Source organism: Parambassis ranga, chromosome 7, assembly GCF_900634625.1.
Source record: "Parambassis ranga chromosome 7, fParRan2.1, whole genome shotgun sequence".
In the NCBI taxonomy this organism is placed as follows: Eukaryota; Metazoa; Chordata; class Actinopteri; family Ambassidae; genus Parambassis; species Parambassis ranga.
Window position 1 is genome coordinate 18,335,763 of NC_041028.1, and position 574,625 is coordinate 18,910,387.

Consider the following 574,625-nt stretch of genomic DNA (forward strand, 5'->3'; position numbering starts at 1 on the left):
GAAACAAGATTTAAATAATTACAACATCTATTTATCTATTGGTCAAATAAATAACGCATATTCTATTTATTAAAACAAAGGGTTTTAGGCTTCAATAATTTTCAACAATTTATTTACATGTATTAATTTGTCCCCAGATATTGGTTCATGTCCATGCTGTCATGTTTAATGCACTGCTTCTACATGTTCAATAATGTTGATCAGATACAAAGAAACCGGTTTAGTGCTGAGGTGAAAGCAGCTGTTGAGCTGTGACTTAAAGGATCATCTTACTGGGACTGAAGCTTGTTGGCTTTATAATGTGTCTAAGATTTCTCTCTACTGTCAGTGTGTATGTGGTATGATGTGCTAATTGTTGCAGATGTGTGATCCATGTAAGAAGTTATCATACGGGACATGTTGAATGAAATGCATTTTGTTTGTAACAGCGGAAGAGGAAGCAGAAGAGCAGCCCTGCTGTCCCCGTGGAGCCCCCAGCCAAACGGCCCTGCAGTGAGGTGAGTCCACCACAGCAGACTGAAACGGACACTCACAGACAAACTGACACTAGACACAAAGAAACATCTACTAATGAATATTTAGAGAGCTCAGTGTTTAACAACAGTAATGACCTACAGGTAAACCCTGCCCCTGCCCGGCCAGAGGGGAGCTCCACAGCCCAACCATCCACCTCCGCCCAGCAGGAGGTGAGTAGTGCACACACCAGAGAAATGTGTCCTCACAGACAGCTGACTTCTGCAGACATTATCTGTAGCAATTCATTAACACAGGAAATACCTGTGGAAGAGTTCTATTAGCTGTTTAGACTTTATGTTATTTGAATGTTTACCAACCTGTTATTACAAACAGGTGTATTCTTCCCCTGACCAGACAGAGAGGAGCTCCAGCCCTCAGCCGTCCACCTCTGCCCAGCAGGAGGTGAGTAGTGCACACTCTGGAGACATTTACTGAAAACTACCAGGAGTTATCTGTAGGAACTGATAAACACAGAAAAGCCTGTTGAAGAACAGCAGGTGTAGGTGAGTCCTCAGTATCTAACAATAAAGTGTTTCTCACAGGTTAGCCCCTCCTGGTCAGAGAGGAGCTCCAGCCCCCAGCCATCCTCTGCCCAGCAGGAGGTGAGTAATCCACTGCAGAGCTTATGGCTAATCATTTACAAAGATAGGAGCAAAGTGAAGAGTACTAGTAAGTGTTTTGAGAGCTCGGTGTCTAATTACTGCACACAGGGAAGTCCTGCCCTGCCAGAGAGGAGCCCCGAGTCGTCCGTCGCAGACCTGCTGCGTGAAAGACTGCGGACTGACCACCGGGTGAGTTTAGATGAAACATTGCTGAGTGAAAACCTCCTTCCATCTAAGTGATTCGTCTCATTGTTGGTACTAAAGTGTTTGAACGTCATTACATTTAGCTCCTCTGTTCATCTCTTGCAGGCTGTTGAACAGCATGTCCGTTCCCTCTTTGAGCACCAGCCAGACTTCCTGATGTCCTTTGCTGGGAGCCAGCCTATGGTCATCCCACCTGACTGGATGTCACCATCACTGGCTGCAGAGGTAACAGGGATGGTGCATAATCTGTGGAACTGTTCCCCATACAGTGTAGAAATGTAAGTTTCTACACATGAAGGTGCACAAGGGGCAATTTGACAGTTATGCACACATTCCTGATTCTTTGTATATAGTTCTCTCTTTTCCTGTGTCAAATGATACCTTCAGGATGATAAGTGTCGGATGATTTGACTTGAATGTACATTAATGTTTAGAATTTATTAGGCTTTTATCTTATATTTTTTATTTTTATTTTTTACGCTCACTACTTTACCTTATTAGTATTTCTGTCTTTTTGAGTATACATGGAGCACCTGGAACGAAAACAATTTCCCCCCGGGGATCAATAAAGTATTTCTGATTCTGATTCTGATTCTGATTCTGATAAGTGTAGATTATAACTTTAGAATGTTAAGTGTAGGATGATAATCTGATGATGTAGGATGATGATGATTACTTCAGGAAGCACCAGACACTCCCAAACCCGGTCAGCACCAAGGGTACCAACGTGGACATTGTGGACAGCTACAAATACCTGGGTGTCCACATTGACCACAAACTGGACTGGTCCACAAACGCAGAGACAATATACAGGAAGGGACAGAGTCGCTTCTATCTACTGAGGAGACTCAGGTCCTTTAACGTCTGCCAGACCATGCTGCAGATGTTTTACCACTCGGTGGTCTCCAGCGTCATCTTCTACGCTGTAGTGTGCTGGGGCAGCAGGATGAAGACGGCCGACACCAACAGACTCAACAAGCTCATCAGGAAGGCTGGCTCGGTATTGGGAGTGGAGCTGGAGTCTGTGGTGGAGGTGACAGAGAGGAGGATACTGAGGAAACTCCTCAGTATTCGTAACAACACGTCTCACCCCCCTGCATGACACACTGCTGTCCTACAGGAGCACATTCAGCCGTAGACTGAGGCTACCGAGGAGCAGCACAGAACGGTGGCCATCAGACTGTATAACTCCTCCCCTTTCTGTAGGGAGAAGCGCTAGATAATCATGTCAGGCATCACTGTCATTCCCTCCACTTGTCTATATTTATGCTTACTTAGCACCTTACATCTCCATATTTGTATCCATGTATCATATATTGTGCTTATACTGCGTACTGTGCTCTTATTTTTTGGATTATAGTGACACTTATACTCTTATACTCTGTACTTAACTGCATGTAATGCAACTTGATACCTCTGGCACAAGAATTTCCTTCGGGATTAATAAAGTTTTATCTTATCTTATCTTATCTTATCTTATCTTATAAGTGTAGTATGATAAGTGATATAGTTAAGTATAGGTAAGTGACTGTAAGTTTATTCTATGCAAGGATCAGCCAACATTACAAGCAGCTGTTTGATGCCATGGAAATGTGGACATGGTCAGCAGCAGTGTTCAGGATGGAGCTCTGTGTCAACGTAACATCCACATGATCCAAACCCCAGCACAGAACAAGAGCTGCTGTTTGATGCTCTGACTCAGTCATCCAGCGTCACTATTTGAACCTTGTTAAACTAATTCAGATTGGTGCACACATGCACATTAAATGTTCTACTTCACACATCAGATCCAAGAAGTGACTGCTCACTTGCTGCCTCATATCACCCACTGTGACAATAATCAGTGCTGTTTTTAATGCTGTGGCTGATGACTGCAGAGAAACGATAATTAATGATAAAAATAAACTCATGTTTTTCCCTGCAGCTCTTAAAAAGTCTTTACTGTGTAGAAAACTAAATTATAGTCAAATAAAACACAGTAAAGAAAACTAAATTATAGTCAAATAAAACACAGTAAAGAAAACTAAATTATAGTCAAATAAAACACAGTAAAGAAAACTAAATTATAGTCAAATAAAATAAAAAAAACTAAATTATAGAAAACTAAATTATAGTAAAATAACATAAAATAAAATATAGTAAAGAAAACTAAATTATAGTCAAACAGTAAAGAAAACTAAAACACAGTGAAGAAACTGAATTATGGTAAAATACCATAAATTAAAATTAAATACAGTAAAGAAAACTGAATTATGGAAAACAAATTACAGTAAATAATAATAATTTTATTAAAATAACATACAATACAGTAAAGAAAAAATTATAATTATTAGTTGAGGGAGCAAAGTAGTTTCTCACATGGAAGAAAGCGAGACTGAGTAGGAGGGGTTGGTCGGCCGTGTTAACAGAGTGGAAGTGAATATATTTGATAGATTTTACAGTCAACCTATGCAGTCAGAGGGAGTCAGAAGAATGAAAGTAACAATAAAACAGCTGCATTTGTCATCTGAACAAACAAACAGAAGACTCTTGTGGTGTAACAGTAACACATCCATCCATTGGCTGGAAGATTCCAGGTGCAAGTCCTGGCAGGAGTGTGTTGGCTGTTTGTCAGATGACAGATGTAGTTTGTAACATGATGTTTGATTTGTCTTTATGTGCTAACACACTGTAGAACAATAATAATATACTTAGAATGGAATCCTTGACTACTCTGTGACCACCAGATGGCAGTGTTGTTCAGGTTTACTCTGCTACAGAGCTGTTAGTGCTTCATGTTACACCATGTTACACTGTGACTGTCACACACTGCATGGCAGACACTAAAGTACACACTTTGATGGAATACTGTTCAAACCATTTTTCTAAACGTTCTGAGTGAGTCACATTTTTATAATCCTCTTAGTGTTCCTCATTCTTTCATGCTGTTTCTCCTCTGTGTGTGTGTGTGTGTTCTTCCTCCTGTTTTGACAATATTGACATTGATTAACATTTACGAACATATAAACACACACACACACACACACACGTCTACACAGGGGTTCGTTCCACTTTTTGCCACATGCAAGATGGCGGCGGCGTTGACGCGAGATTCATCGCTCAATGCGGCGTCTTATGTCTGTCAGCAAAGGAAGCTGAGATGCTGCGGCCAATGACGTCTACACCCACTGCGGAAGAAGGAAGGGGATTTCCTGTGAGACTGTGGGTACTCTGCCCTGAGTGAGGTCTCTCAGGCCTCACTTTAATCCACATAAGTCCTCGTTACAACGAGTCAAGGTACAAGTTCTCCCATACAAAATATTTGAAGAGGATATTAGAAAATATATCTCTGGAATATTAATTAACAATTTAATGAGTCAGTTTCTGATAAGACATTGAGAAATAGTTTGAAATAAAATACTTTTAATTCACACCTTTGATACAGAAAATATAGTATAATGTTATTTACAATTACACTAATTTGCTCATATATCCACATTAGCTGATTTTATGAATCTTCCTGGTGTCTCATAGTTAAGATGACTCTGATGTACAATACAATAAATTACAAAAATAATTTGTATTTACGTTGTATTTACTCTGGCCCAACCTTCTACAGATTTTTCATGTGATAAGTATCAGTGACGGAATGAGACCTGGCTGCCACCTCACAGGTTGAACTCAGGGCAAACATACGTCACATTTCCTGAGCTAACAACATTCGCTTCTCTTTGACAGATAACCGTAGCTCCTCTTGAACACACTCGCAGTTCGGGGATAATGTTATAAGACTGGGGGAAATGCTTTTCGGAAGATGTGCTGTTTGTTAATGCGGGTTGGGGCTTGTGTCAGTCATCAAGTGACTTAAATTACCAAGCTACTGGTGAGCTAAATTATCCTCGCTAGCTCGTTAGCTAAATCGCTAGCACTTTAGCACTAGCCAGATTTCTGACGCTGTTTTAATAATCTCACCTACGTACTGTTACTTTGTAAATGAGTGACAGCTTGGCTAACTATTTTTACGGACAACAGAACTGAAAGTGGAGGAAGGTAAGAGATGTTTTTCACCCGTACAGTAGCTTATGTTTGTGTCACATTCGTTTATAGCGTGTACTGAGGACGTAATTAAGCATTTCTTAACGCGGGGAAGTCCTCGTGTTAGCTGTAATAACACCGAATCGATACTGTATTTCTAAAATTATCAGTAGCTGAAATTGATGGCTGGTGATATTGAAAGCTCCAGCTTTGGAGCCCTTTGCCTCATGGTATTGTGGATGACGTAATGTTTTCCTGCAGTCCTTCGATACCTGCATGTAGGTTAGTCAGCACAAAGAGAAGTGTTGGCATTTTACTACTGAGTCATAGGACTAACCCGACCGAAGGGCCCAGTGGCCTCCTCACACCAGCATCTTGACGAGAAACTAAATTGAAAGTGAAAGCTCTTTTCGTAGGCTACTTTAAAAAAAAAAAGTCGAGATGTGGTATGTGATGGATAACACAGCCATTGTGATATGTTTCTGTAGGGATGGTGCAGCCACAGCCTGATGGCCCAATGCAGTGGGACATGTCAGGAGAGGACAGTGGAGGGGCCCTCAGGGTCCCACCAGAGCTGGCTGCCAATGAGGTGGTAACCAGATTGCTGGGTGACAACCAGCAGCTTAGAGGTAAGAGTAAATGAAGCAATGTTTACCTCACACACTGAACAATATACCTCACGTTTATACCTTGCATGTGCAATTGATGCTCGACAGGACATCGCTTATAGCAATGCGTCTTTTAGCCATTTAAACAGATCACGTCACATCACTCCAGTTCTGCCTTCAACATTTGATTCATCCCTTTTAAAGCATGTCTGGGTCTGTCCCCAGTCTACTTATCAGAGTTCTTGACACTGTATGAGCCAGCTTTAGGTCCTTGGGTGAGGCTGAAGACTGACGGTGACTGTGGTTTTGCTATCAGGGCTGTTCAGCTTTAAAACAGCCGGCCCAAAGAGATAGGGCTCACAAATCAGTGTGTTCTTTAAAACAACTTCTTTTGTCTTTTTTTGCAGTCCTGAATATTTTTAAATTAATTTACAACTAATTATATCTATATTTATCTCTTTTTGATCACCTTTGTCTATCAAATGCTCACGTAATAATTTTATCAGTTCTGTGAAGTTAAATAAAGTTTTATTCTTTTAAAATATTGAATAAAATATGTTTTTCCACAAAGGTTGTTTTTAATAAGATTATCTTCATAAATAAAGGTTTTCATTGTTAAATACAATCACCAGAAGTACAACACCACCATTAAGATTAGTTTGCTTTAGGATAACCTGTTTGGCCTAGTGGTGCCTGCAGCCATCTTTACTAGTTAGTTGGTATATTTTTTTTCATTAACATTAATTAGTACTTGCATAGAAAGCTAGATAATGTTTGTTTTCTCATGATGAAGACTTATCTTAAAACAAAGGTTGTTTACTCCTAGCTTCTTGTCACATTAGTTAATCTGTCATACCCACATCCTTTTACAATCCTCTCTCTGTCCTCCAGAGGCTCTGCGGCGTAGCAACCTAGCCCTGCGTCAGCGCTGCGAGGAGATGGAGGGATGGCAGCGACGAACAAGAGAGGAGCGGGAATTTCTCAGCTGTCGTTTCCAGGAGGCCAGGGCTCTGGTGGAGAGGTTGGCACAGGAGAATCACTCCCTACAGAGCATGGTTAATGTACCTGCCTCCTCCCCCTCCCCCTCCTGTAGTCACTGTTCCAGCTCCAGCCAGACCGAAGACCCACAGGTTCGCCCAGCCAGAAACGGGCCGCTAGATGGACCACAGGTCAGCTATCTTCAGACATCATATACAGTTATGGTAAAAAAAAAATGAACCCCTGCTGATTTTGTAAGTTTGCCTACTAACAAACACGTGATGAGTCTATAATTTCAATGCAAATTATTTTTTTTGAAAACTTTCTGGAGTTTTTGTTATTGTTCTGTCTCTCACTGTTCAAATAAACCTACAATTGAAATTATAGACTGATCCAAAGCATTATGGAGGTCTTATACAGACAGGTGTGTGTCATTCCTCATCAAGTCCAATCAGTGTCATCAAACACAGCTGGACTCAGATGAAGGTGTAGAACCATCTGAAGGATGATCAGAAGAAATGGACGCACCAATGTCACAATGTTGACCCCAAATCTACCATAGAATGTTAATTTTAAGGAAGCCGACGTTTTTTGGGATGATTGTTTTGTCAGCGCGTGGCATCTTTGTTGTCATGCACACTTTAATCGAATTTTGGGTCAGTGTGTATTTTTGATTTTTTTGTTAATATTATCAATAGATACTTTCAGATATTTTTACTTTTTAACAGGGATATTCCCTTTTTTTGTTTTATTAACATGTGAAAAATAATTATGGCATTTACAAAACCCATTGTGTGCTGTGTCACAGTATTACCTAAATTGAAAAAATGTATCCTCCAAAGGAAAACCTAATTTCTCATATGTCTTTCAGACACTAGACCAGAGGGAGAGGAAGAGAGTTGAAGATACAGAGCAGCACACACAGACCACACCACCTCGCAGCCTGGTAAGATTTGTGTTTGAGTGTGTGAGTCTGTGTTCCTTGATTTTTTTTTTTTTAGTGTTTTGTTCCTTCAGTTCAGATGTTTCTGTTGTCATCTAATGAGGTATGTCTGTGTGTTTAGGCTGATTCAAGTGTGCAAAGCACCTTGAGTCTCTCATTCCCCTCTACCCCTACCTCATTTTCAGTGGAGGAGGGGCATGTAAGAGGCGGAGAAAATAGCCAGGTGAGCCTGCTCACTCTGTCCTGAATCCAGCAATCAAATCCTCTGCATCCCTCGCACCTCTCAGTTGATTTTCTTTCACCCCACTGTTTCTTTGATCACATTCAGCCAGAGTTTGGAAATCCAGACTTCCTACTTGGATTAGGAATAAAGGATGTCTTTTAAAATGTTTTAAGAAGAAAAAAATGACACCTTGCATTTTTGTAGGGATGTCCGGATCAGGTTTCTTTTGTCCTCGAGTCATAGTCATTTGATTTTGAGTATCTGCTGATACTGAGTCCTGATCTGATACTTTTAGGGTTCTCTACAAAGGCGAATGGCAAGTCACTCATTGCGATCATTTGTGCTATCTTGGCTGCGCTGTCCTGCGCCTTCGCGTTGTCATGGGGCATATAAATTACTAAAATGCCTGTTATTGCTCACATATGTGTTTGCATAAGCAAAACTGTGTGAGTGTGTCGAGAGCACTTGCTGCTGACTGCGCATTGGGAGGTAACGTCCAATTCGATCAAGTCTGAAACCACGTAATCGGGCCTGATTTCCGATCACATGATCGGATCTGGACATCTCTAGTATTTTATGTTTGGAAGTAAAAATCCAGAGGTCGTCTGTCGTTTTTAATCTGGTTTCCAAGCAGGAACGCTGGATTGCACAGTTGTTGAAGAAATTTCTAACTTCTCCCTTTGATTGGAGGACAGCAGCCACAGTTAATCCCCCCCCTCCTTATGTAAATCTGTCACTTTGTGGTGTTTCTACTTTGCTTGGTATCACTCTTCCAGCCTAAGATGAAGAAGGTCCATCTTTGTCTGTTTCCCCTCCTGTCAGCACTTCTGCCTACATCCACCTGTTCACCACTTTTGCTTCTGTCACTGTCATGTGTTTCTCTGCAGCCTGTGGAAGGTGCAAATGAGTTCCTGCAGCTGCTGAAGAGCCACAAAGAAAAAATGGAGGAAGGGATGAGAGAGCTGAGGAAGAAGAACGAAGAGTTGGAGAGGGAGAGGGACGAGGGAGAGAAGGAGAGAGAGCGAATGAGGCGCTGCATCGACCAGCTCCGCGCCAAACTGGCCCAGGCACAGGTAAAGCTGAGACCCAGGTACACATTAGTGAGTGCTTTCTGTATGTGTTTGTACTGTTTGCTTAGAGTTACTTGGTAAAAGTTATTTAACATATGCACCCTTAAAAAAGCTTCTAGATGAACAAGATAGGAGGATTTCTTTGAAACTATGCAGTCATTTTGCAGTCAAGAAGAACTCTAAGGGACAACTCACCTGCAGTGCTTATCGTTTAGTTGCAGATTTACCCTTTTTTGCCTTTCATATAGAATCTATCTATACCTACCCCACACAAAGCCGTTGCACTTGAGTTTTCAAAATGCATTTTTAATGCTTCAAGCACCACAGGCATTTATTTCCTGTCAGGGACCGGCCTAACCCTGTCAGGGTTGGAATCGTTGTTACTAGACTTCTTCAGCAGATTAATTGTAGTTCCCTCAGTGATCAGAACAGTATCCGTAGCAATGATTATTTCTCCTGAGCAGCAGTAAACTTTTCAGAAATATCTGTCTGCAGACATGTGAATATTCATCATTTTCATATCATTCATATAATTTCCCTGGGGATAAATTTACAAACAGATGACTGCAGAGTCGCACAATATTCCACTGTTTGTAAATAACATTTGATTATGGATAGACACAAGAATCCACTTCCTCATCTGTCACCTGTTTTATAGGCGGGTGGTGTCACTGAGGAGGCTGTTCAGCATCGCTCGGAGGCTCAGCACTCCTCTGACTGGTATGATGGATTTGCCCTTTCACCTCTGTGAACCTAACAGCACTAAACTGTCTTTCTGCAACAGCTCAGTACAGTTTTGTTTCTGATAATCCTCCTTTAGCATGCTCGGTAACAGCCTTGTGTTTGTTTTCTTCTTCCTCCTCCTCTTTTCCTCTTCCCTTTTCTAGCTCTAGCCTGGCTAAACTCACAGAGCAGCTTCAGGCTACACAGGGCAGGTGAGCCCTCAGCTCTGTGTGGCCTTTTCCCACTGTGTGCATGCCTGCTTTCTCTGTCTCCATCCCCATGTATCGCTCAGTATTACTCTGATTTGATTAACTCTGTTTTATCATTCCATGTGTACTTGATCAGACATTCTTTTTCATCCAGTATGGCGTTGTGTTATCATTAACATATTTAAAATTAGACTGTCCTTACCTGTGAAATCGTCTTTTTTTTTACAGCCTAACTATTGTTTTGGTAGAAATAAAAGTATTTTCTCTTAATTTAAAGCAACAATGCAAAATACAGTTTTTGCAGTTAATTGCGTTAATTGCGGGAGTTGCGTTCCAAAAAGTGGTCAGCTTTATTTTTTACAATTATTCTAGATGTTATAAGGCTGTAAAACCACTCACTACCCACTTTATACACTTTTCGCAGATACACATTAACATGTTCACACTCTCTGTTGCTTAAACCTTCGTAGAAAAATAAGTCCAGTATTATAGAATAAAAGCTGTTTTCAGACCCACATTCTGTGCGCTGTTTAAAAAAGAAGAAAGCATGCAAAATTACACTAAAAGAAACAGGGAAACTGCGATAATTGTATTTGTAAACTCATGTTCTCTCATTTGTAATGATGTGTATACCCATGATTGTGCTGTTTTCATTAAGGTGCAAATGTTTATATTACAGTGAAAAATGAACCAAGACTTACCTACACCTACAAAAAGGCTATCAGGCTGAAGTGACTTGTGTTGTGGTGGTTGTATCTTTAAAATCAGACTTTTTTTTAGGTCTGTATGAACACATGTCCAATCAATCCTTAGATTCTGACTTAGGTCACTTGAGGTTGTGGTGTAATTTTGATATATATCTGATCTTTGGCTTTGTGACATGAGTGTGTCAAGTCTGACATCCTGCATTAAAAAATCTGAGTTGAACAGTGTGGTTTATGTTAACATCGTTGGGTAAAATACCCACAAGCACCACTGGTTTTGGCCTCTTTGATTAGCCTGCAATCACAAATGGGTTTTGTCTGCAGGTATCGAGAGCTGGAGGAGAAGCTTGATTACTTGCAGAAGAGTTCAGCTCAGCGGGACAGAACTGAAGCTCTGCTCAAACAAAAGGACAAGGACTGTGCTCAGGTACGAAGCCTCATTGGCTGCGATCTTTTCACTCTGAAGCATGTTGGGGTGGGAATCTCACGATTCGATTACAATTCAGGGGCCAAGGATTCAATTATTGATGCATTGTGATGCTTGAATGCTGATCTTGAATCAATTCATCTAAAACACTTAAACAACATTATCACTAATCTCTGGCACTTGCTATAGATAACAGAGAATGTCCAGAGTATGAATGAACTTATGTTAGCAGACAGTGGCTAACTTGCTAAATGACTTAAGTAAAACTAACGAGCCAGTGCTCGACAGCATGATTGCAGGACATTATAGAAAGATCCACATGCAGTCTGTGTTTGATCTTGTTTCAAGACCTTGTATTAATGATAAGAGCTCTCACTCCTTTGATCATTCACACTACTACATACATAGCGTATATAGCGATCAGGAGAGTGAGACATCTGTGTTATTTAAAGACTTTTGCAGCACCATGAGGATAGATAGTAGACTGATCAGCCATGACTGTTTGTGTCCGTCCAAGTAAAGTGTCCGGGTGACTTTGTGCTGCACATTAGACTGATGTAAGCCTTTGGTGTTTTTGCAGCTGGCCAAAGACCGTGATGCCCTAAAAGCTCAAGCTACATCTCTGTTAGGTGAACTGAAGGAGAGACAGAGCTGCTTGGAAAAAAGTGAGCAAGAACGCAAAATAATGGAAGAAAAGTAAGTTGTCCCGCTGCTAGCGTATTCTCTGCATTTATACCTGTAAGTGTGCTGATGTGTTTCTTTTTGCTTGTGTGCAGGCTGTGCAGCAAAGTCAAGGCCCTGCAAATAGCAGAGCGGGAGCTGGAGCAGCAGAAGAAGCAGCATAATGTAGCTATGGACAAGCTGCTGCTACAGAACCAGGGCCTGGATCAGGCCCTGAAGGCTGAGAGACATATCGTCACAGAAGAGAAGTAGGTTCATCACACAGAGAGAGAGACATCAGTGTCCCAGATACATTCTTCACTGTTATGTTATCCATCCAAAAAAGAGTGGTAACTATGTATTAAACGGTCAGTAAAGAGAAAAATATAAACAGAGTTTCATCTGCTGCATATATATTTACAAAATAAAATACAGCTTATCAAACTGTCGCCAATGTATATCACTGAATTCATACATTTTGCTTTTTTCAGGAAAAAACTGACACAATTACAGCATGCCTACACATGTCTCTTTAGAGACTATGATTCTAAATTGAAGAGTGAGGTAAAACACACAATAACAACATCTTTAACATCTTTGGATTTTAAATCTTCAATTGTTTATATTTGCGTGTGTTTGTTTGTCTTCCAGGGAGGAGATCTGTGTAGCCGGCTGGAGGATGCAGAGCGAGCGCTGGCCATGAAGCAGGAGCTGATCGATAAACTGAAGGAGGAAGTGGAGCAACAGAAATGCTCGCTGGAGACAGTTCCTGTCCTGACCGCTCAGGTACAGTCACAGCATCTGCTCAGGGTATACAGGTGGAAACTACAAATCGTTAGTTTTTACTGTTACATGTGCAAACCAGTTTTCCATTTATAATCTTGTTTTTTTTCCACACCAACATGTTGTTGGCCTCAAATGTTACACACTCTTAATGGTTTAAAAATGTGGCTGTATTCGGATTACAGCCTATTTAAACTGTAACTATGTTTAATACTGAGCACATCTGAGGATCAGCTGTATCAGCCACAGCCATGTTGTAACATTTCATGTTATCGAGTGCAGGACAATAAAAGTGTGATCCCCCTCCGTCTTTGTTCCTCCCTCTGTGGTTGCTCAGGCGGAGATCTACAAGGCAGATTTCCTTGCGGAGCGAGAAGCAAGAGAGAAGCTGAACCAGAAGAAGGAGGAGCTGCAGGACCAGCTGAATCAGGCCATGACTGAGATTGAAAGACTCAAGCAGGAAGCCACATCGCGGTAAAAAAAAAAACATGACACAAACCCATTTCCATTAGGATAATTATAATGCACCCTGTGGGCTGTGTGTGCCAGTGGCTTAACTGCAGTTTTTTTAGTCTTAGTTTGAGATAATTCTGATCCAGGTTACACAGTCCTTGTTTACTGAACTTTGATAATCAATTGCTGGATCAGCATCTGTACTGCTTAAGTCACCATTAGTGGTGGTTCACTGCATCTGCATCGCTCTTCATCTTAATACATGGAAATATTTGTGAATGCTTCATAGGATGACATAAAGCATGACAGTTGTTAATGTTCACTGCGTTTCAGTGCACGTATGGAACAGATGAAGCTCAGACACCTGGAAGACTTTCCTGCACGGGCCCCACACATTCCCCCTCCTCAAGGTACATTACATTTAACACATGTACACCAAACAACAATGCATACATGTGAATACTAGGATATTTTAATTAAAGCCTTAAATTCATAGATTTAGTAACATGTTTTTAATCCATTTGTACAAACTGCTGTTGCTACTACAAAAAGAAGGATCAGGCCTTAGATTGTATACCTTTGGTAAATGGTCTGTTCTAATATAGCGCTTTTTTACCTACTCTGGCACTCTAAGTAGTGCAACCACTGGGAGCAACTTGAGGGTTAAGTGTCTTGCCCGAGGACACATTGGCCTGCAGTCAGGGCGGGGATTGAACCACCAAGCTTACAGTTAGTGGATAACCTCTCTACCTAACCTGAGTCACAGCCACCTATTAATTCAGCTTTTGGGTGTGCTCAGCAAACAAAAGATACAAAACAAAGGCACAATGCTAATGTCACTGACTGATTGGATGGCTCTGATAATGTCACAGAGTATTGCTGTGTGTGGAGCTGGATGTTCTCATTGGAGCACCACAAGAAACAAAATTCACTTTTTGTAATTTCGTATCTTATGTTTGAGTTTTACAGTGGCTCGAGACAAAACCTGACACAAGACAAATTGCAGTGATACAAACTTATTAAAGAATATTTTTTCTACTTTATCAGCTTGTCCTGCACGACTTCAGGACAATGATCACTACAACTCTAAAATAATAATAAAAAACTTATGAAAGAAGAAGCATCAGTAGAAGAAACCTTGAAATATATTTATTAAGGTATATAATTTATTATAGTTTTGTTTTGTACAAAGTTGTTTAAAGATGCTTGTTATCTCATTCACTTCAGGAGTGTTCACTGGAGCAACTTTCAAAACTGTGCCCCCTGCACCCTCATTCCGCAATCAGGGTTTGGTACCAGTTGGTGATCAAGGGGCAGCCGGAGCTGAAGAGGTGCCAGTTTTATGTTGTCCCAAGTGCCAGTACCCGGCTCCAGATATGGACACACTGCAGATACATGTAATGGACTGTATACAGTAACAAAACATAGTTCATCATAACCTTGACACTTGCATATATTATACTTCCTTTCAGTGTGTCTGCTCCCATCTCTGGGTACAGTCTGGAAAGACATGTTTGGTAGTTGCACCTTACTCTCTCTGCCATGCACACACACAAACCTGAATCTTAACAAACTTGAATCGCTTAAAAAAACAAAACAAATATGTTGCAATTGTGACAAGCAATCAATGAAATTGTGAAAAAGGTTAAAGAAAAAAAGGGCAAGATAATCAGCTTGATATTTTGCCACAATTTCTCCCTGGATTCAGTTTCTGCTGTAGCTTTTCTTCTTGGCATCTACTCTTAATTGCTCCCTTTTCCCCCCTGCTCATGCCTTGCCTCTAAGGTGGAATATATCCATCGATGTTTGTACGTGATCCCTTATTCTCTTTAAAATGTCCATGCCTTCCTATTGCCGTCAGGCCAACACTGAAATGAGTGATTAAAGTTTATCACAAAGTGCTTCTCAGATAAATGAAATCAACACAAACAACAGACACCATGTAAACATACCACATGCCTGTCTGAACTGATGGGTCTTTAAACTGCCAAGAGTCTAAGAGACCTCAGAATCCATTGCTAAGAGTCCACAATAGAGGGATTACAGTGCAGCAGAGGGTCTGGACATGAGTGTGATGCTTGCTCTGATGTGTGGAACCTGTCTAAACTCTTATTTACAGCACCACAGTAATCATTGGACCTAACATGATGACACAAAAGGAAAAAAATCATATATGACCATGTGAAATCCTAGTGAGCTTTAAATAATAAAGAGTATTGGAATATGTTTGGATTGTAAATGTAGCTGTCTGCAGTACCTCAAAACATGTATTATTGTTATTACTATGTATTAGAGATGGATTTACTCTTGTTGAAAAAAGTAGCCATTCTCTGTGTTCTGTGCCTGTGTACACGTTTGACTGCACCACTGCTTTCTCTCTGACGCTAGACCTGACCCTAACCCGCCACAGCCCTGTCTGTGCCCCTTATTTTGTCTTATCTAGCTATTTATCTACCTGAATGTAAGCGAATTGAGTTTCCTTCACAGTTTGTATGAATGTTGTCTGTAATTACGGATCATTCGTTGCATAAATTCTTCACACTGTTGCAGTTTACGAAATAAATCAGTTATTCATTACCTTATGTGTCTTTACTGTTTAATAGCGATACGGAGGAAACCACTCGCAACGATTCGAGGAATTCGTTTTTCCCTATTTCATGTACACTTGAGTATTGTGGAAATATGTATGTACTATTTCAATGTATTTTAGTATAGCAGTAAAGCAAAAATCTCATCGATAATATAATATGACACACACAAAATACCCCTGACAAACAGCGTTTGGAAACGTTTTGGCGGGCCGGAAGTCACCATCGCCTTCAAAATAAGAGCCCTTGCTCTTTCATGCACAGTTATTTTCTTCAGAACATTTGTAATTAAAGTCCGCTGTCTGCGTGTTGTTATAAGAGTGGCGTTGGGGTTTTGTTAATCCTGCCTTGACCCACGCGTACGCATTTTGTTTGCTGTAAAAAAATTCCAACCGGAAGTCGCGGGGTTTTATTTACGCTTCACGCTGGTCTCTCGTTTCACGCAGCGTTTGCCAGTCACACGCACCATTCATCCCTGCGTCTTTTTTTCACCGGTATTGTGTGTTAGAAGTGGTCTCTAGGCAGGCATGTCAGGCTCGACTTCCCCGCCTCCCTCGGTGGAGGCTGTGGGGACAGAAGGTTGTTTCCCCCCCGGGTACAAGCCTTTTAAACCCGAGGAGCACGGCCTGGAGCGCGGGTTCCGTCTCACATCCTTTTCGGACCTGAAAGGATGAGGCTGCAAGGTCCCGCAGGAGGCTCTGCTCAAACTCCTGGCGGGACTGGAGTCGGACCGGGCCGACGGGACAGGGAAGGCCGGAGACTCAGCTTCGGAGTTCGGCCAACAGTTGCCTAGCCCGCGACTTGGTAAGGAATCAATTGAAAGTTAGCCGAGTTAGCATTCACGCCTCATACATGTTGTCAAACCCCAGTTGTAAATGTGTAAGCTAACGCAACTGTTGCTAACCTAGCTAGCTTGGGTAACTCATGGCAGCTCATTTGACAGATGAAAGGCTGTGAGTGAATAAAACAGCTTGTTTTAAAATTACTCCTGGTTATCGAATGTGTTAATACGCTGCCCACTGAGGGGCATGAGCTATTACTTTGCTTCTTTATAAGAAAAAACAGCGTTCAAGAGGACTTAAGCTCGGTCAGCTGTCAATTTATCAGACTACAGGTATGATTCAGCAGAATGAGTGCGAAGTTCATGCTCGTGGTCAAATATTTCTAGTAACGACGTTTGGCGCTCCAGAGTGGGGCAAGTTTGCTGCTGTAAAGTACTGTATGTAATTACACAGAGAAGCCCCAGCAGTGTTCATACATTGTAATAAATTCTCTATATTTAATAAACAACACACAATCTGTAGCTATAAATAAGTTAACATTTAAGGCAGCCATTGTGTTGGTGTGTACGTTTCCTGTTCATTCATCCCTGTGATGTGTTTCCAGGTGTAGGGATAGACTGCTGTGTGATTCCCTTAAGGCATGGAGGGCTGTCACTGGTCCAGACTACAGATTTCTTTTACCCTCTGGTGGAAGATCCATACATGATGGTGAGTCACTAGCAGGTTTTCAGGCTCCTCAGAGAATTTACATATACATGGCACCCTGGCGTTGTTTGTCGGGACATTATCCAGGAAGTGGGTAGCAGTGGCTAATAGCAGGGTTCTCCAGTAACCGGTAGGTTGGTGGTTCAATCCCAACTCCTCCCTAGTCACGGTTGTGTGTCCTTGGGCAAGACACTTCACCCGCATATCCTCCAGTGTACTCACTGGTGTATGGTGCTCTTTGCTGGAAATGAGACCACGTGGGTCTGTATGTTTATTTATAGGATGGTTTCATGTATTCACTCTGTATTCCACACTGACTGAAAAGAAGACACACCCATGCACCTTTTCCAGCTTCACCCACATGTAATCATTACAGGAAATAGTTAAACCTTGACAGGGTTATCAGTTATGACAGGCATTTATTCAAATTAGAGTAAATTTATGATCACAATCTTTAAAAGTACCTCTGTCTACTTGTTTATTTCTCTTTGTGCCTGTCCCTCAGGGAAGGATAGCGTGTGCTAACGTCCTCAGTGATCTCTACGCCATGGGCATCACAGAGTGTGACAACATGCTGATGCTGCTTAGCGTCAGCCAAAAAATGAATGACAAGGTAACAGCATGAACAGCATTTGTGTGGATCCCAAATGTATTCGACCTCACTCTTGTGTGTCCTCTGCATGTTTTCAGTTTGTTTCATCAGTGTAACTTCTTGGCTAATTCCAGCGGATTGAAGATAAATTAACGTGTATTCTCTGAGACTGCTGCGATTCTTTTTGTTCAGACACATCAATTAGCTGAATAATCTTCTCAACACTGGATATTTTAAGCAGTTCAGGAAACTTTTACGACTCAGTTTACCAGTGACTTGATGAATCACAGAAATGTCATCGGCTATAAAAAAAATATTTATTTAATCTGTACTTTGTTAAATGAGACCTTCTTTTATGATTTGTAATTTGTACGTACATGCATGACACAGGACCGTGAGCGTGTGATGCCTCTGATGATCCGGGGGTTCCGAGATGCAGCAGAGGAGGGAGGGACTTCTGTGACAGGTGGCCAGACGGTGATCAATCCCTGGATCATTATAGGAGGTGTAGCATCAGTCGTTTGCCAGCCTAATGAATTCATAATGTGAGTCAGTGAAAACTGTTACTTTGTGTTGTAGGTGTTCATATACAATCTGTACCTTTGACGTTTTACAAGATTGATTTGTAATCGGATATTTCTGCTTCTGACATGTTTTATCTTAGGTCTGCATACAAAACTCTGCATGTCCCATTCTGATTTTAGTGCACTTTGTTGTCTCTGATGTCACCTTTGCAGCATAAGCGCACATGTCATTTAATCCATCTCAATATTTTTCAGGCCTGACGGTGCTGTACCAGGAGACGTCTTGGTCCTGACTAAACCTCTGGGGACTCAGGTGGCTGTGAATGCTCACCAATGGCTTGATCAGGTCAGCCAATGCAAATTACACAGGAACAAATAGATAGGTTAGAATATGCTGATGTTCTCTAAAGGCTGTTCCATACTCCACGAGTACAGAGAACTTGCTCCTCAGGTGGTAAGAGTAAAAAAAAAAAGTTTGTTTCGGCACGGAGGTACCATACTGCAGAACTCACAGCACACGTCACACACACAAGGTTGACAATACAGTTGTATTGTAAATTATGAGCACAGTCATGGTTACCTGGCCTAACGAGCTGATAATGTTCAGGGAAGAGGGCACACAGCATGACAATAGATAGATAGATCAGTGTAGCTGACTGTAGCAGACCTCTGGTCTGTGTGAGTTTAATTCTGTGAATGTGTGGATGACTGTCTGGAATAATACATCCCGTCTCCCGGTGTTTAATGTGCGCGAGCCGCTGTAACGCCGTGATCAATACTGGGATTAATTTTTATCTCCACCTTTTGGACAGACACTGTCTGTGCGCCGTGTTTCTCCTTCCAGGAGCTGTTTGCCAGCTGCTCATCTGTCCATCGTCGCTGTACTTCCTCCTTCTGTCTGTGTTATTTTGCACCTGAAGAAGCTCTTGGCTTCACCACATTCATCACGCCCACAATAAATTCCAACCAATCACAGCATGGTTGACGCACAGCCTTGAGAGAAAAAGTTCTGCCCGGGCCATGTGTCCGAGAGCGCTGTACAACAGGCGGTCAGAGATAAAAAAAAATTGCGTCATTTTGTGGGCGTAACGTCGGCAGGGGGGAGGGAGTTCTCTGTTCTCGTGGAGTATGGATCCAGCTTTAACCTCACTTTGAGCTTCAGAAGGGCATCTTCACCGTGTCGGCGTGCCTGGTTGTGGTTGGCTGATAACGTTTTGGAACTGGTGTACTCAAAGTGGTGTTTATATCTCTCACCAGCCTGAAAGGTGGAACAAGATCAAGCTAGTGGTCACCAAAGAGGAAGTCAAAGAGGCTTATCAGGAAGCTATGTTCTCCATGGCAACACTAAACCGCACAGGTATATTACCATCATTATGCTATAGGATATAACGTATATGAATTTACAGTTGATTTACATACAGGTGATATGCACAATGATGTCCTTTCCACACCCACTTATGCTGAAATCTCTCTATGGTGTTAAACTTTTTAAAGTCTCTCCACTCAATTATGTTGATGTTTGGTCTTCAGCGGCAGGCCTAATGCACAAGTTCCAGGCCCACGCTGCGACAGACGTGACAGGTTTCGGGTTGTTAGGACACGCCAACAACCTGGCAGCACAGCAAAGAAACGAGGTTGCCTTCGTTATCCACAACCTACCAATCATAGCCAAGATGGCCGCCATCAGCAAAGCCTGCGGAAACCTATTCAATTTGGTTCAGGGCACATCAGCAGAGACTTCTGGTATGAACTGAAGTATAATGTCAATGTACTTTACACAGACCCTAAGTTTTTTGCATTGAGATCTCACGTTTCTCTTCTTTTCCTCCAGGGGGGCTGCTTGTGTGTCTGCCCAGAGAGCAGGCGGCCAAGTTCTGCTCAGAAATGAAGAGCCAGAGCTCCGGAGCAGGAGGTCAGGGAGCGATAGGTGGTGCATGGATCATTGGAATTGTAGAAAAAGGCGATCGCCACGCTCGCATTATCGACAAGCCCCGCATCATCGAAGTTCCGCCAAGAGGAAGCCACGCAGCAAATCAGGACAACAGCTCCACCATCCCTGACCCAAGCCCCAATTTGTCATAGACACTGCCACCTTCTTACACTGGTTTGGTTTGTGTATGTTTGTGTGTTGATGTTGATATCCCCTTTTCAGTTCAAAAGCTAAGAGTGTACAGACCAAAATCACTGTCATCTGATCAAGTGGGAGAGGGAATGACAGCATACAGCAGGTGTAGCAATGAAGACAAGGATTGCACTTTCCTGTTCTACATCATGAATTCAGGGTAGTATGCTGTACTCCGATCCCTTTTATTTAAATCTCCTCTCGTTTTTTCATCCATACAGACAACCGGCCTTATTTATCTGAATGGAAAAAAATTAGTTTTGTTTTTTTTTAAAGAAAACATTCCTAATCATTGTTGCCCTACTCAGCACTCAGCAAGTGTACCGAGAGTAAATGTGTGTGTGTGTGTGTGTGTGTGACTGTTTTATTATTAGGGGTGTATGGCATTAAATGCGTTAAGTTGATGAATGTACAACTTGGAAAGAAAGGGTTCACTCTTCGTGACACCTGGCTCTGCCCACACAGCTCAGAGGAAGGCTTGAGCAGCTTTCTTTGGGACCAATTGGGTGGTGCTCAGAATGTCCTTCTGTTTCAGCCGATTGGCCATCCAGCGGCAAGTTCCTCCCGCCTTTCCTTTTAATGAAGCTCTGCCTTTTAAACCCCAGCCAACGGGGCCAGGCTGAGCGGATGTTTTCCTTTGGATTAGGGGGTCGAACTTAGAGCACTGGAAGTCTAAAGCTGTCTATGTTTGTAGAGTTCTTGCTTTTCACAATCAATAAAACCATCATCAACTCAGACCTAAACACTTTGTGAGTGTGTGACTGTAATGTGAACAAACTGAGGAAGCATGTATAACACTGCAATGCTAGAGCTTCTTTTCAATATGGTGTTTCCGTTAGCTGCTACATAAACAAACTTAAAGGTTTAATCTAATGAAGTCTGTATGTGGGTTTTTGCAAACATTTATTTCAGTGTACCTGAGATTTGATCTGAACTCCATATGGGAAGGAAATGGGTGGACAGACAGGCTGAATGAAGAGTGACATATTTTTGAAATTAGGGACTTGGTTGACATGAGACACATACCCAAGCAAATTCTATCAATGAATTTCTGTGTGAGTTTATGTTTCATTAGCACCAATTTTATCTCTTCCCATATGTTATCCAGACAGATCATATGTTAATGACATGTGAATGTGGTAAAAACTGATAACCAGTAAAAAAGGACATGTGTTGACGCCTGATTCAGTCCTGGCAACAAAACATTTTAGTACCAGTGATACCGAATATTGTTCTTGGTAAAGGTTGTTGTGGCTTTCAGGGGCTCAGAATGTAATGTAATAGGTTTTAAATGCTGTATAAATCTCACTTGGTTATATACTGCTGTGCACGTCAGGAGTAAATGAGGGGTACCCGAGTTAATTTTAGCTTTAGACAAGAATGTTAATCCAATTCCAATTTCTAATGGATTGAAGCTGTCTTTGGGCAGTGCTTCTAAGTGTTATTCCCAACCCAGCCGTAAGGGAGCAGTGCAGGCATACGCTAAAGGCAGAAGAAGAAATGCGGAAGTGTGTCCGGTGTAAACAACAAGTCATCCCTGTTGTGAGTAAAGTGTACCGTTAAAAGGTTTCAGCAGTAATGTTTTTAAAGTGATAAAATTATATTAAAGGTGATGCTGTGTAGACATTAATATTATGGTTAAGACGTGTGTTTGTGTGCCCAAGTTAATCTCCGGCTAAGTCTTCTGTCAGGCGTCTACAGGCTATTTAGCTGGTTTTGTAAACAAGCTATATGTGTGTGTGTACTTGCTGATTATCAGCATTTTGTTTTTTAATTTCTATTAGACTGCATCTGCGTGCAGCCAGTATGCCTTATCTGGGCGGTGAAGAGACTGTAAGGGAGCTGCGGAGAGCTCTGTCCAACCCCCATGTCCAGTCTGACCAGCTGCGCTACAGGAACACCATCCTCAAAGTCATCCGGTATATCCCAGCATCTGCATGTCCCCATCCATCTCACAGCGGCAAAGACAATGACCTTGTATTAAAGAAAAATTTTGCTCCACAGTTGGTGCAAAGCCAAAGTGCCAGCACCAATTGGCTCATGACTAATTTTATGTCTTTTATAATATCTGCTGACCTCATACTCCCCAACCTCCTACTTTGGCTCAGGGTGATGTCCCAAGGTGTGGATGTGTCAGGCCTATTCAGCGAGATGGTAAAAGCGTGTGCCACGGTGGATATAGTCCAGAAGAAACTGGTTTACGTCTTCCTGTGTTCCTATGCTGCGTTAAACCCAGAGCTGTCCCTGCTGGTCATCAACACGCTGAGGAAAGACTGCCAGGATCCAAACCCTATGGTCCGCAGCCTGGCCTTGAGGAACATGACCAACCTCAGGTGAGCTGCTGCACATGCTGAACTCAGTGTGAGCTTTCACTTCTTAATAATATGTTTGTATGGATTCCCACACACTAGCGTGGCCCTCCAACTTAAGCTATACATTTACATATTTTACATATTTGACTCAAGGATTGTGTTTTTTTTAATGTTTAAAGGGACCAGTTGCCTAGATTTAAACTCCTGGAAACTAGTATGACCTGGATGACCTAAACTTTTGCACAGGATCGGTCCAATACCGATGCTGAATATCGACTATATATACATCCCTAGTTCATATACTGTACCGGTTGCTCATGCCTGCACAAGAAAGCCTTTGTGGAGACATACACCACTACTTTAAATGTGTGTGTGTTTGCTGTGCCAGATTACCCAGCTTGGTGGAGTATGTGGAGCAGCCTCTGACTGCAGGACTTAGAGACAGAGCAGCTTGTGTGCGACGTGTGGCTGTGCTCGGCTGGGCCAAACTTCACAATCTCCAACCCAGCTCTGAGATAGGTAATGTTTTTAGAAAAAAACACACACTGAATGGTTTAGCTTTAGCTACTCTGCCCCTTCAGCCTGGAATACCCTCCAAACTGATTTAAACATTTCTTCATTTAAAATTTTTATTTCTTTATTACACATTAGGCAAAAAGCGTCCATTCATCAGTGCCTGTGTTTTTAAGATATCTTTCTATTGCTGCACTTATTTTTACTGCTCGGATAACTGTTTTCATCTTGTTCACCAACTTTAAAATGTTGTTCTAATGTTCTTGACGTGTGCTGCTGACCACTTGGCCAGGTCACCCTTGTAAATGAGATCTGGATCTCAATGGGTTTTTTTTACCTGGTTAAATAAAGGTTAAATAAATAAAAAATGGTTTGATAACAGAATCACATTTACCTGGGATAGCCTTTGCCACTGTGCAAATCTGTATATTCAGCTGCAGTTACTTTTGTCTTCATCACTGCAAAATTATGCCACATTATGATAACAGGGCAGGTATTGTATTGAAGTATCATAACAGCTGTGGTTGGAGTCTGTTCTCTGTGGAGGAAAAGGATCTGAAAACCCTAATCCCATAACTGGAATAGTCATTTCCAAAATGACCACCAGCACTCGTACTTCAGTGAATTTGTGATTGAGATTTATAATGTCTTATTTGGAGCCAGTGTTTAGTGCACTAAAAGATACATCTTGGCCTGACAATGGCACCCGTGTCTGTTTAAAACATTGTTTTTGCACATCTGGTAGTTAGAAAGCATCTTTATTGAATTATAAATGTGATAAATATCTGATCACAATTCTTCCAGATGCTGTGGTGGTGAACGAGCTGTACAGCATGCTCAGGGATCCAGACCCCGTGGTGATGGTGAACTGCCTCCGAGCATTGGAGGAGATCCTGAGGGGAGAGGGGGGAGTTGCTATCAACAAACCCATTACCCATCACCTTCTCAACAGGTTAGACCTGAGTTATAACATAACATTTGTCAAGAGTGTGTTTAAGAGCAACTATTCGGCCTTGGCACAGATGATCCTGCCATCTGCAGTCAACCGTGTTAGTTCTTTAGCGTCAGCTTATTGGTACTGGTCTTAAGGGTTGGACTGCAGGTGTCGGTAGTGTATACTACGAAACAAGGTGGAGAGAGCCAGGCTTTCTTTGCGTGAGCCGGCTCACAAAGCCAAAGCTCTTGATCAGAGACTACTGGTATCACAAAGCTGGCCAGAAATGGTGTTTGTCAATCTAGACTTTCTGCTTTAGGCTCTGAGCACTTTCACATTAAAGTGGGCAAGAAACCTGAGCATTCATGGGCCACAGACTATGTCCAGGAGGAACAAAGTTGTGTATTTAGGTTAAGCTGAAGCTCTAAACAAAGCCCAGTGAACATGACACATTAGCTGTGTCCCAATTCAGGGTCTGCATCCTTCAAAGTGCGCATTTGAAGGCCGCTTACGTCACAACATAGACACACTGTCTACTGTGTGGAGGAGTCCCCCGCCCTTCTTAGTCATATGTTATATTTCATTTCACTTTAAAATGAAGAAGAGTCTATATGTGATGGTTACACCTAACAACCTAAACCAGTGGTTCTCAATTATTCGCTGTCATGCCCCCCCAGAAGTGATACCGTATAATATTGTTCTTGGTAAAGTTTGTTGAACAACGCCTAATAATTAACCAGGCTGTGGCTTTCAGGGGCTCAAAATGTTGTTAGTTTGATCTCATTTGTGTGCTTCTCAGTGGATGTGTGTAATTGTTTTATTTGTGTCTGTCTAATGAGTGCTTTAATGTGCAGGACTAAGCCAGTCCATTAATCAATAAGCATCAAAATCTCTTCTCCAGACAGCTAAACAAATCAGCACAGATTGCTTCCTGTGAGTGATATTGGCTCAGTGGGCCGATGTGAGATCAGTGTTTTCAGTTCCACTCAGAAAAGGAGGTAAAAAGGAAGTAAATGTTTTAACTATGGCAATTTTCTGGTAGTAAACAATTTTTTGTTATTTTGTTGTAAATCACCTGCCATTTATTAGCACATTATCCACACTTCTTTAATAGCAAAACTCTTGTTTGTTTTAGATTGAGCTCATGGCGTGATCTAATATTTGTGTCTGTGTGTGTGTTGTGTGTGTCATCCCAGGCTGAAGGACTGTGACATCTGGGGTCAGTGTGAGGTGCTAAAGATCCTCCAGCGCTACCAGCCCCAGTCTGAGGACGAGCTCTTCGACATCTTGTCCCTGCTTGACACCTCGCTGGTCAGCCCACACCCCCCAGTCATGGCTGCCACTCTCAGTCTCTTTCTGAGCCTTTGCTCTGCCCTGCCCAGCGTCAGTCTGGCAGCCCTGGAGCGGATGCGTGGACCCCTGCTGGCCGCTTGTGGAAGCGCGTCCAGAGAGATGCGGTTTACTGCCCTCTGCCATATACAGGTCAGTGTTAAAATGGTGTAGGATATGTGAGGATATTGTGTTCCATTTTATACCTCCTCCGCTGGGTCTAAGGCAGAACGATTGTAGAGGCCATGTCACCTCATGCTGCTTATAGAGTCTGGAGGAGTGGTTTGGGTCAATGTGAAAGTCAGAATGATGTGGTAGCCTTGCTGGACAAGAGTCTTGAATTATGAAACAGTGTACAATCCTGTTTTTAATGACTCTGAAATAGAGTTTTTTTTGTTCCAACTTTAAAGACACTCATTTTTGTTGCTTTTTAACCGCCTCCATCTATAACATGCATATTTTTACCATGTCAAACACAGTACCATCCCTCTGCCTTTAAGCATCAGATGTATGTTTTCATTTTGCTTTAAAGCAACTGAAGTAGGAGATATAAAAACAGCTGCTGCCACATAGTCCCCAGTCTTCTTGTTGCTTTCTACTGTTTCATGACAAACTCATCTACTGGCAAAGGAGTCAACACCATTTAATAGACAGATATACAGTGGGTACAGAAAGTATTCAGACCCCCTGCTCTAACATGCACTGTGAGCTGTAAGGTCTTATACAGACAGGTGTGTGTCTTTCCTCCACTCAGTATCATCAAACACAGCTGGACTCAGATGAAGGTGTAGAACCATCTGAAGGACGATCAGAAGAAATGGACGCACCTGAGTTCAATATATGAGAGTCACAGCAAAGGCTCTGATACTTAGGACCATGGCATATTTCACTTTTTCTTTTTTAATACATCTGCACAAATGACAACAATTCTGTGTTTTTCTGTCAATATGGGTGCTGTATGCACATTAATGAGGAAAAAATGAACTTACTGGTAAATGATTTTAGCAAATGGCTGCAATACAACAGGGTCTAAATACTTTCTGTACCCGCTGTATGTGTACAGTCCAAAAACAAGGAGAAATGTTCTTTCTTTAAAAGAATTAAAACGTAAACAATGACTGACTGTGAAAATATATCCGTTTTTTGACTCTACTACTCTCTTTTGACTCTACTGCACAGCTCATACAACTCCATATTAGTCATTGTTCACATGGGAAACCTGAATCATTTTCCTATTAATTTCCATGTTAGTTTGGGTGTTAGTGTGCTCAGGGAGATGAGACATGATTTCCCTTTTTCTGCATCTATATTTGCATAAATGTAACAGCGTCTTGCATCTTGTGTCATTTTTAAGATCAAAATGTGTCTTGTTCTTCTCTTAGTTGCTGTTGCGTTCTGTCCCTGGCCTGATGGGGGCGCACTACAAACGTTTCTTCTGTGGCTACGCTGAACCAGCATACATCAAGCAAAGGAAGATGCAGGTTTGACTTCTGTATTTCCTGTCCACGTGTACATGCCAGGATTTTCACATGTGCACAGATTTATTTCACCATTTTATTTTCCCCAAAGACAAAATTTAATCAATAATACATTGTTCTCAGGATTCAAATATAACTATATTTCACATGAGCTATGTCACATGACTGAGCTGCTGAGTGAACATTCAGTATAAAACAATAGCAGAAGACAGGTGTTATTTTGTTGGTGCTCAGACAATTGCAGTGTCTATTCTATGTGGTCAAGAAAGTCAAAGAACAAGCCACCATGTGATATTATTGTGTGTCCCATTTGTATGCAAACTGAATGCAAACTCCCATAACAGTATGTACTCTGTGAGGGCAGCCAAAAGGCACCAGTCCAGTACTTTGACGCAGCAAGAACAGAATAGAATAGAATAGAATAGTACAGAACAGAATAGAATAATTATTGTCATTGTACCCAGTACAGTGAAATTGGGTGCAGTCCTTGGGTGCAATAAGCAGTTCTGGCTTTTAGGCCAGTCAAGGTAAAAACAGGTTTTTAATCTGTTTGTTCCTGGTTCAGCTGACCTGAAGTAAAGTAAAGCGGCTGAGTAAAGCTTACACTGCTGTGTTTTCAGGTGCTGGTGGAGCTGGTAAATGATGAAAATGTAGCAATGTTATTGGATGAGCTGAAAGGATACTGCACCGATGTCAACACTGACACTGCCCAGGCTGCAATATCAGCCATAGGTAAACACACACACACACACACACATCGTGGCAGTATCATGTTGTCTGTAACAGAGGACAATGTGCATTTTATGTGTACATAGTGTTTGTTAATGTATTTGTGGCCAACCATATGTGGAGAAGACTTGCTGAATCTGTATTTAAACAGGTATATATGTTGATGTATAGAAATAATTGGCTAAAGCTAGATTACACATTATTTATATTTTAAAAGCTGTTGGTTGCCAGTTGTTGGTGCTGTGCTAACAATGCTAACAGACTGATCTGCAGTCAGGTAGCAGATCAGCTAGCTAGTTAGCAGTTTGGTTGCAGTGAACAATGCACCGCTAGACTTACAACTACATCATGCTATTTTATATAGTGTTTATAGCTAAATGGTGTTAGAAAGGCTGGTTTTTGTTGCTACCTGAATTTACGATGTGTTCTTAATGTTCTGGGTCATTAGATGGCTCTCCTGCAAACGGCACTGGCTTATTTATTCCCCCTCATCACACTTGTTGAACAGTAACTACAGGGCAATAAGAAAAGCTTTTATTCCTCTTGCTTCTCTCTGTCATCTAATTAAGCATCTCTGTGTCTGCTCAGCCTCAGTTATTTCCTGTGCTCTCCTAACTTAATTGCACACAGGCCGTATTGGACGGAGCTACAGTGACAGATGTCTGGAGATTCTCACTGGTCTGCTGGGGCTGAAACAGGATCACATCACTTCTGGTACAACATGGATCTTACACTTCCTCAAATGCACACAATAAATATTTACAAGCTTTCCACTACATTGTTCTTTTTCTCCTGCTCTGACTCACCACCCCTCCCCTCCCCTCCCTCAGCGGTGGTGCAGACAATGCGTGACCTGATCTGGGTGTGTCCTCAGTGTAGCGACACTGTGTGTTTTGCACTCGAGGGTTCTGAGGAAACGCTGCAGGACGCTGAGGTCAGATAAAGTACACTAGAAGAAAGTGGAAAACGTCATCATGTAGTTCAAATTCACTAGCTTGCTGTTTACAGGTCACTAAGGCCCCGTTCACACTGGGGAAAAAAATATGGCTTAAGCAGGATTTGGCCGCATCCAGATCAATCCAGTGTTTTTTTCCGAGTGTGAACACCTCCAATCCGGCTGAATCCAGTTTGATTTCAAGCTCAGCGATTTCAAGGATTGGCTCAAATGTGGCTCAGGTGTGAACGCAAATGTGGCGAGCGAATCCGGCTAGCCACATTATTAGCCATATTATGAGCCTGTCTGGGCTCAATCCTACTCTAGCTGGAATGACTTTCTCCAGTGTGAACGGGGCCTTGATGAGCTAGGGATGCAGTGTAGCAATGTTACAGCTTGTTTGGTATGCTTAGCCTACTTGCTGTAAAGCAAATACTATTAGTAGATATATAAAGTAGTTTGTATTTTGTAGTTTGTTAGTCCTTACATTAAACAAAAACCCTATAGAGACAGATGTCAATCATGCCCTGCCCACACTGGAAGGAAGAACCCTCTCTATTGACTTTGTGTTGTGAAGATATTTGGACAAATAGTGGACAAAGCAGGCTGTAAGATGTGCAGTCAGTAGTTATACTTAAATGTTGCTAACCAGCTGTCTGCTGTGGAGTCAGGCATTGATATTTGCATTCATGTACTTGCACCTAATCCTCATCTTCACCCTCCATCAGGGCAGACAGGCCTTGCTGTGGCTGCTGGGTGTGTATGGTGAACGAATATCTAACGCTCCCTACACTTTGGAAGTGTTCATCGATGGTGTCAGGAGCGAGGCCTCTCTAGGAGTCAAGATGGAGCTGCTGACAGCTACCATTAGGTTGTTTCTGTGCCGGCCTGCTGAGACACAAGACATGCTTGGAAGACTGCTGCACTACTGCATAGGTGTGTGTAACAGAGAGAAGATGAGGTGCAGTTAAAGAGAGGGTTTTGAACACTATGACTTTGTTTTTCAGAGGAGGAGACGGACATGTGTGTGCGTGACCAGGCGCTTCTCTACTACCGCCTGTTGCATTGTGGAATGGAAGAAACACGAAAGGTCCTTCAAGGACGGAGGTCGGACCCTTCCCTGGGAGTTTTGATTGGACGCCCTGCAGAACCTGTCAACCAGTGGGCCAGCAGCTTTAACACACTAGAGCCACTAAAGCAAGCCACTGTAGAGTCGGAGTCAGCCAGCAGGGGAAGTCCTGAACATGTGACCTTTGACCACAAGCCTGACACTGTCCTCTCAGAGACTCTGACATGTAGCTATGCTGAAGACGCTAAACCAGGTAAGTGCTGCCATCAACATCTTTTTAGTGTTTTAATTTAGTGGCAAACCTTTTAAGGTAAAAAGGAAATTAACTATCTTTGTTCAGATGCAGTCTAGTGAACCTCAGTCCTGCTTCCACGTGTTTTTTAGACAGAAGAGTCTTTCTCCTGGTAACCCTTCAAACAAACTGAACTGGTTCAGTCTTCTTCTAATTGTGCTGTCACATTAACACTGAGCATGCTCAGTGAGGTCTGTAGGCTCTGACATGTAGCTCTTGGGTTTTTTTTGTATTCCTCTGATCTTGGGCTGAACTTGCTGGGACGTCCGCTCCTGTGAAGACTGACAGCCGTCTTGAATGTTTTCTACGTGTGAATAATCTTTCTCACTGTAGAACACTGAATGCTAGTTTGAAATGGTTTTCAGGTTCATGTGTAGCAACAGTTGCTTCTCTAACACCATTGTTTATGTCTTTCTCTCTTGTCATTGTGTTAACACACACCTGAATGTTCCAGAGCAGCAAACTGTCAAAAAGTCTGTTTTTATAGAGGTCTGTACTCCTGCTGATGATCAGTTCATCAAGGACTGATGATCAGCAGCACCTGCTGCAGCTCAACTAATTAAATCCTGTGGAAGCAGGAAGAGGGGACGCAGTATTGAACACATGTTTTTCATGTATGCTAAATACATTAGGTACAGTAAAAAAGTGTGCAATGTTGCTTGGTCTGAAGTTACATTTGCCTCACAGAAGACCCCACTACTTACACAAAAAACACCATAGAATTAAAAGAAGGGGCACAAACTTTTAAACGATAACTGTGTAGCATTAACACAACATTGTCCTCTAAAATACAATATTACAGGAGCAGCACAAATTAAATGTAATCGAATAACTATGAGTTAATATGGATATATAACTAAAACAACAACAACCGGAAAACCACTAAAAACAACCAAACAGTGGAACAAAGAGAAGAGACTGTATCTCAAAGTATTCTGGGCGTATCTTCGGGGTGGAGACCTTTGGTCTGATTACAGATTACAAAGGACATTCTTCAAAGTGATGTCTTCACCCTGAGAATCATTTGGTTTTATGTATGAGGATCACATCCTGTATGACTCTCATGACCCACTAATCATTAACTAAGATGTAGGATGTTGCTCATAGCAGATAATACAGGGTCAAAATATAGAACTGACAAAATGGGCTTGAAACTTTTTGATCAAGCATGTTAACTTACTTAGTATAGTTTATTCATACAGTTATCACTCATGTAGTCTCTGGCTATTTTATTTTGACATTAGGATTCTTATTTTTATTCTGCACCTTTACAAATCATCTCGCTGATCTTATCTCTGCTGTTGCAACAACACTATTTTCCTGATGCGGGAACAAATAAAGGTTTTCTTAATCTTAATCTTAACAGTATAAGTATAAAAGAAAGGGAATATCACAGTGTGAGGTTTCCCTCTGAAAAACTCACTCTTATTTGGTTTGGTCAGTCTGTATCACCTGGGGTATGATTGGTAACTAACTGTTCAAATTTGCTGTGTGTGGATCGCTGAGTGTTTTCTTAGCTGAGTGGTCTTTAAGCTTCAGCCATTACTGATAAAACTCTTGATACTGTGGAGTATCAGAATTGATCAAAGGTCTATCAGTATAGATATCTTCCGGTGTCTTGCAGGACACGTAGATAATGCTAACATGCTAACTTTGCCAGTGATCGCATTAAAACTTTTTTTAACATCCGTTTTGACAGTATGAGGTGCTTTTTACACGTTAAATGAGACATGAGGAATCAGTAAATATACCTGAAGTTCTGCGTTCTGTAAAGCTGTGACAGTGCATGTCTGTGATAGGGTGTGGCTGTGGAAGGAGCCTGAAGGACATGCGACTTTTAAATGTTGCTAGGATAAAAGAATCCTTTATTAGCAGGGACATTCTCTTGTTACAGCTGCAGTACAGTGGAAGACAATTGCACACACTATCAAAAGTAGTAAAATAGTTATAACATAAAATAGAATGAAAGGATGAATTGGAATCAAAGGGACTGATGATGCATCAGTGATGAGTGGGCAAAGATATCGCACAGATCTCAGTTCTTGTGTGTTGGACTAGCTATCTGGCTAGCTTTCCAGATTTACCAGCTCTGGCTTTAGGACTGTGATTTATGTCTCATTACCAGCCAAGTAAAAATTGCACATTTTGTGTTGTAAAGCTGACTTGCCTCAACAGGCAGGTGGATGCAACACCTCCCCTGCCAAAAAAAATTCAACTACAGATCCATCTATGTAATATTCCAGTATTTTCTGTCCTTTCCTTTACCATTGTCTCCCCAGTCGGTCATAATGTTCTGTTGCATTCCAGCTCAGCGATACAAATTGGTTTCATACATGTCAGAAAGACTAGTGATCATGGTCATAACAAAGCCCCCACACTTCTTTAATGAATATACTTCATGTAGATAAAGTAGAGCAAATTGTAGCACAGCACCTGCACCAGCACTGCATGTGTTAGTGTCGTTAGTGTGTAAGTTATTGAGTGGTTTAACCAGCATAAATTCCTGTACATAACATACTCTACCTTGGGACATGTTGTTTCCAAGAACTGCTACAAGCATGTGGCAGTGTGCCTCCTAAATGTTGTGTTACTTTATATGGGAAGGGGTAGTTAAGAAATTTAATAGCTCCAAACAAACCGGCTGGTTCACTCTTAACTTACAAGAATTTTCCACTAAACTCAACACAAAACCTCATTAGTAAGGAAATGTTTCAAAATGTGGAGGAATAATCAACCTGATCCCAAAGATGAAATCCTGAATAAAATAAAATAACGTGGAAAGAACATGCTGCTGTTTGAAACACACGCACCCATGGCTCAACCCCAGGCACAGGGTTTCAATGGGGTTTTCCACTGCTGCATGTATGTACAGCCATTATTTGGTTGTGTCAGATTTCCTATGACCTAAAGATACCAAAGCAACTAAAGATCCGTTTTCAGCTGTTTTTGTGCTTTTGTGGTCCAATGTGGTCTCGTTTTACTACCTCAAGGTTGTTCAGTAATGCATAGTGTGCAATTAATATGACTGGAATAACACCCAAAGGTGGATCCTGTGAATGCTTTTTGGTGTATGATATTAATGGGAACTGAACTGTTAAGTCATGATAAAGAACGGCACACACCAGTGAATGCAACTTCAAGCTCCATCACTAGACTTCTTGCAGGGCTGTCTCATTAAAGTCCATGGTCATTAGGGATTATTGATGGTTACAAATATTTGAAATGTGTCCTAATGGGTCACACTAAGTTGTGCTATTTTGGTCAAGGACTGACAAATGTCTCGTTCCCAAGGTTAGGGACCATTTCTTGGAATGCACTGCCAATTTTAATCACTCATCCTCATCACCCCCAACCCTCCCCACCCCCATCCACTACTCGTCTCCCTGGTTTTTTTTATTCTTTTACACCCTCCCCATTTTCTCCCTTTTTCACCACATTCTTTCTCTTTGTCCTACCATGTCCTCTCCAGGCTCCGACAGTGCCGCTCTGCGTTCAGACTCCTCTGCTATTGTCCTGGCTTCCAGTGCGGCGGCAGTGGCAGCGACCCCCCTCAGTTTGTCTCTCTCCCCGGCTCTCAACCCAGAGGAGTTTGAGCGCCTATGGCTGCAGCGACAGCCTTTGCATGCAGAAAAAGGTAATGAAATGGAAGAAGCAGCGGTCACACATCACCGAGAGTCTTTGCCTGCATCATTTCACAAAAAAAGCCGTACACAGGGGTGGTAATATGTCGTAAGAATCAATTTTGTATGTTGTTAGCTAATGCTATTATAAACAAGACAGAAACTGTGGCATGGGAATGAAAGTTTTTCATCTTTTTTATAATTTTTTATATTGTAAATTAATACTAAAGACATCAAAACTGGAAGGAATACATGTATAGTAGTAGAGTATGTCTTATGTATGGGATAAGGGAGTAGCCACGCTCTGATAACAGCTTTGCACACTCATTCATTCTCTCAGTCATCTCAATGAGGAAGTGACAGCTTTTAAATGAACAGACGTGCTTTTATCAGGCAAGTACCACTTCACTACATAAGGGGAAATGACAGCCCATCATTAATTGAAGACATGAAGCTCGGGTAGCTCTGCACTTTGGTCTGATGAGTCCCGAATGTTGTTCATTAACCACTGGAATGCAGCAGGGGCTACTCTAAAACCAAACACTATGACAGTGTAGAAGGAAGTGCTCAGGTAGATGCAGAGGGAGAGAGTGGCACACGCCAGCGTTGTAATTAACAGAGGTTAATGAGGTAATCGACATAGCCACTCGCACAGTCAAGAGTTTAAGAACAACACAGGTTTTCTCAACGTTGATGGGAAAATGCGTCCTTAATTCAAATAGCAAGCAAAAGAGCAGAGGAAACATACTGGCCTCATCGGTGCCCCAACCAGATTCTTGCTACGAGGTGACACTATGCCGCCGTACAACTTAGATTTGCAAAACCGGTTCCTCGGAAATACTCCGTCTCTTTCTGCAAAATGGCACATTTGACAGGATTTGCACGTGTTTAATGGGCTTATTGTCACTAACATCAGTATCCTGCTGACTCATTAGTAGAGTGGGTGTTTCACTGAAAATCTCACATAAACAGAATAAAAACAATAATGATCACGCTCAAAGTAGATCATTTTAAAACACTAAAAATGTGCTGCTAAAAATGTGAATGTATGAATTATATAGTATTGGCAGTATAATTGCTTACCGTATGTTTGATTTTAAAACCTCTTTTTATGTAGTAAAAAATAATCATTTAATAATCATCAAGATAACTGTACTGTATGAGAAGCCTGGAAAATTTGCAATTCGATGTAGTTTAACCCCAGATTTGTCATCTTAACAATAAGCTCGATGGCAATTGACTCACTTTTGAGGCAAACAATGGCAGTGATTAACAAGGTTCAAATCACCATCCCATGCAAAGATTACTTTGGTAGGTGGCAAATCTATCAGCAGGTTGTTTGCACATGGTTATTTGAGGAAATCACATGTGCACAGGGATACCACAGTGGTGTACTCAAATTGTCTGACACACTCAGACGTATAACTCAGTCATGCATGCACAAGGGTGAGTATGTCCATCATGAAGAAGAATACCACTGTTTGCACACAAGTTTTTCTTGTGCATGCACAACTTTACACACCCAACTCTGACTTGTAGTATAGCTATGATAGCTCATATGATGATTGTTAATCGTTATTTGTTATGGCCTCTTCCTCTGTTTTGTTGTAACAAGGTGCTGAGGTTACAGAAGAGGACTGTGTGTGGAGAGAGGAATGTATCCAGTGCCCAGCGATATCTCAGTGTTCCCCGCAGAGTCTCCAGGCTGCCATGCAGCTCGTCAATATCCAGACACTGGCATTCACGCCACCTCACACACTCCCCTGGAGGGTCTACCTGTACACTCACACCCAGCAAGCATGCTCTGCAGACACATCCCACAGTACACTGATACTGGGGGAGCTGCTGTACACTGGAGAGTCACAGCAGAGAGGAGAAAGGAAGGGCACAGCTGATGGACAAGTGGGCGTGGAGGGCAGCAAAGATAAGCAGGTGAAAGAGCAAACAGAAACCACAGCTGGCAGGCTGGGTGAGAGAGAGAATGGGAAAGACGAGGGAGTAAAAGTGACTCTACTGCAGCAACCAAGAGATGACAAAGCTCTGGAAGGGTTTGTGGTAATCCTCACCACGGTACTGCACACACTGGCCTCTGAGAGAGCTTAAATACGCATCATGTATCTTTATATATTGGGCAAAACCAATCTACTAAACATTAATAAATAACTTGTCCGCGAAGCACTGTCATTCTGACCGCTCCATCCTTTGCCATTTGCATACAGAGATACAGATGAGCATAACATGTACTGTAAGTAGCATCTCTCTGACACTGAAATCATCTCACAAGCAACCTGTGTGTATCTGTGCAACAAGCAACATGATGCCGGCTTGTCACAAGCAGAACACAACCAAACCAGTTCAGTGACAGTTCTGGATATCTACATTCAAATCACATGTGCAGTAAGGCGCCGTGGCTGTTGAGGATGTTGTTTGCGTCACCACTGTAAGGGTTTCAAGTTACAGCCATTGATCTGTGTTTATGCACATTGAAACGTTGAATTTTATACAAAGTTTGAAACTTTTAGACTGATTTGAGTCAGTATTTGAACACTATGTACACCTGATGCAGACAACACTAAGAACTAGTCTGACACTATCAGTCTTTTCCATCAGAGGACTGAGAGACTGAGAGAAGCCCTGATAAAGGATCAGAATTAGTCATCCATGACAGAGGGCGGAGCTTCAATCTGAAAGCTCACGTTGTACTTTAGATTTGCTCATTGTTCATTTCTGTGATCCTTCAAGTGAAAACATTTAAAAGGAAGTTTTAAATCACTGTGGTTGTTAACAGGAAGTGAAACACCAGCTGCAGTAAGCATAATTTAAAAAATGGATTGTCCCTTTGAAAATGAATTGAAACTAAAATTATGACAATTGTAGTTGCACATTTCCCAGCCTGTACAGCGCCATCTTGTTGTGGTGAGGACATCGTAACTGTAGCTGGCATTAGCTAACCAGCAGTGACAGCTTTGACAGTCCTCCTGCTAAAACTGCTAAGCTAGCTAATGAAACACTTGCCCGCTGAAGGGACAAAGACTTAACGTGGACAATCGTTCCCTGGTTGAATTATAAACTAAAATACTGGATCTAGTAGCAATGGCGTGGCTCCATATAAGCCCAATTTAGCTTGGTAATTATTGTCAAAGTTAAATTGAACTTACACCACAAGGTGGGCCTAACAGCTGCTTTGGTATGAAGATAACTCCGCCCTCAACATTTATAATTATTACAACAAATAGAGCAATGAAATAAACGTGTCAGTAAGAAAAGTACGTATGTGTTTCTTACCATATATATATTTTACAAACTTTAGGCTGTGTTAATTTAGACTATAACTGGTTTCTGTATCTTGGGAGAAGGAGCATATGATAAATCAGTGTACGCGGGTCAGCCTCCCGCCTGGTCTTCCTCCGCGCCTGTCGCGGTGCGGTAGGAGGGAGCGTGACAGCCCTTCAGCCGCGCGCTCAGGGGGCAGGACGGACGGACGGAGAGAGGGAGCGGACCCCGCTCAGCTGGTTTTAACGGTACGATAACATGTAAACCAGACCAGCGACTTTTATGAAGGTAGTAACCTCTTTTTGACTCGTGTGTACCACTTCTTCCCCACTTTATTCTCTTCAGATATTATATAGCGAGGCTGATTTTTTTATTTTTTTTTCCGGAAAAAATGTTAATTATCAGTTTAACTAACATTAAGCTAGGTTAGCGGCTGAAACGACGCAGTTTCAAAACGTTCTGAACACAAAGTCTTTTTAAAACGTGATGTAGCATGTTCATGTTATCAGTACCAAAGTTTATCATTCAGGGGTAACATAACGTTCGTGACGTTAATTCAGCCCGTCGCTGTCTGTTGCTCTGAAGAGGTAAGTCGCTTCCTTTGTGCTTTATCAGTTTCGTGTGTTTAAATAAGGTTTAATCCCACTGATTAAACACATCTGTTCGGCTTTCACTCGTTTTAACGTCCAAACGCGACATTGACTGCATGTAGCTGTAGAGGATGTCGTACTAATCATGGAGGATATGGTCTGAGATATAGTTACTGTCAGATAGAGGCTTGGTGTACTTGTTGACAAAATAAAGAGTACGCTGAAGTGTAAATACTGTAGTGCGTGTTAAAGGCAGCTGACGGTGTGTGTGGAGGTGGTGGTAGCCTAAAAATAAATGGCTGACCTTCCACTCAATCCGTGTCCACAGCGTTTCCTTTTGTCTCATTCCTATTAAACATAATTTGCCTACTGGCGTAAAAGTAAACAAAACAAACTAACTAGTCACATTGAAGTTGCTGCCTCCTCAGTTGGACTTGAGCTGCAACCAGACAAGCAGAGAGAGGGAGAAACGCACCTGGAAATAACACCTGCAAGGCATTAGACTACTACACACGCCAAATTATTATTACCTATAAGCTTTCAAACACAAAATATGGCAACAACATGGTAGTATAAGTCAAGATTTAACAATATGTAATGTAAAGTGAATGATAACTCATATGAATGGTAGATATGGGCGTGCTGACAAATACAGTCTTTCTGTGTAATTACATTAGGCTTGTTGTAATACTAATCCTCTTAGCCTGAAATGCTTTGTCACTGCCTTTATAATGGGAGTTGTCCAGTACTATTTTAATGCATTGAGCAAGCTGTCATTGAAGGAGGGAGACAGTCATGATGTACAGGCTGACTGCTAAAGGCCCCACAACACACACAGATAACCTGGATGACCTGTGTTTGTGTCTTCTGAAACATTAACTGTCAGCTAAATTATTTACCATTGTAGTGACATAATACAACAACATAATACATGTCGCATCTTCTGTGTTTGGGTCTGTGACAGGAAATGCGACGTCACTCTAAAAAAAGGTATGCTGTTGTGGCTTTGCTGCTTTTCGTCGGGGGATTGTACTTCATTCATTTCCTCCTCCCTGTAAGACTACACACACACACACACACACACACATGCACACACGTGTTTACAAAGGGTTGAACTTTAACTGAACACCTAAAAGGTGAGGCATGTACAAAAAAAGCATTTCTTGAACTGTGCTTACATTGTTCTTGCATAACATCAAAGGTTGCACTTTTGCTTACTCCAACTGAACAACAGGTAGTGGTATGTTTCTTTTGCAGGGCCAGGCCAAGTCAAATGAACTGATTCCACACGAGTTAACTTGGCAAGCAGAGAGGCTGATTAATAAGGACATCTGGGTTGAACAGGGGGATTACCTGCCTCTTAATGTGTCCTATCAGCTGCTTGCAGGCACGCCATCTACCCAACAAAGTGAGTGCCATGCTTGGTGTTGAAAGCCTTACGTTGGAGTAATGGGAGGACTTTCTGAACCTTGTCGTTAAATGCAGTGCACATGTATTCCTTAACACAGCCTATTCAAAGCATTGTGACCACAGGCTGTAAATGGAAATGGAAACATTTTGTGATAACACCCATAGTTTTCTAAAGAGTAGATTGTAGGCTCCAGTCAGCATTTAGGACTCCCTGTGTTACCAAGCTTTAAAACCAGACTCTGTAATTCTAAAAACTGTGCATGATTTGAAAGTAGCATCTTCTAAATCCACCCACTCTCTCCCCTTCTGAAGCCACGCCCCCACACAGATGTTGACATAATGATATTTGTTTGGCAGAGGTGGGACCAAGTCAGTGTTTTGCAAGTCACAAGTAGCCCTCAAGTCAAGTCCACAGTCCTAAACTTTACATTTGGAGTCATTTCAAGTCCTTTTAACAACAGAGTAATAATATATTGAATTTAAATGACACAGCATGTGTACTTTTTAAATCTGCAAATTTGATGAAACGAGGAAAAGAACAAGTGAACAAAATGTACAAAACTGTACAACTGAAAGTGAAAAAAGATGTGCTGACATTTAATTTCTATAGCACTATAATGAGTACACAGTATAAAATAAAAAATTTCGCTATTGCAGCAGCAATATACAGGCTCTAACGGTAGAAATAAACAGTATAAACATTATTTACAGCAAAATAAAAAAATAAACATAGGTACAGAATATCGAGTTTAGTCTGTTATTTCAGGGCCATATTCTACAATGCATTTGTAAAGGTTTGAAGGTTTGTCATTAAAGCTGTAATATGAAAACTCACTGCAACATCTGTAAAAGAACTCAGCTAGAAGATGCACAGCAGGAGTACAGTAAGCAGACACAGTTTTAGTTCTGTTGCCAGCCTTGTGAGCAAATAAACATGGAGGAAGCAGGGTTTATGACGTATACTGCAGCTGGACACGAGTGCAATCAAGATGTTTTGGCCTCATTTTGAGGAGCTTGTATGGCAAAATGCACTCCATGATGTACGTTTGACTTTTATACTTATCCCATTATAGCCCAATAGAAAATATTGGAAGACATTTTGACATTTATATTTCATGTGTCAAGTCTTATTCTTCTGATTTATTTTATTTGAAGGCTAAGCTTTAGGAAAAAAATATAGAGGAATCTTTCAAAATTGGTGGAAAACCAATGCATCATCCGATGAATGCAGCAGTGAAGGTGTTGATTGGGTTTGAATCTAAGCCTTCTGGCTAACTAAATGTTAATTAATATGCATTGTCCCTAAAAATGAATTAATAGGTAAAAGAAAAGGTGAGCCTGAAGAGTCATATGCTAAGATATCCATGTTTGATAGCTTAGCATTGTAGTCTTAAGGAAACACTATCTGTTCAGACTGTTCTGTACAAGAAAAACACAGTGACACGTTGCATGCATCCCACTGATGGACCAGAACATGTTGATAGGTTGCTCTTGTTAGTGAAGGGGAGGGGTTGGTGGTGATACAGTGTGTGGTTTTTGTCAGGGTTCAGTATGTGAAACTGCAACTCAGCATTAGGAATGATCTCCCCTGATACACTAAAATCAACAGTACAGAGCTTTTATTAGTTGTTGAGCCTAAAGGACCATTCTCATTTCTGTCCTGGCCTTTTCCAGGGTATTTATCTGTTGGATTATCCTCCATAAAGAGGAAGAAGGGCAGCTATCTAGTACCCACTCTGCAGTCCCTCTTCTCCCAGTCATCTCCTGAAGAGTGCTCCTCCATGGTGGTGGTCGTGCTGCTGGCAGATTTTGACGTCAACTGGAGAGTGGATACGGTTCGGGAAATTAAAACTGCCTTTGGCTCACAGCTGGAACAAGGCCAGCTTGTGGTCATCCATGTTTCTCAGGATTGGTACCCTCCTCTTCAAGGTACAGTGTACACATGATCATCTCTGGTATACTGATTTGTTTACAATAATGCCATAATACTGATAATAGTCTCTCTGTCGCTCCTGCAGGACTAAAGAGAAACTACAATGATGCTCCCGAACGGGTAACATTCCGCTCCAAGCAGAACTTGGATTACTCCTTCCTGATTCACTACAGTGCAGGTCTTGGGCAGTACTACCTACAGCTGGAGGATGATGTCTCCTCTGCAAAGAACTTTCTCACGACCATCAAGAGGCACATTGCTGAGCTAGAAGCAAAGAAGACTACCTGGGCAATGTTGGAATTCTCAGCCCTTGGCTACATCGGAAAACTCCACAAATCAGCCGACCTTCCTCTCCTGGCCCGCTTCCTTTTTCTATTCTACCAGGAAATGCCCTGTGATTGGTTGATGAGTCACTTCCGAATGGTGATGACTCAGAAAGAAGCCATCCTCTTCAAACCTTCACTGTTCCAACACATGGGCACATTCTCCTCATTCCAAGGGACATATAATCGCTTAAAAGACAAGGACTTTGAGGAGGGCTTATATACCAATCCTTCGGCTGATGTTTACTCTGACATGGCGGTCTACCAGAAACACTTCCCCAAACTGGCCTGGGAAGCCGGGGAGGAATTTTTCTGGGGGCGCTCTCCAGAAAAAGGGAATCACCTGACGGTGGTGTTCACAGACCCTGCAGTGGTGACAGGGATATATATAGAAACAGGGTCAGGGAGCAAGGACTTATTGGAGTCTGCTCAGGTGGAGATAGGCCACAATGTGGTTGCAGCAGGGGAAGATAAGACTTGTCAAGAGTTCCAGTCGGTGGGACCAGTTGAGAACGGGAGGTTTGAGATGCATGACATAGACAAAAAGCACAGCAATGCTTCTTCATGTTTGAGGATAAAAGTGACCGCTGCACAGAAGGACTGGGTGATCATTCGGAAAATCAGGATCACAACAAAGCCATAGACATTAATTGTCCCCTCTGCCAGATTAGAAGTTAATAGTTATTTGTTGGGTCTAGTATACAGACTGAACATATGACATCTGTGCCTCGTGTCAAAGAAGTTTTCAGTCACTCACATCTCTTTCATTTAAGAGCTTGAAGAGAGGCAACTGGACTTGCAGAGTTTTCCCACCAGTTAGAACTAATGAAGGAGCAGTGAAACATCTTCAAAACACTTTACAAGTCCAGTTGACATTTGTGCCTTGTTAAACAGTTTTATATGCAACACCAACCAGTGCTTTTCTCTTCACTCAAGGTTGATATTTATATGGAAAAAATGTCTCATGGAAATTCATGTGGTTTCAATTATGAGTCACTGAGACAAAGTGTTTGTGTGGTGGATTGTATTGTGGCCTGCTTCTCTGTTTGGAAGATCAGGTTAGACGTTAATCCACAACTTCAGCTCATACACATAACAACTTTACACCTATAAATCCCATCCTTGTTCCGTGTGTTTTAATTTGTTTTCCCAAGGCTGAATGGATGTAGAAACACATCGACTCACTCACTTTATTTGTTCAGCTGTGTTGTATTTGTTATTACCTGTTCTGTGTGTTTTAGTCTTAGTACACTGATAACAGTTGGGGTGGAAACTGAGACAAATACCATATATGTGTATCCTTGGTTCATTAGGCTGGTTCTGAAATATCTACAGCAGAGGTAGGCTTTAGATAAAAGTGAGTGAGGAGATGGTTTTGGGGAAAAAGGGTTCATAAAGAAAATGCTGTAACAGATATTTTAATAGATAAGCTGTATTATTTATTTCCTTGATGCCAAAGATTGTATAACTCACGTTAGAAATGCCTTCAAATAAATGGTTTTATTTTTATAGGCTCATTGCTCTTGCTGTTCTCTCTGTGTCTGCCGAGAAGACGATGGTTTCTTTGACACCCTGCTCCCTGTCCTTTCCCTGCTGTTATTAAGCCTGCTGTGGGTTCCCTCACTGGCTGCTGGCTTCTCTTCAGCCACAGATTGCTGACTCAGATTCCTGTCCATCCCTGAAGCCTGTGTAACAGGTCGATCATCTGTTTCAACCATAGCTGCTTGTGAGTCCTGGTTCTGGCTGGCAGGTCTTTCGTCTCGTTTCCCAGGACAATCCTGAGAAGGTGCTCGTGCTTCACCTGCAGAGGATGGGGCAGCTGCGTCCTGCTGTTCGCCCTCACTGCTCTGAAAGAAGTGAGAACAGACACTAAACTGATCTGAAGACGGAGAAGATATAACATTCTCGAGATAGATCTTGTTAACAATACCAGGAACTACTTTTTGTTAAAACACATCTGAAAACCACATCACTGTTTATCAACATTCCTATTTTTGGGTTTCTCTTCTGAGTATGCAAAACTTTATCCTCCGCCTTCCATTCTGCTTTCCATCTTTTCAGATTTTATAGAACAGGGAAGTGTGAAACTTATTAAGCTGCAGCAGACTGACAGTGTTAGCATTCACACACATAAATCCCCTTTTGTCCCTGGCACAGAGCTCTTGTTGTAACTGTTTATAAGCAGCTGTAGGCTCCAGATATTGATACGTGCTTTACAACAGTTGCACATGTTTAAAACAGACATAAAGTCAAGAAACTATATCAGTGTGTAAATTCAGCAGCAGCACTGAGATGGAGAATTTGCTTCATTTAGCAAACATTTGCTACTGATGATGTCATAAAACTGTAACTGCAAAGGCCACTCGTACTGTGTTCTTGTTGCTTAGTCTCAGAACATTTACAGGATGTGCATGACATCTTAGGTCATTCAGTGTATAATAAGATGCCTTTAAATAGAATTTGGCAAAGTAGTAATTGGTGTCACACATAAGTTTAATAATAACCTACATTATGTAAAATGACTTGTCCTTGATGTCTTGACAGTGTGATATTAGTACTTTCATTTCTATTACTGGAGAGGAAACGGGGCCTCCGAATAGAATCTGCACTGCGGTCTTTACCGCAAGGCTTGCAGGCAGCTTCATAAAGTTACACGTTGAATATCTGATGTGACAGAATTGCGTTTTTGTAGTCAGACCTGTGTAAGAAGTAAGACACATCTCCAGCACAATGTGAGCTTTTATTCCTACTAATTTAATAATTTGCTACCTTAGCTAATTTCCACAGGCGCTCTCCACTGGAACATAAGCTTTTGCAGCACATTTGAATTAATGATGCAACTGAAACAGAAGCTCCAGGAAATGTGTGGCTATGGTTGTAAAATGCATTACTTCCTTTTGGTTATGAGCACAGTGTCTTCCCCTTTTTTGTTTGTAGTTTTTTTATCTGGAGAATCAGAAATGTTTCACTTCCTATGTTTCTCCACCAGAGGCTGCACCTCACTCCCTGTTCCATGTCTGTGGCTCGCTCCTTTCTCTCTCTTTGCCGTCAACGGTATATAAACATTGTGTCCATGTTATGAGATCATTACTCTCTCATAGCTTCTAGAACTTTAAACCATTTGTATGTCTCCAGTCTGCATGTCTGAGTCTGGGTTTAGAGCTGACCATCTGAAGGCACATATAGGAGTCAAGCTCATACATGTAACTGTTCAGCTGCCCACCCAAGTATTTGTGCTTGTAGTAACAGATCAATAATACTCTTGTATTTTTTGTGAAGTGTCCAAAGCTAGATTAAACAAATTATCGTCAGTATCTTTCAGCTCACTTCCTTCCTGCCTTTTTTTGGAGGCAGAAACAAACTAACCATATACAGAAGTGTTGATGACACACACAGAAAACAGAGAAACAGTACGTGCTAAAGCTTGGGAGATATGGAAAGTGGATGTCTAACCTGCTCGCCCTTGTCATGAACTTTGCCTGTGGCTTTGCTGTCTCTGTGTGAGTCAGACATGCCAGCATGCTGTGGGACGTATCCCCAGGTCCGGAGCCTGTTGATGCCCGCCTCTGAGCGGGCCGTGGGGTTGATGTGACAGGGTGGGATGCGAGGAGGAAGGTCCCAGGTTCCTTTAAAGTCTGGCCACGTATTGCCCTTCTGTAGCAACACACACAATGAATGAGGGGAAATGCAATTATTGATGACACACAGACTATTTCTAATTAAAAGCAAAAACAAAGGTTCCCACCTTCACTCCTGGAAACAGATGTCCTTTGTTATCAGCAATGAAGGCGGTGTGACCCATTTGGGTAGAAGGTCTCTGCAAACACAGTAAGTAAAACTCATCACATGTTTAAATGACAGTGATCAAACTGACCACACACACAAAAAATACAACTAAAATTATTCCACAGGACAGGACTGCTGATACAAACATTACCTCTTTGAACTTCTTAGCTGGACCAGAATTCTGCATCCTCCTGAAGGTATCGTCAAACTGAGGATGGAGAGTAATTTGGGTTAGGGAAAGCAACATATGTCTACATTTTCAGTGGTCATATTTAAGTTACCTGATTCGCAGAGAAAAAGGACGACATGTTTGGATGTGTATATTACAGCTTCCGCTGTGTTTGTTGACAGGTTGCATGGCAACCCGTCTACAGCCTCCGTGGTGTCTGTTGTGTAGCAACACATTCAACCTGGCTGATGGGAATGAGAGCTGTTAATTGGAGCCGAATAATTAATTAATTATTTTGAGTTTATTAAAGCATACCATTTAACACAATGGGTAAACGTTGGTTGATTTTATTTTTCCCTTTACTTTGCGCCCTAAAGACTTTTACTTTGGAAGATGACACCGGAAGTCATTTATTTATAACTTTTTTAAATACGATTTTAACATTTAGTTTTAATTTCATTTCATACAGGTTCCATTCAAATAGCACTCTCTTTACATAACTTTAAAACAAAGGAATGTTGTAAACGACATTACTTTGGCATTGCTGACCGGAAGCGTTAACTATTTTTCTTCCGGCAACAAACGCGGGTCGTGCGTTAGTTAGCTAGCAGCTAAAACTAGCTAAAATGTTCGGATAAGATAAACGTTTTGCGGTGTTCGTGTTTCGTTTGTTGTCCGAATTACAAACAAGCCAACCCTTCTGTCGCACAGCTTTGTCGACCGTAGGTGTGTGTACACACAGGTTTTGTTTGGTCCTGCAGACATGGAGGGTCCGTCTTCACGTTTGTCAGCCAGCCAAGTAAAACATGTGAAGCTGCCGGGGAGGAGAGACTCCAGCGGGGATTCAGAGACGGATCCCTCCCGGAACATGAAAACACACTTTCGGGTCTGTCGCTTTATTATGGAGACAGGTAACTGACAGTGGACTGTGAGTGAGTGAGTGTGTCTGTGTACGTGCATGGTGCTGTCACATACACAGCCAGAATGGGTTCACTTCTATTTTGTCATGGCAAAAGTATAACCCTTTTACTCCTGGTTTCCCCCTGAAATCCTCTTCGCCGTCTTAAGCATGTAATTCAGTATGACCTGCCTGGTTTTTATTCGTTTAAATCTTAATTATATTCACATATCTGATCACAAAGCAGCAGTCAGTCTGCTTCTATCCTGCACATTAAAAATGTATTGACTCAATTGCTGATACAGATGATAAAAATAAATGAAATCAGTGTTGCAGCAGATGGAAAGACATACTGTATGTGTAAAGGGACACTTAACAGGAAGTTGACAGGCTGTCGTTCCCTCATCCGGTGTTCAGGAGTGAAGCTCGGGATGCGTTCGGTGCCTGTGGCCACAGCCTGTGTGCTGTACCATCGTTTCTTTGAGCGGGTCAGCATCCACGCATATGAACCCTACCTGGTGGCCATGAGCTGCATCTACCTGGCTGGCAAAGTGGAGGAGCAGCACCTCAGGACCCGAGACATCATCAATGTGAGCCACAGGTAATATGCACGTTGAGTCCATTATTATGTGCACTTGTCTTTTCCAGACCACTTGTCCATGGTCTCTGTTCCCTTTCTGGTTCGCTTGACCTTGCAACAGACATGCAGTAGTCAGTGGTGACAGATGAATAGTCATAAATGCCATAATATCATAAATCCGCACAATGCCAATTCAAAAAAGATCGTTTTCAATAAGTTGCTAGATGTACTTAAGAAGAGAAACCACTCCAAAATATCTCTCTTGGGACACTCAGACCACGCAACATAGCAACAAACCCTGAGCTGGTGGCGTTTCTGCTCATGTATTTTAGTGTTATACTTAAAATAGTTTTGGGACAAAAATCATCTTTCAAAGTGACAAAGTGACGTTTATAATTAATTGCAGATTAATTGCATCATGTTTGAATCTCAGAAACCGTCTCTGCAGGTCCATGGACTGTTTACAGTGAGTGGCAGTCTTTCATAGAACCAACTATCATGGGCTGAAAGGACATTAATGTCACATTTTGTCTATAAATTAGTCTCGAATAATTAAAATCAACTTGAGTCATACTTTTTGTGTTTTTTTTTTTGTGGCACATCTTTTTATAGTGGTGACCTTAAATGCGTTAAACCTTCTCCTTCTCTTTTTGTCCTCCCTTGCAGGTATTTTAACAGTGGCAGCGCTCCTCTAGAATGTGACAAGGAGTTCTGGGACCTGAGGGACAGTGTGGTGCAGTGTGAGCTCCTTATCCTCCGACAGCTAAACTTCCACATCTCCTTTGAACACCCTCACAAGGTGTGTGTGTGTGTGTGTGTGTGTGTGTGTGTGTGTGTGTGTGTGTGTGTGTGTGTGTGTGTGTGTGTGTGTGTGTGTGTGTGTGTGTGTGTGTGTGTGTGTGTGTGTGTGTGTGTGTGTGTGTGTGTGTGTGTGTGTGTGTGTGTGTGTGTGTGTGTGTGTGTGTGTGTGTGTGTGTGTGTGCAGATGTGTTTATCCCTGTCCCCCCTATTTAGTGTTGAGCTTCCTTGTCTGTACCTGTTACTGTCTGGTCTTGTCAAGGTTGTCCCAATGTATTTGTGTGTACAGTTTGTATGTGCTCTGTGCTGAAGAAGTGTTTTCTTTTTGTTTCTCCTTGTGAGTTTTTCTAATTGTGTACCATTTCCCCTCCATGCATTTAAAACATTGTTTGTTGCTCAGTGATGTGTCTCTGTCTCCTCTCTTCTCAGTATTTACTCCACTACCTGCTGTCTGTGAAGTCACTCGTGAACCGCCACGCTTGGTCTCGAACCCCTGTGGCTGAGACTTCCTGGGCGTTGCTTAGAGACTGTTACCACGGAGCCATGTGCATCCGTCACACACCCCAACACATTGCCATAGCAACCCTGTACCTGGCACTAAAGAGCTACGGAGTGGAGCTGCCTGTCGGGGAGAAAGAGTGGTGGCAGGTGTGTGTCTCCTCTTCTTAATTACAGAGTGAAGATGAGGGCAAACTTAGCAGCCAAGTGGTGAGAATGATGGAGCCGTTAGCATGTAGATACAAATGCATATATATACTCAGGATGTGGGAGAGACCAACAAGCAAATATTTAATTTAACCAGGTGCATTGGGGATGACAGATGCATTAAAAAAGGCCATCTTTACTCACTCTTTACTTTATTTCACTGTTGACCCTACTTATGCCTTCAACACTGGAGCTTACTCGTTGCAAATAAATAGTCTACATAAAACCTGTATGTATGGAGATTAACCAGCTGTTGTGTTGTCAGAAGAATTACACTCAAATTCCAAGTGTAGCGAAGTGAGTCAGCCATAAATTTAAAACTGTACGGATGGATTCCAGCATTCTCAAGTTCCCATAGTGCCAAGAGGTATGTTGTAATGTCAACCTGTAACAGTAGTATTGGGTTATTATCTGTGTTTTTATGATATATTTTTATGTCAATAACTGATTTTTAAAATGTTGAAAGTTTGGATGCAGTCATCTACACCAGGCTTTGTCCAGACACTGTTTATAGGGATGGATGTCATGACAGCGCCTTAAAAGTGAAGCCATAACATCTGTATTGCCCCCTGGTGGCAGGCTGCTGTATAGGTCATAAACCTTAAACCTCCCCCTATTGTTAGTGGATGGGACATGGGCCCAACTAAATGAGATATTTTGTCCTCACTTATGTACAATAGATGGAGATGGAACCACATCATCCATCATTGATCACAGTCACGGTCCTGTCTGACAGTTAATGGGGCTCAGAGCATGTGCAGTATTCTGATTCCCCACAAAGCTTTCACGGGTGCCCACTGCTTTTAGTGTCACACCAACAGCAAACCTGGCTCTTTGAATCACTGTGCCCTCTAACCAAAGTGACATTCCCACCTGACCATCCAGCTGCAGTCAGCCTTCAAAGACAGATAGGCCTCGCATAAGTGTTGAGTATTATTTAAAGCAAAATATATTTTTTCATTGTCAGACATTTTTAGAAATGAGGTCTCTTTTGTAACATCTTTGATTTTACAGGACTCCATATCTTAATGCAAATGAAAAAAGATCAGGATTTGTTATGGGTTTCTTCTTCAGTCCTCAAGGCAATGAAATCTAGGTCGACTGAAATGGTGTGTGGACCTTTGATGTCCACTGTTTATTGAGGCCAGGTGTGGAGCTGAAGTCTGTGTGTGTTTGTGTGTGTGTGTAGGTGCTGTGTGAAGATGTGACCAAAGCAGACATCGATGCTGTGATCTCAGACCTTCTGCAGCTCTACGACATGGAGGCCAAGTGTATCTAAGGGACACACACAACATGAAAGTATTTTTTTTCTCCATGTCTTTGTGTCTGTGCGCCTTGTAATTCTGTGTAATGAAGTGTCGGGGTTCAGGTGTGTTTGTGTGAGGCACAGAGGAGCACTTTGTTTTGCCCCAGTTAGTCTGTGAGCTGTGACAAAAATGCACCTGCACTACCCATTCCTGCCACCCAGGGGAGACATTCCTCGCTTTCTGCTTTGTGATCTGTCAGCCCTGCAGAATCCTGATGTGCTCTGGAACACATCATATGGATCGGGCCTGTCCACAAAACGCCAGTAACGTCTTCACACTCCACACATGATATGTTTAAGCTACAAATACCACTGCATGGACATGATAACATTTATGCACTATAAATATTGCAAATCAAAATGTCCATCAATCCCATAGGGTGGCCTCAGTTTTGTAAAAGTAGCTGCCTTTAATGACCTCAGAAAGTCACCAAGCATGGGTCCACAGTCCTTATTGCAGTGGCCCAAGTTGAATTCTTACCACCTCTCTCCAGGGTCAACTGAATCAAAAATGACACCCATAAAATATCTCCAACAGATATCCACACTTCTACACTGTTCAGTGTGCAGGAAAACTAATTACTAAGTCTGAAACCATTGCGTGTCAGAAGCTGTATCAGGATGTTGTACAACATCCAGGCACATATCATATTTTGTTGTAGTTTTCTCACCCACAGTCCTTTGTGCAGAGGAAGCAGTGCGCTCCTGCTTTTACTGTAAAAACATAAATGACAGCAGGTGTTAAATGTTGCATCAGTTTTATTTCCAGTATTTAAGTCATGTGAGAATGATGTTCAAAGTTCAAGCTACCATAGTGTACATTTCCTGGACTGCTTTTTGGCACATGGATTTGTTTGTGTGCACTTTCTTGAACTGTGGTGCGTTGAGCTCTTTCAATCAGTCTAGAAATTAGTCCTCAACATTTTTTCCAGTTTGTTTAATTAAAACCGTAAAGTCCAGACAAAAGTAGATGTATGTAGGTGCAGAATAACAAACATCAAAGCCCAGAGTCAGACAGAAGAGGGACAGTATATGATTTATTGTGTCCAACTGGAATGTTTTATATTGTTGACTTGGTCACAAAGATGTGTGTGTTTGTTATTGTTATTTTTCAATGTTTACAAGCCAGATGTGAAGTACAACTGTTCTGCATCAGGACTCCTTGTCTGTGGGATGCAGTTATACGACATTAAAGAGCCTTACATTTTTTTTATTATAATGATTGTTATCATTTTCTTTATTGTCATTGTGTTGAAGCACACTGGAGCTGAGCTCATCCAGAATGAGTCCATTTGAACTTTCTGTCCATGTGCTCTCACAGATTTTTGTAGCCTCCTTACCAAGACAGCCAGCTAAACACTGAATAAGCTGCAGTAGTAGCAGCAGTTAGTAAGACACAATACACTGATGATGTGCTGTGTGACCTCACACAGTGCAGCACCTGTTCAGACTGTGCCTCTGAGCGGGCTGATCGTGGCTTGATCTGCGCTACACTTATCAGCAGACACAAACCACACAGACTCTTTGTGTTAAAGGTTAGTTTAGGTTTTTCCACCTGTAGTTTCAACAAAAGCTGAAAAAATAACTGGGCATAAAGGTTCTGTTCCAGAAGGTCAGTATGTGGTATTAGGCTCAACCTGAAGCCAGTTTTAAAGAGGGGTCAGTCAGACCCAAACGAGCTGCCTGTTGTGTTATAATGCTTTGTTGCTCTGTAATTTGTTGTTTTGTTTTATCTGTATTTTTGGAATGCATCCATCTAGTTATCCCTGTCTGCTGCTTATCCAGCCCAACATTTAATTAGATAATTAGAAATTAATATAATTGGTGCTGCAGTTATTTTTAATCAAAACTCCACTTGATGTCATATTTTAAAATCTGAGCAATTTCATTTCTCTTTTTAACCCTTTGAAAGTCTAACAAAACGATATGTCCAGTATCTTCACTCTTACACACTGTATTACTCATTATCATTGCTAAGACTCTGCATACTCACATACTGCTCGGCTGCTTTCATTTCCTTTGCTGTACAAAGCTCCTCAGACTTGATATTTTTAGGAGCCGGCAGTTACCTTCATGTATTTATCTTGTGTGTGTGTGTGTCCAGGATGATCGTCACATGATCAGTTCTGACACATCTGAGCCTCTCTTCCTGCCTCCCTCCTTGCTTTCCTCCTCATACATTCTGCCTCTCTTCACGGGACATTGCGTGCATCCCAATACCATCACGTGTCGTACAATATTCCTCTTCCTGACACATTCTCTCTCTCTCCCTTCTCATCTGTCAGTCTCGTCCAGCCTCCTTCTACATGTACCTACTGGGGAAAAAATCTGTCTCTCTCTCTCTTCATTTGCTCCATTCCTGTCATCCTCGTCATCCGTCTTTTTCTCTCCCTGTCTATTTTGCCTTCCCCTTCTCACCCTTTTCCTAATTCCCTGACTTCCTTCCAGTCTTTTTCTTCTCCCTGCTTGCTCTCTTCCCTGCATCTTCCACATATTTCCTCTTTCTGCCTCCTCCCGTCTCATGCCTTCTCTCTCCTCCTTCTGTCTCCCTAATGTTATATTAATAATGGAGAGGGTGCGTGTTCAGCCAGGCTCCATGAATTAACCATCACATGGGAAGGGAGTCAGAGGAATAGGGAAAAAATGGAGAGTAGCATGGATGGATGGGAGAGGTGGAAGAGGGTAAATGGATGGATGAGGTGAGGAGAAAACAGAGGTGAAGAGGTGGAAATAGCAAAGGGGAAGACGGAAGCTTTGTATCACACTTTAACACTCTCCATCGCCTCTCCTCCTGTCTGTATGCTTCTGATCTGCTTACACATCATTTCAGCTTCAACTCTGGGCTTGAGGGGAAGTCAGAAGGTCACACACACACGCACACACCATCATTTGTGTGTTTATATCAAAATGACAGTTTGGGATGTTAATGTTATATCAAGCCTGCAGTCTGTGATCTGATAAAAGCTCCGGTGCCTTCAGTCTCAGACCTATTAGACATCATCCAAGTGCTCCTAAACACTCTGAATATCTAATACAAAGACAATAGATTTAAAAGAGCAAGTGTGTGTTTGTGTGTTTGCACTCTTAGTATTGAGGGGTGGAGCAAAGACAGCAGTCTCGTCATCATGAATGCAGAAAGATGGATGGGTCATCATACACAGAATGTCAGCTAACCATCAGTCAAACTCCTTTTGAAGATGCAGCCTTTCATATAAGAAGAATTGATATAATCATTTTCTGTTAGACAGTGTAGCAGTAAAAAGACTCAAAACTTGCTTTTAAACCAAGTATTGATCTGTAAAAATGAATAAAATATAAGAAATACTACATTTAAAATAATAATCTTCTATATAATTTATATGAGGATTAGAGGGCTGCTATGAGCCCGGATGTCTCCAACATGGTTCTGTGTTGGCGCTATACATACAGTGGCTATATGTTGCCACATGGAGGCAGTGTCACAAATATGATGAAACTATTGGCCTCTGTGACTTCTGTCTGTTTATTGGTCCCTTTGTTTGGTTGAATTCACATAGTCACACAAGAGCTATGCAAATGCTAACCAAACACAACCTCCGCCACTAGCCTGCCAAAAACTGCAGTTCTTTCAGTGTCCACTAGAGACAGGCTCCAAAAATGAGTCAATCCTCATAGACCTCTATGGTAAAATGTCCTTTACAGTCTTACAAACACATAGTTTTCCCACGTGACCCATCCATCTACACTTTAGCTTTATCCTATTCAGGGTGGTCATGGTATATACAACCCTTTTAATTATATTATAAGGCCTAAAAGTGTGTAATTAAGGGCTTGACCGCTTTGATTGACAGGTGTCTACTTGTCCCTACCTTTAAGATGTGCTTTGTTTATTTACAATCTGTCAATCAAAGCGGTATTGACCGCTTTGATTGACAGGTGTCTACTTGTCCCTACCTTTAAGATGTGCTTTGTTTATTTACAATCTATTGTGTGTGTGTGTGTGTCAAAACAGCTGAGATAAAGAGTGACTCTCTTTCAGCAGACAGTAATTAAGTTACTGGTCATTATTAACACTCGCAAACAACTGAAAGCATGTGCTTAGTCTGCTCTAGCAGCGTAAGAGGTCTTATCATCCATACATCACACAACACTGCACTACACCCTGAACACTGCAGTGATCATTACTTGACTGAGTTCAATGGTGATGTAATTAAGGGTGCTGGAATACAAAACAATTAAATAAATACAGAAATAAATAAACCCTAGACCTTAGAGACAAACTAGTCTCACTGCTTCAATAGCTGCCTACACATTCACTATTCACTTAGATAATTATGAGCCAACAAAGCAAACTACAAAAATCACAGTGTGATGCCAACACGTGAGAAGAAGATCATTCTGGCTATTATATAATGTTTCCAAACAATGTTGTAATAAATAAATATAGAGATGAGACATGTGGGGAGAGCATTGAACAACAAGCCCATAAGCATACGCAGTTAGGGAAAATGATTCCAACCCCTGCTGATTTAGTAAGTTTGTCCACTAACAAAGAAATGATCAGTCTATAATTTCAATGGTAGGTTTATTTCAACAATGAGAGACAGAATAGTAACAAACAAATCCAGTCCAAATGAATTCACATTTTCAGAATGAAATAAGTATTTGATCCTCCATCAATCAGCCAGATCTCTGCTCCCAGGTGTAGGAGCTGACACTGGCTACACCTGTCCACAGAAGATATCAATCAATCCAGATTCCAAGGATGTCAGGGACGAGACTGTGGACCTACACAAGGCTGGAACGGACTACAAGACCATCGCCAAGCAGCTGGCTGAGAAGGGGACAACAGCTGGTGTGATTATTCACAAATGGAGGAAACATAAAATAACTGCCAGTCTCCCTCGGTCTGGAGCTCCATGCAAGATCTCACCTGGTGGAGGTTCAGAGGAGGAATTCTGCCCATGACTCCAAGAACACCGTCAAACAGGGAGGTGGAGACGTTATGCTTTTTGGGTGTTTTTCTGCCAAGGGGACAAGACAACTGCACTGCATCAAAGGGAGCATGGATGGGGCCATGTACCATCAAACCTTGGGTGAGACTTGACCGACACGGCAGACCTTAATCCTATAGAAAATCTGTGGAGGGAGCTGAAGGTTGGAGTTGCCAAACATCATCCACGAAACATTATGACTTGGAGAGGATCTGTAAAGAGAAAATCCCCCCTGAGATGTGAGCAAACTACAAGAGACGTCCGACCTCTGTGACTGCAACAAAGGTTTTACCTCCAAGTACTAAAACACCTTTTGTGAAGAGGTCAAATACTTATTTTATTCATGGAAATGTGAATTAATTTATAACTTTTTTGAAAAAATAAACCTACCATTGAAATTATAGACTGATCATTTCTTTGTTAGTGGGCAAACTTACTAAATCAGCAGGGGTTTAAAACATTTTTCCATACCTGTACTACAACTTACAAAGTGTTCATTGAGACAACTTTGCTTAGCCGTCCTGAGGACACGTTCAACTGAAATGACCAATTTAGCGTTTTGTTTTAGATTCATCTGTGACACTATTGAACACACCAGTCCAATAAACACAGCACAAGCAGCAAAATGCAGCTGCATGCTTTCAGGAGGTTTAGAAAGAGCTGTACAGAAGGAGGAAAAATGATGCCCCATTTATTCATATTTCATTAAAATAGATGCTATTGATCAGTTGGAATAGTCCTCATGTCTATCTTTTTGAGTGTTTTTTCTTCTCTCTCTATGGTTGTTCTTAGAAGTTTTCACTTTTCCCAGATGAGGTGTTTGAACAGAGCAGATTCTATGTGTTTTTGTAGGAATAATAAAACAGATCAGTGCTCATCCACAAAGAAAAGTATGTCTAATATATTTTTTGTATTTGCCTCTGGGGGATGGTGTGGAAGAGTTAAAGATAAGAGACGCGAAGATAAAATCAGCTACAAAGCTTTTCATCAAGATGTGTGCCTGTGTGTGTGTGTGTGTGTGTGTGTGTCTGCATGGACGGCCGAGTCTGTGGTCCATCTCCCTGCAGTGTAGAGGATATCTATTAATAAGTTCATCTGATTCATCTATAAATACATTTCTCCTCACACTGGCTCACTGCATAACAAGCTTTGACAGTAGCCAGTTGGGTATAGCCATGCATGTGGATGAATGTGTGTGTGTGTGTGTTTTGCCTGAAATGAATGTACAGTATGATTCTTTGTTCTTCAGCACTAGGGTGTGCTAGCTTTCAGCACAGCGGACAGCGCCTCAGGCCTCTGCTTTGTTTGGTCGCACAGAGCAGAAGCGGAACGGTCCGCTTGATGTGAAACCTTTACCAAAACCACCCTACAGAAAAAGTGAAACCCATGCATCCGCTCACCTTATCGTTCGTCTAAACCAGGGGTCATCAACAGTTATCTGGCCAAGGACTGACCCCCTACTGTGTAGATTGTATAAAATTGTCTTTAATATTAAACTGGGCCTGGTGTCCTGTACACAGTGAGCATGTGGCCATGCCGCGGCCATTTCCAAAGGTTTCTGTCCAGCCATCACACTACAATTATTGAAATAACACATGGTTAGAACTTCATTTAGTACTTTATTTTCACTCATGTATTCTATAATGCTATTATTCATTTTGAAAAGTTATCTGGGCAAATTATGTTACGTGCTTAAACATATTACATGTACACATATTATATATCCCACCTCGTGCAGGCGATTTGTTGCACTACTCAACTTCAGTAACGTGTGACTATTTTTGGTGCAATCTTCTCTAACATCTTTCACACACAGCGAGAGAGCTGCTCTACATCTCAGTGCACAATACACCATGTCTAGGAGGTGAAAACAGTCTACGCCTAAAAATGCAATGGCCTGAAAAGCTACTTGAATGTCTCTCTGTCTCTCTCTAAAAACACTAGATATAAAAACTTAAATAGTTTCAATTAAATCCAAATGAACATGAAAAATGAACCCTGCCTCTCTGTTCTTCATTCATGCATCACAATATGATCATGTAATGGCAACACAGTGGGTACAGAAAGTATTTGTTATATTGCAGCGTTTGCTAAAATCCGTTAAGTTCCTTTTTTCCTCATTAATGTACACACAGCACCTCATATTGACAGAAAAACACAGAGTTGTTGACATGTTTGCAGATGTATTAAAAAGAAAAAGTGAAATATGACATGGTCCTAAGTATCAGAGCCTTTGCTGTGACTCTCATATATTGAACTCAGGTGCGTCCATTTCCTCTGATCATCCTTCAGGTGGTTCTACACCTTCATCTGAGTCCAGCTGTGTTTGATGATACTGACTGGACTTGATGAGGAAAGACACACACCTGTCTGTATAAGATCACATATAGCTCACATATACAGCTCACAGTGCATGTTAGAGCACATGAGGATCATGAGGTCAAGGAACTGCCTGAAGAGCTCAGAGACAGAATTGTGGCACAGATCTGACCAAGGTTACAAAATAATTTCTGCTGCACTTAAGGTTCCTAAGAGCACAGCGGGCTCCACAATCCTCAAATGGAAGATGTTTGGGACGACCAGAACTCTTCCTAGAGCTGGCCTGTTAACCCTGGTGCAACACCGAGCAGGAGGGGGAGGAGCGGGGGTATGGAAACAACACATGCACGCGCACACACAGAAAGGAGCAGGAGGGAGGGAGACGCAAATGAGCGAGAAAGAGAGAGAACAGCTGCTACAGAGCCAACACGATGGAAAGGTGAGAAAATGAGTGAGTGCAGGAAACACAGAAAAAATGTCTCATTTCAATGACATTGTTAAAACAAAGGCGACTGTGCAGTTTGTGAGGTTAAAATCTCCTATCAAGCAGCTGCGCGGGCACATTAGAGCTGCACATCCATCAGAGCATTTCTGTTGTTTCACTGAACAACTCATATTTTATAGGTAATTCAGGCTACATACAATCAATGTGTCAAGTATTGTTTTTGTACTTTTAAAATCTATTTTTGTAGCACTTCTGTAGCTGTAATAAGCCATAATAATAAACATTTGATATCATGTAGCCTATTATTAGTAGTAATTCATTTAATACATTTAAGCAAGAAAAGAACCGGCTCTTTATTCCCACCCCTAGTAGAATGCCTGTAGAAGTCAAAAGCAGAATATGTCCTGTGTAGGATCAGCGTATTTTAAAAGACGACCCTTAATGCCGACTGATAATAGGCTGCTGTGTCTGGTGTCGTCATCACGCATCAGAGGAGGTGGGGGGTGACGTGTAGAGCAGCCCCCTCTCGTGGATGCTGCGACCGAGCTCCTGTGCGCGCAAACCCTCGCAGCCGCTCAGCCCCTCCTCCTCCTCCTCCTCCAAAGATGTCGCATGAGCTTCTCCTCTCACCGCGGCGCTTCTTTTCTTTTTTCTCTTCTTTTTCTCCCAGTGTCCTTAACAGCTAACCGAATTCGGTCACATTAGGAGCTTTTACCGCTGGCAGCAGCTGGTCCGTCCGGGCGCACGGACTCTCTCTCTCTCTCTCCCCCTCCCCTCAACGGAGGTGTTTAAACCCTCAACCCGGCGCATCCTCTCTCTCTCTCTCTCCCTCTCTCGCTCTCTCTCTCTCTCTCTCGCTCTCTCTCTCCTCCACCGCCGCAGAACTCCGCCGACCAACCGTCAGGTGACCGCGCGGAGCGGAATATTCATCAGCACCGTCGTCGTCTTTCATCCCTCCACTCCTTCGGACTCCAGGCAACCGGAGCTGCCGCAGCACCGGCCCCCCCCCTGTATCCTCTCATCCGGTTTGGGACATTCTCCGCTCCACGCACGCACAGATTAACGGGGATTCTGCCTCCCCGCCCGCGCGCTGATGCTGATGTCCTTGAGCTCGGCCTGCACGGTGAGTCGGTGAGTCCGTGCGTGCCCGCGTGCGTGACTGTTATTTACCCCGGGTGCCCGAGCGCCGTTTTTAATAGGGAATATGTGTTGCATGCGCTGTGACTCATTAATGGCATGTAGGGAGCTTTGACGGACTAACTGGATGTGCAACATGGCCTAATGTGGCATTTCTCATCACAGGCCTTACACTGCTGTAATAATAGCCCATACAGTAGGGCATACCATAATAACCTGGCAAACAACGCTATGACATTATTAAGAAGTGTGTGTGTGTGTGTGTCTGCGCTTGTGCGCGCATGTACGCGTGAATGTGCTTGCGCGTGTGTGGAGCTAATGATACCTATCCATCCATCAGTTCATCCATCCCTTCGTGTCCTGTGTCGGTAGATGAAGGGCTGCAGTCCAACATTTTTCACCGAGCAGCATGCGCTATTCTCCCGCTTGCCTCTTGGTTTTCCCGGGCGCTACGATGTACCAGGCTTATTGGGTATCAATTGTGCTGTTTGCCTCGGTTACGGCGCATCACACCTGCAGCCCTGAGCTGCGGGGGTGTCGGTTTGATCTGGCAATGATCCGTGGCCGTGGAGGAACCTTCACAAGTCGCCCGGCGCAGGGTGGGTGTGAGTTAGGCAGAGCGAGGCCGCCGGTGGCCGGGCCGGTAACCTTGCGGAGGGACATAGGGTAGGAAGTGGCGCACCACTGGCTTTACTTTCGCTCTCCCCTTGCGGTCTGTTAGGCCCACATTGTAGTCTGTGTAGCTTTAATCATGACCTCTTGTTGCTGTAGTCTGTGTTGGGGATGAGCGGAGGATGAAGCTCAGGCACGTCTGAAGGTGACAAGGAAAGGTCGTTTTGTGTGGGGAAACACACTGTTGCATGGGACAATTCCGGTACAGGAGCACTGCTGGCAGCTGCAGGAATGAGGTGTGGGTTTGTTGGAGAGTGATTCTTGTGGGAGGGACAGGACAGTATGAGAGCGTGCATGTGATGATACATATCAGAGTGATTAGTCTTCTTTCTTTGCCTTTATTCTATCATCATGCACATCATCACTGTCAGTTGCTCTAATTGGCTTCACATGCAGATAGCTGTGCCCTGTTGGCAGCCCACCTTTAATGGCTGCAGCCACTGACTGTGTCAAATTCTAAGTGTGCTATTCCCGCTGGGCATTACAGAAGTGTGTGACTGGCGCCAAGCCAGCAAACGAGAAAGCAGCAGCCCAGATACAAGGGCCCCGCCAGAGGTGACCCTTCAGATGCCGGAAAGTAGGACTGCAGGTGCACAGGTGGACTGCAGGATAGGCGGCGTACACACTGATACAAACGTGGACATGCTCACCCCAGGATCACACACCACTGCACATGTGCTCAGCCGTGTGTATACATGTAGTGTGGCACACACATGTCCCAAAGCATACGAAGCCCTGCTGGCATAGAATCAAACTTTCTCTCCCGTGTCTTCCACTCTGTACCCATCTTAACCTTCTTGCTGCTGTGACAAAGAGGAAAACACCCGAGGGAAAAGAGTGGCCACTTTCTTTAAAAAAAAAAGAAAATCAAATTGCTCCTGCCCTCAGAGGGATATTGTGCGGACGAGAGGGGCTAGCATTCATGATAAATGGGCCTGCTGCTGAGGATTGTGGTGACCTTTTGTCTGACTCTTTTCATGTTCAAACCAGGACACCCCCCCCCCCTCACACACACACACACACACACATAGGCGCACTCTTACTTTGAAAGTTCTGTGGTGTATGACACATGTGTGTGTCATGACAGAGATCATGCAATGGAGGTCTCTGGGCATGAGTGTTAGTGTCTGTGTGTTTACTGTCTATTCGTGATGCTTGCATCCTGTGGCTAAAGGTTTGTGCGTGTGTTTATGTAAGAGTTAGTAATGCGTAACAAATGGAGTAACAAAGTGTTTTTTTTTTACAATGTATGTAATGCAGGCTCACATGCGTGCATCCATGCACACATGTACTGTCCACTTGGAGACATTCAGGAAGGCAGACTAGGAGTTTAGTTGGGAATAGTTGGGAAGGATGAACAGAAGAGATTTTTTCTTGCGTGAGCATTATAAAATCAGACAGAATCAGTGAGTAAGAGATCGGGCTGGGAAGAAAATGTGCAACTGGCTGAGTAAATAAATGATTGCAGTAGCAGGAAGCAGATAGGCAGAGAGAACGACAAAATGAGGGAGTCAGGAGAGGGGGGAAAAGAGGGAAGTAAAATAATAAGCAAAGAGACAGCAGAGGGCATGGCATGTAAAGAACAGATGTAAACTTGTATAGATAGACGGATACAGATACATAGATGGAGGAGCAAGCATGTAAGAAAAGACGGAGAGCCAGAGGAAGCTTCAAAGGTAGAGCAGGGTGACTCAGTCATAAACTAACACTCTCAGTCAGGATAGAAGCATGGCAGGACAGAGAGGAGGAAGGGAGGGAGAAGATGCAAGAGGCAGAGGGAGCTGAGGGAGAGCGAGGAGTGGAGAGGAGGGAGGAGAAAAGGAATTAATGATGAGCTTCAGTTCTGTTTTTTTTGCACTCATCCTTATGTAAAATACCCTGATAGGGAAATCTGAATATGTTGCATCATGTGTGATGCTGAGAATATTTAGCTACAGCCTGTGCTAATTGCTCATGTGGGACGAGGCTTCATCTCAGCTGGTGCAGCTGAGAGGAACGCAGGTTCTGTTCTACTAGCCTGCACCGAGCATTATTGGTGTCAGGCTTATTTTAATACAATCACTTCTACAGCTGGGCTGAAATGTTAATTTGGTGATTAGGATTTTTTTTTTCAAAAGATTTAACAAGAACAGCTTACTTCAGGAAATTCCCCTCTTTCAGGTCTCAGTCTTGTTAGAGCGAACATATTGAAGGTGAATTAATCACACCTACAAGGCCTGTGGATGTGTCCGGGGATTAGCTGTGTGTGTCGGTGCGGATGCACTGTACGTCCCTGGCTTAAAGTAGCATAATCGAGGTAAGGAACAGACTGGCAACAAAACACATGAAAAGGCAGAACACGACAGTGGATGCATCCTTCTGCTGGGTGTGATGCCTGTGCCACAGAGCTCCATTGTAGTGAGGAACTATTAAAAGCATTTCAGTGTTCCACACTCTTACACCTGCTGACATGTGCTCTTATTAGCACGATTGCGCACACTATAGTTTATTTTGATTCAACCTAACATGCTCTGTCTCGATGCTGGCAATTCTCACTAAAATGCAAATCTGTATTATGTCTATGTTCCCAAAATAGCCCTTTATTAAGGGACCATTTGATCTTGTTTGAGCTATGGTTAAAAAAACTAAAAAAGTTTAAGGAAACTACTGAGAGGTTTTCAAAGATAGATGATACATGTGTGATCAGTTGATACGTCGTCTTGACTTTCGATAGCATAGGATACTGAGTAATGGATCATTTTGTTTTAGCCTCCGTGTTTATTGGCTTAAGGAATTCTAAAGGGTAGGCGGTGATGTGACGATATTCACTACAGGCCTACACCAATCAAATGATCAGCTTCTCGGTCCTGGTAGATGGAAACCAAATCTACCTCATGGGGGGTGTTTGGTGTTTCACTGTAGAAGCAATAAAGCTCAAAGATCTTTAACACTATTGAAAATATTAAAATAGCAAAAACTGGCTTTAAATTTAAAGTGGATAAAATTACGTATCATGAACCGACCATATTCTGCAGATAAGACAGAAAACCTCTGTGACAACACTCAGAGAGCAGTTTTGAAGCTCGCTGGTGGCTCTGGCAGTCGCCATTTTGCTACTGTACAACCCACCATGGCTAATCCAACAACAGACGAAGCTCAAGTGGAGCTGAGGTGGACAGGTGACACTTAGCTAAACAGCTGATGTTAGTCAAAGAAACTGTCCCTTCAATTATACCTAACTTTAGGCTTTATCATTCAAATTAAAAAATGTATTAGAGATACAGCCCCCTGTGACCCTGCACTGCAGGACAAAGCAGGTTCAGATAATGGATGGATGCATGAGATATATATGTATAAAGTCCCTAAATTTGGCATTAACAGGAAAGTTATTCTAGACATAACATGATGTCTTCAGCTGTCAAATTTTATGGTTTAACATGAAGGTCTGTGGGGATTGACTCACTTTTGGAGCTAGCCTCAAGTGGCCACTGGAGAAACTGCATTTTTTTTGCACTTCCTTTCACTTTGGTTCCTCTAACATGTTTCAGCATACTGTGGTTTTGGTTTTGGAACTTGCTTTACTGTTACTTTGTGTGTTAGCGACCAGTTGATAACCAGAGCATTTAGCAGCTAAAGGGACTTTATCTGCTTCATTTTCTCTGAAGTTAGTGGAGTATTGGACATAAAATATTAGGTGAAAAAATATACAGGTGAAAATATTTCCAATAATGAATTTTGCTGATTGTCAAGCTTACATAATAAATATGCAACTATGGTTGTGTTTGGTTCTTGTTGCATTACCCCCCATCTGTGTATGCAGCTTTAAACATCGCATTAACAGATCAATAGCGTAAGTGAGGTGTTGCACCCATTTGCACTGTCAATCTTGTTATATCATGATTGGTGATATTTTTTTAGCCACTGCATAAAACACACGTTTCACAGCTGAATCCAGCCTGAGGACACCTTATCTCTCCTCTCAGAAATTATCTGATGTAATGGTAGTAAGTGTGATCAATAGAAACGAGTGCTAATGTGCTCTTCCTGCTTCCTCTCTCTTCCTCTTAGGTCCTGGAGGTGCAGCAGTAGCTACCTCTGAACTGGATCCAATTCTTGTCTCTGATTTATCAGCCACCTTTGCCTCGCTCGCCCCTCTCTCCATCCGTCCATCATCCCTTCATCCTCGTCTCTAAGTCTGTCAGCCCGTCTGTCAGACCATCCATGGACTGGCCGTGACCCTGGAGGGAGGGGGACAGAAACGAGGAAAGAGTGGAGTCACAGAGGAGACGAAGGAAAAGAAAGCTGGATTCATTCAGACGTCACGCTTCTGAGGTGCCCCTGCTCGCTGTCCTTCATCCCCCTCACCCTCCTCCGTCACCTCCTCCTGTTATGGAGATTTAAAGGAGCAGTGGGAGGCTAGGCTGAGACAGTGAGGAGAAAAATACACAACCAACGCCCCTTACACAAAGTCAAAAAGTGGTTTGGGTGTATTGTTAAGTTTAAGAATTTTAAGTAAAACATTTAGAGAGAGTAACGTGATTCTGACTGTTGAGCACATGAACAACCCTCACCAACCAAGAGAAAGGGGACCTGAGTAGCCTAGGGAGAGAGAGGAGGACCAAAAGAGAAAAAACCTTAGTGACATGTCAACAACTGCCACGATGGGAGAAATGGCAAACAGCACCGTAGAGTTTTATCCCAAAGGGACTCGAGGCGGGGGCGGAGGAGGAGGAAGGGCAGATGGCAGCCACGCAGGGGGAGACTTCGGGGTCACGGTGACGGAGCTAAGAGAGCTGATGGAGCTCCGAGGGTCTGAAGCCCTACAGAAGATTCAGGACAGCTACGGAGACACAGAGGGGCTCTGCCAGAGACTACAGTCCAGCACAAGTGATGGTGAGTAGTTACGGATGGATGAATGGGTAAAATGGAATGGAAGGATGGATGAATGAATAATGGAGGAGTAAATGAATGAATAGATGAGAGCACAGATGTATGAACAGAGAGCTGGAAGAATGGTTGGGTTGATTAGTACATACATGAATGGGTGAATAGATTTCTGGGTGGTTCTGGGGAAAATTGGACGAAGATGAACTGGTGTGGAGTGAGATGGTTGAGATTGCACTCTGGGCTGACCACTGGGTTAGTGGTGTCACATCATCCAAACAATCTGCCTGATGTGTGTGTCATCATCGTTTTGACTTGATTAAGACTGGTTACATGTGGTCACCAGTCAGTCAGGAACAGCATACTTGAAAACAAACTCTGACAGCAATAATTTCATTTTATGAACACCTTATTATAACTGCATTTACTGCACGTCATGGACAGCTGACTTCAGGACAAAGGTGGCTGCACTCCCATTAGAGTGTAAAAACATATTTCACTCACAGACTGCCATCCTGGCTATAGAAGGCAGCTTTTGGTCGGGCTGGATGCACAGAAAACATGGTTGGTTGGTTTAATTGATGAATGGCTGACAGGATTATAGTGGATGAATGAATGGAGTAAAAGTGTGCAGGGATTAACGGCAATCTCTAACAGCAACAGCACACCAGCAGGAGTGTGACTTCCAACTCTCTCTCTTTCTCTCTCCCTCTCGCTAAATGGACGCCATGTGCAACGTTAATGTACTTTTTAGTGTGCTTTTTTCAGTCAGTGTATTCTGTAGGGGTAGACCGCTTCACAAAATCCACGGTTCGGTTTGTATTGAGGTTCTGTCACGGTGTTCGGTTCAGTTTACATTGTTGAGGTTTTTGTTGACTTTTTGAACACTCTGGATATACCATAGATTGGCATTGAATATATATCCTGATTAGAAAACATTTAACATATTGATAAATCAGTTATTACATTGTGTTGCTGCTTAATAGTGCTTCAGAGTGCTCCAGTGTCGCCAACTCCTCAGTAAGAGAAGCAGCTATTGGCTGACCCACTAAATGACATCATCGCATAATTTGCACTGTAGGAAAGAGGAATAACATCGTGTTCGAACTACCACTGTTTTTAATTTTGCTCTTCAAACATGCTGTTTACATCCCGCTCTGTGCGCCATGATGGGACCAGCGGCAGCTTTGTTTGGAGCTCCTCTGTGCTCTGACTGCAGCTGATACCGCTGCACGGAGCTACTGTGAGACTGACCGCCTGTAAGTGCTTTGGGGCGGGAGAGGAGCTCACGTTGAGGACAGTAACTGCAGGACGATACATGTTTTCACGTCTATCTCCAAAAGTCACTAGAAAAGGTTGCTCGATTTGTCGCTAGCTGCCTTTGACAAAAAAAGTCGCCACATTTAGCAAGAGAGTCACCAATTTGGCAACACTTGTCTCCGTGCCAGTGGGATAAAATGCCTCCCTGCAGTACTTGATGTGCATGTAATGAAGCGAAAAACATGCCCCGAACATGCAACGTGTTTACCGAACGGTTCAGATTTTTTCCCTGAACCGCCCCATGCCTAGTATTCTGGCATAATGGACAAACCTGTGGAAAATGTCCTGAAAATGTTTTGTATGTATTGACTAAATGTTGCAGCCTTGGAGAATATAATGATCATTTTAATGATAATTTGTTGGTCAGTGGCCCAGTGTGGTGTTTGTCTGACCCTAAGGCCACCTGACACCTGACCTCATGACCTTTCATTTGACTTTACAAATGCTTCATGGACAGCACAGGCAACCAGAAACATACTGTACTTTTTTCCACAGTCCAATATTAATGGGCAAGGTTGGCCTGTTATGTGTGTACAGGTGTGTATGTTGAGTGACATGCGTTGAGTGACGGTCAAAAAGATGCTTGGGCTAATTCAGACATGGTGTTATCACATACTGTGTCCAGCAGAGTGCACTCCAGCCCTCAGCATTGCCCGCAGCAATGTGTCCCTTACAGCTGAGTAAACAGTGGTTAGTAAGTCAGTTCCTGATCCCATTATTTTGGCTTTGTCAGGAATATATGTTCAAAACATTTCAAATCTAAATCTCACAACAAACCGCTGACGATTTGTCAAATCACACAGTTGTGAGGTCATTTTTGCTTCATGGTGAGGAAAACATCCCCATATTTATTTATACAGTTGCCTAAAGGGACATTTACTAATACCAAATAACTATTAGCGACGAAGAACAATGTTTACAAAGCCTGAAACCTGGCAAGATGGATTCTGTGATCTCACACATTCTGCAGGAATGTTGTCTCAGTAGATAACATCTCATACTACCAACTGCAGACCAATAGGAATCAGCAGTGACGCCCAGCCAGCTGGCAGGTTCGAATCCAGAGTTTTCTGAGTTTCAGTGCTAACCACTACACAACTAGTTAGGTCAACATTTTGTATAAGTTCACGTTTTAGGTTAAACTTGTCCAGAAATATTCAAGGAAACACACAACTTCTAACTGTGATACAAGATAATAAAAGACTCATATATTGAGCATATTGTGTAGAGGTGCTGCAGTGGTGTTCTTCTGATCAGACAGCAAACCATGACGTATTTACTGACTTATAGACCTTTAATTGTAACAAAAACGAAATTAATTAATGATAACAAATACATTGTTACAAACCTGATACTGAATGTTTGTTAACATAATAAATGAGTCGACTCATGACATGACATATTGATCGGTCAGCTAATTGTTTCTTGAGCAATATATAATAATTGTACTAATACAACACACACACACACACACAGAACATGTTAATGTGATTATGCTAATCAAAGATTCATAATGATTACTGTGTGTAGAATCTGTGCCTCTGTGTCTTCAGTGTGTGTTTGTGCCTGTGCACACTTGCATGTTCTAACAGGGGTGTGGTACCACACTACACCCACTCCTTCAACTAGTTTGTAGCCTAGCAACACAACAGTAGAGAGAAGTTGGCTTGGAAAGTCCGTTAGAGAGAGGAAGATGACTGAGAACTGTGAGATGGAGATAGTGAGGAACAGAGAGGGGTGACTAGTGGAAGGAGAGAGAGAGAGAGAGAGAGAGAGTGTGTGTGTTTAAGTCTAACCAAAGTCTATGAGGGGTGTGTGTGTGAGAGAGAGAGAGAGAGAGAGAGATGGATAAAAATTGAGAGGATTGGTGGGTGTTGAGTTACAGTAAGTCTGTGTTGAGTGTTGCTAATTTGATACTGCGAGCTGGTCAGGACTCAGTGCAGCAGGTCCCAACAAACTTAACACACACAAGTGTGCGCACGCACACAAACACACACAGACTCATGTATCTGCAGATGTCCCTACAAAGCTCAGTTGGCAAACAACACACACAAACACACACAAATACTGCTCTCCACACATTTGGATGGTCTTATTTTGCACTGCGCTGACTTTCACAAATCACATATGGTGTGATCTGACATGACAAGCCAGCCAAAGTGCAAACATGGATGCAGAGGGATGCTCCAAGCCCCACCTTAAAGATATCTGATCTGATCTAACCTGTGACTGATCATTCTGAACTCGCAGCCGGAGATATTTTCTGCTCTACAGCTGAGACGTTTGACACAACAACAATAACTGCTGTCTCTGCTTTGTATGAGTACAATAAAACTGATCACAGAGCTGGGATGTGAATTGGCAGATCAGATGGAAAATGTGGGTATATACAGCGCTGCACAAATACATTGTGTGCGACACACATGCACACACACCCCATGCACTTGTACATTATGATGCAGTTAATGCTGAACATCATCTGTAATATAATACACTTAGCAGGGTGGGGGTTAAACCAATACAGAACGGGATTTCTCTCACACACAGACACACACACAGATATGTATACCCCAGCACTGCAGTATGAAACCATTATTTCCTCAGTGAAGAGACAGAAAAGAGGGGAAGGAGAAAAGAGAGAGAGTGTGTGTGTGTGTGTGTGTGGTAATGGGGGGGGGGGTGGTTGAGGGGTGAGGAGGGAAAGCTAGAACAGCTTGCCGCATTGTCAAGGACACATCAAGGGGAGATTGAGAGAGGGAGAGAAAAAAGAGAGGAGGAGAGCCGATGAGAGTCTGTGGAAGAGATGAGGAGGAAGGGCAGAATGGAGGGATGGATGAGAGAAAGAGGGAGGGACCAATGAAAGAGGGATACGGCTCGCTACAATTACTCAGCATAAGGTCACCTGTTTTCTCTCTCTCCCTGCCTTGCCTTGGCCTGAACCCTGTTGAGCGTCATATTGCTCCACAGCTCTTCGGCAGTGCTGGGAGCTACATATGACTCCCTGCAGCAAGCACATTGGATCAGGATGTCTCTAAACACGCAAGCACGCACACAGCCAAACAGTCGCAAAGACTGTCACCAATCTCAGCCAACCACAGCATACAAATGTGTCTTCCTCCTCCCCAGCAGCCAATCAAAAAATTTTAAAAAAGCTTCACTCCACACCTACTACACTGGAGGAATGACATCACCTGTTGCTAGGCAGAAACCTGTTCAACACAGGAAGCCCTGGACCTGATATCCTGGTCACCATGGAAACTGAATCACTCACAGGGGTGAGGTTGAGGGGAGAGGATGGTGAGGATGGAGCTGTTGCAGCAAGGCTTTAAAATTCAGAGTTAGCTGCCTTATTAATTGACTTCTTATGAACCTAGCTCCAACAAACTAGAAGGGGAAACATTTAAATGATTCAATAAACCCTTTAGACTGTGCATTTTACATTTTAAACAGCACCACAGTCACTCAGATTGTGAATTGTGCATGCAAATGTGCAATGCACAATTCAAGTGTCAGTCCTTGTCAGTTTTGTTTATACATAAAGACGTTTGTATGTATCTACTCACAGGTCTCAGTGGGGACCCGGCAGACCTGGACCGTCGGTACCAAGCATATGGCCGAAACTTCATCCCCCCAAAGAAGCCTAAGACTTTCCTGGAGCTCGTGTGGGAAGCCTTACAGGATGTCACGCTCATCATCTTGGAGGCCGCCGCCATTATCTCCCTAGGCCTCTCTTTCTACCAGCCTCCCGGAAAGGAAACTGAAGGTGAGGAAAAAGTACTGTAAAGTTAAAGTCATACCAGAACAATGCCATTGTATTTATTACACTGTTGTAAGTTAAGATATAGGGTTTACTGCTATTGCAGAGGTTTACCTTGGTAATATTAAGCTAAAAGTAAATAGCAATGCTTCTATTACTTAGTTGCTTGCTATCAAATTTGGTTTGCTAGTATTAGAAAATTTGATAGCAAGCAATTTTTTTGCTGCTTAATTACTTCATTTGCAAAAGATTTTAAAAGCTGAGGTATACTGTAAAAAGTAAAGATCAGTTTAGGTTTGCTAACATTAGCCTCCATAAGTTTGGCTCAGTTGTGGCACTTGTAGAGCAGTGCATATATCACGTACCTACTCCTACAGTGTGTAAATGTAGTTGCTGCAGCTTAAAACACAGTACACTCACTGAACTCCCTGTTTGTCCTGGCTAATCTGACCATTCAGGATTATTTGCCTTACACTCAGCTTTTTGAGCAAACAACAGTAATAAATACAGACGCACGCAAATGTGTAGTGAATAGAGTAACAACATGCTTTATCGCTTATTTTTTGTTATTTTTTAACTTTTACAGTTTCAATTACATTACAGCAGGGGCTGTAAATCAATTGTGGAACGTGCAGTGGAAAGATTGTGGTTACATGTCAAAATACCTGAAGCTTAAGATTAACATTAGATTAAGAAACCTTTATTAGTCCCACAATGGGGAAGTTGCATTTTTGCAACGGCATACAGACAGCAAGGGATAAGTTAAGAAAAATATATATACATTATAAAATAGACTACCAATAAAAAGATGTATACATTATAAACAGTTTACATATTAACAGTTATTGCACAGGTGAGTGGAGGTAGAAATGGTTTATAAACTGTACATCGTGCATCAAAATAAACTAAATAATTAATGTATTGTACACTGTGGTGTGTGAATATTGCACATATCAGAAGTGTTTATTATACAGTCTGACAGCAGCAGGAAGGAAAGACCTTCTGTATCTCTCCTTCACACACACCGAGGGTGGAGCAGTCTGCCACTGAAGCTGCTCTGCAGAGCTGACAGGGTGTCCTGCAGGGGGTGGGACTCATTGTCCAGCATGGATGTCAGTTTTGCCAGGACCCTCCTGTCACCCACCTCCTGCACTGAGTCCAGAGAGCAGCCCAGGACAGAGCTGGACTTCCTGATGACTCTGTCCAGCTTCTTCCTCTCCCTCTCAGTGATGCTGCTGTTCCAGCAGACCACACCGTACAGGATGACCGATGCCACTGGTTTATGTTTCCTTGTTGAATAAATCAGAGAAGCTTTGTGAAATAATAGACAAAACCCAAAGAGACGTAAAGGGGGCTCAACCAAATGTTACCATTAGCCTTCTTTGGCTAATACAATGATCAGTGTTTCTCCTACTTTTACATTTGTCTCTGTCCATCTTGCATTTGATAGATCAGCTGGTGCTTAGGCAAAGTTAGACAACCTTCATATCTGACCAATCATCTACCCCTTCTCTCCAGCGTGCGGTAACGTGTCAGCGGGTGCAGAAGATGAAGGCGAGGCTGATGCCGGCTGGATTGAGGGTGCAGCCATCTTGATGTCTGTTGTGTGCGTCGTCCTGGTGACGGCGTTTAATGACTGGTCCAAAGAGAAGCAGTTCCGGGGTCTACAGAGTAGGATCGAGCAAGAACAGAAGTTCACTGTTGTGCGGAAAGGAAATGTCATCCAGATACCCGTGGCTGACATGGTAGTGGGGGACATGGCTCAGGTCAAATATGGTAAGGAAACCCAGGTCTGGCAGAACATCTAAGTATTATTGAAAAAAACTTTATCACTTGCTTTAAGGTCTGCACAGATTGAAATACAAAATGACATGATGGAAACATAGACACTTAAATAAATAGTTTTGTGATACTAACTACAAATAGATGTATACATTCATGTGTCTTCATAGATATAGATACAAGGTGAAGCACTGTGTTATGTGCCTGTCTGTGTTCAGGGGACCTGCTGCCAGCTGATGGTATTTTGGTCCAGGGCAACGATCTGAAGCTAGATGAGAGTTCTCTTACAGGGGAGTCTGACCATGTACGCAAATCTGTGGATAAGGACCCCATGCTGCTCTCAGGTTTGTTTGTTTTTTTTTTACTTGCTGCCCTGCTATTACTTGGAGGTCATTGTGTTAAGTCAATATAATTTATGTATTGTGTTCAATATTTAGTGCCTCAGAGTCTTTAACAGTCTGTACAGCATACAACACCTTCTGTTCTTAGACACCTACATGAAATAAATCATCCATTATCAAGTGTGTGTTATCACATTTTTACTAAAATGTAGATCAGGGGAAGAATAAAAAGTTGGACTTGAGGCAGGTTGAAGAGACAAAGGTAAACTTGAATTGTGCTCACAAAACGCAAGTAGAGTCCAATAAACAGCAAAAACTTCAGGCACAGACGACTGAAAGGGAGAAACAGAAAGACATACCTGAAATGAGCTGCAGAGCTTGCAAAGACAAGGGACTGGAGAGCAGATAAACTAAGGACCTCAGATGTTAAGTCTGTACGGTGGGGAACAGGGGAGCTGAAGACTGGTCTGGAGACAAGAGCAAATGAGTTTTGGACTTTGGTAGATAGACTGAAGCCACAGCAGACAGATGTAGACTCCCAGGAGGATGGCAAGGTAGATATGCAGTAGCACTCCACAGGCTGGACAGAAGATAGGGCAGGAGGTAGAATTCCAGGGCAGGAAGTGAGGCTGTCCTCTCGGAGGACAGATGTTGATTGGTTCAGGGGTTTGTGGCAGTTAACTGTAGACTTAGGATCAGAAAACAGCTCAGAGAAAACAGAGAACTCTGGGTGTGGTAGGCAGTCAGTCTTAAAGACAGCTATCGGATGGACGTGGAGTTTGACAACACAGGATGACGTTGGCCTTCAGCCGATTCAAAGCAGAAATCATTCTACCCTGGTGCATCTTCATGAACTGTTTGCATCTTTTGGCTGACTCAGGGGCAGTCATTGTGTCGGTAGTCACAGAAACAGGACCAGCTCACAGAGAATCCGGTGTTTGCTATCTGCGGACTGGGTTTGGAGTTGGCTGAGTTTTGCTAACCCAAGAACAGGGGAGATGGTGGGCAAGATAACCACCATCTAGGCAAATGCAGCAGAAGCCTAATGACAGGCAGTTGAGGAGTTGGGCAGATAAAGGGGAACAGAATTGACAAGAGCTGCAGGGATTTATGAGAGGTGATTCCTAGAAATGAAAAGCACCTCTACAAGCTGAAGTGTTTCTGAATTTACTCATGTTGTTAAAGCTCAAAAAAAACATATATACATAAAAGCACTTTTCGGCAAGTCAAGGCTCCTCGTGTCCCACTGTAAGACAGGTCCCTACTTTTGTGTCCTACACACACTCAAATGACAAGAGCTCACACTCTTGCTTCATATCTTTGGCTATTTATTCCTAATTGAACCTAAAGCATGCTTGTGTTTGGTTTTAAAGGTACCCATGTAATGGAAGGCTCGGGCAGGATGCTGGTGACTGCTGTAGGTGTCAACTCACAGACGGGCATCATCTTCACCCTGCTGGGTGCTGGAGAGATAGAAGAAGATGGCAAAGAGAAGAAAGGTAAGATGCCGTGCGCTGACACATGACATCTACAGAAATGAGGTTTTTGACTGTAAAGAGAAAAAAGATGTTTTTGTTGAAGAAACTATAGAAGGATGATGATTTTAGTTTTTAAATATGCAGAACGCTACAGGCTGTAAGCATTTCTCACACATCTCTCCATGAATGAAAGTTTGTGTTAGTGGCTGGATTACTGATCAGGGGTTATGGGCAGAAACCCAAGGGGGCGGCCTGAAGTGAGGCACTTTTAAAAAATTCAAATGCATTAGTTCAGATTTAATGATGACCAGGGCTGCTGCTCAATGGGAACTGATATTTACTATGCCAAAATTCTGAAAAGGCCACAGTGCTTGTCTTTTTTGGGGGGTATCATAGGTACCATAGACAATGTATGTACTAAGGCTGCAACTATTTTCTGAAAGCTGCATATTTCTGTCATGCAGCTGTGTCATGACACTGGTGCAGCAGCGTTGTGCAGCTGCCAGACCGGTCGAGTGGATGTGTTTGTACGCATCAGCTGCACATTTTTCCCCTCTTAGTACAAGTACAAGTAATTCTTCTTATTATCATATGCAACTACAGGTGTGTTCACACTTTGAATACAAAATAAACAAAATAATAAGCACCCTTGCTGATGAGAGCAGTGAGGAGAAATATTAATATAAAAATAAACAATAAAAACAAAAAAAAACAAACACTGCCCACAAACAACATGAGGGAGAGGGTCAGGCAGACAGGATGTAGTCAGGGAAGGTCTCCAAATTTAGGTAACATAGATTCAGTGTCAATGTCATATAATGTCACTTTTTATTCATCCTACCCGACTTTTGTCATAACACAGATCCAGGGGGTTTGATCCACAGAACAACTAGTGGACAAATGTACCCGCACAGGCTGTATTTGCTGTTTAACTGTTAAAGGTAGGGTAGGAGACTTTGAAAACTCAGTGAGAGTCAGCCAGATTTAGAAAGTACACACCTCCCAATCACATGGACGCGCATTACCTGAAGACGTCTGACTTCGGCCATCATGCACGTACATCTCTGGCGTCCGCAGAGCAGGAAGAGAGTGACAACCAGCCAATACTCCGCACAGGGTCCACCCGGAGGATTGGCTGATGTTTTCAGGGTTTTATAGCTTCCACAGATGATTCATATTATTTGTTTTAATGCGAAACTGCTGAACTAATCGGATTGTAAAGAGAAGTTACACTAATTTAACAAAAAGTGTATCAGAACGAAACCTCCTACCCTACCTTTAAAAGGACTAACTTTACTAGTTATATATTGAACAACATATTTTAAACACTGTAACTACCTGAGAAATACAATAATAATGAACAAAAAGTCTCTGAATGGCCCTAACGGGACCTAAAATGACACATGATGATTAAGTCTCTTGTGTCTCTTTAATTCTTGGGGAGGGGTGGGTGTGGGTTGCTGTGCCCAGGGGCCTATTGTTAAATAATCCATCCATACTCACACGTTGCAGCTTGTGTGTGCTAATGTGCGTGTGTGTATAGTTAGTTGGGTGCCTAACTGATCCCAGATAAGAGCTTCGACAGGAAACACACCAATTTAACCTCATGGATAATTTAGCCCCATATCCTCTCCATCCCTGTCTCCACCCCCTCCCTCTTGTCTTATGTTCTTGCCCCCCCCCCCAACTCTGCCGATCCACTTTTCTGTAATTCTGTCACTCTTGTTTACCCCACTCGTGTGCCCTCATTCACTTTCCTATCTCTGCCATTGCTCTCCCGTGTTTCTCCTTCCCACCCTTAATCTGAGAGAGAGAGCGAGAGAGAGGCTGCAGATTGAATCAATTATTGAAAGAGCCAGGGAGAGTGAGGGAGCTGGAGAGATTCAGGGAAGAGTGTTGGTTGGTCAACGCATGAAGCATTAGTCTATGCTCAAATTTGTTTTGGACAGGCCCTGCAGTCAGCACCGAGCTGCAGACAACAGAAGCTACACATACTTTCAGAAGCACTTAAGGTTAATGTCATTACCAGTACACTTATCCATGCCTCCACCACTGCAGTCTTCACTTCTGCATGGGAATGTCTGTTGTACTGTCTGCATCTTGAAAAGAAGAAGGAGACATTATCCAGTAATGCAGGACAGCAGCAAATTAGCAGACGGCGCTTGTAGTATGCCATTAAAGAAATACAGGTTTTGCTTGTTGTCGTCATTCTGTTCCCAGAGTGTTAGCATGTATTGCACTCAGTGCAGCAGCCTCTGTGGGCTAGATCATTCAGACAGTCATTTACTGGAGCTAATACATTATTCATAAGACTTCTACAAATGCCATAACTTGTTAGTTTTTCCTCATGCAGTGGGCTTTGCTATAGGGCTGTTTACTTTTCTGTTTTATCGGTCTTTTTGAGCTGGAGGTTATTTTTTATTTTTTATTTCTACATTCTATACAGTCATCTCAACAGTCATGCCTACAAACACATTCACTGCTTGGGTTTTTTATTCTTCCATTTTTGCTCTCTTTTTTTTCTCTTTTCCCCCTTTTTTCATCTGCCACCCTCCCAAAACCTTTCTTCCTCACACACCCAAACAGAGGACAGTACTCAGTTGCCCATCTCTACAGATGCCACTTACAGCACAGTCACCAATGGTATGTGAGCTTAAAGTTGTCTGCCCCGCTCCTTTCCTCAGCCAATGAATAAACCCCGCAGTGGACAATGGACGTACATGTAGTCTCTTGACCCTTCGATATTGTTTCTGTGTGGTCGTCTGTTTCTGGAAGTGTGTGTATGTTCAGATCAGACATATATATACATGCACCTATTTCTTATAAGTTCTTATCTTTCTATTCATACCTAACTTCCCTTCCTTCCAGGTAAACAACCTGATGGAGCTGTGGAGAACAATCAGAACAAAGGTAAAAGATTATGATATGTGTGTTTAGATATGCAGGATGAGCTTACTTCATCATCAGGTGCAGTGCTGAAAAGACTGTAAATGTTGTTTTTTTTTTTATGTCTGTTTCAGCCAAGAAGCAGGACGGGGGTGTTGCCATGGAGATGCAACCCCTGAAGAGCGCAGAGGGAGGGGAGGTAGAGGACCGAGAGAAGAAGAAGACCAACGTTCCGAAGAAGGAGAAGAGCGTGTTGCAGGGCAAGCTCACCAAACTGGCTGTACAAATTGGCAAAGCAGGTACAGAGATGTCATCCCTGGGCAATCAGCAGTCATTTAGAAGTGTCTACACTAAAAATAAATTGTGCAGTCGTCAGCCCCGCTGAGTTTTTGTTGCAATGACATACAGCAGAATAGTTTGAATAAGAGAATCAATTTGTGTTGTGTGAAGCTTTGCGCGTCAGATTTGTACTAGGTGATTAAACTGTGATCACACAGGTAGCGGAGTGAAGTGAATGATCAGGCGCTCTCTTCATTCACATTGCTTTGGACTGAAACATAAAGCAGACTAAACAGAGTAACTCCTGTTTAATCTCCCCACAGGTTTGGTGATGTCAGCCATCACGGTCATCATTCTGGTGCTGTTCTTTGTCATCAATGCATTCGTTGTTGAAGGTTTGTATGCATACAGCGTCTTCATGCTGTCTCTGAATGTCTCGTATTAACTCAGTTTTTGCCTGTTATGTTGAATATTTACCACTGTGCTCTGTGTTGCAGGTCGCACATGGGCCACAGAGTGCACTCCAATCTACATCCAGTACTTTGTCAAGTTCTTCATCATTGGAGTCACTGTGCTCGTGGTTGCAGTGCCAGAGGGCTTACCTCTTGCTGTCACAATCTCTCTGGCTTACTCCGTCAAGGTACACCCACCAATGCTCCATTTAATGAGCTAAAGCAATGAAAAGATTTTTTCTGAGAAACACACTCACTTGGTTTCCAAAGAGTTAACTGAAATGATCTATACCACTGTCAGTTCTGTCCTCAGGCTGGGTGAAGGTTACTGTAAAACATGGGCTTACAGGTGCAGTAACTGCTCAATGGTGAAAACTGTGGCTTATGTGACACATAAGTGTAGTGCAGTAAAACAAAATGCAAACATACTACATTACCTTTCCATGAAAATGAATGTAACTTTTTGATGGCTTGCAACAAATCAATTAACTTTTTTATAGAGTTTTTGTCAGATAAAATGTTTGTCTGTCAACGTGTTCAGTAATATTGAAACTTGAATTTGTGTAAAGGTGGCATTTGGATTTAATATACCAGAGCTGAAATGTTCCCTGAATCCATTTTTGCAGGATGTGAGAGTCAACATAAACACATCTTCAATAAGAATAATAACTCATGTATTAAGTTTATTTATTAATTAATGTTCTATCTATTCTTCAAGGGAGCATTATCCTTATTAGTACTGTACTGTACAATTTAGTTGCGTCTCCATATTTTCTAATCAGTACTTACCAAATTTGCGTGCACTGTGTCTCCAGAAACAAATGAAGTAAATGAAACTAATGTTCCTAGAAAAGTAAACAGTTACTGAGTTGTCCCTGCCTCCATCTTGCCATCATCAATCTAATCCTGTCTATCCTTCTGCGCTCCCTCTCTGTGCTCTCTCCATCCATCATCATTCCCCCTCTCCCTTTCCACCGCTCACGTTTTTCCCTCTGCTCTTCATCACTATCTCATCCGTAGAAAATGATGAAGGACAACAACCTTGTACGGCACCTGGATGCCTGTGAGACCATGGGCAATGCCACGGCCATCTGCTCCGACAAGACCGGCACCCTTACCACCAACCGCATGACTGTAGTGCAGACGTACGTAGGTAAGCAAAAACCCAACAAACAACATCATTGAATAGATTGAATGAAAGGCATTGCATGGTCTAAAAGGATTTTTTTCATTGGCTCACCAGTGATCCCATGAACAATGAACAATGAGATTATTATTACTGTGTATTAAAGTTAGCTTGTTGTTTCCAGGTGATGTGCACCATCGTGTGGTTCCAGATCCTGGACAGATCAACCCCCGGACACTGGATCTATTAGTCAATGCTATTGCTATCAACAGCGCCTACACCTCCAAGATCTTAGTGAGTCATGCACAGGCAGAGATGCTAATGCTTTGCAGATGCATTTCAGCACATCCTTCAACTGTTAAATAAGTCTGTGGCTTTGTATTAATATTTTCTACTGCCTCCTCCTTTACTCTCTATCAGCCGCCCGATGTGGAGGGGGGTCTGGCTAAGCAGGTGGGCAACAAGACTGAGTGTGGCCTGCTGGGATTTGTATTAGACCTGCAGCAGGACTATGCTCCTGTGAGAGAGCAGATCCCTGAGGAGAGACTGTACAAGGTAGAGACCACATCCATATTCACGAAAAGCTTGAAGGCTCTGTAATAGTGTAGTTACACTTTATCCAGACATTGTTAATCGCTATGAGTTGGAGTATTTTTTATATTTGGATGATACAGTGTTCCATTTGAGCTTCTATTAAACATCTTTTGTGTGTCATTGTAGGTGAAATAATATTTGTACATAACATGGTTAATATGACAAAGTAGAGGATCGAGGATTGAGCCTTGGGGAGCGCCATACATAATATTGACTTGCTCACTTGCTGGTGTCATTACTCCTCCACCAATGCATCATTTATCATAAGAGCAGTCTTTGAAAACAAAACACTCTGTAATGTACAACATAGAGTGTTTTGACAATGCAATTTATTATACTGGCATATTTGATAACAGTCTGAAGCTCAATTGAGATCTTGGCAGAGTTGTTGGTCAAAAGTGCATTGTGTTGCATTTTTGACGAGGTTGCCAGTCTAACTTTTCAATATGCTGTATAGCTGGCAAATATTTCACAATATGCAATTTCTTTCAGCAGTTTATTGTACAGCGACAGCATTTTTCTGCACTATACAATGGTGGAAAATGTATTTAGGTTTTTTTTAATTAAGTAAATGTATCAACACAGCATTGTAAAATTAAATTAAATAGATATAATGTAGAACCCTATGTGAAAATGTAATTCTATTGAACAACATCTACACATTACAGCAATTACAGACCAATAACTGTTTTGTATGGTTTTTACACATCACTGTAACAAGAGTGTATAATAGCAGATCTACATTCACATACATACATTCCTCTGTCACACTTCTCTCTCTCTCTCTCCACCTCTTAGGTCTATACATTCAATTCAGTGCGTAAATCCATGAGTACAGTGATCAAGCTGCCTGACGGTTCCTTTCGTCTCTATAGCAAAGGAGCTTCTGAGATCATGCTGAAGAAGTAAGTGATGGGGAGGATGGGGGAGGTGGTCTGAGGTTACATTGGATGGTGTGAATAAATAGATCTGTGGATCCAGGCTTGGCTGAATGTAAGACACCACTCCATCTGTCCTGTGTCTTTCTCTAGGTGTTCCTACATCCTTGACGCCAATGGAGAACCGCGCAGCTTCCGTCCACGTGACAGAGATGAGATGGTCAAACAGGTGAGCCTTGGTGATGTCTTGCATGTATCGTTATCGCTGTTCTGATGAAACCCAGACATGTCAACATATTATCTCCATTGCTGTGTTCCCCTCTTAAGGGCAAACTTGAACTTATTTTAGCATTCTTTTGTAGGTTCTTATTAGCATGAATGATGATGAACTTTTATTTTGTTGTACAAGCTTGATTGTTACAATGACAATAAAGGTTGTATTCTACTCTGTTAGGTGTTCTAACAGAGTAGTGATAACGATCCAAAGCAGCACAATTATGAGCCAAACAATGAGCTGAAACGTGGCAGGTGATCTGCTAACACCCCAATAACATGATGTTGTAGACGAAGTTATGACCTCCTGAAGCTGTCATGATAACCAACGGGTTCCTCTGATCGGCTAGGTTCTGCCATGTTCTCTGGGTGACACCATTAAATTAGGTGTTAGTTTGATAAACTCTTGATAACTGCTGCTGACTCAGGCTGCCTATTCTGCACCATAAATATCCCCCAGAAAAAAAATATCTTTCACACTTTACAGATAAACAGCAACACTTGGAATCACACTAAATACCATAAGCACTGCTGAACAGAATGTGAGCAAAAACTCTGGCGTCAGCATTGGCAGGCTTATATACATTTCAGATCTGTCATACATACAGTATAGAGCTTTGCTACATCAGCCTTGTAGTAACTCAAATATTTCGAAGCAAAGCACGTGTATTTGTTCTTCTCACAGTTTTTCAGCCTATGTAGCCCGAGCATTGTTTCACTGACTGACAGGATGGCTGACCTAAATTTGGCTCATGATGAACACAGCTTATGCCGTGAGAAAAATAACTCTGCTTCTTACACAACTTTATTCCAGCTCAGTTGTTCAGTTTGCATTGTGGCAGCTTTGTGTCACCTCCTCTTTACATCATGCTGTTTTCCCTCAGCTGTCTGCACTAGGCTAGGGGTCTTTTCCCTGCAGCTTCGTCACAGTAATCATGGCTATTCAGTGTGCAGTAGTTAAAACTTCATAACTTTATTATTGCTATAGATATTGTCATAAGATTTTTACACAGTAAGCTAAGCATGTGTAGCTTCATAGGGGGGAATTTGCTGGACTTCATCCTATTTGTATGTATGAATGATTAATTAATAGGTGATTGAGCCAATGGCATGCGAGGGCTTGAGGACCATCTGCATCGCGTACCGTGACCTTTCATCCAATCCGGAGCCAGACTGGGAAAATGAGGCTGAAATAGTGACGGAGCTGACCTGCATCACTGTGGTTGGGATAGAGGATCCTGTGCGGCCTGAGGTAGGAACTTGTTGGGTGAACTCATACTGTGACTTTGTGACTGAAGGTGTATTTTAAAAATCGGAAGTGGGGTATTTCTGTGAACACATTTCTTGGTTCCCGAAGGTGCCTGAGGCCATCCGTAAGTGTCAGCGTGCGGGCATCACAGTGCGGATGGTGACTGGTGACAACATTAACACAGCCAGGGCCATTGCTGCTAAATGTGGCATCATCCACCCTGGAGATGACTTCATCTGTCTAGAGGGCAAAGACTTCAACCGACGAATCAGGAATGAGAAAGGAGAGGTAAGTCGGGGTCTCAGGTGGGTTAAGTGCACCTTCAACTCAAGTCGAATTTTTTAAAGGATTCCTTGTATGTTAACAGGAAGCTATTCATTGCAATCGAAAATGGGTAGCAGACCAATCTTTAGCATGACACCAGCCTGTACACGCACATAAAACCAAACATGCTAAACATTTGGTCAAATTAAGTGAGTGAGTTCAAATGTAAGTTCTAATCCAATTCACATTACATTTGACAAATGTAGTGATTCATTATTTGTATTTGAAACTCAACAGTATACTGACCTGCTGCTTAGCTAATGTAAGTAGCATTACTTTAAAGGCTCATTTCAGATTTTTATATTAGGCACAACAATAGACGGGCTGATCTGTTGTATTTTGCTGTATGGGCTGCTGAATGAGCCCAATGTAGAGGGGCATTTGGTGAATAAAAACATCTTTATAGGTGCAATATAACATATATAACAAATTGTTATATCCCTATATAGTCCCTGTTCCTCCCCTTCCACTCATAAGTCAACTTTACGTAACAGGACCAGCAACCTGTTAGTTAGCAACGTGCGTCTGTCAGAGCGATGAAGGGAGAAGTGTGTGTTTGGCTGTTTAACTGAATTGCTAACAGTCAGTTTTAGTTATTTTGCCATGGGAAGCCATAGAACTGTGTATTTTTAGAGCCCAGCTGACATCAGATTATTACAGATAGATCTGCATTGCTGCCTTCAATGCTTTAGGTATTCATCATCACATAGTGTGAGCTGCTTCCACTCCATTATTTTCAATACCCTCAGCCCCGTCTGCAGCACATGCAGCAGTGTTAGCATCACAGCTGAGCAGATGGTGGTGCAGTGAGTCAAATGATGCTCGTCATGGTAAGTTGCTGGTAGTAGTCGGTGAAATAAATTGCTAGAAAGTTAACAAAAAATGACTCTTACAGTTTCTCTTTTCAGTGTAACAATAATATAAGTATAATCAGTACTGATTGAGAATTGATCAGGCGCTCTTCATTTATCATAAAACTAAGTATCTAGAAAAGTATAAAGATTTTTTACTGTCATTTATTGAAAAGAAATATGCTTCAGTGTCATAATAATGGATTTTAAAATGATTTACCATATTTATTGTCTTTTATACAAAGGGAATAGATCTCGCCTGAGTACATCAGGGAAGTCCACATATGCCCCCACACAAAGAGCTTTAAGCTGCAGTTCTGATGTATTTGCAGGTCTGTTTCCTGTCTAACCCCAGATCCATTCTCACTCAGTGCTGATGTGGGGCTCTGCGTGGCCTCTGTACTTTTTGTAAACAATTACAGGCACCGCTTTCATCTAACCCATTGTCCTTTATCATTTGAATTTAGCAGAATGCTTAATGAGGTGGATAGTTGCTGATTAGTGCTTTGCCTATTTTCTTGTGGAGTGTGATTTTATATTTACACTCTAATATGCTGCCTAAATTATTATTATTCAAGAGCACAGTGTGGTTAGATTGAATGAAAGGGGTACATAGAAGAGCCAGTTTCACCGTGCGTCTTTGATCTATTTCCCTTCAGCTCACCTGCCTAACAGATCAACAGTGACATCTAGTGAAAGAAGAGACAAGGCAATAGATTCCTCTTGTACTTTTCATCATCATCAAACACTTTCCCCCCCTCTGTTTCTCGCCAACCGACAGATTGAACAGGAGCGTATTGACAAAATTTGGCCCAAACTGCGTGTGCTGGCTCGATCTTCACCAACTGACAAACACACTCTGGTTAAAGGTACGTCTCAGGATCGTAAACCAATATGCACATTTTCTCCACACTCCAACTTATTTTCTTCCTTTTTTGTGTCCAGGCATCATCGACAGCACCATTACAGAACAGAGGCAGGTTGTCGCAGTAACAGGAGACGGAACTAACGATGGACCAGCTTTGAAGAAGGCTGATGTGGGCTTCGCCATGGTAACCTGACATGACTTTAACCCTGCTTAGTTGTTTAGATCAAGACCTTCAATATATTGATTACGAAAGGCAAAAAAATGCACAAATTATGCTTAAAACCACTGTGTTTGGATTGCGTGCATTTGATTCTGGCCACGGCTCTTACTCATGTCAAGTGGTAGCACTTGGAGGCAGGACAACACGATATTGAGACAGTGGCACTCCAAAGTGATTTGGACGCTTGAGCGCTTGCATGAATCATGCCACGAGAGCCACGGTCTCCTCCTCACTCTGTGTCAATCTCTGGCAGGGTATCGCAGGGACAGACGTGGCTAAAGAGGCGTCTGACATCATCCTGACTGATGACAACTTCAGCAGCATTGTCAAGGCGGTGATGTGGGGACGAAATGTCTACGATAGCATCTCCAAGTTCCTGCAGTTCCAGCTCACTGTCAATGTAGTGGCTGTCATCGTGGCCTTCACAGGGGCCTGCATCACTCAGGTAGACAGATTGAATAATACACACTCATGCTGAAACACGTGCATTCCCACACACACACAGACACACACATGACACTTCTGTAAACATCACTCACCTCACATTTGCTAAGACAAAGCTGAATACCGAAATGCTTTTTATGCATTTTTACACCTTACATAAGCAGTGTGTCCTAATGCTGGAAACATTTACATACGTTTGACACTTGTACAAACTGTATATTTGCAAATATATATGTGTCCTAATAGGCAAAATCTAAAACAAGAGATGCAGGAGGGGATCAGTTAAACCTTTTCACCATACTTTCTTTCTATAGTACCACACTGGAGCACGTTAAATCCCCTTTTTGTAGAGGTTGATGTCTATGACCTTGAGAAAGCAGCATCATCACTACCAATATGGCAGTCTTCATGTTGGAGAAAAGACACTAGCAGGCTGTGGGTTCCAAATCAGTTGAAAAAAGCTTTCTGAATCATTCCAGGAAGGCCATTTAAACAGTGCTGACTCACAGTTGTCAACACAAGTTTTCAGTTTCAGCTTCACTTTCTGCATTAGATGTCTTGGACTGTGTACTGCTGCATAACTCCCTCTACCTCATCATGACTGTATAATACCTTCACCCATGGAGGATTCACACAGTGGATTCGTGTGCAAATGATGTTTCATCTATTAATTGAGCTGATCTGTTAAAAAACAGAACAGTCCTTAATTCTTATCCTTATTTACTGTCACTAGGTATTATTTATGGTTACCATCTGTATCCGGGTCTAGACCTGGTGGTGGTGGCGAAAGCTGGAGGGAGGAGGGCTTGAACTGGCGTAAAATCAGGCGGTGCCTGGGGTGGAGGAGGGTTGCCAGAGTTGATCTGAAAGGCAGCTAGAGGAGAGACGTAAGACTTTTACATTTTCTGCTAAGCCGTGATTGGGTAGGTGAGTGACGGACCGGCAGCTGATTGGTGAGGGAGGAGCTCTCACCTGGCTAGAGTGGGAGGTTAAAAGAGAGGGAGAGCGAGGGGCGAGAGAGAGAGAACAAGAGAAGGGTGAAGAGCAAGAGATCTGGGAGGAGGATAGGGAGATGATTGGTGTATGGCGTGCTTTAAACCACGATGAAGAGAACAGAGTCTTCCTGACTGAACCTGCGCTAAGAGCTTCATTATTGACTGATACTGGCCAAAAAATAAAAATATCTGAGTCCGTGGTTGTTGAAGAGTCACAGGTTCATCTGACATGTGGAGGATTCAGAGGTGTAGAGTTGCTGTTTGCAGTCCTTTCTCAGCGTTGGTAATGTGAGGAGGAGCCTAATCCCCTTCTATCATCACTACTAATGAAGTTACCCATCTTACCCATGTTAATTACAACACTGGAGAAATCTGACAATATCAGCATATCAGATGGTACTGCAGAGACAACTCATTCCACCATAGTAACCTACACTGAAGAGCAAATCCACGGCTTCTTTACAAGAATCATCCTTCTGCAGACAGGAAGAGCACAGGTGTATTCTGTCCCATGAATAATGGCTGCATCCCATTACTCTCTGACACCGTGCTTCCTGGCTCACTGGAATAGATTATTTGAGCACTTAATAGATCCTACTTGTGCTTTTCCAGTTATGATGAGTCAAACTGTCAATAAGGTCTATTCCAGGGGAACCACGAAGCACAGAAACATTTTCAAACCTGTACAATGACTTTTCCTTCTATAAAATTATTAAACTATTACTGCGATTGTACGTATTGTACTCATAACGCACTAGAAAACTGTGTGTGTAACTCTGCATACATTTTATGGCTTTGTGCTATGTTTTCAGGTTGTCACCTTGATGTAGTTACTGCAAATTTGGTGCAGGGTTCAGCAGGACACAGGCTTTTGGTTTGTGGTCAGGTGATTGTGACTGAACTAAAATGCTAATTATGACATTTTACATCCAAAAGGTCAACTCCAGTGCAACGTCACAATATTCTACAAAAACACTACAAAATATAATTCCATTAAATATATGATGAGGTTATTAGGGTTTAATCCTAATCATAAAATGGAACTATTAACTGTTTAGTGCCCTATATTTACTGTCCTCCATTCTTTTTACGCTGCCTGTCAGATAAAGCAGTTACCATGGACACTTGTTTGCACTGACTGAGAATCACCCGCACAAAAAGAACAACATCAAAGTAAACAACATTTGTGTTCTGGTAATTATATTTAAATAATCTGACCAGATTGCTCAAACTGATTGACAGCACTCCTTGTTGAAAACAGCCTTTTCACTGTCAGGGTCAGTGAAGTCAGGCTCATTTGAACCAGGTTCCTGACGCTGGTCCCTGGCTGTGAATCTCTCTGCAGGACTCTCCTCTGAAAGCAGTGCAGATGCTGTGGGTGAATCTGATCATGGACACGTTTGCTTCTCTGGCCCTGGCCACCGAACCCCCCACCGAGGCCCTGTTGCTACGGAAACCCTATGGCCGGAACAACCCGCTCATCTCACTGACCATGATGAAGAACATCCTGGGCCATGGAGTGTATCAACTGATCATCATCTTCACTCTGCTGTTTATAGGTCTGTACTTCAGTGTTTGCCCACACAGGTGTTATTACAGATTACTCCAATTTCCTTTTTTCCGTCACTCACATTGCCTCTTCTTCCTCCCTTTGAAACTCTCCAGGCGAACGCATGTTTAACATCGATAGCGGCCGCAATGCTCCGCTCCACTCCCCTCCCTCAGAGCACTACACCATCATCTTCAACACCTTCGTCCTCATGCAGCTTTTCAATGAGATCAATGCTCGCAAGATCCACGGAGAGAGAAACGTCTTTGACGGAATATTTGGCAACCCCATCTTCTGCTCCATCGTTCTGGGGACCTTTGCTGTGCAGGTCAGGTTAACACTATAAAAAAATGTTTGTTTAGTGTTTAGAGAACATTTGAGTGGTCATGTTGTCATTTTGATAAGTACTGCAGCATGCTTTGGAAGAAGAATAGAGCAGACCTTCTCTGGTGGTGACTTCTAGAATATTTTAGAAAACATTTTTTCTAGCGGTACAAAATATTTTTTAATCATTTAAATCATCTTTTTAAATTAAGGGGAAATCTTAATATTTCTTAAAAAAATCTTAAAATTTTTTCTGGCATCTTTTATGATGCTAGACAGTTTATTTAATTCAATTTTTTAGTTTTTAAATTCCCATTTAAACTATGATTATTATATTATTTATTAATATATAATATATAATAATATATATATATTAATAATATATAATATTATAATAATATAATAATATGAGTGTCAGTGTAAATGAGCACCATAACACAGAATGAATTTTTTATATAAATTATAAAACAATTGTGAACTAAATTTTAGTAAAGGTGTCCAAAGTAAATAAGAACATATATTTTAGACCTGTTTTGTAACTCGCCTGCTCATTCTGTAAAAAGATGTCCACATTTTCAACCCCTAACCAATCAGAGCGCTGTCTGTCCTGGGGAACACAGATGAACTGAGCACTGTGTGTACACAAAAACACAGACAAGCAAACAAAGGGAGAGGAGAGGAAGAAGGATACGTTCCAAAGCTCTTCAATGCTTGGTGTTAGTCTGGGGAGAAAGAAGAGAAGAGAGAGCTGAAGGGGGGAGGGAGGTGGCAGTGATTTGGAGCGTAAGAGTGACAAGAAGACAGTTCAGACGGATTTGGAGGAGAACAGCTGAGAGGCAACTGAAGACTGGAGGCAGGTTGAGAGAGGTGGAAGGAGAGAGATAAGCCAGAGGATGGATCTTGTCTCCTCCCTGCAGAAAGATAACTGTATGATAGGCTGTATCATACTCTCAGTGAGATTGATGCAGTGCAGGTCAGTGTGGAGATGACAGTGTCACTGATAAGCATTGTTCTTGCTGTAAATGATCATGCTGCTGTTTAGAATGCTGTTGGTACATCCACTGCATGTGGAGCCTCTGTAAAGGAGCGTACTGTCACCGCGGTTTAAAGATGCTCACTGGAAACAAGCCACATTCATTACACAACAACAGAGTGACTTACAGTAAACTTGATTGCACTGATTAATGTGGCTGAGACTGTGCTTTCCCAGCTCAGAATCCCTAATAGTACTGGTAATGTAATATAGTGTGGTTCAACATTGGCTGCACTGGCGCCGCTTTACAAATGACTCGCATCAGGACAAAAGTTGCATTAGAAGAAGTGTTGGGCTGCAAAAAATATTTCTTTTTATTTATTCTTTATGGACTTTTATAGTCCATCTGACAGTTACAAAAAAGTGGGAAATGTACTGTGAAAAATTAAAACCAAAATAAAACCACCTAACATTAATGAACTAGGTGCAGACCTGCAGCGCACTGGTGCTCTACGTATTGCTTAGTTATCTAATTGTACTTCATGGTATCTCTTCTGTTACATAGTCCTGACACTGCTCCTATACGTCGCCTTATTAGTCTGAAAATTCGATTTGAAAATAAGATTTTACACAAAGTAGCTAAAAAGAGCATTTGACCATGACGCTTTCTTTCTTTGTATACAGGGGTGGGTAGGATTTAAAAAGGTGATCAGTGCTCCAGGGTCTGATCTGTTTTGTTATGCCTCCATGTGGCAGCAGCAATGGGCTAGATGGAATTTCTTTAGATTGGCATCCAAGCCTGAAGTTGTTATCAGATGCCAAAAATGAAGGTCACTGTGAAACTGCTTCATTTCTAAGAGTGCAATATCTTCTGATATCTTCGGTATATATACAAGCATATACACGGATACACTGACAAGACTTTGGGGGTTAAAGGTCAAAGAGTTTACTGTAAGTTCACATCTCTCCTGTTTGATATGTTGCGAATACAATATATCAAGAATACAACATATCAAGAGTGCCTTTACAGGCACACAGCCGTATGGGTGATTAGTATTTGTTGGTAAAGGTCAAAGGTCACTGTGACATCAGAAAATGTGTTTTCATACTAGCATACATATTGTCTCATGTCTCATATATGGGTCTGGACAGACACGGATGGTGCTGGCATACAATAACTAGGAATTCATTGTAGTTTCTCACCTTTTCCTTTGTTAAAGACTAGTGCTACTGTGCTCACAAATACCTACAAAGCAACTCAGCCTCTCTCTGAGGTTGTCTGCATAGTCTTTTTTTCTGTTGCCTGGAGGAAAATCACCCGGCGTTTTTGTTTTGTTTGTCGTTTTTTTTGCAGGGCTGCTCTGAGCACTTTGCCTCAACTTGAAATGCTCTGAACTTTCCTGATGCTGCCCGTGTCATCCACATCATCCTTTTACCTCAAGCAGAGAGTCTCCGGCTGCAGATTTACTCACTAGTTCACTCCTCATGTAACTCTCAGCAAGAAAGACAATATTTCCCAAAATGTCAAACTATTCTTTTAAATAATTTGCAAGCTGAGACTAAACCTTATATTTATTAATGCACTGCACCTCTAAAGCTTTAAACACACCAGCCCAGAGAACATCATGTTCTCCTGCAGTGTTCCTGGTGTAGACACACAGATGATTTACTGCCAACTGATGACAAGTAGAAATGTGAAAAGGACGAGAATTCCTCATGAATAATTGAATATTCTAACACAGACGAGTGCAGGTCTTCACATGATCATTTTTAAACACCACCAGGGAATATAGTGGTAATGCTAATTTGCATGTCCTACCTGAAGTAGAGGAGAACTGAGCTGTTCTTTTACAGTACCGTCAGGGCTGCTTTCTCCCTGGACGTATGCGTACAATAGTAATGACATGCCTGCCTGTGTTTCTGCTGCAGATCGTGATCGTGCAGTGGGGAGGGAAGCCCTTCAGCTGTGCTCCTCTCAACGTGGAGCAGTGGCTCTGGTGTCTGTTCGTGGGAGTAGGAGAGCTCCTCTGGGGGCAGGTAAGCAGCTCTTAGCCTGCTGAGTCAAACCAACGCTGAGCAAGAGCAGGCGGGCCTGTCTCCCCCCGAGGGGAGGCTAAAGAAACATTTTCACACTGATAAACTCATTTCTTAGGTTATATAATGTGCTTCTATGTAGAAGCTGCCACCTGCTCAGTATAATGCCACAGTAGCATCCTCTTGTCAAATGACATCATAACAAACCCGGCTTCTAGGTGATCGCCACGGTGCCAACAGAGCGGCTGCCATGTCTGAAGGAGGCGGGCCTGGGTTTGGAGCCTGGAGAGGAGGAAGGCGAGGAGCTGGCAGAGGATGAGGAGGAGATTGACTGTGCGGAGAGAGAGCTGCGCCGTGGACAGATCCTCTGGTTTAGAGGCCTCAACCGTATCCAGACCCAGGTACTGTGTGACTGGACCTCCAGATCTCTCATTGGCACACACACATGTCAACCAGAAGCTTCACCTGGTCATGACACATGAGCAGTTTGTTTAAGGTAGAAGGGGGATAACACTACATCTAAATCTGAATATGGACGCCTAATGTCTGCACTACTTTTACCAGGTGCTTTTTAATAAAATACCATTTATCAAGGGGGGATATTGTTGTGTAATGTTGCCTAAATAAACTGCCAGTGTCATGGCCCGTACACACTAACAAGAGACTTTTGGAAGGAAAGAACTTTTTTAAGCTGCATTATTGACTCTCCTGAGTTTAAACAGTTCTTACTCCTCAAAAGTCCGTCTCTCTCATCCTGTCTGTGCTTTTCTTCTGAACTGTGCCAAACATAATGATGATCAAGTTTTTTTCTCTCTCTCCAAAACAGCAAACTTTTCTGTTCTGCTCAGAAAATGGCTCGGAAGTGGTATCTTAGATGCTCATAAACACCACGAAAGGAGATAAATGAAGTGATTGTGTGTGTGTGTGTGTGTGTCACAGCAGTGGCTGTGTTTGTGAGTGTTTACATGTTGTTTAGAGGCTAATAAGCTAAGTAGACAAGCCCATGGTTACATAAATTGATCAATTCTTGCACTGCTTTGTGTGAGACTGGACCATAAAAGAGAGCATCGACATGAGCAGCAGTGTGCTTAACAGCCTCCTCAGGAGTGTTAGAGAGCCAGGCCAGACTCTCTGCTAAGTGCCTGTCTTTACCTAAAGTGGTCCGTTTTTTTATTAAGAGGGTTTGGTCTGAGTGTGCAAACAGCAAATACACATGCAAGCACACACACAACCTCACACACAGCTCATGTGATATCTCACTGAGGCACATTTGCAGTCAAAAAGCATCAACCCTCAGAACCACAAAGCTTGGCAGGGGGTCTAAATGATTTCATTAAAAAAAAATATTTTATTTTTTTTTTTTTAAAAAGAGAGAATTTGCACCCTTCTGTGCAGCTACACAGTGATACAGCACACATTCTATACTGACATCAGAAACTTCTTGGAGGAAGCAAACACTCACGCTCAGACCGGACTTTCCTGCCCTCACTGAGTGCTGCTGTTTTGTGTCTGTCCTGCAGATGGAGGTAGTGAGCACGTTCAAGCGAAGCGGTTCGTTTCAGGGAGCGGTGAGACGGCGCTCCTCCGTGCTCAGTCAGCTCCACGACGTAAACACTATCTCTACCCCCTCTCACGTAGCTCTCTCCACTGCAACAGCCAATACCAGCCCAGCCCCCGGGAGTGAGTCCGCCGAACGCATGTACACACACAAACACACACGCATACCTGCACACACTTGCAGTCTCTCTCTCTCACACACACACATTCATTCATAGTCACAAACACACAAAACACACACACACGCACACTGCTGCACGGCACGTGGACTGCAGTATTTTTTACTCTCTATGGTTGTGTCCCCTCCGGCTCGCTCGCTGCTCGTTTGTGTGCAATGTTTCCTCTATTCTTTTCTCTTATTCTCCCTTTCAAACAGCACCCAGTCCTGACCGGCTGTGTAGTTCTGGTCTGATCTGGTCTGGTCCGAATCCAGTCCCGGTTCCAGGCCAGATTCTGTTTTGTTGTTGAGTGTTGGCCAGTGCAGGAGGCGGCTGGCTGTTCTCTCCCTGCCTGAGGTGTCCTGACAAATGCTAAAGCATTCCTCATTAAAAAAAAAAAACAACATGACTCATTTAAAAGAGCAAAAAGGAGACAAAGGGACCTTAAAGTTCAGAGAGCAAATGGCAGCTCCTCCTGCACATGTGTTATTTCCTGTCTGTGAATGAGGTCAAGCGTGGTTATTGTGGTCAGCCCCTGGTGTAAACATCTCTAATCTAAAGGAATGGTGTAATTTCTTCCAAAAAAAAAACAAGGCAGTACAATTTTGCTGTAACAATAATGTGACTTTTCATGTTACGGGTATATTTCACTGCCATATAATTCATACTCATTACCAAATGGCTTTCATATGGCTTCTCTAAACTGTAAACCTTCGAGTATAAAAGCCCCATAACACACTGCTGTTTCCAAGCCTACGGTTTAAGAACATCTTCCTCCTGCTTTCCTTCTTCTGCTCCTCTCTCTTTTGTTTGGTGCTGCAATTGTTGTCAACTGGTTATTCCTGTAACAGTATTTCCAGCTCCGACGTCACAAGTTTGGTCCCCCTGATGTCTCCAAAAGTCCTGATTTCTCTCTCTGTCCGCTCTGTTTTTCTCCTCTTTTTCTCCATCAGAGCTCTCTCTCCTCTTTCTTCTATATTTATGAGATATTACAGGTTCCCTGTTTGCAGAACTACTCTGTGAAATGTCTTCTAATTGTTCTTCATAAGTAGAGTTGTTCTTTTGTAGAGGTATTTAGATTTGATCAGATCTAAATACAGGCTCTTGTGTAGCATACTGATAAGATTTCTTTAGTAGACTCCATTTTTTTTCTCTTTTTTTTGGAACTTACTTCATCCCTTTTTGTCATTCTCCCATCTCCTTACCAAAGTAGCGACCACCCCTCATGTTTTCTCTTGATTTCTTTGTATGTCAGTTCTGCGCGTCTGTTTGAAAGCGTGTTTACATGTGTGTGCATTTTCTGACATAACCTGAGAGCCGTAGCCTGAGTGTGTGCGCCTGTGCTTCGTATGCGTGTGTAGGAGTGCGTGCGTGCATGCATGCGTGCTGTCTCTTCATTTGGTTGTCTTCATCTGTCTTCTCAGTTGCTTCTTCTTACCTTTCTTGCTCCCTTCCTGTCATCAACCCCCCCCCCCTCCTCCTCCTGCCATTCCACGCTGACCTCCTCCCTCCTCACCTTGCTCCATCACTTATAAGTGTAGATACAGAGAGGCCCGAGTCAGCACTGCTGACACCTCATCGTCGCTATCATCCTAGAGTCACCTGAACTTTATTTAAGTGCTTTGGAGGCACATCCTTCACTCCATTTACAAAGTAAAATATATAACGAAATCAGTGTGACTAACATTGGCTGCCTGATAGAAAAGACATCAAATAAATGGAAGGAGGGATGTACAGTCAAAGTATGGAGCTAGGGTTCAGGTCCCACCATGCCAGCTCATTGCTTGCTTTTTCAATTCTTCTACCTTAATTTGAGCAGCTTGTTATGTCCAAATCTGTTGCTCAGCCACAGCAGGCTATGACACATAACTTCTTGTGCTTCAGCCCCTGATGAGAAACCAAATGGATTTGGACAAACAAATGGAGCAAGGAGAGAATGTGAAGGAGCAAGCATTAACTTAAAGTTTGATGTGACCCGGGTTTGCTCTTATGAATCACTACATGTCGTCTGGAGGCAAAAAGAGTTGTACTGCAGTTCCTGTTTACATAAGCTTTTGGTGTGGGGCTCACACATACAAAAGATTCAAGTAGAGCCACAGAAACACAATATAAAACATGATTTTATATGTTTATCACAATGTCAACACACGGAAAGACCAGAACCAACATGATGATCCAGAAGCTCTGTGAGGCTTTACTATGAGCTAATGCTAACATGCTCACAGTGCTAGTGCGTACATGCTAAGGTTTATACGTTTTTAGTATAATTTAGAAATTTGCCCAGAACACCCAAGCAAAGCAGAGGCTGATGGAAAAGACATTGGAATTTGAGTAAAGTGTTGAATTTCCCCAAAATCACAAAGCATGAATGCATTTTTGTTCCAGAGTGCCCTCTGCTGGACAGACTATGCTATAACACCACTTGCACTGCTGCACAAAAGCAAAGCTTGTATGTTAGGCTTTGTAAAAAAAAGGCCACAAGAGGTTCAAGGGATGTTTTTGTCCTTTCAAGAGCTCAAATGTTGAGTCCACTGAAATTTCAGTTTTAAACCTGCTGGTGGGACTATGCGTATTAGGTTCAATCAACAAGGTAATACGAACTGAATACTGACCTCATAGATGGTGCTCGGTCATTGCACCAACTGAGAAACATTCTTCGATCTAAACTTTTTAACAGAGACACACTGTTGGTTCTGGTCTTTTTCCTGGATTTAGTGTCAGTCCCAACACAATTAGCCTGCACCTGCAAACCCTGTCCTGTCATAAGTCTGATGGTCTCAGCTGCAAGCACTGCCTATATCAAGGCAAACCGACCCGTTCCTCTGCACTGCTCCTTGTCCACAGTTAACTTCAGGGTCATTACTGTATTCCACTATACCCAGAGTTCTTTGCAAATAATTCAGAGCCACCCTCAGACTTGGCAGTGTGCCCTGCTGCAGTACGATGTGTGTAAGCTCTGACGTCCGACGTCCCTGACTTTTCACGGCCACATCTGTCATCGCTGGGTAAGAAAAGAGTTCAGGGATATTTGAGGGAGGTCTCTAAGAGATAAAAGTGGATGTCTCTGTTTCATGCTTTCATCCACCTGAGCTGGAGCTCTCTGGATCTGTAGATCTGTGGATCCAGTTTGTTTTCATTTCTGATTGGACTAGTTTAAAATATAAAGATGTCAAGAACCTATCCTTTGCTTCTAGGTGCTTTGCTAAAATCTGTGCATGTTTAAAAGGGCATATATCAGCCTCCACCCTCAGTCTCTGCTGCTTAAATGCGATGTGAGTAGGAGATAGGAGGACGCACTGAATGTAGGAAAGGGTAGCGCTCCTCAGAGTGAGAAACAGGAGCCATTAACCAGTCATCTACCTCACAGCTTCTCCCTGTATTTATGTTGCAGTCTCTTCTCATCAGCAGTTGTTTTGCACACAGCAGCCTCTCTACTTTACAGCGCCTATATCCTTCGTATTTAACCATCATCGTTTTTCCATTAAGCACTGCTGAAAGAGCCGGCAGGGAGAGAGAAAGGAAGTGGGTGAGAGAAGTAACACAGCAGTGCCCTGGCCTCCAGGCCTCTCTGGTCACACTGTGGGCGTTATATACTCGAAAGTTTACTTTTACCATGGAGACAAAATGAAAACAAACCGAGCGCTAACAAAGTGAGAAAGTAGCATTCTGAAAACCTTCTCAGTCTGCATGAGGTGTTTTTCTACTGTCTGACAGGCTCTTTGGAAAAACAGATAAGCACTGAACCTACTGCTTGACCGTCTGTCTGTATGTCTGTCCGTCTCTCAGTCTATCATGAGCCAGAGTCATATATAGAGACTCCACCTAGTTTGGCCAACTGCAGCACTGACCTCCATTCAGCTGCCTGACCATCCACCTCATAATCACAGTTTGGACTCCAGTCGGTGTTGTAGTCGACATCCAGCTTCTCCTGTGTTTACCTCATTTGGCCAAACTGTCTCTATGTAGGGCTCTGCCTGCGTCTGCCTGTTAGTATATTTGCATTGAACTGTCTCTGTTTCTTTTAAGCTCATGCTGCTTCTTTTCCTCTGTTTGGGCTTGGGGAAGGGTGCATGGACCAACTTCCATGGCAAAGGAATGTGTTTATGTGCGCATACACCATACACTGCATAATGCACCTTGAAGTACACTCATAGAACTCACTCTGGTGTGTGTGTGTGTGTGTGTGTGAGAGGCAGAAAGAGAGCGTAAGTGACAAAGATCTGATTCAGCATGACCTGGCTGCCTTTCATTGTGTGACAGGGCTGACGCCTGAGCTTTGCTCTGGCCTTTGAACCAATCACCTTCTGTTTCTATTAATCTAACCAATCACACGCTGTTCTAACCTGCTGATTCTCTGTGATGTCACTTTTCTGTTTTGCAAGATTTCTTTTTTTTTTTTTATATCCCACAGCAGTTCCAACATCAGCATCATTATCATTTCAATCACTTTGCACTTCTCTCGCTGCTGCATGGCCACAGCACACTTTGCACATGTGCATGTGTATGAGTGTTTGATGTGTGTGTGTACAGAGATGCTGACTGACTGAATGAGTCATCGTCTGGCTGTCAATGTGTTTTTGTGTGTATGAACCAGCTCTCCTTAACAAACAGTGCCTATAACTAAAAAACTGCCCGATGCATGCAGGCGTCCACCTTCAAGCCGCACGTTGTGAGGACAGCTCAGCTACTCTGCATGTTTGCGTGTGTGTGTGAGCGTGCGTGTGTGTCTGTGAGCGTGCGTGCGTGCGTGCGTGCGTGTGTGGTCACTGCTATAGGTTCTTGCAAATTTCTTAACATATTCTACATTAAACTAACACACCATTCCTGCTTCTTCTTCATTTGTGCCTAACAACCACCCTCATCTGTGTACATGCATGTGATCCAGTGTGCTGAGGTATGAGTGTTTTCCCCATGCATATTGTCACCAATACAAACACACACATACACACACACACACACACACAGGTGTGTATGATGTCAAGCGTGTGCAGCTTCTGTGGTCTTTGTGATGGTGGCTACTGAATGCTCTCGACTGACTATTGTGTGAGAACTGACTAAAACACGCCATCAGCCAACTCATTTTGAACGTTTTTTTTCCCATGTTTGTCTGTGGTGACACACAGGGTCAGGTGGATACTGAGTCGACACTAAATTAGTCAAGACATTGATGTTATCAAGGTAACAATCATTTGTGTATGGATAGTATCTTCATGTCATGGGGTCCTATACAAAATTAGTGAGAGCAGATTAAATATCCTAACAAATAAAAAAGATAATTTGCCAATATGTGTAATCTTTCATTACGTCTTCTCATTTAAAAAAAAAAAAAAAGCTTGTTAGTTAGCTTAGCTTTAGCATAAAGACTGAAAGCAGGAGGGTATCTTACCACTCTGGCTTTGTCCACATGTAACAGAGTCCTTCCGATCTACAGCAGTTAGGTAGATGCTGAAACATTAAATATATATTTTTGACGCATTTTATCCACAGCAAAAGTGAATATACATAGATTTTTCAGCAAGCGCTACTGAAGCTGCAGCAAAACTGCAGTTCCTCAAGTGGCCCCTTGTTCCAGAAGTGAAGCAGTCCCCACAGAGAGCCATCTTAAAACGACCAACTTCACAGTGATACAAAAACATCCAGGTTAATAGTATGGATTATCAAAGCTGCTTTTCACAAAGCTCTGGTGCAGGTTAGTTTTTATTTCTCCAGAGTCTGATCTGTGTACTAGTGTAGTGGAGTCAAAATTTGTGTGTACGTCCCCGATAACAAGATTTTCTACCAGGAAATTAGTGCAGATATTCTCAGTGAGGAGGAAAAACACACACCAATGAGCCTTTTCCAGCATTGTGAGGCTAATGCTAATCAAAGCTAAGTGTAGCTTTATCTAAGTAACTCCAAAAGCCTGTTGTGCTTTATCACACCCTTTAGTTCAGGTAAGAATGTTTTTATGAGCTTAAATAAAAACAAAAAGTTAACGTGTACACCGTGTGAACTGACTGTAGCCACCTGGTCCGAAGTGTCCATCTGTCTGTCACTGTTTGTCTGCTGGAGGACACAAGTCTGTCTGTCCCCGGGTTTCCCGTGTTTCATTGTTTCCTCTTCTCATGACTGACTTTCTCCTCTGTCTTTCTTGTGGTTTGTCCCATGTTTTTACTTTCCTTTCGGCAGATGCGAGTGGTGAAAGCATTCCGTAGTTCGCTGTACGAGGGCCGGGAGAAACCGGAATCCCGCAACTCCATCCATAACTTCATGGCCCACCCAGAGTTCCTCATCAACGACCTCATCCACAACATCCCGCTGATCGACGACACTGACGTGGACGACGAATCAGAGCTCAGCAGATACCAGCACCTGCACCCGGCCCTCCGTAAGCCGCCACCCCCTCCCACCCAGCCCCAGCCCCCGGCCCGCACCCGCCCTACACGTCCCTACCGCCAGTACAGCCTCCCGGTGACCCCGTGCAACCGAAACAACAACAACAACAGCAGCAGCAGCAGCAGCATTAATTCAGTGGTCGCCCAGAGCAACAAAACCCCGAATGACAGGAGCCCCCATCACCACCGCTGCCACCAACACCACCATAACCATCGTGGCAGGGACAGGCCAATGAAACCCTCTGCCCCTCACCTAGCCCACCTCTACTGTGTGGAGACCTCCTTATAACTGAGCTGACCGTGGGTGGGAAGGGGACGGAGTGTTGGGCAAGGGGGAGGAAAGGGTGAGTGCAAGAGAGTGCTGAGAACACACACATGACATTTTCACCCACTCTCCCTTACAGCAGGCTCACAGGAGGGAGCGAAGGACCAGGGAGGCACAGGAGGGAGTGGACAATGGCTGGAGACTTCTATTCACAGCTCCCTGAGAACATTGGGACTTTTCCTCCCTTTGCCCATCGCTCCAGCCCTCTCAGTCTGACTCCCCCATAACCAGTCCCTCCCCAACCCTCACCCCGACGCCTCCACACTCACCCTCACCACCACCACCACATACAAAGCCATCTGCCCGGCCCGGCCCGGCCCGGCCCAGTCCCTGACCTCACACATGCTCATCACACACACACATTAGGGTCCGCTCTGGGTGCGTTGTCCTGAGTGACAGTTTGTATGAGGAGGGGGACATCCAGACAAACAGTTCAGCAGAACGGGGCCATGTGGCTATGGGGGCTGACCCACTCTGTTTCTATTGGTGTTCACCATTAGTGTTGTTGTCACCTACAGACCTGCCACCAACCACCACAACCATCATTCTGACTCTACAGCCACTCTAAAGCCACCACTTTGCTTGCGGTATGAGTAAAAAAACAAACAAAAACAAAACAAAAAAACGCTTTGTTGAAGCTTTGAATAGGCTCCAGTTATTTCCATTTATGATTCATTTAATTCTCAACATAATGGTGCTCATTCATTTTAATACGTTCCATCACTCTTCGTTTCTTCTCCCTGATGTGTTTCCTCTTCTTCCTTTCACCCTCCTCTCTCTCTCTCTCTCTCTCTCTCTCTCAGTGTGTGTATGTGTATTGTCTTGTCTCTTCTGAAAAAAAAACACAAAAATGTAACAAAAACAGAAATTGCAAACAAAGACGCTGTTCATTTAAACCTAATAGTTAATAGAATGGCTGCAAAAAAACAACTAAAGAATGGGGGGATGGGGGGGGGGGGGGGCAGATATATATACACGGTACATGTATATGTATATATATATAAAATTTGAATGTTGGGGGGGGGGACAACAACACAGAACTCTTCATCACTGTTCCTTCTCTCCGGCCCTGGATCCCTGAATGTCACCCCATAAGTCCACCTGACCTGCTATCTGTCACACTGTTACCAGATGATACACATCTTATACATATGTTAAACCGATACAGCACAAACTTTATTTATAGCCTCCTGCCATGTGGATGAGTGTGTGTGTGGGTTATATATATATATATATATATATATATATATATATATATATAGGGCTGCCGTCCTCTTCCAGCCTCTGTTGTGTGTTCCATCGTCTTCTCTCTTGTTGTTCCTCCTTGTGCTCACTTTGTCTTGTCTAGGCGTGTGTGTGTGTGCGCGTGTGTGTCTCAGCTTATTATTTATTTATTTTTTTGATGGAGAAAAAAAAAAAGCTGAACGCTTGTGAAGCATTAACCCTTTAAATGCCATCAAACACGCAATGCACAGGCGATGGCCCTTTAAGACTGGCGTGCACTCACTCCCAAGCCGCTCCTGCTCACGTGCCATTGGGCCATCTTGTAACTAGCGCCCTCTCCGTGGACGAAGAGATTGTTTTTCCTTTGCTCCGTTGGATGTCAACCAACATGCCATCAAGCCATCGGCCCGGCGTCTACTGTCAGTATTAGCTTTAGGCTAGGTCTGTTCCTCATCAGTGATTCATAATTATTCTTTATAGAACATTCTCCTGCAGAATGGTGGAGGATGGATACACCACTACAGTCAGTGGATTAGTTTAGTTCAGCATAAAGAAAGAAAATGAGGGCGAATAGCTAGCATTGGCCTTCTCAGATGTGCCTATGAGTGTCTCTGAGGCTCACCTGTTATTGTTACAAAAAAAGGGTATGTGCATCAGAACTTTTGTTTCTCTTTGCTATGTGGACACCTACTCGCAGGCCGTGCTGCATCAGGCCACTCAGAGGCCATGGTTTTGTGTAGGCTTACACGTCACATGATGTCAAGACACAAGGGTGAGCTTTAGAGGTGACTTTTCTACCGTTTCCCTGTTTTCTGTCTCCATGCTAAGCTAAGCTAACTGGCTAATGGAGATGTAATGCTTTCAGACGAGCTGTCCAGTGAAACAGGGCGTAACTCACTGCATGAGCACACCCCTACAAAAACAATACGAAAAGAAAAAAAAAGACATGCACCCACGTGACGAGTGCAGAGCTCGCAACGTCACTTTCCACCGCCACCTCGACATTCCATGGATTACATACATTCCAGACTACCGCATCACATTCCAGCCTGGGTGTGAGAGCGCCCCCCCTGTGTCCCATGTTGTACTATAGGTGTGGGTGAACCGCTGACTTCATGTTGCATCGGAGTGTGACACTGCAAAGCAATGCAACCCCCTTACCCCATTCCCTTCCCATCCCTTTCTTCCAGCTCCACCCACCCACTCACTCCACCAAGTTATCAACTGGTCCCACCGCCAGAGGAAGGCAAGGGCAGAAAATATGCAACAGACTGCCATGACACCTGTCCCCAGCCATAGGGTTAGAAACACAGCGAGAGAACATGTCTGTCCTGCTAGGTCTGTTTCAGGATGCGCGCAGGGCTCTCTGGGAACACCCCTACCTGTACAGAACTCTTGTCTTCTTGAATGCTCATCATCATCGTCACCTCCCCGACCCGGGCAGGCGGTGACTCTGTATTGGTCTGTCTGTTTTGAAGCATGCATTTGGTATCATTAATGTCACTCTTTATGTGTTGGTAAATCATTTAGGCTACTGTCACTTCTGTGTGCTATGATCTCCACATCTGCTCTCTTCCCCTCTCTCTCTCTCACACACACACACACACACACACACACTCACACACACACACACACACACACCTTGTTCAAGTCTAACCTATTCTATTTCAGCACCTGTGAGCACGGCTACATCAGTGCTTCTCTGCATACAGCACATGCACCGGACGACAGGGGGATGATTTTCCAGTGGTGTAAATTTGACTGTCCAGTTATAGCCATCTCTGTCCATCCGTCCAGCCACATTACATCATGATGTTGTGAGACAGTTTCACAGAAGGCAATGTGAAAAAGAATATATTTATCCAAATTATAAATTGTACAACTGCACCACAACTGTACAGATCGCCCAAATGTGCACATGTGCATCTTTGATTTACAGGTACTATGTTCCTGTTACACTGTTTTGTTTTTATTTTATTTTTGATGTTTCTTTCTTTTACTCTTTTGCTTTTCGAGGAAGAGAGGAACAACAAAATTGAAGCGCTTGTATATTATGATTATTATGATTATGATTATTATTTATTTTCTCCACCGGTGCTCCCACTGATGGAAAAAAAGACAGTTGCACATTCTCCTGAGCATATTCTGAGGGCTGTGTTTTCTGTCCATTGAACAGCCCCTGAAGTGTGCAGAGGTGAGGAGATACTTAACAGTCTCTTGAGACCAGAGGTGCCGCTCTGTAAATAGAGAACAGGAGATACAAAATGTACCTCATTATGATCTAAAAGGACTGGACAAAGTGGGGACCCAGGGAGGATGGAGAACTGGAGGGCAATGCAGAGCTAGAGACCGCAGAAGTGCAGCGCATCAGCGCTGTTTAGGCTGCTCTTTTAGATCTGACATGAGTATTTACTGCCAGGTAACAATGGGAAGGGCCTAAGGTTTTACATTATTCATTATACATATTGTTGTAAATATTGTGTGTGGAATGGTCCCCCTTCTTGCACAACACAGTGCTGTTCTGCAGACAGAAAATGCAGCCTTAACTGTGCTGAAATGAAAAAAGACCAAAAAAAATCATAAAGACTATTGAATATATTAAAGAGTTACCTGCCTGTTATTTAAGCGAATAAATATCTATATATGAGAAAGAACACACCTGTATACTGTAGACTAAATCTGTATGGAAATCTAAGAGAATTTAATGGGAATTAAGTCCAACACCTTTTGTCTGTATGAAAGAAAAAATACAACAAAGTATTCTACAATAATAACTTTGACAAAGTCTGTGTGGTCCTGTGTTGTTTGTTCACACTGTGACGCTCAAACGGAGCCTGAAGGATGTTTAGTATGTTTGTTCATGGCACCTGGGGCGGGAGGTGCACGGCAGATCATCAGCAGGTACAGTGAAAGCTTTCCATAATTCAACATGTCATTTAGGTTGGGATTCAAACACCTCACCTCCAGGCAAAGGTGTGTGCTGTTAGCCACGCTCAGGATCGCAGTCCAAAGCAAATATCTGCCGGTACTAATGTGTATTTAAATAATCAGGCCCAGCTATGAGTCCTATGTGTTATTTCTACATTAAGTGAATAATATACTATAGTATAAAATACTAAGAATATAGCTCATTTTATTAGTATTAGTATATTTAAAGATACACGACACAAATACAGTGATAATTATGTAAATAGGAGATATAATTTGAAAACACCATACATTTTATGTATATACAAGTCCAGACGCCTTGCTTCAATCTTCTCTACGTATGATGACCTGGATGACTGAGAATCTTCATCAACACCATACATTTTACTTAAATGATGCTTTGGTGTCAATGTGTTGACTAATGTCCAAATTTTTCCATTATTTTATTCATCTTAAATGTGTTTCAAAATGCTTTTTATTGTAAGTTATTATATTTTCAGCAATAAAGATAAAACTTGACTATTTTAGTCCAGAAATTCGTCATAAATGTTTTGTCCAATTTACACAGGTGACAGGTCAATGTGAGGTGCAGGTCCCATCTGTACCTGCAGGGGGCGCACTTTCATCATAGAATCTCATAGGACCACTGGAAGTGTGGAAAACACCATTTGTATTTATACATAGAAAGGTTTGTATTTGAATACATACAAGTTATACATTTACATTTAAAAGTACATCACTACTCTGATATCTTACTTTTATTGAGCCTTCACCGTTTTAGCTCTTCCAGCAGGAAGTATAACGAATGTACCGCCCAATGTGAAACAGCAGCCGGTGGATTTGGCACTGATCACTGCCACTATGAAAGCAGAATGTTTATTATTCAGGTCCTTTACTTCAACTACTAATACAATGCAAAAATATACATTTATGAGCTGGTTTGAGGCAAAAGAAACACTAACACTAAAATCTTTTTTCGCAGTTTATTGAAATGAAGCCATCTTATAGACCACAACACATTTTGAAAGTCTTGGGTTTCTTAAAAAAAATATTGCATGGTTTCCAATGTGTCAAAGCTGTTTACGTGCACTTCTTACTTACTTCTCTGCCTCCAGGCCTGCAGTCCAGCCTCGGATCGTTCCAGTGCTTATTGCCTGCACCAGTCCCTGCTGATCTTTCTTTTAATTATTTATTAACTGATGATATATTACTACATCAACTATAATATAAACACAATAGTTTCATCTTGCTTGACAACATCAACATGTCATGTTTGTTCTGTCATGTATGATGTTTGTTCCTCTCTCTCCTTCATCCTCTCTGTCCTGTCCACCTCTCCTCCTCCTCCAACCGGCTGACCAGGAAGGTTCTCTCTTATTTCTTCCTGTTGAAGGGAGTTTTTCTTGCCACTGTTGCTTTCTTCAGGTTCTGGGACTCTGTAAAGCGCCCTGAGACGATTCTGATTCTGATTATAAAATGCACCATATAAATAAAATTGAATTGAATTACAAATTGTCAGAATGTGGTCTGGACTAAAGGGGTCAGTTACCGGCAGACAGGACTATCGGGTATCCCACACATCAATTGATGATGTGGCAGGCTGCAGAGACCTTCAGAGGGGAAGTGAGGTGATGAACCTTCAGCTCAGTCTAAGCCATCATCATTAATGTCCAACCAGTGTCTGGACACACTGCTGGACGGGCGTCAATTTTATGTTTTAAAACGCCAAGATGAGCACAATCAGATGTTCTACTCAGGTAACTACACTCAGCCAGCAAAGGTTTACTGTTGCATGTGTTGCAATGTGTCACACTTGATGAACATAATTCAAAGCTGCAGTGTTGCTCATGTCAGAGATGTGGTCTGCCAGAACATCCTTATGGAGCAGCCAAGTGTGCACACTAAATTTACCTTACAGCAGGTGCAACGTAGCTAAAAATAAGTGTATTTACATAACCTGAGTTACTGGGACTGAGTAGTTTTGTGTACTTGTACTGATGAAGGCACTCACTGATGAAGCAATACATTGGCAGATGAGTCCAGTTGCCTCAATTTTAACTCTTGGACATAGACGAGTCTTCACAGACATGAACTCTCTGTAGCTTCTAACATCTGTACTTACTACATCCCGTGTTTTGTTTGGATTACTGCACTTCATATGAATGAAAGCAAGACTGCTCAAGTTGAAATGGAAGAAAAACTGGAGACACTGTTGCTGGTGGGAAAAAGCAACCAGCTATTAACCAGCTATTACTTATATATGAAGCTGTAGACTGGATCTGTATAACGTGACAAAAAAAACCCAATCACACATCTAATTATAACTTCGACTTGGAGCTACTTTTCTCTTTGGAATAGTTTTTAGAACAGCATCTTTACTTGTGTAAAATATACCTGCTTTACGATGGCAAATTATCTGTCTTTTTTGCACTTTTGAATAACTGAACAAATTAAAACTGAGCTAAAAAGCCAGTACTCTTTATTTTCACCAATTTATAGAGTAGCATTTATCCGTCATAATCCATGTGTTTTACACCTGTTTTTATGTAAAATTATTTTACATGTCACTTGTCAATTTGTGTCACGGTGAGTCTCTATACATTGGCTTAGTTGTCTTCCAGACACCAGAGGTTAATGAAATACCTCAAGCCAGGTTTCTTTGCTAACAGAGCTATGACATGTTCATAATGACAGCATTAGTCAGATGGGACGCAAACATTTGTTTCTCTGGGTTATTGTCTACTGTTCGCTAATGAACTACATAACATGATGGTGTTTTTACTATCAATGCTTGGTTTGCAGTGACAGATGGACTGAAGGTCTGAGGATCATGCTGTTTTAGCCCATGTACTTCCAGCTGAATGCTGAAAAACACGAAATGTTTTTTCCTGGCAACAAGCCGGTCTGTGTTCCAGCGCCGACGCAAATCAGCAGCCAAATAACAGGAATACTTTCCTACATTAAACAGACAATGTAAGACCATCTTACACTTTGAAACACCAGTAGAACTAAACTGTTAGTGCGAGTACAAATCTGCATATGTAGCTACAGTCAGTAGCCATGTGCAAGATACAACTATATATCAAGCTGGTTTAATCACAGCAATCTTCACTACAGCTGATGGTGGGCATTGAGTGCATTGATAGATTTCACACCTTCGGGGCTTTTAATGCTAAGATAAAGGCTAAGACACGAATACTACCGATTTCCTCTGCAGGAAACTTAAAGTACTTTTAATGTGACTGATTTATAATTTTTAAATCATTATAGTTTGAGCATTTTCTGCACATTTTGTTTCTATACAAGGCAAAGCTGAGGCTGTCTACAAACCCCATGATGTCGTTTTGTGGGAGTCTGTATTATTTCTTCCCTCTACAAGTTAAAAATAAATAAATCCTGCTTTGCAAATGGCACCAAATACTCTTAGATCTGGATAGTTACACACTGCACCACTAATGAAACTTGATGACAAACATTCCCTTGACTACTTCAGTGTGTCGCTGATATTTCAATAGGAGAGAGGATATTGAAAATGAGCTCTATCATTCAGCACACCTAACTGCTGCTGTGTGGCAGTGCAAACAGATGTTACAGTTTACCAGATTATGCAGAGGTTCACATAACGATCAATGTGCAAAAACACAAAGGTCTGCATAGCAGCCACACAGACAAAGGCACCACTGCTTCTACACTGGATCCAAGCAGCTACTAAGTCTTAAGAGGATGTGGAAAACTTTCTATTATTGTCTGAATCTGTACAATATGAATGTAAAAGAATAACAATGCTTAAAGTAGCAATTACTACCAGTGTGTCTGTTGTACACTCTGCTGTCAGGAGTATCATCCTAGTATAATTGGACTGCTGACCCAGACCCATGGACTTGACAGAATCGTTTGTACAGCTTGATCATTTTGTAATGGGAGCATCTACAAAATACTTGAAGTAAATGGGCTAAAACACGGGCAAGCCCTCAGTGTGTTTTGTACTTCCATCAAATGTGGTCTTTGGTTTTGTCAACCTTTACCAGACGTGACCCAAATGTTCAGGAAAACTTAGACCTTTATCGGCAGAGAGCTTGCTGTTCAGAAAGAGAAAAAGAGATGCATTAATATCAACAGTTCAGATAGACTCAGTAGATATGTGTAACTCAAATATAATGAAAATATGATTTATTTGTCCAACTTTCTCAAAGGCAATTTACCTCAAACAATACGTATTCAAAGTTATATACACATTTACAGTCGTTACACTTGACCAAAACTGGAAATTAATTACAACAGCTCATTCTGAGTGTGTTATGTACATTACAATATGTAAATATATACAAGACATATGAGACCGTTAAGCCTCTGGTAGCATTGCTCCAAGTACTGGAGTCAGCCCCAAAGATGCTGCATGAGCTCTGCAGCTATAGATGTTGTGGAGTATGGGTAAAATATGACGTATACCATTTGTTACCGATACTACCTTTAACAAAATACCAGGCCACGTTGGAAGCAGCTTGTCCAGCCTCCTCCCCTTCCACCAGAAGAATCCACTTCAGCATAAAGAAAAATAGGTGGCGCTAAATGAAAGTATTCTTTTGTACAGGAGTGTAGGTTCACAAAGAGATCCATTCTTATCAAAACAGAATTCAGATATATACCGTTTGTGAGTTATTGCATTTTCAGTTTGATAGTTTCGTTCACTCTTTGTGGACCTTCACTTTTATCTTAACATTCAGCATATTTTTGTTTTAACTCTTAGTTACATGTTAAAACTAAAAACAAATCGTGTGTACTTTTACATAAGAAACAACCAAAGCACACAATACCAACTAAATGTGACCAGCAGGCATATAACACAGAAGAACTAATGTGGCTGCTGAACGCTGAAGCCTGTGGAAAACAAAAACAAAAAGACTTTTCTTGTCTGATCCTTACCATGAGGTCAAGCAGGTAAAGGTGTTCAGAAAGCCACTCATCCCACATGGTGGATCAACCATTACCTAGAAGAAACTGTCAACAAGGTTTAGCAGTAACGTGTACTCAATCCATCATCATACAAAACTCATGCACATTCTTCAATTCTTAGGTAATCTTAATTTCAGTGTTTATCCACCCTCTGAAAGTTCAGAGCTATATCAAGCTCAGTCTCAACATCTGAAAACAGAGAGAAGTACTTGACCCTACATTTTGAGCGATGTGCTTGCACTCTCTGCACACTTAGTGCAGAACTCCACTGAGACGTGGTTCTTGTCCACATGCAGACAAACGCCACCAGATGTCTCTTTCTCCTCCACTTTTACACGCTTCCTGGGCAACGCGTAGTCATGGTCATTTGAGTTGGGGCCCTGGAAAAGCGAGGAAGATAATTTCATCCCATTCACACCGCTCAGCCTGGACAAGAGCTGGGCTAACATGCTCTCATTGGCCAGCACAGCCCTCAGGTACCTGGTTTCATCTTCCAACTCCTCCACTCTTCTGGTCAGCTGAGAATTTTCCTCTTTGAGGACGACGTTTTCTGTTGACAGGACGCCAACTTTCTTCTCCAGACTGTTGACATATTCTTTCTTCTTCAGACGATTCAGTCTTGCAGCGATGGCATTTTTATTGATCACATTGTGTGACTGCCTGTTTCGCTTCTTTGAGTCAGATGACATTCTCTCTGGAGAGGAGCCTGTAGAAGCTTCATGGTCGGAGTCATGGTCTTTGGCACTATAAACGCCAAGATCAGCCAGCTCATCATCAAAGAGTGGGGACACAGCATCACCTTCGAGAGTCCATTTTAACTCTTCCATTCCAAACAGCTCATCTAGATCTATTCCAGCCTCATCAATGTCAGCAGTGGGGGCCCCCTCGCATGGACTTCGAAGATCTTCCACAGTTTCCAAGACATTCACTTCTGCAACCTGCAGTGGCTGCATCACTGTGTTGTGAGCTCTCTTTCTGGTGATCATTGTGGTTTGACAGCTGTAACACCAAGCCGTCCAGAAGATATCTTGTTAACTCTTCTAACTGCGGAGACAGGAAATAATATAGGCTTTTAATTAAAGTAAATCAATACTAATTGAATGCTACACAGGACTGGTTATGAACACACACAAAAACACACTAAACACCTCTTCAGTTGGGCTAAATCTATTATATGCTATAGAACCATGACAAATGTTTGAGTTTTATGTTTTGCATAACATGACAGGCAATATAGTTACCGCGAGAATATGAATGTATACATTAAAATAATGTCACTGCCTCGGTGAGTTTATAAAAAGGTACAGGAATGTGTGTAAGCAACCAGGAGTTCAACAATATTGGCACACTGATATCAGCAAGAAGCTTAATCCTGTTAACAGGACTGCTTGTGCTTAGGCCAATAAAATAATTACTAAAATGACACAATAATTAACATTTTAACAATCACGTTAGCATCTTATTGAACTTTACGACAATCTGTTAAGCACAGTAAATTATTCCGACGTGTGTGCGTGTGGCTAAACGTATGACCAACGTAGCTGAATTGTAGTTTAATCCAGGCCTGATAGCATTAGCTTCCTACGACGTTTCGCAGTTAATGCTTTGTAAAACACGATGTCACGGACAAGCTTTAGCTAAACGTGTTTGAAATGCCCCTACTGCCAAAGCATTGTGCAGTTATCACTACATCTAACAAACAGATAATAAAATTACCGATATCGTTCTACTGGATTGCTAACAATGGCCCGATCGTCCTACGACACTTGCTCTCTAAAGCTGGCTGCATGAAACTAATTTGAGATTCAGTCACCGCCTACAATAGATTAATAAAAATTATATTAATTAAAAAATTAATATATCTGCACAAAACACTCTTACTGTTTATACTTTGGCAGAAGATTCCCGCTCAAACGGCGTTAGCTACTACAGCTAATTTAAGCCATGAGGCGCTAACACGGAGTGACGCAGCACTTTATCACGCCAGTATTAAGTAAAAACCTACCGTCCCAGTTGAAAAACAAACGCAATAATCAAATGTATTGCGCTCTTCGTTGAAAACGTGCTGGTTTCTGAATGGTTCCTGGCCCGCAGGATGGAAAAAAAGACAAATGGAGCGACTGAAGTGAGCAAGACAAACGCTTCAAAGACGTTTCTTCCTCCTCCTCCTCCTCCTCTTCTTCTTCTTCGTGTGTTGGCAGACAGGAGCTTTACCGCCACCACCTGGTACGGAGCGGTTCAGTACTTCCTTTGTTAACTCCGGCTCTATGTATTTTAATTAGTGGGTCATAGTCGTTGTTTTCTAATTTTCAATTTAATATTTTTTTTATAAGGGTAGAGATACATTTACTAGAAAAGCTAGAATCTTGTTTTAGTGCACTTGTTTTCTTGCAGGAGCTCTATTTTTGGAAGCAGCAGTTACAAACATTACCAGTGTCAGAATAATCACAAATTGCTGACATTCAGTTTCATAAAGAACTCCAGAAAGTTAAAAAATACTTTATTTAGCAGAAGTGCTCAACAGAAAACGTATTACACAGCACCTACATGTGTTCACATCTCCAAATCTTCAACATCGACTCTGAACACCGCAGTGAGGATTTAAACCAGCACAGAGAGACTGTGTTAAATTTCCTTGCTTTATTTGCCACATGAAATTATTACATAACACAATATAAGGCTTTTATAGTTGCTTGGGCTGCACCTAATGTTTAGTCAATCAATCCACTATTTTTTTTTCAGGCGAGCTGAACATAAATATGATTTGATTAAATCTTTGGCCTCATTCTGGCACATCCATCTGATGAGTTTAGCTGCACAGCAATCTTTTAATCCATTTTTTTTGCACATTCTGCATTTACAACCTGACTCAGAAAAGCTGCAGTCCAGTTTTCATTTTACTAACTTCACTGTGGCTCCACAGGAGGCCCTCAGCTGTCCTGGCTGGTGCTGAGACTCCGGTGACATGCGCTGCGTTGCTCTCCAGCTCCACCGGCTGGTCAAAGACAGTCATTGTTGAGTAGTTCTCCACCATGAGACACGAGGGGTCATCTGATTGTCCAGGGACTCGTCCCAGAGGGTAGTTTCTCCACAGGACTTTGTCAGTGCACACCTGCCACGGAGAACCTTTGAGCACCCTTGCCTTTTCAGCCTGCGCATCTGCCCATTTGGACTCCTGGGAGGACTCGCTTCTCTCAGAGTCCACCGCAGAGCCCCAGGCATGGCTGTGGCGGCGTGAATGCTGCAGCTTGTCATGCAGACTCTCCAGTGTGTATATGGGTTGCTGTGTCCGCTCCTGAGACATGCCGAGTTCTGAGTGTGGGTCTGTTTGTGTGTAGATGGAGCAGAGCTTTTGCAGTCTCTGCCGGGTTTCCAGAGGAAGAGGATGCTCCATGTCCTCCAGGATCAACTGGAGCAAGTGAGGCGTGCTGATGCAGGGGGCATCCAGGCATGCAGAGAGCAGCTGCTGCCACCTCAGCTGGATGCGGTTCACAAAAATCCTGTCCTTCATCCTGGCTTTTTTCTGTCCCTTTGTCTCATAGTGGTATTCAAATTTGTTACTGTTACAGATGATGACTTCTGATATCCACCCTGAAATGTAGAAAGTTCTGTGATTATTCTGCTCTTTACTGAGCAGCTTCAGTTCAACAAAGAGCTTCTCCAGAAGGAGGTGGATGAAGGATGGAGAGTTCAGCATCTTCAGCAGGGGCAGCCAAAATCGCAGGAAGGTCTGAGGGACTCTGGGTTCAGCGGGGTTGGTGTTATCGGGGGTGTCACAGTGTAATGTCTCCAGCTGCTCAAGTGTGGGAACCAGAAATCCATCTTCCAACAACACATCAACCAGCAGACCACTGGACTCCAAGGCAAATTGCTTAAGCTCACCCAGTAACCAGCTCATGTCTGCAAAGGGGGCCGGCCACAAGCTCCTGTCTCTGTCTTCAGGGAGCCCCTCAAACACCTGGTACTGCTCCTTCTCATAAGATATCAGTAGCTCCCGGGCGTTCTTGTATGCTTCCATTTCTTTCTGCCTTGCAATGAGCTCATCTTGTCGTTTCAGGTCAGCCTCTTCATCCTCCCCGTCAGACTGCGAGTCCCAGTCCTCATCAGAGCCTCCTTCCAGCTGCCTGGACCAATACTCCTGCTGGAGCCACTCCAGAACCACCTTACATCCTTTTCGACACCATTTCAATGTGGGGAGCTTCCGGTGTGTGAAGTCGTGCCTGAGATCCACGACCCACTCTGGGATGTTCAAATTTCCAGCCAGCCGCCTCAGCGGACGGGCTGTCCTCCCCTGCTGTCTCTCAGTGATCAGGTTGACAAACCTCACCAGGGCGGCCCCGTACAGCAGAACCAGATCATCTCCGTTTAGCTGTCCGGACCGGTCCAGCACCTGACACCTCACCAGGTCCGCCGTGCAGTCCACAGCCACGGGGGAGCTGTTAGCGTACCTGCTTTTCCAAGCTGAAACCCTCTGCAGTGCATACTTCTGCAGAGCGGGATCACTAGAGTACAGATACTCCAGGACCTGATCCCACTCCGCTTTGTTGATCCATGCCACCACATGGCGCCGCTTCTCTGAGCTTTTTTTCTTCATTTTAGCAAAGGGCGCTGACGTCACAGCTCTATAACGCAGAGAAACAGCTTTTCTCTGAAAGTCACGACACTAAATATACCGCTGGATAGTTTACTAATACAGCGAGTATGTATCTTTAGCTGGATTTTTTTCCCCCAGCGCCCGATTATATTGTACCCCGGAAACGACGTACTGTTTCGGCTTCTTCGAATTTGTTTGCGGGTAGCTTAAAAGTGCGCTACCGCCACCTACTGGGTGATAATGCAAACGGTTGTTCTGATAAATATTGTATTAATTAATTTAAAATGACAGCGATTCCTTCATATACTCTTTATAATTCTATATAATTTCACATTTGATATGTCCAGTTTAATTCAATTTATTTGTATGGCGCTTAATTTAAAAGACACACATTTACACAATTATGTTAAAAATAAAGCTGTCTAACAGTTAAATATTGTTTTTTATTTCATGGAACAGCACATAATCTGAATATAATAGGGATGTTAGGCTTTATTTTATTCCACCAAATCTAAATCAAACAAATATTCCATTAATTTCAAACTTTATTTATAAAACATTGCATAGCGCTTTCATCAGAAATTGGATTGACCCTCAGAAGGTGGCGCTATGGGTCAATACACTATCCTGGATGCCAGAAGACGAAGAAGAAGAAGAAGAAGTTTGTTTGGAAAATGGCGGGCGCTTTGACAGAGAAGGAGCGTGTACATCATCTTTATACAACTTTGCAGGTAAAAAAAAAGGATGGACGTGGCAATAAGGTTAAAATCACATTTAACAGTGCGCGTTTTTAGGGGGTTGGTTTTAGTTAAGTTATATTTATTTGGTCTGTTAACTTGAAGTTAACATTTTCCATGTAAACTGACAACGTCAGCCCATTGTGATCCTTCAATGCTAACATTATTGCCTCGACAAACCAACGTTTATTTAATCAATGTTTAGGGTCATATCAATAGAGTTTATTCTAAAAAAGATGTCTAGATTTCCTAAAGGAATTGCTTGACGGACGGATAATTATGCCTAATTTTTCACACTTGCAATACAGTTACACTTAACCTGACGTAATTCAGACTACAAAAACAAAAGAAGTCAAAATGTTTTGTACGGAAGCTTCCGTATTTTTGCATGAATGTCTGACACATTATTTCTTTACTGTTAGAATGTATTTCTGATGCATTAAGCACAGTCTAAGATGGTTTCTAATTGAATACCTTGTCTCTGTGTTGTGTTTGAGCGGGTGTCCTGTCCCCTGGTGGAAGGTCTGTACCTGCAGGAGGCAGACAGCATGCTGCAGCTGCTCTGCACTCCTTCACAGCACCGCACAGATATACTGGCATGGATTTGCAGCAGGTACAATGAGCTAAACACACTGTCACCCCTCATATAACAAACACAGCTGCTGTATAGTCTAATCATATATTAACCGTCACTATACAGGATTAACCCAAACTTTGCCAACTCCAAGGCAATGTCAATGAGATCCAAAGACCCTGATGTTTTAACTAAAGGTAACTCTGTTCACAGTATGCATGCATTCATGTGTTGTGATAAAGTGCACATAAATGGATCATACTGTTTTGTGTTCTTGTACAGACATTGCTGCGCTGGGACAGGAGCTGATGCTGTGCAGAGCAGATGACCTGAACCTGATCAGGGTGAGAAGCTGCAGGATGTATCTGCTATATTTTACAATAGTCACCAGATATGTTGCTTATGCCTGTCTGATTTCATAAGGGTAATGCAAGTCTACAGCGGCAGCTTCAGTTCATAGAGCAGCTCTTACCTTTGGTACCAGGCTGCATAAAGACTTCTGGGCACAGAACTGATGGAGAAGTGCTGCAGAATGAGCTGTTTGCTGCTGAAAATCTGCCCCACCTCATGGCGATGCTTAACCCTACACTCGACCCCTGGCCTGCACACATTAAGTATGCACCGCATGCACCTCTCTGTAGCATGAAGTCAGTAAAATTGTTGCCTCTCTTCTCTCTCTGATTTGCTTTTCTGTGTCCCACAGGGCCTTGCATAAGGGCAACAAGTCGGCTTATAAGCCACAAAGAGAAGAGGCTGCTGATGTAGCTGCCCTTTTACAGGCGACTCAGTCAGAACTAGAGCAGCTACAGTCAAAGGTATGGTATGGCTGCAGTAGTACAGAGCATTCTAAAACATTTCGATTGTATAAACATGATAGACCTAGCTGGTCATGATTTCTCCCCTCTGATCTTAGTGCGAATTCCTGAATAATGAGTCTTCAAGTGCCACCATCTTTTCACCCAGCGCACTTCGTGTAGTGGCATGTGACCTTCAGCAGCTGATGTCTACCTTCAGTCATGTTTATGAGACAGATTTGAGAGCGTACTGCAGCAGAGACGCCCCCAGCTTCAGTGCAGATGCTGACGTCTTCCAGAGAGTACACAAGCTGCTGCTGGCATGCAACACGGTACCTGCTAATAAGCTGTTGAAGTGACATCTGTGATGTTTATGAAGATGCGATAAGACTGTTGCATGTGAGACTTGTCGGCTCAAGAAACCTGAATAATGTGTTCATAAGCTTTACCCTAGACACAGTGTCTCCTAGGGATTGGACAATGTAATTACACACATTTCTTTGTTTAAATTAAACCTGAAAGTGTGTGTTCTGCTAAAATGACTTCTACAAGAGCATAATACAAAAAGATTACACAGTGGTGTAAAGTTTGTAAAAGGCTGGACTACAAATGATGCAATACAGCAGCACTGTGTTCTATGGGAGAGTAAATCCCTTTGGTATTAACTTACACATATAAAATAACACTTGCCAACACTAAACAATTTAGTATACTTGTATGTAGCACCTACGCCGTTAAGAGCATTCATATGTGCTAGGTGATGTTAGCCCCAAGGGTTGGTTTACTGCTGCTTGACACTTGAAAGTGTAAGATCATGTTTTACCATTCAGGGCATCCCAAAAGAGTCTACAGGGAGTTAGGCCCATGTCCGCCTCACACTCCTCCTCAAGCTGCACCTGTACAAGAACTCACACTGACATTCTTTTCTTCAGGAGCTGGAAATGCTGAAGGAAGTATCAGAAGCTTCTGCATCTGTGAGCGAAGACGTAAAGCAGCTACAGACACAACCCCGCTATTGGAGCAAAGGAGAGAAGCGCACGTTACGTAAGTTGATGTCATCTTCAAAACCACACCACAGCATAAGGCATGGTGTGTTTTGTTTAATATTTCCTGTTTTTTTTTTTTCTTGGTCACAGCGGATAAATTAGAAGAACTTACGAGGCGAATTGAAGACTTGCTCTCACAGCGTTCTTCCTGATGAAGTCTTGTGTGTTCACTGAGGCATCTGCCACAGAGCTTCAAGCTGCCTCTTTTCTCTGACCACTGAAAACTCAGCTATCATTGCTCTGATATCCTAGCAGAGCTATGAATGTCTTTCTGTGACGGAATCATACACAACAGTTTAATAGATATAACTGAGGTTATAGGTTTCTGTTATAACTGACATAATACTGGCAACAGAATATTAAGAACAAAGTTGCTTCCATTGTATAGTCAGAATGTGTTACCATACCAGGTGTCATTCCTTGCAGTCATTCTAAATGTTGATTGTATTTCTTAATAAAGGTAAATGTGTGTAACTTAAAAATGAGACGTGTCAGCACTGGTAGAAAAACACACAGCAGGCAGTGGGCTGTGCTTTTATGTTTAATGATAAGTTGGAAAGATATAACTATGTACACAGCCGATGGTCACAGTACGCTTCTGCCAAGAAGAGTTTATCAAAGTGTTCATACTGTCCAGCATCAGGGGTGAAGTGGGATTTGCAGTTCTGTAGAACGATTAACGCTGTTGACAGTCCGTCCTAGCTCCTGGAGCCGCTGTCCTGGATGCTCCATCATCACCTCCATCAGAAGCCTTTACTGCACAGCCAGTCCTTCAGCTCCTTATCAAAGTGACCTTTGACCTTAAGGGTCATGGTGACCTCGTTGACTTGAGTGGGTAGCTCTTGTCCGGTCACTTCCTTCAGGTACTCCCTCACGTCCTTCTCCAGAGCCCATATGTCACCTTCCACTTTCCGTATCAGTGTTAGCTTTCGGTTTCCGTGGGTCAGGTCGGTGTAAACCGGGACGTTGTGCATACGGGAGCGGCGAATCATGTACGGTAGAGGTGGCGGTGAATCTGCCGGAGGGATCCAGCCAGACGGGGTGACACCGGCATGTTTAGGCGGAGATGGGATCCTCGATGGTGGGATGAGCCGTTCTACGAATACGTATTCCTCCGTGGACTCTAAAATCGATTTGTTTTCTTCTGGAGGAGCATTACTGACAGACCTGAGGCCGGCGGCACCGACAGGAGGTCCAGGTATCCTGGTGTTCAGGCTGAAAACTCCTCGCAGCGCCCTGCAGAGCACGGCAGACTGAAGGGTGAAGCACGCCGCCATGATGTGTAGTGGGGTAAAGAAAGCCCGACCCGGAAGTGACAAAGTACTTCCGGTAGCACCAGGCATTTCCGGTGATTTTTATTATTATTACAGATAATAAATATATATATATTATCTGTCTGTCGAGTGGTGCGAAGGCCCATTGTAATTGCTGTGTTTATATTTATATTTATTCTTACATTTATTATTATTAATATTATAACGATCATAATACAGCCCACAGAATATAAAATGGTGACATGAATATAAATGGAAAATAAAAAATAGAAAATATACAACATACATTGTATAAGTTTAATAACACTAACCAAGCTACCATGTGCAAAATTTGTTACACCTCCCATCAGTCCTCACACATATGAAGAGTTGAGTACATTATTATTTTTGATTTACTTTATTATTATTGTTGTTATTGTGGCAAATTTGTGGAGAAGGAGCAGGAGAGTGTAAGCTTTAATCCATTAGAGAAATTAAAAGAAAACACGATACACTGCTGAAAAAACACAGACCCCTATTAATAGTCATTATTTAACTCATATCTCGGCTTCCTCTCTAATGATTAGACCTAAACGTCACACAGCCTCGCGATGAAACTATAGTGAATAATCCTGTTTGTGTTAGCGATCTGGCAACTTATATGAAAAATTACGGAGCAAAGGCTTTATTTAATAGAGGGACTACAAGAAGCTGTGAACAGGAGAAACCTGCGAAAAACGGTAAAGTTGGAGAAAAGATAAGAAGATAAGATAAGATAAAACTTTATTAATCCCGAAGGAAATTCTTGTGCCAGAGGTATCAAGTTACATTAAATGACAGAGGCAGGAGTCTCTGACGTCCTTGTCACAGGAAAAGCTGTCAAACCTGTTGGTCTTGTCTACACCCACAACTTTCTCTTTGGCATTGTAGCAGTGAGACGTCCTGCAGCAGCTTTCTGAGAGAGGTCCCAGAGAATGGAGGACAGACCGGACAGACGAAACGGAGAGGCCGTGGCGCTGAATACACTGGAAGACGTGGAGGTAAGCGGTCATCGATGACTTACAGGTGCCGTTATTTTATATTGGCATTAAATATTAGATTTTAGTGTATTTTACTAGATGACAGCGGATGAATACTAAAAAACTGATGTTCAGTGTTCAGCAGAGGATTCAAAACAACATTTATTCACGTTTAAAACGGAAAAATGACGTAATAGAGCAGACTCCAATAGACACCATCTTTCACGGTGTGCAACCAAAGAGCACTTGATTCACTTTTAACATCATCATCTTAACTTTATTATACCTCATATAACTACATGAAAACAAATACACCCTTAAGATTACATATTAACTGTTGAGGTAACAAATACAACCATGAGTCAATATATATCCTGTGCTGTGCTGTGAGAGTATTGTACTTCTGCTGTGGGCTGTGTTGTGCTTCTCTGTTTTTTATTAACTTAATTCTTATTATTAACGATAATTATCGTTTAAGGAAAAATGCCACTGCCTCGTCCACACCAGTGGTTTAAGTCTTGAGGTGATGGCCTGTGTTTATGCTTCTTCCTGCAGTCCTGTAAATAAGTGCAAATATGACTGGTTGCCATGGTAGCCAAAAATGAAAAGCTATTTATGGAGACGGGAGAGGAAGTTTAATATATATATACATATATATATATATATATATATGGGTGCTCTACAGCAATGGGTCCCAGAGAGAATGTGTTTTTGTTTTATTTGAATAATTGTACAGTCAACATCGTACAGACATGTGTGACCCCTCACATTCAACATGTCAGCTCTGAGTAAGCTGTGCGTATTGATGAATGAAAGCTCTGTGCCTCAGAGACTGTTGCACCCAGGTGTGACGTCTCATTCACCTAAAGTGCTAAAGGCTTGGACACAGAAAGCCAATCCAGCTGGAGTGGGATTGACTCCGGATAGGTTATTGGTTCTTATGCTTCATTATTATCCATTGTTTCCTTTATAGAAACATCTGCATGTCACACACTTGTGTCTACATCCATAAAGAAGAAAGCAGCAGTGAAATGAGAAAGTTTATATTTGATGTTGTTTATTTTCAATTCTATTATTTTTTTTTTTTAACTTTTTTTTTGCCTGACCTCCGAGCAAACACTTTAGGCGACAGTGGCAAAGAAAGACACCCTTTTATCACGGGCTTCTTGCAGCTCCTTTGGTGACTGCTGCATCTTTTTTCAGGGTAATTCTGGGCGCTGCCACACCAGAGCAGTTTGCCTCACCTCGGGTCGATGCAGATCGTCAGACTTGCAGCCTCCTGGCCGCGTCCTCTGACAGCCAGAGAGGACGGAAATGACTCTCCTATGTCTCAATGGAGACAGAAGAGAGTGTCTCCAATGAGAAGCAGGAGACTTCCTGTGTCCCCAATGAGACACAGAGCCTGCTGACACAGAGGTGCCTTTCCGGGCCGTTGGGCTCGTTTTGGCTGCTTATGGCTGGGGTATGACGATCAAAACCTGCCTTTTACTCTGCTACTGCAGTCTTTCAGTGAGCACGTATACATCACAGCACATCACAACAAGCAGAACAGTAGAGAAAAGGTTATGAATCTATAATGAAGTGAATCTGGTCAGAATGAAGTCACAGTTGGTATCCATCACTATCATGTCTGAGTCCTGCAGCTAACAATCTAAAACAAATGAACCACAGAGCCCATATTGCTGAGAGTCACCCTCCAAACCATGATGTGAACCCAACACTGAATTCTGTCATTGTCATACTAGCAAAGAGCCCAGTCCACAGCCGGACAGAAGACAATTATCGTCAATTCATTTGGTCTGCACACGCCTAATGCTAACTAATGGAGCTAACTAATGTGAATTTAAACTGAATTTAGGCCCTTTAGCCGACGGCCCGAGCTAGCACAGAGCCAGTCCGCCAACATGAAACGGGGCGGCGTACAGAACTAACCCTGTTTTTGCGATGCGATTTCTGCAGGATGGACCAGAGCTTTTGAAGGAGCTACTGACTTTTGAGGCCTTCTGGCTGCACCTGCCTTAGGTCGTCCCAAGTTTACAGGGGGATCTTACCCATCGTTGGTTAACAGTCTGCCATGCTCGACCCTTTGTGAAGCCCAATTAAACAAGTTTTAGCGGGTTAGATGAGGACAGACTCTGATGTGACCTGATGCAGAATTCATACTGAAGGGACTGCCTCACTCAGTGTTAAGTGAATGTGAGGCTGTTGTGGTCTGGATTGTGGTGTCCTAGGTGTGATTGTTGCATCTGACCTCTGTGCCTCTGTCTTTGTGTCTCCTCTCCAGTTTTCAGCTCTCCCAGCTTTGCCTGAAATGAAAAGCAGAAGAAACAATAAGTTTGGAATCCATTAGTGAATCTTAGCCTCACTCAACCAACCACATCTGCATCATTAATAATATCAGAGGATGTTGATCTGGTTGGAAGATTATGCTGATATTATTTAACAGAACTTCGTCTACAAACCAGTCAGCTTGGTGATATACTGTGTATCAACATTTTTTAGTCAGAAACAGATAATATATGTATATGTATATGAGTATAATATCTGAAATATCACATTGCACATCTAAAATCATTATTTTGCAGCAGCTTGAAAACTGCACACAGACAGTAGAAACTACAAAAGCAGCTCATGTACAAAGGTAACACATGAAGAAGAGCTGAGTGTTTTTACATCTGCTCATCACAGCAACACACTGACATGTCAGAGTCACACTGTAACTACACAGTGAGACTCATGATCCTCAAAGTAAAGTATAGCGAAGTAAATGTCCTCACAAACATCAAGTTTTACAGCTGAAGTGCTCTTACCTCTCTGAAGGCTGCAGCTGGAGCTTCGGACTCACTGCAGCTCTATGTGTCTGTGACACACTCACAGGAGGAGAGTCACAATAGAACACCAACATTCTAATTCTGCTGCTGTTATTGTTACACATTCACAAATCAATATTATCTAAGAACTGATCAATATTCAGCCCTGGGCCTGTTTAAATGTGTAGCAGTGGCTTTAATGAACCAAACATTTCACTGATGTGATACAAACACTTGAAACGTGACACAAAACTCTTAGAAAGCCACACACACACACACAAAATATCCACTCGCTTCAGGTTTTCAGTGAAGTAATTTGATACTTTAAAGGAGAAATAACCAACTTAACATGAGGAATGAGGCCCGTGTCTTTATTACAGCAACAGTTGTTTGAATTATTTAAGGTCAGTTGTCAGCTGCCTCCCTCCACACATACAGAGACTGAAATGTTTGTAGAGGTGGAGAAAAGGTGCAGCAGATTGTTTTTGTTACCTTACTCTCCAGTGAGTCATTGCCTGTCGCTCTGCTGCTGTGCCACTCTGCCACTCCCATCTCAAATGAAACACACACCTCTTTTCACCCTTGGCAACATGTACAGAGGGAGGTCAGGCCTGTGAAAGAGGAAAAAAGAATGATGCTGCCTCATAGGATTGTGTCATGTGGTCATCCTTTAAGTAACTTTGTCCGACTTTCTTCAGACCTTACCTCTCCTCTCTCCCCTCTCAGGCCCCTGATGGAAAAGTGTATCGTGCCATCAACATGAACCACTATGCCACTAAGAAGAGTGCAGCTCAGAGCATGCTGGACGTCGCCTTGCTGATGGCCAACTCGTCCCAGCTGAAGACGGTCCTGTATGTTGGGCCTCAGTACCGCTTCTACATCCCTCTCATTGTCCTGCTGTCCCTGTCCATCACACTACAGGTCATAGTGGGGCTGCTGCTCGTCTTCATAGGCAAGTCACTAAGGCTCTTACATCCACACTGTTATCATTCCTTCTCTACCTTCCACTCTGGCGCTTAGTCCATTAATTCTTTGTAAAAGCTGCCATCTTGGATCTCCAGAATGTGTCCAGAATGACCATGGTAATGTTGTCAAGCTGTGCTAGGACCTGCGTTTATATACCAGATAGCTAGTCATGTTTAAAATGAATACTTAATGTTTCTTTGACATAATACAAAATGATCTCATCATCATATCACCTCATATAACTTTTTTACTGTTTATTTAGCAAATATGAAACCAAAAACCAAAAAAAACATATGACCATTACTAAGTACCCCTCACTGCTTCTGTAGGATTTAAGATGGTGAGCTGCAGCAGGTGCTGCTGATCATCAGGCAAGTCCCCCATACCTTTATTTTATCAAATAACTTAAACCATGTCAAAGATGGGAGCTGTACTGCAACAAGCCAGCAGAGGGCGAGAGAGGCGTTTTGCCATCAGAGCAGAGATTTTTATACACAGTCCATAACACAAAAGGGTATTTAACTGTCCTTATTGTGCTGGGGGATGTCATGTATCCTCAGCCCTGTGACACCTGCTTGTGGACATTTGTCTCATGCTGTGTGATTGTGCGCCAGCAGTGAAGTACGATCTGAATGATGTAAGGAAACATGCCAAGCTGAGCCGGATGAACAACGTGGCCACAGTCTTTGTGTTCTTCACAGTCCTCATCAACATCTTCATCACAGCACTGGGGTTTGAGGGGAATACTGTCAGGTAGGCCGCTGCAAAACACACACACAGTGTACACACACTATGCACTCTCCCATAAACTCTTGTTTTCCTTCACAGGACATCGCCACCTGTGATGTCAATACCAGAGCCTCAGTTGTCTCCTCTGCCCAACGATGTCAACACAACTGGTGGGTTATAGACCAAATCTGAAGTGCTGAGAAGCCTGATCCCTAAGTAAAATTTCATCTTCACCAACTATGGACTGCAACCTTAACCTTAACCTTACCAGGGTTGTAGCTCCACCCAAGACGGACAACAACAAACCTTTTTTGCATACATCACCACTACAGCGCACCTGACCACTCACTGTTACACGGTTGTTACCAAATGCACAGACTTTGCACAATTTATCTTCTATTTTTAATACAACCTGCTCTACATTGTTTTATTAGAGTGGCAGACTTTTATTTTTGTTACTACAATGTTAGATCCTGAAAAAAGGTCTCATCTCCAGGGTCATGTTTTGTACAAACTTTATTGTATTCTTCTGATTTGATATATAAAAATGTTTTGAACAAACAGTCAATTCTTTAGTGTTCTGGCAGCTCAGATGAATATCTCACATATTAAAACAAATCAAATCTGTTAGAGCAAGAAGATAAATGTTAAAGGAAATGGCCAGCATCATCCATGACCACTAATCCTGTGCTTTAATGTTCTTACTGTGCTCACTGCTTCCAACCGATGATAGAAATATTGGGAACCACTTAGTGATTACCTCTTTCAGATCGAATAGATCGGTGTCAGTAGATCGTCAGTTAAGTGACATTTACTTTTACTTAACTAAACACTAGCCAATACATGGCTGCATATTTTCCCTTTATTATAGCTGCTTTCTCCCATTATAAACCACTAGACTGTTTCTCCTTGTTTTAGTGTAACTGAATGAAAGGTGGGTCGCACCGGCTCGTCACATTGAAACCACTGACTGATAATCTTGCTACAATGGTACCTGACAGTGAGTGGGATTTAATCATACTGTCAGTCCTTTAACTTCGAAACAAGAGACAGGAGACAAACACTAAGATCTGATCAGATTGAGTAAATAATGAGTGTACTGTATGTCTTTAAGTTGGTGGATACATCTGAGTAATGTGTCTTATTTTGGTCACATAGATACAACGCTGGCCTTTAAGAGTTTAAGTTTAGATTAAGTTGTTGACTGTGATGTGTAAAAAAAAAGTAAAAAATGTTTTAATTTCACTTGAATTCATGAAAACAGCTCCCAGACAAACAAATCAGGTCACAGAACCCCAAAAAGTTTCCCTCCATCGCTGGTGACATGGCTGTAGGCGTAGTAGAGGACGGCTGCTAACACAGCTAACAGCAGCAGCGCCAGAACCACCTTCCATCTGCGGTGTCCAGACCGCGCATTGTCCCTGAATCGCACCGCCCTGTGATTGGTTGTTCTGGAGGTATACTGGAGACTGAAGCACAGGACACGGGTTTAGACCAGGTGCTGAACAGAGTGGCTAAAAAACACAACACAGTTCACAGTGGAAGACTCACTCTGTGTCAAGGTCCCATTCGCCATCTTTATCCAGCTCAAAGTCTCGGACTCTTTGTTTCACTCTGGGAAAAGAAACATTCATGCAGTGAAAGGCTTTTATTCTAACTAACACTGCAGTCAGGTATATTATGAGACCATGTGAGTTTAACTTTCAAATTGCACCACAAGGGGTAACAATGGAAAAACAATTGAAAAAAAAAAAAATCAGTGACCCTTTGCTTTCTTTGTGGAAGTCAGCGTGACCCTTCCAAGTAATTTCCCAGCCCTGACTTCTTAGATATGTTTCTAATGAAACATCTTTCACATTGCCCCCCCCACACACCTGAAAAACTGGATCAGTGCTGCCTCTTAGGAATGATATAATTCTGCTAAAGCAATCTTCCTTGTAATTCTTCACACACCTCTATAAAGATGTGTGTGTGTGTGTAAAGCACACTCACGTGCTGGCAGAGCCTTGATGTTTAGCCTGTTGAAATGAAAGCGGGAGTGATTAGCACGTTATTCATGACTTCCACAGAAAAGGATTTTGGCACAAACACATCAGACAATCAGGACTCACCGCTGTGTGGTATGTGACATAAGTAACTTCCTCCTCTGTACACAAGAGAAAATAAAGACAACATCAGCACATCTTGAATATAATAAATGAATGGAGTAGCTTCAACAGGGAACCCTGTGGTTAACATCTGCATGCAGAGTGGTGGATAACTGCTCTGATTTACAGTATGAATATAGTGTTGTGCAAATTCTATTGTTGACTGAAGCATTCGATATGGAATAAGGAAGACAAAGAGGCCTGCACCATCCCAGGCATCAAGTCGTACTGACAGCGTCTTCTTTTTCAGTAACCACCTCCACTATCTTCATCTTCTTTGATGTGTGTGTATGTATATTTTCTTCTTCTTTTGTTGCTGCCATGTGCGTGTATGTGTATATAAGAGTTTTTTTGTTTTTTTTTTCGTTTTTTGATATGCTGCTGCTACAACTTAATTTCCCCACGGGGATTAATAAAGTAACTATCTATCTATCTATCTATCTATCTATCTATCTATCTATCTATCTATCTATCTATCTATCTATCACGATGCCACTGATTGTAGCCCCACATCAAGCTGGCTCTACTACTACTACTACAAGCTGTGAAGAAGGATGCTGTAACACAGACTTAGAAAGTACACTGTGCTGAAATTCAGATCTCCCATTTTAACGGAACAACTTCACTGACATGTACACATAAACGGAGCTGGAGGTCAGGGGGTGCTTCCTTTAAAGGACACTTTCGTAGACTGATGATGTCTCACCTAGAAGGCTCTTTCAATGCAACGGTCAATTGCCACAATCACTGGAGCGTAAAGTCTCTGTATGTTTAACCATAGGTAGCCATAAATCAGATTCACAATCCAGACTCTCCTGGGCACATTTTAGCCTGTAGCCTATTCTGCAACACCTCATCAGACACACATCTAGAACCCTCGGTTTCACACAGCAGTGATAAGGGCAACTTTTTGATTGTTGCTCTAGTGAAGCATTGACAGTGTGTGATGCCACATTCAGACACACAAGAGACAATCTGAGGCCCACCAATGACACACTGCAGCATGGAGCACCTACCTTCCTCTCGGTAGTAGGTCTTATCAGAGGACGCCTTCAGCGGAGACTTCATGGCCTTTTCAAGCTTCTTCTCATACAGGTTTCGAGTGGAATCTGTGTTCACACATTAAAAGTTCATCATCACATGAAATGTTAAAATATATACTTCTATTTGTTCATGTTAAGATGAGTGCAGAAAGAGTGTGTTTTTATACCGACTATGGGTCCATGCTTGATGTTGTGCTGAGTGAGCAGGCTGCTGAGCTCCTCGTTACTTTTCTCCTTCAGAGACATCTGCAGACACACGGACAGAGGACATAGAACAAGAAAATGGAGTCAAAGAGTCAAAGTAAATAAAGGAGAACGAGCTGCCCGCCGACCAGGAGAAGTAAACAATAGTTACCCGTAGAGGCGAAAATGATTTTTTAATGTTCTACAACTGTTAATGCTACATATTGAGCGCTCCCCGTTAAAATGTCCGCCACATTAAAAACATTACCTCACGCGGACAATAATCATACGCAGTTATGGAAGAAAGGTCCACTGAGTTAACGTAAACGTAAAGTAGAGTCATAACAAATCTTTCACCCACCTTTGAAGGATACAAGAGCTGCGGCTGAAGCTGGAGGAGTTGACCCGGGCTGATAGCGGCGCAGTGGGCGGCAACTTCACGTGACGTCCGCCCGACGTACGTAGGCGCGCCTTCAGACCAGTTAGCTTAGCCTAGCATTGTGTTGTTGTAACAAGCGGAGGGTGCTAAAGGGTTAAATATTCGTGCTATCTGCGCTCACTTCTTAGCACGATATAACTAGAAAATACTTTACGTACAATACATGTATGTGTAAAATGAAAATATAAGTTGATTGTTCACACACATCTCTAAAAGACTGTGTGTTATCAGAGTCAAGGATTCTTTATTTATCCCCAGGGGTAAGTGTGTGCAATGCCATGTACCTTACCTGAAAGAAATATATCTTAAAAGACATGACACATTTTGTACTTAAAGCCCTCTATAGGAACACAGAATGCCTATTCAGACTTTAAGATAAGATAAAACTTCATTAATCCCGAAGAAAATTCTTTTGCCAGATAAAGGAAATTACATTTGTAAAAAAAATTGTATGTAGAAAACCTGTTCCAAGTTTTCCTATTTTGTATGCATTTGTACCAAGTAAACAGATGTGTCTGTATTAAATGCAGGATCATGTTTGTGTGACTTTCCATGAGATTTTCTTCACTGCAGCGACCTCTAGAGGTGAAAAAGGAATCAGACCTAATAAGGTATTGAGTTGTCCAGGAAGGGCGTTGGCCACAGACTTTACCAACATACACATTTTCCTCTCTTTGGCCACTTGTGTGGATACACAGCAATATTTTACTGCCACATTTGAAAAAATGTGGATGACAAAAAAAAACAGAAGCTACTGCCACTTTAAAGCTCAGACTACATTAGAATATTTGAATAGAGCAGACACAAATCACACACAGCCATCAACACTGACAGAAAAATACTTAGACAACTTTATTGTGTATCAAAATACTGTCTTACAATCATTTAAAGCCTTTTAAGGACAAGATTTGTTTTTTTGTTCTGAATTACAAATTAGGCACAGAGCAAGATGGAGGGAGAGAGGGGGGAGGCGGGAGTGAAAGGAAAGGGGGTGAGATAAAAACACTGAGCAGAAAACAAAGCAACAAAGTTCTCTTTTGTTTTTGGTCATTGTGTTTTCAGAATGTGATGAACCACAACAACATCACCATCTTCAGCCCATCTGTCCAGCCCAACTTTTAGAAACTTCCCTTTTAAACCTTTTAATTTATTAGAAAAAGTTCCACACTCAAGACGAGGAGCCACAACAAACACCACACGTCTATCACATCGATCTGAATCAGAGCCATTCTGTTTCTGAGGGGGTTTTATGACCTAATGCACATGAGGAGCACATGGTGGTGTCACACAGGAAAAAACAAGTAAAAAACACACACACACACAAAGAAAGCGACGTTTCCCAGCAGCAGTGTCAAGAGAGAACACGTGCGAGACAAAAAAAAAAGCTACTGTGACATGTGTCTTCCACCTCTCTGTCCACATATGTCGCCCTATCATTTCTTTACTACTAACAGCAGTGCCTAAAACTGGATCACACTAGCAGCAGGTAAAACTGGGTTAGTTAAAGAGCATCATGCTGGAGAGCCAGTGCTGAGCATTTACACTACAAAATCTACCTCGGCATAAGTAAAAGACGAGCAGAACATTAGAGGGCTTTCATCAGTTTGTATTAAACCCAAACCTCTGACACAAGTCCTGTCAATGTTCATATAGAAGCTCATATTAAGCTGAATCCATGATTTACTGTGTGTATGTAAGAGTAGCTCCTCCAGTGTAAACAGTAACTTTCCATCCAAAACAGGGGGCCAAAATCTACTGCTGCTACACTAAGCTATGATGTCATTCTGCACTAAATCCACTTATGGCTGCACACATACAAAGGCACAACTGACTTTTAGCTTACAGTAATAAAAAGGTGCATCTTTCTCCTCCTGAAGTTTATTGAATTATGTGATTAACTGAAGAATGAAATAAGTGGAGCAATTGACTTTTAAACATATCTGTTGTGGCTGATCATTTTCTACCTGTAAACAATGATTAGTTAGATTGATGATAGAATTTCAAATATTCTGTCGTTTTAACAGTGGTATTCGTTTCTGTTTGCAGAGTTGTGTGTGTGTGTTTTTTTTTAGACAGTGATGTGGTAGGGGCTGCCGGGGATGTGTTCATCTCCCCACTTGACCACTAGGATGTACTCTCCCTTCTCTTTGAGCTGGTAGCTGACATTATACAGGCGGTTGCCCAAATGTTTCACTAGGATCTCTTCGCAAGGGACTTTGGGACCATCCACGCCAACCAGGAGCATGTTACGACCTGAGGAATCAAACACATGCATGAGGATCTGCATCTATAGCATTAATGCCATTGCTTTAAGACAAATGCAGGCTGCATGGCTTGGTGGTTAAAAAGTCTTATATCTACCATGACCTGAATGACTGAGAATCATCACATAATACACTCGTAGATATATCAATAATACACACCTGCTTTGCTGCAGTCAACGGTGAAGCTGTTCTTCTGCCCGATGAAACCCTTGTTCAGGCCCAGACCCTTTGCTACCACTTTGCTGGCATCTGATGAGAGGGGAGCACCCTGCTGGGAACAGCTGATGGCACGGGTGACAGGATCAACCATGACAGAAGAGGTTTCGTGCAAACTGTGGCTGGACACGAGCTTGGAACCTGTACGACAGAGGACACAGTGTGATTAAGTGTCACAGGCATTTCCCTTTGGTTTTTAAAGTCAAATATATGATTCTTCCTCACCAGTGATCTTGGCCTTGAAGGGGCTTCCGACGATGTGGTAAGGACCACCATATTTGATGGAGATGAGATAGTTGCCAGGGGCCATTGGGGTGTATGTGACCCTGTATCCCTCAGGGCATTCCACGCAGTCCATCTTCACCTTGGAGGGCCCGTCGATGGTTACTGCTAAAGCTCCAGGGCCTGCATTGCTTGTGTTCACCACAAATTCACAAGCAGTTCCTGAAGGCAAAAACTTGTGAGTCTGAGCTGATGGTCAGGTAAAGAGACTTTCTTCCAGTTCTGTGTGTGTTACCTGTGGTGCCTCCCTCCAGTCCTGGTCCATAGGCAGACACCATCCCTGGGTCTCCGGCCTGACCAGTCTCTCCAACTCGGATCTTAAACGGACTGCCAGGGATGTGACTTCCATTGAACTTCACATCAATAAGGTAGAGACCGTTCTCTCTGGGGATGAAGCGGACTGCATACTTATCTGACAAACAAGAAGGAGGGAGAAAGTTTAGGCAAACCCCCAAGCATCGTTAGGCTCAGTGTGAACAGGCTGAAGGTGGACGACTTTGTGCTTTATTTACCTTGGTCAATCTCAGTGACGCAGCACTCCTCCAGTGCTCCAGATGGGCTGTGCACCTTAGCGTCAATCACACCCTTGGCCCCGTTCAGGCTGACGGCAAATGATGCCGGCTGGTTCACCTTCAAACCTGACTCCTGCTCGACAACACACACTCATACACTCAAAAAACTGCATCGACTACAACAGTCAGCTCATGTCACAGTCAGACAACTGCTTTAACTTTATCTAGCTTACCTGGAGGTCGCTAACAGGGCTAAAGAGGAGGGCTGTATATTGAGAAGGGAGCAGGTATGTGTTTGTGAAAGAGGTGGAGAAGGAAAAAGTCACATGGATTTGTTTGAGCCAGTGTGCCACTTAATTTCTGCATGCAGGAGAAGTTGAACAAAATCTGACTTTGTATCAGATTTGGTTTCATTTGACACTGAATTAAATGCTGTATGTGCTTGTGTGAGAACAGAAACAGAGGGAAAAACAGCCCATGCCAGACCTCTTTAACCCTTTAGCGCCCCTTAACACTTTCAGAGGAGGGAGGCTGTTGGGAGCCTTTAGAATGAGGCACGAGAAACACACACAGTCCTCTAGTATCCCAGAAGCCCTTGCACTTCCCATCAATACAGCAGCAGCTGCAGATCCTATGCCTGTACTAATTATCCAATGTATTTACCAGCTATAATTAGCTGATTGCTGCAAAAGCAATCACACTTTAGATATTCTCTGTCTGCTTTACTACACATTCTCATAATGTGTAATAATTGTCTCATTCACTGCAAGAGACACCTGGTCTTCTTCACTAGAGCACAAACAGTTAAACTACAAGCTGCTGCTGTATTGCGGGCATGGTACTGTGGCCTGGAGTGTGCGCACACGGATGTGTGTGTGTCTCAGAGCCTCACCTGAAGACTGGCAACAGTGAGGCGTCGGGCGTCATCCGAAGGCGAAGCCACAGGGACGATGAAGGGGCTGTCAGGGATATGCTCATCGTTGAAACGGATCGACACCTCGTAGTCTCCTACAAAGTAATGGTTTACAAGTGAGAGAGCATCACACAGATACAAATTGCATTTTGTACTCCGTGGGACAGATCAATCAAAACGACATTAAAGATCAGGACTGCGTAAAGGTATAATCTGCAGCACATCTCTCTCTTCTCACCAGGCTCCTGCACAATGTAGGACACTCCACTAGAGCCATCCTTGCGGTCCTCGAAGGCAATTTCAGCCTTGCTTGGCCCCTCAACAGCAATGCTGAGTCCTCCAGCTCCAGCTTCCCTTGTCCAGATGCTGAACTCAGCTACAAACAGGACGAACAGTCATCTACACTGCATCAACAAAACACATTAAGTAGATGCACTTAACCACACCAACCTGGCACTCCAGCCTCTGCCCTCTCCAGGCCTGGCCCTCCAGCACGGACCTTGTGCGCCCCACCCTCTCCCAGGGGGCCAACAGTAAACTGGAATGGGCTGCCTGGCACGTGCATGCCATTGTATTTCACACACACGGTGTGCACACCCGTCTCGGTGGGGACGAAGCGGATGCAGTAGGTGTTGTTCTCTCCCTCCATGATGTCGGCCTTGTGAACCTGGCCGGATGGGCTGGTCACCTGAGCCGTCATGTCCGCTATACTGATCTCTAAAGAGACACAAAGGGTACATACTTAAGTACATACATACAAAATGTATTGTTTCATATTAAAATTACTAGTTGCAGTTGCTCAGTGTGAAAGAATTGACAGATTTGCAAACATTTTTATTGTGACCTCACCTGGGATCTTGAGGCTGAGGTCACACTGGCTGCCGACGTTGGCGACTGATGCTGCTCTCTTCTTCCTGGTGATGCTCTCCTTCATCCTGCCCTCGCCTGTTACTTTCACTGTGAATGCACTCCCTAAACACACCATGATTGATTTAGTTTTGCAGTTAAAATAAAAAAACCCTCCTACTTTGTAATATACTCTATGGAAAATACCTGGAACATGTTGGTCAGCAAATTTGATGTTGATGATGTAATTTCCTGGTTCTGTGGGGCAGTAGGTTACTTTGCAGGTTCCATCCTCCTGGTCCTCAGTGTTGATGTCTACTTTACTGGGTCCTTCAATGGACAGGCTCAGGCCGCCATAACCTGTATGCAACAAACATGATGGTGGTTATAAATATTAAATATGAACACTTAAAAACCTTTGAAGCAGTATATGCACTTTCACGAAGCTTGTACCTGCTTCACGGGTGTCAATGATAAACTCAGCAGGCTCAAAGGTTTTGGCCTCACTCAGGCCCTGCCCACTCACACGCACGCGGCTAGCATCCCCAATCTCTGATTGGTTGATCATAACAGCAATGGGGCTGCTGGGAATATGACGACCATTCTTCTTGATGTTGACAAGGTGCTCGCCAATCTCCTTAGGAACAAATGAGATGCCTGTGACAGACAGAGGAGCAGATGTTATTGCAAGATTCATCTGTTATTTCCAATTCCTGGGCTTCAACCTGCATCAGACACACACTACTCACCAACATGTCCATTACGTAACATCTTCAGCAGGCAGGGCTCCTCACGTCCTGAGGGAGTGGTGAGGGAGGCAGTCAGCTGGCTAAGGTCCAGCTCACCGATGTCCAGTGGAATGTCTGCAGCTGAGCCCACCTTCAGATGGGACATCCTCATGGAGTCATCACCTGGGCACACAGCAAAAAACAGGCCAGTTAGAGCGGATTATCTTTGAAGGATGTTACCACATGATGTGTACTATGGTGATGTGAAAATTTTGGCAGAGAGATGACCCTCAACAGTTCATAGTTTATGTTAAAGATTTGAAAATCACCAGTAATCCTTGCAGAGTAGGGGCTGCCTGGGATGTGCTTGTCATTGTATTTAACGAGGATGCTGTAGTCTCCAGGCAGGACTGGCAGGTAGGACACAGTGCAGGTCCCGTCCTGGTTGTCCACACAGCTGATGTCTGCTTTGGAAGGACCCTCGATGGCCAGAGATAGACCACCTATAAAAATGAACAAAGTTAGTCCTTTATTTCTAATTTCATCCACATTAAAGTTTACTAGTTATATCCCAATATAGTACATCATATGGCCACATACCCTCTCCAGCATCTTTGGTGTCCACAGTGAAGACAGCAGGCTTGTTGACAGTGCCATGGATGAGGCCAGGGCCATAGGCACTGACGTTACCACTGTTCATGTAGTCCACATAGAACTGCAAAGGACTTCCTGTAAATGCAGAGAAAAGTAAAGAATGAGATGATGAAAGAAGAAAGACTTGAGGCCCCTCCCACTCAGTGCTAAACTGTACCAGGAATGTGGATGCCATCGTATTTGATATCCATCTCATGTAGTCCAGCTTCCGTGGGAGCATATTTGACAGTAACAGTGCCGTCCTTGTTGTCGGTGATGTCGGGCTTGGCTACCTTGCCTGATGGCATTCGGACCTCACCTTAAAGATGGGAGAAAATCATATACAGTATATAGATCATACAAACTCTCATTAAAGACTGGTGTTCATAGAGTCTGTGTTACCTGTGATCTCTCCCTTCTGGATGGTGAATGGGATGACCAGATCAAATGGTCTCAGACCTGCTACATCCAGACCATTCATTCCCATTGGGCGGTCTGTTGCCTGGAAGATACAGGGAAGGATGACAAGATGATGAGACTGAAGAGGTTATGGTGATGATTTTGATTACGGATGTGACCAAGGGTGCAGGACAGAAGGGTAAGAAGTTCCCAATACACCAACACAAAACACACAGTGGAACAATAATGGAATGAAATGGAGAACAATGGTAATCATGGTCACGATGATGGCACCGACACACACTATGAGAGAGAATGAGATGAAGACAAAAACACTGGTATGTTAAAGGAGGATGAAAAGCACTGCAAGGCCATTTTTGAAAAATGTGGAACACCTGGCAATGGCTCACATTGGTGATAATCAAAATGGCTGCTTTTAAGCAGGTTTGACATGGAGCACTGAACAGAGGGCAGCACAATGATCTACAGTCACATGTATGTCACTGACATACAGAAAGAAAAATAATCAACTGTTGCTGACTAAAAACTGTGTGAGCCTTTTTCATATTGTGCAGCCCTGTAGTGCTGTCCATGTGTTTAAGGGATCCAGTTTTGGACACGGTACAAGTGAAATAAGATAAAAAGCCCCAACAAAAATGAAAACACCTGCGATGAGACAACACACTGAAGCAGACTGATGATGAAAACCCACATGTGATGAGGTAAATGAAGAGAAAGGAGGAGGATGGGGATGAAGAGGGGAACATAAACTGAGCTAAGAAGGATGTTAAAGGCTGGAGGTTTAGGTACCCAGGGCTGTTGTGTGTAGTACTGGGGCATTTGGCTCTGCTGCATTAGCTGGTCTGATGGAGCTCCTTCCAGTGCCTGAGAGGGGGTAGGGTATTGAGAGGGTAAAACAGACAATAAGGGATTGGAGAGGAATAAAACTGATGTCAGAGTAATTTCGGAAAATGTATCTGAAAGGCATCAGGACCCGAACAAGAAACCTCTGTAGGGAAAAACAGCATTAAAGATCTCTGGTTCATGTCTGTCAAAAATACTGGAATTGCTGGTCAATACCCATTCATTGCTAACCTCAACATAAATGGTCAATTACGAATGACTTTATTATTACATTAGCTAGGCCATAAAATAATATTCAATCACCCCAGAATCTAAACCTTCAAGACCATTCTCAATAACTGTTTTAATCCATTTTCCTGTCAGCAGTGTATCAGTTCTGATGCTCTGGCTTGCATAAGTAGAGGTAAGAATACACATGACTCACCGTGACTTGGAATGGACTGTTAGGGATGTGCTCCCCTCCAAACCGCACGCAGATCACATACTCGCCCGGCTGCGGCGCTGTGTAGAAGATGTCAAATGTGCCGTCCTCGTTCTCGACAACGTCCACATCGAGCTCTGCCCCCTCAGGCGTGCACACGCTGCATGTCACCTTGCCTTTGCCAGCAGCCTTTGCGTCCACTGTGATGACTGTCTGTTCGCCAATCTGGATGGTTGGTCCAACACCAGCACCTTAACAGAATGAGTGATGAGAGGGGATTTGTCATAATCGTCTAATCTTACAGAGACAAATAAGCACACACAACATTCAGCATGCACATTCCACAACCATGAGACCAGGTTAAAGATGGATGGAGATCTAGTCATGTTATTTCCATCTACTGTATGCCGTTACTAATAAGTCATACATTATCCTCATACAGTTTCCATGTATAACTGAAAGCTAGATTAGCCAAAGTGCCATTCCACCATGCCATCCTACCTACAAGTACTCCGTTAGTCAATTAGTCTGTCCAATAAAAATGGGGGTGGAAAAGGGAGACGCACTTATAAGAGAGGAAATACAAGATGAGATGGGAGGAGGAGGAGTATGGGACAAAGAATACAGAAGATGAGACAGAATGGGATGTCCAGTTGAAAAGCAGGTGCCACTATCCTCCATGCTGACAGAACAGAAAGAAGAAAAGTAGAGCATTTCCTCTAAAGAGTCGTTCAATAGGCTTACCTAAACCGTGACCGCCGATTGAGACTGATAATAGGAACGGTGAGAAGCAGAGGGAGCAAGAAAAAAAAAGTGACAAATAAAAGACAGTCAGGTGGGGGTGGGGGTGGAGGGTGGCAATAACTGTGCTCCAAACACCTGGATGAAAACAACAGTGATGGTGGAGTGTAAAGCAAGGGGGGAGGGTGTGTGTCTGTGTGTGTCTGTGTGTGTGTGTGTGTGTGTGTGTGGTTGTGTACAGCAGGGGCTTTAGTGAGGGGGAGTGTACTGAGGAGCACAGCGTGAGAAACACAACACAATGCATGGAAAAATAATGAGATCTAAGCCAAAAGTATAATATATTTCTCCATTTATCCATCTGTATTCATTTTAAAAGAAATTATTAAATTTTAAGCTAAGGCTTTTTAGCTTGATTATTTATTATTATTATTTGGGACTATACACCAAATGTATCCGAGTTTGTTTAAATGAACACTGCATTTTCTGGGACTTTGAGAATAGTCACCAGCTCAAATATTTATCATTACAAGTAGAAGCTATAAGCACTCGCTTATTTACAGGAAGCATTTTTAAATGTGGAGAGACAAAAAACTCTGGTTTAAAATCAAATTGGAATTATCAGTTAAATTCATCATCATAATTAACCATTTCTCCTCCATTATACAGACAGAACAAAAAGTGACTAAAATAGATTTGGGAACTTTTTAGTCTGAAAACTGCTACTAGTAAAGTGTGTGTGTTCATTTGTAAATATAATAAACAGTCCTACCTGTGACAGTGCACTTGCTGGCATCTCCAGTGGGCAGAGCCCTGATACGGTAAGGTGAATAAGGGATCTCATCCCCTCCATACTTTATGAGGATGGTGTATCTGCCCGTCATGTCAGGCACATATGATACCAGGTAGGTGCCGTCATGGTTGTCACGGATGTTGGCCTTTTTAGGCTTGCCCTCTGGGTCCTGTAGAAAAAGAGGGAAAGTGTTGCTAAAGTTCAAAATGAAAACAAATGTTAGTATTTTTATTATTTAAGCACTTACTGTGATCTGCACTGCCAGCAGCCCCTCGCCTGCATCCTTAGCATCAATGGTGAACTCGACGGGCAGAGAGGCAGGCACCCCAGTTGTGTTGAGGCCAGGTCCACTTGCGCGCACTTTGCTGGCATCGTGTGTGGGGAGCACCTTAACCTTGTAGGGGCTGAAAGAAGAACAGGGGAGTGAATAATTGAACATAGACAGGAAAACTACAGTGTAACACTGGCCCCTGAAGGCACAGAACTGGAAAGGACAATGATTTTCCTGCAGCACACCAGGTTATCTGTCATGGCACACTAGCTAGAAACACTAGCTAGATGATAAAGAGTAATACAATCTTAAAAAAAATCATTACCAAAATGTTCTTGTGTCAGCAGGCCTACACAAAAAGAGCTTGGCTCGATTTTTAAGTTTTGGCTATATTACATTTAAAAAGCTGGTTTCTCAAAAATTCTTCTTTTTTAGAGGTTAATACTCTGTTTTGACCAGTTGTTTACTTCCTGTTTTTGCCTTTAAAATAAACTTTGCAGAATTGAACTATTCTTTTGTGTTTACCTGCGTGGGATCTCCTCATCATTGTACAATACATTGATGGAATAGGGCCCCTCTCTGGTGGGAACATAGTTGACTGTGTGAGTCTGGTCGCCATTATCCACCACTTCCACAGGCTCCACCACGCCTACCAAAACAAAAGAACGTCAATTTTAAAACTCATTAAAACTATTCCTGAGGACTGGTTAATGAAACATTAATTATGAGTAGATATTACAATAGAAGCATCACCTTTGGGCCCCTGTACGCGGACCTGCAGTGGGGCAACTCCAGCTTTGGAGGCATCCACTGTGAATGCCTGAGGAATGTTGGCTCTGACGTTGTTGCTCAGACCTGGACCCTGGCACTTTACTTTGGTACTATCCACTGTGTCACTGACTGGCACAGAGAATGGACTACCTGCTCAGACAAAGCATAAAAAAGTTGGAGAAATGTATTTACTGCGATGTAGATTTGTTGCTGTACCGGTTTTCTACCTGTGATGGGCTGTCCTCCATAGGTGATGTTGAGGTTGTATGTGCCTGGTTCATATGGGATGTACTCCACACTGCAGCTGCCATCTTTGTTGTCAGTGCAAGACATTTTGGCCTCTGATGGACCTTCCATTGCCAGACCCAGACCACCAGTCCCTGCCCCCCTGCAAAAGAAGAACAAAGAACAATAAAAAAGCAGGAAATATTTTATCAATGTGTATGTTCCACCTCAAACTTTTCCAAGTGAATGTTTGATTTTACGCACCGGGTTTCCACTGTGAACTTGTTAGGCTTGTTGGTAATGCCGCCTTTCAGACCAGGACCATGCACACGAACTCGAGCAGGGTCACAGCCTTCAGTGACAGCAACTCGGAATGGACTCTTGGGCACAGGAGAGCCATCATAGCAAACCTCCACACTGTGTGGACCTGAAACATACAACATAAGGTTAGCTTTAAAAACTAATAATGCTGCAACTTGTGCACACATTACAGTTTAACTTACCTTCCTCATAGGGGGTGTACTCCACATTATAGGTTCCATCTCTGAGGTCAGTGATCAGGGAGTCAGTACGACTGCCAGACGGGTTGCTGATGATGGTTTTGATGTGGTCACCTCCAGTCTGTGTGAGAGCACGAGCATCCACAGTGAAGTCTGTGGTCGCCTCACGGAAAACTCCTTAAAAAGAAGGGATCATATAGTGTTAGTAAAATATTAAGATTACAGTATTTAGGCATGTTTAATGAAGTTCAGGTGTATGAACATAGAACTTGTGCCGCAGCTTTTTTACCTTTGCCCTCCACTCCTGGTCCGAACACAAGGACTCCGCTGGCGTCAACCGCTGGCTCCACATTCAGACGAGCAGGGAAGTTGGGCACATCCTGGCCACCATAGCGGATGGTGAGAGTGTAGGAACCAGGGTAGAGAGGAATGTAGGTGATGGTGTAGGTACCATCTCCATTGTCCTGGATGTGGACCTCGGCTTCAGTGCCACTGTCCGAGATGATCTCAATAGTGAGTTCAGCTGGGCCAGCGTTGGTACAGTCCACGATGAACTCCCCTGTCTCCCCAACCTTGGCGCGCTCCAAGCCTGGGCCAGAGCAGCGTACCTGAGAGGAGGAGTGAAGGGACAAAGATAAATGTATATCAAAATAAGGGGATTTCAAATAAATGTGTTACTTTGTAAGTCGGTCACTAACCTTGGAGGGGTCTGTGGCAGGGTAAGCTGTGGGGTTGAAGGGAGATCCAGGGATAGGCACTCCATCATAGGTCAGTTCAACTTGGTATGGTCCTGCTTCACGAGGTATGAACTTCACCTGACTGGTCTCTGGGCTTAGCCCTGGCTCGACCTTGAACAAAACAAATAAACATAATGTTACCAGTTAAAAAAACAAGGGGGGGAATTTTGTTTGAAATGTAAGATGCCTGGTTTTAAACACACAACAAAATCTTAATAAAATTCTGTGGTATACCTTGCTGGACACTGGTTTCCCTGCTGGTCCTGTAACTTTAGCAGCAACTTTGCCCTGACCACCAGCACCCTTTGATTTAACAGTCACTTCCTGGTCTTTGCCTACAGTCATCTCTACAAAGACACACAGAGCAAAGAGTGCACTGTTGAATTGAAAACACAAAAATATGAGATCCCATATAAAAATAATGCTCTAGAGGGTCAGAGTTCTGGTGTTAATGCTGAAGGCAGAGTAACAAGGGAACATTCAGCTTGGTAAATAGAGAACATGATTTACAAGCGGAAGAGTGATGACAGAGAAGTACATACTGTCTCCTAAGCCAGTGATGTTGATCTTGCTAAGGTCCAGTGTGGGTGCCACAGCAACATTGAAGGGACTTTTAGGAATGTGATCTCCACCATAGGTGACAGCAACTCCCAGAGGACCCTGGAACAGGAAGGAGAAGGTGACATTTATCAGTTACCTACCTCTAGCAGTCACAGCTAAACAGCATTTTAGAAGTGCAAGTTCTCACATCTTACCTGCTGCACAGGTGTGTATTTCACAGTGTGTGTGTTGTCGTGGTTGTTGATGATTTCAAAGTCCTTGACAGCCTCTCCTTTGGTTGGGCCGCTGAAGTTGCAGTCTAGATTTGCCTTTCCTGCTCCTTTGGTGCTCACAGTGAAATGAGTGGGCTTGCTCAATTCTACCCCTGTTAAGAGGAAAAGGATGAGTAATCACCATTTAAAAAATATTTACTACAAAGTTAAATAATTAAACACATAAATACAAATAAAAACAGATAGTTACAGGTGTGTCATTATTAATCTCATTAGAAAGCAGCAACAAAAACACATGTACATACTGCTACGTGTGTTAAAACACAGGGTTGTTTTAGGTTTTTTGTGAACTCAGTGTCAATGACAAATGGCAGATAACCATTTCTACCATTTAATTCAGTTTAAACTTTTTGTTATTACTTACCACTGCGGCTGAGTCCAGGTCCCTCTGCCTTGACTTTGCTAGCATCATGTGAAGGATCCACTTTCACCCTGATGGGTGTCATTGGAATGGCCTAAACAACAAATGTACATTATACACAGAATACACTTAAACCCACTCACGGTTTTGTCGACATTAGCGATACAGTCAATGCATGATTCCAACTCACTTGGTCCGCAAACAGCACCATGATGGTGTAGCTTCCTGCACCAGGAGGAGTGTATTTGACTGTGAATGTGTCGTTGTCATTCCTAATAATGTCAAAGTCAATGTCAGCCTCTGCAGGTCCCACCACTCCGGGGGCGCACTTGATTCCTATGCTGATGTCACCTAAGGACAGACATTAAAGATCACTATAATCCACTTATCTTTCAATTACAAGAGCATTTGATGTAAAATGCTCTGGTAATTTAAATCTTGTGTATAAGCATGTTTTAATTTTATTGAAGTGAAGGGCTGAGCCAAAAACTATTTTATACATGGTTACAGCAACTCTGTGAAGCTTTACCTTGACCAGCCTCTGCGCAGTCAACAGTGAAATATGTTGGCTCGAAGGCCTTCAGGCCAGTCTTGGCCACGCCGGGTCCAGAGACCTTGACCTTGTTTGGATGACAGCCTGCTCCGACATTCATCTGTGGTCAAAAACACAATGGCTGAAGGAACCTCTTGGATAAAGAAACATCCATAATGTCTGTGTGTGTGTGTGTTCTCACCCTGAAAGGACTGTCAGGGATGTTGACTCCCCCCCAGGAGACCATGACAGTGTGTTTCACAGGTTTGCGTGGTGTGTAAGTGCAGGTGTATGTGCCATTGCCGTTATCCTTAACCTGGACCTCCACAGGAGAGCCTTCACCATCCTGTGGAGAAAACACAATCCTTTAAGTTGGAAATATTCCATTATAGGCCAGATTATCCAGAAAAAGCAGATCCCTGAAGCCATACAGTACCTGAGCCACAATCTTAAGTGGAGCTTTTCCTCCTTGCTTGGCATCAACTGTAAACTCTGTGGGCTTTCCTACGGCTAAACCACTGCTCTGAAGGCCTGGACCATACGCCTTTACCTGGAAGAAACACATTCAACCACATAGAACACATAGTTTTTTACAGTTCATTTATGCAGGTGTCTCCAGGTGTATGCATACCTTGTCGGGGTAGAAGTCTTTCCCTGGGGGGTTGACAATCTCAGCCATGAATGGGGAGTGCTGGATGTCTTCGTTGTTGCAGAGCACATGGACAGCATACTCTCCAGGCTCTGTGGGCCAGTAACGCACGTCACAGGATCCGTCACCTTTGTCATCACATTCAATCTTAGCCTGAGATGGACCTTCCACAGAGAAACCTAGACAGGGAAAACACACAGTAAAACAATGGCTCAGTAAGAAACATGACACCTTAAAAATGTCTTTTGCTTTGTGTATGATCTTACCCAGTGTACCAACGTTGTCTCCAACAGCCTCCACCACAAAGTCAGCAGATTTGCCAACAACACCTCCTTCCAGCCCTGGACCCCAGGCCCTCACTTTCTGCTGGCCGGCCTCAGGGCCAATCTTGACCTCGATGGGACTAAACAATGCACAGGGCAAACAAATGTAAATGAAAGTTTGGCATAGTTTCGGTGTAGTTCTTGAGGGCCAGTGCCTGTACCTGCGAGGGATGTGCTGTCCTCCCCAGGTGATGGTGATGGTATATGTTCCAGGTGTGGTGGGGTAATATTCAAATTCATATACACCGTCTCCAAGGTCTTTCCTTTTACAAGGTTCCTCAAGACCCTCTGTGAACGCAGTGACACATATTGCCTTTCAGTGCCAAAACCATTTCTGTCTTGTGGGCAGGAAATTAACTATGCTCCTTGTGTAGCAGGAGAAGTGTGAACTGATAAGGACTCAACTTTTATGTGTATTTACTGCTGCTAAGCAACAGTTGTGTCAAGTTAGAGGACAAACAGGATGAAGGAGAATAAGGAGCAGGCAGCATGAGGTCAACAGCTATTTTCGTTTAAAAAAGCAGCAGGTAATAGACATGACTAATATGTCAGCAGCATATTAGACAGAAGCTGGTCAAGTTCACTAGCTATAGTGCTTGTCTTTGGCTGCTGCTGGGTCCGGAATTTGACTGTTTAAAGTGTTGAATAGAGCTGACAATGTAACAATGTGACAATGTAACTACAATATGAATGAGGCAACGACATCTTTAGACCTAAATTGGATGATACTTTTCTGTGGGTGTAGCAATACACGCAGCTACTGTCACAGTATGCCATATACATTTACAGTTTCACAGTATATGAGTCCTCATCTCAAGTGATGACCACAGTAAAATCAAATGTGCATAGTGTAACTCACTGGGGCCCTTGATGGTGACTTTAAGTTCTCCTGTGCCAGCTCCTTTGGTGTAAACCATGAAGTCTGCAGTCTCCTTCACCCTCAGGCCCTTTGGCTGCAGACCCCGACCCTTTGCTCTGCACAGACTGGGGTTGCATGCTGTGGACAGAGACACAGCATGGTGAAGCAGACAAAGAGACAACTCTGAGTGTTCTCACTATAACATGCAAATTAGGTAGTGGTTTCAGTGGGGAAAAAGGAGAATGAGGTGAGAGGGGGATTGATATAAAAACTGAAACAACTTCCACCATAACTGTACATCCACCAAGTCAGGGGCAGCTGGAAAGCTTTTATACGGTATTTTCCCTCCTTCCTTCCACCCAACACATCCCTCCTGTGCCTCTTATCTGACCATCTTGTCGCAGAGAGTGAATTCAGTAAAGGAAGCTAGCTAATTATGCTCACACCGGAAGTAGAGTATCCTTCATATCTCCCGATTAAACATGTATAACAGAGTAGCTGCTGAGTCAAAGCAGGAAAGGAAACTGCACCGGAACAGACGCTATTGAAAGGGCCTTAAGATATTTTCTAGGGAGTGGACTCTAACTAGGATATATGTATTATATTAAAAGCCGGTCGGTATTGGTATAATAAGGAGATAAATTTACCTAAAAATACATTGATAATTTCCTTCAAAATAATTGAACATTTAACATTATACTATAACTGTCATTTTCCTTTGCTTTATGTCTAAACCTAGTCATTTTGGGCTGTGCAGGCAGCTGACACACACCACACACATTTTGTAGTCTAGAGAGAAGAATTAGTCACAGGTGAAACACACAAATATGCACATAAAGGAAAATCTGTAAATACACAGTGTGCAGTTCACCCACTCAGGCATGTAATCACAAACACACACACACACAGTGGGTACCCAAGAGAGATCCCAGGAAACGGGAAATGACAGCAGAAGGAAGAGGCGGTTCCTGAGAGAAGACAGATACCACCAGGCATCTATCAAAGAGAAGAAGGGGAGAAGAGAAGAGCGAGGACGTCCACGATAGCAGGAGGATAAGACAACGCACAATAAGACACAAAACAGCACCAGATATTAAATACTGAGGAAAGAGTTCACAGAATAATTTGTAGTTTAAATTCATACATAGCTTAAATGTCTCTCTCTCTCCGTCTGTCACACACACACTTGTTTTCTTCATGTTGTCTCATGTTGTCTTAACTGAGCTGTTGAGAGCTGTTCACCTCCTCCTACATTTCCTTTCTCCATTCTTTTAAATGCCAAGGCTGTTGGCTCATGGTCTTAAACTTTAAACTAGGATTTCTTTGAATCATCTTTTACTCTACTAAACCTGCTGTGCCATGTGGCTGACGTCTGGACTTGAATTTTCAGACACACCAGGTATAACTGACAGTGGTACAGTCAGTATTTATTCATTAAACTGAGCCGAAAACATAAACATCTTCTACACATAGTTTCTCAGAAGTGCCATGACAAAGGATAAAGTCTGTAACCTACCCTCTCCCACGTTGACCGTGAAAGGACTTTTGCTGATCTGACCACCAGCGAAGGTAATGTAGATGGTGTGCTGGCCCTCCTGGGTGGGTGTGTAGGTGCAGCGGTAGCTGCTGTTGCCCTTGTCTTCTATGGTGCAAGTAACGGTGTTCTTCTTGCCTGCGGGGTCCATGATCACCACTTCCACCTCACCAATACCAGCTCCTGAGACAAACAGGAGGGCAATGGAATTCAGTAAAAACGACACAAAAGCCAAGTAACCAAACTTTGCAATTATGCATTTGTTACCTGCTGTGTAGACATCAAAGTAGGTGGACTTGTTGGCGATGTTGCCTGAAGGTTCAAGGCCTGGTCCCTGGGCTGTGGCCTTGCTGGAGTCTCCCTGGGCCATGCCAATCTCCACCTCAAATGGGCTCTTAGAGATGTGTTGACCTGCAAACAACACTGTCACCTACAGAGCAGACAGGAGAGTAAAGATTTTGTCTGAAACACTGGTCCCCTTTTAGGATGTGTCTAAATGAAGTGAAATATGCACTCTTTTAATTCTCCATTCTGTTTGGCCTGTCAGTTGAATGCTGCAATATATTTTAATAGACTAGTTTCATGGTCTCTATACACTGTAGTAAGTACAAATAGTGCAAAAATCACCAAACTGTACTGAGGGTGAATTTACCTCCCATCACACACGTCTAATAAACTTTCCAACAGAGTCTTGTCTTTAGCTTACCTTATGCATGCCTGTGACTTTGGGGATGTAGAAGACAGAGTAGGTTCGGTTCTTGTCATTGTTGGCTGTCACCTTAGCCTGAAAGAAATTTTACCACAAGACCATAAGATACCATAAGATCAAAAAGTTAACTCACAGTATCTCATAGCGCTTATTAGCAAACCTCCTCTCTGTGTCCCGCAGGGTCTTCCACATAAACCAGCACCTCTCCCATTCCTGCGCTGATGGTCTCAACAGTGAACACAGCCTTCTTCATCACAACATTTCCAACAGGCTCGATTCCTTCAGACAGGACAGTAGAGAAAGTATATCAAAATAGGCATATATGATAGAACACATGGTTAACAGTGTTTCACTTGTATCCCTGTGTACCTGGCCCGTAGGCTCGAGCCTTCTTGGGGTTGAGTTTGGGCCGGAGAGGTGCACCAGGCTTCAGTTTTGCTTTGGGGAATTGGGACAGGTAGGTCATAACTGAATGTTCATCCACATTGGGGTCAACAATTTCTTCAGGGGTGATCACCTAGGATACAGGAAGGAAAATATTTTCCAAATTAAAGGGCAGGTTATTTTAACTTTACTAAAGATAGGGTGCAGCTGTGCAGCCTGAAGCCGGCATTGATTAGTTGCCATAGAAACTGCTACCCACAACAATGAACTGAATCATGTTGTGATTTAGTGATCAAACCACAGACCAACCTCTTCCTCAGCTCAGAAAGTACCTGAGACAGCTTCTCATGCATGCCAGCAGGCAGACACTCATACAGGCACTCACTGTCTGATTTAACAACCCACAGAGACAGCAGGGGAGGGACAAAGCCAGTTTCTTAGCAGAAGCAGAGCTAAGGGAGGAAACAGCAGCGACCACAGAGCCAACTGCCAGCACGCTATACTGTGCCAGTCATGCCAACACAACACTGTCACACACAGCAATCACCAGACCAGCAGCACAGAAGATCTACAAATGAGATTTGGTCTGTGGTTGGACAGAACAAGTCATCCAAGGACACCAACTTGTCACCACTACTACTAATATTAAAGGATGATCTTGTGTTTAAGGATGTGTCTGGATTTAATCCAGATTACAAATACAGTGAAATGTCTCAATTTGAATTATCTCACAGTGGACCAAGTAAGACATGATCAGTGTCAGTGCACATGTATTCAGCTTTTGTGAAGTTTTCTTTATTGGTCTGTTATCTGTAATTATCTCACCTGTGGGATCCCCAGCCAGTCATCAGCTTGTTGCATGGCTTCTCGGGCATTGTCCACTGGTTTGGTCTGATCCCACTGGTCCCAGTCGGGACACAGACCTGCAGAAAAGAAAAGCAGTAAGTCCCTTTGTTCAAGTAGAAATATGACACCAGAAAGAAGTGAAAACTTTTCTTGAATCTTTATCTCCAGCTTGTGGCAGTTGGTGATCCACAGGTATGCCAAATATCCTGAGCATGTAAACAGAAATCTCACTTCTGCTTTCACCTACATTCCTCCACATCTCCCACTCTGCTCCTCATCTCTCCCCCTCTCCTAATTTTCCATAAACTGAAGGTTCAGGTCTTGCTCTCCGTCACCTATGCTCTCAGATTTTTCTCATTCAGATGAGAACTACGCAGTCATGTTTCACCTAAATTGACCTTACATTTGCAGCTGTCAGCTGCATACACTACATACACTGGTGTATGTAGACAGTTATATGTTGCTAGAAGACATGGCCAGAGAATGGCAATAACTAGTGTCAGGGAGCCCTGACCTCACAAGGTAATATCTTGGTTTCAGAGGCTACCATTGGAATGAGCTGGGGATAGGTGTCAGCAACATTAGGTCACTCCAGTGTACATTTTGCCCGGATGTAGGGCATTTAAATCCATATGGACCTGGCTGCGTGGTGCTATCCGTGGTACTGAAAGGAGGATTTCATTCTGAAGGGTTAAATTAGCATGTATCCTTTTGTTGTATGAGACAAGAGAGTATACTCTACGTTTTACTACACTCTTACTTTAACAATATGGAATCGAATGCTCCAGATCATTGGAGTTCATGTTTCAAAGTTGTTTTGTTAAAGTTAATTTTATAATTGTTACTTTAATTGCTGCAAAAAATGCCTACACAGTTGTATAAGCTGTGTTTTATTATTTGTTTCCAAAACTTGTTCTCAATTCTATACACAGCCCTCTCAAAGATGAAGAGATGTTCCAAAACACTTTAAGACACATGTCCCCCACCTGGAGCACAGCTGTCAACAAGGGCGCCCAGGGCCCGGCCGGTCTGCCAGTCCCTGTTAAAGTTGGTGATAGGAAGCTCAGGCAGCTTATTCTGGATCCATCCCAACAGCCTCTGCTTGGGTGTCTTCTGCTTGCCATCATCTGCCTCTTCCTCTTCATCCCACATGGGCATGGATATGGAGTAGTGCAGGATCAAGGTCCAGATCAGACCCAGGATCAGTTTCAGGTTCCCATCCACAATGGCTTTAGAGTCTGGAGACCAGAAGACAGGCAGACTTAAGATTATGTTACGATGCTTAAACATTCATACAGACCAAAAAAAAAGTCATCATAAAAATAATGAAGGACAGACAAAATGTAGAGCTAATTTTTTGTCTACTGTAATGTGTTTAGGTAATTTACGCTACAGTTAAGACACAGTTCTCCCTTTTTTAACAATGCTAGAAGAGAAAAGGAACATATGACTGGAGGGAGTACTTTGGGTTTATGTGATCTATGATCCAAGGATGTGAAATGCTCTGTGCTTCAAATTAAATTTCCCCAAAGACTGTGTCAGCTATTTAATGTATAGGTCCTTTAGGGAGTGGAGTGCATACCAAAAAATCAAGGAGCGTGGTCAAAGGAGAGATTGCTTATGTTGGCTTTGTGTATATTTTGGATCTTCTGTACTGATTGCAGAAAGATAAAAAAACAACGCCTAGTGCTATCGTTGTATGGGGGGGAAAGTTCTTCAATCAAAAGAAACCAGTCTAGGCATGAGGACACATTTCATACCACACTAAACGTACAGCATCCGCACATGTTGCATAAGAGGCAGTTGATCAGGAGGTACGATTGCACAGACCCAGCCTTGAGGAAAGGGTGGGGCAGAGTGTTTGTGTGTCTCCCTGCTGATGGTGATTGGAACATAGTTAAGAAGGGGAAAATAGGGTTAAAGTTGTGGTTCAGTCAAGAAGCTGCTTGCACTTTTTCTTCCTTTACCACTCTAATAAGGGCTGCAAAAGGCAGCAGGACCAGCGTAACATGCATGACTTGAATAGAGCGTTTTAGTTTGTTGTAATTTCATTATTGACATCTTAACTTTTGTTATTGAGCAGACTTCAATATCTTTGGTAGTTAAGAATTTATTTGGGGTGTCTTTGCTTCAAAAGTATGGGGCAGCAGCTAGGGGCTGGGGCTAATGAAAGGAATATTTAAAGTCTGCAGTAGGAGGGTCTGAAAGCTGTTTGGCCAGCAGCTGAAGAAAAAGTTTGGAGGCTGGGGTCAGGAATCATGGGGGTCTAAACCAAAAGGGGGGATGTGGAATTTGATGAATAATAAAGATTAAGAGCACAGCAGTAGACCAGTAGGGAAAGGAACACCGTAAAGATGTAACAACAACTACAAAAGCACATCTGATGACACTGAAATAAAATAATGTATTGTAACTACGCCTGGAACATCACCCAGCCCATGTTAGCTATTCATCTGAATTCATGTCCCAACAGAAAGTGTGCTTACAACACCACAATACATGACATATCAGCTGCTCCCCGAGGGAAAGAAAACACTCAACATGGTGATAAAACAGAGCAGGGTCAGGCAAAAGCCTTGTTTGTATGACCCGTCCCCATGGGAACTTTGAGAGAACGGAATCATTTTAGCAACCAAGTGGTAACTCACTCCACTCATGCTTGGAAAGAAGAAGATGTGAGAGACAGGAAAGACTGACTGTAGAGGAGAGCCAGAAAACAGCAGAGAAATGTTGCCTAGGGACAGAGATAAAAGTTAAGAGTGATAAATTGTTATTTGTACTGATGGGAAGGTTTGAATGGTGCACAGGTCGGTACATGCAGCTGGAATGCAGATCAGCTCAAGGGTTGGGTCACAAAAAAAAGTCCGTCAGGCCCCCTGGCACAAACATACTTAACAGAACTTAACAAAACCCTAGAACTGGATCCATTCAAGTCAGAGATCAGAGATTCTTTAGTTAATAATTATATGTCATTGGTCATTTTTTTCTGTATTGTAACAGTTTACCTTTAAACTGACCTTGTTTTTTATGATTTTATTCTTTTTATGATTTTAATTTCCTTCTTAATTTAATGTTTTAAAATGTTTTTATTCTGTGATTTCATCTTATGTAAAGCACCCTGAATTGCCTTGTGTATGAATGGTGCTACATAAATAAAGCTTGCCTTGCCTTAATCCTGAGATGTATTGTTAGGACATGAATTTTGATAACAGGAGTATGTGTGTGTATGGTCTTTAAATCATGCCTCCCTCACACAAAAGTCACTTAACATGCGAGGAATCTGCCAGCATTCCCGGCAGACCACAGCGCAACAAGTCTGACAGAGCCCATATACGGACACAGACTGCTTCAGACATCTCTGCTGACTCATAACACCCCCCCCCCCATTGTAGTTTGTGTGTCTGTGTATGTGGAGGCTACCAAATGGAGAACGTGCATGTCTGTGGTTGACGTCCCTTTTGCCCCCAAAACTCCCATGACTCATCCATTTGGCTTGTTGCTGCAGCAGCGACCCCCTCCCCTTCTTCCCAACCCTCCCATGACATTGCCATGACATCATCGCAACCCCTGACCCACCGCCTGACCTGATCCCAGCATCTCCACGAAGGAGAGAGAGTGCAGCGACGGAAGAAAGAAATGCTAAATATTTGAGTTGTACTGCAACATCTGGAGCAGATTAATCCTGCAATGTAGTAAGTCAAAGGACAAGCAGTCCAGTCGGTATAGGTTGTGCTGAGGGCTCTCCTTTTTCTGTTCATGAAATCAATCAACTTTATATTTACCAATAGTCAGTTAAAAACTGATAAAAACTGATCAGATAAGTGATCTGTGCTGTAACTGCCATAAGTGTATACATCAGGCAATTTTGCATATACACACAGTGTATACACTCATGTTAAATTAGCCTGAAAAAAAGCGCTGTGGCTGGGTTAACAGGGACTAGGAGCCTAGAGCAGCTGTATCTGCTAACACTTCAAACAGAACAAGTGGGGCTGATTAAATATGCTTCCAACTACATAAAACTGAAGTGATGAACTGTCAGCATGCTTTAAAATTAAACACATTCTCCAGTGACAATGTATATTAAAAAATGTGTACTACAATTAAAATACTTAAGTTAACTTGATGGTACTGGTACTTTATTTTGTGTTTGAGTTCATGATGCATTAGAGTAAACATTCATGCTGGTGGTTAGTTAAAAAATGCACTAGGTATGATTATTGACTGTATATGTCATCTGTGCTTCTACAATATGTTTAACTCTTCATGTTGAGGTCAGTGCATTTATTGAACATAGCCTACCAGGACATTTACATCATACACTCAGGCTTCTTTTCACAGTATTTCTCTTTAATATAATGTGTCAGACTACAAGCTGCTCAGACTGAACTCATTTATGATGGGCAGACTTCTCACAAAAAGGGTGGCAGAGACTTTAAGTCTAGAACTACATTAGTACACACATGCACGCTCAGACAGAAGGCTGAGGAAATGTCACACATTCCATACTTGTCTTATCACTTAGACAAACGTTGATATCTTATGCAGCGTGTACCATTATATTAAACACTGACATAACTGTTACATGATTTTTTTTCCTGTAGACTAAAACATCCAAAAGCTGAAACTATTTGACCTCCATGCAACAAGCCACACTGGAGCTACTACACTTCCTCCTCTTCCTTTCTACTCCTTCCAGTCATCCTCCCTCCCTCTGCTGGAAAAAAAAAAGTTCCTCCTGGTTTTTTAGCCTTAAAAGGGCAGAAGCAAACTGGATCTTGGCAGCCCTCCCATTCTCTGGGCTCTGGTTACAGACAAGAAGGGAGGAGGGAGGACAGGACAGGGGAAGAGAAGGGAGGGCCAAGAAAGAAAGAAAGGGGGGAAAGTGCTGTGTGGGACATTTTTAAAGCCTGCACTGACAACAGCACCCACTGACAATGGCACAAAATATGTTCATTTGATTGAGAAGGGCACACAAGCTGAGAAAAAAAGGTTTTAAGGGAATAGGTAAAGAGAAAAAATCAGGAGATGACAGAGCAGAGGGGAGAGGCAGGCTAAGACACAGACTGAGGAGGTGAGAGGAGGACGTGGGCACCGCATAAAATGATGAATGGGGAGGTTTAATACATACCATGCGGTTTTAATCAACTTTTTGCTTCCTGGAAACATCTGAAAACTACGATCTAGCATAGGAACAGAATGTAGTAATTGATAGTTCTTGGCCTGGCAGAAATGATTCAGGTCTGGAAAAGTTGATCTCCACCAGACGCACGCATTTCTGGCCCCGCTCTATGTGTTTGTAGGTAAAATCTTGTAACATAACAACACTGAAAAAGATATATATGTGTGTGTGTTGCGTGTATGTAATCACATTACAGTTTCATTTCTTATTGTGTGCCACTTTTTAAATTAGTAAAGGGTTTGTTACTTTATGTCTGCTTGTTCAGTCTGAACATGAGGCATGGGGTGTTAGGGCAAGTTTCCAACTCTGATGTAATGCAAAGCCGGAATGCCACTGACTGTACTGAAAGGGAATGTGCACTCGGCTAATCCCCTGTATCCACTTGACCAGCCCTTTTTTGCCCATGCAGACCGGAAGCTAGGAAAATGATAATGAGCTGGCAGGAAGTGGTCCATTTTGACCTGATGCAGTGGCTACACTCTTTGTTATCTCACTCTCCGACTAGTAGTCCTTCTTTTCCCCTGCCACCACAGCCACACTCACTTTTTATCTGGTTTCTGAAAATAGCAGATTACATTTGATGCCATATGACATTCCTAACACAAGCAACTCACTGTAAACAGGATAGTTAGAGTTCTAATGGGCCTATGCAGCCCTTTTATTATAGGATGACTGATGCGGCAGTCCTGGGACTTTCTCAATCAAGGACTTGAATAAAGACAACACTAATGTGTCACCTTGTAAATTGGAATATTACAAGTACAAATTTTACAACACTTTTTCGGTATCTAATTTGGTGTCAGCTAACATTTAACAGAAATAACAAATGGGTGCTTAAGGCAAAACAGGATTCTGATGATTGAAATTTTGGACCCGATTTGACATGGAGAATCAACATGTATATGATTTGCATAAATTCATTTACAAAAAAAGAAAATAGATATTCAGACACAATCTGAGATTTAGTCAACCCTACCTTTTGGTGTTAAAAAGCAGTGAGGTATGGGAGGGATTGCTTTACATGTCTCACCTGCTCTAACTGTCCAAAACTCCCACACAAAAGTAGGTGAAAGCAGGTAGACATAGAGTTAATCCCACACCTGCACAGACACCCATCACATACTATCACAGAATACTAAAATGGCTTAAAAAGAGTAATTTCCTCTCTTCCTCCTAAAAATGAAAAGCTGAACAAGCACCCAAAACAATGCAAGCAAACTGACTCTGCCAAAATGTATGAACAATGTATTTGTAAATAAATACAAAGTAGCAAGCACTAATTTCCTTTTTCTTCCCACTTGTTGCCATGGTGTAACTAATGTTGATAACATCAAGAAACAAATGCTGCCACCCAAATATGACTGTAGCTAAATCAGATCATAAATGAGAACCAGTGCATCCTGCTAACAGCTAACTAGATGCCTCAGACAACACTTAAGTTTGCAACATTTTGTCTAACGGAGCGAAAAATCTATATCATTGGTCTCCTGAATCTGTTCTCATCCTTCCTACAACAGCACAAGTACAAGTACAACCTGCACAAAAAGAATTAGTAATATATGACACATTTCATTATTATGTAACAGAAGGAGTCAGCTGGTTGTTGCCACACAGGCACCTTGTCTCAACCTGCACATCTCCACTCCCAGTCACATATGGGGAGCCGCCAGGTACAAAATTACACCACTGCTCTGTTTCTTTCACATCATGTCTGTGCGGGTGATGGGAAGACATTGGCACAACAGCTGCTGCCCCACAAGCTCAGTCAAGCACAGGAGGAGTTTTAAAATGTGGGCTTGGCTGTGACGTGCTTTGACATAGATGATGCTGACAAGAACCTGATGAAGAAATAATCTCTGCACAGATAGCACACTGATTCATTAAGAAAGTCTTCATTTTACACACACACTCTCATTAACAGGATGATGTGAAGTGAAATAATCTAGCTTGTGAGAACATGTTTGTGACAAGATGGCAGAATGTGCATGCATTGTCTCTGCACATGCAAAACAAAGATTTGTAAAAACACTATAAATGTACTAGTGCACTATAACCACAGCAAACTTAACATATGGACACATATCTGTCGGCCACAGTCAGTGTCACTGTTGCCTGCTAGATGGCAGCCTTGCTGCTCTTTAGCTGCACCCCTGAATGAACACATGCGAGTTCTCCTCTGGATTTATCAGCAGTCATGTGTCTGCTACAGCTGCCAAATCATGTGGGGTTTTGTCAAAACTGCAGAAAGAGAGATTACCTGTGTGGTAGAAACCTCAGTGAACACTAGACTGCAGTCTGTGGGGACTGTGGGAATGGGAGGAAAGCGTCACTGTGGCTGGATAGTGGGAAAAGCCTAAGCAGAGTTCTCTAACTGCACAGCTTGCCGACAGATCCAACAATGGCAGAACCACTTTGAGTAACAACCCTCAGCTCAGAGATGCATGTAAAGGAACTGCAATTAAACTGTTGACAGAGCAGACCAAACGTTGGCAAATTAGCAAGTGGTAAATTCTCGTATGTTAGAAGTCTAACATACCTGTTTTTGTATGGGTTAAACAATCAAAGACAGCACTTGGAACGTTTAAGAGGTTCTGCTAGGTTGCTTTGATTGTTAAGACAAAGCTAACCTAGTGTTTAGTTAACCATCCATTTTTAGTGCACACGTGTGACTGAGCATCCAGCTCTCTCTAGATTAAATCTGCCTAAATCTGCTACTGTGGTGGTGGTTACTTTCTGGGTGGAGCAGGTTACTGGTTGGACTTGAGTAACTCTTAATGACAGTGTTACACTGGGCACTGTTGCATATCAATACTTGTCCATTTTTAGCAAACAAAGACGAATAAAAAATGAGAAATGAAAGAGGTGATAAGTCATCAATGAGTAAAATGACCTAAAGGACAGAGAATAAAACAGAAAGAACTTCAGGGGAAAGAAAGAGGGAGAGACCATGTGCATCATGCTGAGCAGAGATGGCAGTTTGGTAATTTGTGGTGAGTGTTGCTGCCTGGGTGTGTCCACTTTTTTTGCAATGAAAGGAGGAAGTAAAAAAGAGGAGGGCAGAGTCCTCTCTCATCTTCAGATTAAATGACTCAAAAGGGGCAGCTGGGAGGATGAGGGTGAGTCAGCAGGAGGGACAGACTGCTGAGGAAGATGGCTCACACCAGACCTGCTTTTTGTGCCCTAAATACCAGCAGTGCATGGTTCAATTAAACACACAATAAGCTGGCATCAAGAACAACGAATAGATAATGCATGTGAGAACAAACTCATTTGCACATTTGATAAACACAGTCAGCACAGCAGATTCACTTCTTCCTCTGCAGTACTATCATATTTGATTGCTCACCTGTTGAGTGCAGAGGGCGCGTGTGCGTGAAAACCAGAGAGAAGCCAGACATTTCCCCGCAGATGACAAAGACTCACTCATGCCTGATTTACACACTCAGTCATAAACCTCTTCCTCTGCTTTCAACCCCTGTCTATTGTTTTGTTGTCTTCACCCAGGTGTGTGTCTATCTAACAGCATGAGTCATGCTATAAATATTTTAAACTGAACAGATATTATAATGGGAATGCATTGAAGACAGTTCTATAAGGACCCTGGAGCCTCCTCTGAGAACACTCTCAGCACTGTGAGGAGAAATGTTAGAAAGGTTCTCCTATTGATTGTATCAATACACAGAGTCTCTCACGATCTGAAATGAACCCAAAAGCACCAGTGTTGCAAGCAGACAAGCAGCTGCATGTAGGCAGAGCCCATTAAACCCAGTTTTATGTCATAAAGTATGAGCCAAGTCCCTCACTGGCTGTGGAGACCCAGCCCCAGCCCACTGCACAACATGAGCACAGACAATAGCCCTGTGTTTGTCTCTTTCTCCCTCTCTGTGTGTGTGTCTGAGTGTAGGATCAGCTCTCCTGTCCTCCTAGGCCTGAGCTACATCCAGGCCCACAAACATTTGCTCAGACCGGCACAGCCCAGCTCTGCCTGGGGACAGAGAAAGCTCTGGGCCTCTCTCCCTCTGCACAACCAGACCCCCTCCTCCCAAAACAACCCGCCTCAAAATCTGGACAGCCGGAGACAAAAGCGCTGCGCCCCTGGACAGCAGGGAAACGCCTGCTGTCTTACTGAAACTAGCAACTCTCCTGCAGACTTACTGAACTCATTCACAGGAGGGAATCTGAAGTGTGTGTTCATAACTTTCTGTACTCGTTTCACTGGGCTGCTGAACTTTATCCTGCATGCACCTATGCACTGTATTTAAACTCAGTTGAAAAGCACCACTGCATTTTTAGGCTCATGTGTAGAGATCAAAGAGCACCTGAATGAAGGTAGAGACAGCGCACATGCTGGCACTCATTCATCTCACCCACACTGATCTGACCCACCTATGGACACCAGCTTGATGTTCTCCTTGTCCAGGAACTCCAGAGCCACGGACACGTTCTCCAGCTGCATCTGGCGGAAGGTGGGCCTCTGGTTGTACTTTCTGAACATTTTCTTCTGGGACAGGACCTCCAGAAGCCCGATGAGCCGCAGCCCATCGCTGAGGTCCGTCTGCAAGTTGCCGATTCTCTTGTTGACGCATTTCAGGTGCTCGTTACACCAGCGAGTGAAGGTGTTCTGTTGGATCTTCTTCCACGGCGCATCCTCGGCCAGGTCCTTCTCCGTGGCGGGCATTTCTGCGTCCTTGTCCGTGGAGACAGCGTTGGGAGCGGGCGCGGCGCTCTGGTGGAGCCGGGGGTGGGAACCACTCATTTTTATGGTCTCGGCTGTCTCTCGGTTCGCTGGCTGTTTTCTGGGTGGAGTCTGCTCAGCTCTGCGTGGCCGCTCCCTCTCTTTCTCCCTCTCTTACTTTCTAACTGTTTGAGAGAAAAGAAAAAGAAAGAAAAGACTGGAATGAACACGAGAGAGCAACTTATAGCCCGGAGATAGATGTTTTGCAAAAAAGTAGGCGGTTAAAAAAGAAAAGGGAGTTATTTGGACGGAGCGGTTATGGCTCTGATTATACACGCTCAGCAGTCTCAATATGAGAGAAAAGACAATGACTCATATTCTGTCTGCAGAACATAAGCTCAGAAGATGGAAGTCCGTAATTCAACAGACAACAGCTGAAACATATACAACTAACATTGTAATTGCAAACTGAGATGTCTGTTTTGCGCTCGGTGCTAGCTTAACATGAAAAAACACAGTAATGAAAGTCTCTTAAAGTTGTTACGCATAAAAATTACATTAATATTTGGTCATTTATCCTCTAATATGCTCCTATGAAAGAAAACTTTGCTAGTTAGCTAGGTAGCATTAAGCTAGCACTGTGTTTTAGCTCGAGTATTTTTCAAATATTGTTTTTGCTTTACTTTTATTTACAATTATTAAAAATGTATATAGAAAGAAAAGGAGAAGAAGCTTTGACATACAACCTGAGGCTGAAGTCGGGGTTGTAGCGGTAATGTTAGCATGTGCAGTTAGCATGACGTTTCAAGAGCCCCCCCCCCCTCCCCCCCTTTGTTTGTGTGGAATGAAGCTGCTGCAAATTACTGAGATGTGGAGGGATTGAAATTTATCAATCTCAGCACACAGAGATAATGCCACACCACCATGGCAGTCAATGGTACGACATTTGTCCCCAAGTCATTTTCTAAAGCAAGAAAATTGCAGGTTGGAGAAGCTGAAAAATAATTTTAAAACAAGAATAGTGCATGATCTTGGTACATACTCAACATAATTGATATTTTTGTATTTTCTGTTTTCATCCAAAAAGTTAAATCTAGAAGTTTGATAGCTTTACCTCATTCATTTATACTCACATGAATCCCAAATTGTTTGAGGACTATGCCCCCCCCCCCCCCCCCCCCCCCAGTAACAGTAATGCTGTGGTCATAGTGAGGAAGAATGTGGTTGTTTTCTCAGACAGACAAACAAAGTGATACTGTGCCAGATGTGCAGCGATGACGTGCACTTGACTTGCACAGGGTCCCTCTGAGGATATGAGCTCATCTGACACAATATAAATATTTGAGATTTCCAGAGGATAAGAGCCAGTGACTCCTCATGAGGACAGTTCTGTGTGTTCAGGTGTGTTCAGCTCACCTGCTCTGTGTATCTGTGGGAAGTGTGCTTATTTTTCTTCATCTTTTCTTTCATCTGTACTGAAAGTGTGAAGTCACTGTGGTTATAGTCAAAGATGTTATGGTGCTGAGCAGCCAGACACTGTGTCTCCACCCACCTCAACTCTCCTGCTTGAAGGTTAGTCAAGAGTTATTGTAGTACACAGTCCAAGAAATGGTTTGCTTTGTGTATAAAATGATACATGACCCCCCCCCCTCCCCCCTGCCTTTTAACAACTGTCTTTAAGTGTTGCAGGACATTGTGTATTTATGTGTGTAGGGGTGTTTGTGTAGGTGGTGGACCAGGCTGACACAGATACCGACATATTTCCACTGTAATTTCTGTTCTCTTTCCTTAGGGTATGTTGCAATTAAAGGAGTATTCAGCCAATTCAACAGCAGATCTTTATTTGCTGTTGTAGGAACCAACATTTTAATTTCCAAAAACATAAAAACTGTTATAAGAAGTGCTTTTAACCTGACCTGACATGATCTGACTCATATCCTCTTCTTTCTGTGAGTTACACAGCAGTGATGGCTGTAAAACTGGAGGGAGAGATGTGACTCTGCAGCTTTTTTGACTAAATAAGGAGTTTGGTGCCAGGAGCCACAGTGTGGCCAGCAGCCATCAAGAATGCTTAGCCTTTGTGTGTGTGTGTGTGTGTGTCTGGTCAAGAGAGAATCTGAGGAATGCTCCTCAACCCCATAACAACCATGGAGCCCCCGGCCTTAATAACACCCCAATAAAAGAGCCGTATTTATGCAATACACACAATGTGGCACCAGCATGTTTTTACAATCACTGGGCCATTTAAAACAACATAGCAATGGAATTAGAGAGTTTTAAACATTCAGCTCTGGTCCCTGTGGATATGTATATTTTGCTCCTTTGCAGCAATTTACAGGCTTATTTAAAATATACAGCTGATGACGACAGTGGCAGAGCAGAAAGAAAGCCAAATGAACAGCATCAGAATTTTCTATAAAGGAGAAGTGAAAGCATTAATGAGGCGGGGATCATCTATGGCTTTAACTTGCTGAAGTTCAGAGAGTGAGGGCTGAAGGAAGCTGGAGAAATATTCACTGTGCATAGTGGCCTATTGTTTCAATGGAATTTGCCAAATAAACAAGAGACAAAACAGGGGGTGGGGGCAGAAAGAGCTGACCAAGACAAATTAAAACGTCTCAGGGTGTGAAACTGTGTCATCATCTTGTCTTTTGGCTCCCCCTAGTGATTATTTGTGGCACTACACCCTGTCTGCTCTTGTTGAATTCACACTCTTGCAGCATCCTTCTTTCCAACAGCACTTCTTCTCTGTCTGTCTTCTTCCCATTGATTACCTTCTCTGGTGGGTGGGTGTATTTAAAAGATAGTTTTTTAAGTGTAGTTTTTGGTGCTTTGAAAACCACAAGCAAGAGTTGCATCAAGTATTGGAAAGAAGACAGAAATCTGAACCATGCACATACACCACTAGCTCCACTAGCTCCTGGAAAAATGGCATTAATATTATATTATTTTTCAAATTAAAAATACATTTCAAGCAAATTATGGCATTAAGTAAATCATAGTATGTAAGATGGAAACAAATCTGTTTACATCTAAGGTGATTTAAGAGGCTGTTTGGATATAGATGACCAAATGGACTGAAAGTCTATAAGCAGTGGGTGATGTCACTTGTTCTGTGCAAAAAAATGTATTGAATAGCTAATATCTGGCTATGGTATGACATCTGTATGTTATAGTTACTGTGAGTGCTGTCCGCCATGACATAAGGAGGGAATACTATAGTGAGCTGTGCCTATTGTCTAAGCTGGCTGAATGTAGAGAACTCATATCAGGAACTTTGACTGAACTTTGTTTACCACAGATTTACCACAACAGTGAAATCACAAACAGGAATGTGAGCTCACTGCGCCAACCTCTAGGGTTGAGAAATGAAGCCCACATTTCCTTGAATGGCTATTGAGCTTCAAAGCAAGTTAACAGTCATAGAGATGGAGTGTGAGTTAGGCTGAGGTGGGAGGGCAGTCATGTAAGAAGGCATTCTAACTCAGCACTCGTCTGTCACTCGCCTGCACTTTTGTCATAAAAGGGAACTAGAGAGAGACAGAGCTGAATTTACATAAAACTCTCCCATTACTTTCAGTTTTTAAAGTTATGCAATCAGGTGACAGGGGCTTGCTACACTCTTTGCCACCAATTTGCCCATATTTGGATTGACTGGAATTTAGGCAGACACACAGTATATGCTGCCAAGATTGTGACACAGTGAGCTTCAAAACTACAAATACACAGTTTAAGGCCATAAATTGAGGACATATTAATGCAAGCCAAAACATATCTGTGTTCACGGTGCACGTTTCTTGTTGTAACTTGAAAAGTGAAGTAATCTGTGTTCTTCAAGGTCCTTACAGCAAAGCTACGCCAAGTCGGCACCTGAGGTCACACTATGTACCTGAATATATGGGATCTGAGAGTCAATAAGGTCATAGAGAGCAAGAACATAAATAGATTTATAATGGTAATATTACTATGCTAGTATTGGACGTGGAGCCAAATGCAGAGGTGACATAAAGCCTGCACAGTTGTATCAGTGTTTTATGCCTCCTACAATCAGCAGCTTTCTTTCCTGAATCAGTTAACGTTTTACCCATACAACATTTCAGTCAGATAAGAATTAAGTAAGTCTGAGTAATTCACATATTGGAAAGAGTGAAAGCAGATGCATCTCTACAAACACTGGAGTTAATAGTGAAGTTGAGAGTGGGCTTATGGTTTATTTTCTCCCTGTAACACATCTATTATTACAACCTGTTATGCCAATAGTTTCTCATCATCACACACCACACCCCATCCCCATCAGCCACAAGCCGTGCAGAGCAGAACCTTAGCACAGGAAATCAAACGCTGCACGCAGCGCTGCCAACCACATGACAGGTTGGTGAGCGAGAACAAGTCAGAAACACTGATTACAGTTAAGTTGGGTCTTTCCCCATACTTTCCTGCAGACAGTGTGTGTGTGGTGGTATTGTTGGGTGAAAGTAGGCCGATGTGTCAAATAAGGACATGTCTGATGTTCATGTTTACATCTCAGACTTTCTCTGCCAGCTGCATTGTTTTTCTTCATTGAAATGTTTTCTTAAACCTTTGATCTGGAGTGAACAGAATTTAGATCAAACAGTAACTGGGATTCTCTAATAAGAGTAAATGTTAGTTAACATACTTAAATAGTACTATATAAAGTAATGTAACAAAGCTAAAGTTTAAAAACTAACTTGATACAAGCTAACTAGGCTAACAGCTTAAAATGCACATTTTGAACGGTGGAAACCTCCTGAGTTGTTTTTACAGGAAACGCTCCATTGGTCATTTCATGTGAACGTTCATCCAGGATTCATTTGGTCCCACAGGTTTTCTAGAGTTATCAATTTTTACAAAATGGAAACAAGACAAGAGCTAGCCTTAAGGTTTAGGGTTTGATGAATGTTTCAATTTGAAGAATGTAGTCATTCTAATAGCTAACTAGCGTAGCTTAGTAGGGCAATCTGTGACTACTTACAATAATGTAATGTAACTTTACTGCCTTTTGATGACTTTTTTGAGGTTTTATAAAAGTAAGAAAGGGCATAAAGTCAGACTTTACACACTTCAGCTAAAAGACTCTTTGAGTAAAGCATCCAGTCCTCTGATCTGAAACAAACAGCTGTAAACTGTCTTAGGTGAAGGCTAAACAACAATGAAAGAACCTCAGTGTGAAATCACCTGCCAGAAAAGGGTGAAAACAACTGGTTATTCTACTGATTACATTTACCTGATGCAGCCCAGTCACAACATAACATAATGTGCAAACCATCAGACAGATCGTGTCTTCATAGTTAGAATACATTACGCTCCATCTCTTTGTGTAGTGGTGGTAAAAATGATATCATGACCTTTTCTCATGTATTTGATTGGAAAAACGAGCACAGTGGCAGGCACAGTGGTGCTGCAATGGCTACATTACAGTTGACAAGGTGTGTCTGTTGAGCAGGATTTAGGACCTTCAAACTTCTCCAACACCTCCTGACCATTTCGGATCTATTTTGACTTCACCATGTGAGCAGAATCAAGCAAATCATTTTACAGGCACGAACACAGCCTGTGTGTGTCTTTAAAGCATTCATCACAATACTTTAGAGGCTAATACGTTGATTTATATGTCTCATTCTGCTGCCTAAGTGGGTGTTCCCACTCAGATTACACCCAGTTCAGGTCTTAAAGAACTTTTTTTTAAATCAAATGTCTCTTTCCTATAGATTACAGTCCATAGGGAGCATTGTACTCATCTTTTTATAATGCTTTATTATGGATTAAATGACCCAATTTAACAAGATCATATGTGTCACAGTACAAATTAAAATACATGTACATGCCTTATAATAAACTATTTATATGTAAATGATTATTAACATTTGTATATCATAGTAGTCTGACAATGACAGGTGCACTGAGTGGAGTATAGTCTACTTTTACTTAGAGATGCGAACGCGTCCTGACCATGCCCCCATGTGGCGCGTCTGCTACGGTGTGAGACCCGCTCCCGGCGGCGGAGGGCGCAAGCGACCACCACTCTGCCCCCCGGTAAAGCAGCAGTCAGTGTCCATGTATTACCTTATTTGGTTTCAAGCCCCTAATTGTAACATCGGCGAGATGCTTCAGCTCGCTGCTGGCGCTGCTCATATGCATGCGCTGCCGTGCGTAAAAGCCCATAAACAAATTTTGCGCAGGAATGAAGTGAGACTGATGGAGCGGCTCTGCTGCCAGGGCTGCATTCATCTAGCTATACAACCACCTCAGCGACGGGACCAAAGACATAAATCAACGGCTTACACAAACGTCTAAGTTTCACATATGAGAAATGTTAATGGGACGTGAGGCGTGGCGCTCCTCCACGAAGCAACGGAAACTCCGCTTCTGTCCCTCTTAGAATCGTGGACCTCTGTCAACTCGCTCCCACCGGTACAAACACACCCGCAGAGCTGTCATACAAACCCAAAACTTCTTTACGCACACTCACACGCGCAGTCACACTGCCGCTCTTCAGATTTCAGGCAATAGAAAAGAAGCTCTCACACACAAACCAAGCCGCATCCCTGTGTATTACCACCAGTCTCCAACTCACCTGTGATCCTAAAGTGTGCGTGTGTCCGGCGCCTCTCTGATCTGACCAGTCCGTGCGCGCAGAAGCACTGTAGTCACAGAAGTGGAGTGCTGGTGTGTTTGTGTGTGTGCTGCACCGAGGTCCAGGACCTCCCTCCCCACGCGCAATCCCAGTGGGGGGAAATGGGTGTATTAGTTGCACTGGTGGCGTAAAGGAAAGGAAAGAGATAGTCCCTCCGCTGTTTTGCTCTTTTCTACCTCCGCTTATCCTAAATCCCTCTCTCTCTCCGGCCTTCACCGTTAAAGCCTTAATTGGTAAACGGGTACAGCGTCAGAGGCGCAGGGGGTGTTTCTCTCTCCATGTTTCTGCTTGCGCCTTTTTCTTTTCTTTTTTTTTCTTTTTTTGCACGGATGATGTCATGACCGCGCCTTCGGGATTTTAAAGGTATGATGTCACCGGGCCATGCAGTGCTCTTATATCTCCCATCTTTATTTTACCCGGGGGGTGTGTGTGAACAGATCCCCGTCATGCTACCTTCTGTTTGTGTGTGTGTGTGTGTGTGTGTGTGTGTGTGTGTGTCCTCACCTCACTGCAGCCTTTGCCCTCTCTTTCCTGTTATCTGTTATTGTTGAGTTTGAGACAGACTGTCTCACTGTTTCTGTGTTAAACCCTTCTCTGACTTTACATGTTGGGGTGCGCGTGTATGTGTGTGCGCGTGCGCGTGTGTGAGAGAGCGAGAGAGAGAGAGAGATGTGTGAGTGTGTTGGACTGATCTCCAGCTGAGCATTGGCTCAGGAAACAAGAATGTTCGGCCTTCTTAGTGCCCTCTACTTACGGTTCATCAGTCTGGGGGGAGGACGCAGTGGGAGTGGGTGCGGAGGTGGAGAGAGACTGGGGAGGTTAAAGTGAGAGTGAAGAAAAATAAGGAGAGATTACAGACTGAGGAAAACTTTACTGAATTAGTTAACTTTTACAGCCCAGTCCAACCAAACCAACATTACAATACAGGTGACAAAGCCACTGTACTCTCCTCATGTTGCCTGAATCAAGACCAAAGAGTTGGCACAAAGTGAGAAAGCCGCTTTCCATACCAGCAGGTGGCAGTACTCTGCGTTAACCTTTAATTGTTATTGGTCAGAAAGCAGTGAGCTGACCAGTCGCGCAAACTCCAAGCTGTGTCATGAAGATAATGTGGGAGTGTAAAAAAACTGCAGTTCCTCAAATGTCCACTTGAGGCTGGCTCCAAAAGTAGGTCAATCTGCATTGAAGTCCCGGTTAACGTATCCATCGTTACAGCAGAAATACATATGCAGCCATAGATAGTCTTTAGATATATAGATAGATAGTCAAGATAATCACTAGTTTATGATAACAGAATCACTTTAGAATCAGAAAAGATTACTTTCAAGTAGGCGTTACATGGACTGAGAGGTGCCAAAATACCAATGGCCAGGGTCTCCCACATGGAGTTTCAAAGCTGCTCCTCAGAAACTAATGTATGGATGACACCAGGGAAGGATCATCTATCTTTTACAGACTATGGTCCCAATTAACATCTATGTTGTGGGAAATACTGTAAAAAATAGGAACAGAGGTGGCCTGACTTTGGCCGATAACGGAATTACTGACTGTCCTAATGCTAAGCTAAGCTGCTGTTGGATGCAACTACATATTTACTGCACACAACAAGTCGTTTTGACTTTCACAGCTAACCCAGCAATAAACTGAATACCAATATTCAGTATATGGTAGAGAGGAGGCAGGAGTATGAAAAGAGGAAGATGAGTGGAGAAGACAAGACAAAAGAAATGTGAGGGAATAACAGACAGACAGCAGTACGGGGGATGATGAAGAGAGTTAGAAAGGGAGTTGATGGATCTTTATGAGTGTGTGTGGTGCATGAACCAGTTTATATTAATAAGTACCAGATGTTTGCTGCTGTGAGCTCGTCCAGTCGGTCAGTGACATCATGTGTATGAAGTTTGTTGAAGCTGCCTCACAAAAAAAGGTTTATATACTCTGTGAAGTTTGTGCACATCACTGTGTGATGCAGCGCCCACAGGACATTTGAAAGCATTGTTATGCAGATGATTCATACATCGACAACATATGTTGTAAGGAGATAACATTGAATTACAAGAGCTTGGAATTGTGAAATTTGTTTTGTCACTACAGGAAATACTTTGATAGCTACAGATGAAAGGAGGCAATGTGGTAAAATGTGCAACAGGAGACCTATCTGTATTTGATCGAATAAACAACATAAACAAAAAAGTGAAAAACAATACACATGCCACTGGGATAACAAACTATCTCCTTCAAACCCAATCAGACCTTGCACTTGGGAGCTGACATGGGAAAGCCCAGCTAATGTCCAGGTAATCGAATTAGCCAAAGTCTTCACAGACAACGTTAACTATTTGTTTCCCTGAATGCAACCAGAAACTGTAGTGCTGTGTGTTCCTGTAGTCTTCTTTTTTTTTTTTTTTTGCTAGATAATGTGTTTGCTGTTCAGTTTTTCTTGCTTTATTTTCCAGTGTGTCATGTTCCACATCATGGACGTGGCAGTAGTATATCCAAAGTAGCATCCAAAGTCTATGTCATAATCACAAAATGAAAGCCCGCTTTCTTCAGAATGTGATAAAGGTTCAAGTCAAGCTGTGAAGTTTGAAAGGTGATTACAAGCGAACGAGAAAAACATTCAGGGGGTTCATCGCATATATTATGACAACACTATCGTAATGCAAAGGATAATCCAGTGTACTTACAGAGAGGGTGACAGAATGGAACTCTATGGAGGATGAGTCTGTTTTAATGTCAAAAGAGGCATGAACAAGAGACAGAATATGACAAAGTGAGTGATAGTTTCAGAGGAAGTGTTTAACATCATGGAGTCAGCCTCAGCTGAACAAAGCTCCCCTCTGTTGGCCTGTTAAGGAGCTAAAGTGGTAAATTGTTTAACTGAAAATGATGAAGGAGACTGACTAAGATGATACTCAAGCATGCACTTTCCACCCCTTGTTTGCCTCTGTACACACACACAATGTATAAGCATAGAAACACAGACTCAGAACCTGAGCTCTAACATTAGACCCACTAGCAGGTAGTGAAACAAATATGTCTCTTCATTCACATTCCTCACTCTCCCATCCTGACCACCATCTGACTTGCACTCCGAGGAACTCACGCATGCACATGAAGAGGAGTAAATATGAAAAGCAGTTATTCACTAAATGGAATGGGGTCCATATTTAGATATGAGGTGGCCTTAATGACCGTCTGACACAGAACAGCTATACAGCAACGCTACTTAAAGATATACGCTACTACTGTACTGAGAACAGCTTTTGGATTGCCAGATTTGACCAATTAGCTAGATGAGAATAAATGACTGACAGATTTTTTTTTACATATGTTCAAACTCCTAACTAAAGCTATATTAGTCCATCACAGCACAGAAACAACACTGGCTAAAGTCACTAATGACCTCCTCATGGCATCAGACCTTGGACTTGTCTCTGTACTTGTTCTACTGGATCTCAGTGCTGCCTTTCACACTGTAGATCGAATAATTTTACTACACAGATTAGAACATGAGATTAGGATTACAGGGACAGCAGCAGGCTGGTTTATATCATATTTATCTGAGAGATTCCACTGAGTTTATGTTTCCTCTTCACATACAGCGTCAGTCATGGTGTTCCACAGGGTTCAGTGCTTGGATTGATCCTATTTACCCTCTACATGCTCCCTCTGGGAAACATCATCCAGAAGCACGGCATAAACTTTCATTGTTATGCTGATGATGCCCAGCTGTATTTATCCATGAAGCCTGAAGTAACAGAGCCGTTAGTCAGACTACAGGCATGTCTAAAGGACATAAAGGACTGGATGTCCTCCAACTTTTTTACTATTAAACTCAGGCAAAACTGAGGTTACTGTTTTTGGCCCATCTCAGAACTAGATTATCAGATAACATTCACTCTCTGGATGGCATTACTTTGGCCTCCAGTACGACTGTGAGGAACCTCAGAGTTATCTTTGATCAAGACATGTTGTTTATCCCTCATATTAAACAGGTCTTACACAACACAGTATCTTCAAAAACAGTGTAAACTGAACTGTGCAAAGCTGAGAAGAACTGAAAAGCAGACTTATCTGTTTTTCTGAGGACACACAGACAGCCAACACAACCAGACCACAAAGGTTTGCTGTCATTACAGCCAAAACTACCTGTTAAAACCTTCTGCACCTGCACACACACACTCCTTAAACACAGCTCCTTAAACACACTTAATGTGTGGTATCAGCTCCTACAAGAGGTTCAGTAAACTATACTGTGCTGAAGTCATTAAAGTAATAACCCTGACTCACAGAGCAGCAGACTCACAGGCTGAGTCACACGTAGCCAGGACGTCAGAACCGCAGGAAAAATAAGATGTTCTGCTGCTGTGCATAGGAGTACAGTGTGCACTATGTAATGGAAATGTTATCTCCGGTAGAGGTTTCCTTCTGGGAAAGCCCTCCCTCCAAGCTCTCTCTCTCTCCCATCACTGATATACTCACACAACCAGCATATGTGTAAGCACTGTGTGCATGTGTCTGACTGTACATGTCAGCTATATTCTAACCAGCTGCTCAGACCAGAAAGCATATCTTCAAGTGACTAAACAGAAAACAAGCAATTTGACTTGTACACACAGTGACTGTGCATTTGCCTGGTTTGTTTACACTGCATCTCTGAGCCACCATCGAATCGGGTGTCCTTCAAAGTCTACCTTGTGCATGATTTTTGTGCAACCTCGTTCCACATGGACATGATGACAAGAAGTTGATTTCAAACATGGCAGTAAGTGCCTGAAAATGACCCACATCCTGGAAGGCCAGTCACTGTCACCACTGAAAAAATCATAACTATGCCAAATGATAAAGTGTCAGCTGACGGGGTTCTGAGACTCGTTGGGCCTGATAAGAGGCCCGCACATCCTTACAAACTGCATATTTGTTTGATAATCACCTACCCAGAAATGGTTGTGTTTATGCCAGATGGCCTCATCTCACCTCATGGCCGGATATTATCTGATTATAAGACAAATATGAAAGTCTGTGTTGAGAGGTTGAAAGTTACATTCAGTTGTGGACATTAACCCACGAGGCTGTGCCTTCCCATTCTAGGAATAACATTTGGAGTTAAAAGGCAGGTTTAGGTTTAGACCTGTGAGGTACTGTGAGTTACATGACATTAAACACATGTTAGAAGGCAAAACTAATACATAGTGATGAGTCCCACCCCCTGCAACAAATATGACATGCAGGAGGCAGATACGTACACATTTTATATTTCTAAAGTGTAGAAATATCCACCTCATGGTATGTTCTCATGGTGTTGATTGAGTTTGAGAACTGGACTCAGAGAAACCTTTCAAGTGACAATACTTGGGTCTACCACTTAAAACCAGAGACAAAAGATTAATCCAAACAGTGGAAACACTTTCAGGCTCCCACCAAAGTAGAGTCGGTAAGATCAAGTAAGGTCAAGAAGTACAACTATTACGTTTTTCCCAAGAGAAGCTGGGTGATTTTGACTGGCATAATGATGAGTGGAACACTTTCTTGGGGTCAAGACTTGGCACATGTGTTCTTTTACATTTTTTTACCTTGGGCCAAACCTTGTTATTGGCAGTATAACATCAACGTGATCACCATGGGATGAAATAAAATCAATCTACATTTTCTTTTCAGACTGACTGAGGTGTCTTTACCTGCATTCTGGCTGAGGCTTGGATTCAGGTGAAGCTGCCCACAAAGGATCTGTTGTCCAAGCAGAAAAAGCCAGAAAAGTGTTCCTACTTTGAGGAGTCTAAAATGTATTTTGTGTTCACTGCATGCTGCCATCTGTGTTCATAGTTTGGATATGCAAACACAGACAGGGTAGTCAGTTTGTCAGTTTGGAAGGTCTTAAATGGCAAAAATCATCTAACACTGTAAAGAAACCGACGCTCATGAGACCACCACAGGAAAGGAAGACCAAGAGTTCCCTCTGCTGCAGAGGAGATATTCATTAGAAAACAACAATTAGCTGCAGCACTTAAAGCAACAGACATCTCTACATCTTATCTCAAGGCATGATGAGAACATTTTAGTAAAGTATTTTGGTTTGCTGGACACACTAACACACAAGGTGTGTCCAAAATGATGGGTATACAGTTAAATGGGAATAACACAGTAGTTTGATGATACTTGTCAAAGAAGATCCAAGCCCCGCCCACACACAGATGTAAACAAACTTTTTGAATTAGGTGTGGTTTGGACACAGACACAGGTGTGGAGACAGATGCCCGTCCGGCTCTCCTTGTCTCTTTTCAGTCCCTCTCTGGCCATATTAAGACAACCACTTAGATTGGAGGAGAACATTGGCTGACAAATTGAGAGAAAGAGCAAGACCTGGACCTGTTCCCAGATCTTCAGTTCCTGTTGGGTAATGAGTACATGGGGCTGAGTGTGTGTCTGTGTGCTCATGTAATCAGTGAGTGCACATTTTTTTTTGGAGTAACTTGTTTTTAAGGAACCTTTCTATCAGAAATGAAGACCGGATCACCTCATTGGCAGACTTTAAAAGGAGTCTGTCCTGAGCTGAATGAATCAGAGAACAGGAATCTATTGCCAGTAGCTACTGGCTATGTTGGGAAGACACATGCGGACACACACATGCAACCACGCTGTAATCACACATATAACTCCTCTATCAACAGTAAGATATGGTCTAGAAAGTGGTGGAGGTTTAAGTTCTGAGGGGGGTGCTCTCTGCACAGAGATGAATCCCCTCTGAAGTCTATTCCGCTGGATAAAGCCTCGTAATCCCCTCTACCTATCTGTTAATATAGGCTGGGGACATTTAACAACCTGCGAAGGCACACACTCAACCACATTTAAACACTCCAACGCCCTTCTCCAAGTACAAACACAGCCTTTTAAGGTAAGCTCTCCCTTCCTCTCTTTCCCCTGCCTATCTGTCGTTGCCTCCTCTCCCTAACTCTGCCTTTATGTTCGAACCCCCACCACCACCCACCCCTTCTCAGTGTGTTTCTATCCTCCTTATTTTTTTTTTTTTTTGTCTGATTTTCTGGCTCTTACCCCAAGCAAGCAACTGAGCCCTGTTGGATTCCCTCATGACCAGTGTGCTTCTCCTGGGTCTTCTACTGACTTCTAAACAGAGAGGTTTGTTAGGAGCAGCGGCCGGGCTAAACAGTCCCAGTGAGGAAAAGAGGAAAGCAAACAAACAGAGGTTTGCAGTGATGCAGAAAGATGGGCTCTGGATAACATGACATGTGGGCTGGTTTACAGGGTCAGGCATTTAAAAAGTGAAGGAGAACTACTAGTTTGTAGTTTGCAGGACTCTGTGTTCATGTGAAGATGGAGAGATGAGCTTCAGTAGTTTTGTCCATATAAGGGGGGGAGGAATGTGAAGAGAGCGAGCAGCTATGAATGACTGATCTCCCTCCCTTTCTCCCTCTGTCGGCCTCCTTTCTTCACTGTTGTGCTAAATCTTCTGTTGTTACTTTCATGTGTGCAGACAAAATGTAAAGCACTATGTTAAAAACACACACATACATCTCTGGGTCAGGGTGAGTTTCAGAGGCCTTCTGATCTCAATGACATCATCGCGACCCCACTGGCAGCCCGGCCCGTCAGTTACATGTGAACAACGACGGTGTATTTAAGTGTGTGCCCTCTTACTCACCAAGGTGACACAGTGTGAGTTATGCGCATAACGTCACCACTACAGAAAAACACTCAGGTATGGTCTGGGCACACTCATCACACCTGTGTGATTCATCTGCTAGGTGTGTATGTGTGTATTACTGCTCTGTGTCAGTCATCCATTCAGGCTCACTGCATGAATGTGTGATGAAATACAAGGTGACAGCTGTCCTCTTCACCTGCATCTGGATTGGATTCAGTGGAAACAGATGTTAAAGGATACAAATAGTGATGTCACCCCAGGCCTGAAGTATTTCAAAATGATGCATTCCTTGTGTGTCTGACTTCATGCTCTCCCACACAACAAAAAAAATATATGTGGAAATGGTGTGTGGTTGAAATCAGAAACCATTTTTTCATTTAAAAGGAAGAATTGTCAGAGGAGAGGGGGAGTGTTAAAAATTGATTTTCCCTGTTCTGTAGTGACCCTTGTAATCCATTGTGCACTTCATTGTTCTGCCTGTTTCCCCCTTTATGCTAGCATTCATCTGTGTATATCATCATCATCCTGTCAGGACATTGATGGTCACCAAGGTTAAGTTGTTCCATCACTACTTAATTTCAATCCTAAGATCGAAGGTTTAAGATGATTACTCCCATCACATCTAAAATATGATTTGATGCCTGAAATAAGAATGATCACAGCAGCGTTTCTCTCTTTCTGACACTTGTATATGTTGATGAAGATTCTCAGTCATCCAGGTCAACCTACGTAGAGAAGATTGAAGCAAGGTGTCTGGACTTGTAGAGTTTTCTTGAAGACGTTTCGCTGCTCATCCAAGCAGCTTCATCAGTTCTAACTGTTTGGTGGGGAAACATGGTTTATATGTGGCTACAGACCTATGTGGGTGGGTCTGGGTAAAAACTTAAAAAACACTAGCACTAAATGTTTCCATACTTACCTGTGATGATTTGGCCTGACTTGTGCAGTCCGGTCTGTTTTAGAGACCGTTCCAGCCTCTTTCACCCATGAACACACATCACCAAAGAGGAAAAGCAACAAGCGGCTAAATAGATCTTTGAGAGCTATCAAGTAAGTTAGCATGTCAGTGGATGATCTTGTCTTTATCAGGAAAATATGGTAATAAAAGGTAAATGTTGCCTCGCACCTCATAGGCTCTTGGCACACCTGAAACACACCTATAAATCTCAGTACTTCCTCACAGGACACTTTGCGTGCTTCAGCTTGTTGTTGGATTTCAGTGAGAATCTAATCTCAGTCAACTTGACTTGCAAGGTAAACCTTTACAATAAATGTTTTCTAATGTAAATAAATATCTGTCTAAAGCAGGGGTGTCCAAACTGTTTTTGGGGAGGGCCAGGATTGGTTTGGATTGATTGAGGTTGTACGCAGCATGTTTAGTCTCGTGGTGAATTCTAAGTGCTGAACCTTCAGAGCCCTCTGTGTTGCTGCAACCAACAACCAAGCCCTGCAGCACCGTGTGACGCACTGTACCGATGCAGACCGCGAACTGACAATGTTCTGCTCAGAACATCATGCAAACATTACACAATGAGTAAAAAAAATTAGAATTGCCTGTTGATTTTGTATGATTTACTCTGTTTGGCTGACGGGCCAAAAACAACACATGTTAAGATAGATGTCACGGGCCATAGAAAATCCGACGCTGTAGTTTGGACACCCCTGGTCTAAATTTGAGCAGATATGATCCAGTAAGGAGTACCCAGGAAGGACCGTCCAATGGGGATATGATGTTAATATTTGTTCATAGTTGGACATTTTTTCAAATGTTTCCACCACTAAAGGACCAGTCAGGTCTCACAAATAGAATAGTATCTAGACAAAATCCATCCAAAATCTGTGGAGAGGGTTTCATTAACATTTGAGACTGTATGGTGGGGTGCTGTGCAGTTGACAGTGGGGGACCTGGTAGAGTAAAGACTGTGTTGTGTGTATTGAAAAGTATAGGTGCGATGATATTCTTTAAATAACTGCACAGTTTTACATACACATACACAGGCACACTCAGTAAGATTCAGCCAGACTGATCAGAAGGCTGCTCCTGCATGAACTGCATGACATCATATGATCTCATTACTGAAGCAGTTGAGCCTGACACAGACCTGCAGAGACACGATGTGCAGAGAGACACAGGTTTTGAGAGGCAAGAGTATTATATGTTTTAATATAGCCTACATACATGGTCTATATAAACCCTAGCCCTACAGCATGTGAATATAGTTATCATGTCAACATGTCACAACAGCATTCTGGAGACACAGTGCAAATAGATGCTTCCTATCCTAAGTGTGCTTGGAGACATTGTGAAAGATATGAAGGCGAGGAAAGAGGCAGGATTTTCATAGATTGTGGCTGATATGTGAGGAATTTCAATGAATGGAGAGAAAAACGAAACTAGAATGAATGATAAAGAAGATGGTAAGGAGGAATGCATTTGTTTATGTTTTTCTCTGTCTCTGTGGCAACAGTTCATTTTCACTTCCCAGTCAACAATATGGGCAACCAAATGCTCACTAAGCAAACATTCCCGAGTTGCACAATCCGACATAGCTTCAACAGAGAGAGCTGTGTGCCATGCTCCATCCACCCAGTACTCAGGCTCTGCTTCTCCTGATTTACAAGGGCTGATATGTGTATAAAAGATGAAAACACTCAAAATGTAATTAAAATGATCAACAAAATGTCAAGGTGTAACAGATATGTGTTGTATGATAGGTTATATTTATTAACGGTTACTATTATATATGTATATATACAGAATACTATTATATTCTAATGAAACAATGTCTGCCCTCAACAAGAGATGAAGATGTAGTGCCAGGTATCCTATAGTGCTTATGCAGAGTATGAAGATATGATGGTATGTTGCAAGCTGTATGTCCAACACGTCCTTATAAGAAAACACAGCATTTGGTTGAATATACATCTCCAGCTATGGGAATGGTTGCATTTATGCTAATGAAACATATGATAGTATTGCCTAATATCAACTGATCATGGGACCAATACAGCTGCAAAGGTCTGCAATAGGATACTGGAGAGGGTGGCAATATGGCAGACCTTTTTCTCAACACATAGGGGGTTTGAGTCCCCCAGACACCCTGAGCTGCTTTGTTTTTCACCTGCTAAAATGTTTCATCTTTTTTTCTTTTGTCACCTGCAGACTTGTTGACTTTTTGCATTTAAACCAGGGTAAAACACACAAATTCATAGCATTACACGCATTTTGCGGGGAAAACTGGTTCCTTCCACGGCCGCCATTTTTGGCTACCGTTATGGCTGGAGTCTGGAGCATATACCCTCCATCACAGGACGGAACCATCAGTCAATCCGTCCATCAGTCCATGACTATGGACTATCAAATGATATTGCTTCACTTAAAAATAGTCTCAGGACACCTGTCAGAGCCCCAGCAGTTCATCTACACAGCACCACATCCTGCAACATCTGGACAAGCAGACACACAAATGTAATTGAGGGCATGCTATTTCTCTCTGTGGACATAATCTCATACATCTTTCCAGGTATGATTTTAGAATAGAATAGAATAGAACATACTTTATTAATCCCTTTGGGAAGGTCCCTCAGGGAAATTCGGGTACCAGCAGCAATACAACACCGACATTCAGAGCAAGAGTTAAATAGAATAAAATAGAACATACAGTATTTTCATCATCATGTGGCATGGGTCACCAGTTTCCTGACAGAGAGGAAACAGCAACAGCATTGCTGGTGAAGGTCTGCACTGCTGCATTCCAGGGCTTCTGTGACAAAACCTAAATCAGAATCATTCAGACTGGGGGAAAGGGGAAATTCTTTTTGTTACAGACAAGAATAAAAGATGGCATGAAACTGAAATATATAATAAATATCTAAATACCTAGATAGCATTTAAATCCCTGAGTTGTATCTAAAGAACATATTTAGTACTTTATAAACCTTTACACACTGTAGTAAAGAGCCTGACATGAATGTACCAGTATGAATGTACAGTGTCTGAGTGACTGTCACAGTTCAGAGTTCAGTAGTTTGAGAAAGGCAGGAATGACTTCCTGTGTCTCTCAGTGGTGCATTGTGGGAGTCGGAATCTGTTGCTGAACGAGCTCCTGTAGCTGGTCAGCACAGTGTGGACCAGTGAGAGGGACAGTCCAGTATGGTCTTTATTTTGGACAACATCCTCCTCTGACACACCTCTGTCTTAGAGTCCAGGTCCTCTCCCACAACATGTAAGTTCCTGACATATGCAGACAATTACATGTCCACTGGACTCATTAAAGAATGTGCTCATACATGTGAGGATAGAATGTACCTTTAAATCAATCATTCATACTTTAAAGCTGATGTTGTTTTGGCCCCTTAAAGTTATAGAACCCAGCGGTGACACCATAGAAATGTTGCATGCTGCCATGTTCCTGTCATAGAGGCGGAGTGTTTACAGCAGAGTATGTCTGAAATGTAAATAACCTGCTGCACAATACTTAAGACTTGGCTGTTTCTTTTTTATCTCTACGTGGAGACCTCTTGTTTCCCCCTGCTTTATGTGATGTTAAATACCAATTCTCTGTAATTATTCAAATATATACAGAGTACATACACATCAGTGTGTGTAAAGCCTTATTCAAAACTATGTGGACTGACTGATCAGTATAGGTTTTCACCTACTGAGTTCTCCCACAGTACAATAGACTATGACTACTGCAACTGTGGCTTACTTGACACTTTCTGTACGATTATAGTAACCCCACCCATTTCTCAACACTTATGCAGGCATATTTATGTGCAGTGGGTTCATCGTGGTTTGATCACCCCTGACCCCCTCACAGCACACACACACCTCCCAGACACACTTCCGTTTTTCAGAGCATGAGGTGTTGACTACCACACCCTCCTAGCTCAGTCACACTGGTCAGTGTGTGTGTGTGTGTGTGTGTGTCAGAGTTTGGGGACATAAACTCCCACTGACTCATAATGATATGACTTATGTTAAAGTATAAACCCGGTGTATCAACTGGTTATGGAAGATGTCTACAGGAAATGAATATGAGGGTGTGGTTGGCAGAATGAGCAATCCGATGCTGATAATGTACTTCTTTATTGAGGTTGTCATGAGAGCAGCATGCCACTGTTAAACCACTGAACCATTATTTTGACAGCTAGACCATTGTCACCATCACATGATTGTGCTTAGTGTAGCTAGCATTTGGTAGATAAGATTAAGATGAAGATTAAGAAAACCTTTATTAGTCCCACAATGGGGAAATTGTGTTTTTTGCAACAGCAGATACAGAAAGCAAAAAATAAGATTAAAAAAGCTATATACATAATAAAATAAATGACCTATAAAATATACAATAGAATCAAAAAAGAGTATATTAACAGGTGAGTGGAGGTAGAAGTGGTCTGTAAAACTGTACATCGTGCATCAAAATAAACTAAATAATTAATGTATTGTACACTGTGGTGTGTGAATATTGCACCTATCAGAAGTGTTTATTATACAGTCTGACAGCAGCAGGAAGGAAAGACCTTCTGAATCTCTCCTTCACACATCGAGGGTGGAGCAGTCTGCCACTGAAGCTGCTCTGCAGAGCTGACACGGTGTCCTGCAGGGGGTGGGACTCATTGTCCAGCATGGATGTCAGTTTTGTCAGGACCCTCCTGTCACCCACCTCCTGCACTGAGTCCAGAGAGCAGCCCAGGACAGAGCTGGACTTCCTGATGGCTCTGTCCAACTTCTTGCTCTCCCTCTCAGTGATGCTGCTGTTCCAGCAGACCACACCGTACAGGATGACTGATGCCACCACGAGACCACAAATACATACAACTCGTGAAATATTTCCACTTCTTGAAAAACCAGGACTGCACTGAACTTGCATTCTATGGTTTTTGTAGTTTGCAAGCGCTTGTTTGAAAGGGAAATGCATCAGGCTTCCTCAAACTATAGTGACAGTAGTTTTTTCAACATTGAACAGCACATATGTGACTTTGGATTTTTATTAAAATGGCTGATTGATAAAAGGTCACTTGTTAGAAGCTGTCTAAGCAGTAAGGATGTTTATTGAGGCTTTAAGCATCATCTACAACAGTGGCTCGCCCCCCTTTGTTGCAACCAAGAAGGCTCTAAGCTAGCACCTCCTGCCCCACCCTGCTGACAGGCCACCATTCTTACCATCTGGTGCTCTTAACCATGAGCCCATGCAGGTTTCCAGCATCCCAAGGTGGTTTCTAGCACCCCACCATGCTCAAACACGGCAAAAGTGATTGACCTTTATTGGCAAAAATTAACATCAATTCATTTAAGAACTTTTTTATTGACTTCAGCTTTGAGTAGATGCATGAGGAGAACTTTATGTATTGTATTTGTTGGGATAGAATGTGTTCAGTAAGCTTTAGAATATGGTAGGAGTTTTCTTTTTACTCATGAAGCCTAGCTTATTCCCTTTTATTCTATGCTAATGTATCTAATGTATGCTAATGGATCTGGCTGTACAGACATAAAAGCATAGAAATGTGCTAGTGTACTTCCTAAAATGGCAAACACCATGAAGTTTCTACCATGTTCCTGCATGTTGATACAACAAACAGACACTAAGTGCCACTTTAGGGTGGATGTAAATGGAAAATTTTTATTCCTCTTTTAAGCCTTGTCTGAAAAACTACTAGGCTATTTCAGTGTGTGTGTGTGTGTGTGTCTGTTATTGGTCACCAGAAGCAGGCACAAACTCCAAGACCATTTTTGGTCCTTGCTGGATTCCCATCGTGACACCTTCATCACTGGCTTTCAGCTCAGTCTCAGGAAACGTCTGCAGGACATTCAGACAAAACACAAAGCTCAGAGCAGATAGTGAGCTGATAGCTGACCTTCACAGGCTGTGCAGGGAGCCCTGACAGAGTTCAGGGCTTTCCTGACTGAGATATGTGTGTGTGTTTGATTATTCAAAGACCGGCAGTCTGTTTTGTTGTGTGACCTACACAGACTGTGGTAGTTTTAAGGATGTCCCTCTATACTTTGTTACCTGAGGGGCTTGGTATGATAAATTCAAAGATGTGTGGGAACGGCAAACACGATGCCTGGACTGATGAAACAGTTATAACCGTACACATCATTCAGCTGGCCCTTTGGTATTTAACAGTGCTTGTTATGTTGAATGATGTCAGATCAGCTCTCAGAACAAAGTCAGGATTCCTCACATTCCCCTGCTACAGAACAACATTTGTTCTGCATTAACAAGACTTTACATGTGAGCTCATTGTTCCTTTTTTAAGAATTAGCAAAGCAGGGCGCAAAGTAGACACATGTGGATACATGATGCAACAGTGCCTCCCAATGGCAACTTTGTAGAATGCATTAGAAACCAGCTCGACTGTTGGCTTTGGAGTCACAGAGCCACCAATAAAATATTATAAATGGTCCTTTTAAAGGGTAATTTGTGTTTTTTGGGACTGAGAATATTATTAGAATTTCAACCAATGTACCAAAATACACAAAATGATGGAGAAACATTGACATACAGTCTTGAATATGTAATACACAAATATGAATAAAACAATTACACAAAATGTAGTGCATAACAACTACAAAGACTGTGTAAGTTCTTGTCTTTTTCAGTCTGGTTGCAAGTCTTTGTGAGTAGGGGGCCTTTCACAAGTCTGGGGCCAGTCTTAGAATCTGCCAAAGCGAAGGCCATTTATCTAGAATACAAATTTTATTTATGATGGCGCGAAGCTGTCAAAATAAGATTATATTTTACTTTTTGTAGTTTTTCCTAAAATGAAAAACTCTTAACTAGCAAATGTCAGTTGAAGCTCTGGCTTGAGGTGGTAACAGATAGATGTCGCCGTAACTTGTAGACATCAGACGTCATCATAAAACTCCACTTCCCAGCATTCACTTGAATCTCGTCAACATCTATTTAACAATTTTAAAAACCTTTTATTTTACTATTTTACCTGTCAGCAATATTATATTATAAAAATGACGTTAAAGAAAAAAACAATATGCTAACAAATATAAATGATATCTTCTCCCAGAGAGCCTCCGTGCATATGACGAAGCGGAAGTCGCTTCATCTTCCTTTCCTCCATTAGGTGAGTGCGTGGTGGGAGCGCGTTTTCTTCGGCTCTCTTTTGAAATGACACATTTAAAGATTTTTTCGCAAATCTCAAACCCAATTTAACAAAATTACTTTTTTATATTTGTTAATTTACAGATCGCAACCATGGGCCGCCGACCAGCCCGCTGGTAAGTCGTCCCCTTTGTACGGTTTTAGAACAGGGCCGAGTTGGATCAGTCTGAGGAAAATGGCAGCTGCTCTGAGCCTACACCATGTGGACAGAGCTGGCATGCCGGCAGACCTTCAACACACCGTTGTTTCATCAAATAATTAGCGCTTCTTTTAAATGATAATGTTGGCTTAAGTCACAAGGTATAACTACCAATAATGTCACGTCATTTCACTCAAACGTTGCACTAGCTAAATTAGCTAACGCTTGCTAGCATAAAGCTAGCGCTAGCACACAGCACCTAAACGTACCTAGCCTGGCCATTTCTGTCAAAAATACTCCACTGGTGCACAAAGCTCTGCAACGGTGGCAGTCATTAGTTTGTGCGTTTATCGTCTTTTGGGTGGGATGACTGGAACTAGCCTGCTAACTGTCCACTTAGCAGCAAAGTCACTTGTTGAGATTTGATGAGTCGAAATTGGTTCCACAGGCTACAGCTAGACAACCATTACAAGTTTTTAAATACACGTAACTTCTGTTTGTTTGCTGCATCGTCTGGTTGACATTACTCCTCTTTGGCAATGTGGCAATTTATTCGGCAGATAGTCGTCATTTAATCTAAAGCATGACGTTATAGATTAATTTAACTCTATAATTTGACAACGGTAAATTCTACTGATCTCCACTGATTACAAGCCAACACACTGACAGGAAGTAAGCTGTGTTGACATGTTCTATGTATATGCTCGTTCAAGTATGCTGTCCCAATGAAAGACTCAAGCCACCATCAACTGTCCTGCGCTTACTGTCTGGAAAACCACATTGTTAAAGTTGTGAATGAAGTTCAGTACTGTTAATTGTTTCTTTGTGTTTCCCATAGCTACCGCTACTGCAAAAACAAGCCGTACCCCAAATCCCGCTTCTGCAGGGGTGTGCCTGGTAAGCACATGTTGCTCTACATCTAGCTTGTTCTTAAACTAATGAGTTCAGGTGAATAATGAACAGCTTAGACCTCAGTCTGATTTGCAGCTTATTAAGCCGACCAGTTCTGCTCATGTGCGTCTCTGGTGTGCAAAGGCTGCAGACAGTGACTCTTTGGTTGTGTATGTCCTCAGCTGGGAGGTGCTGAGTGCTTTAAGGGACCACTGAGACAAGATATTCCTAATCTCCTTGAACTGAATGATTTGTAATCCACTGCCTCCCCTGTCTGTTGTTGATCTTATTGATACAGACATGTCCGTAATGACGATTTTAGCTGTGTGAGTGTACATTTTAGAGTTCTTAGTCTCAATTTTATGTCACGTTTTCTCCTCCTCCTCTTCACAGACCCTAAGATCAGAATCTTTGACTTGGGCAGGAAGAAGGCCAAGGTAGATGAGTTCCCTCTGTGCGGCCACATGGTCTCTGATGAGTACGAGCAGCTGTCTTCAGAAGGTGAGGAGGACTAACATGAAGATATACATGTGACAAGAATCCTGCTCAGCTCTTTCAGTAAAACTAAAGGTTGTTACCTAATGTTAATATTGTCACTCTGCAGCTCTGGAGGCTGCCCGTATCTGTGCTAACAAGTACATGGTGAAGACCTGCGGTAAGGACGGCTTCCACATCCGCATGCGTCTGCATCCTTTCCATGTTATCCGCATCAACAAAATGTTATCCTGTGCTGGAGCTGATAGGTAAGTGTCACCTGTGTGGACTGTTTATTCTTAATTCATGATGCAGAGGACTGTTCAATGCACATTTATTTATGGAGTAATCTGTTGCCTTTGTCTCCATTTTGTGCTTATCAGGCTCCAGACTGGAATGCGTGGTGCTTTTGGTAAACCCCAGGGCACTGTGGCCCGCGTGCACATCGGCCAGGTGATCATGTCCGTGCGTACCAAGGCCCAGAACAAGGAGCATGTGGTTGAGGCCCTGCGCAGAGCCAAGTTCAAGTTCCCTGGTCGCCAGAAGGTAACATAAGTCTTATTTAAAGGAGTCATTTCTATGAAAACGTGCAGGGACATCTCAAACGTTCAGAGTACAATCTTGCAGCTTATTAAGCCGACTAGTCTCGCTGCAGTGCGGTGCTGGTGTGCAAAGGCTGCAGACAATAAATCTTTGGTTGTGTATGTCCTCAGCTGCGAGGTGTTGAGTGCTTTAAGGGACCACCGAGACAAACTTTGCTTTTACTGTCAAGTCGGATTGTAATCCTGATTGGTTTAAACCTTGGTTGACCTCTGTAACTGCCTTCCCCCCCTTCAGATCCATATTTCTAAGAAGTATGGTTTCACCAAGTTCAACGCCTGCGACTTTGACGACATGATGGCTGAGAAGCGTCTGATTCCTGACGGCTGCGGGGTGAAGTACATCCCCAGCAGAGGCCCTCTGTCCCGCTGGAAGGCCCTGCATGCCAACTAAAGCTGTTGCAGGATTTCTCTGACCAACAACCAATAAAGTGGATTTGATAACAACAGTGATTTGATGGTTTGGTTTGGCTTTGCATCTCACAAGATGCCTACATGAGGGGACGGGTTTAAGGTCTGATTTGTCAGTTTGTCTTGGACGAACAATGTCTCAATGCAGTGAGTTTGAAACTTGACATTAGTTAAAAATGTCAGATATCAATCACAGTAAAAGAGAAAGATCTTTAACATACAATACTTATAAGCAAAAATATTTAATGCCAAGTGGCTAATGTTGCTGCTTTAGCTTAACATTTAATACAAACTAGGTTTTACAGTCTGCCTCTCCATTCATCTTAGCCATCATCCAGATTGTGTGCATGGTATTTGTGGACAGGTATCATACTCTACATGGATATAAAGATTCACTCTTATTGCTGATTAGATGCCCTCAGTTGTGATGCATGACCTCTAATTCTACATAACCTGCCATGATGAGTAATGACTGATTCTAATATTGAGAATTTATGCAAGTGTATTTTAAAAAAATATACTTAAAATACTCTTTTTCTTTATTCTGCAATAAACATAAACAAGGTAAGAAAACATAGGTAAATTGGAACCCAATGACCAATACAAACAAAAAGCAAGCAAGGGTCTGTGAAACACCATATCTTCTCCTGTACAACTCCATTTTATGTATACTGTACATTTAAACACAATACAAAGACAAAACCACACATTCACACATTCTTTATAGTGACTACAGTTTCAACATTATACTAAACAGCTTTTACACAATGTTGTGTTTACTTAGTGTTGGATTGCATTTTGCTTGCTATTTATATATACCACAGACTGTCCAGGAGCTGACTGATGCTTTAATCCAGGTCTGGGAGGAGATCCCTCAGGAGAGCATCTGCCGCCTCATCAGGAACATGCCCAGGTGTTGTAGGGAGGTCATACAGGCACGTGGAGGCCACACACTCTACTGAGCTCTTTCTGACTTGTCTTGAGGAACTTCCACTCAAGTTGGATCAGCCTGTAATGTGATTTTCCACTTGTATGGTTCCAAATCCAGACCTCCATGGGTTAATAATTTAGATTTACATTGATCATTTTTATGTTATTTTGTTCTCAATGTATTTCACTATGTAACGAATTAAGATTTTCAACTGGAATATTTCATTCATTGAGATCTAGGAGGTGTTATTTTAGTGTTCCCGTTTTTGGAGCAGTGTATATTATTATTGTTCTACAGTGTGTTAGCACATAAAGACAAATCAAACATCATGTTACAAACTACATCTGTCATCTGACAAACAGCCAACACACTCCTGCCAGGATGTGCACCTGGAATCTTCCAGCCAATGGATGGATGTGTTACTGTTACACCACAACAGTCTTGTGTTTGTTTGTTCAGATGACAAATGCAGCTGTTTTATTGTTACTTTCATTCTTCTGACTTCTTCTGACTGCATAGGTTGGAATGACTGTAAAATCTATCAAATATATTCACTTCCATTTAAACTCTATAGTGTCTTTAAAATGGATTTTGTCTCTGGGTGCTTCACACAAACCTGGAAAGACTGACACTGTACTTTCCTCCAACCTCTGCATGCTCTCCAACAACTGCTTTGTATTTGATGCAGTCTAATGGCATTGTTTTGAAGGAGCATGAGACCATGAGAGCCTCCTGCTGTTGGGAGAATACTGAACAACAACAACAAAAAAGTAAGAAAGACTAGTAAAGCTGTTAAAAATTACAAAAACAAACATAAAAATCACATCAGAAAAAAACGTAACAAAAAACGTAACAAAAAAAGGTAAAAATAAACAAGCAAACATGAAACGGTACAATAATGAAAATAAATTGTGCCAAACAGTACAGTTACAAACCAAGTGAATCGCTCTTAGTCTAGCCCGTCACCTAGGACCAATTTGCCATGGGAAACCCTAGCAGGGGCTGTTGCCCCCGACAACATAGCTCCTAGGATCCTTCGGGCATGCAAACCCCTCCACCACGATAAGGTGGCGATTCACGGAGGGGCCCCACCCACTCTATTAACACGGCCGACCAACCCCTCCTACTCAATCTCGCTTTCTTCTACGTGAGAAACTACTTTGCTACCTCAACTAATAATTATAATTTTTTTCTTTACTGTATTTTATGTTATTTTAATAAAATGTATTTTTTATTTACTGTATTTTATTTTACTATAATTTTGTTTTCCATAATTCAGTTTTCTTTACTGTATTTAATTTTAATTTATGGTATTTTACCATAATTCAGTTTTCTTCACTGTTTTAGTTTTCTTTACTGTATTTTATTTGACTATATTTTAGCTTTCTATAATTTAGTTTTCTTTACTGTATTTTTTTTACATTTTATTTTACTATAATTTAGTTTTTATTTACTATATTTTATTTTATGTTATTTGACTATAATTTAGTTTTCTTTACTGTGTTTTATTTGACTATAATTTAGTTTTCTTTACTGTGTTTTATTTGACCATAATTTAGTTTTCTACACAGTAAAGACTTTTTAAGAGCTGCAGGGAAAAACATGAGTTTATTTTTATCATTAATTATCGTTTCTCTGCAGTCATCAGCCACAGCATTAAAAACAGCCCTGATTATTGTCACAATGGGTGATATGAGGCAGCAAGTGAGCAGTCACTTCTTGGATCTGAGGTGTGAAGTAGAACATTTAATGTGCATGTGTGCACCAATCTGAATTAGTTTAACAAGGTTCAAATAGTGACGCTGGATGACTGAGTCAGAGCATCAAACAGCAGCTCTTGTGCTGTGCTGGGGTTTGGATCATGTGGATGTTACGTTGACACAGAGCTCCATCCTGAACACTGCTGCTGACCATGTCCACATTTCCATGGCATCAAACAGCTGCTTGTAATGTTGGCTGATCCTTGCATAGAATAAACTTACAGTCACTTACCTATACTTAACTATATCACTTATCATCCTACACTTATCATCTGACACTTATCATCCTACACTTAACATTCTAAAGTAATAATCTACACTTATCATCCTAAAGTTATCATCCTACACTTATCATTTGACACTTATCATCCTAAAGTTATCATCTACACTTATCATTTGACACTTATCATCATACACTTATCATTCGACACTTCTTTTTTTTAGAGAAGGAAAAGAGAGAACTATATACAAAGAATCAGGAATGTGTGCATAACTGTCAAATTGCCCCTTGTGCACCTTCATGTGTAGAAACTTACATTTCTACACTGTATGGGGAACAGTTCCACAGATTATGCACCATCCCTGTTACCTCTGCAGCCAGTGATGGTGACATCCAGTCAGGTGGGATGACCATAGGCTGGCTCCCAGCAAAGGACATCAGGAAGTCTGGCTGGTGCTCAAAGAGGGAACGGACATGCTGTTCAACCGCCTGCAAGAGATGAACAGAGGAGCTAAATGTAATGACGTTCAAACACTTTAGTACCAACAATGAGACGAATCACTTAGATGGAAGGAGGTTTTCACTCAGCAATGTTTCATCTAAACTCACCCAGTGGTCAGTCCGCAGTCTTTCACGCAGCAGGTCTGCGACGGACGACTCGGGGCTCCTCTCTGGCAGGGCAGGACTTCCCTGTGTGCAGTAATTAGACACTGAGCTCTCAAAACACTTACTAGTACTCTTCATATTGCTCCTATCTTTGTAAATGATTAGCCATAAGCTCTGCAGTGGATTACTCACCTCCTGCTGGGCAGAGGATGGCTGGGGGCTGGAGCTCCTCTCTGACCAGGAGGGGCTAACCTGTGAGAAACACTTTATTGTTAGATACCGAGGACTCACCTACACCTGCTGTTCTTCAACAGGCTTTTCCTGTGTTTATCAGTTCCTACAGATAACTCCTGGTAGTTTTCAGTAAATGTCTCCAGAGTGTGCACTACTCACCTCCTGCTGGGCAGAGGTGGACGGCTGAGGGCTGGAGCTCCTCTCTGTCTGGGCAGTGCCAGGAAATCCCTGTAATCAACAACATATTGTTGAACACTGAGTTCTCAAAATGATTAATTGTTTTCTTGTATTTGTGTGAACTGTTAAAAAACAACTGCATTACTATATATTACTAATAACTACTAAAGGTCATTTAGTAGTATTTCACCAAAGTAGTCAGTGTGCACTACTCACCTCCTGCTGGGCGGAGGTGGATGGTTGGGCTGTGGAGCTCCCCTCTGGCTGGGCAGGGGCAGGGTTTACCTGTAGGTCATTACTGTTGTTAAACACTGAGCTCTCTAAATATTCATTAGTAGATGTTTCTTTGTGTCTAGTGTCAGTTTGTCTGTGAGTGTACGTTTCAGTCTGCTGTGGTGGACTCACCTCACTGCAGGGCCGTTTGGCTGGGGGCTCCACGGGGACAGCAGGGCTGCTCTTCTGCTTCCTCTTCCGCTGTTACAAACAAAATGCATTTCATTCAACATGTCCCGTATGATAACTTCTTACATGGATCACACATCTGCAACAATTAGCACATCATACCACGTACACACTGACAGTAGGGAGAAATCTTAGACACATTATAAAGCCAACAAGCTTCAGTCCCAGTAAGATGATCCTTTAAGTCACAGCTCAACAGCTGCTTTCACCTCAGCACTAAACCGGTTTCTTTGTATCTGATCAACATTATTGAACATGTAGAAGCAGTGCATTAAACATGACAGCATGGACATGAACCAATATCTGGGGACAAATTAATACATGTAAATAAATTGTTGAAAATGATTGAAGCCTAAAACCCTTTGTTTTAATAAATAGATTATGCAAAGACAAATAGATAAATAGATGTTATAATTATTTAAATCTTGTTTCAGTCTGCACAGAGATCGGACATGACAATGGGAGCGCAGCGACGCGCATGCGTGATTTGAAAAATGCTCTTATAAATCCTAAAACATGGCGGCATAGAGGACGGTACAAATGTTTTGTAACCACACCACACTAAAAATAATTCAATAAATATAATAATTTCAACTAGTACAACTTTTGTTTTGACATGAAAACAAGTTTTAAAAACAACAGAAACACGGGGATGTTGAAGAAACACCTGACAAAATAATTTAAATTGTTTATATTAAAGTTTTACATAAAAACTGAAAAAAAAATCACATTCATCGGTTATCGCGCTCACTAATTAGCCAAACAGTTTGTGACAATACATGTTTTTTAGTTAAAAAGTTCTTTTCTCAGTAACAACCTAGCTAAACGGCAAAGCACTAGCTAAGCTAACCACCTAGCATGTTGCAGACAAGACCCTAAATTAGTGATAAAAACGATACATTATTAATAAGCTCACCTTGCACATGTTAGTGGAGAGATGTAAATCCAAGTTTTAATTGTTTGTCGCTGTAAAAAGTTGTCCAAAGTCTCGCTGTCAGTGCTGCAAAGTGCTGCTAATCTCTCAGGAGTGGAATCGCGGACATGTGGCGCCACCTGGCGGATTTATAGGGAACCATAGCAACATCCAATCCTCGCGCTGCCGTCAGGACGCGCAGCTGCTCAGCAGTAGTTTAAAAAATGCCACAAAATTAAAAGATGCATATATTACATGTCATTATTTAGTGCTCACAAGTTTTATATAGGTTTATTGTTTTATTCATAACTGGTTGTAGTTGTGAGTCCTCGACACTAGTTTATAAAATGACATATTTGTAATATTTATGATGAAGGAAATGATCACATTTTGACACAGTATTCATTCAGTAACATTAAAATATGCATCATATGTAACATATGTTTCTTGTTGTATTGATTGCTGGGTGCAACACGACCAGCAGGTGGCAGTGCAGGCTCTGTGTAACCGCAAGGACTCCTGACAACACATGCAGAGAAGTATGCAGCATGTGGCTGCTGGTAATATGCAGCATGAAAACAGACAACATTTCACTTCTTGAAACTACATTAACCACAAACACTGAACACACTGATCCTCCAGCTCCTTTGCTCTGTGACCTGCTGCAGACTTCCTCTGAGTCTGACATCAGAAGTGACCGTGGATCTGACAGAAAGCACCTGGAGCCACTTCCATTGTTTCCTAGAAGACACAAACTGCATTCTGAAATATGAAATGATCATACATCAGTGACATTTTCTGATTGTGAGAAACAATAAAATACTGAAACTTCCACAGTACAGTTTGTGCAGTAAATTGTGTTTTGTTGACCACAATATGTTCAAAATAAAGACAAAAGTCAGTTTGCTTCAAAGCAGACGTTTGTAAACTTGATTCAATGCTTTAACAAAGCTGCTGTTCTCAGCTTGAATCATGCAGCGCCCTCTAAAGGTTCCACCACAGCACTTCAGTCAGGTTGAGGTCTTCTCAGACACTCTGATGGAGACGTGCTGCTGTGTTTGGAATCATTGTCCTGCATGACCCAGATTCAGCTGTGGGACAGACGACCTCACGTTTGACTCTACAAGACCTTGGTATGCAGAAGACTTGATGGTGACTGCAAGCTGTCTAGATCATCAGCACTCCTCCACTGTGACTGACAGCCAGGGATGACCTTCATCCAGCACAGGTCCCTGCAGAGAGGAGACAGCAGGTGCAGAGACAGAAGGTGACAACGAAGGTGTCTGGAGTCCATGAGTGAAGTATGTGAGGACAGATGACCAAAAAGAAGACAACCAAAGCAGGGTGGTGTGTCTGAGGAGAAGACCAGAGAGAGCGGTTAGACTGCAGCCAGCTCAGCACACCGGGGGCCACAGCTGCTCCAAATCACACACAGTCAGTCCCACATCAACCCTGAGAGGAGACCAACACATACAACACTGAGAGGACTCTGTGTGACTTCAGTGTCTCCGTGTCTCCCAGCACCGTCCACATGACCTGTCAGTCACTGACCGCCAGCGACCGCGTAAATCTAAACCAACTGCACTGCTCACAAACTAAAGGGGACACTACAATAACATCCTGGATCGCAATGAATGAAAAATTCCAGCTGAAAATCTGATCTCATTACATAGTGGAATACATTCAGAACAAAATAACATCAAATCGACCAGTACTAAAGCACCAAGTTCAACGCCTGCGACTTTGACGACATGATGGCTGAGAAGCGTCTGATTCCTGACGGCTGCGGGGTGAAGTACATCCCCAGCAGAGGCCCTCTGTCCCGCTGGAAGGCCCTGCATGCCAACTAGAGCTGTTGCAGGATTTCTCTGACCAACAACCAATAAAGTGGATTTGATAACAACAGTGATTTGATGGTTTGATTTGGCTTTGCATCTCACAAGATGCCTACATGAGGGGACTGGTTTAAGGTCTGATTTGTCAGTTTGTCTTGGACGAACAATGTCTCAATGCAGTGAGTTTGAAACTTGACATTAGTTAAAAATGTCAGATATCAATCACAGTAAAAGAGAAAGATCTTTAACATACAATACTTATAAGCAAAAATATTTAATGCCAAGTGGCTAATGTTGCTGCTTTAGCTTAACATTTAATACAAACTAGGTTTTACAGTCTGCCTCTCCATTCATCTTAGCCATCATCCAGATTGTGTGCATGGTATTTGTGGACAGGTATCATACTCTACATGGATATAAAGATTCACTCTTATTGCTGATTAGATGCCCTCAGTTGTGATGCATGACCTCTAATTCTACATAACCTACCATGATGAGTAATGACTGATTCTAATCAGAATTTATGCAAGTGTATTTAAAAAAATATACTTAAAATACTCTTTTTCTTTATTCTGCAATAAACATAAACAAGGTAAGAAAACATAGGTAAATTGGAACCCAATGACCAATACAAACAAAAAGCAAGCAAGGGTCTGTGAAACACCATATCTTCTCCTGTACAACTCCATTTTATGTATACTGTACATTTAAACACAATACAAAGACAAAACCACACATTCACACATTCTTTATAGTGACTACAGTTTCAACATTATACTAAACAGCTTTTACACAATGTTGTGTTTACTTAGTGTTGGATTGCATTTTGCTTGCTATTTATATATACCACAGACTGTCCAGGAGCTGACTGATGCTTTAATCCAGGTCTGGGAGGAGAGCCCTCAGGAGAGCATCTGCCGCCTCATCAGGAACATGCCCAGGTGTTGTAGGGAGGTCATACAGGCACGTGGAGGCCACACACTCTACTGAGCTCTTTCTGACTTGTCTTGAGGAACTTCCACTCAAGTTGGATCAGCCTGTAATGTGATTTTCCACTTGTATGGTTCCAAATCCAGACCTCCATGGGTTAATAATTTAGATTTACATTGATCATTTTTATGTTATTTTGTTCTCAATGTATTCCACTATGTAACGAATTAAGATTTTCAACTGGAATATTTCATTCATTGAGATCTAGAAGGTGTTATTTTAGTGTTCCCGTTTTTGGAGCAGTGTATATTATTATTGTTCTACAGTGTGTTAGCACATAAAGACAAATCAAACATCATGTTACAAACTACATCTGTCATCTGACAAACAGCCAACACACTCCTGCCAGGACGTGCACCTGGAATCTTCCAGCCAATGGATGGATGTGTTACTGTTACACCACAACAGTCTTCTGTTTGTTTGTTCAGATGACAAATGCAGCTGTTTTATTGTTACTTTCATTCTTCTGACTTCTTCTGACTGCATAGGTTGGAATTACTGTAAAATCTATCAAATATATTCACTTCCATTTAAACTCTATAGTGTCTTTAAAATGGATTTTGTCTCTGGGTGCTTCACACAAACCTGGAAAGACTGACCTGCATGCTCTCCAACAAACTGCTTGTATTTGATGCAGTCTAATGGCATTGTTTTGAAGGAGCATGAGACAATGAGAGCCTCCTGCTGTTGGGAGAATACTGAACAACAACAACAAAAAAGTAAGAAAGACTAGTAAAGCTGTTAAAAATTACAAAAACAAACATAAAAATCACATCAGAAAAAAACTACAACGTAACAAAAAATGGTAAAAATAAACAAGCGAACATGAAACGGTACAATAATGAAAATAAATCGTGCCAAACAGTACAGTTACAAACCAAGTGAATCGCTCTTAGTCTAGCCCGTCACCTAGGACCAATTTGCCATGGGAAACCCTAGCAGGGGCTGTTGCCCCCGACAACATAGCTCCTAGGATCCTTCGGGCATGCAAACCCCTCCACCACGATAAGGTGGCGATTCACGGAGGGGCCCCACCCACTCTATTAACACGGCCGACCAACCCCTCCTACTCAATCTCGCTTTCTTCTACGTGAGAAACTACTTTGCTACCTCAACTAATAATTATAATTTTTTCTTTACTGTATTTTATGTTATTTTAATAAAATGTATTTTTTATTTACTGTATTTTATTTTACTATAATTTTGTTTTCCATAATTCAGTTTTCTTTACTGTATTTAATTTTAATTTATGGTATTTTACCATAATTCAGTTTTCTTCACTGTTTTAGTTTTCTTTACTGTATTTTATTTGACTATATTTTAGCTTTCTATAATTTAGTTTTCTTTACTGTATTTTTTTTACATTTTATTTTACTATAATTTAGTTTTTATTTACTATATTTTATTTTATGTTATTTGACTATAATTTAGTTTTCTTTACTGTGTTTTATTTGACTATAATTTAGTTTTCTACACAGTAAAGACTTTTTAAGAGCTGCAGGGAAAAACATGAGTTTATTTTTATCATTAATTATCGTTTCTCTGCAGTCATCAGCCACAGCATTAAAAACAGCACTGATTATTGTCACAGTGGGTGATATGAGGCAGCAAGTGAGCAGTCACTTCTTGGATCTGAGGTGTGAAGTAGAACATTTAATGTGCATGTGTGCACCAATCTGAATTAGTTTAACAAGGTTCAAATAGTGACGCTGGATGACTGAGTCAGAGCATCAAACAGCAGCTCTTGTGCTGTGCTGGGGTTTGGATCATGTGGGTGTTACGTTGACACAGAGCTCCATCCTGAACACTGCTGCTGACCATGTCCACATTTCCATGGCATCAAACAGCTGCTTGTAATGTTGGCTGATCCTTGCATAGAATAAACTTACAGTCACTTACCTATACTTAACTATATCACTTATCATACTACACTTATCATCTGACACTTATCATCCTACACTTAACATTCTAAAGTAATAATCTACACTTATCATCCTAAAGTTATCATCTACACTTATCATTTGACACTTATCATCCTAAAGTTATCATCTACACTTATCATCATACACTTATCATCTACACTTATCATTCGACACTTATCATCCTACACTTCTTTTTTTTAGAGAAGGAAAAGAGAGAACTATATACAAAGAATCAGGAATGTGTGCATAACTGTCAAATTGCCCCTTGTGCACCTTCATGTGTAGAAACTTACATTTCTACACTGTATGGGGAACAGTTCCACAGATTATGCACCATCCCTGTTACCTCTGCAGCCAGTGATGGTGACATCCAGTCAGGTGGGATGACCATAGGCTGGCTCCCAGCAAAGGACATCAGGAAGTCTGGCTGGTGCTCAAAGAGGGAACGGACATGCTGTTCAACCGCCTGCAAGAGATGAACAGAGGAGCTAAATGTAATGACGTTCAAACACTTTAGTACCAACAATGAGACGAATCACTTAGATGGAAGGAGGTTTTCACTCAGCAATGTTTCATCTAAACTCACCCAGTGGTCAGTCCGCAGTCTTTCACGCAGCAGGTCTGCGACGGACGACTCGGGGCTCCTCTCTGGCAGGGCAGGACTTCCCTGTGTGCAGTAATTAGACACTGAGCTCTCAAAACACTTACTAGTACTCTTCATATTGCTCCTATCTTTGTAAATGATTAGCCATAAGCTCTGCAGTGGATTACTCACCTCCTGCTGGGCAGAGGATGGCTGGGGGCTGGAGCTCCTCTCTGACCAGGAGGGGCTAACCTGTGAGAAACACTTTATTGTTAGATACCGAGGACTCACCTACACCTGCTGTTCTTCAACAGGCTTTTCCTGTGTTTATCAGTTCCTACAGATAACTCCTGGTAGTTTTCAGTAAATGTCTCCAGAGTGTGCACTACTCACCTCCTGCTGGGCAGAGGACGGCTGAGGGCTGGAGCTCCTCTCTGTCTGGGCAGTGCCAGGAAATCCCTGTAATCAACAACATATTGTTGAACACTGAAGCTGGATCCATACTCCGCGAGACAAAGAGCGGAGAACGCGCTCCACGGGTGGTAAGAGATACAAAAAAAAGGTCTTTTCCGCACTGAGGTACCATACTCCACGAGACGTGTGTGTGTGCAGAACTCCTCATACGGCCCGCCCACTAAACTATAAGGAAAGACTTTACTGAGTTTTTTAACACACCACAAGGACTTGTGCCATGGCAAGAGGGCATTATACAGAGAGGGTGCCTGCAACAGCGTGAGATGTCCGGCGATGAGTTGTGAAAATGCGACATTAAAAGTAACAATAGCAAAGATTCAGTGTTTGTGCCTTTATGACCACATTTGCACATCTACTGTGTTCCAATGTGCCTGCGATACTTCAAACTGTCCGGTGATGAGCTGTGAAGATGCGACATTAAAAGTAACAATAGCAAAGATATACAGACATTGTTAACGAGCCTGTTATGCCCGGGTATGTAGGAGTATATAGAATGGTAATAACAGTCACCATCTGGTATGTGTGAACGGCTGTCTGGAGTTATTGGTGACAAATCACCCTGACTTGCCTTTCTTTCTTTCTTTTATTGCTCATCATGTAAACCGGTATGGTCTTATCTAAATCTGTTGAATCAGTGCTGTTTATACACCTACCTATATACCTGGAGAGGCTCTTGCGCTTCTCCACTTTCATCACGCCCACAATAAATTCCGACCAATCACAGCATGGTTGCCGCACAGCCTTGAAAGACAAAGTTCGGCCCGGACCCTGTGCACAGGAGTGCGGATCAGCGGGCGGTCAGAGACAAAAAATGACGTCATTTTGTGGGCGTAACGTCTGCAGGGGGGAAAAATGTCTTTGTCTCGCGGAGTATGGATCCAGCTTAAGTTCTCAAAATGATTAATTGTTTTCTTGTATTTGTGTGAACTGTTAAAAAACAACTGCATTACTATATATTACTAATAACTACTAAAGGTCATTTAGTAGTATTTCACCAAAGTAGTCAGTGTGCACTACTCACCTCCTGCTGGGCGGAGGTGGATGGTTGGGCTGTGGAGCTCCCCTCTGGCTGGGCAGGGGCAGGGTTTACCTGTAGGTCATTACTGTTGTTAAACACTGAGCTCTCTAAATATTCATTAGTAGATGTTTCTTTGTGTCTAGTGTCAGTTTTCTGTGAGTGTACGTTTCAGTCTGCTGTGGTGGACTCACCTCACTGCAGGGCCGTTTGGCTGGGGGCTCCACGGGGACAGCAGGGCTGCTCTTCTGCTTCCTCTTCCGCTGTTACAAACAAAATGCATTTCATTCAACATGTCCCGTATAATAACTTCTTACATGGATCACACATCTGCAACAATTAGCACATCATACCACGTACACACTGACAGTAGAGAGAAATCTTAGACACATTATAAAGCCAACAAGCTTCAGTCCCATTAAGATGATCCTTTAAGTCACAGCTCAACAGCTGCTTTCACCTCAGCACTAAACCGGTTTCTTTGTATCTGATCAACATTATTGAACATGTAGAAGCAGTGCATTAAACATGACAGCATGGACATGAACCAATATCTGGGGACAAATTAATACATGTAAATAAATTGTTGAAAATTATTGAAGCCTAAAACCCTTTGTTTTAATAAATAGATTATGCAAAGACAAATAGATAAATAGATGTTATAATTATTTAAATCTTGTTTCAGTCTGCACAGAGATCGGACATGACAATGGGAGCGCAGCGACGCGCATGCGTGATTTGAAAAATGCTCTTATAAATCCTAAAACATGGCGGCATAGAGGACGGTACAAATGTTTTGTAACCACGCCACACTAAAAATAATTCAATAAATATAATAATTTCAACTAGTACAACATTTGTTTTGACATGAAAACAAGTTTTAAAAACAACAGAAACACGGGGATGTTGAAGAAACACCTGACAAAATAATTTAAATTGTTTATATTAAAGTTTTACATAAAAACTGAAAAAAAATCACATTCATCAGTTATCGCGCTCACTAATTAGCCAAACAGTTTGTGACAATACATGTTTTTTAGTTAAAAAGTTCTTTTCTCAGTAACAACCCAGCTAAACGGCAAAGCACTAGCTAAGCTAACCACCTAGCATGTTGCAGACAAGACCCTAAATTAGTGATAAAAACGATTAACTATTAATAAGCTCACCTTGCACATGTTAGTGGAGAGATGTAAATCCAAGTTTTAATTGTTTGTCGCTGTAAAAAGTTGTCCAAAGTCTCGCTGTCAGTGCTGCAAAGTGCTGCTAATCTCTCAGGAGTGGAATCGCGGACATGTGGCGCCACCTGGCGGATTTATAGGGAACCATAGCAACATCCAATCCTCGCGTGCTGCCGTCAGGACGCGCAGCTGCTCAGCAGTAGTTTAAAAAATGCCACAAAATTAAAAGATGCATATATTACATGTCATTATTTAGTGCTTACAAGTTTTATATAGGTTTATTGTTGTATTCATAACTGGTTGTAGTTGTGAGTCCTCGACACTAGTTTATAAAATGACATATTTGTAATATTTATGATGAAGGAAATGATCACATTTTGACACAGTATTCATTCAGTAACATTAAAATATGCATCATATGTAACATATGTTTCTTGTTGTATTGATTGCTGGGTGCAACACGACCAGCAGGTGGCAGTGCAGGCTCTGTGTAACCGCAAGGACTCCTGACAACACATGCAGAGAAGTATGCAGCATCTGGCTGCTGGTAATATGCAGCATGAAAACAGACAACATTTCACTTCTTGAAACTACATTAACCACAAACACTGAACACACTGATCCTCCAGCTCCTTTGCTCTGTGACCTGCTGCAGACTTCCTCTGAGTCTGACATCAGAAGTGACCGTGGATCTGACAGAAAGCACCTGGAGCCACTTCCATTGTTTCCTAGAAGACACAAACTGCATTCTGAAATATGAAATGATCATACATCAGTGACATTTTCTGATTGTGAGAAACAATAAAATACTGAAACTTCCACAGTACAGTTTGTGCAGTAAATTGTGTTTTGTTGACCACAATATGTTCAAAATAAAGACAAAAGTCAGTTTGCTTCAAAGCAGACGTTTGTAAACTTGATTCAATGCTTTAACAAAGCTGCTGTTCTCAGCTTGAATCATGCAGCGCCCTCTAAAGGTTCCACCACAGCACTTCAGTCAGGTTGAGGTCTTCTCAGACACTCTGATGGAGACGTGCTGCTGTGTTTGGAATCATTGTCCTGCATGACCCAGATTCAGCTGTGGGACAGACGACCTCACGTTTGACTCTACAAGACCTTGGTATGCAGAAGACTTGATGGTGACTGCAAGCTGTCTAGATCATCAGCACTCCTCCACTGTGACTGACAGCCAGGGATGACCTTTATCCAGCACAGGTCTCTGCAGAGAGGAGACAGCAGGTGCAGAGACAGAAGGTGACAACGAAGGTGTCTGGAGTCCATGAGTGAAGTATGTGAGGACAGACGACCAAAAAGAAGACAACCAAAGCAGGGTGGTGTGTCTGAGGAGAAGACCAGAGAGAGCGGTTAGACTGCAGCCAGCTCAGCACACCGGGGGCCACAGCTGCTCCAAATCACACACAGTCAGTCCCACATCAACCCTGAGAGGAGACCAACACATACAACACTGAGAGGACTCTGTGTGACTTCAGTGTCTCCGTGTCTCCCAGCACCGTCCACATGACCTGTCAGTCACTGACCGCCAGCGACCGCGTAAATCTAAACCAACTGCACTGCTCACAAACTAAAGGGGACACTACAATAACATCCTGGATCGCAATGAATGAAAAATTCCAGCTGAAAATCTGATCTCATTACATAGTGGAATACATTCAGAACAAAATAACATCAAATCGACCAGTACTAAAGCACCAAGTTCAACGCCTGCGACTTTGACGACATGATGGCTGAGAAGCGTCTGATTCCTGACGGCTGCGGGGTGAAGTACATCCCCAGCAGAGGCCCTCTGTCCCGCTGGAAGGCCCTGCATGCCAACTAGAGCTGTTGCAGGATTTCTCTGACCAACAAACAATAAAGTGGATTTGATAACAACAGTGATTTGATGGTTTGGTTTGGCTTTGCATCTCACAAGATGCCTACATGAGGGGACTGGTTTAAGGTCTGATTTGTCAGTTTGTCTTGGACGAACAATGTCTTAATGCAGTGAGTTTGAAACTTGACATTAGTTAAAAATGTCAGATATCAATCACAGTAAAAGAGAAAGATCTTTAACATACAATACTTATAAGCAAAAATATTTAATGCCAAGTGGCTAATGTTGCTGCTTTAGCTTAACATTTAATACAAACTAGGTTTTACAGTCTGCCTCTCCATTCATCTTAGCCATCATCCAGATTGTGTGCATGGTATTTGTGGACAGGTATCATACTCTACATGGATATAAAGATTCACTCTTATTGCTGATTAGATGCCCTCAGTTGTGATGCATGACCTCTAATTCTACATAACCTACCATGATGAGTAATGACTGATTCTAATCAGAATTTATGCAAGTGTATTTAAAAAAAATATACTTAAAATACTCTTTTTCTTTATTCTGCAATAAACATAAACAAGGTAAGAAAACATAGGTAAATTGGAACCCAATGACCAATACAAACAAAAAGCAAGCAAGGGTCTGTGAAACACCATATCTTCTCCTGTACAACTCCATTTTATGTATACAGTACATTTAAACACAATACAAAGACAAAACCACACATTCACACATTCTTTATAGTGACTACAGTTTCAACATTATACTAAACAGCTTTTACACAATGTTGTGTTTACTTAGTGTTGGATTGCATTTTGCTTGCTATTTATATATACCACAGACTGTCCAGGAGCTGACTGATGCTTTAATCCAGGTCTGGGAGGAGATCCCTCAGGAGAGCATCTGCCGCCTCATCAGGAACATGCCCAGGTGTTGTAGGGAGGTCATACAGGCACATGGAGGCCACACACTCTACTGAGCTCATTCTGACTTGTCTTGAGGAACTTCCACTCAAGTTGGATCAGCCTGTAATGTGATTTTCCACTTGTATGGTTCCAAATCCAGACCTCCATGGGTTAATAATTTAGATTTACATTGATCATTTTTATGTTATTTTGTTCTCAATGTATTCCACTATGTAACGAATTAAGATTTTCAACTGGAATATTTCATTCATTGAGATCTAGGAGGTGTTATTTTAGTGTTCCCGTTTTTGGAGCAGTGTATATTATTATTGTTCTACAGTGTGTTAGCAGATAAAGACAAATCAAACATCATGTTACAAACTACATCTGTCATCTGACAAACAGCCAACACACTCCTGCCAGGATGTGCACCTGGAATCTTCCAGCCAATGGATGGACAGTCTTGTGTTTGTTTGTTCAGATGACAAATGCAGCTGTTTTATTGTTACTTTCATTCTTCTGACTTCTTCTGACTGCATAGGTTGGAATTACTGTAAAATCTATCAAATATATTCACTTCCATTTAAACTCTATAGTGTCTTTAAAATGGATTTTGTCTCTGGGTGCTTCACACAAACCTGGAAAGACTGACCTGCATGCTCTCCAACAAACTGCTTGTATTTGATGCAGTCTAATGGCATTGTTTTGAAGGAGCATGAGACAATGAGAGCCTCCTGCTGTTGGGAGAATACTGAACAACAACAACAAAAAAGTAAGAAAGACTAGTAAAGCTGTTAAAAATTACAAAAACAAACATAAAAATCACATCAGAAAAAAACTACAACGTAACAAAAAATGGTAAAAATAAACAAGCGAACATGAAACGGTACAATAATGAAAATAAATTGTGCCAAACAGTACAGTTACAAACCAAGTGAATCGCTCTTAGTCTAGCCCATCACCTAGGACCAATTTGCCATGGGAAACCCTAGCAGGGGCTGTTGCCCCCGACAACATAGCTCCTAGGATCCTTCGGGCATGCAAACCCCTCCACCACGATAAGGTGGCGATTCACGGAGGGGCCCCACCCACTCTATTAACACGGCCGACCAACCCCTCCTACTCAATCTCGCTTTCTTCTACGTGAGAAACTACTTTGCTCCCTCAACTAATAATTATAATTTTTTTCTTTACTGTGTTTTATGTTATTTTAATAAAATGTATTTTTTATTTACTGTATTTTATTTTACTATAATTTTGTTTTCCATAATTCAGTTTTCTTTACTGTATTTAATTTTAATTTATGGTATTTTACCATAATTCAGTTTTCTTCACTGTTTTAGTTTTCTTTACTGTATTTTATTTGACTATATTTTAGCTTTCTATAATTTAGTTTTCTTTACTGTATTTAATTTAATTTATTTTATTTTACTATAATTTAGTTTTCTTTACTGTATTTTTTTTTACATTTTATTTTACTATAATTTAGTTTTTATTTACTATATTTTATTTTATGTTATTTGACTATAATTTAGTTTTCTTTACTGTGTTTTATTTGACTATAATTTAGTTTTCTTTACTGTGTTTTATTTGACTATAATTTAGTTTTCTACACAGTAAAGACTTTTTAAGAGCTGCAGGGAAAAACATGAGTTTATTTTTATCATTAATTATCGTTTCTCTGCAGTCATCAGCCACAGCATTAAAAACAGCCCTGATTATTGTCACAGTGGGTGATATGAGGCAGCAAGTGAGCAGTCACTTCTTGGATCTGAGGTGTGAAGTAGAACATTTAATGTGCATGTGTGCACCAATCTGAATTAGTTTAACAAGGGCCAAATAGTGACGCTGGATGACTGAGTCAGAGCATCAAACAGCAGCTCTTGTGCTGTGCTGGGGTTTGGATCATGTGGGTGTTACGTTGACACAGAGCTCCATCCTGAACACTGCTGCTGACCATGTCCACATTTCCATGGCATCAAACAGCTGCTTGTAATGTTGGCTGATCCTTGCATAGAATAAACTTACAGTCACTTACCTATACTTAACTATATCACTTATCATCCTACACTTATCATCTGACACTTATCATCATACACTTAACATTCTAAAGTAATAATCTACACTTATCATCATACACTTATCATCTACACTTATCATTTGACACTTATCATCTACACTTATCATTCGACACTTATCATCCTACACTTCTTTTTTTTAGAGAAGGAAAAGAGAGAACTATATACAAAGAATCAGGAATGTGTGCATAACTGTCAAATTGCCCCTTGTGCACCTTCATGTGTAGAAACTTACATTTCTACACTGTATGGGGAACAGTTCCACAGATTATGCACCATCCCTGTTACCTCTGCAGCCAGTGATGGTGACATCCAGTCAGGTGGGATGACCATAGGCTGGCTCCCAGCAAAGGACATCAGGAACTCTGGCTGGTGCTCAAAGAGGGAACGGACATGCTGTTCAACAGCCTGCAAGAGATGAACAGAGGAGCTAAATGTAATGACGTTCAAACACTTTAGTACCAACAATGAGACGAATCACTTAGATGGAAGGAGGTTTTCACTCAGCAATGTTTCATCTAAACTCACCCAGTGGTCAGTCCGCAGTCTTTCACGCAGCAGGTCTGCGACGGACGACTCGGGGCTCCTCTCTGGCAGGGCAGGACTTCCCTGTGTGCAGTAATTAGACACTGAGCTCTCAAAACACTTACTAGTACTCTTCATATTGCTCCTATCTTTGTAAATGATTAGCCATAAGCTCTGCAGTGGATTACTCACCTCCTGCTGGGCAGAGGATGGCTGGGGGCTGGAGCTCCTCTCTGACCAGGAGGGGCTAACCTGTGAGAAACACTTTATTGTTAGATACCGAGGACTCACCTACACCTGCTGTTCTTCAACAGGCTTTTCCTGTGTTTATCAGTTCCTACAGATAACTCCTGGTAGTTTTCAGTAAATGTCTCCAGAGTGTGCACTACTCACCTCCTGCTGGGCAGAGGTGGACGGCTGAGGGCTGGAGCTCCTCTCTGTCTGGGCAGTGCCAGGAAATCCCTGTAATCAACAACATATTGTTGAACACTGAGTTCTCAAAATGATTAATTGTTTTCTTGTATTTGTGTGAACTGTTAAAAAACAACTGCATTACTATATATTACTAATAACTACTAAAGGTCATTTAGTAGTATTTCACCAAAGTAGTCAGTGTGCACTACTCACCTCCTGCTGGGCGGAGGTGGATGGTTGGGCTGTGGAGCTCCCCTCTGGCCGGGCAGGGGCAGGGTTTACCTGTAGGTCATTACTGTTGTTAAACACTGAGCTCTCTAAATATTCATTAGTAGATGTTTCTTTGTGTCTAGTGTCAGTTTGTCTGTGAGTGTACGTTTCAGTCTGCTGTGGTGGACTCACCTCACTGCAGGGCCGTTTGGCTGGGGGCTCCACGGGGACAGCAGGGCTGCTCTTCTGCTTCCTCTTCCGCTGTTACAAACAAAATGCATTTCATTCAACATGTCCCGTATGATAACTTCTTACATGGATCACACATCTGCAACAATTAGCACATCATACCACATACACACTGACAGTAGAGAGAAATCTTAGACACATTATAAAGCCAACAAGCTTCAGTCCCATTAAGATGATCCTTTAAGTCACAGCTCAACAGTTGCTTTCACCTCAGCACTAAACCGGTTTCTTTGTATCTGATCAACATTATTGAACATGTAGAAGCAGTGCATTAAACATGACAGCATGGACATGAACCAATATCTGGGGACAAATTAATACATGTAAATAAATTGTTGAAAATGATTGAAGCCTAAAACCCTTTGTTTTAATAAATAGATTATGCAAAGACAAATAGATAAATAGATGTTGTAATTATTTAAATCTTGTTTCAGTCTGCACAGAGATCGGACATGACAATGGGAGCGCAGCGACGCGCATGCGTGATTTGAAAAATGCTCTTATAAATCCTAAAACATGGCGGCATAGAGGACGGTACAAATGTTTTGTAACCACACCACACTAAAAATAATTCAATAAATATAATAATTTCAACTAGTACAACATTTGTTTTGACATGAAAACAAGTTTTAAAAACAACAGAAACACGGGGATGTTGAAGAAACACCTGACAAAATAATTTAAATTGTTTATATTAAAGTTTTACATAAAAACTGAAAAAAAATCACATTCATCAGTTATCGCGCTCACTAATTAGCCAAACAGTTTGTGACAATACATGTTTTTTAGTTAAAAAGTTCTTTTCTCAGTAACAACCCAGCTAAACGGCAAAGCACTAGCTAAGCTAACCACCTAGCATGTTGCAGACAAGACCCTAAATTAGTGATAAAAACGATTAACTGTTAATAAGCTCACCTTGCACATGTTAGTGGAAAGATGTAAATCCAAGTTTTAATTGTTTGTCGCTGTAAAAAGTTGTCCAAAGTCTCGCTGTCAGTGCTGCAAAGTGCTGCTAATCTCTCAGGAGTGGAATCGCGGACATGTGGCGCCACCTGGCGGATTTATAGGGAACCATAGCAACATCCAATCCTCGCGCTGCCGTCAGGACGCGCAGCTGCTCAGCAGTAGTTTAAAAAATGCCACAAAATTAAAAGATGCATATATTACATGTCATTATTTAGTGCTTACAAGTTTTATATAGGTTTATTGTTTTATTCATAACTGGTTGTAGTTGTGAGTCCTCGACACTAGTTTATAAAATGACATATTTGTAATATTTATGATGAAGGAAATGATCACATTTTGACACAGTATTCATTCAGTAACATTAAAATATGCATCATATGTAACATATGTTTCTTGTTGTATTGATTGCTGGGTGCAACACGACCAGCAGGTGGCAGTGCAGGCTCTGTGTAACCGCAAGGACTCCTGACAACACATGCAGAGAAGTATGCAGCATGTGGCTGCTGGTAATATGCAGCATGAAAACAGACAACATTTCACTTCTTGAAACTACATTAACCACAAACACTGAACACACTGATCCTCCAGCTCCTTTGCTCTGTGACCTGCTGCAGACTTCCTCTGAGTCTGACATCAGAAGTGACCGTGGATCTGACAGAAAGCACCTGGAGCCACTTCCATTGTTTCCTAGAAGACACAAACTGCATTCTGAAATATGAAATGATCATACATCAGTTACATTTTCTGATTGTGAGAAACAATAAAATACTGAAACTTCCACAGTACAGTTTGTGCAGTAAATTGTGTTTTGTTGACCACAATATGTTCAAAATAAAGACAAAAGTCAGTTTGCTTCAAAGCAGACGTTTGTAAACTTGATTCAATGCTTTAACAAAGCTGCTGTTCTCAGCTTGAATCATGCAGCGCCCTCTAAAGGTTCCACCACAGCACTTCAGTCAGGTTGAGGTCTTCTCAGACACTCTGATGGAGACGTGCTGCTGTGTTTGGAATCATTGTCCTGCATGACCCAGATTCAGCTGTGGGACAGACGACCTCACGTTTGACTCTACAAGACCTTGGTATGCAGAAGACTTGATGGTGACTGCAAGCTGTCTAGATCATCAGCACTCCTCCACTGTGACTGACAGCCAGGGATGACCTTCATCCAGCACAGGTCTCTGCAGAGAGGAGACAGCAGGTGCAGAGACAGAAGGTGACAACGAAGGTGTCTGGAGTCCATGAGTGAAGTATGTGAGGACAGATGACCAAAAGGAAGACAACCAAAGCAGGGTGGTGTGTCTGAGGAGAAGACCAGAGAGAGCGGTTAGACTGCAGCCAGCTCAGCGCACCGGGGGCCACAGCTGCTCCAAATCACACACAGTCAGTCCCACATCAACCCTGAGAGGAGACCAACACATACAACACTGAGAGGACTCTGTGTGACTTCAGTGTCTCCGTGTCTCCCAGCACCGTCCACATGACCTGTCAGTCACTGACCGCCAGCGACCGCGTAAATCTAAACCAACTGCACTGCTCACAAACTAAAGGGGACACTGCAATAACATCCTGGATCGCAATGAATGAAAAATTCCAGCTGAAAATCTGATCTCATTACATAGTGGAATACATTCAGAACAAAATAACATCAAATCGACCAGTACTAAAGCACCAGTACTTTGTTGCAGCACCTCTGGCTTTTATAACAGCTTCAGTTGTCTGAGGCATGGACCTAAGTATCAACAGACAGTGTTCTTCATCAGTCCTACCTGGAATGTTGCTGCATGTTTGTCCCTTCCCTTTGTCTGTCCCCTTCATCCTCTCTGTCCTGTCCACCTCTTCTTCTCCTCCTTCAAATTTTACGAAAATTTGGATTGTAGAAAGTGCTATACAACTAACACTGAAGTGTGTCTTATTGCAGTTGTCAGATAATTTTTCCAGGTTGGACCATTTTCTTCCATTTCCACCATAGGTTTTTACTGGAATGAGGTGCGGACTGTTTGCTGGTCATCCATTGATATTATACGTCTTTCTTGAAGGAAAGTTTTCACACTTTCTGCCCTCCTGCCCATCCTGTCAGTCGATGGCATGAGAAAATTGTCCAGTGTCCATGTAAACTTCTGCAACAGCTCAAGGTGTCACAGCACTGTTGGTGAACTGCAGACTCATCAGCACATTGATCTGATGCAGGTGTTTGTTTCAGAGAGAGAGAGAAAGAAACAAACATTCTCTTCCCCTGTGTTTCTGTTCTTATTACCTGCCCTGGTGGTGTTCACCTGTTTCTTGCTGTCTGTGTCTGCTTAGGTCCTGTGATGTCCTTTGTCTGTGCCAGATTGTCCTTGTGAGTCTCTGAGTAGTTTGTTAGTTTGTTTCTTTCAGTTAGACCTTTAGGCTTTTTGCTTGTAAATGATTCAAACAACTGTTGCTGTAATAAAGACACCGGCCTCATTCCTCATGTTAAGTTGGTTATTTCTCCTTTAAAGTATGAAATTACTTCACTGAAAACCTGAATAGGAACGAGTGGATATTTTGCATTTAGACATGAAATGATGTGTCTGTAACTGTGTGTGTGTGTCTTTCTAAGAGTTTTGTGCATTTCTGTCATGTTTCAAGTGTTTGTTGCACAGGATTGTCATCAGCTCTTCTTCATGTGTTACCTTTGTTTCACATGTGTGTGTAACATGAGCAGCTTTTGTAGTTTCTACGGTCTGTTTGCAGTTTTCATGGCTGCTGTTGTAGTTTTTCTGATCTGATTTTGTAGTTTTTGTAGTTTTTCTGGCCCTTGAGGGGAATCTTTCACAAAGAGGAACACATGCAGTCTTTACATGTGTGACCCTCGAGGATTATTGAACAGTAAAGATGATTGAATGTGTGTCACCTGCTGCTGTTGATCATATGAGCAGTTTGCTGGTTTACTTGTACAAAATACACACAGCATGCTGTGTACTGTAAAATAATGATTCTAGTTGTGTAACATGATATTTCAGATATTATACTCAAAGCACATATATTAGCTGTTGATACACAAAATAACAGAATATCACCAAGCTGACTGGTTTGTAGATGAAGTTCTGTTAAAAAATATCTGCATAATCCACCAACCTTCCAACCAGATCAACATCCTCTGATATTATTAATGATGCAGATGTGGTTGGTTGAGTGAGGCTAAGATTCACTAATGGATTCCAAACTTATTGTTTCTTCTGCTTTTCATTTCAGGCAAAGCTGGGAGAGCTGAAAACTGGAGAGGAGACACAAAGACAGAGGCACAGAGGTCAGATGCAACAATCACACTAAGACACCACAATCCAGACCACAACAGCCTCACATTCACTTAACACTGAGTGAGGCAGTCCCTTCAGTATGAATTCTGCATCAGGTCGCATCTCCTCAGAGCTCATCTGTCCTCATCTAACCCGCTAAAACTTGTTCAATTGGGCTTCACAAAGGGTCGAGCATGGCAGACTGTTAACCAGCGACAGGTACGATCCCCCTGTAAACTTGGAACGACCTAAGGCAGGTGCAGCCATGAGTGCTTGAACCCAAACGTTGCTGTGAGCAGAGCTTCCGTGACATCACCCGTTTGTTTCTGAAGAGCCGTTTTGAGGCTCAGCGGGAGGCTTCAGGACATTCCGACCGCCGCCATGTTGGCAGTGGTTCATTCTTCTTTCTCAATATGTATATAATATATCATTAATGATTTCCATTTTTCAAAACCTGGTGCATTTTAATTTTTCCAATAACTTTTTGTACGCCAGTGATGAGAATGTTATTTGCCGTCCTAAAGGATATCTAATTTTAGAGATATCTTGAAGAAGACAGATCTCCGGTGTCTCTTTTTTCTCCAAGTGTTTTGTTCACAGTACCAAAAGGCATGTATGAGGGAGTCTTTGGCGGCAGCACTTAAAGCAGGAGCTGTAGTGTCAAACTTATTTATTTTATCTCTGCTATAATATATTCTTGTCATTAGTTTATACTGTATTAAATGCACATTTTCATTAGTTGTAAGTCTATTTGTAAGTTGCAAACACTCTTTCCATTTTTGGCGTTGAAACCTCTAAAATTTTTATTCCAACCTTCATATATATTTATATAAATCATCATTGTTCTCAGTTGTGATAAACATGGTACAGCTTACTTAATGTTCTTCTCTTACCTGGAGCCCAAAGTGGCTTTATATCTGATGGGACATTTTCAATATCACAATTTTCTTTTATCCGATTCCTTAATTGATAATACCTAAATATCTCTGTATCTTTAAGATTAAATGTTTCTTTTAGGTCATTAAATGAGCGAACATTACTAGTGGTTATTAATTATTCTAAATTTGTTTATGTAAAGGAGTCCCTATTTCTTGTCCTAAGAGTTTGTTTGTTTTTTGTTTCCATATATTTAAGGTGCTATTAATGACAAAGTTGTCTGTTTTATTATCTACCCATGGATCCTCATTAGTATTCTTAATAATTTGTTCAATGTAAAACATCTGAGCTGCAATCTGATACAGTTCTATATTATGGAGATTTAGACCTCTATCTTTTTGGCAGAACAAAAGGCTCCTCTTTATTCTGGATGTTTTTTCAGCCCAGAAAAATGATATAATTAAAGAATTTAATTCAAGAAAATAAGGCTTTGGGGGTGTCAGCGGTATACACTTTGTATTTCTGATTAAATATATATATATATATATATATATATATGGATGTGCTGAAGACTTTAAGTATTTAAGTATTTCTGATTATATATATATATATATATATATATATATATATATATATATATATATATATATATATATATATATATATAATCAGAAATACTTAAATACTTAAAGTCTTCAGCACATCCACTGTCTGTGTGGCGTTTCTTTTGGCGCCATCTGCTGGTACATGTTACCGTCACAACTCGTGTGTTCTCCTAAGATCACTTCCTCTGAGTGATTATGGAGGAAGTGTGGAGTCAACAATGGAATTTTTGGTGATTATAATCAGCCTTCATGCACTTGCTGACTTACTGCTTTAAATTAACTCCAAAGTGTGTGTGAGATCATGAGAAACTGAAATGCAACTGTTAAAAATGAAGTGACATGTTTGACTTGGAGAACTGAAAAGAAGAAGTTTGTTACACAATCAGTTTCTTTAGAGAAACTGAACTGTTTATTCGTACATTCATTGGTAGCACTACAGTCGGTGCACAAAGTCTTTTAAAACGTTGAAGTGCATCATATTAACATGCAAATGAGGATAGTTTGAATTCTTTCATTTATCTTTGGTCTGTGTGAAACTAAATGCGTAGCAAGAAATAATGAAAACATTTCAAAACTAATCGAGGCACTGCATTAATTATCTGCACTGTGTGTTGAGATTAACACTTGTTCTTGTCATAGAGGTTTGTTGATCATATATGTAACACCATTGTTATTGTGCATAATGAGGGGAAATATACATGGAGTTGCAGTAGCCTATGTTTTTAGTGCATAGCACAATGTAAACATGGACTTTGAGCTGTCAGGAAAGTCTGCAGCGCTCAGTTATCAGTTGAGGTCTATGTGTAAATGTGTGTTTTCAATGTCTGTGTTGTGATCTCAGTTATTTTTTCTGAGCTTATTCCATTTATAACATCGCGTACAGCCTTTGAGTCTTATTCATGGAAAAGACTATATGAACCGCTGAACATGTCCCAGCACAGCACCACAGCTGCACAGAGTCCCTCCCACAGGAAATACCCAGACCGGGCCAGCTCTGAGTGTCAGCAGACGAAAGGAAAAGCCAAGAAACAAACACAAGCTGCATCGTCCAGGAGACAACAAAGCTGGTGAGTTGCAGCTGCTGCTTTAATGTGACCAGGCCTCTGGCTTTTAAAGGCTGAGGAGGAATGTGTTCTGTCACCTGATGCCTGTGTGTGTCTGTGCCTGTGTTTGTTTTACAGCACTGAAGTGTGTTTGCTATTCGACAGTTGAGCAAGTTGAGGTACCTTCACTGATCGTTTCTCCTTTTTCCTTAAATCCTATCTGTGTTTTGAATTAAGTGTGAGGAGATTTGAAGAATTCCAGTAAGATTGACTGTTATATTCGACCCTTTTGAGCGACTTTTGTCCTGTCAAACATGGTGATTGTTGAGTCAAAGTTCCCCTTTTGTATTTCATAAGCAGAAACAAATAGTTACATGAATCTTAAAGTGGTTTTCAGAGAGCAGTGAAGCTTTAACATAAATGTCTACCACCTTAACAACATTAGGAGGAGCAGAAAGGAGGAGCCTTTGCTTTGTGCTGGAGGGTTCCGTTAACTTTTCCCTTAACTTGTAAAGTTTTAATCTGAGACAGGAAAAGTGGAGTGACTTGTACAGCAGTGTGTATATTACAATAGGATAGTAAACCTTATTAATCAAGTATGTGGGCAGAGCTTACATGTGAGGCAGAAAGCCGTGTGTGTCTACTAACAGGAATAAAGTGGCCATCAGGCAGCATAGTAGCTGATACTATGTATAAGTCTGTAACATGTGCTGACACCTCCCAGCTGAACGTGAGGAATTTCCCCTTATGACATCATGGTTTATTTTCCTGAACACATTAAGTCTTTCCTGCCTCAGGTCTCTGTTTTTGTGTGCAGTAGACAAAGACATGACCATAAAATAAAAGAGATCACCTTCAATATACTTTGCCTGGACCGTCTGTCCTCCTACATACTGGTGTGGTTAAACCAGGCTTCCAATGTGGGGTTTTGTTTTGGTGTGTGTTTAATATGAGGTTTGTCATGCTCATAGCACACTCCAAAAGTTTCCACCGATGTCCGGTGTGTGTATGTGAGTGTGTTAGAAAGACTGGGGCCCAAATTCATATGAGCAAATCTTTGCACATAGTTAAATAAATGTACACCTAAATTACTACAGTGACAATCACTGAGGCTGGTTTAACCTGACTGTCACTGATGAGATTATTTACCTGCAGCAATTAATCAGTCAGCCTACTCAGAAGAGCCCAATCAACATGTCATCTGTGTGTAATAGGACTGAGAGCCAGAGCAGTGAGGCAGAGACGGCTCATTATATTTAAGTAGCTATAGAAACAATCAGACAACCTTTTTATGTGGTGCAGTCAGAGTATATTTTTCAGGTCAGTAGACTGGACGTGGACATCATCTTTCTACCACATACAATGCAGTGATTCCATCCATTCCCAGGAAGTTTGCACATACTCACAGCAAGAACAAAGGGCGGTCAACCAGTCCCCCTCCGGCAGTTTCATAGTTGTTAGCCAGTCGTTAAACACACCTGGCCCAGTCAGCCAGAACATCACAGGTAAGTATGGAAACATTTAGTGCTATTGTTTTTAAGTTTTACCCAGACCCACCCACTGAGGTCTGTAACCACATATAAACCATGTTTCCCCACCTAACAGTTAGAACTGATGAAGCTGCTTGGATGAGCAGCGAAACGTCTTCAAGAAAACTCTACAAGTCCAGACGCCTTGCTTCAATCAATCAATTTATAAGATAATCAATTTATCTTATCTTATCAATCTTCTCTAAATGTCTAAAAAATGTTTTCTAAATGGAAAAAGAGCTCCTAGTCTCTAAAGCTTAAGCCCCCTTTATGTTGACTGAATGAAGCTGATTAACTTGTGTTGAAATCAATGGAACAACTTCATTGTTCTTTGTTACAGCTTGATACTAATTCACACCTTGACTCTGGTGACGCAGCTTTGGTTTTGATGAGCCTACAGTTACTTTGAGTATTACTTGGCTGCATTTCCCTTTGTTGTCTTTGCGGTGAACACTTGTAGTTTCAATCACTGTAAAATGTGGCTGTGTAAGGTGTGTGTAAATGTTCCAGCAGATCTGACCCGAGGTTTCGTCTTCATGTGGATGTTTACTGTCTGTTTCAGATTTGAACCATGATGTGGTCTTCCCTCCTCCTGCTCTCGTTCCTTATGGGTGTGGTTGAAGTCCAGGGGGCTTCAGATTTCAGAATCTGTGCCTTCAACATGCATCACTTTGGGGACTCCAAGGCCAAGAAGAATGATGTCATGCAGATTATTGCTAAAGTAAAACAAAGCCACTGATCGTTTTGGCTGGGACAGCTGACATTTACCTCAATGTCCATGTCTGTGTGTTACACTGCAAGTCTAACCAATAGCTGTTGTTGTGTGTTCCAGATCATCACCCGCTGTGATTTGTGTTTGCTACAAGAAGTGAGAGATAGTAAAGGGACAGCTATACCACAGCTGCTTGACCGCCTGAAGAGGTGGGACATTCAGTGGCATGATGCACTCTAAACCAAGTCTTAACCTTCAAACATTAACAACAACAGCAACGACATTTAAAAGCTTTTAAAAACTGGTTCTCACAAAGATAGCAGCACCACTACACACACACACACACACACAATTAATTAAACTTAGCAGCAGTTTTAATGCAGCATCTTCTTCTCTGTATTTCTTGATCAGCTATGACAGCACACATGAATATAAAGCTGTGGTCAGTGAGAGGCTGGGCCGAGACACATACCAGGAGCAATATGTGTTTGTTTACAGGTAAGACAAACTAACTTTGTATCTTGATGCAACCAAATGTAAGGACTTGGCAGTAATGTTTGAATGTGTGCAGGACTGACACGGTGACAGTCACTGGACAGTACCAGTATCCAGATGATCTGCCCGGAGACATTGATGCTTTTTCCAGAGAGCCTTTTGTTGTTCGCTTCAGAGCACCTAAGACAGGTCAGTTCTGCTTTCATCCAAGATAGTACAGAAAATGTAGACATACAGTGGGGAAAAAAAGTATTTAGTCAGCCACCAATTGTGCAAGTTCTCCTATTTAAAAAGATGAGAGAGCCCTGTAATTTTCATCACAGGTATACCTCAACTATGAGAGACAAAATGAGAAACAAAAATCCAGAAAATCACATTGTAGGATTTTTAAAGAATTTATTTGCAAATTATGGTGGAAAATAAGTATTTGGTCAATAACAAAATGTCATCTCAATACTTTGTTATATACCCTTTGTTGGCAATGACAGAGGTCAAACGTTTTCTGTAAGTCTTCACAAGGTTTTCACACACTTTTGCTGGTATTTTGGCCCATTCCTCCATGCAGATCTCCTCTAGAGCAGTAATGTTTTGGGGCTGACGCTGGGTAACACGGACTTTCAACTCCCTCCAAAGATTTTCTATGGGGTTGAGATCTGGAGACTGGCTAGGCCACTCCAGGACCTTGCAATGCTTCTTACGAAGCCACTCTTTTGTTGCCCGGGCGGTGTGTTTGGGATCATTGTCATGTTGAAAGACCCAGCCACGTTTCATCTTCAATGCCCTTGCTGATGGAAGGAGGTTTTCACTCAAAATCTCATGATACATGGCCCCATTCATTCTTTCATTTACACGGATCAGTCGTCCAGGTCCCTTTGCAGAAAAACAGCCCCAAAGCATGATGTTTCCACCCCCATGCTTCACAGTAGGTATGGTGTTCTTCGGATGCAACTCAGCATTCTTTCTCCTCCAAACACGACAAGTTGAGTTTTTACCAAAAAGTTCTATTTTGGTTTCATCTGACCATATGACATTCTCCCAATCCTCTTCTGGATCATCCAAATGCTCTCTAGCAAACTTCAAACGGGCCTGGATATGTACTGGTTTAAGCAGGGGGACACGTCTGGCACTGCAGGATTTGAGTCCCTGGCGGCGCAGTGTGTTACTGATGGTAGCTTTTGTTACTTTGGTCCCAGCTCTCCGGAGGTCATACACTAGGTCCCCCCGTGTGGTTCTGGGATTTTTGCTCACAGTTCTGGTGATCATTTTGACCCCACGGGGTGAGATCTTGCCTGGAGCCCCAGATCGAGGGAGATTATCAGTGGTCTTGTATGTCTTCCATTTTCTAATAATTGCTCCCACAGTTGATTTCTTCACACCAAGCTGCTTACCTATTGCAGATTCAGTCTTCCCAGCCTGGTGCAGGTCTACAATTTTGTTTCTGGTGTCCTTTGACAGCTCTTTGGTCTTGGCCATAGTGGAGTTTGGAGTGTGACTGTTTGAGGTTGTGGACAGGTGTCTTTTATACTGATAAAGACTCCAAACAGATGCCATTAATACAGGTAACGAGTGGAGGACAGAGGAGCCTCTTAAAGAAAAAGTTACAGGTCTGTGAGAGCCAGAAATCTTGCTTGTTTGTAGGTGACCAAATACTTCTTTTACTGAGGAATTTACCAATTAATTCATTAAAATCCTACAATGTGATTTTCTACATTTTCTTTTCTTATTTTGTCTCTCATAGTTCAGGTATACATATGATGAAAATTACAGGCCTCTCTCATCTTTTTAAGTGGGAGAACTTGCACAATTGGTGGCTGACTAAATACTTTTTTTCCCCACTGTATTAACACCCCTCCTCCCTTTTCTCTTGTCTATATCTTCAGCTATAAAGGAATTCGTGCTCATACCTCAGCACACCACTCCATCCAACACCACTAAGGAGCTTGATGCCCTGTACGACGTTTTGCAGAGTGTCAGAAAGATGTGGAAAACTGAGGTACACATTCGTTTTGTCAATATGAACTGAAGAGCACCTTTAAAATAACACCTAATGTGTGCTGTGTACATGTGTTATGAGCAGAATGTGATGCTTCTTGGGGACTTCAACGCCGACTGTGGCTATCTGGCTAAGAAGAACAGGAAGAATGTGCGCCTCATTACAGACCAGAACCTGTTTTGGCTCATATCAGACAGCACTGACACCACAGTGCGATCCACCACGTCCTGCGCCTACGACAGGTGAGCACCTATCCCTCTAAGCTTTTAGTCTGTGCTTCTTTATCATCATTAATAATGTGTGGGTTTTTGTGTTTCATCAGGATCGTTGTGCACGGGGAGAAGTTTAACAGTGAAATTGTGCCTGATTCAGCCAAGCCATTTAACTTCCAACTGGAATATCGCATGACAGAAGAGCAGGTACCAATCCTGTGTGTGTGTGTGGGAGTCTGGTTACAATAAGCAGTATTCCTACAAGAAGATTGTGAGAAAAACTCTAAATATTCAGTTTTTCACAGGAATAGGTTGATTTCCAATGACTCTTGAAATGACATCGATCAGCCTTGAAATTCTGAGCTATGACAGGTGGAGATGAATTATCTGGTTACCATAGCAGCTGTCAGTAGCAGCAAATCAACACTTTGTCCTGATGGGTGATGTTAGAAGGGGGAAAATGGGCAGCAGAAGGATTTGAGACACTTTGACAATGACCAGCCTGTGATCGCTAGATAACTTGGTTAGATCATCTTCAGGTCAACCAGTGACAGGGTCAAGGAAGGCCAAGGCTCAGTGATACACCTTTACTTTTATTTTCAGTGACTGTTAGGTCAGGATTTGGTTAACACACCCTGCGTTACATGTTATGAAACTGATTACTGCTGTTATTTTCCAGGTCAGGACATGATATATCAAGGATTAATGCCTAAATGGCAAAAACACCTGAGTTATAAACATATAGACGTGAGCTGGAAATAATAAGTATTGTTGAGATTTTCAGTTCCTGTTCTTCTGTTTAGGCACTGGATGTCAGTGATCATTACCCTGTGGAGGTCATGCTGAGGGTCACCAGTTCCAGAAGCTTCTTCAGTGGTGCCACATCCTTGACAAATACACCTGTACTCCAGAAAATGCTTCAGAGTTCTTTGTTTGTACTCTGCCATCGTGTCTTTCAAATGGTATTGTGGTAGCTGAATAATGATCCCTCAGAGTGGGGCAGGCATTCTCAGGACAGCTGACTTTATGAACTGATGAACTTAAGATTGTCCTACATGTTGTGACCAGCTTGCCAAGTACCGCTGACAACCCTCCAAAGCAAACCCTCTGAATTACACAACTGTTAACCTTCACCATCATTCAACATGTTACACAAGTATTGATCTGCTTTACCAGTGTGTGGGTGTTTGATGAAGGTTTATGATTCATTGGAAAGTTCAACCTTTTATTTAGACCAAAATGGTCCGAGGCAGAAACCTGAAATACAGATAATTCTTGGGCAGCTACATCCATCACATGAATCCTTTCACAGATGCACATTTAATACCCACCACACATTCAGAACTGTTGGATGACTGAGCACCTTTCCTGACATCAGAAACCTACTTTTAGCAGCAACAATAAGTAAAATTCATGGATTCCTGTATGACTTTATAAGTCTGTCACATTGTTGTGGAAGAATTTTGGGCCACATTGATTCAGTTCATTGAGGTTTGTGGATGTAGACTTGCTGCTGTCCTTTGGATCATTGTCCTGTTGCATGACCAAACATAGGTAATGTTTGGTCATGCAACAGGACAATGATAAATAGGACAGCATGTTCTAAAGCCCCACATGTGCCTATAAAATGATTTGGTATTCATGGTCCACTCAATGAGATGCCCAGGTTCTGTGACTGCAAAACAACAAATCATCTGCACTGTTTTCATGTGAGTTGCAGAATTCAATGCAATTTTTATTTCGCATCTTTTACAATGAAAAAGCTTTTTGCTGTTACTTAGCAAGGTGTGTGTGTGTGTGTGTGTGTGTGTGTGTATTTGTCCTTAAATCTTTAAATGAAAAATGACCTGGATGAGAATCTACATTGATTTTTTGTCCTTATCTCTCTTATCAACCAGTTTGCCCTTGATTGTTGTTTCTACACTTGTACATGTAACCGTGTGTTTGCCTCTGCACACAGTGTTTACCAAAATGATCCATTTATATTTGCAGTTGGACAATGAAGCCTGGGGTTTGCCCAGTGCTAACAGTGTGACCATTGACACAGGAACTTTGTAGTATTGTGACTTAAGTACATGCGACACATTTGTACTTCATCTGTCTGTAACTTGAAGAGTCTCTGAGTGTGTCTGTCTTGGAATTTTCTCAGGAATTATCCATCTGATCCACTTTGTACTTGGTGTGCCCACAGATTTTTGTCTCCTAATCCAGGACATGGTGGATCGACAGGGTGCTGAAACATTTACTATGCTGAAGTAATCACTGTTTACATAAAAAAAACACTTGTCTAAAGTTTCACATGTATTGACCGTTGATTAATCATTTGTTACGTTTTTAAAAAACATTTCATATTTAAACTGTTGAAATGGTAAATAAACTCTTAAGAACATCAGTTAAATCTGCACAGTTGGAGAACCATGTTTGTGTTTGTATGACCCACTTTCTCTGAGATTCAGTTCGCAGACAGATGTTCTGATATTTCTCTTTAGAATTCACTGGTTTAATTTAGAATCCAATGTTCCATAAATGATGTCACAAATGCAGCAAATCAGGCCCAAACCAACCAAGAGCTTGAGGCAGGCCAACTGTGACATTTCGCTACTCCTTCATCAGTTTAAACCATCATATTACCACCACCATGCTTTATAGGTTCTTGGAATGCAGTGTTTTCCTTAATCAATGCTCTCCTGATGAGGATTCATGAACATAACATTAGCATTAGCTAAACAACCCGCGCTTTCTCTTTAACGCTGTAGCCAGGCTGACAAAGAGCCACAGCTCTGTAGAGCCTCACATTCCTGCAGCTCTTAGTAGTGAAGACTTCTTTATGAGCTTCTTCACCGATAAAATCACCACTATTAGAGGACTAATCAACCACAATCTCTCTGTGACCGCTGAGGATACACCGCCACTTCTGGAAACGGATCCTGATCTAACTCTGGACCGCTTCGTGCCCATCGGCCTCCCTGAGCTGACCACGAGCATCAGCAAGTCTAAACCTACTACCTGTCTTTTGGATCCGATCCCATCATGGCTCCTCAAGGATGCTGTTCCTCTGATTGGAGACTCTATATTAGGACAGATCAACCTCTCTCTGGAAACAGGATATGTACCACAGGCTTTTAAAACTGCTGTGATCATTCTGACACTTAAAAAACCTTCACTGGACCCGGACGTCTTAGGAAACTACAGACCGATCTCCAACCTCACCTTTATCTCCAAAATACTCGAAAGAGCTGTTGCTCGGACCGATCTTGTTCACCCTCTACATGCTCCCTCTAGGAAACATCACCCAGAAGCACGGCATAAACTTTTATTGTTATGCTGATGATACCTAGCTGTATTTATCCATGAAGCCTGAAGAAACGGAGCCGCTAGTCAGACTACAGGCGTGTCTAAAGGACATAAAGGACTGGATGTCCTCCAACATTTTACTATTAAACTCAGACAAGACTGAGGTCATTGTTTTTGGACCTAAACATCTCAGAACTAGTTTATCAGATAATACTTTCTCTCTGGATGGAATTACTCTGGCCTCCAGTACGACTGTGAGGAACCTTGGAGTTATCTTTGACCAACACATGTCGTTTGTCTCTCATATTAAACAGGTCTCCTTTCTTTCACCTGCGTAATATTACTAAGATCAGGAGCATTCTCTCTCAGAGTGATGCTGAAAAGCTCATCCATGCTTTTGTCACTTCAAGACTGGACTACTGCAACTCTTTATTGTCTGGATGTCCACATAAACAGTCTGCAGCTGATCCAGAACGCAGCAGCTAGAGTTCTGACAGGAAGCAGCCAAAGGGATCATATCTCTTCTGTTCTAGCGTCTCTTCACTGGCTCCCAGTGGGCTCAAGAATACACTTCAAGATCCTTCTTCTAACCTACAAGGCTCTTCATGGACTTGCTCCATTGTATCTGCAGGACCTGATTGTACCATATGTTCCTAATAGAACACTCAGATCTCAGAGTGCAGGTTTACTTGTAGTTCCAAGGATTCATAAAAGTAGAATGGGAGGACGAGCTTTCAGCTATCAGGCACCGCTACTATGGAACCAGTTACCATTCTGGGTCCGAGAGGCAGACACTGCCTCCACCTTTAAGACTAGACTTAAAACTTTTCTGTTTAGTAAGGTGTAGACCTAGTGTGTAGCACAGCTATGCTGCTCTAGGCCTACGTTGTCGGGGGGCACAAACATGATCCACTGAGCAGTTTCCCTCTCACCCTCTGACCTCTCCTCTACTCTCCTTAGTCAGGCTCATACTGGTAATATCGTCTCATAATCTGTGTTTACTGTCTTCCTTCCTCTTTGCAGGTCTCAAGACCTGCATACTGACCTGCTGTCTGGCCCCTGAACTCTCCTAGCCCCTGCTGCTCATCTTTGCTTTGATTACTATCAAATTACTATCACTACTTATGGACTGACGATATATATAGATATCCATTATAATATAATCACTGTTTCATGTTTGCAATACGAGAGAGGCCTTTAGTATAATGTATGGATTTATTGCCTTGCATGTGACACATTGTTATGTTTATTCAAATGGAACATGTAACCACCTGTTCGCAAAAAGGCCGTATTTGGAGGTGGGGTAGGTTGGGGACAGATGGACCTTCACACTCAAGAGTCTGGACTTGAAGGGCCCATGACACTATGACCCCGTTCAGACTTGTGTAATTAATCTGGCTAGAGTGAGATTCTCTAGATCGATTTTCTGTGAATCTGAAGAGCACAATCCTGTTCAGATCGTTTGTTTCCACTTGGAATTGACATTAGACACCTACTGGATAAGGTTAGGCATTAAAACAGAGCAAGGGCTTAATGTAAAGATCATGGTGTCTCAAAACACACAAATTCTTGTGAAACGCTCTTTCCTTCAAGTCATGATTTTTGAGACCCACCCCCATAAACATGTAGATATGTGGCTGCTCACATGTTCTCATGTTTTCATGGACTGAAATATCAACCTCATGATACATTCTCCCGGTGAGGACGGGCTGAATTTCGACCACATACAAATCTTCATTCATTAGCTGACAGAACTAATAATGCCTTTTAGGTGATTTCAACCAATTTGAATTTGGGTGATTTGAACCAATTTCTTCACAAATGTAATGCTACGTTATGTGGTATTATAACTGACCACTGATTTTCTCAGTAAAAACAAGTTATAAAACGAGTTATGAAATCAATGGTAAACACATGTTTTCACTGGCCTTTAAAATGAACTAATTACCTAACCCTGAACGGGACTGGATTTTTGGAGCCAAACAGGAGTCCGCAGGTTCAGGTTTGTTTTGCATAATACACTCTGACCATGTAAATGTATAAATACAGAGCGTGCTCTTCCCAACCAGCAGCAGTCTGACTTGCTCCTCTGAAACCATGCTTCACTTAAGCAGCGCACTCGGTGAGTATACCCAGCAACACTGTTCTTAAAGGAAGAAGAGTTCCTTCATTTAACACATGTCGCTTCTCTGTCTCTGCCGCTTCTGTTTCAGTGTTCGCAGCAACCTGTCTGCTTGTTAGCACAGGTAAAGTGTGTGTATGAGAACATTTTACCATGTGTGCCTTTTTGTTACACTAACACACCATTTGTATTGTTGGTCTGTAGGTGCAGAGAAAATGACCACCTGTGGAAATGCTGTCCACCGCCTGAGCTGTGGTATGACTTCACAACCACTGTGTGATTGTAATCAGAAATGCACTAGCTTGGAAAAAAAACATTTATTTGAAAAATCATGCATGTTAATGTGTAAAAAACTGATATCTTACAGTGAGTTTTTGTAACGAAGTTGTGGCATGCGCTGTCACATCAGCTGAGTGAATGAGGAAATGAAACGGAGTCAGACAGCTCCTTCAGTGCTCCCTCTGTTGTGTATCACAGAAACTGGAGTGATCAGTGTGCAGGCTTCGATGTTTGGGCGTACAGATGCTGCAATCTGCGCCACTGGAAGACCTGCTGGAGAGGTCGCCAACACCGCATGCTCTCTGAATGGTGTATTGGACATCGTCAAGACAAGGTACATAGAATATACATAGGCATATTCAAGTGATTATGGTAAACATATACATCTGTGGCATTGCCCACATGACCAAACAGCATGTTTATGTTAACAACATGTATTTTGTACCATGTTAACTGTCTCTGTGCTCCGCAGGTGTAACGGGAAGAAGGCGTGCGAATTGAGCCCGGCGACTTTTCCATCAGATCCCTGCGGTGACACTTTCAAATACATAGAGACCACATACCTCTGCATCCCAGCAAGTCAGTGTCACACCTGCGTGATGCAGTAACATGTAACGTAGCAACAAACTGGTCCTCAATCTAATCTGATTCATGACTCTTTGACAGATCGCCTCGTCGTCTGCGAGCAGAATCTGCTTCACATAGACTGCCGTAAGCTCTCACACTGAATGAACTGTTCATAAATCACCTGGAAATAGCCCTGTTACAGCATGTCCTCTCCCTCTCTCTCTCTAGCTCAGGGACAGGTCATCAGTATCCATGGTGCTGATTTTGGACGCCGTGATAAGACCACATGCAGTTACAAGCAAGAACCTGGCAAGATCCAAAATGTTGAGTGCTCAAACCCCACCAACAAAGTTGCTGAGAGGTACAGCTGCATGCTCTGTTCTCTTCAGAGGCCCAGTTACCTTTTAACACACCAAACACTAGAGTCTGCCCCAGGACGTTATGTTCACACCAGTAAAAACCCAACACAAGTCCATTTAAAAAGTAGTTTAAACCATCTGCATGTCTTTAAAGCAGTTATAATGGAGAAGGTCATGTTTTAGATTAGCTAGAAGGGGACAGTGTTACCAGCCATGTGTGAAGAAGAACACTGGTTACTGTGATTCTGTTTGATTTGTTGGACTTTTACTACCAGTATACAATACTCCATCTTTCATCACTCTCCTTCTCTCTGCTACTTTGCATCCATCCAGGTGTCAGGGCAGACCTAACTGTTGGATGAGAGCAAACAACGCTGTGTTTGACAACACCTGTGCAAACACTTACAAGTACCTGGAGGTGGCATACTCCTGTAATACCAACTAAGCATGTGATGCAGGGTGAGGATGGAGCAGAAGAACAGTTCATGCCTAATCTTTTATCAGTACTAAAATCTCATTTATTTGTTTACTTGCAGATCCTGCAGACCTGCTCATCACAACATCAGAGTGAGCACACTCTGAATAAAATACATTAAAATGAAAAACTGTGTCTGAGTTGTTATTATGAGTGCCTGAGCTTCAGCACATTATGTTACTATATGCAGTATGAGTTGTTATCCATCCATCCATCCATCCATCCATCCAACTCACCAGTGCTTCATAAACAAGTTCCTGATCCACCTCAACTGCTTCTCTGGGAGGGATTTCAGACAATATATGTCTGTACTTCTTACCTGATCTGGCAGAGTATGATTCCTTTGAATGAAAAAATGGTAGAGAATATCAAGCACCCTGCCCAGAATGTGGAAACATCTACTGGAGCCTTGTGGGCTCTCTAGCTGCCAGCAGCCCTTCAGCAGCAGGACCAGAACATAACAACTGAAGCAAATATGCAAAAAGGAGACCAGTATAGAGAGAGACGCCATCATGACCACAGAGAAAGCGCATCATAGTCAGTATTTAGCTAAAACTTATGGACATGCATGTTTTAAAACATGGATCATTCTACTAAGAGCCTGCCTTGGTTTGCCAAAAAGAAGATCCAAGTAAATAAATAATAAATATGTGCAAAACGTGTAGCTGTGCAGAAGTACTAAAACATAAGATCATATTTTCACTGAACCCACAAATTGTGTCAGTAAGTACAGCAACCACTCACATTATGTTAGTGGTGAAAGCAATGTAACTACTATGTGAGGTGTAATAAAGCATACTAGGATTTTTTTAAATATCATTCAGTTTGAGTGTGATGGTGACTGATCTTATAAAGAATAGGTGAGAGATGAGTTTTGACATTACTGTCACATTTACACTAAACAGTTCATGTAGCCTGGTAGTAAATGAAACATGCGGTTGATTCAAGTAGCAGACATTACTTCCTGTTTTCTGACACAGGAAACAGGTTTTTACAGCATTTAGCTGATGAGCAGTCACTTTCAGTGTGTGGATCAGATTGGCATGACAGAAGCAGGTAGTGTTATCTGTCAGATTTCACTGCTAGCTCACCAGCCCCGGATGAAATGATGAAGAGGAGTATCAGCTGACAGAGTCTATGTGAAAATCAAAGAGCAGGCAACAAATGGAGCAAACTGTTGAAACTACAAATGAGGTCACTCAAGGTAAGAGTGCAGATTAACAACTTCCAGCATCCTGTCAGCAGAATTACAACACAGGGAAAAACTAAAAGCTTGATGGCTTTCTTTAACGTTTTTGTCCTTTAGATGTCATTTACTTTATTTTTGGGTATAAAAAAAGCAATGAAGCAGATTTTTTTCCACTTTCTTTCAGTTCCCTCAATTCAGGCTGCGGTTCATCACTTTCAACCCAGCTTCACTGCTCAGACTGGTGGGAATGTGGTCGCTCCTTCCTTCATTGGTTCTAACATCGGCAATATAAACATCAACATCACCCCGATAAGCCAAGGTAGATACACGACAGATTGGTACCCAGAGAAAAACAAGCTTTTTGAAAGTATTTTTACATCAGATCCTTCACGCATGAGCGCATGAAACCTTGTCAGGACCATATAATGACACCATATAATGTTTGCAAGCTCATATTTACACTGCCAAGCAGTACAAACATTTACTACAAACAGCAATCAGATTACTTTTTTTGTGTGTTGTTCCACCATAGAAGGAAGAACACACTTCATGTTAATAGAAGTCTTTGCAGCTGATGAGGTCTTTAGCCTGTTCTCTTCAATGTAACACCATCACTGTGTGATGTTCACTGTCCTGCTGTGAGTTTTATCAGCATCCAGGCTAAGGTGATATACTATTTCAACTGTGCCTTCATTGACATTCCATCAAGTCAAATACTGAAACACTAGTAGTAGTAGTATTACATGTAGGGTGTTTCCAGTTTTAAAGTATTTCAATTTCAAATAAAACTGTGAAAATACAATCAGAAAGACTACACATCTACACCATAACCAAAACTTCAGTGTCTGGATGTTAGTGCTCACTGATGTAGCCTTTTTTTCACATGTCCAGACTTGTTGTGGTTTTCACCTTATTCCTTATACCTTATTCTATTTATTACCTCACAAAATCAATTTATGTTATCTATTTACCAGTGACATTATCGGATCATTGATGTTGACCAATCGAAGCAAACCAAGACCAGTTTTCATGGGAAACACATAAATGTATGTATAAAGAAATAGCTAGCTAATAATTTCATGTGATTTTTTTTGTAGGAACCAGTGTTTCATCAACACAGAGCCATGACAGTGACACTGATCTGCAAACACAAAGTGAGTACTGACTGAGTGTCATCATTGCACATAAATAAGACATTACCTGTATAACCTGTGAACGATGTCCCCTTCAGATAACAAGATTGCTGAGTGTCAACAGAAACTGAAAGCTACTCTGAAGAGGAAATTCAGTCACCTCTTTGAGGGCTTGGCGACTGAAGCGAACAAGGTACCTCTTAATAAGATCTACACAGAGCTCTACATCACTGAGGGAGGATGCGGTGAAGTCAACAATGAGCATGAGGTGAGACAGATCGAAACAACATCCAGGATCCACGATGCTGAGGAGAAGTCGATTCAGTGCAATCACCTTTTCCTTCCCTTATCTGGACGAGACATTAGAACTGTGGTCACTAGGGGGGTTGCCGGCATCGGAAAAACGGTCTCTACCAATAAATTCAGTCTAGATTGGGCAGAGGAGAGAGCAAATACAAACCTAGACTTTGTTTTTGCTCTTCCTTTCAGAGAGCTGAATTCGATGAGTAAGAATACTCTCAGTCTAGTGGAGCTACTTGGTGTCTTTTTCCCTGAAGTAAAAGACACAGGAGTCTTTATTCACGTTACAAAGAAAATGCTCTTCATCCTGGACGGTCTGGATGAGAGCCGCCTCTCTTTGGATTTCCACAAAAGTGAAATCATATCAGATGTGATGCAGCCAACCAGCATCGCTGTGCTTCTGATCAACCTCATCAGGGGCAGGCTGCTTCCCTCAGCTTATGTTTGGATCACGTCACGCCCGGTAGCTTCCAGTCAGATCCCTCGGGAGTACGTTGACCTGATTACTGAGGTACGAGGGTTCAACCACCCACAAAAAGATGAATACTTCAGGAGGAAAATTAGTGATGAAAGTTTAGCAAACAGGGTAATCGCACATGTCAAATCCTGTAGGAGCCTCCACATCATGTGCCACATACCAGTCTTCTGCTGGATGGCAGCAGGTGTTCTGGAGAAGAAGCTGGCAACAAAAGACAGTAAAGACACGCCGAAATCACTCACTCAAATGTACATACAGTTCTTGTCCTTGTATGTGGACAACATGAAGAAGAGGATGCCGGGAAGAAGAGAGTCAAACACTGACTCTGTGAGAGATAACCTCCTCTGTTTAGGTAAACTTGCTTTTGAAGAGCTCAAGAAGGGCCACCTGATCTTCTACGAGCGTGACCTCATCTTGAACGGCATTAATGTCACAAAGGCGTCCATGTTCTCAGGAATCTTTACACAAATCTTCAACCAGGAGCTGACGCTGTGCAAGGAGAAGATGTTCTGCTTTGTACACCTGAGTGTCCAGGAATTCTTTGCTGCACTGTATGTCTTCCTCATGTTTCACAACAACAATGTCAATGTCCTGATCAAGAAGTCGTCTGCACAGAGGTTCCTGTTTAGAGAGCCATCGGAACTCATCCTATACAAAGAAGCTGTGGAAAGGGCTTTGAGCTGTGAAAATGGACATCTTGACATCTTTCTGCGCTTCCTTTTGGGACTTTCTCTGGAGTCGAATCAGTTTCTGCTGAAGCACCTGATGACCAGTAACAGAACACACCAGAGGACCAGAGCTGAGGTCATTAAACACATTAAGGAGAAGATCAGGGCCAGCCCCTCCCCAGACAGGTGCCTCAATCTCTTTCACTGTCTCAACGAGCTGAATGACCACTCGCTTGTAGAGGAGATTCAGAGCTACCTCAGCTCAGGCAGCCTTAACAAAGCCAACCTTTCATCTGCCCAGTGGGCCACTCTGGTTTTTGTATTACTCACTTCAGAGGAGGAGCTGAGTGTGTTTGATCTGAGAAACTACAGCAGGACGGAGGAGGGTCTTCTGAGGCTGCTGCCAGTGGTCAAAACAGCCAAAGTGGCAAAGTAAGTCCTATGTAGGATTTTTTTCAAGCTGAGCAATTCATGAAACACTGAAATGTTTTTATCATTGACTCTTGGGCTATGAGAAGAGGCCAGCAACGAAGTGCCAAAACCTGCAGTTTCTTACTTATACAACAAGTCTCCCCCATGTTAGTATGGCTACATGGGTGACGGCTGTAACCTCCCACCCTAAGCCTCTAAACCACTGCAGAGCACTTGTAACAGTAACACAGTAATTTTTCCATCTTTATTTTTTCCATCATTTCATCTTGAATTTGGTCTATAGAGAGTGACTCATGGCAGCACAGTGGTGCAGTGGTTAGCACTGTCACCTAGCAGCAAGAAGCTGCCTGCAGGGCGGGGGGGGGGGGGGGGGGGGGGGCTGTTTATGTCTGATGTACATTCCATCTACAACAAGACTGTTGCAACAGGTTTTAGGGGCAAAATGTGTGTTGCTCTATATTCTCTCATTTTTTCTTGCACACAGTCAGTCAGCACAGCAACTTGTACCGTGAAAATTAACCTTTGATGTCTAACTGAAAACAGACACCCAACAACCAGAATAAAAGCCATAACTAATAATATAATATATATATAATAGTTATAGTTTTGTCGCTTCATACATGATTAATAATTGCCAATGGTGTGAACACTTGCAATGTCAGGTAATAATGTGCTCATCAGTGAATAGAGCAAGAGACACTTTAAGGCCACTTAAAATTTATTGTGAAAAACTGAAACATTTAGCAACTGTCTGCTGCCACCATGTGGCAAAAACTGGTTACTACTGTGAGGTGTCTAATGCAAATCTGTGAGCATATATTCATTGATAGGTTGTGACAGCTGTGTTTGTATGAAACAACATTTCTCAGACATTCACTTTCTGATTATTGAAAAAGCAGGATGAGTGTTCTTGGCACTGCACAAATGTTATACAGTTATCATTCTGTCACTTTATGAAAATGCAGGATGGCTGATTAACTGATAACCCTTTTGAATACATTCTTTGATGATGACACACATCTTTATACCATGCTAGAGAGTAGCATAGGGTGAAGTAAAACACTGTTCTTCCCTCTGCAGTCTGAACTCATGTAACCTGACCGTGACCTGCTGTGAAATGCTGGCCAATAGCATCAGTTCATCTCAACTGACAGAGTTGGACCTGAGCAACAATAACCTGACAGATGCAGGACTGCTGCAGCTCTCTGATGGACTGAAGAGCAGCAAGCTGAAAACTCTCAGGTTAAAATCTAACATTTTTTAAACTTTTTTTTTTTTTAAGTGTAACAAACTATTTAACAATGACTGTCTGTCTAACAAAGACTGGGGAGCTGCAACCTAACAGAGCACAGCTCGGATCACCTGGCATCACTCATCAGCTCTGCCTCCTGTCAGCTCAAAGTCCTGGATCTCAGAGACAATGACCTTGAGGATGTAGGAGTCAAAGGGCTCTCTGCTGGATTGGGGAGTCCTCAGTGTAAACTGGAAACACTTGTGTGAGTGCCACTCTCTGTTAGTGCAGAGCTGCTCATGCAACATGCGGTGTTGTTTGGAGGTCAGCTCGGTGTGTTTTCTTTCAGTCTGTCCCTGTGCAGAGTGACGGAGGAGGGCTGCACCTTCCTGGCATCTGCTATGAACTCATCCCGTCTGAGGGAGCTGGACCTGAGCTACAACCATCCAGGAACCACAGGCCTGACCCTGCTGAGGGCTCTATTAGAGGACCCAGAGTGCAGCCTGGGGAAACTCAGGTAAGTACTCAGGTAGCTTGTTGCAGGTTCTCTGCTCTCTGAAAAATGTGTCAGTCAGAGAACCTTGTCTCTTCTGTTTCAGTGTGGAGCATTGCGGTGTATCCAGGATCCAGCCTGGTCCAAAGAAATGTGAGTCACCAGCATTTTCAGTCCTCTTTGTCTCCTTCAGTATAACACTAACTCACAGTCTGATTCATCAGATACCAGCAGGCTCACTCTGGACCCAAACACAGCACACAGAGATCTCTCTCTGTCCGAGGGAAACCAGAGAGCAAGACGATGGACCAAGCAGTCATATCCTCATCACCCGGACAGGTTTGACTTCTGGACTCAGGTGTTATGTAGAGAGGGACTGACAAGTCAGTGCTACTGGGAGACAGAGTGGAGTGGGAGGGTCTTCATTGGAGTAGCCTACAAAAGGATGCGTAGGAAGGGAGATGGCCATGACAGCTGGTTAGGCCGAAATGGCTCCTCCTGGGCCCTGAGCTGCACCAAAGACAGCTACAGGGTCTTACATGAAGGCATCAACACTGCTGTAAGCACACCCCCCAGCTCCAATAAAGTAGGAGTCTTCCTGGACTGGTCGGCAGGGACACTGTCCTTCTACAGGATCTCCGGTGGTGCACTCAGCCTGCTCCACACCTTCCACACCACCTTCACTGAGCCTGTGTACCCAGGTTTTCATTTGGGCTGGGTGGACTCCACAGTCTGCCTGTGTTAACTTCATCTGTCTCTGAGACAACTCTGACTTTCTGAGCCTGAAATCAATAACGACATTGACATTGAGATTTTAAAAACGGATATTTTTAGGCAGCATCAAATACTGTTTATTATGTGTGATGGACAAAAGCACCTCTGTATCATGATGATGTCACCAAGTAACCCCACCCCTCTTACAACTGATTTCATAATATTAATGTATGTAAAATAATCAATGCATTTAGCTCATTAGATCACAGTGTCTGATTAAGATGACATTTTATCTCCTCTGTATTACTGAAAGAATATCATTACTGTGTCAATGTGAACTTTTTTTTAAATGTCTTGTTAATGTGTTTGTGTTGTGTAATTAAAAATATTCTAATGGGCTTTAAAATTGATGGAGGTAGATGGAGGAGAAATATTAAGTCAAACTGATTTGCATTAATTAATGACACAAAACAGGTGGAAAGTCACACAAAATAGTCAGGAACACGGAATCGAAATTGGCTGTGTAGGTGCGTTTACAACACGTGTAGGCTACAGGCTATAAGCCAGCACACACGGGGCCATGTCTGTAGCGCACCATGGTGCTGGTTCCAAAGCGAAAGGTCTTGATGAACAGGTCACGTGGTTTTTTAGGGTCGTGTTGTTTTTACGAGTCTCCGTGAAGTACTCTTTGCTTTGTTTCTCATAGACACGGTAAGAGTCTGACTTTGGACTGAATGCTTGTTATTATCCACCATCGCCGTGTGTATCATAGATCATGTCTGCTTATTGAATACAGCAGGACGTGCTTATCACAGACAGGTTTATGAAAGTTAAACTGTTTGTCTTTTTTACTTGTTTAATGATGTAATGGAAGTATCAGTAGTTTGCAGTTTACAGTATAATAATTAATAAAGAATAAACAGTGGCCCTTTCTTTATTGAAGTCCATGTGGCCCCCGCAAAAGTGAACTATACAGAGCGCTTCACTGACAGATACTCAGAGGATGCTGTGGACGTGACTTTGAGCTGTCTTAGTTGTAAACAGCCTGTAGGTTTGACTAGCAGATGAAAGTGAAAGTGTAAACAGACGTCTTTTAGCGGGTCTTTAGCGGGTTTGTAGTTGAATCATCTCTCAGTGTGAGTTCACTCCTCAGTGTCTCTGCAGCTGAATGTTAAAATAGTTTCTCATCATCATAAATGTGAGCAGCTTCTTCTGACCGTCACACAGTCTGCTGCACTTTATCTGCTGTCTCTCTGCTCCCAGCTAAAAGCCACCGGATCCACAGTCTCCATCACAGGGTGTCTTCAGTGGTAACCTGCTGTATAAAATGGCTTCCAGAGGAAATCACTGGACAGCTGCCACGCTCTTGGTAAATGACAGGAAGCTTGTATTTAGCACTGAGAAGGTGTTTTTTTGTCTTCTTGTTGTATCAGATTGTGGTGTTTATTTCTACAAACATTAGTGTCTTGTCTTCTTACAAGATGAGTTGAAAGAAGATCGCTTTACTGTTGGCTTGTTTCTCTCAGCTCTTCTGTTCTTGCTTCCTTGACATCACTCACCACGTGTTAACCACAAATGTTAACATTTGTACCTTTTCTTCTTCTTCACAGATGATCATAATGGCAGCTCTCAGCAGTCACGGCCTCACATGTTCTCCTGCTGAGTATCAGGTAGCAGATAAATGCTGTCCCCTGTGTGCTCCTGGTAAGATCAGCTCATGTGATAAAAAAACTCTTTTGTAGTCAAAGTGTGTACATTTCTGTGAAGCCTTCTTATTCCTATGTGGCTCTGAACACAGATGGAGAATCAATGTGGCAGCTCAGCTCTTCTGGTGTTAAAATTTAAATTTAATTTTAAATTTAAAATAATTAAATGAGTGAAGTTAGCGGAGTGCTTATTATTAATTATTAAATAATGTAAACCTTTTCCTGTCTTCATGTCATGTCATGTGTAATATGTCTGTCTGTGCACTACACATTATCACAGGTCACTCTCAAACATGTACATTTATTGATCCTCTTTTTAACAGGGCATCGAGTTGAATCAGACTGTACAGAGCACAGAAATGCTTCATGTGTTCCCTGCTCAGAGGGTTCCTACATGGATAAACCTACTGGACAGAAAAACTGCTTCTCCTGTTCAAACTGTGCAGGTAAGTTTCTGTTTGTACCTGATGTAGAGAGATCTCCTTTCTTCCCCAAGCAGCTTCATATATTGTAACTGTGGTGGTGCAGAATACATGTTTATGTGTGGGTGTGGTGCCCCCTACAGCTGTTAATGTCCCAAAACCTACCGGAGTTTGTCTTTGCTCCTCCCATGTGTCTCGTGTGTGTTAACAGGTTCTGCTCTGAAGGTAAAGTCCTCATGTACAGTAACATCAGATACAGTCTGTGAACCGATGGAGGGATTCTTCTGCTTTGACTTTAAAGGGGACAACTGTGAAGCTGCACACACACACACACACACTGTAAACCAGGACAGTACATCCGAGAGAAAGGTGGGTTTATTATTTATTAGTAGAACTGTGTCCTCTCAAAGAGTTAATTTAATTAGCAATACAACAAAACGAAAATGTGGACAAAATAAAATGAAGACTTTATATTGATAGAAAAGAATTTGGAAATCAATATTTTATCTCACCATCCATACATTTATTTTTGTTTCTAATCCCATTCAGCCGATGTATTGTTGAGTTTTTTTAGGCAGCCTGTGGAATTTTTACCCTGTTGTGTCAGAAAATGACACCGAGGTTATGCAGGATTAAATTCAATTTATTACACGGAAAAAGCAAATCACCATTCAGTGCCAGAAGGAGTTAAACAGTGCTGATGTGTCAGATATCTACAAAACACCAATATTAACTTTTATTACTTTTATTATTGTTTCTGTGCAATTTGACTTATAGGCTACTGTCAGTATATTTTGATGCTAACACTGCTAACTAACCTTTGTATCATCGTGTGTGTGTGTGCAGGAACAGCCTATAGAGACACAGAGTGCTCTGACTGCAGTGATGGAACATTTTCAAATGGGACATTAACATCTTGTCAGCCACACAGGCAGTAAGTGAAGCTTCATATCACACACACACACACACACACACACACACGCACACGCACACACACTTTGAATGTTCCTGTAAACATGTTTCTCTCTTCTTCCAGGTGTGAAGCAGAAAAGCTGCAGCTGATCAAAGCAGGAACTCCTTCAGATGATGCTCAATGTGGAGAAACAGCAACAAATGTGTCAGTGATTCTGGGAGTCAGCACCACTGTGCTGGGTTTATTGTGTGCTGGTTTATTTGTTGCATTTATACTTTACAAAAGAAAAAAGACATATTCAGGTAAGATTAACATTTAGACAATAAAAATGTTTTGATGGATGAAAACATTTTTCTGTGATTGAGCTGATGTTTTTCACTGGTTCTGTTTTTATAGCTGCAAACAGAGAGATTCCCACGTAGAGATGTAGAGAGGTATGTATGTATGTATGTTTATGTATGTTTATACTGTAAATCCTTTTAATTTTAGCAAACTACAAATGTGACAGAGGTTTGTTCTTTAAGTTCATGTGTTTCTCCTCAGCATGAACCATCATGTCAGTGCAGCGGATCAGATCCACCTTCTGCAGTAACTGTGCTTTGATTCCAGTTATAATCCAGCTGCAGTCTGACACAGGGTCTGAAGTCTGCTTCATTATAAAAGTTACAACCTGCTGCATCGGTCTACATGAAGGTCCTGATCAGAGGGAGTCTGGCTGCATGTGACTGTTCATACAGACTTTATTAATCTTTGGTGCACAGAGAGGTCAGAGATGTGAGTGTCAACTGAAACTTCGTCAGAGGAAGAGTCCTTGCGGCAGACTCCATGTTGTCTGAGTTTATACAAACAGACAGTCACAGAAGCAGGAAGCAAAAGCAGTTATACAAATAATAGTTTAAAGGACCCCCTATACAGTTGCTAAATATCTACCAAAACAGGCCGGTAGCTTTCTGTAAATATGTTTTTTATGCTGTAAAAGTTTACATGTAGGTTTGTGAGAACTGCCTTTTAGCTGAAAATGTGTCCTCTGTAATGCTGTCAAACTGGGCTACTTGAACATACTGAATGAATCTCTGTAACACAATAAGAATAATGAAGAGTAAAAGACTGAAGTATAGAATAAAACTGAAGTCCTTAAACTAGGAAGGAAGTGAACAGACTGCCGATGTTCACAGTGATTCAGGGAATCTGATGTCACTACTTAAAACAAAGATTCAAAAAATAGATTTGTGAAAACAAACTCTAATTTATTATTTTCATAAAGAAATTACACCTGGTCCCAAAGGATTTGGGAGGTGATCCAATAACTGTTATACAATATAGAGAGGTTCGTTATCCAAGGTAGGCGGGACACAAGGTTCCCATTTCAGATGCAATTTATTGAAAACAATTTCCAAAACAAAATAGAGGAAAAATATACAGTTAAGACAATTGTTGGGGCTTCCAGGCTGTGGATAGGAGGGATGCAACTGGGGCTTGGTGTGGATCAACAGCTCGACACATGAAATGTGTATAGTCGAACAGTACTGTCTGGCAGACCTATTGTTCTGTCATTCTATGAGCCTTAACATGCACAACTACCTGAACATTATTGTTATTAACTGAATTACACAGAGAGAGAAACTGATACTAAAATAATTTGTTCATTTACAAAATCACTAATAAATACACTGCAGCAAAGATGCTGCGCTGGTGGCAGGACGCTGCCTTTTAAATCTGGCCGTGTCTGCTGTATTGGCTGGCAGGGTAAAGCTGTGCAGGTTTCCCCTGCAGCCATGGTCAAGAAACCTTCTCTCTGAGGTGTGGATCAACGGTTTGGTGAAGCACCTTGGTCTCCCGAGCTCGGCTCCGCTTGTTGTTCCTAAAAAAAAAAACAACAACAACAAAACAGTAGTTTTAAAGAAGCAATGTATTCCACAAACACATCACATACTTCATGATTTACTCACCGTCATGCCAGCATTGCTGCGCTCACCTCAGGCAGCTGGATGGTGGTCTCAGCCACACTGGTGTATGCTGATGAAGAGTCTCAGTCATCCAGGTCACATTCGTAGAGACAATTGAAGCGTCCGGACTTGCAGAGTTTTCATGGACGACCGAGTCCATCTGCTCTCGCTGCCCATGGAAGCCGACAAAACACCTGGAAAATAAAGGCAGTGTAAAATATAGCAATAAGTGTACATGCTATTTTGAAAAATAATATTACAGTAGCAGACTTTGCTATTATAAAGCCTGCAGTGATGCAAGATCAAAATAACCTTACATTGGTTCTAGGGGGTTCTGCAGTGTTGGCGGTTAGTGTCAATATCAGTTAAAAAGTGAAACCTTACATCAGATGCAGACACAGCAGCAGATGCGTCTGTGCTAAGTGGAGAGGTCCCAGCAGAGGAATCGTCTGGGCAAGCACGACCAGAAGGGGAAGCAGGAGCAGGAGACTTGCCTGTGGTGAGTGGAGGAGCTGTGGCAGATGAACCAGTGAGTGGAGGAGCATCCAGCAAGGGGACAGTGATGTCCTCAAACTCCTCTGGCTCCAGCAAAGCGTAGCCCTCATCCTCAGCCACATCCTCAGCTGGTGTCTATCTCCTTACATCCAGTGTGCACTTGTAGTCGTCCAGCGCCCTGCCTGTCTGGTCATATAGATACTCCACCCCATAACTCCCCTGAAAACCATACACACAAACAAACACATCACATCATATGTCATGTACAAATATATGCACTAAACTTAAATACAAACTGTACCAGTGTGTTTCCTTGGTGGTGTGTAGTTCACCAGCTTCAGGATCCATGTCTGTGGGTAAATAGTCATAAAAGAACAACAATAGAAGAACACTGAGGCCAAGCATAATGTTCATCAGAACACTGGTGTAACAGAATAGGTTATTGATTGTTGTTTAAACGACTGTTAATTATATGCGTTTACTGTATATCATATAATTAAATTAGGAGTTCATCATTTAAACATCACAAAAAACATAATTTTATTACATTACATCCAATTACATGATCATAGGATATTGATAACTAATACAGTGATAATATGACATATTAATGCTACACTGCACTACAGTAATAAAAGTCAATTGAACGTTACGTTAACTAAAGCTGAAAATAACACGAGGTCTATGCTCAGCTGATTAGCCGAGCAAACTAGATATAGCTTTCACTCAGTCACATGCTTTATAGGTCTAAACACAGAGGCCAGTCGATGATCAATTATTCAGTCTGAACCGTCGGTAACTTTGAACTTAACCCAGCCGGCGGTTAAGTTCATATTTATATTACACAAACACAGCGCTTTACAATCACATACCAACATGTACACAGAGACACTCACCAACACAGTCGGAATCTCCGGTAGAATGAAACTTGCAGACGGTTACTGGGGTAAATTATCCTGACAGCCGTCCAACAGCGACGAAGCCCTCTAAAGAGAATGACGTAGACGCGACCGGGACAGAGCAGTAGAATAAAACCAAACTCACTGGACAGGGCCATGTCCGCCTCGAGCACGGTCCGAGTTGTGATTGGCCAATGGCCAGCTCGTTGCCACGATGTGGGCGGGAGCTGGCCAATCAAGGACCAGAGCGGTGGAGTAAAATCAAATCGGACTGCTCTGTCATTGGTCAGTTCGTGGAAGCCTCGTGATTGGCTGTCGGTGGAGTGGTCTTGGAGGAGGGGGCGCTTCCAGACTACGGTCCTGGAGGACAAGGTTAGAGGAAGAACACCCAGGCTGTACAGACTCGGGCTATAACCGAAAGCTCATGAACACGTTCAGCCTGCAGCACAATGACTTCACGAAGAGCTCCTTGGACAGCGGCGTCATTGTTGGTAAAGTAAAGGAAGCTTTAACATTAATACAGTTCAGTGACACTGCTCCTGCATTTCTCATTGTGTAGACTCGTTTTTCTGTCACTGGCTGAGTGACTTTAACAAAGTTTACATGATCCAGAAAATCTTTGACCACAGACTTTTGCACTTTCTCTCCTCCCTGAAAGGAGAATCTGTCGCCGTTAATGGCGTCGGTGTGAGCCGATCTCTGCATCCTTGAGTGTTTGTACTGTATTTATTTTTAAGGCTATTTTAATTTATGCTTTTTCATATTTATTTATACTTATATTTTACTATTGTTTCTCTGTAAGGTAACGATTCAGTTTATTTGTACATTAAAACCCTTCAAGGTCTAAGGGTGTTTTTGGGGACTTTCCTCGCCTGGCATTCTTTGCGTTTTACTGCTCATTAAATAGTTGTAATCGACAATCAAGTAATATACATCTTTTTTTTCAGGAGAACCTGGGCTTTCATAATATTCAGGCTATAGTGGTGTTATATGACTGTAATAATAATTCATTTAATAATTTATTACACCATAAGTGAAAAAAGTGCCATTCGCTCCATTGATTTTTTTGATGCCACTGTTACAGGTCTGCCTCACAGCTGGGCTGTCAGCTACTCTAGGAGTATCCTGTGTGGCTGAGGTCTTTCTGATGGGGGGGGCGACCCCTGTTCACCCGGAACGTCTTCGATGTAACTTCCGTTGCTAGCAACGCTAAAACGTCAAATAAAACGTTTCCAGTAAGATATATAAGTGTATGACAGTGTACGACAGGGGTATACAGAACGACGCACTTTCCGGTTCAGATAACGGTCCGCTACGCGTCTATTATTGCGTTCAGAGACGCTTTTCAGCCGTGTGAACGACCCAGCTAGTCAGGGGAGAGAGTTCTCTTGTCCTTCAACCATCTTTGGTGTTTACGTCAGAGCACAAAGGCTCTACAATTGGATGTTTGAGCCCTCGTGATATTGCTCGATGAAAAAAACAGAACGTCTCTACCTATTACCATTCCTGAGATATGAGCGACTTTGTAAGACATACGCTCTCTGGTCGTAGTGTTTTTATAGGAGGTGTGATTTTTATTTTGAAATGTAAAAGAGGTATGTTTTATTTGAGTTTGTCATTGTTATGTTCTATTGTTCTATTAATAAAACATTAAAAAAAATCTATGTTGTTAGCAGTTAGCCTTTATAGCCCAATAACGTTTTATGGCAAAACATAAATAAAGCAAAGAACTGCTCATGCTGCATTCTTTAAACCTTTTTTCCCAATCTTTATTGAACATATATAACACATACAGAAAAAACGACATAGAAGACAAATATATACAATATTCATGACGAACAGACACGTGCTCCTTATATTCTTTCAAAATAGAGATGCATATGGCTCTAAGGAATAGGGGAAAACATACTTTACGAAATAACATATGTATATAAAAGTAAGAGTTCATAACACAAATATACAGAAATATATATATAATATTCAGGACAAAAAGCATCTGTAAAAAGAAAAAGAAATAAGATAAATACATTTTAAATGAAATAGCATATAGAGGATAAAGGTACAGTAAATAATGAATTCTCCTGGAAAAAGTTGTTGTGTTGCTTTGTTTGGTGTTAATAAATCTTAAGGTTTTAATGTTTTGAATTCACATAAAAAACCTTTGATGTTGGGTAAGACATTGGAATATTTACACTTATGTATATAAAATTTGCCACTCTTACAATCAATGTTGGTATTAAATGTACACACTATATGAGTTTCTTTAATTGTATTGGAAATACTGAGTCTATAGGGCAGTATCCAGGCCTTCCTCCAGTCAAGGTCCATAAATATGTTGTCCCAGAAGGCTTTCCCTCGTGGAGATATTATCCTCTTTTCATAAAAAGTGTTACGTATATGTTTGTTGTTGCATATTTTATGAACGTGAAACTGTTCTGAACCTCTGGAAATCTCTCCACGACTCAATATCACCCAAATTTCCAAATGTTGACTTTTGGTCATTTAAAAATATTCATAGACAAACAATGCAATTAAATTATACACATATATTGAAGAACTTAATTTATCCTAACTCCTTGTACTCTTTCATTTATATTTATACTTGTATATTTTTACTGTATTTTTTATGATTATTATTTATTTCTACTTATCTTTTACTTTTGTTTTTGTTACAAGATTTATTATTTGCTGGCTAATTTGATTACAAGTAGGAGGTGTGATTTTATGTTTTATTTCAGTTTGTTATGTTCTACTGTTCTGTTAATAAAGCATTACATTTTTTTCCATGTATGATTATTTCATTTGTGTATCTTTCACAATGTAAATGTGGATTGTCACATTCAAACTATAAACAATCTATGTTGTTAGCAATTATAATTTGTGCCGTTATAGCTCAATAAACGTTTTATGGCGAAACATAAATAAAGCAAACACAACCGGTCATGCTGCATTCTTTAAACCATCATTAAATTCATACGGCAGGTGAATGCATGCGACTTTATATATTGTTTTCTTCTTCTGTTTGTGAGTAGTGTAAAATTCTGGGTGTTTGTGTGCATGTACGTCAGTTAAGTAATGTCACTCCTGTTTTGTGTGTGTGCACCTTCTTCTGCAGTCACACAATAAAGTTGTAGACATCTCTTTGAAAATTGTTTTTATAATTTTTGTACCACGGTAATGACTGAATATGTTCATTTGCCCAGCAGATGGCAGTATTGTTTCATTCGAGGCCCTGAGAAGTGACTCTTTTGTTTGGACCCCAAATATAAGACAGGTCATTTTTGAAGAGCTATTTTAAAAAAACAACAATATATTCTTTTCTTCTTCACAGATAATCATAACAGCACTCATCAGTCACAGCCTCACATGTCCTCCTGCTGAGTATCTGATAGATGACAAATGCTGCACCATGTGTCCTCCTGGTAAGATCAGCTCAATGTTAAAGAACCAAAGGTGTTGTCTGTTGAATGTTCAGGCTGAACGTTAACACACACACCGACACACACTCATCTCTCTCTTTTTAACAGGGAATCGGGTTAAAACACACTGTAGAGCGCACATACGTACTTCATGTGTTTCCTGCTCAGAGGATACCTACATGGATAAACCTACTGGACGGAGACAGTGCCACCGCTGTGCAGACTGTGCAGGTGAGGTTCTGTTATTTCCTGATTCACCTTAGTTTTAAAGGCAGTATGTAGTATGTAAACTCCTGATGAACAACTGTGGGATGAGATCATTCATTCATTTGATCATTTTCATAACAATAAGGAAGCCAGAGTCACAGACTACCCACACAGACACAGTGTATGTGAAGACCTTTTAACATTACATGATCCTAACTTTGCAAGATTCACCAATAATCTTTGTAGATGCTTATCAACCAAAATATGGGGACATATGTCATTATTCAGAGCTCCCAAATGCAGACACGAGGCTAAATCAGAGCTTTAATAACATAAAGCCAAACATCCCTCAAAAAGTCTAAACTGAAAAAACAACAACAAACGAAGTGTACAAACTACCAAAAAATATCCAAGAGTAAAACTAAAGGAAAAACAATAACACTAGAACACAGGAGACACTGGAAACGCAGGAGAAACTCAGGAGTTATGCAGGGCGATGACAAAGGAACATAGTCCCACACAGGTAAGGACACAGGCAGAAACAGGATGAACTGACAAGGACAAAGGGGACGACAAGACTCAAATACAGGGAGAGAACACAGGTCAAAGTAAAACTGACCGACCCACACAGGGAAACGTGTTCTTTCAAAATAAAATGGAATCAAAACCCAAGACAATAACTGGAGAAACAGGGAAACCAAGGATTACAATAAAGCGAAACAAGGGATCATAACTGAAATCTTGAAATCTTGCAAACGGAGCAATCCTCCACTTTTGATAAGTGTGTCAGAAATGAGAACGACATCAACAGAAAATAAGATACACAAACACGGAGAGTGTGTTTCAGACAATGTGTGGAGCTGTGTGTGTTCAGGTCACTAAACAGAGGAGGAGCTTTAAGATTCCACCTGTCCAGAATGTGCTTCTTAAAAACAGAAGTATTTTCCTTTTGGGACCTCACTGCAGCCACACCAACAAAACAGGTGACATCATGATGACGGCATGAACATTTGAATAGTAAGATGGATGTGGTACAAGTCACTGCTCAGTGCTCAGAGGAACCTCAGCAGGTTAATGTGTGTTAACAGCTGGTCTAACTTACAGAGTGTCTTGTGTGTGTTAACAGGTCCTGGTCTGAAGGTAAGGAGCTCATGTACAGAAACATCAGACACTGTTTGTGAACCAATGGAGGGATTCGACTGTACGGACTTTAAAGGGAAGAGCTGTGCAACAACACAGAAACACAGAAGCTGTAAACCAGGACAGTACATCCAAGAGAAAGGTGGGTTTGTTCTGACTTTAACATTATCAGGAGAGTTTTATGGAGCTCCAAGACTCTATTAATACATAATGCAACATGAAGAATTATGGATTAACACAAGCGCATTTAATTTGGTTTAATTTACAAAAGATCACATACAGCAGCTGCATTTCAGTGTTGAGTTGAATTCTTACTCTGCTTTGACTGATAGAAAAGAATAATCCTAGTTATGATGTAAAACAGCCCCTATGAGGGCTGGTGGCCTGTCCAGGGTGAAGTCGGCCTCTAGCTGGGATACGCTCAAGGTCTTAGGTGCAGGCACAGAGGTGAGTTCATAAGGTGGTTTATTCAAGATCAAAACCAGGAAAAACAGAAGTCCAAACCCCCAGGGTCCTGCAACCAGTAAAACTCTAACATAATTAAAATCCGAAACAAGAACTCAAGTAACAACAGGGATTTAAATTTAGACATGAGAGAGAAACGAGTAATCGCACAAAACGCTCTGACAGGGAGTGCAGGGAGACAGAGGCTGTGTCGGAATCACTCCCTAATCACTATATATGGCCATATACAGTGCCTCTGCCATTTTGTACTGCTGTCCGAAATCTTAGTGAGAAATTATAGACCCCATGTAGGGCCCTCAATGTATCCCACAATGCATCTTGAAATGTAGTGTCCATCCGATGGTTTCATCATCATGCATTGCGCAGACCGGCGAAAAAAAGAACAGGAACAGGAGTTACGTTACCTGTCATATGAATAAAATCGGTTAAAGAATGTAGCAGGGGTCTCAAACTCAACTTACCTGGGGGGCCGCTGGGGGTGGAGTCTGGGAGAGGCTGGTATTCCCCAAAAAAAGGTTTGAAATATTCCAGGAAAAGTACAACTGGTCCAATCGCCTCTTTCTTTATTAATAACAGGTCAGAACATAGAACCTCAGAACCTCTTAGTTAATCATGTTCCAACCACGTGACCAGGTTGGCTAACTTGTCAACAAACACCACCAGAAGCTGTCACGTGCCTGAGCTATGGTAGAAGTGATAAAACAATCAAACGCACAGGGCAAGCCTCAGCAAATAAGTGAAGTAAATGTGCGGGCCTAACTTAAATACACTAAACCTAAAAAAAAATATCGGCCTGAGGGCCTCAAGCTTGAGACCCATGATAGCATGACCGGTTGTGTTTGCTTTATTTATGTTTCTCCATAAAATGTTTATTGAGCTATAACGGCACAAAGTATAATTGCTAACAACATAGTTTGTTTATAGTTTTTGAACTGAGAAAAACGAGTTTGCGGCAGTCTGCGACCTTTTTTTGTGTAGTACGGCTGCCGGAGCAGGCTGTAGTCTGGTAATGGAAGCATTCCGAGTAGCGTTTGCATTTCTGTTGGTGTCAGCACTTTTTAATTTATATATTTATTTATATATATATATATATATATATATATATATATATATACATATATATATATATATATATATATATATATATATATATATACATATATATATATATATATATATATATATATACATATATATATACATATATATACATATATATATATATATATATATATATATATACATATATATATACATATATATACATATATATATACATATATATATATATATATATATATATATATATATATATAAATATATAAATTAAAAAGTGCTGACACCAACAGAAATGCAAACGCTACTCGGAATGCTTCCATTACCAGACTACAGCCTGCTCCGGCAGCCGTACTACACAAAAAAAGGTCGCAGACTGCCGCAAACTCGGCATATATATATATATATATATATATATATATATATATATATATATATATATATATATATATATATATATATATATATAGTTATATATTGTTATATACTGGCAATGCTCCCACTGTGTAAATGAAGAAAGCTCTCTAAACATGGAGGGTGTGTGTGTGTGTGTGTGCAGGAACAGCAGACACAGAGTGCTCTGACTGCAGTGATGGAACATTTTCCGATGGGACATTAACATCTTGTCAGCCACACAGACAGTAAGTGAAGCTTCATAACACACACACACACACACACACACACACACACACACACACACACACACACTGTCTTTGAATGTTCCTGTAAACATGTTTCTCTCTTCCAGGTGTGAAGCAGAAAATCTGCAGCTGATCAAAGCAGGAACTCCTTCAGATGATGCTCAATGTGGAGAAACAACAAATGTAGCACTGACTGTGGGAGTCAGCATCCCTGTGGTTTTTTTATGTGGTGGTTTATTAGCTGGTGCATTTATACTTTACAAAAGGACACATCATCCAGGTAAGATATTATTTAAAGAGTGAAAATGTTTTTGATAGATGATGATAATGTTTTAATATTTTATGACAGAGCTGTATTTTAGTTTTTTTACAGGTAGCTGTGATGCAGTTTATAGAGAGGGATGTTTGTTTCTGATCTGTTGAAATTATAATGTGGTCCATAGATGATGACAGCACTTTGCACACAAAATGTAATCAATGTAATCATGTCATCAATGTTTTAATATTTCACCAACAAGGACAAAACCAATCGGAAGAGGACCATCCATGACGGGTAAGACAGCAGTGTGGTCATGTGATGTGTTTATAAGGGTCTGAAAGGTTTGAACTTGGAGGTAAAATGTTTCTGTCCTCAGCAGGAAAACGGTATGGTCTGAACACCTTCACAGTCTGCAGAGAGAGGGAGAGCTGAATCCCTCAATATGCTGACTCATCATATTCATCTCACTGCATGGTATCACAATATCTCCAACATGATGTGTTCTCTGGAACCTTCTTGACACAAACTATGATCAAACTCTCTCATTGTTACAACAGGAGCCCCACAGGGGTCTGTGCTCTTACCGCTGCTGTTCTCGTTGTACATGACTGCACACTCTCCTCCACTCTGTTAGAGTGTAAGGGCTTTTTCATTTACTGTACTTTGTCTTATCTTTTCTATGACGACAAGCTTTTTGCAAAAACCAAAGAACTATTAGAACACGTTTACTGACCTATGGTCAAACAGAGACAAAGACCAAGTTCCTGAGAGTAACAGTCTGCTGTGTTTTGAAATACTGTGACATCACTGGTGTTATTTATATGATTCAGGTGAACAGTGGAGAACACCCTTCCCTCTGCAGGAACTTTGTTATTTAGCAGCAGCTGAGGACAGCCTGCTGTGTGTTGAGTATTATTTATTATTCTCCCATACAACTAAAAACCTCGCTTTATCATTTCATTTTCAAAAGAAAGCATTAGGATTAGGAAGCATACAGATACTACACTAAGTGATTCACATCGCATCCAGAATGTAGCCGTAGCTGCTTCATACTGCACATTAGCATTGAAGGGTTCAAACAGTTTGGAACTGCTAGTGTGGTTACACAGTTACAGATTAAGTGCAATAAAAAATCTATTTACATAGTTGATTACATTTTTTATATTATTTGTTATTGTTTATAGATACTGTTTGTATTTATTTTGTTGTTATATGTAAACCCCTTCTGGGTCATTTCTTTAGAAACCAAAGACGCTAAGAAGACAGTCATCATTTTTTTAATAATTTTAACGTTGCTGACAAGATGTAAGGAGGTTTTTCTCTCGTCTATTCCTTTTTCCTTTTTATCACAAAGGTCGCTGAATCCAGCCTTTTCACAGCAGGTGCTCGACAGTGTTTGTTGATCAAAACAGTGAAAATAAAAACTGCCTTCGCTTTGTGACTAAGGCCAGAATAAAGTTTAGGAAGCACTTGAAGGTACTGTTCTATGTGCTAGTAGAGGACATAGTAGATAAAGCTACTGCCAGTGTGTTTGCATGCGCCTTACAGCCACAGATTGTATTATCCTGGGTTTGAGTCACAAACCTGGATTCTCAGGTCCTTGTATACCAGATGGTTTATATCAGATGCAGGTGTGATATCTGAGGTATCATGACACCTTGATAAAGTGTTTACATAAGTGTTCTCATATACTGTTTCTGAGCTGTTCACATCAACAGAACCTGATACTAATGCACATGTAAACACATCAGTGTTCTTACTGTATGTGATGCAGTTGATCGGTGGTACATGTATAGTTATTTTTTTATTTTTTATGCGTTGTTTTCTGTCTGTGTAGTTTTTCTATGTAAATGTTATTTTTGCTCTATGACTGAATGTGAGTGTTAAATAAAGTGTATTTATAAACTCTTCAATTAGAAGTCAAAGTGTCTTACTCTATCCTTAAAGGTTGGGTAGGAGATGAAACTCAGTGAGAGTCAGCCAGACTTTCTCTGGAGCTCACCCCGAAGCCACACCTCCAAACCAGTCTGTATGCACAGAGCAGGAAGAGAGTGACAACCAGCCAATACTCTACGCAGGGGCGTCTCGCAGGATTGGCTGATGTTTTTAGTGTTTTATAGCTTCCACAGATGATTCATATTCTTAGTTTTAAAGCGAAACTGCCGAACTAATTGGTTGCTATCGGATTTTGAAGAGAAGTCACACTAATTTAACAAAAAGTGCATCAGAATGAAACCTCCTACCTGACCTTTAAGCATCAGGTTTTAATAAACATAAATAAAATCTTTTAGTATGAATGAATTCTGATGTAACGTTAATGTTCTCACATCATCTGAGTGACGGGCTCAGGTAAATCAAACACAGTGTTAAACAAAGTGTTAAACTCAGTGTTGGTTTGCATTAAAGACTGCATGGTTAAACCCAAAGTCTGTGTGTGTTATAAAGTATCACCTGACCAGATACCTGCTAGATGCCCACTTCATGATCCTCCAAAGAAACAGGAACAACTACCAAAGCCACGAGTCTGAGCACGATCTGTGTTCACCCTCATTTTAGTGTTAGTGTTGTTAGTAGCAACATGCTAAGATAAGAGAGTTTACAGTGCAGTGGCCATGTGTGCACTTTTAACGTAAATGCACCAGATGGCGCTAAACTCAACCAAAATACATGACTGGATTGTTCCACTCCATGAAAGGCACTGTTTGATGTATAATAAAGGAGCACTTTCACTTTTTAACTCATTTATTCTAAAATATGATGTATAATATAGAGTTATTGTGTAAATAATGAATCCTTAAACAGAAAGATTGTGTTTCACTGTGTTCATGTTGTGTGTTATTGTATTGTTTTATACGGTAGCTCAGCAGGACTGAACTTGTTGCACATTCCAACAGCGACTGCAGCTTGTTAAGACAGGTTTGTTACAGCAACAGCTGAAGCTTGCAGGCACGACTACATGGGCTAATATTCCACCACAATGTGTGAGAGACTGATGAAGACATGCAGGAAACCATGACTTCAAGTTACTGCTGCTGTGGATCTACAAGCTGCTGAATCATGAAGAGTGGAACTTATGCATTTGCCTGATAAAGACCCACTATGATCAGATGGTTTTTAATTATGCTTCATCAAAATCTTGAATATAATCAAATAAACAATAATTCAGTGTAAAATATTAATGATACATTTAAGTAAAATACAAATAATGTCAATCATATAATATTGCAGAAATAATGGCTTCAAGTGAACACATTCAAACTATCAAAACACTAAACACAAACAAGACCCCAAAATACTGTTACACTATTTCTATGCCTGTGTGTCAGTCTTTCCTGGAGGACTGAGGATTTCAGGTTGTCTATTTATTTGTCCATGTGTCCAGAATATCTTCAGATTCGGTTCAAACCTTCTCTTGGACTCAAGGATGAAGTGAATAGAATTTGAAGGTCAAAGATCAAAAGTCACTGTAATAATACAGACCATCGTTTTTGACCATAATCAAAGAATCCATACAGTGAATATGTCAAAACTCCACACAAGTTAAACCAAATGTTCAAGTGATGCTACTTGAATCATTTTATTTCATATCATGAAGCTGCAGATGAAGACTGTGATACACATGAGGGTGGAGGAAGTTCTTTATTAGATGAGATGATTTACACACTAAATGTGGCGCTTGTTGTAGGAAATAAAACCACATTCAGACACCACACATCATATTCTCAGCCATGTTAAATATGTCATTGCGGTGGTATTACTATATAGGGTCTAACAAATTCCACTACACAGTCAGACAGCACTACACTATGGCAAACACATTACATAGGCCAATATATAGTTAGTAGGTATTTCGACAAGGTTCATTTGGTCTTCACTTTTTCAATTATAAGAGTGTTCTTTTCAGTCAGACCAGTGTTTTTTGTGTTTTTTACCTTTACATGTTTCGACTGCTTCCTGCAGTCTTCCTCAGAAGTCACATCATGTTTCCGGTGACGTGTCTACCAGCTGATTTTATGCAGGTTGTTACGTCCCCAGCTCTCTAGGGGTTGAGGAAGGACGTAAACATTAGATTAAAGATAAAATAAAGCAAAGGAAGGCCAAACTCAAATGTCTATTTCTTTACTGGCAGATTCAAACTACAAGCGAAGCACACAGGTTTTCAACAAAACCTGACAACTGTTTCATAAAATGAGAACAATAGTATAAAAAAATAAAATACAAGCAGGAACCCTGCTGGGGATTATCGAGACAGCGAAGTATAAAAAGAAATCTAAAGCCACTGCTTCTACTACAGTAGTAAAAACAACAAATAACCCAAAACAACTCTAGGAGCGAAAAACACACAGGTCAAACAACGAAATTAAATCTACTCAAAACTGAGCGAAACTCTCTCTCACACACACAGGAGGAACAGCACACAAAATCCCAACAACGAAAGAAAACCCAAATTTTCACAGACACAGTCGTTGCAAGTTTGTTAACACAGAGAAACCTCTCTAACTCACAGCACACGGACGCTACAATATTAAATATTAGCGCGGGGAGAACTGAAGCCACACAGTTGTGCTCTCTCACGCAAGCTGTGTCCCAATTCAGGGTCTGCATCCTTCGGAGTGCGCATTTTAAGGCCGCTTACGTCACAAAGCTGCGCGAAGGCTGTCCCAATTCGCCAAAAGTCGAAGGGTCCTCCAAATGCGTCCTCCAAATGCGTCCTCCTTTTGCCTGAATTTGGAGGACGCATCGCTACCATCCTTCGTGGCCTTAAATATCCCACAATGCTTTGCGGGCCTACTTTTTGTCCAATAGTACAATGACGGACCAAGCGAGCGGCAGCGGCAGGAGTGCCGAATTCACATTTAAATGTAAGTACAGAGCAGTAGTTCGAGAGTTTTAAAATGCTAGCAGTGACAGCGGCATTAAAAAAATTTTATATTTACAAACATGACGTCCTGTTGATACGAGGCGCTGTAAACTAAACGCTTTGATTGAATGTTGTTTCTTGTTGTTTACTGTAGTATAGTATAAAGTATAGTTCACGTGAGGAGCAATATTATCGTTATTATATCAAACGGTCATTCTGCCTGTTGTCATTTTGTTGAAGGAGGAGCAGAGAGAAACAGAAGAAACCTGACAATTGATAACGGAGGAGATGAGGCTGGAGAGGGAGGGAGAGAGAGGGAGGGAGAGAGGGGGAGAGCAGAGAAAGAACGGACAGACCTCAGCTCACACAGAGGATGGTGGACAGCAGTGATTTTATGTTCTGTTATTTAAATGTTACTTATTAAATTGTATATTAAATCGTTCTTGTCTCTGTGTTCTTAAACTCTTCTAACCTTGTTACATCATGTGTTTCATTACCTATTTATAATTGAAGTAAACTTTTGAACAACTTCTCAGTGGCCACAGTAAATCATTTATTGTTCTGTTATGTACAATATTTACAAAGACACAGAACATTTCTAACTATTTACCAGTGGGCATTATGAAAATGTACAGTTTATTATTTATAAAGATCAGCAGAAAATACTATTTACAAAGAACATATATATAAATGTTTGGCTGAGCAGGAGTCCTTGGTGCTGCTGGACTGGACGGTGCCACGGTGAAGACCTTGGAGTCCTCTGGCTGTGAGTCATCATCTGGGGGAGGGGGGTGTCTGTCTCCTCTGTCCACCACATCGTCCATCAGGGTTTGCAGAGCTGACGATCGGCGGCTGCCATGTTACTAAAGATGTTTTTAAAAAGGGCAAAAATAAAAATAATAACTTCCACAGAGCGGCTTCCAACGCAGCTTAAAATATGAAAAGCTATAAAATATGTATCCTCACCCTCCAGAGGTGATGATGGTCAGTACACCTCCTCCAGGACAGACAGCTGGTCCTGCAGGGAGCCCCACTCTCCTCCACCCAGCAGTAATTCTCTGGTGCAGTGACAGACCTGATGCTTAATGACACATTAAAGCAGTGCTTTCAGGGTTATTTGCAGGGTTCTTACACATTTAGCTATTTATTTAAAGTATTAAAATTACAAACAGACCCTGTATCAAGTCTTACGATTGAATCAAATATAAATTACATTTAATCATATTTGTCTATCTACTGGTTATATATCTAGCGTTTGCTCAGTAACTGGTATATTAATTATGATCAATAATATGGTTAAACAGCGGCTTACCGTCACCTCCCCACTGCGCTCTCCCAGCCTGAAGAAAATGAGCCGTCACCGGTTTTGCTGCCGCTGGAGCCGCCTCTCCTCTTCCTCCAACAACAAATAAATATATTAAAATATTCCAAATGTCTAAATCCACACTGTTGTCCCGCTTGTTGTGTAGTCCGTGTTGTGTCGCTGTCGCTGCTTTTGTTTTTCCCGGGGCAAAATTTATGACGTCGCGCCACAATCAGGAAGTGATTTGAAGGCCAGACCGTCCCATTTACCAACGGTGGAGGATCCTCCGGAGGATCCTCAGGAGGACGCGGCCTCCTGAGACCGCGTAGGCTGCGTCCTCCGAAGGATGCAGACCCTGAATTGGGACACAGCTGCAGTCTCCCAAAGAATTTCAGCCGGCGCGGGCCTTTTACGTCATCACGGTCCAGGAGAGGAGAACCCCCATTGGTGCAGGCATTTCAACGAGCCACTCCTGATAAAGCTCCGGAGGTGTGGCAATCTGCATACCTAATCCGTCCCATTCATACGATAACCTCATACAGACACACAGGCTCGGGGAGAACGTCACTCTCTCCCATACGGACCTCGGGGGCCGTAACACCTCCCCCCTTAAGAGTGACGTTCCCCTGCGCGAGATCCACATAATATACATAGGTTAAATATGCACACAGGTTACACGCGAGACAGAGCATCAGCAATCACATTTTCAGAGCCCTTTTTATGTACAATCTTTATATTATAATCCTGAATCAGGGTGGCCCATCGCATGAGTCTCTGATTGTGATTGTACATACGGTTCAGGAACACAATTGGGTTATGATCAGTGTACACGGTCAATTCTTTTCCTGAATCTACGTATACATCAAAATGTTGCAGAGCTAGCAGCAACGCTAATGTTTCTTTCTCAATAGTTGAATAGTTCAGTTGGTGTTTACAGAACTTTCGAGAAAAGTAACTCACCACCCGGTCTATACCGTCTCCATCCTCCTGTGGGAGTACCGCACCCACAGCAGTGTCACTCGCATCAACTTCCAGCTTGAATGAGCGCCTGAGGTCTGGAGCTGTTAAGACAGGTGCATTGCACAGCAGAGCTTTGGCATTTTCAAAGGCAGTTTGACAGTCAGCACTCCACACATACAGGCTCTTAGGACTGAGAAGTGAAGTTAAGGGACGTACTACTGCAGAGAAGTTTTTGCAAAAATTCCTATAGTATCCTACCATGCCAAGGAATCTGCGTAGTGCCTTACGGGACGTGGGAGTGGGGAAGTTTTGAACTGCTTCAACTTTAGCGGAGAGAGGTTTAACTTGTCCGCGGCCAACCTGCTTTCCCAGATATGTTACGGTAGCTCTACCAATCTCACACTTTGCCAAATTCAAAGTTAGGGTAGCCGAAGCTAGATGTGAAAATACCTGTTCTAGTATTTCCATGTGTTCTTTCCATGTCGAAGCATATATCACAATGTCATCAAGATACGCTGTGCAGTTTTTGAGCCCTGACAAGACAGTGTTAACGAGCCGCTGAAAGGTGGCAGGGGCGTTACACATACCAAAAGCCATCACGGTGTATTGTAGAAATCTATCAGGGGTCACGAACGCAGAAATTTCTGACGCACGCTTAGTTAAAGGCACTTGCCAATAACCCTTCAGTAAATCAAGTTTCGTTACAAACTTGGCAGCGCCGATTGTATCTACACAGTCATCAATCCGGGGTAGAGGGTAGGAATCAGTGACAGTAACAGCATTGACTTTCCTGTAATCTGTGATGAATCTGGGGGTACCATCAGGTTTAGTCTCCAGTAGGCAGGGTGAACTCCAAGGACTGGAACTGGTTACAGCCAGGCCATTCTGCAACAGATAATCAGTTTCTGACTTCATTAGTTCGCGCTTACTTGGACTTGCTCGGTACGGATGTTGTTTGATCGGCTTAGCATCACCTACGTTAATATCATGTTCAATCACAGAGGTACGCGTTGGAACATCACTGAACAGCGAAGCATAAGTTTTCACCAGCTTAACAACGTCATTTCTCTGAGTCTCAGTCAAATGTGTTAGATGATTGGGTAGCTCACGTATCATAACTGAATTTACAAGTCTAGCACTCAAGGGTGCTGAACGCACGGTGGGACAATCTGGTCCGCACTCTTCCTTAGCGATGAGCGCAACACCGCATACAGGAGAAATAGACGTTTCCGGCTTCTCACACACAGGTTCACATGCGTCACGGGGGTTATATTTCTTTAACATGTTTACATGACAAACACGGGACTTCCGTCTTCGCTCTGGGGTTTCGATAACATAGTTTGTGTCAGAAATACGCTGTAACACATTAAATGGGCCACAAAAGTTTGCAGACAACGCTGACCCTTGTGTTGGCATCAATACTAACACTTTCTCTCCTATTTCAAATTTTCTAGCAGCAGAGGAGCAATCAAATCTAGCTTTCATTCGTTTCTGTGTTTGTGTAAGCTTCTCTTTTGCTAGGGCGCGGGCACGAGACAAATGTGCACGTAGAGTAGCGACGTGTTCAGGTATTTTTACACTTTTACCGGGCAATGAGAGGATCTGCTCCTGTAATGCTTTCAGCGGACTTCTCCGGTTATGCCCAAACACTAGCTCTGCAGGACTAAATCCCAGTGATTCCTGAACTGCTTCTCGGGCTGCAAACACAACAAAGGAAATGCCTTCATCCCAATCTTTTTGTGTTTCAAGACAAAACTTTCTCAACATTGATTTTAAAGTCTGATGCCAACATTCTAATGCGCCCTGGGACTCTGGGTGATAAGGGCTAGATGTCACATGTTGAACGTGTAAAGTATGGAGTACCTGTTCAAACAGCCTTGACATAAAATTTGCACCTTGATCTGTCTGGATTATTTTTGGTAAACCAAAAGTGGTGAAAAATTTTGTCAATGCTCGAGCAACAGATTTTGTGGTAATTTTCCTTAACGGAATAGCCTCAGGAAATCTTGTGACAACACACATGATAGTGAGTAGGTACTGGTTTCCACTCTTTGTGCGCGGAAGCGGACCCACACAATCTACTATCACCTTTTCGAACGGTTCTCCTATAGCAGGGATAGGATGGAGCGGAGCAGATGGGAGCGGTTTGTTTGGCTTTCCGCTCATCTGACATGTATGACAGCTCCTACAATGTGAAATCACGTCACGTTTTAATCCAGGCCAGAAAAAATGGTTTAATATTAACCTGTAAGTTTTTGTAATGCCCAAATGTCCGGACCACGGACTCTCGTGTGCCAAAGACAGAATTTGCGTCCGATATTTTGATGGCACCACTACTTGGTGAACGTTAGTCCACTCACATCCAGAGGCAGCGCACCATTTTCGCATAAGGACGTCTTTATCCAAATAGAAACGTGGAGCGTCAGCCACATCAGAAATTTTCCTCATAGCTTTACTGAAGCATTCTTGCAAAGTAGGGTCATTTTTCTGAGCTTCACATAACGACACACAGCCAGCACCAATACAGGGGTCTCCAGGAGGAGGGGGCGAGACCCCGTTTACCTGCTCTGTAGCAGCGGCAGTCGTCTCTTCCTCCTCCGGAAGGTCCCTCACAGGCTTCTGATCAGTAGAAAATACTGTAGCAAACAGACTGTCAGCCAAGGCAACATCTTTATCTTTACGAGCTTGTGCTCGAGTAACAGCACAGGTGGGAAATGTGTTCTGTGCCAGTTGATCAATTGAATCCTCATTTACCACGGAGGATGGCTGATCTAAAATTTCCAGGTTTGGAATTACCTTCCCGCCTGCGATGTCGTTACAGAGTAACATCTGGATTCCTTTGATTGGAAGTGCGGGGCAAACCGCTACAGGAAATATACCTGAAATTAATTCAGAAGTTAGCTGAATGTAGTGCACAGATCGCGGAACATATCCCATCTCAACGCCTTGGATAACAGCGCTGTAGCCAGCAGCAGACTGATCTGAGAACGGCAGACACTCAGCTAGAATCAGTGATTGGGAGCCACCAGTATCACGCAGGATACTCACAGTTTTCTGATCGTCAGGCTGTCCAGGCAGTGACACTAAACCATCTAGCAGAAATGGTTTAAAACAAGAATCCACAGCACTTTCATCATTTTCTGATTTTTGTTCACAAGCAATCATCTTGCTATTTATCAAGCCGACTCCTTTAACTTGGGACTGAGCCGCTCGTTCCTTTCGCTTGACAGCCAAACAATTTGCAATAACGTGGCCAGGTTTGTGGCAGTAGTAGCACTCGCGTGTGTCTTTCACGGGCGCCTTTTTTTCAAAACGAGCAAAAGTGCTGAAATTATTTACAGTCCGATCTCTGTTGCCAGTGACTGCAATAGGAAAGGTCTTGTGCGTAAGGACATACTCATCAGCCAGCAACGCAGCCGCGCCTACTGTGTCAATTTTTTTTCATTCAAGTATGTAACTATGCTCTCAGGCAAGCACTGCTTGAACTCTTCAAGGAACATCAATTCTCTGAACGAAGCAAGATCATTAACTTTCTCCGAAGTACACCACCGATCAAAGAGAACAGACTTTTCTCGTACAAACTCTACATAAGTCTGAGTAGGGAGTTTTCTTGTGCGTCTGAATTTTTGTCTGTATGCTTCAGGCACCAACTCATATGCCTTCAATATCACATCTTTGACTTTCTCATAATTTGTGCTGTCCTCCAAATTGAGTGCCGACACAACCTCCTGAGCTTTGCCACTGAGTTTACATTGCAATAATAACGTCCAAAACTCTTTTGGCCATTCTAATGCAATAGCAATTCTTTCAAAAAGTGAGAAATATGAATCTATTTCAGCTTCACGAAAGGATGGCACTACAGCAATATATTTTGTTATGTCGAATTTTGGGAGGATGGTGGAAAAAGGCATACCTGTTTCACTGGCTGGCGTCACTTGTGTTGCTTGGGGCTGAGCTTCTAGCTCGACCTGGCGCAGTCTGATGGCTTTTTCGGCCTCAATTCTCCTCAATTCGAGCTCAAAGTGCCGCTCTTCTCTCCGCTGTTGAGCCTCCAGCTCTAGCCTTGCCAGGCGCACTTTCAGCCGGGCACCTAAGCGTGAGCTAGCACTGCTCTGTGGAGAAAATGTATCAAATTTGGGAACCGTGAAGGGGGTTTTCACCTCGGCCGGCTTCCCACTGACCATTGCCGCAGCCACAGCTTTGCCGTCATACACAGGACTATCAGCCGCATTGTCCTGTTCAGCAGGAACAACACACAAGGCTACAGGTTCCTCCTGCTCTGGAAATGCAAGTCCTAATTCCACCAACCTGCTGACAATCAATCCTTTTAATTCTTGCTTTCGAATTTGTTTTGTGAATTCAATTTCATAATACAAAGCAATTCGAATTAAATCCTCCTTTCTAAATTTATCAAGAACTTTTATCGAAGGAGCAACAAAGAAATGCTCTAGCTCAGTTGTGGCCATTTTCTCAGCAAAGTTTATCAGTTGCACCTGCACTCACTCAACTCACGCTCTCATACAATTATCCAATTATCTTACAAGAAAACAGGAAAAATGGAAATTGAGTATAGCCAACAATTGCTTTAGCTTAACTTTTACTGTTTCAGAAAAAAATGTGTTTTTTTTTTTATATATATAAGGGAACAATACTCCAAAATTAATACTCCAAGATTAATTATCCCGGACGAGCCCCCATTAATGTTACGTCCCCAGCTCTCTAGGGGTTGAGGAAGGACGTAAACATTAGATTAAAGATAAAATAAAGCAAAGGAAGGCCAAACTCAAATGTCTATTTCTTTACTGGCAGATTCAAACTACAAGCGAAGCACACAGGTTTTCAACAAAACCTGACAACTGTTTCATAAAATGAGAACAATAGTATAAAAAAATAAAATACAAGCAGGAACCCTGCTGGGGATTATCGAGACAGCGAAGTATAAAAAGAAATCTAAAGCCACTGCTTCTACTACAGTAGTAAAAACAACAAATAACCCAAAACAACTCTAGGAGCGAAAAACACACAGGTCAAACAACGAAATTAAATCTACTCAAAACTGAGCGAAACTCTCCCTCACACACACAGGAGGAACAGCACACAAAATCCCAACAACGAAAGAAAACCCAAATTTTCACAGACACAGTCGTTGCAAGTTTGTTAACACAGAGAAACCTCTCTAACTCACAGCACACGGACGCTACAATATTAAATAGTAGCGCGGGGAGAACTGAAGCCACACAGTTGTGCTCTCTCACGCAGTCTCCCAAAGAATTTCAGCCGGCGCGGGCCTTTTACGTCATCACGGTCCAGGAGAGGAGAACCCCCATTGGTGCAGGCATTTCAACGAGCCACTCCTGATGAAGCACCGGAGGTGTGGCAATCTGCATACCTAATCCGTCCCATTCATAGGATAACCTCATACAGACACACAGGCTCGGGGAGAACGTCACTCTCTCCCATACGGACCTCGGGGGCCGTAACACAGGTTGTGGCGCCATTCTCCCACTACTCCAGGTAGTAGGGGAGTAGCGCTATCTGTAGTCCGGCTTCTTCAGCACTGTGTTCCAGGTGTGGGACAGTGTGAAAGTCCCCTCGTCCCGGTTCATTGTCCCAAAAATGGGATCCCAATGTGTATCACATTGTCCCAACAATGGCAGGACAGCTGAACGTGTAGAGGTTTGTTTCCTGCTCCTTCAAGCTCTTATGTGAATGTTGCAGGTTTCACAGGTGTTTTCTGATTCAACGGTCGAAACTGCTGTTATGAAACGTTCCCAGACTTCCTCATTTCTGCCCTTGCTGCATTTTTCACATCCTTCTAAAGAAGCCCTGGTTCCTCCTGGTTCCTCTGCTCTCTTCTCTGTATTATTCATTACCCTTCATGACTCTGCTTTAGTAGTAAACATTTCAGCTGATCAATACTGTGACTAAAAGGTTATATTTTTCCGTGCCATACAGAAACATATACAGAGAACACGCAGACTACAGAACAATGGAACAAATCATAAGGAAGTCACATGCATGAGGTCACATGGAAAAACTGACCACACAACAGATTGTCTGAAAGGAAGCAGGAAGCAATCTGCTGACAGCCTGGTGAATCCCAGCCTTGTTATCTGATGAATTAGCATGTGGGGAAGTTCAGAAGGTTGAAGCAGGGTTTCTGGACTAACTAGAATGTTCTTGAAGACGTTTCTCTGCCCATCCACCAGCTTCATCAGTTTGGTGGGGAAACATGTGGTGGAGGACCTCAGTGGGTGCAAGGTTTTTCAGCTCTGAGCCAGGGCTTTTATTTTTGTAGTTCTGTTGTGTTTGTATTGTTTCTGGTGTTTATTTTGAAATCACTGATCTCCCTCTTGTGTCAGGTGTCTTCCCCTCCCTCATGTGCTCCCTCTTTCTGGTGATTATATTTCTGTGTTTACAGGGAAAATAACCATATCTTCCACAATCAAACCTCTTTTTACATCAACATGTAAACCTGCCAACAAAAACACGTACATCCCCAAACATGGTTATGTTTATGCTAACAGTACATCATTCTATTGTCCAGTATAGGACCCATACAGAGGCAACAGGCTGCAGTAGGAGGCAGGTGGGGGGTGGTGGGATTGCAGGCAGCACAGCAGACCTTCACCAACAAGTCTGCTTTTAACAGCACTGCTCTAAACACCACAGGCAGTTCTGTTTTCTCCCACTGTGGATTTTCCCTTTCACCTGAGGTTTGACATTTAAACCCACCTTTCAGTGTTTGGTGTAAGGGGGTGTGTATTCAAATTTTCAAACTCTTCCCTCATCCTCCTCCATCCAATGATGGTTATGAGCCCTGTTCTAAACGTTGAATGCACTGATGTACCGTTCCAGGTCACAGAAAATAATTCAAATGTCCAGTGACTTAGTCTCTGTAGCGAGACAGCAGCATACATTCAACTGATTTATAAACTGCAACTATCTTTGCATGCACAGGTACCACAGAACAAAGTGGTGAGTGTGTGAGACAGAGAGGGGAGGGAGGGAGAGAGAGGGGGGAGTTGATATATCAGCATGACGGAAACAGCTAGACCGCAACCTGCAACCCACGAACGCATCATTTAAGGTACCAGAACGCCGTACTGGACCGTTCTAGTCCACGTATCGCTGTTTTCCCATTCTCTCATCTTTACTGTGCGTTTCCTCATGCACTAAGCCATCATAGTGGGTCTTTGTATCACTAAAGTCAAGGGCTGCAGATGCTGGAGTGTCCACCATCTGCAGTAACTATCTAGCTGCTGAGTTCTTTTGAATTCCAGATTTCTAGTGTTAAAGAGTGAAGTTTTTTTTCAGTAATCATCTTTCCTGTTTTCTCCAGGATGCCTCTCATGCTCTCTCCGTCCTCAAGGTCTACCACCTTCTCTGCTGCCCTCAACCTTACCTCTGACTACAGTCTGCTTCTGGGTCTTGGAATACCAACACAACACTGCTGTAAGCCCTGTGGGGGCCCGTGCAGTTTCCTGTGACTCCTTGACTTCCTTCTTTCCTTGACTTGAGCCAAAACAAGAATTTGTAGCCTAAATATGCTCTGCTCATCCAAGCGACTGCAGACGCCTGCAGTTATTCGGATTTCATTTTGTTGTATGAAAGGTGTTGGGAACCTTGCTCAGTGGCTAGTCCCCAAACCACTGGTTCAACTGTATATGTTCAACTGCCAATGTAACTGCTGAATGCAGTTACTCTAGTGTGTGTTCTATCTCTAACACACATCTGGTAAAAACATCTGACTTTGTGAAATATTTAGAAGGAAACAGACTTTTCATGAGGTTTTTCACTGAGCTGGGTGTAAACAACTGTTTGTGGTCTGTTTGATAGTAAAACGGAACAGGAACATGAAGGGTGTGTTCTATAAACACTTGTTGCTTTGCTGATTTACTGATATACAGCATGTACACACCAAGCGAAGGAGGAGAGCTGTTCCTGTTTGTGTGGAGCTCAGAGACTGTAGAGGAATTATAGAATATTTAGTTATTGAAATGCAAGCGTTTATTTTTAGGGCCTGAGCACCGAATGGTGCAAGAGCACCATGAAAATTGGTACACTGAGAAAAAAAGTCTCTTGGTGCTATCCTCTAAAACGCACAGGAAGTCCGCCATTTTGAAAAACCTGTGCCATTTCGCATTTTTCACTCCCAGCACTTTTACGAACTCCTCCTGGGAGATTTGTCCAATCCACCTGAAAAACCACAGCTCGTGCCGGTCGTGGGACGATAGGAGGGTGGCGGCTGCGAGTTTAATGTGATCGACTGCTCTGTCCATGTATGAGTGGAGCCAAGATTATTTAGGTCAGGTATGACAGACAGGTGTGTGCATATCACCTGAGCTGGAGGGCCGTGTGGTTGACATGTGTTTTCACCCTGTGGTTTTTCTTTATCAGGATGAACTCTGAGGATTTATGAAGCACAGAAGAAGTATGAATGAAGTTGACATTTGACTGGTGGATTCTGGACATGTGTCAGACTAATGCCTTAGTGGCTTCTTTTACAGTTGTGCTCATAAATTTACATACTCTGGCAGAATTTATGATTTCTTGGCCATTTTTCAGAGAATATGAATTATAACACAAAACCTTTTCTTTCACTCACGCTTAGTGGTTGGCTGAGGCCATTTATTGTCAAAAAAACATGTTTACTCTTTTTAAATCATAATGACAACAGAAACTACCCAAATGCCCATGATCAAACGTTTACATACCCTGGTGATTTTGGCCTGATGACAGAGGTTGACACAGGTGATCACCAGCATGTTGAAACTTCTTAAAAAACTATTCTTGAGTCCAGTTGCCTCATTTGTAATGTATTGCAATGGACTCATGTGCCCAGCAGACCACAATGACATGTGTGTGATAGTTTCAGTTCAGTTCAGTTTCAGTTTGTCATGGTGGTTGAGCTATTTAACATATATTTAGATGTGGGACATCTGCCCTCTATACCACATGGTGTAAAACATAGGCCAAACATTTTGGGCCTTTCAGAGAAGATGAAATGAGATGATTCATTTTTCTCTCTGTGACTGAACACATGTATTTTTGGGATTTGCACTGTTAATGGGAAATAAGACACAGCAACTAAAACTGTGTGTGAAGGTTGCACCCACACATCTCAGTACTGGGGCCACTACTTTCCATCATCTTCACACTTTGTTCAGGTCACACAGTCATTGGTATTCATTGGTATTTGTTTCAGCAGTTCTGGTATCAAGCTGTTTTCCTTGAAACTGCCTCACTGTAAAATTGAGAATAAAGATGCTTTTTAAAGAAATTAATCTCTTTTTATTGTCATATCAGTCCTATCATGGTGTCCTGGAAGAATGTACCAGTCAGTGTAGGAGTACTAGATCAAGGTTTGATCTGAATGTGTCATGTGAATGTGACTTTAAAAACATATTGAATCTCTCCAGTAACCTTTCACTACTGTGATTTTCATACACAGTAGTGATAATGAGAGATGGTTCTTTTCGATCTCTTTCTCTTGGACGTCTTTGTCTCACTGATCTCTGTCCACCAGCTCACCAAGATAACCTTCACCAAGCTCAGCTGCTCACTCTCCTCCTGCCATCTGCCAAGCCAGGACTACTAAATTCAATTCAGTTTTATCACCTTTTACAAGCAAAATTGTCTTAAGGTGCTTCATAGAAACCCAGAGCCTGAACCCAAGACCAACAGTGGCAAGAAAAACCTTTTAGGAAGAAACCTTGAAGAGGACCCGGCTCATAAGGAGAACCTTCCTGCTGACATAGCTACATTAACAATATCAGGAGAGAGTGAGACATCCCCGGTTTACTCCCTGTCCGTTCCATAAGGGAGACCCAGAGGTGAACTGGGGCGGCTGCCCGGTTCGCCCTTGTCGAAAACTGTCGACAAGGGCCACTGGTGTGCCCAGACAGCGGTTTCAGGCATGAGACAATTCATCTTGCTGCAGTCGATTGTGATGAGTGTTTTTAGGAGTTACTGATGCCTTTCTGTCATCTAGACCCAGTCTGCCCATTCTCCTCTGCTCACTGGATATTTTCTCTTTTTCTAGACCATTCTCTGTAAGCCCAAGAAATGGTTCTGTGCGTAAAATCCCAGTAGATCAGCAGTTTTTCAAATACTCAGCCCAACCTGTCTGGCACCAACAACCATGCCATGTTCAAAGTTATCTACTCTTTCTTCCCAATTCCGATGCTCAGTGTGAATTTCCACAAGTCATCTTCACCACGTCTAGATGTCTAAATACAACAAGTTTCTGCCATGTGATTAAGCTACCTAATAAAGTGAGTGTATAGTCTAACATACAGTTGAATACAGTTGCTCATTTGGGTATTCTGGGTAAGCTGTCATCAACAAACGTTTTTTTTTTACACTAAAATGAAAAAAGAAATATTTTTGGATTTGATCCTGTTTCGTACATGTAGGAACATGTGGTTTAAAAACGACTCCGCCTCAGAGAGTGTGTACATGTCTGTGTGTGGTTTGTTGAAGGAAGAGGTGGAGCCTTCTGATTGGTCCGGTTTGAATATGATTTGGCCAATGAACAAGGGCAGCATTTTTTTAAACTTGAGTAGGCATTGCTTCCAATGAACCTGACGATTTTTGTCAAATTCAAAAAAACCTCAGTCTGTGTTACTGAGTGATAGGTGTAATAAACTGTATCATTGCTTGTAGCTGCAGGTTGTAGGAGGTAGAATTCCTTTAGACTTGAGCAGTCATTGGTTTTTTTTTTCTTTATCTGTGAATTTAGGACAATAAAACTGTAGCTAACATTAAAATCACATGTACCTGGCTTTTCTCAGGGTGGGGAGGTATAAAATGTTATGTCTGGATTTCCCCTGGGACATGACTTAAGCTTATTATAAAAGAAAAAATGTAGTCCCTTTTGTTCTGTTTTACTTTTACACTCATTACAAAAAAACTATGCAAAACAAACGTCTGATTTATTTCTCCCATGACAGGTCTGACTACTTCAAACATCTCAGTCTCAGAGTCAGTGATCACAGACCTGTCTGTACATGTCACAGTGATGGAAGCGTCATAATCCTAGTCTAATCCAGGATAACCCAGCGAAACGTCTTCAAGAAAACTCTAAAAGTCCAGATGCCTTGCTTCAATCTTCTCTACCTATTATGACCTGGATGACTGAGAATCTTCATCAACAATAGTACCTTAGTCATAGTTTCTTGAAATAGGAACACGTGTTGTCTGATAACACAGCTGTGCCAGTTTAACCTCATTGTAACGGTTATCTGGTTTTTAGCAGCAGCAGTTTAAGCAGATAAGAAGCCTGGTGCACTCTGGGTGTTTTACTGCTTCCTACTTTAAAAGAACCACAATGCATTTACTCCTAATAAAGATACACATAGGACAAACTGTGTGCTGATGATGATGACAACTTTTATTACCACCTATTCTAAATGAACTTTACCACAGCACACATCACTGATAAACTAAAAGTTACATTCAATAACGTTTCCTTTGACTTGACTTTGCTTTCAGCGATGCAACCAAAAATCAACTGTTCCAGAGTTAAGTCAATAGGAGAGCCATGCACCGAATGCTTTTCTCACTCCAGTGGAATCGCGCTGCATATAGGTCAGGATAACATTGGACTCATATGTTCAAATGCTTTCAGTAAGCAACATAAAGGTTGTAATGTGTAACACTTTGGTCAACTAGTGATTTTGAAACCTGTGTGATGGTCCAGGCTGTGGGCCAGTGAATGAGAGTATGTATGGATGTATGGATGATAAATATGGATGAAAAATAATCATTCCCACTTTTTACCCTGTATTTTACTCATAAACCAGCTGACAGTGAGCAGTATTCTTACTTTAGCCTGTCATTGTTGGACGGACTTACGAGCCAGAGCAGCGCATCATGGATGGACATTATAAAAACACAGCGCGCAGCATCAGACTCTCAGTCCAGCATCAGACTCTCAGTCCAGCATCAGACTACAGTCCTCTGTCTCTCTGCCTGCAGCTCTGCTCTCTGTCCGGTTTGGCCCCAAAATTTCCGTGTTGTTTAATAATCTTAACGGTATGACCTCTCACTCCTTCGATCATTCCCGCTGCTATACACAAACACACAGTGACGCACGCTATCAGGACAGAGTGAGACCTCCCTCCTTCTCTCCCTCTCGTTCCGTTTGGAGACCCAGAGGTGAGCTGTCCCCCGCGCCCCTCCCCCTCCCCTCCTCTCACAGCTTCTGTACGGCAGCTTCTCAGCTGCAGGGGCGTCTGCAGCTGCAGGGGGCGCTAATTTGCCAATTCTCCACACAGTGATGTATAATATACATAGAAAACCACCACGCAGATGATTTTTTTCTGCTTGCCACTGAGTGCGGCTTCCTTCTGTAAGAACATAGCTACATGATCATTTTACATGAAGTTCACATTTCCGATGTTCCATTAAGTTCTTTCAGTTTTGTAACATTGTGGAGTCTGGCACGGATCACGGTAAGTGTCATAACTTTGAACAAAACCTTTGATATATCTACCAACAGTATGTGTATTATAGATTATATTCATTCCAGGTCTATTGCATTGTGTTGTGTAGTTTAAGATGTCGGTGAACGTTTCAATGATCCATCAAGAGCACAAAGTGCGCAGCAGGACGACTGTATTCATCAGAGACAGAACGCAGCAGCGTCCGTGTTTCACAGTCAGAGCTTAAAGTGCGCCGTACAGTGTCCCGACACATTCGATCGATCAGTCAAGGAATAAACGATTCAATAGTCACATGGTAATGTTAAGTAATTTGTTATTAGGAATAATAAAAAGGCAGATTATGAACAGATTCAATTTGTGGCTACAGCACAACTTTTGAAAAGAAATGTCACTGTGTGTGTGTGTTTGATTCCATGTTACATTCTTAATGAATATTGGTTGCTATGATTCAACCAGTTATATTGTAAGGTATGTTTCTGTATGGTGTTTCAAATTGTGTCAGATAAGAATAAACTGATAATACTGTAAGTCACTGTAGTCAGAGCTCCATGTTTTTCCCCGTGACTTCTCTTTATGTGCTGCAGCCAAAGTCTGTCAGTGATGGACTTTGAACAGTTACTGAGCTGTATAAATACCACAGTTTAAGGATTGACCTCTGTTTAGTTCAAACTTACGGAGCCCTCTGGTGGTCAAAAAATAAATAAGTTGTGACCACGAATTATGTGTAAAATGCACACAAATACTAATTCGTGGCCATGATGGGAGTGGGCTGCTCCTCATTGGCTCTACCTTTGATCCTAGAGAAGATGCGCTCGATTTGCTTACCCAGTTGTCCAGGAATGATATCAATAGTATTATTTAGTATTTCATGCACACATTATACCTATTTCATGGCTACAATTTATTATTGTTTTTGAATAAGTCACTGGAGGTGCTCCGCGAGGCCGGTTCTAGGCAGGGGCAAGAGGGGGCAGTGCGCCCTCAAATCAAATTTTTAGAAGTTGAGAAAGCACATATTAATATACTCACAAAATTAATATATTACGTATTGACAAAAATCATCGGTAGCGGAAAAATCTGACAAGGAAGGGGCACTTTTTATTAGCGTTCCCTCGTGTCTGTCCGTGTGTATTCACAGGCTGCAGCGCACACACAAACCCTGAGCCCTGAGTAAACATCCGATCAGCGTCCGTATGCAAATGAGTCAACGCGTAGTCTAACGGTGTAGTGACAGGTTTCAGTGGTTACGGAGAGGAAAGACATTGAAGAAGCTGCACACACGCATCTCGGGGAGTGTGAATACTCCGTGCCGAAACTTTGTTCTTGTTCTTGCCACCTCGGGAGCGAGGAGAAAGTTCTTTGTTCTCGTGGAGCATGCTCCCAGCTCTACAACAAGCACAGAGACGTGTCCATGTCCGCTGAATGTGACAGACTGAAGACAAATGAACGCTGTCTGACAGAGCCCTACTAAAGCCCCGCCTCAGACTGCAGTTCTGTTCTGTTTCAGATCACCACTGCAGTTTCTACAAAGCCAGCTTACTTAATTTCCACTCCAGCTCTAGCAGGACACAGACACTGCACTGTTTTTGCAAAGGGGAATAGGAGACTGTGGTTGTAAAGTGGACAGGAGTCGTAGCGTATAAGGTGTGCAAAATCCGGCCGTCAGATTTAATATGGCCCGCGGCTTCTGTCTTAAAATGTGTCAAACCAACAGGTAGTTCTTATTTTTTTAACTCATTGTGTGACGTTTACGGGATGTTCTGAGCAGACTACGGTCAGCTCGCTGGCTGCGTTGCCACGGTGCGTCACAGCGCTGCAGGGCTCACAGCAGAGAGCTGTGAAGCTGCACAACACCGGTTCAACACTTCGACACAATTCACCACGAGACTAAACATGCTTATGTACACAACGTGCTATCAGAGACAGTCGGCGTTGTATGAGTGAAGTCCTCTACCTTCTTACTGGCAGCACTCGCTGCAGCGCCACCATTAGTCCTCTTGCCCAGTCCTCTGGTGCCATCTCTGCTATCAGTTTATTTATGTGTTTCTGTCTACATGGTTAAAATTCACTGCAGCTGTCTGCAGCGGCCTGATGCGCATACACACACGCAAACGTGTGCGCACACAAACACACATGCAGACACATGTGCACACAGACAGGTGAGCCCACTCCCAGCAGCAGGTAGAGTGCGTGTTGTTTTGCTCTGTTGCTCATGACGTGCTAGTTGGTTTGACTTAACTCCATAGACTATGCTCAGATAAGCCATGGTAATAGGCCTACCACTACTCATATTAATAATATTAATATCATTAATAATAACAATAATAATAATAATGTTGATGATTGGGGGCCTTTCCAGTGTTAAATGTTCTTTAGAAATTAAAGTTTATTGATCTTTAAAAGGGTGTACTTGCATTATGTCATTATTATATTAGTTGAACATGGTCTCACAACGACAATATTTTCACTTGTCGCAATAATTTCTCTTGGCAATTAATCACCGAGCAAAATCTGCTGTGCTTTATATATTTTAGTGTTACTTTTATTCATAAGACTACATTTTAGTTTTGTAAACTTAAACTTACTTTAGATTAAATGTTTTTGAGAATGAGACCATCCAGATAAATGTTATGTTGTTAATTAATAAAATCTGGATTAAGGATATTTTACTTTACTTGTTTTCCCCTGAGGGATCCCACCTTATAGTGGTCAGGGGGATTGCGTGCCTCAGTGCTATACCAGCAGAAGCTTAGTCTTCAGGTGGGACTCACAAGTTGGACAGGTCTGAAGATAAAGGCCTGACAAAGTGCAATCCACTTCTCCAGGCTGGCTTTGGACACAGCTAACAACCGAATACAGCAAGGAACATACTGTCACTATAAGACCAGAAGAAAAAAATGTTTTAACATGAAGTGTACACGTCCCTCATACATGCCTGTCTAGAACCGGCCCTGGTGCTCCGTACAAACTAGATGTATTCTTCTTAATGTTCTTTTGCAGTATTAAAGAGTTTTTGTCATTAATTAGATAGCTTCTTCTGTCACAGTCTGCTGCTCTTTATAGCTGCTTTCTTTCTGCTTCCTGGTGTTAAAACTCACCTCAGTCTAAATGTCAGTGAACTGATGTCTTCAGTGCTCATAGTGCTATGAAATGATTTTAAAATATGTAATAATTGTTTTTTTTCTGCTTCCAGATGATGATCAGCTGTTTCAGATGATAGAACTCACCTCCTCTCAGGTCTCAGTGACATGGTGCATTCAGTTCATGAAAACTTTCAACCTGCTCTATACGATGACTTCGAGAAGAAATCCTTGGACAGCTGCTTTGTTGGTAAAAAAAAAAATAATAATCATCATGGCCTAAGATTTATGCCAGAGCTGACATTGAAAAAGAAACAAACTCTTTTATTATTCCCCACAACCCTTGTTGAAAAATGTTTGTGTTTTGTTTTAAAGAAACTTGATATACTTTTGGTGCAGGTGGAATCAACTAAGAATAATCATAAACATGAAGACTAAACTTATTGTATTGTGAATATCTGTGTTGGAAAAGTGTGGGTATAGGTGATGTGAAGATGGATTCACAAAAAGTTCTGGTTAGACTTTTTGTGTTCTTTGGTAAGACTAAAGCTTGGTTTGATTGGATCTAGTCCAAGCGATCCAACTGATGGGAAAGCCCCAAGGTTTTTTTAAGCTTTCTCTTTCACTTTCTCAGTTGGCTTCTTGTCCCACTGGTTAAGCTGTGATTTATTGGAATGATTCCTGCATGTGTGGAGCACCTGATAGTGTGACAGTGGTTTGGGTCTACAGTGTTAACTTCAGCTGTATAAAGTCAGTTTTCTTCTTCACAGATGATCATAATGAAAGCTCTCAGCAGTCTCAGCCTCACATGTCATTTTGCTGAGTATCAGATAGGAAGTGAATGTTGTCCCCTGTGTTCTGCTGGTAAGATCTGTCTCAGAGTTACAGTCTTATTTGCTGGTTAGTTAAAAAAACAATTATTTCACAACTTGGCTCCATGTGTTAGAAGAAGTATTAAAAACATAATACAGCTTGAAATGTTATTAACTTTTATTCTTCCTCTCTACAGGATTTCGTGTTAAAATAGACTGCACTGAGTTCAGAACTACTTCCTGTCTTCCCTGTATAAAAGGGACCTACATGGATAATCCTACAGGACGCAAGGAGTGTTCTTCCTGTACAAACTGTGATGCAGGTAAATTATTACTACAGGTAAAATATAATTATTATTAACAGAAAAATCTGTCTAATCCCAGATTTAATGTGGATAAATAGTATATGTAACCCTTTTAAATTGGAAAAAAACAATGGATTTCTAATCTCTGGACATTACACATTGTATGTGTGTGTTTTGGTTTAACAGGTTCTGGTCTTAAGGTAAAGAGATCATGTAGAGTAACATCAGATGCTGTTTGTAAACCGATGGAGGGATTCTACTGCACTGACTATAAAGGGGACAAATGTGAAGCTGCACAGAGACACACAAGCTGTAAACCCGGACAGTACATCCAAGTGAAAGGTGGGTATAAATGATCTTCTGGCTTCCAGTCCTCTCTTGTCTCCCTCTGCCTCTGCTCATATATTCAGCAGTAGCCTGGTTCTGTTCCAGGTTTCTTCCTGTTGGAAGCTGTTCCTCACCTCCATGTGCTGCTCTGAGTGTTTTAGCTTCTGACATCTGTAGAGAATTTTAAGTTTTGGTTATTTCCATTACATGAATACAATTGAATCAAGTGAGAACAACTTTTAGTTAAATTATTTACAATCTGCTCATTAAAGCTGCATTCAGTAACCTGACAGGAAAACAAAGAAGAGCAGCTGGTGAGCTCCTTTAAACATGGAGGGTGTGTGTGTGTGTGTGTGTGTGTGCAGGAACAGCCTATAGAGACACAGAGTGCTCTGACTGCAGTGATGGAACATTTTCAAATGGGACATTAACATCTTGTCAGCCACACAGACAGTAAGTGAAGCTTCATATCGCACACACACACACACACACACACACACATCTGACTTTGAATGTTCCTGTAAACATGTTTCTCTCTTCTTCCAGGTGTGAAGCAGAAAAGCTGCAGCTGATCAAAGCAGGAACTCCTTCAGATGATGCTCAATGTGGAGAAACAACAAAAACAAATGTGTCAGTGATTCTGGGAGTCATCATCACTGTGCTGTTTTTTTTATGTGCGGGTTTATTTGTTGCATTTATATAAAAAAATATTCTGAAATGACAGAACATCAGCTGTGAGGTTCCTTATCTGCCCATCTGATGCAATTCTAAAGGTGTCAGCAGACATGTATGATACAAATAAAATGTACATGTTCCAAGTCTTGGAGGCCATCAGCTGCTTTAAATGCTTTAAATGCTGTATAGTGTGCTCTCTGTGCTGTATAGTGTGCTCTCTGTGCTCCCACTTTGTTTTATATTAAAGTGTATTTTTCCACTTTTTGTATTTAACATGAATGTGGCTCTGTAGTCTATGCTGACTTGCACCTCTGTTGGAGCAGATATTCAGGGAAACAAAGAGTTGTGTTAAATATTAGAGACGACCGCTAAAAACTTACTCCAACTTTGCATTTATCAAAACTAGGATTAAAGGTCGGGTAGGAGATTTCATTCTGATGCACCTTTTGTTAAATTAGTGTAACTTCTCTTTACAATCCGATAGCAACAGATTAGTTCAGTTTCAGTTTCGCTTTAAAATGAAGAATATGAATCATCTGTGGAAGCTATAAAACACTAAAAACATCAGCCAATCCTCTGGGTGGACCCTGCGCAGAGTATTGGTTGTCACTCTCTCTCTCGCACCAGAGAGGTACATGCATGATGGCCGAAGTCACAGACTGGTTGAGAGGCGTGGCTTCGGGGTGAGCTCGAGAGAACGGGCATGTGTTTGCTTTCAAAATCTGGCTGACTCTCACTGAGTTTTCACATTCTCCTACCTTACCTTTAAGAATCTATGTGTGGATTTATCCCACTGGATTTGTTTTCTGTGGATGCTGCTTTTTTACATGCTGAGTCATCCATCGTCTGAACCCACTTTGTCCTGCAGTACAGTCTTCCTGGGGGCTGGATCCTATCCCAGCTATCTATGGGCGAGAGGCAGGGACAGGTCGTCAGTCCATCACAGGGCTAACACAGACAAACAACCATTCACACTCACATCTGTGGGCGATTTAGAGCCACCAATTAACCTAACAAGCACGTCTTTAAAATGTGTGAGGACCCACAGAAACCCCATGCAGGCACAGGGAGAATGTTTGTGTATAAAAGCCCCAGCTGGAACCAGGAGCCGTGCTGTGAGGTGTGCTGTTGGGCCGGTGGTTTCTTCCTGTCCAGCGTGTCATAAATCACAGTCCAAACATCCATATGATTAATAAGTGCATTTTTATTCTGACACCGTCATATCCACTCAGATATTTGATCGTTGATCCACATATAATTAACGAGAACCACTGGTTAACTCACATGCTGAAATAAAATCAAATTTATCATGACACACTACCTGACGGTCAAAAAGCTGTGTGCTTCCTCCGGCCAACAACCCTGCAGCGATTACTTCCTGCACACCTTATACCTTCACAGCACCACATGCTCCACCTTCTGGTCAAACAGCAAATTGACACATTTTAACCCAGACAGAGGTCAACCACAGTGGCTCCAACACTGTGTGTAGCGGTCCCCTTGGACTTGAAGAACGAGACGCAGCCTCGACGGGTGTATGGAGTTTATTGGCGTGGCTCCGTGAAAGTACTACAGCCGCCATTAGCACTAACAGCATCATAAGCACCGTGAAAACTGCAGAAATAAAACAAACTATGCTACAGTTTCACACAAATACAAAATAAACAACACAATACACACAGATACGCCAAACTCCCGTTGTACATAGACATAAACAATCAAATGTTTAAAGTTACCTCATCCCGCTTCCAAAGGGCGCTAGCTTAAACAAGAACTCTACGTCAGAATTCAGATTGCTCGTCCTTTTCCTCTGCTCAAAGCTTTCCTACCACAGAGCAATGTTTAGGAAACAGATAAAGATGAGAACAAGGTAAATCAAATATTTTCTCCTGACTGTATGTGAATATGTAAAGTTAAACAATTAACATCCGCTGTCTCCGCGTGTCTTACCGTGCAGGAGAAACCATAAAAATGCAATGGGGAAAGGGAAACAAACGCTATTTATAATGAGAACTCCGCCACAAGGTGGCACTGTATCCCCATGATACTACAATTATTTTACTGACCAAAATACAGACTGTTTACGGTCATTTACACTGTGTGTTTTACTTCCTTGTGTTTGCTCCTTTGAGATTGGTTGCCCTGTCCTAATGCGTCTGTGTCTTGATATCCTCTTGTATTTAAGTCCTGTGTTTCCCTTTGTCTTCAGTCCGTCAGGACTGGATTTTGGTTTTTCTTATTAAAAACTCACCTTCAGTTCATCTCAGCCTGCCTTTGTGCCCTTAACAACCTAAAACCTAACAACAAGCTTGATGCTGCCAAATCTGCCCACATCAGAGCCACTGGGACAAACTAAAGGAACTTTTGAAGTGCTCGTTGAAATGTTTGGATTGTAAGCCTGTGCAAATGTGAATTTAAGGAAATAATTTTTCTTGTTTTAAAAGAGTACAAGAAGGTTTGGAAAGGTTTTGGATGACCATCATCAGTTGGTAGAAGCTCAGTCCAAGTTGCCCTCACTGGGCATGCCTATGCCAGTTGCTATTAATCAATTACAGGACCCTATAGGTTTCTGTTAAGCATCAGGTTTTAATAAACATAAATTAAATCTTTTAATATGAATGAATTCTGATGTAACGTAAATGTTCTCACAACAAAGTGTTAAACTCAGTGTTGGTTTGCATTAAAGACTGCATAGTTAAACCCAAAGTCTGTGTGTGTTATAAAGCAGTGGTCCCCAACCACCGGGCCGGGGACCGGTACCGGTCCGTGGGTCATTTGGTACCGGGCCGCACAGAAAGACTGAGCAAAACATATATTTTTCATTATCTGAGTCTGAAAGCTGTTTCATTTATAAATCGATCAGATTCATCCGCCTGTGCCTTTAAGCACCTGCCCAGACGCTGGTCTCGGTCACGGGATACGGCCCCAAAATTAAGCCCACAAGCAGCAAACATGAATAAAAAACAAACGTCTTTGGAGAGCTTCTTCGGAAAGGGGAAAAGGCCTAACGAGGAGACAGAAGAAGAGGAGCCTACCCCTTCAAAGAAAAAGAAACCCGCATTTAAAAGACTATATCAGGAGTCCTATTTAAAATACGGATTTATTGCAACAGGTGATTCTCACACAAGTCCGCTCTGAGTGATTTGTGGCGACAGACTCGCAAATGAGGCAACGAAGCCTTCAAAACTGCGAGACCGAGCACCCTGCATTAAAAGACAAGCCATGGAAGAAAACATGAACAAGAACGACTGAAGCAATTAATGACGGCCAAAACAAAATTACGGAGTGGACTGGACATAAGAAACACACTTCGGGTGTCATGTCTCCCATTATCCCCAGATAGGACCCCCTCATTGCTGAGAAAGCTCAAAGGCTCCCACTAATTAAGCATAAGAGTAAGTTGTCTCTTTATGCACTTTTTTTTCTGTGCCGGTCCGTGAAAGTATTGTTTTACATGATACCGGTCCGTGGTGCAAAAAAGGTTGGGGACCGCTGTTATAAAGTATCACCTGACCAGATACCTGCTAGATGCCCACTTCATGATCCTCCAAAGAAACAGGAACAACTACCAAAGCCACGAGTCTGAGCACGATCTGTGTTCACCCTCATTTTAGTGTTAGTGTTGTTAGTAGCAACATGCTAAGATAAGAGTTTACAGTGCAGTGGCCATGTGTGCACTTTTAACGTAAATGCACCAGATGGCGCTAAACTCAACCAAAATACATGACTGGATTGTTCCACTCCATGACAGGCACTGTTTGATGTATAATAAAGGAGCACTTTCACTTTTTAACTCATTTATTCTGAAATATGATGTATAATATAGAGTTATTGTGTAAATAATGAATCCTTAAACACACTGTAGTGTGTTATTGTAATGTTTTATACCAGGGGTCGGCAACCCAAAATGTTGAAATATTGGACCAAAAAAACAAATATGTCTGGAGCCGCAAACGATTAAAAGCATTATATTAGCCTTTTAATGAAGGCAACACATGCTGTATGTATCTATATTAGCTATATTAGGCTACTATCAAAATGACTACGTTGGCTACAAATACATAATGAGCCTTGATGATTAAATGTTTATTTTCCCTGCAGCGCATCCTGTAGGGAATGACGCACCACGTGACTTAACTCCATTACAATATTAATGAATTATGTTTAATTGCTTTGAGGAAATTAAAGAAATGCAATGAAGAAATCCGATTTTTGATGTCATATTTATTTTGAGGATTCGAAAAAACGACAACAAAATGGAACGTGCATAACGTGCCCCTTATCTGGGCAACAAACAGAGTGCAATAAAACGCAGCCTGCATTTATAAAAATAAAACAGCAGCCTTTTGAAAAGGTAAAGTATATAAAATCAAGTTAATACAGTTTAAGTTTGATTTCTGTGCAAATACCAAGCAAGTCAGTGCAAGGGTGAAACGAAGCAGCATCCTCTTCTCTTTTGGCAGCTATCCTCGGACCTGAGCAACAAAACACAATAATATCCCTAAGTGTCATTCCACATATATACTGACGAAAATCAGAAATCACTTTATAAAAACAGCCACTTTGTTACTAAATGTGTCTATGACAGGATTGTGTTCTTACCCGTTTAATGTGACGTCTGTTTTCAATCAATAGTCAGCTTCTCAACATCGGGCATGTAAGATGTAACTTTAATCTTGACGCAGGACTGCAATTCCTCCAGAAGTAATGCAATCTCACTCCCAACTGGGTACTCGGCTGCAAATGTAACATGCCTTCTCTGGAAATGTCTTTCCACATTACTCTTTTTGTTATTTGACAACTTCCCGCTACAGAGCAAACATTCAGGCGAGCCTGATTCGGTCCAGGAAACGTTGAATCCTCTGTTCTCCTCAGTTATTTTTCTCTTTTTCCCTTTGGGATCCATGGGCCATCACACAGCCGCCGGTTTGTTTACAACAGCCACCTGGCATCCCGGCCTGCCGATAGAAACGTGTGTCGCAGGCTATGACGCAAATCTTCGTTGACAGAAATGTTGACATTTAATATTTATTATAAACATTTTTACAGCATTGGAAAACGTTAAGAATGTTTGTCCTCCTACAGAAAAAACAAAAAATATATTTCCCTCCCCCATCTTTTTCCATTTTCAAACATTTTTGAAAAAGCTCCAGGAAGCCGTAGGGCAGCGCTAAAGAGCCGCATGCGGCTCTAGAGCCGCGGGTTGCCGACCCCTGTTTTATACGGTAGCTCAGCAGGACTGAACTTGTTGCACATTCCAACAGCGACTGCAGCTTGTTACAGACAGGTTTGTTTACAGCAACAGGTCAAGCTGAAGCTTGCAGGCACGACTACATGGGTTAATATTCCTCCACAATGATGTGAGAGACTGATGAAGACATGCAGGAAACCATGACTTCAAGTTACTGCTGCTGTGGATCTACAAGCTGCTGAATCATGAAGAGTGGAACTTATGCATTTGCCTGATAAAGACCCACTATGATCAGATGGTTTTTAGATATGCTTCATCAAAATCTTGAATATAATCAAATAAACAATAATTCAGTGTAAAATATTAATGATACATTTAAGTAAAATACAAATAATGTCAATCATATAATATTACAGAAATAATGGCTTCAAGTGAACACATTCAAACTATAAAAACACTAAACACAAACAAGACCCCAAAATGCTGTTACACTATTTCTATGCCTGTGTGTCAGTCATGGCTGGAGGACTGAGGATTTCAGGTTGTCTATTTATTTGTCCATGTGTCCAGAATATCTTCAGATTCGGTTCAAACCTTCTCTTGGACTCAAGGATGAAGTGAATAGAATTTGAAGGTCAAAGATCAAAAGTCACTGTAATAATACAGACCATCGTTTTTGACCATAATTAAAGAATCCATACAGTGAATATGTCAAAACTCCACACAAGTTAAACCAAATGCTCGAGTGATGCTATTTAAATCATTTTATTTCATATCATGAAGCTGCAGATGAAGACTGTGATACACATGATTGTGGAGGAAGTTCTTTATTAGATGAGATGATTTACACACTAAATGTGGAGCTTGTTGTAGGAAATAAAACCACATTCAGACACCACACATCATATTCTCAGCCATGTTAAATATGTCATTGCGGTGGTATTACTATATAGGGTCTAACAAATTCCACTACACAGTCAGACAGCACTACACTATGGCAAACACATTACATAGGTCAATATATAGTTAGTAGGTATTTCGACAAGGTTCATTTGGTCTTCACTTTTTCAATTATAAGAGTGTTCTTTTCAGTCAGACCAGCGTTTTGTGTTTTTACCTTGACATGTTTCGACTGCTTCCTGCAGTCTTCCTCAGAAGTCCCAGGTGTGGGACAGCAGTCTGGTCTCCTCATGACAGTGTTCCAGGTGTCCCGGTTCATTGTCCCATTGTTGGGACAATGAATGGGACAATGAACCAGGACGAGGGGACTTTCACACTGTCCCACACCTGGAACACAGTGCTGAAGAAGCCGGACTACAGATAGCGCTGTTCCCCTACTACCTGGAGTAGTGGGAGAATGGCGCCACAACCTGCATAAAATCAGGCAGACACGTCACCGGAAACATCATGTGACTTCTGAGGAAGACTGCAGGAAGCAGTCGAAACATGTCAAGGTAAAAACACAAAAAACGCTGGTCTGACTGAAAAGAACACTCTTATATATTATAGTGAGTAGGGGGTGACAGACACAGCCTGTGAGGAGCAGCTCCTCCTCCTGAAGGTCTTGGCAGCTACTGCAGAACATCTTTTACACCTTCTGCAGAAGGTGATGCTCCTTCACACCCTGCTGTGCTGCATCTCTGTGACTGATCATCCTCACCTCCCACTTCACAGAGATAACAGCCTCAGCACTGACAATCATTGTTTCGTATGTCAAAGAAGATTCTTAGTCATCAGATCATTTCTTCATTCAAGAGCTTAAAGCAGGACAGCTGGATGTGTAGAGGTTTGTTTCCTGCTCCTTCAAGCTCTTATGTGAATGTTGCAGGTTTCACAGTTGTTTTCTGATTCAACAGTCGAAACTGCTGTTATGAAACCTGTTCCCAGACTTCCTCATTTCTGCCCTTGCTGCATTTTTCACATCCTTTTAAAGAAGCCCTGCTTCCTCCTGGATCCTCTGCTCTCTTCTCTGTATTATTCATTACCCTTCATGACTCTGTGCTTTAGTAGTAAACATTTCAGCTGATCAATACTGTGACTAAAAGGTTATATTTTTCCGTGCCATACAGAAACATATACAGAGAACACGCAGACTACAGAACAATGGAACAAATCATAAGGAAGTCACATGCATGAGGTCACATGGAAAAACTGACCACACAACAGAAGGAAGCAAACTGCTGACAGCCTGGTGAATCCCAGCCTTGTTATGTGATGAATTAGCATGTGGGGAAGTTCAGAAGGTTGAAGCAGGGCATCTGGACTAACTAGAATGTTCTTGAAGACGTTTCTCTGCCCATCCACCAGCTTCATCAGTTTGGTGGGGAAACATGTGGTGGAGGACCTCAGTGGGTGCAAGGTTTTTCAGCTCTGAGCCAGGGCTTTTATTTTGCAGCTCTGTTGTGTTTGTTTCTGGTGTTTACTTTGAAATCACTGATCTCCCTCTTGTGTCAGGTGTCTTCCCTCCCTCATGTGCTCCCTCTTCCTGGTGATTATATTTCTGTGTTTACAGGGAAAATAACCATATCTTCCACAATCAAACCTCTTTTTACATCAACATGTAAACCTGCCAACAAAAACACGTACATCCCCAAACATGGTCATGTTTATGCTAACAGTACATCATTCTATTGTCCAGTATAGGACCCATACAGAGGCAACAGGCTGCAGTAGGAGGCAGGTGGGGGGTGGTGGGATTGCAGGCAGCACAGCAGACCTTCACAAACAAGTCTGCTTTTAACAGCACTGCTCTAAACACCACAGGCAGTTCTGTTTTCTCCCACTGTGGATTTTCCCTTTCACCTGAGGTTTGACATTTAAACCCACCTTTTTTCAGTGTTTGGTGTAAGGGGGTGTGTATTCAATTTTTCAAACTCTTCCCTCATCCTCCTCCATCCAATGATGGTTATGAGCCCTGTTCTAAACATTAAATGCACTGATGTACCGTTCCAGGTCACAGAAAAAAATTCAAATGTCCAGTGACTTAGTCTCTGTAGCGAGAGAGCAGCATACATTCAACTGATTTATAAACCACAACTTTCTTTGCATGCACAGGTACCACAGAACAAAGTGGTGAGTGTGTGAGACAGAGAGGGGAGGGAGGGAGAGAGAGGGGGGAGTTGATATATCAGCATGACGGAAACAAGTAGACCGCAACCTGCAACCCACGAAAGCATTATTTAAGGTACCAGAACGCCGTACTGGACCGTTCTAGTCCACGTTAACCCTGATGTATCGCTGTTTTCCCTTTCTCTCATCTTTACTGTGCGTTTCCTCATGCACTAAGCCATCATAGTGGGTCTTTGTATCACTAAAGTCAACGAAAGGTTAAAATAGCGCCCCGTGAGGTTGTTAAAGAATAACCTGCTGTTTGACTTACAGTCAACAGGACTACGGTCCGGCTGTTAGTGACTCCTGGTCTAGGTAAAGATCATGTTGTCCTTATGTTGTGTGTATGGACATGCTTGTGTGACTTGGTGTGGTTTCCTGGTGGCTGGCTGCTGGCATACGTAGGCCTCATATAGGCTACTCCGTACTCCTGCTTATATAACTCTGCAGGGCTGCAGATGCTGGATTGTCCACCATCTGCGGTAACTATCTAGCTGCTGAGTTCTTTTGAATTCCAGATTTCTAGTGTTGACTGTTTGCTAGTGTTTATTTCTTCTCTTTCGATCAGTAATCATCTTTCCTGTTTTCTCCAGGATGCCTCTCATCCTCTCTCCGTCCTCAAGGTCTGCCACCTTCTCTGCTGCCCTCAACCTTACCTCTGACTACAGTCTGCTTCTGGGTCTTGCAATACCAACACAACACTTTATATACATGATAAATGCAGATACGTTAAATAACAAATCTTCCATGGGAAATTAAGGAGGAATGGGGTCCAATGTCGCTGCAGTTTTAGAGACACTGCTGTGAAATATGTAGGAGGAAACAGACTTTTCATGAGATTTTTCACAGAGCTGGGTGTAACAACTGTTTGTGGTTGTGCATGCAGTCTGTTTGATAGTAAAACGGAACAGGAACATGAAGGGTGTGTTCTATAAACACTTGTTGCTTTGCTGATTTACTGATATACAGCATGTACACACCAAGCGAAGGAGGAGAGCTGTTCCTGTTTGTGTGGAGCTCAGAGACTGTAGAGGAATTATAGAATATTTAGTTATTGAAATGCAAGCGTTTATTTTTAGGGCCTGAGCACCGAATGGTGCAAGAGCACCATGAAAATTGGTACACTGAGAAAAAAAGTCTCTTGGTGCTATCCTCTAAAACGCACAGGAAGTCCGCCATTTTGAAAAACCTGTGCCATTTCGCATTTTTCACTCCCAGCACTTTTACGAACTCCTCCTGGGAGATTTGTCCAATCCACCTGAAAGACCACAGCTCGTGCCGGTCGTGGGACGATAGGAGGGTGGCGGCTGCGAGTTTAATGTGATCGACTGCTCTGTCCATGTATGAGTGGAGCCAAGATTATTTAGGTCAGGTATGACAGACAGGTGTGTGCATATACTTTAGGCGGGGCAAGCAGTCCCAAAAGGAGGGAAACACAAAGAAATAAAACACACAGGAATTCAAAAGGGAACATGGACTTTATATAAAACAGGAACACAGACACAACTACAAACACACACACAGGAGGTCAGAGACAGGAAAAGAAAGAAACTATGGAAATACAGTTATTCTAAAAATAATCAGGGAAACTGAGGATTAAACAGAACACAGGATCACAACAGTATTGCTAAAGTCAGATCATTAGACAAAGATTTTGGACATTAGACACTGTCAGACAAACTGATGAGCGTCATTATATACGCAATTTCCCCATTGTGGGACTAACAAAGGTATTCTTAATATGAATGTTTTCTGCAGTTAAAAATATTGTGTTGTGTTTCAGATATACTGAGTGAACACTAAGAGGAAGAGCTCTGAATTACCCACACATCGATGACGACAAAAAGGAGGAAAGTCAAATACAGCAAATCTAAACATTTAGTACATTTAAGATACGCCAAGAATTTCATATTTAAAATGCTACACAGAATGAGAATGGTTAATAAAATAAATGAATAGCACACACAGAGCTGGCTCTAGCCAGTTTGGTGCCTTAGAGATTATGGTGCGACGCACCCGTCATTCCTTTTGTATGATGTATGTAGTCACGTAATATCTAAGTATATAATATCTAATATCTAAGAGTTAGGCTAAAGAGTTTTAAAATAAAAAGGAGAATATAAAACTTGTATTAATGTCATAGCTCTCTCCTCCCTCTCCTGATAAATCGGCTACAACAACATCTGATGTGCCGGTTTTACCAGCGCAGACCAGGAATGTCGGACTGTATTGACCATCTTTCAACCGCAGAATTTACTCCTTACCACTCTCCATGCTCTGCCCTGTGGCTCTGAATGAACCTTTATTAGCACTGGAGTTAAGCTATACCTCTCTTTGAAAGCTGTTTCATTCTGATAGGCTGAACACTCACGGTGAGGATTGGAGCAGTGTTGCCTGATTGGCCCATGGACTTCTTTTAAAAACCTGCGGGTTTTCACAGCATATGGCGGGTTTTTAGAAAATATTGCAGCTGTCATTTTATGGCAAAAATAAATGTCACTTGATTCATTTCAATAAATCAGCAGTGTCCTCCCCCTCAGTTTCTATTAGTTTGTTTGTTTTATGTCAGTCATTGGTGATGAAGTAATAATATGATGTTAAAGAGAAACGTTTGATAGACCTACACTCGTCTCCCTGTGCGCGAACACACAATGCGCCTATAGGTGAGAGCAGAGGGCTAGTTGTTGAATAATTTTACAGTCAGTTGGATTCTAGTGTTTGGTTAATCACATCTCATGTTGGTATTGAATATTGATCAGGAAGGTGTGGCCAGTCTGTGCTGTTGCCTTTGCTTGTTACAGTTTTTCACTTTCGGTTTTCGCTGAAACTATCACTCAGATCTGGCAAACCTGACTGGAAGTCCCCTGTAACTCTTTTGAAATACTGCTGCACTATAATAACCGTTTTTGCAGGATTATTACCATGAAGTTGTTTTTCCCGATGTTCCATGAAGTACGCTTGAGCTCTGTAAAGACGCAGACACGCAGACAGTTCGGAGAATATCTGGCACAGAACACGGTCAGTATCGCTAAATGCTCATTATATCATCCATAAACAGCATGTTTGTCGTACATACTGTCAGAGTTGATACATGGAAATATTCTGATGATCCACCAACACTATAAATGTATGGTTTATTTATCAGATTGTTCTGTTCTGACAGCTGCGTCAGTCTGTGCTGGTTGTTTTGATCAGCTCAGATGCAGCCACACAGTAAACAGCTGCCAGTATTTACTCAGAAATGAAGAGTATAGATGTGAGGGTAAATCACGTGATAACTTTAATCTGACAAAGACCAGATATTCTAATTTATTCTCATGTTCCAAACGCTGTGCCTGTGTTGGACACAGGGCGGCAGACTAACTAAAGCAGACATCTTTCCCATAGTCTGTCAGTCACGGGACAATGTGGAGGGACTTTGAACAGCTACTGTATCAGATTAATGATTCCTCTGTTTACAGTTTACAGTTCTCAGTGATACTGCAGGTGGAAGTGAAACTGTGTTTTCATCATAAATGTGAGCAGCTTCTCCTGACTGTCACACAGTCTGCTGCTCTTTATATCTCACTTCTTTCTGCTTCCAGATGTGGTCCAGTTGTTAAAACTCGCCTCCTCTCAGGTCTCAGTGAGATGGTGTCTTCAGCTCATGAAAACTTTGAACATTCCATATAAAATGACTTCAAGAAGAAATCCTTGGACAGCTGCATCGTTGTTGGTAAATGACAGCAAGCTTGTATTTATGCATTTATACTGATGCTCCTCACAAACGACCTGTACAGCAATACAATAATTTGTGTGGGGGAGATTTTCTTGGCACACTGCAGGGCCCTTAGTACCATTTAAGCCAGGTTTACAGACCACAGCCTGCCTGACCATTGTTGCTGACCATGCCCATCCTTTTATGAGCACAATGTACCGTCCCCTGATGGATACTTCAGCAGGATAACACACCGTGCAACAAAGCTCACATCATCTCAAACATGACCATCGCTGCTTGGTCAAACATTGACACCCTCTACAGGAAAGCACAGGGGAACCTCTCCTTCCTGCAGAGCCTGAGATGCTGCACAGGTTTTATCACAGATTGGTGGTCAGTGCCCTCTTTTATGGTGCAGAATGTCCTGATGGACAAAAACACCAAGTGGCTGGACAGGCTGGTAAAAAAAGGCTCAATACTCTGCAGGAGCAGGACTTATTAAAACTGTGGTGGAGATGGACACATTGAAAAAGCTGCATGCTGTAATGGCAGGGCTCTAGACTAACTTTTTGCACTGGTTGCACTGGTGCGCCTAACTTTTTTTCTTAGGTGCACCAGCACAAAAATTAGGTGCACCGCATCACACTTAATCTGTATATTTTTGTACGCATCAGCACATTTTGTACATATGAATAGGCTTAATAATCACATAACATCTTAAAATGAATTTGGACCTTGTATAATGAACACAGTTAAATAAAAAGTATTTTAAATACTGATAAAGTACTGATAGTACTCATTCAAATTATGGACAAACTAGCCAACAAGTCTGCATGTCAGAAATCCATAATGAAGATTCAAAGTTACAGCACTCTTCAGTTCCCTGTTTGCTTTCTCTCTGTGTTTTCTGGCTGTCACTCCTCACTTATCTATCTGCCAATGTGAATTAAAAATGATTAAAATTATAAACACCATTATTTATTTAATAGTTGTGATTGAGTATTTTGTTTTCTTCAACACGTTTCTAATGCAGCTACAGTATCTCTTCTCTCATCTTCCTCACCTCTCTTCCCCTCTGCCTCTGTCTCCTCTCTTTCTAAAGCTGAGCTCCAGCTGACAGACTTTTCATTCTGTCTGTTACAGTTTTAGCTGTATGCAGACATCATCCTGGCAGACAATGGTCCACTATAGCAGGATAATAACAATACTTTTTAAATGGGCGTTCGTCATGTAACCATGTTCTATAACTCCTTAAAACCAGCTGACTGCTGTCAATCAGAGTGACTCAGCCTTCATGGATGAACTACGCAGGTCAGATGATACTGTCCGTCAGACCTGTTGTTCAGTCTGTTATAATGCTACGAGCACGTCACGCCCCCTCCCTGAACATTACCGGCTCGTTATCATCACTCATTCAGGCAAAACCCGCATAGTAGCAACAAATCCTGCTCCTCCGCTGCATGTTCACCTGAACTGCGGTTTCTGCAGCGAAGCGTCTTTAATACCTGTCTGTCTGTGTGCGCGGTGCAGTGAGAGGGCCGTATGAGTTTTGCACACACTTTTCAAAGTGCGACCTCTGATATTTTTTGGTTGCACCTTTGAGAAATTAAAAGAAAATGGTCACACTCTAGAGCCCTGTGTAATGGACAATAGCGGGCTGAACCAGGCTTAGGCAGGAGCAGCAGAAGATGGCTCCCCTTAGTGGTTTAGGAGATCCTTTTTTTAAAGCCACTTTATGACATTTTAAGCCAGGAACATGCACCAGTGGATGGTCTCCAACAGATATGACTTAACAACAAGGGGTCTGGATGTGGAGTGCTAGTTGTCCTCACAATTTGACAACAGTTGGAGCCAACTGCCTCATCAACAGTGCAGACTGGTGGTAGACTGCTGCTGTCACAGAGCTGTGGTCCAATGGAAGAGTGCTAACCTTCATACATACATCACAGCTTTAACTTCCACTGTATAAAACAACTTCTCCTCCTTTTCACAGATCACCATTTTACAAGCTCTCAGCAGTCACAGCCTCACATGTCCTCCTGCTGAGTATCAGATAGCAGATGAATGCTGTCCCCTGTGTCTTCCAGGTAAAATCCACTTAGTTTGAATGTATTCTTTAGGGTTGTGACAGAAAAGATTTGGGTCTATTAAATAACTCTTTAACATGGGAAACAAACCATTCTTTTTCTCCTGTTTTTGTTTTTTGCCATGGGTCACACGGATACACACATTTCAGTGAGACAGAAAACAGACACATGGGGAGAAGCACAGCAGCATACACATGCGAGCTTAGTTTGATAGATGTACTTTAATGATCCCAAAAGAGAAATTTGATATGGAAATGTTGCATGATGTCATCATGCACTAAATGTTTTGCAGGGAAGTTGATTGTAGTCTGCTTAATTTGTTATTGTGCCACAAAGTTGTTTCGGTGTTGCATGTACATGAATCAATGTAGACTATGTAGCTTTATTTACACACATTTTATACAAAGAGTAAATCCAAAATACTGATCTCACTGTCAAACCAGAGGGACATGGTGCCACATTGGACATGTGCAGTCCACATGAAATGAAATTATAATCAATATAAATAATCAATATACCACTATTGATCAATAAGTGGATCAATTTGAATGATTCTGATCCAAATCTTACCCTATCATTTCTCCCTCATAACTATCTTCCAGATCAAATGAGCTACCTCCAGACTGGCTCGTTAAGAATAAATACAGGCAGATATTTAAATGAACGGCTCTTAAAGGAGCCCTAACCTCCACATGTACATCGTATGTGTCATGCAGAGACAACAGCACTATCACTAAAGCTTCTTTAAATATTAAAACTTGGGCCTACTAAAGACTAATGTAAACTAACCCTTCTAGATCTGTCCCACAGTTTTTTCTTAACTTTTTCTTTTACTTCTTCAGTTGGCTCTTATCCCACTGGCTAAGCTGTGACCTATTAGAATGATCTCCTTGCATGTGTGGAGCACCTGCTGGTGTGATGCTGCAGTGTGATACAGACTCTCTGACACACTCATGTCTCTCAGAGACTGCAGACTGGAAATTATTCATAAGTAGACCCCCTTTGGCTTTATCTCATGTTAGTTATAAGTGTCAGTCACTTTGTAGAGCTCAGGACATGCAGGTTATCTTCAGAAACAACCATTTGAAATGAATCAAATTTTTATTACAATGTTGATCCTCTTTTTAACAGGGACTCGAGTTAAAACACACTGTAGAGAGTACAGAGCTACTTCATGTATTGCCTGCTCAGAGGGTACCTACATGGACACACCGACTGGACGGAGACAGTGTTACCCCTGTTCAAACTGTGCTGCAGGTAAGTTTCTGTAACATCTGAGCCCAATTTTAAAGGTATCCCCGCTCTACTACTTAAAATTGTTTTTCTGCTTCTTTTTTTATTAACATTTTTATTTTCACCATTTCAACAAAACAATACTAACAATAACCCCCCCCCCCAGAGACCTTGTCAAGATCTCCTGCTGTGCTCCTTCATGTGCAGCTATTACAGCTACACTAGTTGCATCGATGTAGAGAAAACATAAAATAACTAAACCAACAACAACAAAAGACAAAAAAATAAAAATAACAAGATCAATACATCAAATAAATAAAGTATGCACTATATTGAAGAAATAACACCAAAAATAAATAAAAATAAAGACAAGGACTGTTATATATTTATATAGCAGCTGACATGGTTCTTTTTGTGCAGAAATTACTATTATTATTCAATAATATCCTGTGTGTGAATTGAGCTTTATTTTCTTGATACAACTCTTCAACTTTGTCATTTGTCACTGCAATATTTGAAAAATGAAGCTGCGCTACATGAAAGGAGCGCTGTTTACTCTGAGCATGAGATCATCAGGGACAGGCCTGCTGTGTACCCAGGGTCAGGTCAAAATAAAGTGAAGCAGGGTTCAGCTATTCTGCTCCTCACCTGTGGAACAACCTTGCTGAATCCCTGAGGTCTGCTCAAAAACCTGACTGAATGCACTCTTGTTTACTACAGCGTTCTCCTAAATTCTTGACTGCTGAATCACTCACACGATGACTCTTTACTCCTGAGTGATACAATAGATTAGTTCATATAGAACAAAACGTTTGTGAACGACACATCACCACCCTCCAGATCTTCAGAAATCTTTGATAGTGTTGAGTAAATGTTACTGATATTTTGAGCTATGTCGTTCACTTGTTGCTGCTTGGGCTGACTACATCTTGGTCTGCATCATGCTATCGGTCCCATGCCATCGTCTTTTAAAATCTCCACAGGCCGAAGACTTCAAATAGTTTTGACATGTTTTGCACCCTCTTTAATTTAAGTACAGTGGATGGTAATATCTCTGGTGTAAATGCTTTAAAGGATAAAGGCAGCGATGCAGTACATGGCTCGCATCAGGTCACATCACCCACAACACTCATTCCTGAAATTACCTACTTCACAGATTCAAAGGCCAGACTTTGCTTCCTTTTGGTACACTTTACAGTGGAGGGAGGTGTTTGGATGATGATTTTTTGTTCTTTATTTAAACAGTAACATGAACAAGTCCCCACAGTTACTGGTGAGATGCTGCATGTTTACATTTTCACACTTTGTGTGGGTTCTTGCTGCACTCATCTGGCATTCATCTTGTCATTCATAACTCATTTCCCTAAGCTGCTGTATCTGTGTGTGTTTGTGTAGTGTGCTGCATGTGTGTGTTTGTGTAGTGTGCTGCGTGTGATTATTTCTAAATGAAGTCCTGCAGACACCACAGCAGGGGCTAGAAATGTAGATGGAGTACTTGGGCATGTGTCTGTCTGTGGATTGATTGTGTTTGCATGAAAGTCATGACCTGTCTGCAGTCACAACACCCACAAACCAGGTGTGTAGTTGGCATCATGATGAAGGCATGAACATTTGAATAGTAAGATGGATGTGGTACAAGTCACTGCTCAGTGCTCAGAGGAACCTCAGCAGGTTAATGTGTGTTAACAGCTGGTCTAACTTACAGAGTGTCTCGTGTGTGTTAACAGGTCCTGGTCTGAAGGTAAGGAGCTCATGTACAGAAACATCAGACACTGTTTGTGAACCAATGGAGGGATTCTACTGTACTGACTCTAAAGGGAAGAGCTGTGCAACAACACAGAAACACAGAAGCTGTAAACCAGGACAGTACATCCAAGAGAAAGGTGGGTTTGTTCTGACTTTAACATTAAGTCATACAATTTTTTTATCCTGCTTATTTTACAAAAAATACATTTTATTTTGTATGAATTGCCGTACAAGACATAATTCATTCTGACTCTCTCGCATACATATATTATCCTCACACAAATATATATATTTTGTTACCAAATTTTTATTTATTTTGCATTTTATAACATTACAAAAACTCATACAGAACAAATAAAGCCATCAAACTGTCAGGGTTTGTATGGTGGAGTGGACACAGATGCAGAAGCACAGAGCGGTGTAAAAATCATGCGATGCAACATCAATAAAAGACACCCACTGGCGGTACGACAGGGAATGTGGGGGTTTCCACCTTGTTGCCACCATCTTCTTGGCAGCAGTTAGACCAGCGAGGAAGACCTTTTGCTGCGCTTTATGTAATTTAAGATGGGACATATCATTCAACAACAAAACCCCTAGGTGACAGAGGGATATTAGCGTATAAAAGAGCAGACAGATTATTTCTTATCACCTCCGAGAAATAATAATAATAACAATAATAATAATAATAATAAAAAAAGTATGACACAAGGTACAGTTTGGGTCAGTTTTAAGCTTCATGTGTTTACGAGGAGTAATATATGTCCGGTGAACAAACTTCAGGTGAATTTGCTGATGATCAGGGTTCTTGGATGAACAAAGCACAGAGTCCCAAACAGCTTCCCAGTCAAAATCAGGAGGTAAGTTGGGAAGATCAGTTCTCCAGCAAGCATCCAGTTGTAACGGGTCATACATCTCCTCTAAAATATGCAAATAAAGCCTCGAAATAAGGCCCTTAGATCCACAAGTACCATTCAGCAATTTAAGCAATGGGTGGTCTGAAAGTGGGGTCTGCCAAGGTACACCATAGATTTTCATAGCAGTTCTTAACTGGAGGTAAAAGAAGAAAGTAGAGCGCTGCAAATTAAACTGGACACAAATATCCTCAAATGACAAAAGTCCTTCATCACCAAATATTTTACCAAGGGAGCGTACATCATTATCATACCATTGTCTACAGTGAGTTCGTTTTATGGAGCACTTATTGATCAAAAATCCTGTCATTGTTAAAGATTGCAGAATATGGGTTCCAGCTAGACTTAATCCTGCATGCTTTTTCAGCACATCGTCAGACTGCAATAACATGGGATAGAATGAGACCAAACCGAGACATACTTTTATTCTGAGGAGTGTTTGCAAATAGTATCTCTTTAAGCTTTAATGGGCCTGCCAGGGATTCCTCCAGCGAACACCAAGCCACTTCCACCAAATCATTGCACCAGGCAACCAAAGGGCATAGAGTGAAAGCCCAATGGTAAAGTCTGAAATTAGGGAGCGATAAACCACCTGGACAGTCTCAAGCAGGGACGCTTTCCGTTCCACACAAATTTAGTAATCGCTCTCTGTAATCTATCCCAGTAACGAGAAAGAGGCAGGAGTTGGATCATAAAGCTTAAAAAAATTGATATGAGGAAGCACATGCGATCTGAGGGAGTTAGGCAAATATCAGAGACAATCTTGGATAAGACAATAATAATAATTATTTTTAACAATAGAGGACAGAGAAAGAAAGAAACACCTCAATTCCTAGATATTTAAACTGTTTAACTACAGGGATGCCAACAGGTAAGGAAATAGATCTCAATCTATCAATGGCAAAAAGTCAGATTTATCCCAATTAATCTTATAGCCTATAGTAGGTATTGATTGGGAACACCCCACATATAAACGGACGTCGTCCGCACACACAGATATACTATGTTTTGTGTTATTCACCATTATAGGGGTAATGTCATCAGACAAATGAATTCTTTGAGCCAGAGGCTCCAGTGAAAGAGCAAATAGGAGGGCTTAAAGGGCAGCCTTGTCTGGAGGCTCTGGCTATGTTGAAAGTCGGGGAACATGTTTTGCCTGTGAGGACTATAGCTGTTGGATTGCTGTAGAGCACTTTGACCATTTTTATAAAATTAGATCCAAGGCCTAATGACTGCATCAAAGACCACAGATACTATATATCGATATCGATATCCAATGAGGTCCTTGTTTTGATAAAGCCTGTTTGGTCACAATGAACCAATTTGGGCATGAAAGGCTGAAGCCTGTGAGCCAGTAGCTTAGCAAATATTTTCAGAAGGGTTAAGGGCCTGTAACTTGAGCACTCCTGGGGATCTTTAACTTTCTTAAGAAGAAGCCATATGATTGCTGTATTAACATCTCTAGAAAAAGAACCTGCTTCCAATGACGCCTGGACTATGTCAAACACCAGGGGCCCCAAATACTCCCAAAAGGTGGTGTAAAACTCAGGAGGAATCCCATCCAGCTCAGGAGATTTACCACGGCACACAGTGGTGGTTCTACATTGAATTACTCCCCTTGCCCAAAACCGCCATTGAGTTTACTCCCTCAGTGTCGCCACCAGCAGTGGCCACCAGCTTAGCAGCGCTCAGCTACAGGGCATGTCAAGGCAGAGAGGGTCATGTGACCGACCAACGTAGAGCTAATTTATTATTATATCGGTCCATTTACTATTATTTTGGACCACACAGACTGACTGTCACACAATATAATGATAAAAAATAAAATAAAAATTCACTTTGACGAAAGGGCACTTTGTGCATCCCCATTGTTCGGGGAACACCCCCCACCCCACATGCCTGCAGACAGGACACCACCCAGCTGGACGAACTGTAGCCTGCCTGTCGGGTAATCAGCTCTCTAAACATGGAAGCTCTGTGTGTGTGTGTGTGTGCAGGAACAGCCTATAAAGACACAGAGTGCTCTGACTGCAGTGATGGAACATTTTCAGATGGAACATTAACATCTTGTCAGCCACACAGACAGTAAGTGAAGCTTCATATCTCACACACACACACACACACACACACACACACTGACTTTGAATGTTCCTGTAAACATGTTTCTCTCTTCTTCCAGGTGTGAAGCAGAAAAGCTGCAGCTGATCAAAGCAGGAACTCCTTCAGATGATGCTCAATGTGGAGAAACAGCAACAAATGTAGCAGTGATTGTGGAACTCATCCTCACTGCGGTTGTTTTGGGCATTGTGTATTATATCTCATATCTAGATCATAGATATATAGATCATATATATATATATCATATATCATATATATCATAGATATATGTATATCTATGATATAGATATATATATATCATTGATGTAAATTAAAGCAAAACAATCAGGTATGTTTGAGAAATTGAATTTAGACCATAAAAATGTTTCTAATGAATCAAAACATGCTGAGTCAGCGATCTTAGTTTGTTTAGAGGGCTGAAAGGGACCAAGTGTGAAAACACCCTAAAAGAGTCAGAATGACCTGCTACTGTGACATATGATCAACCTTCTTCTAACCTGTTAGTGTTACAGCAGTGGTCTGTACTGCACTCCTGTTCTCATTGTACTGCACACTCTCTTCCACTCTGTTAGAATGTAAGGGTCTAATTTAATGTTCTTATCTTTGTGGCTCTTTGTAACAACCCAGACCCGTGTTCCTCTCTCTCCTCTGATTTGAAGTGAGACATCACTACTGTTCTCAAGAAGGCACAACAGAGAAAACAAAGTGTGCCTCTCACCCAGCTTTAAACAACCTCTATCATTTCATTTCCAACAGAAAGATTTCAGGAAGCATGAAAATAGTACACACTACACACATGAAGGACCCAGAATGTCCTGAAGGTGATTAACACTGGAAATTTAGCATTGAAGGTTTTTTAGCATTGGTTTCTGATTAATCTGTTGTAACTGCTGTTATGAAACAACCTGTTCCCAGACTTCCTCATTTCTGCCCTTGCTGCATTTTACACATACTTTTAAAGAAGCCCTGCTTCCTCCTGGTTCATCTGCTCTCTTCTCTGTATTATTCATTACCCTCCATGACTCCAGCTTATTAATACTGTGAATACTGTGTGACTATAAGGTTATATTTTCCGTGCCATACAGAAACATATACAGAGAACACGCAGACTACAGAACAATGGAAGATTTCAGGAAGCAGGAACATAGTACACACTACACACATGAAGGAAGCATTTTTAGCATTGAAGGGTTTAAGATGTTTAATGTATTCTAACTATAGAAAGACTTTATTGTTGATTTTCTGTCTGTGGTTTGACTATGTAAATGTATTATTTTATTATTTTATTTAGTAGTCAAAATATACCCAACTAGTCTAAGTGCCTTACACTAAATCCATCCTTTAAGCATTTGAATGTTCTCCTGTGTATCTTTTTAGAACAAAGAATCAAAGTGTTTTCACCAATTTTACAAATAAAGTGTAAATCTGAAATGATGTCACCTGAGTCAGTGTTGTTATTCTCTAAAGACTGTAGGGCTCCACCATGCAGTAGGTGTAACACTGGCTAAACTGTAATGTCCTATAGACAGTTATCCATGCTATTATTTGTGCCAACTATCAGCGATGTTAACATGACAGATTTGTTACTTCACACCATCTGGACCTGTTTTACCTCATTGTGTACATAGTTTCTATGGTGACCACAATTTGGAATGCTGCTGTCATATTCACCATCAGCTGTACACTGCAACAAGGTCTCAGTGTATATAGGAGTGACCACATCACATTAACACAGCAGGCCATGTGGACTAAGAAACAAACAACCAAAGCAGCTGCCTGAAGAGATAGATCTGGGTTCATCCTGAGTTTAGTACTAAGCTAACTGGTTTTTAGTTAGACAATAACAAGCCCAGTGCATTCTGGGTGTTCTACTACTTCTTTGGAGAAGAAGAGTTAAGTTCATACCTGCAGCATCACACAGCGGCAGCAACAATTCATAAGGAAGTAACATACATGAGGTCACATGACAGAGCTGGAAAAACTGAGACTACACAACAGATTGTCTGAAAGGACCTATCTCAGCTTCCAGGCCATGGTGAGAACCAGGTCGAGGGTGTGACTTTCACAGTGTGTGGATTCATTTACTAACTGAGAGAACCCAACTGAATCCAAGAGTGAGTTGAAGGCAGTCTTCAGACTGTCAGAGTCAAGGTCCATATGAATGTTAAAGTCGCCCACTATAATGACTTTATCTGTGCTGAGCACTAAACTTGAAGAAGTCTGAAAACTCCAGCAGGAACTCTGAATAAGCAGCAGCAGGTGGACGATACACTATGACAAGTAAAACAAATTCTGACTTCTTCCAGCTTCCGTGAGACAGGCTGAGTGAGACTTTTAAAAGAAGTATGAGTAGACCTAGGTTTAGGATTCATCTGAAGACTGGAGCGGTAGATTGCTGCCAGTCCTCCGCGACCTGTAACTCTAGGAACATGACAGTTAACATAACAAGACGGAGTTGATTCATTTAAAGCAACATATTCTTCATCCTATAACCAAGTCTCAGTGAGACAAAATATATCAGTGTGATGATCAATGATTAGATCATTAACTAAGAGCGACTTAGAGTGGAGGGATCGTATGTTAAACAATCCACACCTGAGTGTTCTGTTTCCTTGTTCTATGTGTTTGTGTGTGTTAGTGTGTATTTTTATGAGGTTATTATGATTAATATATCTTAACTTGTGTGCTTGATGAACTGTGGGAGGACGTGTGACCGACACCACATCAATAACATTATTAAGCTTAGTGTTTCTATGTGTATTCTTATTTTTTTATTATTTATTTACTGTACTTTGTCTTATCTTTGCTATGACGACAAGCTTTTTGCAAAAACCAAAGAACTATTAGAACACGTTTACTGACCTATGGTCAAACAGAGACAAAGACCAAGTTCCTGAGAGTAACAGTCTGCTGTGTTTTGGAATACTGTGACATCACTGGTGTTATTTATATGATTCAGGTGAACAGTGGAGAACACCCTTCCCTCTGCAGGAACTTTGTTATTTAGCAGCAGCTGAGGACAGCCTGCTGTGTGCTAGAGTATTATTTATTATTCTCCCATACAGCTAAAAACCTCGCTTTATTATTTCATTTTCAAAAGAAAGCATTAGGATTAGGAAGCATACAGATACTACACTAAGTGATTCACATAGCATCCAGAATGTAGCCGTAGCTGCTTCATACTGCACATTAGCATTGAAGGGATCAAGCAGTTTGGAACTGCTAGTGTGGTTACACAGTTACAGATTAAGTGCGATAAAAAATCTATTTACATAGTTGATGACATTTTTTATAGTATTTGTTATTGTTTATAAATACTGTTTGTATTTATTTTGTTGTTATATGTAAACCCCTTCTGGGTCATTTCTTTAGAAACCAAAGACGCTAAGAAGGCAGTCATCATATTTTTTTAAATAATTTTAATGTTGCTGACAAGATGTAAGGAGGTTTTTCTCTCGTCTATTCCTTTTTCCTTTTTATCACAAAGGTTGCTGAATCCAGCCTTTTCACAGCAGGTGCTCGACAGTGTTTGTTGATCAAAACAGTGAAAATAAAAACTGCCTTCGCTTTGTGACTAAGGCCGGAATAAAGTTTAGGAAGCACTTGAAGGTACTGTTCTATGTGCTAGTAGAGGACATAGTAGATAAAGCTACTGCCAGTGTGTTTGCATGCGCCTTACAGCCACAGATTGTATTATCCTGGGTTTGAGTCACAAACCTGGATTCTCAGGTCCTTGTATACCAGATGGTTTATATCAGATGCAGGTGTGTTGTGATATCTGACATCATGACACCTTGATAAAGTGTTTACATAAGTGTTCTCATATACTGTTTCTGAGCTGTTCACATCAACAGAACCTGATACTAATGCACATGTAAACACATCAGTGTTCTTACTGTATGTGATGCAGTTGATCGGTGGTGCATGCATAGTTATGTTTTTATTTTTTATGCGTTGTTTTCTGTCTGTGTAGTTTTTCTATTTACTCTATCCTTAAAGGTAGGGTAGGAGATTTAAAAACTCAGTGAGAGTCAGCCAGACTTTCTCTGGAGCTCACCCCGAAGCCATGCCTCCAAACCAGTCTGTATGCACAGAGCAGGAAGAGAGTGACAACCAGCCAATACTCCACGCAGGGGCATCTCGCAGGATTGGCTGATGTTTTTAGTGTTTTATAGCTTCCACAGATGATTCATATTCTTAGTTTTAAAGCGAAACTGCCGAACTAATTGGTTGCTATCAGATTGTAAAGAGAAGTTACACTAATTTAACAAAAAGTGCATCAGAATGAAACCTCCTACCCGACCTTTAAGCATCAGTTTTTAATAAACATAAATAAAATCTTTTAATATGAATGAATTCTGATGTAACATTAATGTTCTCACATCTTCTGAGTGATGGCCTCAGGTAAATCAAACACAGTGTTAAACAAAGTGTTAAACTCAGTGTTGGTTTGCATTAAAGACTGCATAGTTAAACCCAAAGTCTGTGTGTGTTATAAAGTATCACCTGACCAGATACCTGCTAGATGCCCACTTCATGATCCTCCAAAGAAACAGGAACAACTACCAAAGCCACGAGTCTGAGAACGATCTGTGTTCACCCTCATTTTAGTGTTAATGTTAGTAGCAACATGCTAAGATAAGAGAGTTTACAGTGCAGTGGCCATGTGTGCACTTTTAACGTAAATGCACCAGATGGCGCCGATTGTTCCACTCCATGACAGGCACTGTTTGATGTATAATAAAGGAGCACTTTCACTTTTTAGCTCATTTATTCTGAAATATGATGTATAATATAGAGTTATTGTGTAAATAATGAATCCTTAAACAGAAAGATTGTGTTTCACTGTGTTCATGTTGTGTGTTATTGTATTGTTTTATACGGTAGCTCAGCAGGACTGAACTTGTTGCACATTCCAACGACTGCAGCTTGTTACAGACAGGTTTGTTACAGCAACAGGTCAAGCTGAAGCTTGCAGGCACGACTACATGGGCTAATATTCCACCACAATGTGTGAGAGACTGATGAAGACATGCAGGAAACCATGACTTCAAGTTACTGCTGCTGTGGATCTACAAGCTGCTGAATCATGAAGAGTGGAACTTATGCATTTGCCTGATAAAGACCCACTATGATCAGATGGTTTTTAGATATGCTTCATCAAAATCTTGAATATAATCAAATAAACAATAATTCAGTGTAAAATATTAATGATACATTTAAGTAAAATACAAATAATGTCAATCATATAATATTACAGAAATAATGGCTTCAAGTGAACACGTTCAAACCATCAAAACACTAAACACAAACAAGACCCCAAAATACTGTTACACTATTTCTATGCCTGTGTGTCAGTCATGGCTGGAGGACTGAGGATTTCAGGTTGTCTATTTATTTGTCCATGTGTCCAGAATATCTTCAGATTCGGTTCAAACCTTCTCTTGGACTCAAGGATGAAGTGAATAGAATTTGAAGGTCAAAGATCAAAAGTCACTGTAGTAATACAGACCATCGTTCTTGACCATAATCAAAGAATCCATACAGTGAATATGTCAAAACTCCACACAAGTTAAACCAAATGCTCGAGTGATGCTATTTAAATCATTTTATTTCATATCATGAAGCTGCAGATGAAGACTGTGATACACATGAGGGTGGAGGAAGTTCTTTATTAGATGCAGACAAGATGATTCACACACTTCACTAAATGTGGAGCTTGTTGTAGGAAATAAAACCACATTCAGACACCACACATCATATTCTCAGCCATGTTAAATATGTCATTGCAGTGGTATTACTATATAGGGTCTAACAAATTCCACTACACAGTCAGACAGCACTACACTATGGCAAACACATTACATAGGCCAATATATAGTGAGTAGGGGGTGACAGACACAGTCTGTAAGTGTTGAGCAGCTTCTCCTCCTCCTCCTCCTCAATTGATGAAGTTCTTGGCAGCTTCTGCAGAAGCACACCTCCAAGGTGATGCTCCTTCACACCCTGCTGTGCTGCATCTCTGTGACTGATCATCCTCACCTCCCACTTCACAGAGATGACAGCCTCAGCACTGACAATCATTGTTTCGTATGTCAAAGAAGATTCTCAGTCATCAGATCATTTCTTCATTCAAGAGCTTAAAGCAGGACAGCTGGACGTGTAGAGGTTTGTTTCCTGCTCCTTCAAGCTCTTATGTGAATGTTGCAGGTTTCACAGTTGTTTTCTGATTAATCTGTTGTAACTGCTGTTATGAAACAACCTGTTCCCAGACTTCCTCATTTCTGCCCTTGCTGCATTTTTCACATCCTTCTAAAGAAGCCCTGCTTCCTCCTGGTTCCTCTGCTCTCTTCTCTGTATTATTCATTACCCTTCATGACTCTGTGCTTTAGTAGTAAACATTTCAGCTGATCAATACTGTGACTAAAAGGTTATATTTTTCCGTGCCATACAGAAACATATACAGAGAACACGCAGACTACAGAACAATGGAACAAATCATAAGGAAGTCACATGCATGAGGTCACATGGAAAAACTGACCACACAACAGATTGTCTGAAAGGAAGCAGGAAGCAATCTGCTGACAGCCTGGTGAATCGCAGCGTTGTTATCTGATGAATTAGCATGTGGGGAAGTTCAGAAGGTTGAAGCAGGGTTTCTGGACTAACTAGAGTTTTCTTGAAGACGTTTCTCTGCCCATCCACCAGCTTCATCAGTTTGGTGGGGAAACATGTGGTGGAGGACCTCAGTGGGTGCAAGGTTTTTCAGCTCTGAGCCAGGGCTTTTATTTTGTAGTTCTGTTGTGTTTGTATTGTTTCTGGTGTTTATTTTGAAATCACTGATCTCCCTCTTGTGTCAGGTGTCTTCCCCTCCCTCATGTGCTCCCTCTTCCTGGTGATTATATTTCTGTGTTTACAGGGAAAATAACCATATCTTCCACAATCAAACCTGTTCTGTTTTTACATCAACATGTAAACCTGCCAACAAAACACGTACATCCCCAAACATGGTCATGTTTATGCTAACAGTACATCATTCTATTGTCCAGTATAGGACCCATACAGAGGCAACAGGCTGCAGTAGGAGGCAGGTGGGGGGTGGTGGGATTGCAGGCAGCACAGCAGACCTTCACAAACAAGTCTGCTTTTAACAGCACTGCTCTAAACACCACAGGCAGTTCTGTTTTCTCCCACTGTGGAGTTTGACTTTCACCTGAGGTTTGACATTTAAACCCACCTTTTTTCAGTGTTTGGTGTAAGGGGGTGTGTATTCAAATTTTCAAACTCTTCCCTCATCCTCCTCCATCCAATGATGGTTATGAGCCCTGTTCTAAACGTTGAATGCACTGATGTACCGTTCCAGGTCACAGAAAATAATTCAAATGTCCAGCGACTTAGTCTCTGTAGCTAGAGAGCAGCATACATTCAAGTGATTTATAAACTGCAACTTTCTTTGCATGCACAGGTACCACAGAACAAAGTGGTGAGTGTGTGAGACAGAGAGGGGAGGGAGGGAGAGAGAGGGGGGAGTTGATATATCAGCATGACGGAAACAGCTAGACTGCAACCTGCAACCCACGAACGCATCATTTAAGGTACCAGAACGCCGTACTGGACCGTTCTAGTCCACGTATCGCTGTTTTCCCTTTCTCTCATCTTTACTGTGCGTTTCCTCATGCACTAAGCCATCATAGTGGGTCTTTGTATCACTAAAGTCAAGGGCTGCAGATGCTGGAGTGTCCACCATCTGCGGTAACTATCTAGCTGCTGAGTTCTTTTGAATTCCAGATTTCTAGTGTTAAAGAGTGAAGTTTTTTTTTTCAGTAATCATCTTTCCTGTTTTCTCCAGGATGCCTCTCATCCTCTCTCCGTCCTCAAGGTCTGCCACCTTCTCTGCTGCCCTCAACCTTACCTCTGACTACAGTCTGCTTCTGGGTCTTGCAATACCAACACAACACTTTATATACATGATAAATGCAGATACGTTAAATAATAAATCTTCCATGGGAAATTAAGGAGGAATGAGGTCCAATGTCGCTGCAGTTTTAGAGACACTGCTGTGGAGGACACTGCCGTAAGCCCTCTCGGGGGGCCTGCAGTTTCCTGTGACTCCTTGACTTCCTTCCTTCCTTGACTTGAGCCAAAACAAGAATTTGTAGCCTAAAGCCCTGTTCACACTGGGGAAAAAATGTGGCTTAAGCAGGATTTGGCCGCATCCAGATCAATCCAGATGTGTTTTTTTCCGAGTGTGAACACCTCCAATCCAGCTGAATCCAGTTTGATTTCAAGCCGGCTAGATCCACCCTCAAATGTGGCTCAGATGTGAACGCAAATGTGGCTAGCGAATCCGGCTTGCCACATTATTAGCCATATTACGAGGCGCCACCTAGTGGTTTGGAGAACAGCAAACAAAATTGAAAATAGGTCTGAACGCATTCAGCTTAAAGGCTGTCTGGGCTCAATCCTACTCTATCAGGATTAACTTTCTCCAGTGTGAACGGGGCCTAAATATGCTCTGCTCATCCAAGCGACTGCAGACGCCTGCAGTTATTCGGATTTCATTTTGTTGTATGAAAGGTGTTGGGAACCTTGCTCAGTGGCTAGTCCCCAAACCACTGGTTCAACTGTATATGTTCAACTGCCAATGTAACCGCTGAATGCAGTTACTCTAGTGTGTGTTCTAGCTCTAACACACATCTGGTAAAAACATCTGACTTTGTGAAATATTTAGGAGGAAACAGACTTTTCATGAGATTTTTCACTGAGCTGGGTGTAAACAACTGTTTGTGGTCTGTTTGATAGTAAAACGGAACAGGAACATGAAGGGTGCGTTCTATAAACACTTGTTGCTTTGCTGATTTACTGATATACAGCATGTACACACCAAGCAAAGGAGGAGAGCTGTTCCTGTTTGTGTGGAGCTCAGAGACTGTAGAGGAATTATAGAATATTTAGTTATTGAAATGCAAGCGTTTATTTTTAGGGCCTGAGCACCGAATGGTGGTAGAGGTGTACCATGAAAATTGGTACACCTCTAGACGAGAAAAAAAGTCTCTTGGTGCTATCCTCTAAAACGCACAGGAAGTCTGCCATTTTGAAAAACCTGTGCCTATGAGTTTAATGTGATCGACTGCTCTGTCCATGTATGAGTGGAGCCAAGATTATTTAGGTCAGGTATGACAGACAGGTGTGTGCATATCACCTGAGCTGGAGGGCCGCGTGGTTGACATGTGTTTTCACCCTGTGGTTTTTCTTTATCGGGATGAACTCTGAGGATTTATGACGCACAGGAGAAATATGAATGAAGTTGACATTTGACTGGTGGATTCTGGACATGTGTCAGACTAAAGCCTTAGTGGCTTCTTTTACAGTTGTGCTCATAAATTTACATACCCTGGCAGAATTTATGATTTCTTGGCCATTTTTCAGAGAATATGAATTATAACACAAAAGCTTTTCTTTCACTCACGCTTAGTGGTTGGCTGAGGCCATTTATTTAAAAAAAACATGTTTACTCTTTTTAAATCATAATGACAACAGAAACTACCCAAATGGCCTGATCAAACATTTACATACCCTGGTGATTTTGGCCTGATGACAGAGGTTGACACAGGTGATCACCAGCATGTTGAAACTTCTTAAAAAACTATTCTTGAGTCCAGTTGCCTCATTTGTAATGTATTGCAATGGACTCGTGTGCCCAGCAGACCACAATGACATGTGTGTGATAGTTTCAGAATGTCATGGTGGTTGAGCTATTTAACATATATTTAGATGTGGGACATCTGCCCTCTATACCACATGGTGTAAAACATAGGCCAAACATTTTGGGCCTTTCAGAGAAGTGATGATTCATTTTTCTCTCTGTGACTGAACATGTATTTTTGGGATTTGCACTGGTGATGGGAAATAAGACACAGCAACTAAAACTGTGTGTGAAGGTTGCACCCACAGCTCAGTGCTGGGGCCACTACCTTCCAATCATCTCCACACTTTGTTCAGGTCACACAGTCATTGGTATTCATTGGTATTTGTTTCAGTTCTGGTATCAAGCTGTCTCACTGTGAAATTGAGAATAAAGATGTATTTTAATGAAATGAATCATTTCATTGTCATATCAGTCCTATCATGGTGTCCTGGAAGAATGTACCAGTCAGTGTAGGAGTACTAGATCAAGGTTTGAACTGAATGTGTCATGTGAATGTGACTTTAAAAACATATTGAATCTCTCCAGTAAATCTTTCACTACTGTAATTTTCATACACAGTAGTGATAATGAGAGATGATTCACCTTTTCGATCTCTTTCCCTTGGACGTCTTTGTCTCACTGATCTCCCTCCACCAGCTCACCAAGATAACCTCCACCAAGCTCAGCTGCTCACTCTCCTCCTGCCATCTGCCAAGCCAGGACTACTAAATTCAATTCAGTTTTAGCACCTTTTACAAGCAAAATTGTCTTAAGGTGCCTCACAGAAACACAGAGCCTGAACCCAAGACTAACAGTTGCAAGAAAATCTCCCTTTTAACAGGAAGAAACCTTGAAGAGGACCAGGCACATAAGGAGAACCTTCCTGCTGACATAGCTACATTAACAATATCAGGAGAGAGTGAGACATCCCCGGTTTACTCCCTGTCCGTTCCATAAGGGAGACCCAGAGGTGAACTGGGGCGGCTGCCCGGTTCACCCTTGCCGAAAACCGCCACTGGTTTTAACTTTTTTGACAATATGCCGCCAAAGACCCAGACAATGGTTTCAGGCACGAGACAACTCATCTTGCTGCAGTCGGTTGTGATGAGTGTTTTTAGGAGTTACTGATGCCTTTCTGCCATCTAGACCCAGTCTGCCCATTCTCCTCTGACCTTTCACATCATCAAGGCATTTTCATCCACATAACTGCTGCTCACTGGATATTTTCTCTTTTTCTAGACCATTCTCTGTAAGCCCAAGAAATGGTTCTGTGCGTAAAATCCCAGTAGATCAGCAGTTTTTCAAATACTCAGCCCAACCTGTCTGGCACCAACAACCATGCCATGTTCAAAAATATCTACTCTTTCTTCCCCATTCCGATGCTCAGTGTGACTTTTTGCAAGTCATCTTCACCACGTCTAGATGTCTTATTAACGAGTTTCTGCCATGTGATTAAGCTACCTAATAAAGTGAGTGTATAGTCTAACAGTAGCTGAATACAGTTGCTCATTTGGGTGTTCTGGATAAGTCATCAACAAACGTCTATTTTTACACTAAAATGAAAAAAGAAATATTTTTGGATTTGATCCTGTTTCGTACATGTGGGAACATGTGGTTTAAAAATGGCTCCGCCTCAGAGAGCGTGTACATGACGTGTGTGATTTGTTGAAGGAAGAGATGGAGCCTTCTGATTGGTCCAGTTTGAATATGATTTGGCCAATGAACAAGGGCAGCATTTTTTTAAACTTCAGTAGGCATTGCTTCTAGTGTTGGGAGGTTCGACTCTTCTTACTGACTCAAATCAGTTACTCTCGAACCCTCACGTGAACGAATCTTATTGTGAGTCATTTCGTTCATTTCGTTCATTTTTACAGCCGGTGGCGCCGTGTCCCTCTGTAGTATAGTGCCGCGCATTGATATGGGACAAAGTATAATAAGTATAACTACCACAAGCAATTCAAAGCATGTGAAAACATAAGAGGGCAAATACACACCACGGTACAGTGACTTCTGTCCTGCATCCTCCCTGCCAGTGTTGTTTAACAGTGCCACAGTGACTAGGTAGCTGTCACGTGACAAATGAACGAGAGTGTACTGCTTCACACACACATGAGCTGTGAACGAGAACGAATCTGTGCAGCCTGTGGAGCTTGTCACGTGACAAATGAACGATGAACGAGAACGAGGAGGAGAACGAATCTACAGCTCTGATCCGTGCAGCCTGAGCAGCCTATCACGTGACAAATGAACGATGAACGAGAACGAGGAGGAGAACGAATCTACAGCTCTGATCCGTGCAGCCTGAGCAGCCTTGGTTACATATGATTTCATGACTGGATAATGTACTATTATATTTATTATTTAATGGCAGAGTATAACACAAAACATGATGTCATTTTAGAAAGCATTTATTTACAAACACACTTTACATTATATACACAATAACACTACACATCAACAACAAGCAAAGACCATTAATTATAATTTCATGAATACATAGCGTTTGCCTGGTGTCACGTGACAAATTGAGGAGCGTCAGATATCAGACATTCATTTCCTTGTTTGTTTCTGAGTCCACAGCCCCGCAGCTGAGCTTCAGCTCTCGCGTGACAAATGAGCAATCCGGAACGATTCGTATGAACGATTCGTATGAACGATTCGTATGAACGATTCGTATGAACGATCTGTGAACGAGTCGCAAGTTCCTTTGCTGATCATTTGCTGCTGGCCAATTGGCACACAGCCTGAGTGGCTTGGCCGTCACGTGACAACAGAACGAAGATCCGGGGGCTACCGCGACTCAGGAACGAATCATATCTGTTTCCTGTCCTGCCAACTGAGCTTTATGCGGCTGCCTGCCATGTAGCGAAAGAACGAATCACTCACTGAGGGGACTCGTTACCCCGATTCATATAAAAGATTCGTTCATATCGAACGAATCGTTCACGAGCAACACATCACTAATTGCTTCCAATGAACCTGACCTCAGTCTGTGTTACTGAGTATGTGTTCGTGAGCTAGAGCTGATCTTTGTCTTTGAGTAATAGGTGTAATAAACCGTATCATTGCTTGTAGCTGTAGCGGTTGTAGGAGGTAGAATTCTTGCCTTGCTTCAATCTTCTCTACCTATTATGACCTGGATGACTGAGAATCTTCATCAACAATAGTACCGTAGTCATAGTTTCTTGAAATAGGAACACGTGTTGTCTGATAACACAGCTGTGCCAGTTTATGTGTGTTTAACCTCATTGTAACGGTTATGTGGTTCGTCGCAGAAGCAGTAAGCAGATAAGAAGCCTGGTGCATTCTGGGTGTTTTACTGCTTCTTCCTCTAAAAGAACCACAAAGCATTTACTTTCTGATTGCTCTGGTCCTGTTGTTGTGCCCTTTACTCCTAATAAAGATACACATAGGACAAACTTTGTGCTGATGATGATGACAACTTTTATGACCACCTATTCTAAATGAACTTTACCACAGCACACATCACTGATCAACTAAAAGTTACATTCAAAAACATGCTACATGCAAGAACAGGCTAAGAGTAATATTTTGATGTGGCCTAAACAAATCAATAAGACCTAATATAATCCCTTCAGAGCAGCGAAAGCATTCAGACACCTTGTTTCCTTTGACTTGACTTCGCTTCCAGGGATGCAATGAAAGCCCAGCATGGACAGGGGTGAGGGCCCCCCGGGGCCCGGGCAGAAGCCCAGCATGGACAGGGCTGAGGACCCTCCAGGGTCCGGGCAGAAGGCCGTCAGCGTGGACAGAGCTGAGGACCCTACAGGGTCCCGACAGGAAGCCAGAGACGAAGACGAGGCAGGGGACCCTCCAGGGTCCCGACAGGGAACCAGAGACGAAGACGAGGCAGGGGACCCTCCAGGGTCCCGACAGGGAACTAGAGCAGGGGATTCCTCAGTGACTGGACCAGTCACTGGGGCTGAGGGTCCTTCTGGGTCAGGCCGAGGACCCAGAGCTGAGGACCCTCCTGGGTCAAGGCTGGATGCTTCCCCAGCATCCAGACAGGTGACCTCCAGTGTCTCTGCCACCTCTGCCTCTGGCGGCCCCGGAAGGGATGGCGTCGTCTGGAGCCCGCCCTCTGGCGGCCCCGGAAGGGATGGCGTCGTCTGGAGCCCGCCCTCAGGAGTTGGGGCTGAGTCGAGGACTGGGCGGGCAAACCAGGAGGGCAGCATGGGGGCCACGGGCGCCGGGAACTCCTCCATGTCCTCAAACGCCCGGGCATAATGGAGGTGGAGCCACGGGTTAGCACTTAATGCTAAGTCCATCCTTGCCCTGAGCTCCTTGCTTGATGTTCCACAGTCTCCCCAGCATCTGGAGCACGGAGACCCGGTGATTAGTCCATTGCCACACCTCCCCCCTGTCCGTGGGAGGTGATGGCAAGTGGTCAACCACGTCCAGCTTGGCCTGGAGCTTCCTCCTGAGCTGGTTGATAAGGCTCCAGTGGATGACGAACTCGTGAGGGGTAACCTCACGGCTCCGGCTAGAAGCCGAAAAGACCGCCTCTGCCTCTGCTGCGTCCATGTTGGCCAGTTTGTGCTGTCAGGGTTTGTGGTGTGGGAGGACACAGTTGCAGAGAGCAGAGCGGTTTCAAAAACAAAAGCAGTCTTTTATTTAACGCCAGGAGGGCAAAAGGCAAAAAGTAACAAACTAAAAATCACACTTGACGTGGAAAAGCCACTACAGGGCAAAAACAAACCTAAATCAAAACATGGCAAACAAAAGGCATGGCATGGCATGGCATAACCTGGTCACGTGGCTGTAGCATGGCAAGGCAGAGACGAAGACAAGACTAGAACACAATCCCCTTGGGTGATGACAAGACAAACTGGCAGAGCGTGCAGGGAAGACAAAGACTAAATACACAGGGACCAGGGAAGACACAGGTGACACACATGAGGGCAGGGCTGGTAATCAACAAGGAGGGAAAACACAGGAAGTAAAACACAAGACAATACACAGGGAGGACAGGACTACCAAAGTAAAACCAAACCCAGGGAAACAAAACACCAGAACTACAGGAAAACAACAATAACTAAGCACAGATTAAACTAAAAACCCAAAACAAGGAAAACAAAACCATAAATAAACACCAGGTCGTGACAGGACATACATATAATGTAAGCAGAAATAAGATAAGATAAGATCAGATAATCCTATTAGACAGTTATACTAAGATAGAAAAGATCAAATAAAAATATAAATGAATACAAAAAGAATAAATGCATGTGGTGATAACAGAATAAAGTACTGATTTGTTATTACACATTATGATCAGGTATGGTGACAATTTACACTATATACAAGAGAGCAAAAAAATTATGGTCTACTGTGAGCAGGCCTAACTGTAAAGTCTGACGACAGCAGGGAGAAAGGCCCTGCGATAGCACTCCTTCACACAGCGCCGGTGAAGAAGCCTGTTACTTAAAACAGAGTAAAAGAAATAAATACATACAAATAAAGAGGACGCTAGCTTATTTAGCAAATCATATCTGTCAATCAACTTAAAAAGTTTTATTGCATATTTTCCTTTCATTATTTTAAGGTCTTTAGTGAAGGAAACAAATTCGTTATGAAACACAGAAAACCTAGGTTTAACTGTGAAATGTGAAATTTCCCAAGGATGAGGATATTGTTAATCAAGAAATCATATTCCTTACTTTCTGAAATAAATCCATAAATAATGTCATTACGACTAAAGGGTTCAAGTGGAACAGTGGTATGAAGCCAGTCATGAACATCAGTCCAAAAAGCTTCTGAAAACATACACTGAAAAAATAAGTGATCTGTAGTTTCAATATCATCACAAAAATCACATCTATTTGACCTTTGACGTAAAAACGTCAAAGGTCCTTGGTGAACACATGGCCAATTGAATTTCTGAATGACAGAAGGGGATAAGAAATTTCATTATACATACTTCTAATTATTTTGTTAGGTAATTTGGTGGAAGCAAAGTCATATCCGCCCACTAGAAGATGTGGAAAACAGGGAGTGACGGCCATGGAATTTGAAAGGCTTCCTCTGATTAGGCCCAGAAAGGGAGCAGGAATAGCTCTGGTTATAGAATTAAAGGATTTTTTATTGATATATATATTATATTTCAAACAAAAGTTTTCATGGGACATTATACATCCTTCTCCATCAAGAAAATGAACCACAGACCAAACATTTTTATCCATCAGTTCCTTGTAAAAAGATGTGTTTTTAACCCTATGTACCTGTTGTTCCAAATTGGTGTGTTGTGTGGAGTGAAATTATCATTGTATAACATTTTCCAATATAAGAGAACTTGTTGATGAAAAAGGGAAAGTTTAACAGGTAACCTTTGAATCTTTTTGATGGCTCTGTTAGGAATGGCTAGAGAATATGCAGGATAAATACACCTCGAAATGCTCTCCATCTTAGTCAAAAACACTCAACCTAATAAATTTATATCTCGTTTAGCTTGACAAATATCTAAAACCTCCTTTATATTTTTGTTTTCTCTTTCAGTGACATCTTTACAGATATATACACCCAGATATTTGGGAATGTTGTAAATATTTGTTAAAGCACATTGATGGATTGGCATCAGTTCACATTTGTTTAAATTGAGTTTAAGCCCTGAGGCTTTAGAAAATATATCAATGTTTTGCAATATTTTTGGGACCTCAGATAGTTGTTTCATAAAAATAGTTGTATCATCCGCTAATGATTACAGGTTTGCCTAAAACATTTAGGGGAGCAATATTCGAATTTTTGATAAAAATAGAGAGCATCTCAGTGGCAATAATAAAAAGAAAAGGGGAGATTGGGCATCCCTGTTTAATCCCACGTTTGATAGAAAATCTTGTTGAGGTACCCCCTGGTAATGAGATTGAGCTATTTGCATTATCATAACGAGATTCAATGATGTTTCGAAATTTGTCACCAAATCCAAAACGTTTAAGGCATTGGAAAATGAAAGGGTGCTCGATTGAGTCGAAGGCCTTATAAAAGTCAAGGAAAAGAATAAATCCATCGTCCTCAATTAAATGACTATAATCTAAAAGATCAAGAATTAACCGAATATTGTTGTGAATAGATCTACTTTTCATGAAACCAGACTGGGAGTCACTAATAATTTTGTCTAAGTCAGATTTTAATCTATTAGCATAAACGTGAGTTATAATATATATAATATAATCAGTGTTCAATAGGTCTAAGATTATCCAATATTTTGGGGTCCTTGCCAGGTTTAGGGATAAAGGTATTTACTCCGGCAAAAATATGCTGTGCCTTTGTCACCTTCCTCCATCCATTTGGCCCTTGATCTAACATAGACCCCTTCTGCTTTTTTAAATTTCATCAAGTTTAGCTTGCAAAGTAACTCCTGCTTATCACTGTCAGATAGTGACGTCTTCAAATAGAAGGTGTTCATTTCTTTAATTAAATTCAACTCAGTCTGCTTGTTACTTTTGCTATTAGCCTTACCAAACTGAATGGAAAATTCTCTTATTTTGAATTTAAGAAACTGCCACCTAGATACATGCGAGGTTAGGGAACATTCATTTTCAACTTCTGCGATTAGTTTCTTTATACCATCACAATATGTTGAATTATTTGATAAACTTGAATTGAATTTGCAATAGCCTTATAATGCGGTGCGCCTTGTGTATGGGTTGAGTACCAGACACAGGGACGTGATACGTAAACTACATACGCTGGCAGCAATTCACCAATCAGCTGAACACTACGTCATACGTACACTACGTATGCTAGCAGCGATGAACCAATCAGATGGATACTATGTCATACGTACCCTACGTACGCTGGCAGCAATTCACCAATCAGCTAAACACTACGTCATACGTACACTAGACTGGACTACATCCAGTGATCAGCCCAATGATAGTTGTGTCATCAGTAAACTTGATGATGGACGTGTTACTTTGGGAGGGGATGCTCTGATCTGTTAAGATAGGGGGCCTGGGGTATAGGCGACTTCCGGCCTTTGTGCACAGGTGGATAACCTTGGGTCAAGTCTGTTAGTGGTTTCACAATTGCTGAGTTAGCAATAAATTTGGGGGGGGGGGGGGGGGGTGGCGCAGTGGTATAGCAGGGTGTGTCCTTGGGCAAGACACTTCACCCTAGCCTGTGGCGCACCTTGCTAGTCTGTATGACACTCTGGGATTACTAAACCCAAGAAGGACTGCAGAGCCTGTAGATCTGTGGGTTGTTTCCATTGAGTGACCGCCCTGATCTTGTGGCTATCTCTGAAACCGACACAATGTGGCCAACATATTTGACCTGAGATTGGCAGAACTGACACTTATCAATGGATAACTTCAAGCCATATTCTAGTTTCTGCAGATGGCAACGTACATCATCAAGGTCAGCTGGTGCAAGACGCCGCGATCATTTTCTGAAGGGTTGAGAGTCACTTAGTCGGATGGTGTGCTGAACATCCTTGGCCAGGCCCATATCCCACTCCCCCAGGGAAAACACGCCAACTTGCATTTTCAACCCCTGTACTTCACTGTTGTTCTCAGTGGAGGCACTTTTCTCAGGATGGGCTACCAGGAATTTAGTCTCATCTGAGCTCTTTATCTGACAGGCAACCAGTTTTGCTACCTGGGACTGCAATTTATCAATCTGCTGTCTCAAATCTTGAACTTCATAAGTAACCTCATCCCCAGTCCTCACTTGTCTCACTACTGGTTTTTGGTGTTAGGACCAATCTTACCCCTGGCTGCCTGTTGATCTTCCTCTTCCCAAATTTCATTTAACAGGTTAAGAAAAGATGGGGGGGGGGGGTTGCTCTTTCTCTTTCTTAGCCTTAATTGTAGAAGCATGATATCTGACTCTGTGGCTCCATGGAGAAGCTGTTCCACTTGTGCACTGTCTCTTTGGCTAGGGGCTAACCCCCCTCTCTGCACTACCTTTGTAAGCAGTCACTCCATTCTTCTCAAAAAGTCAGAAAGTCCCTCACCTGGAGACTGGCGTAGAGCTCTGAATGTGAGGTATAGGTCCTCAGCTGTCTCAGAGCTTTCAAAAGCTCTCTCCAGGGCCTGTATGTACTCCTCAGGTGAGGCTTCAGAGTTGCTGGTTCTTACTACTTGTGCTATTTCCAGAGCTGGGCCCTTTAAACTCTCCACAAGTCTTTTCCGCTTCTCCCGAGTGGAGCAGTCACACTCATCCACCATGAGGCGTGCTTGTTCCGCCCATGTGTCTAAATTCTCCTCTCCAGATGGTGTAGGAGTCACACCAGAGTATACTCTGGTGTGACATTACTTTCTTGTTGAGGCCACATAGTTTTTGCCAACAGATCTCCTACTGCTCTGATAATGGACTCATTGGAGTTTCCTGTTGTCGAGTCTAGTGTTTCTTGACTGGTTGACTGGTTAGCAGTGGAGGAATTATCCTCTGTGGAGGCAAGTAGATTTCCTTCCTCATTTCTAGCAGCTGCCCCCTCTCCTTCTGTTAGTCCATGCAGCGTCCAAGGCTCACCTCCACACGCTGGCATTATATCTAAAGGGATAGCTTTTGTGTTGACCCTTTCACTGCATGCACAGAGGACCATCAGAGTCTGGGACTGGGGACTGAACATCCGTCCTCTAACTTTCACTCTTCCAAGGGCTTTAATGGTTGTTAAAGTCTCTTCAATCTGCTCCACTGTAGTATCTAAGGGGACCAGTTTCACTACTAAGGCACAGGCTAAATCTACACCCTCCCCTCTACACCAGTTTTCTAGGAAGGACATTTTTCTACAGTTCGACAGTGGTGACTAAAGCTGGATCCATACTCCGCGAGACAAAGAGCGGAGTATGGAGTTCTGCACACACGCGAGACGCGTGTGTGCAGAACTCCTCATACGGCCCGCCCACTAAACTATAAGGAAAGACTTTACTGAGTTTTTTAACACACCACAAGGACTTGTGCCATGGCAAGAGGGCATTATACAGAGAGGGTGCCTGCAACAGCGTGAGATGTCCGGCGATGAGTTGTGAAAATGCGACATTAAAAGTAACAATAGCAAAGATTCAGTGTTTGTGCCTTTATGACCACATTTGCACATCTACTGTGTTCCAATGTGCCTGCGATACTTCAAACTGTCCGGTGATGAGCTGTGAAGATGCGACATTAAAAGTAACAATAGCAAAGATATACAGACATTGTTAACGAGCCTATTATGCCCGGGTATGTAGGAGTATATAGAATGGTAATAACAGTCACCATCTGGTATGTGTGAATGTCTGGAGTTATGGGTGACAAATCACCCTGACTTGCCTTTCTTTCTTTCTTTTATTGCTCATCATGCAAAACCAGTATGGTCGTATCTAAATCTGTTGAATCAGTGCTGTTTATACACCTACCTATATACCTGGAGAGGCTCTTGCGCTTCTCCACTTTCATCACGCCCACAATAAATTCCGACCAATCACAGCATGGTTGCCGCACAGCCTTGAAAGACAAAGTTCGGCCCGGGCCCTGTGCACAGGAGTGCGGATCAGCGGGCGGTCAGAGACAAAAAATGACGTCATTTTGTGGGCGTAACGTCTGCAGGGGCGAAAAATGTCTTTGTCTCGCGGAGTATGGATCCAGCTTAATGGTATAGTTTAGCTTCTGAACTAGGAAATCAAAGTAAATCCCTGTCTTTACTTAACAAAAATCCCAGCGGTGCCTCCATTTATGTAGCGCTTCCTATGTACCTATGCAGTGATACAGCGCCCCAGGTTCCCTATTACCTATTACTATCTGCTAACTATGGGTATACTATGAGCTATGCATCCCCCAGGCCAGTTAACAACCCAACACACAATGACAGAGCAGGAATAACACAAATTATAAAACATTTATTAACATAAAAATAAAGATAATAGTAACCAAACAAACACTCAAAGTACTAATGGCTGTGTGTGTGTAAAATTTCTCTCCTGTAAAGCTAACCAAAATTCTGGGTACTGTCCCTTTAGTGAAATATGGAAACAAAACCCCAGGTGGATAATAGATACACTGGACAGATTCTATCTATATCACAATCTGTAAAATGATATGCTCTTAACTGGTTTGTGACAGTCACCAAAAATTAACACATATAATCCTCCTTGCCAATGAACAAAAAGAACTCTACACAGTGAGAGCAGCTGAGAGGATCATCGGCATCCCTCTCCCCTCCCTCCAAGACCTCTACAACAGTCACCCAAAAGGCCCTCCGCATCACAGGAGACCCCACCCACCCCTCTTCTTCAGTCTGCTGCCATCAGGAAAGAGACTGTGCAGCCGCTGGGCTGAACTCTCCCTGCTGTGCCCCTTCTTCCCCCTACATGAGAACATCTTGAATTTTTCTTTTGCAGTTTCCACAGCACTCCATACAGCTCTCACCCATTTGAAAAATAACGACTCATATGTTCAAATGCTGTTCATTTGCGTAAGAAACGCAAATAAGTATAACAAAATACATATTTACACATTATGTTACTTCATTTCTTATTGTCATTATATATATTATTTTTCAGATGGTTCCAGATGCTCCAGGTAATTTCCCACAGATTTGTCCCACAATGGGCAAATTGCGTTTTTGCAACAGCACAGTTACAGCAAGCAAAAGATAAGAAAAGCTATATACACAATAAAATAAACTACCGATAGTGTGCAATACAATTAAAAAAGAGTTTACAGATTAACAATTACTGCACAGATGAGTGGAGGTAGAAGTGGTTTGTAGAAAACTGTACATAGTGCATCAAAAGAACAAATAAGTAATTTATTGTATAGTGTGCTGTGTGAACATTGCACCTATCAACCACCAATCCAGCTGTTCATCTGTGGAAAAGTCTTCTGCCAGTGACTCAGAAACAGCATCTCAGTCTATAATCTTTTCTTATTCTTTCAGAAATAGTCGCGCTGTAAATGTTTCTTTTGTCCCTGCAATAGTTGTGTGGCAAAAGTTGAAAAATGAAGCTGCGCTACATGAAAGAAGCGCTGTTACTGTGAGCGTCTGAGAGCGAGCTCCCCTGTTCATCCGGAACGTCCTGACGTAACTTCCGGGTTAGCGTAACACAACATAGCACCGCTAATAAGTCAAATAAAAGTTTCCAGTAACAAATAACAGTAAATAACAGTGTATAACAGGGGTATGCAGAACAATGCACCTTCCGGCTGAGATAACAGTCCGCTACGCGTCTATTATTGCGTTCAGAGCCGCTTTTCAGACGTGTAGACGACTCAGCTAGTTAGTGGAGATACTTCTCTTGTCTTCAGAAGACATCTTTGATACACCACGTCAGAGGCACAAGGCTCTACAATTGGATATTTGAGCACCTTGTGATATCGCTCGATGGTCCGATTGGACACTGACTTGCCCGTAGAATAATACAGCCAGTCTACATCACACAGACATGCCTGAAGTGTCCTCTTTTCGAGGAAAGAAACAGAACGTCTCTAGCTATTACTTTCCTGATATATGAGCGACTTTGTAAGACATATGCTCTCATGTCGTATACGACGTGGTCCAAGTGTTGAACCGGTCTGCCCGGTTCAACAGAACTACAGTGTGAGGCGGGGCCATTGACAGTAAAAACTATGGACAGAGCCTCCGTGACGTCACCCGTTTTTTTTTTTTTTTTTTTTTTTTTTCCAAATCTTTATTTATAACAATGTCATTTTACAATTTATACATATAAACAACAAACAAACAAACAATAATAAACAACACATAAAACAAGGTAAAGAGTCTGCTAGGTCACAGCAATATTAAATTTTTCAATCAGTGCAATCGTTTTAAATAATTTCTTATTAGTTAGTTTGAGTTTATTGATGGAAGCTAAATATATTTTCAAATCTGTTACTTTAAAATTATGCCAAGAGGGTACTTTGTTATTCCATTTAATTTTGTGTATATAATATTTTGCAAGGATTATAATTAGGTTTACAATATAAACTTCATCTTTAGTAAATGTACGGTTATTAAATATGAGCAAGATTTGCAGTTTTGTAAGTTCAACATCTTTACCCAATATTAGTTTCAGATAATGTTGTAAATTTGACCAAAATATGTTAACATGCAAACATTCCACAAAGACATGCTCTATACTTTCTCCCTCACCCTGACAAAAGGAGCATTGATTGGATATATTTGGGAGAAAACGACATAAATAATCTTTAACTGGGTAATATCGATGTGTTATTTTAAATAGACATTCTTTAACTTTATTTGTAATTATGTATTTATAAGGTAGTAAGAAGATTGAGTTCCACTGTTTTTTACTGAAAGATGGCCACCTGTTCTTGCATATAGGGTTTGAGATTTGGACAAAATTATTTCTAATATATTTGTTTGTGCATTTCTTATCGACTAGATTTATTCCTTCAATGGTAATGGGATATTCCCTGAAATTAACATATTCAATTTGTACATTTTGGGCTAAAGCTATGATACTATAAGGGATTGACTTTTTAACCATTTCAAACTCTTTTTGAGGTGCTTGCCAATTATACTTGATACAGAAACTCTTGTGATCACATAGCTTGCCACTGTCGTCTAATAATTGGTTCACAGTATTTATATTTTCATTATACCAGTTCTGTAAATATAAAGACTTGCTCTTATATAAAATGTAAGCGTTATTCCATAGAATACAGTTGTGAGGTGAATAATTGTGTTTATATAATAAAGACCAACACTGCAAAACCTGCTGATGGAAATTGGCTAGTTTCACTGGAAGTTTTCCGATCTTAAAGGGACATCGTAGAAGGAAATTTAGACCTCCCATCTTATTGAAAACGTAATTTGGGAAGATATTCCATAAACTATATGGGTTTTTGTTAAATCTTTTCATCCAATTTATTTTTAATACTTGATTAAATGTGGTAAAGGTCAATACATCTAAACCTCCTTCAGCTAATGGATTCGAAAGAATTGTTTTCTTTATTTTATGAGATTTGTTTTTCCATATGAAATTAAATAGAATTCTATCTAGATCAGAGCAGAGGTATTTGGGGCCATCTAGTGTCGAAAAAAGGTATGAGGCTCTTGACATTCCTTCTGCTTTACTTAACACTCTACCATATATAGACAAGTCTCTGACAAGCCAGCTATTAAATTTCTTTTTGACGGCATCAACCACTGGTGTAAAGTTATTTGTTACCTCATTATACTTTTTGGAGATTTTTACCCCAAGATAAGTTACAGTGTCTTTCACAGGGATGCCACATATATTTCCTAATTGAGTGTGATATAAAGTTAGGATCTCACATTTGTTAAAATTAAGTTTAAGTCCAGAAATATCAGAGAATGTAGATATTACAGATAAGGCCACTGGTACTTCCTCAGAACTCTTCAAGAAAATTGTTGTATCATCCGCTAATTGTGATATTTTGAGTTCCCGATCAAGGACCTGGATTCCCTTAAAGGAGCTTTGTCGGATTAAATAATTTAAAATTTGTCCCACCAGTAAAAAAATATAAGGTGAGGCTGGACAGCCTTGTCTCACACCTTTATTAATGTTAAATCTGTGTGATGTACGATAGAGAAGTTTTACAGCACTATTATTATCTTTATATAAAGTCTTAAAAGCTTTGACAAAAAAATTTCCAAAATTCAGAAAACATAATGTATCAAAGATAAATTTATGACTAACTGTGTCAAAGGCTTTTTGATAATCCAAAAAAAGAATTAGAGGCTCGCCAGGGATCAACTCTATATAATGAATAAGGTCTAAAACTAATCTGATATTATCAGCGATGTGTCGTCCAGGCATAAAACCATTTTGAGATTCATGAATAATATCATTTAACCCACTTTTCAATCTTTTAGCTAAGAGGGACGCTAAAATCTTATAATCATTATTAAGTAAAGTAATACCTCGCCAATTATCAATAATTAAGGGGTCTTTATTGGGCTTTGGAATCAGAGTAATAAGACCTTGTTTCATTGAGTGGGGTAACTCTTCCTTGTTAATGGATTCATTATAAACTGCAAGAAGAAATTCTGAGATTTCAGAAGAAAATTTGTAATAGAATTCAGAGGTTAGACCATCGTTGCCTGGTGATTTGTTGGGTTTCAGGCTTTTGATAGAACATTTTATTTCTTCAATAGATAGGGATTCATCACATTCTTCTTTTAGATTGTCACTTGCTTTCTTCACATCTATTAGAGAGTTGAGTACATCTGTGCTGTCTTTGCAGATATCACTTTTATAAAGATCCCTATAAAAATTTGACACGTATTGTGAAATTGTATTATAATCTTCAGTTATTGAGTTATTAATATTTAATTTAGACAGTGAATTTCTTTCATAGTTTCTCTTTTCTATACTAAAAAAATATTTGTTATTCTTTTCACCCTCTTCAATCCACTTTAAACGAGACCGGATAAAAGCACATTGTGCTCTCTCCTTAAAAATATCATCTAATTCTTGTTGATATTCTTGTAATTGTGTCTGTAACCCCTCATCATCTTGATCTATAACAAGTGTGGTAATGTCTGAAATGTTCTTTATCAGTTGCTCTAAGTGGTGTTTTTTACTTTGATTAAGTCTTTTGCTAAAACCAATTACAAATTTTCTAATTTCGTATTTAAGTAATTCCCAATATTTTCCAAATTCGTTATTTGTTTTTGCAAGTGCCCAGTACTGGTTAATTAGTTTCTTAATAGCGATAATCAGTTCCTCATTGTTCAACAGAGAGTTGTTAAGTTTCCAGTGGTTAAACATTTTTCTATTTTTTTCACATGAGAAATTAAATTTTATGTTAATAGATTTGTGATCAGTTAATATTGCTGGACAGATATGCACCTCTGATACATGTTCTTTAATTTCCCTTGAAACCAACCAAAAGTCAATTCTAGATAGAGATGAAAATGTTTTGTTATTCCATGTATACTGTCGGTCATTGGGATGGTGAATTCTCCATATATCCAATAAGTTCAGACTGTTTGAAAAATCAATGAGATGATCATCTCCATTTCTGGATCTAGGTGGATATCTGTCCAACTGGTTTGACCAGACCATGTTAAAATCTCCTCCTAATATCACTCTTGCTGAAGTGTATTTAATGCATAGAAAGGTAATAGCATCTTTTAACTCGTTCAGCAGATTTATATTTAGATTATCAGAATTATAACCATACACGTTACCCAGCAAAAGTGTATTAGAGTGAAATTCAACAACAACAATAATCCAATGCCCTTTACTATCAGATGTTACGTCTAAAATTTTTCCTTTAAAATTATCTTTTAATATTGCAACTCCTGCAGATTTGTTGGTGCCATGTGCAAACCACAAGTCTTTGCCCCATTGGTTTTTCCAAAATGATACATCTTCTAAATTAGAATGACATTCTTGAAGAAAGATGAAATCTACTTTTGCCTCCCTAGAGAATAAAAAGAAAGCTTTTCTTTTAATGTTGTCACGCAGACCCCTTGTATTAACAGACAGAACATTTAAATCCAACTTGTTTTATGAAGAGAACCCTTAATAAGACGAAAACCAAATATAATGACTCCTGAATCGTCATATCAAAACCAAAACTAGATTAAGAACTTAAACTCAGCTTCACTCAGAGAGAACAAAAATGTAGTGAAAACAGATCACCTTTAAATGACCAATGGTAAACGTTCCTTTCTGTTAACGGCAGTCAAGATGTGCGTCGTATTTCTTTTCCCTCCACGTAGCCTTTGCGTCCCACGAAGTGTGCCTTCTTTCCATCCTTGCGAGCCTTTTCAATGATGGGCCACAGCTCTGGCATCCTTATCTTCCTTCGTGAGATCTTCTCCAAAGCGCAGCTTGTTGTCACGCAGAAAGGAGTTGTTTTTCGCATTTCTCCAGATCTCATCTCTCAGTGTGCGATAGGCGAAAAGAATGATGACCCCTCTGGTCTTGTTACCGTCACGTCTTCCCAGCCGGTGGACAACGTCAATCCCATCAGCAGCTCTCGGTCCCAGTTCAGGGGCCACCGTTTGGCAGATGCTCGTCACCTTCTCTTTGACATTTTCTTGGTCGTGTTCAGGCAAACCATAAAGACGAAGACACCACCTGCGCTTGTAGCGTTCTGCATCCGCGACCCGCTCTTGTAACGTCTCAATCTCGGTCTCAAACTTTTCACATTTTGTCTTCAGCATTTTGTTGTCTTCTTTTATATCATCGACCTCTTTGTGCAAATATCCAATGGATTTTTGTAACTCTTTAATGTCCTCTGAGTTTTGGTTGATGAGAGTTTTTACCTCTTCCGCCCTGTCGTTTACAGCTTTCAAAATGGATCGCAAAGACGGTTCTGGCTCACCGCTGCAGGATTTTTTCGGAGCCGGGCTGTTAATCGGTGTCTCAGGGAGAGGAGTAAACTCCGGGTCAATTTCCAGGTCCTCAAAAATGTTCACATCAGCGTAGTCATGTTCATTGATCATCGTCTTTGGCGGACATCTAGTTCTGGAACGCTTGGTGTCTTCTCTTTTGGCACCGCTCATCTTGGCTTTTTAACGGTTTAGCTAACCGATGGCTAACTAAAGTTGAAGTCCGGTTCCTAAGTTGTGGAGTGGTTTTTTTGTTGTTTTTCCCGGCCGTTTTGGTATTTAAGCTTAAGTTCTTTAATTAACTAAACCAAGTATTTCGTTTTGGTTTCATAAATACCGTGGTAAGTCAGCTTGGAGTCCTATTTTTCTGGAGACGTCTTAAAAAACGTGGTGACTCTGCGCCATCTTGGCCGGCCCCCCGTTTGTTTCTGAAGAGCCGTTCTGAGTCTCAGTGGGAGGTTCCGGGACGTGATGACCGCCGCCATGTTGGCAGCGTCTCGTCAACTAAAACTCCGAATATGGACAAAGAGGGGGGGCACGAGCGGGGTTTAGGGGGGCGGGCGATCGTGGAAGCAGGAAACTCACGCTGTGATACGTCAACTGTCTGTCACTCAAGCGGCAACGCCCATAATTAGGCGTAATTTTAAGTCCGAATACAATTGAAACGAGTGAGTTGTAAAAAAATTCACCCCCCCTACAATTGACACTAGAAGAGAACCTATCATCTGAGACCACAGCGATTTTTTGTACCAGGCTGTAAACATGTTTTTTTCTGCTGTGAAGTCGGCCATTTTAACATGGGAGTCTATGGGAAATGACTCGCTTTTGGAGCCAACCCCCAGCAGTTGCAGCGTGAATTACAAGTTTTGACACTTCCGCATGGGCTTCAACTTTGAGCCCCGAAGGTTGGCGCTTTTATTTGAGCGGACACTGCCCCCTCTTGCCCCTGCCTAGAACCGGCCTCGAAGATCACATTTCCGATGTTCCATGAAGTACTTTCATTTTTGTAACATTGTGGAGTCTGGCACGGATCACAGTAAGTGTCCTGACTTTGAACAAAACCTTTGATATATCTACCAACAGTATGTGTATTATAGATTATATTTATATTAATAGGTTTGGAAAATGTTGTGTAGTTTAAGACCTCGGTGAATTTTTTAATGATCCGTCAGAAGAACAAAGTGCGCAGCAGGACGACTGTATTCATCACAGAAGGAACGCAGCAGCGTCCGTGTTTCACAGAGCTTAAAGTGCGCCGTACAGTGTCCCGACACATTCGATCGATCAGTCAAGAAATAAAGAAAGAGTTCTGAAAAACGATTCAGTCACATGGTAATGTTAAGTAATTTGTTATGTTGTTTTAGCACTAGGAATAATAAAAAGGCAGATTATGAACAGATTCAATTTGTGGCTACAGCACAACTTTTGAAAAGAAATGTCACTGTGTGTGTGTGTTTGATTCCATGTTACATTCTTAATGAATATTGGTTGCTATGATTCAACCAGTTATATTGTAAGGTATGTTTCTGTATGGTGTTTCAAATTGTGTCAGATAAGAATAAACTGATAATACTGTAAGTCACTGTAGTAAGAGCTCCATGTTTTTCCCCCGTGACTTCTCTTTATGTGCTGCAGCCAAAGTCTGTCAGTGATGGACTTTGAACAGTTACTGAGCTGTATAAATACCACAGTTTAATGATTGACCTCTGTTTAGTTCAAATTTATGAGCCCTCTGGTGGTCAAAAAATAAATAAACTGTGACCACGAATTATGTGTGAAATGCACACAAATACTAATTCGTGGCCATGGTGGGAGTGGGCTGCTCCTCTATGACTCTACCCTTGATCCTAGAGAAGATGCGCTCGATTTGCTTACCCAGTTGTCCAGGAATGATATCAATAGTATTATTTAGTATTTCATGCACACATTATACCTATTTCATGGCCACAATTTATTATTGTTTATGACTAAGTCACTGGAGGTGCTCCATACAAACTAGATGTATTCTTCTTAATGTTCTTTTGCAGTATTAAAGCGTTTTTGTCATTAATTAGATAGCTTCTTCTGTCACAGTCTGCTGCTCTTTATAGCTGCTTTCTTTCTGCTTCCTGGTGTTAAAACTCACCTCAGTCTAAATGTCAGTGAACTGATGTCTTCAGTGCTCATAATGCTATGAAATGATTTTAAAATATGTAATAATTGTTTTTTTTCTGCTTCCAGATGATGATCAGCTGTTTCAGATGATAGAACTCACCTCCTCTCAGGCCTCAGTGACATGATGCATTCAGTTCATGAAAACTTTCAACCTGCTCTATATGATGACTTCGAGAAGAAATCCTTGGACAGCTGCTTTGTTGGTAAAAAAAAAAATAATAATCATCATGGCCTAAAATTTATGCCAGAGCTGACATTGAAAAAGAAACAAACTCTTTTATTATTTCCCACAACCCTTGTTGAAAAATGTTTGTGTTTTGTTTTAAAGAAACTTGATATACTTTTGTTGCAGGTGGAATCAACTAAGAATAATCATAAACATGAAGACTAAACTTATTGTATTGTGAATATCTGTGTTGGAAAAGTGTGGGTATAGGTGATGTGAAGATGGATTCACAAAAAGTTCTGGTTAGACTTTTTGTGTTCTTTGGTAAGACTAAAGCTTGGTTTGATTGGATCTAGTCTAAACTGATGGGAAAGCCCCAAGGTTTTTTTAAGCTTTCTCTTTCACTTTCTCAGTTGGCTTCTTGTCCCACTGGTTAAGCTGTGATTTATTGGAATGATTCCTGCATGTGTGTGGAGCACCTGATAGTGTGACAGTGGTTTGGTTCTACAGTGTTAACTTCAGCTGTATAAAGTCAGTTCTCTTCTTCACAGATGATCATAATAAAAGCTCTGAGCAGTCTCAGCCTCACATGTCACCCTGCTGAGTATCAGATAGGAAAGGAATGTTGTCCCCTGTGTTCTGCTGGTAAGTCTCAGAGTTACAGTCTTATTTGCTGGTTAGTTAAAAAAAACAATTATTTCACAACTTGGCTCCATGTGTTAGAAGAAGTATTAAAAACATAATACAGCTTGAAATGTTATTAACTTTTATTCTTCCTCTCTACAGGAACTCGTGTTAAAATAGACTGTACTGAGGACAGAAGCACTTCCTGTCTTCCCTGTATAAAAGGCACCTACATGGATAATCCTACAGGACGCAAGGAGTGTTTTTCCTGTACAAACTGTGATGCAGGTAAATTATTACTACAGGCTAAATATAATTATTATTAACAGAAAAATCTGTCTAATCCCAGATTTAATGTGGATAAATAGTATATGTAACCCTTTTAAATTGGAAAAAAACAATGGATTTCTAAGCTCTGGACATTACACATTGTCTGTGTGTGTTTTGGTTTAACAGGTTCTGGTCTGAAGGTAAAGAGATCATGTACAGTAACATCAGATGCTGTTTGTGAACCGATGGAGGGATTCTACTGCATTGACTATAAAGGGGACAAATGTGAAGCTGCACAGAGACACACAAGCTGTAAACCAGGACAGTACATCCAAGTGAATGGTGGGTATGAATGATCTTCTGGCTTCCAGTCCTCTCTTGTCTCCCTCTGCCTCTGCTTATATATTCAGCAGTAGCCTGGTTCTGTTCCAGGTTTCTTCCTGTTGGAAGCTGTTCCTCACCTCCATGTGCCGCTCTGAGTGTTTTAGCTTCTGACATTGTAGAGAATTTTAAGTTTTGGTTATTTCCATCACGTAAATACAATCGAATCAAGTGAGAACAACTTTCAGTTAAATTATTTACAATCTGCTCATTAAAGCTGCATTCAGTAACCTGATAGGAAAACAAAGAAGAGCAGCTGGTGAGCTCCTTTAAACATGTGTGTGTGTGTGTGTGTGTGTGTGTGCAGGAACAGCCTATAGAGACACAGAGTGCTCTGACTGCAGTGATGGAACATTTTCAAATGGGACATTAACATCTTGTCAGCCACACAGACAGTGAGTGAAGCTTCATATCACACACACACACACACATCTGACTTTGAATGTTCCTGTAAACATGTTTCTCTCTTCTTCCAGGTGTGAAGCAGAAAAGCTGCAGCTGATCAAAGCAGGAACTCCTTCAGATGATGCTCAATGTGGAGAAACAACAACAAATGTAGGAGTGACTGTGGGAGTCATCATCACTGTGCTGGTTTTATGTGCTGGTTTATTTGTTGCATTTATATTTTACAAAAGACAAAAGCCATATCATCCAGGTAAGATTTACATTTAGACAATAATTTGTATGGATGAAAACATTTTTGCCATTATTTTTTTTTCTTTTAAAGCGGCAAATGGAGACAATCCCATAGAGAGGTACGTTTGTTTCTCTGCAGTTGATTGAGAAATATAAATACTTATAATAATTTTAGCAGAAGTATAAAAAGTGATGTTTCTACAAATGTGACAGAGGTTTGTTCTTTAAGTTCATGTGTTTCTCCTCAGCAGGAACCATCGTGTGAGTGCTGCGGAACAGATCCACATTCTGCAGCCTGCAGAGTAACTGTCTGACACGGTGTCTTTGCAGTGACAGAAATATAACAGCAGGATGATCATGTCAGAGCACAAAGTCTGAAGTCTGCTTCATCATAAAAGTTACAACCTGCTGCATCGGTCTACATGAAGGTCCTGATCAGAGGGAGTCTGGCTGCATGTGACTGTTCATACAGACTTTATTGATCTTCTCTGGTGCACAGAGAGGTCAGAGATGTGAGCGTCAGACGGTCCGGCTGTCAACATGTTGGCTGCACACTAAAAAAACTGCAGCTTTTTGACACTTGTGCATTGCTTTAGTTCTCAGCCCCACAGGTTGTAGCTTCAAGGAAAGACAGTGTTTGTTTATACATATTTTCTCCAACTGATTATGATAACATGGCCAAACAGCTGCTGTCCTGGGTTTGGAGAGTTCTGAGAAAAATATTCTGAAATGACAGAACATCAGCTGTGAGGTTCCTTATCTGCACATCTGATGCAATTCTAAAGGTGTCAGCAGACATGTATGATACATGTTCCGAGTCTTGGAGGCCATCAGCTGCTTTAATCTACAGACTTTAGATTAAAAGCAGTCGACTGCTTGAAGAAACTGCAGCAGGCTACAACTCAGGATGGACACTTACAAAGATGAGCCTGTGTGATAAAGCGCCTGCAGTCAAATGCAGGTTTATGGTGATATGAACACAAAGTATGTGGATATACAATGTGTTCATCCATTCCTCCAAGAGAAAACAGGTGTGTATGGTGGACAAAACACAGCTGTTCTTTAAGGTTCATGAACAGCTGTGATACCATCACTGTATAAGGTGACTGATTTTGTGTTTCAAAGTGCTTGAATAGAAAACGTGTATTGATCATGCTGTAAAAATCACAAAACAAGACCAAATGGAATTTGTGTGCTTTCAAAAATCTGCACATCTGCACTCATAATGCTGTATAGTGTGCTCTCTGTGCTCCCACTTTGTTTTATATTAAAGTGTATTTTTCCACTTTTTGTATTTAGCATGAATGTGGCTCTGTAGTCTATGCTGACTTGCACCTCTGTTGGAGCAGATATTCAGGGAAACAAAGAGTTGTGTTAAATATTAGAGACGACCGCTAAAAACTTACTCCAACTTTGCATTTATCAAAACTAGGATTAAAGGTCGGGTAGGAGATTTTATTTGAATGCACTTTTTGTTAAATTAGTGTAACTTCTCTTTACAATCCGATAGCAACAGATTAGTTTGGCAGTTTCGCATTAAAACAAAGAATATGAATCATCTGTGGAAGCTATAAAACACTAAAAACATCAGCCAATCCTCCGGGTGGACCCTGTGCAGAGTATTGGCTGGTTGTCACTCTCTTCCTGCTCTGTTCGCACCAGAGAGGTACGTGCATGATGGCCGAAGTCACAGACTGGTTGGGAGGCGTGGCTGTGGGGTGAACTCCAGAGAAAGGGGCGTGTGTTTACTTTTGAAATCTGGCTGACTCTCACTGAGTTTTTAAATTCTCCTGACCTACCTTTAAGCATCTATCTGTGGATTTATCCCACTGGATTTGTTTTCTGTGGATGCTGCTTTGTTTCCATGCCGAGTTGGTGGAAATCAATAAACAACAATTTCAAAGTCCACAGACTAGAATTGCACAGATGACAGAGCAGAAACAGTTTCGCTTTGTGTGGCTCTGACTGGTTCATTACGCGAGGCTTCAATGACACAGTGCTCCAGTAGGACATCTAGTGGTGAATAAAGTGAACTGCGGTGTGTTGCTGCAGAGTGACTTCCTGTAGCTAACAGCAAGCTAACATAGTTTAGGAGTATTTTTAAGTGTATTTGCTAACTTAATGAACTATTTACTTCCAGACTCCGTGAAGCGACACGGTAGCATGTGAATAATGTTTTCTGCGTCGATAGTGTTCGGTAAGCCACACGGAAGCTGCGTCATTGTTGATTCGTAGCGTTTTAGCATTCGCTTAGCTAAAGGCTACAAGCGGATGTGTTTATAAAGAGGCTGTAAACATCTAGATTAACTGTTTTTCAGGCTTTGTCGCTGTCTTCTCGGTGCCAGGGCTGTGCTGCAGAGCAACAGAGTACAGTACAAGTGACGGACAGTGCTGCCCGATGTGCAACGAAGGTACGAAAACAACAATTGACGGGATAACTCTCCACTTTATAATTAACATGTGAATTAAGGCGTATTAAAGCGCTGGATAACTTATCCCTGGTTTGTATTAGTTAGATGTTTCTTGTTTTTAATACGATGGCCTCAGTACATAAAGCAATCATTAGTGAGACGCTGCTCTGTTCAAATGCTGTCAGATATATGCCATTGTGTTATTTTCATGTCTGTTAAACAGTTCTTACAGTTCTTACCTTGTTGTTGAAGATTCTCAGTCATCCAGGTCATCATACGTAGAGAAGATTGAAGCAAGGCGTCTGGACTTGTAGAGTTTTCTTGAAGACGTTTCGCTGCTCATCCAAGCGGCTTCATCAGTTCTGTTTGGTGGGGAAACATGGTTTATATGTGGTGGAGGACCTCAGTGGGTGGGTCTGGGTAAAACTTAAATAAACAATATTTAAGTTTTACCCAGACCCGACACCCACAACGTCTTCAAGAAAACTCTACAATTCCAGACGCCTTGCTTCAATCTTTTCTACGAAGTTCTTACCTTGTTCTGCCTTCCATGATGAGCAACACGTGCCTGACTGATGGCTAATCTGCTTCCGGATGATGCCCACTGGAAGAAAGAGACGATGTTGAACAAAGTGCATGTTTACTTTTTTTGGATGGATATTGTTATCATACATACCAAACATTACAGTAGACATGGCAAGCGGTGATTCATTTAATCTATAACTGCAGAAGAGCGATACTGAAGCTGTGGTAACACATTGACTCATCAAGCAGGGAGACATCAAAGAGACATCAAAAGCAGCAGGTTAACACTTACATAACAACACAGTGGCTTACAGATCATCTACATAAACATGCATTGGGATAAATATTAAACAACGTGATAGCACACACTGTAATAATAATTAAACTAACCAAATCCGGCAAACTAGCATCAATAAGGTAAGGCATCAAGGAGTGAGCATAAACGTCTCGTCATGAACGAGTGTTAAGAGGCAACAGGAAGTCGGAGTGAGTGGTGTTTTGTTTTCACACATCACATCATTTGTTACCACACTGGCTTTAGAAGTCAACCTCAGGTAATGCTGAAGTTGTGTCTATCTGTGGGCACAACAACAAAGTGGTGGCATGCTGCAGCTGCAGTTTTACAGTGCCGGGAATAATATTTATTATCTTTTCACGCTTTTCTTGTTGTAAACGGTGTACCTGACTTGCTGTATTGAGCATCCCACTAATCAGCCGTCATTAATGTTGTGTTGAACAGGCACATTTGTTCGGAGGGACTGCACACAGTTCTCAGGGACAGGCTGTGCCCCCTGCAGCGGCGACACATTCATGAACCAGCTCAACGGACTGAACAGGTGCTTCTCCTGCACGTTGTGCGACTCAGGTACTGGGTATAAAAAGTTTGGTCACTATAATCTAATGAGTGCTGATACATTATTATGATGTTAATATGTTATGTTAATTATATTTTTAGGCCACGGCCTGTTTGTCAAGCGGCAGTGTACAACAATAAGTGACACAGTCTGTGAGGCTTTGAGTGGGTACTTCTGTAAGAGCTGGTCAGATGTCACAGGCTGTAGCCTGGCACAGAAGCTTTCACACTGTGCACCTGGTCAGAGGATAAAAGAACCTGGTAAAGAAACTGAAAGTCACTGTGTCACAATTATGTAAATAATGAGGGATTTTCTCTGGACGCTGCTTTCTGTGTAAGAACGTGTCTGTGTCTGACAGGAAGCAGCAGGAGTGACACGCTGTGTGAGGACTGTCGGGCAGGATATTTCTCAGCGGATGGCACAGACTGCACAGCATGGACGGCGTAGGAGATTCTTCTATTACACACTTATTCTCAAAGCATATAACACACTATTAATCCATTCATTATCTGAACCCGCTGTGTCCTGCAGCACAGGGTCACAAGGGGGCTGGAGCCTATCCCAGCTATTAGGGGGTACACCAGTCCATCACAGGGCAACACACAGACCATTCACACTCACAAGCACACCTACACGCAATTTAGAGAGACCGATTAACCCAACAAGCAGGTCTTTAGAATGTGGGAAGAAGCCGGATTTGTGTAAACATGAAACAGCTTTTTAAAATACATTTTACAGATTGATGTTACATGAATGAAATCAGAATGTGTAATAAAGATGGAACTATTTCCAATCTGTAGTTGTTACTAGGGCTGAACGATTTTAAGAATAAATTGAATTGCGATTTTTCTGTCAAATAATATTAAAATATTGCGATTTCGATTTCATCCATGATTTTTTTCAAATCAAATTTTAGTGCACATGCGCATATTGCAAAGATCACAGAAACGTACATCATACCTAGGGGTGGGCAATGTGGCAAAAATTTTATATCACGATTCTTTAATGATAAAATCAGGATCTCGATTTTAATCATGATTTGTTTTTACATTGACACTAATTTGCATGTTTCTGTGTAAATGACTTCAGGTAGCCTGCTCTGTAGGTCTAAAAGTAAACTCTGATAACGTGCACTCAGTATTAGTTTGCAATACACATGAAAATTTAAATAACAATTACAGAACAAAATTAAGTATAATTCCAAATAGGTTAAAAAGAAAACTAATGTAGTTCTGTAAAGTATTATTCAGCAGTCATGTAAACAGACTGAAGTGTGCCTCCTAGGGTTAAACACTAAATACAGTGTTGAGACTTAAGTAACTCTTAAAGTTCAATGTGATTTAGAACAAATGATCAAACTTTAATGGGAATCATATCTAAGGACAAACGGAGCTGGTATTGTTCAGAGAGGTGGGCGTGTACGTGCTCGTAGCATTATAATACATTCGTATACACGCGGCCCTTCCACTGCGACACACGACGCACGCACACACACACGGGCGTAGAAGACGCGCCACTGCTGCCGGCAGAAACAGCACCGAACATAAAGGTGGAGTTCGTTTTAGGGACCAGTTCCTCTGTTTTCTTTTCGTTTTCAGCCGTAGCATTTGACAAAACAAAACGTGATTCAGTTAGGAGTAGTGCAAAAAACTGTGCCTTTGACGATCTCAAAATCGTGTTGTCTGACATCGCAATTTTCAGTCTAAAATGATAGATCGTTCAGCCCTAGTTGTTACTGTACAATCATAGTAAAATCGCATTGTTGTTTGTTATAGATTTAGTTGGAGTGGCTATATTTCTGGCATCAGGAAAGGATCTGCATGTACTGAGCGTTCATGCTGTTGGTGGTGGTGATGTCATGTGACAGCCTGCTGACACTGACTGGACCTGTTTGCTGAGTTGATAAAGGCTTGTGTTTGTAGTTCAGCCTGTTACCTATGAAAGGAAGAATGCTAACTGTGCCAACTATAGCATTTGTTCCTGACTCCAGTATATTTGTGATGTTATAATTTCCACAGTTTTTCAACTTACATGGTTTTATTTTCCTTTATATTGTATTTTTACCCGAATCAGTTTCCATTATTCCATAATAAGGGACTAAAGCATTGTTTCACTTTTCTTTTCAAACAGTTGCACTAAAGACGAAGTAAAGACCAGAGAAGGAACTTCAAGCAGTGATGTTGTCTGTGCCAGAGCAACAAGACACCACTTTGTGTTGCTGCCACCTTCACTACTAATGCTTTGTGCTGTTGTTTGGCTTGTGACTCAAGGTTAGGTTTTTTTGTCTTGAATCCCTAATTGTGTTTTTTCTGTAACATCTCTGACTAATGCTGATTTCTCCCTTTATTCTAGTTTTTCAGACAAAAACAAATAAAATGCAAGGTATATGTGTTTTTAACAATGTTGTTTTTTATCAGTGTAATTACTCATTCCTGCAAATGTTCCTAACACTAAGCTTGCTGCACGTCCCTGGTCTAACTGCGTCCTCTTTTTAACCTCATTCTCCAGATACACAGTGATAGCAGCTGTACTCGGAGGATGTGACATTATTGCCAAACCTCCATGAGCATCCCTCACACTGAGCTCCTACAACGTTCAGTCCAGAAGAAACAGCCGACCAGGTGATAGCTGCCAGGTGGCCATCCTTTTGAGTAGCATAGCTAGCAGGGGTGTAACGATACACCAGTGAAGGGTTTGGTTCAGTTCAACATCCTGACAATGATGAGTTGCTGCAGTCAAGCCTAGAAATAAAAACATGGGCAAGATGCTCCTGATCTTAGCAATGTTGGTGAGGTGAACGAAGAAGGACTTGGAGGCCAGTTTAATATGAGGGATAAACCACATGTCCTGATCAAAGATAACTCTGAGGTTCCTCATGCCATGCAGAGAGAATGTTATCAGATAACCTAGTTCTGAGATGTTTGGGGCCAAAAACAATGACCTCAGTTTTGTCTGTCTTTTGTTTTTGTCTGAATTTTTCATAGCAGCTTTTTAAGGTGTGTGAGCAGCAGAGTAAGGGGGCTAGAAGAAGCAGGTTGATATGAGGCCTTTGTACAGTATTTGCTCCAGGATTGTGTATCATGTAGAAAGCCTGTGTGAGTTGGTAGCTGGTTTGAAGACATGCATTTCTCTATGTACATTTTCTTAATATATCGTTACACTCCTGGTAGCTAGCCTCTGTCACATTGTTACAAAATCCTGATAAATAAGCAAATTGATCCAAAACAACACTAAACAATATGTTTGATGTTTGTTGTGATGCTTGTTTTGGTGCTTTTGACTGTAAGTTTGTGTTAACTGTGTTAATGTTATGTTAATAAGAAAGCGTGTTGCTTGCGGCAGACTGGCTAGATCATTGACCATACTTGGAGAAGGTCTCCTTGTTCTTCACTGGTTTGACTGATTTGAGTGCACTGCAGGGTGACGGGGATGAGCAGTAGGATGTATGTGGTTCACTCTCACTGCACCTTGTTTCTTTGTTGAGGAGAGCAGGAAGTGTTTACTTTACAGAGGTCTCACACAACAGTGGACCAGAGCTGACCTAGAACAGTCACTAATGGCTGCTCCAGCTAGCGTCATTTAGCACTGACATAAACTGTTTAAAGGCAGAGTCCTGAAGTAAGGAAAGCATTTGCAATGTATGTGGTGGTACAACCAAAGTGTACCCACTAACACATTTTAAAATTACACTCCTGGAGTTATCTGAGCATTGCATTTTTTTAAAACATGTTTTAAAACATTTTTATTTTAGCACTAAATGTTTGCATTAGCTTTTCTACTGTGTTGAGTTGTCAGACACATTATAGTGTCGTTTTAGTCTTATTCAGCCCAGTTATCACATTATTACATATGTGCTTTAATTTGTAAAAATGTAAATCTTCAAAATAAAACTTTGTTGATAGCCCTGTGATGGACTGGTGACATGTAGCCTCCGCCCATTGGCCGCTGGGACTGGCTCCAGCCCTCCTGACCGTGTAAGGACGAGCAGGTCCAGAAGGTGGATGGCTGCGGTTCCGGACCAAGGAAGCTGATGAAGGTCATTTCAGTGACATGTAGCGGTTGGGTCACAGCACACAGGTGAGTCTGTTACTGCAGGGTCCGCACATCTTCCAAATACTTGACGCTGATTCTTGACATGGATATATTCATGGAATTCTGTTGCCGTAAATGGTGTCTGCTGCTGTAGTGGTGGACGCCGCCGCCCTGTGAAGCCACACCCACAGTGCTGCGTTCATGGCGCACTAAAAAATTTGTGCCACCACTCATTGCGCAGTTAAGGGGATTTCTCGCACAGACTGACGTAACGTCAGTTAAAAGCGAATCTACACATTTTGACTTGTATTTGAGGGTTCATCGTGGCTCTACGTGTTTGTTTGCATCGCACGGACACGGTTAGCCTGACCTACAGCGCAGCACAGCTGTTCCTGAGCTCCGGTGGTGTACGGCAACACATCTGTCCTGTGTGGCGGAAGAACCAGGTTCAAATCCTGGCTGGAGGGTCTGGCTTTGTGCAGCTGGCCTGGTCACATTAACCTCCATGTGTCCGTGGATGCTCTCAATCATCCAGGTCATTTTCAGGAGTTTAAATCGAGGCAGCTGGACTTGTGTTTGGAGACGTTTCGCCACTCCCCGAGTCCAGTTGCTTTAAACTCTTAGAAATGAACCTCTGTCATTACTGTTTAAGCGCGACCTTGATCTACTGTTTATGTATATTTATGGCATACAAAAAATAACCTACTTCGGACTTTAGAGTTTACGATCACATTAAAAATGTTATAAAGTGTCAAGCATTTCGTTGTTATATTTATTTTTCCTATTTGTGTGACCAGTACGTTATTTATTAACTTCTTCGTGTGTTGATTTTAGGTGTTGATGTTGCAGGAGGTGTGGTAAATAAGGAGCTTTTTAGAAGTTGTACACTGGCAGCAGTTCCAGGCAGGAGCAGCAGCTTTCTGTCAGCCAGCTGATGCATGCGGATTCGCAGAGATGCGCACGGAGACGGTTCTGTCTGTTGCATGTGGTGTCTGCGGGGCCTGCAGGTGGATCAGCTGAAACGGTTCTGTTCTGGTAGATCAGTAGCGGGTGGTGGAAACTACATCACACAGTGTCGCCAGAGAGCATCAGCAGATCCTCCAACAAGTGATGCTCCTGGATGAGCTGTGCCGTGCGCGTATTGGCGCACATGTCTCTCTCTCTCTCTGTCTTTAATGCAAATGATTGAGTGGCAACATGTTTTGACTATTCAATGACGATGCTTTATTGACTATGAACAACTGGAAGCCTGTCATTTCAGACACACGCTTAACGTGTAGCTGTTGTATGTGTTACTATTTCACACATTTAAAATGTGATCTACATTGATGTTTTTATTGCAGATAATTGCTCAGGCACATGCCATGACACATTTAAAAGTGCATCCTGAAAGTCAGATTGTCTCCATTGTAGTGCAGTAATATCATTTTTTTCCAGACAGTCTCCAGGACAATGCAATTTGATGTGTTTCAGACAACTTCTAACCACAGTGATGTCAGACTGATGTTCCAGCTGCTGGATTCCAGCTGTTTCTGTGCTGCAAACTATTTGTTTCTTCTCTCTTTAGATTTCAGCAGTCTGTAAAAGCAGACCTCATGTTCTTCTTGTATGTGTTTGTACAGCAGCTCTTCACCTTTTCACGTGTTTGATGTATTTTGTGTTCCTCAGTTTTTAACACAACGCTGCTACTCTACAAGCTTTTTGCCACTCGGTGCGTGTAACCGCAGTGACTTCCACTCTTTCATGTCACGTGCTTACCGTCTGCTGAGCCAGTTATAACCAAAACACTCGAATGTTTTAATGCTGTAAATTCATTTGAATATTCAGACAGTGACTTGTCTACGTGTGAAACATCCTCCCAGCTGCTCTGGCTAAAACCATACACTGTTGTAAACACTGAGGTGTGATCATGTGATGAGGAGATGGTAGAGGCAGAGCGCAGTTTAACCACGATTAACATGTGATGCTCATGTTTGCCTAGTGCAGGAACATGAAGCAGGAAGCAAGTGAAACAAGACACGCCATCAGACCACATTATGCAGAACACACACTTAGCAGAGCACCCACTTAGCTAGATGCAGCAATTTTCTCTGATTCTACACTCAGACAACACGTACCAGGCATACCAAGCATTTTGTAGATCACAATATGGGCAGAACACAGGGCTGAAGATGGCACCGCACTGTCTACAGCCGATAAGGAAAGCTGCCCTGTTGGTGACGATGATAACAAAGAGCTTACCTCTTCATGTGAAAGCACAGAAGACGCATCACGATAACGTTGAATCAAAGAGAGGTTCCAACTAAGCACAGAGACTAGGACCATTCAAATAACGTGGGCAGGATCCTGGATCTTAGACGTAACTGTTGATCCCTGAAGGCTAGCTACGACAGATATCTGAATGAATGGAGGAAATGCTCCGCCCACCTAAAAGCCCTGGAGGGTGGTCAGAGGGTGTTTCTGCAGCAATGACTGAGTGCACTGAAAAACCAGACTGCATACTGTACATCTGTAGGGACAACGAAACGCTCTTTGGTCTTAAATATGTTTTTGTTCCACTGTTTAAAGAGGAGAACAGGAAGTGTTTATACAACGTACAGACAGCATAGGCCGACCTCTCATATAACGTTACCTGGACTCAGTCCTGCTTTCACAGCTCACTGTGAAGTTGTCTTTCTGCTCAGCAATTCACATTAACAATTGTTGAACTATATGTACAAACACTTCAGACCTTTCATTAGAACAGGTTTGTTAAAACAGAACTGCACTGACCCTGTTAATCTGTCTGACAGCACAGCACAGATATTCCTGAGCCCCTTGTGGTTCAAAGGTCTGGCTGGAGGCTCTGGCTTTGTGCAGCTCTCTGTGTTTTTGTCTAGATGTTCCACCTGAATCAGCTGATATTCCATCGATTCTTGTTTGGGTTCCTTGGTAGTTCATTGCCAGCTCTACCAGACCACGTTAAGTTTGCTGGATGAGTTAAAACCTGAACTACTCAGACAGAGGACTTCACTTGTAGGTCTCATCCTCCAGACTACCTACATTGATCATGTGATGCAGGATGTGAAGCAACCGGAGCAGAGCAAAGTTTAACCTCAGGTCTTCATGTGAAAACGCAGAGATGCACCACAACACATCCTGGCTACATGCAGCTGTTGATGTCTGACTGCTACCTAAGACAAAGCCCCAAAACTTCAGATAACTGGATGAATGAAGGAAATACACTTTCTATTAGCCCAGGAACAGGTCATCCGCATCTCGACCAATCACAACAGAGCTTCAGATTCTGCTGGTCCTATGGCACATACGCTTTGAAGTGTTTTTGTTTGTATAGAGGCTATAAATATTTAACTGTAGTTTTAGGCCGTGTTGCTGCCAGAATGCTCCTGTTAACAAACAGTGGAGTACAGTGATGGTGTACCCACAATGCTGTGCAACGGTGGTATGTAAACCCCCCCCCCCCCATTTTGTAACAGGGAAGTGTACAACACACCCTCAACCAAAAAAGTGAAAGCATGCAGCACACACACACATAAAGAACAGTCTTTACATTTATATCTTCATGTTTATAAACTGATAGTGGCTTTCAGAGATAGCTGCATTTGGCTTTATCAAAGGTTCCTTGGTAGACATACTGTATATCCGTCGTGCTGAACATACAAAGCATCTCAGCTCTAGAAAACCCAGCCCCGTTTCTTGTTGTTACTGTAACTGTATTCAGATGCTGTGGGAAACACCCTAATGGTGGTCGAAAGCAGCACAGACACAGACACGCGCTGATCTTACAATAAAATACAATTCTTACCTTTCCTTTATTTCCAGTGGAGAGCAGCTTGTCCTGTGTTGACTCCGATATGATCTGTAAACGCTCACTGGACTGGAATGATGCTGATGTATGTAGATAATAGCATTACCGTTGAAATAATTACAGTTTACAAGGAGTGCTGAGGAGCCATCTTGAAGTGGGGTTAACCCGGACGCTGCAGCAGCAGAAGGATGGCACCTGCATAACAATGCAATGGCTGCATTATGGCCTCATGAATATGCATGAAGATATTGACCAAAGTGAAAGTTCACACTTTTCTTATAATTACACATAATTACACATTATGTATAGTTAAATAAACTATGTAAGCTCCTGCAAGATCAGCTGTGAAAGAGGAATGACCATTTTTGCTAATAATAGCATCACTAAACAAGCAGGCTACGCTTGGCCAGCTAACTGTAACTACACACTGCCTTTATCCAGCACTGTGACTGCATGTGTTTGGCTAATAAAGAAAGCCAGCAGTTAGTCTGCATTAACAGGCATCAGGGAGCTACATTTATCTGGTCCTTTGGATTTTAGAGGGTGAGGAAGTTAGGGAAGGTTTTTTAATATGATTTGATTTTTGTTTTGTGTTTGCCACACGTATTACCTATATAAAAAGACTGAAAGTACTGAATGTAGTGACACAATGATGGACTGTGGACTTTAACATTGTTTTAACATGGACTGATTGACATGCTTAGGACAAAGATGTTGTATCTTAAATGTGTGCATTATATCCATGTGTTGTAAAACACAGTGAAACCAGGTCTGCTTATAGCAGGACACGCTGCAATAGTATGAGATGTAAACAGGCTTTGTGGGTTAGAGCTCTTCCTGGTTTTTCATGTAGTCAGATCAGAGGCTACGTGATTTCACCAGCCTCCACGTCACACACCGACCTGTGCAGGATGCAACTGCACTTCTGACCTCTAGTGGTAGAAGTCAGTGCAACATGCTGTCAGGTTACTGTCAGTTTCTGTTCCTGTCAGAGTGCAGGACTTTGAGAGGAGCTCTGTATGTATTGTTAGTCGTCATGTGTCCTGCTGTGGCCATTTTTGCAGGAGCTGTGATTTTAGCAAGTGAATGTAGAGTATGTCAGAAATTTGTTCCTGTTTTGTGTCTGGAGGAAACACATTTAGGGTTAAGGCAACATGGTTTGATTAGATTGCTCATGCCTTTCCCATAAAACACATTAAATATCATATCACATTGTCATCTGTGGTGTCTGTCTACGACCTAAACATCCATGTCTGACCACAGTCCAGTTTAAACCTGCACTGGGCAAAATACAAGCCAAAGACAGCAGTGTAACAGTTTGTTATATGTATCTGTGTTATGTGTATTAAGCATTATGTCATTATGTATTACTATTTATTTCAGTTTCTATCAAAGAATCACATGAAATATGATGATGAGGATGAATGTATATTGGTGTTCAAATGAAACTTAAAATGCTTAAAATGTGTGATAGATCAGAAGTATCCAAGCATTAAGTATTCTTACACTTTGGGTCTTTATGAATTTGCCCACGTTAGATCACATAAACACAGGTACTCAAAGCCAACAATAAAACATCTGAAGATTCTGTCAACTTAGCTGAAATACTTATATTCAATCATTCTTGTGTATTAACTACAGTTTGCATGTTAAGGAAAATCCCATATATGCTGTAGTATTAACACACTTAACACACAGATTTTGCAATAAAAATTACGCTTTGAATACTAGTTTGCACATGTTTAAAAGGGAGACCTCCCAGGAGTCGCCTGGGGCCGTAAACCTTTCTGTTTAGTAAGGCGTACAGTTAGCCTTAGACCTTGTGTGTAGGGCTGGTAGGTATAGTTACAGTCGCCTCAGTCACAGGTATAACAGGTGTCATAGGGCCGATAAAATATTAACTTTTAGCACAGCTATGCTGCTCTAGGCCTACGTTGTTGGGGGGCACAAACATGACCCACTGAGCAGTTTCCCTCTCACCCTCTGACCTCTCCTTAGTCAGGCTCATACTGGGTAATATCGTCACATAATCTGTGTTCACTGTCTTCCTCGTAGTTTTGTGCCTCTCTCTCTCTCTCTCTCTCTCTCTCTCTCTCTCCTTCATCCTCTCTGTCCTGTCTTCTGTAAAAAATGTCCTCAAAAACAAACGATCGTCTCACACAGCAAACTCAGGGGCTGTAAAAACACACAGACATGGCCACCGAAGACACAAACCGTGGGCTGAAAGGCGTTTTATGGGTTCCATGTAAACATTTAGAGCTAGTTTAAATCTATGTTTAGCTATGTTATTATTATTATTTTTAAATTTGCTTTAATATATTCTTTCATTTATTGGTTTTATTTTATTGTGCTTTTATATGTTGTAGCACTTTGGTCAACATGGTTGTTTTTAAAGTGGGTTCTAAAGTTGCAGTTGCTTCCAGTCCTCTCTTGTCTCCCTCTGCCTTTACTCGGCTCGTCCAGTCAGCAGTAGCCTGGTTCTGTTCCAGGTTTCTTCCTGTTGGAAGAAGCTGTTCCTCACCTCCATGTGCTGCTCTGAGTGTTTAGCTTCTGAAATCCTTACAGCATTTTAAGTTTTGGTTGTTATACAGTCATTTATTTGCTCATTTACAGAAACCAGACAGGGAAGACACAGCAACACTCACCCTGTCTGTCAACTGTGTGTGTGCGTGTCAAAGTCCACAGAGCAGAAACAGTTTTGCTTAGTATGGTTCTGACTGGTTCACGGTAAGTGTCCTGACTTTGGACAAAACGTTTTTTATATATATCGCAACAGTAGCCTATGTGTATTACATATAATATTCATACATGTTCCTAGATATTGAATAGTTTGTGTAGTTTATGATGTGAACGGTTCAATGAAACATCAGAAGCACAAAGGATAACTGAATTCATCAGAGACCGAACGCAGACTCTACGCTCAGACTCTTGACCTTCATCAGAAGCTATTAAACTGATAAATATTCACTTCGGCGGAGACTGCTAGAGAGAATGGTTGTGTGTGTCTGCATCTCTCGCCAGACGTGGTTATTCACCGTTCTAACGTGTTCAAACGGTGAATAACCCTGTGTGCCTCTAACTGTGATCGTTGGACTGTCGCTAGGACGTGTATTTTTGTTAAAATCTTACAGTACTGCTATGGACCTGAGTCTGAACAGATATATATGCTAATATAATGACACGGTCATAGCGCCACCTACTGGCAACAGGAACTTTCTCTTGTAAACATGAGTTTGCTGTAAATCTCTGGAAATGAGAGTAGAGCAGAGGAGGGGAGACTGCATTGGCCCCGCAGATCGCAAGGAGTGTGAGGGCCCGCAATGCTGCTTGCAGCTTTAATCTTCTTAATGTTCTTTTGCTGTTAAATGTTAAAGGGTTTTCGTCATAAATGTCAGCAGCTTCTTCTGACTGTCACAGTCTGCTGCTCTTTATATCTGCATTCTTTCTGCTTCCTGGTGTTAAGACTCACCTCAGTCTAAATACCAGTGAACTGATGTCTTAATGCTCATAATGCTATGAAATGATTTTAAGAAGAAAACTTTGAACAGTTGTAATTTTTGTTTTTTTTTCTGCTTCCAGATGAAGACCAGCTGTTACAGATGATAAAACTCACCTCCTCTCAGGTCTCAGTGACATGGTGCCTTCAGTTCATGAACACTTTCAACCTGCTGTATAACATGACATCAAGAAGAAATCCTTGGACAGCTGCATCTTTGTTGGTAAAAACAAAAATAACCATCATGGCTTATATTCATGCCAGAGCTGAAAAAAACAGAAACAAAGGGTTACTCCTTCTGTTTTCTGTTTGATGTGGTGACATGTTACACTTTTAGTGCAGGTGCTATTAAATACACTGCTCAAAAAAATAAAGGGAACAATTAAAGAACACAATGTAACTCCAAGTCAGCATGGTTAGATGATGAACCCCTGAGGCAGAGAAGAGAATACTGTAGCTACATTAGAAATGTGTTGAAGAAAACAAACTCTCAATCACAAATAATAAAGGTGTGTATAATTTTAATCCTTTTTTAATTCCCTTTGGCAGATAGATAAGTGAGGAGCGACAGCCTGAAAACAGAGAGGAAGCAAACAGGGAACAAGAGCTGTGTTATCTTTGAATCTTCATTATGGATTTCTGACAGGCAGACTTGTTGGCTAGTTTCTCCATAATTTAAATGAGTACTATCAGTACATTTAAAGTAGATATGAACTGTGTTCATTAAACATAGTCCAAATTCATTTTAGGATGATATGTGATTATTTTAGCCCGTTCACATTTCCTGTAATGGAGATCCATTTTTGGACCTTAGTAACACTCTGATCAGATGTTTTTTGAGAGGTTCCCTTCACAGCTTTCTAATCATAATGTATTTCCCTTTTTTGTTAATTGTTAGAAACATTATGATTTCCAGATATTCCAGTTGACTTAACTGCATTTTCTTCTTCACAGATGGTCATAATAAACGCTCTCAGCACTCACAGCCTCACATGTCCTCCTGCTGAGTATCAGATAGGAAGTGAATGCTGTCCCCTGTGTCCTCCAGGTGAGATCTGTCTCAGTGTTACTGTCTTATTTGCTGTTACGTTTTTGTTTTAATACCAACAGCTAACAAAAGCTTTATTTTGCAACTTTGTTGCAAATTTGTTAAGAAGTATTTAAAACCCAACACAGTATATAAATAAACCTTTGTTCTTCCTCTCACAGGAGCTCATGTTAAAATAGACTGCACTGAGTTCAGAACTACTTCCTGTCTTCCCTGTATAGAAGGGACCTACATGGATAATCCTACAGGACGCACACGGTGCTACTCCTGTACAAACTGTGATACAAACAGAATTATTAACAGAATCCAAATTAACAAAAATCTGTCTAATCCAAGATTTAACATGGATACATGGTATGTGTAAGAACGTTCAAATCACACAGTGGATTCATAAACTCTGGACATTGCAGATTTCAGATGTACTAAGGTCTGACAATGACAGGTGATGGTTCTGTTTGTATCGTCTGGTTTAACAGGTTCTGGACTGAAGGTAAAGTCCTCATGTACACTAACATCAGATGCTGTTTGTGAACCGATGGAGGGATTCTACTGCACTGACTTTAAAGGGGACAAATGTGAAGCTGCACAGAGACACACAAGCTGTAAACCAGGACAGTACATCCAAGAGAATGGTAGGTGGGAGATAAAAGACAGCAAGTGAACACGTTGTCCTCAAAGTTAATGAAGCAGGAAAAATGAACAGACATGAACTTTATTGACGTTGACAAGGACCAAAGTGTGACTGGTGACTGAAGCTGTCAACACAAATTGACAAACATCTATGCCAGCTTTGTTCCTTTGGGGGCTTAGCTTTATATTTTAGTTTGACCTAGTGTTCACTGAGGCTGCAGAGGTTAGCTCTGCATCTCATTACACATATTGAGGTAATGTGAATCATAATTGATGTGTACCCCTAAAGGGGCTAAAGGACCCAGCTACCCACAGTACATATACCAAATCAACAGTGGATATGTTACTCTGTATCCTGATCAGTGAATGAATTATCTTCTTGCCAAGCTCCAAACTGCCTTTTTATCTAAACTCGGCAGCAGTGGCTCAGTGGTATAGCAGGGTTGTCCAGTAACTGGAAAGTTGGTGGTTTGATTTGCTTTGCTGAGCTGCCTTAAGCAATTTCCCTGTTGTGGGACTAATAAAGGTTTCTTTTTTTTCAATCAGATAATTGCACATTTAATTGAGCACAATTTAAATGAGATTTTCCAGTCTGGTTTTAACCCTCATGCACTGTTCGGGACATTTATGTCCTCTGAGAGTAATTTTTCTGTTTATTTTGGCCATAACTTTGTCAATATGTGGGCAAATTGAATAATTTTTGCTCAACAAGCTTAATTTTACATAAATTGTGTTAATATGATTTTAAAATGTTACCCCCTTTCATGTTGTTCGGGACAAAAACGTCCCCTAACTTTAACGGTTTTAAAAATATATCAGATAAATATTTTTTTGAATTTTTTTTGCATAGACCTTTTAATTAACTTCAGTTCTAATCAAAAGTAGTGAAAAAATAATTTTCCCGCAGGATTTTAACTCTTGAATCACCAATTTTATAAGGGGTGGTGCTGAACATTGGAAAAAAACACACAAAATGGCTCATTTTTAATAGAAAAGGTGAATGTGGACTGGATTCTTTTTAACCTTTATTACAGTCTTGGTCATGTCAAACATCAGTAACAACATTGACTTTATTGCATTATTAGTTTTTGCACAGCACTGGATTTTCATTTTTTCTCCCTAAGGTGTTGTTCGTGGCCATTTTTGTCCCATAGACTTACATTATAAACACACTTTTTTTGACTGCACAGCCATGGCACTACATAATCATGCATTCTTGATTGTTGGTGGTTTACCCTGTTGGTAGGAGGTAACATTTGTGATTTTTACAGTTAACAACTTAATTACCATATTTACCTGCAGGCCTGTGCTCATGTACAGTAGTTTCTGGCTTGTATATGGAGTTATAGGGAGTATTTTAGCACATAATTGTGTGTCTACACACTGTGTGTGTATGTTAGAGAAGAAGAGAGCCATTTGCACACTGACCTTGTTGTGTGTGAGTACACACAACCACTTCTTCATAGAGTAAACAAAAAAATATTTATCTGATATATTTTTAAAACCGTTAAAGTTAGGGGAAGTTTTTGTCTCGAATAAGGGTAGTGTTTGCGAACGTTGCACAAGGGTTAAAGCATTGCACAGCACTGATTCAGCACTTTTAAGAGGTTTTAATGCTATTCTTTTATCATGTGATGAAGGTGACTGTGTGGTTCTTGTTCTGCTGGATTTAACCTCAGCATCTGACACTGTGGTCCATGATATTTTACTTTCTCACTTGGAGCACTGGGTTGGCATAGCAGGTCCTGCTCTTACCTGGTTCAGGTCCTATTTGTCAGATTGTACTGTCCAACTGGGGGATTGTGAATCTTCCCGGGCTCCACTGCCTTATGGAGTCCCACAGGGATTGTTTTCTTTGTATTAGCTCCCCCTGGGCTCAGTCCTCAGAAGACATGGCATATTGCTATGCAGATGACTGCCAAATCTATATTCCCCTTAAAAAGAAGGACGGACTGTCTATGAAATCACTTCACATGTGTCTGAAGGACATTAAATCTTGGATGGCACTGAACATGGGCAGTCATTGTTGTGTGTCCTTGGGCAAGACACTTCACCTGCACTGCCTGTGTGGCGCGCCTTGCTGGTCATTGTATGACACTGCTTGGCAGCAGCCTTAAGCAATTTCCATCTGGGATTATTAAAGCATCTAAAATAAAAAATAAATAAACATGCTACATCTTAATGACTCTAGCTGGATGATTTGAAAACTTTCTGTAAACCACAGATTGTGAACCTGGGTTTTAAAATGGATCATGACTTAAAGCTTGAAAGCCAAATCCATTGTTAGGTCAAGCTTCTGTCACCTCTGGCAGCTAGCTAAGATAAAGCACTTTGAAACAGTAATCCACGCCTTTGTAACCACTTGGCTGGATTACTGTAACACTTACTTTTGGGCTGAGTCAGTCGTCTATCTCTCGACTGCAGATTGTACAAATTGCAGCTGCAAGTCTTTTAACTGGCACGTGTAAATACGAGCACATCAGCCCGGTTTTATCCCCCCTCCACTGGCTGCCTGTGCATGTTAGGATCCATTTTAAACTGCTCTTATTTGCTTTTAAATGTGTGAATGGTGTTGCCCCGCTGTACCTCTCTGAGCTTCTCCATCCTTGCACACCTCATCGGGCCCTCAGGTTGGCTGACAAACTCCTACTGAGTGTACCTAAAACAAATCAGAAGCTTAGAGGGGGCCGGGCCTTTGCAGCACCAAAACTTTGGAACGACCTGCTTTAGTTTATTTCCTGGTTAAGACCCCTTGTGGCTGAATGTTGAATGTGTGTTTGGCCTTGGCCTGGCTGGAGCCCGGGCGTGAAGGGGTTGACGCACCTGTGCTCATGAGCAGCTGGTGAAATGTTTGGAGAGAAGTTGGTGGAGTATGGTTGCATGGAGATGCCAGCAGGCATACGGATTTCAATATTATTTATCGCTTGATCTTTATCATTAGAAAATTGATTGTTTGGACATTATTTGCCTATTGTTTTGTTTTACGTCAAATTTTACGTTTCATGGACTATAATGACCGTCATTTTATTTGAGTTGTTTATAAATCTCTTCGTAAAAACGCATTTTTTTATTCTACTTTATTTAATTTGTACAGTTTTTATTATTTTAACACATTTAAAATTTGCTTTAATATATTCTTTCATTTATTGGTTTTATTTTATTGTGCTTTTATATGTAGCACTTTGGTCAACATGGTTGTTTTTAAAGTGGGTTCTAAAGTTGCAGTTGCTTCCAGTCCTCTCTTGTCTCCCTCTGCCTTTACTCGGCTCGTCCAGTCAGCAGTAGCCTGGTTCTGTTCCAGGTTTCCTCCTGTTGGAAGCTGTTCCTCACCTCCATGTGCTGCTCTGAGTGTTTAGATTCTGACATCTGTAGAGAATTTTAAGTTTTGGTTGTTATACAGTCATTTATTTGCTCATTTACAGAAACCAGACAGGGAAACGAGCAACACTCACCCTGTCTGTTGTGTGTGTGTTTGTGTGTGTGTGTGTGTGTGTGTGTGCAGGAACAGCCTATAGAGACACAGAGTGCTCTGACTGCAGTGATGGAACATTTTCAGATGGGACATTAACATCTTGTCAGCCACACAGACAGTAAGTGAAGCTTCATATCACACACACACACACACATCTGACTTTGAATGTTCCAGTAAACATGTTTCTCTCTTCTTCCAGGTGTGAAGCAGAAAAGCTGCAGCTGATCAAAGCAGGAACTCCTTCAGATGATGCTCAATGTGGAGAAACAACAACAAATGTAGCACTGGCTGTGGGAGTCAGCATCCCTGTGTTTTTTTTATGTGCTGGTTTATTTGTTGCATTTATATTTTACAAAAGACAAAAGCCATATCATCCAGGTAAGATTAACATTTAGACAATAATTTGTATGGATGAAAACATTTTTGCCATTATTTTTTTTTTCTTTTAAAGCAGCAAATGGAGACAATCCCATATAGAGAGGTATGTTTGTTTCTCTGCAGTTGATTGAGAAATATAAATACTTATAATAACTTTAGCAGAAGTAGAAAAAGTGATGTTTCTACAAATGTGACAGAGGTTTGTGCTTTAAGTTCATGTGTTTCTCCTCAGCAGGAACCATCATGTGAGTGCTGCGGAACAGATCCACATTCTGCAGCCTGCAGAGTAACTGTGCTTCAGATTCCAGTTATAACCAGCTGCAGTCTGACACGGTGTCTTTGCAGTGACAGAAATATAACAGCAGGATGATCATGTCAGAGCACAAAGTCTGAAGTCTGCTTCATTATAAAAGTTACAACCTGCTGCATCGGTCTACATGAAGGTCCTGATCAGAGGGAGTCTGGCTGCATGTGACTGTTCATACAGACTTTATTGATCTTCTCTGGTGCACAGAGAGGTCAGAGATGTGAGCGTCAGACGGTCCAGCTGTCAACATGTTGGCTGCACACTAAAAAAACTGCAGCTTTTTGACACTTGTGCATTGGCTTTAGTTCTCAGCCCCACAGGTTGTAGCTTCAAGGAAAGACAGTGTTTATTTATACATATTTTCTCCAACTGATTATGATAACATGGCCAAACAGCTGCTGTCCTGGGTTTGGAGAGTTCTGAGAAAAATATTCTGAAATGACAGAACATCAGCTGTGAGGTTCCTTATCTGCACATCTGATGCAGTTCTAAAGGTGTCAGCAGACATGTATGATACATGTTCCGAGTCTTGGAGGCCATCAGCTGCTTTAATCTACAGACTTTAGATTAAAAGCAGTCGACTGCTTGAAGAAACTGCAGCAGGCTACAACTCAGGATGGACACTTATGAGCCTGTGTGATAAAGCGCCTGCAGTCAAATGCAGGTTTATGGTGATATGAACACAAAGTATGTGGATATACAATGTGTTCATTCATTCCTCCAAGAGAAAAACTGGTGTGTATGGTGGACAAAACACAGCTGTTCTTTAAGGTTCATGAACAGGTGTGATACCATGAAAACATTTGCTTTGTTTTTTCTTCACATCACTGTATAAGGTGATTGATTTTGTGTTTCAAAGTGCTTGAATAGAAAATGTGTATTGATCATGCTGTAAAAATCACAAAACAAGACCAAATGGAATTTGTGTGCTTTCAAAAAACTGCACATCTGCACTCATAATGCTGTATAGTGTGCTCTCTGTGCTCCCACTTTGTTTTATATTAAAGTGTATTTTTCCACTTTTTGTATTTAACATGAATGTGGCTCTGTAGTCTATGCTGACTTGCACCTCTGTTGGAGCAGATATTCAGGGAAACAAAGTTGTGTTAAATATTAGAGACGACCGCTAAAAACTTACTCCAACTTTGCATTTATCAAAACTAGGATTAAAGGTCGGGTAGATTTTATTCAGATGCACTTTTTGTTAAAAATTCGCAAAATTCTCTTGTTTTCTCTTGTTCAAATCTCCTACCCTACCTTTAAGCATCTATCTGTGGATTTATCCCACTGGATTTGTTTTCTGTGGATGCTGCTTTGTTTCCATGCTGAGTTGGTGGAAATCAATAAACAACAATTTCAAAGTCCACAGACTAGAATTGCACAGATGACAGAGCAGAAACAGTTTCACTTTGTGTGGCTCTGACTGGTTCATTACACGAGGCTTCAATGACACAGTGCTCCAGTAGGACATCTAGTGGTGAATAAAGTGAACTGCGGTGTGTTATTGGTTCATAGATTGTTTGGGATTTGAATCGCCATGTGTTGTTCGACTACATGGCTGAATGATTTCAGGCTGACACGATAAAATACATATATTAAATTTTCAGTTTCACTGCACAAAATTGTTATAAAGTGTCTAGTGACTCACTAACCACGTCACCGAAGCTTCCGCACAGTGGTTCGGAACGACTGCTTCATGAGCTACCGCTGCAGAGTGACTTCCTGTAGCTAACAGCAAGCTAACATAGTTTGGGAGTATTTTTAACAGTTTTTATTTGCTAACTTAATGGACTATTTACTTCCAGACTCCGTGAAGCGACATGGTAGCATGTGAATAATGTTCTCTGCGTCGATAGTGTTCGGTAAGCCACACGGAAGCTGCGTTATTGTTGATTCGTAGCGTCTTTTAGCATTCGCTTAGCTAAAGGCTACAAGCTAATGTGTTTGTAAAGAGGCTGTAAACATCTAGATTAACTGTTTTTCAGGCTTTGTCGCTGTCTTCTCGGTGCCAGGGCTGTGCTGCAGAGCAACAGAGTACAGTACAAGTGACAGACAGTGCTGCCCGATGTGGAACGAAGGTACGAAAACAACAATTGACGGGATAACTCTCCACTTTATAATTAACATGTGAATTAAGGCGTATTAAAGCGCTATTAAGCTGGATCCATACTCCGCGAGACAAAGAACGGAGAACGCGCTCCACGGGTGGTAAGAGATAAAAAAAGGTCTTTTCCGCAGACACACACGACAAGTGTGTGTGCGCCCAGTGCAGCGCACGTCAGACACCAAACAGGAACAACATCACACACAGCCCACCTCCAGTGTTTGCGAACAGAGGAAGGTACAGCAGCTGACATTATGGATTTTGCAGCTTTGTTAAAGGAGATGGACGAGGAGACGAATATGCACACGGCGTTTTGCCGTGTCGCGCAGGTAGCGCCACTTTTTGCGACACACACTCTCTTCTGTGCAAAGCATGGACGTCATTAGGGTTGACAGATAGGGGGGGCTAATTCTCCCCCTTCTTATTGTCATATATATTATTTTTCAGATGCTCCAGGTAATTTCCCACAGATTTGTCCCACAATGGGCACAATGTTTTTGCAACAGCACAGTTACAGCAAGCAAAAGATAAGAAAAGCTATATACATAATAAAATAAACTACCGATATTATGCAATACAATCAAAAAAGAGTTTACAGATTAACAATTACTGCACAGATGAGTGGAGGTAGAAGTGGTTTGTAGAAAACTGTACATAGTGCATCAAAAGAACAAATAAGTAATTTACTGTATAGTGTGGTTTTTCTATATTGCACCTATCAATCCAGCTTTTCATCTGTGGAAAAGTCTTCTGCCAGTGACTCTGAAACAGCATCTCAGTCTATAATCTTTTCGTATTCTTTCAGAAACAGTCGCGCTGTAAATGTTTCTTTTGTCCCTGCAATAGTTGTGTGGCAAAAGTTGAAAAATGAAGCTGCGCTACATGAAAGAAGCGCTGTTTACTGTGAGCGTCTGAGAGCGAGCTCCCCTGTTCATCCGGAACGTCTTCGACGTAACTTCCGGGTTAGCGTAACACAACATAGCACCGCTAATAAGTCAAATAAAAGTTTCCAGTAAGAAGTAACAGTGAATAACAGTGAATAACAGTGAATAACAGGGGTATGCAGAACAATGCACCTTCCGGCTGAGATAACAGTCCGCTACGCGTCTATTATTGCGTTCAGAGCCGCTTTTCAGATGTGTAGACGACTCAGCTAGTTAGTGGAGATACTTCTCTTGTCTTCAGAAGACATCTTTGATACACCACGTCAGAGGCACAAGGCTCTACAATTGGATATTTGAGCCCCTTGTGATATCGCTCGATGGTCCGATTGGACACTGACTTGCCCGTAGAATAATACAGCCAGTCTACATCACACAGACATGCCTACGGAAGCGCTGAACTGCCACAGTAGAAAAAAAAAATTTAATCACTATCTCGTTATAACGTCAAATGCTATCACGTTATAACGACATATTATCTCGTTATAACGTCAAACCGTATCTCGTTATAACGTAAAACCTTATCTCGTTATAACGAGAAGGAAGGCGAAGGTGATGCAGTTTGTACCCATCGAGCCTTCTGTGTCCTTCCAGCTGATCGATGAGAAATGAAGCTACCTCCAGTGGGTCGGTCTCATTCTTTCTTCTGAACAGTCCCATGCATTTTAAAAAAATTCTGAATGTCCGCATACTGATCACAGTATCGTCCACTGTGCGCAGTAAGGACAGAATCTCCCTATGGCTTAATCCAAGCATGAAATAGAACTTAATTAAATCTTGTAAATGTGTCATTTTCCGATGTGAGCAGCAAACCGGTTAGGTTAGGCTACTTATAAACAGTTCATTTTTTATTACAGCAATAAAATGTATCTCGTTATAACGAGATAATATCACGTTATAACGAGATAGCGTCTTATCACGTTATAACGAGATACGGTTTGACGTTATAACGAGATAATATGTCGTTATAACGAGATAATATGTCGTTATAACGTGATAGCATTTGACGTTATAACGAGATAGTGATTCATTTTTTTTTCTACTGTGGCAGTTCAGCGCTTCCGTACATGCCTGATGTGTCCTCTTTTCGAGGAAAGAAACAGAACGTCTCTAGCTATTACTTTCCTGATATATGAGCGACTTTGTAAGACATATGCTCTCATGTCGTATACGACAACAACTCCGAAATAATCAAGATAATAATAATACATAAAATATTGCCGCAAATTATAGGGGGGCTTTGGATTATTTTAGGGAGGCTGAAGCCCCCCTAAAATAGGGCTAGCGACGTCTACGGTGCAAAGTATCGTTGCTATCTCCTTCCAGGAGTTGTTGCCTCCGCAAGCTGCTCCTCAAAAACATCCATAGTTGAATTAATTAAATCTGTTGAATGAGTGCCGTTTATACACTGGAGAGGCTCTTGCGCTTCTCCACTTTCATCACGCCCACAATAAATTCCGACCAATCACAGCATGGTTGCCGCACAGCCTTGAAAGACAAAGTTCGGCCCGGACCCTGTGCGCAAGAGTGCGGAACAGCGGGCGGTCAGAGACAAAAACCCAACAGGAAGTCTGCCATCTTGACTTTTGTGGCCATATTTGCCCATTTGTGACCCTGCTACAAACCTTTTAACGCCTCACGTACTTCATCCAATCGACCACCGTGTCCACTCAGGACACCATAGGGAATAGACGCATTCCAAAACTCTTTCAAAAGTGTTATGGTGTGGTGGGGGCGTGGCCTCAAAGTTGACCATTCGCCATTACAAAGGAACTCGCTGTATTTTCTGCAGTACCACCAACATACTTCATGCAATGTGGACAAAATCTTACAGTACTGCTATGGACCTGAGCCTCAACAGATATATATGCTAATATGATGACACGGTCATAGCGCCACCTACTGGCAACAGAAACTTTCTGTTGTAAACATGTGTTTGCTGTAAATCTCTGGAACTGAGAGTAGAGCAGAGGAGGGGAGACTGCATTGGCCCCGCAGATCGCAAGGAGTGTGAGGGCCCGCAATGCTGCTTGCAGCTTTAATCTTCTTAATGTTCTTTTGCTGTTAAATGTTAAAGGGTTTTCGTCATAAATGTCAGCAGCTTCTTCTGACTGTCACAGTCTGCTGCTCTTTATATCTGCATTCCTTCTTCTTCCTGGTGTTAAGACTCACCTCAGTCTAAATACCAGTGAACTGATGTCTTAATGCTCATAATGCTTTGAAATGATTTGAAGAAGAAAACTTTGAACAGTTGTAATGTTTTTTTCTGCTTCCGGATGAAGACCAGCTGTTACAGATGATAAAACTCACCTCCTCTCAGGTCTCAGTGACATGGTGCCTTCAGTTCATGAACACTGTCAACCTGCTGTATAACATGACATCAAGAAGAAATCCTTGGACAGCTGCATCTTTGTTGGTAAAAACAAAAATAATCATCATGGCTTATATTCATGCCAGAGCTGAAAAAAACAGAAACAAAGGGTTACTCCTTCTGTTTTCTGTTTGATGTGGTGACATGTTACACTTTTAGTGCAGGTGCTATTAAATACACTGCTCAAAAAAATAAAGGGAACAATTAAAGAACACAATGTAACTCCAAGTCAGTCACACTTGTGTGAAATCAGCCCACCAACCTAGTGCATGGTTAGATGATGAACGCCTGAGGCAGAGAAGAGAATACTGTAGCTACATTAGAAATGTGTTGAAGAAAACAAACTCTCAATCACAAATAATAAAGGTGTGTATAATTGTAATCCTTTTTAATTCACATTGGCAGATAGATAAGTGAGGAGCGACAGCCTGAAAACAGAGAGGAAGCAAACAGGGAACAAGAGCTGTGTTATCTTTGAATCTTCATTATGGATTTCTGACAGGCAGACTTGTTGGCTAGTTTCTCCATAATTTAAATGAGTACTATCAGTACATTTAAAGTAGATATGAACTGTGTTCATTAAACATAGTCCAAATTCATTTTAGGATGATATGTGATTATTTTAGCCCGTTCACATTTCCTGTAATGGAGATCCATTTTTGGACCTTAGTAACACTCTGATCAGATGTTTTGAGAGGTTCCCTTCACAGCTTTCTAATCATAATGTATTTCCCTTTTTTGTTTATTGTTAGAAACATTATGATTTCCAGATGTTCCAGTTGACTTAACTGCATTTTCTTCTTCACAGATGCCCATTCTCAGCACAGCCTTACATGTCATCCTGCTGAGTATCAGATAGGACTTCACAAATGCTGTCCCATGTGTCCTCCAGGTGAGATCTGTCTCAGTGTTACTGTCTTATTTGCTGTTACGTTTTTGTTTTAATACCAACAGCTAACAAAAGCTTTATTTTGAAACTTTGTTGGAAATTTGTTTAGAAGTATTTAAAACACAACACAGTATATAAATAAACCTTTGTTCTTCCTCTCACAGGAACTTGTGTCAAAATACACTGCACTGTGTTCAGAACTACTTCCTGTCTTCCCTGTATAGAAGGTTCCTACATGGATAATCCTACAGGACGCAGAGAGTGTTTTTCCTGTACAAACTGTGATGCAGGTAAATTGATTAACAGAATCCAAATTAACAAAAATCTGTCTAATCCAAGATTTAACATGGATACATGGTATGTGTAAGAACGTTCAAATCACACAGTGGATTCATAAACTCTGGACATTGCAGATTTCAGATGTACTAAGGTCTGACAAAGACAGGTGATGGTTCTGTTTGTATCGTCTGGTTTTAACAGGTTCTGGACTGAAGGTAAAGTCCTCATGTACACTAACATCAGATGCTGTTTGTGAACCGATGGAGGGATTCTACTGCACTGACTTTAAAGGGGACAAATGTGAAGCTGCACAGAGACACACAAGCTGTAAACCAGGACAGTACATCAGGGAGAAAGGTAGGTGGGAGATAAAAGACAGCAAGTGAACACGTCCTCAAAGTTAATGAAGCAGGAAAAATGAACAGGTGTGAACTTGAACTAGTGACGTTGACAAGGACCAAAGTGTGACTGGTGACTGAAGCTGTTAACACAAATTGACAAACATCTATGTCAGCTTTGTTCCTTTGGGGGCTTAGCTTTATATTTTGGTTTGACCTAGTGTTCACTGAGACTGCAGAGGTTAGCTCTGCATCTCATTACACATATTGAGGTAATGTGAATCATAATTGATGTGTACCCCTAAAGGGGCTAAAGGACCCAGCTACCCACAGTACATATACCAAATCAACAGTGGATATGTTACTCTGTATCCTGATCAGTGAATGAATTATCTTCTTGCCAAGCTCCAAACTGCCTTTTTATCTAAACTCCTGGAAAACATCATCTACAATCAGATTGCACATTTAAATGAGCACAATTTAAAGGAGATTTTCCAGTCTGGTTTCAAAGCATTGCACAGCACTGATTCAGCACTTTTAAGAGGTTTTAATGCTCTAATTCTTTTATCATGTGATGAAGGTGACTGTGTGGTTCTTGTGCTGCTGGATTTAACCTCAGCATCTGACACTGTGGTCCATGATATTTTACTTTCACGCTTGGTGCACTGGGTCCTATTTGTCAAATCGAACTTTTAGAGTCTGGGTTCAATCCTTGTGACACATATGAAACATGGCATATCCTTCCATTGCTATGCAGATGATTGCCAAATCTATATTCCCCTTGAAAAGAAGGACAGGCTGTCTTTGAAAACTCTGCTTATGCGTCTGAAGGACATTAAATCTTGGATGGCACTGAACATGCTACATCTTAATGATTCTAAGATGGAGGTGATGATTTTTGGACCCAGCCCTGCAGGTGCTGCCCCTGCAGGGCTGGATGATTTGAAAACTTTCTGTAAACCACAGATTGTGAACCTGGGTTTTAAAATGGATCCTGGAAGCCAAATCCGATCCGTTGTTAGGTCAAGCTTCCCCCCTGCACAGGCAGCCAGTGGAGGGGGGATAAAACCATGTTAGGATCCATTTTAAACTGCTCTTATTTGCTTTTAAATGTGTGAATGGTGTTGCCCCGCTGTACCTCTCTGAGCTTCTCCATCCTTGCACAACTCATCGGGCCCTCAGGTCGGCTGACAAACTCCTACTGAGTGTACCTAAAACAAATCAGAAGCTCAGAAGGGACCAGGCTTTTCAATCTGCGAGGCTTTCATTGAATACTTCTGTAAGAGCTGGTCAGATGTCACAGGCTGTAGCCTGGCACAGACGTTTTCGCACTGTGCACCTGGTCAGAGGATAAAAGAACCTGGTAAAGAAACTGAAAGTCACTGTGTCACAATTATGTAAATAATGAGGGATTTTCTCTGGACGCTGCTTTCTGTGTAAGAACGTGTCTGTGTCTGACAGGAAGCAGCAGGAGTGACACGCTGTGTGAGGACTGTCGGGCAGGATTTTTCTCAGCAGATGGCACAGACTGCACAGCATGGACGGCGTAGGAGATTCTTCTATTACACACTTATTCTCAAAGCATATAACACACTAATCATAACCTGTTTTTAATCATTAGCACATACAGTCACTGCCACTACCAGTCCATCAGATTGCAACATACACATAAAAACAACCATTCACACTCACACTCACACCTGCGGGCAATTTAGAGAGATTGATTGACCTAACAAGCAGGTCTTTAGAATGTGGCACCCAGAGAAAGCACAATAACTATATTAAGTTTAATTCATCAGTCATTTCTGTAAACATGATACAGCTTTTCAAAATACATTTTACAGATTGATGTTACATGAATGAAATCAGAATGTGTAATAAAGATGGAACTATTTCCAATCTGTAGTAAAGTCGGACACTTGTTATGACTTAGGAGGAGGATATTAAAGTTGGAGTGGCTATATTTCCGGCATCAGGAAAGGATCTGCATGTACTGAGCGTTCATGCTGTTGGTGGTGGTGATGTCATGTGACAGCCTGCTGACACTGACTGGACCTGTTTGCTGAGTTGATAAAGGCTTGTGTTTGTAGTTCAGCCTGTTACCTATGAAAGGAAGAATGCTAACTGTGCCAACTATAGCATTTGTTCCTGACTCCAGTATATTTGTGATGTTATAATTTCCACAGTTTTTCAACTTACATTGTTTTATTTTCCTTTATATTGTATTTCTACTCAAATCAGTTTCCATTATTCCATACTAAGGAACTAAAGCATTGTTTCACTTTTCTTTTCAAACAGTTGCACTAAAGACGAAGTAAAGACCAGAGAAGGAACTTCAAGCAGTGATGTTGTCTGTGCCAGAGCAACAAGACGCCACTTTGTGTTGATGCCACCTTCACTACTAATGCTTTGTGCTGTTGTTTGGCTTGTGACTCGAGGTTAGGTTTTTTTGTCTTGAATCCCTAATTGTGTTTTTTCTGTAACATCTCTGACTAATGCTGATTTCTCCCTTTATTCTAGTTTTTCAGACAAAAACAAATAACATGCAAGTTATATGTGTTTTTAACAATGTTGTTTTTTAACAGTGTAATTACTCATTCCTGCAAATGTTCCTAACACTAAGCTTGCTGCACCTCCCTGGTCTAACTGCTTCCTCTTTTTAACCTCATTCTCCAGATACACAGTGATAGCAGCTGTACTCGGAGGATGTGACATTATTGCCAAACCTCCACGAGCATCCCTCACACTGAGCTCCTACAACGTTCAGTCCAGAAGAAACAGACGCTCAGGTGATAGCTGCCAGGTGGCCATCCTTTTGAGTAGCATAGCTAGCAGGGGTGTAACGATACACCAGTGAAGGGTTTGGTTCAGTTGAACATCCTGACAATGATGAGTTGCTGCAGTCAAGCCTAGAAATAAAAACATGGGCGAGTTTTTCAGCATCACTCTGAGAGGGGATGCTCCTGATCTTAGCAATGTTACAGAGGTGAACGAAGAAGGTCTTAGAGGCCAGTTTATATGAGGGATAAACCACATGTCCTGATCAAAGATAACTCTGAGGTTCCTCATGCCATGCAGAGAGAATGTTATTAGATAACCTAGTTCTGAGATGTTTGGGGCCAAAAACAATGACCTCAGTTTTATCTGTCTTTTGTTTTTGTCTGAATTTTTCATAGCAGCTTTTTAAGGTGTGTGAGCAGCAGAGTAAGGGGGCTAGAAGAAGCAGGTTGATATGAGGCCTTTGTACAGTATTTGCTCCAGGATTGTGTATCATGTAGAAAGCCTGTGTGAGTTGGTAGCTGGTTTGAAGACATGCATTTCTCTATGTACATTTTCTTAATATATCGTTACACTCCTGGTAGCTAGCCTCTGTCACATTGTTACAAAATCCTGATAAATAAGCAAATTGATCCAAAACAACACTAAACAATAAGTTTGATTCGGCTGATGATGCGTGCATGTGATGCTTGTTTTGGTGCTTTTGACTGTAAGTTTGTGTTAACTGTGTTAGTGTTATGTGAATAAGAAAGTGTGTTGCTTGCGGCAGACTGGCTAGATCATTAACCATACTTGGAGAAGGTCTCCTTGTGCTTCACTGGTTTGACTGATTTGAGTGCACTGCAGGGTGACGAGGATGAGCAGTAGGATGTATGTGGTTCACTCTCACTGCACCTTGTTTCTTTGTTGAGGAGAGCAGGAAGTGTTTAGTTTACAGAGGTCTCACACAACAGTGGACCAGAGCTGACCTAGAACAGTCACTAATGGCTGCTCCAGCTAGCGTCATTTAGCACTGACATAAACTGTTTAAAGGCAGAGTCCTGAAGTAAGGAAAGCATTTGCAATGTATGTGGTGGTACAACCAAAGTGTACCCACTAACACATTTAAAAAAAAAACACTCCTGGAGTTATCTGAGCATTGCATTTTTTTAAAACATGTTTTAAAACATTTTTATTTTAGCACTAAATGTTTGCATTAGCTTTTCTACTGTGTTGAGTTATCAGACACATTATAGTGTCGTTTTAGTCTTATCCAGCCCAGTTATCACATTATTACATATGTGCTTTAATTTGTAAAAATGTAAATCTTCAAAATAAAACTTTGTTGATAGCCCTGTGATGGACTGGTGACATGTAGCCTCTGCCCATTGGCCGCTGGGACTGGCTCCAGCCCTCCTGACCGTCAAAGGACGAGCAGGTCCAGAAGGTGGATGGCTGCGGTTCCGGACCAAGGAAGCTGATGAAGGTCATTTCAGTGACATGTAGCAGCTGGGTCACAGCACAACTGGATGAATGAAGGAAATACACTTTCTATTAGCCCAGGAACAGGTCATCCGCAGCCATTGCATTGTTATGCAGGTGCCATCCTTCTGCTGCTGCAGCGTCCGGGTTAACCCCACTTCAAGATGGCTCCTCAGCACTCCTTGTAAACTGTAATTATTTCAACGGTAATGCTATTATCTACATACATCAGCATCATTCCAGTCCAGTGAGTAGTCCAGTAATTGTCCAGTCCAGTAATTGTATTTTATTGTAAGATCAGCATGTGTCTGTGTCTGTGCTGCTTTCGACCACCATTAGGGTGTTTCCCACAGCATCTGAATACAGTTACAGTAACAACAAGAAACAGGGCTGGGTTTTCTAGAGCTGAGATGCTTTGTATGTTCAGCACGACAGATATACAGTATGTCTACTAATAAAGACAGCCAGCAGTTAGTCTGCATTAACAGGCATCAGAGAGCTACATTTATCTGGTCCTTTGGATTTTAGAAGAGGGTGAGGAAGTTAGGGAAGGTTTTTTAATATTATTTTTGTTTTTGTTTTGTGTTTGCCACACGTATTACCTATATAAAAAGACTGAAAGTACTGAATGTAGTGACAATTTGTTAAACAAATTTGAAACTTTAAAGAAATAAAACAGATCAATTTAATTTAACTTAAATCAAACAATCACTTATGCACCATGGGTATTTGGTGTATGCAGGCAGAAAGCTCTATGTCCATTCATAAGTCATTTTGTGTCAGGTTTATTCAGTCCACGGTCAGGCAAACAAACAACAGACAAAATGTGTCCCTGCTGTACCAGGTGCACTAGTGTCTACCTGCATACCTATATAACCTCGATGCCCCCTAGTGACGCAAAATCCCCAAAATAAATTAAACTAATCAATAACAAATTTACATTAAATAAACATACTAAATAATAACCAGAAAATAAACACATTATTCAAATGGACAATAACCAACATAGAATAAACAAATTGGCAAAATAGCTCCTACACTGAACTCATCTCTGTCTGAGAGAAATAATAAAAACATGTCAACAATTTCAGGATCCTCTAAAATCAGAGCTTACCTCAGGTCTTCATGTGAAAACAGAGGACACAATCACACATAACCTGGAGGTTCTACTATCCTGGACAAGACCCTGGTCACATGCAGCTGTTGGTGTCACCCTGGAACATGGCCTGCTCCAATAAGACCTGACGCTCCTGCATCAGGTAGTGCCTGCACAGGGCTGGACTGTGCCATGTTACACCTGCAAATATAATGCTCTTTATGTTCTGTTACTTTTTTTAGTCATGATTTGTTTACATCCATTTTACAGTAACAAACAATCCCTGGCACAGTGCTCAGACTTTTATCCCTGTTAGAGAGAAAACAAATGCCTCAAGTCCAAACTTGTTCTCAGCTGTGTTTCAGTTGAGGAGAGGCCCTGCAGCAGGCAAAGCAGCAGGTGCCTTGGACCCCAGGCCAGTGGGAATGTTTTCAAAGATTATTTTTAGCACAATGATGGACTGTGGACTTTAACAGAGGCACCTCTGAGATGTTGCACTTTTTAGACACTGTTTTAACATGGACTGATTGACATGCTTAGGACAAAGATGTTGTATCTTAAATGTGTGCATTATATCCATGTGTTGTAAAACACAGTGAAACCAGGTCTGCTTATAGCAGGACACGCTGCAATAGGATGAGATGTAAACAGGCTTTGTGGGTTAGAGCTCTTCCTGGTTTTTCATGTAGTCAGATCAGCAGCTACGTGATTTCACCAGCCTCCACGTCACACACCGACCTGTGCAGGAAACTGCACTTCTGACCTCTAGTGGTAGAAGTCAGTGCAACATGCTGTCAGGTTACTGTCAGTTTCTGTTCCTGTCAGAGTGCAGGACTTTGAGAGGAGCTCTGTATGTATTGTTAGTCGTCATGTGTCCTGCTGTGGCCATTTTTGCAGGAGCTGTGATTTTAGCAAGTGAATGTAGAGTATGTCAGAAATTTGTTCCTGTTTTGTGTCTGGAGGAAACACATTTAGGGTTAAGGCAACATGGTTTGATTAGATTGCTCATGCCTTACCCATAAAACACATTAAAAATCATATCACATTGTCATCTGTGGTGTCTATCTACGACCTAAACATCCATGTCTGACCACAGTCCAGTTTAAACCTGCATTGGGCAAAATACAAGCCAAAGACAGCAGTGTAACAGTTTGTTGTATGTATCTGTGTTATGTGTATTAAGCATTATGTCATTATGTATTACTATTTATTTCAGTTTCTATCAAAGAATCACATGAAATATGATGATGAGGATGAATGTATATTGGTGTTCAAATGAAACTTAAAATGCTTAAAATGTGTGATAGATCAGAAGTATCCAAGCATTAAGTATTCTTACACTTTGGGTCTTTATGAATTTACCCACGTTAGATCACATAAACACAGGTACTCAAAGCCAACAATAAAACATCTGAAGATTCTGTCAACTTAGCTGAAATACTTATATTTAATCATTCTTGTGTATTAACTACAGTTTGCATGTTAAGGAAAATCCCATATATGCTGTAGTATTAACACACTTAACACACAGATTTTGCAATAAAAATTACGCTTTAAATACTAGTTTGCACATGTTTAAAAGGGAGACCTCCCAGAGTCGCCTGGGGCCGTAAACCTTTCTGTTTAGTAAGGCGTACAGTTAGCCTTAGACCTTGTGTGTAGGGCTGGTAGGTATAGTTACAGTCGCCTCAGTCACAGGTATAACAGGTGTCATAGGGCCGATAAAATATTAACTTTTAGCACAGCTATGCTGCTCTAGGCCTACGTTGTGGGGGGGCACAAACATGATCCACTGAGCAGTTTCCCTCTCACCCTCTGACCTCTCCTCTACTCTCATTAGTCTGGCTCACACTGGTAATATCGTCTCATAATCTGTGTTCACTGTCTTCCTCGTAGTTTTGTGCCTCGCTCTCTCTCTCTCTTTGCAGGTCTCAAGACCTGCATACTGACCTGCTGTCTGGCCCCTGAACTCTCCTGTGCTCATCTACTTCACCAGCCCCTGCTGCTCATCTTTGCTTTGATTACTATCAAATTACTATTACTACTGACGACGGGTTCAGGTTCTGGGTCTCAGGCTCTGAGTTTCTGTGAAGCGCTTTGAGACAATTTCTAAATGTAAAATGTGCTATATAAATAAAACTGAATTGAATTGTAAGTCCTTAGCTTTAGTGGCCTCAGTTCTCAGTGATGGTGATAGAGAGAATGCAGTTAAGTTTCTATGAAGAGAATGAACTAATCCTAAGCTGTGAATTGATGTTGTAAAGATGTACTAATTATTAGAATTTGGACATCAACCCTTATCAAGGTGCAGGTGTGAGGAGGAAGATCAGAACCTCGGTGCTGGTGCGGCCGTCCTCTCAAAATGGCTCCGGTTGGTTCTCTTCCGAAGACTCATGTGTTGCTAAGCAGCAGATGTCACCGGACTTGGGTCCCGGTGCATGAAGTGGACTAGACATCTTTTGTCGTAACACTGGTTGGTGCACTCAGGTCCAAGTCCAAAAACTTTTTCTGATTCAGAGAAGTATAAGATGATGCTAGGCTTGAAAAGAGTCAAAAACAAAGTCACACATGTGACCTTAAAAATGTATAATAGATAACCGGGCCAGCCGTCTCTATTCTCTAGTCTCCTACATGTTAGCGTAGCGATTCATGTTTGCCTCTTATCCTGCTAACTGGCAGATTTGCTGTGGCTCTAAGATCACACAAACTAATGTCATTTTGTAAACATCAGCTGTTAGGATACTTTTATTCACCAGGCTGTCAGCAGATTGCTTCCTTCTTCCTTTTAGACAATCTGTTGTGTTTTTCCAGCTCTGTCATGTGACCACATGCATGTTACTTCCTGATTTGTTCCATTGTTCTGTAGTCTGCGTGTTCTCTGTATATGTTTCTGTATGGCACGGAAAAATATAACCTTTTAGTCACAGTATTGATCAGCTGAAATGTTTACTACTAAAGCACAGAGTCATGAAGGGTAATGAATAATACAGAGAAGACAGCAGAGGAACCAGGAGGAAGCAGGGCTTCTTTAGAAGGATGTGAAAAATGCAGCAAGAGGAGAAATGAGGAAGTCTGGGAACATGTTTCATAACAGCGTACAACAGTTTAATCAGAAACTGTGAAACCAGCAACATTCATTTAAGAGCTTGAAGGAACTCTACAAGTCCAGCTGTCCTGCTTTAAGCTCTTGAATGAAGAAATGATCTGATGAATGGAATTTGTTAGACCATATATAGTAATGAAACCGCAACGACATATTTAACAAGCAGCAAGCTCCACATTTAGTGATGTGCATCTAATAAAGAACTTCCTCCACCCTCATGTGTATCACAGTCTTCATCTGCAGCTTCATGATATGAAATAAAATGATTTAAATAGCATCACATTTGGTTTAACTTGTGTGGAGTTTTGACATATTCACTGTATGGATTCTTTGATTATGGTCAAGAACGATGGTCTGTATTATTACAGTGACTTTTGATCTTTGACCTTCAAATTCTATTCACTTCATCCTTGAGTCCAAGAGAAGGTTTGAACCGAATCTGAAGATATTCTGGACACATGGACAAATAAATAGACAACCTGAAATCCTCAGTCCTCATAACAGCATAATTAAAACCCATCTGATCATAGTGGTCTTTATCAGGCAAATGCATAAGTTCCTCTCTTCATGATTCAGCAGCTTGTAGATCCACAGCAGCAGTAACTTGAAGTCATGGTTTCCTGCATGTCTTCATCAGTCTCTCACATCATTGAATACGTTTTGGTGAATAAGCTTAATATTACATACATTTAGGAAATATGATTTAACCATTTTTCATAGGTCAATACCTCACTGTGTGCATATTTTACACCGTTTTGTGTTGTTCAGGAAAAAAAAACGTCCACTAAATTCAGTTTAAATTTAATTCTTAAAAATATAACAGATCATTTTTTTTTCATATTTTCTGCATACACCTACATTTACTAGACCTGTCTGTGGAGGTGTGTCCAGTAAACTGGTCAGTTCTGAATTGCTGTTCCTGTGTGATTACTTCCAGTCAGTGTTCAGCTCGGCATCTGTCTTGATGGAGCTTTAGTTTCATACTGTCACGCCGCCTTTAGTTACTGTATTTGTTTGAGTTTTAATAATAAACCTTTGGTGTCTTTCCTAGCCCTTTTGACGTAGCCACACCTTAAATCTTCGGTGCGGCTCACTTGACTGCAGTAACACTTTGATGTTCCGTTGTACTTTCCGTTTTGTAACCTAGTGGAGTGTGTCTGACAGATCACGGTAAGTGTCCTGAGTTTGGATTAACTGTGTGTTATACCTGTCTAACAGTGTCTCATTGATAATACATTTTCTTAGCCTCTTTGATGGTGTTCTGTATTGTATGATGTCGGTGAGAACGTCTGATGATCCATCAGAAGCGCAAGCTGCGCCGCAGAACGTCTTAATCACAGATGTCAGCTTCTGTGTTGCTGTGGGTAAAACACAGGTCTTAAAGTGCAGCGTCCCGGCACCTTCGATTAATCGATCAATCAATGAATCAATCATGAATGCGTTCGGAACGATTTATCTGTTATGTTAATTTTTCGTGTGTTTCAGTCCGATTGCTTCCTTCACGCAGATCTTCAACATATTAATAGGTTTAAGATCCCCGCTCCTCTCTCTCCTTCCTTGCTCTCACACGCTGTCACACACAGGGACGTGCAGAGACCTTTGGACGGGCAGGGGCTCAAAGTGAAGAAGGGGCACATGGAGCATGAATGTGAAACACCATACAGAAACACACCCGTTGAATCGACCCAACCCATATTCATAGAGGTGTTAAAGGAGGGGTGGCGGCAGAGCCTGTATCCACAAAGCCATAATTCAAGCTGTGCATTTAGGACATATGAAGATAATGTGTTAAGTTGAATTAAGGAAGGACCCCCAGAAGTAGAAGTCATTTCCTGCATTCTGGTGGATTTCAACACCTATTTTACCGACAGAAGTAAAGAGTTAACTCAACAACTATTACTGAGAGATTCTATAATAACTCCTTATTTATTTTAAGCAATGATGACAAATACAAAACAAACTGAAAATGAAAACCTCATGGTGGTACTACACTATTATTATAACAAAAAACAAAATATGTTTACATCTGTTACTTTTTACCCTCTGTGCCACCATGATTTTAACCACAAAAACCCCACTTCTGGTAGCAGCTTAGCAGTGCTCAGCTACAGAGCAGAGAGGGCACGTCGTGGATCATGTGACTGACCAACGTAGATCTAAGTTATTATTATATCGGTCCATTTACTATTATGTTGGACTACACAGACTGACTGTCACGCACAATAACGATATAAAATAAAATAAAATAAAAATTCACTTTGACAAAAGGGCACTTTGGGCATGAAAGGTAAAGGGGCAGGTGCTCTAGCACCCACCGAAGAAGTGGCTTCTAATTGATTAAAAAGAAAGAAGAAAACTTTGGACAGTTCTAATATTTGTTTTATTCTTTCTGCTTCCAGATGAAGACCAGCTGTTTCAGATGAAAAAACCTCCTCGCAGGTCGCAGTGAGATGGTGTCTTCAATTCATGAACACTTTCAACCTGCTGTAAAATGACCTCAAGAAGAAATCACTGGACAGCTGCATCTTTGTTGGTAAAAAGAAATATAATCATCATGGCTTATATTCATGCCAGAGCTGAAAAAAAATAACAGAAACAAAAAAAAAATTCTGTTTTCCATGTTGAAAACAGGTTTATGTGGTGGCATGTTACACTTTTAGTGCAAGTGTTATAAGGTACACTGCTCAAAAAAAAATAAAGGGAACACTTCAGCAACACAATGTAGGTCCAAGTCAGTCACACTTCTGTGAAATCAGCCTGTCCAGTTAGGATCAACACTGATTGTGAATCAGTTTCAGCTGCTATTGTGAAAAAGGAACAGACAACAGGTGGAAATGAGAGGCAGTTATCAAGACAAGCCCTATAAAGGAGAGGTTCTGCAGGTGCTGACCACAGACCATTTCTCTGCTCTCATCCTTTCTGCCTGATGTTTGATCACTTTTGCATTTTGTCAGTGCTCTCAGCCCTAGAGGTAGCATGAGGCGGAGTCTACAACCCACACAAGCTGCTCAGGTAGTGCAGCTCATCCAGGATGGCACATCAATGAGAGCTGTGGCAAAAAGGTTTGCTGTGTCTGTCAGCACAGTGTCCAGAGCATGGAGGAGAGACCAGGAGACAGGCCAGTACACCAGAAGATGTGCAGGGGGCCGTAGGAGGGCAACAACCCAGCAGCAGGACTGCTACCTCCTCCTTTGTGCAAGGAGGAACAGGAGGTGTTTACAGCCCAACACCGTGCAGGGTGATTGGCATTGCCAGAGAACACTAAGATTGGCATATTCACCATTGGCGCCCTGTGCTCTTCACGGATGAGAGCAGGTTCATGCTGAGCACATGTGACAGACGTGACAGAGTCTGGAGACGCTGTGGAGGATGTTCTGCTGCCTGCAACATCCTCCAGCATGACCGGTTTGGCAGTGGGTCAGTAATGGTGTGGGGAGGCATTTTTTTGGAGGGCCACATAGCCCTCCATGTGCTAGCCAGAGGTACCCTGACTGCCATTAGGTACCAGGATGAGATCCTCAGACCCATTGTGAGACCATATGCTGGTGCAGTGGGCCCTGGGTTCCTTCTGGTGCATCACAATGCTAGGCCTCATGTGGCTGAAGTGTGTCAGCAGTTCCTGCATGATGAAGGCATTGATGCTATGGACTGGCCTGCCCGTTCCCCAGACCTGAAATTCAATCCAGCACATCTGGGACATCATGACTCGTTCCATCCACCAAACAGCATGTGAAAACAGCACGTGTGGAGCACCTGATGGTGTGACAGTGGTTTGGTTCTACAGTGTTAAGTTCAGCTGTATAAAATCATTTTTCTTCTTCACAGATGGTCATAATGAGAGCTCTCAGCAGTCACAGCCTCACATGTCATCCTACTGAGTATCAGATAGGAAGTCAATGCTGTCCCATGTGTTCTGCTGGTAAGATCAACTTGATGTTTTGCATTTCAGTGTTTTGTTACTGTTCCAACAGTTAAAAAAATTTTGTTTTACAACCTTAGCTTCATTTGTATTAAAACACACCATAGCATGAATTAGCGCTTTTGTTCTTCCTCTCTACAGGAGCTCGTGTCGAAATAGACTGTAGTGACTTCAGAACTACTTCCTGTCTTCCCTGTATAGTAGGTACATACATGGATAACCCTACAGGACGTACATGGTGCTACTCCTGTACAAACTGTGATGCAGGTAAATTATATTATTTATCAACAGAATAAAAATGAACAACACATGCATGGTATATGTAAGCACTATGACATGGAAAATGTCTGACAGTGATGGTAGTTCGGTTTGTATCCTCTGGTTTTAACAGTTTCTGGTCTTAAGGTAAACAGCTCATGTACAGTGACCTCAGATGCTGTTTGTGAACCAATGGAGGGATTCTACTGCACTGACACTAAAGGGAACAGCTGTGAAGCTGCACAGAGACACACAAGCTGTAAACCTGGACAGTACATCCGAGAGGAAGGTAGGTGGGAGACCGGCCCAGCCCTAACCAATTTGGCGCCCTAGGCAAGATTTCAGGTGGTGCCCCGTTGTATCGCAGTAAATTCCTCTGCTTGTGTACATATACTCATAAGAAACTTAATAGCTTTGTCTGGACATTCTTTTATTTAAATAAAGCAATTGCACATTCAAAATACTTAGAAAGAAACAAATACAAAAAACTGAACTGAACATATGCAATATAGAGATAACAAATGTTCTCCTGTTGACTGCTCTGTCACAAGAAATGCTCTTTTACTTGAGGAATGCCTTATTGTAACACTGTCCTGACTATATAATGTCAGAGAGCTGATCCTTGACTCAGATCAGGGGTGCAGTCTAAAAAAAATATGGAGAAATATTTGGATATTTTGATCTCTGTCACAACATGTTCTATTTTAGAACTGAAGGCCTACATCAGTTTGGATTGTTTTGCCAAGATAATGTACACGGCTGCCAGCTCCTTCCACTACTGGAGCAACAGAAGGTCCGCTTGATGCTGCATCAGTGCTGGCTAGTGCTGGAGGAGCTAATTTGCAACCAGATAGGAAAATGAGCAACACAACACTCACCCTGTCTGTCAACTGTGTGTGTGCAGGAACAGCCTATAGAGACAAAGAGTGCTCTGACTGCAGTGATGGAACATTTTCAGATGGGACATTAACATCTTGTCAGCCACACAGACAGTAAGTGAAGCTTCATAACACACACACACACACACACACACACACACACACACACACACACACACACACACACACACACACACACACACTGACTTTGAATGTTCCTGTAAAAATGTTTCTCTCTTCTTCCAGGTGTGAAGCAGAAAAGCTGCAGCTGATCAAAGCAGGAACTCCTTCAGATGATGCTCAATGTGGAGAAACAGCAACAAATGGAGCAGTGGCTGTGGGAGTCATCACCATTGTGCTGGTTGTTTTGGGCATATGTGGAGTTACAATATATACAGTACATATATCATACATAAAAATAAAAGCAGAACGATCAGGTAAGATTAAGAAATTGTATTTAGACAATACAAATGTTTCTATTGAATGATTAGTTTTTCATGACAATGGATTAAAATATTTTTATTAATTTTTGTTCTTTTACAGTGGAAAACAGAAATAGCAGTCACAGACAGGTATGTTTTCTCCTTTGTTGAAATTATAATGTGGCCTATAGCATTATATAATTTTCGTTTCCTTCCACCCACTTTGTCCTGTAGTGCAGTCTTATGGGGGTTCTTGATCCTATCCCAGCTATCTATGGGCAAGAGGCAGGGACAGGCTGTCAGTCCATTGCAGGGCTAACACAGACAAACAACCATTCACACTCACATCTATGGGCGATTTAGAGCCATCTATTTAACTGACCTGTGTTTGGAATGTGGGAGGAAGCCGGAGGACCCACAGAGAACCCACACAGGCACAGGGAGAATGTTTGTGTAGAAAGAACCCACCCTTTCAGGAACCTTCTTGCTGAGTTTCAGAACATTTCGCCACTCCCCCAAGTGGGCAGAACTGAAGAAGCCACTTGAGGGAGTGGCAAAAAGTCCAGTTGCCTCGATTTAAACTCTTGGAAAAGAATGAGAGGAAATTAGACTGGAGAAAGCATGTTGTTGTGCATAAATCTGTACACATGTGCTCAAATTTCTTTAAAGATACTATCATGCATAATCTGTGCCATGTAGGTTATACAGCCCACAAAATGGCATTGAGAGGAGAAATCCTTCCTACAGCACAAGCAAATGGGATTTGTAAGAGTACAGGGCAATTAGAAGCACATGCTTGATGCTGCTGTGCACCCTCTGCCTTTGTGCTTTCAGTGCAGTGTTGCAGCTACAGAAAAGTAGCTATTGACCTTCCTAAAAGTTAATAAAATTTAATCATCATACATGATGATTTCATTTAGATGATGACTTCATTTAGCGACTGTAGGAAAGAAGACTAACACTATGGTCGAGAGAGAAAGTAAGTAAAAACACCCTGAATATGTTTCCACCTATACGTTTTTTTTTTTAATTTCCTATTGAAATAGGCCATTTACATCCAATGTCGATTTTGCCAGATTTAGTAAGAAAGTTGCCAGTTTGGCAAAACTTGTTCAGTGTCTCTCTGTGCTTAATGTGGAACTGAGTTCTGGCACTTTGGACAGTCGTTGGTGATGACTCCGCTCATTAGATTGGTCACTTTCAACACCCAGTCACTTCTAGTTTGTCCTCAGTTTTAGTGGCTAACAGGAGCAACCGCCAAGCAGGTTTAGAAAAATGCAATTAGACAAAATCAGAATCAGAATCGTGTTTATTGCCATGTAAGTGAAGGGGATTCACATTACTAGGAATTTGCCTTAGTGATTGGTGCATACAAAGAACATATAATAATTAACATGAAATAAGATAAACTAAGGTAAATAAACTAAAGTAAGGCTAAATTGACATGACATAACAGACATACAATGAACAGAACATAAAATGAGTGGCTGTTGTAATGGCAAACACTGGCTGCAAATTAGGAAAATATCTTCTCCAATTTGGCAACATACGCCTTTATTTATTTGGGATAGGTATTGTTATGGTTTTCTCACAGTCCTAGCATAGAAATGTATTTATGTCATTCACATTTTATATTTCAGAGGGACGAAAATCCAAAAGAAACAGGTGGAGCAGAAGAAGCAGGTAAGACAGCATTGTGTACTTCACTGACATTTTAATGGGCTGACTGAGTTTCACTGTGATGTATTTAGTAAAGGTTTGTTCTTTAAGTTCATGTGTTTCTCCTCAGCAGGAACCATCGTGTGAGTGCTGCGGAACAGATCCACATTCTGCAGCCTGCAGAGTAACTGTGCTTCAGATTCCAGTTATAACCAGCTGCAGTCTGACACAGTGTCTTTGCAGTGACAGAAATATAGCAGCAGGATGATCATCTCAGAGCACAAAGTCTGAAGTCTGCTTCATTATAAAAGTTACAACCTGCTGCATTGGTCTACATGAAGGTCCTGATCAGAGGGAGTCTGGCTGCACGTGACTGTTCATACTGAAATACAGTCGGGACGATCTCGATTTTATCACAATTTTTTTAATATTGAGACTAATTTGCATGTTTCTGTGTAAATGACTTAAGGTAGCCTACTCTGTCACTTCTAAAAAATTATCAGTATTTAAAAGGCAAACAACACCACTGATAAAGTGCACTCAGTTTTCAATAAACATGAACATTTAAATACCAATTACAGAACAAAATATCAATGAGGAAAAGCCAGTTTCAAACAATACTCAAGTTTTATTTCTAATAGGTTAAAAGTAGACTCTAAGCTAATGCATTTCTGTAACGTATTATTCAACAGTCATTTAAACAGGACAGAAGTGTGCCAACACCAAATACATTATTGAAAAAGGTCAAATAAAAAAGCAGAAGTAACTCTTAAAGTTCAAAGTGATTTAGAGCAAATGATTAAACTTTAATGGGAATCATATAGGAAAAATGGAGCTGCTGCTGTCTGCTCTCTTTCCACCGTTTGCACTTATATGGAGTGTAGTGTGACGTTATCTTCTGGTTCCCTCTTGTGGTTGTTTTGGGTTTTGCTGCTGCTCTTCTTTGTGTTCCCAGGTGTCATTGGTGCTCAGGAGCTGCTTGGTGGAGCATCTCTAATGAGGCACAGCTGTGTCCAATCACTCCTCCTCCTCTGGTGGACTCTTAAGCGTCTCTCCTCCTCTGGTTCAGTTCTTCACATTACCTGACGTAGTAAGACACCAGCCTCTAAGCCTTAGTAATTCTTTTTCATAGCCTGTACTTACCTTTTTCTCCTCGTCTCAGGTCTCTAGCCATGAAGCCCAGCAGCTCCTCTCCCTGGCACCTGGACACCTTTTGTCGTTTTCTCGCCCTAGTGGTTGTTTTTTGTTCTTTTATTAATTAAAGACTGTTGAATTACCTGCACTTGGATTTCCTTCTGAATCATTACATAACAGGGAGCCTCTTCATCAAATGCCTGTGTTATCATTGTTTCGGTATAACATCATTAGCCGTTGCCTCTGTCTGCATCCGATGTACATCCGATGGCTTTGAAGACCTTTAGCTGCTGAACATCGGCAGAAGCAGCAGTTTAGGTGAACATGATTGAAGCGGAGGAGAAGGAAGTTTTATTGATACTATTGAGGAAATCACACTTCAAATATCTGTTTATATGAATATAACAAGCTGGTAATGCATAGCATGATAATATGTATACAGATGGCCCTTCTACTGCAGCACACGTCTTGTGTGCACACACAGGTTTTGAAGTATGAAGTATGTTTAGAATGATGGCTCTCTATGCTCTAAGAATGATAACATATCATATAGTGCCTGTTGTATCTACCTCTCCTGCACCAAAGTCCACACTCTTCCTCCTTCCTTTGTGACTCACAGCATGACAGTGTACAGCCATGCTCCTCTGTGTATAGTGACTTAGTTATAGTTAAACCAATCATATTGTGAGATCCCTTAAGTGTGAAACATGTGAGGCAATGTTCTAATTCTGTACTCTGTCTGGTTCTGGTACATGCAGCTGATCACCAGCAGATATTTATACTCATTTATACTACACATCCCAACCTCTAGATACTTTGTAATAACCTGTGAACCACAGATGCATAAACTCTCAATATATCTGAGCCTAAAATATGTCTATAGTAACATGAATCCAAACCATGTGTAAGAGTTTGTTTTATTTAAAATAAGCAAAGGTGAAAAGTAAAGGTCAGAGATCAGGTTATGGAGCTCATGTCTGTCCTGATGCTACACAATACAACAAATTAAAAGCTGTGATCAGCCTTACAGGGAATAGAGATGCTGTTTGGCCTTACAGGATGATCATAGTCAAGTGCAATGGAAGAGAGTGTAGAATGGCAGACATGAGCACAGTGAGAGGAAGAAATACATTTATTTATTTTTCATTTTAAATAAATACATTTCTAATAATTATGCAGGATGAGTGAAACTTGAGATGGTATACATGATGGGAATTAATTTTATTTGTATATGCATTTGTTAGAATTCTATGAACTGTGTCAAGCTGCTAAAGACAGCCAGTATGGTGTTTTGTACCACAGCCATGTCTTTTGTAACATCCATCCATCCATCCATCACCAACCCAACCCAACCCAAGGCCTTATGGCACTTTTAAACGGGCAAAGCAAACAACTGCTTAGGGGCCCCTGAGGGCCAACAAATGTCTGTCTGCAACGATACTAGGAGACCTCTCTACAGCACTGGTTGAATTATTGCAGACACCTTGAATGAGGTCTATCAATACTATGCAAACATTTATTCCATCTATATGTATATTCAGCAGCTGAAACTAAATGTTTTGATGGCAGCTCTGCTACGAGGCTACACTGTGTCTCTATGGCAACAAGCCATGGGCATTTCAGATAAAAGCTGGTTAAAATCAGGTAGGCTAATAGCAACATTCATTTCCTAGAAAGCACTACTAAGGTTTAAGGCTATGTCATGCATACCACTTTTAAACAAAAGTATTAGTATGAACAGTTCAGTAGTCACTAAATATTGATAAAGACATAGCCCTACACTATTGTACACTCCACATGTGTTGCAGACACAACTAAAAGCAGTGCCTGCTTGAATAGTGTTGCTGTTTGTCAGTTAACCAGCAGATGGCGCCTGACACCTTCATACTGTACATAGCACACAATGTAGTTGACACATGTTTTTTGTAAAAGTTTACTTTTTGTGGTGAAGCGCATATTTCCTCTCAAACTAAATATGTTATAATAAATTAAAAAAAAACATGTATTTAAAAAAGAATCAGACAATTAGAGAATTCATTTGATAAATGTTTGGAGACGCCCTGGATTTCTGCGAAATGAAAAGAGAATAGAATAGCGATAACAGGAGAGATACATTGAGAATAAATAAAACATTCATTCACATTTAACAGTCAGGCGACCCGCGAGAGTACGAAATAAAAGAATAATAGTAAAAAAAGTAACACTGATGCTCTTCCACACACTCTGTGTGCATGTTTACATTCATATTTGTACTTCTTGCTGCGGCGGACCAACGGGACAGGTGAATTTGTTTGGGAGCCGTAAGAAAACTGTCAAGTTCAGTCATACTTTGCTCCTGCGCGTTCCGGATCTAGGAGGATGTAGTTTCACAATAAAAGCAGCACCGTCATTCCTAAATACATGAGCGCATACTCATCAAAGATGATGCTTTATTTTGTAACTGAAACCGGAAGCGGTAACGAGATTGACTCTACTTTGACAACGCCTTCGCCTAAGAAGCCTTCTAATGTTGGACAAGCGAAAGAAACTTCTGAGAAGCTCCACAAGTTTCCTTTTCAGAGTAACGGGCGAAGCGTTCCTCTTTCTGGGATATGTAAACTTTCCCCTACGTCGGGGAACAGGTGGTACGGCTGGTTCTGTCCTGTCCAGGTAACAGCGGGCCAGTTGGGGAGGTTACCCGAACTGTACGATGCCTATGCTGGCGTCAAACGGATCCATAATGGACTTGGATAAGGAGTTGGTGAAAATTAAAGCACATTACTGTGGGTAAGTGACTCTCTGCGTGTATTAGCTTGGTGTTAGCCGCTTGGTAACCAGCAGCAGCAGCAGGAGGAGGAACACCTGTGGAAGGACACCTTGCTATAGGTGTGCAGCGTTCGCCTTCTGGTGTCAAGCTAGGTCCGTCATGACGCTGCCGTGCACCTGCAGACCCGCACAGGTGTGATGTTGTTATGACGTTAAACGCTCTAGAATGTTCCCAGAGCCCCTCCTCGTCCATAAGATCATACATTCAGCTATTTATATCAAGATTTTGTGTATAATTTGAAAACACTGTTTTGCTTTTCATATCTAAAACATATTAGATTTTTTAATGTCAGGACAATAACATTAGAAACACTGCATGTGGCCCCTGTTGGAAGCTTGTCTCTGTGCCTCCATGCTATAAATGTTAAGTAAGCTGGAGGTCAGGTGACAGTGGAGGAAAGTCCATGACACTTAGCGCCCCAGGTCTTCAGTGCTCTGAGGTGTGTCTGGGCTGCAGTATGAATCCTTCTCCACCAAACCAACCAACAAACACTGCAGGACACTGTGAAGCTGAGTTAGTGCAGGTGTCCAGCTCTGGAATTGTAGGTTTGTCAAATGCAGATGTCGGTATTTGGAAAGATGGATGGCAGATCAATCTTTGATGTACAACTATTTAATTAATAGCCAGATTAAACATACTCTCTGTTTGCTTTAGGAGATCTGCAGCGTGCCTGCAGTGCACTCAAAATATGTCAGCAAAATAAAATGCTACAGAGAGATTCAAATAAAGGACACAAGGAGAATACACACTTTGTATCACTTGTATATTTATTTGTGTAGTAAAACTGGGAGGAAGGTGTGTATTTCAGTTGCTAGCAAACCGACCTGCTGCCTTAACTCAAGGTTGGTGGAGTTGTGCTCATGAGCTTATATACGCTGGTAGTATTTGTGAAGAATTTGACATTTAAATATGGAGATATGCAAAAAAAGAGTGTTATTCTGCTGTGATGCCTTAACAAATAATCTAAATCCCAAGAAATTAAAAAGTGTCATAACTTGCAAATTTTCCCAGGGTATGTTAAATCATCTGTTACCACCTGTAAGGACACAGAAGCCATCTCAGGTTTGTTTACATGTCTTTGGTAGATGTTGTGTTTGTACGTTGAATCTGTGAGGAGTCTTGTTTGAAAGCAAATTGGTCAGTCAGATTATTAGTCCAGTCATTTCCTGTAAAGTGACTAATCAGCTGATGATCTCATAAAGAATTAGTTTAAATTGCCGTGTGACTAGGTCCATGAATGAATGGTGATGTGTAATACCTTCCATGCTGGATTACCTGTAACAGGGTCCAGATTTTACTGAGCCTCGTGCACATTGGCCTCTCGGTATTAAGAGTTTAGAAAAATAGGCTGGAGAAATTGAAGCTAAAGAGCAAAAAGCAACTTTGTTCAACGGTTTATTAATCCAGTTAGCATGCTTAAAATACCACTACAGGGGATCCAATGACACTCCTGAGGTGCCTACTGCTCCTCTATGCTTGTGTTAGTGGCTTGGACACATGGTGACTAGTGGACATGCAACATTAACAGAATATACTATGTGAGCAGAAGTAAATAAGCAAACAGCTGGTTTGTTTGTAAATGGAAATCTTAATGCTGCAGTTTAGTAGATCTTCACCTGATGATTGCATTATTAATTGCTTGTCTATGATTGATCAATCAATGTAATCAATGTAATTTTTCCAGTGGAAAATGTCCTAAATTGTTTTCCAGATTTTATTGTTGCTGGGTTACTTTGAACATCACTAGTGCTGCTTCTCAAGTGTTGGTATGAACTGGGTCAGAAATTGCCTCTAAAGTCTCAGCTTAATAACCTCAAATGTATTTTTAGAGGGGAGTGTGTGAAGGGGCTGATGATGATGTGGCCCCATTAATCTCAGGTTAATTCTGCCAGTTGCTTTATAATCTAGACACACAGACCTCCTGAAGGGTTTGGTATACTGACTATGTTTACTATTCATGTCAGTGTTCAGCCTGCTCTGATCACAGGCTTACCGTGGCTTACTTCAAGATTACATTTCACTGTATGGTTACATCAAGTAGCCCTCAGGGCTGAGAAATGAAGCCCATGCAGAAGTGTTAAAAATTGCAGTTTACCCTGCAGCCCATAGGGCTAACTTCAAAAGTGAGTCAATCCTCATAGACTTCCATGTTAAAGCAACTTTACAGCAGCATGTTTACAGCCTTTTGAGGATAAAAATGTCCAGATTCTAGACAGAAAGGGCAGATGGTATGAAAGAGGAGTCAAAGAATCTATCTATGTGGAATTAGAAAACCCTCTCTAAACAGAGGAGGCTGTTTACAACTCTGTCCCTTCATCTTTCTAGCAGGTTTCACCCCATTCAAACCCTAACAATGGGCCGTTAACTAGTCCTGCACAGGGCCCTGGAACCGTTTCTGGTCGTTACCTGACCAATAACCAACAAGAAGGATTTTAGGCCCCGTCCACACGGAGAGGAACATGGGCGTATCCGCAAAGGTTTTGTATCATTTAGGCATTTCGTCCACACTGATCCGGCGGTTTAGGAGTGTGAAAACACTAACTTTTGAAAACGGGTGCCAGAGTAGTTAAGTTTGAACTGAAGAAGCCACTCGGGAGAGTGTTGTTGCCTTGATTTAAACTATTGGACATATATTAGGACTATAAATTAAGCATAATTATGGGTGTGACCGCTCAGAGTGACACACATGTGATGACTCGCAGAGCAAGCTCTCAAGCTCTTTGCCTGTATTTGGAGTTTAGGTGGACTGTGACTGCCAACATGGCCAACATGGCCAAAATGATTAGTTATAGTCCTTTCATTCTGTCTGCATGTTCTGCATATAGGTCGACCATCTTTGATCAACTATCTTCTCTTAAGCTCCAGAGTCACCCTCCTCCTGCATATTTTCAAAGCAAACAATATATATCTATCATGCAAATATTTCAAGTACAGAAATTAAACACAGAAAGAAAACACTGTACAAGTGTTCATCAGTTGAATTAGCAAATCACAGTAAACACAAACCTCAACATGACAATATGAAATAGTGATAAGTTATTTTATATCCAGTATGTCACAAGATGAATAACAGCAAAGAACGTACAACAATCATCCATTTTAATATTGCATATGTCCTCATAAAGCCTTTAAAAGGCTGCTTACCCTCACATTCTATGGGGAACAGCTTTGTTTGCTTCATGCATAAAGATGTAGCACTTGGCAAGCTAGCAGCAGCTAAATGTGTTTTTTAATAAGAACTACGAGGAGAACACCAAAACTAGTTTTAACATGCCCACACTGGCTTCCCAATAGATTTAAATATTGTTGATCGAATAGAAACATAAATGAAAATAAAGGTGTGAATTGTTGGGCTTTTCCTAATATAATGTAAGAAATTGATTTTTTTCTTAAAACAGATGGTGCTTATTACCAAGAAATAAAATTAGAAAGACCAAAGATTAGCAAACCAAACCCTTTGTTTGCTGAGCACCATGAGTATATGCAAATAGTACAAGGGTCAGCCATGCCTTAAGTTACTGATATTTTTCCATGCATGTTTACCTTCAACAGATTAGCTTTCAAGATACCAGAGAAACAATGATAGGCTACTTATTGATTTTTGGAATCAAATCACTGCAACATGAACGAATCAAATACCAGTCCTTCTAAACATACTCTGCAATTTAAATGTGCTGCATACATTTGTATAAGTGGTTTCATCAGGATATTTCTGATTATGTATTTCAACCTTCTGCTACTGTGTAAAGCTGTTTAAAGTTGAGGAGTTAGGTAGCTTTGCACTAACTCCCTCCGTTGTAGAGACTGTTTCAAATGAGGACTCACACAAAATCTGGAATGAGCTTAATGTTTTAACATAAAATAATACAAAAATCTCCATCAGAAACAGCTTTCTGCATCAGCTGGCTCATGCCACTTTGTTTATATGTGCTAGGCGTTGTATATCTTTCTGTTTAACATGCATCTGTGCTGAAGAGCAAACAAGATATGCAGCACATAAAATAATAATAATAGCTTTTACTGTCTGCATGGGCGGCACATAACAATAACATTAACAACATCTGCTTTGGTGCATTAATAAGCAGATAGAATTTGTTGTGATGCTTGGTCAGTGGAGTGTCCAGGATGTGATCCAGGAAAACATAAAATGCACAGTGTAAAATGTTCAGAATGGCATCGCAGGAAACAAACTATATGGTTTTTGTGCAAATTTAACATACCATATTTCAGATAGATCTGCCATTGTTCTACCGATAGTGACATCTGCCCAGTGATATTCTTACTGTCTGTTTGTGATAGGTTTTGCTCTAAGCTTTTTTAAAAAAATGTTGGTCTGGAGCCTTCTATTGATTTATTGTCAAGAGTTCCAGCTCTCTGAAAAAATGTGAGTATTGAATATTATCAGCCATGCTTTCATATGCATCATATTTATCATACCACAGTTAACTAAATGTGAGCAGATTTGTTTATAATGTAATTACAAGGTCAATATGACTTCTACAGTACTGGCGCTGACCATGGATGAGTGTATGTTAGAGAGACATCATTCCACTTGCACTTGTGTGGGTGTTGACTGTGTTGAGCAATGCCTGCTGGGAAGAAAGCTGCTCCACCTTGTCAGAGTCCAGCTAACAGTGGCCATAAAAACTTGGACACACACACCCAGAAACCTGTCAGACACATTCAGATGGGACCTCTCACTGCAGCTCCTTCTTGTACAGCTTTACAGTACAACACACACACACACACACACACACACAGCTGGCTTTGTGTTTGGCCCTGTCTCCATTCAAAGCTGGATTCTGGGCAGCTGCACAGTTGAATGTGAATACATTCTGCCCAACATTCCACATTCAGCCTGCACCAGAGCAGTGAGGGTAATGTAATGAGGGTAACTCAACATACATACCTATACTTTTACGTTATAGTCGTCAGCTGATAAGGGCATTTGAAGGCAAGTTCTGATGCATAATTAACTTCTTTCTGTTTTAGGTTGACATTCAACAACAATAAATAGTAAATCAATCATTTACTGGCTCTAATTCATTATTCAAATTATCATAGTGCATCATCTTGGGCTTCTTTCTAATGTTTTCCAGTAATTTTCAACTTCCTAAAATGTGGTGGTTTGTATCTCAACATCTGTGCCCATTTTCTGCATGACATGATTTGACAGCCAGTGCTGATTAGTAGTAACTTTTTGGGGGCCAGTTCAGGATCATGTTATAATCATCACTTACAAAAGAATACATGACAGGTCAGTCACAGACTAACACAACCAAGGGACATGACAACACTTGCTGTCATCATACCTGAAACACACCACAGCTGTCAGTACTGACTCACAGGATTGACTGGATTGAAGCATCAGCTGGCACATAAAGTCCGGAGTTGTGTCCCAATAATTTCCCAGCTGCTTTAGAAGTAAAATTCAAATGTGCATTTCCAAAAAACTGTCTGAAAGTTGACTTTACTCTGGACCATGCAGTGCTCATGATCTCCAAAAAGAATCATATAGTCTGACATGGACTTTATATGTCCTGGCAGTCTTTCATAGTGTTGGATCCTTCTATCTTTGCTTCTGAGAGACTACCTAGGATGCTCTTCAAACTGCATGTTCAATCATGTTACTGACCTGTTGTGTTCTATGTTTTTTTTGCTTGCATCATATTTGTCAAATCTTTAAAACATATTTATTCTCAGATTCAAATTCACTGAAGTGCCGAATTATTTTGTTAATAAATGAAACACCTGCACCATCTATTCTACATGTGCCAGGTTAACGTCAGTGAAAGCTGGTGAACAGCTGAGACGGACCTGAGCCAACACTAAATGTTCCACAACAGACAGCTGCAGCCAGTGGGTCATTAACTCTGCTACAAACACAGCCAACATTTTCTTCCATCCCAGTACTCCATAACTACCTTCAAAGATAACAGCTGTACAGACTGAGTGTGTTTTCTGTCACCTACAACAGAGGCTCCTTGGAACCCAAAAGTGACAAAGTGACTCAGTCTTGATATTTTCTTCGTGCATGTCTTTCTTGTGTGCATTCAGGGACATGTTGATCACAGACTTGGCTGCCACGGTAACCTTTGTGGAGCTGTGTGAAGAGGTGAAAACACTGTGCAGCGTTGCCAAGCAGCAGCCTATCACACTGAAGTGGATCGATGATGAAGGTGAGTGTGACTCATGGTCAAATACTGTACATATGCCATGTGTGAGATGCCTGCGTGTTCACTCTTCTCCTTATTGTCATAGAAAACACAGGGAAGTGTGTTTTTAACGAGGCTTGGCTTGATAACAGTGATTTTCACAGCTGGTTGCAAGCGGTTCCCAGCAAGCTCACTGTAACCTTTGCAGTGTGAAAGCGCTTGAGTCTCACTCCAAGGCGGACAAACACCAGCTTGCTGTAAAAAGCCTTCAGCAGGCTCAAGCTATCACCCAGTTTTGTAAATCAGCCCCGCCGCCCTCACCTTTGTCAGCGGTCACCCGGTCCCTCTGCACTCCAGCGCAGTGTCGCTACCACTTCGACTAACGACCTTCGAGCTACATTTGGTTCCAAAAATGGATTAAAGCATCTGTCATACAACAGTTGTACTGATATTTGCAGCATCTTGTTTCAGGTAATGCGTTGCGTTGGTCTAAAATTTGCTTCACAATGGTCTTGAAAGGTTTTAAAAAGGTCTTAAATTTAACTTAATAAAACCTGCAAGAACCCTGACTACATTTATTCTCTAATACCGATACCAGATGACACAGTTTCAGGTACAAGCATTCAGGTGCACTGTCGAGCTGTAGGGTACACTGATTTTGGCTGTGTTTAGACAGCTAAGCAGAATTGCTGCATTTAAACCACGCAGCATGAATTGGTGGGGTCCTAGGCGGATGTCATCCAATGTCATTTTTGCTTGTAATAATACATTTGGTTGTGTGTGCATGTGTGTGTGTGTGCATGTGTGTGTGCAGGGGACCCTTGTACCATCTCTTCTCAAATGGAACTGGAGGAGGCCTTTCGGATTTACAGTCGAGCCAGAAAGTCTGGACTGCTGCTGCATGGTTGGTTTGCCTCTACTTTTAATTAAAGGGGGCATATTATGCACATATTAAAGATCTAAACTTTGTTGTGTAGCATAAGTTCACAAACATTTCTATGTGGGTTAATGTTTAAGAGCATTGACTGTAGTTTAAAAGATGATTAAATGATGAATTATCCTTCTAAAATAAACACTGCTGTAAAGCAGTTTTTTACACATTTCCCTTCAGTCGGGCTATACATGTGTCATCACAGGTTAGTTGGGGTGGAAGCCATAATGCTAGCATTTGTAGTGACTGCTGTGTGAATTGGCATAATGTAAAGCAAATAGTTTTTAAATGATTTTAAGGCACACTCTTGACTCGCCGTACCAACAAGCCTGTGTACAGGTTATCCGACTCAAATTTAGCAGCGGTGCACTGGTAAGGAATCAGGTCAATGATACACTCTTCTCTTGGTCAGGATTATTGGAAGCCCATCAGCTTGCTCTTTGGGAATGTGACCTCAGCCATCTAGATAAAAAAACAGCAGTTTAGAGTGCAGTCTATCCCAGGTTGTTGTTTCATTTCCCTTTTAAGGCCCTCATTCAGTGACCCGTGTGACAAGCTTCTAAATGACAATTTCATGCCTGAGCCAGAATCCAAACAGTGAGCAATCTTAGCAACATGAGCCACAGAGCATTTAAGCCTTGGCTTTGGGAAAAAAAAAACTTCTGACATTATAACAGTATGTAGCAGAAAAAGGCATGATACTGTACTGTACTGTATGTCCGCTTTAAAAAACACAGTGTTCTCCTCCTCCATCGTTTGCAGTGTTCCCCAGCATCCCGGAGAAGCCTGGCATGCCCTGCCCTGGAGAGGACAGTAAGTGAATGATCTCTGCTTTTATTCTCTAAGCCGTTACGTCTTCAGTTAAGAGTGGATCTTATACTGTGCACTGTATATCTGACTCAGCAGAGTGCATTAAGAGACAACATCACAAATAATGAACCTAATTATGAATTAGGAAAAGCTCGTTTCACCAGCCTTTAAAGTTTTAGGACCACTGTTTCCACAAAGGGGCACCGATGTGTCTGTGTGTGTTTGGACTTGAATACACTTGAGTGTATGCTAATCAGCAGCATCATATTTTCTGAAGATTGTTCACAAAAATGACAAAGGCTTTAAGGTAGGCCCTATTAAAAACTCATCCTTTATGCTCGGTAAATGTTGAAGTCCTTCATCAGGGCCGCAAACATGAATATTTGGTGCAGTTTGAGTGGCATGCCTTTACACCTGTTGGACAGGCAGGTTAACTACATTGACATGTCCATGTAAGCTATTTGTGAAAATGCCCAAAGATTGTTAAACTTTAGTATCAGCTCATTTTTGGGAGTGTTATCAGGAGTGACTGCTGCTGTGTCTCTCTCTCCCTTTTCTCTGGCTCACGTACTCTCATGTTGTTTGCCACACTCCCTCGCTGTCTGTTTGCTGTGACAGCAGGTTTCAGCAGCTTGTGGATTGCACTCCTGAGTGTGCATCTGTGCATGTGTTTGACGGGGAGGGGAGCCCTGTGTTTTTTCCTGAGGCAGACCAGTAGTTTACTGTTTGAAGAGCAGAGTGTGACTCATTCATTCACATGAGGTTAGTGTGATCTTGCTGTGTGTTGTGGATGATATTTCAGTTATGTGTGTAACCGAAATAAGTGCCGCTTTCTCTTGTGTTGACTCCCATTTCAATCTTATCTGCCTGCTTTTCCTCGGAAAAGGGGGGGGGCAGAGATGTTCTTCTCATGTAGGAGGAGGAGGAGCAGGGGGAGGGAGACATTGTTATTCATTCATTTTTAGAATCTCTGGTTTGTTCAGGGCTAAGCTCTGATACATACTGACAAAATACGCAATAGCTAATCATTCGTGAGAATACTGGAAATTAAAGGGCCAGTTCACATGAAATAAAACCAAAAACTGTTCTCTAACTAATGTATTGAATCTAATTGAATACTGTCATGTAGAACAATACTGAAGACAAGGCTATAAAATAAATAATCTAAGGAAGATGTAGAGACATATATAAGGCAATATAGTTTATTATTTCAAAAAACTGAAAAGCAACATAATGTACAGAGTATAGTACTATTGTTTTGCTGATGTTAATGGATTCTTTCAACTGAAATTGGCTCAGATACATAGTCTGAAGGCTGATTTAGAGGTTTATCCATCCTGACAAGCACGCATGTGGGTCATTCCATGTCAGTTCACCCTAAATTCAGAGCTTTTTGTCTTTTCGTGTCGTTTCTCTTGAGACGGTGCTGCCTGATTTGCACTAGTCAAAAGTACTTGTGATATGGATGCACAACTCCATGCGACACTGGTAATATGATACCAAAAGTGTGAATTGTTGGAGCTCACAGTATGTATGTGTTGACAGCAACAATAACACTGACAGAGCACTGAGAACAGAAAAACTAAATACTGTTAGGATTCCAGTCACCAGGATACAAGAAATACAGTCCTACCTGTTGAAGAATGCTGAACCAATTATTAATGTTTCTAAACATGAAATGTAATATCCAGAGAGAAATTGATATTTTAAATTCAATTAGCAGTGAATATTAACCTTTAGTATCTTAGCATCTAAGCCTGGGTATTACGTTTACATATCTGCCCCTCAGAGGTAGAACTAATAAATACCCAAGACTATTGCAGGCAATACAGTCATTTAACCATGGATACAGGCTGTACCCTCTCCTAGTACAGCCAGATTTCAGTCATCATAGTGGGGTTTAGTCTAATGTGAATGGCTAAAGTTATCTGTCTTTGTTCTGTGATGCAGTCCAAATCAAATCTTGTAACACATAGTTTAAACTCCGGCATAGATGGTTCAGTCTGCTTGCTGATGAGTTCTTATAGTTTAATTTTAAATTTAGGTTTTCATACAAAAATGTGTTCATTAAACTGAGAAAGTCGCCGAAGGCTTGATCAAAGGTACATCTGACAACAATGGACAAGGCTCCCCTTGAAAGCAGCTTGCCTCTGGCTTTTTTCCTCTTTCCCTGGCTGGTGTGATTTAATGTGTGTGTGTGTGCACGGGTGCACAGACCACCCTCTGTGTGGAGTGAGAATGATGGAGGGTGGGAGGAGGTGGAAGTGTTGAAATCCTGGATGATGCATTCACTGCCTGCCTTGCACCGGTTTCTTTGACATAACATCCCACCATCACAACAAAACCCCGCCCACCCCACAACCCCACCCTCCTCCTCCTCCTCCTCCTCCTCTCACTGCTGCTGCCACCACTTTTTCCCAGCATCCCCCTCTCTCTTTCCCTCAGCTGTGTGGCACTGCTGTCTCTCAAGGGAGGAGCCTACAGCACTGCTGCATCACACAAGGCACTGAGGCGGGCGAGGGACACAGTGCGAAAATGAGAGACAGGGAGAGGGGGGGGACACATTGTACCGTGGAGATATCAGCTCTTAAAATACAAGACAGGCACCCCCCTTTTTTCTTTGTTGTTCTATTTTTGGCTTTGCCTACCACACCAAAAAAGAAGCAGAGATACGACTTCATTGAGGACAACAAGTTCTGGAAGCAGAAAGGAGAAACAAGACTCAAAGCAAAGCGACTCTATCAGCTGTGAGGAGAGAGAGGGGAAGAAGGGGCAAGTGAACGAGCAAGGGAGGAAATAATTAAATAAATCCCAGGGAGGAGAGAGAAAGAGGGAGGGATCTTCATAGAGGGAGAGGAGGGCATGTAGCAGTGTGTATCCTCGCTGGCTCACCACACATACACACATACACATACACACACATACATGTACACACACATACACGCACACTTAGCCTGGATAATGTGCTGAAAGAGGAGGAGAGAAAAGAGGAAGGCAAACCGGTGAGCTATCTATCCCGCATCCTTACATCTATCCATCCACCCATCCATGTTTTCATCAATCTGTCTGTGTTTCCACGTCAATCCTAGAGACAATGGGTTGGAACGAGTGTGTCCTTGGCTAGATTCTTTTTGTGTTTGTGTGTGTGGATATATATGCATGTAGGAAATCTGTCTACCTCCATGATTAGCATGTGTGATTGATTCATGCCTTATCGCTTGTCGTGTCACGCATTACAGGCAGGAACTGTGTAGATGCAACCTGCTAGCTGTGCTAGCATGGCTGGTACCTGCTCCTGGCTGGCTTCCTTCTGTGTATTATGGCCCTGGAAGGCAGTCCACTGGCTGCACCTGCCAATGAGTGCGACATGCTGTTTGTGTGCATATGTGGGTGTAAAGGTTGCATGGCTATGATGATGTGTGAATTTTAGCCTAACGTTAGGCTGGTGCTAGTCCTAAATTTGAAGGTGCTGTGGTGGGTGACATATACCTGATATAATAGCATTGATGTATTGCACATGACACACTGTTCCACTGGTTGTACAAGTTTTGTCTTTACAAATAATAATTTTTAAGAGGGGAAATAGACGCTTTATTACAAAAATGACCATTTAAAACCTGCTTCCTAAAATGCGTATAGATTAGAGTGGTGTTCATTGTCACAAAGGCTGAAAGAACAAGCATTATAGGTGAAGGTCTCCTATGCCTTGCAGGAGCAAAAGAAAGATAACACTGATGATGACATCATGGTTATCATTTTTTTCCCCAGAATGGTTATGTTGTAAGATGTGGATCTGAAATTAAAGAACTGAGTTTTAGGTTGCATTATGGGAAAAATACAACAGGACAGGACAGGAGTGCTGTTAGAGTTTGAACTAGAATAGAAGCTTGTGGTCCAACATTTTTGAGCATTCTTTCTTGCATTTCCTGCACCTTTATAGAATTACTGATCTCAATTAGAGGAGCTTTAATGGGTCATTACAGATATGGTACTGTTTATTACAAACTGTAGAACTACAGGATCAGCCAAATAACAAAACTGAGCTGAAAGTCCCATTTCATTCATTAAGCCTGACATTGTCTTTTATGTTTATGGCTTTATGGTTATGTGTTTGTTTTGCCTTTTTTGCAGTCACTGCATAATGATATGGCATGTCTGCCCTAAATGTAAGGAACTATCAGCTAAGAAAGATACCAGATTAAGTTCATTTATGGCATCCACCTAACCTATACCCTTGTACTGTTTGAACAATGTGAAAATGTATATGTAATGTATATATATGTATATGGTAAGCCAGAGATGAAGAGCATGCCCGAAGTGCTATATGTAATTCTTGCAAACATTTATAGACACACACACAAAGCACTGAATTGACATGTGTTTCTGAGGAGATGACTGGGATTGGAGTAGGGAACCCCCTGAATACCTCTGATGTTTCTCACCTCAGGCATTACCATCAAATGCATTAATCTAATTAAGCTCTTTGTCTTGACTTGTTTAGTGAAAAAGGGACCAGTGTCCATCTGGACATCGTTCAGTTTTTTGTCCAAATGGCAGGTTTATCCCTCAAGGCCAGGTCTCATTGTCTGGTTGTGTAATAGCTCCAGTGCATTCTATGGATCCTGGACTTGTGGTATCACAATGGCTCAGTACATATTACTTTGAATGTGTCTTTACCTAAAGTGACAAGGCAGTTTAGCATTCAGCCTCTCTGTCCTTGGCTTCCTCCCTGCAGGCTGGGAGGTACACACTGGAGTATAACATTTTAGAGGCTATATCTGGTTTGGGGAGCATGTGGAGATGCTTTAGTGGTCGTGCTCTGTGCAATCTGAGTCATCCTGTGTATTGATCCCTAGACTGTTTCTAACTATTTATGAGCTTGTGTAGGACTGTGGCTGTGTGTGTGTGTGTCAGGTTAGAAGTTACTTTCCTGTGTGTCATTTTTGCTGACTGTTCACTGACCTAAAAATAGCATTTATGGATAATGCTTTTGAATTCCTCAGTCTGCAATGCAGTCCTTGATATGTAATCCTACACAGCAATAGATTTGCTCCCATTTCCTCTTGTTAGTGGATGTGACTGTTTATTAGTGTATATCATCCACTGCAGCTCTCCTCTGGGTTTTTGTTGCATGGCCCATTGGGACTGCATTATGGAGCCCTAGTCAGCAAGTAAGTGGTTTTAAACTGGTTAACTACAGACCCCCAGACTCAACGGACTGCTGCTTCTATTGTCAGACTGTGGACCAAACAATCTGTCGATGCTGGCACTAGTATCTACACTGTTAGCCTTACTTTTTTTTGGTTATTTTACACCCACCACATTTTTCCATAGCACACGCATGCTTCTTCAAGTGCAAAAAAATGACGGTAATTGTGCATCTACCAGAACAGGACAAAAACTAAAGGCCTTACATTTGTCACTGTTGGGCTTTTGTTACTTATTACTTAACCTTGGAGCAAAGACTTGTACAGAATGGCCTCTGTCAATGCTGGAAGGCATTCTCAGCAGTCACATAGACAAGCAAGGGAGAGGTTTTTCCACCCTGATCACATCAGATAACGCTCCAGTTATAAATGGGCTTTTAGACATAACAGTCCCCGCCACAGGGGATTAATCTTAAATCTGAAACAGTTTGTGAATTAGTGATCAGTTGGTGGTTGCTTTTTCAAGGCTTATATTGACACACATTGATCAACACAAATTGGAATGCAAATTCTTTCATGTTCAAGAAACAGACGCACAAAGGATTTCAAGGATGGTCGCTGAAACTGAAATTTTGACCTGTGTCATAACACTTTATTGCTATAATGCATCATTTGCATCCTCAGAGAATTCATTCAGCTGGCTCAATACTAGCAAACTGTGAGATTACATAAACTCATCAGCCCTGGCCCATGGCCAGAAAGAGGGAAGCTACTTTCAAAATCCAATTTCAGCGTACTCATTACTTGCTTTAAGTTGTGGCCACTGATGTAATCCTCGGGGATGCTTCAACTCAGAGATATAATCTGATTGATTCTAGCGGCCACAGGTCCATTTACGTGCATGACACCATAAAATAAGTGCACTGCATTCATTGTTTTCATTGTATTGGTTGTTTATTTATTTTTGGGTATCCATACCTTTTTTTTGTCATTTTTTTAAAACGTTTTAAATGTATTTTTTTAGTTTAGTTTGTCATCCAGCCTAGCAGATGGCCTTATTCAAAGAGTCTCCAGGTGGTCGTATGGCTACAGAAGAAAGACCAAAGAAAGATCATTCTGTTAGTGCAAAGTCAGACATTGGTCCCTTTTGTCAGCTGCAGTAAACACAGAGGACTTACTGCAGGCTTGGAGAAGTTAAACAAAAACACCAATGACTCCCGTGATAATGGTTTCTTTCTCCTTTCATAATGCCCTCACTCATTAGATCACTCTGCTGAAGGAAACAGGTGGCTTTTTGATGCTGTCCTGAGTGACAGTTACACACTCTTGTTGTTCATTTGGCCTTTTCTGTGTCGTTTTCTGGCACCCACGCAGATCCAGTGCTGCATATATGCTGCCAGAGCCATCGGTAGATGCTAGTGTTTTTTGAAAAAGAAGACAAAGGGTCATAGAGGGGGTAAACTTACTCAAAACTAAAAAATAAAGTAAAAACTCTAAACAATAACCAGTCAGCAAAATGTTACCGCTCATCACTGCCCCCAGGTTCCAAAGACATTATTTTAATATGTAAAAATGGCAACATCTTAAACCTTGAAGGTTGTTAATGTGTTTTCCACCTTGTGGAAATATTGTTGAAATTGGAAAAATTGTTATCATTGTTATCTGCTGTAAATAATGTCAATGCATTTTTAAACTTCTAAGCATTCATAGTTATAAATCACTGGCAGTTGCTTTTGCCCAGATGTATTGGCGCTGAAACAACAAAATGAACAAATAGCATCAATTGAGGTTAATGGTGTATTATAGACAATACATACTACACAACATCACATCAGAGTGACAGTGCGGCATCAGTTTACTGTTGTTTGCAGAGCATGAACTGGGACCAGTACATCAGCTGCATCTGTAACAATAGTGTTATGTAATGTACTAGTGGAAATTAATCGCTGCCCTGAAACCATGGTCAACCCTTTGAGGTTGAAAATATAGCAAGCCACAATAACACTAACAACACAGGCAAGCCTAAGCAGTTCCCATCAACAGCTGTCTTGTTTAGGGGTTTGTCACACAGATTCCTAGTGTAACAGCGCTTTTTAATGTGACTCTATTATTCAGCAGCTCCAGCTATGGGTATGATCTGTAGTACCTCAGGCAGTGCTGAGCCACAGGCCCATCATTTTCTCTGTGATATTGGGCGAGAAGGTATTCGTTTTTTTTAATGTACAATATTGATTACAGCTGTCAACATGATGAGGCATAATAATAAGTGTGACAGCTGAGAGAAATGTATAAAACACATTGCTGTTAAGAGCCTGTGTGTTTTGCACCCCAGGGAGCATTCAGTTAATGGTGAAATATTTGTTGTCCCACTGGAAATAGCTGTAGTGAGAGCAGTCTGGCCACTGTGCTGAAATTTTTTCGATTCATCATTATCTGACCCTTGTCTTGACAGTAATGACTGCACTGTATTTTAAGATTTAATGGCTGGATCGTTATGTCACACAGATGCCCACAGATGCCTTACAAACAAAATTGTTAAACAGCGTTTTGAGGACACACTGTCCAAAAAGAACGATCATGCTTTTAACCCCTGAACTTAAAATCAAGCTCCATGATTGTGTTTTTCACTTGTTTGTCAAGTGTTTGTCACTTTTGTGCTTTCAGATGCACAGACCCCTATCATAAGTATATTGTACTTATTTCAATCCAATTCAATTCTGTTTTATTTATATGGCGCATTTTACAATCAGAGGTTGCCTGTAGCAGCATAGCTATGCTAAAGGGTTAACACTATACAATGTACTATGCTACCTGTGGCTGTAGCCATATCAACAAGTGACTATAACTTCTCTACACACCATAGTTTAGACTAGTTATACACCTTTCTAAACAGAAAGGTTTTAAACCTGGTCTTAAAGGTGGAGGTTGTTTCTGCCTCCTGAACCCAAGGTGAAAACTGGTTCCATAGCTGCCTGATAGCTAAAGTCTCATCCTCCCATTCTACTTGAATTCTAGGTACTACAAGTAAACCTGCACTCTGAGTGTTCTATTAGGAACATGTGGTACCATTAGATCCTGCAGATATAATAGTGTTAGTCTATGTAGAGCCTTGTAAGTTTATGCTTGACACCACTGGGAGCCAGTGAAGAGAAGCTAAAACAGGAGAGATATAATGGGCATCATCAGCATAACAATGAAGGTTTATGCTCTGCTTCTGAATGATATTCTCTAGAGGGAGCATGTAGAGGGTGAATAGGATCTGAGCACTGAGCCCTGTGGAACACCATGATTAACTCTTGCATGCAAAAAGGAAACATCATTAACAATGCAGCGGAATCTGTTCGATAAATATGATTTAAACCAGCGCAGTGCTGTCCCTGTAATCCTAATCTCATGTTCTAATCTGTGTAGTAAGATGCTGTGATCTACAGCGTCAAAGGCAGCACTGAGATCCAGTAGAACGAGTACAGAGATCAGTCCACGGTCTGATGCCATGAGGAGGACATTAGTAACTTTAGCCAGTGCTGTTTCTGTGCTGTGATGGGCTCTGAATCCAGACCGGAACACATCAAACAGACTGATCCTATGCAGGTGGTCATTTAGCTGACCTACACCCTCTCTTTCAAGCATCTTATAAATAAAGGTGAGGTTGGAGATCGGTCTATAATTTGCTAATATATACACACAGGTGGCATGGTGGCAGGTGGTGGAGGAGGTATTCAGGTCATTTAAAATAAAAATAGCATTACAACAGAAGAAAAATTCTTCATTATAAGTAGTAGTTCTCTCAAAAACGTACTCAAGTGAAAGCACAGTGCACGTTAATAAGATTTTGCTTCAGCTTCACAGTAGGTAGGAGTGCTCATCATCAAAAAAAAATGACACAATATTACACATAACCAATTCGATTCAAAACGGAGAACTATATTTAAAAAAAATAATTTTTGTTATGCAAAAATAATCAGTAATTGTATTCCAGCAAATACAAAAACACAATGACACACACTGAAATACAAAAGAAAGTCTAATGAATGTGGAAATCTAATGACCGTTTTTACTGTCTCCCATTTACCTAATGACAGTTTTACTAGGGCAGGCAGTCATATGTTAGGATGGACTTTAGTTAGTCAGAATATTCATGTTTAGTGAAGCTGGACTAGACACACAAAATGTATTTGCATGCATTTACATGCAAGTCAGTCTAATAATTTGATTGCTTACACTCAAACTGTATTCTAGCAAGAAACACAGTAACACACACTGAAATACAAACGAAAGTTACACAAACCAGCACAAATAAAATACCAAGTGTAGTAATAATTTGACTTTGACATGTGAAAGGTTCATGGTGCAAAGTGTGATGGGTGTATCACCCTCTAAGACCTGTGCTCATGAATGGTCCCTACAAGTCCAAGTGTTTTTTTTTTTTTTTTTTTACTTCGGCATGAACATATATTACATTCATAGATGCAAATATACAGCATGTTAATATATGTGCAGGAGGGGGTCTAATGAGCACTCAGCACTGCCACTCAGATATGAAAAAACAACCGGGAAGTATCTGGCCATATCACAGATATGAACCTGTTGCTTATGTTCTGCTCCTGCCTCTGTAAGTGCTTCATAATTAACTCGTGAAGGTCAAAGGTGTTTGATGAATCCAAATGTGTGCTGTGATGCCTCATATCCAAGACATAGATAGAGTCCTGCTTATAGACATTTGCCCTTAAACACAGAAGTGCCATCCGGAGACAGAAATGTTTTCAATCCTTTTTATATTGTGCTGTATGGGCAGGGGAAGGGTTAAACTATAGGGAGCGGATTGGGTTCATTTACTTCAGCATCAGAGCCGTTATTTTCATTAACTCAAAACTTTAAACCCCTTAATACCCCCTTAATCATGTGCCAACTGTGTGCAGAATAGTTAACTAGGTTAACGTATGCTTTGTGCTGTATGCTGGATGTGTAGCAGCTAAACTGAAACTCTCACTTGTTTTTCTGTGTGATGAGCACACACACACACTTGTGTCAGGCCTGCCAGGTTGATTAAAGATGAAACAAATTATACTTAAATATAAAAATTAAATGGGTTCTTTGTTCGTAGCTCCCTTGGTAAAACTTTGATCGCTGGTTTTTCAAAGCTTCCCAGGGCCACAGGTCTTCAAGTTACAGTGTTCAGGAAAAGAGGGGTGAATGTAGTTCATGATGTGAACAACACACAGGTGAAGTCTCTTTGGATTACTTCTGAAAATGTTTTTTAAATGCGTCTAAAACTGTGGCCACTCTTTAGCATTGTGGCTGCATTTTGATCATCTGTAATGATGATGATAATAATTATTATTAAAAGCATATCATCATTTGTTTTGTTTTGTTACTGTTGTGGTTTTATTTATTTTTTGACTCTGTTTCTGTTTGACGCTGTTTCTGGTGATCATATCACATTTTTAGTCAGTGTGTTTACTGCAATAATAAATCCTGCGCCTTTATAGAAACAGCTCAATCAAGGCTAAAAGTACAGTGAACCCAAACATGTTTTTGTGTAGTATAACACAGTTCTAAAGACATATATCACAAAAAGGGTTAATAAAAAACCTTACATTTGTTGATTCTTTGACACATATTTGTGAATTCTTGTTTGAACAAACATCACTTTAGGGTTGTTTTCAGGACATAGAGTCAGATAATGCCATAAGCCATATACTGAATCAGTACATTCTGTATTATGTTGCCTAAGGTTTTACATTTACACAGACAAGTCCTTTTGGAGGTCTGTTGGACACAGGCACTTTATTTCATTTGATATAAAATAGAGAACACAATGTTCTTGATGTTGCAAGAGTAGCAGTACCATAAGCAACAAGTACTTTTTGTTTTTTTTTAGGTTTTTTTTGTTGCTAATATTGAAGTCAGGGGTAGAACGTGAATATTATTTTAGGTGTTAAGGTGAGAAAAGCTGTGCTGGCCTTTTTAATATATACATATTAATCTAAAAAGGGCAGCCTGATGTTCTGCTGCTACAGTTTGGTACACACAGTGTGAGTTTATTTGATTGTCAGAGTGACAATTAGCATTCTTACATAAATTAACACGGGCTGACCTTTTCAGGACATGCCACTAAAGCTGATCCAGTTGCCCACGCATATCAGTAACACAAAATGATGTTCTAAAGCTTTTATATTGAACGTAATGAGTCAATACAATAACATGTGTGAAACTGCCTGCAGGTTATAGTGTGGCCACTATGCTGTCTCATGCAAGCCCAGAGCTGATTCCACTGTTAGCTGGTAGCATGTTAGTGTATGTCTCTGTTCTGGTCTGACTCCAGCTGTCAGAGCTTAGCTCATATAAAGACAAAGAGGGGTGAAATCATGTCACGGTATCAGAGGAAGGAGGATCTAAAAGTTAATGCTCAGCTCTATCTGTCTGCAGTGCAGCATCTGTGCGACATTGGACGTGTACTGCTAGTGTCCCAATGGAACATGTGGCCAAAATAAATATATAACTATTATATAATTGTGATCTCTTCACATGATTGGTGTTACAGTAGTAATGCCTGAAACTATGAACACATGGTGAAAGACTGGGCTGTCATGGAATTGTGATATCACCAATGTGTTTCCATTTAAGGATGACATTCAGCCATAACCACTGAAAAAGAAGATGGTGATCATTGATGGTAGTTAGTTACAATACAAGCTGTCACAAAGCTCAAATATTTTGGCTGATATCTTCCTCTGTGTTTTTAAATTTAGATGTGTTTTACTTCTTTTTCACTACTCACATGCTTTCAGTTTAGGCTCATTGTTCAAATGTCCTGCATCTCTGTGTCTTCGTGCAGTAGAGCATACCCAGAGAAGTGATTAAAACGAAAACTTCTTTTATTATTGTTTTATTGACAAACATCATAATACAGTACTACTAATGACCCGTTTGAATGTTTGTATATTTCTGCGTAAATATGACCCAAAACACAAGCAGATTTTCTTCTATGTGATTATTTACCTGAATAAATGAATGACAGTTAGGCTGTCTTTTTCCTAGTTTTCGCATGAGCCTCCTGCAGCCTTGTAAATACCAGATTTTTTTTAACATGTAACTTTAAAGCTTTGTTTTGAGTTTGACTTAAAATATACACAGATGATCTGCAATGGAGACCTACATGCAAGGTCACAGCAAATTAGATATAGAACTTTTTATTTGCAGCTTTATTTGTAGTGGTGCACGTATAGGTTTGTGTGTTGCTGTTATTTGTTGCTGCTCTCTTCCTTTTGATCTGATGAAAATGAATCTTTGAGCTTAACTTGACTTTAAATGTAGCCTTTTTGTATATTTATAAATGTCACTAAGGCATAACGAGTGTGGCAAACAACCCTACAAGCTCAGTGGTTCATAAATATGCTAGCGTTATGTTAATATCTGGGCTGAGATTCTACAATTAGCCTCAAGTCTCAAGAGGCTTTCCTCATCAGCCCCTGTTTGCTCTCTGTTTTAATTTCTTCGGAAACCTGTCAAATCTAATGAATGTGTTCTATGACTGTTCACTGTTCATGTGCAGACACCAAATCACAGGTAAACTTTACAATATTTTAGTCATATCTCCCCCTGCCTTTACCTTACTGATTATATTTTGAAGCACATGTACACAAACAAACATTCATTAGGAGACCATCAACTTGTGTTAGGTTCTTTGCATGTGGAAAATGACATCAACCAGAGACACTATGTAGCTCAGCTGAGCGCCACACGTTTGGCTGTGTTTGGACTCAAATATAAGGAAAAAGAAAATAGGCAAAGACCAAGCAATCTCTGAGGTGAGAGAACATAAGAAATCATTTTAATTATAGCTTGCATTTTGATTCCTGCCACACCTTTGGCCAAATAAGTGTCATCATTTGTGTTTTGTATAGTTGGGTCTTAAGATTATATTTTGCTGCTGATATCTAAAAATAACCTCACACAACTATTAAGATGCTCATGACTAATTCTTGATCATCATTATTTTGTATCCTCTATGCGTCATTTCAATAAGTGTAACTGCAGTTCAGTGTCAGAACAGGACACGGCTTTTCTTCCAGTTAAGAACTAAGAGATGTAAATATTTGACATGGTTTGACTGTTTGACTGTCTCCCATTTACCTAATGACAGTTTTACTTGGGAGAGTCAGTCAGCTGTTAGAATGGACTTTAGTTAGTCAGAACAGTCATGTTTTACTAAAGTTTGACTAGACACACAACAAAGATTTATTTGCATGAATTTACCTGCCAGTCAGTCCAATCATTTTATTGCTTACACTTAAATAAAGATTCTGATATTGTTGCTAATTGCTGCCATGGCCAGGACCGACCTAAAAAGCTAATATGAAATGTACATACTTTCGTAGGCAAAATGGTTTCGGATCATTTATTATTATTACACCATGGCTGTGATTTATTACACAGAACTGAGTTGTTTTTTCCATAAATATGTCATAATCTGATTTAGCAAAACACATCATTAAACTGACGAGATCTCTTGCCCATATCCTGATTGAGGCGACATTCTCTGTCAGCAGCAGAAGACACCTTCCAGAACCTGGCAGATGTGTCACACATTATTCCCTTCACCCTGCCTAATTGGCTCTACCAGTCAGCCGCTCATTTACAGCCTGTGAGAATGTCATATGCCAGGTGTCACTCGTGGTTACTGCTAATGAGTGGAGCCGGACATGTTTCTAGGCTCCACACCCATAACACTCAGCACACCTCTTGAGTCCTTATAAGCATCTTCAGCTCCAGAAATAGCAGCAGTGGTTTTGTAATATGTCAGGCCTCCCTGCTGCACTGCAGCACACCCACATGTTTTCACTGCTGCTGATAACCCAGCATCAGGGAAGCTTTCAAGCATTGATCTGAGTGCAAGAGGTAGCCAGCTCTGCTAGGGTGGATTTGATTTCTACATAACTGAGATAATTGGCTATCAATAGTTGGTAGCATAGCTGTCTAATATGGAATACATGGGATATTAAATGTATAGACACATCTTGAATGGGGCTGATGTGAACAGGTGAACCTGGTGTTACAGATCGGATCTAAGTTAAAGCAGCATTAGTAAGTTCATACAGGTCATACACTGCTGCCAGCACAGAGCTCTGAAGCTGTCAATGGTGGCCTTGTCAGTGAAGTGTTGACTGTGGCACAGCAGAGCGCCATTGTTCTGTCTTTAACACACTGTGGTATCTATCCCAACCAGAATGATGCATTGTGGATGACAGAGGCACTCTCCTTAGACAGCAGTGGGATTGTTTGAGACTACATGTTTGGCAAGAAGCTGTCTTTAATGAGCCGTTTTACTAAAAACACATCAATCTAAATTACCTGTCTCTCTTACACTTTCCCCACATGAAGACGTTGGTCAGTTTCTGTATGCTGAAGTACTGCAGTTGAATGACCTCATCTGTCCTACCTTGAATATGTCACTGGCAGAGTCAGGTCTCTTATATCCAATGAGGATAATGTGCTGAAAGCGCACCCCTAGTGTGTCTAATAAAAGCTTCCACCTCCTGTGCAAGGATGCTTTTTTATAGATTTTACTTCCTAGGTCCTATTACAAGATCAAATATTTAGTGGAGAAATTAGGAAATACTGATTGTCCTATCCCAGCATTGTTCTTGTCTTCTTGGCTACACTTGATCACACTTCCAAAGAAGTTGGGATGCTACTTGGGGATGAAATGCAACCTGTCTTCGGTCAGCTATCACGGGTACTAAGCTCCCCAGCAGCCCAGCCCAACAGACATTCAGTCTCCTATATCACTTCTCTGATGCCACTCCATTGACTTTCCTGTAAGGCTGAAATGGGCTGTATGATCCAGTTGCCATACAGATGCGTTGGCTGTGTGTGTGTGTGTGTGGAAAGGAGAAGGACATACAGAGTATAAAGTAGCAGCAGCAGCATCTGATGCCTAAAGTGCTGACTACCTTCTACAATAAATCAGCAGAGGCAGAGTTGTTATGAGAGCCAGCAGATGAGGCATGTACACACATATTTGTAATGTAGCTTTGATTGTGATGCACCAGCCCTGACACCTGCTCTCTCTGCTGAGATACTACAGTGAGCTTTTGGCCTTTAAGTATTTTATTCTATTATTTGATTTCCACAGAGAGTTTGCTGGGTCTAATGAAGCAAGGCTGTGTCACATTTGGACACATGATCAAGTATCACCCTGAAGGCAAAGCTAGCAAAGCAGACCCAATTATGCTAATACAACATGGTGCATCTTTAAGTTGCACTTTGTACCTCAGTTCACCACACTCCTGTTTTTATTAGATCCCTCAGTAATCTAAACAGTTTAGCAACCACTGGCCAAATGCAGCATTCCTGAGTGCACCAGTAAATAATATCAGCATTCCTGAGATGGTTTGGCTTTCCTATAATCACATAGTAAGCATTTATCTGGATTATTGTCAAAAGAACAGTTGTTGTTTAGCAAATAATTTTAGCATTTGTCTTTCCAAGGTTAAGAGCATCTTGAAACTAGGAAATTATCAGTAGAAACCTCTGTCGTCACTCTTGTTTGTAAACTGGTTACGTAACATCAGAAGCTGTATGACCAACCCAAGCAGCAGGACATCCTCCTTGTTTCTGTTGAAGAATTATTGATTTCCCACAAGTGATATCTCTCAGTTGTCAGCTTCAAAAAGTGCTAGATTGATTTCTCCATAACATGGTCTTTGTATGTACCGTGTGGACCTTTCAGTCAATCCAAAGCGTTTCTGTTTAGGCTGAATTGATGCTCAGTCACCTGTGAGGAATCATTGCTGTATTTCTGACATGTTGATGTTTCTGTTACATGGCATTACTCTGACCTTTTCATGACCTTACCTCTCATTGAGAATGAAATGTTCTCATATTCATGGAAGGCTGCACTGATCAGGCATCTAAGCCAGAATTGATTTCAGGTTGGCAGAGATGTAAAAGAAACAGCAAATTGACATGTCAGTGTGAGCTTCAGTGCTAGTCAGGGTCAGACATGGGTCTAGTTTTGCACATCTTGACAATGGAACCAACCCACAGTTATCTCCAAGCAGACTGGATTACAACACCACAACCAGAGTAATTGAGCCATCGAAAAAGCAAACACAGGTTAGATGCTTAGCTAGACTGATCCTGAGCGATGAAACTTAATTGTGAAGAAACCTACTTCTGGTTGATATTACAGGGTCAAAAATGATTCTAGCAGTGTGAACATTGTAGGACAATGCATAGGTCAATATTAAACTGTTTGGTACATTACGGTCCACAGTTCAGTAAGAGCTTTGAGCTATTTTGTGCCCGTAGGTGCCTTTGTGCTGCACAGCACTGCCATTGTACTCACATCATTTGTTACCACAGCAAACTTCCAGTGTCAAGGAAAATGAGTTAACAAATGTGTCCACTTGCAGGAGAAGTCTAAAATCAATTAGTGGCTGGCTAATGCAGTGTAATAATAACCTGGAGAATCCAACTCCGTAGCTGGTTTACTCTCTGGCTGAAGCACTCAGTGGGTGCAGGCGTGCATATTATTCTATGTTGGCCGCGCTTCTCTGTTTGAAGTACGCCTGCCTCTGTTTAGAAACCAACAATCAACAGGTATGTGGAATGAGTAGCTTACAAGGGGGGAACAACATCAGAAACTGCTGTCAGGTTCCAAGTGGATTGACAAATTATGAAATATGTACATATCAGGAAACAATACCAGGAAACCTGGGTTAAAAAAATATTTTTGATCTGTTAATTATAATAATAATAATAATAATAATAATTATATAATAATTTATTTATTTTTTATATTTTATACACACCATGAATGTGCATTAATGGAATTCGAATAGAAAGAATTTGTCCTTAAGCCCTTAAGAAATTGCCTAAAACACCTCAGGGTGAAATTCCAACAACAAACAAACAAAAACATTCTCATTGCCAAAAAAAACATGAACCTTGTACGTTAGTTATTCTGCCTTATAAATCCATATTGCTGGATGTAAAGAACGTTATTCGGCAGGTGAGTATACAGCTACATTAGAAGTTATGGTTATTTCAAATAATAAAAAAATAATAGTACTTTGATGATACAAAAGACTAGCAGAAATGTGCAGAAATCCTCTTTGTCCCCAACATTACATCATCAGCACACACGGCTGGCTGAAATCTCACTTCTCAGATGCTGGCTGCCAAATCAAAGCAAATGTTCTGCTTTTCCCATAATGGATGCAGCGCAGTGACAGCTTGCAGTGTCTCCTTAGGTGCCATCTCATCCTGTGAACTCCCCAACTCTATATTCAATCCAACATTCTGACGGGCCTCTGACTTCACTTCCTCTAATATCTTTCTAATGTAGTACTCAGTCTGTCTCTGTGAGCTTTGTCCTCTAAGTTTAACAAGCAGAAAAATGGGTCATTGAACAATCAAAACAAACAAAGAACACCATTAAAACTATAGAGCCAAAGTTAGAATTTCTTGCTTTACTCATTGCTGTCAGCCACAGACCTTTGTAGTGTAACTGGCAACTATGTTGATAATAATTTAAAACGCTTGTTACTGGTTTGTTTCTAGAGGTTTGATTTTATTATTGAGAGAAAATAATAATAAATATCATCTTTGACTTCCCTTAAGCCACCATATTGAGAAATCACATGTTTCTGTTCACTATTGATGATTTGTAATAGAAACAAACTTCCATACTTTCACAGAATAGAACTGTTGTTGTTTTCTATAAACCAGAGTATAGACTATATTCAGTATTGAGAGCTTCATTGTTGTTACGTCCTGAAATGTCCCTGGTTGGTGGATGGTAATTAGATACCTACCAGAACCCTATCAGCCCCTTAGCTAAATATTGTGTATATATATATATATGTTGTATATAATATTTTCTGCTGTGGGCAGTGAAAGCGTTACTTGATACGCAGAAGATGTGCTCGACAGTCTGAATATAGAAATGGCAGACTGTGTTCTAATTTCAAATTTCTCTCTCGGGCCTTTCTGATATGATGTTATTGCTGTTTAATAGAAGACGAAGAGAATGCTAAACTCCACTGTTCCAGGCTGTTTATCATCCTATAAGCACACAATGTACTTTGAAACTTTCTGGGATATATGAGACCTTATCATACATTTTTGTATACTCTTACATATCATTAGCTGACTGGGTCATTATAACATCTGTTTAAGAGGCTGTCTTCCTTCTGAGACATGGCGCCTTGTACCTCTTCAAGATACTTAATTTTCTCAAAGTACACCTTTGTTTGAGTTTTGGTAATTCATTCTCAAAGTACATACATTGGAGGTAATGACTAAATAAATGAACAAGGAAATAGGGAACATGACATACACATGTGTTTTAAGTTGAGAAACTGTAATGGGGCATTGAAGGCTGAACTCACAGTGAAACAAGAATTATTTCACAGCAGAAACTGAGACGAGTAGTTGCTTTCTGAGAAAGACCGGATGTTTGATTTATATTCTGGACTGCCAGGGTTTTTCCTCTTCTCCTCTTCTTTTGAGAGAGACACCATGTATCTGGAAATACCCAGCGTCTCAAAGTCTTCAGTAGCAGTGCCTTTTCCTTTCTGCCTATTTTTACTTAGTAGGCTGGAAGTAAACCCTAAAGTAACATGGCAGTTGTCTTTATCTGACTTGAAATTGGGTCATATCACTCTTCAGAAAAAGAAATAATATTTTTTCTTAAGAGATGGGGAGTGAAACTCTCTTAACCTGCACCTCTTTGACCCAATCCCTTTCTTCCAAATCCCCAGAAAGGAAACGATTAAGAGAACTAGAGCATTTCATATAAAGACAACCCCTCTGCCTAGCTCATATATATCAAAAGCTTTTTTTTTCTTTCTCCGACATGTCTGATGGGTTGCCTGTGTTGCAGAGGCCTCTCAGGGAAGAGCTTATGAGCTTACAATGTGTTGGATGGTTCATGCAAAATTGAGAGAGAGCAGTGTTTCTCTCCCAGCAAGGACAGTGACTCAGACATACAGAAAACTTGTTTCCAATAAAATACTGAAGCCCTGATGTAAAGTCATATTGCTCACAGAGCAAAAAAGATCTTAAAAAACAAAGGCAGTGAATAATTCACTACCATACAAAACACATTGAAACAATCTCATTGCACTTATACTAACATTGAAATAGGTTGTGTCTACGAGACACATGTAGATCAACAACAGGGCAGCAGGCATATATGATATATATGATGTAAGTGAGCAGTTTGTTCCAAAAAATGGCACATTTCATCCGTTTTCTTGAGTTAGTTTGGGTTTGTAGTGTCCCACATCAAACAAACCACTGCAAGTCTTTAGCATCTAAAAGGCAGCAGCACGACTGCAGCATCTCAAACATGCAGACACACAGATGACTGGGAGAAGTGTGTGGCAGTGTGAGCTGCACAAGACAGCAGGAGCTGTAAAACTCTCACAAAAAGCTGGCAACGTAGCAGCAGAGTGTCTGCATCCTGATGGGGTTCCCAAGTGAACACTTGGGGAAGGAGTCACCCCTGGGGCTGACAGAGGCACAGTTTGGAGATATTTTTCAATCTCATGCTGTGGGATTCCCAATCTTGGAAGAGCCCCTATATATTGGCATGATAAGGCTTAAATACCAATGGTAACACTAGAACCTGGACATCAGGGGTTTAAATAAGGGAAATTCCACCTGCCACTCAGAAGAGTTGATGATTTAAACGTATGGTAAATGTTAGTGTGTACTTACTGTTTCTTTGTGACTGACCTGCTGTTTGTTAAAATACAATCACTGCTGAAGCACTGGTATCAGAACAGCCTTACAGCCCCTTCTCTACTTCTGCTGCTGACCTCATTCTGTTGTACAGCTGGATTTGGAGTGGCTGACATGTCCTACTATTGAACCTCTGCAGTGAATAGCCGTTAGCCCGAAGCACATCTGTTCAGGCAACTAAACCACAAAAGGCTGGTCCCTTGCATAACGCTCCCACTGGGCAATCACTTCAGCTGGCACAGACAAGCCACACAACAATGGTGTCGCTAAAGCTAGCCATGGCGAGGCTTCGTGCTGAGCAAAAAGAGCTAAGCTGCTATATCAAGCCAGTATATGTTTGAGTGCTCTTAACTGAGCTGGCCTCATTTCAGAAGCATCCCCCCTGGCTTTTTCCTTTATCTAATTCTCCCCCTTTCTTTTATGTTAAGACCCTCACCCTCATCTGTCCCCTGTCTTTTCAGTTTGCCTTCTCGCCATCATCCCTGTTCTAACTCATGTTCCTGCATCTGTCTTTTAGTCTGCATTTTTCTGTTTACTGCACTGCATTCCTGTCCAGGTCACCTTGGTATTATTTGTTGTTTTTGACATTGTGGAGTCAAAGCCTTTTGAGCAAAGCCATACAATGTTATGTAATCCACATTGATACAGTACAATGGCCTGTCAAGGTTAGAGCCATCGTAGACAAAGGCGCTAAATGGCTACAGCATTTATCAAAAGCAGGCAGTTTTAACTAGTTCATTAGGATTGATCCAAACAGAATCAGAATTGCTTTATTGCTGTTTTTTTCTAGTACACACAGACAAATACTGCACTGCTGCTCAAAAGCCAGCAAAAAGATTATCTACTGTGCATTGTCATGTTCAGCAGTTCATGGTTGGTGAAACTGATCAGCTCACTGGATGGCTGTTCTATGTGTTTCACAATGCCACCCTGAGGTCACATTAGTGTGTTGTGTGTAACAGGACAGGTTGTTGTCTATGTGCTGAGTGTGACACCAACAGTGCTGATGAACACTTGATACCCAGTGAAGGTGTGTGGTTTCAACCATTCAAGCTATTTGTTACTATACTTACCTTCTATACATTGTCTGCTCCGTAAGTGCAAACATAACTTGAGCACATTTGTAAGCAGGTTTATAGGTGCAATCACTGCAAGAAGTGAGTGTCATCACCTTCAAGCTTTTTAGGTTTGTTGTGGATATGTGGGTAGGGAGGTGTTGGTTTCAAATGTCACAAAATATGAAAGTAAAGTATGATGTGATGCATCTGCTTTCCACTGCTGCTCTGAAACAAGTGTAGTGAAGAATGAGGCGATTGATGAGAAGCAGAAACTGCGCTTTCTGCAAAGGTGTTGATTTAGAGTTATGCATTGCGTAGCCTGCTCCTGGCAATCCTGAAAATGTCTTGAAGGTTGCTTTGATAACACTATGTGTCCTGCCTAGAGAGTAGCCTTCTACTCTCACTGTAAAGGAATGCAGAAAATGCTTGCACAACGTCCCTAGTGTTGCAAAACTGGCAAGCAGGGATAGACACAAATGTGTCCAAAGTAGTGTTTTGTTGAGAAAAAGAGACGTCTGGGTGTGCCGGTCTGAAAATAATCACATTTTTTATGGGGGAATGTAATGTTTAATCATGTTGTCATCTCAGGTAGCAGCTTTTTTGTAAGAACCCTTTAGCTTTGTTTGTTCCATGTTCCCTTTTCTTGACAAAACCTGTTGTTCTTGGACTTACCCACAATACATTGGTGGTAGGCGATTTAGCCTAAATATACAGCATACTTAGAGCCTGGCTGAAATACAGTCATGTTATCTTCAAGTTAGGGTTTGTAACCCCTGTTTTAATAATTCTGTTTTTTGTGTAAAAACATCATCTGTGTTGGTACTAGGCAACTACAATTTCAGATGGACATATACATTTATTATTAAATATATATTATTATTATTTTATCTAAAATAAATAATGCTCTGCCATTATTGTTTTCCACAAGTGTTGTTCTTTGTTCAGATGCAGTTTAGTGAACCTCAGTCCTGCTTCCCTGTGTTTTTTAGACAGAAGAGTCTTTCTCCTGGTAACCCTTCAAACAAACTGTGCTTGTTCAGGCTTCTTCTAATTGTGCTGTCAAGGACATTAACACTGAGCATGCTCAGTGAGGTCTGTATGTTTTGAGATGTAGCTCTTGTATTTCTCTGATCTAGGGCTGAATTAGCTGGGATGTCCACTGCTAGGAAGATTGTCTTCAACGCTTTCTATTTCTGAATCATCTTTCTCACTGTAGAACACTGAACTCTAAGCAGCTGTGCTCAAAAAGTTACATTTATTTAAGAAATAAAAGTAACCTGCTGGATTCTGTTCTGTCAATAATCTTGTATTGTCAGAGAGAAACCCAACCCAACAGTTCGTTTAGGCACCTTAGAAACATCAGATAGATGGGCGGGTGGGGCAGAAAGGAGAGCAGCATTTTTATGCAATTACTTTTAAATGTATATGCAGTCTGCATACATTTACCTTATCTACAGGTTCCCAGCTGCTTTTAATTCAGCATGCCTCTTATAGGACAGAATAACAATCCTGTAACACATCAGTAGGTGATGTTCAGCAGCACACAGGGCACACTAAGTGCTGTAAATTCATCTTGACTCAGGTTTCTAATAAGGTGTAGCTGTCATCCAGGATGTGATCCAAAAGGCACAGCGCAGCCACTAAAAATAGTCCACAAGGTTTATATTTAGGTTAAACGTGTTATGTCTAGAGGATGGTGCTGTTAGCTTTGCAGCTACTCCTGCCATCTTCTGGGCAAAGTTGCAACTGCAACAATGGTGCAGACTACCTTTAGTCGCACATAAAAGCTTCTGTCATGTGGTATGATGTCTGTTCAGTGATGCACAACCACAAGAAGACTTTAAAAAAAAAGAAGCTATTTAGGAAGCAATGCGTGCTGCATTGTCTTCCCCTGATGTGTTCAACGTGAGCGTGGTGTGTGACAGGAAGCTGTAGAGAAGCTGCCTGGAAGAGACTAGGCAAATAAGGAGGGAGGGGGCAAGGAGAGAGCGACATGAGCGCGAAGCTGCTCAGTGAGATCACGAGAAGGAGGAAGGCAGGATGGGGAAAGGAGTAGCAGAAAAGATGCAGGAGTCCACCATGCAATCCAGGGTGTAGAAGAGTGTTAATGTTCTGCAGGAGGGATGCTGCTCACGCTGCTGTTTTACCTTCGAGTCAAAGGTAGGGAATATGGGGTGATTGTGGACAATGCTGACAATGTCAGGTCATCTAAGGTCTGTTCAGAGATGTTTCAGGCTGGAAAGAAAGGTTGCATGTGGGCTGAGGTGAGCGACTTTGTCTCATTGCCAGTGATGACATCACTAAAGCCCAGGGAACACTGATAAAAACGTGATTCTGCTTTTTAATCCCATTCAAGCTAAACCTGCTGAAATTACTCCATTGTGCTTTCCAAATGCAAACAGAGCAAGATGTAGATAGGTCCAGTGCATCACAAAGTAACTTAGTTAGATGCTACAGCTGCATCGAAATTGAATAATCCTGCATGTTTCCTTTGCTGGGAGCATGTGAGGCTCTCCTGTCAGCTGCACTGTGTCAGCATTGACAGCTTATGCCTCTTGGTTTTTCCCAGTACTGGGGGAGCTGCTGATTGGGATCCATGTAACCTATTTAAAGCCCCATCTGGCTCTGTCCTTAAAAAAGTGGCTAGTAACGAAATTATCTGTAAAGATCCCAGTCTGTATGATAGTTTAATGATGATGTGGCTTTGTTAATTACATCCAGCGTTCTAAGCAACACTTGACTTAGCATAGTCTACTTTTCATAGTCAAACCAAAAAAAACAAATTACCTTTGAAAACTCTTTTTGGAATCTCTCCTGAAGTCTGTATCGACAGCGGTGCACTTTAGGTTCTAAAAATAAAGTGAGAGGGTGCTGTCAGAAATAGTGCCAACACTTTTTTTTAAGCAAAAAGTTGCACTCGTTCTGGGCCAAAATGGATCTTAATGGCTGTGGCTGCATGTTTTGGAGACCCAGAATAAATTTTGTTCTGTCCATACTGCATGATGCATTAGAATGTTTGCACATTACTGTGCGGTAATTGCACTTTATATATTAACTACAAAAAACTGCTTTTTTCATTTTAATTGACTCCTTACTTTAGCTGTGTGGCACCAGGCTGCTGACGCACCTCTTCTGTTTACTCAACTCATTTCTAATAAAGTGTGCATACCTTATGTCACTTGATTTAAGTTGAGCAGTCAAGCAAGCAGCACAAATGATAAAAACATAAAAAACAGGTCTATGTATACATTTATAAATATATTCCCTTTAGGGCTATGGGAACATGTAATAGTCATTGGTCACTTTCCAAATAAATAACTGAAAATAACAATCAATAGATGAATCAATATTTAAAATAATTGCTAGACATATGCCTCTATAAATTCTAATAATTTGCATGTCTGTTTTCACATCAGTGTGTGCAGTATATTTGTCTGTGGATGCTCTCATTCATCCAAGAGTTGTATTGCTTACTGAGGGTGTTTTAAACTTGGCCAGATGGACAGAAGAAGTATGATAGATGTGTAAGCAGTAAAAGATTGACCTGACCTTTCACAGTCACTTCACAGCTTTCTCTTCTCTATTGTTATAAATTATCTTGAAGCTGAAATGCACTTATCAGTAGATGATTGATGAAGTCATAAGTAAGATTTCACTGGGTGAACTCTTTGTGCTCCTTCTCTCTGTTTCAGTTGTTTTTATGTCCTTTTAGTTTTTTGGATGAATGTGTTCCTTTCCTAATGGCATGGCATCATAGATTACTGCCTATGCTGTGCTGTATTGGTACTCCGGCAGCTTATGTAACCACACTGATGACGAGCTTTCACATATCAACGCACAGCTTTTATTTCTTGTATTAGGAAGAAATAAGCAAAAATGCAAAGAGATGCTTCACGTCTGTAATGACGCCAGCAGCACAAGGCTGTCATGGACATAATTAATCAGTGTCTCCATCCCGAGAGTCCAAGTACTCTCACAAATGGAGTGTGTCGTTTAGGCTCAGGACCAGTATACATGTATAACTTCACAGGTTTGCAAAGTGTGCACTGGACTTTTTTCATAATTGTATTACACTATGCTCAGATACCCCTTTCTAACATTACCAGCCTGCCTTGCTGTTGTACCTGTACACACAAGGTTCATCAAAAGCTTAATTATTCCAACAAGCAGTCCATTTTGATCATTAATCACCCCAATATAGATAATGAGCTTATTAACCTTTTGTCTTCCCTGAATGTCTTCATTGATGTTGCTCTATAGACTTATAGATGAAGGCCTTCAGAAACCTTTTATCAGCAAACAGAAAAAATGAGTTGTGTCAAATATAAAATAATAGACATATAGACCCTTGTTTGTTCTTCTTTGTGTTTTTTGTTGACCGGAGAGCCAGAGTAAGTGTTTGCCAAGCCAGTGACAGAAACTGCTCCTATGCACACCTCAGCTCTCAGAGGTGTGATACAGATGCAGGGGTATTATAGTGATTTATTTGTTGCCATGGTGTCACCTACAGCTCCTGACTCATCACCATGTGACTGTGACTTCTCAGCAGTCCAGAGGATCCCACACATTGCTTTGGCTTTCATACAGAGTCTATGTCTGACTCCTACAATATCGGCCTCAGAAAACCCTCAGCGGTCTTCCAGAGGCTTTGCAGGCTTCTATCTGGATCATATTTCAGTAATCCCAACTTTTAAATTAGACGTCTTTTGTAATTTCATGCACTTTGCTGTGTCCTTCCTCTCCCCCCTTATCTGGAACATGATAATTAGAAGAGAATTGAATCAATGCCTTAATTAATAGTCAAACTAACAAAGTTAGTCATGCCAGTATTGAGTATCCACTATCACAAAGGTCTAACTGTGTCTAAAACTGCCTCGGGGATATTCCATTGATCCCTTTCAGCCTCTTTGGAAGTGAAAGCCAGTAATAACCTTGCTTTATATAATCTCTTTAAGAAATTGGAACAAAGTGTCCAAATAACTTTGCACTTCTCTAAAGTTCTATATAATCAAAAAGGGATGCGGGTAGATCCTTCATCAGCTCATTCCTGAAGAACTGATTAAACAAACAGTGCAGTGCATTCTGAGGCCTCTAGCTATTTGAGGGAAGGGGTGGTGCTGTTAGTAGCAACTTGTGTGTTGCTTTTTTCCTGTGACTGAGGGGAACAATGTCTGGAAGTGAGTCAAGCCCTCGTAAATGTCCTGTCTTAGAGAGATTTGGTAGTACCACCCTGTTCTCCTCTGACACAGCTCCCCACATAATCTACAGTATATCAGCAGCAGGCTGTCTGCTCTTCTTTATGCCTTCAGTGGACAAAATGGCAGGACTGTGCGCGTTGGCCTTTGCATCCGGAGGTGTAGTATTGTATTTTGATTCACGAGAAGCTAATTTGGACTTGCCTGCCTTATTACTTCACTCTGTGTCTTTCTTACTTCCATTCTGGCACCTTGGCAGAAAAAATGGGGCAATGCAACACTTGTTCTCCTGAGGGGGATGTTGTAATAGGTCAGCTCTTTGAAGGTCTGCTAGTCAAGTGCGTATGTCTGAGGTAGCTCTGCTTTGTATCGCCTTCAGGCTGTAAGCAATCCAAGGAACTGATCCACCCTCCTGATCCAGTAAATAGTTTTTTAATTGGATGCATTAAGCAGTAACATCTGCTGTAACCAGAGGGGATTCAAGAGGGTGTCATTATCTGTAATACAATTGATAAGCTGATTATTACAGTTAAACGAGGCTGGGAAATCCCATTGGTGTATTTATCTTTGCTTGGGGTTGACATTAGTCTCATTTTAAAGACAATGTTATAGCAATATTTTCAGTATCATGGTCAACCACAGCACAGACTGACACATTACTGGAAGGCATCGGATATTGTGTAGTTCATTTGTATACTGCTCAGAGTTAAAAATCCCCTTACTCTCCTGCAGATTTCCAACAGTCTTATAGGTTTGTGACGTTCCTGGAACAACACTGTTTAATCAAATTTGCTCACATTTCACACATACTGACAGCTAAAGATAGATTCATCATACACCCAAGGTTCCTATCAAAATGATGTTCGAAAAGTTGTTTATTGCTATGACTGGGCACCCGGTGTTGTATGATCCTACTCTTTTTGCTTTAGAGATCACCACAAATCTGGCATGGGACGAGGTGTCACAGGTTGTTGTTTGGCCTGCTGAGCTGATGAAATGTGTGAGAATGTTTTAATAATAGGAGATGCGATAGATCCTAGCATGCTAGACTTTCTTGCTAATTCATTTTTTGTTCCCTATGTGCGTTCATTTGATTAAGTACTTGCTAACTTTACTAACGGATCATGCATTACTAAAAGGAGCCTAATGAGTGCACAGTTTATTTAAACAAGCACACGTGCTCCTACTACAAATGACCATGTTTTTTGTTTTCTGTTCAATAGTTAAGGTGTGCCACACAAAAGTGGAAGCAAAGTCCTAGCATACAGCTGCCAAGCTGCCTGTACTAAAAGCATACGGCTTCTTTAAATGGATAAGCAAAATCGAACGTCTGAATTTCTCACGTCATGAGCGATGTGAGCGACAAAAGCGAGCAGAACTTTTATCACAGCTGTACTATACTATACAGCTTTAGTTGCTCTTGGTGTGAACACAAGTGAGTTTTTAACATGATGATCTGACACTGACAACACACATGAATAGTAATTTTTAGAAAAAATGAAAATGTGATGTGCAACATACTGACTTACAGAATGGGAGACATGGGAGATGGTTAGCATGCTTACATCAGAAGATATCTCTGCAATGCAACACCTAGCTGTTGCTATCACACTGCAGATTTTAAAGTAATTAATGTATTACAATTCTCAGTGGTAGATATCCAATCCCTGTGTCCTGAGAGGTCTAATGGTGAAGAAATAATAAAAGCAATAAAAAGGCTTTGTTATCCCATCATAAAAAGCTCTCAAGTGAAGCAGCAATAGAATAGAAGTACTTTATTCATCCCAAGCTAGGAAATTTCACAGTTACAGCAGCATTATACAGTATAAACATTGTTTACAAGAAAATACATTCGATGTCAGCCCAGAACACATTAAAGAGGAAACCATTTGGATTTATTTCAGGATACTCATTAACACTACTGAGCTAAGAGCTGCAATTTACTATCAAAACATCTGTTGTGATTAATTATTTAAACATACAAACCGTGTTCCTGTGATGTGTAGCGTGTTGCTTAAAAAGTTAACCTTTGTCTCTGGCATTGGGCCTAACCCCCAAACTCCCTCTCGCCCCGATCAGTACAAACACATGGGAAGAAATACTGGGTAACTATGGAAACACACTGCAGTGATTCTCAGAGGCGGGTGGCACTTTTCTTTAGAGGGCTCGACTTAACAGGATTAGAGGAAATTCACAGATGAGACCGTAAAGAGCAAGACCTCTTTGTGTCTCACCTCTGCTGCCTTTCACTCTGATCTGAACTGCATAAAACTCAGTGAAAGGCACAGGAACAATTTAGAAACATAGATATTAATCATAATGCAAAAAGGCAAAAGTCATGGTTTAATGTACATCTGAAGGAGACATCATTCACAACATTTTAAATACGAAGTGCTTTTCTCTGATCTTCCTTTTTTTCCACAGAGTGTGCTGAAATGAGTGTGTATATGCACACAGGTTCAAATCATTTGACTTGGGTCAATGATTCTTTTTACAAACAAATGCCAAATGTAAATGCATCTTAGTGGGTGTTTTGCCCAAGGATGCATCTAAACTAGCCATTCAGCTTTGCAGCCCTTTATGGCATCATAAAGGGGCGAGCAGTGCAACCAACTGGCAAAGAAAAATCTGCAAAGAAAGGTGAAGTTGAACTGAACTATGTCCTGCTGTATTCTCAAGGCTACAAAAACCTTTTTTCTGGGCCTCATTCTGCTTCAAACCTATATATTTAAACTTCTGTGATTTTAAATGGTTTTCTGTGTTTAGCATCGGTTGTCCGGGCATGCCAGGCTTTCCATGGTACTGAAAAGACACAGAGCTTTTTGGGAAACGGGCCTGAGCAGCAGCAGCAGCTCATTAGCATGCACAGATACCGTCCCTAACACCCTTTTTTTGTCTCAAGCTAAAACCAGGTGTATCTGGGCATGGTGATACAAATAGTCTGTGCAGTATTTGGATCTGAAAGATTGGGGAGACCTCTATAGAAATGCTACCTTAGCAACATTAGATCTCAGTGATCATGCTACCACTCTGACAGGACTTTTGCTCTAGTGCTGTTTTTTTCCTGATGTCTCCCAAGTGTCTGATAATATATGTAAATCCTTGTCTCTGTGGCTGCCAGTTTCCATACAGAGGAGCACACAGCTACAGCTTTTGCTGGGACTGTTGTCAGTCTTGTTAATATCACTTGCCACAATTGCCAGCAAAGTGAATTATATGTCTTTTGGCTGGAATTGAGCAATGTAGACGGCTGAAAGAGACAAAGAAGAATAGATTTGTGGTTTAAGGAGGATGCTCACCTGAAGTGATAGACATTTAACAGCAGTAAATCTGATTTACAGTGGCTCTCTTTGGTCGTATGCAGTGGTGGAATTAGCTTTCAGAACAAAAGAGGAAGATTTGTTGTTTAGATGCACTTTTATTGGCAGACGTCCTGACATCATCACAGCTAACTAATAATAGCTGGTATATAGTGGGCTGGGGCTACCATAGCAACAGAAGTAAAAAAAAAATGCAGGAAGGAGAGGAAGATATCACAGCCGCACCCATCACTGGAGCAGCCAACCAGACTGGAAAACCAGTACAGACAGGGGCACAGCAGCTAATGAATAATTAGTGGGAGACAGCAATGTCTGATGTGGTACAGCCAACCAGTTCAATTAATGCTATAGTGAATTGTTGTTGTTGTTGTTGTTTTGTAAACAGCAGAAGGCAACACACACAGATTGTCACATCATTTATTGATTTGTATGTCAATATCTGAGCTGCATAAAGTGCTGCTGGTTTTTCACATTAGCATCGCTGCCCTTTAAACACACAGATCTGACTTCAGCAGGAGGAACAATTTGATAAACTACTGTAATTATGGCATCAGCTTGACTCAAAATGACAAAACTCAAAAAGCTATGCATAGCAGATGTTACTGAAAGAAGAGCAAATACATCATTTGTGAGATTTTTGGATTTGCTGCTTACACTTGCAACTATAAGAACTCTTTTATTCAGTGCTGTTAAATATGTTGTTTCTGTACTTACTTACTCTCATTGATTTAAATAATTTAAGTGGTTGTTTAATTAGGCTTAGGTGTGGTTAAGTTTAGAAATAAAATGTATTTTCTCAGGTTAACAAAAACTTAGTTTGGGTTATGTTTCCAACTGCTTTTAAACATTATGAATTGCTGCTTGGAAAGAGGAAAAAGTCCATGACTGGATCTTATGCAGGTTAGATGCATATTTAGTTAAATTTGTTTATGGACTGCAAAATATACTAATTGGTCAGACAGTATTTTGATACATGCATTATGTTACGTTTATGACAAATCATAAAATCCATCCATGTGTCTAAATGTGGTCTCATTCTGTGTGGCTGTGAGAGATCCTTGAATTAAATAGTTTACTTTTTTAAAGCTCTGTCTGATGAAACAGCCTGAAATCAAAATTCCCTGCTGGTAATACAAATATAATTAGTATAGTAATCAGTTTTCACCACTTTTTAGGTAATGCAATCATATGCTGAATTAAGATTTGAATTGCACACTGGAGTAGGATCATGACTAAGTGATGTGAACAACAGAACAGAAGCATGATGGCTATGCAGATTGTTGTTATGCTCATTTCACACTTTGACACGTGGGGGGAGGTAGACAAGACATTTGTTACAAAGACTTTATAGAATCATACAGGGTCAATCTGCTGTCCACACCCCAGAATAATAAATAGGACATAAATAGTTAAATGATCTAATGCTTAGCTTGCGAAGTACAATTCCTTTGTCAAGAACTGCCACTGCTGTTTCCACTGATTGGATGAGTCCCTCAGCATACAAGCACAGAGGATTAACCTAGGACCTAGTTTCAAACCCAAACTAGGTTCATACAACAGACCATGTAGTGAAATCTGGAACACTCCAAACAGACCAGGGTGCCTAAGACCTGCATCAACTTGGTATATGTACAAGAAAGGATGAAATGGATGATTTGAACCAGCTGTAAAAAGGCAACAAAGGTGTACACTCTACAGTACACCTGCACAACACAAGCAAAATGTGTGATGACACTTCAATATTGCGATGACGATAGGACTTTCGATACATAGGAAAATATTTAAGTTTGCATACAGTTCCTGTCTCTTTAAGATTTTTCAGCTGTAATGTGTGTGTATGCGTATCGGGTCCGCCTCCTCTATTCACTTTACATGTCTGGCTACTTATGGGTGTCATCTGATTGGCTAAACGGTGTGCAAGCATGGCCCATGTGTCCAGAGCTGAGCTGTTGGGTCCTTAAAAAGGCTTTGCTTACCACTCATTTTATTAATAATTATTAGGTTTCAAATGGTTCAAGCCATCGTTCTCGATAGAAATATACAGTATCTGACAGGATGGTTTCATCATGTCAAAGTATTGATAAATCCCAAACAATATTTGTAAGAGACTAGAATAATAATGCTCTGTAGTGTATTAATAGATGGCTTCATAGTCCCAGTATAAATAGCTACATCTGAATAAAAGGCATCATGGAGCACTGATAAGTCAGCAGCAGTGGAGGCATGGGGGGGGCAAGACAAGAAGCAAAGATGTAGGGAGGGGATGAAAGAGGAGTGGTAGAGGAGGGAGGGATGAGAGAGGCAGGCACAGTGTATTGATGTTGGTGTGTGTGTGTGTGTGTGTGTGTGTGTGTGTGTGTGTGTGAACATGCATTTGCACTGTAGAGAAACCTGACAGTTGTCTTTCCCTCATTTGAACTCTCGCTTTCACACAAAAGAGGAGCCTCGGGATCTTTAGCGCTTTACCTCAGCTTTCACTCCTTTGTATCACTCCATCTTCATCCTCTCTAGCTGAGCACACCTCTACCCTTCTCCTCATTAGTCCCTTAGACCATGTTGCTACTCTACAACTGTTTTATCTCTCTCCTAGAATCGATCTATCGCCGCGGGGCCAGAAGATGGAGGAAGCTCTACCGAGTCAACGGACACCTCTTCCAGGCCAAGCGCTTTAACAGGGTAGGTGTCTTCAGGTCTCACTAACACACCCTGCTGGGTAAAGCCCTTCAGGTCAGTAAGCCTAGTCCATTTTCACATGGGAAGATGTTAATAAGACCTAACCAAGAGACCGAAAGTTTTAAGATGATGCTCATGATAAAGGTTAAAGCTAGCTGTTTCCTTAAAGCCTTTTTAATATTTTGTTGTTGTTGTAGTGCGTAGAAGCCATAAGCATGAAGATACATCAGTCTGTGCTCATAGCATCAGTATTGATTGACATGACTGTGCCATTTCAGCTGATAACAGAAGAATTTAGCAGCTATAAGAACTTGATGTTTGCTGTTGGAAAAATATGCTGAGGTCTGGACAGTCTTTGTCACATACTAAACACAAAATACTAAATACTCATCCATCAGCCTGTTTCTGCATGGAGTATACTGTACAGTTAGTCAAAGACATACTGCAGTTAAATTATAAATGGCAGGTAATAAAGTCACTGCTCCAGCTAATCTGGTTATTGATGTATAATTGATGGTGTCCTAGTTGTGGCTTGGTTAGCAGTCACCTTGTCTTAGCTCTTGAAGCTGCTCAAAGAAGTACCGGAAAGGAAATGTGACCTAGTAATGTTTTCCTGTCACAAGGTTAAAGGGCTCTATCTGCTTCAGACAGGCACATACCACAGATACAATCATTTCTTTTATTAAAATGGCCACTCTTGAAGGTAGGGATAAAAAAATATACTGTTTTAGGCCACATTACCAAACTATGTTCTCTAAAAGGAAAGAGGAGGTCAGGATTTACTTCTACTGAAATATGGCTTTCCATCTTTATTGTGGGCTGATTTTTTTTAACTGATCTCAGCCAGGCCATTGTTGTGTTACATTTTTTAATTTCTTTTTTTCATCTTTTCGATAACCCGCCAGTAAATATAGCTTCATAATCATTGCACATACAGATTTTTGTTACTGTTTTCTGCTACTGTTTTGCATGCACATTATTTCAAGTATTACACCATGCGCTGTATATCACTGTTTTCCATTTCGGTTTAAATATACATCCCTACCAGAACTAGCTGTTTTTAGTTTTGATGCTGTCAAACCTGACACGTTTTAAAGCAGCAGCACACACTGCACCAACCTGAAGAATTAGGTCTTGCATTTAATTCCTCCTAAAACCACCAGCAAACGGCTTTACCCCAGATTAAAGAAAGCAAATATGTTAATGTTCATAAATGTATTTGTGAACAGTGAGCTGCTTTCAGTCTTCATGCTAAGCTGAATGAGGAAGTTGCAGTCTCCAGCTTTGTACTTGACCTAGAGCAATAAGTTCATATTCATAATTCATATTGTTATATACAGAAATATCATGGAGAAAAGCTGCCTCCTGTTTCAAGTCAATCTCTATGGAGATTTTTTATACAACTTAGCTGTAAGTGTTTGAACTGTTAACCAGTCAGTGCTCAGACTGGGATCTTCTGACTGTTGCTATGACAGCTTCCAGGCTTCTGGTTGGTTCACTATGTTGTCCTCAGCATATAAATAAGCTTAGAAGAAGTAGGTCAGATTTCTCCTCCCTTTCCCCACTCCATCCCTCTCTTTCGTCCTTGCTCATCAGTCTCCTTCCCTTCCTCCTTCCTCTCCATCTCTCGCTGACGCTGCAGTCGGGTCGGCTTTGTAGATCCCTCTCCATAGACTAATGGGGTCTCTATAGTCTGGTCTCCCATGTGATGAGGCAGAATTCAGTCATGCCCTAGCTTTGCTATTCACCTCTCTGAGCACTGGGTAATCATATTAGATATAATAGGACCCTGTGAGGGAACGTGAGGTATACTTTCAGACTTTCAGTCAGAGATGTGGAGTGTCAACAAAAACAATCACTCTGTAGTGATTATACTCATGTATTTACCTTTGCATGGCATGTTTTAGTACATTGGGATTTTCCTGTTGTGAGTTTGAGTGTGAATAGTTGTCTATGTGTGTTGCCCTGCGACTGGCAACCTGTCCAGGGTGTGCCCCGCCTCTCGCCCATAGATAGCTGGCTTCAGCCCCCCGTGACCCTGTACTATAAGACAGATTCAGAGGAATGGATGGATGGGATTTTTCCGGTTTTTGCTAGGCAGCTTTGAGCTTTATGTTGACCCACATTTAATCCTGTAATGATCAAGGAGAGTAGGGCAGCTTTTACCTTTCCATACCCAGCAGGAGTTCACAGCAGGGGCTTTATCCACATACTGCAGCGTTCAGCCATTAGCCTTTTTTCCCCAGAACTGTTCACTGTAGAGACAACATAGCTTGACAAGTGTGAGATGTAGGCCTCTCATTGACCAAGGCCCACTTTGTGCAGACTGAAATAACCTGAACAGGAAGTTTAGATAACCTGTTCCAATTACTGTCACACAGCTAATTGCCATTAGATGTTGCACCAGTGGTTGCAGTGGATTATCTGATTTATTATGATTAATATTAAAATATATATGTAAAATAATACTATCACATATGTAATGTTCCAAATATAAGACAGCCATGAATGTAAGACGATCCCCCTTTTTTAAGCTGTACCTTTTGCTGCTTGAGAGTTGTTTGATGACTGCTGCATTTACTACCATTTGCTGTTGTAATGTAATTGTTACAAACATAATTGGTCACATCACGCTGATGTATTTTCTCTGTCAGAGGTGAATCAGACATCCTTGCTCAGCAAATTAGACCAGTCAGTTTCCTGGCACTCACGTGAGCTGTAATGCTGTCTGCTGGGATAAAGGAAAGCCTGCCAATCAATAAATGTCTTTTTCATCTCTTTATTCTAAAGCCTCAAGGAGCTGCTGGAGTCTGAAGCTTTACAAACAGTCTAGTCTGCTGTGTAGCACAGACTGTTTTATAAACAGTGACAAAATTCCTGTTTATTCTTTCTGCTGGATTGTTCCGTCTGTTTGTATGTCATAATGATTATAAGAATTATTAGTCAGCACTCCCAAGGGGAGCATATTGAACTTCAAGCGTTGAGGTCATGCCTTGATGGGTCAGAGTAGTAGTGTATAAAAGATGGACAAAGAAGGACAAACTGAGTGTGTTGGAAAAAGCTGTTGCCATCTTTGAATTACGTGACTCTGCCTAATTTCTGGTTATCCGAAAATAAGCAAAGGTGGAGCATCGGTGGAGCGGAGATGAGCATGAGTCAACCTAATTTGTGATGGCGTACATAATCAGTGAAGTATAGAAATATTAGCCACTAATAACTAACAATTATTCTGAATGGGTTGTATTTCAAAAGCATTTTGTACCTCGCTGATAACAGGTTTATTTCTGCTGCGAAGTTAGACATTTTTAGCATGGAGGTCTATAGGAAATGTTGTTATATTTGGAGCCTGCTATAAGTGGCCAATCACCACTTTTCTAATTTCTTTACATTTACAAACATGCTAATATGTTGGAAAAATACAGTATGCAAACACCAGTTTTTTCTCTACATCATACATTGACATAAGTCAGGATTTTATAGAGTAATGTGTGATCATTCAGTGCTTTAGGGAGCCAAGGACCAACTAGTGAACAGGGGTGATAAGTCCCATTTGGCAGATCTTGCAGTGTCTGCAGCAGTGTCAGGGTTTCTAGAATTACTTTTACATCTCCTGCAGCACTGTGCAGTGTGGACATGTCCAGCTAGGTCAAGGACATCACTGATATCCTCAGCTGCTCTGATGCAGATCCAGTGCCTCAATCTATTGCACTGTACTAGTAATGTTTGTTTTTTTATGTCCATTCTCTTTCTGGAAGATTGGATTATGTTCTTGAATGTTAAATATCGAGTCGATTTTGAAGGTCCCTCAGATAAGTTCTTGGTGTGTTTTGTCAAGGCACACAAAGATGTGAAACTGTTAGAATGCCTTATAGATTATGTTGCTGAATTAATTATCTGCCATAACGGTGTGTGTTAAGATCTGACTGTCTCTTTGTAATGAAGAACCCCTGCTGCTTCCTGGACTGCTTCCTTGGATATTTTCTGTCACAGCAATCGACAGACAGTGCCCAGCAGAAGCTGCAGAAGCTGCAGTAGCACTATCAGTGCCAACTATTTGCAATTAAAAATGAGGTATTTTAGAGTATGATCTACAAAAAAAGCAATTGGTGACATGCTATATGCTAAACTGAGATGGTAAACATCGTTATGTACTTGTTATGTACCTGCTAAATATTAGTGTTAGTAATAGTAAATATGTTAACATCCTATAATTTTGTCATTTAATTAAAATGCAGTGCTGGAAGAATTCATAACTGATGATGCTGCATTAAGCCTTTTCTTGCCTCTTATTGCTGGTCACTGTCAGGTTTTGTGTATACTGTGTAGGAAAAAGAGCGGGGCAAAAGCTAGTGATTAATTTATAAATGTATGCCTTAACCTCTGTGGAGAGTTAGATTAAAAAGACTGAACGAAGTCTTTGAAGCTGAAGCATTTCCATAGCAACAGTGCACTGACTGGGACTCTTTGTTCTCTACACTGTCAGCATTTACACACCCTGTGAATGAACATCATCGATACAGCCGAGCACACACGCTGCATCTTAAGTGTCGTCTCCCCAGGGAGACATTCCGGTGGCAGGTTTATTGATGTCCAGGGACACTGAGCCGCAAACGTACATCCTTTGGTACTAATATAGAAATGTAACACAAGCTAAAAACAACAGCCACAAAGACTGTTATGTAACGGAGGCTGAACTTTAATACGCCTCAGTTTTACAATGGACAAGTGATGGGCCTGACTCCTGTGACTGACAGAGTCTGTATTATAGAATAGGGCTGGGAACATGTCAACAAGTCAGACAAGCTATATGTGAGCATAAAAATACACATTTTTTATTTGGTTTGTACTTGTCTCAATGATACATTGACAGCTGTCAGATCTTGTGACACCATCCCATCCTCGTTTGAGACTGAGAATTTAAAAAATGTTTACCTAATAGACACTTGTCTCAATTGCAGTTCTTCCAAAACGTGTACACCAATGTTACCTGTAGTACATGTTTGTCATATTAATATGACTAATAGCTTATAACTAAAATGACTGTGTGACAACAGTGAGGTGTGGCTGGTTAGTTCATAAACACTTTTCTTATTTGCTTATTGCTAAACATGCTAATTGCTAGTTTGGGTTTTTTTTGGAACCTCTGCAGCTTGTGGGGTGATGATTTTGGTTAAAGTTTGTGACTGACAGATCAGATCATCCAGTATTACTTTCAAAGCGCTTGTCCTTTCCAAATGTTTTATAAGGACAACTTCTAGATGTTGTATTTGGAAAAGGGTCCATCATATCGTGCATATGTAACAGTGCACCCTGGTAATTAGTTCTTTATATATAAAAAAAATCAGTATAGATTGTATCAGTCAGTGTGTAAGTTAAAGGCTAACCTGTCCTGTCGTGTCTGTGTCTTACAGAAAGCCTACTGTGGCCACTGTAGTGAAAGGATATGGGGACTGGGCAGGCAGGGCTACAAGTGTATCAACTGCAAACTGCTGGTCCATAAGCGCTGTCACAGACTCATCCCTCAGACCTGCCAAAGGCTTATGGTGAGTATTTCATCATGTCCTGAGCAGTGAGCAGCATGGTGCCAGCTTGTCATATCCAATGCCAGCACAGCATTCTGCCAAAGATTGAAATCAACGTACATGATGTCCACGCAAATGTTGAAGATTATTAAAACACATCAACACACCCCCCCTTCACTCATTGTTGAAAGCTCCCCCTTTAAGCATACAGGAGAATTCCAGTTATTACAACTTATTTTGATACTTAGTTATACAACAATACCCAAGTAATTGCTGAGACTGCATGGCACCTTTTTACTCTACACATAGTTTGTAAATTCTCTTGCCCACAATGCAGCTGCAGATAAATAGGTCAGATATCAGGGTGTGTTTATTGTCTTAGCTGATGTAGCCTGGATTAATCACAGCCAGTGATGTCTGGACAGTCAAGTCATTTTTAGAATGTTTGTGCCAAAAAGGGTTATTGTTTTTATGAATAATATCTTAAAAATGTTAAGCAGCTGCTGCAGTAACACAAACACAAAAGCCCTCTTTGAATACTTCCAGCATCTCATCCTCCCATTCTTTTGAAAACACTTTGCTCCACGTAATCAGTCAATTTGACTACAAAGCGAGCGTCTGACCAAATACCACAATCCAACACAGCCTCTGGAGACCAAAATCCTCTCACAAATCAATGCAGTCAATGCAGTATTTGCTCTGGCACTGGACCTACAGTCTGTGTTATCTTCACTGCAGATAAGTGACTTTGTGTCTTTATAAATACATTTTCTCCTGAAACCTCCCTTTTGTCTTTTAAGCCTCTGAGCAGACACACATTTCTTTCTGCAAACATGATCCATCGCAAACTTTGTCAGGAGTGTAAAGCCATGATGAGTGGATATGTCAGTGGATATTTGGGAGAGTACGTTGGGGAATATTTTGATGAACTTTTGAAATTCTTTGTTCAGGATCCAGTCATGCCATCACAGGAGCCCCCTGCAGATGCCAAGAGCGAAGAGGTGGACCTTCCACCAGAGGACACAGAGGACACAGATGGGAGTAAGATACACTTTATACTTTTGTTTTTTTAAACGAGTGGGATGTTGTCATGTCAGCAGATCCAGCCAAATATATGCTGATGATATTTAGTTGTGGTACTTGACATGAGTGGTATTGCCTGCTTATGTTGCTTACCTGTAGGATTAAATAGGAGCTCTGAAAAAACATGGTGGCTTATAAGTACTGCAGCATTAAGTATTGAAATAAATTCTCTGGAGGCGAAATCACAGCTGAGTCATCCACAGCTTGCATCAAATCAATTTTTTTTGGGGAACATCTGACCCTGATTGATCATTTTGTGTGTTATAAAACACAAAACTGTAAAAGACTATAATAACTAACAGAATTAGTCAGTACTGTATACAATTGTACAAAAAGTGTGTACACTGTTTGCAGACCTGGTAAAACACAAACTTGCTGCTGCTGACCATACTTCACATCACTTATTCTGCCTGCAATGTTAATATTTTTTAATATTATTTCAATTTTGTCAAACCTGTCGGCTCCCTTTATTCTAGTGTCTAGATTGTAACAAAGGAGAAATGGTCCGGGTCAGTGCAGGCCTGTGGCAGACCACTGCAGCCGTGCAGAGCTGTGTTAACTTTGTTAATTCACTCCACCACAGTGTCCTGAGCCGTTCCTTCTCTTTGACTTTGTTGTGTTATTTGATGGCACTGGGCAGCAGCTGTCATCCAGTAGTCACCATGGAAACATGGCTCTTGGCTCACACTTTGCCTGGGGGTTCAGTGGCTAACTATGCTTTGCTTTGAATTTTGTAAGGCCTCTATCTCGGTGGACATTTGCATGATCTGTCTTTTGTAGTGTAACAGTGTAGTCCGAAACACAACAAAACACACAAAATAAGTAAGAACAAAATATAACAGCACATGTCCCTCAGTGGTACATCTTTTTTTTTTGCCTTTTTGCTCTTTTATAGCAAAATACTCTGTAGAAGTTAGGGTTCTAGTTATAAAGGGGCTGTCAGTGGCTCAGCAGTCCCTGAATAATAGAATGGATACTTGGGTGAAAAGTGATTGTGGACCTCGGTTGCTTCAGCTCACTATCATTCTTATGTAACTGTTATCTAACCTCATCACTACTCTCTGCTAGGACCCCACTGAAGTGACTCCGTTAAAAGGAGACTGTTGGACTGATGTGCAGTTTGGGGGTCCCTGCTATGAGATATTGAGAGATTTCCAGTGGATTAACCTAGTTTGACATTTCCTGTGAATCGACAGACTTTATTCTGTGTAGTTGAACTCCCTCTTCTGGCCGAGAAAAGAACAGCAGCCAATTAAAATCACATTTATAACGTTCTTCAAATGTGTGGATCTGTCTTTTGCAGTACCATTTTTACCACACAACTGTGCAGTGGATAAGCCAGAGGATGGAGATTCAGAGGTGAGAAGAACTCATATTCATTTAATAGGCAGTGATGTGACATGTATTAGCTTGCTCATTGCTCTATGATCTTTATGCTCTCTAGGACATAAAAGCAGTAGTGGATGGCATCGACGGCATCAAGCTGTCCCAGGGCTTGGCTCTTGGGCTAGCTGACTTTGAACTGGTTCGTGTGATCGGTCGCGGCAGCTATGCTAAAGTCTTGCTGGTTCGGCTAAAGAAGAACGAGCAGATGTACGCAATGAAGGTGGTAAAGAAGGAACTGGTCCATGATGATGAGGTGAGGCTCTTAAGCACATCTGAGATGTCAGGGGTGGGAGACGGGGAGATACAGTAATTTATGAATAGACAAACTAGGTTATGGACATTTTTACCATGCTAAAGAAAAGTACACATAAGAGTGTGAATAAGCCCTCAGATGATTGCTGCCATGTGGGAAGAATACTGGAAGATGATGAGTACTCTTCATTTAGTGAGGACTTGACATGCTGAATATTCAGGCCTCTTCACACTTCTCATTACTACAAGGCTCATTGCAGCGCTCTTGTACAGATGTATTTCCTTTATAAGAATGGTGGTAAAAGTGAAAATAAGACCATCACAGTGTTGATCATTGTATTGTTTGCCATCCATTTTCCATATCTTATGATTTCGGCAGTAAAAATACAAAGATGAAATTACTGACAGCGATTCATCTACAAATTTACTACAGTGTGAAAAGGCGGTGTTTTGTGTTTCTAAGGACAAGTACAGAGACCAATAACTCTAGGGTAAACTCTGACTAACAGCTTTTACTCCTTTGGGTTGCCTATAGACTGAGTGACATTACAGGATGGGTCAGGAGGTGTGTCACCACACACTACAGGCATTTGATTCAGCTTTCGCCATTGACTGACTTCTCCAGTACACATAGAGATGTACATAATGTACATGTACATGTACATTGCTTGTCCTATTTTCCAGCTTTACATGCATCACCCAAGGTTAATAACATTCCCTCACCAGAGAGGCTGACCCAGCTAATGTATCTGTTCTACATTTTATATCTGCATGCCACCTGTTTGGCTTCTGCACTGGCCCAGTCTTAATTTGTCCAGATTTAACTTTATATGAGCAACAGCAGGAATCTTCTAAAGTAATTGTCACAACATGCCGTTTGATTTTATTGGCGGACACACCACGTGGGGTTGATTGATAGTTACCTCTCCCAAAAGGCTTGTTGTGAAAAGGGCAATTAAATTGAACATGCAGAGCATGCTTATAATAATTACATTAATTTCCATAGAGACATATGTCCTCTAGCTCTTCCAAGGAAAGGCACATCTTTGCTTTGATACAAAGGTCAGATGTGTAGAACTGGACATCTTATGGGTTTTAGGACATAGTGAAGCAGGGGGGAAATTACAGTTAGCTCAAAATACCAGTGCCTTGGTGTGAGCATTTTTTGTGTGCATTTACTAAGGATGGGTTCAATGCAGTGAACAAATGTCCTTATGTGAAAAATTTAACAATTTAAGATGTTTTTCTTCCAGTTATGTGCTGAAATAATTTTTTTTCTTGTCAAACACTAGATGGCGGTATTGTTCATCATATAACTATATAAAACTGAAGAAACCAAAGGGCTCATTTAACCAGGCTGAGGGACAGTGTCCAGGTCTAAAGCTTTGTCCAGTATCACACTATAATCTTGTTTTTTTCCCCTTACAGACACTCCTTGAATTTATCTGTAAATACAAATATTCTGTGACAGCTGAAGAACAAAACATATTTGACTTCAATGCAAAGATTCAGTTTTTACTCCAGCATGTACATTTGGAGGAAATTATCAAGTCTTCCGGTGGTATGAATGGACATCTCCTTTCCATTTATGCTCTATTCATGTCCATTAGTTTAATAATTCATCTAAATGGCAGCCATAATGCCTGGCATCAAAGGAAGCTTGAAAGAGCTTTCTACTGACTTCAGACTACTAAAGGAGCTGAAATGACCAATATGCGTTGTGTTGTAATGGCGTGGTCTACATGATTAGTTGATCAGAAGGAATTTTGCACTGCACAATATGTTGTCTCTGTGTTGTAAATGAACTATTAGCCATAGAAAAGCACAGCATGGGGAGCGTACATTGTAGACTGTACACTGTATTGTAGCTCCCATAAAACATCAGCGACACATCACTTATTGCCACTTTGCTTAGATGCTGATGTAGTCTCAACTTTTACTTTTTATTTTTGAAACACATTTCATGATCTATTTTTAGAGTGGTTTTTACCTGCAATGCCCATTTTTTTCTTTTCTAGTAATATAAACTCTGGTAGTTTTTGGTTTGTGTGGGAAAAATGTGTCACACACTGGTAATTATGGCTTTGTTAAAAGAAACACTATGGTAAAAAAAATTTACTTTTTCTTTGCTTTAATAAACAGAAGACACATATACACTACCGTTGAAAAGTTTAGGGTCAGTTGGAAATGTCATTTTTAGTATCTTTAGTAATCCCAGAGCGAAATTGTTTAAAGCTCCTGCCAAGCAGTGTCATACAATGACTAGCAAGGTGACACAACAATTGGACAACCCTGCTATCCCACTGAGCCACTGCTGCCCCCAATTAGATAAGATTTTATTGATCCCCAGAGGGAAGTTAAGTTGCAAACTTTACTGCTCCAGGTGAGGCTCGAACTCACAACCTCGGCATCTCTCTGCAGGTTACTGTCTTATAAGTACCGCGCGCTGACCGATTGCGCCACTGGAGCTTTGCAATCAATGAAGATAACATCACAGTGATCGGACAGTCCAGACATTGTTAATGTGGTAAATGCCTATTCTAGATTCTGATTTTAATGGAATATATACAAAGGTAAACAGAGGCCCTTTTCCAGCATCCATCACTCCTGTGTTCTAATGCTACATTGTGTTAGCTAATCATGTTAAAAAGGCTAATTGCTGATTAGAAAACTCCCGTGAAAATATGTTAGCACAGCTGAACTGTTATGCTGATCAGAGAAGCTGTAGAACTGTACATAAAAGAATTACATTTTCAAAGAGGGGCTCCCACTTTAACTAATGCTGCTCCTGCAGCTGTTCTATTTTAATGTAATGTGTTAAATCTTTTTCAAGCCTACACCAAAAATTAGCTATTTACATACTACTAAGGCCTGGCAACATGATGCTGCCTCTGATATTTAGATGCTGTCAATAAGTAGATTTGGTTATGATAAAAAAAATATCCTACCCTCCACACACATAACAATCTCAATGAGTTTTTTCTTCATGTCCTTTTATCACCATTGTAAATAAACTGTTTTCTGTGATGACACCTAGGAGCTTTCATGATGCCCCGGTGTCTTTTGGCACACCATCCAAAGTCCACCTCAACAAAAACAGGGTTTCCAAAACGTGATGATCCCCAGACTGTTTGTCTGTAGCACAGTGTGTCTGTGTTTGTCTGAGAAAAAGCCCATTGATTAGACCAATTGATTGTTTATACATTATCTCTCCTTTATCTGTCTTCATCCGTCTCCCCTCACTCCTGCAGGACATTGACTGGGTACAGACAGAGAAGCACGTGTTTGAGCAGGCGTCCACCAATCCTTTTCTAGTCGGCCTCCACTCATGCTTCCAGACAGAAAGTCGGTAAGGGCACGATGAAACTGACATTTGTGGGACTGTGTTTAAAGCCAGTAGATTTCAGTCACAGCTAATGCTACCTGACAGTGCTTTTCGGGGGAATGAAAGTGTACTGTAATGAAGCTTTCAGCTGCTACACCTTCATTAGGGAAAAGTAAATCTCAAGCTGTGTCTTAGTTCAAAGGGTTCAGAGGCACAGCCTTTGCAGAGCATAAAGGACTCACCAAGTCTTTTAAAAGAGTCTTTGCTCAAGCCACTGCTTATATTTAACAAATGTACTCTGCAGTGCCAGATCACGAACATTGCATTCACCCTTCACTACTAAAAAAAAGAGTTCACGTTCATCTCTCAGCTCTGTTTGAAGGATCTTAAAAATGGGAACAGCCTTCTTGCACTGCTGTAATGCAGCCTTTGAGGAATGTAGGCCTTCAATTAAGAGAGGGCTTCAATATAAAAAACATCAAATAAATGCTACTGGTGCAGTACTGGTTGTCAGACAGATTAAAATATGTCAGATTTTCCAGATGTGTCTTCATTATCACCTCCACTGACATATTAACCCCTCTCTCCCTTTGCTTAGAGCAGTTTGTTTTGATTGATTTCTGCACTGATTTGCCTCATTTTATTGTATTTTATTAAGTATTATTTGTTTATTACTATTACAGGAATACAACAATGCATCATTTGTAGGGTTTCACAATAGTGTAGGACCCAATTAAATAGGACCTCCTTCTATTCTATACAAAGAAGTAGTCTCTGGATTCCAGTTGGAATTTCAAGAGGCAGTACAGAATATATACCAAAACAGAATCAAATAATTTGGCTAGATATACAACCAATCAGAGAAATGAAGCATGTGACATAGGCAAGGCAATCTACAAAAGATATCCAAAATACCATGTAGTAGAGCAGGTGCACTGACTAATCACTTTGTTGGTTTTAAAAATCCAAGGTTTTGTGTAATTTTGCAAATATTTTTTTAACAAGGCATCTTATCATAAAAGCTATCTTATTTTATGCATTTAATTGTGATATAGTATAGTATATATTACATGTCGTAGTAATACATTTTCTGGCTCTGGTTTCCAGGTTATTTCTGGTGATTGAATATGTAAACGGCGGGGACTTGATGTTTCATATGCAAAGACAAAGGAAGCTCCCTGAAGAACATGCACGGTAAACATCCAGATGTACAACATCTGTTTTCATACATTATCTAAATAAATGTCCCAGTCCAGAGTATAAGCATGTATATACATATATAGATAACGTTTAGATGTGGTACTTCCAAAATCCATCGTTATTATATTTTTAATAATGCATTGTTAATAATAAAACCTATCTGGAGCAGGGCAGTGCAGCAAGGCTGCCAGGAATAGTCTGCTTTATCTGTGGATGACACTGAAGTGGGTGAACTTCTGATTCAGTTTTGGTTAAGATGACATCTACAGAGAAAATACATCTTTACAATTGGCATCTCTTTTGGGATGGACTCCGTGAACCTCCTCGAAAAGGGTTATTTCACATGATGAATGTGAATGACTGGATGTGTGTTTGTAGTTCAGTACGAACAAAAGTCCTGTGTTTTATGGTGTAGCTGAAGTGTGTCTGTTTAGTGGAGGATGCTTTAGATGTACTGTCTTTGCTTCAGTGTTCCTCAGCAGCTCGGAGTAGTTTCCAAATGTATGGTTAATGGGATGCTTTACCAGCCCCTCATGGACAGGGCAACACTGCCAAAACTCAACTTAACACGCTTTTTTTTCCACCTCTGAGAAATATAATGAGCACCCATAATTCATTGTGCTTGTCTACTTATGGGGCACTCCAACTGCGGCTCTGATAAATGCTGGATCAAAGGCTGGGTAATTTAGAGAGGCACCACTGGGCCCCTATCGGCCCCAGCAATCTGGATTCTGGAGACAGTGGCTGTACATATGCAAAGCAGCATGTTAATCACTCATAATGATTGTACATATTCATGAGCAGCGCTCTTAGAGAGAGCCCTTCTGCATTCCCCCGCGCAGTGGGGGAGGCGGGCCGGTGGGCGAGGGATGGTGCGGCTGATAGGGTGCAGCTTCTATCAATCTGATGGCAGCCATGAAACAAACACGTACAATGGAGGCTGTCACAGTGAAAATGTTGGGGAGTAATGTGGGATCTGTGAATTCTCTGTCAAGTGCCGCCAGTCTTCTCCCACTGTGTTTGACAGTCATGGATTTACAGCAGGCAGACAGAGAGAGGCTCATCAGTGTTAATGAAGGCTTATCTGCTGCAGTCAGAATACACACTACCTACACATGGAGAGACACATTATACTGACTCACAAGACTGATCCATGGTGGCGGACTTTAAGGATCTGCTGCTAGGTCGTAACGGGCACAGTGTCTCTTAGCTGTGACAGCGCAGTGAAGAGGCTTAAGCTACATTAGCACGCTCTAGCTGCAGTGTATGCTGGGATGTAAAGTATAGTGCTATGCAAGCAATTTAACCCTTGTGCCCTCCTCAGGCTTTTTTGTACATTTTTTTTAACTTACAATTTAATACAAGAACTTCATGTAAGGGCCTACATTAGGAAAACAGTTGAATCTGGTGGAATACAGTAAAAATTTCAAACATCAATCCTCTTCTTCAAAATGAAATGCTAATATTACTTTCATACTGTTACACCAGTAGGATTAAAAAATGTGGTTTAAATTGAGGTCACTGGGGCATTTTTGGCCACGAACGTGTCCAGAGGGTAGTAAAATGGAGGAGGGCACAAAGGGTTAAGCACTTGAGATAATTAGGTGCAGGTCTCAGATCCTTCTACAGTAGAACAACAAGCCCAAACTCTTTTCACCACCAGAAGAACAAGGTAAGAGAAGTGTGCCCCCCGCAGACCACTGATTATAACATCATGGATTCAGGATTTGATTGCCATACTACTGGAGAGCAGTATGAACTGAAAAATATTTTTACTGTAGAATCACAACTTATTAACTTGTTTCATTTTCCTTGAATTTGTACTTAGATTAAATCAAAACACCATTCTTCCATGCCAGAAAAGCAGAAAGAATCAATCATGCATCATGCATGAAAACAAACCAAAGCTTAAAATTGCAATATTTCATTTAAACCACTTTATTCTTCGTGTCTCTCTGAAAAAATAAGACACCATTAAAAGACAAACAAACCCTTCATCCCTGAGCAAATTTGTCATGAAGGATTTCTATCGTTGATGTGCATAGTTATATTCAAAATGCTATGTGGAGGCTGTAACAAGGGAAAATGTTAAAGATTAGATTTTGATATGTTTTCGTACAGACATGCTTAGCGTGCAGGTGGAACGAGTAGACGGATCATTTTCTGCAGTTCTCTCTGCTCCCTAACAGGTTTTATGCAGCTGAAATCTGTATCGCTCTGAACTTCTTACATGAAAAGGGCATCATCTACCGTGATCTAAAGCTGGACAACGTTCTCCTGGACCACGAGGGACACATCAAGCTTACAGACTACGGCATGTGCAAGGTAAGACGTGTATTTATGATTTTTTTTGTAGTGTGTAGGCCTATTAATAATGCAGCAAACCAGTCTTGACTTGAAGCTCTTTTTACTTCACACACTGCCTCTTTCAAGATTAAAACTGCTGTTCTATCTCTCTTCACTGATAATAAGGAGGGAATTAGACCAGGTGACACCACCAGTACTTTCTGTGGGACTCCCAACTACATTGCACCTGAGATCCTCAGAGGAGAGGACTACGGTGAGTGCTCAATCACTGTGATCAGTAAACGTTATGAGTTAACATTTACATGACGTGTCTACTTATGTCAATGGGACTCTATGTTCATCCATTCACACACACAATTACTCATACTTCATCCAGAGCAACGCTGAGTTGATGATGGCCTGTTGAGACAATCCTATGTCTTATTTTATCTCTTGTTTTCTAGTGCCTCTGCTCCTTGAAACTGAGTTATAAGCATGTATTTGTTGAAATCATCCTTTAAGATCCTGATGTGCCAGACTTTACCGATATTCCATCGTCACCTCTTACACAGGCTGTGAGCATCAGTGTGAGGTTGTCTGCAGTAAACCAGTTAAAATCTAGTCATCAGAATCAGAATCGTGTTTATTGCCATGTAAGTGAAGAGGTTTTAGTGATTGCTGCGTACACGTATAACAACATGTAATAAGAAGACTGCATTGCAGGCTACCTAGAATTAGGGTACCACTAAAAATGTTTAATGTGCATTTTGAAGAAAAGGATTGTTAGAACGTTAAATTATTCACTCCATATGGACAAAGCCTGCTAATCTCTGTTTGGAGGACCTTGTAGCAGCTTTTGTTTTTGATGCAGAGTTGGGCAGCCTTTTCCTGCTACACTCATATGAATAAATACCATTTGTTTTGGTTCCTTCACAGGCTTCAGTGTGGACTGGTGGGCTCTGGGTGTGCTGATGTTTGAGATGATGGCTGGGAGGTCCCCGTTTGACATCATCACCGACAATCCCGACATGAACACAGAAGAGTACCTCTTCCAGGGTGAGACACAGGAATCTGCTTTATACCTATAAGCCTCACACTGCAAGAGATGGTCATCACATGTGAACTGGGATTGAAAGCAGCTGCCGTTCCGAAACCATTAGTGAACACTGCATAAGTGGTTTACCAACATCTTTGCTGTCTTTACCAATTGCTATTTTATATTACGCAAAGAGCGGTACTGAAACAATGCCCAGTTTGAAACTGTTCAATCTTCTGTGAGCAATGGGCTTTTTAAAGCTTTTAGGCATCTACGCAATGGAAAGAAAGCATTTCAAATCAAACAGAAACCTCCTGGGCAGAAAACTTTTACTTTAAACTTTAAATCTTGATTTTCAAGCATTAACAGAAGTGTGCTTCTAATTTCATTCTCTGTAGTATAAGAGACTGGGATTATAGAAGAGTAGTGGGGAATCAAATGTGAATGCCGAGAGCACATAGCAGGCTGTGTGGTGCCATTTATACAAAAACATGTTCATTTACAGCTCATGGCTTAAAAGGATTCATGTCTGTGTAACTCCAGGCTCAGATGGGTCTATGATGCTTCATAAAAATGAAAGAATGTCAGATTTTAATCATTTTATTTTTTTAAATTTTTCTTTCATTACTGTTCAGTGCAGTCTATCGGTCCACTCTTATTTTCTGTATCAGTGTCAGTGTATATTGATTTACACTGGTACTCTGTGGTTTTTTATTTCCTGTTGATAAAAAAATGCTCGGCCTCTTTGTTTCCCCTTTTACACTTTGTAAATTCTTTCATTTTCAACTTTTACTACCTTGAAAATCCAATTTACTGAATTGTATAGTGCAGATTCAGTTGAGAGATCAACTGGACATTTACAGGTTGAGAATTTCTACCTTTGGTCTGATTAAATTCTTTCGCTTACTAAGTACAGAAATCACAATAGGGAGGCTAAAATACAGGCTGATTTTCTTCATGGCTTTGCTGACAGGACACAGTCACAGTTCATTAAAACTACCAGAATTTCACTACAAATAAAGCTGACATTGAATTTTTTGATGTGTGTGATCCCAAAATGGAAATATATGTATATATATTTAACACTGCACATACACTACCGTTCAAAAGTTTGGGGTCACCAGGCCAGTTCTATAGATCAGACATCATTTTTTATATCTCCATCCTATTGTTTCGAGCACTTTAGATTCTTTAGATTTACATTCAAGTTCTTCGATCGGTTTCCAGATAAATTAAACCAATCAGCGCCAAAGCTGAAATTTTCTCCTTCTTATTGATGCTACACTTAAACTTGGTACTCTGACCAGTTGAAGTAACAAAACTCAGCAGAAACACTGGGTGTGATCACACTCTCAGGGTAGACGGACCTCAATAATTTCTGCTCTTCTATTTGCATGTATGTGTTTCCTCGAGCCATATGGTACCCTTACGTAGCACGCCCCCGAACTTCCCTCGCTCACTCCCTCACACAGCCACCCACACAGTCATCTAGAACAGAAATTCCTCCATACTACAGTGTGACGCATTATTTCTCAGCTGTGACTGTCAGGAGCATAGCGCGGCACCACGGCTAGCATCTGCCACCAGCACCGTCCTCTTGGCGGTCGTACTGGCAGAGCACCGGGTTCCTGGATAAAGGCCTGCCAATGAAAATCCACCCTTACACTATAGGAGCCTCACAGCCATATGCCACATAACTAGCCCCTGTGCCAGGCTCTTCTTTTGGGTAAAAGTGCACCAAATGCAAGGTTCAGAGCTTCAGACTGAAACATTTAACTCAAGGGGAAATTCAGGCATAAGACATAACATATCTCCTAATCTAATCCCATGTACAGGTATTTCACAAGGCTAAACCAGTTGATGATTAATAACACTAACTTGATTTGATGACTGTTTTTATGCATAATTTGGTGGCAGTGTGATACTATGCAATCATTCATTTTATAGCTGCACAAGGGGGTTAAGTTGCTTACAATGATAATTAGTCAGACATAGTGGACATTTTCCACCAGGACAATATCAGAATGCTTGCTCACTTTTTAAGGTGCAATATGTAAAAGAAAAATACCACACAAAGGTAAGAATATCGAGAGATGTCACCTGTCGACCATCCCATCACCTTTACCTTGATGTTGAGTGCCCATATCTCTGTAAGAACGTGCCCTGGCCCTGAGTGAAGCAGAGCTGCAGTGGTGTGGGGGTTTGAGGAGAAAACTTTCAGTGTGTTTTTTTAGGTTTTATTAGGATAACAGTGTTTAGTTGTGTTAGTCTCAAGGCTGTTAGTAGGCCATAAAAAGTGAGAGAAAGAAAAGAAATAGTGTCCTCTGCATCTCTTCCCTTTCTCTGACTCCCACGCAGCAACCATGGTCACCCATGGACAGGGTGGACTGAATCATACTCCCCCCTGCTCAAGATTGTCCCTTTCATTGTCTCTAACCTCCTCTCTCTCTCTCTCTCTCTCTTTCTTCTGTTGTTGCTGTCCTTCTTTTTTATTAAGTTATTCTTGAGAAGCCCATTCGCATCCCAAGGTCTCTGTCGGTGAAAGCTGCCAGCGTGCTCAAGGGCTTTTTGAACAAGGTGAGAGCAGTCTACTATCTCTCTCTCTCTCTTTTTCTCTGTATCTGTGCACTCACATCACCATGTGTGGGCTCACGGCCAAAAACATGAGCTGTGTTTTGGACATCCAGGAAGGGCCTCAGTCTAAAACTGCCTGACAGGATGTTTGTGCCTGCGTTTTTCTGCAGAATTAGGGCACACAGCAAAATAAAGGTAGCACTGATTATTCCTGGTGATAAAATACAGAAAAACAACAGAGTATTTTTTTCTTCAAATTAGATCAATTCCAATGTCAGTGTTAAGTTAAAAAGTCACAAACCTGGACATTTGTAAGACGTTTTGTACTTACTGTTGACCTAAAATAAAGAAACACAGCAGCCTAAAACTGACATCTACATGCTGGTTAAAATGATTCTGAAGGCTGGTTCTCAGGTAGTAAAACTTGCCTTAGTACTTGGTGGACAAGCCCTTTGTTGGCCAGCACAGAGGTCAGATGTTTCTTGTAGTTGGTCACATTTCAGGAGAGATTTTGGTCCACCTCCTTACAGACATTCTCCAAATCCTGAAGGTTTCATGGGTTGAAGGTTGCTTGGCAACTTTTAGCTCCCTACCCAAAATTTCTATGTGATTAAGATCTGGAGACTGGTTAAGCCATGTGTTTATTCTTTAGCCACTCATTTGTTGCCTTGTTTGGGTCATTGTCATGCTGGAAGACCCATCCACATCCCTTTTTCAGTGTTCGGGTTGAGGTTCTCATTAAAAAAAAACAGCGTCAAGTTGATGCCAAAGAGCTTAGTTTTGGTCTAATCTGACCACATGACCTTCTCCTGAGCCTTCTCTGAAACACTCAGGTGTTCATTGGCAAACTGTATACGGGCCTGTACATGTGCCTTGTTGTGCAGGGGGACCCAGGGGGCGGTCAAATAATTCCTCCACTGTATATCAGTATTTCAACTCTCAATACTGTCTCCAAGCCCTTTAAATTAGAATATAGAAATAATACAAATAAATAAAAGCTGAGCTAAGGAGAATAAAACTGATAGAATTATAGAAGGGCAAGGACTTCAGTGAGAATAAAATCAACTGGATGCAAAGGGGTGCTGAACCAACTGGAAGCCTCCGATACAGTAGACATGCTGCTATATATGATATCAGAGATAGAGGTTACCAGACACAGCCGCTAGTTAATGTATCAGCTTAAGTATCAAGTCAGGATCAGCTCCAGCACGCATGTACAGCTGGTAATGTTATTGAACGTTCTGGATTCTGACAGTGGTGTCGGCTGCAAATGGACCTTGATCTGAAGCGTCTTCCATCTCCAGTAAGAACCAGTGGCATCATTTTTGCAGGGGGCTTGTGTGTATGACGTCTTCTGTTGATGCAAACAGCCTTGCAGCTTTTCACATGTACCTACATGTGAAGCACGTGGTAGGGAGGTCCATTCTCAAAGACCTGTATTTAACATGCAATATATAATAAGAGATTGCTGTATGTGTAACATACAATTAGCCTGTTACCATGATTGTTTACAGTACATGCAGATGTAGAGAATTTTAGTCTCACATATCTATAAAATACAGTTTTGTGTTTCTGACTAGCTGCTTTCATCCTAACAGGATCCTAAGGAGCGGCTGGGTTGCCAGGTCCAGACGGGCTTCACAGATATCAAGTCTCACACATTTTTCCGCAGTATAGACTGGGATCAGGTAAGAGCTGACATTACAGTGTAGACAAAATATACATTGTGATCTTTTGCTGAGCTGTCCTGACTGAATAATTTCTGACCGATCGTACATTTTTGCTTGTCCGCTAACAGTTCTCTTTGTTAAGGACATGTCCGCACTGCGACTTAGTTGCTGAACATTTTTGATCCCGTTATCTAGATGATAGAAAAATATTTCAGCATGCTGCTGAGCCAGCACGGGAGGTTTAAGTACCAGTATAGGCATAGGAATTAAAGCCAACATAGGGCTATGCTTACAACACTTCCATGGAGTTCTCCATCAAGCAGCAGGTTTCCTCTTGGTAATAATACTTATGCACAGGTCAGGAGCTGATAGGTTCAAAGGTCTGCTTGATGTGGAGAAGGGACGACCACAGCACATTTCCATAATATGGCACCAACAAAGTACAATGCTAATGCTGGAAGTGCTAAAAGTAACTGGCTACAACTTCCACATTATCTGTGCTGCTAAGTAGAAGACAACATTCAGGTGTGCTGCTTTTGACGGCTCCTGACAGCTGATGTGGGGTTTGTCTCGACACCCTGTCAGCTCACTTCGAACCTGTATATGTAAAATGTAGAAACAACAAACACTGCACGCCTACATTTAATGCCAGCCTGCTCTCTGAGAGAACAGGGCACAGGTGTCATTACACATTCTGAATTTCCTTCATCACACCTGATAGTGTGTGTGTTCTACTGTATGAAGAGCTTAAACAACACCCCCTCCTGTGTTTGATCCGAACAGGCACACGAGTGAGGTGAAGTCTTTTTGTGTGCGCGTGGGTGTACGTGTTAAAAATGGATGATATAGATACTGTGCATAGACTCCTGTTGCACCCCCCCCCCCCCACCTTCTGTGGAGCAACACGGCAAATGAAAGTGAATTTTTACATTCACACACATCTGAAACATTCACACTGGATGTGTGTGTTAAGGCTGATTGATGGCATAAGTCTGCCACACAACTTATTTGAAACTAACATGAAAGCAAAGTCTGCGCGAGCTATAAAAGACACAACATTTAAACGTATTAACTAAAAATAAAAACTTTGTGTAGCTGATGGTCCCTCCCATTGTTTTGTTGAACAAAAGGCTCATTATCGTGGCTTTTTCATAAATGCTTACAAAAATAAATGAAAGGTGCTATTTATTTAATAGATGAGTCGTCAATACAGTATTTAACCAAGCATTTAACTAAAGTTGGGTCACGTATGTCGAACCAGTGTTCTGGCTGGTGGATCCATTTGCTTATTCTCTCTTTAGATCTCTCTCTACCTCAGATTTCGAGACTGCTCAAAAAAAATAAAGGGAATGCTAAAATAACACATCCTTGATCTTAATTAATGAAATATTCCAGTTGAAAATCTTCATTCATTACATAGTGGAATACGTTGAGAACAAAATAACATAAAAATGATCAATGTAAATCAAAATTATTAACCCATGGAGGTCTGGATTTGGAACCATACTCTCCTCCCAGACCTGGATTAAAGCATCAGTCAGCTCCTGGACAGTCTGTGGTGCAACGTGGCATTGGTGGATGAAACGAGACATGATGTCCCAGATGTGCTTGGGACCGGTCATGCTGGAGGATGTTGCAGGCAGCAGAACGTTCTCCACAGCGTCATTAGACTCTGTCACGTCTGTCACATGTGCTCAGGGTGAACCTGCTCTCATCTGTGAAGAGCACAGGGATGGATGAGCTGCACTACCTGAGCAACTTGTGTGGGTTGTAGACACCGCCTCATGCTACCTCTAGGGGTGAGAGCACTGACAAATGCAAAAGTGTTCAAACATCAGGCAGAAAGGATGAGAGCAGAGAACTGGTCTGTGGTTAGCACCTGCAGAACCTCTCCTTTATAGGGCTTGTCTTGATCACTGCCTCTCATTTCCACCTGTTGTCTGTTCCATTTGCACAACAGCAGCTGAAACTGATTCACAGTCAGTGTTGATCCTAACTGGACAGGCTGATTTCAAGTGTGACTGACTCGGAGTTACATTGTTTTCTGTAAGTGTTCCCTTTATTTTTCTTGAGCAGTCGCACAACAGCTCTTTCCCCATTTAGATGTGTTTAAATTTTGCGCAGGCCACGTTTTTCTTCACTCACATTCCCAACAGGGTGTAACGTGTGGAAGTAACTGTGACCTCCACATCTCGTGACGTCACATGCATACCCTCTATTTAAGACCGAGACAGTCCATGCATGTATTCATATAATCATATATTCTTCTATAATCACCTGGATAACACAAAGAACTGATTCGGAAACACTGGTTTGTTTCTGCATCTTTAACTGGACTAATGTTCACAATTACAGAATGTGCTTGTTGAATGTTGTGAAAGGGAATTTACATAGATGTGTTATTTTTGCATTGACTTTGACAGCCTCTGTAGCAACATCTTTATGTTTGGTGTTCCCTAAACCAAAACTACTGGCAGTCAATTCAGTACAGTCTAGTAGTAGTACTCTAATCTTCCTGAAGTTATTTTTACACACTTATTGTTCAGAAAAAGGAAAAGATATTTTGAAAAAGGAACATATTAATACTATATTATTCATCCAATATTCAGTCATATCTATTTAATAAATTTGAAGTAGTCTTTGTAGTAAACCTGAGGTAATATATACTCAAAGACCCATCCTGTATCCTCTTTGTCGCAATGTCTCCCAAGGGACAATTAGGTAGGGTGGCAGGTAGTAGTATAGTGGCATAAAAGGGGAGGAAAACTATTGTCAGAGTGTGTTAATGAGAGCTGCCTGAGTTGCCTGTGAAGTGCACACCAAAGGCAAACGAGGGAGAGATATCAAAGCGAGGAGAAATCCTGAGCCCAGTGACAAAGCTCCCACATAGCACTGAGGGAAAACAAGTTGACAAAGCTGTGAGAGGTGGAGAAGCGACGCTCTCTGCCCTCAAACTAGAAACCTGTCTCCAGACCTGACAGGCCTGGCACGCCGCTACTGTTGTTACCACGTATTAATATTCATCAGACATTTCCTGAGGGAGCACTGAGTTTTCTCTCTGAAGAGATGACACATTTGAATATCATTTACCTGCCATCCTCTTTTATTCCCGTTCCAAATGCACAGTTCTTTACTGCCAGAGAACTGTCAGGGTGATGAGCGCTCAGGAGAAATTGATCATTTGGAATCTGGATTTTTACTACAGTGCATTATTTTTTTTATTGATAATGATATCCGTCACCCTGTACTACATCTTCCCTTTGCACACCATTATTAACCACGAGTCTGAATCTAACCATGAATGCAAACAAAAGTGATAGTTTGCAATGGGACAAAAGGTTGGTGAAGGTGAAAAAAATCCTGTCGCTGGTTTAAATCAGATGAATAAAATTTAAGCCTGAAGGCCCTAAATTGTATTTGTTTTATAGTAGTTTTAAAGTTTGTTGTGACAGTAAACTTGATACAATAAGTCTGTCATTAAATCAGTATTACTGTGAACTTTTATACTTTGAACTTTTGGAGTTAGGCTCAATTGGCTTTCTTGGTTTCCAGCTTAAACACAGAGATAAGCAGCATACAAAACAAACAAACAACTGATTGACTGACATATGAATGCTAGCACAAACCAAATGCATCAAAATGAACCAAAAAAAGGACGAAGTGTCACTAATGCAAGTCTAAAAATCAGTGCTGAGACAAACATGGAAAGTGAGAAGGAAGAAGTTATGAACATTTGGTCTGGCAAAGTGTATTTTGTGTATTCTGGAAATCCTACAAGTTCAACACAGCAACATTCATATGAGCTGTCCAATCAGGTTCAGACCTTTGGTTCCCTGTTAAAAAGGCCATCATGACCTCTGATTTAACCAGGACCGTGTTATACCTATGCTGTGGTTTAATACAGGAGACAAATAGAAGAACATAATATATAAGAATTATGGCAGTTTGTGTTCTAATTAAAGATATGGACAAGTGTGATCTATAAACTAGGAGTAATATTGGTGCCTGACATATTCTACAGATACAGTAAATGTGGAACAGCTTTAGCTGTGAAAACTGCACAGGTTTCCTCACATCTTATCAGTGAGGAAACCTCAACTAAGTTTACCAAGAGGGAGATTTTTGTTAGATTCTGCTTATAAATCGGTTGACACCAGCTGCACACTTACATATCTGTAAACATAAGCATGTCGCATGTTCACTATCTGACAGCAGATCTGTATGAGAAGCAGCCAGACATTTTAAAAGATAATTTACTTCATAAATCTGAAGCAGCGGTGAAGAAAAAGGTGCTTGGCCTCTCTGATGTTAATCTCCTCGCTCCTGTGGAGACTCGTGTGTACACCGCTGTGGAGTACGACCGAGAGAGAGGGAGGTGAAGCTGAAGCTCAGAGCGTGTGATTAAGTGAAACCGCAGTAGTGTGTGTGTGTGTGGCTCCATGTCTGTTGACTGTAGTTTGTCTCCAGTCACATTAATGCCCGCCTCACTGTCACATCATCATCATCCAGCCCTGTCCTGAAAGCATGAATGTTACTGGAATGCACACACACACACACACACACACACAGGTGCTGTGATCTAAGAACCCATGGCTCACCTGTATAGCCCAATAGCCCAAGCACATACTTAGCTCTTTCATGTGCTCCTCTGGCCTCAGGGACACTTGGCGTGTGTGTGTGTGTGTGTGTGTGTGTGTGTGTGTGTCTTCATTACCACCTCACAGAGCTTCAGCACGCCCAACAACACATCAGGGAGACTGTGGAAAGTAGGAGGAGAGGGATGTGAAAAGATAAAAGAATTGACAATGAGAAAGACAAACACAGGCAGAGAGGAGAAAGATGGAGACAGGATTTGAGGGGGTGACACTGACAGGAGTGCAGGTAGGCGTGGAAAATTCTGCAAAAGAAATTAGCAAAAAAAAGCTTGGGAGAAGGGGGGACAACTTGAGAGAGAGGGAGCCATAGGAAGATATAGAAAGAGAGGAAATGAGTTGTTTTGTGTTTGTTTGTTTAAAGCCAAGTGCTTTGAACTAATAACACTAATGAAGCAGGGAAACAAGAGCCAGCAGCTCCATAGCAACAACACACACACACACAGCAAACAAATGATCAGCGTCTAATAAGGTATTCAACTGAGCTGGTTGTTTGTTAGTTGTGTTAACAGTGACCCATATGAACAACACAAACTTTGGTTTAGACTTAAACCACTGTGTTGGACTGCGGATTTCCATCAAAGCAAACAGTAAAGAGCTTCAGCTCCTGTTCTCCATTACAGATGACATGTTTTACAGCACACTGTAGACACAGCTCGGTTACATGCTTTCTGTCTGTACCTGAACATGACAATGCATTGTGCCTCTAACTTCCTGTCATTACTCATTTTAGGTGTCAGTGTCAATGTCAGTGTCAGCACAGCTGCTGTCAGTAACAATATCATGGCTTTATCTGTAACACTGCACCTTGGTAACAGCGGCGCAATGTATCGGTCCCAGTGTTATTTTTTGTCTAATTCTTAACAACTGGTTTGTTATTTATTTATTAAGATATAATTAGTTACAAATGAAATATTCTATTCTAAACTGTTCTGTATGAACGGTATTAGTACACCTTAGGTAGGTAGGTAGGGTAGGAGATTTTGAAAGTAAACACACGCCCCTTTCTCTCGGAGCTCACCCCGAAGCCACGCCTCCCCTCCCCCGCGCGTGGCGCTAACACGCCTGTTGGGAACTTGGGGTAACACTTTTAGTCTGAGTGGAACTCAGATATGGCTGGTTGAAGTTTTGAAGTTTTATACTCTGGACAGACTAACATAAAAAACTTCTGTTCAGCTATAACTGGATGACTGCTCACCCTGCACTTACTTGGGTGTAGGTCAGACTGAGATTCCTAGATTTAAAGATTGAGCAGTTGTCCAGAGACTGAGAAATCGAAACTTGACTCACTTTTGGAACAAGCCTCAAGTGGCCACTAAAGGAACTGCAGTTGTAGTACTTCTGCTTTGCGTCATTTCTTTCTTTATTCATTTGTTGCTCTGCACAGACCTTAACTCAATACCCTGACACAGATGCACTGAACTGCAGACCATCCTGCTAATAGACCTTTTTACAGCAGACTGCGGTGAAAGCACAGGTGTATTATCCTGCTGCTGGATTACTGTTAAAGTTTACAGGGATTTTTAGTGGAGCCTAGCCATCCTTATTGCACCTGTGCTTTCCCTGTGACTGCCATGAAAGAGTAAGACAGCACAGAGATTCTTCCAATCATATGAGCTGCAGTTGACTGGCGTTAATTATCCTTCAGTGTATAATTAATTTCGCCATTTCTTGTGTGGATAAATGAAAGGGGCAAGTGCCCTTACACCCCACATTAACCAGCCACCACTGTATACATTCAGAAGTGAATTTCATGCTTCAGAGACAGGAGCTAGTCGGGCAAAAATAGACCCAGTGAGAAAAGATAGCAAAGACGAGAAAAGGGCTTGGCAGGAGACAAGTAAGACAGTAAAGAAGGTTCCATAGTGTAGTGGTGATCACGTCTGCTTTACACGCAGAAGGTCCTGGGTTCAATCCCCAGTGGAACCAATAGACAACCTTTAATTCTATGTAATTTTTGCCCATTGTAGGACAAATGAAGGTTTTCTTAATCTTAAATTATTTGATTCTACAAGCAATAATGCACAATATTCATGTGAACAAGTCTCTATTGCATAGGATGAAATTTTGCTATTGTGTTGCCTTCATGATGAGAATGAAATCCATTGATTCAACTCTATTTTTAAGCTTCCTTCCGAAGAGGAAACAACATGTGTACCTGCTGCTTTTCTGAGCCCATCTGACTTCATTGTGTTCTCAGAAAATGTCCTCAGTGCACATTTTAACAGGATGAGGGACTGATGTGAAACCATGGAAACAAACCAGACAAAAACTCTCGTGGCTGAATCACTCAGGCACAATTATTCTGCTGCCTCAACCTTCTCCATTCTGTTGTTTTTCTCTCCCTGTACAGTCCTGCCTTCATCACCACTGAAATGTTAGCAACACAGTGCCCATCTTTCACTGCCACGCTGTTCGTTGAAGGCTCTGTGACTGATTAATCATCGAAAATAGTGCAGGTTCAGGGCCGTCTTATGTTCGTCAGTCACATCATCACTAAAACATTCCACATTCAATGTTCCCTGTTCATATTCTTAGTGTCAGCTTATAAAAACCCAATAGGAATGAAGTACTGCACTATTCCGGGTAAAATGAAAGCGTTGTCACTGACATGCTGTACAAAAAGTCACATTTCCTTTATTGGTGTCCTTTTCACACTCAGGTGAATTTCACTATTATGGATATTCACACACACACACACACACTCTCATTTGTCCGTCAAGGCTTCAATGTTCAGCAGCAATGGAAATTATATGTTGCCAGGTCTCGGCAGTATGCTGCTCTAGCTTTGCTTAAGTCTATAGTATGGTCCTATTTCCCACCATGACCATGACGGCCTGAGACTCACCAAACACTGACATCAACAAAGTTACTGTCTGCAGCTACCATCTTCGCACTGTGTGTAACATCAAACTCACATGGGTTGCTCTAACATGAATGTGTATTGAGTGAAAAGAACTGTGATGTGGCTTCAGAGGGGACAGGCCCTAAGGGCTTTCAGAAACCACTTAATATATTGTGGTTAGTTTCACTGATTCTTGTTAAGGTAGTAATGACAAACACAGACTACTGCCACCTGCTGGCAATGATAAACAGGGACACAAACACACATGCTAGTTAGCCATTAGCTGTAGTGTTTGTGGCATGTTCAAGGCTTTCCTTGGCTGTGAAACATTTATATATCCTCATCTCTGAAAGCAGGTCTCCAGTTAGCACTTAGCAATTAGCATTAACACTGTAAAAAGGAGGCTGCTTGGTGTCTCAGAGGCTAGGTAGACTTGGTTCAACTTCTCCCCTTGCACTGCACTGAAATAGCCCAGTTTTCCAGCAACAATGGCAACAACAGAAGGGTGTCTGTAAGAAGAGGGTGTTTGAAACACTAAGTGAAACACGCTCTCAGTATTCTACTCTGCAGTGAAAGGACTTCCCCCCTGACAAGCTGCACTTCTTTCTCAACAGACATGCTGACTTGCAGTGTTTTCCCTCACAGAGTATACACTAATATAACCTAATGTGTTTTGGTGTGTTTGTGTTTCCTCAGCTAGAGAAAAAGGAGGTGACGCCGCCCTTCAAACCTCAAATCTCTGACGAGTACGGCCTCGAAAACTTTGACACGCAGTTTACTAATGAACCAGTGCAGCTAACGCCAGATGATGAGTAAGTATTTGTTTTTTTAAACTCTGTGCATCAATAAGAGAAAGCACAGTGAAGTACACTTTCACCCACACTGTGGATGCTGTGCCATCTTCACTTGTTCATCCAGTAATGAAAAACATCATCCCTCCACCCCCCCCACCCACCTCCCTGTGAGTAGAAAACACTGATGTCTTCATCCATCAGGGACATTGTTTTGATTATTACAAACATCCAGCCTTCAGTGTATGACAGGGGCCCTTGTTTGGGATTTAACTTTGGAGAGAAAAGGCTGAAGAGATCTGGCACAACAACAGACAGCCTCCGCTGCTGCAGACTGTCTGCAGCTGTAAGACACAAGCAAGGCCTCCTCTGTGCAGACACAAAATGGATTCCACAAAGCTTTGGCACATCTCCTTAATAGACTTTACCAGGCTTATGTTAGATGATGTTTCCATTTAAATCCTTGCTGGGCTGAATGCTTAGGCTCCAACATTCAGATGTCTGCTTTAGGCTGCAGCTGAAAAATTCATTGCATTGATCCTTATTAGTGAATGAACGCATGACTGAACATACATGCATAGGAGGTATCAGCACATGGAAGAATACATGAGAATGTACATTGTATGGATGTAAGGGCAGGATGAGGATGAACATGCATTTGTACTTTCAGTTACACCTTTAGTGGTTGTCATTTGCGACAGCAGAGGAGGAACCATGAACCAGTATATGTGCAAGCAGTGGCACAAGAAGCAGTTAACATGGTTACGGGTTATTTTTACCATTTACTGGCTGATTTACTACTGCAAAAATATCAAGATATCAGTTTTATCCAAAGGTTGCTATTGTCATTTCTAAAGTTCCCTCCATTTTAATTCACTCAACACGTGCTAGTTTTCAAGGTTAGCCTTGCTAGCGTGATATTTCATTTCTTTATTTATTCAGGAGGACGATGAGTTGAGTGCAATTGTTTCACAGGGTTTACTAAGCAGGATTCCACTTTCAAATCTCCTTAGCTGTATGAGTAATAAACACACTTTATTCTGCTTGGATCTCACGCACAGCTGCTCAAATCAAGCAAAAACCTTGTTGCTCTATACATGTGGGGTTATAAATAATGTGTATATATGCAAATTTCATCATTCTAGACCTTATCCTTGTCCTCTGGATGTTGTGGCCATGAAAAGGCATTGAATAGTTTTCTATGAGGATTTAAAAAGGTCTTCTCCTTGAGGAGAACCAAAGTTCTGTTAACGGGTATAATAATAAGAACCTGGTTATCCTCTGTTGTGTCAGTGCCCCCCCACTGGTCATGGACAGGCCACCAGAGAAACACAGTAACTATAAACTACTATAAATACAAGGTAATTATGTTATGAAGTCATTTTTCTAAACTGTCTTCACAGGCTGATTGTAATTTGACTATTTACTATGATAAAACCGGACTGTAGCTCTGCTGGGCCTGATGCAGCAGTGTGTGTAAGATTCAGAGGAGGTGTACATCTTAGTATATTATGTGCTTTGTGATGTACAGTATTTAGGTTATCTCTCCCTCCACCCTCCTTATCTGTCCGTCTTTACCCAGCATGCCTGCATTAAATATTTCAACTTAATGGCAACAAGCTGATCGTGTGTTCAAGTGGAACATGGTGGACATTACCGGACAGCCTTGCCTTTCAGATTAGGATGTTAGGTTGTTCCATTCATTATACGATCTGAGGAATGTGAAGCAGAAAGAAGATCCAAGCTCTTTGCTCTTTCAATAGGAAACCATAGATAACGCTGGCACTCGCAACCATACAGCGCCATTTGTTCTTATACTTTGTATTGAATATGTTAGAAAAAAATAAGGTTATGCAAGATGAAAATAAAAAAATAAAATAATCCAATCCGGTATCCAGGTGCTGCTGAACTGATGGGGACGGCAGCAGGATAAGGATTCTCTTTCCAAAATATAATGTGCCACTCAAGCTGTCATTAATTAGTATTTTCAGCAGCGGTGCTGTAAAAGTTGTGAGGTGTGACATACTTAGTGGCCTTATTAAATGCCCATCATGTTCGGCACACATGACAGATGTCTCCAGGTGTCTGCGTGGCTCTCCCTCAGTCTGAAGGTGCTGTGCACCTCTGCTGTTGAGCAGACGTTGATCTTCAAACCAGCCTCGGAGTGGGCGAGTCTTGCAGCTCATTAAGGGGCTGCAGCGAGGCGCCTCTCCAGCTCTTCCCCGCTCATTTGTGACAGGGTTTGATGATGGGAGTCTGTGACAGACTTTTGGGGAGGCAATTGTAAAAAAAAAAAAAAAAAAAAAAATATGTCTGCGTGGTGCCGTGGCGAGAGGGAGGGAGATGAGTGGGAGAACAGGGTGGAGAGCACTCCGCCAGTTCAGTAGTGGAGATATCAACTTGGCATCAAACACCATGGCACATCAAAAGAAGTCGCGCACCTCCTCCATGCGTCTCACACTTTATCTCCCCTTCCCTTTCTCTTTCCTCTGTTACCAAGGAGAGGGGCTGACGTCGCCCACTCCCGCTAGGAGGGGGGTGACGCAAAAAGCACTCCAGTCTCCCCTCTCTCCCACACATGATGGGTTTGGCACGAGAAGAAAGACAAGTGAGAGCCGTGTAGGGAGAGAGAAGGGTAAACCCTCCATGTTAGAGATTTACATTGCAACATTAGAAGCCAGGATTGCTGGGGGCCTTTGCCAGCATGGTGACTGGTGAGGGGAGGGGAAGAGGGGCTTTAGGTTTACTTTACCAGCTCCCTGCCTTTGAAAATGGCCTCAGTGCCTCTAGCGCCTAGAGACACTGAGGCTGCATACTTTTCTTCTCAAGTATGGGTCACTGATGAGGGCTGAATATGTCACTCTGACCACGGCGCTGCTCCAGTGAACCTATCACTGAGTTTCCAAAAAAAAGATGCTCCACTAAAGATAAGTGTAAAGCATGATCCTTACACTTCAGGTGTGAGGATGAGTGCTGCAGGGGAGACATATTTCTTGTAGGCCAACGTGGAAGTTTCACAGAAAGCAAACAGGATTTTACCCTACCGAAAATAAGCTCTGTGACAAACACAATTTTATGATACTCACGTAACTTATTCAGCAGTATAATCTTCAAAAAATAAACAATGAGTAGCTTTGGAAGCTTTAATATGATCACCAGAAGAGGCTAAGCTAATGATACACTACAAACAAACGTCAGCACCACTAAGCACAGCACGCTTAATGACCCTGACAGCTCTGGGATCTTATTCAGACACTTGTTAGCAGTTTTCATGTAAAACTGTGCTAGCATGTTTTGGGTTGTTTAATGAAACATGAATATTTTTGAGCATGTGTTGCCCTCATGTTGACTTAAAGATAAATGCACTGGTACTGACAAGCTAACGCATTACTGGATGTTAGTCTTTGTTATAATGTCCGCCCTCTTTGTGCCACTTGGGTGTATGTTTCAGTCAAATGTCTTATGTGTCCTGTACCATACACAGAGAATGCTGAGATACATTAAGACCAGGTCTTGCAGTGACTAGCATGGGAGTTTATTTATCCACAGCAGGAACTCCTACTGGTACTTTTGTGCAGGTTTCCATTGCTGGAACTCCTCCTGTACCTCTCTCAGGGCTGGTCCTGCAGGATGAAAGGGTACCTGCTGCTTCAAGGTTGTAGTAGGGCGGACTCAAAGCTACAATAGAAACACAAAGGCTGAAAGGCCTCCATGAACTGGGCCCGAGTTCCTGCTGTGGAAAAACACACTTTAAATCGCGCCTCCTGCTGCACCACAACCCCCAAACTGAACTCATCTTTGAATCAACTTCATATGTATCTGTGCTGTCATAGCATTTTGCATATTACTAGCTGGATGAAGATCCACGCATGTACTACTGATGTTTGTTGTTTCAACTGTTGAGTGTTTAAGTGTTGATTTCCGGACCTGGCACACAGAGTTTCCAAAAAGCAGCTGCAGTGCTGTGTGCATACTCCTGTGCTGTTCTCCTTGCTTACTTTTTTTTACTTCCTCCCACCTCTGTCCCTTCCTCTGCATCTGGTAATGCTTTCACTTACCCAAGTGTGGAAAAAAGCAGCATTTATGTTGGTCGAACACTCTGTTTGTTTTGGTCAACTCCCAAACCTTAGCCCCTCTCTTGTGTGCGTCCCTCTCTGTGGACTCTCTGCAGTATTCTACGAGTCTATTGCTTGTATTGTTGGTTGACCCACTCCTACAGCCGGAGTACTTCACATGAGATTAGATGTAGGAAAAATATTTACTTCATCAATATTCTAGTCAGCTATCTCAAAGAAAGACACTGTTGCGTTTCATTTACTTGTCCTGGTGCTCTATGTGGGCGGGATGCGCAACCTGTTCAGCGCTGCCGGTGGCCCTTAAAGGGATGCTCCCACCCACCAGGTGGACAGAGGGGACGACCAGTCAACGCACCTATTGTCTCAACTTCAAAGCTCCGTGCTCAGTGTGTGCAGGGACAGAGCCTCCTGGCCTTTCCCAGCGAGAGGCCTCCTTTTTTTTGGTGCTTGAGTCCTCAAGTCTCACCATCGCCACACAAACAGATGAGTAAACAGCCTGTTGCTGCAGGAGAAGGCGGCAGCAGCGTTGCTAAGGGAGTACATTTATTTTCACCGAGCCACTCTGAGCCCACTATTTATGGGGTTCCGCTCCATTTACCTATGATTACGCTTTTGTTAATGGAAGCAGCATACTCAGGAAACAAAAAGGCAGAGAGAGGTCCTGCAGTGATTAGTCTACACCACATTTTCCCTCTCTTACTTGACATCATGTATGCCATTTTACAGGCTTTGAGTAGGAAATTGGCAAAAATAATAACAGCGGCTCATCAGGTGGCTTCCGGCAGATGCACAGTGGTAGACTGTGAGTGTAGCAGCATGTATCTCAGTAAAAGTTCTAAACTATCCAGGTCATTGTTATCCAGGAGTTTAAACCAAGGGCCCTGGACCTGCTGGAGTTCTTTGAATATGTTGCTTTTAAACTCTTGGATGGCAGCAGCGAGCATGAGTCTTTATTATTTAGTGTGTGTCTAGAAGCTTTTTAATCACACGGGTTTAAGTTAAAGCTATTGAACATACCGATGAAGAGCTCCTGACTACACCTTAATCCCAGCTAATCCAAATATGGGCGGAGGAGAGAGGAGCCGGTAATACCTTGGCAAACAGCTAGTGACACCCACCTGTCACTCAGAGTCACACCCTTGATTTAGTTTGAGGTAGGACAGGTGTTAGACCAAAAGTTAACCCTTTACAGTTTCATATAGAGCCCAGATTTTACGTTATATATACAATATTTGCTGTAAAGTATTAACATGGAGGTCTGAGCTGATTGACTCATGACATAAAGACATAAAGAGTCTTCATTCTTAAAAATGGTGCTGCCATGTTGGACAAACATCATCTTTGAGCCAGATTCTGGTAGTAGAGGTTGCAGCATTAGTATATTTAGGTTTTAGTTGCCTCCTAGTTAGTGAAGGAAAGAGTTTTTGACCTATAGTGTACAGAGCTGTCCACTGCTCTCCATGTTCTGCCTTCTTCTCAGGCTCGGTTTGTGCCCTGTCTTCTGCTCATAATAGTCTGATATTAGGCTATGAAGTCCACAACATGAATGTAGACACATGGTATTAAGAAGTCCACCAGGTGAAAGTGCCTGCATGGACGAGGGCATTGTTCAATCACACACGTGTGTTGCATTTGTGCTGTGGGTTTGTCCTAAAACAGCCTCCCTAATTCTCCTTTCCCCTCTCCTTCCCCTCAGGGATGTCATCAAGAGAATAGACCAGTCAGAGTTTGAGGGATTTGAATACATCAGCCCTCTGCTGCTATCCACAGAAGAGTCTGTATGAAGGAGAGACCAGCTCCTTCCTTCGCCCACCTACTGTCTGTCCAAGCTGCCGTCTCAGCCAAAAACACTCGCGAGCCAACTCTGAAAGGTGAGGGGGACATCAGGGAGGACGAACTCAGCCTGCAGACTGTCGGCAAGGTGCAGAGCAAACAGGAGAGCTCAGAGGATTCTGTTTGGATACTAGACTCTTCTTTCTCTGTATCTACAAGGAAAGCCAAGACTACATGAACATTCCCCGCCTCTGTGTCGTCTTTTCTTTCTCTCCTCTGGCTTCACTCCTCTCTCTCCTCAGAATGTCCATCCTCGGGGTCAAAGCACGAGCGGATTTCAAATAAGAAATGTTTCATTCTGTGCCTGCCGTCATGAACACATTTCCACCCGTCTCACAGCCCTGGATGAAATATGACAGTTCTACAGAAGAACTTGAAACAATTTTACGTGCACTTTTTTTTTTTTAATTTCTTTTTTTCTATCTTGTAGGGGGGGGGCACTGCCCCACACAAAACAAGAATGTACAATGACAACGGAAAAAATAAGTTATTATTGTGTAATATAATGTAGGTAGTGAATCCAAAATTGATGATGCCTTTTTATCGATGCAAGCGGCACATTTTTATCCATAACCACGAACATTTTTTTTTGTTTTGTTATCTTTGATGATTTGGGAGGAAAGACGCTAAGGTGACTTTTTATTTAAGAAGTGCCTCAAAGAACAAATAATTACCACGTCTCTGATTGCACTTAACTCTTATTGGACATTTCCTCACCGCTCACAGCTTCAGTAGGTGAAGAAACGAAGGCTCAACTCTGCCCGGGTTTATCCAAACTCATTCAAGGTTTCTGGAGCTCAGTGCTGACTTAATGTTTGCTTGTGTTATTATTCATGATTGTCTGTAGATTCCCAAGAGAAACTGTTAGCAGAAAGTTTGACGCTGAGTTTCTCAGTGCCAAATGAACCTCAGAAGGGAGCTGTGCAGCCCTGATATACAGGTGTGTGAAGGCCACTGGCTGCCAGTCAGGCAGCTTTAGAAACACATACGTCACACTGAGAAAAACAAAGCATCCACTGGCTCCCACTCCCACAGTGTGCACAGGTTTGCTAGCTGGGTTCTTCCACACCAGCAGCCACTGCGTGACCATCTGCGGCCGCTCGGAAATACCATGTGACCTGGTGGTTTTTACTGCCACCAGGAAACGTGTGTCCATTTTGGGGCTTGCTGTGCGTATCTCTTTACTCGGCGTAACTACAGCACAGTGCAGCTTTACCAACAACTACTCCAGGAATCAAATTTACTGTTAGATTTAAGAAAAAAAAACCTTCAAAAGCATGTACAAACTGAAAAAATACCCTTTTTACAGTGAAGTGAATATGTATGTTAAGGCTTTACAAAACATGCTAAAAACCTTTCTTGCCTTTTTTTGTTCCTGGTGTGTCATATTTGTCATCATAAACTCACTTAAAGCCGTCATGTGCTGTACGAGTTGAGATTTGAACTGTGAGTAAATGGTCTGTGATGTTAATCCAAAGCTAAGATTAGCTCTCTGACCATGCTTAGTGCTCACAGTGTGTGTATAAAACTTCCCATAGGCCACAATTCGTCTGATGTCAATAATGTTTAACAGTTCCGAAGCAGACAGGTGTAAGTTTAGCATTGCTAATAATGCTAATAAGAATAGCTGCTGTGTTACCCTTGTTCACATTGGTTGTGACAGGAAGACGAGGCCACGGCTCCACAGAACGCCATCATACCTTTAGACAATCACACAGGCACAGTGAGGGACTGAATCTACTGTGCAAGACCATGAAATCAGCTGACCTACATATCTCCTGCGTTGAAGGGAGATCATTGGCACCCTGTTACAGTTGCTAGGCAAATAGTACCCAGTACTGCTGAAGTTTGCCAGCTCCAACATGATTCAAGCACTGAGTCAGACACAGCCTACAATCGCACAGTGTATGGCAAGCTTTAGTCACAAGACATACAGACTGTGCTCTTTTTTAGCATAACACCATCGATAACTTGTGTATTCAGTCCATAACAGTGGGCAGAGTGGGGCCTCAGGTCACAGAGCACCTGCTCCACCAGGGGAGCAATATGAGCGCCGTGCACCTTGAGTTTTTAAGGAAGTAAAGACGTAAAAGATGCAGTTTACCAGCAGTGAACATAGACTGTCCAAAGGAAGAGTCAAAGGCCTGTTTTTAAATCTTCACATACATGCTTATTTGCAGTGTAAAAAGGGTAAAGTGGGTTTTTGTGGCCAGTGTGAAAGTGGTTTCAAACATGTGAGCAGGTCTGAGACACCGGCACACAGCTGTAACCATGTTTCAGCTTGTAAACGACAAATATCTCAGTGTGGCATCAAATTAAAGTCAGACTATGAGTCATGTTCAGGATTCAGTGTTCAGAATGTTTATCAGGAAAGAATCCTTTTACAACACTTGACGAGTTTTCATATTGTATAAAAGGGTTTGATATTAGTACGGAACACTTTAAAGTCTGTGTACCGATGAACAGCCAGGTGTGTGGTGCCACGCGGAGTGTTCTGGATGTGTCAGCACTCTGTCAGTGGTTTGGAGGCTCCGGCCATTCATCGCTGCACCTTTATGATTCACTCAGAATGTCAGGCCCCTCCCCCCTCCTACCAGCTGGTGCACAAAGCCATGACTGTATTAGCCAACAGTTAATCCTATTTCTAGTTCAGGTAAGTTAATCTTAACATATACTGCCACCTTTATACAAAGCAAGCAACATATCTATAACTCGACACCAGATGATGAGCCCCTTGAATAGATACAAAAATTATATATTTATATAAAAAAAGAAATCGAATCAACCACAAGCTTGGATTAAAGCAACAGAGAAAGACGTCCTCGCCCCTGAAGCGCGCTCACCCTTGATCTCCACGTCTGAGGAAAGAAGAGTTTTCTATTGGCTAAGAAGCATTTGATGAAATCTGACCCGTGCTAATTTGATAACCACATAATAGGATTAATTAGCTGATCCCGAGTCAAAGGGTCTCAATTAGCTCCAGGGCCTTTATAGGCAGTGAGGAAACTGATAGGGAGAGAGGAGAGATAGTGAAGCAGTTCCACAGGCACCACAGTGAACACACACACTAGAAATCACTTCAGCATTCAAGGAAGCTTCCTCCTCCAGCAAACACCCCCCGCCCCACAACTCCATCTCATTTGCTGTATTTTATTAATGTTGTGTTTTTGTTGACCTTCTTGCACGCCAGCTGACACATTTTAGTTTCTTGAGGGACCAATGGATGAAACGAGAGTCCTTAAAATCCACATTACAGGCCACTGGAGGCCATTCATGCACCTAAAAGAAAGACGAATGACTTTTGTTTTAACATACTGCTGGTTGGATCTGCTTGATTTGACTTCACTGCATCTTTGTAAATATTTGTAATTATTAAAAATGATACTGTTTTCCGTGAACAACCTTGTTCCTTTTTTTTCTTTTTTGGAAGAAATATGGAATAATGGAAATATAATATAATCACTCAGATGTGACAGAGCATCGGATGTTTACCACAGAGCTCTGAACCTTTTTTTATACATATAGACATATATGTTGTGTTGATATTGTTTGCAGGAGAAGTTGGGTACTTCATGTTTGAATATTAAGATTCTTGTTTTAATGTAAATCAGACTGAACCACATCTAGACACTGCTCCGGGAGAAAAACTGACAGGTTTCTAAAGAAATGATCATTTAGAGAGAACATGTGTTTGGATGCACATGATCGTTAAACATCTTAATGTGTGAAGTATCTTCTTAGAAATCCTTGTATAGTGAGTGAGTAGAGGACGAGGTGGGCTGATTGTCCTTTTGCTTTGTGATCCTCTTTCATAGCTGGATGTCGTCTGTGGTCGAGTTTTCACAGTACCCCATGTGTAACAGTGTTCCGTGATGTAAGACTGTCCTCCCACTTCTCGCTGCAGAGCCTCTGTCAGTACCTCAGTGAGCTGCTCTGTGGGTGCGTCCGCCTCCATCTCCACGAGTGTGTGGGGCATCTGGGCTGCTTGTAGCTCCTGGACAGCTGCCAGCTCACCACGTCATGTCCACATTCATCTCTGACAGACACTGGGCCAGGTGGCCATCACGGTCCATCTGGGTGAACCTGAAGAGACAGGAACAAGGTGCTGACAGTGAACATGCTCGCTGTGTGATCCACACATGCTAACAGTCATGAAACAGAACTGAAATGTTTAATAATATCTCAATATCAATTAAGAATTAACATCACGAAAACCGAGGTCTCCACTGGAATGACAGCAGCTCACTGCTGCGCACACGATGGTTTAGTAAGTTTGCCCACTAACAAAGAAATGATCAGTCAGAACAATAACAAACAAATCCAGTCCAAATTAATTCACATTTTCATGAATAAAATAAGTATTTGATCTCTTCACAAAAGGTACTTTAGTACTTGGAGGTAAAACCTTTGTTGCAGTCACAGAGGTCAGACGTCTCTTGTAGTTTGCTCACATCTCAGGGGGGATTTTCTCTTTACAGATCCTCTCCAAGTCATTAATGTTGTGGGGTGGGATTAAGGTCTGGAGTCTGACTAGGCCACTCCAAGACCTTAATATGCTTCTTCTGTCAATCCTTTGTTGCCTTGTGTTTTGGATCCTTGTCATGCTGGAATGCCCACCCACAACCCATTTTCAATGCCCTAGGTGAGGGAAGGAGGTTCTCACCCAAGGTTTGAGGGTACATGGCCCCATCCATGCTCCCTTTGATGCAGTTGTCTTGTCCCCTTGGCAGAAAAACACCACCAAAAGCATAACGTCTCCACCTCCCTGTTTGATGGTGTTCTTGGAGTCATGGGCAGAATTCCTCCTCTGAACCTCCACCAGGTGGAGCTTGCATGGAGCTCCAGACCGAGGGAGACTGGCAGTTATTTTATGTTTCCTCCATTTGTGAATAATCACACCAGCTGTTGTCCCCTTCTCAGCCAGCTGCTCCAGCCTTGTGTAGGTCCACAGTCTCGTCCCTGACATCCTTGGAAAGCTCTTGGTGAAGAGTTTGGAATCTGGATGGACACTTTAAATTGCTTCTGTGGACAGGTGTCTTTTATACAGGTAACCAGCTCAGAGCTGAGTGTATGAAACACATCTGGAAGCAGAGATCTGGCTGATTGATGGAGGATCAAATACTTATTTCATTCATGAAAATGTGAATTCATTTATAACTTCTTTGAAATGCATTTTTCCTGATTTCGTTGTTATTGTTCTGTCTCTTGAAATAAACCTACCATTGAAAATATAGTCTGATCATTTCTGTCCCAGTGGACAAACTTACTAAATCAGCAGGGGCCTTACATTAGGTTTTAATATAATACAGACTTGTGTAGCTCTTACCCAACAGGAAACACCAGCAGACACATGGGGCAGTCCTTCAAGCCTCCTCCACCTGTTCCTCCACCTTCTGTGACACTCCTCTGCACCGCCTCTTCCTCTTTATTTGTCCCTTCCTTCTGCAGAGGAGCTGCGCTGTCGCACACCTCCACCAGCTCTGTGACAAGTTGCCTGCTGACCGGTCCGCTCTCTTCCTCTCCTCTAGTGCTGGATGGTCGAGCTGACAAAGCTGCCTCCTCCCAGTTGGGGACAGATGGCCGTAGAGACGTCGGATTCCTTTTAGGACTGCTGTGAGAGGACGGCCGCCTGTCAGACAGGTCTGATACAGGTGTGGTTTGTACTGAAAGGTCCTGCTGTGAGGAGCTGAGCCTGGGAGGATCTAGACTTGGACAAGGTGGAGAGGGTTCAGGGAACGGAGCCACCTCAGTGCTGTGGTCACACCACCACAGTTCATCTAATGTAAGCACTGCAGGTCTCTGAAGTGACACAGAAAGAAAAGCAACACTAAAAACACATGGTAGCATGGACAAAGGGAGGACAAGCGGATATGTCTGCTTGTCAAAAAGGGGACATCTGTAATGGTTAGGTTTTTAGATGGCGTCTGAAATCTAGTGTAGTGTTAGCTTGCAGTCCCCCCTCCAGCCCCTACACTCAGACACATAAATTAAGGATGTCCCCATCAGGTTTTTTTTGCCCTCGAGTCAGAGTCATTTGATTTTGAGTATCTGCCGATACCGAGTCCCGATCCGATACTTTCAGGATCGAGGTCTCGAACCAGGACCTTTCGCACCAAAAGCAACTGTCCTACCCCTACACTACAGGACACAGAGCCACCCTGCACAGAAGGCGTTAACTTTGAGAGCCCTAATAAATATATATCCGAGTCCTAATTGGGAGGTAACATCCGATTCCGATCGAGTCTGAAATCACGTAATCGGGACCGATTTCCGATCACGTGATCACGTAACAGCATAACTTTTCACTGTGGCATAATTTGTTTTAACAAAAACTTTCATACTGCCCCTCTTCCTGCTTCCACAGGATGTAATTAGTTGAGCTGCAGCAGGTGCTGCTGATCATCAGTCCTTGATGAATTGATCATCAGCAGGTGTACAGACCTCTATAAAGGCGTTATGGCAGTTTCAGGTGTGTGTTAACATGATGTCAAAAGGGAAGTGGATCAAAACGTCATCAAAGCTGTCCTGAACTTTGGACAATACCTCTTCTTGTCTTGGTACAACTCAAATGTTATTACTGTAATTACAGTTAGGGATGCACAATATTAGATTTTTGTGGATATCTGATATTTAAATATTGTCATTTTGGCAGAGGTGACTCTTGAAATACTGTAGACTTTTCTGTGACAGTGTATTAGGGCCATAGTTAAAAAACATGACAGAGCTATAAGGGGGAGTTCGTCTTCAGAGACAAACCTTTGAGATCAGAATTCTGGGATTAAAAGTCCAACAAAAAGGTGGAAATGTTCTGTGGGAAACCACAGAGAATGTTGCTAACAACATTAGTAAAGAGGCGCTACAGTAACAGCATGGTGAAGTGTGCATTGTTATGATGATATGGTAATTTCTGGGCTAAGATCAGCAGTACTTCCTCATTGAAAACCCTAGTGATGAAAGCACTACAGCACACAGCAACAACTTGTGAACATCTTATCTTTGTGAGTCGAGTCTCTCGGATGTGAGTGTTGTGAGGAGTTTCATCATACTCATGACAGGTGGAGTGATTACATACAGGTGCAGATGGATGTGGAAGATCAGGAACCAGGTCCCAGTGCTGGTTCTCCAGGTACGGCAGCGCACACTTCAGTGTCAACGCCCACAGGTTCTCCACAGGTGAAAGCTGCTGTCTGTTCCACCACGCTGCTGCAGGAGCTGCACACCTGTGAAGCACATACCACACACACTCAATACATGTTGCAACAAGCTTTTTTTATTATTTCTGTTACAGTTTACTATTTAAAATGAATTTAGAGAGAATCAGAATCAGAAATTACTTTATTTATCCCCGAGGGGAAATTCTTGTTTGTTACAGACAAATAGAAGAAAAGATAATTGAAATATGAAACTGAAATATATAATAAATATCTAAATACCTAGACAGCATTTAAATCCCTGAGTTGTATCTAAAGAACATACTACTGTATAAACCTGTACATAGTAAAGAGCCTGACATGAATGTACAGTGTCTGAGCGACTGTTACAGTTCAGAATCCAGTAGTTTGATTGAGACAGGCAGGAATGACTTCCTGTGTCTCTCAGTGGTGCATCGTGGGAGTCGGAGTCTGCTGCTGAACGAGCTCCTGTAGCTGGTCAGCACAGTGTGGAGCGGGTGAGAGGGACAGTCCAGTACGGTCTGTATTTTGGACAACATCCTCCTCTCAGACACTACCTGTCAGAGAGTCCAGGTCCTACAACATGGCCGCCCTTCCTGATGATTCTGTTGAGTCTGTTGATGTCCCTCCCCCTCAGACTGCTGCCCCTGCAGACAGCAGCATACATGAAGGCACTGGCCACCACAGACTCATAAAACATCCATATATTTTCACAGTCTCCAAGTATGAGAGAGATGAACGTCGATTGTAGCCTGAATATATGTAAAATGAAGCTAAAATCGTTTCATATAAAAAGGCGATAGTTTTCTCCAGCTCGCTGCACCCTTTCAGTTCTGTGTTACAGATTATCATACATCATATCATAACGATTATAGTAGCTGCAGCAAGGCAGCTGCTGCATCAAGTCTCCGGATATATGCTGGGTCCTTTTACAAAACACTGATTTTGCCCAGAGTTTAACTTTTTTATGATAAAAAAAAACAACAGCTGTCTACAGCAGCGTGCATGAACTAGATTTAAATGTGTACCTGTGTTACACAGCAGGAGTACAGACAGGAAAGGCTCAAACAAACACACACACACACAACTGTGGTTGTGATAACAACAAAATGCGCCGAATGTTTCCTGTGGGTCCCTTCTCTTTGTAAAATGTCCTCAGTTGTGTTCTATCAATCATGTGCATCCGCGGATAAACAATATAACATACTTTGTTTACTATTTTAATGGACATTTGTTCGGTCATTTACAGGCTTTAGAGCCTTGTACATGCTTTTTTAAGTCGCCGTCCACTGAAAGGCGACCGTGTATGAAAATGAAAAACTCTGTCTTTAATAGGATTTAAACACGGCTGGTTTTAAACATGAACTTTAAATGAAAGTACAAGAAAGTCGTAAAAACTCACCCGTCAGTCTTGACTGTGCTGTTACCGGAGAACAGCGGTGTTTGGCTCCTCTTCGGTGTTCCTCTGGAACGTGTGTCTGCTTGGAGTTCTTCCACAGAAGACTTTTTTCGCTTCAGTTTGGACTTGGAGTAACTTTCAGCCATGTCGTTTAATTTCTTTTCCAAACAGCTTTGAAATTCCGCGCCCGTGTGTGTAGCGAGGACTTCCGTATTCCTGAAACGCAACGTCATTTGATTCTGTCCAATCAGACGCCTTTCGTGGCTGACTTGCCAATATCCAATCAGGTTGAATAATGACAGTAAGAAGAAAACAACATTATTGTGCAAAGTTTTCTGTTAATCTGGTCACACTATAAAATGTATTTAAATACATTCGATATTTTTAATATCCATAAAATGCTCCGTCTGCTGTGTGGGACGTGGATCTGCCACAGTGGGAGGTGGCCATTTTGCATGTGTTGTGCAAATCAGGCACACATCATTATAAATTATTGGCATAATATTCATGTGGGTTTTAATACTTGTAATACTAAGTTTAGTATGTGTGCGGGTCAATGACATGACATGCATATTTTTGAGTCCGAGTCCACTATTTTCTTTCAAAATAATGTAATCTTTTCATAGAATTGGTCACTTTTATCTATAAAACCTATTTATTTTGATACATTTTTCAGTACATTCAAATAATTATATTCTTTTCTGTTTTGGCTTCTCAAACCCCTAAAATGTCAGGTGGAGCACCTGTCCGAGCAAATGGTCAGACTAAAAAAACTATTAAAAATGCTCTTTTTAATAACATACAATTAAATGCTCTGGCATACTTTTATGTTTATAGTCGTTTGTATAATCTATTTTTTTCTCATATCAACAGTTTTAAAGCTGTTGAGATAACTGAAAAACGTTTGTCCCGCAATTTACATTTACTTAATGTCAGGGTGGTGCAACCATAAACAATGGGCTTTTATTTTAAAGTGAAGAGACAATAGCCATAAACAGGATGTTGTATCAGCCAGAGGACCCCAAGGGACCCTTGGGATTAAGCTAAAAGATTTGTAGCTCTCTCTTAAATATTGATAAAAATAACTACTTTCAATTCATATACAGACTGGTACACTTTCTATGTCAGGTGGTACAACCAATGGAAAACTAGAAAAAATAAATTTTATCATAAAACACTTTATTTATAAAAATTGATCTATATGAATATGATGACATGGGTAGACGCTAATACTAGCATCCAAACATAAGCCTATTTATTTTAAGATAAGTTGAAAAAGTCAGGTGGTGCAACCAGTTAGTCAGGTGGCACAACTGCAAGGAATGTCACTATATAATGTTATTAAAAGCTCTAAATATATCTGTGACATGTTTAAAATGTTTACTAGTTTTAAGTCAAAGATATTACACATTTTTACATAATAATATGTACATTTTACGTGCGTTTAAGTATTTCAGCATTAAAATAAATGTTATAAATGTTTACATCAGAGCTGTATTTTAGCATAGTGAGAGGCTTATCTACAACACTATACTTCATATTGGCAGGATAAAGACAGCTGCCATTGGACCCTAACAGCCCATTCAGCCACACATGTATCAGACTGTAGACTGCCAATGCCTTTTAGACTGCATTTGTAGATCGTACCATTACATTAATGATCTGGCAAATTGTGTAATGTTTGAGTATATTCATGTCTGCATGATAACACTGGCAGGGACAGAAAGATTCAAATAGTTTCCTGGTACAAACCTGGGACATACAAGAGGGACCCAGGAAAAACTGGAGCGTTGGCAAAAAATATGGATGGCCAGGAGTATGGACACGTATGTGGACTCATTTGTGCCATAAAATGACTTTAATGAGAGGGCAGAGTGTTCTCTGTGTAGCCTTCTAGTCTGACAAATGAAAGTTATATAATATTTGGTTAAATTTATTACCTGATCGGTTCTTTTGGTTATTGACATAATGTTCTATACAGGACTCTAACATGTAAACCAGTGCAATTTAATGCAAATGGTTGTAAAGAGATGTGGTTTATGAGCTGTAGCATAAAATAACAAGATAAATGTAACTTGGTGGTCTACACTTTAAGACTGTATTAGTAACTCTCAATATTATATCGGTCCTGCATAAGGATTTCTACTCAGCAAACAGTAAAGAAGGTTACATCATACAAGAATGCTAACTGTAATGATGATACGCTGTTCCCTCTGCTAGGACACACATAAAGTGGAAAGTTGAAGTCATAATAATGGTGGGACTTTCTGAGCCTTTTAAGCTTTTGGCCAGAAGAGAGGGACCAACGGAGAGCGGCTACAATTATGCAATGGAAAAAAGACAAGGGAAAGCTGGACTGAAGAGCAGGAAAAGAAAAGAAAGGAAAGAGGAGAGGAGAGGAGAGCATTATTTCAAAGAATGGAAAACAGCACTATGGGAAAACCTGCTACTTTCAAATAAGGTGAGAGCATTTTTTGTGCACCATAAGATGAGTAAAGCAGAAGGACTGCTGCTCAGTTGCTGACTTTGGCTGATTGGTTTTTATTTCTGCTTCAACCACAGAAGGGAAGAAACACAAAAGCAGAGCAGTGGGCCAGGCCTGTGGTACATGGTGCTACTCTGGGAAAAAGCAACGCGGCGCCTGGAAAGAAACGTTATGTCACTGGCCCCACGTGATGCTTTGTTGTGCTCTGCTGCCATGGTAACACAGAAGATGCTTTAGCAGCAGCTTTAACTGTTTAGAAAATACAGACACAGAGGTTTGGGAGGTCACACAAGTCCTAGACAGGACCATCAAACAGGTACTAGGTCTCCACTGGCTAAGGAGGACGTACCTCCACGTAGTCCCTCTGACGCCAACTTGGGGTACCCTAAAGGGAGGTGGAGGTGAGGTACTGGTGTACTTTAGTTCTAATTCCTCAGGTGTAAGCAGGCTCCTGAGGTTTTGTCTTCCAAACCTCTCCATAGATCTTCCAACCAGGCCTGCCCGTGGTCCTCCAGGGCTCAGCTAGAGGTTCAAGCTGCTCCAAAGCTAAACCAAGAATCACCAATACAAGATGGAAGAGTAGCATCCTAGGCCAAAGACACTAGAAGTGCCTTTCCTCCTCTCCTGTCTTTCATATTGTAGATAGTTACCTCAAGACAACAGCTTGCAAGTTTGCACGACTGCATGGCGAAGTGAATGATGATGACATATTATAAATAATTACATGCTCAATATCAATAACAATAAAAACTACATTTCATGATCCCAGAATCCTTAATCATTCTTGAACCACTCATCAGCATGTCCCGTCCCCCGAAGTCTGCATGAAGGTACCACTGCTCCATCCAAACATCCACCTCCACACAGAACTTTTCATGTCCGGCCTTGCTGCTGTAAAATAAGTGTTGAGAATCATTAACTCTTTTATCTCTATTCACTGTGAGGTTCTCTATTGAAGGGTAAGGTCTTTGAACACCTAACATCCTCAGTGTGCTTCAAATAAAGAATCTGTCAGCTTTCATAACAGCAAGTGAACCAAAAGGTTCAGGAAGGCTTTCTCATTTTTTTTGTAAAAGTGATTTAAAATTTGAATGTTCTTCTCAAGGACACAAAAATGGTGCTAATTGTGCAGGTTAATTTAGTGTTGCTTTAAATGAGCCGAATGTTCTTTCTTTCTTTTTATATATAAAACCACACAGTGTGTGTCCAGTTGGGCATCAAGGAATTTAAGGATGTAATGGTAACAAATGCTGATGGTACCCTGGCTTCGGCAGCTGCATTAAAATAAATGCAATATAATAAATATATTTGTGGATATTTATTTTTTTCTTTGGTCTGAATAATTCACCGATGCTTCGGGAAAAGGTTTGGATGAATATAAATTTTAAAAAAAAAGGGTTAGGAAGAAGGTTTAGTCTGTATCAACACAAGCCGCAACCTCCAGAGCTGAGAAATGAAGCTGCACTTTATCAAATGGCTATTTGAGGAGCTAATCCCTGTGAGTGTGAATTGATAAAGCCACCTTATTCAGTGCACTGTAATGAAGAAATGAGGCTGAGTCATGACTCTCAGCCAGGCCTCCATGTTCCCTGTGCACCAGGCTCTGCAGCTTTCCAAAAACACATAAGAATTCCATTTGAAAAGCTCCAGGAGGAGGAAAGGGCAGCAAATGAAATGTAAAAGTAAACGAAGAGCACAGATGAGCTCATGGGGGAAAGGGGAGAGCAGGAGGACAAGCACTGCATGCTGGCTACATTATGAATCATTGAAAACGAGGCTTGGCATACACTCCGCGCTGTCTAGCAGCTTTGGCCTTGATAGGATGAGCAGCCTGAAGGAAGCGCAAGCTTTGTATCTCACTTGTATCCATTACCACTTAATGTACACACACAGACAGCGGAAGCGTATGCCAGTGTAGTACTGCAGGCCCACATCCAGCCTGAAGCTGCCAGAGCTCAGTGCTGGCTCAAAGGACGGCTTTATGCCAGACTGATAAGGCCAGAGGAGGCTCTGCTCCCCCCTAAGAAATGTTCACTTATCTGCCAGCTAAATGGGATGGAGCCCAACCCTGTGGCTCCATCCTGGTATCACCATGGGCCACTCAGTGCTTTGTTTGTTCTTTGCATACTTTCATACATCATAATACAGTACGTTAGTACGGATTTCTGTCATTACAGTCACTGGAAACCTCACTGTGACATACACCCTTATGGCACTAAGAGCGCCTCAAGAGATTTTAGCACCCATTCCCTTTACATTCTTCTAGTTATAATTAACACAGATACATGTTTTATGCTAAACTAGCAGACCAGGAGCTGTCCCGCTTGCTGGACAACCAAGTAGACCACCCCATAGACCACACTTTTATGTAGACGTTTGGACTCCACAGCAGCAATGACATCATCATCACTGTCAAAGGGGTGACAGCTGAAGTTGGTTTGAGGTTCTAAGGGTGTTACTTCAAATCCAAATCCCTGGAGGCAGCTATAGGGGGGATGTGGGCTGGAACACTGACTTGGAGGAAGAACACTCTTCTTTTAGCTTCTCACAGTGAATCTCCCTGATTGGCTCTTGTTGTTATGTCAGAGATTTGTTATATAGGTCCCTATCAGCAGACCTCTCCAACTCTGCTTATACAAAGCCAGAGGCTCTGAGCTGTTGTACTGTTTGGCTGTTCACAAGTCTCATCCAAGATCACAAATCTACCTCAGACTGTGCTGATACAACTCTTTGTCGGGGGTTTCAGGACCCAATAAGTTGCATGGGGACGTTCCTGGAAGATACCCAATACGGTATATTGTTACCGTGCTGTTAGTAAGCACATCCTTACTTGTGTTACCATTTCGTGCTTGTGGACCCTCCATGAACCTCATTGACTTCCTGCATAACCACTCAAAGTGCTGGCCACATGAACTACATAAAGACGGTTGTATTTGACACAGTCATGACTTGAACTGGGTCGCCTTACAGCAAGAAGGTTCTTGGTTTGACTCTGACTGGGGTTTTTCTGTGTGTGCACTCTTCCCCTGTGTCACTGTAGATTTTCCTCTGGGTTCTCCGGCTTCCTCTGACATACCAAAGATATATATGTTAGGTTAACTGGGGGCTCTAAATGGGCTGTAGCTGTGTGATCAGTTGTTTGTCTCTCTATGTTAGCCCTGTGAGAAACTGGTGACCTGTCCACTTTTTACTTATCGACAGCTGAGATCCAGTGACCCTGCACAGGATCAAGAAGGTTATCAAAATGGATGGATGACTTGTAGCTAAACCTCCATGTTACCATGCACCTGTCACACACAGGGCTGTCCTCCATCAGGACCTGACACCCCTCCCAGTGATTGCACCATTGAACTGTATGTGCATGTAGTAGTAGAAATAATGAATATATAGACCATTTAGTTCTTTGGTGGATGGATGGAAGGAGCTTTACTATGTGGTAACAGATATGTAGTGACATAATTCATTGTATTAAAGGTAGAGATTTCATTCTGATGCACTTTTTGTTAAATTAGTGTAACTTCTCTTTACAATCCGATAGCAACCAATTGGTTCGGCAATTGCCGAAATCTCCTACCCTACCTTTAAACATCAGAATATATTGATCAGTATTTCCTGATACACACACATATTCTGACTCATGTACAAGTCTTTATTTTAAAGTATTTCTATTTCCTCATGTTAGGTATTTACTGGTTGGTTTCTAGCTATAAACAAAGAAAAACAAAAAAGAAAACTGAGGTTTATAGATTTTATTTTTACCCCAGAGTGTCTGGAAGATTGATCCGTCACATGCCCTTTTCATCTCTGTGTGTGTGTGTGTGTGTTTTTTATAGAACCAGATCACTTTTATGTTAACTAATGTGAGCTTACATGTGTCTCACTGCTCGGCTTCCCTGCAGCGAGGATCCTCTTACAGGTCTTGCCCTCCCTCCTACCTGCAGTCATGTTGCAGTTACAGCGGTCTTTGGCTAGGGGACGCCACAAGAACAGCAAACTGCTCAATCAGCACGAGTTGAACTTGTTTGGGACACATGGCCAGCAGGTACACGTTCTGGTTTTGGCTTAGTTACCTAGTCACCTTATAAGATGATGATGTTTTACTATTATGTAAGAGAACTTTCTTCATGTAAAAGTCGAACACATAGAAGATAATAGGCCTGTATAAATATTTAAAAATGTTTATTTATTCTTGCAAGTGGTTCCCACTAACATTTTCTAATTGCTGTGCGATAAACAAACAAACAAACAAACAACAACAACAACAACAACAACAACAACAACAACAACAACAATAATAATAATAATAATAATAATAAATCCTTTATTTCGTCATTTCATTAGCGAGATTGTTTCTCAAGGTCGCCAACACATGAAACTTGTTTATTCGCTGACTCTTGCCAAACAATTCTAACACATTCAAGCAGAAGGGAAAATAAATAAACCGCAGTCAGTCGTGCAATTTGCGTTTCCTTTTCCAAAGCTAAATTTGTCTTGTCTCGCAAAACACCACCCATCCTCTCTCAGCTTCCCCCCTTCTTCTTCTCCGCAGCCGTGAACCAAATGATTCACATAAACGCGCTCTGTTCGTCTGCTGCTTTCACGGCTCGTAGGATAAATTGACGACATCAGCGATTTGCAGACCCTATGTGGAAACCCTTCTAACACCAAGTTTACTAGACCTAGACCTAGACCTCTAGACTATATACGGCCATAAATAACTGCATACTGATTTAAGATCGAGGTTTTTATAACAGGGGAGATCTCGTGCCGGTATCTTCTGTGTTCTTAGAAAGTACGTGAATGCAGCATCCGTGTAATTATATTGGCATTTAAACAAATTACTGCAGATTATTGATGAGTAACACATCACATGTTTTACTTGACTATGTAGCCTCAAAGTAGCAACACACACACACACACACACACAGAGAGCATGTAACAATCATGTGTCGTGTGATATCACCACATTGTAAAAATTCAAAGTAGACGTCTATGTTACTGGGGTATTCTACAGAGTTCCCTTTAAGTAAATTTAAAGTTGGGAACTTTTTTCCCACACGCTCTGAACGCACCGCTCGTCTTTCCTTCTCTCTTTTCCTCCTTTCACTTTTTCTTCTTCTCTGCCCTCTGCAGGCTAGTGTGTGTGTCTGTGTGTGTGTGTGTGTGTGTGTGTGTGTGTGTGTCTGTGTGTGTGTGTGTGTGTCTGTGTGTGTCTGTGTGTGTGTGTGTGTGCGCGGGGGGGTGACGGCTTGTTCCTGGAAGAGCCCGGCCTGCCTGCAGAGTCACTCACATTCCTGGCTGGGATTCAATGACTGAGCCAGACACACAAACACAGAGGGGGGGGGGGGGGGGGCGCGCGAGAGAGCGCGAGAGAGACACCTAGACGGAGCGCGAGGGGAGAGAGAGAGAGCGACGGAGCGAGCGAGCGCGCACGAGCAGGCTGGCTCTCAGACTTCTCATCTCCATACAGTCAGAGTGAACTGCGGGGGCAGACGGAGCGGATCGCTGCAGTCCTCGACAGCGGAAAGAATCTCAAATAAGGATTTTTAACGACCCGTTTTCACTCCCAACTCCCGCTTTTCTTTTCATTTCCTCCCATTTTGTTTTGGAATCCGAACGAACGGAACTTTTCCCGTCTCTGGAGTTTGTTCAGCCGTCCTTTCAGATATGGACAGTCGGCGACCCGCTCCAGGGAGCGACTGGCCGGTCTTCACTGCTCTGTAGTCGTAGCTGTTATCACTGTAAACCGCGTTGTGGACTTTTAACTGGATGTTTGATGAAGCGCTTCATAATCCTGCTCAGTGCTTGGACACCGTGGATTTACCAGGTTCGGGAACAGACAGATACTTGTGACTCTCCATCGACTACAAGAAGGATTTACGCTTCTAAAGTTGCAGGAAAAACATGGAGACTGTAAGTCGGCAAAGCTTCCAGCCTCATCCGGGACTGCAACAAACTCTCAAGCAGTTTCACCTCAGCTCTATGAGCTCTCTGGGCGGACCGGCGGCTTTCTCTGCCCGGTGGCAACATGAGCTCCTCTTCAAGAAGGACGGTAAGGAGCCCGAGCCGGTTCTGCAGCATCTGCCGCCACCCGTGATGCCGGGCCCACTGTTCATCCCGTCGGACCGCTCCACAGAGAGGTGCGAGACGGTGCTGGAAGGCGAGACAATTTCGTGTTTCGTGGTCGGCGGGGAGAAGCGACTGTGTCTGCCGCAGATCCTCAACACAGTGCTCCGAGACTTCAGCCTGCAGCAGATCAACTCAGTGTGCGATGAGCTCCACATCTACTGCTCTCGGTGCACGGCGGACCAGCTCGAGATCCTGAAAGTCATGGGGATCCTGCCCTTCTCCGCGCCGTCCTGTGGCCTCATCACCAAGACGGACGCCGAGCGGCTCTGCAACGCCCTGATCTACGGAGGCGCCTACCCGCCGCGCTGCAAGAAGGAGCTGAGCGGCGGCTCGCTGGAGCTGCAGTTCACAGACAGGAGCTTCAAAGTCTACCACGAGTGTTTCGGCAAGTGCAAAGGCTTGTTCGTGCCGGAGCTTTACACAAGTCCAAACGCAGCGTGCATCCAGTGCATGGACTGCAGACTAATGTACCCGACCCATAAGTTCGTGGTGCACAGTCACAAGGGACAGGAGAACAGGACTTGCCACTGGGGCTTCGACTCGGCCAACTGGAGGGCCTACATCCTCCTGTGCCAGGATTACACGGGGAAAGAGGAGAAGGCCCGCCTGGAGCAGCTCCTGGACGAGATCAAGGAGAAATTTGACTTCGCCAACAAGTACAAGAGGAAAGCATCCTCCAGGGTGAGTTGGTCCTCCTCCACTTCAACACGCAGCTCTGACTCATTCTGGACCTCAGGTCCAGTTATTGCAGTGCAACTTTTTCTTATACTTTCCATAGAGTACATTATATTTCACCCCTCTCTTTGACAGCATAGAGTTTGCCTGGTTAATCTGAACAACTTTCCGAACCCAGTCATGTGGATTCTGGGGGCCCGGGGCCCTCACACTGCAGCAGTTGCAGAGGATCCACTCAGTATTTGGTCATCATTGCCATATTGTCACTAATTGGCCCCATCCAGCAGTGACAACAAAACGCCTCTGGTGGCAATAAAGCCATTATTTGCCATGTGAAACACCTCGTAGGCTCACTTTTATTGGCCTGTACAGTAAATACAATCCCATTCACCAACAAATGCTCAGCAAAAACAACAGTTGGTGGAAGGGGTTGTAGAATAAACATGGATGCAAGTGTAAGTCATTTGTTCCCCATTTTCAGATTAAAACTCTTTAAATCAAACACTTAAGTAAAGTTTCAGGCTGTGTTTGATCAGAACGTAAACAGCTCAGCTTTAGAATCTTTGTTGTTGTGGTGAGACTTTGTGCGCCTCAGCCCACAGGGCTCTTATGTGTCATATTAAATGTATGTAATGTTCATCTGGATGTCACATGTCTAGCTTCCTGTGGGTTTTATCAACACTGCTATCAGTGTTGAGGGCGTTTTCTGCTTCTTTTTTTCCTCTGCTTGCATTACATCCCCAGACTATTTTATTATTCAAGATACTATTGAAGAATCAGAATTAGGGGTTTTATGTTATCTTTCTCGGGTGCTCTTTCTTTTTTGGGGGGTTCCTGTGATCAGATACAAAACCTCCGTCCAAAGTAAAGCAGTTTAGGCACCAAATCTGGTTTTCCATGCTTCCACCGGGCTCTGACTGTAAGGCTGTATGAAGGGATTATAATCCGGTGTGCATGCAGTAGTTTTCAAAGAGAGTAGTTGGGTGGTAGACTGATAAAAACAGTCCCACCCCCACCCCTTGAAGAAAAAAAAAAGGCTAATGTGGCCATTTGCATGAACTGTTACACATGAATGGAGCTGATGAAGCAGGGTTTAGAAGTATTGTGGAAACATAATATGATCCCAACAAAGGAGAGCATTCAGCAAACATTGGAACACCCCAGCCCCCCCACACAAAAAAACATCCACCGACCCCAGGCTAGCCACCCACCACTGACATACACGCACTCATCCTCCTCCTCCTCCCTTTGCCTCTTCCTTCCTCCCATCTGATTTAAAAGTGAGGTGGACTTTTAGGGGCAGCAGACTCGTTGATGAGGCACAGAAAGCAACAGCAAAAGTGTTTACTAGCAGCTTCCCTCCGCTCCTCCACTGAGGCTTCTTTCAGAAAGAATCTGCTAAAGAAAGAGAAATCAGGGAGACCCTTGAAGTCCTGGAGAGTGCCAAAGTCCTGCCATGCATGGTGAATACCCACTCTTGGCACACACTTTCATTCAGACTCAAGTGGGCACACCTCAAGGACCTCCACATTCAGGGGCCTCTTCTGTTTTTATAAGTGCCGACGGGGCACCCAAGTGTTAAGCCCAAGGCTCATTTGAGCCTCTACCCTGCTTTTTAATTCGACTCCTCCTTTCTCTTCCCCCTTTAAGCACCCTGTTTCAAGAAACGCTAATGAGGGGAATACATGCTGGGTGGGAGTTAAAGAATATTCCTAAACTTATGACAAACAGAGCTCCCTTTTTGTCAGCACATTTTTGCACTGCCGAGGAAAGCAGTCTTGGAGGAGCTTCCTTCTACCTTTCAGTGCACTAAAAAAAAAAACTCTAGCGCAGGAACCGGGCGGCTCTGCGAATATTAATGAGGCAGTTACAAAAGTGTTAGCAGCAGTCTCGCATGCAGACAGACACAGGAAGTGATATTGCCACACTTCCCTCCTTGCAGACGCTCTTTTGAAAGATGTTCTATGTGAATCATAGAGCGTTTCGGTTAAAAATGTGTCCTCACTTTCTTGCAGCAAGCCTGCAGCTGGGGAAGGATTATGACTTTTTCACCTCATCCTCCTTTTCTTATTGTGGAGGATGCAAGCCAGTGAACTGATTGTAAACAGAAGTGAGCTAACATGGTGAATTGTGAATTGTTTAAATTGTTGTATGCACTGGGTGTGGAGCACTTCTCTTTGGCTGAGAGTCTTTTGGTTTCTGGCTGGTACACATGTGGGTGGCACACATAATCAGCGGCTTTCCGCATCAGGATGTTTAGATAAGGATTGCGGCTGCAGATTTTAGTATGTTGCTAACTTCAAATTTCGCCCTCAAGGTGATGTGATTTCTACACAGCCAGTCTGTTCAAGGGAGATATGAGACAGAGGGGGGTGTACTCACTGTTCAGCCACCTCATGCTTGACTCATACTTGACACAAAACCAGCAAGTTTGCGTCAGATTTGCTCTTTTTTTTGGGAGCTTTTTAAATAACTCTGTCTACGTTTTCATCTGCACGCTCGCTTTTTTTTGCTCGAATGCTCATTCATAAGAGGCGTGTGTCTGTGCTTACATACCAGAGCTGCCACTCCCTCAGAAAGGTGAAGATGTTTTACGCAACTGCTGTGTTCAACTCTCTGACTGGGCTTGAATGAAACTTGTCTGTGTGCATGCATACAGTCAAGCGTGGCATTTAAAACAGCAAAGGGAAACCCATATTTTCCTACTGAAGTGGTGGGAAGTGATTTGTTTAGAGATGACTGGGAATTCAGTCAGAACAATAAAGAAGCCATTTTGTGTTTATGCTCCACATATGCTGTGTTACTGTGCTGACACTCAGCGCATTCCTGCAGGCTGTTTCCATGTGTTAGGCTGTGGTGCGTTGTAGAGTAGGCTAAAAAAACTAAAGCACATAACCCTGACCACGTATAATATTTAGTGCCATTGCATTTTGCAGAGGCTGGAACTTCCCCTTTTACTTCCACAACCAGCGCCACCCCCCCCCCCCCCCCCCCCCCCCCCCTACCCCGGGGATATCTGGCCTCCAGCTGAAGGGGCCGCTTGTTTCAGTAAGGGAGGTGGGGCTGTGGTGGTTGGCGGTGGGGGCTCAGAGGAAGTGAACTCCCAGAGGGGATATAGGGCCATGTCCTGTTTCATATGCAAGGCGCAGTGTTGGCTAAGCCTGCTGACAGCCAGCCATGTCCACACGGTGGACAGGACAACAGCTGGTAGCTGTGCATTTCAATGGCTTCTGGGGGAATATTTTCCTTCTCTTTTTATGGGTGTTTGGCAAAACGTGACCGTAGCAAAAGTCTGCAGCAGAGCTTAATTTTGTCAGGATTGCGTTGGTGTGAAGGACTGTATTTTCATCAGATTCCATTCTGCATTTTCTGTTTTGACTGTTCTCTTTTTATTTGAATTTAGACTTTTTATGCTTTTTAAAGGAGGAAGCCACAAATTCAATTAAGCTTTTGTAATTTGTTTTGTTGCCTGCCTGGGCTGCCAGTCTGGGTCACTAATGAAGGCCAGTCAGCCCAAGCTGTGAGGCATGACTGAGGGCCAGTGATCAATGCTATATTGACATTCAAGTGTCTTTATGTCAAGCGTGATTGTAAAGTCCATCACTTCATGAGCTGATAGGTTGACACAGAGTCAACATGAACTGTTTAGGTTGCCTTGAATATGGCTCTAAACTGTACAGTTCAGGGTGACCCGAAGACACCCGGTGCTTCCTGTAGTTGCTCCTAGCTGAATGGTATGCAAATTAGACGGTGTTTAATTAGTAGTGAAGTTTGTGTGCTAAAACTTTGGCTAATTATTTTCCACACATGCGCCTGCCTTTCCAAATCTCTTTCATTTTTCTCCCTCTGTGCTGAAAATGAACTGCAAAAACAACATTTTTTTGCTTTTTTCTTCTATTGTGAAAATAAAGGACTGTGCTTGCTTCCTCCACCGAAACTTTGAGGAACAATTGCACCACGAGATAAAAAGTCCGCACAGTTGTTTTGATGTGACTTAAATGTCTGTCGCGGGCTGCGTTTCACTGCGGCGGCAGACACGAAAGCACTGCAACGCAGACGAGAGAGTGGAAGAACATTACAGATTGTATAGCTTGTTGTATTTGTCTGGATTTTTTTTTTCAAAAGGTTCCCATTGAAGTAGCAGTGGAAAATGAATTAAGTGCAGTGATTCTTTTCGTACAGCATGTCTTCCTGCCAGAAGCTGTTTATTTCAAAAGCAGTGTTGTGTGGATAAAAGCATCTAGAGAGCAGCGTGTTTGGGTTCGGTTGTTGCAGACTTCTACTGTTACTGTCACTTGACGGGTCAAGCCATGACCACCGTGTGTCTGTTTATCTGGCTGTTACCATTCAAACTTTTGCTTTGTAACTCAAAAGCTTCTAGACAAACAAATGCTACAAGACTTTTTACACTATGCTAAGAACGTCTAGGGTTCTTGCTTAGAGCCTCAGTTCCTTTTGGGCTACTGTAGGGCAAGTGTTAAGGAAAAAAATCTCCTATTGCCAGGTTGCCAGTGGCCCTGAGGGGTGAGGCAACTCATAGCAGTGTGAGCCTGGTGCATCCTACCTTGCAATGTACACACAAATTGTAATTAGTTGTCATTCCTGTAAATAATCTGTCATAATGTGGGCAAATTAATAAATCTTTAACTATGAAGAACCAGTGCAAAACAATTACATTGTTGATCTTTGACAAATCAGGATAGTGATTAAAGAGGAGAGAATCACTGAAGAGAACAAGAAAAAGAGAAGTTCAAGCCCTTTTTCCAGCCATTGTCTACCCTCCACCCTCCTCTGTTACGCTCCCATCCCCCGGCTGCACTGACTTCTCCATCTATCAGCAGGGTCTTCATGTGACAAATGGACGGCGCAGGCTGTGGAGTGCTTTATGAAGAGCCCAGGCAGGGAGGACTGAATGCAGCATTAATATACCTGCCTTGGAGTGGCTGGCTATAAGTCAGTCTTTGCTCAGAGCGAGGAAAAACACAGCTTTATGGGGCTAACTCCTTCCTATCTACCGATCTATTTAAAGCATTTGGAGGGAAAATAAGGGTTGTCAACCAGTAATCCACGAAGCACCTGTTTTAACCAACCCTACTTGCAAGTAGTCTGTGGAAAGCAGCACGCAAAGCTTGAGCATACCCGATTGTGGGACCAGGAAAGCGTGCGTGGAAATAAAGTGTTTCCTTCCACTCTGTAAAATCCCTGTCAGAATATTCATAGCCTTCCTCTGAGAAAGCGTGAAACGCACAAGCGCACTCAGCTTGCTGGGGCTATTCTTAAGTCTTCCAAAGACCTTTAGCGTGTCTGGGTGGGATTATTGCGAGTGGCATGGAAGAAAAATCCTGGTGACCTCGTCCAGGTGTTGCGTGTTGGTCAGAAGGTGCAACTTGATGTCTGGCCTGACTGTTGGCTCATGAACCATGCTGTTTTTTGTGGCTATTCATTATTGATGGTAGGTTACCATAGGGTGGTGAGGTCCAGTGTGTTTATTTGATGAGCTGCTTTTTGAAATATTTATCAACGCACATGGCACTCTTTAAGACCAGCATCTGCCATAACTGCACATTACCGAGCAGCACTCCCCCACCTTTGGCCTATTTAACTTGCCCCGCAGCTTATTTAGTGGAGATGCTCTGATATGGAGCATGTCCATGGCTAAAAGAGTCAAGAGATGTTGGTGATTCGTAGATATGGTTCTATTTTGGTCCTATACGACATCTGCACTGGTAGTACATGTGGGTTCTTTGTGTATGGATTGCACGCATGATAAACAGCCTACTTATATCTGAGAGCAGTCATGGTATCAGTTTGTTTTGACTTTGAGGACTCAAAAAATCTCAGAAGATCATGAGTTCCAAGAACATGCTCCGCCCTAAAGTTTGACATGGATATAGGACATGCATTTCCAAGGAAAATACCTGCTCTTTATTGATTTGCTCTTGCTTGATGAAACTGCTTTATGTTGTTCACATGAAAATACTTTCCATAACATTGCTCTCAACATGGATATTTTTGAACAGCCAGAATAGTGTGAATTATCTTCTGCTAAGTCTTTTCTTTCCTTGTGAGGCTAAAGGATTGAATTAAGGTTTTTTTTTTATTTTATGCTGCGTCAGCCCAGGAGCACCCTTTAGTATGTCCCCTCCCCCCTATTATTTGGAAGACCAGCCACCATGACATGACCTTTCCTTCCTCAAATAAAGAGGTGACCTACCTCACCCCTGCCTCTCTTGAAGTGCAGTCGGCCAATCGCGTGCCACAGCAACTCCCATGGGGCAGATGGCTGTTTGGACGAAAGCAGCCAGACTCCACACATACCACTAACGAATTAGTTAAAATGTCCTCCAGCACTGCAATATAATGGAATGAGTGTTTGCATGATGTTTCAGTTTTTTTCTGAATGATTTTGGGCTCACTTCACAAAAATATGTATGTGAGACACATGGGGAACGTTGGAAAAGCACCGGCATCCTCTGCCTCATTTGGTCTGTGATTGCGCATAGGGCTGTTCGAGTGTGTGATTTGCTGTCGTGTGTGTATGTGTGTGCTAGTTATGTGCCTGGATCAGCTGTAGGAGCTGGAGGAGGAGATTAGCATGAGCTCACTGCCTACTCATTTCCATCCCCATCTGCCTGTCTCCCACAGTGACGCCCCACCACCCCCCCACCCCCATCTCCAACCTCACACTACAACTACACAAACACACAAACACAGACAAGCACGCAGCACCCAGATCCCACCCCCGCAATGCCTCCTAAGTCCTATAATGAATACAGAAGAGACACAATCGCATACACAAATACACACACACAAACACAGCCTTGTCAGCTGCACCAGCAGTGTGTAACATCCACCATCCATGTATGGCCTAGAATATCCTCCTATAGTATCGTGTCAGGATCCAATGGTCTATCTCCAATTGTAGGGACATATAGGAGGATTGTTGTCTCCATAGGGAGTCTCTTAATCGTCTCCAAGTTTGGGAAGGACAGGTAGAGACAGCAGATACAGGGAGATTTTCAAGCTAATAATAAACTGGGCTAATCTTATTTCTGATGGAACTGGCACGATTCCGACAAGTAAGAAGCTGCCAAGTTAACTCAGCAGCTTTACAAAAATCTCTGTCAAGTGGATGGGACAGTGATAGCAGAGTGATTATTTATTTAATTTTGTTTTGATTTGTTTTGTTTTACTACATCTTGTTGTATATCTTATAAATCTTATTTGGCTTTGGCTGCCAGAGATACCGTGATCATTTTAACTGCATTAATGGAGTCTTTTTAGAAAAAAAGTGTAATTTCCAGTGTATTCTTCACATTTTCCAGCTTTGCAGTGCATAATCTACAAGCCTAAAACCAAAGAGGATTAACCTTAGCTATCATTAGTCTTCAGTGTTTTTACCATCTGGCTTGTTTTCACTGTTGCGGCAAACCAAAAAAATCTAGCTACGACCATGTCTGCACTGTTCATCTGGTTTGCTTTGCATTGTGTCTCAGCAGTTAGAGAATCATTCTTTCATGGGTTGCAGGTTCGTGCTGCATGTGTCTGTCACTATTGAATTTCCCTACTGCACAAATCCTAGTTCACAGAGCATTCAACTGTTTTGTTTGAGGGGGCATTAAATACTCCACTGCATCATTTGAAATAATGGTGTCAGCTCTTCGAAAGCATTTGGTGGCCAGTCCAAAGGCAGACATTGAGAAGAGAGTTTAAAGGGGATTGAGGTGTATTTTCTGTTGTTGTGAAGGCAGCCTGGGTCCTGAGAAACCTCTTTGTTGACTCTATGGGACAGGGCTGGGGGGTCACCCTGGCTTGGCCTCAGCCATGTGGAAGGGCAGCTCCCAAGAGCTTGGTGAGGCATTGTTGTGAGAGGTGATGATGATGATGGCGGCGTTGTTTGTATGGGTGTACAGGGGGGATGGTCGTCCGCTGGCCAGCCATTGTCACCTCCTTTGTGGTAGGTATCAGCTGTGGATCTGTGATTGCGGGACAGATAGAGGTGATACTCCAACCCCCCCGGCCTTCACTACCAGATCATCATCACCACCAAAGTGCCTGAGTCATGGACCAGAGCTCATTGTTTGCCTTCCCTTCCTCCCTCTTCTGTCCTCCCACTTGCATCTGTTTTCTGTTCTCATGTTTTCTAGCAGTGTCATGGCTGCTTCTGCCCAACACAAAAGCAGGGTAGCCATCTTTATGCAAGGTGTAACTGCTTAATACTCAAAAGCTAAGGAACCGATTTTCTTTTTTTATTATTTTTTTTTATAGAAGAGATAAAACTCAATTTTCTTTTAAAATTCTACCCTACTATACACAAAGGGTTTAAATATATACCAATAAATGTCATTTGTAAAGATGTGTTCTTTTGATATGAACAGATCAGAGCTGCAGACATATAATGCTTATAAGCAGGATATGTTGAGAAAAAAGAATTATGAATGAACCGCCCAGATTCTCTCATTGTCTTTAGTATTACCTTTTAGTCTGCTCTGAGTCATAGCTACGTCTAGCCACCATGAGTTATGTTACCTCAGGATGGGTTAATCAGGAGAAGAACTAACCTGCCTTATTGACCCAACGTGGATACTTGGTCCTGAACTTTGACTGACCAACATAACCTTTCATTGTTTATCACAGCGTTTGTGTTGTGAGACCAGGTGTGCTGTAATTCAAAGAAGATTTGGTGCATGTATAGTCACTGTATCAAATGGGTTTGAAGTGAAAGCAGGAAATAAGGGGCAGGTTTAGGCTGGTTCCAGTTGCTGAATATAGGCCAGGGTGCAGGATCTGGGGGGGAGAAGAGTTTAGTCTTGCAGAGATGTCTTTCATTTAAGCTGAAACAGAAACAAAGTCTGTGAACTGCAGCCACACCTCGGCTGTAGCTTGTCAGGATGTAGAGGTGAAGGTGTGTGTGTGTGTGTGTAAGAGAAGAGCGCGAAGTAGGGCCTCTTCTTACAGGCAGTGAAGGGTAGGGCTCAGTTGGCTCAGTTTACTCCTCAGGAATGAAGTGTTGGAAACAAAGGCTTATAATGTGGTTAACATCCCTCCTCCAGACAGGCCTGGCTACTTCTCCTCTCCAAGTCACCAATCTCCTGAATTAATCCAGCCCAGCCTCACTCTGGCAAATGAAGCGGCCATGCAGATGCTAAATAAAACAATATGCTGAAAGGGGATCCTCCTCTTGGCATGGGTGCCTGCTTCTCAGGTTCAGGAACCTCTAAGCCCAAACTTGCTCCTCTGCTTTAACCGACCCCCCATTAAATTTACATCCTACGCAACCCCCCCCCTATACTGCTCATTTCTTATTGTAAAGCTCTCACACACACATGCAGGCACATAAAAAGATCTAAACAAATTTCCTCACATGCACATAGCTGTCCAGGCATCCTCCTTCTGTTCACACAGCCATTCAGGCACACACACACACACACACACACCACTATTGAGCAGACAATAGACCTCTTGAAGCCCTTGGCTTATAATTAATGTAATTGTAGATCTCTAAGACAAGGTAATGTGTGGAGTGTGTAACTGCCTCTCAGCACAAAGATGTTATTCTCAGCGTCTTCCTTCAAAGAAACACTGCCAAGGCTATCTTGAGCAGTAGGGCAACTGTTTATATAAAGCCCACTGCATACATCTGCATTCGTGTGTGTGTGTGTGGGGTCGGACAAGCTGACTTATCCCAAGTAACCTCTAGCCTTCTCACTGGGCTCATCTGTCTGCCCTGTTTAATTATCTTCTCACACACACATGCACACATGTACACACACATGCACACAGAGGCCAGGGCTGCAGCTGAACCTTGCCACACCACCTCCACTCCCACTCCTCCCTCAATTCCCTCTCTCCAGGCATGACTGCTGGTTGTCTGCATGGCTCTGCAGAGGATTAAACCAGACATGTTTGTGTGTGTGTGTGTGTGTGTGTGTGCACTTGTGGTTTGCATAGCAGTCACACTTTGCCACCAGCGTTATTGCAATGGTGATGCAAGTCTCCCACACAGGACGACTCTCTAGGATCGAGGCTGCCTCCAGCCTCTGTCCCCCAGGGTTTAGACCAGTCACATACTCTGTTACTTGTGTGATTTGTACCCAGATGTTTGTCTCTGCTAAAAGGGGTTGCACCTGGTCTTGAGGGTACATGACTTCATGTGGCATTCGGTCTTTTTTTCTTTTAATGTGAAACAGTATTGGTTCACGACACCTTCAACACAAATTCCTGCCTCAATGCAGGAATTTGTCAACTAGTTTAATTTATTTATAGATTTTTTTAAAAAATTGTTCACAAATCTTTACGTGCACGTAATAGACATCATAAAATCAAAGAGAAATCTGAATAATCAAGTCCTCTTTAGTGTGGTTTCGGATAGTTATAATCAAATAAGCCGACATCTTAGATCCAATCAAACATTGTTGGCACAGATTTGGTGTGTTAAGACAGGTCGAGGTGTGCTGCGGTCCCACTTATCTAGATTGCAATGCTATCTGTTGGTACAAGACTCTAGACAGAATAAAGTGATTTTTCTGCATAGCAGAGGTTGCTTTGTATGAGAAGAAGCTGAGGTGGGAGGTGGTGTTTGGTCTCATCTCAAGGACACAGCCAAAGATGTTATGTCTGTCTTTTCACTCTTTCACGCTTTGTTTCTCTTCCCTTTGAATGTTTCCTTGGGTCAGGTCCCCTGCTCCATCCACCCAGACCCCACCTCTTTTACTGCTTTTAACTGACAGTGGCGAAACCATCCAGCACAGGAAGCGCTGTGAAACATCAGATTCCACTTCCTGCAGCAATCAATACATCTCAGGTCCAGCAGACACACAGACACACAGCCGTAGCTGAGACACACGTGTTGTTTCTCACCCACTCTCTGGTGTACACACACCTGGTATGATTTACACATGTTGGGAGGGATTTTATTCAAAGCAACTTCCGTTTTTGTTTCGGAGCTTTAAAAATAAAGGAGACGGGTGTATTTCCTTCAGTTCCAAGTAAGTGTAACCAGAAAAGGAAAAAGCCTCTGGTAATCTCTTACTTGACAATGTTTGTTCATTTTTTGCACTTAAATGAAGAAGTGGTGAAACATGGACAGAAGAAGAAAGGATAGACTGATGGCCATTACTCCTCCTCCCTAACAGCAGTAATGAAATGATAGATCCCTGATGTGGATGGGAGCAGAAGTGAAGGGATGACCTCACAGCCACCTAATCGTCGCGGAGGGACAAGCTGGCGGCTAATGTGTCCATTAGCCTTCCCTCCAACAGAGGAGAAACCGAACTGGCTCAGACAAAGAGACAGACAGACGGACAGAGAGCCGGACAGACAGGCATACATAACCTCTCTCTTGTCTGCTCACTGGCTAAATTTATTTTTGCCTTCTCCGTTAGTAAGTAGAACGGTGTGGGTGCTTAGTATTAAGAGGGAAGCTGTAGAAACAGACTGAAACGTTAGACTCACCCCACGACAAGCAGAAATGTGACAAAAAATACTGGCTGATCTGTAGGAACTGCATTTCCCTTATATCAGTTCTTTTTTCTTCTGGCTATTTACAGTGAGAGATTGAGCACACAGTGACTACAAATGTGACAGGATGCCCAGCTGTCAGCTGTTTAAAAATCATTTGACAATTTTAAATACATCAATGTTTTTTCCTGGCTTTAAACCTCAAAACCTCCAGTGGAAATCAGAATAAAAGCACAGCTGGCTCCATATATTGGTCTAACTCTTGCACAAACATCATCCTCTGTAAGGACCATCAATGTGGTTGTGTAAATGTTTTCTGCTGAGGGATCCTGTTGTTCCTTGCCTGGCGTACAGTTCATCACTGGGGGTCAGAGAGGTTGCTGATACCAGAGTTTGCTCCAATAGAAGCCCCCACCTCGTCATGTGACTCAGTGTGGGGTGACTTGTCAGTGGACAACAACCAGAAGCCCAGGGATAGGCCCTTTTTTTTGTACAAAATGAAAAGACAGCACATGTGTGCACAACTGAACCCATGCAGGGTCACATGTTCATCTGCTGCGCTGCAATCCCTCCCACTTCCCTTTTTCTCAGTACAGCAAGGGCGAGCTGTGTGTCAGCTGTCAGTCACAACAACCCAGCAGACTGTCAATCTGACCATCGACCGCAGAGACAGCAGACCTTCTGGTTTCAACACCACACTGACTTCCTGTGGGGCCTCCTGCCTGCTTTCAAGAGTGTAATCTCTGAATGTTGTTGTTTCAAAAAGGTCGTTCTGCTGTTTTCAAATTTTTGGGTTACAGCACCCTGTCTCATTTTTGTAGAGCGACATAACTTCCTCATAAGAAGTCTCTTAAATCAAACTGATTTTGGGACAGAAGAATACTTCTGTCAATATCTGAACTCCAGACCTCTTCACTCCCTTCCAGCCCTTCTCCCCTCCCCACTGGAAACCATGTGATTTGGCTCCAGAATGAAGCCTCTCACTCACTCAGCTTCTCCCAGAGTTCAACACTGGAACAAAATGTCCGGCTCCAGAGTGGAAAGCACCAGTATGGTCTGGCCAGTCTTCTCATTTTTAAAAATGTTTTTTTTTTTTTTATTTGAGGCTGCCCAGGATTCCTGCTCTGAACCAAGAAGCTTTTTTATGCCTTAGCCTCAAAAAGATAAATAAACAAAAACAATAAATTAGCACAGTCCAAGTGGAAAAACTGTCAAATTTGGAGGTTACACATAAAATCTTGTGGGGAAAAACAGGAGGAAGGATGTTTTTCATTTTATCTAAAAAGGCTTTCCCCTGATTACTCTTCCTCATGTACAAAGACATGATTGCTGTGTGAGGTGTTAATATTGGCACATAGGCCATTTCTATTGCAGAACGAAATATGCTTAACGGTTATGGAGGGCGGTAAGTTCCCAGAATCTAAGCCAAAATCACAGCAGAACACAAATATACACAACAGGAACAGGTTTAATCATGATCAAGTTTTGGGGTGATTGAGTGCTCTGTGTTCACGTTGACATTTTGGAACGAGCAGGGTTGCTTCTCCTAAAAATTGCAAGTTTTCTGAGCTTTCCACTAAACGATTCATGACCAACAACGGCAACTTTTTTGCCTTTGCCTCTGACTGGACACTTTCTAAAATCAAAGCGAAGCAAAATGTGTTTATTCAAGGCGAGAAATAAGTCACATAATTTCTGAATCAAGCTTCATTTTATTTCACTGCAAAATTTGCCCACTGTTGGACTCATTTTTAAAAAAATGTTATCTTATTTCAAATTGATGACATCTGTTTAAACATTTCTGAGCCTGGATTTAAAAGGCTGGAAGCATCATTTGAATAAAGCAGTATTTATGCAAACAACAGGCCGCCGGCTTTGTGCCTGTTTTACAAAATACAAAGCAGCTAGAATGCTCTCTAAGTAGACAACAGGATCTGTACCGTTACTTAGCTACTTAATTACAGTTTTGCTACTCTTTAATTTGTTAAGAAATTAAAGAAGCATTGAAAATGCTATTGAAACATTTTGGGAAAAATAGCTGAGAGAGTTTCTTTGAGCCTCTGTGTGTGTGTGTGTGATTAAATTCCTCCATCACATGAGGTCCCCAGGTAATTGTGCTCCAGAGCAAAGCTGAGATGGTGACAAACAAAAGTAGTGTTTTGAATGAAATAACAAACTCATGACTATCAGTGCCTCTGGCAGTCATAAACAGATAGCCAGACACAATCTACAGGCTGCTATGTCTCCATTAACCCTGCTTTGACTGTGTTTTATTTGCTCTGTGTGTGTATGTGTGTTACCATACAGTAGAACTAATGAACTTTGAACCCTGTCTTGAGGCCTGAGCAGACAGCTGTGATAGTAAAAACACAGGCATGTTGTTCTGCGCCTTTGATAATATATTGGACTGTTCCACCCTGAACTTGGCAGTTCTACACCTTGCTACCTGCCACTCACACACACACACTTGTACACAGCCCGGGTCGCCTAATTGTTGACTGCTGTCTGCATGCAGTGAGCGTTGCACAAAGTCCCATTTAGAGTGTTAATTTGGCTCAACCTGAAGTTTGGTGACCAGCAGTTTGTTACAGAAATAGCGCAGAGGTCCTGGGGAGGATAAGTTAGACTGTGTTGTGTGTTGAGTGTGTGTGTGTGTGTGTGTGGGTCGATGATACAGGGCACGGCCAGCACCAGCAGCAGTGACCACGGAAACTTCTATTTCAGTCTATTAGCCTGATGGGGAGGGGTGGCTGTGTGCAGACAGTCAGACACCTCTGTGGCGTAGAGAGGGAGGGGAAAAGCGATAATGGGTTTACTTTAGTGTGTGCTTCAATGTGCCAGACAGTCTCTCTCTCTCTTCTCTCCCTGTCTCTCTAAGTGGGCTAGGCAGGAGCTCAAGCAAGCAAGTCTTGAGTGAAAAAAATACTCTCCCTCTTCCTTTCATGCTTGGAGAGGGCTGCAGCATGAAGTGACAGAGGCACCAGACTTGTGTTTGTGTGTGTGTGTGTGTGTGTGTTGCTAATGCACCGCCTCCACACAAGCATAGCACAGCGCAGTGGCCCTACATTATCCCAAATGCTGCAGCTGTGATTGGAGCGGTAATGTGGCCACTGAGCGAATGCAGTCTTCCTGGACTAAATTGGAACAGGCAATTCTGCTTCCTGGATAGCTGGCTGGTGGGCTGGGATTGGATGATGCCACAGCCACCGCTGCCGCTGCACGCTAACAGGACTCACACGCACACGGCTTAGACTGCAGTACCATAACAACCTCAGACACATAAATTTAAACAGCATTTACAGAGGCTCATTAATTTCTCAGATGCTGTAATTAATTTTATAAGATCACATAAAATTAGTCTAGGCCTTTGCTCATTCTGCAATGTCCTTTTTTATAACATCACTTCCATCCTAAAATAGTTGACTTTTTCACTATTGTGTCACATTAGCAGCGCAGGTTGAAAAGATGATGACTAACCATGAGTTAAGTAAATCAGACAATAGTGGTGGGCCACAACAAAAGGTTTCAGATGAGTCAGTCAAAGCTGCTGCGTGGTTTTGACTGTTGGTAATATCACTGCCAGATAAAAATGCTAAATCTCATATGGTAATGATGAACGGTTTTGATGTTAAAATATGACATTAAATTAAATAAGATTTCTTGTCCAAATTTATCATCAGATAAAATAATCCACGTGTATTTTTCTTCTCAAAGACATAGCGTCATGTTAATGAGTCTAGTCCACTACTCCTCTGGTTGCCTACCAGCCAACAGCTCATGTTTCCAGTAAGGTGAGATGGCAGCACTGGGTCAACTGTCTGTCAAAGAGTGACATAGAGACTCCAGAACATGAGAGGGTTGGCGAGCGGTTCTTAAAGGCAGCCTTAATTAAAGCAGTAACCCGTTTAGGTTTAGTGGTCAGCATGACACATTTTTGTCAGGAGACCCAAGAACAACAGAGGTCAGCAATTAGCCCATCTAGGAGTCACAATGTGGCAACGTGGTGGTGCACAGACAGGATCTATTTTCAAGCGTGTTTGAGGTTAGCAGTGCTGTCTATATATGTGTACGAGTTTGTGCGTAAGAGCAGGGTTTGGTCTACTTTTAGCTTCACGTTAGGGGTGTTGGAGTATCACATTTCTTCACCCTACGTCTAAGCTACTCCCCGTGAGTGCTGAGCATGTCTCACTTTAACATATGGATGACACTCTACATGAGGTGCCCAGTGCAGATGGAATTGAAACCTTACAACAGGCTGGACACGTAATATTCATGCTACATGTATGTAGTCAACAGATTGTTATAATGCCTGCACTGTGACGAAGAATCGGCACCCTTCAGTTCAGTCCAATATGTCTAATTAATCAGTAAATGATTATTAATCATTATTATTTTACAAAATGATAGACAATGTAATTATTCTTCGTAGACAATGCCTTTCAGAAATGTGTGTAAAATCTTTATGTTTGCTGCCCTGCACAGTGCAGACAGCCTAACTTAACACAGAGCCTGGAGCTAATGAGTTGCAATCATTAGTTTGCATCTCTGTGCCTTGAAAGTCTTTACCCTCGCTTAGCAATATGGTAACTGAAAACTGCTAACTTAGCTTTTTGTGTGTTAAAAACAGGATTGTAAAGCATTTAATAATGAGCTACTGTAAAATGAGTTCCAACAGTGCTCACTAAGCAATTCATTTAAGTACAAGTAGGATACTGAACAAGCCCTTGATGCGCTTTAGGGTTGGTCCTGTATACTAAAATAATAACCCGGCAAATATATCACCAAAATGTTCTACTGTTCCTTTAAATGGCTTATTAGACTAATATATGATATAGTATATATATAGTAAAACCATGTAGAAGTGTTCCCTGCTGCTGTAAAGGACCGTTTTGTTGAGAGGGTGTGTACGAGGGAGGCCTCATGTGGGCCTGACCTGATTCCAGCCAAGCATCGCGTGTCTGACCAGAGAGTCTCTCTCTGTTCCCCTCCTCTCGTTCTCTTTCCCATCCATCCATCCATCCCTCTCTCGCTTGCTTGCTCGGCCCCTCTCCCTCCCTTCCCTCTCTCACTCTATCTCATCTATTCTTCTTTTGCTCTCTCTTTTCTTCACCACATTACATTGTGCATCACCGCCCATGCAGCACAGTTCACTTGAACAGTCTTTCGTGCACACACAAACACACACAGTTACTCTCAGGTCCCACAGGCTCTCAGCATGCTTACCTCAGTAGAACTGAACTGAACAATTTCACAGTGGCTTTACAGCAGACAAAGTGAGAGTGGCAGTGTCTGCCTCCATGCTGTTCCACTCTACAGGAACATACATTTACATAACTGGGTTAAAGTTTAGGATTAGATGGGAAATTACATTTTGCTATTTTAGGATTCAAGCTAAACCATGTGGAGCACAGCTCTTCTAGGAACTCTTCTTCGTCAAATGCCTTTGACAAATGTTCACTTAATGAAAAACGCCTCCTGTAAAGTGCATTGCTGGATGCAAAAGCATCGTCACTGTGGTGTCTTTAGGGCCCAGTTTAACCTGCCAACCTGCTGCTGGAAGTGTGCCAGCACGGAGCACAAGGCGTGAATACTTTACCAGGATTTATGTTTCACCGGGCATTTGAGTGTGTGTATGTGTGTGTGTACCTTCCTGCAGAAGCAGTATAGATTTTCAGAGCACAGAAGCATGCATTCCCATAACTGAAACGACAGGAGTGGCATGATGATGAAACTCTGAGATGTAAACGATGCCATTCTCCAGTAAGACACATACTAGTTTTCCAGCTCGCTGCATGTAACACCAGTCCTGCTCACACACACACACACTGACCTACAGTTTCTTTCTCTGTCCACAAACAGTTATATTTCCAGGCTACCACTATACGGTGCCTCATTTCAAACCCTGGCCCACAGTCCCTTCCTCCCCACACTCCTGCACCCCTCTATGTTTCAGAGGTCCTGTTGGGAGGGATGATCCAAGGCCTGTCATCCTCAATTACCCAGATGTGGGCCTTGTCCCTCCCATTAATCCACCCTTTCTCTCCCTCTCTTTCTATTCTTCTGGCTTGGACACAAAAAAGTTCGTTGGGCAACCGACGCTATTGTTTGTAAAACTTATGTAAGGATTATTATGGCATATACTGTATGCATGCTTTTTTGTTGTTCACCACTTGAATGTATTATTTGATACACATTAAAAAAAAAATCAGTATATTTGCCTTCTGAAGGATTTTCATGTGGTTCAAATTGCTACAATGATCTGTTTCACAATCCAGTGGTGGATATGATTAAAAATATTGACATGGCATTAAAAGCTATTCTGTCAGCCCTTCCCCAACATGCTTGTTGACATCGATATGCTTCAAGCACATTACTTGTCAGATCATCTAGCACTCCGTTTTTTGACACCCTAGTTGGAGTGAAGAGCTGCCCCGTCATTCCCTCATAGACCAATCAGCTAGAAAAGCAGAGGTGTCTGAACACCTCTGTCTTGTTATATTTATACCTGCTCGTTTTTATTTGATCTGTTCGCTGTCTTTCCAGAGCTCTCGGGAGTCAGTGGGAGTTTAAAGGGAGTCTGCTATAATTTTGTCTTTATTCTCTTGAGGAGAAAAGAGACGTAGTTCAGCAGCCTTGAAAAATAGAGCAGTGCCTGCTCTTTCACCTTTGGGCATGCCCCGTTATGTGTTTTGGTGCACCACAACAACTGCCAAAACCTTTGACAAGCTCATTATATTATCTTTTGCCCAACTGAGAGATTTAGTACTTCTGGGACATGTCAACACCTCTGATGCGTTTTTAGTGTGAGGCCATTCCACCATACTCACAGGACCTCCTTGGATCTGTAAAGTTAGTGTTTTACACCCCTGTAGTTGTTTTTAGCAGCCCAGTGAGGCAAACCCATGCCGGTCAGTGGGGAGAGAGGACAGGCTGCCACCACTGCTACGTCTTTAAACACTCTCTCCAAGCTGCTTTTCAGATTACCAGCGCTGCAAACTAGGTAATCGCCCCTCAGCACGAAAGGGCTTATATACCAACTGCAAAGTACGCACATTTCATTTCAGGCACCACCTCAGCCTGCTCACTACTTTAATCGGATTCTTGTTTTTGCCATTTTGTTCTCACTATTATGCGTGTGGGTGCTGTTGTTTACTGCTCACTCTTATTTAGATACTTATGGCTGGTGTAGGGAGATGGGGGGGGGGGGGGGGTGTTTGCGTGACTGATCATTTCAAGCCTCTAGCTGTTTTGTGGTGGCAGGTGGCTCCAGTGTGTTTTTTTAGACTGTAAACCAAAGGTGCATGAAATACGAAGGTAAAATACATACATGCAACTCAAAAGGGTGATTTTAACCTTTTAGCCCGATGGGGAAAAAGTGGGACTTACAACTCAGAAAACCACTGAGTGAGTGGTTGTTTGGTTTTGTTTGTTTTATATCTATGTAGGCCCCTTATACACACATGATGGGTTAGTGTGCCGCTACCCTAATGTTTGTCACTTTGGGTGTTTTTTGACTGCAGGAACTTAGGGATGGTGTGATTATTTTCCACTCATCACACCGTTCAGTGTTTTTGTTTGTATTGCAGTGTGGGACCTACCACAAGATGAGGTCATAAAACCAATAAGATCAATATCTGTTGGTGATGTCCAGTTGTCTCTGCAGCAGCAGCCCTGTACTGTAAAGAAAAAAAACAGCCTTGGAAAAAGTGACTTTTAGTTGAGTCCTGGCAGATAACTTGTGTGTTCTGGTGACAACAGCCCCCTTCCTCCAATGTTCCTTTCTCAGCTCATATGCTTCCCATCAGGCAGAGCAATCTACATGACGTCAGTGTGCATGTGTGCGCGCCTGCATGGGGAATGGCAGGGAAACCAGTCCTGCTTTCCAGATGTGGGAGGAAAAGAGGGAAATGAGGAGAACAGGCCGGACAAAAGAGAGAATGACGTCACAATCCCACAGCGTCTGTGTTTTGGTCATTGATGTTTGTCAGGAGACAAATCTTTTGTCACCTTGAAAGGCCTGATCCTATCTAAGTCAACATCAGGGTCTCTAAAACATGCTAAAACCACAGCTTCCTCATGTGCTCACTCTGCAAAGGAATCCATTTTGTAACCACTAGTAGTTTCCCGTTGTTGTACACTTGGCCTTGAATATTTTTGCCTCCACGCCTCCTTTTCTTGAACAAACTCTTCTCTCGCAAGCAGCGTCTTTCTACGGTCGTCAGTTTTAACCTCTCGGCCTCTAGCCGAGCAGGCTCTCCTGTCGATAGCTGCTCTGGATGCAACCCAAACTTTCTGTTGGCTTGTTATTCAACCTGACCCCCCTCTGACCTCTCTGTGGCCTGAGCTGTGTGACCATTAAAACTGTGAACGTAAAGAGGGGTTGTGACTTCTGGTCATTAAAGGACATTTGGCGCAATTAAGCCTTTAAGCGTCCCTCCCTTGATTACTTCTCAAGATAGTGTTTGTAGAGTGAGCCTACATTTCTAAAGACTAGACGCAATCATCACCCCATCTTCCCCTGCCCCCTTTCACCCTATTTACTATTTTCACAGTGGTCCAGACCGTAAAGTCACTCAAGAGGTGGCTTTGGCTGTCCGTAGTGAGGTCGCTGAGGGTCATGAACCTTCTATGACACCTAGAAATCAGCCCTCAGAGGCAAGTCTGCCCCCAATACACTTCTTTATCAGTTGGTGTAAATAGGGCTCTCTAAGAAGGTGTTAACCCAGCAGTGTGGCTCTCAACTACAGGGATCCTTAATGAAGAACAAATACAGGCAGTTTTACCAATGAACTCTGGAATTTCATATTTATATATAGGTTCTGTCTGGACTTTTTGCTCTCTCACATTCTCACCTGGAAATGTTGGGTAAAGCCTGCAGGCGGAGATGGAGGACTCATTTATTATGTTTGTATAATGTGTAAGTTGGAAATCTTAAACCGCAGATAGATGTCACCTCATGTACAGAAGATGCAAGATCTTTGCACTGCAGAGGACTAGAAATCAATCAGCAGAGTGTGTGTGTGAATGGGGTGGGGGTTGTTAAGTGTAAACGACAGGCCTGGGCCTCCTCAGGTGACTTGACCGGAGGGACGCGTCTTAGTGTTTGGAGCCTTGTTGTCTTAGACGCCAGGTTTATATGGCTCCAGGGTCAACTGGTCACTGTTTTACAGGGGTGGAGGCTAGTTCACAGGCAGTCCAGGCCCCTCTTATGCCATCTGGCAGCCATAAAATCAGCACTGATAGCCTGACTTTTGTGCTGTTTAATAGGGCTCTCTGGGGGTGAGTTTAGCTAGGAGAGAATGTAGGGCTTCTGTTTTTGCCCCTCGCTCTTCACCTTTTGCCCAGAGTGCGGTTTAATTCCTCCTTGGAACAGGATAAGGTCAAAAGTTCACCTTTGGTATCTGTTTGGTATCTGTTTGATTTGTTTCAGTGTAGAATTTCTGGATTTTTTTGTGGTGTATTGCAGCAGGAAGTGCTGCTTGTACAAAGAGTTAAAACAATTGTGTCACTGGGTTGTCACCGCAACTGACATCACAACACATCACAAATGTAGTAACCTGCCAAATGGCCAACCACCCCCGCTCATCATTTATTGATTACATGCACAAGTATTCATGCTGAAGGTTACACAGAGGATGTTGCTGTAATATCCAATACGCATCCAGTTTCCTTTTTACTCTGCACATAAAAAGTGCTGACCAAAGTGAAGAGGCTTCACTGAGAGACTTAAAATAGCTAACATGCACAAACGTGCTTCTCTTCAGACTCGAGCTTGCACCTTCTTCCGCTTCTCTGACATTTCCCCTGCCATCAATGGCATCACTTTCACAGGCGACGAGGCGCCACAGACATGTAAGATAAAAGAGTGAGAAAGGAAACATATGAGCATTCTCAGCACCACCAGAATGACACCAGGCAGAAATAACAGTTGGCGCAGTGAAAAGGTCACAGATAAATGAAATAGTCTCTCAGCTAAGACAAAAAACAACTTAAATATACCTAAAGTTTTAACAGTTGATGTGCCAGATACAGAGCTTTTTTTCTGCAACTGGAATTCAAGGAGCAAGCAGAACAAATTTGAATAGTCAGATTTGATAAGATGCCTACAGAGGGAGCTGACTGTATTTAGCAGCCTTCTAAAGAAGGAGGCCCAGGGCGAAGAAAGGGTTGAGGACAGTGCTTTTGTCCCAATTACAGCTAATCCCTTTAGTTGCAGAGAAAGTGGGGACCCCCTGCTACATTGCTCTGACTACACAACTGTGTGGAAAGGAAAGACAGGCAAATGAGAGGGGGGGGGGGGTTAAGGGAGTTTGTGGCGGCAAAACCTCACCACCCAGAGAGAGGAGAAAGTCAAGACCTATCATCTGTCTTTTGTCTTTGGGGATTCATCTGTCTTTTCAGATGAAAATGTGCCACTTTGCAGTCGAGGCTTGGAATATGTTAAGCGGGGAGACATTAGCCAGACCAATCCTGTTATGAGCATCAGTGCCACAGAAAAGGGAGGGGGACTGGGGGGGCAGGCTGCAGTGGGGACTTTGCAATCTTCTTAAGTGATTAATCACCATGTGAAAGTGAAACCCACTGAGGGATTTCTCCACCTTTAAAATTTCATCTATACCTCATTTTGCTGTTTTTGTATTAAAGTCAGTGTAACCTCTGGGAAACAAACTACCCCAGGCTACATTTGGGGCAGGTTTTTACTGTAGTCCTACAGTTTACCCCTTTTCCCCCCAAATAATCCTTTATAGAGATATTACTTTTGTAAAGTAAAGCCTACAATCAGTTGACTTTGCCTTAGTCATCATTAGCATGGGAAGAGTGGCATCATTACACAAACCGTGGGGTTGCAGGAGCAGGCAATTAACCAGGCCCGGGTGTGAAAAACAAACACATTCGGAAAAGTTTCACCCTCATTACCTCATTAGGTGGTGCAATGAAGGAGAAGGCTTCTTTTGCCTACCGGCTATGTACAGAGAGATCGATGTCAGCGGGACTCTGTGAGATCTGAGAAATCCTGCTATAAATTCAAATCAAAGAAAGAATTAGGGCTCTGGGGGGTCACAACCCCATCCAAAGTCATGGCTGATTTAGCTGTGTGTATTGTATGTGAGTGGATAATCTGTGTGGGTGCTTGCACTCTGTATGCAGGATTAATCATTCGTGCTCACACACGTGTAGGTATGTGTTTATGTGTGGGTATGTGTGGGTTCTTGGCAGGGGTTTATACGACAAATGCTGAAAGATGACCAGTGAGGTGTTCAGCTCAATAATCAACTGACTCAAGCCTCAGCATTAAAAGATGGAAGGAGGGTAAACTGGAGGCAGAAATTCACCCAAACAAACCCTGTTTATTCTCCTACACCAACACTTCTCCAGTTGGGGTCCCCCTAGTGCTGCACCCCCCCCCCCCCCCCCCACAACCCCACCCCTTATACCTCCTTGCCTTTTATAGGAAGAGATGAGGCTGCAGGGCCTTTTTATGAGCTGCTGTTCACAAAAGCAATTACTGCTCTTTAATGAGGCTGTCTGGAATTTCATAGGCCCCCTCCACTGTGTCACTTAAGCCAAATGCAGGAAAAATATAAAACCCCTACTGCCGGCCATCTCGAGATGGGTGAATGAAAAAGGGAGTGGGAGAACAAAAGTGTCACAAAAACTCAAATAACTCACGGTCTAGATTAAGTTCGGCCAGCAGCAGTCAAAAGTCAAGTAAAATATAGTGTTTTGATTGTTTTCACATCCTTAATGTCTAAGTAGTCACACATTGGGGCCCCAGACCTGAAGAGGCCCCTTATGTGCATGCTGAGGAGTGAAGCTAATTATGAAAGCAGTAACTCATATGTTTCTAATGAGGATAATTTCAATTAAAGTGAAATTAAGCTATTCTTCATTTTGCCGTAACCCCCTAAATGACCACTTTGTGAATGGAGGCTTTATTGTGTAATTAGTCTGACTTTGTGCTAAAGATGATTTGTCTAACTATCCTCTTTTTTCCCCTCCATGGCTCCCCTCCATGTGTCCATGCTGCCGCTTTTCCATCTGTAGGTGAGTAAAACTGTTTTTCTCTTGGGGTCTTGTTCTCTTTTGTATCAATAGGTGCACAACACCACATTAGACCTAGTCCCTTTTCAACTTGACAATGAATTGCACATGCCACCTTTCACACGAAGATGGCTTACACTGGAGCTGCAGTAAAACACACTCAGTCCGTCCTGGTTAGTCGTGTTACATGTGCTGCATAATTGTAATTTAACGGTGGCCCCGTTTGCCCACATGCGGCCTTAAAACATTGTAAACTCAGAGATTTGTGTGGTAGTTTTTCAGAGGGAGGAGCAGCAGTGCAGGGAGGGGAAGGGTGCGGTAGTGAAAACCCCCAGCCCAGACCAAAGTGGGTTTAACCAAAATGGCCACCCGCCACAGGCCTCTGTGAGATGGAGTTGGGTGTAACCACACGCTTCTGCTATCTTCCACGTTGCAGCACTGCAAACTACAGTGTGCGTGCAGCCTGGCGTTGCTTTGTTAAGCTCTGTGTCTTACAACTTTTTTCTTCACAACCCCATCCGCCACCAACTTTCGCTTCGCTGCTCCTCGAAGTCGCAGAGCTTTGCAGGCCAACTGACATGTTAAGCTGTAATTTTGTGCTTCAGCTTTCACTGACATCCAGCTGACTTGGCCTCATCTTAGCCACCATATTTAAAAAGATCATCTTCTAAAAATTATTGGTGAAAGTTTACTTAGCTGCTGTTTCTTTTATCAGACATAACAGACAAAAATACTTAGTTTACAAAGATTCCAATACCTCTATCTGAATGGAAAGTTCATTACATTGATATTCAATATATGTAGGAGATTGCTATAGAGCAAAGTTCATTCAACATTTAAATCCTCCTCTGAAATACTTAAAATTCCCATCCTTCATCAACAAAGGAGTCAGACTGCCTTGTCATCGGGACGGCTGGCGTCTCTCAGAACAGAGACCCAGCCGTCCTCTTCTGGCTCATCTGTGGGATGTGGGAGACCTTTAATGGGAGAAAGGGAGAGAAGGCAACACTGGGTCAAGGGTCAGGGTGTGTGTATGTGTGGTGGTCATTTGCTTTCTGAAAATGCAAATGACGGCACGGCCTCTGCACCATGACTTTTAGTTAGTTATGTGTTTGGGATATAGGAGGGGCTGTCCCAGGACAGGGGTGAGAGGTCATGTCCTTCACTGAGGATCATAGAGAGAGATGGGAGACGCTATTGAGAAATTAGCCACAGCCAGCTGGATGCTATTTAGGTGCTTATCATCCTAAAAAAATCGTACTAACAAAGGATAGGATATTCTGTTAATGTATGGAGCCTTTGGAGCCACCATAAGACAGCAGGGATATGAGTTTGGCCGCCATGTGCTAAGTGTTTCCATGTCACCTTGTCCTGGCTGGCAGCTCTGCAGAGACACTGAAGCAGAAAGAGGTGAAGAGAGATTGAGGAAGGGAGAGGAGGAGTGCACAGGAAAAGGAGGGAATCTGTGTTTGTGCACGCAGACATGCCTGTGTGTGTGTGTTGGGCGGTCGGCACGCCCTTGCAGGTTTCTCTATCACTCAGCTTCCATTAATTTTTAATTGCTTCCTCCGCCTGGCACACAGCTCCACTTTTCACTCAGTGAGCAAAAAGAAGGAGGAAGGACTCCCCAGCAGAGGAGAGGGGAAGGAGGACAGATAAAGGAAATAAGAGGAAGAGAGGAAATAGTGGCAAAAACTGCTTCCATGAGCCAGATTTAGCTCGACCCTCTACCAGAACCTCCTTTATGGACCTCGTTTTGCCCTCCTCTGTTTCCTCCTGCTCTTCCTCTCCCTCCTCCTCCTCTCTACCGTTCCCCAGTCTTTTCTCCTTGCTGCTGTATTCCAGCCTGTATTCTCCTTTATCACTGTTGGTGAATAAATGAAAAGAAGAGGAAACCCAAAGCCTTTGATGGAAAACAGTGGAGTTTCAGCACACTCGACACTTCCACCATCTCTTCCCCACCACCACCACCACCACCCCACCCTTTCAGCCTGTCCTTCCTTCTCTCTCTAAATTAAACATCAAAGAGAGAGCCCTCAACTAGGTGCTCTTGCTCTCCCTCACCACCAGCAATGCCACGGCTCCTTTTCCTTATTTGAAAGTCACGGAACGTATTTCACACCCAATCTAACCCTCTCCTGCTTCTGCTGCTGCCTACTCCTGATGTAGTGCTCTCTTGAGTTTTCAAGTGTGTGAGTGGGGGTGGCTGGGGATGGAGGGTGAAGAACCTAAGTGAAACTGACAATTGATATTTTGTGCTGTTGAGGGTAGGAATAGGTGTTAGATTTAAAGGACCACTTTGCCCAAATTTTGATAAATTGTGTATCAACATTTGATTCTGTTGTATGTGGAATAACGCAACATAATCGATCAGTGCAGGTTCAGGATAGCATTATTCCGTCTGACAATAATATCGATCAGACAGTATTATATTCATCAGCACATGATATTGGAGTTATAATTAAAGCTCATTTATTGGCCTTGAATATTTGTCGAGCAGACATCCCTGTTTCTAGTTTGTGGGCTGGACTAATTAAACTGATGTGAGATGGAAGAGCTGTGCATCTCGGTGCCTGCCACTTAGAGAGAGAGAGAGAGAGAGAGAGAGAGAGAGAGAGAGAGACTGCAGAATACATTAGAATAACCACAGTGCAAGAGAGAGAGGAAAAGAGTGGAGGAAAAGGGAGGGACGATAGGAGGATGGAACAGCTGCAGTCTGGGTCTCCAGCCTTCTGGCTAGACTGCAAAAAGTTTTTATTAAGCTCCTGATCAGAGAGTCCATCCACCAATTTTTATCTAAATAATAATCTTGGGGTCTCCCATCAAAACAGTTTTCTGCCTATGTACTAGTGGTGTCCAGTTAACAGCCTCTATGGATGTGTGTATAGAAGTGTGCAGAATGGGTGTGTTTTATGTGCGGCGACAACGCGACTATTCGCCTTTTATGCTTGCTAAGATACTAAATGCTACTTGTTAGCTTTCGATTTGCATGATAGTGTAACATATCTACATGCATCCATAGTTAGCTATAACAACAGTAAGTAATTCCTGCTGAGGAATACCACCTTTAGGTTAATAATGAATACATATAATATAAAATAATAAATACTGTATTCAGTATTCAGAGACCTACTAAAGGATAGAAATAGTGGACAAAAAGGAAGACAAGGGCAGGGAGGAGCCAGAGGAGGAGGAGAGAGACTGCTGGCTCCCTGCCATGCCCTCTCAGTGTGACCTTCCTCGTAAATAGCTCACACGAGTTTTACCCCCACCCCGTTCCGATGGGAGGAAGATAGAGAAAGCTGAGACGGATTTAAGCTCCGCAACAAGCCCCCATTTTATTTCTGCCAGTCTCTCTTTTTATAACAAGAAAGCCAGGTGTAGCAGACGCTCGTAAACATGATCTGCCAGGAGGTCACATGGACACGAACATGGACCGCCCCTCTCGTTCATCTCATTTTGATGTGGAAGTTGAAAGCTGCAGAAACAGCCTCAAAGTAAAAAAAACTTCACAAAATTGAATTTTCTCACAAAGGACAGTGCACGTAGTGAACTGCTCCTCAAGCTCTGATTAAAATATATGACATTTCTAAGGTCACAAGACCGAGGACATCTTCCAGAGCTCATTTGACTGTTAAATAGAGCAGTGTTGCAATTAACTATTCCATAAATTGGTTTGCCAAATTAAATTGGCAGAGTGTGACATTGAGTCTCTGTGGAGACAGGGCCAATCCCTTCACTTTTCTCCATGCTGCAAAACAGATGTAGGTTTGTATAAGTTGAAGTTAAAGAGCTGGACTCGGATCAACCAAACTGATTGCCAGGATTAATATAGGCAATGCTGGCATACTATCACACTGGTATAACAGCATTGTAGTTCACTACAGGGACCGCATCCAAGTCTGCCAGTGTGGTTTGTGCAGCGAAAACCAAAGTGGAGGATGGTGGTGAAAATGAGCAAACGATCTGTAGGTTTTCTAACATGGCAGCACAGTTTTCTTTGTCACTGGGACACAGTCACTGCCGGCTGAGGCAGATGGCACGTGGATCGTGAAAGGGCAGCGCTCACCAATCCTCACCCACCAACCCGGCAGCACCCACCCCGGTGCCACCTGCTCCTCTTGTCTGTTTGACCCTCATGCCAGCCACACACACACACACCAAGGACCACATGACTAAAACCTGTGAGGAGAAGAAGTAGGTTTTATAGTCCTTATTTTTCAGCCTCCACCAACACCATTGTGCCTACTCTTGCACTGTTGTTTTTCAAATAAAAGCCTAAGACACCCATAACAAAAATATGAATAGACTCATCAGTGTTTCATAAAATGACTTGCCTGGATATACCTCTGAACACATCCATCGAATACTGCAGCTAAGTTGTGTTGGAATGCCCCACGCTTGCTGCATGCTGCTATAGGGGACCCAAAGGTAAAATGACCCATATACAGTAGCGAGCTATAGATGTGTCTCTGAGTCAACCACTATCTCCCTCCAAGCCTTTGTCATACAGGCTCTGTCCACATAGAGAAAGTGTGGTTCCTCTATGTAGCCATACATAAAACATACCATCAGCTACCTGCACAATGAACCCTAAAAAGGATCTTTCTAATATGAGAGATGAGATTATCTGCCCTCTTTACAGTAAGTCTATATAGTCTTCTTTAATATGAATATTTATGTCTTTCCTGGTGTATAGTGTAGGTGAAGTGTACACGCATATTGGAAACGCCGTTTACAGCAATGCAGGACGATACATAACTTTAAGGTCCTCTGAAGTGCTTTTCCCGAGTTTGATTTTTACAAGGGGGTGTGGATTACCTCAGTGTGGGCCTTGAATAAGACGGCTTGTTCCAAAACAGATGTGGTGTGCTGTACTGTGCTCTTGCAAAGAATGAGCTCATTGTTTACAGTTGAACCTGGTGCTAATCTTTTCTGAAATGCTAACAGCTGCCTAACTTCACCCCCCAGCCAGCCTTGATATCACCCTCCCCCCAATCTCTGTTTGTGTGTTGGTCCTGGCAGACTCCAAAAGACCAACAAGGTGTCTGTGATTGGTTCTGGTGCCTGTGAGCAAAGCAACAATTCACACCAACAACCTTCACATACACACATATAGGTATCTGTTTAACATCATTCTAAAACACAGTTGTACACACAAGTCATTTCTTATGACTAATGCAGTTGAGTAACGAAGAGCTGTTGGCTTTGCAGGGGAGTGAATGAAAGGAGAGATAAGGCCTGTACTCCTCCCTAATTGATTTAAGTGCCCTTATTAGGCTTGGTCCATTAGCACCTCTGCTTCCTCCTAATACACCACATATATATTTGCAGTCCATAATGCTTGTGGAAACATACAGCTTATGTTTTCCTAGCTGCCTGCTCAGCTTCCTGCTGCATGCTGGTAAACTTTGGCCTGCATTAGCGTATTCTCTGTGAAGTTCAATCTGGTGCGTAGTTTCACCTCGACGGCAGCGGCGAGACATGCAAGTTTCTTTTTCTTAAATGTATTTTTTATAGGTCGTAATGATGCTGGGGGAGATGCAGGGTCCTTGTTTGTGGCGTGCAGCAGAGCTAAAGACAGTTTGATGTTAATTTCCGTGCACTTAAGCCCACAGGCAGCTTCCTGCCTGCCTCAGCTCTTGATGCATTTTTTATTTTTCTTGTGCCTTTATTCTCCCTCCCCCTATCTCCTTTTTCGTTGTTATATTTTCCTCCTTTCCAGTGTGAAACCGTAATCTTCCTCCCAGATGATGGGAGGAAGGAGTGGGGAAGTGGAGGAAATGGCCTTTTTTTCCTCTTTTTGCTACCACATTGACTTCATACATGCCACTCTCTTTTCCCCTCTCTCAATACTTTGTTTTCTTTAGTGTGTATATGAAAGACTTATCGTCCCACATTGTGTTTGGGAAGATAAAATAAAGAGAAAATAGGAGTACAGCAGAGAGAGGAAATAGGGGGTCCTCTCAGGGAAGTGTAGCCAGTGGAAAATCTCCCAGCCTGCCAGTTCCAACTGGTACATTCTGGACTCTGGACACAACACTTTTATTTATCTTGTCTTCTAAGAGAAAGACAGATGTTTTGTCTTTCTGCTCTGCAGCTTAAGTTTTATTTTCTTCTGGTCACAACCATTGGAGGTGTCCCAGTGGGAAAATTAGCCCCCCAGATGCTTGAGCTTTTGGCGCTATTGCTGCAACTTCTAGGCCTTTTGTAAAACTAAACAAAAAAAAGCCAAGAACACACTGCAAGCATGGGGATGTTAGGGGATTGCTTGTCTTGCAAGTGTCTGCATCAGACTACCACTTTCCGTCTATCTTTAAAAATCTACTAGTCCATCAGGGTCATGGTAGAAACAGGGCCAACAAAGATGTGCAGACCTCTCTGTCTCCAGCTCCTCCTGGGGGTCTACATCTGTCCCATGTTGAGCAGACCTTGGGTTGTCATGCATGGGCATGCATTTTTAAAGTTCTACTCAATGTTGACCAAAAGGGTTTACCATCCTTTGTAAGGTGATGCACTATCTAGAGTTGCCTTACGTTGTATCACCAACCTCATGTACCCTAAAAAACAATGAGTCCTCTGTGGGTAAACTGCGCACAAACACAGACCAATACGAAAAAGCAGCGCAGTATTGTACTCAGCTGATCAAACGCAGATTACTGCCTGCAAACAGTATCTGGAGTTTCTCTGGTTTGCAACGACGGCACACAAAAATTCAATCTTTGATTCGGAAGAATTTGTGTTCTTTTTTTGTCTTTTGAAGAAACAGATGAAAGTAACTGTGTGTTCTACAGTGCTGTAACAAAACAGACTGTGATAAGTCTGTCTGGGAATCTCGTCTCCTTGGCTTCAGACATAACAGATGAGTGCTATGTGAGATTGGAGGGAGACGAGGGGAGGGATTCTCCAGAGTTCCTCACATAGTTTACTAAATGCAATTATGTAAGTGTGTCATGGTTACAGAGGATGGGGAAATGAGGAGGGTGGGAGGATGTCTGGACAAGAGAAAAGACCTTGTAGTCACCAGGAAGAAAAGCGTTTCTCACTCTGCGTTATAAAGTACACGAAAGCAGATGCAGTCCATGGTTAGACTCCCATTTTTTATGTTTATTGCCTCCATAGCCAACAATTATAGCTGTAGGGTGTATTAAAGTGAGTTAGCAGTAAGTATTACATTGACAGGGACAGACAGGACAAAGAGATGGCACTTGAGGTTAAAGGATCTGCAAAGACAGGGACACTAACAGACAGCTGACAGTGTCCAGAGACAGCTGATAGACAGTCTGTGACGTCCTCTGCCAGAGTCCGGCTCTCTCTGGCTCTTGTCTGTGTGTCGCCACTCACGTACACTTTTCCCATAGCCACCATCGGCACTCCCTCTCTTCTCCCTCTCTCCCCATACTAGATATCCCAGAAGGCCAATGGGTTGTCTTAGGGGCAGCAGGGGATGATTGTCCACAGCTACAGGCAGCTGGCTGATTGGCCTGGTGCTGGCCAGTGTCAGCTGACAGTTACTGTGTGTATATGTATATGCCCTCCCTGAATGTGTGCATCTTGGAAAAAGAAAAAGCACTTTATTTATGAGACTTGGCGTCCACTGTGTAGGTTCCCAGAGCTTTCCCAAAGCCCAGAGAGCCGCAGCAAAGACCCAGAATGTTCCAGAATGTTACCAGATTTGTTAAGTCTTATTTTTTCCAGCATTTTTTTTGTCAGTTTTAGGACATGCTAACAAATGTACAGCAACTTCTTATTCTGATGTTTCTCAATGTCAAACATTTTTATCATGTGATTTTCATTCATTCATGTTTTCATATTGGACCTCAGTCTTGCCACTAGCTTCGTTAAAGCCGCAGCTCTTAGTGATCTGCAGTAATGTGAGGGTTTTACTGCATTTACCAGGAGAAAGAAACCAAGGCACCACCACACCACAACATGCACAGTCGCCTCTTTTATCTGCTGTTGTTTTCCACAGATTCAGACCACTCTCTGATATGTGTGTGTGGGTTTCATTGAACAGTTTTAAGGAAATGGCTTGGAAGTCAGCCCTACCCTGCTACTCTCTAGCCAGGAAACGCCAAACGTCTGAGATTCGTCATTTGTTCCATCTGGCAGAGGCAGTGGAGAGTTTGGAGGGGCCGAGGGCTTACATAACTAAAACAAATATCCGACATTTTAGGGGATTACATCATAGGAATGGGACTGAATTGGTAGAGTTTGGTTGTGTCTGTGGTGCTGGGCAGCAAATGTGTCCAACCAGGTGGTGATGTAGTCATGAAAGACGTATTAAAAGAATCTTCAGAAGATTGTTCCATTAGCAGGGAAATTTGGGAAGCGTGTGTTTTCACGGTATTATTCTTGCAAATGCTTATTGCATTCCACAGGTGGCCTGCCGACTGGTGTTAAAAACTTAGTTCTCACTGCCTCACCCTTCTTGTCGGTGTGTGCGAAAAGCCTTTTCGCACACACCAGCTGAATGATGGATTTTATTTGGTCTCTGTTTGCTGAGCCTGAGCTTGGCTGTGTTGGTCTGTTATGTCGGTTTCTATGGTGAAAAACACAGGCCATGCCAGATTCTGAGTTGTACAAGGAATAAGGAAAAAAAGAAAAGCATGAGCGGGGTTGAGGGGGGCTGTGGGGTTCGTGTGGAGAGGTGGGGTGGAAGGAGAGGTGGGTGGAGGGACTAGGGGGAATTTGATACCAAGAATTCAAAGGGGTGTGGATTCACATGAGAGCAAGATGCGACAGTGTATGTGCAGCAGACCGAAAAACACAGAAGCAAAGGCGGCACAGCAGCCTCTTTCCTCAGCCGGAGAATAAAATGGCAATTTGAGGGAAGCCCCGTCTCACCTTTTCTGAAGCTTAGCAACAACCAGCTAACACATGCAGCATCACTCACTCACTTTTCATAGGTGCAAATGGCGCTGAAGTCCATTCAAATGCAACTCGGGGTTCACTCTAGTTTACAGCACTAATCCCACATGTCAGCATGGACAGAGCTGTTGCTTATTCATGCCGTTTCCTCTCCATGAATGAAAGATGAGGTGCATTAGTGCACGCTGACATGTGATTGATAGTGTATGTCTGTGTGTGTGTGAGAAGGAGAAGATGAGGTATGTTAGCTGTGTCAGAGTTGGATTGATGGGGTGCATTTTATTTAACAGATTGAAGTGAGTGAAAGGTCAGCTTTGAGTGCAAGATTGCTGCTTCAACTGCCATTTCCTTGATTGGTATATGTGTGTGCATGTGGGTGTGCGTGTGTGTGTGTGGGAGAGCATGTGTGTGACTGCAGGTGTGCGAAAATGAATGTTTAGACTAAATCAAAGCGCTCTTGTTTTTTTTGTCAGACTGCTGTATATGCAGCTGTACCAGATCTCTTTTTGTTCATCATTCAACATCTGTGTGTGTGTGTGTGTGTGTGTGTGTGTGTGTGCGCGTTTGTGTGTCTATGTCTGTGTCATGCCCGTACTTGCTTGTCTGTTATCAGTTCATCTATCTACAGCTTAGCTCGTGGTATGCAGCTCACCTGCAGTAAAAGCACTCCCACACACAGACTGTGTGTGTGTGTGTGTTGGCACAGTGCAGACACAGTTACAGTCCAGAGGTAGAGTAGTGAGCACACAATGGCACACAGACACTGAAATGCACATGCACGCCCGCACACACACACATATTCACACTTCTCGTGGCAATTGTTGCCCGTCTGCAAACAGGCGAGGTGAGTCACTCGCAGTCTCTATGACCTTCTGCCCGTACTATTGCTATGTGTATTTAGTCAGCACTCTCCCACGCACGCAGTCACAAACACACTGAAAATCTAGCCAAATCCATGAGCAAACAGATGTCACTCTGACTGGGGAAAAAAACAACAAGAGTGTGCAGTTTGTCTCTGGCAGGTCACAGTGATCCCTGCTCTATGCTGTGGGCATCCTCTCTGTGCGTGAGTGTTTGTGTGTGTCTGTGTGAGATGACTTAGGTCATAGAGGATCAGTCACACAGAGGGCTGCTTTGACTTGGTATCAACAGTTTAGTCTACACTTCTCCACAGAAGCCATGGGTTTACTGGTTGCCACAGTGACGACTCTGGTTCTCCCACCTGATTAGCTGCCTCCGTCATTTATTGTGAGCATTCCTACTTTTACGAATAGCGCACTTGACTGTGGTGAGCCGGCGGGTCTGCGCTGATTTTAACATGCACTGATGGTAATAGTTTCATTAATTATAAAGACAAAAGCCACATAATGGTGTATGCTAGGGCAAAAAAAATCCCTGAAGCTCGTAAATAATTATTTAGTTAATTATTTAAGAGTCATTCAGCTAGAGAACCAGCTAATAGGCGGTCAGTCATGTAGTATTTCCAAACCTGTGAGAATCAAGGGGCTTTCTGTAACTAATCAACTGTGACTTCAGAGCTGTCTGCTGGTCACAAGGGCATGGCTGCTGCCAGGTGTGTGTGTCTCTGTGTGTGGAGCTTCTAAGGAAGAAGTGGCAGTTAACACACCCCATCAAACAAAGCTTGATTGATGAGACAGCGGCCAATCTAATGTTCCAGCCCCCCATCAGACAGAAGCTGGCGGCAGGCCTAGTGTATGCAAGTGTGTGAGCATGGTTGTGTGCGTGTATACACACTGGGTTTTCCAGTTTGCTGTGGCAACAACATGCACCAAGTGTTTCCAGGTTTATTAAATTGCTTTGCACTCAACAATGAAACTGACTCTTCATTTAGCTTTCATCACCTGCTTATAAAGCTTCACACCTGTATAAAAACAGGATTCCTCAGTTTGTATATGCAAATCACATCATTCGGCTTTTAACTGGTGTGTGGCAGAGAGTCGTTGCACCACTGCAGTGCTTTACATTTTGGGAACCATAATGTGGTATGATACAGAACCTTTATTTTTAGGGTGTGTATGGTGTAAGGAAAAATATACTCGAAAGCGTCCAGACCCACAGCATTCCCCTCATGACTGCCTAGCTTTAGAACGTGTTTGCAGCACAGCCGGCTCCCCTCAGGCATACACTTTATGCAAAAGCAATCCTTTTTAATTAAGACAGATTCCAGCGAGGAAAGAAGAGCAACTCCTACCCCCCACACCCAACACACATAACCACAATATCCTGTCATTTGTTTTTTTTTCTCTTCCCATCATCTTTCTTTTTTACTCCTCGTCTAGAATCTAGTGAGCTGTTCCTTTACAGTACAGTTACGTATTAAAGAACACACTCTTATTGTAACCAAACTGAGGATGGCAGGACGACTGACCTGAAGAGCTTGACCTGAAGCTGCTCTCTGGATGACCCCACAAGTTAGTGTCCAGTTGGTCTCCCTGTGAACCACATGTTTTTTCTAAACTTCCCTTTGTTTTTTACGGCGTCCTCGCTTTGCCCTGTCTCTGTTGTGTCTTTACCCACCCCCCAGAATGCAGCGGAACAACAAACCCAAATAGTGGCTATAAACTTCAGACTTGTTTATGGCATGGGTCTGCTTGCTCACCTCTCAGTGAACTCCCCCCAACAGACTTCACTGTCCTCTCGCGGTACAGAACAACACGACCCCAACTTCACCCTGTCTAACACTCTCTTTGAATGACTTCAATGGGGCGGCAGTCCTTTTACTCGTCTGTCTAAAGCAGAGCCGTTTGACAACGCCTTCATGCACCAGTCCTGGGTTTATCACTTCCTATTTTGACTTCCTAATATCTGGAAGTCTATCCCTGATGGTAATTTCAAAGCAAGCATTCCATGTTGCTAAATTGCAAAATAGATTTTTATACAGCATGGTCGGTTGTGTAAAGGGTTAATCAGCGGAATTGTGGGGGCACCCCTGATAATATGCCTGAGTGGGCACCAGTCCATATTCAAGGCTAAAATGTTTGACTCGCAGTTCATGGGTGAGCTGGGATGACTGGTATCACCCTATTTTCTGAAATTGCTGCCAGGCTGGTAGTGGTTGGCTCCAGAGAGGCTGGCACATCAATTGTGAGTGCATGTTTAATGGATGAAAGTAGTGCACTGAGGCTGATAGGAGAATAGAAGTCGCTGTGTTTTCACATCCTCGTGGACTGTTAAGGAACATTGCATGAAGAAAAGAAGCTCACATTCCACCATCATTTTTAAGTCTCTTTTAGTAAACTTCATGTCATGGCTCTACCTGGAGAATTCCCATTTGGGCACAAGGACAGATATAACATAAACATTCTGGTCTGCAGAAAGGAAGAACCATTAAGCCATGTGATAGGAAGGAAGCCTCAGTTATGGGCTGTTAAGCTGACTTCACTTCAGACTGCCCCATAATTCATTATTCACCACAACAATATAGCCAGACTAAAGAAGCAGTTGTTGACCAAACAAGATCTCTACCCCATTAGCGACTTACCTTACTACCTCACAACAGCCATATCTCATCCACTTACGTTGATTCATGAGGTTTGACCTCGGCTCTGACCTGTGGTTTTAATATTGTTTCCCTCAGCGATTGATTGGCTGGGTTTAAGGTGTCTGTGGTTCCTTAGGAGCCAAACAAAATAATCTACACATCACCACCGATGTCCTTCTCCATTACTTTTCGATTCTGGCTTGAAAACGTGCAGTAATTGTCTCAGCTCCTCTTACTTAAAGTGTGTCTGTTTGGGTTGGCGCGAGGTTAGCTGTTGAGATTTTAATCTGCTCGCTGAGCCATCTGCTGCTGTCGCTGGGCTGCATATCTCAGGGATTAAATCAGAGGCTGTGCGGCACGTGAGATGTCCCTCATGCACGGCAAGATACACAGACACACACATACAAACACACACTTATCCAGCCATAACAAAAACAAATAACACGTTCTATTGAGCAAAAACTGCCAATGCACACACATGTTCAGCAATGCAAGAGCAGAGAATGTGGGCCACTGCCACTTTCCCTGCAGCTCCAATTGCCAAGCGACTCCCCACTGCCCGCAGTTAAAGGCCCTGATTACCATTTTATTACAGCATGTCATTATTCTGATGCTATCAATGGAAATGAATTGGCCGACAATTGATTTACAATAACCCTCCCCTCTTCAATGCTGGCCCTCAGGGAGCCTCTGGTGCTCATTGATTCGTTCCTCCTGTCCGCTCTGTCTGACTGGCTCTAACTGGGCTTTTACCTATTACAGGCTATGCTACCTCAACATGACAGAGCCTGGATTTACCGTTGGATTTTAATAGATTAATCTGCTAGAACAGCCACTAAAAGCAAATTGGTATTGATATAATATCTCTGTCATTCAGAATCTTGCGGACATTGTAAAGACGGATAGTTAGGCTACTTATGGCCATTATAAGGAACGTCAACACAGTCCTAAACTACAACAGAAATGTACAAGGACCCTCCAAAAAATAGAAAACATAATAATAAAATACGGACCCGCTGGGCCCACTCAGACATAGATATTTGACACTTTTGCACACAGACAGAATAGGATATCACCCAGGCTCATTTGTGTCCTGGTTTCATTAATTCCAGTGCAGAAACACATCATTGCCGGAACTTATTTTGACAAGATTGCATAAATTAAATAAAAAACTTTGATTTATTTTTCTTTATAAACCCTATGCAGTCTGGCTGAGCTGGCAAATTTGTTTTTGTTTGCATGTCTGCTGGTAAAATTGTTCAACACACTGATTGGAAGAAGAAGGGAAAAAAACTCCCAGCTGGCCACAGGGCATGCAGAACATCATTAGTGCCAAGTGTCTGAAAGCTGTCGAAAACATTCCCATCACAGTGCAACTGGAGTGCTCGCTAACAACCCAGACCATTATGCCTCCACTCCCTGAGTAGGCCAGCAGACAGAGAGCCCTGCAGACATTAAAATGTGACTTCAGTGCATTTAGCACATGTGCTCTGGCAGCCATTTTCTCTCACCTTACTTGACTGTGTCAAGAGTCTTAGTCTTTCACCTTAGTCTTAGTCTTTCACCTCAGGAAGAAATGCAGAAGCTGTAGCAGCAGATTAGGCTCACCATGCTCTCCACATTGTCCCCCATAGGATAAATCTTTTAAGTGTTAGCTAGATCTTGTGTCTGCTGCTTAATGACTTGTAATAGCCACAGTTTCCCGTTGCTGCATTACAGGAACATGACTGCTGTCTCGTCTTCAGAGGTCCCAAAGCTTGTTACATACTCCACGAGAACAGAGGAATCTGTTCATGTTCCCGAGGTGGCAAGAACAAGAACAAAGTTCGTTTCGAGTCTTGAGAGCGAGAACAAGTTCTTGTGGAGTATGTAACAAACTGACACATCACTAACCCATAGAAGGAGACGACATCATGTCTCATGTATCATGTATATCATGTAAACTTTCATCTGGCATGCTACATTTACATAGTGAAGGAAAAGCCAGAATCAGGTGTCTTTACTTGACTGATATTCTAATTGCAAGGGCTTTTAACTTGTAGAGCACCGCTAATGCTAATCCGGACACTACTTGTCCCTGCACTAATGATACTACAGTTTACTGTGTGATTGCCGGTTATCACAGGCAGGTCAGTGGATTGCATCAGTTGCTCTCACAGCTGTGTGGCTGTGTTGTGCTCTAAATGTGTAGGGAAGTGGAAGGGCTGTGTTGGAGTAGTACTACTGAATCACTGGTTGGCATATTGTTTTGGACAAAAAGGTATCGAGACACATCATTAGGTCTTAGAGTGAAATACATTTTATACAAAGCTGGGTGGGAAATAATGCACCAGGGCCACAGAGAGAACTCAGCATCCACCAAACATAGTAATTGGCCTCTAATGTTCCTGGAAAACATTTCCTGCAGCCTGTATGGCTTTATATTTATAGCTACTATCTAGACAGAGTGTTGTATTTTACATAGCACACTTCATTCATTTCACCGCTTTGCCTCCCCCTTCTTGTTTTTCTCTGTCTCTCCACATAATGACACTTGAAGACCACAGCTTGCATCTCAGCAGCCAGCATGTGTAAGAGCTTGTTTCTCCACGTTAGATGATGGGCTCAGCATGGCGCTCATATTGACCCGCCATGTCTGCAAATGCATTAGTGCGGCCATGCTTGGCCCACTTAATGCCCAACTACAACAAACAACGGCCATCAATAGATACAGCTGCGTTTTTATGGGGCATATAGTGGAGCTGCTGTCTGCCTCTGAGGGCCCAGTGTGCTGAGCGGTTTGTCTAAAAAGCATGCAGGGCGGCCCAGTCAGGAAAGCGGCAGTGGCTAGTCATGGTGTCTGAAACAGCTGACAGCCTGACCTAATCCTACCACACAGACAGGAAGGAAAAAAAGTTTAGCCTCTGGCCATGTGAGCCCTGGTCTGGAAGACTAGTTGTTTTGTGTAAAGTGAGAGGTCAGTGAAGCAAACAGCACGATTTGCTGAGAAATAGTAATGTAACCATAGCATGTAAGCATGTCTCTGATCGACATTTGGATAGAAGTTGTTTTGAAATAGTAAAATAGTTCCTGAAATATCTGAACAAAATCCGATGTCAAATCAAATTGATCCCTTTCCTCTCTAGAGGGTGGGTCAGGGGTCTTTGGTTTTAATCAAGGGGATTTGGTAAATAGTGACTGGACAACAGAACTCACTGCTGACCTGCTCTGCTGTCAATCCATCAGACAGTTCTAATCCCACCTCATCCTGCTCCCACTGCTGGTTCTCACCAGATCATGCTTTAAGCAAAAAGGCATCCCGAGCATAGGGGTCAAGTTGCTAGAGAAAGTGGTGGATTTTCTATATTTGTGTCAAAACCTGTCACTGTTGCTGGTGCTGGGATTTGAAAGTCAAAACGGTTCCAGTTTCTGAATTAGAAACACTGTGCATTTTCCATATTTGCCTTTGTTTACTGTTAACATAAACTGTAAACACAGACGCACATGGCTGAACGCATTCATTCTGAGTCAATGACCTGCAATGTTTACAGTTGCTCACCACTCCTCCAGGTGCTCTTGTGGACCAATCCCCTCCAGAATCACACATTGTTAGATTCACACCTTCTGTAATCCTATAAACCGTGATATCACCTTCACTGCCTCCATTGCTTGTGGCTTGTTTATGTGATCAGTGATTCATTTACAGCTACTGAGTCACAGCAGACCACTTCATCTGTGTATTATCATCGTGTGAGCCTTATCCTGGAAGCATCGAGTGCAAACTGTAAACAAGGTCTTATATGTCCAGGCTGTGCCCCATGCATGTGCACATCCTAATATGATTTTACATTTATTTGAAGACTTTGTTTCCATTTGAACTGCTGACATCTCTTTCTGTGTTTTTCATAACGTGACTGTGGCCCACAGATGGCTCAGTCTGCGTCTGTGCGACACTCAGCCCTTCTCAGCAGATAATGGCAGGTTTCAATAACTCCCATGAGGCAGCATCTTTATCAACCCCCTCCCTGCAGCTAAAAGGTGTCAGCGAGATAGAGACAGAGAGGCCAGGAGAGAGGTTAAGTCTGTAATTGGTGGTCTGTCCTGAGTCCCTGGTAGTGGAGGGCTCCAGGGATGAGGCTTTAGCAGGCGTAATGATGCCCGTAAGATGAGAGGGGATTTGACTACAAGCCCCCACCCTCTCTTTAAATCCCCCTCATCCGCCTCTCTAACAGGAGGATTCATGCACGACAAGCCACCAGCTCAAGTGCGCACGTTGGATTGGCAAACCATTGCTAGCCATTCACCTGTCCCATATAAGGATGTACACCCAAGCCAGTTTGATATAATAATCTAGTAACAGCGGTGGCCATCAATAAGAAACACATATAATTCCATACGTCAGATTTCAAATTGAAAACTCATATAATTACAGAGATCCCACACCTGTTCTAATCCTGTCAGATTAGTGAAGTGTTTTCCAAGGATGTACAGCAGGGAGTGTGTCTGTTTTGTTTGGGGTGTCCATCTTAGAGCAGTTAAGAGGGGGTGAAAGTTTGTTTTAGGTGTTGAGTTGTGATTCATCATACTGGGATGAGGCCCGTCACTGCAGCTTCACTCCACTGCTGCAAGATCTTTGATGTGTGGGAGTGAACTGGTTTGCTTTTTCGCTCTGTTTGCATTTGTGTGTGTTTGAATGAATGTGCAAACATATATATGTGTGTGTGTGTGTGTGCATGTTTGCGCATCTGTGCAGCGCTTTTGGCTAGATTGTCACATGTCAACGCATGTGCTGCAGTCTGGACTGGGGTACCCGAAATGCCTGCTGGTGTTCCATTGCCCCGTAAGTAATACTTGGAAATCAAACTGCCTGCTTATACGTGTGTGTGTGTGTGTGTGTGCATGTTCGCCCTCTTCCTCCACGCCAGCTGGCAGCACTGTCCATGCCCCCCCACACACACACACAGCAGTGCTATTTATGTATTTGCTCAGCCATGCGACTTAACCCTTTCACAAGCAACCTCAACCTCAGGGCATGTTGTACTCCAAGCAAAAATACACCCTCTGCCCTAACCCTAACACACACACACACACACACACACTCCCCTCATTACCCATATTCACACGTGGCCTCCTTTAAAACAGGGTAACTCTCTACTCAGATACAAGGAAAAGAGCCATCAGCAGATTCCTCCTCTCTCATGCCTCCCCACAACCTTCTTCCAACCAACGTTTACGAGGCTTGTAAACGTAGGAATCCTTTGCTATTCTACAGTTCTAATGCCAAACAAAACTTTGGCATGTCACATCTTTTGTCAATCAAACTGACTTATGAAAATAGTTGATACTTTAACTGCTAGGCCTGTGAGTTATATCAAAAAAGGGAATACAGTGTGGCTTGTCATTTAATATTATGAACTAGTACGCATTCAGACATCTTTATGTGAGTTTGGACACACAAACTGAAGAGCATGCACACACACTCATACTTGGATCAATGGAACTGCCCATTAGTGTGTATAAGCAGGGATTAGAATAACTTCAAAATGGAGCAAATTGAATTATCCTGCTTTTAGATGGCTCTTAAACATTTGTTGTCTCAGCTCATGAAAGGGATATTCAATTCTTGTTTTTTCTTTTTTTGGCCATATCAACACTGCAAGCTGCATAATACAGACTCTGTTGAAATTGTCCCTAATTAAATCTTAAATGAAGCCAATAACTGTCGATCGTTTTTATAATTAAAGCACAGATTATTTGATGTCATTAAGTATATGATATAATCGATGTATGTGAAATAATGTACACGGTTGTAGTACTGCATATTAATGTTAACGTTAGCATCCACAATTCCAAAAGCCAAAGGAAGAGATGGAAAAGGAAAAGCCATGGAAACGTCCAGCTGTATTTATTTACCCCCCCTCCCCCCAATTCTCCTTTTTTTTTTAGCTTTCCGTCTCCTCTGTGGGCCAATCACTCTCTTTCTTTCTGTCTCTCTCTCCCTCATCCTGGCTGAGGAAAGCTGGTCTCTCACCATTCCCACGGAAAGAGTTGCCAAAGCAAATTTGGCGAGAGGAAATGGAGACCCTGCTTCTTTCCCAAACCTACCCAATTTCTTCCCTTTCCTTCTCCTTTTCTCTCTTTGTGTGCACGCACGTGTTGTGTGCAGTACAAGAGAAGTCATTTGTTGTCTTTCCTCTCATTATTAAGTTTTTCCATGCATATCACTGCTGTCATGTGAAACTTCAGTTTTGGTGTTTATATTGTCCTCTCCCCTCTATCAGATATCTGTGACCCTTCAAGCTAACAGGCTTTTAGCTGGTGGTCCAGCTACAAACAAAGCTGCCTGCTTCACAGCCTTTTAGATACTTTTATCTGAGAAACTGTCTGTTTATGTGTTGCTCCCTGTATGGACTTGATCCTTTGCCATGAACTGTTTATGTTTGTCTCTTCCTTGGTCCTTTTTTCCAGCCTCTTTGCTTTCCCTTGTCTGTTTTTACTGATGTGTTGTGGAATGTTGGCTCACATTTCTTTTGGGACCAGGGGTGTAATTCAGCCATTTTTCCTTTCAGAGCCTAACCTACCATTGAGTAGCATAACACACTCTGGCTTTATGAAGTGGGAGCTGTGATGATATCTGCTAAGCTTATTTAGCATTTTAGCTAATTCCCAGAGTTGGTCAGTCATGTTTTTGTGTTTGTATCTAGTGCTGAGGAAGTAATGGCAGCAGAGGTTGCTCCTCTGTTTTGTCCACAAACTGGACGTTTCCTGGGAATAGACTTGCTGCCATGAAATTCTTCTTGGAAAAAAAAATCTCAAATGTGAATTGAAATGTCAGATTTTTAGGGTCAGGGTGATCTTCTAGGAAATCACTGGGAGTGGGTGGAAATGAAGGTAGTTATACAAGTTGTTTTTGGCTGTCTTACAAGTAGCAGGGTCACTGCTTTTTCCCTTTAATTGGCAACTGTTTGCTGCGTTTTAGTTTAATTGTTCTTAGTTAAATTTCCATGCTGATCTGTGGTATATCCAGAGTGTTCAAAAGGTAGAAATAGCCTCAACAATGTAAACCGAACTGAACCGAAAACGGAACCCAGATTTTGTGAATCGTTCCACCCCCAATAAGCAAAGAGGTCATACAGGCAGGTACTGTTGGGGACATATCAGTTTGAACATCTGCCATTTGTCTGTGCGCACACACATACATTTATGTGTTCTGTTTTTGCCTCACAGGTGTCTTAGCCACTCAACAAGTGAATACTTGCTCTTTATAATTTCAAACTAAAAGTGAACAGAGTTACTTATGTGCTGAGCATAGAAGAAATGACTCCTCACTATATCAAAGTGAATATTAGATGAGGTCATTTCAAGTGTAGTCAGCAAACCAGTTCGGCTTGAAGTCAAAACTGCACCTCAGCAAGTCTGAGAACTCTTGAATAATAAGACTGATTTGATACTGTGCAGTGCGGTGCTGCAACAGTTTGAATGTAGCTATGCAAAGTGTTTTTGCTATTTACTTCTTTGAAGACAGAAGCCCCATTGTTCTCAGTGACTCCTCAGCCAAGGAGACGATGGTGGGATGAACTAGTTGCCAAAATTGGAGTTCTGTGCGTGCGTGCGTGTGTGTGTGTGTGCGAGTATAGCCAACAAACATGCAGTCGAGGAATCTTACTCTAGCAAGCAGATACGCTTGCAGCATGTTCATCTGGGTGCACACACACACGTAGAGTTAAAAGGAGAAGAGTGTGTGCCTTTCCTACTGTGAAATTAGCATAGACAGGTGGTGAGAATTCAACTCTCCAGACAAAACATCTCACCTTCCCAACACTGCTCATAACAATTCAGCTCGCAACAGACATAAAACCTGCCATCCCTCAGGGGAAAGCTAAAGTGATACATGCAGCTTGTTTGTTTCCTCCAAGGCTGAGAGCTAATGAATTCCACCACGAACTTGAACATCTCAGGTCAGATTTTCCTTTTCCTTTTGCATAAACAGTGAAACGACATGTTGTCTGACACCTGTTTGTTTCCCTGCATATGTGGGCTTTTTGTGGCTGGTTCTTTACAAGGTGAGCTAAGCTCAACATTCGCCTGCAGGAAGGGCCCCTCCCTTTTCACTGCTGCGGGCCCCTCAGCAAGACGTGTAGAGAGGCCAAAGTCAGGTCACAGGCAGGGTGCGGCTCTGCTCACCCTGCCGAGTGAAGAAAGAGCAAAGAAAACAGGTTGTTTGCCCTTTCATCTCAGTCTAGTCTGGGGAGGGGGTGTTGGGTTAGGCAACCTGTTCAGCACCATACCACTACAGGCTGTTTGTTCCTGACAGCCATGTGGTCACGTGACTCCTGACACATAGTGGTATGTGGTCAAAGCAAAAATAACATGACAACAATTTAGAATGGCAGAGTCTTTAGGATAACTAGAATTGAAACAGAAATTGCATTTAAATGCATCATTTGTGAGCTATAGTATAATATATATATATATATATATATATATATATATATATATATATATATATATATATATATATATATATATATATAACCATAAAGAGATTACCAGCTTCTCTTTGAGACTCAGACACCATGTTCAACCATGCTTCTAGAAGATTCTGTGTGACTGTGCTTTCTTTCTCTCTGTCTGGAATCTTGCTTGTTTGCAAAGGACATCCTGTAATCTATGACACAGGAAACGCAGTCAGACTGATAGACAAAAAGAGAAGGGCGGGTGGGACTGAGAGAGATGAGGGAGTGGCAGAAACGAAACAAGGTGGTGGCGGAGGGGTTGATGAAAATGACAGATTGTGTCATGATTTTGCTTCGCCTCATAAAAGGCTGTCTGTCACCAGAACAGCTCTGCTTAGAGCTGGTAGGATTTGGATGACCCTCCTATACACAGATACCAGGCACCTCTCTGTTAACTCTCTCTCTCTCGACTCATTTATTAAAGCCATGCTGAATTCCAACATTTAATGCATTTATATGAAGGAAACATTATTTAACTCTCTAAAGGTCAACGCTGTGAAAGTGTGACAATGTCATCAGACGTTTCACTTCTACACTGTCTTTCACAACACTCTAAACTACATGTGCACATCTCTGCGTATGTGGAAGTTCTGGTAGAAGTGTGTTACATTGTTGTCTAATGTATATACATTTAAAGGCCCCTTGCCTGCTAGACTCTGGGTTAAAAAGGAAGTCTTCTTCATTCACAAACAAGTCGTACAGCAAAACATGCTTCCACCACAGCTAGGAATTATTTCACTGCATATCATCCCACATCGTTCATACACATAATACTGTCCATAGTATTGCATCTCATTGTGAAAAACACAAATGGCCTGCAGACTCAGGAAGTGAAACTGTGAGGATTTTCAAAAAGCACAGGCTTAACTGAGAAGTCTGTTCTCACCCCACCCATCCTGTCTTTGCCACAAACACACAGCCATACTAACAGACATATACACCCATATTCACTCTGTCAGACACATGCTTGCACACAAGCTCCTATGCAGCCTTACACTCTCACTATTTCCACATATGCTGCCCTGTGACTTGACACTTTAAGAGTGCAAGGAGTATTCCTAACTGCCATGTGTGAAGTAACGGGCTGTAAATTAGCATCTGACAGATACGCGCTGCACAGATCCAGTGCTGAAATGTTGGATAATATCATGCCAAAAACTCAGACCACAGAGCTCTGCTGCTCTGATATCTGACTTTTAATAAAAGGTCAGAGTCATCCCCTTGATACCATCTAGTGTGTGGATATTGTGAGGTGTCAGGTTCTCGCTGCAAGGTGTTGGGAGTATATAGGTGGTGCAGTCTGGGCATGTCTAACACACCTCAGCTAATCAGAAGGTCTTATCTTAGAAGTGTGACATCCTGTCTATGCTGGGTAATCCACACCAGATCATAAAGAGGGCTGGCTGCAAGGTGCATAGATGTGTGCACACATTTATATATATTTATATATATAATAAATATATATATATTTGCGTTTGAAGTCAGCCTGGTCTGCTGCTGTAAGTCAGAGAGCTATAGGGAGAAGTTTCCACTCACCCCACGGTCAGGGTCTCGTTGTGTGTCCAATCATGTCACACTACATTAATGTTTAATCCCAGGGTCCCTCTTAGAAAGAGATCACACACTATAATAGGATCATTTCAAGTGAATGAAACGATAATGAAATTACACTGCTCCTCATTTTTGCACTGGATCCCCCTGAAACCTGCTCATGGGCTCCTGAGAACCAGTGACACTTTTTAAATAGGAATTCCCAGCCCGACTGTTTGCCTCATGTCTCACAGTCCCACTGTTCAGTAATCCAGACATGCAGATTTCTTCCTCCCTGAAGCCCCCCTCCGTTGAGCCCCAGGTGCTCAGCTGCCAATTTTTGCTGACCCCCCAACGCTCTCCTCCGTCCAAGATTACTGGGACCGGATCTTGCCCCGGTGGAGAGCCGCGGCATTGGCAACTGGTAATCCACGAGACAAGAACTGGCACGTGGCACTGAGACTTTGCCCAGAGCCAGCATGCTGTGTGTGTGTATGAGATCAGCCACTCTGGGCTGAACTGCAGGCGCTAGTCACTTGCCTCTAGCCTGCTTTGCTGCAGCGATATGTAGGGCATTCTTTCTTCATCTCTGGATAACGCATAAACCAACCACAGTCTGGACTCCACTGTGCCATCATTGTGCCTGTTTAGTTACAACAATATTTTTTTTTAATTAAAAAAAGAAAGGGCTTTTAAACAAAATAAATAACATATTGGTCACCTTTTGTGACTTTTAGTGAATCCTAATGTATTGCAGGCAGACAGACGGTCATGGTGAAAATAGTAATCAGCTCACTTTCTGGCACCAAATTGATGTTTTCTTGGATCAGTTTTAGATGTGCGTGGTTTCACATTCATGTAGACTGTATCTGTTGGTTGGAAAGAATGCAGATATTTACGGCACCCAGAGGATAAACCCTAATCTGTCTCTGCTGAGGCATGACTTTCCACCAAGGTGACAATGTTCCTGGTGAGGGTGCTAACCTATGACTCTTGGCTAATCCAAAAATCAGCAAAGAGGTGGGGCATGGTCAGACCTTGGCAAACCGGCACCACCTGTCACACAAAGTGCCCACTCCATTTATTGTAGTGAGACCAAAACCATACATTATTAAATGTATTTCTGCTGAAATGCTAGACACTTAACATGGAAATCGGTGGGAAATGTGTTGCTTTTGGATTCACACTCTAGTGGCCACTGAAGGAACTCAGTTTTTCTGCTCTTATGTTAATGCACTTAAATTTGCATATAAGTAACTGTGACTAAAGAAACTGCTCAAATGAAGAGAAAACACCTGGTCATAGACTATAGGTGGTCTGGAAAGTCATTGAAAGTCATACAGTGGTACATCAGGGCTTTGGTGGTTCAAGGACAGCTGTCACTTCAGTAGACCTCAGCAGTATTTGCTCGTCTAGCCATGCTACTTTCCTGCGAGAGCAGCTCTGATTACACAGACATGTGGCGCATCATGACACACTGCCAACATGGCTGAGAGAGACAGAGAGATAAAGACAGAGTGAGACAAGCTAACCCCATTACAAATGACCACCTGTTGACACCATGCAGGGGTGTGTGTGTGTGTGTGTGTGTGTGCGCGCATGTGTGCAAGACAGCATGGTCTGCCTAGTCCTGCACACTGCGGGCTTGCCTAAAATTCTTGACGGAGATCCTCAGAAAAAGAGAACACAAGACAAAAAACAAGGAGAGAGAACGTATCCCCTTTAGAAATATCACTGGGTTGACAGTCCAGCTCTGCATTACATGTGACCTCCACTCCAACACATGATCCTAAAACACTGAGAGTGAAACACCAGAACACCAGTAGCATTCAATAATTATTTTTTTTTCAAAAGCCTCTTAATTTGTGTGTCAGTGTGTGTGTGTGTGTGTGGCAACTAGTGACAGCCACAGCTTGGAGAGGCTGAGGTCATAGCCTCGAAGCCAGCCTAACAGAGGAAAAGAGAAACAAACCCCTGCTTGTCTGTATATATGGGTATCTGTGTGTGACAGACTGAGTCACACACACACAGGCGCACACACTGCCCCAGTCACCTCCTGCCTCCTCTCTTGGCTGCCCATGGTTAAACACACCTAGCTGGTGTTGGATACTGTGTGCATGTGTGTATATGTTTGAGACAAGTTTGTCACACATTTGTGTGTGTGCGTGTGTGTGTGTGTGTGTGTGTGGGTTAACCCCAGAAATAGAAAGATACACAAATATACACACAAAGTCAACACCACACCTAAATTTAAACACAGACAGTTCTAGCTATCAGACACCTCAGCTGGCACTCCTGGCACTCCCCTATCACACCTCACACACACAGTTATTGGCCCGTCTGACACTATTTGGGTGCATTTTCAGTTCACTGACATTTAGGGTGACAGCCCTCAGCCAGCTGCCAAGTGGGCAACCTGTGACACATTCACAGCACGTGGGACAAATCAGCTTGTATGTGTTTGTACTTTTTTACCCTGCCAGTGTATGTTAGTGCACATTTTTTAAACAAACCTCCATCTTCTCTTCCAGGCGTCGGATCCCATCCCGATGAAAAAGGCCAAACATGAAGACCTTCTGTCACAGTCCCCACTCGCAGACAAAGAGAAGCAGCACGAATGGCTCCTGCCTGCCCCCAATAAGGTTGGTGTCGCTAACCTCTGGAAGTAGCTGCTCATGATGAAGCTAATGATGCATACTGCATGAGATGAGATGTCATGTAACATTATACAGAGGATTTTGGATGAGGATAAATTTAGATTTGGCGAGCTGTGCTAACGGAGAGAGGGGTAACCGTAGACGCCCTGAGCAGTGTAACAAAATATAACCACAATATAATGATGGATGTCCCCTGTGAAGATCGATATTCCCTAAAAAAATCTACCATGGAGATATACTTAGAATGCCTTCAACAATTAATCTTCATGCTGACCCCTCTCCGGTTTCATAACACATCAATCTCTACAGCACAATTACTTACGATGACACGCCAATTCACACCCTTTTAGCATTTACTGCAAGGAGTGAGAGCCCAGCTGTTATTATGTATCATGTAGTATGCACTGTAACCCTCACCCAAAGATCCGATCTCAGTCAGGCTCCAGTGAATATTTATAACAACAACTGTTTACTATTTGTCATTTAAAGTGCTCAAATGTGTTTGTTTTCTCTCAGGGGATTAACTGCATCCAGCCCAGGCAGAGGCCCTCAGCTTTTAGGCCCTGGTCGCCCCACATCTCCGCTGGCGATAAGGAGCCCTCCAGTCACCCTCTGGCTCTGCTCAGAGACAGGTGAGCCCAAAAGCGGCAGACACAGTCACTGAACACAGTTTAACTGTATTTAAAAGAACTGACCTATAAACAGTGAAATATCTAGAGATGACATCCATTTGGTTCATCTGGATGTGATGAGCTCCCAGCATGCTCTCTCACTTGTCTGGGTGGGCTGGTGTCACAGAAGTCAAGTCTGACTGTACCACAGCCTCCCACAATCCACCATTCACACGCACTCATACTGTGGGCACCCACTTGGCATGGTGCTGCCAGTGCAGGCAGTTGATCTGGCCCAGTTTCTCTTGAAGTGGGAGGAAAAAGCTGCAGGCACTTTATTTCAGCGTTTCTCTACGATGCTCAAAAACAATATGCTGCTAATACATGCAACATTTATCAGCAGACACACAATTAAACTATCTGTCCTCCTTTTAGCTTTTACAACTACAAGAGCTTGGAAAATGCGGTGGCCCCCAACGTTGCCCTCACTCCACTGCCCCTGGGAAAAGTGGGTCCTATGTCCCCGTCTGTACCCAGCACCTCCCACCCAAGTGGAGGCGAACCCCCAGGTGAGGGTGCCAACCCTAACTCTAGAGCGTGCAAGAGAAAAGCCTCAGGAGAGCTCCCTCCCCTTGCACCAGAGGCCCCCTGCCGTCCTTTCTCCACTGCCAGCAAGCCACCCCCACCGCTTGACGACAAAGACTCTGAGGTGGAGATTGAAGTGGAGAGCCGCGATGAATGTAAGCAAAGAGCAGAGTGTGTGTAGACGGTTTGTTATCAGCTGCCAAACTTAATCTTTCTGTGTCTGGTCTCTCCCAACAGTTACTTCGTCCCTGTCCTCCCTGTCGTCACCATCCTTCACCTCGTCCAGCAGCTCTGCCAAGGACTTGAGCTCCCCAGGGGCCCAAGGGCCCATCTGCACTGTCACGTCAGCTGAAGGCTCTACACCACCAGTCCCACCCGTCGCAGTCCCCATGACCCCTCCGGAGCTGGGACTGGAGTCAGAGCTGGAGAGCCTGAGGCAGGCACTGGATAGTGGACTGGACTCCAAAGAGTCAAAGGAGAAGTTTCTGCATGAGATCGTTAAGATGAGGGTGAAGCAGGAAGAGAAACTGGGATCAGCCCTGCAGGCCAAACGCAGCCTCCAGCAGGTATGCTTCCATTCACTTTACCAAGTAATAAACAAGTATCATCAAAAATGCTTTATAATGTCTATGGCTAAAGGATTTCCCACCCGTACAACAACACACTCAAAACTTTCACTTACATTATTAAAAGTTAGACTAGACAGAATTTGAGGAAATCGGTTGAGCTCAGGCGTCAAGAAGCAGAAGTGGATTAGAAGTCATTCTCACTGTCTGCAAAGCTTAGCATGAGTTGGCAAGTGATAACAATGAGAGCGGATGTTGCTGCAAAAGGAAAGGCCAGACTTCCATTTTTATTTTTGGTCTTGGACAGAGAACAAGAAAACGCCAACGAAAGGAGTCTGTGTGGGCGAGCAACACATGATGCATCCTGAGCAAAGAAAAGCAATTCCAATGCGACAGCATTCCACTTTCATTTTCCATCAGGGATTAGAGGAGCTGTGGACAGTGGCAGCACAAATCCAAGCAAAATCAGCAGCGGCCTTACTTTTTAAACAAGTCACTGGTACACTTCCTCCTTCAGCTGACTGAACCTACACCCTGATGGGACTGGAAGAGGTCTTATGTAAAGGCTCTGTAGAGTAAAAGGGTGTGATGTTTCTGTTCACTCTTTTTGTAGGAACCAACAAAGCTTGATGACAGACATATTTGTCCCAGCTGCTAGGTTCCCATGAGAAGGAGATGGGCGTGTTACCACAACACACACACACACACATTCACACTCTCTCAGGAAGGAAACACAACTTCTGTCAGCCCACACATTACCCTAACCCCTGACTTTGCTCAATGTAAACACTGACATGGACACTGCAACCTACTGAAACAAGTCTCCAGTGTCAACAGCTCAGAAGCAGCTATATAGACACATGCTCAGTGGTTACATAATCATCAGCGTCCTAGATTGATTACAAAATAGAATTTCAAATTTGACATTTTACATTTTCAAATGGCCATTGAATGCATGTGTGGCATAAAATGAACCATTGTGAGCAGTGAGAGGATGCTGCAAAAACCAAAAAGAAAAATGTTTTTCGCGCTAACTAAAATGTGACAGGAGTGAAACTGTCTGAATTTCTAATCTCCTGACTTCTATTATCTCCTCTTTGAAGGAGCTCGAGTTTCTGCGAGTAGCCAAGAAGGAGAAGCTGCGGGAGGCGACGGAGGCGAAGCGCAACCTGAGGAAGGAAATCGAGCGCCTGCGAGCCGAGAGCGAGAAGAAGATGAAGGAAGCCAACGAGTCACGAATCCGTCTGAAGCGGGAGCTGGAGCAGGCCAGACAGCTGAGGGTCTGCGATAAAGGCTGCGAGGCTGGACGTCTCCGCGCTAAGTACTCCGCACAGGTCAGTCCGCAGGCACTTTGAGATGAAAAATGTCTGTATGACACATTTCTGAAACACTAAACTAGAGCAGAGATACAAGCACGTCTAGACAGTTTTATCAATGCCCTCACTGCAAATGCAATGTTATTCAAGGTCAGCAGGGAAGCAAGAAGAAGAAAAAGAGCCATTTCCTCCTCCCCAGTCAAAAATAAATGGGTGTAGCCCTGAGTGCGCAGACGTATGAAAAGGAAACAGGAAGAGACGTCGACTTCCCTCAGGCACCATGGGAAATGCAGATTAGACAAAACAAGAGGGAGGTTATGCTCTCCAGCTGTGTCTGCGTGCTTCCCCACAGAGAGCGCAGTCACCTCTGAGAGGCTGTCATTAAGATGACATGTTTTAAGTTGGTGCAGCAATGGAAAAAAGGCTTCGCCGTTTGTGAGATCAGAAACACACAAAGCTACGGTCCAATCACTGCCATCTTTTATGCGTTTGTCTTTTTCTCAAAGACAGCAAGAATCATCTTCCAACATGCTACTTGCTAGCTTCAGCTGCCTCTTCCTCCTTCAATCTAATTATTAGATTGGAGGAGGAAGAGGCAGCTGTTAGCTATGTCTAATGTGTAAGCAGGTGTATAAATGTGTTGGTCTAGAACTGGATCATTGGTTGGTGTTCATTGGTTCTTTCCCTCATTTTTTCCAGATTGAGGACCTCCAGATGAAGCTGCAGCACGCCGAGGCTGACCGCGAGCAGCTCCGAGCCGACCTGCTGCAGGAGCGGGAGGCCAGAGAGCACTTGGAGAGGGTTGTGAAGGAGCTACAGCATCAACTCCGGCCCAAATCCAGCAGCAACAAAGACGGGACGCCTAGGGACACACACGCTGACAACTAACCCAGCAGCCGTCCGACCCATACAACCCCCACCCCCAACCCCCCCACCCCTCAACACCATGATGCCCCCTCATATCCTCTGCCCACCTCCTCTTACACTCATCGCCCAAAACAAAAACAAACACAGACTCTACAGAGACGAAAAGAGGAGTGTGTCCTCGTCCGAGAAAAATCAAGTGCTAGGTTTCCTTCAGACAATGATTGGAAACACAAAACGTGTGTCTCTAAAATCAAGCACGGACTCGCACCTTCTGAACTCACAGGACTGAATGACAAAAAAAAAGAGGCGTACAGCACAAAGTGTGACTGCGTTTTCCCAACACGAGGAAACAGGACTGTGCTAAAAACTGCTAAAAGAAATGATGGTTTTACAGCGTGTTGCAGTGAGAGGTGTCGCAGCAGTGCGGGCCTGAAGCCATGATACAAAGCCGGAGGATGCTTCATAAGCTATTTCAGAGACTACATAGCAATATGTAAACAACAACAAACAAAAATTGGAATTACAAAATATAAAGAACAAATGGACTTCGCACAGTGCCACTGTGGTTTTGTTGGTCCTTCAGGTAGCCATCACAGTCCACTAAGGTGTGAAGAGGGGGGGGGTCTTTTCCTCACACTGTTTTCTAAAAAGAAATTGGATCAAGGGATTGGAACTAAAAACACACTGACCTTGAGCACTTGTTTTGGATGATCAGTAAAAAAATATCCAACAGTCTCCATCTCACACACACTGGTTGCCATATGTTTTTTTCAAACATTTGGGTCAGAACCCTGAAGTCTTTATCTTGTAAAGATAAAATACTCCAGATGTGAGTGTGGCCTTGTTACCTTTGTTTGTTTGTTTTTTTTTTTTTTTTACTCCAATTGGCATACATGAAGTGGTAGTGGGCTGGATGGAAACTCTTGTCAATAACCACAAAATGTTCATTTTAATTAAATTAAGGTATGTAAATATAAATATATGTTGTTTTTTTTTTACTTTACAATAATGAATCGCACTTTGTCATAACAAATACTGTTATAAAGCATTGTACTCCCACTATTGTCTTTCTTTGAAAAAACATCTTATACATGACTGCTACCATATAAACCCAGTAAGCATTTTATTTGTTATATGCATCTCCAATAAATACTGTTGTTGTTTTGTTTTTTGTTTTTTTAAGGCAAAAACGTAATGTAAATAAACAGAAAGAAAACAGTGTAGCTGTCGCTTGCTGATGCATTCTGGGATTTTTTTTGATTTGAAAAGGCAGCACCTTCTTCCCATCTTTGTAATATAATTGAGCACACATTGAGTTACAGGAACAAACTCGGACGGCGGACGCCGTTTAAAAAAAAAAAAAAAAAAAAAAAATCCGCCGCCACACTTGTGGGTACAATGCAATCAGAATGTACATTGTGTTAATTTTCCTTTTTCCTTTTGGTTGTTGATGTTGTTTTTAAACGTGGAGAATATTTTATTGCTTGTCTGTTATGTTCACCTCTTTTTCAATAGAAAAAAACGACTCATTTTCTTCATGCATGAAATTTTTGCGAAGGTTTGCCATACATATAGTCAGTTATTGGGCATTGATACTGTACATGTAAGGGTTTTATTGTGTTATGCAATATAAAGCAACTTGTCTTATTTAGAAGAGGAACATGTATTATTAAAAAAAAAAAAAACTTCACACTTGCAAAAAAAAATCAACAAAAACAAGGCAACACAAAAAAAGATGAAAAAAATAATAATCAATGCAATGCTGGACAACCTCAAGTGCCTGGATGCAGGGCGAAAGGTTTCCAGAGTTGGGAGAACTGATGATGAAGCTGGTTGGTTGGTTGGGGGGAGGGGGGTCTCATCAGTTTCCTGTTTTGCAGGTTTCAAATTAAAAAGCCCCTCCCTCGTTGAGCAGCTCTTTGTATCAGTCATCCTAAAACAAACCAGTTTACAGAATTTTTATTTCCTTAGAACAAACGAAGCTTTTTCCCTTTGAATGAGTGTTTTCTTTTTTAAATCAAGGATATGCATGTTCAGACGATGTTTTATAGAAAAAAAGCCACTCGCTTCGGGGTTGTACATAAAAAAACTTCCCAGTTTGCCGACTTTGTCCCACGTGGAGGATAATAATAATAATATTAATAATAATAAAGAGGGCATTATATATGCGGAGAGCCCGTTTTTCTGTCGCTCTGAGAGAAACAGCGTCTGTGATCTAAAATTGGTACCTTGTTTTGTAATTGTTTTTACACTTAACAACAAAAAGAGCTGATAGCCTACACGTAGTTTACTCACGGTTTTCTACAAAAAAAAAAATGGAGGCGCTATTTGGCTCGGCGCGCTCCAAAAAAAGGAAAAAAAAAGCTCTTGTTTTTTTCTAAAGGAGAATAATTTTTTGCTAATTAAAGCAGCAATAACAGTCCATCTTATTGACAAATACTAGCCAGTGTGAAGATTTGAATAAGAATTTACAAGTGTAAATATTTTTTCATTTTACAATATTGTATAATATATGTACATGGTGTTTCCTTTTTCAAAAAGAAATCTTTTCTTACAATAGCTGTCTTTTTTTTTAATTTGTCTTTTAACTGAGATGTTTCAAAAACAGTTAATGCAGTGCGTCAGAGAATATTCCCTTCATAAACATGTTAATCCATTTCTTTTCATTTTGTTTTTTTTTACTGTAGAGTCTTTATATTGAATGACTTTTTTTCACCACTTCATATATATTTTTAACAGTATGTTCAGTATCAGATAGCAGACCTGCAGTATGGGTCACACCAACACACACACACACACCAAGACCTTGCAGTTTGTCCCCCGTCATCCTCATGTATCTTTTTTAGCCCTGTGCTGCTGCTAATACTATATATACAGTTCTAGAAGTATTTTTATGTAAGAGGTAAGCTTTCCATTTATTAATGCCACATATACAGTATGAAAAAAAGCTTGGCTTCTTCATCTGTCTCCCTTCATCTTTTCACTCCTCCCTTCTTTAGGGACACCACCCCCCCAACCCCGCCCCCCCCCCCTTTCTCTAACGACACGGACTATATTGTAAAGTAAAGGACTTTATGAGATTATGTTTGAAAATAGCTATGCTTATATACTACAGTGACTGAATGTACAGTGTATAGATGCATTACCAGAAATAAAGTTGTTTGTCCAGATTCAATGACCCAGTTTCTTTCTTTTTTTTTTTTTTATTGCCTTGTTTTGGGAAACGGGACAAACCCTAATTAGTTTGATAATGTTGCAGACGGAATGTGTTTCCGCTTTGAATTCAGGTTGCACAAAAAAAAATCTGTTAATACAGCAAAAACATTTGTTGTTGGAGCGCTTTGAGTGTTTTTATTTATTTATGTATTTATTTATTTTTACTTGTGGCCTGCAAAGGGCCACGCGAATACAAAAAAAGGCACAACACAACATGAATACACAACCAGCAACAATGAATCCACAACAAAAATGCAACAAAAGCGACAACACCAAAGTAAAACCCACAACACAAATACCCAACCCATGGCACATTTGCAACAACAGCCCCACAATGTAGACTAGTGGACAATCTCTACCCTACAGAAAGAATGGGAATGATGAATTTGCCATGTGACCCAAAATAACTCTTATGTAGCAATTTTTGGGCAGCTATATTATCTCTTTTTCCGCACAGTTTTGGGCATATAATGTGCTTTTTCATACTATACTATATAACCCATGAAAAAAATGACAAACGTCACATAGTAATATGATCTGAAATTTGAAACTAATGTGGCTTTTTTCAGTTGTTTTGGACATATACTGTGCTTTGTCATACTATACTATGATATAACTTTCAAAAATGCCATATTATGAACTAAATTTGGAAAAGATGTACATGTGTTTTGGAAATCTGATCATTTTTAAATCTGCTTTAGTCTGGCTTTTCAGACAGCACCGTGGTATTAAAAAAACTGAAAACTGTCAAATTTTAATATGACCTGAAATTTGAAAAAGAGTAAGAGTATACCCCTACGAGCTATATTATGGCTTTTTTCACTGGATTGGACATTACTTTGGCCTCCAGTTCGACTGTGTGGGACCTCAGAGTTATCTTTGACCAAGACATGTCGTTTGTCTCTCATATTAAACAGGTCTCTAAGACCGCCTTCTTTCACCTCTGTAATATTGCAAAGATCAGGAGCATCCTCTCTTAGAGCTGAAAAATCTCTTCATGCTTTTGTTACTTCTAGACTGGACTACTGCAGCTCTCTATTGTCAGGATGTCCACATTACTCCATCAACAGCCTGCAGCTGATCCAGAACGCAGCAGCTAGAGTTCTGACAGGAAGCAGCCAAAGGGATCATATCTCTCCTGTTCTAGCGTCTCTTCACTGGCTCCCAGTGGACTCAAGAATACACTTCAAGATCCTTCTTCTAACCTACAAGGCTCTTCATGGTCTAGCTCCATTATATCTAACCATATGTTCCTAAAAGAACACAGGTTTACTTGTAGTTCCTAGGATTCATAAAACAAGCCTTTAGCTATCAGACACCGCTACTATGGAACCAGCTACCAATCTGGGTCTGAGAGGCAGACACTGCCTCCACCTTTAAGACCGAACTAAAAACTTTTCTGTTTAGTAAAGCATGTAATTAGCCTTACCTAAAGTGTAGGGCTGATAGGTATAGCTATAGTCACCTCAGCCACAGGTATAACAGGCATCATAGGGCCGATAAATTCTTAACTTTTAGCACAGCTATGCTGCTATAGACCTACGCTGTCGGGGGACACAAACATGATCCACTGAGCAGTTCCCTGTCCCCTCAAATCCCCCTCTCACCCTCTGACCTCTCCTCTATTCTCATTAACACTACTAAAATAAACACATACTAAGTACTTCAGTGCTTTGGTCACAAAGATGTTGCTTTTGATTGGAGAAAGAAACCACATGCATATAACACAAAGAACACGATACCTAAAGTCAAACACTGCTGAGATGCTTCAGTGCGACTGGTACCAATTATTTGTATTGAAATACAAATATACATCAAGTATATGGAAAAAGAAAACCATCTGAAAATTTTGAAAGTAAACCTAAAGCAGTCAGCAGCTGAACTGGGCCTCGGTCGTACCTTTCTCTTCCAATGCTGGCTAAATTCTTGCTACTGCTTCCAACATGTGATTTAACATTTCCTCACGCACCACTTGAGTCAAAATTTTGAGAGAGCAGAGGATTTTGATCACACATATATGGGCCCCAGTGTTTATGGCCTGAGAACACAAAGGAAACTAATCTACGACCATTTGCTTTCCTGACAAAAAGTCCTTAATTATAACATTTAAAGAATAAAACGGGCAAATAAAAACAGCTCAGGAACACAGACAGGAACAAAACCAAAGTAAAAAAAATCTATTAACAGCACAATGTCACTACAAAGAGATGACTTAAAAAGCATGCAGGCTTTTTCTCAGACAACCAAAACACATTCTTCTTATCCTTGTTCCAGCCTCTCATCCGGTTTGTGTACACAGATATGGTTTCAGGGCAGCTGCTGGAGAAACCTCCATAATTACTGTGAAAACCTTAAAAAGGAAAAAGATGAGCTGCAAACACTTAACTAGAAAGGAATGTACACTAGGTCTCCAGTAAACGCCCACTCAGCCTGACAGTACTCGATGTAAACATTCATTAGCGCGAACGCTCACACACACACACACACACTCACACACACATTGCTGTTACACAACTGTCTGTGCGCGGTGTAGCTGCAGGCTTCTCAGAGTGTAGGTTTTGGTTTATGGTTGCTACTCCCTGAAAAACTTTTAATTTATTTCCCGTCCAAAATTTAAAGCCAAGAGATGCAGAAAGCCTGCAGACGCTGACAGGTCTACTTACTTCAGTCAGCGTGCTCCGTCTGAGCTGTTTGTTGGATTCTGTTGTTGTTGTGTTCAAACATTTATGAGCTTTCCAAAAAAAAAAAAGATAAAGATAAACACCCCTCTGCTGGTTGGCTGTGTGGAGGCTCAGAAGTGATATGCATGTCCTTCTTTGCCTGTGCTTGTTAGATCTGCACTTGCTCTGCACATCTGACTTCAGACATGGGGAGACACGTGAACCACTTCCTCTCTGCTCTTTCTGATTCTTGCTGATATTGATAGTTTTATCAGATTAAGAACATGATACGACCCAAATTTAAACACAGTTCAAAGATAACCACGTTGAGAGGTTTATACACCAGGCAGCAAGGCGTCACCGAAAACTCTGCTTATAGGCCACATGACACAATTAACAACCAATCACACCATAAACTGTAAGTGTAGTACTGTAGTATATCATCATTACTGTAGTCTAACAGTAATGATGTGAGCATCTCCTGCTGCGTCAGAGCCCAAAAACATCCCTGCTGCCAGCCCGTCTCTTCTCATATATGACATGACTGCGGGCATGAATTATAAACTACTGCATTTCAGTTTGAATTGTGCTTCATGTCTCCAGTGTGTTTTTTCCCCAGTGAAGTATTGAGGTTTCGTGCAGACTGAGGGTCCATCCCAGACAATGTCCTGTGAACAGCAGCCCAGCTGAAGAGACACTCACAGGCATGAGAGGCAGGCAGACCAGTGTTGAGTTTGAGAGAACTGAGAAATGAGTTCAGCATATCCATTTTGTCTGACACATAAGCGTGATACCCATTAAGCCCCCTGTACCTTCTGACATTCTGGACTTTGTTGAGGAGAAGAAATTTTCTACATCTGTTGAATGTTGCCCAATTTGCTCCACCCCAGCCTCTGCCATCTCTTCCAGGTGTTGTCTCACATAGACTTGATCTGCAGTGGCAAACACACCACATGCAATATTTCTGACTTATTATTATTGCACTTATGACATGTCGAGTGGGAACAAAGACTAAATGTTTAACTGATCATAACTGCTTCTATGATATCAGCCCTCTCGGTCCAGGTGGTCTTGAACTTCAGGGTCTTCTATCATCCCACCAAAGCACTTTATATACCATCCTGAATGGCTGTGATGTGTGAGTGGCACACACACCTCGTAGGAAGGCTCTAGTCTGGCTGTCTCTAGTGGCTGGAGCCACCCTATGTATGTGTTGGTGTCAGACTGAAGGCTTCTTCATAGTGCAGGTCAGGGAAGCAATGGACTCAATGGAATGCCTTTATGACATAAGCAAATACATATGACTCTCATCACCTTTCTTGCAGTACACCAGTCATCTTGTTCCACATTGCTTGGCATTTCCTAAAGGCTGCATGTTCTAGCCGTCTGTAGGTCTCATTCTTCTCTTCTGCCATGGCAGCATCTGTTGTGGTGTCTAAGTTCAACAGGTGGCATGCACACCTTTGATGTGGAGGAAGCTGGTGCTGAAGACACCAGCACCAGAAGATCTCCACTCTAAGGTTTCCTCATCTATCCAATGAGCTGTGAGACCTATCATTAACTTTGTTGTTAATGATAGCAACATAGCCGATGATTTGTGGACGAGTGGACGATTTGTGCATGAAACAATACGTTATAGTATGCAACTCTTTCACATAACGGCATGAGACTGAGCTGCACATTGTGCAGAGAAAGAAAGGAAGTGAATGGATCGCAGACTTACTCACCGTTAGGCCTACACATTCCAGGATAACAGACAGAAACACACCTACCTGGAAACAAAAGATGCATGTTCTCCTAACATTTGACAATCACTGTATGCTTCTCACAATAAAATCCAATACATTCTGCTTTTAGACATAAATCAGGTCTTAAAATAGCAGAATGATACAAACCGAACAATAACCTGTTGCATGTAATTTTACTTGTACTCTTTTTCACAGCAGTGAAGCTGGTAACTGCTGATTTCAATCAAAGGTGTCTCCCACAGCTCGCACAATGAGAATAAGCGACCCAGTCTCTGTGTAACAAAGGATTAGACCACAGCGTATAAACTGTGTGTGGGCTCACCTGTCTGAACAAAGATCCTCGGCTCATCCCTCCTCTCTCCATGCTGGGGATTATTAATGAAGTGACCGCTGCTGTGCCAGGTGGGTAAACGTGCCAAGGAAATATCCTCACCGGCTGCTAGATTTATGCACATACTGTGTGTCTGGTGTAACTAGTAAGAAAAAGAATACACTTTGAAAGTGTTGCTGTGTTTTTCAGCAGTAAGGAGAGACTGTGTTTAGCCTCTCTGGTGAGTTAGACTGATTTTTAGAACTAGATATTTACAGCTATAGGGCAGGCTAACATTTCACTCTGTTCTCAGTGGAAATAGCTAAACATATTTGAAAGAACTTAAAAAATATGCACGCTCATAATAATACATGTTATGCAACAAAGTTGCCTGAAATCTGACCCTTCAGGTCAGCTGGCTGCTTTATTCAACCTGCTGAGAAGAGTCTATTTTTGTGTAGGCTCCCTCCGCTGCTACACCTCCATAGAACACTTTTGTTTTTTTTACCTAAGCCGTTTCTCCGTTGTTAATGCCTAACCTTAACCAGCAGATTTAAATGCCTCACTACAACAACAGGTGAAAACAAAACAACCTGTGGTGTCAGGGGAACTTAAACATCTGACTCCTGAAGTGAGGTCCACAGTGCTGTCCTCAACATTACCTCACACTTTAGTGGCTTTATTGGTCCCATTAAAAGAGCAATATGTTAAAAATTAATCTTAAGTTTTTAATTCCTAACTAAAGCTGCATGATAAAACCTCGCAGTGTTATGAGGATGCTAACATGGTCTGCTGCGGCTGTATTAGTGCCACGATCAGATAAAGTTGGGCAGTATGTTCATGTAATATGACCCATTTTTGCCACCTAGCATAAATCATGTGTTGCATTTGGTAGATGTATTATCATCCAAATATGGTGTTTTTCCTTCAGATTGTGTTGCAACAGTGTTATGGTACTAAATGTGTATTTAGTACATTGACAGTAAAAACTATGGACAGAGCTTCCGTGACGTCAGCCGTTTTGAGGCTCAGTGGGAGGTTCCGGGACGTGATGACCGCCGCCATGTTGGCAGCGTCACGTCCGCCAAAATTCCAAATATGGACAAAGAGGGGGAGCACGAGCGGGGTTTAGGGGGGCGGGCGATCGTGGAAACTGGAAACTCACGCTGTGATACGTCAACTGTCTGTCACTCAAGCGGCAACGCCCATAATTAGGCGTAATTTTAATTCCGAATACAATTGAAACGAGTGAGTTGTAAAAAAATTCACCCCCCCTACAATTGACACTAGAAGAGAACCTATCATCTGAGACCAGAGTGGTTATTTGTACCAGGCTGTAAACATGTTTTTTTCTGCTGTGAAGTCGGCCATTTTAACATGGGAGTCTATGGGAAATTACTCGCTTTTGGAGCCAACCCCCAGCTGTTGCGGCGTGAACTACAAGTTTTGACACTTCCACATGGGCTTCAACTTTGAGCCCCGAAGGTTGCCGCTTGATTTAGTAGCAGCTGCTGGTCTTTGCTACCTGTTTAAATTGCAAGTCTGCTACACAGCAAAGATGTCAATCACTGAAGATCGCCATCTGTTCAGTGTCCATCAGTTCTGCAGATGTGACCATTCCAGTGCACTTAAACTGAGTATTATTATCATATTATTGAGCATAACACGAAGATGCAGGATTGTGACACACAGCCAATGCAGGCACACCACAGCTACACTCTTAAACAGCTACATTCATTCACAATTCAATTTATACAACTCGGATACATAGAGTTTCAAAGTGGACCCAGTAATAATGTATCCCTATAAAAATATACATTACCAACAATAACAGTTAGTGCTTCCATTACATGCATGCATGCACATTAGTATTTAATGTATTGCTCCTAAAGCACATGCTCATGCTTCCTTTAACATCCGCTGCTTGTAAAAGTAAACTTGTAGCCAGTGATCGTCAGGAAGTGCGCGCTCTCTCTCCGGCTCCTCCCTCCCTGTCTGAACGTGGTTCCACTTGAACAGTAAGTGAGCAGACACTGTCTCTGTGGCTGCTGTGTCCCACATCTTCAGAGCAGTGTGGGCCAGGCAGTCAGACAGCAGCAGCAGCAGCAGCACCACACAGGGCCATTGACTGACCCAATTACAGCAGTCACATGAGGAAGAACGCCCCGCAGTTAGCTCATTAGTCTCTGGAGCCTCTCTGCAGCTCTCTCAGTCTTACTCTACCTCCGTGTCTCCTGCTGTTTTATAATGTACAGTCAATTACCAAGTCATGTTTAATTCATTTAGCACATTTGAGGATTTTTTTTTATGAACCGGATGAGCAGTTTCACATATATTGACATGTATTTTAGCACCAGCATGTTTTTTTGAAGCTTGACAGTTTTTTATATGTACTGCTCGTTGCAAATGTAGCCTCACAACGTTGTGTGTGTATTTCTCCAGTTGAGTCCTGAATGTGTGTGTTGGGAGCAGGACCATGAGCTTTACCTAAGACCTTAGCCTGTTTTTCAACACCAACCTTAACCAGTGGTTTGTAATGCCTAACCACATCCACAACCGCAAGTGAAAGGACACTGGGGGTAAACAAAAGAGCTTGCAATGTGTAGAGCAGTGGTGTCAGAAAGACGTAATTGCTGGACTCCTCGCTGAGTGAAGGTCCACCCTGCTACCTCTACCCCTACTGTCCCAAACCTTCCTCCTAACGCAGACATTGTGTCATTGTGTTGGTGCAATGATTGGATGACATCTGGCAATATGTTCTGATGGCATAAGCTTTTGCGTTAAGCATTTGTGAGGATGTGCAAATGAAAGTCACACTCTAGAAGCAAAAGGTTTTGTATATAGTACCACAGATAACTGCTCTCTCCTTACACTTGCTGACTGACTGTTCTGTAGTTTTGAACTTTGCTAGTGTCCTTGTGGTAGCATTAGGTGGTACCTGCAGCACCATCAGGTTGCAGAGAGAGTCCAGCTCCTCTGGAAGGGAACATGTATACAGATGTGCTTCTCCATGGTCCATGTGAACCTAACATCCTCTGTCAGATACCCAGCACCACTTTGTGTCAACATACAGCGTGTGATTTAAACAGCATGTCCACAGCAGGAACACCTTGAAACCGAATACTTTTCCTTGGAAAAATGTTACGCCTGTAATGCCTAACCTTAACTACTATATTTTAATGCCTAACTCCAAAACAAAACAATGAATGGCTGATGTTGGACAAAATAATTTTATGTTCCATTAGAATAGCAGTCACCTTGAACAGTTTAGTTTGAAAAAGCTGAAAATGTTGAGTAGTGATTTGAATGAAAAAAAAAACTTGTCGAACTTTCCAGCAGCTAATGGAAGCACATTATTTCTGCTGCCATCTTTCTAATGATGTTTGTGTTGCTGACATGATGGGCACTGATGGCTGAGGAAAATAATCATATGCTGTCAGCGCACAGTACTTTTGCATCTTATTTATTATAATACAAGGATTATGTGAAGCATGCCTTTATTATTTTTATATTATTCCACCTACTGCAGGAAACAACTCACTAAATGCAGCAGACTTGACCTTTCCCCCTTCCTCCCTCTGAACGGACACTTCCCTGAAGCTTAATGGACTCGTTTCTCACTAACATTCATACACACACACACACACACACATCAAATTGCCCTGCCAGAAAGCCCATAGTCAGCCAGGGCAGGTCATTGGCCCCTAGGCAGGTTCAATATTTATGGGTCGCTGCAGCGCTTTACCGTCTCAGCTTGACAAAAATGATCAGCATCTCAGGCACTCTGCCTGTCAATCCAGTAGCTCTGCGCATCCCATCAGCTGCCATTGCAGTCAGCCCTGCAGGGTGTCACTGTGATGAGCCACCAGGATGCCACTGAAAGATGGCCAATAAGCTGGGCTTTCCCCAGCCAAGGCTAGATCATTCTGGATCCAGAGCCAAAGCTAAAGAGGAGGGATGGATGGAAGGCTGGACGGTGTCAATGTTTTCCAGATTTCACTGTTTATTCCACAGGTAATCTGAAAACAAGCAGCTGCCAAATCAGAATGAGAATTCCTTTTGATCTCTTTGTTTCATCATCTGTTATGTCTAAGATAAAGAATCAACTTTTGAATCAACATGGAAGTTTGCACAGAATTCGTAGCAAATTCCAAATGTGAAGGATGCTCAGCCTACTGGAAATCACTCGCATCATGGAGTTCATACTGGAGGAACTGTGGCCTCCTGGGTATTTTGTGACAGCTAATAGTTCAGCAGGCAGCTGTCATCAGGCATAACGTATGGCTGACCTGAACAACCATGCAGGTGGTTTGTCCTAGGAACAACCAGGGTACAGCCGAAAGAAACATGCAACAGAAAAACAGAAATCTGGAGTAGAACCAGAGTTCACAAAGCAGTCTACATACACACAAGTTCCAGCTCCATAAATATGGATAAACCTTTTAGGTCATCAGCCATGGCTCATACGCATGGAATCATCTAAGTTCGGCTAACTCCCTGTAAAAACCCAAATGCAGAAACAGACGTGGAGCATGACTGGAGGTGAGGGGGGTGGGCAGTCTCGTCCCCCTCTCAGCTGTCAATGGGTGAGAGGCAGGTTACACATTGGACAGATCAACAACACAGAAAGACAAACTACCAGTTGCACTTGTCCTTATACCTAAGGACAGTTTACAGTCCCAAGCTGCAGCTGGATTTTTGAGCCAGCTAACAGGTGCTCACCACTGCTATACTGTGCTTTAAAGAACTTCTCTTCGACAGAAGAGAACTCCTGAGGGCAGTATAGCCATTGAAGAGGTTTCGTTTTATGTCCCTTTTTGCATGTGTAGCGGCACAATCACTGCACTTTTAGAATTTGGAATTAGAAAATCTATATCAACGAGCAAAGACTAACTTTAATCTTAATGTAGGCACATGTTGCTTTCTTAGAACAAAGTTCATACTTACCAAATACTCTGACATCTATGTGTTTCTTTTCAAGTGTGAGAACAGTATAGTGGTATATAGTATATAATCCCAAATCTACACATGCACAAAATCAACCCTCAGGGCTGGAGTTCAGAAGGTCCTTGCTGTGGCCTGAGTGTGGGAGGTTTATAGAACAAGAAGAAGAAGAAGCAGCAGTTGGGTCAATGAGCTGTGGAGCTGTGACCTCTGTAATAATAAAAACACAGCTCATGTACATGTCCATGTTTGGATATGAAAATCTCTCAAACATCCATAGGTCATACCTGATTATCTTCTCTATACACTGTTAGACAAACACAGAGACCTGTTTACCATTCAGTGCACTCCTTCAGGTGAACTGCCTGACACCCGGCCTCCTGTTTAACACTGAGGGGCCAGCTCCTGACTGAAGAGCATGCTTAAAAATGACTCACACACCCTGAGCAGCACAGTGTGTTTACAAGGTCAAATGAAAATGCTTCACTAGTTTGGTGATTCAGTGTCCCCCTTCAAAAAAAGAAGGAAAAAGCCCAGAGGCTGTGGAAATAATTCCACACCAGGGAGCCCTCTTACATGTCAGGTCTTCTGGACTGCTGCTGTTGAGGTTTTTTTTTTTTTTTATCACCAATGTGTTTTACCTCTAAACTATCTTAGACGCCGTTCACACAGGGGAAATCAATCATCATATCTGGATATATCCAGAGTCTATATTCTGAGTCTGAACAATGCAAATATATATCCAGCTTGATTTCAATCCACCTCTCGGAGGTAGATCCAGCCGGATTGGCTTAGGTCAGGTCTGAACGCAAATGCGGCTAGTGAATCCCACTAACAACGGCATACATCTGGGTTCGCGGGGACAGTGTCTGGGTCGCATACAAAAGCTGTATGTAAACAACAACCGAACTACAACACCTTTAACCTGAGTTCATTTTCGAAGTGGCTACAAAGGAATAAACTGCTTTTTAAACCAAAAAAAAAACAACGAAAGAATGAGCAACACGAGACAACATGCATGCGTGCACGCTGTCTTACCACGGCCTGAACAGACTCAACAAGCAGAGTTAAGCTGGTTTGAGTGCGGACACGCATGTGTGTGTGATAGAGTGATCAGGATTCAATCCCACTCTAGCTGGACTGACTTTCTCTAGTGTAAACGGGGCCTTAGTTGTGCTGTAAAAGAAAAAAGACACTTCTCTGTAGCAAACATCTCATAATTTGACCCGCGGGGATTCCTGCCTAAGCGGCCTCATCTCCTGCCCTTCGGATGTCATTCATCGCATCGGGGTCTAGAACGCCAAAGCACATTTCATTCATTCATTTATTGTATTTCAATAAATTCTTTCTCATCTAAACATTTAGTCTCTCCTGATTGAAATTGTGACAGTGGGTCTCAGCCAGGTCTGTCTATTGTCGTTTGCACTATTGTTTCCAGCTTGTCCTCACCAGGAAAATGTAAAATCAGGAAAATGTAATATGTGTGTGCATTTTTTTCAGCTGCATCTCTGTGTTTTCATGGGGATGGGCCACATCGCCATGGTAGCAAAAAGTGTCTCATAACCATGATCTTTGCTTAACACTTACTATTTTTTAAGCCTAACCTTAACTAGTAGTTTATAATGCCAAACCCCAACCACAAGAAGAAAACAAAACTACCAACTGATGTTAGGCAATGCGATTATATGTTCCACTTTGGCCATGCGTTTCATTATTTGCTCATTTTATAGTTTTAATGGAGCCTCCATCATAGCCTAGGCTAGGAGTTTCTGTTTCTAGTGCTTCTGGCAATGTCTCCAGTCACCTCTGGCTGATAGTGTAAAGTGTCCACATGTATATTAAGCTCACTATTAATAGTATTAATAGTATTAATAGTATAATATTATCTACAGTTGTCCCTGAACATGTGGTTCACCAGTTGTTATTGTTCTCCAAGTGAAGTAAAACAGAAAATACTCCAGAGTCTGAATGAAGCAGTCAGGGGTGCCTACTGTGAAGACTTATGAATCATTACCACAACAGCTTCAAGCAGTTAAAGGATGTGACTTTGTGTTTGAAGAGTTCCACAGCTGAAGCTTTGTGGACAGTGGCCGGGGCGTGTGCCCTCAGAGGATGGCGGGCGGCAGCGGGCGGCCTTGATCATTGCCTGTGTGAGGCACCTGTGTGTGACGCATGCAGGCCCTGCTGCTCATCTGGGATAGAGCGATGTAAATAAAAATGTCTTACAAAGCATGAGCAGCCAACCGCCCTCCTCTCTCTCTCTCTCTCTCTCTCTCTTTTCTACTGTATGTAGGATTTCCCTTGACACATGGCTGTCGCAGTGATCCAAGTAAACCCTGTAATCAGGAGACTTCAAAAAGAAACAACAACAGAAATGGGCATCACCTGAGGGTGCAGCGGGAGAATCTAGAACGCAGAAGTGAAAAATGAAACAGTAAAAATGCTTTCAAAAGGGGAGAGAAAAGCTCAGTGAGCTTTAGCCCACTTTCCACACATAATTCCTAAACAAAGGTTAAAGCATCTCTTAGTGTCCCTGGGGTGGGAATATGACTAGACAGCAGCCAGCAAAGGATGAGGGGGGGGGGGGGCTGCTGGCCGTGCTGAGTGCCACATCAGCTGTAGCGACATGCAGGAGGGAGGGTGGCGGTTGTAATTGACAGCGAGGATACTGGGCCGTCACCGCCACTGTGATGAAGCTGAGCTGGCGTGACATGCCCATCAGCAGCATGCTGCTCAGTGGGGCTGCCCTCACGTGTACATACAGTACACCACCCATAATGTACTCGGAGGATGTGTGCATTTGTTTACATGCAGAGGCACCGTGGAACGTGTGCAGGAAGAGACAGCACACCACCGGCGTAGGCGTAAGACAGTGGGAGGAATAAAAAAAAAAAAGAAAACATAAGGGGGGTGGGGAGGGAGTGGTACAAGATGAGCTGGCTGCCTCCCTCCTCCTCCTCCACTCTGTCTCTGCAATCTCAGGGGGAGGATGGAAGAATACAAGCACAGGCCGATGCTTTCGTCTCACCCAGAAATGAAGCTGCAGTGGCACCGCTACAACTCCTGCCGATAGTTGACGGAGCTCTGGTCAACCGTGTCCTGTGTCTCCTGCAGGACCCCTTTTGTGGGACCTGTGCCCATGAAGCTACCAGCCAGAAAGTACCCGTCAGCTCAGATGCAGTAACAAGAAAGAGGAGGAGAAAAGTAGCTGTAAATGTGTTGACTTAAAAAAACACTTCAGTAAGGAAAGCAAAAAAAGCAGGCAGAGAAACAGGCACCGTGGTGCTCCAGCTGCAGGGGCCTATTTAAAAATGAATCAAAGGAACACTGGATTTCCCAGTGAAAGGCGCAGAACTCTGCTCTCAGCTCTCCCAGTGAGGAGGAGAAACATTTCTGGAAACCTACTCCAAGCATGTCAGTCACGTACAGTTAAACACATGCGCATGTGTACGCCAGTGCTTGGGAGGAATCTTAAACTACTGCATATCCCAACATTAACCTGTATTAACCTCTCTGCTTGTATGTCTATTCAAATGTGTGCATGGAATCCTGTCATTATGCATCTGTTGGTACTACCCCCAGAAATGTCTGCTTGCTCGGGGGGGGGGTCAGGCTCTGGGTTTCTGTAAAGCACCTAGAGACAGTTATGATTGTAAAAGGTGCTATATAAATATCAATAAAATTAAATCCACCAGACCAGACTGATCATTTATAAAACAGGAAAATATTTAGGGTGGCTGGCCAAGCTACACAAAAGCTTCAATTTCAAATGTAGCTCTTAGCGTAAGTTCAATCAGGAAGACTCTGTTTCCCATCATTCACCATTTATCCCTATCCACTTCCTAATCTCTCTCCTTCTATCCCTCACTCCACTGCTCCCCTTCTCTTCCCCTCTCTTAGTCAGGTGCTTAATAGAAAGCACCTCCCTCACCAATCAGCTGTCGCTTTCCGTCCCTCTCCTGACCAATCACAGCTTAGCACGAAATTTAAAAGTCTCCATCTCCTCTCCAGCTGTCTTCTGATCGAACCCGGCAACCCTCCTCCACCCCAAGCACCACCAGATCCACGCCAGTTCAGGCCTCCTATCTCCTGCCCTCCAACTCTCCACCACCACCAGGTCTAGACCCCGGGGGGATCTTCTGATCCAGCGGCCTCTCATGTGTTTTCCCCCCCTTTTCGGATGTGGTCTTCACAACGGGGTCTAGGACGCCAATGCTCATTCAAACTTTGTACTTAATAAATATTTCTCATTCAGTTCGCTGAGTCTCTCATGACTGAAATGCAGTCTATGCTCCAGCCTCATCCTGGGCTCATCCTGTATTGCTAAACAGAGCTGTGCAGGCTGTTCACAATCTTTTTTCAAAATCCCAGATTTTACCAGTACAGGTTTGAACTATTACTACTTTATTTGAACTATTTGATCATTTTTTTGTTGTTGTAGGATTTGTATTTTCAAACAGATCTGGGTTCTCCTCATAGTTTACTTACTGTATATGATAACATGTAATTACAGAACACAGCGACTCTGAGAACATTCAATCTGCATCCAGGATGAAAAAGGCCTAATGTTTAACAATCAAACCCTGAGCATACACATGCACATAAACATGCTTAGTCTAAACATGTCTGTGGGTGTACACAGACAGTATGAAGACTGTGGCCTGTATGCACAGAAGCATGCGAACACTGATACACTGTCTAATTAACCTTTCATTCACAGCAGATCCTGCTGCCTCTAAATATGAATTATGAGAGGGAAGAAAAAAAATCATCCATTAACTACACCCACTTCATCCTTTAGTGTATTTATTCACAATTACACAGGGTTGGGGTGGGGAGGAGCCAAAGCTTCTCATGGGTAGTTGCTGGCAAATTTTGGGTGGACTGTCCATGTTTGTGTGTGTGTGTGCAGCTATGTAGTTTTAGAGCACTGAAGTGAGGACATTTTTGTAAAGTGAGCACATTTTGGCCAGTGTTCACTTTTTTTTAGACCTTTTCAAATGACTATTTGAAGGTAAAGACTTGGTTTTAGGATGAAGGTTAGGACAAGATTTAGGCTATGGCTATGGTTAGAGACTTAGTCCTGATGATAAAGGTTAGAGTCAGGGGCTAGGAAACGTGTTATATCAATCCTGAATGTCCTCACAAAGATAGCTGTACAAGGTTTTGTGTGTGTGTGTGTGTTTGTAAAATAAGTACTGTATGGAATATATAGCTGGAGGAAGGATGTAGTTAGCCTAGCTTAGCAAGAAGACTGAAAGCATGGGGAAAGACCAGAGCTACTCATTAACTTATTACGTTAAGTGTTATAACTGCTAGTTACCTCTGCATTAGCACAATGACTTAGCATAGCCAAATGACACGTGCGTTCATCTCACCAGACGTGACTTGGAAACATGAAGTCAGAGGGTCTGTGAGTCCTTCCTTCTACCCTCTGCTGTGTGCTGTGGAGTTGCAGGGATTGAACTCTTACACTCTTTTGCATGTGTTGTCCAAAGGCAGCACATGGCCCGCGGGTGCCTTCAGCTTTCTGAATCAATATTTCAGCACGCCGAGGCGTCGCTCAGCCTCCATCCACCTGGAGTACTGCCAAGATCCAGTTTCAGCACTAGCATCAGCCCGCAGTGCATGGCTCCTGCCCACACACACACACACACACACACACATCCACACACACACACAGGAGCATCAGCAGTCAGAAACACAACTATCGCTGTTCTTTGTTTTGGCTTGCCAGGTGGAATCATACGTACTAAGATATAATAAAACCCTTTAGGTTGTATTTGAACAAACTGTATCAATTTACAATGATCTAAAATAAATAAATACAATTGACCTACGCTTTGCTAACAGGCATGCAAGATAGGTACTTTTATTATGCATTAAGGGTCAAGTAAAGGTCCTGAGCTGGTTGGTGGGTGGTGGATGTATTCATGTACTGATGTATTTATGATCTTTAACCTTCAGATGGAAGAACATCCTGTAGAACTCCTCTAACCAATCATAACACACTTCTACATGACTTTTAAGAGACACTACTGAGTTAGCCAATCCTGTCAGCTGCTGTCAGATTGAATGCAGTCTATTGACTGATATTAGAAGTTCGAGAAGAGCACTAATAATTGAATTTAAAAAAAGACATGTATTTTGACTGTATTAAGAAAATATTACCGTTTTCTCTCAGAATGGAGCTCCCCAGAAACATTATACCATAAATCAATTTCCACAGAATGCTGGAGTACTTCTACACTGCAAAAAACATCAATTAGTACATCATAATATCTTATTTTTGGATTTTTGTTCTCTATGACATTTTTTTTCAAGCACCATTTGCTTTAGAATATTAAAATACTTTGAAGGTAACTACTACTACATATGTCAGGGCCGATACAAAATGGAGGACACAGATGCAGCGGAGCCGGAAGTATAAGGCAAATCACAGTTTTAATGCAGGCAATGGTCGGTACACAGGAGTTCAGTCCACGGGGCAAAGATATCAACAGGGCAAAGGCAAAAACAGTAGTTAATTCCAAAGCAATGATCGGCACACAAGAGTTCAGTCCGCGAGGCAAAGGTATCAAAAGGGCAAAGGCAAAAAACAGTAGTCAGAACCAGAAACAGGTCACTCGCAGGGAAATACAAAACTCACTGAAAAAACTCGAAGGGAAAATCACAAGCGCGGAAAGGCAACTCGGACGGCTGTGTCGCTAGGAATACTCACAAAACGAACTGGCAACAAGAGGGAGGAAACACACAGACTTTATACACAGGAGGGCGGGGAGACAATAGGACACAGGTGAAGCACATTAGGGCGGAGCAGGTAATCACAGGAGGGGGAAGGGAGCACACATGAGGAAGGGGAAGTCACCAGGCCTGAAACACAAGGGGAAAGACAAGTACCAAAATAAAACAGGAAGTAACTAGTAAAACTCAAATTAATGCAAACAGAAAATAAACTACCAAAATAAAAGCCCAGACTCAAAACCCTGACACATATTCTTCTGAATGTTGTGTACTTATATTTCTGTCAATTTCAAGGTTTTTTATTTAGTATTTTTATTTAGCCAATACAAAAGCAGTTATTTAGGGAACTGTCGTGGTTACCTTCATGCACTGATTATTGGTTGTCAGGCTTTTTCGATGGTGTGTGGACTAGGGACTGGACTTTACACATTATGTCTGTGACAAAAGAAATAAGAAGCCACTATAGCACTAGGATGACAATGCAGCCTGGAGACTAAAGCCAGAGTGACCTTCACACACTTGGAGGAGGTTGGACCATGTCGCCGAGGTATATGCACCCTGTAACATCAGGTGGAAGTTTCTCTATATGTTCATGAGGGTGGGGACTCGTAATGATGGTAGCCACAAATGATGACAGCAGTAGGGAAAGGTTTATCTTCTTATAAATTAGTGTATTTTTAAAACTTATCTTACCCTGTTTTTAATGACTAACCTCAGCTGATTAAAAATGAAACATAACTACGTGTGAAAACCCAACAATTCCTCGAGTCAGAGGGGCCTGAACCTTGGACCCCTGAGTAAAGGTCCAGCAGCACACTGGCTGTATTACCTATGATTGGTATTTACTTTTCTTCTCTGCTATCTGGCTTTATCTTTAGTGAAAGAAAAACAGTCAGTGTTTATTGTATTTTCCAGGTTTTTAATCTAGTGTTCTTGCTTGGTGTCATCACAGTGATGACACCAAGCAAGAACACTAGATTAGTCGCTGATACATTTGAGGGGACTGAAGTGAAATAGGCCTACAAGACAGAAAAAACAGTTGTAACAGGTCAAATGTGTCTGCACTGGGAACAAGGTAAATACAGGAAGTAGACTGTGTTGTAGTTTTAGAAAATAACATTAACGTTCGGCCACATTTAGCTCCAAACAACATTTAGGAATGAGCTTGGCATTTTTTGTCAAACAAATGTTTTATTGTTCTTGTAAAAATATGGCAATACATATAACTGTTTAATCCATGGCACATCAACTATCAAATTAACATGTTAAATCTAATATCAAATGTGCAATCCAAATGTCAAAAATGTACATATAAATGTGAAATGTGCTGTTTGGTTTCTTTATCTTTTAGATTTGTTTATCAAACTTTGTTTGTTTAAATATTTAGTTTCACCAAGCACCACATTAATGTGTCTTTCATGTGTCACTGAGGAGAGGCTTCTGTCGGGCCACTCTGCCATAAAGCCTGACTGGTGGAGGGCTGCAGTGATGGACTGCATCTCTGGAGCTCAGCCACAGGGATCTTTGGGTTCCTTCTTTACCTCTCTCACCAAGGCTCTTCTCCCCTGATAGCTCAGTTTGGCCGGACATAGCTCTAGGAAGAGTTCTGGTCATACCAAACATCTTCCATTTGAGGATTGTGGAGGCCACTGTGCTCTTAGGAACCTTAAGTGCAGCAGAATTATTTTGTAACCTTGGCCACAATTCTGTCTCTGAGCTCTTCAGGCAGTTCCTTTGACCTCATGATCCTCATTGGCTCTAACATGCACTGTGAGCTGTAAGGTCTTATACAGACAGGTGTGTGTCTTTGCTAATCAAGTCCACTCAGTATCATCAAACACAGCTGGACTCAGATGAAGGTGTAGAACCATCTGAAGGATGATCAGAAAAGCTGTGTCTCATTTCAGGGTCTGCATCCTTCGGAGGACGCAGCCTACGCGGTCTCAGGAGGCCGCGTCCTCCTGAGGATCCTCCGGAGGATCCTCAACCGTTGGTAAATGGGACGGTCTGGCCTTCAAAGCACTTCCTGATTGTGGCGCGACGTCATAAATTTTGCCCCGGGAAAAACAAAAGCAGCGACAGCGACACAACACGGACTACACAACAAGCGGGACAACAGTGTGGATTTAGAAATTTGGAATTTTTAAATATATTTATTTGTTGTTGGAGGAAGAGGAGAGGCGGCTCCAGCGGCAGCAAAACCGGTGACGGCTCATTTTCTTCAGGCTGGGAGAGCGCAGTGGGGAGGTGACGGTAAGCTGCTGTTTAACCATATTATTGATCATAATTAATATACCGGTTACTGAGCAAACGCTAGCCATATAACCAGTAGATAGACAAATATGATTAAATGTAATTTATATTTTATTCAATTGTAAGACTTGATACAGGGTCTGTTTGTAATTTTAATACTTTAAATTAAATAGCTAAATGTGTAAGAACCCTGCAAATAACCCTGAAAGCACTGCTTTAATGTGTCATTAAGCATCAGGTCTGTCACTGCACCAGAGAATTACTGCTGGGTGGAGGAGAGTGGGGCTCCCTGCAGGACCAGCTGTCTGTCCTGGAGGAGGTGTACTGACCATCATCACCTCTGGAGGGTGAGGATACATATTTTATAGCTTTTCGTATTTTAAGCTGCTTTGGAAGCCGCTCTGTGGAAGTTATTATTTTTATTTTTGCCCTTTTTAAAAACATCTTTAGTAACATGGCAGCCGCCGATCGTCAGCTCTGCAAACCCTGATGGACGATGTGGTGGACAGAGGAGACAGACACCCCCCTCCCCCAGATGATGTCCCACTCACAGCCAGAGGACTCCAAGGTCTTCATCGTGGCATCATCCAGTCCAGCAGCACCAAGGACTCCTGCTCAGCCAAACATTTATATATATGTTCTTTGTGAATAGTATTTTCTGCTGATTTTTATAAATAATAAACTGCACATTTTCATAATGCCCACTGGTAAATAGTTAGAAATGTTCAAACTGTGTCTTTGTAAATATTGTACATAACAGAACAATAAATGATTTACTGTTGTCACTGAGAAGTTGTTCAAAAGTTTATTAAATTATAAATAGGTAATGAAACACATGATGTAACAAGGTTAGAAGAGTTTAAGAACACAGAGACAAGAACGATTTAATATACAATTTAATAAGTAACATTTAAATAACACAGAACATAAAATCACTGCTGTCCACATCCTCTGTATGAGCTGAGGTCTGTCCGTTCTTTCTCTGCTCTCCCCCTCTCCCTCCCTCTCCCTCTCTATCTCTCTCCCCCTCTCTCTCTCTCTCTCTCTCTCTCTCCCTCTCTCTCCCTCTCTCTCTCTCTCTCTCTCCCTCTCTCTCTCTCTCTCTCTCTCTCTCTCTCTCCCTCTCCAGTCTCATCTCCTCCGTTATCAATTGTCAGGTTTCTTCTGTTTCTCTCTGCTCCTCCTACAACAAAATGACAACAGGCAGAATGACCGTTTGATATAATAACGATAATATTGCTCCTCACGTGAACTATACTTTATACTATACTACAGTAAACAGTCCAGAAACAACATCCAATCAAAACGTTTAGTTTACAGCGCCTCGTATCAACAGGACGTCATGTTTGTAAATATAAAACTCATTTTTTAATGCCGCTGTCACTACTAGCATTTTAAAACTCTCGAACTACTGCTCTTTACTTACATTTAAATGTGAATTCGGCACTCCTGCCGCTGCCGCTCGCTTGGTCCGTCATTGTACTATTGGACAAAAAGTAGGCCCGCAAAGCATTGTGGGATATTTAAGGCCACGAAGGATGGTAGCGATGCATCCTCCAAATTCAGGCAAAAGGAGGACGCATTTGAAGGACCCTTCGACTTTTGGCGAATTGGGACAGCCTTCGCGCAGCTTTGTGACGTAAGCGGCCTTAAAATGCGCACTGCGAAGGATGCAGACCCTGAATTGGGACACAGCTAAAGAGTCACAGCAAAGGCTCTGATACTTAGGACCATGGCGTATTTCACTTTTTCTTTTTAATACATCTGCAAACATGACAACAACTCTGTGTTTTTCTGTCAGTATGGGTGCTGTGTGTACATTAATGAGGAAAAAAGGAACTTAAATGCTTTTAGCAAATGGCTGCAATATAACAAAGAGTGAAACTTTCAAGGGGTCTGAATACTTTCTGTACCTGTTGTAGGTGATTGTAATAATGCATACACTGTTTTAATCATGTTTATGTAAGTGAGGACACAGGGCTTCCTGTCACATACTCAATGATTCAGTGTAGAACACTATGTGCTTGGATGTTGGTGTGGTAGAACACAAGGTGTGCCGGGCTCAACTGAAATCTTCTGACTGACAGGTATTACCTTCACACAGACAACAATGCGTTGCAGCTAAAAGTATGGGTGTTTTGACAGGAGCTGGTTTGTTCCCCTGCTGTCAGTCTCACAGCGTGCAGTAATCCCCCTCTGAAGACGGTCACACTAAGCCGTCCTGTGAACACACTTTGATGTTACTGTCATGGAGTCTTTGTGTCTGTGTTTGTGTTTTCGCAAGAAAAGTCAATAGTTCTTCATAAATATTTCCTCACCTTTGTCTGCTCCGCAGTATGTGTCAGTATGTGTGCAGCATGTGCTGCTAAACAAAGACATGCCTGGCAAACTGATGTGTTGCTGCTGCAGAAACCGTTGCACAAATATCTGTCATGCATGCAGTGGAACATTATGATCTCTTATTGCATCTCACCATAAAAGAAAATTTATATAATTTATATTAGATCTATACAAAGAATTAGTCTGGTTTCTGTAATTTGAGTTGGATTTTCCAGTCCCTTTTCCAGAAATAAACCATGTGACATGGGCAGAGCAACAACCAGACTAGTAACAACAAAAGACATCCAAAATGGCGTGCAGTGGTGTACTTACACCGGTGAACTTGAAAATCCAAGGTGTTATTAGCAATTCTGCTAACAAACAGCAAGTCATCAAATAAAGACAAAGTGTGTGTGTCGCGTGAGTGATTGAAGAAGTGAGAGCTCTTACTGTTAATATAAAATGTGTTTTTGGGCCATGTCAACAAACGGGACAGAGAGCTGAATGCTGCGGGCAGCATGAGAGGACTGAGAGGACCGTTGCACCATCCACGAGACACAATTCAATGTAGAGTAATAACATATACCACACAGATATCCTATTGGTTTGTATGTGACACATCTTCACAAATAAAGAGGCCTAGAAACAAGGAAGACGCACACACACACACACGCACAGCATCAAACTGTCTAACAAACCTAGCGGCTAAATTTGGTAGTTATTGTATATTGAGCATATTGAGTATTAAAACATAATGGGAAGGCTACTCCAGTGTTCCAAGTCAATGTTGTTAGTCCTCACAGATTCATGCTGCTTAAGCAGCTGAGCTTATTAATGCTTACATTCAAAGAAAGTGTATTTAAAAACATGCCTGCATGCATTACAATATTTAGGCCTACAGCTGGTCATCATATCTTCATTTGCTGATGGCTCTCAATACACGGTCGCTATAGTGATGTGATTTACACCTAGTTTTGCCCTTAAATTTTTTTAAAGTAGTTACTTTGTACTTTTATACTTTAAAGTATTTTTCAAACCCCATACTTGTATTTTTAAATCCCTGTATCTATATCCTGAAGGCTTGCCTGGGTCTCGGCAGCATTAATGTCCCAGCCTGAAATAAAACATAACATATCCATATATATGAAAGGTTTACTCTCAGTGCTGTTCCTGGATGGAAGTATGTACCATTTCATTCCATACATGTATCCGTACCTGTCTGTCAGTGTATTGATGCGATCTTTGATAACATCATGGCCCAGGGCAATGCACTGCAGGCTTATTGAAGAACTACATAAACTAACACCAATGTGAAACCTTGAGGAGTCAGCCTGCAAAGCCTCTGTATGTTCACAGTGTTCAGTCATGTGACTGTAGAGGAAAGTCCATGACAGTCAGCACTGTTTGATCTTCAAAGCTTTGAGTGTCTGGGCTGCAGTATGGATCCTTCTAAGACCTGAATACTCCCACTGCTGGTTTGATACACATCATGCTGTTCTAAAATTATAACAGAATGTTATGCAAGGATTGCTGATTAGATCTTGCACCTTATGTTCTTATCTACACCGCTATTTCACACGCTGTTTAAAAGGTTCCTAGGTCATGGTGTGTGTCTGCTTAACTAAGAGCCACAGGCACTATGGTCCAAACAGTTCCCTCGGCATCCATCGGCTGATGTGTAGTAGCTAGCTGTCGCAATGTACAGCCAATTTATTGACTGAAGGAAACACTTCTTCCATTGGAATCAATAGACTCAGGATCCAACACTAGTCTGCTATAGGGGCAAGGCAGTGACAAAAACAATGCAACACAGATAAAGGAGTTGACTCACTGAACTGACCTGTTACCTTGATGTTATATTGAGGTTAAGAATTTGGTTGTCAGCTCAGTTTGCTGTTGTTTCTTTCAGGGCATGGTGCTGTACATATCAGTGCATCAGGAGAGATACGGCCACTGAATGGCTGGACTGAATGCATCTGTGTGTGTGCTTATGTGTACGACACTATGTTAGCTAATGTTACACACTGTATTTTAATTTCATTATGCTAAAATTAGATATTTACACAGCTAGCGACTATTGTTTAGCATCAAAAGTTGAGTTAGCTGGGACGTTTGTGCCGCTGAGACCCAATCAAGTCTCGGAGAAATGTATTTATTTTGGGTCTGAATTATAGTTTGGTGATTCTGGGACGATAGAATTACTTTCACATCTCCCTCGGACTCAGGACCTAGTACTAGTCACCTAAAGGGGTGAGGAAGTGACAGAAACCATGTGACACAGATACAGTAAGTGACACAGTGAACTGACTTGCTGCAGGTCAGTCATGATATTGTGCTCTTGAGTATAGTCATGTGACTCCTCCCTCCATCTCAGCAGCAACAGCTAATGACTGCCTCGTGGAGACTCATCGATTTCTTCCACAGTGCCCTAGAGACTGCCGGTCCCCGTCCTTCAAATGCTCCATAAAGGAGCCGGGGCCCACTCTGCAGTGCCCGGAGTGGCCTGCTATCACAGCTAATACCGGGGGTGGGGGATGGGGTGGTGGGGGGCGGGGGGGGGGGGGGGGGGGGGGGGGGTGGAATCTGACGAATTCTCCTGTCATTTTAATTATGCAGCCACTCGCTCAGTGACTCAGTCAGTCTCAGCACATCCAGGGTTCACAGTCACATGGCTGCACAGAGAGCGCAGAAACACGACGAAGAACACCGTGGAGAATGGAATCAGTCAGGGTTACGCTAACTTTGAAATGCTAGTTTGCTGCTGCACAATACCTGTGCTGGCTGATTAGTACAATTACCAAGACGTGGATGCAGCCGCAGTGTTTTTTAAATTCCCTTCATAGCGCTGATGCTACTTAGGTGAATCTGACACCATGTAACATAAAAAAAGTTTAGAAAAGAGGGGCTGCCCACATTCCAGCTGTTGACAGAAAATGTTTTCTTTTAATTTATTTACAGTTTTTGTGCAGTAAACATTTTAGGGATTTGAGGTTTTCAAATTTACCAGAATTGGATTTTGGTGTTTAAGGTTAAAACAACAATAAACGAACCAGCTTTGTCCCACAGTGCAGGGTCGCGGGGGGCTGGAGCTTATCCCAGCTATGTACAGGAGAGAACAGTGCCACATTCTTTTGTTAATTATGGTTTAAGACAGAATTCTTCCTCTTTTTCTTTATTTACAATGACCTTTATGCACCCCTTGGTTTTCCTGTGCTGAAAAATTACACCCAAAGAAATGGCACAGGAAGTCAGGTAAAGTAACATCCATGAGTTAAACAGCTGCCCAGCACGTAGAGTAATGGTCTGGTTTCAAACATGATGAATATACACCTGCTCCATCTTAATCATCCATGGAATTATTCCACTGTGCCCATTTCCACACATTTTGTTAAGCACCATTAAGTAAGTCCTCTTAGGATCAGTAACAGGTCATACGCCTCACTGACTAATTGATACGATAATTGAGGTACGAACATAAAATGGGGTCACCGTTTCTCATAATGAGTATTCATGCAAATGTTAGATTGAGGCACGCACGCAGGTCCCAGTTCATGAAGCTGAAGCAACCTTAATATGACACAAATGAAGAGAGCTCACATTTAATGTCTGTGCTATTTTGTTGCACTGATGATTCATGCTGAAACCAATAGGATTAAAGTGAATTCTTAGATCTGTGCCCTCACTCTGCCTACATTAGCCTATTATATGTGCAGCTGATGTTAGCTGATGTTGTCCTCCCGGAAAGCAGCAGCCAAAGTTCCCCTGTGCAGAAACTGGTTTCCTCTCTAATCAGTTCAAGATACAGTATAATGACATCTCACATAATGTGCAATATGAGGATTTCTAAAATCAAGTGTTTTGGGGGTAATTCTGTATGAGAATGATCATATATGCAGGAATTGTTTTAAAAAAACACTTTAACGTTTGGATGAGAAGAAGAGTAAGTTGGAACTTACATCAATTTGACAATTGAGAGTTACTTTTACACTATTAACACCGTATGATCAGAGGTACATCTCATGTCAGTTGTTTTCTATTGAGCTTTACACCATCCTTTCACACAATGGTGTGGCTGTGAAACATGTTCAAATCATCAGTCCTCCACCACTGTTTCTGCTGAAATGCTGTGTTTGGTTTTCAGCAGACATGGTGGTGAACATTAAGACCAAACAAGTCCACTTTTGGTCTCATGTGTCCATAGGACATTGCTCCACAAGTGTTGTTCTTTGTTCAGTGAACCTCAGTCCTGCTTTTAGACAGAAGAGTCTTTCTCCTGGTAACCCTTCAAACAAACTGTACTTGTTCAGTCTTCTTCTAATTGTGCTGTCACATTAACACTGAGCATGCTCAGTGAGGTCTGTAGGCTCTGACATGTAGCTCCTGGGTGTTTTTGTAGTTCTCTGATCTTGGGCTGAACTTACTGAGACGTCCACTCCTGTGAAGACTGACTGCTGTCTTGAATGTTTCCACTGCACACCTGCTGATGATCAATTCATCAAGGACTAATGATCAGCAGCACCTGCTGCAGCTCAACTAATCCCATCCTATGGAAGGTATCTTCAGCATTTCTGAGGTATTTAACAGAAACAATAGCACCCCCATTCTAGAGAAATACACTAAAGCTTATTAACACATTGCTACATGCATCATAACTCTTTTGTTGTCATAGTCACACAGTACTTAAGTGTAATACTACACCATGCATTTGACTTGCTTCCCTCCTTTTATGACCAATAATGTGGTTCAGAAGCACAGACTGACAATCCTGTCTGCTCGAGTGGCTCACGTGTCCTGGACAAAGTGCTTGTGTGCTGCAGATACTGCCTGGATGTAGAGAGAGCTAGAGTGCACACACACACACACACACACACACACACACACACAGTGGACTCTGACCTTGGGGTCTGTTGTAGGGGCCCCTATGCCTTTGTTGTGTGGAGAATTATTTATGTGCAGAGTTGTGTGGTCTCCTAGTTATCTCATTATTCATGTGTGTTGTGTGTTGTCCAGTTCTCTTGCCTTTCCTCCACTCTCATGGATGATGCCTGTTTGTGTTGAAGTAAGCTGCGTCTGTGCATGCAGAATGCGGAGCAGTGTATTCGCTGTTTGTTAAAGCTGAATGTCTGTGTGTGTTTTTGTGTGTCCGTGTGTAGGCGATGTAGTGCAGTATCAGTGTTGGACAGAGTGTGCTGTAAGTAGGCTTGAAGAGTGGCTGTGGTAAGTTGACCGGCTTTAACAGTGGTGGACACGTGTCGGCTCACCCACTCATCGCTCCTCTGATGCCTTTCAACAGACACTTGACAAGTGAATGAGGAAAGTTATGGACAGGAGGACAGTCTCACTGCACCCACACACAGACACACAGGCAAAGTCAAGGGTGCTGAAATCAAATGTTCTCCGGCACTGTCAGGGACATGAAGACGCACCGAGCGCATCACAGATTACTGCACATTATTTATTAGTTTCACAAAATGCTCGTTAACACAAAATTGAATCAGCCAATCAGAGGGCAGAGGCTCAGTGCATTTCTTTATGTAGACATGGTGAAGATGACCTGCTGAAATATGGCGTGGTTGTTGGTCTGAGTGTTTCAGAAACTGCTGATCTGCTGGGATTTTTACACACAAGCATAGTTGTAATGAGAATATCTAGTGAGCAGCAGATCTCTGTTGATGTCAGAGGTCAGAGGAGAATGGTCAGACTGGTTGGAGCTGATAGAAAGACAACAGGAACTCAAACAAGCACTGGTTCTAGCCAAGGTCTGCAGAAGGTAGGGTAGGAGATTTCATTCTGATGCCCTTTTTGTTAAATTAGTGCAACTTGTCTTCACAGTCCGATAGCAACCGATTAGTTCAGCAGTTTGGCATTAAAACGAAGAATATGAATCATCTGTGTAAGCTATAAAACGCTAAAAACATCAGCCAATTCTCCGGGTGGACCCTGCTTTAAAGCAAATGGACAACAGCAGCAGAGCACACCAAGTGTCACTTCTGTCAGATAAGAACAGCAAACGGAGTCTACAATTCACACAGACTCACCAGCATTGGACAATAGAAGATTGTAGAAACTGGTCTGATGAGTGTCCATTTGTGCTGACGCATTCAGATGGTCAGCTAAGAAGTTGGTGTAAACAACATGAAATCATGGATGCATCCTGGCTTGTTTATTTTACATCATATATTAAAACTTGAATATATGCATAAATCAGGTGGCTGCTGATTGTAAACTGGTTGATTCACAATGTTTTGGGGATGAGATGGGGGTGGATGTATGTGTCAGCAGAACCTTGGACTTTAACACAGGAGCTGATACAGTTAGCTTCAGGTTTGATAACAATTAGATTAGGATTCTCTTAAGTGTCTTGTGACAAAAACAAAAAAAATGAAAAAAGGTGGCACAAATTCTCTATCCTTGATTAGCTCTGAGTGCCTGAACAATGTTTTTCTTTCATTAATGTGACCATAGTTTCACTTTGCCAAAGTTAATTGTTTTCTATCAGTCACTAACAAGCAAACCCATCGGATCTTCAGATATGGCCTGAATCAGAGCTCCACCAGCACATGAAAGCCTTTGGCTTTTTACTCATTCATCCATGATCTTGGAAGGTCATTAGACTAGTTAATCTTAGCGTAGCTGCAGGCTAGTATGACTGGTTTGAACTTGGAAGGTCAGCTAGGCTAAGTAGCAGAGTAGCCAGTGGCGAGACAACACAGTTCACTGCAGCTTTCAGTCAGCGTTAGCAGCTTCTCCTCTCATCCCCGCGCCTTTTCCTTTGGCTATGCACACTGAGTTTGAACCCTGTCTCCACCCTCAGCCAGTACAGGTGTGCTCTGTAACTGCTGCAGAGAGAGGCCCCTCTGTCACAGTCTGTCTAGGGGCCAAAAAGCAGGAGGAGGGGAGGAGGGCTGGAACTATCATATTGCACATGATTAATGCAGGGCCCTTGTCTGTTAGACGCAGCAGTGAAGGAGACTGTATGCCTCAGGGCATCAACAAGCCCGCTTTCCAACCTGGGACTTGCCCCCCCCTCTCTGCATGCTTGACCGAAGGAGTGGAAGGGTGTTTGGAACTCGTACACACCTACTGCAGTGGCTCAATACAGAGATGAAAGGAGCTGACCTTGAAAGGTTCAAAGGCAGACTTTCCCTCTCTGGCGACCCCCACCTACTTTTTTTCCCCCTCTGCCTGTCTCATTATCTTCATGATTTTTACCATTTCCCCTTCTTTGTCTCCACCTTTCACAGCAGTCCTCACTGGAACTTTGTTTAGTCCGATTCTCTGTCTACTTTTTTGTTGTTGTTGCAGGTCAGTTTGAGGTCAACAGCACTGGAGGATAAGAATCTCTAACCTTGTCAGAAGACCGACTCTTTTCTTTCGCATACTGCAGCTATGTGCAGAGTTTACAGTGTAAATACAAGGTGTATGAGAGAAACTCATGTTACAGGTTATGAGTGTTGCATGTGTCAGGTCCTGCTGATTGTCTGGGACTTGGACAGCGACATGAAAGAGAAGCACACATCCCTGTCAGCAGTGTGCGGAATTAACTTCATGCAAGATTTTTACTACAGTAAACGAATGTAACTGTAATTGCAAATGTTGGTTGTTACATCTGAATTTATATATATATATATATATATATATATATATATTTTGAATGTGTAATTGGTTTTTGACTGAATTTACAGTCAGTTTCATCAGCCAGATGTTATTCACCTACAGCATGTATTAACAAACCTAAAGGTTTTACATCTATATTATCCAAAATTACCATCAATCAGTTTTCCTTTTGGTTCTTACATTTTAGTCATATGTATGTTTAAAAAAAGTAATGGTGTATGTATGGTGTTCCCCCATTAGGCCCCCGGGAGGACCTCAGACCACAGGTTGGGAAACAGGAGTCTGTGGAGGAGAAAGATTAAAATTAAACAAAATATGTTATCGGAGATTCAGGGCCATAGTATCCCTCATGCAAAAAAAACTTCAACTTCCAGAATCCACTGGGCTTTTTTATCTTATTAGCTTGTCTAAACCAGACACTGTAAATTAATATGGATAAATGACTGATGTCACTCAGTCTGTATTATACGTATTTAATTCTCTCATATGTTTAGACTGTTGAAAGGAATTTCCATTAGGGATTAATCTGAGTAGGGAGTAATCTGAATCCTAATCTAAGTATGAAGACTGAAGTTGAGTTGGTATGGGAGGCTTCAGCTGTCCACATGTTAGCAGGGTCTAAGTCTAAGTCTGATAGCAAACTGCTTGCTTGCATGTCAGCATGTACATATATCCTCCTCTTGCACTTCTCCTCATTGCCAGAATCAACTGGTAGTAATCCGGACTAACAGGCTGCTGCAACTATGATGGAGACCTTGTAAAGAAAGAAGCAGAAGAAGAAAGAAAAGCATTTAGAATGTTGTTAAAAAATGAGTTTAAAAGACCACCCAAGGTTTACAGAAACAGATGACCCTGACACCGCTGGCTGATGAAACAGGCTGAAGTGAACAACAACAGAATATTGCCCACAAAAATAAATTACAAATTTAATTCTAATCTCTGGCTCTGATGGCCTCTGTTTGCTATCACTAAGGGAAACATGAGAAGTTCTACCTTTGTCTTATTTTTCTTTTGAAAATGAATCATGTTGTTACGTGTCCCTGCTGCATTTATTCACTGCTCGTCCTGGACTGAATCTTTTTGTGCACCTCTCTGCAGTAGTAATTAGATAGAGCACTGCAGCATATGGAATTGCTGGGTGCCTGGTGATGAGTGTGCTCTCCAGTGAATACTGAAAGATTAAGTCAAACATATAGGGTCAGCTAAAAAGAAGTTTAATTTTATATTTCTAAATATGATTCTGTCCCCGGTTTGTTCCTCAAGCTGTCGTTGCCTCATAAATACGACCGTTCCTAGATGTTTGTGGCTGGGAAATCTCTTTATACAGAGGACTATCCATTGCTCATATAGGCTCCCCATTCATGCATGCAGTATTGTTCTCCTGGTACTGCTGCACTACCCTTCCCTTTCATAAAGGTGACACAGTGACATGATTCTGGCTCCATGTTTGATTGAAACCACGACAAACACGAGCACTGTTTTCAGGTATTGTTCTTGTATGTAGGTTGGACACCTGACACTGGAGGTTTCTTTAGATTCATCTCAGACATAAAAGCCACAGGACACATATCAGGGTGACATTTTATAGGCTTTTGAGACATAAAGCTGAGATAGTTGTTTGGTCTTTTGTCTGTATGCGCCATGTCTGCCCTGCCAGAACAATACCTCAGAGTCTGTTTCCTGGACTATCTCCACAGACCTGTCTGAGAGCTGTGTTGTAATGTGTCCCATTCAGTACACGCCCTGACACAGGAAAGTGTGCTGGCACCTTGCAAATGCAACACAGAAATTTGAAACTGTTCATTTAAAAGAAAAGAAAAGACAGTAGAATGTGTAGAAAAACACAGAAGATATCTGTTAGGAAGCTAACTTAGTAGCATAGTACCACTTGGATAATGGGTCAGTGTATTGTCTAGTCTGCTGTCAGTACTCTTGCCTACCGAATTTTCAGGACTATAAGTCGCACTTTACTTCATCCTCTGGCTGGGTATGCGACTTATACTCAGCTGCGACTTATATATGAAAAAATTACACTAAAACAATAGTACAATTAGTTAGCCTTGTGTCCTGACGTCCCATTATGGTAGCTGTTCTTTCCCTCTCCTGACGGTTCTCTTCCACCTCTTCCACCAGCACAGGTGACGTGTGTAGTCGATATGTCGCTAATTCCAGACAGCTATATAAGTGCGCACAGTAGTCTGCCTTTGACTCATTTACAGGATGTTTATAGAAATTTCTGTGTGGTGAAGCTAATCATTTCTTCATGTGAGGATTTGTTGAAATGCGCGCCTCACTCTTAATGTCCTGCAGCCGCACCACTTAAACTAAGAGGAGCACATTCAGCGGTAGACTGAGACTACCGAGGAGCAGCACAGAACGCCACAGGAGGTCCTTCCTGCCAGTGGCCATCAGACTGTATAACTCCTCCCCTTTCTGTAGGGAGAAGAGCTAGATAATCATGTCAGGCATCACTGTCATTCCCTCCACTGGTCTATATTTATGTTTACTTAGCACCTTATATCTCCATATCTGTATCCATGTATCATATATTGTGCTCATACTGCGTACTGTACTCTTTTATTTGGATTATAGTGACACTTATACTCTTATACTCTGTACTTAAGTGCATTTAATGTAACTTGATACCTCTGGCACAAGAATTTCCTTCGGGATTAATAAAGTTTTATCTTATCTTATCTTATCTTAATTCATTTGGCTGGTGCAACGTATACGGAAAATACGGTAATTGGCTATCCCACAAGCAGGGTACACACTGGACAAGTTGCTAGTCTATCACAGGTCCACACAGAGACAATGATCAATTTATTTAGGAAAATGTTCGTTTTTTCAAAATACTATGTGTAAATGGGGTCTGAGACAGAGCCTGTGTAATCACCCCATACTCACTATGTAGTCCAATACATATTATTTGCCATTTTGTAGTGCTTTCCAAATGTGTAATCAGAATCATTAAGCCCTATAGTGCACCCAACATATTCTATGTGAAAAGTGGTGATGGTCACTACATTAGCACTGTCCATTATACTTAATTAATCGGGCAGTGATGTGGCACGTTTTAATTGTGCGACAGCAGTGAGTAAGAGCATTGAGAAAATGATGTAATTAGTGTCTGAAAGTGTGGATGACCTCACTATAGTCCCCTACCACGAACTCCCCATGTAGAGATTCTACTGTTGACTCCCTATAGGGAGCAATGAATGCGTGGGTGTGTTTGGACACATCACAGAAAATCAATTACCAAAATAAAACAGGAAGTTCAATTAACAAGGCTGAAACAATGGAAAACCAACGTTAAATATGATACTTATGAAACTGCCATGCAGCAGAGATGGTACAGAGAAAAAGTAAAACAGAAAACCAAAGAAAACTTTTGAAGCAAAACTGACAAAAGCATACTGGCTGAATGGAAAATCTGGAATGTATCAAATGTTTGTCAATGTTTATGCACAGATGAGAAAATTTTTATTAAAATAGTCAATCAATACATATTCCAAAATTAATGTAACAGCAACAAAGCACTAACTAGATGCTACAAACAATAAGAAAATGAATATTGATTTCTTTACTGGCTGTCCCTGGCATCTTTGTTGTTTTCTATTGTTGCCATTTTTCCATTTTGATACACGCACATGTTTATTCTAGAGGTAACATTGAAGAGTGCTATGTTTGCAAAGTAAAAGGCTTTAGCCTTGACGCTACACTGGATGAAGGATGCTCTTAAAAATTTCTGGTGTAAAACCAACATTGTGTGTATAGATGTGTGTGGACATCGCCTTAGCCTCTAGCTAACCAGTCATCTTTATATAAGCTCATACGTACAGCAAAGGAAAACTTCATCCTATTGGGACGTACTTTGGCCTGTGGACAGTAAATGAGATCAGGTGCACAGAAGCGTCTGTATCTGAGAATTTAGTGAAGGAGCATCCTTGATGATGTCTTGGGTCTGACAGCTGGATGATATGTGTGAGGTTGTTCTCCGGTTATCCATATATGACAGCAAGAGCTAATTCATGGCTCTCTGTTACAACCTGGCACCGCCTTTTTACCCTTCTGCAACCTTCTTCTCATCCATCTCTCTCCCTGCTGCACCTCCCTGGCACTTCACAGCTGACTACCCCTCGGGCCTGCTGTGGGTATGTGAAATGTCTTCCCTTTTACATCCTCTTTCTGCCTGATGACAAAGACCCTCCTTACTCACCCCATCCTCCATCCCCTGTACTCTCCTCCTGGTTACCTTCACCTCCCTGCCCCCCAGCAGCCCTCAGCCCCTTCTGCCAGAGCCTGATAGACGCTCTCCAATATTCAGTCGGCATAAATCTTTCCCCAAGCTGGCCACAAATATCTCAACTATGTTGATTTATGGGAGTTGGCCTCCATGTTGATCTCAAAGGGAGGCTGCTGTAGTGCTAGTAGGCTGCATGTAGATGGGATTGATTTCTTAATAGGAAGTCTCTTCAAAATAAGAGGCCGATCGTCATGAGGTGCTAGTAAAGAGAGAGAGGGGAGAGATTATTGATGGAGCACTGATGGAGGCTCACCTGTAAGAAAGGTCAGTGAGGCAGTAAACAGACAAATGAGGATGGGATGGATGGAGAGAACACTGATGCTGAGATGGATGTGGGAACAACACACACACTTATGCATTTTGCACCACTGTACAAAGTGGATAATGTTGAAGAAAATGACAGCATTTCTGTCAGCACTAACATGGGAGGGTAAGATTGTGACCACGATTATCAGGATATGTGCTTGAGAAACAAAAGTGGTTTCATCAATGAAGTGGAATTTGGAATTTTCCAATAAATAATGAAGCAGCACAAGTTCCAGAGTGCAGCTATTTTCCATCCTCCTATCCTCCCATTTCCTTAACCCATGTTTTTTCTACACAGGATTGTTGGGGGGGGGGGGTGTCTATCCCAGCAGTCAATGGGTGAGTCACTATTTTCAGCACATGATTAAACATGTAGATGTGGATGAGAATACATATATCACAAATCCATAAACTTCTTCTTGTTGTTATGGTGCATATGCAATTTCCCCATTGTGGGACTAATAAAGGTTTCTTAATCTTAATATGCATTCTGACACAGCTGGGGCCCATTACATTTTCAAACTCTGAATTTAAATGTGAACTTAGAGCTGAGAAAATTTGAACATATATTTTTATATGTTAAGCATAATAATAAGGTTGCTTTAATAACATTTGACATTTAAAAAAGTATTATTACACATAAATGTCCTCCTATGTAACAATGCCATTCTGTGGGTTTATGATAAATGAACAAAAAAAAACATGTTGGATTTGGACTTGGTTAAGAAGAAGAAGAAGAATCCAGATGGAGACAGAGAAACATGGGGTCTATTGAAGACAACCTACTCTTGACAAGGTGATCATTTAAGTTACCATGGTAACAAACTCCAACAAGTATGAAGTTACCTGAGTTTTTAAAATGGGCTTAACTCACTAGTCTTACTCAGGTTTGATGTACCCTCCTTATGGAAGTAGTAAATCTAAAGTTTCCCTCATTTCAGGCTTTTACTAAACCTGCTCCATGAAATGTGATGTCCTCTGATGTCAGTGTCATTATTAAATGTAGGCTGATAACAGCTGAACCTATTTCCATTGTTTTTCGTGTTATGGTTTATTCCAACTCTTTGATATAACCTGTGAAGGGTTTCCTGGAATAGCAGCCTTACAGTAGGAGAGAGAAGTGCATGGAAAAGAGGGGGGGTGGTACTTACGTTTGTATCACCCACCCCCAGTTTGCAGTGACACTTTTCACATCAGCTAATATGAAATGTAAATGTCTTTTGTCTCAGTGCTGACTGATTGTGTTTGACAGTTTGATTTGTGTCAAGGTAGCTGAGTCCTTCATGTTAACACAGAGGCGGAGATAAGCATCTATTTTTTTCCTCAGCTTTAGCTGCAGCAGATAGAGCTCAGGCTGCTCTGATAAGCACTGAAAGGGACTCTCTGTGTTTTATCTGAGCAGCCACAAAGCCAGGCTGGACCTGGGAGAGTCCATGTTAAGGAAGAGGTAGATAGGAAAATGGAGGGATAGAGAGAGAAGAGTTATAAATTTGAATCATATATGAGTTTTTGTTAGGTAATAGACAACATGTGCAGCTTTAAGTTAGTTTTTAGATGTAAAGGTAGAACATCTTAATGCAGTCTAGAGGACGGATGTTTACTCACTGCTTTTGTACATGACCCGGATACCGTCCCTTGTGAACCAGGAAGTATAACATCGCTAGAGGGATCCGCTAGCCACATTTGTTTTCAGACCTTATCCAGATTTCAGCAAGGTGGATCTAGCTGGATTAAAATCAATCCAGATATGACCAGATTTGCGCTGTTCAGACTGAGATACGGCCTGATTCCCACTCTAGCTGGATTTATTACAAGTGTGAACGGGGTCCTAGAATGGGATGCACTAGAGAGCGGTATTGAGCACTGCGGTCTCACAAACTGATGCCACAATATAGATTACTAGTGCAGCTGTTAAGGATAGTTATTGTGTATTAACAGTAACTCAGCACAGTACACTACTGTAGGTGACGCAATGAAGCTGGTTGAGTATGGTGACAGATGTGTGAGTGTTTTGGCATGTAGTGCAGAATAAAGGTATGCGTGTGTGCTCATTTATAGTATTATGAAAGCTATGAATATTTACTTAAAAAAGCCCTATATCAATATTTATGGATTCCTGTCTATTTTTTCTAATTTAGTCGTTTAAATTTAGCAATTATATTTTCTTTACTTTAGTTTTTTCTGTTCATGTAACAATCCAAGCAGCTGTTCTTTTCTTAAATCTTAATTCTGTAAGATTTAAGAAATGTTAATGTAAAACAGCAAAACTGAAACAAACTTAAAGACAAGAACAGAAGGAAAACCCCAGCAGACCAAAACACAGGCTGAGAAACAGACATGAAGAACAACACAGATGAACCGACAAAGGGGAAGCACAAGACTTAAATACACACAGTGAGGGTAACAGGACACAGGTGACAATGATTACGGCAGGGCATGCAATCACACAGGGGGGAAAACAAGATGAAGCAGCCTCACACGTTGCTAACATGGCCACTACACAGATTCAAAACAACTCTTCAGAGACCTGTAGGTGATGTTACCAGAAGCCATACTTGTTCATACTAAGACTGTATAATACCTCATCTCCGTGCCATAGATAACACTGACTGATTGCTGTAGCTGACAGATTTTGCACAAAGTTAGGTTTTAACTGTCAAATTGCACACATTTGTTTTGTTCTTTTATCTTCATCTCAAATTGCTTGTTTAATATTTATATTTTCATTACAAATTGCACACTTTTTTTTTACAATTTTTTCCTATTCTATTCTATTCTATTCTATTCACTTACAGTCTATGTGTAAGTGATGGCTCTGCGCTGTGTTTGATGAGGGCTCACACACTCTTGTGGACAGACTCCATTTATTTTGACAGCTTACAGCAACAAATGACAACAATGTACAATTAGCAGCCAGCTCCAGCTCATAAATACACATAAAGCGGTAAAATGGAGATTAGCTTAACTCGTTGCGGCTCTCAGGCTACCAGCTAACACTTTATAAAACATCATATTTAAGCACCAGTATGTTAATGTTGTATCTTTCGTATGAAAAAGTAAAACGCCTTTAACAATCCACAAGGAACTATAAGCAAATTAACAGAGAGGCAATCATAACCAATGTGAATATATGACAGAATATGAGGCACCCACCTCTTCCACGGGAGAATTGTACAAAAGGGGAGAGGTGGAAGGATTGCCATGACTTTATAGGGGGCACTACAGAAGAAGAAAAGTGGGGTAGAGTCCCCAAACTCAAAGCTGAATACAGGAAAATACTGGAAACCTCACAATATTTTATTTTATGTAAATATAACAATGATTATATGGGACCTAGTTACATATGGTCTCTGTCATATTCCCTTTTGCTACACCATGCTGAATACACAAGAAATGAAATGTCAATTTAGTGCTGCTGCCACAACTAAAATCACTGTTTTCATTGAGATTTTCCTCACAGTGATTGTGTGAGAGAACAATTCAACCGTCGTTGGCACTGTGCACGTCTCCTTGTATTTAGAAACCAGCAAACATGTCCTGACAAAAGTAGTACTGAAACTGTTTACAGAAGGTGCTCATGGATGAAAGCCTTTTGTGAAATAACAAAGATTGTGTGTATGTATGTGTGCATGCTGTGAACGTGAGTTTACACAGCTGTCACATACTGGGCATAGACATGTACCGCTCTTGCTGCAATGTGATATCTAGCCAATTGTGGGGATACGTCACTGCAGCAAAGCATGGAGGAAAGACCTCCTTCTAGTCAAACGATCACACCGCCATTATGGGTTTGGCTTCTAATTGTTACCAAATTGCTGCTTCAAGTGTGGTCACATTATAATCAACTGTTGACTACAAAACACTAGGTGTTAACCACAGACTACGGTGGTGCAGTCACGTCCAAGCCTCACTTTAGAGGCTCTGTGTGACTTTTCTCAGTGGATCTGAGCCACAGACAAAGTCTGATGTTCTCTTGTGTCAGAGTGGATGGGGAAAATTTTAAATTAAATTAAATTAAATTTGAAACCTTTGTTAGTCCCACAATGGGGAAATTGCTTAAGGCAGCCCAACAAAAAGCACCACACACCAGTGAGTACACTTGAGGCTATGCAGGTAAAGTGTCTTGCCCAAGGACACACAACAGTGACTAGGGAGGAGTTGGGGTTGAACCACCAACCTTCTGGTTACTGGACAACCCTGCTATACCACTGAGCCACTGCTGCCCTAAAGAGGAGAGGAAGAAGAAGAAGAAAAAAAAAAAGAGAAGAAGAGACTGTGCTAGATAGAGAAAATAACATTTTATGCTTATGTATTTATACAGAAAGGGAAACCCACAACATTACATTATCTGTAAACACATTTCCCAGGGACCAGAGACCCTTTAGTTGTTGAATCATAGTAGATGCATCAGTTTACACTACTACTACACCTACTACAAACTATTAGCAGAAGGCTGATAGTGGAGGTGTGTGAACTGTTTCAAACCTTTCTCAACACATGTGCATCAGATCTACTTCACACTTGTGTGTATTACTGGGGTCCCAGTAGGAGTTTGGAGCTCCTCTTCCACAATCTCTGCCTCACATCTCCACGGACCAGGTCAGAGGGCAGCTGAGGAAGCTCCGGCCCAGGCAAGCAGCAGGTCTGGACAAAGTGTGCCCAAGATTACTGAAGACCTGTGCAGCAGAACTGGGCGACCAGTCCTGTGGACAGCATGTGTAGACACTATTATTTGTCCCTCTATTTATAGATGGTTTTTATGTCAGCTAACAAACAAGAGGCATTATTTTGCCAGGGATAGCATAGCATAGTTATAGCATTAGCAGTAAGCTCTACATTTACACTAATCAGCTGAACATAAAGTGTACACCTGTGGACACTACATTGTCACAGCACATATTAGAACAAAATAGTGATAGTTAACTAATATTTCACCATTTTGAGGTGAACAAAGTGTGCATGTCTCACACAAAAGGATGAAGCCAGCAGATGGGTTCCTTACATTAGCAGAAACGCTGGAAACATGGCCAGCTTTACTCTGTCCAACAATAACACAACCCTCCTTCCAGCTCTGTTTGCACTGCATGTTGCTCACAATACTGAAATGTAAACACGGCAAAGTGGGGTTACATGGCAGACTATTTCTGGGTCCAACTGATAGGCAGTCACTTTGTTTAGAGACTAGAGAGTGATTTTTTGGGGGGCAACACTTTGATGGGAATTCCACCCAGACCTCAGACAGGTCTAACAAGGTGACTTTGGACCACGATGGAGTGTTGCAACTATCATGTGGATGTTTGCACAGTCACAGTGTCTCCCCCCTTTTTTGTCCTATCCTACATGTTGTGTCACTGTGACCCAGTTTTGCTGTGTGATACAAAATTATTGTGTCTTTTTTAGGTTCAGCTGCAGAAGGTTTTTATTTGGATGCAATAAGCTTTTGCAAATACTATACCTTCTGCAACCCTTTCAACTTAAAAGCCAGATGGATTTGATGCCTAAACCTAACCATACGTGTGGAGGAAAGTAATATAGTGTTGTGCTTTTTAAAAGAAAGGAACCATCCCACAGGGGACATGATTTATGAAACCCTTCATTACCATTTGTGGACCCTTGCCAGCCTTTGTATGTGTGTATGTCACCCCCATGGCCAGATTTGTTGATATCACCATCTGGTTAAAATTCATGTTATGTTCATGTTAACCATGCACCCAGCCATTATCAGAGACACAGCTTTTAATTGACTACTAGGAGAAAATATGGCATATCAAAGACGACGAGATGTAATTCTACCATTTCATTCTGACTGCCACATAATTACATACAGTATTTACAAATTAGCAGCTAAAATAGTCTTCCATTTAAGAAAGAACCAAAAGCATAGAAACACATAAATAAAAAGCTGGCACCAGCTTCTAAGGGTGTAACAGTGGATAGACACATGCTCAGCTAACCAGAGTGGAAAAACACAAGGCAGCAGAAATATGTTTCCAGCATCCTCACTCTGTCCCACACACCTCCCTCTGACGCATTAACCAGCTAATTAACAAGCAGGCCTGTCTAATTGATGTGACTCCGCTCCGACTCCCCCTGGGAGGGGAGTCGACTTTGTGAAGGTTAGACTTCACACTCGGGGTTCAGAGTTCATGGTGCAAACAGAGGTAACAGACTCCAGTTGTTCCACCCTCTCTGGATGTGAAACGCAGCATAGTGAAAGGAAATATGACAGCAGTCAGGGTCAGGGTGGAGTTTGACAGAAAGAGATTGTGAAAGATTGAAAATGAAGACTTACATTTTAAAAAAAGTCTCGGTCTGTTATTAAAAGGCACAAATATTACAGAGAGGACACAAGGTATGGAATAAGAACTATATATATATATTAAAAAAAAGGGTTAACAGCATGTGAATAAAATGCAATCATGTCAACAGCCACACTTGCATAACGGGCAAGATAATAGCTGGTTAAGTGAAATTACAGACCAGCTGTGTAACCTCCCCCCATCCAGCCCTTTGACTTTACTACAACTGTACCCAGATTAGAGGTGCTACCCCTTTTTATTGTCACAGTCACCCATGGGTTAAAGTGGTGCTAGCAGCTAGAGGTTCAGCCCATCCACAACATGAAAACATGAGGTTGGTATTTCAGTCTTTTGTCTTAAAGAACCGGCAGCTGCTAAAGGGAAGAATTTCCCTTAGACTTTACCTAATCCCTTACACTGCTTTTCAATGCCTAACCTTAACCAGTAGTTTTTATAACCCACTGTATAACCCATAACTGTCCACTTTTCCTAGTGAATTAATAATATAAAATGATAAAACATTAAAAACGATGTACAGTGTTTTCTTGTGTGACTGTCTGCAAGGCCACAAACTAACCACTGACAGTATGTTACTGTGGACACCGAGCTACGTGCGTGTAAAGCCTCGCCTCGTCCAAGCAGACATGAAAGCAGCATAATAGGAATAACTACATGTCTGTGATGTTCACAGCTGTCTGTGTCCGCAAGGAGAATAATCCTGGCATAACACATTGAGGTTGCAGCCATTTCCCATGACTGTTCAGCCAGATACCCTGGGGTGTGTGCGTGTGTTTGTGCATGTGTGCATGGAAAGCTTTTGAAGCATTTATCACATATGCTTGATATAAGATGGCATTTGCCTCTTCTAGTAAGGACAAATATTGAACTTGTTTGTTAGTAAAGGCAAGAAATGCACAATACTTAACTAGTCCTGAAAACCATATATAAAGATTGACCCTAACAGTGAGACTGAAATGTTTTATTTACCCCCTAGTGGCTGTTGTCATAAATCATTTCTTTCATTTATAGCTAAATTGTATTCAATTGCTCATTTGATGCATGTGTATTCAATTAGTTATTGTTGGCCAAAAATGCTCAGCCATGCCAATAAGAAGCTTGTGTCTGACTGTCGGGTGCGGTGGAAAAAGGACTCAGGCGCAGGTAGGAATGAACTGGCGAGTGAAGGTTTATTGATAACAAAACTACAACAAAACCCAAACTTCAGCCAACCCAAAAAAAGAGTAACAGGGAAGGTGACAATGACGATCTGGCACAGACAAAGGGGAGCACAGGACTTAAATAGACAATGAACAACACACAGGTGAAACACATTAGGACGGGGCAAACAATCACCAAAAGGCGGGAACACAAGGGAAGTAAAACACACAGACAAATACAAGGGAGACAGGACTTTCAAAATAAAACAGGAAACAGGACAGAACTTCACAAAGACTGCCAGAAACAAGACAACACAGGGAACACTAAGAAAACTGAAATAACCTGAAAACTAAGAGTAAACTCAAAAAACAAGAGAAGAACCAAACCACAAATGTCCAAATCATGACACTGACAGCACAGCAACCAGCCGGCTCCACCTCTCGAAGCTACTGCACAGACTCTGGTTTCAAGATGGCGTCTTTTATCAACATGGCAGCGCCAGTATATGCGATAATTTAGCCTCACTTCTGTAAAGTAGGCGAAGGCAGAGTCCTGGTTTGTCTTTTAGTTTGTCTTTGTTGCTAATATTTGCAGTGGAGGATTGGTCATTAGCAAATCAATGACAAGTGTAGGCTGGCACACGTGGGTGCTCTGCAATCTCCGAACCAACCCGAAGCACCCACGGAACCAGCACCCATATACTACACTAAATTTCCTGTTGAAAATGAGATGAGCTGGATTAGGGACAGTGATAGAGTAGCATGGGGATGAGAAGACATGATAGTCGTGTAGCACTAAAGTCAACTGAATAAAAAACTAATCAAATCTCAAAGCAGCCACATGTGGGGAGATGCTTTTTTTTCCTTTGGAACTCCTGATAAATCTTGATGATTCCTGTCAAACTAAAATGCAGGAAACCAGATTCTGTAATGGAAATGCAGTCGCCACCAGGGAAACAAGAAAAAAAGAGAGAGAGATGGCGAGAGAGAGGGAGGCCGACTCAGTGAGAAGCAGATAAGAGGATATAAACAGAAGGAGTGATGGGCAGACAGACAGGGAGACAGAAACAGATGAGATAGTGTGTGAGAGACAGACTGTTTTGATTCAGTGATACACAGCTGGCCAGCTCACAGGGGAGAGCTTTTCTTCAAAGCCTGGTGGTCTGTCTGCACTGTTTGTACTCAGACTGCTGCTGCTGCTCTCACACACAGTCAACAAACAGCTATTATCTGTGCTTCCCATGCCACATGCTACAGTATCTGCAGTGCTGTATGAGCAGTCAGTGAATTCCAACTGCTTATAGCCGACATGCTAATTCAGTAGATAGATGATTTGTTCCAGCTGTCCTCTCCTCTCCCTCCCCTCTGTATGTCCATGTCTACTTTCAGTGTGTGTTGGTTGTATGTTGAAACATACTCCCGCAAACACAGTGCAGAGCAGCATAGATGATGTGAAGATATTTTTACTGAAGGAAACTCGTTTTTACATTGAAATCCCAAAGTTCTGAAAGTCGGGAAAGTCACGCAGCATTTTGTAACAGCAGGACCATCTCTCCAAAGGGTAGACGGGATGACAGCAGTACTGCAGCGGGAAGGAGACAAGAAGGGTCGGAAAGATGTTACCAGTAATTGTGCTTAACAGCTGGGTGGATGGTCGTTTGGGGACATGACCGGACCACGAGCTGCTTTGAGGTCACAAGGGGCTCGGGTCTGGCCTGCAGGCCATACTTTGCCCAGGTCTGGTGGTGTACCTAAAGAAGATGCAGGAGAGGATGAAGAGATGAGAAGCAGAAAACAAAAAAAGAAGTGGTCATAGTCCTAGAGGACTTAACACCTTTAAAACCTGCACTGAGCATGGGAAACAGCAGTTAGAACCAGTCTGATCCTGACAAGAATAAGACTAATTCTGTTTTTATACTTGTAATGAGCAACGCTACTGTGGCGTCTTTGTACACAATATGAAGACATTTATACACAGCTTAGTTACTAACAGGCCCAGAGCTGTACCAACCCTCCATCATTCTGCATATTGTCAAAATGAAGTGAATGAACATGTTATTTCCTCAGGGAGCTGGCAGTGTTTGGAATGTATTAAGGATGAGCTAGGGGAGACAGTAACGGGTGCCTTTGTGTGGAAATGGTTCATATGTGTATTCCCTTTGAAACAGCTATTCCAGGATGCATTTGTGTGGTTTCAGTTTTTTTTTCTTCCACATGGCTGTTTGTCCCCTTGTTTTCGTGTCTCCTTTATGTGGTACATGTGGTTTAGGCTGGTGGGTTTTTTTTCTTCATGCTCTCTGGCAGGGATATTCTGTCTTTGGGGCCGTCCCAGCGAATTGTGGGTCAGACAAAACAGGACAAGGCCACTTCTGCTACAAAGCCCTGCTGGGCAAGGCCCTGTGCCATTGGATGGCTTGACAGTCAGTTTCTATCATGGTACTAAAAGAGCCAGATGGACACACTGCAAGAAGTTTGCAAACCTATGGTGAGTGAATAGCTGTGCCTCTACGTATTATAGCAAGAAGCAACTGTTGACTTGTCTGATTTGACATTATGTAAATAAAACATGCTATCTGCTACTTGCTAGGCTGGATTCAGTCTACATAATAAACAGGATTTTTCTACTATTATTACTTTATTTAAGGGGTGTAAGTAGCCTGGCCTGCCATACCCATACATTCACCGTGCAGCCAGATCCACTCCGTACAAATCCTATTGTACCAATAGTGCTCATCTAAAATGGGGTTGGCTTTATATGATGACTTGGTGCTTGCCTCACGCCTTACGTTTAATAAGTTTTTATAGCAAAAATGACAACAGTCTTGGACGGTTATCACTCTGCCAATGCTTTGTTATGTCTATCCAAATGTGTCCAAAGGAAGTTTATTCTGTGTCTGTTGGTAGTGCCCCCTACAGAGACCAGATGATACTGTGATCCTCAGTTTGCTCACAAATCATCCGACTATCCATAAAGCTGTAGTAGACAAGTTTGTAGACTAGTAAAACAGGTAAAACTGTTGAGATGCTGTTAGATCAATTGGTGACTGGAGTCTTGCGGCCATCCATGGTAACAGCATAGAACAGGTTTCCTCCTTCAAATATCTGGGAGTACACATTAACACCAATCTCAGCTAACATGTTTTGTACCATTACTGAGTACTGAGGCTCATAAACACACATCTTAAATCAGCTGTTGAAATGCAATTCAGTGTCTTTGTGTGAAATCTTTTAAAATAAAGACACCCGTGCAGCTGGACTTTTAAGAACAAACCTCCACAAGAGAGGTTAAGTCACTTGCATTTTTTGCAGTGCATGAAGTGCCTAGACATTTCTTCTTTCTCCCTTTGGGTTTGCTGCAGGGTATTCTAGAAGCCCTGTCTCCTCCCAACAATCTTCTGTGTCTGGACGTCATGAATAGAGCCATCAGTGATAGCCAAATGTCCCTGAGGCTTTTGGGGGTTGCTGGGGGTCATTCTTTCTGCCCTGCAATGCTCAGAGCTTCTGCTCTTCTCTGTCACCAGCGACCACCCACTTCCTCCCTCTACACTGCCTCTTGGAGCACTTCCAGCCTTCAGGCGAGGAGTCTGTGATGAGGGAAGGAAAGGGGGGAGGGAGAATGAGGGGGTTGGATAGATAGACTGGCTCTGGTCCAGATGTTGGAGGAAGAAGAGGAGTAAAGCAGTGTTTGTGTCTATCTGTCTATTAAGAGAGAGACTATGGCAGTCTGAATGAATAAAAAGTCAATGGAGGGTGATAAGCAGGGCTGAGGTACCAATGTAAAAAGAGAAAAAAAAACAGTGTTTGCTTTCACAGAAGGGACTCAAGCCAGACCTGAATAGGCCAAGGATAATTAAACCCAAACGCAGTCCACTCCAACAGAGGGCACAAAGACAGGCATCGCAATGATCTATCAGCTCTTTTAATTAGCGAAGAACCAGAGAAATAAACCAGACACATATTAGCAGAAACAGACATTATAGATTGAGAATCAAGGCATATTCAGAAACTGCACAGCTCACCTAAAATATTTTCAGTGTTACATTTTGCTTTAAAATAAAGTTTTAAAATGTGCCACTATGTTGCTGACGTTTCAAATCCAGCAGCAGACAGCTCACTGTGACAGTGTTTGTCCTATCAGATGCAGCCAGGAAGAGCTGTGTTGCTGATTTGCTTGTTGGTCTGTCAATCATGAGTTTTCACAGATTAGCGGAGGAGTGAATGCTCCTCCCACCTACTGGATAGGCAGCAATGTGAGTCTTGATGTGAGCACCTCTCACCATCAAAGTTTTACTGCATTGAAAAAATGTAATCCAGCTGTCTGTCTCATTGCATTTAAAGGTAGGGTATGAGATTTAGAAAAATCAGTGAGAGTCAGCCAGATTTCAAAAGTAAACACACGCCCCTTTCTCTCAGAGCTCACCCCGAAGCCACGCCTCCCAATCACATGGACACGCATTACCTGAAGACAAGCTGCGGCCTGTGACTTCGGCCATCATGCACGTACCTCTCTGGTGCGCGCAGAGCAGGAAGAGAGTGACAACCAGCCAATACTCCACGCAGGGTTGTCCCGGAGGATTGGCTGATGTTTTTAGCATTTTATAGCTTCCACAGATGATTCATATTCTTCGCTTTAATGCGAAGCTGCTGAACTAATTGGTTAATATAGGATTGTAAGGAGAAGTTACACTAGTTTAACAAAAAGTGCATCAGAATGAAATCTCCTACCACCTTTAATGGGAAACTCTTTGAAATGTACAGCAACATCCATACTACACAACCTATAGAAAGTGACAAGCTACTCATTGAAGTATTAGAACAAGAAGCATCAATTTGACTTTTATGCAAATTATCATCATTGCTAACTGCTACTTGCTAGAATCCACAGATGCAATCCAACTTCATAAACAGAAGAATTAGCTAACTCTGTAGGAGATCTGATTAGCCTGGCTAGCCATACCCATTCACTTAATGAAGGTGAAATGGGTCTTAAATCTGTCCCCTTCACACCCAGTTCCACCTAAAAATCCTTATTACACCAATTGCAGCCATTTCTCTAACATGGTTGTGGCTTTATGTGATGACTTCCTGCTAGCCTCGTTCAAAAATATTTGCAGAACTGTTAACAGCAGCTTGGACTTCATGGTCAGACTCCACTGCATGGATGTCTTTTGTTGATACTAGTCTGGTTGTAGCTCTGCCACAATCACATGCTTCATTTCTCTGACTGATTGTATGCCTGTTAAAAGCATTATTCTGTGTCTGTTGGTACTGTCCACTGGATATTTAACTCCAGACCAGACTGATTCTTTGTATAGAACAGAACAATAATTAGGATTGCTGGCTAGAATATCCATATCTTCTGGTCTCAGCTAAAATGTATCCTTTGAAATCCTCATTGAGTGATACTGCATTATTACTGTTTATAATGTCCAGTAAAGGAATTACAAGTGTTCACATGTTGTTTCTGTGCTCCAAACAAATGGTCACGCAGCTCTTTTTCAACCAAGTTTATATTGTAGTACATGCGAATGGCAAGATTTCTTCATAAAAGAAGCAGAAGATTTCTAGGGCCGCAAGAGGCATGACAAAATGGAAAAAAATGTGTTGCTGTTAGTGCCTAAGAAACAACAAGAAAAAAAAATAAATAAATCTATATCTCCCCGGTCTTAAAAAAGCAGAATAAATCAACATGACGGCAAAATGGCTGAGCCCCATTGCTCTCATTTTCTTGTTTTATTCACCCTCCGTCTGTCTCTGCTGGTGAGCTCCACCTACGTACTGCAGAGACATATGAAAGGAAGAGAGGGAAAAAAGAGATAGAGAGAGAGACATCTGTTGGCTCCTATTGTGTCTAGATGATTGCAACCCCCCCCAACTACCGCCAACACACTTGTACAAAACACCACACAAGATACACACAGTGTTCATGTCTTTGCGTGAAGTCTGGAAAGGTGAACTGACAGAAGAAAAAGAGGGCACTGCTACAGTCTTTACAAACATGCTCCCGGAGTAAGACTCCTCAAAACAAGCACGCACAAAATAATAAAACACACAAAGCCTTTCCTTCAGTCACGCACAATCCACAAGCCTTTTACACATATGGTACATTACACATTCATGCACATGTGCCTGGAAGCACTGCCCAATTCCCTTTTGGCTCCCATGTTAACCTGCTGCACTGTTCACACCGGGCATGGTTAGCAGTGATCGTTTCTAGCATCTAGAAAACACACAGATACTGTGTAAATACACTGTATATACATGATGTATTACATGTGATTGGAAGGATCAGATGCCCCTGTGCCACCCCTTATATAAGTCTCTCATAGATTCATTTCCTCCACATGATGAATGTTCACCATCTGCAGATAATGGTGATATTGCTGTTTAAAATCATAAAATGTAGGCAAGCTTGTGCGCCCTCTCTTTCCCTTGCTGTCTCCTCTCTCTAATACACACACACATTTATTTAGTAGTTGCCATGAAGCACTTTTCACAAATTTTTCTCACATGTCCTGTAGCTCACTGTGTTACAACAAAACTAAAATAAAACAAAATAAAATATAATAATTAAAAAAGAAAATAGTTCCAGAAAGAAAAACCTCTGGTTTTGAAGTAGTAATTAAGTAATTTAAAGGTAAAAAAAATGGACATATGTACAAAAAATACACCAATTTACACACAAAAAATCATCAAAAAATTACAGAAAAATGAGGAACAATAAAGAGCAAAATTTACAAAAAAAATGGGTATTACTCAGTAATACAAAAATCTTGCATTTTTTTCTCATAAATTAGTGAAGAACAGTCAATAACACCGCTGTAACTCCGTGGAGAAGACAGTATCAGAATAAAGACTGCACAATGAGTGCACTTGATGTCTCACACACAGCTGATCTAAGGAGCGCTGGGTCATTATGCTTTGCTTGTAGGCAACAAACAGGCTGACATTTGCTCGCTGTGCCATATGGTGACAGTGGCACTGATCAAGGCCACATGCTGGCACCGGTCCCTTTCCTGTGGCACAGCCTCTGCCTGTATCAGCATCATTTGTTGTTGCTGGCCACTGCACCCCTACTCCCCTCTCTGTCTGTCTGTCTGCAGAGCAGTAACCAGCACTTTCTGACACTGTGTATTTCACACTCCATTGAATTGAACATCCCCCTCTTTGAAATCTCAGAGTTGAATCTTATCTTAACAAGGCAGGTGTCCAGACATGATTGCAAATTCTGTGTAATGTAGTGATTGAAAGGTATGTACAGACATTTTTTTCAAGGATTTAAAAAAGGAGAAAAAGCTTCTTTCAAGCTTCGCCAAGAGGAGCACCTAGAAAACCTAATCTGTGATTATCTGGATGGAGTCTTCAGGAAGCTACGGGTGATGTTGCAAAGAGTTCATCCATATTTATTTACGGACTGTGGGGGAGAAGTGTGGGGATGTTTTGGCTTGTTCTACTTTTTGAACATTGCACAGAATTTGCATATAATATAACTTTAATGACAAGGCGCTGAGTTGGCCAGAATTCTGCTCATTTGCATAAAGTAGCTAACCCGTAATGTTCTGCAAATGAGCTTGATGTCCTGTTTCTCGAATCCTAACATAATCCTACCTGAAGGCATTGCATGGTGTTTTACTTGCACAATAAATGGGATGCAACAGATCCTGTAGACACATACACAGGGCTAATAATATGGTACCACCATGATGACATCACCAGACAGTGACTTTTAATGACACATTTTTATAACTCAAACCTTTCTAACTGTTTTTTTTACATGTGTCTCTAGAACACTCTGGTATACAGAGGAGTTCATGGTCCACTCAATGACTGCAAGGTGGTTTTCAGCAGACACGGTGGTGATCATTAAGACCAAACAAGCCCACTTTGGTCTCATGTGTCCATAGGACATTGTTCCACAAGTGTTGTTCTTTGTTGAGATGCAGTCTAGTGAACCTCAGTCCTGCTTCCATGTGTTTTTTAGACAGAAGAGTCTTTCTCCTGGTAACCCTTCAGACAAACTGTACTTGTTCGGTCTTCTGTCACATTAACACTGATCATGCTCAGTGAGGTCTGTAGACTCTGACATGTAGCTCTTGGTCTTTTGTGTATTTCTCTGTGAACTGGCTGGGACATCCATTCCTGGGAAGATTCTCTTGGCGTTGTGTTAAAACACACCTCAATACTTCAGCAATCTTTTATAGAGGTCTGTACACCTGCTGGTGATCAGCATTTTCAGTGAACCAAGTGGATCATCCACAGCTGAGTCCACTTGGTTCTCATCAGCACGCCTATATCAGCTGGAGCTGTACACATGGCCAGGGCCAGTGGGCCAAGTTGTGGGCGCGCACACCATGCGTCTTTGCTCCGTTAAGAGGGACGAGAGCAAGATGATCAGTGCTGATCTTTTCAGGTTTGCTTTTGTGTTTGCTTTGCCGTTTTGGTATTTATTTTATCAAATAAAAACAATGCACAGTCACCGTTTCTGTCTGCTGTCTCCTCCTCAGGCCCGGGTAACATTATTGTTGCTTCCCCTCATCCCCTGGGCTAACCGGGGAACGTAACAATACACAAACAACAACAACAACAAAAACCACAATGGTGGTGTTAGTTCAGGTGCTGGAGTGGTTGTTTAACCACCACACCCATAAGCTTGGATCATTACTGTTTGTATGTGCACTTCTCTTTGCAAAAGGGTGAATGTCAATCCATGCAAAGTGCTTTAGGTGGGTAGAAAAGCTATATAAATACAGACCATTTACTACATTAAAAAATAAAACTGTCTCTTTCCATTGATTCCTGTCTTTTTATATAAATATGGTCCTATGGTGGTCCGCTTACGGGCCAGAGTTATGTCTCTCTGACTACCAGCTTCACCAACAAGCAGAGCGGCAGAATCATTAGTCATTTATCCTCTTATTCTAAAATTACTAGCATGATATATAGGCTAATTCGTTAATGTGTGAAAAAGAAAATTCTCTTTCACACATTAATGAATTCAATCATGTCAAATGAGAGTTTTCAGGCTAAAGAGACATAATTTAATTTCATGATTTTAGAAATTTCCCCAGGTAAAACAGATTACTATTCTCAACTCCAGCTACTATCACACTTATTGCTCTCATGCATGCAGAAGCTTTCTACACATGAACTCTGAGAATATATTTAAAGCCTTCCACTACATATGAACTGCCGATGCCTGTGTGTACCCTGACTGAAAACTTTGAGAATCTCTTTTTTGAAAAGCCTTAGGATTGGCTTAAACTGTAGGAGTATTTCCTAAAACAGTGCCATATTTTTACACGGAGAACAAAGTGTACTCAGTGGTCTCATGGGCAAAGAGACTCAGAGAGACAAAAGGAAACCCCAGCCTAGTTGGAAAAAGAGGCGTGAAAATGAACATGCTGGCTGGCTTAGTGGCAAGTTACATGCATTGCTCTCAGGGTCGAGCCAGCTTGGCTTATCATAAAAGGCTTCCTCTGAGACATCCTCTTGGAGGATATCAAAGACCTTCTGTGGTGGAGATCCAACTTGAGAGGGATCAAATGGAAATAAAGAACCTTCACCTTCCTTCAGTCCTTCCGTATTTGGCATAGGCAGTCTGGATGATGAATACTACAGTACACTGTTGGCAAAAGAAGCCTTTTCCCCCATGAAAGGTGAAGAGAGACTGGGAGTACTTTCTCTTACATTATTTTTTCCACTAAAAGGCCTCACCCACAAATCCACAGCTCATGTGTAGAGCTGTGCATGTCCCATACCAGTGAACCAATACTCTTCCTGTACAGATATAGTACACTTCAAATGTTCATAACCCCTTTACCTACTCTCTGTGAACACCGTCCTCTCTTATTCTTGTTTATCTTATTTTTTTTTGAATCATTAATTTCCTGTTGGTTTATTAAAACCTCATTCTCTGCTCTTTTTGCGTTTCTCAGAAATGTTTTAGAAGAGCATTCCTGTTCATGTCACTGGACCAAAACTAGTTGCGGCTCACCCAGAGGGCTCTCTTCAGGTAGTCCTACACCTGCTTCTGGACAAAAAAGAAAAAAGAAAAAAGAAATGGACCATATTTCATTTTCTTCTTGGCTATTGATTATTTATCAGAACTGTGTTAACAAATGTTCTTTCTATAATGCTGATTTATCATCTTTACTGGAGCTCTGTTGCTGCTCATTGAATGTGTTATAACAAACATGCAAAAATACTACATCACGGTGTGTGAGATCACTAAGAGTTACAGAATGGTGTTTTTCTACATTAAAAAAGCCTTAAAATCTAAGACTGGGATCCTTTATTAAACTCTTATGTCAAAAACATAATCTATATTACCCAAATTAAGCCACAAATAACTTGGGGACTGAGGAAAAAATGCCTGTGTAAAAGTGTCAATACCTGCAATTCCCTCCACAGCCTCTAGGGGCTGGCTCCAAAAACATCAACCCTATAGATTCCTATGTTAAGGTGTCCAACATTATATCAGAAAAGAGGTTTTGGTTACAACTGTAACAGTACAGGACAAAATTGTGCTATACAGTAAAAACATATGATTATATTAATAAGTCTTACACTACGCTAACTGCAGACAATATTTCATTTTCCCCCTTAAAGCCTTAAACAGCAAAGAAGAGACAGCAGGCATTGTTGTATAATCAAAAAGCTATGCTTTAAGTGTTTACATTGTTTAATTTTTATTTAGTGTGATGCAAAATTATGCATAATTATAATATAAAGCAAAATGACTAAGTATCAAAATTCACTGCCTGTACACTTATCGTGCACCTGAAAGTCTGTAAACATGTTAACCAGACATTTTTATATAGGTTTCAATGGGGAGTTACACAGAAGCCTCTAGTGGACGCTCAAGGAGCTGCAGTTATTGAAACTTATGCCTGCAAACCCCAAGAGTCTGACACATTGACCATTTATATTGCATGCTGGTACTATGAAGCAAGGCTGAGTTGTTTAACCAGAGAAAGGCATATGGTGAAAATGTGTGCTGAATCCACACCGGACATCTCTCAGAGAAGCTCTGCCATTTTCAAAACCTTTCATTTTATTTTCCCTTCGTCTGATGTGGACACACACACACACACACACACACAGGAAATAGACTATAAACACACACACAGTTGTATGGTTAACATGTAAATGCTCTGATTTTACACACTGACACACACATAATGACACCGTTGTTTTTACTCTGTATTCTAAAGATGCACTTAGACACAGATACTGTAATTTACCATGTGTAGCCCTGCACACAACAGAGCCATTAATGTTAGCCTGCTGTGTTGAGCCACAGCAGGCGGCCTCTCTGCAAGCTGTGGAGGAGGATACAAATGACATCAGTGAGTACTGAACAAACACTCATCAGTCTGCTCATGTTAAAGAGACCAGGCGCTGGAGCTCTGGCTGAGGTTAGGCTACTTATATGAACCCTGCAGACATGTGGGCCACCAGCAAAAAACAAACATCCATATACGTACACACGAACACAGGCGTGGAGGACGTCTGATACCACAAGGCAGCTTGTTGTAGGCTTTCGCCGTGGGCGGAGGAGGGAAAAGCGTGATGCTGCTCATCCCGGAATTAGAGTTATAATTAGTTTTGCATATTACAAATGACTCATCTCATCAAAACAAAATGTATGCAGGCCCTTCAAAATGTCTAGCAAATGTCATCTGCCTTGTATTGTAGCTCTTGCGAGATCCCACAAAGACGTCCTCATACATAATTCCATACAATAATTATGTAGAATCATCCTGAACCCTGAACATCCCACCACAGCATGGGCAGGAAGAGAGCAGTCCTGTCCCCGACATCACAATCATTTTACTCTCATAAGGAAACTCTGCTTCCTTATCTCACTCACAGGGGATACATTCTGCAGTGTGTTTTTTTTGTTTTCATGCAGGATATAGTTTTTAAACTTCAGGTAAGTTTATAAAGGTAAAGCCTATTTGTATATTTGCTCCAGTGTTTCTGGACATGTTAACTAGCAGGACAGCCGCCATGCCTCTCCAGCTATAGAGTGTCTCTGTCACACTTCTATCATTGGACCCAATTGGACCTTTATCTTGATAGAGAATTGTGTTTTCATCCTGTTCAAGTGGTACCCTGTATTACACATAAACGTCTTATTTAAAAGATCATTTTACAAATAAAAAATACACAGTATCAGATAGATAGATGGATACTTTATTGATCCTCAATGGGAAATTCATTTATCCAGTAGCAGCCTTAGAACAGACAGCAAAAAAGTATAAACATCATACAAGTATGAAGAAACGTTTCATTTTGTATGAAAGTTCACAATTATCATTATAATCCACACAAACATGGCCGTCACATCTTCCAACTTAATGGAAGAAGAGATGAAAACCAAAAAAAAATCTGGTCATGTTGAAAGTTGCAGCTAAAAAAAATGCTACAGACTTTTGTTTTTAATCTTTTTTCTTTTTTTTAAATCTCAGCCATCTTGTGTGTAATCCTCATGTAGCTGGTGAGTCAGGTTACCCAAAGCAAAGAAAAACTTCTGAATCATTCTTTAACCTCAAAGTTTCATTTAAAGCATTGTGTCATTCAGGAACACATGCTCATTTTAGATCATTACTGGTCATTTCTAAATGACTCACTCTAAAACACAATACAATATTATTATAACACACATGCTTGTTTAGCATCAATATGGTGAAAGATTTTTAGTGCTAGCACAGGTGGGTCTGGAATGCGAAACTACATTTTAAATCATTTAAATTTCAAGATTCTGGTTAAATTTAGACCATTCTACAATGTGTCATGTCATGTTAGAACATTTTTGGTTTTACTTAGAATCCAGCCTATTATAAAGTACTGTCCATCATTCTAAAGTATACCAATGCTAAATTTACATCAAGGATAACATATGTATGTATTTTAAGCTAATTTAAGCTCATTCCAGAATCCGCAAAACGCACGGCAACACAATTTATTGAAAATATCTGATCAAACTCTCTCATATCTAACATTCAGAGAAAAAGACTTTATAACATAGCGTGTTCATAACATGCATTATGGGCGGGGTGTAGTTCAGTCCAGATGTGGGCTGAGGTCCAGCCTTTTAAAAGTCCTAACTCAGGATATGTTTGCCAAAAAATTCAAAGCAAGGCATAATTAACCATTTTATAGCATTTGTATTGCAAAACAAAATATTGCAAAAATTGCAAATACAAAATGACTTAAAAAACAGAAGGTTTTTGTTGTAGAACAGAAACATTTTATGGTAATTCCCAAAAATCCTAGAAGGTTTAGGCATCCAGTTATGCACAAATAAGGATGTTCTTCCCCATTAAACTGAAAAATTTGCATTTTTTTTCTTAATAGGCACAATCTTATCAAAATTTCCAAAACAAATTAATCATACTCCAAACAGAAACTGTTAATTCCTATCGCTCACTTTCAGTGTGTGTGTGTCTGCGTGTGCTTCGCTGGAGTTGCTAAGTGTGTCGCCTCACAGGGACCTGACTGGCATTTAGGCAGAACATTCCCACAAGCCAATGTGTAATTAATTAGCCTGCTGTTCACAGCCGCAGCATCCCACCACCACCACCACCCCGACTTCCTGCCCGCCTCACCCCCCCCAAGTCTCATAAGTTAAAATGGGAATAATCAGTTCCACTGGGACCTCTTCACAGCCACCAACAACCAACACCCCACCCCCAAACCACCCCATCATTAGCATCCTCGCTTTGTACCTTTAAACTGCTAACCAACATGGCATGTTGTGACAGCTTCACTACACCTCTGTGCGCCAATGATGAGCCCATCTGGACACTGAGAACAATCCTCCTTTGGGTTCTCACATTGTCTTATATGGGACATCAAAGACAGAGGCACATCAGTCCAGCTGAGACACAGATGGTGTTAAGATGTTTGTAGGGTCATTATGGTTCAGATTTAACTAGTTCAAAGTGAGTAGCTTGATATTGTCTCTGAGCTGTGGGTAGAGAGGATGGAGCATTGCAGGCAGCCGGCTCCCCTGCCTTTCTCATTAACCTTATCATGTAATGCAGCACAGGGAGGCCTGGGAGCTGGCTCTTTTTTTTTCTCAAGGTGATGTTGGAGGACTGCTGACTACAAATCCCCAGTTGCTTGGGTAGGAATTATAGTCCTGGTCTCGCAGGAGGGGGTTCTGACCCAGGCTTGTTCTGCAGGACAGATTAAAGTGAACGAGCACTGAGACTAGAGGATGATAAAGGCCACAGGTTTTTGCGCAACCTGACAACTCTATGCTCCTGCACCACGGGGGAGCGATACCCAGTCAGTATCACTGCAGGTTCACAGGGCAGCGCTGTGGCATTTGATGAACAAATGCACTTAAGAAAAGTATTATTATTATTAAAAAAGTATTTTATAAAAAAATCACATTATTATGCTCAGACAAAATTCTTTAGTACTTCACACCTATTGCAACTTGCAAGTCACTTTTATTCAAATATGACGAGCAGTCACATGACAATAAATCAGTATTTTGCATGTCTGCAGTATGTGCAGAGTAGTGTGACTGGCTGACCAATAAAAAGGCAACTGTTTAAATCTCTATAGCATGGTTTTTGTTTAGTTTTGTTTTTGTCTATACCTGTGTAATATTATACATAATGAATCCAGTTTATTCACATTTTTGTAAATTAATAAGCCAATAAATTCATATTTTTCTTGTTTAATTGATGGTTTCATAGCTTTGCATTGCAGTGAAACATGAGTATGCAATGATTAAAATGTAGGAAAACTGAGGGGGAAACAAAAATCACTTAAAGTCCACCTTTTAATACCAAGTCCACATGTTGACATTACCTTAAGACCCTGGAATCAGCAGAAATGAACCAAATTTTACTAAAAAACATGTGACAATGCAGATGCATCACAGTTTGAGGTGACACAGAGACTGCTGTGTGATGGACCCAGCCTCACCCTCTGCTGTAACACTACACCTTAGTGACTGTTTAGAGTGGAAGATGAGATAATAGGTGTTCTTTTCATGGAGCCTTGATGAACACAGTGGGGCTGATATGTTGATGTGCACGTTAATAAGTTCACTGCAGGAGACCCCCCCCAACACACTGATTTCCTGTATTTATGCACAGTGCTACTCATAGATCATACCATATTACAAACTGCACTCACAATTCAGTTAAAAAAAGAAAAAAAACATAGGCTTTTATTTTATTATATGCCAAAAAATATGACAAAAAAGTCATTTATTTATTTGTTATTATTATTATTATTATTATTATTATTATTATTATTATTATTATTATACACTATTTACACCACATTTTATTTTAGTTTGCAACATACACTTACTAATTACTTTAATATTTATGTTTATTCTACTGCTCCTTAACACAGTATCCAATCAGGTGGCAGCAGCTCTGGGTGGTGCATGTAGACCTGGTGAAGATCTGAGTATCAGAATGGTTAAGAAAGGTAACCTCAGTGACTTTGAACGTGACAGTTGCTGGACTCACCAGCAGTAATATTTTCTTGGCACACTCAGCAGCTCAGATCACCTTAACCATGACAATGAGTTAGTGTATGTATGTATGTCGTGTATGTGTAGTTCAAATGGCCTGCGCTGCAGATCTTAGTCCACCTTTGGGATGTGGTGGACAGGGAAATTCATGTCAATGGATGTGCAGATCTAAAATAACTGTGTGATGCTGTCATATCAACATAGAGCAAAATGTCTAAAGATTGTTTCCAGTACTTTGTTGAATCTCAGAATTAAAAGGATAAACGGGTCCAATACTGCTCTGTTTTACACAATCAGTCATATGTTCCTTTAAGCCTGGCTTATACTTATGCATCGAATTGGTGTGCATGTCAGGCCAATGTGTAGGACAGAGGTACGCTGTTGATAAATCAACACAGAAGCATATATCAGGCTTTAGGACTTCCTCGTTTAAAGCTGTTGTGATGACAGAAAAAAATTACCAACTGAGACTTCACACACACTGAATGGCCCTGAAAATTGCAGGACTTGGTGCTTACTAGCTAAACATAACATTGTGACTAATTTAAAATAAACTGAAAAAAAATGACACAAAGAACAATGAGGGTAAGAAATTGAAACATGAATGATAATCCCTATGACAGTGCTGTAAAATGCAGCACCACCTTGCACTAAATTGCTTGCTATTGTCAAAAAACACATTTAACTCAAACATTTAGATCTGATTGAATCATTTGATTGGACAAACGGCAGACGGCTCAGCAGTCTCTGCTACATCTTCATTTGCAGTAGCACATAATTGCATAAACTTTTTCTGCCACATAATTCTATAATAAAATCATCAAAACCTTGAATGTGAAATATACCATATGTTAAATAACTGATTAAAGTTAGAGACCTTTTTAGCGCTCCCAGCATGAATTAGCTCATACGGGACTATGTAATTCTATTAATAACAAAACCTATATGATAGTGGCAATCCATCTGTTTTTGGTAAGAGGTAAGACATGCAGTAGATAATGAGAGCGTTGCCTCGGCGTATACAAAGCCACAGTCCCTTCACTGTCTGCACAAACATCAATTACCTGCTTTTCACACAGGCTGTTTACTGAGAACAAACAGAAGGACGTGTCTACAGACATGGCAAATAAACCCTTCTCCAGCTCTGAGCCCTGTTTCCTGTTGAACTCTGCATTACCTGGCCTGACTGGGAGGCTCGAGCTGAGGCCCCAGCTTCGCCTCACCTCCGCTCTGCTTCAGTCCAGATGCTGCACAGACAGAGAAGGCCTCTGTTCCTCCAAGAAAACCATCCCAGTTTTATTTTTGAGCCACGCTCCTCTCCTCGTTTTTTTTTTCCTGCAAAATGAGCCGTGTAAAACTCCACACCTGGACTGCCTAATTACAGCCAGACCCTCCTTTTTTTAAACCCCCAAGCTCGGTCTTCTGGTTTCTCCTACTCTCAACCAAATATAAACAGTGTAGTTTAGGTTACACAGACGTAGACTGTAGTAAGAGAGGGAAAAAAGAGGACCTAGAGCTCTATTCATCCTCCAAGGAGCTCCACTGATGTGTGTAATTTAACATATATTCCGCCTAATTACCAAATGATTCATCAAGTGAATCTGTATTGTCTTCATGCTGTGCACAGAACTGCACATATATAACATATCAAAGAAAGTACAGATGGCTGGAGGAGAGAGTCTGCCTTCAGTGTGTCACTTAACATTCCCCTTCTTTTACTGACCTTGAGTCACTCAATATTAGTGACATGAAATAGTGCAAGGGCTTCAGGTTGAAAACACTCCAAATTGCAGTCTTTGAAAAGCTGCCCCTCCTCCCCTTGTACACCCACAAGGCATTGGAGGCCTGATGTGTATGTACACCCCCCCGACTGATACTGCTACAATTCTGAATTCCCAACCGGAGACTTTTTTTTTTTAAGGGCAAGACAGCCCCAGCAGGCCAGATGAAAGTAGTGATTTTTTTTCCTCCCTCCATAATTCTAGCCTTTTTCGTCCACTATATGTCATTACAGGGAGCTGCATCCAGTTATTTGTGTCCTGTGGCCGGATACATGTGCACAGAGGGAACCAATTTGTGTGGGAGGCGTATCAGGACAAAGGAGGCGACTGATCTCAGATCAGTGAGCCTGCAGGCGTCTGGAGGTCCTTTCGCCTGTGGGGAGTACTTGCTAACATCGTTTGGATGAGAGGTGTATGAGTGCAGACATTTTTTTTTAGGAAACATTTGGGCTTAAAGCTGACAATTTTCATTTTAAGCACAACAGAGAGCATGTCTGTCTGCTTTCTGTGCAGCGTTACGTTAAACAAAAAGGCTCTCAACCACTCTATCCTCACCGGGAAAATGTAACATGAGGTCGATCTTTCAGTCCTTGAAAATGGGACACGTATTTTTCAGGCCAGACCTCTTTACATGTTTAGATGACATCAGACAATGTGATTATGTTCTGTGAGCATTAATAGCAGTGGGTCATATGTGGGTGAGGACACATTGCTCTCAACGTTTAACTGAAGAGTTAATGAAGCTAAAGATGTCAAAAAATAATAAACATAGTTCAATAACCAGCTTTTAAAAATCACATTAGGAAACAAGCAGGAGATACAAAAATGTTAGCAGGTAACAGAGAGAGGATTGTAACTGAACAAACATGTAATGTTTGAAAATGTAATATGCCATGCACCCCATCCTAACGAGTTACAACAGCTTTATCCATGATTGTGTTGTTTCCATAGACGTGCTGCACTTGATGTCAATGAGCCCACCTTCCTGACCAAGATGTTAGCTAACTTAAAACTGTGGACACAAGTGCTTGGAATTTCATTATAGTAGGTAGGTATGAATTCAGTTTAAACTAGCATACATATTGCTTATATGCATCCTGTTCTACATACCACTTCCAAACAGTCAAAAACCTGCTGTAAGTGTGTACAGCAGCGTCATAGGTGCGTAAGGATTTACGATGTTTATACATAAAACTCTTTTTTGGTAGTATCATGGCACCTTTATTGGACAGAGACACCGCTCAATCAAAAAAATAGATGAGCCAATGTTAGCCCACAATTCCAGTCTGTTGTCCCATGCCAGCTTCATTTTGGCCACAACTGGCAGGTTCTGTTCTTTTCAAAATGGTCTTCATTAGGGTGAGTAGTCAGATTCTTAACTATCAATTTCTCAACCGCCTTAGAAACAACTGAGAGCTAGGCACACCCAAACAGGGGATCTATGGAATGGATCTGGTAAACGATAAGCGACTGTGACCTAAACTTGTGGTCACCCACAGGGCCAGAATGTAGCAGGGGGCCATCAGCAGCAGCCAGGTAAAGCATTGGGTTCGGTTGAATATTGTCAGCTATCAGGATGGTTAACATTAAGTGTCAAATACTTTGACATGAAAATGCACATTTTCTGAGAATGGAAGCTGTATTTGTGTGAAGAAGTGCCTTTTATGGACTTATTTTAGGTTAGCATTATCAACTTACAGTAGGAAAGTTACAGGCTCCAATCTGGCTGCTTGGGTTTTCTCTAGGTACCTCCTGCATACCAAAGACGGGTTAACTAGGGACTCTAAATTCACTGTAGGTGTAAGCGTGAGTTTGTTTCTGTGGCCTTGCAATACACTGGCAACCTGTCTAGGCTGTACCCTGCCTCTTATCCATTGACAGTTGGGATAGGCTTTACCCCTCCGTGACCCTGTAGTACAGGACAAAGTGGGTTAAGTAAGCGCATGGATGGATTTTCCTTACAAAGACTGCAGAACTCTACAGACATGCTGCTTGCTAGCATCAGATTCATGTCTTCAAGGAATCCAAATAACTTGGCTTTGTTTAGCTCTTTAAAACCCTCTGATGTTTTATTGTGCGAGTTATTTTAAACCTTTCACATGCAAATGAATAGAAGTCTTAACGTTTGCCAGTCCTTTCTACTGTACACCACTACGGTAAAACCCTCAGGCAGAAACTGTAAGAACTAGGAAGAAATAAGTGGATATAAATATGTGCATGAGTTGCAGCAGTGAGCCAGAGATTCTTGAGTTTGGAAGAAGCATGGCAGATGGAGAGAGAGAGGACGAGCAGAGAAGAAGAGGAGCGAGGTTAGTCATCAGAGGCTGCTCTGCCCACATTTGATGGACTCATTTTGTTCTCCAGCAGTCTCCTGTATTCGTTCCAGAGGATAGAAACAAAGCCAGAAGCCTAATAGTCTAAAAGGTCTGCGTTTGATTTGAAGAAGTCTAATCTTAAGTATTTTCCTGAATTTGATGTTTGATAAATAATGTGGGGGCGACTTTGTGAGCCAGATATCCAAATGAAACAGTCATATATACCCAAGGCTAAGCCTACCTCCCTACTAAGAATAGAAATGCACAATGTATGTGTTTGTCTGTGTGTGTAAACCGTGCATGGTTTAAATGTTAAATGTACATATTTCTGAGGTAGCAGACATCTTCAGCACAGTGTGGATCCACTGTTATATGTATCATCAGGACAAAGACAAACAGATTCAAAAGCAGCTTCTTCCCAAAAGCTGTAACCACCCTGAACTCTCACATACACTGATTTACAACATATACATGTGCAATATTTTTTCCCATACTTGAATACTGTATATAGACCATATTTATATTCTCAGGACTGTGTACTGACTTCTGTGTTTATATTTATTATTATTATATAATATTTTTCTTAATATCTTTTTTTAATATATTTTATACATCTCTTTTTATACATTGCTTTTTTGCACTGAAACTGGTTGACTTTAATCTCATTGTACTTGTGTATAGTGACAATAAAAGGAATAAAAGCATTCTATACTATCGATCAGAACTGGACTGCCAGGTTACAGACCAAGACAAACTCAACGTCTGCAGGAAACACACCTCCAAGCCAGACTGAAGTATGCTAGAGAGAGAGAGAGAGAGAGAGAGAGAGAGAGAAACAGAGAGAGATAATCTTTATTCTTTATTTAGAGACACCCTGGAGACAGATTACACAGACTGGAAGTGTCTTCTTTGATTAGATGAAAATAAACTAGAACTCTTTGGTCACAGAGATGTTGACTTTGTTTGGATAAAGAAGGTAGAGGTGTATAACACAAAGAACACAGTCAAACATGGTGGTGGCAGTATGATGCTGTGGGGATGATTTAGTGAGTCTGGAACTGGGAATCAGAATACATCATAAGGAAAGAAGACTGTCTAAATATCTTGAAAGAAAAGCTAAAGCAGTCAGCAGCAAAACTGGGTCTTAATCATTTTCTCTTCCAACATGACAACAACCAGAAGTTATTGACTGAATGTTATTATGGTAATTGGCCTTCACAAAGCTCGGACTCTGTCTTAAAGATCAGGGTCCATGACAGGAGACCATCAAACCTGGAGAAGCCTGAGAGATTCACCAAAGAAGAATGGACTAGGAGGCAAGACTGAAACTTGCTGAGCCACAACAAGTGACTGCAGACTGTTATCAAAGAGAAAAGATACACAACTGACTCTTAGCATGGTATCTCTGACCTTGTTAATAGGAAATCATTTTGTTGCATCGTACAAGGTAAAACAACGTCAGTGTAACCCATGGATCTTTGCTTTGTGTTTATGAAGGAGACATGACAGCAACAAAGGACAACAATAATGTAGTTAGCAGCCCGCTCCAGCTCCTAAACACAAACACATTAGCGGCTAACACCATCCAAATGGTCATATCAAAGTTCTGGTATTTACCAATTGTACTGCATAGATTTTCATAGTTATCCATCCATCATCTATTAACCCACTTCATCCTGCAGTGCAGGGTCACGGGAGGCTGGAGCCTAGGCAGTTCTATGCCATCTGTTAAGTAGTCCCACCTGCCTGACCTGTTCTCAGCTCTACTGGAGCTCACCAGCCAAACCACACAGCCTCCAACCTACAATACAACCATTCACACTGTTCTCTCTGCCCATTTTTAAGTCTTACCTTTTGTTATAGCTCTGAGCAGTGATTGCAAATAATCAAGGCATACACCACATAGTGGCGATCATAAGTATGAAATAATCACTTCGGCATCTAGTTGAATGATCTGAAGACCAACTGCCAGTCTTATGTGTCATGACCTTTTGGACCTGCCATCAGCAGGGCTAAAATAACTCTTAAATGTTTCTAAGTTGTTTTCCAGGCTCACCCCAACAATAGCCACAATGTGGAGGAAATCTCGACTTCGCCCCACATTCAGAATTCCGTGTCTCTTCCCAACGCCAGAAATATCCCACACTCTCTCTTTATGAATCAAATCCCTAAACGTGGATCCTATTGTTAGCGGCAGCTGAATAACCAAGCACTGCAGGCTGTATTTGGCATATCCTGTCCTGTTCCCCTGCCGGGTGGAGGTTTCTGTCGCCTTCTCTCCCTGAATAGATGGCGAGATTGGCCCCGAGACACCAGAGCATCCTGCCTGCACAGCAAGAATGTAAACAGGCCCACATGTTATGTCTGTCCTGCTCGGCCTGATTTCATAATCTCGGCCTCTGTTCAGCTGTATGTTTGACTGTGAAATGAACGTGGTGAGAAAAACTGCCATGTGATTATGGGCTTTTGAAGAAAGCACATTCATTTGTACAAAAGTTCATAACATACATTATGTGACCAAAAATAAATGGACAACATGTCCAGCACGTGTCTACTCAGAGATTTTTTATGGACAAACCAGTAGAAAATGAGCTGGAAAAGTTCTTGTTTCTAGATTAACTGTGCAAATTGTATTCACTGACACATAATGAGGATTCAGATTATAACTTTATGTTTTAAGTTTTGTGTGTAGGAACAAAACTGAACTTAAGGCTAATTGATGCCTGACCTTATGACCCTTCCTCAGACTTTTCAAATGCTTCATAAACCAGAAACATGGAGGTCAGCAAACACTTACAGTGTCCAGATACTTTTGTTCTTACAGTGTATATTTTAACAACAAATCTGAGAATAATCTCAGGAGATATTTTTGTTTTACATTTTGTTTTATTGAGGTCCGGCAAACTAACCATTTTTTTCCCTTCAGGTCAGAAGATGCAGGAGTGATTAAATGTTTGTAAACAGCCTGTATAATGAAGGCTGTTCTGAGTCCATGGTTATCAGTGTGTCAGTGTCAGCACTATATATATATATATACTGTATATATATATATATATATATATATATATATATATATATATATAGTGTTTGTGCAACACAAGCTTCCCCCTCAGGCTGTTCTACTTTACAATGATCGTTTTGGTTAGTGAAACAGCAAGCTTTGTCAAAGTTGACTCTTGTATGTGTACGGCATTAAAACAGAACTGAACTTTTGTGGATGATTTTGGACACAACCTTAGCCAGCCAGTGTAGCATCTGTTGTGTCTGATAGCTAACCCTGTGGTGATCCTGCAGACCCATGTGAAGTCTGTCTACCCAAAGTTAACACTCTTTTAAAGGTACTCCTAATGTCTCGCAGCTACATGAATAAAAAATGACTTACACACTTTTTCCACCATGCACTGTTTACATGTTGTGTTCAATACAAACATGAAAACATATCATTTTTTGTGCGCTATTAGTTTAAGCAGACTGTATTTTGCTATTGTGGTGACTTGGATGAGGCTCAGAACATTTTATGACCAAATTATGCAGAAATCCAGGTAATCCTGATCACTGATGATTTCTTGCAACAGTAGACTCAAACCTAAAGACTAAGGTCAAGCTCGCAGCTAACCAAAAAGTGATAAACTGAACATAGCAGTAGAATTGAGTGGACAGGTGTGTCAAAGTTGCTATGTCTGACTATACATAAGATAATTTTTATGGCTGTAGGACCCATAAGCAGGAGAGGAAGAGATGGTGTTTAAGGTAAGTTTTAATGTTCACAGATGAGTAAAAAACAAAGGATGATGTGGCGTGGAGGGGAGGCACAGGCGACTGGCTGGAGGAGCACACCAGATCCAGAGGTGAGTACCTGAAGGCAGAGCGAAAAACAATAGTTAGTTTTCTCATGAAAGTCCTTTCCAAAAAATATAACTGATCATGAACGCAGAGTTCGAATGAACAGCTGCAAGAGTGTACCACATGAGGAGACAATCCAGTGTCGAAGGTGAGTCAAAGTCGGGCTTAAAAGGAAGACCGACAGGAAATACAGTGCAGTAGATCCGCCCCCAGCCGAACTCCACTGCGCCTCCACCACATGAACAGGAGGAACAAACAACAACCCCAAAACACAAACCCAAATACACAACTGAACACATTCAACAGTTTCTGGGTATCAAGTTCTCCAAGCCCAACCCTTACTTGGGTATTTTTCAACTAAGTAAAGCTCTCAATTTTTTTTTCATCTTATATCTCCTTGCCCATGGAGGTAATTATCAGTGTTGTCACGGCATTGTGACTCATTAATGAAAGCTTTCATCCCCGGCTTTCTGCTGGTGTCGGGGTCTGCGCCGTCTTCGCTGGCTTAATTAGTGCTAGCAGCGTTCGTTCACTCAGAAGGCCCCCTCTCAGTAAGAAAGTGATCTGAGGGGGATGAAAAAGGAGTAGACAGTAGGCCATGTCCTGGGAGTCTTTGATAGATCTTTCTCCTTCACTCCTAAACCTTCTCCTTGCTAATTCAAGTTGACCTGAGACGCAGAAGCAATGTTGTCGGTATCCATCAAATGTTCTGATTGCTGATGATGAAGGAGAGCAGCCTCCCGCTGAAACATGCTAAGTACGCCAGCTTTACTCTTCCCTTGTCTTGTATCAGCGGCTCTTTCCCTGGGACCATGAGTGGGACTTTGGGAATCATCACTTGAGAATTCTGCCTAATTTCCACATGCATCTGGCATAACTCCATTGATAAATAATTGATATGTAGGTCTGAGTTACCAGTACAAGTGTGCATTGCCTTTTGAGGTGCTTTTCTTAGATCTGATGGTTTTGAAACTGTATCAACTGTATCACTTTGAGTCATCTTGTATGTTATGTGATTCTCTGCAGAGAGTTATTACAGCCTGATCTCACTTGGTTATTATTGGGCTTTAATACATCTCCAGTATTTGACATTTTGCATCTTATTTACTTACATAGTGGTTTTGCATGGCAGCTGAAAACAACCAGACACTCAGCTGCTATCACAAAAATATCTCCAGAAATAATAGCAGCACACTGTTTTTGGTTATTTGAGGTAAGTCAACTCATAAAGCTTAGCCCAGATTATTTCATTAAACTGGTAACTGCTAACAATTTCTATTTAAAGTGTATAGCAAACCATATATTGAAATAGCCATGTTCAAAATGTTTAATTCTTTGTTTTTGTAAACAATAAAAACCACCTGGTTGTAGTTCAGAAGCACTAAAAAATGCGTGCCTACACAGCATCTACTTCACCTATACTAGGCGAGGCAGACACTAGTAACAGAAGAAGTCATATTCATTGGTAACTACGCATTTTGAAATATCCACAGACAATACCATAAGAGTGAACTCTTATTCTTGGCCTTACAAAAAGGTTTGACTGCGAAAACAACTCCAACTTTATGTCATTGAAAGAAATGATAGCCTGTGAAAAAACTCCTTATGTCCATTGTGTCTGGGGAGGGAGCAGATGTGGCAAACAACCTATCGTCGGCCAAATAATACATCTACTAGTAACTTAACATTAATTTAACATCACCTAGGACCATGTAACAAAAGAATAAGGCCTGGTATAGGTCTACGCTGCCTGGGTACACAGACATG

General features: G+C 41.8%; 29 protein-coding genes, 5 long non-coding RNA genes, 4 other non-coding genes and 1 pseudogene across 65 annotated transcripts; 27 read left to right on the forward strand and 12 right to left on the reverse strand.

Moving 5' to 3' along the window:
- Positions 1 to 4,981: 4,981 nt before the first annotated feature.
- Positions 4,982 to 15,694, forward strand: ikbkg (inhibitor of nuclear factor kappa B kinase regulatory subunit gamma). Of its 10 annotated transcripts, none has more exons than XM_028410426.1 (16): positions 4,982 to 5,351; positions 5,825 to 5,965; positions 6,836 to 7,146; positions 7,794 to 7,868; positions 7,987 to 8,088; positions 8,976 to 9,161; positions 9,817 to 9,878; positions 10,046 to 10,093; positions 11,119 to 11,221; positions 11,802 to 11,917; positions 11,998 to 12,150; positions 12,373 to 12,445; positions 12,533 to 12,667; positions 13,002 to 13,138; positions 13,451 to 13,527; positions 14,345 to 15,694. In XM_028410426.1, exons 2-16 carry the CDS (start codon positions 5,827 to 5,829, stop codon positions 14,533 to 14,535), a joined length of 1,908 nt encoding a protein of 635 aa, XP_028266227.1. In that variant the 5' UTR covers positions 4,982 to 5,351; positions 5,825 to 5,826; the 3' UTR covers positions 14,536 to 15,694. The 10 variants fall into 10 exon arrangements, with proteins under 10 accessions (XP_028266227.1, XP_028266223.1, XP_028266225.1 ...); XM_028410422.1 differs by having other exon boundaries at positions 4,982 to 5,184; positions 5,334 to 5,351; positions 12,373 to 12,667; XM_028410424.1 differs by having other exon boundaries at positions 6,836 to 7,113; positions 12,373 to 12,667.
- Positions 15,695 to 16,134: 440 nt separating this feature from the next.
- On the forward strand, positions 16,135 to 21,173 carry sephs3 (selenophosphate synthetase 3). Its single transcript, XM_028410953.1, has 8 exons — positions 16,135 to 16,509; positions 17,092 to 17,195; positions 17,698 to 17,805; positions 18,175 to 18,329; positions 18,564 to 18,654; positions 19,566 to 19,665; positions 19,839 to 20,051; positions 20,140 to 21,173. The coding sequence occupies exons 1-8, from the start codon at positions 16,233 to 16,235 to the stop codon at positions 20,388 to 20,390; spliced, it is 1,299 nt and encodes a 432-aa protein (XP_028266754.1). The 5' UTR covers positions 16,135 to 16,232; the 3' UTR covers positions 20,391 to 21,173.
- Positions 21,174 to 21,885: 712 nt separating this feature from the next.
- On the forward strand, positions 21,886 to 35,815 carry ap4b1 (adaptor related protein complex 4 subunit beta 1). Its single transcript, XM_028409407.1, has 14 exons — positions 21,886 to 21,972; positions 22,215 to 22,349; positions 22,539 to 22,763; positions 23,131 to 23,261; positions 24,060 to 24,207; positions 25,386 to 25,671; positions 26,901 to 26,999; positions 27,617 to 27,728; positions 28,356 to 28,439; positions 28,556 to 28,659; positions 29,388 to 29,595; positions 29,667 to 29,981; positions 33,490 to 33,654; positions 35,256 to 35,815. Exons 2-14 carry the CDS (start codon positions 22,237 to 22,239, stop codon positions 35,741 to 35,743), a joined length of 2,478 nt encoding a protein of 825 aa, XP_028265208.1. The 5' UTR covers positions 21,886 to 21,972; positions 22,215 to 22,236; the 3' UTR covers positions 35,744 to 35,815.
- A 142-nt stretch (positions 35,816 to 35,957) lies between these two features.
- Positions 35,958 to 42,688, forward strand: LOC114438214 (alpha-1,3-mannosyl-glycoprotein 4-beta-N-acetylglucosaminyltransferase C). Of its 3 annotated transcripts, XM_028409409.1 has the most exons (6): positions 35,958 to 36,906; positions 36,997 to 37,161; positions 38,468 to 38,557; positions 38,761 to 38,911; positions 40,588 to 40,842; positions 40,932 to 42,686. In XM_028409409.1, exons 2-6 carry the CDS (start codon positions 37,003 to 37,005, stop codon positions 41,810 to 41,812), a joined length of 1,536 nt encoding a protein of 511 aa, XP_028265210.1. In that variant the 5' UTR covers positions 35,958 to 36,906; positions 36,997 to 37,002; the 3' UTR covers positions 41,813 to 42,686. The 3 variants fall into 3 exon arrangements, with proteins under 3 accessions (XP_028265210.1, XP_028265211.1, XP_028265212.1); XM_028409410.1 differs by lacking the exon at positions 35,958 to 36,906 and having other exon boundaries at positions 37,032 to 37,201; positions 40,932 to 42,688; XM_028409411.1 differs by lacking the exons at positions 35,958 to 36,906; positions 36,997 to 37,161 and adding an exon at positions 37,213 to 37,500 and having other exon boundaries at positions 40,932 to 42,688.
- cfap126 (cilia and flagella associated protein 126) lies at positions 42,667 to 45,328 on the reverse strand. Its single transcript, XM_028409412.1, has 5 exons — positions 45,237 to 45,328; positions 45,107 to 45,163; positions 44,915 to 44,986; positions 44,623 to 44,823; positions 42,667 to 43,016 (listed from the first exon to the last, which is right to left on the reverse strand). Exons 1-5 carry the CDS (start codon positions 45,261 to 45,263, stop codon positions 42,684 to 42,686), a joined length of 690 nt encoding a protein of 229 aa, XP_028265213.1. The 5' UTR covers positions 45,264 to 45,328; the 3' UTR covers positions 42,667 to 42,683.
- Positions 45,329 to 45,706: 378 nt separating this feature from the next.
- Positions 45,707 to 50,630, forward strand: ccnq (cyclin Q). The gene is made up of 5 exons (XM_028410011.1): positions 45,707 to 46,035; positions 46,440 to 46,623; positions 47,269 to 47,401; positions 47,830 to 48,048; positions 49,295 to 50,630. Exons 1-5 carry the CDS (start codon positions 45,888 to 45,890, stop codon positions 49,382 to 49,384), a joined length of 774 nt encoding a protein of 257 aa, XP_028265812.1. The 5' UTR covers positions 45,707 to 45,887; the 3' UTR covers positions 49,385 to 50,630.
- Positions 50,631 to 57,974: 7,344 nt separating this feature from the next.
- On the forward strand, positions 57,975 to 98,149 carry atp2b3b (ATPase plasma membrane Ca2+ transporting 3b). Of its 3 annotated transcripts, none has more exons than XM_028408979.1 (26): positions 57,975 to 58,271; positions 63,005 to 63,829; positions 68,706 to 68,903; positions 70,416 to 70,673; positions 70,898 to 71,023; positions 72,394 to 72,519; positions 75,367 to 75,408; positions 75,519 to 75,683; positions 75,987 to 76,058; positions 76,161 to 76,303; positions 77,136 to 77,268; positions 77,426 to 77,535; positions 77,662 to 77,796; positions 78,634 to 78,740; positions 78,867 to 78,942; positions 80,080 to 80,238; positions 80,344 to 80,523; positions 82,192 to 82,279; positions 82,356 to 82,462; positions 82,752 to 82,943; positions 85,283 to 85,496; positions 85,603 to 85,814; positions 88,713 to 88,820; positions 89,036 to 89,218; positions 90,338 to 90,451; positions 96,701 to 98,149. In XM_028408979.1, the coding sequence occupies exons 2-26, from the start codon at positions 63,580 to 63,582 to the stop codon at positions 97,193 to 97,195; spliced, it is 3,993 nt and encodes a 1,330-aa protein (XP_028264780.1). In that variant the 5' UTR covers positions 57,975 to 58,271; positions 63,005 to 63,579; the 3' UTR covers positions 97,196 to 98,149. The 3 variants fall into 3 exon arrangements, with proteins under 3 accessions (XP_028264780.1, XP_028264779.1, XP_028264778.1); XM_028408978.1 differs by having other exon boundaries at positions 90,338 to 90,497; positions 96,701 to 96,848; XM_028408977.1 differs by lacking the exon at positions 90,338 to 90,451.
- Positions 98,150 to 102,352: 4,203 nt separating this feature from the next.
- LOC114438799 (uncharacterized) lies at positions 102,353 to 106,556 on the reverse strand. Its single transcript, XR_003670992.1, has 2 exons — positions 106,307 to 106,556; positions 102,353 to 105,921 (listed from the first exon to the last, which is right to left on the reverse strand). It is a non-coding gene; the product is annotated as an uncharacterized LOC114438799 (long non-coding RNA).
- Positions 106,557 to 106,576: 20 nt separating this feature from the next.
- crebzf (CREB/ATF bZIP transcription factor) lies at positions 106,577 to 108,540 on the reverse strand. Its single transcript, XM_028410362.1, has 3 exons — positions 108,342 to 108,540; positions 106,817 to 107,380; positions 106,577 to 106,716 (listed from the first exon to the last, which is right to left on the reverse strand). Exons 2-3 carry the CDS (start codon positions 107,320 to 107,322, stop codon positions 106,668 to 106,670), a joined length of 555 nt encoding a protein of 184 aa, XP_028266163.1. The 5' UTR covers positions 107,323 to 107,380; positions 108,342 to 108,540; the 3' UTR covers positions 106,577 to 106,667.
- Positions 108,541 to 108,819: 279 nt separating this feature from the next.
- Positions 108,820 to 111,103, reverse strand: las1l (LAS1 like ribosome biogenesis factor). The gene has a single exon (XM_028410072.1). The coding sequence runs from the start codon at positions 110,928 to 110,930 to the stop codon at positions 109,206 to 109,208; it is 1,725 nt and encodes a 574-aa protein (XP_028265873.1). The 5' UTR covers positions 110,931 to 111,103; the 3' UTR covers positions 108,820 to 109,205.
- Positions 111,104 to 111,580: 477 nt separating this feature from the next.
- On the forward strand, positions 111,581 to 114,563 carry haus7 (HAUS augmin-like complex, subunit 7). The gene is made up of 9 exons (XM_028410160.1): positions 111,581 to 111,661; positions 112,165 to 112,280; positions 112,368 to 112,438; positions 112,524 to 112,585; positions 112,665 to 112,855; positions 112,945 to 113,056; positions 113,155 to 113,367; positions 113,968 to 114,079; positions 114,172 to 114,563. The coding sequence occupies exons 1-9, from the start codon at positions 111,605 to 111,607 to the stop codon at positions 114,231 to 114,233; spliced, it is 996 nt and encodes a 331-aa protein (XP_028265961.1). The 5' UTR covers positions 111,581 to 111,604; the 3' UTR covers positions 114,234 to 114,563.
- Positions 114,564 to 114,609: 46 nt separating this feature from the next.
- mrpl49 (mitochondrial ribosomal protein L49) lies at positions 114,610 to 115,381 on the reverse strand. Its single transcript, XM_028410161.1, has one exon. The coding sequence runs from the start codon at positions 115,356 to 115,358 to the stop codon at positions 114,825 to 114,827; it is 534 nt and encodes a 177-aa protein (XP_028265962.1). The 5' UTR covers positions 115,359 to 115,381; the 3' UTR covers positions 114,610 to 114,824.
- LOC114438657 (ninjurin-1) lies at positions 115,352 to 121,408 on the forward strand. The gene is made up of 5 exons (XM_028410162.1): positions 115,352 to 116,074; positions 116,265 to 116,374; positions 119,890 to 120,115; positions 120,747 to 120,882; positions 120,958 to 121,408. Exons 2-5 carry the CDS (start codon positions 116,309 to 116,311, stop codon positions 121,037 to 121,039), a joined length of 510 nt encoding a protein of 169 aa, XP_028265963.1. The 5' UTR covers positions 115,352 to 116,074; positions 116,265 to 116,308; the 3' UTR covers positions 121,040 to 121,408.
- Positions 121,357 to 124,678, reverse strand: emd (emerin). Its single transcript, XM_028410163.1, has 7 exons — positions 124,593 to 124,678; positions 124,216 to 124,294; positions 124,022 to 124,114; positions 122,970 to 123,004; positions 122,851 to 122,876; positions 122,410 to 122,472; positions 121,357 to 122,327 (listed from the first exon to the last, which is right to left on the reverse strand). The coding sequence occupies exons 2-7, from the start codon at positions 124,292 to 124,294 to the stop codon at positions 122,144 to 122,146; spliced, it is 480 nt and encodes a 159-aa protein (XP_028265964.1). The 5' UTR covers positions 124,593 to 124,678; the 3' UTR covers positions 121,357 to 122,143.
- Positions 124,679 to 126,538: 1,860 nt separating this feature from the next.
- Positions 126,539 to 160,527, reverse strand: flna (filamin A, alpha (actin binding protein 280)). Of its 3 annotated transcripts, XM_028410677.1 has the most exons (49): positions 160,266 to 160,527; positions 153,382 to 153,855; positions 144,800 to 145,051; positions 143,793 to 143,890; positions 142,953 to 143,100; positions 142,744 to 142,862; positions 142,581 to 142,658; positions 142,142 to 142,304; positions 141,857 to 142,057; positions 140,341 to 140,478; positions 139,643 to 139,769; positions 139,425 to 139,561; positions 139,141 to 139,337; positions 138,946 to 139,059; positions 138,712 to 138,855; positions 138,507 to 138,630; positions 138,168 to 138,328; positions 137,981 to 138,071; positions 137,539 to 137,708; positions 137,326 to 137,443; positions 137,018 to 137,130; positions 136,745 to 136,894; positions 136,336 to 136,654; positions 136,050 to 136,223; positions 135,811 to 135,973; positions 135,549 to 135,709; positions 135,304 to 135,471; positions 135,076 to 135,199; positions 134,527 to 134,683; positions 134,259 to 134,448; positions 133,493 to 133,516; positions 132,752 to 132,999; positions 132,274 to 132,348; positions 131,467 to 131,566; positions 131,243 to 131,383; positions 131,032 to 131,160; positions 130,761 to 130,934; positions 130,453 to 130,614; positions 130,157 to 130,360; positions 129,911 to 130,063; positions 129,707 to 129,829; positions 129,308 to 129,574; positions 129,096 to 129,233; positions 128,837 to 128,952; positions 127,945 to 128,077; positions 127,668 to 127,844; positions 127,376 to 127,594; positions 127,094 to 127,291; positions 126,539 to 126,923 (listed from the first exon to the last, which is right to left on the reverse strand). In XM_028410677.1, the coding sequence occupies exons 2-49, from the start codon at positions 153,749 to 153,751 to the stop codon at positions 126,739 to 126,741; spliced, it is 7,635 nt and encodes a 2,544-aa protein (XP_028266478.1). In that variant the 5' UTR covers positions 153,752 to 153,855; positions 160,266 to 160,527; the 3' UTR covers positions 126,539 to 126,738. The 3 variants fall into 3 exon arrangements, with proteins under 3 accessions (XP_028266478.1, XP_028266480.1, XP_028266481.1); XM_028410679.1 differs by lacking the exon at positions 133,493 to 133,516; XM_028410680.1 differs by lacking the exon at positions 132,274 to 132,348.
- Positions 160,528 to 176,110: 15,583 nt separating this feature from the next.
- On the forward strand, positions 176,111 to 178,666 carry rpl10 (ribosomal protein L10). The gene is made up of 6 exons (XM_028409819.1): positions 176,111 to 176,230; positions 177,092 to 177,150; positions 177,538 to 177,645; positions 177,749 to 177,887; positions 178,002 to 178,164; positions 178,456 to 178,666. Exons 1-6 carry the CDS (start codon positions 176,208 to 176,210, stop codon positions 178,609 to 178,611), a joined length of 648 nt encoding a protein of 215 aa, XP_028265620.1. The 5' UTR covers positions 176,111 to 176,207; the 3' UTR covers positions 178,612 to 178,666.
- LOC114439231 (small nucleolar RNA SNORA70) lies at positions 177,235 to 177,367 on the forward strand. The gene has a single exon (XR_003671030.1). It is a non-coding gene; the product is annotated as a small nucleolar RNA SNORA70 (small nucleolar RNA).
- LOC114439228 (small nucleolar RNA SNORA70) lies at positions 178,240 to 178,372 on the forward strand. The gene has a single exon (XR_003671027.1). It is a non-coding gene; the product is annotated as a small nucleolar RNA SNORA70 (small nucleolar RNA).
- A 22,936-nt stretch (positions 178,667 to 201,602) lies between the features above and the next one.
- On the forward strand, positions 201,603 to 212,232 carry LOC114438009 (uncharacterized). Its single transcript, XR_003670955.1, has 2 exons — positions 201,603 to 201,679; positions 211,620 to 212,232. It is a non-coding gene; the product is annotated as an uncharacterized LOC114438009 (long non-coding RNA).
- On the forward strand, positions 204,659 to 212,232 carry dnase1l1 (deoxyribonuclease I-like 1). 2 transcript variants are annotated; one of them, XM_028408994.1, is made up of 10 exons: positions 204,659 to 204,917; positions 205,032 to 205,072; positions 206,985 to 207,143; positions 207,255 to 207,343; positions 207,546 to 207,632; positions 207,706 to 207,818; positions 209,510 to 209,622; positions 209,707 to 209,864; positions 209,945 to 210,041; positions 210,638 to 212,232. In XM_028408994.1, exons 3-10 carry the CDS (start codon positions 206,994 to 206,996, stop codon positions 210,806 to 210,808), a joined length of 978 nt encoding a protein of 325 aa, XP_028264795.1. In that variant the 5' UTR covers positions 204,659 to 204,917; positions 205,032 to 205,072; positions 206,985 to 206,993; the 3' UTR covers positions 210,809 to 212,232. The 2 variants fall into 2 exon arrangements, with proteins under 2 accessions (XP_028264795.1, XP_028264796.1); XM_028408995.1 differs by lacking the exon at positions 205,032 to 205,072 and having other exon boundaries at positions 204,816 to 204,917.
- A 2,939-nt stretch (positions 212,233 to 215,171) lies between these two features.
- Positions 215,172 to 217,031, forward strand: LOC114438279 (L-rhamnose-binding lectin SML-like; the record flags this gene model as incomplete). Its single annotated transcript, XM_028409502.1, has 9 exons — positions 215,172 to 215,250; positions 215,342 to 215,374; positions 215,455 to 215,505; positions 215,728 to 215,863; positions 216,002 to 216,108; positions 216,196 to 216,240; positions 216,325 to 216,457; positions 216,789 to 216,914; positions 216,992 to 217,031. Coding segments are annotated over 8 exons (696 nt in total), but the record flags the coding sequence as incomplete, so codon positions are not given.
- A 910-nt stretch (positions 217,032 to 217,941) lies between these two features.
- LOC114437993 (NACHT, LRR and PYD domains-containing protein 3-like) lies at positions 217,942 to 223,670 on the forward strand. The gene is made up of 9 exons (XM_028408990.1): positions 217,942 to 218,134; positions 218,304 to 218,438; positions 219,217 to 219,273; positions 219,351 to 221,130; positions 222,211 to 222,372; positions 222,453 to 222,626; positions 222,711 to 222,878; positions 222,961 to 223,007; positions 223,079 to 223,670. Exons 1-9 carry the CDS (start codon positions 218,095 to 218,097, stop codon positions 223,597 to 223,599), a joined length of 3,084 nt encoding a protein of 1,027 aa, XP_028264791.1. The 5' UTR covers positions 217,942 to 218,094; the 3' UTR covers positions 223,600 to 223,670.
- Positions 223,671 to 224,204: 534 nt separating this feature from the next.
- On the forward strand, positions 224,205 to 335,518 carry LOC114438004 (tumor necrosis factor receptor superfamily member 14-like; annotated as a pseudogene).
- On the forward strand, positions 230,312 to 237,690 carry LOC114438005 (tumor necrosis factor receptor superfamily member 14-like). The gene is made up of 8 exons (XM_028409013.1): positions 230,312 to 230,440; positions 233,281 to 233,371; positions 233,477 to 233,599; positions 234,702 to 234,857; positions 236,796 to 236,877; positions 236,985 to 237,157; positions 237,396 to 237,430; positions 237,513 to 237,690. Exons 1-7 carry the CDS (start codon positions 230,399 to 230,401, stop codon positions 237,425 to 237,427), a joined length of 699 nt encoding a protein of 232 aa, XP_028264814.1. The 5' UTR covers positions 230,312 to 230,398; the 3' UTR covers positions 237,428 to 237,430; positions 237,513 to 237,690.
- LOC114438002 (tumor necrosis factor receptor superfamily member 14-like) lies at positions 256,540 to 262,181 on the forward strand. Of its 2 annotated transcripts, none has more exons than XM_028409009.1 (6): positions 256,540 to 256,718; positions 259,903 to 260,039; positions 260,799 to 260,924; positions 261,093 to 261,248; positions 261,599 to 261,686; positions 261,780 to 262,181. In XM_028409009.1, exons 2-6 carry the CDS (start codon positions 259,958 to 259,960, stop codon positions 261,934 to 261,936), a joined length of 609 nt encoding a protein of 202 aa, XP_028264810.1. In that variant the 5' UTR covers positions 256,540 to 256,718; positions 259,903 to 259,957; the 3' UTR covers positions 261,937 to 262,181. The 2 variants fall into 2 exon arrangements, with proteins under 2 accessions (XP_028264810.1, XP_028264809.1); XM_028409008.1 differs by lacking the exon at positions 256,540 to 256,718 and adding an exon at positions 260,560 to 260,653 and having other exon boundaries at positions 259,908 to 260,039.
- On the reverse strand, positions 260,762 to 263,747 carry LOC114438006 (uncharacterized). Its single transcript, XR_003670952.1, has 4 exons — positions 263,645 to 263,747; positions 263,230 to 263,522; positions 262,672 to 262,813; positions 260,762 to 261,404 (listed from the first exon to the last, which is right to left on the reverse strand). It is a non-coding gene; the product is annotated as an uncharacterized LOC114438006 (long non-coding RNA).
- On the forward strand, positions 273,034 to 283,436 carry LOC114438003 (tumor necrosis factor receptor superfamily member 14-like). 3 transcript variants are annotated; one of them, XR_003670951.1, is made up of 8 exons: positions 273,034 to 273,225; positions 273,792 to 273,922; positions 275,898 to 275,991; positions 277,123 to 277,248; positions 278,952 to 279,107; positions 281,882 to 281,969; positions 282,064 to 282,853; positions 283,192 to 283,436. XR_003670951.1 is itself a non-coding variant. In XM_028409011.1 (8 exons), the coding sequence occupies exons 2-8, from the start codon at positions 273,854 to 273,856 to the stop codon at positions 282,314 to 282,316; spliced, it is 696 nt and encodes a 231-aa protein (XP_028264812.1). In that variant the 5' UTR covers positions 273,034 to 273,225; positions 273,792 to 273,853; the 3' UTR covers positions 282,317 to 282,867. The 3 variants fall into 3 exon arrangements, 2 of the variants coding, with proteins under 2 accessions (XP_028264812.1, XP_028264811.1); XM_028409011.1 differs by lacking the exon at positions 283,192 to 283,436 and having other exon boundaries at positions 282,064 to 282,200; positions 282,291 to 282,867; XM_028409010.1 differs by lacking the exon at positions 283,192 to 283,436 and having other exon boundaries at positions 282,064 to 282,867.
- On the forward strand, positions 309,751 to 314,492 carry LOC114437997 (tumor necrosis factor receptor superfamily member 14-like). Of its 2 annotated transcripts, none has more exons than XM_028408997.1 (9): positions 309,751 to 309,998; positions 311,183 to 311,319; positions 311,834 to 311,927; positions 312,069 to 312,194; positions 312,363 to 312,518; positions 312,865 to 312,952; positions 313,034 to 313,212; positions 313,285 to 313,312; positions 313,442 to 314,492. In XM_028408997.1, exons 2-9 carry the CDS (start codon positions 311,254 to 311,256, stop codon positions 313,497 to 313,499), a joined length of 795 nt encoding a protein of 264 aa, XP_028264798.1. In that variant the 5' UTR covers positions 309,751 to 309,998; positions 311,183 to 311,253; the 3' UTR covers positions 313,500 to 314,492. The 2 variants fall into 2 exon arrangements, with proteins under 2 accessions (XP_028264798.1, XP_028264799.1); XM_028408998.1 differs by having other exon boundaries at positions 313,445 to 314,492.
- Positions 314,985 to 320,893, forward strand: LOC114438000 (tumor necrosis factor receptor superfamily member 14-like). 5 transcript variants are annotated; one of them, XM_028409004.1, is made up of 8 exons: positions 315,011 to 315,390; positions 315,512 to 315,604; positions 316,869 to 316,994; positions 317,085 to 317,243; positions 317,342 to 317,426; positions 319,114 to 319,253; positions 319,336 to 319,365; positions 319,492 to 320,893. In XM_028409004.1, exons 1-8 carry the CDS (start codon positions 315,366 to 315,368, stop codon positions 319,500 to 319,502), a joined length of 669 nt encoding a protein of 222 aa, XP_028264805.1. In that variant the 5' UTR covers positions 315,011 to 315,365; the 3' UTR covers positions 319,503 to 320,893. The 5 variants fall into 5 exon arrangements, 4 of the variants coding, with proteins under 4 accessions (XP_028264804.1, XP_028264803.1, XP_028264805.1 ...); XR_003670950.1 differs by lacking the exons at positions 319,114 to 319,253; positions 319,336 to 319,365; positions 319,492 to 320,893 and adding exons at positions 317,515 to 317,779; positions 318,698 to 319,063 and having other exon boundaries at positions 314,985 to 315,390; XM_028409002.1 differs by having other exon boundaries at positions 314,991 to 315,390; positions 319,336 to 320,893.
- LOC114438007 (uncharacterized) lies at positions 315,910 to 316,876 on the reverse strand. Its single transcript, XR_003670953.1, has 3 exons — positions 316,281 to 316,876; positions 316,140 to 316,208; positions 315,910 to 315,966 (listed from the first exon to the last, which is right to left on the reverse strand). It is a non-coding gene; the product is annotated as an uncharacterized LOC114438007 (long non-coding RNA).
- LOC114437998 (tumor necrosis factor receptor superfamily member 14-like) lies at positions 327,500 to 335,079 on the forward strand. 3 transcript variants are annotated; one of them, XM_028408999.1, is made up of 9 exons: positions 327,500 to 327,550; positions 328,409 to 328,542; positions 329,274 to 329,367; positions 329,529 to 329,650; positions 329,840 to 329,999; positions 333,500 to 333,587; positions 333,669 to 333,847; positions 333,921 to 333,950; positions 334,080 to 335,079. In XM_028408999.1, exons 2-8 carry the CDS (start codon positions 328,423 to 328,425, stop codon positions 333,944 to 333,946), a joined length of 789 nt encoding a protein of 262 aa, XP_028264800.1. In that variant the 5' UTR covers positions 327,500 to 327,550; positions 328,409 to 328,422; the 3' UTR covers positions 333,947 to 333,950; positions 334,080 to 335,079. The 3 variants fall into 3 exon arrangements, with proteins under 3 accessions (XP_028264800.1, XP_028264802.1, XP_028264801.1); XM_028409000.1 differs by lacking the exon at positions 327,500 to 327,550 and having other exon boundaries at positions 328,318 to 328,542; positions 333,924 to 333,950; XM_028409001.1 differs by lacking the exons at positions 327,500 to 327,550; positions 329,529 to 329,650 and having other exon boundaries at positions 328,317 to 328,542; positions 329,844 to 329,999.
- Positions 335,519 to 335,728: 210 nt separating the features above from the next.
- On the forward strand, positions 335,729 to 345,184 carry LOC114438001 (tumor necrosis factor receptor superfamily member 14-like). Its single transcript, XM_028409007.1, has 8 exons — positions 335,729 to 336,016; positions 336,140 to 336,232; positions 340,379 to 340,462; positions 340,624 to 340,749; positions 340,940 to 341,095; positions 342,538 to 342,622; positions 343,375 to 343,514; positions 343,597 to 345,184. Exons 1-8 carry the CDS (start codon positions 335,992 to 335,994, stop codon positions 343,656 to 343,658), a joined length of 771 nt encoding a protein of 256 aa, XP_028264808.1. The 5' UTR covers positions 335,729 to 335,991; the 3' UTR covers positions 343,659 to 345,184.
- Positions 345,185 to 350,787: 5,603 nt separating this feature from the next.
- LOC114438280 (tumor necrosis factor receptor superfamily member 14-like) lies at positions 350,788 to 355,066 on the forward strand. The gene is made up of 7 exons (XM_028409503.1): positions 350,788 to 350,878; positions 351,676 to 351,715; positions 353,375 to 353,433; positions 353,575 to 353,700; positions 353,825 to 353,980; positions 354,596 to 354,683; positions 354,816 to 355,066. The coding sequence occupies exons 1-7, from the start codon at positions 350,788 to 350,790 to the stop codon at positions 355,054 to 355,056; spliced, it is 801 nt and encodes a 266-aa protein (XP_028265304.1). The 3' UTR covers positions 355,057 to 355,066.
- A 1,883-nt stretch (positions 355,067 to 356,949) lies between these two features.
- LOC114438008 (uncharacterized) lies at positions 356,950 to 374,292 on the reverse strand. The gene is made up of 3 exons (XR_003670954.1): positions 374,283 to 374,292; positions 366,994 to 366,996; positions 356,950 to 357,032 (listed from the first exon to the last, which is right to left on the reverse strand). It is a non-coding gene; the product is annotated as an uncharacterized LOC114438008 (long non-coding RNA).
- On the forward strand, positions 360,259 to 438,565 carry prkcz (protein kinase C, zeta). Of its 2 annotated transcripts, XM_028408991.1 has the most exons (18): positions 360,259 to 360,550; positions 366,648 to 366,769; positions 367,560 to 367,649; positions 368,439 to 368,489; positions 400,554 to 400,639; positions 406,048 to 406,179; positions 407,109 to 407,199; positions 408,545 to 408,600; positions 408,686 to 408,880; positions 412,131 to 412,228; positions 413,312 to 413,398; positions 415,594 to 415,729; positions 415,877 to 415,964; positions 416,627 to 416,746; positions 419,224 to 419,303; positions 420,899 to 420,988; positions 429,164 to 429,279; positions 435,031 to 438,565. In XM_028408991.1, exons 1-18 carry the CDS (start codon positions 360,474 to 360,476, stop codon positions 435,116 to 435,118), a joined length of 1,803 nt encoding a protein of 600 aa, XP_028264792.1. In that variant the 5' UTR covers positions 360,259 to 360,473; the 3' UTR covers positions 435,119 to 438,565. The 2 variants fall into 2 exon arrangements, with proteins under 2 accessions (XP_028264792.1, XP_028264794.1); XM_028408993.1 differs by lacking the exons at positions 360,259 to 360,550; positions 366,648 to 366,769; positions 367,560 to 367,649; positions 368,439 to 368,489 and adding an exon at positions 394,699 to 394,802.
- Positions 411,255 to 411,348, reverse strand: trnai-uau (transfer RNA isoleucine (anticodon UAU)). Its single transcript has 2 exons — positions 411,311 to 411,348; positions 411,255 to 411,290 (listed from the first exon to the last, which is right to left on the reverse strand). It is a non-coding gene; the product is annotated as a tRNA-Ile (tRNA).
- trnav-uac (transfer RNA valine (anticodon UAC)) lies at positions 427,479 to 427,551 on the forward strand. Its single transcript has one exon. It is a non-coding gene; the product is annotated as a tRNA-Val (tRNA).
- Positions 438,494 to 443,942, reverse strand: si:ch73-70k4.1 (uncharacterized). The gene is made up of 4 exons (XM_028408996.1): positions 443,742 to 443,942; positions 442,240 to 442,387; positions 440,494 to 440,966; positions 438,494 to 439,250 (listed from the first exon to the last, which is right to left on the reverse strand). The coding sequence occupies exons 1-4, from the start codon at positions 443,882 to 443,884 to the stop codon at positions 439,178 to 439,180; spliced, it is 837 nt and encodes a 278-aa protein (XP_028264797.1). The 5' UTR covers positions 443,885 to 443,942; the 3' UTR covers positions 438,494 to 439,177.
- A 7,674-nt stretch (positions 443,943 to 451,616) lies between these two features.
- Positions 451,617 to 508,699, forward strand: skia (v-ski avian sarcoma viral oncogene homolog a). Its single transcript, XM_028409595.1, has 7 exons — positions 451,617 to 453,033; positions 501,459 to 501,569; positions 502,101 to 502,216; positions 502,631 to 502,935; positions 503,018 to 503,346; positions 504,450 to 504,680; positions 505,362 to 508,699. The coding sequence occupies exons 1-7, from the start codon at positions 452,128 to 452,130 to the stop codon at positions 505,548 to 505,550; spliced, it is 2,187 nt and encodes a 728-aa protein (XP_028265396.1). The 5' UTR covers positions 451,617 to 452,127; the 3' UTR covers positions 505,551 to 508,699.
- The last annotated feature ends 65,926 nt before the right edge of the window (positions 508,700 to 574,625 follow it).

What these genes read in the sequence shown, in the direction of transcription:
- crebzf (XM_028410362.1), bottom strand. Translation starts at nt 107,322, where the DNA reads ATGATCACCAGAAAGAGAGCTCACAACACAGTGATGCAGCCACTGCAG. An exon ending in GAGTTGGAAGATGAAACCAG is followed by an intron (nt 106,717 to 106,816) that starts GTACCTGAGGGC and finishes TCGCTTTTCCAG; the next exon opens with GGCCCCAACTCAAATGACCA.
- si:ch73-70k4.1 (XM_028408996.1), bottom strand. Translation starts at nt 443,884, where the DNA reads ATGGCTGAAAGTTACTCCAAGTCCAAACTGAAGCGAAAAAAGTCTTCT. An exon ending in AGCACAGTCAAGACTGACGG is followed by an intron (nt 442,388 to 443,741) that starts GTGAGTTTTTAC and finishes TGTGCTTCACAG; the next exon opens with GTGTGCAGCTCCTGCAGCAG. An exon ending in TTCCACATCCATCTGCACCT is followed by an intron (nt 440,967 to 442,239) that starts GTATGTAATCAC and finishes GTGTCACTTCAG; the next exon opens with AGACCTGCAGTGCTTACATT.
- LOC114438000 (XM_028409002.1), top strand. Translation starts at nt 315,366, where the DNA reads ATGTTTTCTGCGTCGATAGTGTTCG. An exon ending in TTCTGCGTCGATAGTGTTCG is followed by an intron (nt 315,391 to 315,511) that starts GTAAGCCACACG and finishes ACTGTTTTTCAG; the next exon opens with GCTTTGTCGCTGTCTTCTCG. An exon ending in CTGCACGTTGTGCGACTCAG is followed by an intron (nt 316,995 to 317,084) that starts GTACTGGGTATA and finishes TTATATTTTTAG; the next exon opens with GCCACGGCCTGTTTGTCAAG.
- ccnq (XM_028410011.1), top strand. Translation starts at nt 45,888, where the DNA reads ATGGAGGGTCCGTCTTCACGTTTGTCAGCCAGCCAAGTAAAACATGTG. An exon ending in ATCATCAATGTGAGCCACAG is followed by an intron (nt 46,624 to 47,268) that starts GTAATATGCACG and finishes CCTCCCTTGCAG; the next exon opens with GTATTTTAACAGTGGCAGCG. An exon ending in CCTTTGAACACCCTCACAAG is followed by an intron (nt 47,402 to 47,829) that starts GTGTGTGTGTGT and finishes CTCTCTTCTCAG; the next exon opens with TATTTACTCCACTACCTGCT.
- LOC114437998 (XM_028408999.1), top strand. Translation starts at nt 328,423, where the DNA reads ATGATAAAACTCACCTCCTCTCAGGTCTCAGTGACATGGTGCCTTCAG. An exon ending in CTGTCCCCTGTGTCCTCCAG is followed by an intron (nt 329,368 to 329,528) that starts GTGAGATCTGTC and finishes TTCCTCTCACAG; the next exon opens with GAGCTCATGTTAAAATAGAC. An exon ending in ACTCCTGTACAAACTGTGAT is followed by an intron (nt 329,651 to 329,839) that starts ACAAACAGAATT and finishes TCGTCTGGTTTA; the next exon opens with ACAGGTTCTGGACTGAAGGT.
- ap4b1 (XM_028409407.1), top strand. Translation starts at nt 22,237, where the DNA reads ATGCCTTATCTGGGCGGTGAAGAGACTGTAAGGGAGCTGCGGAGAGCT. An exon ending in GGCTGCAATATCAGCCATAG is followed by an intron (nt 27,729 to 28,355) that starts GTAAACACACAC and finishes AATTGCACACAG; the next exon opens with GCCGTATTGGACGGAGCTAC. An exon ending in ACTGCTGCACTACTGCATAG is followed by an intron (nt 29,596 to 29,666) that starts GTGTGTGTAACA and finishes TTTGTTTTTCAG; the next exon opens with AGGAGGAGACGGACATGTGT.
- emd (XM_028410163.1), bottom strand. Translation starts at nt 124,294, where the DNA reads ATGTCTCTGAAGGAGAAAAGTAACGAGGAGCTCAGCAGCCTGCTCACT. An exon ending in GACCTACTACCGAGAGGAAG is followed by an intron (nt 123,005 to 124,021) that starts GTAGGTGCTCCA and finishes TCTTGTGTACAG; the next exon opens with AGGAGGAAGTTACTTATGTC. An exon ending in GAATGGGACCTTGACACAGA is followed by an intron (nt 122,328 to 122,409) that starts GTGAGTCTTCCA and finishes CCTGTGCTTCAG; the next exon opens with TCTCCAGTATACCTCCAGAA.
- LOC114438280 (XM_028409503.1), top strand. Translation starts at nt 350,788, where the DNA reads ATGTCGGTGAGAACGTCTGATGATCCATCAGAAGCGCAAGCTGCGCCG. An exon ending in CTGTCCCATGTGTTCTGCTG is followed by an intron (nt 353,434 to 353,574) that starts GTAAGATCAACT and finishes TCCTCTCTACAG; the next exon opens with GAGCTCGTGTCGAAATAGAC. An exon ending in TCTTGTCAGCCACACAGACA is followed by an intron (nt 354,684 to 354,815) that starts GTAAGTGAAGCT and finishes CTCTTCTTCCAG; the next exon opens with GTGTGAAGCAGAAAAGCTGC.
- dnase1l1 (XM_028408994.1), top strand. Translation starts at nt 206,994, where the DNA reads ATGATGTGGTCTTCCCTCCTCCTGCTCTCGTTCCTTATGGGTGTGGTT. An exon ending in TCATGCAGATTATTGCTAAA is followed by an intron (nt 207,144 to 207,254) that starts GTAAAACAAAGC and finishes TGTGTGTTCCAG; the next exon opens with ATCATCACCCGCTGTGATTT. An exon ending in ACGTCCTGCGCCTACGACAG is followed by an intron (nt 209,865 to 209,944) that starts GTGAGCACCTAT and finishes GTGTTTCATCAG; the next exon opens with GATCGTTGTGCACGGGGAGA.
- LOC114437997 (XM_028408997.1), top strand. Translation starts at nt 311,254, where the DNA reads ATGAAAACTTTCAACCTGCTCTATATGATGACTTCGAGAAGAAATCCT. An exon ending in CTTGGACAGCTGCTTTGTTG is followed by an intron (nt 311,320 to 311,833) that starts GTAAAAAAAAAA and finishes TCTTCTTCACAG; the next exon opens with ATGATCATAATAAAAGCTCT. An exon ending in GGAGACAATCCCATAGAGAG is followed by an intron (nt 313,313 to 313,441) that starts GTACGTTTGTTT and finishes GTTTCTCCTCAG; the next exon opens with CAGGAACCATCGTGTGAGTG.
- LOC114438002 (XM_028409008.1), top strand. Translation starts at nt 259,923, where the DNA reads ATGATAGAACTCACCTCCTCTCAGGTCTCAGTGACATGGTGCATTCAG. An exon ending in CTTGGACAGCTGCTTTGTTG is followed by an intron (nt 260,040 to 260,559) that starts GTAAAAAAAAAA and finishes TCTTCTTCACAG; the next exon opens with ATGATCATAATGAAAGCTCT. An exon ending in TTGTCCCCTGTGTTCTGCTG is followed by an intron (nt 260,654 to 260,798) that starts GTAAGATCTGTC and finishes TCCTCTCTACAG; the next exon opens with GATTTCGTGTTAAAATAGAC.
- LOC114438214 (XM_028409409.1), top strand. Translation starts at nt 37,003, where the DNA reads ATGATAAATCAGTGTACGCGGGTCAGCCTCCCGCCTGGTCTTCCTCCG. An exon ending in TCATTCATTTCCTCCTCCCT is followed by an intron (nt 38,558 to 38,760) that starts GTAAGACTACAC and finishes TTTCTTTTGCAG; the next exon opens with GGCCAGGCCAAGTCAAATGA. An exon ending in TTGGTACCCTCCTCTTCAAG is followed by an intron (nt 40,843 to 40,931) that starts GTACAGTGTACA and finishes TCGCTCCTGCAG; the next exon opens with GACTAAAGAGAAACTACAAT.
- LOC114438001 (XM_028409007.1), top strand. Translation starts at nt 335,992, where the DNA reads ATGTTCTCTGCGTCGATAGTGTTCG. An exon ending in CTCTGCGTCGATAGTGTTCG is followed by an intron (nt 336,017 to 336,139) that starts GTAAGCCACACG and finishes ACTGTTTTTCAG; the next exon opens with GCTTTGTCGCTGTCTTCTCG. An exon ending in CTGCCCGATGTGGAACGAAG is followed by an intron (nt 336,233 to 340,378) that starts GTACGAAAACAA and finishes TCTTCTTCACAG; the next exon opens with ATGCCCATTCTCAGCACAGC.
- flna (XM_028410677.1), bottom strand. Translation starts at nt 153,751, where the DNA reads ATGAGTGGTTCCCACCCCCGGCTCCACCAGAGCGCCGCGCCCGCTCCC. An exon ending in CATCAAGCTGGTGTCCATAG is followed by an intron (nt 145,052 to 153,381) that starts GTGGGTCAGATC and finishes TCTGGTCTCCAG; the next exon opens with ACTCTAAAGCCATTGTGGAT. An exon ending in CTGCCACAGACCCCTCCAAG is followed by an intron (nt 136,655 to 136,744) that starts GTTAGTGACCGA and finishes TCCTCCTCTCAG; the next exon opens with GTACGCTGCTCTGGCCCAGG.
- ikbkg (XM_028410422.1), top strand. Translation starts at nt 5,827, where the DNA reads ATGGTGCAGCCACAGCCTGATGGCCCAATGCAGTGGGACATGTCAGGA. An exon ending in CGCAAAATAATGGAAGAAAA is followed by an intron (nt 11,918 to 11,997) that starts GTAAGTTGTCCC and finishes GCTTGTGTGCAG; the next exon opens with GCTGTGCAGCAAAGTCAAGG. An exon ending in CATATCGTCACAGAAGAGAA is followed by an intron (nt 12,151 to 12,372) that starts GTAGGTTCATCA and finishes TGCTTTTTTCAG; the next exon opens with GAAAAAACTGACACAATTAC.
- LOC114438003 (XM_028409010.1), top strand. Translation starts at nt 273,854, where the DNA reads ATGAAAACTTTGAACATTCCATATAAAATGACTTCAAGAAGAAATCCT. An exon ending in CTGTCCCCTGTGTCTTCCAG is followed by an intron (nt 275,992 to 277,122) that starts GTAAAATCCACT and finishes TCTTTTTAACAG; the next exon opens with GGACTCGAGTTAAAACACAC. An exon ending in ACAGTACATCCAAGAGAAAG is followed by an intron (nt 279,108 to 281,881) that starts GTGGGTTTGTTC and finishes GTGTGTGTGCAG; the next exon opens with GAACAGCCTATAAAGACACA.
- cfap126 (XM_028409412.1), bottom strand. Translation starts at nt 45,263, where the DNA reads ATGTCGTCCTTTTTCTCTGCGAATCAG. An exon ending in ATCTGTTTCCAGGAGTGAAG is followed by an intron (nt 44,824 to 44,914) that starts GTGGGAACCTTT and finishes GTGTTGCTACAG; the next exon opens with AAGGGCAATACGTGGCCAGA. An exon ending in TTCATGACAAGGGCGAGCAG is followed by an intron (nt 43,017 to 44,622) that starts GTTAGACATCCA and finishes CACTTCTTTCAG; the next exon opens with AGCAGTGAGGGCGAACAGCA.
- las1l (XM_028410072.1), bottom strand. Translation starts at nt 110,930, where the DNA reads ATGAAGAAAAAAAGCTCAGAGAAGCGGCGCCATGTGGTGGCATGGATC.
- LOC114438005 (XM_028409013.1), top strand. Translation starts at nt 230,399, where the DNA reads ATGACTTCACGAAGAGCTCCTTGGACAGCGGCGTCATTGTTG. An exon ending in GGACAGCGGCGTCATTGTTG is followed by an intron (nt 230,441 to 233,280) that starts GTAAAGTAAAGG and finishes TCTTCTTCACAG; the next exon opens with ATAATCATAACAGCACTCAT. An exon ending in CCGCTGTGCAGACTGTGCAG is followed by an intron (nt 233,600 to 234,701) that starts GTGAGGTTCTGT and finishes GTGTGTTAACAG; the next exon opens with GTCCTGGTCTGAAGGTAAGG.
- prkcz (XM_028408991.1), top strand. Translation starts at nt 360,474, where the DNA reads ATGCCTATGCTGGCGTCAAACGGATCCATAATGGACTTGGATAAGGAG. An exon ending in GAAGTGGATCGATGATGAAG is followed by an intron (nt 366,770 to 367,559) that starts GTGAGTGTGACT and finishes GTGTGTGTGCAG; the next exon opens with GGGACCCTTGTACCATCTCT. An exon ending in CAGCTAACGCCAGATGATGA is followed by an intron (nt 429,280 to 435,030) that starts GTAAGTATTTGT and finishes CCTTCCCCTCAG; the next exon opens with GGATGTCATCAAGAGAATAG.
- mrpl49 (XM_028410161.1), bottom strand. Translation starts at nt 115,358, where the DNA reads ATGGCGGCGTGCTTCACCCTTCAGTCTGCCGTGCTCTGCAGGGCGCTG.
- atp2b3b (XM_028408979.1), top strand. Translation starts at nt 63,580, where the DNA reads ATGTCAACAACTGCCACGATGGGAGAAATGGCAAACAGCACCGTAGAG. An exon ending in TGTAGTGCAGACGTACGTAG is followed by an intron (nt 77,269 to 77,425) that starts GTAAGCAAAAAC and finishes TGTTGTTTCCAG; the next exon opens with GTGATGTGCACCATCGTGTG. An exon ending in CAGGGGCCTGCATCACTCAG is followed by an intron (nt 82,944 to 85,282) that starts GTAGACAGATTG and finishes ATCTCTCTGCAG; the next exon opens with GACTCTCCTCTGAAAGCAGT.
- haus7 (XM_028410160.1), top strand. Translation starts at nt 111,605, where the DNA reads ATGGCGGGCGCTTTGACAGAGAAGGAGCGTGTACATCATCTTTATACA. An exon ending in CCCTGGCCTGCACACATTAA is followed by an intron (nt 112,856 to 112,944) that starts GTATGCACCGCA and finishes TGTGTCCCACAG; the next exon opens with GGCCTTGCATAAGGGCAACA. An exon ending in AGGAGAGAAGCGCACGTTAC is followed by an intron (nt 114,080 to 114,171) that starts GTAAGTTGATGT and finishes TCTTGGTCACAG; the next exon opens with CGGATAAATTAGAAGAACTT.
- skia (XM_028409595.1), top strand. Translation starts at nt 452,128, where the DNA reads ATGGAGACTGTAAGTCGGCAAAGCTTCCAGCCTCATCCGGGACTGCAA. An exon ending in TCCTGCCTGCCCCCAATAAG is followed by an intron (nt 501,570 to 502,100) that starts GTTGGTGTCGCT and finishes GTTTTCTCTCAG; the next exon opens with GGGATTAACTGCATCCAGCC. An exon ending in CCAAACGCAGCCTCCAGCAG is followed by an intron (nt 503,347 to 504,449) that starts GTATGCTTCCAT and finishes TCCTCTTTGAAG; the next exon opens with GAGCTCGAGTTTCTGCGAGT.
- LOC114437993 (XM_028408990.1), top strand. Translation starts at nt 218,095, where the DNA reads ATGGAGCAAACTGTTGAAACTACAAATGAGGTCACTCAAG. An exon ending in CATCACCCCGATAAGCCAAG is followed by an intron (nt 218,439 to 219,216) that starts GTAGATACACGA and finishes TTTTTTTTGTAG; the next exon opens with GAACCAGTGTTTCATCAACA. An exon ending in CCAGCCTGGTCCAAAGAAAT is followed by an intron (nt 223,008 to 223,078) that starts GTGAGTCACCAG and finishes CTGATTCATCAG; the next exon opens with ATACCAGCAGGCTCACTCTG.
- LOC114438657 (XM_028410162.1), top strand. Translation starts at nt 116,309, where the DNA reads ATGGAGGACAGACCGGACAGACGAAACGGAGAGGCCGTGGCGCTGAAT. An exon ending in ATACACTGGAAGACGTGGAG is followed by an intron (nt 116,375 to 119,889) that starts GTAAGCGGTCAT and finishes CTCCCCTCTCAG; the next exon opens with GCCCCTGATGGAAAAGTGTA. An exon ending in TTTGAGGGGAATACTGTCAG is followed by an intron (nt 120,883 to 120,957) that starts GTAGGCCGCTGC and finishes TTTCCTTCACAG; the next exon opens with GACATCGCCACCTGTGATGT.
- rpl10 (XM_028409819.1), top strand. Translation starts at nt 176,208, where the DNA reads ATGGGCCGCCGACCAGCCCGCTG. An exon ending in CGAGCAGCTGTCTTCAGAAG is followed by an intron (nt 177,646 to 177,748) that starts GTGAGGAGGACT and finishes GTCACTCTGCAG; the next exon opens with CTCTGGAGGCTGCCCGTATC. An exon ending in TCCTGTGCTGGAGCTGATAG is followed by an intron (nt 177,888 to 178,001) that starts GTAAGTGTCACC and finishes TGTGCTTATCAG; the next exon opens with GCTCCAGACTGGAATGCGTG.